The following is a 545,027-nucleotide window of genomic DNA, read 5'->3' on the forward strand; positions in this document are numbered from 1 at the left end:
GCTGGCCATCTCTAAAGATTGTTTAAAAATGGTATTATATGATTTTTAAAGTTCAAGTTTTAATTCAAAAATTTTCCATAAAGAAAACTTTAGTCCTAGCGAGCTTCACTTGTAAACAATATCACGCATTTAGAACAAAAATATAGTAGCAGTCCTATAGAACTTTTTCAGAAAAATACAGGAGGAGAAGACAGGAATTTTATGAAGTCAGCATTATTTTTATACAAAAAATAAAAATAATTTTAAAAGGACACTACAGAGGGAAAAAGAGCACTACAGGCCAATATCCCTGATGAACATACGTATAAAACTCCCTAATGAAATTTTTTAAAAATTGAATCCAGTGATACAGGAAAAGTATAACCTGTGACCATGCAGAGTATATTCTAGGAATGCAAGACTATTTTAACATTAAAAAATGCATCAGTACATTCTACCATATAAGAGAATGAAAGAAAAACAACGATTATCACAATGTATGACAGAAAAGCCATTTGATAATATAACACATCTATTCATGATGAAAACATCTGCTAACTTAAGAACAGTTTCAACCTGATAAAGTGCTTCTACCAAAAACCTGCTGCTAGCATTATAGTTAATGGCGAAAAGACTTAGGAATGTTTCTCCCTAAAGATTAGGAATATGTCAACATCTCTGCTCTTACAATGTGTGGTCAACATTATGCTTGGGGCCCTAGCCGATAAGGCAAGAAAAGAAACTGTATTTTCTAAAGACATGATAGTGTATGCAGAAAATACAAAAAAGCATCTCCCAGATCTAATAAACCATTTAACAAGGTCAAAAGAGAGAAAGTCAATATAGAAAAGTTGTTTTTTTAAAAAAATTTCAGTATACTAGGAACAAAGATTTGGAAGATGGACTTTTTTTATAAATCACATATAATAGCAGCAAAATAAATGAAATACCTACTGATAGTTTTAACGTTATATTTGCAGGATGTGTATACAGATAACTATAAAATATTGCTGAGAGAAATTAAAGAAGATTTCTATAAATGGAGGTATAAGTATTAAGTTCATGGACCAGAAGACTCAAAAATATTTAAGATGTCAATTCCCTAGTAAATCATCTATAGATTTGACATATTCATAATTTAAATGAAAACCTACTACTAAAACTCACATGGAAATGCAAAGGACACGGAATAGCCTAAGCCATTTGGAAAAGAACGAAAATGGAGGACTCGCACTACCAAATTCCCTGACTTACAACAAAGGTATGGAAATCATGACACTGTGGTATTACCATAATGTTAGACCATAATATGGATCAACGGATAAAGTAGAAAGCCCAGCAATAAGCCTACATATATATGGTAAGTTGATTTGCGACACAGATGCCAAGATGATTAAATTAACTAATAGTTACCTCATGGTGCTGGAAAAAAAAAAAAGAATCTCCATAAGGGAAAAGAAACCACAAACTTCAGTACCTCATACTATATGCAAAAGTTAACTCAAAATAAATCAGAGCTCTAAGTGTAAAATGTAAAATTGAGAATCTTACAAGAAGACATAGGAGAAAAGTTCTGCGTTGTGAGGTGCCTTGGGTAGGAACTTCATTCAAAAAGTACGTGATTTGACTTCGGATGGTGGGCGCACGATGCAGTACATAGAGCATGTATCGTAAAAGTGTATACTTGAACCCTATGTAATCTTATTACCCAATGTCACCCCAATAAATGCAAATTTAAAATACTGTAAATCACAAAGGGACAATAATTGATGGACCCTTACTAAAATTAAAACAAACAAACAAACAAAAACTTTTGCTTTTCAAAACCCAGCGTTCAGTATCTCTGTGCAACACCATTTTCTACTCCCCTGCTGGAACCTCATGACTGACCTTGACTTCCACTTAACCCCTAGAACAGAAACCTGGGTCTGCTTATTTTCAATTGCAAAAACTCACTTTATTGTCTTAGGCTTCTGCTTGCAAAACTCTCCCCTTCCTCTATTTCCTGGCCAACTTCTTTCTTTGCTCATTTCAGGTATGCCTCCTTTGGGAAATCTCCAAGACTCCATTCCAGCTCCCAAGGCTGGGTGGCTGCACCTCCTCCATCCTCCCATAGCCATGTAACCTTCCTTCCACCTCTCTCTATTGCAATCATCCATTGTTTTGGGGGTTTTGTGGGTTTGGGTTTTTTTGCCTTTTGTTTTTGTGTGGGTGTGTGTTTGCTTCTCTCCTGCAGAATGGCTTGAAGCAGCAACAGAGACTCATTCATTTCTATAACCCCCAGGCCAGGCCGTAGGCTCCCAGAGAAGATCAGCCCTGTATTTTCACAGTTATTTAAAAGATGCTTTCCTAAACAACACTATTATTTTAAAAACCAAATAAAAGGCTCTGAGGCCACCTACTTCCTCTTTCCCTTCCAGGTACTGTTTGCCTTTTCAAGTCAGCGGCACAGACCCTCCTAGTTCTGGGTGGTAAACGGGGCAAAACTAGACACCTTCTCTTGAAACCCAAAAGTCCAAGATGGAATTTGTATAGCAGGAATAGGCAACAACAAGCTCTGGCCTCACTTGATCTGCTTCCCCCTTAGCCCAGCACAGGCCTGTGCCCTCTGTCCTTCACATTTTCCAAGCCCTCCAGGCTCCAAACCACCTGTCCACTATCTACCAGATGCTGACTGTCTCACAGACGTGGCATCTCACATAACCGTCTGAGAAGAGAAACTCTGCTGTTGGTTTGGACTGTGGATGCCAGCACCCAGCCCACCCTCCTTGCTCTAATAACCCATTTGGACCCATTCCTGTCTACGGCATCCCCACCAAATGACAACTCACCATCTGCATGAACACCTTTGCTTTGTTCTTGTTGTTCAGCAAGCAGACACCTGGTTTGAGCCTGCTGGGAGGTTCAGAGGAAAGAAGAAGGGGTGGGAGTAAGGTACACAGGAGCAGAAAGGATGTCCAACACCAGAAATGTATCCACCGCTTGAGTAGTGTGTGCTGGGCTGTGGGAGGGAGGAAAGGCAGGGTGGGGCCAAAGGAGCTGAAGGGGGCGTGGAGGGGAGAGACCCTCAGCCTCTTTGCACTCAGCAGAGTGAGAAGCTTAGCTGCTGTCTTCAAGGAAGTCCTGTTGGTCGCTGTGGGCACATCGCACTCTCTTGGGATCATGATCTTCACTCCTTTCCTTCCACCCCCTGACCTGGTGAGTCTGATTTCTCTCTGTTGTCCTGAGATGTCAGCCCCAGGGCCCTGGGGCGGGGTCTGTAGTGGTCATTGTTGTATCCCCAGCACTTAAAACAGGGCTGGGCATGCGCATAATACTTGTTGAATAAGAGAATGAATGTCTGGGAAGACAGGAGCATTAGGATAAGACAACTTACTCTTTCTTTTTTCAGAACGTGAAAGGCCAGGTTAAAGTCACTAAGGAATTTGTTGTTTTGTCTGACACCACGGAGAACTCATCCAATGGCACAGGCTCACTCAAGGGGTCTGCTGGTCCTCAAGGGTCTTGGAGGAGCCGGTTCCAGAGAGCCCTGGCATTGTTCACCAAGTCCTTCAGGTGAGAGCTCGCAGTCAGCCTCTGCCTCTCCCACTGCTCACGGCCAAGCCTACGTGCCTCCCATTCCCCTTGCACCCGGAGAGCCCCTGGGCCAGGCCTGACTTCCCCAGGGTTCCCAAGAGTCTAGGTGTCGTTCTGCTTTGCCTTTATAGGGGAGGATACCAGTCCCTTGGAAGCTGAGACCACAGTGCCACAGACACGGGCCGGTGAAGGGTGATCAAGCCCCCTCTGCTGCCACATGCTCTTACTTCCCCAGTTTCTGGGTCACTGGGCCTGAAATAAACGTTGTTAGGCTGGACTGTTTTTGCTTCCACCTTTTAACAATGTAACTTTCAACACTGACACCAGCCTCAGATGAATTGGGGCTTGTCAGTTGTGGTGCTGGTGGGGTGGGGGTGGGGGTGGGGGTGGGGTGGCGGCAGAGGGAGGGAGCTACCATCTCACTCAGTCCTATAAGGCTGTACACACTCCTTTGTGGGGCAGTGCTGCTGCTTCCTCGGTCACAGTCGCAATGATTTCCCCAGGGCTGATTGAATTTTCCACAGCGGACAGCTCTGATTCCGATGGGGTTAATGACTATAGGGATGAGGGAGGAATAACAACTCTCTTTCCCCAACACCACACACAGGTCTTCTTATCTGAGAACAACCAGGCTGTATTTTACATGGAGGTGAGGGAGGAGGGCCATGTGCAAAAAGAGTCCCTGGATCCTAAGAAAATCTCTTAGGCCCCATGTGCCTAGTCAGTTCCCAGACCCCTACTCCATCACGAGACAGAACCCCTCCAACAAGCAACCTCGTCTCTAACTACGCAGTGTTCATTTTCATATGATGAGGGGTTTTTCCACCTCCTAAGGTGACTTGGGTATGTACTGCAACATAATATCAGCTAGGGAAGTCTATCCAGGGGGGCTGGAGCACATTTATCCCTTTAACCTCAGAACACGTTGTGGCTCGGTTATGTATTGTGACACCAAGAATTACCTGGCCAGTGGGCAAAAGTATTGCATGTTCTCCTTCAGGTCAAAGATCCTAATTACAACACAGGAGCACCAAAATATTCTTTTCCCCTAACTCACATAGTCCTCCATGCAAGGCCAGGAGAGGAAAAAGTACTTGGGCAGGGCCTGCTTTGTGAATTAATTGCCCTTTAGTTGTTCAGAGGTCCAGCGTCTTAAAGCACTAATGAACCCCAGCGGAGGTAGGGTTCAGGTAGGAAACAACATGTGGGAGTCCCATAGCCCTTTCACAGCCCTTTTCCTACATCCCTAGAAGGCAGCCAAGGTGGCACCCAGAGGTACAGAACAGAGGAAACGGTTAATCTTAGTGTGACTTGTTTGCTTTAGATCTGGTATCTCAGCAGCTGATCCTCATGGCCTAAGAACCACCCTTCCTCCCCGCCCCCCACAACAGCTCTGTTCTCCTAAGCTGGGCCTTAACTCTGGGGATGTTCAGCTCCATGTTGCTGCTTCTCCACAGGGGGCTGGAGATGTGAGGGGGCTTCCTCACATCTTAGGTCTCAGCCCTGTCCAAATGAAGGGAGGAGCTCCAACTCCCAGGGGCTAGGGAGCCTGTTGGGCATCCTTTCCTTTGCAGCTGCTGTCACATCAGTCACTGGACACGACTGGAGGTGTCAGAGAGAGTCTTTCTGTGCACGTGTTGCGCGCGCACACGCGTGTGTGTTTTAGGACATGAATAGTTGTTGAAACAAGAAATGATATGATGAAATCTAGTGGTCAAATATGGGGCACAACTCAGCAGCCACACTTGAAACCCAAGCAGCAGAAAGGGATTTAATGTAGCAGAGTTAGGCAACAAGGAGCCATCACCTCTGTTCCTCGCCCTTGGTACAACCCCACCCTGTCCAGGGTTCCCCAAGCTGACCCTAACAGCTCCCTAGCCCTCTGGACCCAGAAACACATCTGCTCACTACCGGCCAGATGCTGACTGACACCCAGACACAACACGACACATCGTCTCCTGAAAGGAACACCTCTGCTGTTGACTTGATCTCGGGCTTCCCTCATCCACCTCAGCCACTCTTGGCTTGGATGCACCACGTGGCCTTACCTGCCTCCCACTTTGCACAAGCCTTTGCATTCTGTAGCCTCGCAGCAGAAGATACTTTCCTTTGCCAGCCCCCGAATCACAGGGCATTTCCCGTGTGCCTCCCCATTTACATCCCGGTTCCCCCTGCCTGGGGTAACCGTGTTCCCCCTGGCTGGCCTTGGGCAAACCCTTCCTGCTCTTTGGTCTCGGCACTTCCAGAAGTGATTGCCTGGGTTTTCAGTAAGTCATGTTCTCTTAGTTCTGTGCATCTTTAAGCCGTCTGATCCTTCTCTGGCTGTGGAGGGCTCAGAATCTGTTGAAACGTGCTAAATGTGCCTCCCCTTACCACCAGCCATGACTGGGAATGAGTGAACTTGTGCATCACAAGAGGGGCCCCATTGCCCCTTGAAGAGCCAGGTGAAGAGTCAGAGCACAGGGGGCAATTATGTGGAGAAAGGGGTCAGACAGGTCAGCAGTAGGGAAAGGAGTGGGTCATCAGTCTTCCATCTTTGTTTCTGAAAATATGACTGAGCCCAAGTTCTGAGCTCTCCTCCTGTGCTTACATCCCCACCTCCACCCCCAACTACATCATGTCACAATCTCTGCACCCAAGGGGGTGGCTCAGATAGGTGAGTAAGACACACTGTTTCTCAGTAGAGGGTATGGGGCCGGCCAAATCTCCTGGCTCCTATGGTGAACAGATGACCATTGGAGTGTGAGAGCAAGCAAGAGATCGAGTGTGTTTGTTTCTCCATTTTGATTTTGCCCCTTCCACACTCATTCTCTCTGGTGCCATATCCCAGTAACTCCTGGGCAACCTTAGGAACATGGCAATATTTGCCCTCAGCTCTGCCTAACCTTACACGGCCTTCTGTGTTACAGGGGTTTTCTGTGTGTTTCTTTCATTCTCCAATCATCCAAAACAAGGTGAGAGGTGTGAGCTCTTTTCTGAGGTCGCATCACCAGCAAGGGACAGAGCCAGGATCTGGTCCCTGGTCAATCCGAGGCAAGGGTCCTTCTAGTACACCAGTTCAGCCTAAGCACCACTGTCCCCAACTAGGAGCCATGGCGTCCTGATCTACTGTGTGTCACAGCTCATCCTCTTAGGGATGGAGATTCTGTACTTGCAGTCCCACACCCAACAAAGCTGCCCATTAAGGGGGTCAGAGGTCCTAGGTGACAAGGTCCAATGCCATCCCATACCACACACCACTGTGGAATTACTCCTATTAATAAAATGATGGTGGTAACCCGAGGGGGAAAAGAACTACATCTGCTGTACCCTTCACTCACTGCTCCCTGTCGTGCTCCGGGGCAATTCTACAGAACTTCGGGGCGCTCCTGAGCATGGTCTGAAAACCACTGGTCTCATGCCAAAGATGGAGTCTAATGGTGGGTCTTTCCGGCACAGTAGAACAAGCGAGTGGACCTCATAGGGGTGCCCATCAAATCACATAAACCTTGTCTTCTTACTGTATGGGGAAAGCTGCATCTCGCTAACACTCCCCAGTGTGAGGCCCTCAGCTTCCCACGGTGGGCAGCTCAACCTTTCAGCCTTTCCAAAGGAGAGCACACTCCTGTGGGCCACTCCCACAACAGGCTGACCCAGCCTCCCTGCGCCGCTTATGAAGAGGGACTTGGCTTTTCTGTGACTCCAGTGTGAGGAAATGCACTGAGATCTCACCAGAGGGGGGCAGTGTGGTCTCTGCTTGTATCCATGACCCCACCAGTGAATTTCGTTCATCACTGGCCATCTTCAGACACTCCTGCTCTTAATCACAAACAAAAGACAGGCTGACAGAGAAACTGCACCCACAGGACACCCACTCTCTTGTGGGTTTTAAAATGTGTGTCAGAACATAGTGCAAGGGGGAGAGGGGGAGGGAAATGGCTTGATTTGAGAGATGTTTTCCATAGCATAGAGAGGGTGGCACTGTCTTAGGTTGGAGGTGGGCCTGGAGCAGAGGGGCAGAGAGGGGCCCAAGGTGACACCAGTTCCCGGCCTGAGTGACTTGTGGCCTGGGGTTACCATGCACCCAGATATGGGTCGCAGGTAGAGAAGCAGGATTCAGTGGGAGGCTGAAGATGTCAGGTCTGGAGTTGGACTCTGCTAAAATTCATGGAACCGTTGGGTTGGTGAGAAGCTGCCTTAAATATGCTCACAGTGCCAAAGGAAATCAACTAAATTCTACCCCACTGGGAGTGTAAATAGGTATTCTCTTTTATTTATACATGATAACACACATAATAAGTGTATCGTGTTCTGGTGTATGGTGTGAAGCTGGGGCTCGAGATCAGTGGTTCTTACTCATTTGGGGCAATATGAGTATGGACCATTGGTGTGAATGAACAAAAGAGGTTGCCTCAGGCCCTGACTGGCCACTGGAGAGCCAACAAGACCTATCTTTCGGGGACGTCCATAAACCATTAGTGGCACACACCATGGCGCATGGTTTGGCAAGTTTTGCCTTGGGTTCCTTACTCAATAATGTCCTCTGGGGGTGGTGAGGGGGATGTAAACTATCTCCTCCAAGAGGCAGGAGCTAGACTTGGAAATCATTACCCTGTGTTCTCTACTTGCCGTGAGAACTAAATGGGACAAAGCATGTAGAGAAGTGCCAGGCAAAACTGGCCCCTTACGAAAAGTAATGGTGACTTTTCATATTTCTTTGGAGGGCAGGAACCGTGATTTTGGGGGGGGGTGGCATTTGTACCTCTATCAGGTATGTTACCACCAGTGGGCAATTGATAATGAATTGTAATAAGTTAGCGTTTATCTCATGTGGACTACAAACAGCTCTGGTTTTCCTGCAGTTGACTGAATGAGTAATCGGTTGGACTTGTGCTTTCTAATGTCTCCCAGTGCTGTAGAATTTACCTCATTCATCTCCACAACATTCCTGAGGGATGGAGAAGGACTGATGTCCCCCTGTGTAGGGGGGGATGAGTCCAAGGACTACAGGAATAATACCTCCTTCCTCTCAGGAGGGCTGTAAGGATTAAGTGGGGTGCCACTTCCTCAGAGCGGCACACATTGAACCGGGCCCAGAGCCAACACTCTGGCAGTTTCCTCGAAGTCGTGCACCTTGAGGCAGGCTTTGGATCTCATTTGTCCTCCGTGCCTGCGTCTTCAGCCATTTGCATGAAAATTGTGAAGACATGAGCAATAGCTGAGAGCTTGCAGTGGGGAGGAGTGTGTGGGCTGCCGACATGATTGCTGTGGGTATATCACATCTCCTTTCCTTGGACCCCAGCTGGGGTCAGAGAATTCCTCTCACCGGAACTCGTGAAGGGAGGGTCAGAACTGCTATTTTGGTTTTAGAGAAGCGGCCAGGAGACAGCCAGTTACTTAGCCAAAGCCACAGTCAGTGACGGGTCTGGTCCTGGGCCCCAGATCTCCTGATTCTCACTGAGGTGTTCTTGTGCCCATCGGGCCCACTATCACGTCCTGTTCTTCGGCAATACATTGTCGTGTGGGTTTAAAGCAGGCACGTGCCTCTAAAGGTAAAAGGGGGCTAGTTTTGCTATGGACTTTATGTTCCCCTCTATGCCTTGGAGGAGGCAGATGTTAAGGGGCCTTAGTGTTGGCAGACAGCCCATCATGGGCCCAACTCATTACATAGTTTGCTTTTTTTAATTAAATGTATTGGGGTGACATTGGTTAACATAATTACATAGGTTTCAAGTGTACAATTCTATGATACATCATCTGTATACTGCATAGCTTTTGAATCTCGCACACTCATTGCTCAGGATCTCAGGTTAGCATCTGGGAGCAAATCCCTGCACCTTCTCACATTCTTGTTGTCCACATTTGAAAAGTGGGATGAATATTCCCAACTTTGCACAGTCGTGGTGAACACTAAATCAAGCAGCCAGTATGCACAGCCCAAGTGAAAAGCGGCTGTACGAGAAGACACAGGAAATGAAATGAAATGAAAAGAGAAGGGAGAGGCCCTGGCTGGTGTGGCTCAGTGGACTGAGTGCTGGCCTGAGAACCAGAAGGTCACCGGCTCAATTCCCAGTCAGGGCACATGCCTGGGTTGTAGGCCAGCTCCCCAGTCGGTGGGGGGGGGGGGGGAGGGGGGTGGGGGGGTGGGGGGGGGGGGGGGGAGAGGCAACCGATAGATGTATTTCACGCACATCAATGTTTCTCTCCTTCTCATTCCCTTCCCCTCTCTCTCAAAAGGTAAATAAATAAAACCTTTTTTTAAGAAGAGAAGTGAGAAGCTGGGAGCAAACATGGTCTTCAACTACAACAGACCAAAGGATCATATTTACAATACACAGAGAACTTTGATGAAACAACTGTAAAAACACACACCAAACAAAGTAGAAAAGTTAGCAAAAACTGGGAACAAGCCGTTTACAGAAATGCAAACAGCCAACACAAAAACGATAGGAGCTCAACACCACAAGCAACAATGGAAATATTAAATACAATGATGCTCATGTTTTCAAACTGCAAATTGACAAATATCCAAATAATTAATTATACCAAATGGGTAGCATACACTGATGTTGTCAGTGTGAATCGGTGTAGATTCTTCAGAGAGCCGCTGAGCAAGGATTAACCAACTTTAATATATCTACCCTACTGTGCATCTCCCAACTCTCCTTCTTCCTCCTGCCACAGACCAGAACTAGAAGCACGCTGGGACAACTGTTGCTTCCTAGTCCAGTGCCCTGGGGGCTCAAGGTCTTAAGATGTCACGGCCCTAAGACCCATGGCAGTGCTCTAGAAGACCTAGTTTGAGCCTGTGACACAGCTTTGGGAATCCTCAAGGTGCTTGGGAAGGGTCCCTGGGGCTGAGTCTGAGCCTTGACAGAGCAGTTCGACTCTCAAGAATTACAGCCAAAGGTCTCGGGGTCTCTGTGAGATGCAAGTTTCTGGATCTGTGCTTCCCTCGAATGGCCTGCCTTGGTTTCCACTGCCACATGGAAGAGAAACCTGGAGTTTAATCACGCATCCCCAGCAAAGCTGGGGCTCTGCTCACTGCAAATTCAGGGGCAGATTCAGGGATTTGGCACAGCCTCTTGGTCTACAAACGGGGCTTCTTTTTTTTTTTTTTTTTTTTTAAAGAGTTTATTTCTTTATTTTCAGAGAGAGGGGAAGGGAGGGAAAAAGACAGGGAGAGAATCATCAGTGTGTGGTAGCCTCTCGAGCGCCCCCTACCAGGGGCCTGGCCTGTAACCCAGGCCTGTGCCCTGACTGGGAATGGAAGCAGCGACTCTTTGCTTCCCAGGCCGGCACTCAGTCCACTGAGCCACACCAGCCAGTGCCACAAACTGGGCTTCTGGGTGTGAGGACGGGGCTGGTGGGGAGAAAGTACAATCGACAATTGCCTGGGTTTGAATTTCTTTAGAGCTTAAAGTAAACAATGCACAAATCAGTCTTTCCTGAAGTCTTTAGGCTTATGTATTCAGAAATAGAAGTCTGTAGAAATTGGGAGCCATCACTCTCAGTCAGTCATTTAAGTGTCCATGTTAATTAAAGTGGAGTGATGGGGCTGGAAGCCTGATTAGACTGGGTTTAAGGGAGGGTGGGGGAGAAGAACAGGAAACAATGGTATTAGTCAATGAGGCATCTCAGTACTTGAAGGAATGTGGGAGAATGTATCAACTGCTTGAACACAGTGTCCTCATCTATAGGATGGGATGGTGGAAATCTGGGCCAGGGAGGTGGGGATGGAGTTCAAGGAGGGGGCATGCCCTTAGCCTCTTTACACCCAACAGAATGAAGAGCTCTGCTGGCCTCTGGCAATAAGTCCTTTCAGACAGGACAGGCACGTGGCACCTCACAGGTGCTGATGGATCTACCTCGTTCATCTCCACAGCATGCCCGAGGGTTTGAGAAACACTGGTGTTGTTGCCTTTTGCGGGGGGAATGAGTCCAGGGACTCACAGGAATAGCATAGCTTGATCAGAAAACATGAACTTCATTGGCATCCGGCAGCTGCTGAGTCTCGCCCTGGTGAATCCAGTTTCCCTCTAGAATCACAGATCATCAGTCCCAGGGCTGGGATCTAAGTCTCTAGAGTTCACTGTTGTATCCCCAGTGCGAAGAACTGAGCAGGGTGGACACATGGCAGGCCCTCAAGAAGCACTCGATGAAGGAAGGAATAGATGTCAGTGCTGGCCAGAATGAATTTCCTCTATTTTCCAGGACAGGAGTGGCTCAGCAGAAGACACTGTGCCCTTCATGTATTTTGTCAACACCACGGAGAACTCATCCAATGGCACAGGCTCACTCAAGGGGTCTGCTGGTCCTCAAGGGTCTTGGAGGAGCCGGTTCCAGAGAGCCCTGGCATTGTTCACCAAGTCCTTCAGGTGAGAGCTCGCAGTCAGCCTCTGCCTCTCCCACTGCTCACGGCCAAGCCTACGTGCCTCCCATTCCCCTTGCACCCGGAGAGCCCCTGGGCCAGGCCTGACTTCCCCAGGGTTCCCAAGAGTCTAGGTGTCGTTCTGCTTTGCCTTTATAGGGGAGGATACCAGTCCCTTGGAAGCTGAGACCACAGTGCCACAGACACGGGCCGGTGAAGGGTGATCAAGCCCCCTCTGCTGCCACATGCTCTTACTTCCCCAGTTTCTGGGTCACTGGGCCTGAAATAAATGTGACGTGCTTGATTCTTTTGGCTTCATGGTATTTATTGTCCGTTTCCGTACCGACATCCACCTCCTGTGCTTTGTGGTTTGCCTCTTTCGGTGGGGAGGTGTCGGGGAGAGGGTGTCACCGCTTTACTTAACCGTATGAGTCTGTACTCCTGTGCCTTGGAGCATATTTCAAAAATATGGCTGGTGGGCACTGACTGAGTGAGTGAGAGCCCTTGGGGCAGGGGACGAGGGGACCAGCAAAGGGATGGAGAGGTTGGGTCAGAAGGAGAGATGTTACAGAACCTGAGGCTTTTGGCGGCATTAGAGCCACTAAGTTATACACTGACTACAAACGATCCCCACCCTACCCCTGAAAAGAGTCCCTCCAGTACCTGGCCTGTCCATCACCTCAGGTCATTCATCTCACACTTTGACACCATGTCCCTTTGTAAGCTGGGCTTGCTATGTATTCCAGTAAAACAGCAGCAGGGGAAGAGGTGAGTCTGGTGAGTGCTTCCCAGAACTGGGGAAAGCCTGGGCTTTCTGGGACTGTTCAGATCGTGGCTAAGGCTATGCCAGGGGAGTCCAGCCCCCAGCCCGAGTTCACCAGGCCCCTGAACTTGCTGCATTTGGCTCTGAGCCGCACCGAGGAAATTTGGGGCACAGGAACTATGAGAGTCCCTCCTTCTAAAAATAATTTGTTACTGGTTGTATTGGGATGACATTGGTTCACAAAACCATACAGGTTTCAAGTGTACAACTCAATGAAACATCATCTGCACACTGCATCCTGTGTCTGCCAGCCAAAGCAAAGTCTCCTTCTGTCCACATCCATCCCCCCTCTGCCCACTTCCACCTACCCCCAAGCCCCCCTTTCCCTCTGGCTTTCATCACACTGTTGTCTGTGTCAATGGGGGATATCTATAGATATGTAGATATATAGTTTTATAGATATGGATGTATTTGGTTAAACCCTTCACGTTCTTTCATCCAGCCCCCCAAATGTCCTCCCCTCTGACAGCTGCCAGTCTGTTCCATGCATCCATGCCTCTGTTTCTATTTTTTCATCAGTTTATGTTGTTCATTAGAGTTCGCACGTAAGTGAGATCACATGGTGTTTGCCTTTCACCGTCTGGCTTATTTCACTTGGCATAATACTCCCCAGGCCCATCCATGCTGTTGCAAAGGGTAAGAGGTCCTTCATTTTTAGTGCTGCATAGTATTCCATTGTGTGAACGTACTACAGCTTTTTTTTTATAAGTACTTGCAATTCTGCCCTCCTTTGCTGAGAAAGGAGGCCTTTCTTTTTTTTTTTAAAGATTTTATTTATGTATTTTTAGAGAGGGAAGGGAGGGAGAGAGAGAGAGAGAGAGAGACATCAATGTGCGGTTGCTGGGGGTTATGGCCTGCAACCCAGGCATGTACCCTGGCTGGGAATCGAACCTGGGACACTTTGGTTCCCAGCCCGCGCTCAATCCACTGAGCTACGCCGGCCAGGGCTACTACAGCTTTTTTTATCCACTCATCTGCTGATGGGCACTTGGGCTGTTTTCAGATCTTGGCTATTTTAAATATGGCCGAAGTGAACACAGGGGTGCATGTATTCTGTCGAATTAGTGTCTCTGGATTCTTAGGATATGCGACGAGAGCTGTTCGGAAAAAGGCCAGCCGTTGTTAATATAACGAGAATGGTTTGTGTGACACCAATGTGACCTGGCAGCCAAGGAGAGTGTACTGGAATGCACATGTGTGAACAATGACAGCCTCACTGTACTAGTCAGTGGGGGCGGTAGACCCTGTTGAGTGAGCACGTGTACTGTGTGGTCGTCGCATTCAAAATGACTGAGTGAGAAGAGCAACGAATCTGCATCAAATGTTGCATTAAGCTTGAGCATTCTTGCTGAAACTATTTGGATGATTCAGAAGGACTCAGCTTGGGCAACTGGTCACTGGCACCTTCATCACGACAACGCGCCCACTCACACATCACGTCTCGTGCAGCGTTCTTTGGCGAAACATCAAATCACCCAGGTGATTCATCCCTGCTACAGCCCAGTTTTGGTGCCCCGTGACGCCTGGCTTTTCCCAAAACTAAACTCACCTTTGACAGGAAAGAGATTTCAGACCACTGACGAGATTCGGGAAAATATGACGGGGCCGGTGGTGGCGACTGGAACTGTGGGAGGTCCCAAGGGGCCCACCTTGAAGGAGACTGAGGCATCATTGTCCTATGTACAATGTTTCTTGTATCTTGTTTCTTCCTCAATAAATGCCTCCATTTTTCATATTTCATGGCTGGATGCCTTCTGGACAGACCGCGTATTCCCAGAAGTGGGATCGCTGGGTAAAAAGGCAGTTTCGCTTTTCATTTTCTGACCAAACTCTATCCTGTTTTCCACAGTGGCTGCACCAATCTGCTCTTTCTCTTCTGTTTTCCACTCTTAGGGTAGCATAATCCTTCAAACCCACCTAAAAGCGGAGAGAGCAATACAGCACCCATCAACCCTATTTAATATATTTTGCCATAACTGCTTCAGGTCTCTCTCGACTTTTGAATTAAGTATTGTGGACATGTAAAGCATCCCCATCCCCTGCTCACTCATCTCTTCCCTAGAGTAGATCCCTTCCCTGGTGTCTGAATAACCCTAGGCCCCTGTGTGGCCTCAGAGCCTTTCCCCTTCCTGCAAGGGTGACCCCACATCACCTTAGAAATGGTCCCCTGATGTCTCTGGTGAGCACGGGGGATTCTACAACCCTGAACCCCGACCCAGAGGAGAGAAGCAAGAACTCATCAGCAGCTTTTACAGATAACCCAGGACCCCGCCTTCTATAAACTTGTTCTCTACAGGCCAGCCTTGCCTCAGTGCAAGAGCTGGGCTCTTCATCTGTTTGTTTGTTTGTTTGTTTGTTTTCCAAGAGAGGCCAGGAACAGTATCCTGGTTCCCAGCCCTGCTCAAGTGATACGAGTATTCCATTCACACAGGAGGCTGCTCCCTTGCTAGCTGCTGTCACACCCCATGGGCTTAATGACCAAGCATGGCTGGTGGGGACGGGGAAGAAGGCAGGGCCAGGCAGACCCAAGTGTTCATGAGGTCCAATCCAGTGGGCCTACAGGAGGCTGTCTAGGATCACATAGCACTGTCCAAGGTGACCCATTAACCATTAGCTCCATCAAAGCAGCTGATGCCGGCAGGGGCTCACTATGCTGAGGTGGGCACAGAGAGCAAGTGTGGTAGGCTGCCCTCCAAAATGGCGTCTACAGATCCCTGCATCCTGGCACTCATGCCCCTGTACAATCCCTTCCACTTGAGTGTGGGCCACCTGGTAGCATGTGGCAAAAGGGATGGTATGTCATTTGTGAAGTTAAGCTATACCAAGACTGACTTTCATCTCACTGGCATTCATTCTCTCTGCTCTTCTTGCATTCTTGCTCTGGTGGAGATGCCCATATGGCAAGGAGCCGATGGCCACCTCTGGCCAACAGCCAGAGAGAATCTGAGGGCCTCAATCCAATAATGCACGAGAAGCAGGATCCTGCCAATAGCCACATGAGTGAGCTTGGAAGTGGATCTTTCATCAGACAAGCCTTCACATGAAACCACAGCCTTAATTGCAATCTTGTGAGAGATGGGAAGTGGAGGATCCAGTGAAGTCATGGCCAGGTCCCTGTCCCACAACCCCCTGAGATAATAACTGCATCATTGTCAGCCACCATGTTTTGGGGGTAATTCGTTATGCAGCAGTCAATAATAATGGAGACAGCAGGAATCTCTGGAGTTTGGGGAGGACAGGAGACAGAGGCCTGACTCAGGCTGGGAAAGCTTCTCAGGGGCCGGGGTGGCATGGGGCGTGCCCAAATCTTAGTCTGTCCTGGGGGGTCTAGTCCCAGCTTTATCACTAATCATCTGTGTCACCCTGGGCTAATCACTTGAAGTCTCTGGTTCAGTTTGCTCTTCTGTAACATTTGACTGACACGCAACTTGCAGGACAACTGGAAAGATATCTGTCTATTTGTTTGTAATTCACATGACAGAATGTCTGATACATAAAAGGTCCTCATTAAATGGCAGTCATGAGTTTTACTGTAGCTTATCTGGGACCACACATCTGCCTCATAGGAGCATCCCAGTGATCCAGGGGAGTACCAGTACTCAAAAAAAAAGGGGGGGGGCAAATATATCTTCCTGTCAAGTTGCACAAAGAATCTGTTCTCCAGGAACAGAGGCATACCACAGGAGATACTTTTCTGAAGACATCGTGTGAGGGAGGCAGCCTTGGCTGGATGCAGCTCAGGAGCCACGTCCCTTATGGAGAGGAACACATTTCCCCCTCCCTTCTTCCCTCCCTGTCTTCGTACCATCGTCTTCTCTCCCCTTCCCTTCCTCTCTCTCAGTTGCCTGCTTCCTGCATCCTACCCCCACATAGCTTTTTGCACATTGGTGGCCTTGTGTACAAACTGAAAGGACTATTTCTGAAACATCTTTTCACTGAACGTCAGCCATCTGAAGTTTTGGACCTTTCACTCAACGCACTCCATGTACTTAGCAGCCTATGTGGGCACAGGATAAATAAATGATAGTGATTCTTCTTCAAATTTCATGGGTCCGTCAAAGGTAGGCTCTGGGTCTAATTCATCTCCCTTCCTTTGAGCCTTCTTGTCCTGATTGGCTTCAGTTTCCGCCACTGTACAATACCCCCTGGCCTAGAACCAAACTGGCATTCCATTGGCCAAAGCAGGCCTGCATGGATGTTTTCTTTGGCACACGCGTAGGGCTTTAAGAGAAAATCATACATTGTGCTGCTATGAACATTGGGGTGCATGGGTTCTTGCTTTTAAAGATTTATTTATTTATTTTTTAGGGAAATAGAGGGAGAAAGAAAGGGAAAGAAACATCAATGTGTGGGTGCCTCTCACGTGCCCCTCACTGGGGACCTGACCCACAACCCAGTCATGTGCCCCGAGTGGGAATCGAACCAGCAACCCTTTGGTTCGCAGGCTGGTCCTCAGTCCACTGAGCCACACCAGTCAGGGCTGGTATCATTGTTTACATTGCATTTTGGATCCAGAAGCAATGTCTATTTCTCCTGGTATCCTTTTAAACGTTGTTTTCTTTTATCATTTTTTATTGTTCTTCAAATACAATTGTCTCCCTTTTCCCGCCACTACTTTCCCCTGCCCCACCCACCTCCCACCTTCCATCCTTCCCCACTTTGGCTTTGTCCATGGTTCCTTTATACATGTTCCTTTACGACTCTTTCCCTTTCCCCCGCCATCTCCCTCCCCTTCCCCCTCTGGTTACTGTCAGTTTTTTTTAAAATTTCAATTCATCTGGTCCTATTTTGCTTGCTTATTTGTTCTGTTGATTAGGCTCCAATTATATGGGAGATCATACATTATTTGTCTCTCATCCCCTGGCTTACTTCACTTAGCATAATGCGCTCCAGTTCCATCCATGCTGTTGCGAAGGGTGGAGAAGGGAACTCCTGTTCCTTCTTTCTTTCTTTCTGCTGAGTACTATTCCATTGTGTAAGTGTACCATGGTTCATGTATCCACTCATTTACTGATGTGCACTTAGGCAGCTTCCAGCACTTGGCTATTGTAAATTGTGCTGCTATGAACATTGGGTTGCATGGGTTCTTGAATTGGAGTTTCAGGATTCTTAGGGTTTAGTTGGAGCAGTGGAATTGCCAGGTCAAAAGGCAGTTCTATCTTTAGTTTTCTCAGGAAATTCCATACTGTTTTCCACAGTGGCTGCACCAGTCTGCATTCCCACCACCAGTGCACTAGGGGTCCCTTTTCTCCACACCTGGCCAGCACTTGCTGTTTGTTGGTTTCTTTCTCACTCTGACCAGTGTGAAGTGTATTCTCATTGTGGTTTTAATTTGCATCTCCCTGGGCTAGTGATGCTGAGCATCTTTTCACATGTCCTCTGTCTGCCCCCCTTTGAAAAGTGTCTGCTCAGGTCCTTTGTCCATTTTTTCATGATGTTGTTTGTCTTCCTGGAGAGGAGCCATGTGAGTTCTTTATGTATTTAGGACATCAAAACCTTGTCCGAAGTATCATTTGTAAATATGTTTTCCCATGTAGTTGGTTCCTTTTTCATTATACTACTGTCTTCTTTGCTGGGGCACCTTCTTTTTCTTTCTTTCTTTGTTTTTTATGAGGTCCCGTTTGTTTATTCTTTCCTTTTTATCCCTTGCTCTAGGGGATATATTCGGGGAAATGTTTTCTAGGGGAAAACGTTGCTGTGTTGAATATCTGAGCTTTTCCTGCCTATCTCCTCCTCTAGGACTTTTGCAAGCGTCAAGTGGGAGAAGCAACCTAAGTGCCCATCACGAAATGAGTGGCTAAAACAGCTATGGGACATCGATAAATAGTATGCAGCAGAAAGAAAGAAGGAGCTCCATCCTTCCCGCGAGCATGGATGGAACTGGAGAGCATTATGCTAAGTGAAACAAGCCATGGGGTGACAGACAAGTACCATATGATCTCACCTATAATTGGAACCTAATCACCAAAACAAATAAGCAAGCAAACTATGACCAGAGACACTGAAATAAAGAACGAACTGACAGTGACCAGAGGGGAGAGGGGAAAGGGATAATGGGGGAAAATAGGGGAAGGGCCATCAAGGAACAAGTATAAAGGACACATGGACAAAGAGAAAAGGGGACAGTTCCGAGGGTGGGAGGGGCCGGGAGGGGCGGTGTGGTGAGGGGAAAATCGAGACAACTCCATTGGAACAACAATGAAAACACTTATTTGTCTAAAAGAAAGAGGAAATCATAGGAAACATTTTAAAGTTGAGATTTTACATAGAAATCTAGAATCCCACCTTGTCTTTGAAAATGAGGAGATGTGGCAACAAAGAGCCCACATTCCTGCTCTGGCAACATTTGGTTAGAGCCAGATGGCAGTTGCACCCTTAGGTAGAGCATGCACCGTCAGGTGGCCAGAGCCCATCTGGGCTGCTCTCATCTTTATGATCCGCTTGATCCTCCAGACATTTCAACCTGTGGCCCCCTGGACAACTGGAGACAGTCTGTGCCAGGCAGCGGGTAGGCACTTACTTGCGGAGTGAATACAGCTCCTATCCCCTTTGCTCTACCATTTTCTTATCCAGCCACATTAAGAAATCCCAGTCATTGAGTACGGCGATTTTCCCTTTCGAAATTGAATTGAGCAAGTCTTCTAGAGTCAGGGTGGTCTAGGTTATACTGTGGTAACAAACAACTCCTCTATCGCAGTGCCTTACAACAACAGGAGTTTATAACTTGTTCACAAACACACATACAGACCTGGAAACAAAAACGACAAAAAAAAAATCATCATGCTTTCACATGCATGGGTACAACCATGAGTGCCCTGGTAAGTTCACAATCACGAGTGAAATACAGAATCTGGCATAGGAGCACATGAACACACAGAACTCAGTTTCAAGACTGATCAGCTTAGATTGCAGAAGCTGGTTTTCATACGACATAAAAAGGCCCCAGGATCCAAGGGAGTAAGTGATGGAGGTACGGGGAAATGTGTCCTCCGTCAAGGAATTGCCCCATATAATGAGAAGGGCCTGAAGGCTGCCAGAAGGACCTGGAGGCTTTTACGTTTTTAATTTTAAGCATTTTCAACACTAAACATCTTGCGAATGCGTACACAGGCACTACTCTAGAGAAGCCTCCTCCTTTGGGCTTCTAGCTCAAGAGGGAGATGCGCCCCAGGCGTCCAACAGGCAGAGAGACAGAGCTGGCCGGCCTGGGATGGAGAGAGGGGCTGGAAGGCTGGAGCCCTCTATCCCCAGCAGGAGCTGTAGACAGAAAGGAAGAGGTCAGTGCCGGCTGGCATGCATTTCCCTTCCCGGCTCTCCCCTCCTTTTCGGTTCCACCCAGTCGAGGCTTTGCCACCTGGACAATTGCACAGAACTCCTTCTCCCTTGATTTGCCCACCTCAAGTCTTGCCACCAGAGGTCCCTCCATCACAGCCACCACATTTCCTTTTGCCAAGCCCCAGGTCTTTGAATATGCTCCGCCCTAGCTCCCACATTCCCTGGCTCCTCAACGCCCACAGTTGCTGCTCTAGCCTCCTGAGCCTGGCAAGCCAGACCTCTGTGATGGGTAGCCTCTCCAGCCTCACCCCCTTCTGTTCCAGCAGCTCCTCCAGCGTTGCTGCCTCACTCACACACTATACCCCATCCACCATTTGGGTCCGGGAGTGCCCAGCCTTCTTCCCTCTCAGCTCAGCGCCCCCACCCCCGAGGTGTCTATCTGTCCTCAGACCTCCTCCGGTCCTTCCTCTCCAGGCTCATCATTGAGCTTTGGCTGCAAAACACAACCTGTGATGGCACCCAGTCTCCACATCTACACTGGAAGCTCCGAGAGGGCAGGGGGCAGGGTCCCCTACCAGACTCGGCACATGTTCACCTATCTAAACGTCCTCCCCAGGCCACAGCAGATGACAGGGGTCTGGGTAGAAAAATTCTGGGCTGACAGTCAGGAGGCCTGGTTCCTGGGCTCGGACTGCTACACGCCCCAGGGCAAGTGCCTGCCACTCTCGGGGGCCCCAGTTTCCTGGTTTCCTGACATCGGGGCACTGGGCATTGGCTGCTGAGTGCAAAGGTCGACGAACTGACGACTCACTGAACAGCCACTGACCGCCACCTCAGGCGTCGGACTGAGGAGCTCGGGTGCCTGGGCCCAGGGAGGTTCAACTCACCAACCCTGCCTTTGCAGTTAGTTAGGCCCCGCTTAGCACAGCGCCATCCCGTTTCCCAACTATTCCCACCCAGAGCTCGCCTTTCAAGGACCAAGCTACCTGGTGCAACTCAAGGCTGCAGCAGGGAGATGGAGCCTGAAGGGGCCTGGGAAGACTCCTTCAGAATCAGCAGTGCCTCGGCCGCCTCCAGCTTCCGCTGCCACTCTGAGGAGGCAGAAACCAAGGGCTGGTCAGAAGCTGTGGGACCCTGCGAAGAAAAGGGTGGGAAAGAATGGGATTGGGAACCCACACCTCCCCGCCTCGTGCCACAAGTGCCCCTCAGATCCCAGTCCCACTGAAGGCTCCACCCAACCTGACGCGTCCTGCTCTTCCCGTTCACTAAGCTTGGCCCCTGTCAGTGCTCTGGACCCGACTATGTCCCCAGGATCTGTGGCTGCAGGAGAGGACAGTGAAGGGTGGCGCAGGGCTGGAGGACCAGGGTTGAGCGTCCAGAAACAAGGAAAGGAGAGGCCAGGGGATTAAACACTCCGTAAGACACATACTACCAGCAGACAGAGACGGGCAACGTCTGAATGTGGGAGTCCGAAGGCCTGCTGACCATCCAGAGGGGCAATGTCTGAATGTGAGAGTCCGAAGGCCTGCTGACCATTACTCGCTGTGGCTTGGGCAAGTCCTTTCCCTTGCCTGGCCCGTTTCCGTTTCCAACGCTTTCCTCTATACCTTTCCTGAGACATTCATTCCTGCCAGCGTTTTCAGAATTCCCAGGGCCACGGGGAAGACTACGGGGAACCACAGGCGTCTGGGTTTTAATCTACAAAGCACCTGGGGAGATGGGGTTACTGTCCCTGTGCAGAGACTGGTTCTTGCCTCCCTAGTCCCCAAACCCTATGGGACCTGAAGGAGCAGGGGCGGCTGAACTCCACAAAGCTTTCTCTGATGGCCTCTGGACTCTCCCCTGAGCCTCGGTGGCCCTCACCATCATGGCCCCCCTCTCCAGCGGGACCTTCTATCCCATCAATCTGTTTCACATGGAACAAAAGCCTCCATTTGTTACAGGCCGGCTATGTGGCAGCTGTTATGCTAGTCGTCTTGTCAATGCTGGGGGTGCAGAATTTTGTCCCCTCTCAGTACACTGACTAACAAACGGAGACTCTGGGACATAAACACCATTGTCCGACGTCTCCCACAAGTAGGAAGTGGCAAGGCTGGGAGAGCCCTGTCTTTGCCTGTTAGTCTGAGATGCTGCCTTCTCCCCCTCCCCCTCCCCCCTCCCCCTCCTCCACCACCACCACTGCCTCCCCTTCCTCCTTCTATCTCCCATGGCATCAAGCACAAGGACGGGCGCCCAATAACACAGTACTCGACCGGCTGCATGCTTCTTCTCAGTCTACTCACGTGCCGATCAGGACATGGGTCCTGTGGGAATTCCTGGAAGCAGAAATTGTTGGTTGCGTCTTCAAGGGAGCTGGAGTCCAGGACAGAGACAAACAGTTTGGGGAATGATCCATCAGCAGAGTTCCTCGGGAGAGTGCCTGCAGGAGCAGAGAGCACAGGTGAAGCTGGGGTAGGAGGCAAGCCATGGAGAGGGGATGCGGGCACGTTTGGGGCTGAGGATAGGAGCCCAGAGTTGGGAAGCTGGAGCTCAGAGCTGGGAAGACTTTGAAGACCAGCTGTTTGTTTTGCAGCTGGGGATAACCAAGGCCCAGAGAGAGAAGTGTTTTTCCCCCAGGGTCACATGGCAAGTTGCAGCAGGCTTAGAGATGGAACACAGAACCTCAAGACAGAGGAAAGGGTCTGGGCAGTGGCTGAGTTGGGGGCCTCCCTGACTGGCCCCAGACTCTCCTTACCTCCCTGGGGTTTTCACAGGCATGGGCCTTAAGCTGGGCCATGGCATTCTCTTTCCCTGCTATGGGAAACTGGAAACAGCTTCGGAGGTCCTGTCCCCCTCATCTCACCTCACGCCACCTGGCTCCCAACCTGAGGTCTCATCTCACCGTGGGCCATTTCAACTCCCCTCCCCACATTTATCTTCCCCACCAACACTTGGTAGATAATACTGATGACATTTTATACTTGGGGAAGCTAAGGCCCAAGGAATACCTTGCCCAAGGCCACATCAGAGTTGGGCAGTAAGACTGGTGACGGAACTACTCTTACTCCCTACACCCAAACCCAGGTTCCCTCCTTGGCCAGAGACACTCACTGAGAACTCCTTCTTCAGTGGCCAACTTGTTCACAAAGCTGTGATCTCTGGGAGGTGCGGCTCCACTCTTCATCAGTCCTGGAGTCAGGCGCCTCTTTCGGGGTGCCCCCTGCTTCCTCTTCAAGGAACTCTGAGCAGGCAAGGCCTTGCGCTGCTTCCTAAAGTGGGAGGTTGCAGGTCTACAGTCACTCAGGCTTAGAGGAGGCCCGCCCTCCCTTGCCCTCGTCAGACAGAGTACTCACGAAGCGAGGCAGCGTGTCTGCAAGAGGCAGCAGTGCTCATGGTCCTCGACTTGGTCAGTGATGCTGTGCTTGTGGCAGCAGGCAGAGTGAAGGCGTGGAGATCTTCTGAGGACAAGTCGAATCCCCCATGGGACTCTGGTCCGAAGGCGAGTGGTGCAGATGCAGGTGCAGCAGGGCCCGGCAGGCATTTCGTTGGGATCCTTGGTTGTGGGCCCAGAAGCAGAGGTCAGGATGGCCACATGATCCCCCACCCCCAAACATACTTCCTCTGACCTTGGCAAACTCCACCTGGAGGGGCTGGATTCCTTTTCATCCAGCTCACCACTGAAATCACATTGCACCCTCCCTTCTTGCTCCTGTAGCCCCCCTTCCCAGGAGGGCTCTCTCATGCATAGCCTTGTTCCAAGGAACTCTTGACCTGGGTCCTGTATACTTCCAACCCAATTAGGATTTTCCTTGCCTACTTTCGCTCCACATAGATCCCGCTTGCAGGTACACACCTGCACTCTCGTGCCGCCTTCAACAATTACTACTTGCCCTTCTCGTGTACCATCCTGAACTCTGCTATACTCCACTATTATCATTCCTGGCAGCCACTTCCACAATTGTCTTCCCAATCTTCTGCGTTCATTCACTTCCCACTCATGAATCTACGCCTCAGGCACTCAATTCTATTTCTAGTCTCATGTTTGCCCTACATTCATTTTTTGTATCCCACTCCATTCTGATCTTTTTCTTGCAGCCCACCATAATCTTAGATATTTCCTTGCTGCCCCTTTAAGGCGGCAGACCTTTGCACTCCAAGAAAGCCTATTATCCTTCAGGATCACAAGCCCCTCTTTCAATACTTATTTTCATTCATCCCCTCGGTTATTCATTGAACAGAAGTTTGCTGAGTCCCCTATCGAAAGCCAGGCCTGATCTAGTCAGCAGCCAACTCCTCACGGCACTAATTGTTCTCTTGCACCAACACACCCCTCGCCGCTTTCGTGCAAAACCTGGCGTTCCCTCCACAGCCTCCCAACACTCTTCCACGCTCCTCTCCACGCTTCCAAAATTATGCTGGAGCACACCTTTGCTGCACCCCCCGCCCCAACACACACACACGCACAGACCCGGAGTGCACCACCCCCTCACAGTCAGGCCGATACTTCGCCGCCACTTTCCCCTCAGAATCCCAGGCAGCCTGGTCCAGGGGCCAAAGTCCAGGGGTCAGGAGGCTGGGGCAATGGGCCCTCCCACAGGGGTCCTGCAGAGTGTGTGTGTGTGTGTGTGTGTGTGTGTGAGGGTGTGGGGCAGCGTGGACATCAGGGGTGGGTGGAGGCACCCTGCGGAGGTGGAAGGGTTTGGGGATCCAGAGCAGGCGGGAGGGAGGAAAGAAGTGGCGTGGACAATGAGGGGCCCTCTTCCCGATACTAGCCTGTGGTCAGCCTCCAGCAGGTTGTGCAATGGTCTGGGGCGAGAGTCCTGAGGGAAGACGCCGGCGCTCCTTGCTAGCTCGCTCGCTTTCCCGCCCTTCCCACAAGGCCAATGAGCTTCCAGCACTGTCTTCCCACAGTTCGCTGTGGCCGGCGACCTATGAGCTTCGAGTTCCCTAAAGCTCACCCACCAAAGTCCCACCCCGTCGCCGCCCTCCTACCCCTCCTCAGCCTGGATGTACTAGGCTGGCCAGGAACTCCTGAAGTAAAGTGGAGCTTTGTGCTCCCCAGGCCCTGCTTCCCAGACTATTCTCTCTGGATGAGAAATGTTGCATGTGCGTGCATTTTTTAACTCGTGCACTTGGTATTCTGTCGTTTACTTTTACAGAATTCAGCCTGTGTTCTTTCAGAGCGATGGGTATTCCAAGGCCAGGGATTCTTAATCCGGGCTGATTTTGCACCCCCCAGGGGGCATTCGGCCCTGTCTGGAGTCCTTGTGGTCCGTATGTGTGTGTCTCCGTTTCTGAGCATAGGTCCCGTTACATACATTCCTGTATTCCTGTGCCGATGCCACACTGTCTGAATTTTTATCTCGCGGTAAGACATCTACATCTCTGGCAGGGCAAGTCCCCACCTCTGGGGCACCAGTCTCCAGGCATATCTTCACTCTTCTTCGCATTTTGCCCTTCCACATAAACGTTAGGCTTAGCATGCCATGTTCCCTGGAAACTAACTCATTTGTAACAGATTTGGAGTCTATTTTTGATGAATTTATGGATCACTTAAGGGGGAATTGGCTATCTTTATGATATCCAGCCTCCCCAGTCACCAGCGTGGGCTGTCTCTCCAGTTATGTGGGCCTTCTTTAATGTTTTTTTTAAAGATTTTATTTATTTATTTATTTATTTTTAGAGAGGGAAGGGAAGGGAGGGGGGAGAGAGAGGGAGAGAGAGAGGGAGAGAGAGAGAGAGAGAGAGAGAGAGAGAGAGAGAGGGAGAGAGAGAGAGAGAGAGAGAGAGAGACGTCAATGTGCAGTTGCAGGGGACCGTGGCCTGCAACCTAGGCATGTGCCCTGACTGGGAATCGAACCTGCGATGTCTGGTTCCCAGCCTGTGCTCAATCCACTGAGCTACGCCAGCCAGGGCTGGCCTTCCTTAATGTTTTAATCTTTCAGTTCAGCATTTAGTTTTATCTTTTGTACATTCAGACCTTGTACATCTTTTACTGTATGTATCCTAAGATCCTGCTTCATGCTGTTGCTCTTGCACATGGTATCTGTTTTAAATGGCATCTGTCTATTTGTATCTATTTTACAGAAAGCCTTTGGAGTCTTTGAAAAGTGAATTGATTTTGAAGTGAGCCACCGTGCTCAACTCAGTGATATGCAATGATTTGTCTGTAGATGTTCCGTGGTTTTCTGCGAATCTGTGAGTAACACAAGTACAATAACCAACCAACGGGTTTCTTACAGTGCTGGCTAGGGCATCCACTACAAGGTGGAATACAGATGGCTAAAGTGGGCATCTTTTGGTTGTTCCTAATGTTAAAGGGACAGCCGCCAACATTTGCATATTAAAATGAGTTTGTTGTGACTCGTCTTCCTTCCTTCCTTCCTTCCTCCCTCCCTCCCTCCCTTCCTTCCTTCCATCCTTTTTTTCTCTCTCTCTTTCTCTTTATCAGATTAAGAAACTTCCCTTACATTCTTAGTTTAACATGAGTAAGTTTGTCCTAAAAACCATGAATAGATATTAAACTTCACATTTTTGCCTTGAGTGAAATGATGAAGACTCTAATCATTTAATCTGTTAAATACAATGAGCATTATTTATAGATTTTCTCCCTCAGAATATTTACTGAGGTTCATCTTATAATCAAAAAGAACAGAAATCATAAGTGTGTATCTTAATGATTTTCAAAAAGTATACATACACATTGAAGTAGCACCTGCAGCAATCAGCAGACTGTATTGGGGGCACACAAACCTCTCCTTTGCCCCCTTCAATCTATAATTTTTCTAATGTTAAGCCTGCTTCACCCTGCTTCCGATGAATGTAACTTAGTCAGGGTACATGTTTTGTATGTACTGGTGCGTTCAGTTTGCTCAATTTCATTTAAGATTTCTCAGCTTTTGTTCATGAGCGAGACTGATTTGATGTGCTTCTCATACTATGTTTGCAGGTTCAGGGGCAAGGTTTTCTAGTCTCATAGACTGAATTGGGGAGTAGTCTCTCTTTTCTATTCTCTGGACACCGTTGTGTAAGATTCAGATTGTCTGTCTGGAGATATTATTAGAACTGTTCACTAGACAGCTGGGATCCCAGTTCCTTCCTCCTTCCTTCCCCTTCCTTCCTTCCTTCCTTCCTTCCTTCCTTCCTTCCTTCCTTCCTTCCTTCCTTCCTTCCTCCTTCTCTTTCTCTCTTGCTCTCTCTCCCCCCCATTCTTCCTTCCTTCCTACCTTCCTCTCTTTTTTAATTTTACTCTGGATATTATCAAACATATAGAAGTAGATTTTGTATGTGAAACTGCAAGCAATATCCGGGTTCACTTCATTAAAGCAGTGCTCATGGACATTAGCTTGCATCAGAATCACCCAAAGGCTTGTTAAAAGACAACTTTTTCACTTCCACATCTGTAAGTTTAAGGTTAAAAATCTTGGGTGAGAGACAGAGTTTGCTTTGAAAACACCTGTGGAGGTTGAGGTGGCAGTGGGAGAAACTCTAGCCTCACAGGAGAGTTTATTGGAGAGACCCACAGGGTCCCAGGACATATACAAACTCATCCATGTGGGAATCAGCACCAGAAGGGCCCAATTTACTTGTGGGTAGTCGGGGAAGTGATTGAAATCCGGCAGAGAACGGAGGAAACAGTGTTGTTCCGTCTCACACCCCTCCCCCACATACAGCGCCATAGCAGAGACCTGGGTTGCCCCGATCTTGTGAAAACCTAAGGCCCAGCCCCTTATATATAACAGGCATGCCGAGACAAACAACTGGCCCAAATGAAAGAGCATATCAAAGTGCCAGAAAAAATACAACTAAATGACAAAAAGATAGCCAACATATCTCATGCAAAGTTCAAAACACTGGTAATCAGGATGCTCACAGAATTGGTTAAATATCATAGCAAATTAGAGGAAAAAATGAAGGCTATGAAAAGTGGAATAAAGGAAAATGTACAGGGAACCAACAATGACGGGAAGGAAACTAAGAGTCACATCAATGGTTTGGACCAGAAGGAAGAAATAAACAGTCAACCACAACAGAATGAAGAAACAAGAATTCAAAAAAATGAGGAGAGGCTTAGGAACCTCCAGGACATCTTTGAAACGTTCCCACATCCGAATCATAGGGGTACCAGAAGGAGAAGAGGAAGAGCAACAAGTGGAAAACTTATTTGAACAAATAATAAGGGAGAACTTCCCCATTCTGGCAAAGAAAATAGACTTCCAGGAAGTCCAGAAAGCTCAGAGAGTCCCAAAGAAGTTGGACCCAAGGAGGAACACACCAAGGCACATCATAATTACATTACCCAAGATTAAAGATGAGGAGAGAATCTTAAAAGCAGCAAGAGATAAGGAGACAGTTACCTACAAAGGAGTTCCCATCAGACTGTCAGCTGATTTCTCAAAAGAGACCTTGAAGGCAAGAAGGGGCTGGAAAGAACTATTCCAAGTCATGAAAGGCAGGGACCTACACCCAAGATTGCTGTATCCAGCGAACTTTCATTTTGAATGGAAGGGCAGATAAAGTGCTTCCCAGACAAGGCCAAGTTAAAGGAGTTCATCATCACAAGGCACTTATTATATGAAGTGTTAAAAGGACTTATCTAAGAAAAAGAAGATAGAAAACATGTACAGTAAAACGACAGCAAACTCACAGTTATTAACAAGCCCACCTAAAACAAAAAGAAAAACAAACTAAGCAAACAACTAGAACAGGAACAGAACCACAGAAATGGAGATCACAGGGAGGGTTAGTAACAGGGGCGTGGGAGGAGGAGAAAGGGGGAAAAGGTGCAGAGAATAAGTAGCATAGATGGTAGGGAGAAAATAGACAGGGGGAGGGCAAGAATAGTATGGGCAATGTAGAAGCTAAATAACTTATGACACATGGACATGAACTAAAGTGGGGAATGTGGGTAGGAGAGGGTGTGCAGGGTGGAGGGGAGTGAAGGGGGGAATGGGACAACTGTAATAGCATAATCAATAAAATATATTGAAAAAATACAAATAAAATCTTGAAAAAATGTTTATTAGCAACACATTTTGTTTACTAAATTGAACTATACATTATGTAAATTAGGGAAGACAACAACTTCGTACTTTTTCCAAAATTTCTGTTTTCCTGGCTTGTCTTGATTATCCTAGGGTTGTCCTAATAACTGTTGATGAGAATGAGAATAGTGCTGAATGGTTCAAGCTCTAGCATTTCTCACAGTCTAGCGAGGGAGATAAACACATAATTATAATACAGAATATCCATAAAATCTAGAAAGATGGACTTTAAAAAAGAAACTATTTTGGAATAATTTCAGGCTTACAGAAGAATTACAAAGGTAGTATAGAGAACTCTTGTATACCTGTTGTCACCCAGTTTTATTTTCCCATTATCATTTTACATAATGGAAGCACATTTGTCATAACTAAGAAAGCAGAATTGGTATATTACTATTAACTAAACCCCAGACTTTATTTGGTTTTCATCAATTTTTCCATTAATATCTTTTTTTGTTGTAGTTCTAAGACCCAATCTAGTGTTCTTTATTGCATTTATGTATTCTCTAACCTGTGACAGTTTTTCAGTCTTTCCTAGTTTTTGTGGAAACATAGACTTCTTTTTTAATATATTTTATTGATTATGCTATTATAGTTGTCCAATTTCCCCCCTTCACTCCCCTCCAGCCTCCATCTCGGCCGGAGGTCCAGCAGACTTCTTATATAGCATATTATATGTGTGTTTTACAGATTGAATCCCCTCAATTACGTTTTCTGGAATATGCTAAAGGCACAAACTTATTCAGGGAAAATAAGAGACACAAAACATAGAAGACAAAGCATCAAAGATGAATTATAGAAGGATTGCTGGATATGCTATATTAATGCACCATGGTCATAGCAATTTGGAACAGTGCATTAAACTATACATTGCCAATGAAGAAAAATATTAAACATATCATGTGTTATAATGTAATTTTTATATGTAACTGCCTATGTTTCTAAATTCTATTGCTAGCCTGTTCAAAGTAGTAATTTGAAATTTAACATCATTCCAATAAAATATCAATAGAATCTATTTTTTAATTATTCAAGCTGATTGTAAGTTCATATGGAAAAATGAGTAAAGAAAAATAACCAGGAAATCCTGAAAAAGAAGAATAATGGCTAGTAGCTCTTCCAGGTATACAAACATTTTAAAACTTCAAAAAGTAAAAACAAAGGGTGCTGGCACATAAATTGACCTATAGACCAATTAAGCAGAACAAAAAGTTCATATGTAGAAAAAAATATAAATTTAGGATATTATACAGTCAAGAGAAAGAAATGAAAGCCTTTCAAACTGAGCCCTAGAAGATGTGGCTCAGTGGACTGAGTGCCAGCCTGTGAACCAAAGTGTCACCCATTCAATTCCCAGTAACAGCACATGTCTGGGTTGCAGGTCAGGTCCCCAGTAGGGGGGCACTCAAGAGGCAACCACACATTGATGTTTCTCTCCCTCTTTCTTCTTCACTTCCCCTCTCTCTAAAAATAAATAAAATCTTTTTTCAAAAGGCTTTCAAATTGGGAATGAAGAGGTAAAATTGTCACTATTTGCAAATGACATGTTTTTGTATATAGAAAACCCTAAAAATCCACCAAAACCTGTTAGAAACAATAAACAAATACAGGATACAAAATAAATGTGCAAACTCCATTGCATGTAGTAACTACAGACTGGTAGTCCATTGCTGGCTACACACCATGTCTGATAGCAACCTGTATCTGAACCCTACCCAAGTGGACCCAGAACCAACGAAACTGGTGGTAGGCTTCAGAATACACAACAGCTTGACCCAACTAGCCACATAACTGGTACACCCAAAGGGGGATACTAGGAAACACCAGACACTACTGGTAACAACACTACCTCAAGGGGCATCTCCTGCACAGCATCTCACACATGGTGATCAAGGTTACCCTTACAGTCTCCAAGCTTGAAGGATTAACTCTACCCATGAAAGACCTGACAGCATTCAAGACTCAACTACAAAATGGGGGCACATATCCACAAGAAACACTCCTGGAGCATGGAACTCCGGTGATATGAAAGATTGTGCCATTGAGCACAACAAGATACTTTCATTATAAAACCATTAAAACAAGTTTGGGAGACATAGTACCTCTACCTAATACAGAGAAAACAAATGGAGAGACAGAGAAAAATGCCCCAAAGAACAAGAGAAGTTCCCATAAGAATAATTAAAAGAAATAGATGAAATGGAAGCAGCCCAAATACCAGATGAAAAATTTAAAATAATGACTATAAGAATGCTGAAGGCCCTTAGGGGAACAATGGATGATCTCAGTGAAAACTTAAACAACTAGATAATAAGCGTTAAAAAGGACATAGAAACCATAAACCAGAACCAGTCAGAAATGAAGCTTACAATATTTGAAATAAAGAATTCACGAGAAGGAATCAAGAACAAGTCAGATGAATCAGAAGCCTGAATCAACAAATTAGAGGACAAGATAACATTATCCATCCAAAGAGAAAATGAAAACAAAAAAAGATACTTAAGAGAAGCAAGGAAAGTTTAAGGGACCTCTGGAACAACATCAAGCATAAGAATATCTGCATCATAGGAGTGCAAGAAGGACAAGAGAGTGAGCAAGGGATAGAGAATCTGTTGGAAGAAATGATGGCAGAAAATTTCTCTAACATGGTGAAGGAAAAAGTGGCACAAGTTTAGAAAGTACAGAGAGTCCCAATCAAGATGAACCCAAAGAGCCCTGGCTGTGTGGCTCAGTGGATTGAGTGCTGGCCTGTGAACCAAAGGGTCGCTAGTTTGATTCCCAGTCAGGGCATATGCCTGAGTTGTGGGCCAGGTCAGGTCCCCAGTGGGGAGTGCATGAGAGGCACCCACACATTGATGTTTCTCTCCCTCACTTTCTCCTTCCCTTCCCCTCTGCCTAAAATAAACAAATAAAATTTTAAAAAAGAAAATTTAAAAGATGAGCCCCCCAAAACCCACATCAAAACACATCATAATTAAAATGGCAAAGGTAAACACAAAGAGAGAATCTTAAAGACAGCAAGAGAGAGACAGTTACTTATAAGGGAGATCCCATTAAGGTTTTCGGTTGATTTCTCAACAGAAACAATTCAGGTGAGAAGAAATGAGCTTGAGGTATTAAAAGTGATGAAAAGTAAGAATATGCAACCAAGATTACCAGCAAGGCTATCATTTAAAATTAAAGGCAAAAAAAAAAAAGAACTTCCCAAAAGAAGAAATAGGCTAAAGGAGTACATTACCACCAATCCAGCATTGCAAGAAATATGAAAGGACTTTCTTTAAGAAGAAGAAATAAAAGGACGAACATAGGTATAATAAAATGGCAATAAATAAATACATACCTATAACAATCTTAAATTTAAATGGATTAAATGCCCCAATAAAAGGACATAAGGACATATAGTAGCTAAATGGATAAGAAAACACAGCCCATACATATACTGTCTACAAGAGACACACCTCAGAACAAAAGCTTTACACAGGCTAAAAATAAAGGGATGGAGGAAAATTTCTATACAAATGGAAATGAAAAAAAAGTTGGGGTAGCAATACTTATAACTGAGAAAATAGACTTCAAAACCAAGGCCAATCGCTACATAAGACTAAAGGAATCAATCCAACAAGAGAATATAACCCTCTTGTTGGATGTAAACAAGATGCAAACATCTTATACACAAGGATGCAAACAAGGATGTAAACAGATATGCACCCAATATATAAGCACCTAAATATATATATAAAAAAATCTTAGTGGACTTTAAGGGAGAAATTAACAACAATACAATCATAGCAGGGAAGTTTAACACCTCACTGTCATCAATGGATAGATGTTCTAGAAAAAAATCAATAAGAAAATAGTCACCTTAAATGACAACTAGATCTAATGGATTTAATTGGTATTTACAGAATATTTCATCCCAAGCAGCAGAATATACATTCTTCTGAAGTGCACAAGGGGCATTCTCAATGACAGACCACATGTTAGGACACAAAATAAGTCACAAAAAGTTCAGGAAGATTGGAGTCATATGAAACAACTTCTTGGCTCACAATGGCATAAAACTAGAAATCAACCTCAATAAAAAGACTCAAAAGCATTGAAATACATGGAGGCTAAATAGCATGTTATTAAATAATGAATGGGTTATCAATAAGATCAAGGAAGAAATAAAAAATTACCTGGAAACAAATGAAAATAAACACAACAACCCCACATCTATGGGACACAGTGAAAGCAGCCCTTAAAAGGGAATTTCATAGTGCTATAGGCGTACCTCAAGAAGCAAGAAAAATCTCAAATAAACAATCTTACCCTACACCTAAAAGAACTACAAAAACAAAAAAATACAAAGCCCAGAGTAAGTAGGAGGAAGGAAATAATCAAGATCAGAGTGGAAATAAATTACATAGAGACTAAAAAACAATACAAAAGACCAATGAAACTAGGAGCTGGCTCTCTGAAAAAAATAAACAAGATTAACAAGCCTTTAAACAGACTCATCAAGAAAAAAGGGAGAGGACACAAATAAGTAAAATCAGAAATGAAGCAGAAATAACAACTGATATTATGGAAATACAAGGGATGTAGGAAAATATTATAAACAACTGTATGCCAACAAATGAACAACCTGGGCAAAATAGATAATGTCTAGAAACATACAATCGTCCAAAACTGAACAAGGAAGGATTTAAAAAACCTGAATAAGTTGATAATAACTAATGAAATTGAAGCAGTATTCAAAAAACTCCCAGCAAACAAAATCCTGGACTGGTTGGCTTCACAGGCAAATTTTACCAATCATTCAAAGAACTAACATCTATCCTTCTCAAACTACTCCAAAAAATTCATGAGAAAGGAAGACTTCCAAGCTATTTTTAAGGAGCCAACATTATACTCCTCATTCCAAAACCAGATAGTCACTACAAAGAAATAAAATTATAAGCCAATATCCCTGATGAACATAGGTGCTATAATCCTTAACAAATATTAGCAAATCAGACATAGCAATACATTAAAAAGATCATACACCATAATCAGGTATGATTTATCCTGGAGATGCAAGGTTGGTACAATAGTTGCAAATCAATGAATGTAATACATCACATAAACAAAATAAAAGATAAAAATCACATGATCACATCATGGGATGCAGAAAAAGCATTCAATTAAATCCAGTATCCATTTATGATAAAAACCCTCAGCAAAGTGGGAATAGAGGGAATGTACCTTAATGTAATAAAAACCACATATAAAATACCTGCAGCTAACATCATACACAATGGACAAAAACTAAAAGCTCTTAAGTTCAGGAACAAGACAAGAATGTCCACTTTCACCACTTTTATTCAACGTAGTACTGGAAGCCCTAGCCACAACGATCAAACAAGAAGGGAAAAAATAAAAAGCATCTAAATTGTGAAGTAAAACTATCATTATTCACAGATGACATAATATTGTACATAGAAAACCCTATAGGCTCCACCAAAAAACTACTAGACCTAATAAGTGAATTCAGCAAAGTAACAGAATACAAAATCAATACTCAGAAACTGATGGCATTTTTATGCACCAATAATGTGCTATCAGGAAGAGAAGCTAAGAAAACAATCCCATTTATTATTATAACAAAAAAAAAATAAGATACCTAGGAATAAATTTAACCAAGGAGGTAAAAGACCTGTACTTGGAAAACTCTAGAACATTGAAGAAACTGAGGAAGATACAAATAAGTGGAGGCATATACCATGTTTATGTATTATAAGAATTAACATCATTAAAATGTCCACAGTCCCCAAAGTAATCTATAGATTCAAAGCAGTTCTTTTTTAAAATACCAGTGACATATTTCATAGATCTAGAACATATATTTCAAAAATTTATGTGCAACCAAAAAAGAAACTGAATAGCCTCAGCACACAGCAGAACAAAGTTGGAGGGCTCACAATACGTGATATCAAACTATACTACAAGGCCACCGTAATCAAAACAGCCTGGTACTGTCATAAGAACAGGCATATAGATCAAACAGAACACAACAGAGCCCAGAAATAAACTCAAGCCTTTATGTTCAATTAACGTTTGACAAAGTAGGCAAAAGCATACAATGGAGCAAAGACAGTCTGTTCAATAAATGGTGTTAGAAAACTGGACTGGCAGAAGCAAAAACATGAAGCTAGACCACCAACTTACACCACACAGAAGAATAAACCAAAAATGTATAAAAGACTTAAATGTAAGCTGTAAAGCCATAAAAATCCTAGGAGAAAACATAGACAGTAAAATCTCAGATATCTCATGTAGCAATATTTTTTGCTGATATATCTCCTAGAACAAAGGAAACAAAGGGAAAAAATAAACAAATGGGACAACACCAAATTAATAAGCTTCTATACAACAAAAGAAACCAACAAAATGGAAAGGCAACTCACTGTACGGGAGAGCATATTTGCCAATGATACATCTGATAAAGGTTTAATTTCCAAAATATATGAAGAACTTATACAACTCAACACCAGGAAGACAAACAATCCAATTAAAAATGGACAGAGGACTCAAATAGACACTTCTCCAAAGAGCACAAACAGATGGCCAATAGATATATGAAAAAATGCTCAACATCACTAATCATCAGAGAGATGATAATTAAAATCTCAATGTGATATCATATCACATCTGCCAGAATGCCTATCATCAATAAATCAACAAACAACAAGTGTTGGAGAGGATGTGGAGTAAAGGGGACCCTAATGCACTGTTGGTGGGAATGCAGACTGGTGCAGCCACTGTGAAAAACAGTATGGAATTTCCTCAGAAACGAAAAATGGATCTGCCTTTTGACCCAGCAATTCCACTTCTGGCAATATATCCTAGGAATCCTGAAACCCCAATACAAAAGAATATATGCGCCCATATGTTCATAGCAGTGTTATTTACAATAGCCAAGGTCAGGAAACAGCCTAAGTGCCCATCAATAAGTGAGTGGAAAAAAACTCTGTGGTATATTTACACAGTGTAATACTAGACAGCAGTAAAAAAGAAGGAATTTTTATCTTTTGTAACAGCATGGATGGCCTGGACACCTATTAGGATAAGTGAAATAAGCCAGTCAGTTAAAGACAGATATTACATGATATCATTTATATGTGAATCTAACAAAATAAACTTAACAAAAGAGAAAAAGAAGTATAAATAGATATATGGAACAGACTGACAGCTGCCAAAGGGGAGGGAGACTGGATGAAAGAAAATGAAAGAATTAGCCAAAGAGCATACATGCACTACCCATGGACTCAGATAACAGTGTGGGGATCATCTGAGGGAATAGGGAGGCTGGGTGGAGGTGGGCAAAGGGGGAAAAAGCAGGGACAAAGGTAATAGCATAAACAATAAAATACAATTAAAAAGAGAAAAAGACATCATAAATAATGTTAATAGACAAATCACTTATGGGAAAATGTGCAATATCCTTTTAGATTTCCATTTTCAAAGTTAAAATCCAGGCTCTTCCTTAGGTGGCAGCCATCGCAGGACAGGAGGATCCAGTGCAGTGGGAAATTCACCAGGACTGGGTGAATCAGAATGAACTGAGTTCAGCAGCAGCAGCATGAAGAAAACCACGGACTTCTTCAAGTCGTTTGATACGTTTTGTCATTCAAGACTCGCAACACTAAATGAGAGATTAACAGTGCTTGAACAGAGAATATAATTAGTACATTGAGGCATGGGTGACAAAAAGTGAGATCTTCACCTAGAACTGTACCAGTCTGCTGCTGGGAACTAGCTTTACAGAACAGAAGCCTACGTGGGAAAGGTTCCCACCAGCCTTCAACCCCTTCCTCTCTTATTCTTGTTTTTCTTTCTTTAAAAATGTGACGTTTGGCCTCTGCCATGTACATCTGACAGTGTGATAGCGCATGTGGGGAGAAATCCAGGGGAACTTTTGAAAACATTAGGCATTTTATCTTTTCAGTAACATTTTGTAGAACTACTTGTCAATATATTTGAAGTGCTCAGAGCCAAAAGCTTGGGACTCTTTGTTAAGGTCCTCCCCATCTCTCCCTCTCTCTTTCTCTCCCCCCACAACTTTCCTCACAGCTCTCATTGCCTCTGCATTGATTCTATGAACAGCCTATGTCTCCTTTCCACCTTTGTTGGTGGGCAGCAGACAGCCCTGGTTGAGACACTCATGCCCTGGCAAGGTAGCTGCCAGAGCATGTTGTTGCTAACCCAGAAATTTTTTTGTCCTTCTAGGGAGGTCAAGGTCAGGCCCCCACTTGGCTTGAAGGGACGTTTTCAGAGCTTTTTTCCTGTCACTTGAGGTATCTGTCTCTGATATTTCCTTAATAAACTTCTCAACTTTAAAAAAAATTTAAATCTAGAATATGCAACTTTTTAAAATTCCTATAAATCAATAATTAAAAAGATCAATAGAGAAATAACTAAATATTTACCCGGAATAAAATAACCATAATATAATAAAATATCAATTAAATAAAATAAACATAAAGATGCTCAATGACAGTATTCAAGTAAATGAAACAAAGTAATATATCATTTTGCACCTATCAGTTTGATTAAAATTAAAATTTAATAACATCAAATATTTGTAAGGATAGATGAAATGAAGTGTTCTATAAGTACTGGTTGATGCAGATAATTTTTTTATGATTTATTTATTTATTTATTTTTAGAGAGAGGGGAATGGAGGGAGAAAGAGAGGGAGAGTATAATTGATCAGTTGCCTCTCCCATGCCCCCAACTGGGGACCTGGCCCACAACCCTGGCATGTGCCCTGAGCAAGAATTGACCCAGTGATCTTCTGGGCTCAAAGACCAATGCTCAATCCACTGAACCAAATCAGCCAGGCTAGTGCAGATAATTTAAATGGCTTTATCACTTAAATACTTATATTGAAATTTTAAATTCCTATTTCTAAAATGCATGTATGCATTCACAAGACATATATGTATGTTCACTAAAGTACTGTTTTCAAGAGTTCTAACCTGGAGAGAAACTGAATGGTTATCAATAGAGGAACATAAACCATGGCATATAAGGTAGATCTCTATGTAATAACATGACTAGATCTCCATGACATAATTTTGGGTGAATAAGGCAATCTTCAAAATAGTAGGTGTAGTACAATACTGTTTATATTTAAATAATACACAGAAAACAATATTTTATATGCAGTTCTGCATACACACACATATATCCATAGGGAAAAATCTGGAAGGATACAAACTAATCCCATTACAATGGTTACCTTTGGGAAAGGAGATAAGGGAGACTGTGGGTGGTAGACATAGGTATCATTTTAGCTTTTTCATGAAGAATGTTTTCATATGTTACTTATGTAATATTTTAAAAATTAGAGTGAATGGGAAATAATGAAAAGGAAATAGTTTATTAACTATATGTTCAAGAAAATTGATAATAAAATATTTATTACAGTAGTTCTCCCACCCCCTTATCCACAGTTTCCCTTTCTGGGGTTTCAGTTTCCATGGTAAACCACAGTCTGAAAAATATTAAATGGAAAATTTCAGAAGTAAACAATCCATAGATTTTAAATCATTCGCCACTCTGAGTAGTGTGATGAAATTTCAGGTAGTCCTCCTTGGTCTCTCCCAAGTCTTGAGTCATCCCTTTGTCCAGTGTATCCATGCTGTTTAGGCTACTCACCCATTAGTCTCTTAGTAGCCATTTTTGTTATCAGATCAACTGTCACACTGTCACAGTGCTTGTATTCAAGTAACCTTTATTTTATTTAATCATGTCCCCAAGGCCATTCACATAAATTTTATTCCACTATGTTTTTATATTTATTTTATTTTATTAGTAATTATTGTGGTTAACCTCTTACTGTGCCTGATTTATAAATTAAACTTTATCATAGTATATAAAAATAACATAGCATATTAGGGTTCGGTACTACCTGTGGTTTCATGTATCCACTGGGGTCTTAGAATGTATGCCCTATGGTTAATATGGGACTACTGTATTAATTAATAATAAGAGAATAGCTAAACAAACTGTAAGACATCTAGAAAAAAGATTATTGTAGACATTAACATAAAATGTAAAACTATAGAAACTATAAAGTGTAAAGTTTACAATTTTTGGATTTTTGAAAATTAGTAATTAAAACTTCTAAGAGAGAAATAATAAAATATTCCCAGGAACTTTGAAATAAAATTTTATCCCAGTTAACCTATAAAATAATGTACAATGAATCAGATGGAAATATCACCCTCAAGAAACATAATGGCCTCTAGACAGGTAAGACTTGAATATAACTTGGTTGACAATTTTGACATATCTAAAGAAAGAATGTGTCAGTGATCTATGGACGTGCAGAAAAGGGAGAGTCAGTGAAGCTAATATGGACAAAGCAGACTTATTTAGTTACTTAATCCTCATGTGCCTTCATCTCTAAAATGGGGTTAATGATAGTGTTGTATTTACTTCATAGGGTTATTGTATAAAATAAAATAGCACTTGGAAAAGAGTGAGGCTTATATATTATTAAAGCGAGGAATGTGGTGGTTAGGCTAACATAATTTGTCACAGTTCTATTTCTCATTATCAGCCAGCATCCTGGTTTTCACATATCAGTCTCTTATGTGGTAACTGGCATAAGTCAACCTCCTGAGTATGACCAGTTCTGGGACCCTAAGGAGATCAAGTTTCTGAGACTGCATGACTGAAGTTGAGAACACCAAGGTAAGCCATCTAGAAAGGGCTCTTGATAGCCAGTCAGTTACCTTTCTTTGTGACACCCTACTTTTGGCATTCCTAATGTACTTGTATTTCTAAATAACTTTGGAACTGTGGTATGTGCAGAGGAATAAAAGGACTAGAAAAAATAAACAAATATTAACAGGTGGTTTGTGTGTGAAGGAATTATGATCTTTTTTTATACTTTCCAAATTTTCTTTAGTGACCATATATATTACTTCAATATTTTAAAAACATTTCAAAATTATAGCGAGGCAAAGAAAAGGAGAGGGCAGTAGCTTGAAGTTTTCAAGGATAGAGAAAGGACTTTTGAGGCTACAGGCTGAGGAGGAGATGTCAGGGATTTAGGAGCAGAACAGGGTTGGGGAACTGTTCTTTCCTTCAAAATGAGCGAGTGTGTCATGGAAGGACTTTTTCTCCCCCTGTGCACCAGGGCCTTGAAGTGGCTAGTTATGTGCCAGCCACAGCATTTGCGTAGCTAATAACTGAAATGGAAAGTATTTGAGAATCCTAAGTGTATCACCGTGTCTAACTGTATTACTGAGCATTCCCTCCTTTCTCACCATCAACATTAGCAAATATTTGCTCCTCCGTGGTGGCTAACTTTATGCTAATTTGGGAGCAGGTGAGGGTGGTAGTTGAAATGGAGTAAGCTTAGAAAAGACTAAATTTAGAGAAATAAAATGGTAAACAAAAATGCAAAATCACTGTGGCCTGAGTGAGGTGGCTAGGGAAGGCGTAGAATCACAAATTATTGGAGTTGGGACTTGAAAAGTCTAATTCTCTTAACCTTTCGACTCAGAGAGCAAGCGGTATTTAAACAGAGCCTGGAAAGACCTGCAGGGTTTCTGGATGAGCGGAGATCAAGACGTGGGGGTTGGGGCGGTAAAAGCCGGGAGCAAAAGCCCGGGGGTCGTGACACTCGGCGCGGTGCGTAGCGATCAGTACTACCTGCAGGTTTCTTTTCTAACTTCCCTTTTCACCTTTAATTTTCAGCTGCGTCTTTCTTGCCTTGGCCTTGTGACTTCCATGAGCACGAGGGAGCCTTCCTGAGCACTTATAAAACCTTTCAGCTCCTCGCCCACCAAGGCCGTCCAGAGGCATCACTCTCCACGTCACCCCAGCCCAGGTTCCTGCAGGGTCACCAGCTTCCTCAAAGCGCACCACTGTGCCCGCCTTTCCAAGGCCGCCGATTCAACAGTTTCTGCGGAAATAAAGTACCTGAAGGAGTTCCTTCGCGTTTGGTTTGGGTCGGAGTGAGGTGTTTAATCTGCGCCTTTAGTCCAAAGTATAAAATACAGTAAAGACCTGTTAATTACCAATCTGGAAATTCCAATTCTTTAGGCCTTGAACGCAAACGTGCACCTTTCTTTTTAGGTTTGATTCATTGTGGGGTTTCTAAAACTACTTCAGCAGAAGAAACCAAAAGAAACAGCCTCATCATCATCCTGACTGCACAGCGAGTGTGGAAAACTGAAATACTCATTCGAGGCGTCAAAAATAAACCTCTGAAAGCACATTGCCTACGGTGACACATTCTCCGCCTCAGGGTGGGAGGGGGCGCAGAGGACCGGCGCGGGCGGGGCGGGGCGGGCCGCGAGTCCCAGGGGAACTGCGCGCAGCTGCCAGGACCCCAGGCGCCCGCCCCGCCTCCTGCTTGTGGCTCCTCTAGCAAGGTGGAGGCGGTGCCGTGGCGGATGACCAGCTGCCTGAGGGCCGCGGGGTGAGGCTGTGGGCCGCGTTGTCTCGGGGAGTTGAGCGAAGGCTGCTTGAGCTACACGTGAAGGCCGGACGGACGGGTGTAAAGCTGGGAGAAACCGCCCTCCGGAGGCTGGGCGCACGAGCCTGTGGTGGGCTCCAGGGGCTGCGGTGGCCGAGACAGCTGGCCCGAGGCCTGAGCATTGGGAGTGCCCTGCTGGGGCCTGGCACTCGGGCTTCCCACAGCGAGGGTGCAACTGCGTGGGAGTCACCTTCCTTGGAGGACCGAAAGCCCCTGCGGCACCCCGGCTGTTTCTCTGAGGGTATTGGAGTCGTGGCACGATGAGGAGCCGGAGTAACTCGGGGGTCCGGCTGGATGGCTACGCTAGGCTGGTGCATCAGACCATCCTGTGCCATCAGGTAAATTAAGTGTCGCCTGTAATCAACGAGGATGTGTGCAGTGTGAAGGAGACTCTGAGTGAACCTGTGTGTGTATGTAGCAGGTTCTCCTGTCCCCTAGGTTAGGCACCCTTAGCCACAGGCCCTGAGTCATGGCTTCTGAGCCCCCTGCCTGCAAGCCACAACTGGGTTCCAGGGGACAGAGTTGAAAAGAAGTGTTGAAGTTTATTAACAACCCTCCCCAGGTTTGGGCGTCATCTCCTTCCCCTCCTATCAGAGAAAGCAAGGGAACGTTTAACTATCTCAAGACTAGACTATTGTGAAAATCTGAGGTACCTTGTATATACTGTTAATTATATTTTAAATACTTATATAATGTTGGTTTATCATTGGTAGCTCATTCTAATGGGAAAGATAAAACACTGCCTTTCTTTTCATAATACCCACATGTTAGAGTTCTAAGTCTTCAGACAGCTCTTTCCTCTTATTCAAGATAACATTTGCTTGCACTTGGTCGGAGGAAGAGGGGTTAATACTCCAGACTGGGGAAGTAGAAATAAGACCAAAGTCGCCAAGTATCCCATTTGATAGAGTGCTTCCTAATATTAACATCCTGTGGTTACCTGCCTGTCCTCTTTTTCTTGGCCTTGCAGAATCCAGTGACTGGCTTGCTTCCAGCCAGCTATGATCAGAAAGATGCGTGGGTCCGGGATAACGTGTACAGCATCTTGGCTGTGTGGGGTTTGGGCCTGGCCTATCGGAAGAATGCAGACCGAGATGAGGATAAGGCAAAGGCCTATGAACTGGAGCAGGTACTCACAATAAGAATAGAAACACATCTGGAGCTGTGTGGTGGTGGGTTTGTGGGGGGGGGGGGGGGGAGAGTGAAGGAAACGTAGCCTAGCCCATACGAGTTAAGAGAACTGCATTTTGCCTTTTCTTCCACCTTCCTAAAATTATTCCAAAAATCATTCCTGTATTGTACAGATTTTTTTTTTTTTGTAGTAGAAACTTGAGACTTGCTAATTCTGGGAAAGTACGTACAGTCTGTTTTGTTATAGTGGAAAATACTATCCTGGAATCTTTGCTAAAATGTGTAGTCCTCTTCATAAGTACATGTATTTTGCAGTATCCAGCATATTTATTCTCATTGAGAAGAATGTTTGGTGGCAGGTATATATAATTTTACTTCATTTTTGAAAATGATAGTGGTATTCGTTTCACGGTAACAGACACAAATTGGCAGACCTTCCCAGTTAAGACACAAGTAAAGACTGTTTATTTGTTGATTTTTATACTGCAGCCACTCTCAGCCTATTCCTCTTCCCTCTTCCACAGTAAAGTAAGGTCAGAGTCAACAGAGGCCTTTAAGCCTACTTTTAAGGCCCTTCCCCTCTGTAAAGAAGCATCCTCTCTAAAACTGTTTAAATACAGGGTACTTTGTCCTTTTGAATAACCAAGAAACAGTATTCAGGGCTAATGGGACTCTTAATGGTGAGATACTCTGCTGTCAGTTGTAGGGTATATGTGAATTCTTTTCCATGGTGGTTAAGATTCTCTCCATACCAGCCACTTTTTCAAGTGGTGTCCCTCAGACTCAGGCAATCCTAGCTTCAGTATTCATCTATAAATCAGAATATTGAAATTGGTTATTTTTAAGAGCACCACCATATTATGGGTTGCAGTCCTTGGCAATAGGGAAGTTTCATTGTGTTGTCTTCTGCAATAGCAAGCATTTGGTGTTCTTTCAAGTCATTATTGAGAAGTGCTTACGCCCATCACAAAAAAAGGTTATCGGAGTTTTTCCTTTAGCCCAGAAAGTAGAGATCAATATTTTTATGACTTATATAAATAATGCATAACCACTGTATGAACTTGGAAAATTTAGAGGAGTGTTAAAAAATCATCTGTAATACTATTCCCTACTGCCGCCACCCAAATCCTACATACTACTTACTATAATGCTTTGTTATTTTGATCTCAGTGTTTTATTTGTTTTGCTAGCAATTAATATCAGTGGGATAACAATTCCATACTTGGTACAATTTGACCAATTTTTTCAATACTATTGGAAGAAATCTAATGTCTCCTTATTGACCAATCATTCTGCAGAGTTGACATTTTTCATTATGAGCCTCAGGTAGAAAGCTCTGCTTTAACAGAGCAAGGGGAAAAATTTAGGGAAAGATTGAATTGTTCATTCTAAAATTGTAATGCTCCATTAAATAATTTTTTTACATAACCCCTAAAATTGTTCTTGTACTGATTTGGTATTTTTCATACCACCTCAATAATAACTTTGTCTCAAGAACATTATAGCTATAGGGAACATCTTCAAAAAAGAAATGTTTCTCTGGCAATTCTAAAATTTTAATTTTTTTTCCTCAAACCTGACTCAAGAGTTAATTCAGAGCAGTGATCACAAAACCATCTCTGCAAAGGGCTAGACAGTAAATATTTTTGGTGTTGTGGGTCACATGTAGTATCTGCCCAACTGCTCAGGTCTTCCACTAATGTATAAAAGCAGTCAGGGACAATACATACGCAAATGAGCATGGTTATGTTCTAATAGGCATTATTTACAAAAATAGGTAGTGAACTGTATTTGTCCCTAATCTACATGAGTAGTTCTGACCTCTGGCTGTACTATGGAATCACTTAGTAATCTTTTTAAGCAAAACCCTTACTGAAGCCCACCCTAGAACAATTTAGATAAATTTCTTAAAGTGGAGCCCAGGGGGCATGAATATTTTTAATAAACTACCCAGGTTATTCTAAAGTACAGCCAGATATAATACCACTGATCTGTGGACAATAAATGAGCATAGATTAAATCCAATAATCCATGGAATAAATTCCCATTTACTGTCAATTTAAAACAGATTTTCCCATTACTCTGTGGATTTTCTCAAACCATTGATTGTTAATCGTTTCTACCCTTCCTTCCAACTCTCACCTTGATTTCACTCTGAGAAATGTCAGAACTAAAGAGAATTCTGGATGAAAAGGGTACAAAGGTTTAGGTAACTATCCTATCCTAGATTGAGAATAGAATTATGCACATATATGTTTTTCAAATGCCCTCTTCTCTTAGTCACATAGACATTGGCTCACACCCATAAAAATAAATAGTCACACAAATAGAGATTGCTCTTTGACTGCCTTCAGTTCTACTTCTGCCTCAGTTTTGTTCTCTTTGTGTAGTCTTTCATCTTTTGTCATGAGTTTAACTGTTACCTTTATGAGAATGACTTCAAAGCTTCATCTTTACTCTGACCTCACTTCAATGTCAAAACCCTGATTTTCATTTGTCTTCTAATCAGTTACCCCTGCATATCCTATAACCTCTCAAACTCATTATGTCTGAAATGCCACCTTTCCTGTTAAAAACAAACAAAATGGACTACCAAACAACAACAACTCACGACACATTCCATTTTCTCTTATTGGTGTTTTCAGTATACTGGTCACCTGGCTACCATTATGTACAGCATTTCCCATGGTGTGTTCCATAGAATACTAGGTCAGTTAAGTTTAGGGCTATGTTAAACAGCAGGTTTCTTTACTCCATAATTTCTCATAGCCTTTGATGTCCTCAAGTATATTACAATCTTTTCAGAATTTCCTGGACTAGTGTTCTATAAAACAGTGTTTGAAAATATTGCCTTTAGGGCGATTTGTAACTTGTCCCTTTTGCCTTTGGATACATGCAGACCAAAGTTGGCTGATTCTTATAATTTTTTTTCTTGAATTCATCCACTCCGCCTCAACTCTAGTCTAAATCTTGATCACTTAACACTGTTGTGAAAACCATACTTAAATTATATCATTTCCATTCTCTATCTGTGGCTCTCATTTTCCAATAAGAAATATCTTCATATTTTGGATTGATAGGCAAGGATTTGTTCCTAAACAATATTATGTCATGCTGGTATCCTGCATTAGACCCCCAGTCCCAGCTATCCCAGGAATCTAACAATTCCTTAGTAAAAATATCTTACATTTGTGTAAGTACTTTTCATTGTGCTACACACTTCCCTGTAATTACTAGTATTTGATTTTCACAACACTCTGTAAGTTAGATATTATTTTCCATAATTTACAAGTAAAGGGATTGAAGCAGGCTGGAATTCGGTGGCAGTATGACTACAACTTCGGTCTAATGACTTTAGATTCAGCCTTTTTCAAACTTTTCCTCCATGGATACTCCCACCTCCAAATGTTTTTATGAGCTGCTTCTCCCATTTGTGAGACATGTTCTCATCTAATCAGAGCCAGTACTCTCCTTTCAAAGCCCAGCATCAGTCCCACTTTTTCTGTGGCTCCTGTCCTCATAAGCTACTCAGTGATCACTTCTTTCTCAGGACTAGCTTCTTGGAGTGTCTAGATTACTTATGGTCTGTGCTTGTTTTCCATTTTTCATTTAGCAAACTTCATGCAATTGCCATGTGTCAGGTCCTATAATAGATATCAAAAATAAAATGGGACAAAATGTTTATATTTAACTCTGAATTTTTATGTTTGAAAAGTTTTAGGATTTATATTTTATTTTTTTACTCCATTATCTGTTTCTTAATGGTTGTTCAAGTACAGTTGTCTCCATTTTCACTCTACCATGCTCCCCTGCCCCACCCATCCTTGCCTCCCACCCTTGAACCTACCTGCTTTGGCTTTGTCCATGAGTCCTTTATAAATGTTCCTTGATTGCCCTTCCCCCATTATCCCCCCTGCCCCATAACTTTAGTTTGTTTTTTTATTTCAATGTCTCTGGTTGTATTTTGCTTTCATGTTTGTTTTATTGATTAGGTTCCACTTTATTTACAGAAAAGTTGTTGAAAAAGTAAAATGAACATATTAGCAAATACTCTTTGTCTACATTCACTAGTTGTTAACATTTTGTCATATTTGTACCTTCCTTCTCTTTAAACACATGCATGCACACAATTTATTTGACAAACAATTTGAGAGTTACTTGCAGGCATGGAATATATATGTATTCAAAATACAACCTGCTTAGTCCATTGACTTAAAGGTATATTTCTTTTTTTTAAGATTTTATTTATTTATTTTTAGAGAGGGGAAGGAAGGGAGAAAGAGAAGGAGAGGAACATCAGTGTGTGGTTGCCTCTCATGTGTCCCCTACTGGGGGCCTGGCCAGCAACCCAGGCATGTGCCCTGACTGGGAACTGAACTGGGGACTCTTTGGTTTGCAGTCTGGCACTCAATCTACTGAGCCACCTCGGCCAGGGATTAAGGTATATTTCTGAATATGGTCCCTTTCCCTTTTCTTAAGGAGTTCATAGTTTGATGGGGGAGACAGGTATATAAACAAATAGTTGCGAAACACTAGGATGGATACTATATGTACTATATATAGAGGAGATAAGTACAGAGTTCTGTGGGAACACACAGAGGTGGGAGTGTCCAATTTCCTTGAACAAGGCAAGGAAAGATTCACAGGAGTTGGGTTTTAAAGGATAACTAAGAATTATTAGGTAGACATGGTTGTAGTGTAGTATTTTTTAAAATAACAGGTTTGTCCTGTCTCCTTTATCATTATGTTTCACAAAACCTGGTAGATTATTTTGAATATTTTAGATGCTCAAAAAGTATCTGTACATAAACCTGGAGGGAGAGATACTAATACTTATATAGATTATAAGTATTTCTATTTAAATTAAATGTAGGTGGGAATAGCAGGGCTGGATGATAAAGAGGGTTGAAAGGATGTGACAGAAACCTGTGAGTATGTGGTAATATGTAGCAGATAATTCAGAATTGAATAAAGTCTCCCCACAGAGTGAGAAGGCTGTGTTTAATGCTTTCTGTAACACGGTATATTAAAGGACAATGTCTTTTATTAGGGTCAGAGTAATGATAGATATTTTCATATTGGAGGTGCAGTCAGTTTCACCACTTTATAACAAACACTTCATGATTTAAAAGGTGACAAGATCATGTTCTCTCTCTTTCTCTCTCCTTCATCTGTAAGGGGAGGAGACCATTTATAGATAGAAATTACTTTACAAAGCTACTCTCCCAAGGAAACACTTTTTATTTTTCCTTCAATAAAATCCTTCATAAAGATTTGGAGCATAATTAATAGGTACTTATTCTTATCATGCCTATCACTAGAATGTTTTGAAAGAATATCAGAACAATGTGTCTCTTAAAGTAGATTATTTTGCAGAGGTGTCCTGAAGCTACCTCTGAGCCAGCATTCCCTGGAGTAACCTGGTTGTATTTCTTCTGGACTGTGAAACAGAAAGCTTAGAGAAATGGAGAAGCTATTTGGTGATGTTCTTTCAAAACATACTGCTTATCCACGCCATTGTTTATGGGCCCTTCTAGTGTCATTTAGTATAACTAATATAGGGTAGGATAAGATAGGATCATGTAGTATCATAGTATTGTATTACTACACTATATTATAATTAAATACAATTATTATGACTGTATTATATTATACCAACTAGTATACTATATAGTTGGTAATCAAAATTTTGAGGTACTATGATTAGAAAATTACTTTAGAAATTGCCAGGTCCTAGTAAGAGAAATAATGACTTAAGAAATTGTTGCTTCTTTTCTTTGCATGGAAAAGAAGTTGAGTTGTACTAACAATTGCTCTTTATATTTTTTCTGAATTGACGATCATTTTATTCTTTAGGGGAAACGTCCAGATAAATATTTCTGTGGACTCTTGAAGATAAGTCTTGGCTAGTTTAGAAAAAAGTGAACGTGATGATGTTGGCTTTTCTAAGCCATGGGATATATTTTAGAATATCCTCATAGCTTTATGATTTTTGAGTTGACTCACACATTTTCTCCAGGTGAAATGTCCTCTAATAAGTTGATTGGCTTAGTTTTACATAAACATGTTAGAATTTAGACTTTTTAACTTGGAGGAGTCACCAGCTGCAGCTTTTGATTCCACTTTTAGCTGCAATCTGCTCTTCTGTGTACTTATAAAGTAAATGCCATGTAAATAGGAACCCAGGATAGGGTTACTTGTCCTCAAAAGGTCATGTACCAACAGCGGTTGCTGAGTAAGTGTTCCTGCACCTAGGGATGTTTATAACACTCTTGTTTCCATTTATTTCTGCAGAGTGTAGTGAAACTGATGAGGGGACTGCTGCACTGCATGATCAGACAGGTATTGTTAACAGCCCCCTCTGTAATAAAAGCACATTGTAGTACTATCTTCACCCCTTAGGCAGTGTTTATATCATATATATACATATTTTTTCAATTTCACTAATTTTAGAAAAGCTGTAGAATTGAAGGGGGAAATGTCACCCATGATTTTACCACCCAATTACTACTGGAATGTTTCCTTCTAGTCTTTTCTTCTCTACAAATGATTTTTTAATATACTTCATCATTGCTGTACATGTAGTTACTCTATATTGAGTAAATGATGATACAATTCTTCTATAAGCCCTCATCTGAAACCCTTGGGACCTGGTAAATTTTTTTAAAGATTTTATTTATTTTTATTTGGACCTGGTAAATTTTAAAAATCAGAATTTTTCAGATTTTAAAAGGCATTACAGCATGTATACCATATAGTATGGTATGTCCTCAGCAGGTCCAGAACAGCACTCTATTATCAAAAACAATAATCTCTCTGTAGGGAAACATGCATTTTCACACTAATAAAATAAATAGAAACTACAAATAGCCCTATATCAAAATGAATTTTGATGCAAAACTTAGGGGAAAAAACCCTTTAGGAGTGTTTCAGATTCTGTGATTGGAGATAAGGAGCCAAGGACTTACATCTCCTTGCATTAATTTGCATTCTCCTGATCTTGAATTAAGTTGAGCATCCTTTCATGTGTAGATTAAAAACTTTGCATTTTTCTCCCGGTTACATTGTCTGTTAGGTCTTTTGACTATTTTTCTTTTGGGTGTCTCTTTCTTGCCTATTTGAGGAGTTCCAGAACATTATGGTTATCACTGCTTTGTTGCAAACCTCAAATAACTTTTAGTAGTCTGTGCTTTATCTTTTAGGTTATTTATGATATTTTTTATATTCAAAAATGTTTCATTTTAAAAAAGTGTTTTCCCTTTATGCTAGGAGATTTACACAAAGTTGCACACCTTGAATCTGAACTGATTTTCTTGAAACCAGTATTACATTTTATTAGAAGGAGAAATTGAGGCCTGGATTAATAAAATAACCATTCACAGGCATTCAACAGGTCTAAAATAAGAAGAAACCAACTCGGCCTAGTTTAACCTTTTTTACTAGTGCTCTCTCTATTGGACTGTCTCACAGCCATCATTTCTTATTTTTGTCCTGATTTGCTACTTTCTTTGGTATTTGAGATATTTGAATTTTCTACCTTATCAAATAGGTTTAAATTCACTAATTTAATGAACATATTTAAAGGTATCATATTGGGTTGGCCAAAAAGTTTGTTTAGTTTTTTCCATAAAGTAAAAAGACACATTTTTTTAATTTACACCAATAACTTTATTGATTTGGATATTTCGTGTATGTCGGCTATCTCCCACATGGTATAATGTTAATTGTTTTCAATTAATGTCTCAATTCAATCGCTATCAACTTCAACTGGTCTACCTGACCATGGAGCATCATCTAGCAAGAAATCTCCAGCATGAACCTTTGCAAACCACTTTTGACATGTTCGATCAGTTACAGCACCTTCTCCATACACTGCACTAATCTTTTTGCATTTCAGCTGCATTTTTATCTTTCTTGAAATAATAAAGCATAATATGTCAAAAATGTTGTATATTTTCTTCAACCTTCAACATTAAAATGGCTACATAAAACTTTACCAATTTTAATAAGTTTTTTAAATGCATGCTAATATGACAGCCATCACAATACAATTTAACAAAATTGTTTGAAGCACTACTAGGGCCATCTTACAGAAAAAAACAAATGAACTTTTAGCCAACCCAATATCATATATCAGATGCACACATAATGAAATCTAAGTTTCAGGAACTAAGTCTTTCAGTTAGAGTACTATAGAAGTATTGTATATGGATTGCTTTTTCTGCATAGCCGTCTTTAACTGTTTTTATTTTCTTCAGGTGGATAAAGTAGAATCCTTCAAATACAGTCAGAGTACCAAGGATAGCCTCCATGCCAAGTACAACACCAAAACCTGTGCCACTGTAGTGGGTGATGACCAGTGGGGACACCTGCAGTTGGATGCCACCTCTGTGTATCTGCTCTTCTTAGCACAAATGACTGCCTCAGGTTGGTACAAGGACAGAAGTACTGGGGCCCACAGCATTGTAGAGCACTTGCTCTACCACAGGTGGCTTCTCCAGAAAACAAAATAGCTCTTTACATAGCTCAAGGATGCACATTGGAACCATAATATTTGGAAAATTGTACAGGGAGAAACAATTTTTTGAGATCTAGTTGGTATTCCTTTACATTGAGAAACAAGTCTGGGATACTAATTAGTATTTTTAAATTGAGAACCAGGAAATCTGGGGTAGATTTCCTTTAGATGAGTATTTTTATCTTTTATTAGTCCTCAGATACCATGAGATGGGGAAGAAGGACTAGGGTTTATTGCTTGTTCTCATATTATGCACTGACAAGCCTATAGTTAGTATTAATATAAATTAAATCACCTACTTTGTACTACTCTTTATTAATATATTATAAACAAGGCATCTCTCTATGGGCTTCTAAATTTTATTAAGGGAATTAACTTAGGAGTCAGAATTCAAATGTTTATTTTTTATTATTGAATAATAACCCTTTTCATATGGTTTTGTTACTACTTTTAGATGCTTTACCTGAAAAGAGGAAAACATAAGAACCAACATAATTCCCTTTTATTTATCCTATATTGAGGAAGACAATAAATATGATGATAATCAATTTGTAAATTAAACAGGACTTTTCCCATGTTGTCCTGAGGTAAAGCAAATGCACTTGTCACAATACCACATTTTTGACATTGTAATTTTTTTATCTCCCTATCTAGTTACAGAGCTACTTGGTACTAAAACCATTCAGGGTGAGAATTACTTCAGAATACTCTTCTCCTTTTCTTGCAAAAATGTATTTTGGTGATAAAGCCTTCCTTTTATTCCCATCCAGAACACACATTTCAGAGGCAGAGTAACCTTTTTCTTAAAGTTATAATATGGCTACCTATATACTCCCTTCTTTTGGAGGGGTGGTTTCTCTCTGAATAAGTATATTTTTAGGTTTTGTTTTTTAAAATAGAATCACAGATATAACTCCATTTCTAATATTCTTTCAATACCAACTCTGGAATTTTTTTTTTTACAAAGCAAAAAGTATCTAAGTATCCCTTGTGAGTTTTCATTTTGAGCCTAGAAAAGAAGCAGAAATATACTAAAGAGGCTTATAAGAGACATATTCATTTATTCAACAAATGTCATCTCTTGATTCCTGACTTAAAATTTGATTTTCAACTCAATGAGTTGACTCTGATAAGTGCTTGTAATAAGATGGATATTTTTTAATCAGGCCCTTGAGAAATAAGTAGGGATAAGTAGATATTCACCAGTTAGAAAAGGGAAGGGAACAGTATGACAAGAAGTACAGAAGTTTGAAAAGTATTTCTATGTTTAGAGTGTAAGACAGATCTGGAAAAATGGCAAAAAGGTGAAGCTACAGAGTTGTGGCTAGCTGTTTAAGGGTCTGTGTATTATGTTGGAGTTTATTCTGTAGTCAGTAGAGAGCTCCTCAAGGTATAGTTAAGAGACAGTTTTAGCCCTGGCTGGTGTGGCTCAGTGGATTGAGCACTGGCCTGTGAACCAAAGAGTCTCTGGTTGAATCCCCAGTCAGGGCACATGCCTGGGTTGCAGGCCAGGTCCCCAGTAGGGGGTGCATGAGAGGCAATCACACATTGATGTTTCTCTCCATTTCTCCCTCCCTTCCCCTCTCTCTAAAAATAAATTAATAACATCTTTTTTAAAAGAAAGTTTTAGACAATTAACTCTAGTAGATAGAGGATAGATTGGAGAGGAAGAAAATTAAGATAGAGGACTACTTGGGAGCTTAGTGAAATACTTTAGGTAAGAAATGATGGAGAACTTATGTAAGGCAATTATCTTTAGGATGAAATGGATGGATGTGAGAGACAATTTATTGGTAGAATATGAAAGATCTTCATGGAAAATTTAGCAATTCTCTTCACATTTTCAAATTCTAAAAAATCTGAACCTTGTTTAAATGAGAGGCTTAGACAGAAGCTGACTGCAACTCACAGGATGGTGGCATGAAGAGTTCCACAGACCCTCTCCCCAGCAAAATAACCATAAGTAGTGAAAATTAAGTTTTTAAAAACCAACCACTTAAATTCACTGGGAATTGTCTTAAGGATGTAGAGTTAGTAGAGAGTCATTTATTCAAGGAAATGTAAATCTTGGTGACAGCAGTGAGAAAGTGTGGTGTTTGGGTCACCATCTACTCCCTTTCCTGCCCCTAACTCACCATGATAAAAGAACATTCAAGGTGGTTTTGGATAAGAGTACAAGTCTCCCTCTTCCCTAGCTCCCATTTTAGAGCTATGAGATCTTCCTGAGAGAGGCACGTTGCCAGTATTTCTCATTCTCCCCAACCATGAGTTTAAGAAACTGTAGTCTAGTAAAGAATAACTAAGAGGTCAGAAACTCTCTTCATAACCCCCAGTCTCACTCGTGGAATAGAAGTTTAACCCTAGGCAGATCAGGCTGAGAATATATGAGTACTGACCCACCTGCCTCTCCCCCCATGCTACTAGCCATAAAAACAGAAGGCTTCATCATTGCTTTTCCCAAGAAAATTTACTATTTGGAACAGAATGTGGAAGAGTTCAGGCTTAGGAGCATTCACAAAAACAATGGACATTTTGGCTCTAAGAAATCAAGAGGAAGCTGATAGCTCAAGAAGAGCAACAAGCTAATTCATAGACTATCTAGAAGTTGTAACAGAGAGCCAAGGAGAAAGGGCCCGTCCAAAAAGAGTCCTCCTAGGGTTAGAAGTGTCAAAGACTGGCCTCAAAGACCACCTGAAATGGGGCCTTATTTTAATTGGGTGAGACCATGGAGCAATATATACCTCAGGGCATTGTGAAAAATAATAGAGCAATCACCTGGTAACCAGGAGAGATAAACAACTGGGTGTAGCAGCAGAGGCAGACACTTAACAGATTAGGGAAAGAGACAGTTGCTAAAACCAAAGTCACTTTCTTCCTGGGCTGACAGTGTACAGGTCTGAGGCTACATATACCCATATATTTTATATACCCTCTAAGGAACAACATCAGAGGCTGCATACTGTGGAGGAAATAAATTTCACTGAAATTGTCCAGGCAAGTCACTAAACAAATAAACAAGTAAAGAAAAATAATCTCCATGGAGGAAGGTATTGGTATCTATAGAGTTCCTATAACATACTATCTACAATATTCAGTTTTCAAAATTTTATGAGGCATGTGAGAAACAGGAAACTCTGAGTAAACACAAGGTAAAAACAGGTAACAGAAACAGCCTTTGAGAGGAAGTATATGTTGAACTTAGGAGACAAAGACTTCAAAGCTGTTACTATAAAAATGTCCAATAATCTAAAGGACACTGTGCTTAAAGAATAAAGAGTATGTGATGAAAGTATTTCATTAAATAGAGAATATCAATAAAGAGATCAAAACGAACCAAATGGAAATTCTGGAGTTGAAAATCATTGTAACTGAAATGAAAAATGTACTAGAAGATCTTAACAGATTTGAGTTGGCAGAAAATAGAATCAGCATACTTGACTTCCAGTTAAGATGGCAGCATAGGTAATTGTGGTACCTGCCTCTTCCCACAACCACATCAAAATTACAACTAAATTACAAAACAGCCATCATTCAAAACTGCCTGAAATCTGGCTGAATTGAAGTCCTACAACTAGGGAATTAAAGAAGAAGCCACATCAAGACTGGTAGGAGGGGCAGAGACATGGAGTAGGCAGGTCCCACACCTACCAGCGTTGGATAAAAATGGGGAGGAATATCTTGGCTGCAGAGCTCCCCCCTGAGGAGTGACAGTTCCCAGCCCTACACCATGCCCTCCAGCCCAGGGTTCCAGTGCTGGGAAGAGAAGTCACCCATAACTTCTGGCTGTAAAAACCAGCAGGGATTGAGGCTGGGGGATACGGAGGCCTTCTAGGGTACCAAGCAATTTCTCTTAAAGGACTTGTGCACAGACTTACGCAGACTCACTTCCTTTAAGTTCTAGCCCTGGGATAGCAGCTCAAAAGGAACCAGGGACCTGCTGCTATGCTGTGGTGTGGTTGCTGTTTTGACAAAACCATGGATCAGGAGGACCTTGCAGTCTGATAATATGGATCATATGGTCCTTTTTAGTTCTGAAGTTACAGTTATATGATTTAAAATATCTGCTAATAGATCAAAGATTTAAATATAAAAACTGAAACTATGAAAGTACCAGAAACATTCATGGGATAAAACTTTTTAATAAAAGTTTCTGAGAATAAAAATGTACTGTAAACAAAGTCAAGGTTCAAAAAACTAGAATACTTGTAACACATATGATGGCCAAAAGGCTAACTTTCTTAATATTCATTAATGTATCAATAACAGAAAGACCAACAATTCAATATAAATTGGTGGACACAACCAAACAGTTCATAGGAAAAGAAATACAGATGACTTACAAACAGATAAAAAGACTCACAACCTTATTCATAATAAAAGAATTTCAGATTAAATAAGGAGATTCTATTTCTTATCCATTAGAGTGGTGAAGATCAACAACTTATTAAAGCTTGTGTTGATGTGGTTTAGAGAACAGGCAGTTAGTGCTGTTTGTTATGTAAACTATGCAACTTTGTGGAATAACAGTAATAATTATCAACATTTAATACACATGGTAAAGTTATGGAGAAGTGTACTGATATTTGCAGCTTACTTTGACAGATATCAAAAAATGAGATGGATTGATAGATGGAGAGGTATGTGATGGAATATTATAGTAAAATGTTAATGGTTCAGTCCAGATGGTATGTACACAGGTATTCACTGTAAAAATCTTTCATTTCTTTTGTTTGTTGAAAAATTTCCTAATAAAATTTTGGGGAAACAATGCATAAATCTGTGACTCAGCAATTCTACTTTTTTTTAAAAATTTTATTTTATTTTAATCATTGTTCAAGTACAGTTTTCTCCCTTTTACTCCCAATCCAGCCCACCCACCCAACCCTCCCCTCTCTACTTCTAAAATTTACCTTGATACACTGGTGCATGAGCAGAAAGATATATAAATACACAGATATTCATGGTGGTACTGACTGTGGTGATAAAAGATTAGATACAACCTAAATGCCTTTCATTAATGAACTGGTTATATGAGTAGGCATTCAGTGGAAAGCTGTGTAGCTGTTAAAAACGATGAGGCAGATATACTTTAAATTGTCTCTAAGTAATAAATGAAAAAAGCCAGGTGCAGCATAGTATGGTACTACTGTTTGTGTAAATTTTATACTGCACAATATATCTCAGAAAGGATACAGGGGAAACTGGTAAGACTTATTTCCTTCAGAGAGGAGATTTGACAGAGTGGGAGTGATGTGATTCTGGGTGGAAGACTTGCATTGTCTACCTGTTGGTATTCAATAAAAATAAGAGATGGGGAAGGAGAGAGGAGAGAAATGTTATTTTTTTCTTTAATTGTCACACAAGGATATATTTATTAGTTTTAGAGAGAGAGGAAGGGAGAGAGAAACATTGATGTGAGAGAGAAATGTCTATCGATTGCTTCCTGTATGTGCCCCAACTAGGAATGAAACCTGCAACTATTTTTGGTGTACAGAACAATGCTCCAACCAATTGAGCCATGTGGCCAGGGTGAGAAGTGTTACTTTTTAAACAAAAATGGATTATACTGTACATATTGGGAGGCAGTATAGCATCTTGCTTAGGATCTCAGTCTCTGAAGTGATATAGAAGTTGATAGTCAATTGAGTCCTATTTATTAGTTACATGACTTTAGCCAAATAATTTCTCTGAGCCTCATTGAGAAAACAGAAGTACCCCCCTCTTAGGGATGTTGTAAAAAGTAGGTGGGTGATTCATGCAAAGTACTCCATTGTATGCTGTAACTATCTGTGTATAGCCTACATTTAGAATAATTCTCATTTTTACTCCAAAAAGAATGGATTTAAGTTCTCCTGAGAATGATAATGTTTATCTACTTCTTGCTCAGTATTTAGACTCTTTCCAACTCTTTTATGAAATATTTGCCTTTTTCCTAGATGCCTAGGTTTGACATTTATACACATTATGAATTAGTTACCTATAGAATTAGGAGCCTGAGACTTTCTATTAAAACCTACACATAATAGTTAAAATTCTTCCATGTTAAAAATATGCTGTTATCTCACTTAGTTGAAGACTAGCCTAAAACTGATTTGTGATCTTATATTTATGGTTCTTAATCAAAGTACCTCCCTTTATTCCTAAGCAGAAGTAGGATTACCTGGGAATGGTTGGATCACTTAGTCACTGTAGCTGCCTTTAAAACCTATAGTGATCATTGACCAACTCTATATCTTTATTTTCTTTTTCCTCAGGACTTCATATCATCCACAGCCTAGATGAAGTCAATTTCATACAGAACCTTGTGTTTTACATTGAAGCTGCATATAAAACTGCTGTAAGTACTCATTTGGGAATGTATTTTAAACATGGTGTTTTTTAAATTCTGGATAATCCATTTTATCTTTTAATGCTGCCCCTTACAGTAAATTCATCTATAAGGCTGTTGGCAAAAATCGCCTTCAGCTTCTTTCTTTGATAACATCTGTCATCCTCTGTTTACCTTCTTCCCAAGGGAGTTACAGAGGCAAGAGAGTCAAGATACTATGCTTTGCTTTCTTGCAAACTGTACAATATCTGATGGTATGTATTTGACAGTCTGGGGCTAAACTGTAGTTTTATTCTAATGACTTATGGTCTTGAACAGGAGCAAGATGGCTAGGGAGTAGTATGGGTTGGTTAGCTACTTAGAAATAATATTTAGTGATGTGTGTAATATTATCTGTAGACATTGATTCAATATGTACTATACAAACTAGTTACTTTTTTATAACTATTATATGAGGTAAATTTATATTAAATCATAAAATATTTAACATTTTCTCTGTCAGGGATCACTGTTCTGCATTGCATATTCATTGTATTGAAAATGGCTATATCATAAATAGTCCAGTTTTTTTAACTTAATTATTTAGTTTTTTTAGTTGTTTTAGGTAGGAAGGTAAATCTGGAACCTGTCACTCCATATTTGCCAGAAGGTTAAGTCTAACATATACATATTTTATGCAAGCAGACATTATTTGTTGGCTGATCTCTTTGCCTTCTGATACCATAGGCCTGCTGTGGTCCAGGGTGCAATTCAGGGTCCTTTGACCTCTTCACTGCAGCTAAGGGTTGCAGCAGTAGAATTAATGATATTTGTGCCTTCTGGTACTCTAATCTTTGCTGCACAAACTAGGGAAGAACTGAGTTTGGGGGCAGGTGAGGCTAGCCATGGGATAAATATGGCTGACCTTCCTACACCTTTAGCTCAGAGATATGGTGTGAAAAGTGATGTAAGGTACATACAGAAATAAATATAATATGTCTGAGGTATATGTGTATGTACATGTGTTTGCATGCACCTGCATGTGTGCATGTGGATATTTTCAAGTTCTATTCAGTGAGAGGACCTAGAAACAATGACACCATTGCTCAAGTCTAGGATTATAATTATCATTCTGTAATAAAAGAAAGCAGAATTCCCCAGAGAGGTGATTGATTCCTGGACTGGTATGGGGAAAATACAAGATGAGACTGGAGTATCATGTGGTGACAAAAGTGAGGAAGTGTTCAAAAAAGAATGGGGCAGGTCAAACCTGGGAAAACTCCCTAAGGCCAAAACTGAAACAATTTGAGCAAGAAAATAAATAATAACATTTTATTACAACCCAGAGAATAACCTAAATATCCATAAGTTCGTACTGATAAAAACAACTGAATAAGTAAATGGGAGAGAAAGGACAGTTCTTCCTTAGTGAAGAATGGCCACTAATGAGTACAGAGGTAATGAAGGAACTAGAAAATCACCATGGAAATACCACTAAAAATTCTTGCAGGCAATAATCACACTAATGGATACTGTCAACTGATGGTCACTGGCACCAATTCAACGCCAACAGGAATCCCAAATTTGGGATGCAGTGAAGGAAACTTTATTCAGTGCAGAACAGCTCAATTGTGGTACAGCATGTCTATGAAAAAGCACAGTTGTGAAAACAGGACAACTGTGAGGCAGCACTGGGACAGCCCCTTCTCTGGCCAGATGACTCTGCTCTGTTCCTTGCCTCTGCGTTGCACTGCACTGGTCTGTCCCACCATACTTTGGTCAACTCCTTTCTGTGCCTGTCTGCTCTGGCTCACATTGGTCTCCTGCCAGACACCTTCAGTGTTTCAGCTCACCAGAAAAATGCAGTCTTCAGCTTTGGTGGAAAGAGAAAGTACCTCCCAGAGCCAGAGGGAAGCTGGCTTATGTGGATGTAAGTCCATGTCTCTGGCCCCCAATTGGTCTGCCCGCATGCAAATGAGGACTCCAAATCCTCACAGTTTGACTGCTCCAAAAGGTATTGTCCTGATTGGTCAGAATAGAGTCACTCTGGTTCGTCAGAGGTGTGCAGCTCCAATTGGATGGGGAAAGCCACAGTCCTATTGGTTGAAATAGGATTCTAGGAACTTCTTTATAAGGGCTGGCTCAGATAGCAGGAAAACAGTGCAAGCAGGCAGTTCAGGGAGAATGCAGTCTTCTCCCTGAAGAGAAGTTTGAGCGAGGGGCCCTTGCGTAGAAATGGCTGCTAGGCTTTGTTTTTTGTTTTTTTGTTTTTTAATTTGAACCCAGTTGGCTATCAGAAGCTCTTCTTAGTAGGTGTCTTCTTTCTCAGGGTTTACAGTGCTACATTAGTGGATGGGTGTTGGAAGAGAAACAGGATATTTATAGTCATAAAGTGTCTCAAGATACTTAATTAATTATAAGTTGGAAAATGGTAACAGTAGAATGGAATAACCCTGAAGACACCACCTTAACCAAGTGATGAAGGTTAACATCTCCAGTGATAAAACATAACATTGTGTGCCCCCTGATATGATGCACTGAGAAGGGCATAGCATAATATCTGTAGTATCCTTGCCACAAATGTGTAACCTCAATCTAAGCAAGAGAAGACATGAGGCAAACCCAAATTGATGGAAATCTATAAAATATTTGACCACTAATCCACAAATCTTTAAAAAGTGTCAATGTCATGGAAGACAAGACTGGAGGAACTACAAATGATTGGAAGAGGCTCAGGAAGCACAACAAATGTAGGATGGTATTCTGGCTTAGATCCTGGAACATTAAAAAGTAGTGGAAAAAGTGGTAAAATCCTAATCAAGTCCATAATTTGGTCACTAGTATTGTTCTGATGTTAATTTCTTAGTTTCGACAGTTGTACTATGATATGTCAGGTGTTAACATTAAGGAAAGCTGAATGAAAGGTGTATGGGTACTATTACTATCTTTGTAACTTATCTGAAAGGGTACAGTTATTCAAAATAAAAAGCTTATTGAAAGTAATTTTAACTGTTATCTTTATATTATCAAGGGGCTATATAGAACTATAGTTAAGAATGTAGGCTTTGGAGTGAGAGTACTTGGCCTCTAATCCCAGGTCTGTCACTTATTAGCTGTGTGTCCTTGGGTGAGTCACTTAACCTCCCTTTGCACCTCAGTTTTATCATCTATAAAATATAATGATTAAGGAAGATAGTAATGTAAAGTTCACAAGTTAGTGCATGGTGCATTGTCAATGCCAATATGGAGTAAAATTAGAATGGATATTTAAGGTAAAATACCAAGATGTGGCTTGGGCTCCATTTCCTAGACTCCTTGGGTATCTGCTTTGATGGAAAATTTTGATAAGTACCTCTCTAGATGGATTACTTAGAATTATCTAACTACATAGTGAGCTCTATGTAGGAATTAGCTATTTTTGTTGATAATGATGATATGAGAGATTCTAGCCAAGAGCATATTTTTCCCACCATGATCATTAGTCTGACCCTTTGAGTCAAGAGTTTTCCCATTCAAACTATTAAAAACTCTAAAAAGCATGAACTAGATTAAATTGTAGGGATTAGTGACAGAGAGATATTTGTTTTTTATCCTATTTTGATTGATAACATACTTTTCTACTGGAACCAATTCATGTGATTTTCTTATTAATCTAAGACTCAGATATGCCAGGTTGAAAACAAGTTTTTATGAATCTTATTTTTTAAAGTTTAATCTTTTTTTCCACTTCATTACTACCTGCTTTTTGAGTTACTTTGAGATGATTTCCTGAATATTTTCTGGCCAGGAAGGTGATTAAAGAACTTTATTGTGTAGGGAGCTGGCTATATTTCCCTGCTATAGTTCACTCTAACCTAGTTGATTGACCCTGGAGAGCTTGACCTCCGATAAAAACACAAGGTAGCTCTACTCCACAATGTCAAAGTTTAGTATTTGATGCTGGTATTCTCTGTGCAGACAATTAGAAGTCTGCTGATTAAAGTTGGGGAGGACAGAAAGAGAGTAGTATCTACTTGCTAATTTGGAATTTTATTTGGCTGGAAGGTGTGGGGGAAGGAAGGGAAGACAGTAAGTTATTGGTACTGGGCCAGGGATTACAAACAAAATTTTTTATGAAGCATTATGTAAATGATTTCTTATGAAGAAGTCATTCTAACTCTAAAACAAAATGCTGGGGAGGAAATGTATTAAAGAAAGGAAGCAGAACAGGCAACATATGAGTGAAAGGGTCTGAGAAGGAAACAACATGTTTGAATTTGAAACTGGCCAGGGAAATTTAGAAGGTCTAATTACACTTTGACTACAATTAAACTGTCCAGGAGTCCTACAGCTTCTTGGGTGCCATCCTAGAATTTAAAGTTCCTGGGAAAATATCTGTGGGAGCAACCCAACTCATTGGCATATCCTTAATAAGCATAAGTATGGCAAATTAGCTACTATTTGTGCCTTTTATTTAACAGTTGTGTATCTAGTAAGCATTTAGTAGTGATGATTTTCAAATGGAATGTTGCTTATTTTATGCCAGGACTTTGGTATATGGGAACGTGGAGACAAGACCAACCAAGGGATCTCGGAATTGAATGCCAGTTCAGTTGGAATGGCAAAGGTAATTTTTCTTGCTTTGTTTATACCAGGTACAGGGGAAGGAAGTCTGCTACATCTTTGCCATAGATAAAGGCTTAACATGAATATGGACCATCATCAAATTAATTGTTCTTTTAAATCACAGGCAAAATTCAGATTATCCCATAGAACTATGAACATGTACGTGAAGGCTTCTTCCATAAGCTCCAGAGTTATATATCCAAACTGGTTTTGTAGCATATCTCTACTTACATATCTCACAAGGAACTCAGAGAACGTGTCTTAAACTAAACTCATCATCTCTACCATTACACAACAAACAAAAGAAGGTCTTTTGTCCTTCTGTACACCATTTAACAAAGCTTGATATCAGGAAACCATTTCTCAGTCCTCTACCACTCACACTCTCCTGCACCCCCCCATATCATTATCATCATCCTTACCTTTCCACTTGGCTTTATCTTCTCTTTCCCACTACTACTACCTCAGTTATAGCTCTTATATTTGGAATAGGCAAGAAGGCATAAAATAAGATAGCAAGAATAGGATCAAAACATATCTATTATAATGATCAATATGCATGACTTAATTTGTTTCTCCTAAGAAAAGGCAAAAACACAGGTTGATTTTATTTTTATTATTTTAAAATTTTATTTTAATCTTTGACAGGTTGATTTTAAAAGAGAAAAAAGAAAGTTCAGCCTATATACTACCTATAAGAGCTCTAACATAACAATTTGATACAGAAATATTAAAAATAGAAAGATGGGCAAAGTCTTGCCAACACAAACAAAAAAGAAAACATGGTGACTATGTATGTAAACATCAAATGGAGTAGAATTCAAAGTGAAATAGTATTATATGGAATAAAGAGAACAAATAAGGTCAAGATAGAGTTGTGAAAGGCACAGCCTGAAATGAGAAAGCCTGATCTGGAATATAGTTTCAATTAATACAAAACAAAATATATTAGAAATACCAGTCAAAATAGAAGCAGTTATAAGGGGATAATTTAACAAAAACCACTTCCAGGAATGACAGATGAAATAAACCAAAAATAACATCACAGGAAATTTCAACTATATAATTAATGTAGTTGAATTAGTAAGTATAAATGGAACTTTGTACCTAGAAATATTTATCCCCTGGGTAAACTTTTTCTTTTAATGTATTTTTATTATCAAACTGGTACAGATATTGAGTTTACTTTAAAAAATCTTACTATATTTCTGTGTAATCTGACTTTTTGTCCTTACCTGAGAACATGCTTGTTGATTTTTTAGGGAGAGGAAAGGAAGAAGAGAGAGAAAGAGAAAAAAATAGATGTGAGAGAAAAATATCAATCGGTTGCCTTTCACACATGCCCTAACTGGGGACCAAACCCACAACCGAGGCATGTGCCCTGACTGGGAATCAAACTGGCAACCCTGTAGTTCACAGGCCAGTGCTGAATTCACTGAGCCACACCAGCCAGGGCTGTAATTGTTTCTTGATTGCTGTTGTCCCATTCATGGATGTGCTTCATTGTCAGGCTGGTTGAGGCTCAGCTCCAACCACGTCATGCAAATGGTTGTACATGTACTGACCAAACAAAACAATCGAAAGCAAAAGAAAACAGAAAACAACTCAACAAATAAACAAACCAACACCATCAACAAAAATAACAATGAAAAGAATCAGAAATGAAAAGTCAGTAGTACTCTAACAAAAACAATAAAAAATTAAATAAAAAAGGAAAGAATAATAAAAGACAAGTAACAAAAAGAATTAGAGAAGGAAAAAGAAGTTGGAAAGTATATGAAAGGAAAAAAGGAAGATAAAAGAAAGAAACATAATAACAAAAATAATGAATACATATAGAGAAAAATATAGATGAAATAAAATAAAAATAAGGAAAACTGAAAAAAAGAATAGAAAAGAAAACATAGAATAAGAATAGGAAAGAGAGAATGAGAGATATGAAAGAAAAACAGGAAGACAAGAAAAATGAAATAGAAAAGACAAAATAAAGAAAAGGTTAAAAAAGAAAAAAAGTGTGGTTTGCCTCACCAGATTGTTGTGCTTGCTGTGATGACCCTTTCCATACACCGTTTGCTGTAGTCCCAATTGTTGAGTTTTGCTTTAGTTGCTTATGCTTTTGGTGTCATCTATACAAATCATTGCCAAAACTAACATAAAGGAGTTTCTTCCCTGTGTTATCTTCTAGGAGTTTTATAGTATCAGATCTTATGTTTAATCTTTTTTAAGTTAATTTTTATTAGTAGTATAAGATAGGTATCAAATTTCATTGTTTGGCATGTGGTTATCCAATTTTCCCAACATGATTTATTGATTAGTTAAATATACTAGCCTTCACTCACTGAGTTTTCTTCACTCCCTTGTCAAATATTAATTGACCATAAAAGCAAGGGTCCATTTCTGGGTTCTCTATTTTGTTCCATTGGTCTATGTGTCTATTTTTCAAAAGATTTTATTTATTTATTTTTAGAGGAGAAGGGAAGGAGAGGGGAAGAGAAACATCAATGTGTGGTGGCTCTCGTGCGCCTCCTACTGGGGACCTGGCCTGAAACCCAAGCATGTGCCCTGACTGGTTATTGAACCAGCAATCCTTTGCTTCGCAGGCCCACACTCAATACCCTGAGCTACACCAGCCAGGACTATTTGTCTATTTTAATGCCTATACCATACTATTTTAATTATTGTATTTTTGTAATATAATTAAAAATTATGACATGTTAGGCTTTCAGCTTTGTTCTTCTTTCCCATGATTGCTTTGGATGTTTGAGGTCCTTGGTGGTTTCATATAAATTTTAGGACCTTTCACTTCCTTTGTTAAATTTATTCTTAAGTATTTTATTGATTTTGATGCTATTGTGAATGGGATAGATTTTTTAAAAATTTCTTTTTCAGATGTTTTGTTGTTAGTGTACAAAACCACCACTGATTTCTGTATGCTGATTTTATGTCCTTCGACTTTACTATATTTGTTGATTAATTTTTTGGCTAAGTCTTTAGGGTTTTCTACATATAAGATAGTATCATCTGTAAATAATGACAATTTTACTTTCACTCTAATCTGGATTCCTTTTATATGTTTGTCTTCCCCGATTGCACTGGCTAGGACTTCTAACACTATATTCAGTAAGAGTATTTTTTGTTTCTGGTCTTAGAAGAGAAGCTTTCAGTCTTTCACTGTTGAGTATAATGTTAACTGTGTGTTTGTCATATATGGCCTTTATTATGTTTAGGTATGTTATTTCTATATTGAATCTGTTGAGGGTTTCTATCATGAAAGGATGGCTACAACCTCCATCTTAACTGTCTCTGGGATAATATGAGAGGAAAAGAACAACTCAAAGGCCTCTTGGAATAAAGAATTTTAATTGTAGCTGTGGCTGGTGTGGCTCAGTGGATTGGGCCTGTGAACCAAAGGGTCGCCATTTCAATTCCCAGTCAGAGCACATGCCTGGGTTGTGGGCCAGGTCCCCAGTAAGGGGTGCATGAGAGGTAACCACACATTGATGTTTCTCTCCCTGTGTTTATCCTTCCCTTACCCTCTATCTAAAAAAAAAGAATAAACAAAATCTTTTTTAAAAAAAGTTCGTTGTATTTTATGTTCTGCTGAACATACTTAAAATGACATTATGTGCATTGCTATGATAATGAGATACAGTGCATAGATATATATATCTTTTTAATACTGACATTAACCATTCCTTCTTTGCTCATCACAGGCAGCCCTGGAAGCATTAGATGAACTGAATCTGTTTGGTGTGAAAGGTGGGCCCCAATCAGTTATTCACGTACTTGCTGATGAAGTACAGCATTGCCAGGTAAGAAATAATGGACCACATTACAGAAAATTTTATTCTAACATAGATTCAGATTTAGGAAGGACTTTAAAATAAAGAAACCTGATTGAGAATACATAATCTTATTTATTACCATGTGCTAAAAGTGACTTATCAAACATCCTATACTGAGATAAGCTTGATATAACATTAGCAGTAACATAAATCAAAGTCCTGTTTTTTCACCCAAAGTTATAAAGGGATCCCATTATAGTATATGGGATCCTTCAGTGTTGTCATATCAAGTTTATGTACCCTGCTCCTGAGTATTTCCTTTTCTAGGTATAACAGGAGAATAAGGGATGATTGATTTTGAGTGTTCTTGATAGTGGCTCTGAAACATTCCCTTGTCCCAGTTTTAAATGTTTGGAGTTCAGATTGTTTAAATGATAAATGCATATCTTCAGTTTTGTTTAGGATTACTCTGTGTATTGAAAGATTAAGGTTCTTCTCATTGGCAAGATGAGTTTTCTTCTCCAAACCCTGACTAGACAACCATAATGTTATAGTGAATATGAAATCACCTTCTAATTGTAAAAACACAAAAGTTCTTATGGAAAAGATAAATATAAAGGATATATGAGCTGAGCCTTCCATTTCCTATTTCTCAGCAGCTACATTTTCCCTTAGCTTTATGCTTAATAGGTGCTTGTGGAATAACAGGATTGTAGATGGGATAATGATGTTAAGAGTATTCTATATCTATTAGCATCTGCTTAATAATCAGGATTAGAAGGCATTGAGAGTAGAATCAAAACAAGGGATAACTTACAGAACTAGCTAGTTTTTAAAGCTGTCATTATTGAATACTGTTTAGATTTTTTTCTGAATGATCCTCTTCTATGTAAATCTTTTGAAACTAAATCTGTTAGTTTTATAACTGCAAGTCATTCACTAATGTGCCACATTTGATTTTCTTTCTCTTAGTCTATTCTTAATTCAATACTCCCTCGGGCTTCAACATCCAAAGAGGTTGATGCTAGTGTCCTTTCAGTTATTTCCTTCCCAGCCTTTGCAGTAGAGGATAATCAGTTGGTGGAAGTCACAAAACAAGAAATCATCACCAAGCTTCAGGTATGTCTGTATGAGCCTTTCTTTCTGTTAGGGTTCTTACTTTAAGGGAAAGTTATTATCTTTGGGGGCCTTGACTATGACTTGTGTCAATGATTTAACCAAATGACAGGGTTAATATCACCAGTAATAAGGAATATTAATATCATGTACTCCCGATACATTGCACCAAGAAGTGCACATCACCACTGTGACATTCTTCCCAGTACTGCATAACCTCAATCTAATCATGAGAAAGCATTAGACAAAACCAAATTGAGGGACATTTTACAAAATAATGGACACACACACTTTGAAGGTGTCGAGGTGATGCTTTTTAAACAAAGAAAGACTGAGGAACTGTCACAGATTCAAAGAGACTAAGGAAGCATGGCAGCTAAAAGCATTGGGATCCGGAATCAGGTAATACAACTGAAAAAAAGCCATTAGTGGAAAAACTGGTGATATCCAAGTAAGTACTATACTTTGGTTAACAGCATGAATTTTTTCGTTTTGATAAATACTATTTAGTTATGTAACGTGGTTAAGAAAAGGGGAAATTGGTAGAAGGGTATATGGAAGCTCTCTGCACTGTTCTTGCAACTCTTCTGTAACTCTCAAACTATCTCAAAAATTTAAAAAATATGATTTCTTTTTTTTAAAGGCTGGGGTGTCTTATAATCTTATAAACTGTGTGAGCAAGAACACACAGATTACTAATTGGGCTTTCACAGATTTGTCCTAATAGTGGAAAGCCATGGAGAGGATAATATTAGGAACTCTGTTTTAGGGAAGAGTCTGGAACTTAGCCCTGCCTTGAAATCACATTGCTGAAATCAGTTTCTGCTGCTGGGCTGGTATTAGAGTTGTTTGAATAATTAGATGTTTTTCACTTTTCCATATTTTAAAATTTTTTTACTATTTTTATTGTTGTTCACTTATAATTGTCCCTATTCCCCCCATTACTCTCCCCTGCCCTGCCCACCCTGACTCTCCCACATTCAAACCTCGCCCTCCCAACCCTCGTTGTCCTTTTCCATGGGTCCTTTACATAAGTTCCTCAATGCGACCCTTCCTCTACTTTCCCCCTTTATCCTCCCCACCTTAGGTCACTGTCAGTTTGTTCTTTATTTCCATGTGTCCAGTTCTATTTTGCTCGCTTCTTTGTTTTGTTGATTAGGTTCCATTAAAGTGAGATCATACGGTATTTGTCTTTCACCACCTGGCTTATTTCATTTAGCATTACACTCTCTAGTTCTATCCATGCTGTTGCAAAGGGTAGGAGTGCCTTCTTTCTTTCTGCTGCATAGTATTCCATTGTGTAAATGGACCATAGTTTTTTGATCCACTCACTTACTGATGGGCACTTAGGCTACTTCTAGCACTTGGCTATTGTAAATAATGCTGCTATGAACATTGGGGTGTATAGGTTCTTTTGAATTGATGTTTCAAGATTCTTAGGGTATAATCCCAGCAGTGGGATGACTGGATCAAAAGGCAGTTCCATTTTTAGATTTCTGAGGAAATTCCATACTGTTTTCCACAGTGGCTGCACCAGTCTGCATTCCCACCAACAGTGCACTAGGGTTCCCTTTTCTCCATAGCCTGACTGGTACTTTTTGTTTGCTGATTTGTTTATGATAGCCATTCTGACTGGTGTGAATTAGTATCTCATTGTGGTTTGTGGGTTTGCATCTCTTTGATGACTAGTGATGCTGAGCATCTTTTTCGTATGTCTTTGGGCCCTCTGTATGTCCTCCTTGGAGAAGTGTCTGTTCAGGTCCTTTGCCCATTTTTCAGTTGGATTGTTTGTCTTCCTGGAGTGCAGTCATGTGAGTTCTTTATTTTGGACATCAAAACCTTGCCTGAGGTATCATTTGCCAATATGTTTTCCTATACAGTTGGTTCCTTTTTCATTTTGCTGATGTTTTCTTTTTCTTTAGCCATGCAGAAGCTCTTTAGCTTCATGTAGCCCCATTTGTTTATTCTTTCCTTTATGTCCCTTGCTCTAAGGGACATATTGGTAAAAATATTGCTGTGTGGAGTATCTGAGATTTTCCTGCCTATGTTCTTCTCTAGGACTTTTATGGTATTGTGACTTACATTTAAGTCTTTTATCCATTAAGTCTTATTTTGAGTTTATTTTTGTGTATGGTGTAAGTTGGTGGTCGAGTTTCCTTTTTCTGCATGTAGTTGTCCAGATCTCCCAACACCATTTATTGAAGAGGCTATTTTTACTCCATTTTATATTCCTGCCCCCTTTGTTGAATATTAATTGATTGTAGAGACAATTAATATTTGAACTGGGGATTAAGATGATGCTGACCTCAGAAAAAGAGTTTGGGTGTCTCCCTTCTTGGAATTTTTAGAATAGCTTGAGAAGAATAGGGGCTAGCTCTTCTATAAATGTTTTATAAAATTCTCCTGTAAAACTGTCTGATACAGGGCTTTTCTGTGCCGGGAGTTTTTTTTATTGAAGCTTCAGTTTCACTAGCTGTTATCAGTATGTCCATGCTTTCTGCTTCTTCTTTGATTCAGTTTTGGAAGATTACATGTTTCTAGAAATATGCCCATTCACCCCGCTTTTCAAATTTCTTGGCATATAGTTGTAATTTCTTACAATCCCTTATATTTCTGTGGTATCAATAGTAATTTCTTCTCTTTCATTTCTGATTTTATTTATTTGGGTCCTCTCTGTTTTTTTCTTGGTGTGTCTGATTAAAGGCTTGTCAATTTTGTTTATCTTTTCAAAGAACCAGCTCCTAGATTTAAATTGTTCTTTTAGTCTCTATGTCAGTGGTGTCAAACTCATTTTCACCGGGGGCCACATCAGCCTCGCAGTTGCCTTCAAAGGGCCAAATGTAATTTCAACTCCTTAACAGTTAAGGAGTAGTTACATTCATACAGTCCTAAAATTGTTTTGATGCTTCGAAGGCAACCATGAGGCCGATGTGGCCCCCAGTGAAAATGAGTTTGACACCCCTGCTGTATGTCATTTAGTTCTGCTCTGATCTTGATTATTTACTTCCTTCTACATTCTCTGGGCTTTGTTTGTTTTTGTTCCTCCAGTTCTTGTAGATAGATGGTTAGATTGCTTATTTGAAATGTTTCTGTCTTCTTTAGGTAGGCCTGTATTGCTCTGAACTTCCCTGTCAGGACTGCCTTTGCTGTGTCCCAGAGAGTTTGGGCTGTTATGTGCTCATTTTCATTTGTTTCCAGAAAGTTTTTTATTTCTTCCATGATCTCATTATTAACCCATTCATTGTTTAATAGCATGCTATTGAATCTCCATGAATTTGAATGTTACTGAGTTTTTTCCTTGAGGTTGGTTTCCAGATTCAAGCCCTTATGGTCTAGGAAAATGCTTGATATGATTTCAGTTTTCTTGAATTTGTTGATGCTTGTTTTGTGTCCTATCATGTGGTCTATATTTGAATATGTTCCATGTGCATTTGAAAAGAATGTGTATTTTGCTTCTTTGGGATGAAAGGTTCTGTATATATCAATTAATTCCATTTGATTTAGTGCATCATTTAGTGCCACAATATCCTTATTGATTCCATTGTTTGGAATATCTATCCACAGTGTGCTGTAAAAAATCCCCTAGTATAAGTGTATTACTGTCTATATCTTTCTTGAAGTCCTCTAAGATTTTCCTTATATATTTGGGTGCTCCTATGTTGGGCACATACCTGTTTACAATTTTTATGTCTTCTTGATGGATTCTTCCCTTGAGTATTATGAAGTGTCCTTCTGTGTCTCTTTTGGTGGCCTTTGTTTTGAAGTCTATTTTGTCTGATATAACTGTTGCTACCCTGGTTTTTTTTCCTGTCCATTTGCTTGGGATATTTTTTTCCAACCCTTCACTTTCAGTCTGTGTAGGTCTTATGTTCTGAGATGGATCTCTTGTGGGCAAAATATGTACAAGTCATGTTTTCTTATCATTCAGCTACCCTGTGTCTTTTCATTGGAGCATTTAATCCATTTACATTTAAAATGATCATTGATAGGTACTTATTCACTACTATTTTATCCCTTTGTACTTGTGTTCCTCTCTCTCTTCTTTCATCTTCTGTTTTTATTTCTTTATTTTTTTTATTTTTTAGGATTATCTTTTTATTTTATTTTTTTAAATACGGTTTATTGATTATGCTATTACAGTTGTCCATTTTCCCCCTTTACTCCCCTCACCCTCTCCCACCCACATTCCCCCCCTTTAGTTCATGTCCATGTGTCATACTTATAAGTTCTTTAGCTTCTACATTTCCCATACTATTTTTACCCTCCCCTGTCTATTTTCTTCCTACCATGTATGCTACTTATTCTCTGTACCTTTTCCCCCTCTCTGCTCCTCCCACTCCCCTGTTGATAACCCTCCATGTGATCTCCATTTCTGTGGTTCTGTTCCTGTTCTAGTTGTTTGCTTTGTTTTTGTTTTAGGTGTGGTTATTAATAATTGTGAGTTTGCTGTCATTTTACTGTACATGTTTTTTATCTTCTTTTTCTTAGATAAGTCCCTTTAACATTTCATATAATAAGGGCTTGGTGATGATGAACTCCTTTAACTTGACCTTATCTGAGAAGCACTTTATCTGCCCTTCCATTCTCCATGAAAGCTTTGCTGGATAGAGCAATCTTGGATGTAGGTCCTTGCCTTTCATGACTTGGAATAGTTCTTTCCAGCCCCTTCTTGCCTGTAAGGTCTCTTTTGAGAAATCAGCTGACAGTCTGATGGGAACTCCTTTGTAGGTAACTGTCTCCCTATCTCTTACTGCTTCAAGGATTCTCTCCTTCATTTTAACCTTGGTTAATGTAATTATGATGTGCCTTGGTGTGTTCCTCCTTGGGTCCAACTTCTTTGGGACTCTCTGAGCTTCCTGAACTTCCTGGAAGTCTATTTCCTTTGCCAGATTGGGGAAGTTTTCCATTATTATTTGTTTAAATAACTTTTCCACTTGTTGCTCTTCCTCTTCCCCTTCTGGTACCCCTATAATTCAGATGTTGGAATGCTTAAAGATGTCCTGGAGGTTCCTAAGTCTCTCCTCATTTTTTTGAATTCGTGTTTCTTCATTCTTTTCTGTTTGGTTTTTTCTTTCTTCCTTCTGGTCCACTCCATTGATTTGAGTCCCAGTTTCCTTCCTATCCCTATTGGTTCCCTGTACATTTTCCTTTATTTCACTTAGCGTAGCCTTCATTTTTTCATCTAATTTGTGACCAAATTCAACTAATTCTGTGAGCATCCTGGTCACCAGTGCTTTGAACTGTGCATCTGATAGGTTGGCTGTCTCTTTGTTGCTTAGTTGTATTTTTTTCTGGAGCTTTCATCTGTTCTTTCATTTGGGCCATTTTTTTTGTCTTGATGTGCCTGTTATGTATTGAGGGGCAGAGCCTTAGGTGTTCACCAGGGTGGGGCAACCCACCTCGTTGGGTTGTGACACTGTATGTTGGGGAGGGGTCCAAGAGGGAACAGTGGCGCTTGCTCCACTCTTTGCCGGATTTCAGTTACTTCCGCTGCTTCCTCCAAACAAATTGGGCCCTTCTGATGCTGATTCCCATGTGGGTGGGTTTCTGTATGTTCTATGACCCTGTGGGTTTCTCCAATGAACTCTCCTGTGAGGTTGGAAGTCTCTTCCGGCACCTCAACCCCCGCAGGTGTTTTCAGTTAGTGGTTTGAGGCTTTATTTCCCTGCACTGGGATCCTGGGTTACGCGGTCTGTCTTACTCCCCAGTTTTGCCTGGTTTAACTGCGCGTAAATGTGGGACCACCTGGTCTGCCAACCGCCTTGGGTGCCATGCCCCTCCACAATCTGCCACCTTGCTGGCTCTGCCAGCTGTGACCTTGCACGCCCATGGTCCACCAGCCGCTGCTTTGCTGCGAGCACTCTCAGTCCGGCCACCCATCTCTACCCGTCTTGCTGGTTTGGATGAATATTTCTTCTTTAACTCCTTGGTTGTCGGACTTCCATACAGTTCGATTTTCTGCCAGTACTGGTTGTTTTTTTATTTCTAAATTTTTGTTGTCCTTATTTTGGTTGTGCGAGGAGGCACAGTGTGTCTACCTATGCCTCCATCTTGGCCGGAAGTCTTCTTTCATCTTCTTAAAGTTGTCCCTTTAGCATATTTTGCAATGCTGATTTGGTGGAGGTGTATTCTTTTAGCCTTCTTTCTTCTGGGAAACATCTTATTTTACCTTCCATTTTAAATGAAAGTCTTGCTGAGTAGAGTAGTCTTGGTTGCAGGCCTTTGCTTTTTATTACTTGGAATATTTCTTGCCATTCTCTTTTGGCTTGTAGTATTTCTGTTGAGAAATCAGCTGATAGCTTTATGGGAGCTTTCTCTCTTTGTCTTTTAATTTTGCCATTTTAATTATGATGTGTCTTAGAGTTGGCCTCTCTGGGTTCATCTTGATTGGGACCCTCTGTGTTCCCTGAACTTGTGTGACTTTTTCTCTAGATGAAAATGTGTCTTTAGTGTTTGTTTTGACTTAAAATATATAACTCATATAAACTTTGCCATTCATCTAATTGCTGGGTCTTTGATTTACATGGCCCTGCATCCATGCTATTTCTTCCACTTGGAAGGCCCTATCTCACCTACTTTCAATGCCCATCTTTCCATGTCCAGATGCTGTCAGTTCTTCAAATCACAGTTCAGAATCTTAATGCTATGGGTTATGCAAGTTGGAGATAATATCTGTGTGTTTTTTTGAACACCTGGATCCATTGCTTGTGTCTCTGCCAAGGTGCTGGACACTTTATACACTGTCATCCTTGTGGAGTAGGCTGCTGTGGTCACTACTAGAACCATAAGCTCTGTATTGTCCACATTGCTGCACAGGCCTGGTTCACAAAATAGGTTCAGTATGTGTTGAGGAAATGAATGAATAAATGAATGAATGAACAAATTTTGGGGTGAGGAAATATGCTTGAGTGTTCGATACTGATATAGTTTTCCAAAGAGCTATGAAAATGTATACATGAAGCCAACTGTCGGTCAAGACATCCAGTGCTAACATGACTTACTAAAGTTCAGCCAATTGAGCTGATCCTTGATCCTGTCCTTTACCAGGAACATCCTGCTTAAGGGATAAAAAGCAGAAGCTCTCAAGCAAGTTCCTTTAAGTGTGAGAGTGTTCAAATCATTGCTTCAGTGAATGGACTCCTTTTGGTATTCACTCTGCTGGTCCTAAGAGGCTCCCCAGGTGTCCAGGGGTTCTAAAAGATAACCTCTGCCAGCACTGTGTCACATGGAAAGAGACTGGGCACATGGGGAATTATGTTCTTCTGTAGACAGTGAATGCACAGGACCCAGTTCCGGTTCCATCGTATAGCAAGGGCACCCAACTAGCCATGCTGAGCTTGCAGAATGCTGCCTCTATGTTCAAAGTATAATGGGGAGCTGGTTATAGGGGATTATAGGTCCAGGACCTGAGAGAGCCTCTATTTGTAGCAAAGTCAAGTATGTGGCCACCATTTGCCACACTAATGGCATATATCATTGGGTTGAGGAGGGCAGCCCCTTGTATAAGAAGCTCATTGGCAACTAATGGCTATTGTGGATGGTCCAGGGGTGCCAAGAGGTCTGAGAGAAGGTTGCTAAACCTGTACAGTGAAGGAGTTTCTAGAAGGCCCTAACAAGAGTGACTGTTCTTTGGTCATTTAGACAGATTTTAGAGCCCAGTGTTGCAAGGAGTGCTGTTCAAGGTGGGCCTATCTGCAAAGTAACTAAAACAAAATTTGTATATGAGGAATGTCACCTCCATAATGCAAAAATGTCTAAGATGGTGAATTTCTTTTAATAATGTGGGTACTATACAGGATCAAAGCTGTTTCCCAATATACTCAGGATTAGAGCAGCCCTCAGTCTAACTAATGATTTTCAAAAACGTAACTGAGGTGGTGGGGCCTGGTACTACATGTGAGGTTAATGGGTCATCCCCTTTTTGTGAACTCCTCTGTTTTAGTGTCCAGAATAAGTGTGTCGTGAATCTCCTCAAAGGAGGTGTCATCAGTGTGATGTCATACTTGTGCACCTGGAAAGAGCTGGATGTGGTTACATATTGTCTGCAAAGTTTATGTGAGATGACAGGAGTGGAGAGGTGTCCCACTTAGTACCCAAGTGAAGGTGTGTTATGTTTCAAAAAAGTGAAGGTTAAGTGTAGCTGGAGGCTGTTGAAATAGGCACTGGGGAGAGCGTGTCAGTTGGTCAAACACTTTGCTGTGACTGAAGAGTATTTACCAGTTTGCTATTGGGTGGAATCAGTGACTTAAGTAGTATTAGATAGGGACCCCTAATAGCTGGGACCCTGACATGAAGGGAACAAAAATTCACACTGAGGCCCCATTCATGCTTTTCAGGTTGAAGAGCACGTCAGATTTGGCTGTTAAATTCAGAAGCAGTGAGGATAATTATACCTTCTGTAAATAGGTCTCATATAATGGGTTTCAATCTGTGAAGGCCCTATTTTCATTTAGATTGGACCCTTTTTTAACTAGGGTGGAAAATGTTAGTTAGTTTATGAGTAAGAAGGAAGGTCCACAGGGTAATATTTTCTCAAGCTTACTGTAAGTGCAAAATACTTAATTTTATTACTTATTGGGTCAAATTGTCCATATGCACTAATAGATATTTTAGGTCAATGAGTGCTTTGGCTATGGGGAATGTAGGCAAGACATCAGTTCCAATGGTTAAGCTCAGGCATATCTGTTTCTATTTTATGCTCAGTAACTCCCCCTTTAAAAAAAAAAAAATCAGCTTGTTTAAATGTGAGCCAGAAGTGGAAGAGAATAGAATGAGACTGAAAGCTGTCAATAATCTAACATCTAGCCCTGACTGGTGTGGCTCAGTGGATTAAGCAACAGCCTGCAAAACAAAGGGTTGCTGGTTTGATTCCCCAGTCAGGGCACATGCCTGGGTTGCAGGCCAGGTGCACAGTAGGGGGCTTATGAGAGGCAACACACACTGATGTTTCTCTCCCTCTCTTCCTCCCTCCCTTCCCCTCTTAAATAAATAAATAAAATCTTTAAAATGGTCTAACATCTAAAATAGAATCACATTCATTACCACACACTGCCACCCCCCACACCCTGCTGCTCCCCATACCTCCCACCGCCAAACACAAGCCAAACACCAATTTCTTTACATCCTTGCCAGTATGAGAAAGTGTTAAGGAAAAAAAATCATCTTCAGTTGTCACCTAGTCCTTATTCTCAGTGTCTGGCTCTCTGTGGACTGGCTGGCCTAGTCCCCAAACTTGCAGGATTCTACCTCCCTCCCTTCTCCCATACCTGCCCCTTCCTTCATTCCCTCCCCATCTTCAGAGAACATACAGAGATACAAACACATTTCCTTTTCATACATGCTAGTATTTTAATCATTGACACAGAATTACTTCATTTGGTCCGGTTTGATCTCTGCATAAAGGACCAGTCCTCCAGATTTTTTTTTTTTCTGGAGAGGCTGCATGTATTTAAGGGTCTTGGGTTTCTGGTTCATTTGGGGTGTAGGGAGAGTCCTCACTTTCAGAGAGAGACTCCTCAGTTTCAGAGAGAGGCTGCTCACTTGCTGTGCGAGAATCCTCACTTGCAGTGAGAGACTCCTCACTGGCAGAGGCAGAATCTTCACTTGGAGGGGCAGAATCCTCTTGTTCTTCTTGTTCTTCTTCATCCGTCTTTGGCTGATTTTCGCTGACTTTTTTACCCCGCCTGGAGCAGAAGATGATTATCTTGGGCTTTTTCCCTCCCTTATGTTTTTCTTGGATCTGCCGGAGGGTTTCCGTTACCTTCTCCGTTAACTTCAGTGCCTAGCAAGGAAACAAGATAAACCCAGAAAGACATTGGTTTTGGGGAGGAGGATGGGAAACCAGTAAGAACGGGGTTGTAAGGGAATGAGAGTGAATTGAGGAGGGGTTTGTGCCAGGCATGGGCAGGGGGAAAGTCTTGCGTGGGGCATCAATGGGGAAGAAGAGGAGGCATATGAGTAGGGTAGGCTGACCTTCTCCCTGCCTTTGTCGGTGGGCTGGGAATCCCTCTTCCTCTTGACTCCAGTGCTTGATGTTGGCGTCTCCTCCTCCGAATCGGACTCCATAGCTCCCTCAGTTTCCTCGCCCTTCTGGTAGTCTAGTGCCCTACTCTGGGGCTCCTGGCCTCTATTTATACCCTCCAGGAAACTGAGGAGCCACGCCCTCAGCTGTGATTGGCTATCAAGGAATTCCTCAGCCAGCGGTAACCATGGAGTGGCGTGACATCACAAAGCCGCCCCCCACTCGCCTCACATTCCAGGAGGGCGGGGGAGGGTGCCAAGGAGTCTAGCTGCTCTGGTTAGAAAATGGTGGAGCTTCCTCCACACCCCCTAATGGCGTTCCTGATTTGACTTCTCACTCGTCCTCATCTCTTCTAGGTCAGTGCTTGTGGTGCACGTGGCAGGGAGAGGGCGTTTCCTCTAAGCCACGCCCCACAGCTGTCTCCATTCATTGGTTCATTTGTTGTCTCCCAGCTCTCCTCATTATCCAGTATCTCGTGAGTTTTTAGTGCACGTTTTATTTTAGAATGGTTTTAGATTTACAGAAAAACTGTGAAGGTAATACCCACACACCCCACACCCAATTTCCCTTATTATTGACATCTTGCATTAGTGTGGTGCATTTGTTATACGTGTGAACCAACAGTGAAATAGTTATTCATTAATGTCTGTGCTTTATTCAGATTTCCTTAGTTTTTACTTAATGTGCCTTTTTTTGTCCCAGGATCCCGTCCAGGATACGTACTACATTTAGTCATCTGGGCATGCCTCATTAGGCTCCTCTGGGCTGTGACGGTTTTTAGAATTCTTGTTTTTGAGAACCTTCAGAGTTTGCTTTCTTTGTTGTGTTTTTTAATGTTAAATCCTCAGATGTTATTGATGTTATATTTGAAAGTTTGTACCATTTTACCAAGCTCTTCCTATTTCCTCCACCCCTCAGCCCCTGGCTAACACTTTTCTACTCTCTGTTTCAATGAGTTTCACTTTTTGTCTTTTAAATATTCCACCTATAAGTGATACGATGCAGTGTGTGCCTGTGTGTATATAGCATCTTCTTTATCCATCCATCTATGGATGGACACTTGTGTTATTTATATTGGCTATTGTCAATAATGCAGCACAATACCTATCTAGTATTTTGCTTTGTTTTTTAATCACTTTTTTGTTATTCTATTACAGTTGTCCCAATTTTTTCTGCTTTGCTCTCCTCTGTGCATTCCACCCCCCTGCTCCCACAGTCAATTCCCACACTGTTGTTCAAGTCCATGGGTCATTCATACAACTAGTCCCTTCACCTTTTTTCCACCATTATCCCCCTCCTCATCTCTGGTCACTTTCAGTCTGCTGAAATGTTTCCAGGCCTGTGGTTCTGTTTTGCTCACTTGTTCATTTTGTTGATTAGGTTCCATTTATAGGTGAGGTCATATGATAGTTGTCTTTCACCTCCTGACTTATTTCATTTAGCATAATATTCTCCAGTTCCATCCATGCTGTTGCAAAGATTAGGAGCTCCTTCTTTCTTTCTGCTGCATAGCATTCCATTGTGTAAATGTCCCACAGTTTTTTGGTTCACTCATCTTCTGATGGGCACTTGGGGTGTTTCCAGAACTTGGCAATTGTAAATAGCACCACTGTGAACACAAGGGTACATAAATTCTTTTGAATTGGTGACTTCAGATTCTTGGCATATATTCCCAGCAGTGGAGTTGTCTGGTCAAAAGGCAGTTCAATTTTTAGTTTTTAAAGGAAATTCCATACTGTTTTCCATAGTGGCTGCACCAGTCTGCATTCCCACCAGCAGTGCACCAGGGTTCCTTTTTCTCTGCATTCTTGACAACACTTGTTTTTTTTCTTTATTAATGATAGCCAATATGATACATGGGAGGTGATATCACATTGTGGTTTTAATTTGCATCCCTCTAATGGCTAGTAAGGTTGAGCATCTTTTCATGTATCTATAGGTCATCTGTATGTCCTTCTTGGAGAAGTGGACCTGTTCAGGTCCTGTGCCCATTTTATAATTGGATTGTTTGTTTTTCTGATGTTGAGTCATATGAGTTCTTTATATATTGCTACCTAGTATTTTGGATATCTTACCTAAAATTCCACAGAACTAAATACTGATATTTAAGTTTCAGTGAAGAAATAAGTTACCATACTTCCCTCCAACACTTGGCTCTTCCAGACAACTTTCCAGGTTGTATTTGGTGTATGCATATATGTGTTTGTTTACTAGATATACTTCAATGGTTTTCTTCTCTACTCCCCTCATATTTATAAACTTTTTCTCCAGAGAACCTCAGACCAAGTCAGTGCTATCAGGGTTATGGTCCTTCCCATGGCAATGGCTGAATTCATCCCTTGGCTTTGTCACAGGAATGCTACGGATGTTTCTCTCTAGAGCTGAGGATCAAGGTCCTGTGTGTGTGTGTGTGTGTGTGAGAGAGAGAAAGAGAAAGAGAGAGGGGGGGTGGGCACAGGCAGCAGCAGCAGAAGCATTTCGTAAGGTCCTAGTGAGTCTCTGCTTTTAGGGGTGTGACTTCACCCTCCCACATTGTAACGGCTCTTCCTCCATGAGTCACTACCCAGTGCACCAGTGTATTGAACAGACTCTCCAACCAACCTCTGTCTAGAAAGGGAGCCAACAACTGGTTAAGATACAAAAAATGTTCAGAAGGTAAGAGACCCCTTAGGCATAGTGTCAGTCACATCTTATTTTGGAATGAAGACATGCTTCAATTTGAGGCACACAAATAGGTCCAGGTTGAGACACATGATTGAGGACCACTTTAAGGAGGCCTCCTGTCACTATTTGTCAGTTTGCTAAACTGACTTATGTGGGTCAAATCTTTAGCAGATGCCTCATAAGATTCACAATGCAGCACAAAGAAGAGTACTTGAAAGTACAAGCCAGCCAGCAGGCAGTAGCTCAGAGTGCATGCCTACCAGTGCGCAGCAGAGCTAGTTAGGAATCAAAAGCAAGACAAAAAAAAGACGCCCAGTGGTAGTGGACAGTACCTTGATATCCTGCTCACAGGGCCAATTGATGTGATCACTCCACAGAGACAGGATGGACCCTTCACCCAAAATTTGGTTTGGATGTCAATACTGATGACACAAGCACCAAGAGAGTGTGAAAAGTTTATTACTCACATAATGAGGCTCTCTGGGGAGAGCAGGGAAGGCTCTCAAGCAGGTTCAAGAATAGTTTGAGATAACACTTGCAACCAATATAAACTAATACTGAATGCCAACTGTAATTTAAAATGAAAAAGAATGGCTTGAGGGAGCAGAGAAAGGAGACTTGGCTTTGATGGGGGTAAGAGGATGAACCTGGAATGAGAACTTGTATTCCATACAGGTTAGGGTTTGCATGGTTTGAACTTCCTGCTGGCCTCACAGAAAAGTGTACCTGGGCTTTCTTATTGGATATAGGTAAGTCAGGGAAGAGGGAGTGGTGGGGTTCTCTTATGGAATAGTGTTGTATAAATACAAGATGTTTCAGCACAATTTAGAATTCTTATAACTCTTAAAACTAACCTTCTTGTGTTGCTTCAGCTAAAGCTGCTTTTCAGCAGATAAGCATTTATCAAATCATGGTCCTATAAATATTATCTAAAGAGGCTTAGAATTATCTTGGTTCATCAACAGAGAAACTGTATAGAAAGAGAAAAGACTGCTAGCATAGGAAAAAAGTCTGACACTCTGTCTACAAGATAGCAGACATAATTATACTACCTGCTGAATAATGTGGGGTTTTTTTTAACAGTTTTCCTATTCCAGGTGATTACTGTAGCACACAAAGACTGTAATAGTAGTAGTAGTAGTAGTAGTAGTAGTAGTAATTGACGTATTGATCGCTAACTCTGTGTAGAAATTATACTATATATTCATGTCCCTTTTTAATCTTCATCACAACCCTATTAATGTAAGTGACAGAAGAGCATTTTTTGCCAACCCTGCTGGGATTCCTGTGGCTATCTCCATTCTAATGACAGAAAAAGAAAAGACCATGGTGCAGGGCACATGGGAACATTTATGGGGTAGGCTCAACTTGGGCATGCATTCCTCCTGCTTGGGTCATTGCAAAATATTCACACAGCTACACCCAGCTGCCATATAAAAGGAGAAATGTAGTCTATCCAAAAGAGGAGAACTTGAAGGTTGGAAACCAGCTAGCAATTTCTGTCACCACTGTCCTGTTCATCGCTATCCCCATAGTTAGAGTAGCTCTTGGCACATAGTAAGTCAGCACAAATATATCTTTTGAATAGAGTGGTTTGAGGTTTTTTGGTCAGTTATGGAGATCAGAAACATAGGAGTTGGTTAAGCAATGGGTTCTTAGATTCAACACCAAAAATGCAAGCAACAAAGAGGAAATTGGACTGTAAAATTTTTTTAAAATTATTTCTTCTACAAGAAATACCATAAAAAGGTGAATAGGCACCCCAAAGAAAGAGAGAAAATATTTGGAAATCATATATTTAGTAAAGGTCTAGTATCCAGAATATAGAAAGGACTCTTAGAACTCAACAACAAAAATACTAATGACCAATTAAAAATTTTGGTAAAAGATTTGAATAGACATTTCACCAATTAAGATATACAAATATCAAAAAAAGCACATGAAAATATGCTCCATATCATTAGTCACTAGGTAAATGCACATCAAAACAACGAGATACCACTGTACACCTACTTGGAAGGCTATAACCAAAGAAATAACAAGGATATGGATAAAGTGAAACCCTCATACACTTCTGGAGGGAACATAAAACGGTGCTGTTTCTAGAAAATCACTTGGCAGTTTCTTAGCAATTTAAGCATAGACTTCCTATACTGCCCAGCATTTCCACTTCGAGGTATATAACCCAAAAATTTAAAACAGGAGGAAAAAAATCAGGTGAATGAAGCATTACAAAAGCAATAATATTTAAGACAGATAATATTTTAGGCAGATAATATTTTAAGGAGAAAAATGGTCAACTTTATTAAATACTCTTCATAGATGAGGACAAACAGGTGGTTATTGAAATTGATAATATGGAGGTCATTTGTAACTTTGAAAAAAAGATTAAAAGAGTGGGAAAGATTTAATATGAACCTGAATGATGTGTATTAAGGTGATAATGTGATGGGAGGAAGTGGGCGTGGATAGACATTTTCTTTTGAGAGTGTTGGGGCTAAGGAGAGGAGAGGAGAAATATGGGACTATAGCTAGAGGAAGATTTGATACCAAAAGTAAATTTTTAAAAGGATAGATTCTAGTCATATCTGTATGCTGATATAAATTATTCAATGAAATTGATGAAATAAAACATCAAGGAGATAATTGCAGAAGAAAAAATATTGAGACCACAAGAGGGGTATTCAGAGCACTAGTAGATGGGATTTATATTAAATCTGCAAGAGTTAGCCTTACATGAGGACAGGTAATATTTATACATTGTACAGAAGAGAAGGAAATAATCATGGTATAGTTATAAATGTGGGTAATATGGTAGATTTGCTGAGGAAGGCATAAGGACATTCTCTCTTTATGGTTCATTTTTTTTTTCAGTGAAGGTTAAGATGAGGTTATAAAATGTCAGTAGTGAGGGTGGGGTTTTGAGGAACTGAGAGGATAGGTATTGATTATTCATTTTGAATAATAGAAATCGGCACATAATATAAAAGGATTGCTGATTTGAGATATGTGGTCAAAAACTCAAGGCGAGACCAGGCAGTTCAGTCTTGTAAATTTCTATAGCAAAACTCATCATTTACATACAAGAACAAAGTAGGTAGATGGCTAGATTTAAGAAGGGTGTAGTTTTGCCAAGAAATTACCATAGTGGAATGTAGGCAGGGAGATGAAAGTTTATGAAAATGAGTGATAATAATAATGGACTATGAACAATAAGTTGGTTAGGAATGAGGAGATGAGAAATAAAAAGGGTGATTAATTGTGAGATGTAGTGGAGTTCATAGATTGGAGTTCAAAGTTGAACTGTTGGAGGGGTTTGTGTGTGTGTGTGCATGCACATGCATGTGAGGGAGGCACTTTGGCAGGAAGAATACTCAGCTGTAGCTCAAGATGTACACTTTAAGATCAAGATTTAAGAGTTGGTTCAATTTGGGGGGATGTCAAAGTCTGGAGGATGAGCATTAAAGATAGTGGCTTAAGTGTGATGGGAGAAAAATATCATAGGAGATGAGAGAACATGAAAGTTTTGCAAAGCCAAAATGTTGGGTTAATATACACATGGATGATAGATGTTGAAGTTGCCAAAACTGTGACCAAAAGTAATTGAGAAGTTAAAGTGAGTAATGAGTGAAGAAGACATAAGGACGGGTAGCACATGATACTGTGTAATAGAATGAACTACAAATGAAATCTGGATTCTGAACGAGAAAGGAGCATAAATGGTTTGGAAGCAACAATAAGGAGCAAACCAGCCACCTCCTTTGCTTCTACTCTCTGGAGTATGTAAGGAAAACTAATGTTTACTTAAGATGACTGCAGGAGAAGTGATTTCCTCAAGGCATAGCCATATTGCATTTATAAAACAGAAATGAAAGAAATACTGAGAGAAGAATTTGAAGCTACTGGAAAGTTTGTTAACGATTGACTATGAGATACAGAGGGCAGAAAAAAAGGGCTTTTGAAGATGGGGAGAGTTAGGTCTAATTTTGTTATGTGTAGGAGATTATGTAGACAGGAGTCTGGTAATAATGGGTAATCTGCAGGTAGTGACTGAAGTAACAGTGACAAAACAAGACAAACTGTGATTGTAGGGCAGTCTGGGAGGTGAATAAAGCCCTGCTGACTGGAGATTGTTTAATTAAGATTGACCTGGAACCCAGAAGAATCCAGAAACACCAATAGAAACCTACTTCCTCTAAATATCATGTAGCTGCATGACAATCCAGTCTTCTAAAGATAGACTAATAAGGGCATCTAAGGGAGTACATTTGAAAGGAGAGAAGTGTGTGTGCTCTGAAGCATGGGTATGTATGAAAAATATCAGCACTGTATTCTAATTCTAGGAGGTTGCTATTATAGACATATGGAGCTGTGCACTATTTTTGGACCACTCAAGATGCCTGAACACACGTGGCCCACATGCAGGTACCAACACTTACTGGGCACCTGCACACACAAAGCTAGGAAAGCAGAAAGGCTGTAGGGAAATGGTATTGTTGTCCCAATACAGGAATGCATTTACTTAGGCTTCCTAAATGGCAGCTGGAAAATAAATGGAAGAAAGGAAAGTGAGTTTATTTTTTTCCTAAAACTCATGGACACAGACACCAGTATGGTGATTACCAGAGAGAAGAGGCATGATTACCTGCAGATTACCCATTATTACCTAGATTCCTGTCCACATATTCTCTAGGGGGAGTAGTAAAGGGTAAAGAGGGTCAAATATATGGTGATGGAAGATGATTTGACTTTGAGTAGTGGGTGCACAATGCAAGATACAGATTATTCATCATAGGCATGTACACTTTAAACCTGTATGATCTTATTAGCCAATATCATGCCAATAAATTTAATTAAAAATAAAAGTGTTGGTGTCAGGTTGGTGAGTGCTTCTTGGGAGGAAACTCAGATTGTAAAAGGAAGAAAGTGAGTTCTGGATCTTGGACCCAAGTACAGGGACTGGATTCTGTTTCATTTTTTGCAGGTTCTGCCTTTTCTTATTTTCTTCTCTTTTTCTTTCTTATTCCTGAAGAGAGTACTTTACTAACACTAGCATCTTATGTGTATGGCTTCCTTCAAACCCTGACACTGTAAGAGAATGAAAATTCACCTTCTCAAGGGTTAAGAGAAAAATATAATGGCTTGGGATTTGTTTGAGGGGGCACTTTTGTTTTAAAAATAGACATCTTTGGAACTCAAAGGCATGTGGAACTTAAAAGATGGAGTCTCTTGACATGGTATGTGGTGCCTGGATGAAGAGAATTCTGTGGTGGAATGGACAGAGCTGTGTAAGGGGCATCAGGACACCGGAGTTCTAGCTCTGACTCTGCCATTTGCTCTCTGTGAGGCAGCTGGTGTGTTGCTGTTGTTTCCTGGGACTCAGTGACCTTGTCTGTAAAGTGAAGGGCTAAACTGCATAATCTGTGAGTGTCTGTGTATTTTGCATAAATTCAGTGTTACCTGATTGTTTTCTCACTAGTTATAAAGTGCATGCTGTTCATTCTGTGGGATTTGGGGGGAGACTTTCTACTTCTCATAAAATTTGGAATGCCTGTAGGATATCTTGGCTTTCTTTTACTGGGTTGACATTTTTTTTATTCTATAGCCCCAAAACAATTTGTTTAATTGACTTTGCTATATGGGGTTTTATTTCATGTTACAGAGGAAAAAAAACTTTTTTGGCTTGTCACAATTTAAGAGTATTGGACTACCTATGTCCTTTTCCAGTTTTTGAACATTAATGGGAAAAGAGAGGTCACAAACACTTTCTCGCATTGTTCAGTCTGTAAGCAAAAATATTTGGAAAATTTTTCCAGGGTAAGTTTATAGATGATGATTCTGTACTACTGCTCACAGAAAGGGCATGGTAAATAGTGAATGATGGCATGTATAGATGTTTTTTGGGGTTTACTTCTTGCTCTCAAGTGAAATTTGCTGTCATTACTTTTTCAAACATGTTTTCTATCCCTGCTCCTCCTCTTCTTCTGGTATCCCTATTATATGGATATTATTATGTTTCATGTTGTCTGGCAGCTCCCTTAACTCTTCTTCGTTCTTTTTGAGTCTTTTTTTCCTTTTCTTGCCCTTTCTGGGAATTTTTTTCTACCTTGTTCCCTAGCTTGCTCATTCAATCCTCTGCTTCACTGAGCCTACTTTTAATTACTTCTCCTGTGTTCTACAATTCTGAAATTGTATTCTTCATTTCCTCATGGCTCTTATTGATAGTTTCTATGTCCTATTTCATGCTGATATAGTTCACAGTAAGTTCCTTGTACCTTCTCTGTAGTTTTTGGTAATTTTCACTTAGTTCATTGAGCTTTCTTATAAGCATTGTTTTGAGCTCAGTGTCTGATAGCTTACTTGCCTCTGTTTCATTTAGCACTCTTTCTGGGGATTCCTCCTTTCCTTTCCATTGGGGATTGTCTCTTTGTCTCCCCATTTTAGGGGAAACTGTTCTTGTTTGCTTCTACTTCTTAAATTTATATGCTTTGACTCCCTGTCTATGTGGTGTGAACTTCTGTCGTAGGAGACCTGTGTGATTCAATGGTGCAGTCTCCTTGATCACCTGAATTTGATGCTCTGGGGATGCCCTTTATGCCATTTATGTTGACTCTCTGGGTGTAATTTGTTTGTTTTTGATTGTTATTGGGTTGTTCTTTGGTGGGTCTTTCTCTCCATCTGGTTGACTGAGAGTCACTCCACCCACCACATCTTGTATGCTGTTGTGTAGATGTTGCCAGAACAAACACACAAAGCCAAGGAAACAAACCCACACCTGCAGAAATAACTCCCACACACAATCCCACTATCAACAGCAAATGAACCAGTATTAATAAAGGTGTAAAGAGTTAAGGCTATTATAAGAAAAAAAGAGGAAATATGAAATGACCTACTGGAAGAAAAATGATATTGAGAGGGTAGAGGGAAGAGCACTAATAAGAATAGGGTTTGAAGCAATTTGAGGAGAGAAAGTAAAATTTACATCATAAATAAAATAGAGAATGAAGAGGTCAGAATGGAGTGAGAGAAGGGAAGCATACAGTATTAAGTTTAAACAGAAATTTGAAAAAGTAAAATAAAGAGAGAGAGAGAAAGAAAAAGGAAAATAAATAAATAAATAAATAAATAAATAAGAACCAAATTGGAGAGAAAGATACACCCCAGCACTATCAACAACAAATAAGCTAAAATTAATATAGGTAGAATGGGAGTAAGTGGGAAAAAAGAAAGAAAGAAAGAAAAGCTTAAGAAATGTCTAGAGGAAAGGGAAGTGATTTTGAGATGATAGAGGGAGAGGGAACACTAAGAGAGAGGAACGAAAACCAGGCTAAGACAGGGAAAAATTTAAATTTGAGACTAAAAAAGTAAGAGAAGGGAACAGTAAAATTTGAGATTTGAAATACAAAAATAGTGAAGATCTAGAGATAAAACTGAAAAAATTCAGCAACAACCCTATCCATAACCAATGAACAAAGGTTGCTAAAGGTGGAAAGAGAATGCGGGTATTTTGGGAGCGGGAAAAAGAATGTGAGATGACCATTGACAAGAAAATTGGTTTTGTGAGGCTGGATGGGGGAGAACTATTAAGAGTGCAGAATGGAAACAAGTTGTAGCAAGAGAGAAAACAAAATTTAAAATGAAAATAATGAGGCAAGAAGAAGGTAAAATGGGGTAAGAGAAGGGAGGAGCAAAATGTGTTAATTGAAATAAACTATAATATAAAATCTAGTGACTTCATATACACAAACTTAAAGGACAAAAAAATGAATGTTACAATCTATGCAGGAAAGAAAATATCACAAATCAGGGAAAGACCATGGTGGATTTCATCTCAGTAGCATCTAGTATTTACCATTGTTTTTTTTTCTTTTCTGGATCCGCCTCTGGTGATGTCAGATGGTGACCTTGTCTGGCCTTAGGCAGCCTGTTGGAGACTACCAGGGATCTACTGTCTGTGGCTGACTCCTTCCGTTGTTAGTCTAGTCAATCTGCACTCGGTAGTCAGGCTTAAGCACCACAGGGTGAGACAGAATCCCTGCTGGGGTGGGGGCTGTTGCTGTCACTTGAAGGGGAATGGTCTGCCTGAGCACCAATGACTGCCTGTTGGGCATTTATGGGGGATGACTCAACACCAAGAACCTGGCAGCTACTCTCTGACTCCTCTCCCCAAAGCCTCTGTCACCAGTCTCCCCTCAAGCATATCTAGCCCACTTTGCCCCCACCCTTTGCCAGAGCCCAGGGTAAGTGGCTGCAAATGAAAATTTATGTGTCGACCCTTTAAACAGCTCTTTGCTTCTCCAACTGTCCATCTCTGGCAGAGGGAAACCTTGCTGCTTTTGCAGCTAGATGTTATCTGTGTACTTTTCAGGCTCTGGTTCTCTACAGTGGGGATCCCAGCTTAGGGTTTAGATCCCACACTTCTCAGGGGAATCCAGCTGGCTGCTTAAATATCCCTCTGGCTCTTCAGCTGCTGCCTATGGGCTCCTGGCCAGCCCTTTGGTGTCTCCTCTGATTTCTGTACCAGTCAGGTTTTGCTGAAGCTGCTTCTTCTGTCAGTCCATGGCTATAAGGCTTTTCTCTCACTATTGTTCAGTTGTTTATTCTGGATGATTCCTCCACAATTTAGCTGTACTTCCAGATTGGTTCTGGGAGGAGGTTAGTGTAACTTCCACTCTTATGCCATCTTGGATCTCCAAATTATTATTTTTTTAATTATTGTGTTTGTATTGGTGATGCGTTGGCACTTGTAGCTGTTGCAAAAGATGTATTTTGTTTTTATTTTTCAATTATAGTTTATATTCAATATTATTTTGTATTAGTTTCAGGTTCATAGTGGTTAAACAATCATATAATTTACAAAGTATTCCCCCTGACATTCCCAGTACCCACCTGGCACCATACATAGTATAATATATTCCTTATGCTGTGCTTTACATCCCCATGACTATTTTGTGACCACCAATCTATACTTCTCAGTCCCTTCACCTTTTCCATCTAGTCCCCCCAAACCCCTCCCATCTGGTAACCATCAATCTGTTCTCTGTATCTATGAGTCTGTTTCTATTTTATTGTTTATGTTGTTCTATAGATTCCACATATAAGTGAAATTATTTGGTATTTGTTTTTTTAAGACTGAATTATTTCACTTAGCATAATAGCCTCTAGGTCCATCCATTTGGACCATCCATTTGCTGTAGCAGATGGTAAGATTTTATTCTTTTTTATGGCTGAGTAGTATTCCATTGTATATGTGTACTACAGCTTTTTTTTATCCACTCATTTATTGATGGGCACTTGGGTGCTTCCATAGCTTGGCTACTTTAAATAATGCTTCAGTGAATATAGGGGTGAAAAATTAATTTAAAATCAATTAAATCCATATGACTGGTGTGTCATGTAAGACCACTCTTTTCTTGTTGCTTTTCTGTCTGGAAGTTCTGTCCACTGATGTCAATGTGGTGTTAAAATCCCCTACTATGACTGTATTACTGTCAGTCTCTCCCTTTATGTCCATCAAGATGTGCTTTATATATTTAGATGTTCCTATATTGAGTGCATAAATATTTACAAGGGTTACAGCAAATGATGTATTTCTGAATAATTTTATGGCTGAACCAATGTGCATACTTCTGACCTTTTGTCTCTGCATTCCTAGGGTCGTTATGGTTGCTGTCGCTTTCTTCGAGATGGATATAAAACTCCTAAAGAGGTAGGTTTCTTCTCCCTGAAATGATTCCAAGGTAAAATGTTCGCTACTATATGCAGCCTCATTCAGAGAAAATACTTACCTCATTCATGGTACTTAAAGTATGACTAAGTAGGATAACAATAGCTGATGTTTTCTACTTTCGTTGGTCTTAGTAGCCAAGTTCTGTTTGCCATCTTTTCTCAATTAAATAAAATAGATGAAGTATAGTTACTCCAGTTTTTGCAGTTGGTTAGTTTCAATGGTTAGATGCTGAAATCAGTGGATGAAAGCTTAAGCAGAAACACGATATTTGCATAGTCTCAGAGTATCTTCCCCTGAAATATTTAATAATGATATAGGGTAAAATCTTTCCATCAAATCTTTCTGGCTCCCTTCCATGTTTTGCAGTTGGTTAGTTCTAAACAGTTCATGATCTCAAAAAATTAATTTCCTTGTGTGACACTTGTTAAAAGTTTTCATTGAGTCCTGGCCTGGTGGCTCAGTTGATTGGAGCATCATCCTGTGCACCAAAGGATTATGAGTTAGTTTGCCAGTCAGGGCACATACCTAGGTTGTGGGCTCAATGCCTGCACACAGGAGGCAACTGATTGATGTTTTTCCCCCTCATCAATGTTTATCTATCATCTATCTATCTATCTATCTATCTATCAATCATCTATCTATGTATCTATCTCCCCCCCTCTCTAAAATGAATAATCATGTCCTCAGGTGAGAATTGAACATTTAAAAAATATATGTAAAAATTTTTCCTTGGAATTATCAATTAAGAAAATTAAGTATTTTTTAAAAAAATATTTTTATTGTTATTCAAGTACAGTTGTCTCCATTTTCCCCACCACCACTCCCCCCCCCACCCCAGCCATCCCCACCTCCCACACTCCATCCTACCACTTATAGGTGAGATCATATGGTATTTGCCTTTAACCACCTGGCTTATAAAAAAAAAAAGAAAGAAAAGCATTATTAACAGGAATGAATGATCAGTAAGAAGCACTTTCACTGACAAAATAGACATCATTTAATGCTTAGATTTGCTTGTTGAGAGCCATTATAATAATTTTTTTAAATCATTGAGCTCAACCCTTGTGGTCTATTTCTTCTCTTAAATTTTATTGTCTAGCGCTGTTGACTTCTGCCCCTACCAATCTACTAAAATTATACTCTGAAACATTATCATAATCTACTAAGTGACTGATCCAATAGTCCTTCCTCAATCCTTATCCCACTTGACTTCTCTGTAGCACATAAGTGTTACCTACCCCTATGTATTCATGAAACTCTTTTCTTTTTTCAGTTTTCACAACATTGCACCACCCTAATTCTTTTCCTCTTTCTGTTCGTCACTTACCAAACTGTTAGGGTTTTCCAAGAATCTGTTCTTTGGCCGTCTGTCTGTTCATTATGTATAGGTACTGCATGTATAATTTTTGCCTCACGTATCACCTCATGAGGATGGTTCCTAACCCTCATCTCTTTTTGTTTCTTTATAATTTTTTATTATGGAAGTATTATCTTGTTATTACCTTAGAAAATAGAGAAAAATTGTACTGAAGGAAATGTCTTTTAGAATTATTTTTTAACTTTATTTTTATTGGTTATACTATTACAGTTGTCCTTGTTTTTCCCCCTTTGCCCACCTCCATCTAACCATCACCCTGCTTCCCTGAGCCCATCAGCACACTGTTGTCTGTGTCTATGGGTTATGTATGTATGTTCTTTGGCTGATCCCTTCATCTTCTTTCATCCAGTCCCCCTCCTTCCTCTCCTCTGATAGCTCTCAGTCCATGTATCCATACCTCTGTTTCTATTTTGTTCAACAGTTTCTTTTATTCATTAGGTTCCATATGTAAGTGAGATTATGTGGTATTTGTCATTCTCTAACTGGCATATTTTGCTTAGCATAATACTTTCCAGGTCTATCCATGCTGCTGCAAAGGGTAAAATTTCCTTTGTTTTTATGGTTGAATAGTATTCCATCGTGTAAGTGTACCACAGCTTTTTTAACCACTCATTTGCCGATGGGCACTTGGGCTGCTTTCAAATCTTGGTTATTGTTGTAAATAAGGCTGCAATGAACATAGGGGTACATATATTCTTTTGAATTAGTGCTCCAGGATTCTTAGGATATATTCCCAGAACTGGGATTGCTGGGCCAAAAGGCAGTTACATTTTTAGTTTTTTGAGGAAACTCCATACCGTTTTCCATAGTGGCTGCACCAGTCTGCATTCCCACCAACAGTGCACTAGGGTTCCCTTTTCTCCATATCCTTGCTGGTACTTATTGTTTGTTGATTTATTGATGGCAACCATTCTGGCAGGTATTAGGTGAGTGTCTCATTGTGGTTTTAATTTGTATCTTTCTGATGATTAGTGACATTGAGCATTTTCCATGTCTGCTGGCCATTTGTATGTCCTCTTTGGAGAAGTGTCTATTCAGGTCCTTTGCCCATTTTTGTATATGGATTCTTTGTCTTCCTGGTGTTGAATTGTATAAATTCTTCATATATTTTAGAAATTAATCTCTTATCATATATATCATAGGCAAACATATTCTCCTGTATAGTGGGTTCCCTTTTCACTTTGTTGATGATTTCTTTTGTTGTGCAGAAGCTTTCTAGTTTAATATACCATATTTTTTGGACCATAAGATACACCTAGGTTTTAGAGGAGGGAAATAGGAAAAGTAATTTTTGAAGGAAAAAATGTAGTAAAATATTTAATAACATAAATAACATAATATTTTACCAGTATAAATGTAAACAGAACTCAACAGCAGCATTAAAACCATTACTCCTCCCAAATTTTGGGGGGGAACGTGTGTCTTACAGTTTGAAAATATATGGTAGTCCTGATTGTTTATTTTTTCCTTTGTTTCCCTTGCCCTAGGAGGAATATCAGCAAAAATATTGCTAACATGAGATGTTGGATATTTTACGGCCTGTGTGTTCTTCTAAGATTTTTATGGCTTTGGGGCTTACATATAAGTCTTTTATCCATTTTGAGTTTATTCTTATGGATGGTATAAGATGGTCTCTTTTATTTTTTTGCATGTACCCTCTAATTTTCCCAACACCACTTATTAAAGAGACTATATTTACTCCATTTTATGTTCTTGCTTCCTTTGTCAAATATTAATTGACCATAAAGGCATGGGTTGATTTCTGGCTCTCTGTTCTGTTCCATTGATCTATATGACAGTTTTTATACCAGTACCAGGCTGTTTGATTACAGTGGCTTTTTAGTATAGTTTGATATCCAGTATTGTGATCACTCCAACTTTGATCTTCTTTCTCAAGATTGCTGAGGTTATTTGGGTTCTTTTTTGGTTTCATGTAAATTTTTTAAATATTTGTCCTAGATCAGTGCAGTATCCCATTGGCATTTCAATAGGAATTGTATTGAATCTGTAGATTGCTTTGGGTGGTATGGACATTTTAATAATGTCAACTCTTTCAATCCATGAAACAGTATATGCTTCCACTTATTTGTATCTTCATCAATTTCTTTCTTCAGTGTCCTATAGTTTTCTGATTACAGATCTTTCTACCTCCTTGGTTAAATTTATTCCTAGGTACTTTATTTTTGTTGTTTTTGCAATAGTAAATGGGATTGTTTTCTTAGGTTCTCTTTTCAATAGTTCATATTGGTGTACAAAAATGCCATCAATTTCTGAATATTATTTTTGTATCATACTACTATGACAAATTCATTTGTTAAGTCTAGTAGTTTTTTGGTGAAGTCTTTAGGGTATTCTGTGTACAATATTATGTCATCTGAAAAGAATGAGAGTATTACTTCCTCCTTTCCAGTTTGGATGCCTTTCATTTCTTCTTCTTCTCTAATTACTGTGGCTAGGACTTCCACTACTATGTTGAATAAGAGAGGTAAAAGCAGACATCCCTATCTTGTTACTGATCTTAAAGTAAACTCTTAGTTTTTGCCCACTGAGTATACTGTTTGTTGCACGTTTTCATACATGACCTTTATTATGTTGAGGTATGTTATCTTTATTCCCACTTTGCTGACAGTTTTTATCATAAATGTTTGCTGGACTTTATCAAATGCTTTTTTTTGCATCTATTGATATGATCATGCAATTTTTATCTTCATTTCATTCATATGATGTATCACCTTTATCAATTTGTGAATATTGTACTAACCTTGCATTCTTGGGATAAATCCCACTTGATCATAGTGTATACAATCTTTTTAATGTATCACTGGATCCAATTTGCTAATATTTTGTTGAGGGCTTTAGCATTTATATTCCTCAAGGATATTGGCCTAGAATTTTTTTTCTTTGTAGTGTCTTTATCTGGTTTTGGAATTAGGATAATGCTGGCTTTGTAAAAATAGCTTGGAAGCCTTCCCTTGTCTTGAATTTTTTGGAATAGTTTGACACAGATAGGTTTTATTTCTTTGAATGTTTGTAAAATTCACTTTTGAAGCCATCTGAACCAGGAATTTTGATTGCTTGGATTTTTTTTTGATTACTGCTGTTATTTTATTAGTTATAATCAATCTATTTAGATTTTCTCATTCTTATTGATTCAGTTTTGGAAGATTGTGTGTTTCTAAAAATTTATCCATTGAGCCTAGTTTGTCCAATTTGTTGGCATATAGTTGTTCATAGTATTTTCTTACAATTCCTTGCAATTCTGTGATATCAGTTGTTACTTCTCCTCTTTCATTTCTGATTTTATTTATTTGGGTCCTCTTTTTTTCTTGAGTCTGATTAAAGGTACATCGCTGTTGTTTATCTCTTCAAATAACCAGCTCTTGGTTTTTTAAAATCTTTGTAATTTTTTTAAGTCTCTATGTCATTTATTTCACTCTGATCTATATTATTTCCTTCCTTTTACTCTCTCTGTGCTTTGTTTTTTCTGGTTCTTTTAGGCTAGGATTAGATCATTTGAGATTTTTCTTGCTTCCTGAGATAGGCCTGTAATGCTATGAACTTTCTTCCCAGGATTGGTTTCACAATGTCTCACAAGTTTGGGGTTGTTGAGTGTTCATTTTCATTTGTTTCCAGATAATTTTTTATTTATTCCTTGATCTCATTGATAACCCATTCATTGTTGAATAACATGCTATTTAGCTTTCATGTATGTGGTTGTGTTTGAGTTTCTCGTTGAAGTTGATTTCTAGTTTCATGTCATAATGATCTGAGAAAATGCTTAATATTTTTTCAATGTTATTGAATTTGTTTAGATTTATTTTCTGTCCTAACATGTGGTGCATATTTGAGAATGTTCCATGTGCACTTGAGAAGGATATACATTCTGGTGCTTTGAGATGAAATGTTCTGTAAATATAAATTAAATCCATTCAATCCAGTGTCTCATTTGTGGTCACTGTCTCTTGATGATTTTTTATCTGGAAGATCCATCTATTGATGACAGTGGGGGTCTTAAAATTCCTTACTATGACTGTATTACTGTTGATCTCTCCCTTAAAGTTCACCAAGACTTTCTTTATATCTTTAGGTGCTCCTATATTGCATACCCTCATCCCTTGCTATTTTCTAAACATTTCTGTTTTATTTTGTGCTGCTCTCTAAAACTTAAGAAATACAAAATCAAATTCAAGTTTATTAAAGATTAATCTCAGTTCTTCATACATGTGCCTGTAGTTTCATTATCATTCCAATTCTAGTAGTTAGAAGTCACATCACAATGTACTTGCTAAGGCAAAGTAGTAGTATATAAGTGATCTAACTTCTCTGAAGTAAACTATCAATAGTGAAAATTTATATTGTAATACCTCTGATCTAAAGGTGTATGTCTGACCTTGGAGTGATAAGACAGAACATGTTTATTATGCTTTTACCAGGATCCCAATCGTCTGTACTATGAACCAGCTGAGCTGAAGTTATTTGAAAACATAGAGTGTGAATGGCCATTGTTCTGGACTTACTTTATCCTTGATGGAGTCTTCACTGGCAATGCAGAACAGGTAACGCAGTGGAGAAAGAGCTTTTTCGCACAATGTTCTTATGTCTTTCTCTTTGAGTTAGTGGTTTTGCCAACCCTGTGCCCAAATGGAAATCTTCCTTAATAAAGAGGAAATAGAGCTGTCTTTTAGAGACTAATAGTTGAGGGCACGAAATTTTAGGATTTGGAAGGCTTGGATATTGCCACCACTTAGACTTTGCTTTTAACAGATATAGAAAGCAAAATAGAAAGCCCTGTCTAGTTGCCACAGTCATTACTGGTACTAAGATTTACTTCTTGACTTTGTATATATTTTTAAAAATAAATCTTAGATATGTTGTTCTCACTTTAGCCAAGTAACAATAATAATAATAAAACAACATTCCACTCATACCTGTCCTCACCCCCCAAAACACAGTCATTGCTTTTTTTAGCTACATGAATAAACTATTTTAGAAACCATCACTGGAAAACAGTGAGATTGACAAACTAAGTCAAGTAAGTTTAGTGTTAGGAATTCTACAATTGGCTATGGGCTAAACTTGGACACAAATCCAACGCAGTTGGAAGTCACTTATACTTGGCTATGTAAAATACAATTTTGGTAGGGTTATACTAAAGTTTCAGGGGCCAGCCCTGTCTGGTGTGGCTCAGTGAACTGAGTGCCAGCCTGTAAACCAAAAAGTTGCCGGTTCAGTTCCTAGTCAGGGCACATGCCTGGGTTGCAGGCCACATCCCTGGTTGGGGGTGCAACCAACTGATGTTTCTCTTTCTCTCTGTGTTTCTCCCTTCCCCTCTCTTTAAAAACAAAAAAATAAATAAATCTAAAAAATTATTTTAAAAATTAAAAAAATAAAGTTTCAGGGGCCACAAGTGCCCTTTACTCTAAATTTTACTAAATTATAAAGTATCCATTTTGAACAGGCAAATATAAGCAATAATAAAAATAACCTGCCCTATTTTCATCATCCTGATTTTATTCTAGCATTTTTCTCAGTCCTCAAATTCTACGAAATTGTTTATCAAAAACTTTGGTTGCTCAAAAAAAGATCCATTTATCAAATATACCTACTAAGTATAAAGTACATTTAGGTTATTTGAACATGGGAGCAAGAACAGGTTGGAAAGACCTGAAAAATTTCATATATATATATATATATATATATATGCGCTTTACTACTGATCATAGAGTAATCCAAGTGTTGTCATTGACTTCAGTTTCTCTGTGTACACAATGAGAATAACTTCTCTAAAATTTTTTGAATTTTACAGGTAAAGACAAGTTGTAAGTGGAAGTTAGAATCAGTTAAGCTATAATGAGACATATGTTTCTTAAAAATCACCATGCTCTACATATTTGAAAAATAAAAAATATGGGGATTATGGGAAAATAAGGTTGAGGCACATTTATAAAATTGGTCAGAAGTACATACAAAATGATAGGACCCTAATAAAAATAGTATCACAGCTTTATACAAGTTAAATGTTTAAGAAATACAATAAATATGACCCTTATACCTTGAAAAGACATGAAATTTGCTTGTGGATATGTGCACCTACATTTCTACCAGCTTATGCTGGCTCCCAAGCCAACCACCTTGTGTGCCAGAGGAAGAGAACAAAAGACAGCTAGCAAAAGAGAGGAAATATAAAAAGAACATAGAACAAAGAGGAAGACTAAAAATAGACTGAGAAGAAAGACGGGGGATTGAAGAGAAAGGAAAGCACAGAGCCATTCAGCCAGGGTGGCCAGGAGAAAAGAGTAGCTCAGGAGTTATGAAGTGATGGAAAGGGGGTTATCTGAAATCAGGTGGAAAGTTGTAACACCACAGACAAATGGTGTTGTTCATTAACTTCTTGAGGTATGTGTACATACATGTTTTCTATTATCTTTATTACTCAGTTCAGCTAAATGTGTTCTCAGTTGAAATTGTGCATAAGCATATGTGAAATTCATGTTATGCTGAAATTATTATGTGCTAATATATATGTGCATTGGAACAAATTTCTGTTTTCAAAATAACTGTTATAGAAGAACTGACTGTATTTTTTCTACCATTAATTAAAGTGGTTTTTAAAAAAATTTTATGTATTACTAGTGTACACCAAATTGTTAAACAACAACACAAAAATCAACTTGACCATAACATAAACTTAATTTGGCAGGTAAGATAGAGTTTTAAAAACCAGTGCTTATAGAATGAAGAAACTATCCTTAGGATGGTACATAATGGATAGAAAAAGGGCCGTGGAGGCAGGCTTACTTGGACTCAAATCTGAAGTTAACCTTGCATTTGCTGTGTGATCTTCCACAAATTCATAACCTCCTAGAGCCTTAATTTCCCTGTAAAAGGTTTGTAATTATACCTACCTCCTAGGATGATTATTGAAATAGAATGTATTCAAGCATGCAAAACTCCTAGCATAGTATCTGGCCTCCAATAAGCATTTAGTAACTGCTACGCCCCTTTCTTCTCACTTTTACTAGGTGAGCATGTTCCTTTTTCAATAGAACCTTTGGCTACAGCTCTTCCCTAGATCACCAAAGGGAACTTTCTCTACTTTTTTCCCCTTTCTTATAACTACAGGTTCAAGAATATAGAGAGGCTCTTGAAGAAGTCCTCATCAAGGGCAAAAATGGAGTCCCACTTCTGCCAGAGCTGTACAGTGTTCCCCTTGACAAGGTGAGAAGGACAGTGCCTGAGCATGGAGCTGGGAGAAGATGAGCAGTACCCTGATAGGACTGCCTCATTTAAGTCAAATATTTTTTTCCATCTTCTGATTTTCATATTTTGGAAGTTTGTCTTTAGGTATAGGACAATAAAAGTAGAATTTTGTTCCCTTAAAAATAAGTGCTTAAAGCAGCCTCCAGACATTCTTGCACAGCAAGACAAGGGTAAGACCAAATCTTAGGGTAGTAGTTTCAAAGGTGTATACATATCCTCAAAATCACTGTGATTGATACAATAAATATATATGGCCTTTTTGTATGTCAACCATAACTCAATTTAAGAAAATAAAATTAATTGTTCAGTGATTGATTTTCTAAAAAGACCAAAACTTAACTTGGAGAATGATATGAAGATCAGTAGATGGAACCAGAGTGATGTTCTCTGTGAACTTTCAGGATTTGATAATTCCTTGCTTTGAGGCCAGAAATCTGGGATAGTTTGAGTAGCAGTCTTGGAAAAAAGTATATCTCCATTTTTCCAAAGTGCCACTGGGGAGTACCATTGTTTTTCTTCTCCATTGCAAAAGAATATTAGCCATGGGAGAGATGCAGTCTTCCATTCTGGTGGGGATGGGGTGGGGGGAATAAGCTCCTAGCAATATCAACAGCATTACCAGAGAGCTTGATAGAAATGCAGATTTCAGGCCTTTCCCCACATCTACTCAGTCAGAATCTGCCTTTGGATAAGATCCTTTGGTGATTTGTTTGTCACATATAGTGAGAGGAGTACTGCCCTAGACTGCAGTCATAGTATTTAACTGTCAATGCATTGCATATGTAACTGTTTTAGAGGGTATGAGTCACAACCCAGACTGCGCCTTTTTGTTGCCTAGTATCTTAAACCTTCTATTATCCTTCATGTGGTCTCTTTATATCTTTTCTTTCAGGTTGATGAAGAATATCAAAATCCTCACACTGTGGACCGAGTACCCATGGGCAAGTTGCCTCATATGTGGGGTCAGTCTCTGTACATTTTAGGAAATTTGATGGCAGAGGTAAGGGGAAATGTCAGGGCTCTTTTTCTGTTTAGTCACCATAGTAATCAGATTTGTGAGTAGCTCATTGAATCTTTTGCCTTTTGTATTCTGCTTTAATTATAGATTTTTCTCCAGGTCCTTAGAGTGGGAGCATGACCAGCCCTTGATATAAATCTTTCCCCCCAGCAACCAAATCCCTCATGCTGCCCAGGGCTTCCCACATTGGCATTGTATCTACAGCTGCCCCAAGATCAGCCCCTAGATCTTTCACTTTCAAAATGCCCCCTAGCGCCTTTCCTGGTGACTCATGAATGCAATAGTGCCTAGACATTGTACCTGACAATGGATTTAAATGCTAACTTCTATAAGCAACATAATGTTTCATTCTTTTAAAAGAGATTTTATTTATTTCTAGACTGAGGGGAAAGGAGAAAGAGAGGCAGAGAAACATCATTGTGTGGTTGCCTCTCACATGTCCCCTCACTGTGGACCTGACCCTCACCCCAGGCATGTGCCCTGACTGGGAATTGAATCAGCAACCCTTTGGTTCACAGGCCAGCACTCAAACCACTGAGCCACAACAGCAAGGGCATGTTTAATTCTTTTTTTAAAAAATATGTGTTATTGATTATGCTATTACAGTTGTCCCATTAACCCCCTTCATTCCCCTCCACCCCGCACACCCTCTCCCACCCACATTCCCCCCTTTAGTTCATGTCCATGTGTTATAAGTTCTTTAGCTTCTACATTTCCCATACTATTCTTGCCCTCCCCCTGTCTATTTTCTACCTACTGTCTATGCTACTTATTCTCCCTACTTTTTCCCCCTCTCTCTTTCCCCCACTCCCCTGTTGCTACCCCTACATGTGATCTCCATTTCTGTGGTCCTGTTCCTGTTCTAGTTGTTTGCTTAGTTTGTTTTGGTTTTAGGTGTGGTTGTTAATAATTGTGAGTTTGCTGTCGTTTTACTATACATGTTTTTTATCTTCTTTTTCTTAGACAAGTCCCTTTAACATTTCATAAAATAAGGGCTTGGTGATGATGAACTCCTTTAACTTGACCTTATCTGAGAAGCACTTTATCTGCCCTTCCATTCTCCATGAAAGCTTTGCTGGATAGAGCAATCTGGGATGTAGGTCCTTGCCTTTCATGACTTGGAATACTTCTTTCTAGCCCCTTCTTGCCTGTAAGGTCTCTTTTGAGAAATCAGCTGACAGTCTGATGGGAACTCCTTTGTAGGTTATTGTCTCCTTATCTCTTGCTGCTTCTAGGAGTCTCTCCTTCACTTTTACCTTGGCTAATGCAATTATGATGTGCCTTGGTGTATTCCTCCTTGGGTCCAACTTCTCTGGAACTCTGAGCTTCCTGGACTTCCTGAAAGTCTGTTTCCTTTGCCAGAATGGGGGAGTTCTCCTTCATTATTTGTTCAAATAAGTTTTCAATTTGTTGCTCTTCCTCTTCCCCTCTGGTACCCCTATAATTTGGATGTTGGAAGATTTAAAGATGTCCTGGAGGTTCCTAAGCTTCTCCTCATTTTTTTGAATTCTTATTTCTTCATTCTTTTCTGATTGGTTGTTTTTTTCTTCCTTCTGGTCCACTCCATTGATGTGAGACCCAGCTTTCTTTCCATCACTATTGGTTCCCTGTGCATTTTCTTCATTTCACTTATAGCATTCATTTTTTCATCTAATTTGCGACCAAAATCAACCAATTCTGTGAGCATCCTGATCACCAGTGTTTTGAACTGTGCATCTGATAGGTTGGCTATCTCTCAGTTGCTTAAAAGGATTGGTTCTGGGGCTTTCATTTCTTTTTCTGTTTGAGCCATCTTTTTTTTGGGGGGGGGGCGTCTGGTCACACCTGTTACGTATGAGGGGCAGAGCCTTAGGTGTTCACCAGGGCAGGGCAACCCAGTGGCTGGGTTGTGATGCTGTATGTGGGGGTGGGGTCCAAGAGGGGACAGTGGCACTTGCTCTTCTCTCCGTGGACTTCAGTGCCTTCCGCCGCTTCCCCCAAGCAACCTGGACCTTTCTGGTGCTGATTCCTGTGTGGGTGGGCTTGTGCACCCCATAGGTCTTTCCAACGACCTCTCCTGTGAGGGTGGGAGTCTCTCCCTGTGCCACAACCCCCACAGGTGTTTTTCAATCAGTGCCCCAAGGCTCTATTTCCCAGTGCTGGGACCCTGGGTTGCATGCAGTGCCTTGCCTCACAATCGCCGCCTCGCTGGGTCTGCCGGTTGCCACCCCTTGGCCAGGTCTGCCAGCCACTGCGTATGTGCCCAGGATCCACCCGCTGCAGTCTTACACACCTGTTCCCAACGTTCTTCGTGCCACAAGACCCCTCTCTGCCCAGCTGCCCAACTCCACCCCTCCTACCAGTCTGGATGAGTGTGTCTATTTTAACTCCTAGGTTGTCCAACTTCCATACAGTTCAATTTTCTGTCAGTTCTGGTGGTTATTCTGTTTCTAAATTGTTGTTGTCCCTATCTTGGTTGTGTGAGGAGGCACTGTGTGTCTACCTATGCCTCCATCTTGGCTGGAAGTTGCGTGTTTCATTGTTTAAGTGAATAAACTGATAAGGTAATTTTAGTCACCATGAACAATAGTACCACCACAGTTATTTATTTATTTATTTATTTATTTATTTATTTTGTAAGGGGCTCTTTATATGTTTCATATATTAAATTCTGTTGAGATAGCTCTTAATGTGGCACTCAGGAATTTCTGTCCAGCTTATTTGTGACATTTTGGGCATATAGGAAGGGTTGTTTTTCTCAAAGTGTTCCAGATTTACTGACAAATATACTTCCACATTATAGGTTATTATGGTAATCTATAACCGGGCTCCTAGAGGATCTAGGATGGGACTTAGCTATCCTTTCTGACCCAGACTCCTTGATCTGTTTATATATGATGACTTTCTGCAACTATTTTTATTTGTTTTGTTTTATTTTGTTTTTCTCAGTTCTGTTGAGATATAATTGACATGAATCACTATGAGTTTCAGGATACAGTAATATTAACCAATGGTTGTTGGCACCAATTCAGTGCTAACAGGAATCCCCAATTTGGGGTGTGGTGAAGAGAGAAATTCTGGCCCTGGCTGGTGTGACTCAGTGGGTTGAGTGTTAGACTGTGAAGCAGAGGGTCACTGGTTTGATTCCCAGTCAGAGCACATGCCTGAATTGCAGGCCAGGTCCCCCATGGGGGGCACTTGAGGGGCAATGGCACACTGATGTTTCTCTTGCTCTCTATCTCCTTCCCTTCCCCTCTCTATAAAGAAATAAATAAAATGTTTAGGAAAAAAAGAAAAATTCTTTGCAGTGCAAACACCTCAATTGTGATACAGCACAGCTGTGAAAACAGTACAACTATGGAACAGCTCAATAGTGTTACAGTTCAGTTATGGAGTAGCAAGGCGGGAGGGCAGCAGGGCTGTGGGGGAGGCCCCTCTCCTACTAGTGGCTGCTTAGCTCTGAACTTTCTGTTTTGCTACTCTCCACACCAGTCTGCTTTGCCCTACCCTGCTCTCTATGCTCTTCTATGCTCTGGCCCAGTCTTCTATGCTTTTCTGTGTTTCATCTGTACTGTTTCAGCTCAGCCAGGGAAACACAGTCTTCAGTCTTCTGTGGAAAGGGAAAATGCACTGTATGAAACAGAAGGGAGTGACTTACGAGAGAACTCCACATCCCTGGTCCCTGAGTGGTCTATCCTCATGCAAATCCTGACAGTTTGATTGGTCCAAAAGGCACTGTCCCAATTGGTCAGAATGGAGCCACTCTAATTGGTCAGTGAAGATGCTGATGGAGATATAGCTGCAAAACTCTGATTGGATGGGGAAAACCTTAGTCCTATTGGTTGAAATAGGATTCCAGGAACTCCTGTATAAGGGCTGGCTCAGATGGCAGAAACACAATGCAAGCAGGCAGTTCAGTGCAGGATTCTCTTTGAAGTGTGAGAGGTCCTGTTTAGAAACAGCTGCTAGACTCTGCTTTTAAATTTGAGTCCAGTTAGCCACCAGGAGCCATTTTTGGTAGGTATCTTTTTTCTCTGGGTCCATAAGCATAAAAGTTTGATTATCTGTAGTTGACATCAATATGGATGTAGTGATAAGGGCAGAACGATTTGTTTAAAGTAATACTTCCCTGCCCTAGGCAGTGTGGCTCAGTTGGTTGGAGTATCCTCCCATAAACTGAAAGATCACAGGTTCAATTCCTGGTCAGGGTACATGCCTAGATTGCGGGTTTGGGCCCTGGTTTGGGCATGTATGAGAGGTAACTGATGGGTTTCTCTTGAGCATTGATGTTTCTCTCGCTCACTTTTCCTCCTTTCTCCTCTCTCTAAAATGAATAAGCATATCCTCAGGTGAGGATTAAAAAGGCAATTAAAAAAATAAAGGAATACTTCCCTGGTGACTTTCTCATTCAATTAGAATAAATTAAATGGAATGAAAAAAGGAGATGAATAGTTTTCTTAAAGGCAGAATGAGTGAGTTCATCCCATTTCCTCAAGGACAGAAACTCAAATCAAGTCAAAAGATATCTACAGAGCAGAAATTATAGCAAATACATGAATAAATGAGAATTAATGGGACTAATGAGTTACAATATTGATAAGAAGCTTTGTGGTCTGATTGTCCGATCATGTACATCCAGAGAAGGTAGAGGTAGACCTAGAAAGCTTTCTGTTTACATTTATACCCTATCTATTAAAAAAAAAGGATTTGTGGCAGCCACTAGAAATTAACTCCACATAAAATTCATGTGGACATGAATTCAGGAGTTCAAACATTTTCATACAATGAAGGTATGAAGGTATTTGTTTCCTTTTTATGCTTGCCTTTTATATGTTATGGTACAGGATATAGTACTGGTATATTGTTTCTCCTCAAAAATTAGCTTTTTGAGGTATAATAATTTGTTTTTTTATGTTTTTTATTTAGGGATTTTTAGCTCCTGGAGAAATTGATCCCCTGAATCGTAGGTTTTCAACTGTACCAAAGCCAGATGTTGTGGTTCAAGGTATGTATGTATTCTTATCCCCAGCAACAGAAACTGTATATTAAAGATCTGATTTGGCCAATAAATGATGACTTCATTCTTCATCATGTATTTTGCTAGACTTCAAAAAGTATATAATGAACTTGGTTCTGTTTGGTTTCAAAATTGTTATCTTAATTATGAATAATTGTTTAATAAATGACACTCTTATTGTTTTGTTATTTGACACACTTTAAAAAAATCAACGTGTATTTATTCACCTAATTAACTGAGTAAGACAACAGCAAAGTTAATCTATAATGAGACTCTCTTCACTCTTGCCTAGTATGTGGTAATATTCTATTATTGGTCTTCTTTTATTCATTAAATTATATATCACTAATGATTTTAGTTTTCTAGAAAAAGATGGTTCCAAATACAATTTGTAAATAAATTTATTTAAAAATACTTTACTACTGTCCTAGTCAGTGTGGCTCAGTTAGTTAGAGTGTCATCCCATAAACTGAAAGGTCACAGGTTTGATTCCCAGTCAGGACACATGCATGTGTTATGTGCTCAGACCATGAGCAGGTCAGGGCATGTATGAGAGGCAACCGATTAATGTTTTTCACATAGATGTTTCTCTGTCTCTCTTTCTCTCTTCCTCCCTTCTCCTTTCTCTAAAGTCAATAAAAATGTCCTCAGGTGAGGATAAAAAAATACTATGTTAGTAATTGAAAAATTAAAATAATTGAAAGTACCAATTTTCATCTATTAAAAAATACAGCATTCAATGAAGTAACAGTATAGGAAAATTAGTAATCCTTTGCATTATAACTTCACGCAGTCTTTCAAAAAAGTATTTTGGTCATATTTATTATAAGAAGCCAAATTTTTTTTTATATCTTTGGGCATAGTAATTCTACTTACTGTATTTCTATCCTAAAGAAATAATCCAAAATGTGGGAAAAGCCACATGTTCATGAAAATATTTATTTTAGCTTATTTTAAACTGATAAAATTGAAAACCACCTAAATGTCCAACATAAGCTGTATTGTTTTCTATCAAAAAATTGCAATCCCAATGCCAAGGAAGAAAATGTTACAATATTAAGAATTAAAGGGAAGAAAACAGAGTCATTTTTTTCCTTCCACTTTTAATGAGTTGTCATTTGTACTTCCTTTAAGGCCGAATACTTTGATTCTTTATTACTAAGATAATATTTTTTAAATTTCATTTTTATTGTTGACACTATTACAAATGTCCCCATTACTCACCTACCTTTGCCCATATCCACCCAGCCCCCAGCCCCCTTCCCTCTGGCCATCCCCACACTGTTGTCTGTGCCTGTGGGTCATGTATGTATGTTCTTTGGCTGATCCCTTCCCCTTGTTTCATCCAGTGCCCCTCCCCTTTGACAGCTGTCAGTCTGTTCCATGTGTCCATGTCTCTGTTTCTGTTTTTTCAGTCTATTTTGTTCATTAGATTCCACATATGAGTGAGACCATATGGTATTTGTCTTTCTCTGAGTAGCTTATTTAACTTAGCATAATAATCTCTTGGTCCATCCATGCTGTTATAAAAGGTAAGAGTTGACTTTTAAGCACTACCTGCTTCTGGAAACAACCCCCCCCCCCCCGCCATCATCATGATATTATAGTCTCCTGATTATCTCTGCTTTCTTCCTGAACATTCAGTCATATATTCTGTTTTTCTGTGTTTACACCCTTTGTTAGTTTTCTAGGATTACCTCCTTCATAATAAAGTTGCTTATATGGCTCCAACTATTGCCTCTTTGGAGAGTACTCCAAACCTTTACTTTTTGTTTCTAACAGTCATAACAAATTTGGAGTTATCTACTCTGTACAAAATACTGGGCTAAGTTCTATAAAGGTATTAAGAATACTAGTCCCAATACCTGTAAAATATCTTTACCACTGTAACTTCAAATGTAAGCCTGATCTCTTTCTGTCTCCACCCCATCATTTTACCTCTCCCAAGAAAAGCATACATTTCCACCTTCCTTATGTGTCAATGACTTCGCTATTATCCTAGTCTCCTAGAGTAGAAAGCTCGAGGTGATTTTTGACTCTCCAAAAACATGATCCAACATGGTACTAAGTCCTGTTGTGACACTCCTCTGAAAGGTCTCCAGTTACTTGACTTTGTGGTTGGTCATATATAGAAAATAATCCTATGTACTTTCTAAACCTTCTTATACTTGACATGCTATGTGGTCATTTGGGTAGCCTTTGTTTATCAATGTATATAGCAAACATAATACAAAAGACTATTCCTCTTCCCCTCCCATGAGAAAGCTTATTCTCCTTTGAGGCTTATGCCACCTGGCTATATTGATCTCCCGGTTTAATTCATTCACTGAAGAGTTTGATGCTTGGCTCCCAGCCTTCTTCTTCCCTAGCTCCTGCCATAGTGCTAGATTTCAGCATTGAAGTAAGTGCCCTCAAATATTTTAGCTTCAAATTTCTTTGATATACATAACCCTAGTAGTCTTTCCTTCTACCTCTACTTTAGCCACTCACTTTGAAGAGCAAGGACCAAACTTTAGAACCACCTCAGATATCTTCCATTTCAAAAAATCTCAGTCTCTGGTCACAGCTGCATACTGTTTTGCTTTTTTTCCCATTAAACTTGTGTCTATTTTCTCATAGTCTGCCCTTCCCTACTTCTTGGTTGACCATATAAAAATATCTTAATCACCAGTGTACCATACTTCTACTACACCCACCAGAAAAGTCATAGCTCCAGATGAATCTGACAGTCTGCATTTTCTGATCCTATATCTGGCCTGCTGAAATCTACTGGAAAAAAAAATCACACAAATGAGCAGAGTGGTAGCACTGTAAATTCATGGTCTCCAGCTCAGCTAGATCCACAATACTTCCTGTTAGTCTTTGTTCTTATCATTAGCCAGCATTTTCATTCCACTCAACCAGTATTCCAAAACCTTCTTTGCTTTAAACACCATCCCTTGATTTCAGCCTCATTTTTGGCCCATTACTACATACTGGATAATTTTAATATTCTGATCTTTGTCAGTTTCCCAATGCCCCATCACAATCTTATATGTTCACCCATCTTTGCCACCTTTTCTCCAGTCTCAGAAAAGATGTTTCTTCTCTTCCAGGCCAAATTTTCCTTTTGGTGCTTGATTCTATTCTCTTTTTTAGCCTTCCTAGAATCCTACTCTTTCCTTTAATCTTCAAACTCTTTCTGTGTTGGTTCTGTTTTTTAGTCTATTGACATGTTCATCTTCCTCTAGTTATCCTATCCTTCCTTTTTCATCCAAACTTCCCTTTCTTTATATTTCATTCATTCTGGAGTTCTTTATAGTCTAACTCATTGTTCCTTGGAAAATTCTTTTGCTTAAGTTATTACCAAACTCAATAGGTAGTGTTCTATCCATGTTATAATAGTGGATCTCTCTGTTTCATTTATCATTTATAACTGGAAACTCTTAACTGTTGTGTGGTAACCATACTTTCTTAGATCTCCTCCAACCTAAATTTTGCACTTTTTTTTGTCTTATTCTGAGCTTCCTTCTTCTCTTTGCCCCCTAACTGTTGGTCTCCCTAGGAGCTCTGTCTGTATCACACTGTTCTTATTTAGAATATTTGTTCTTGTCCCTCAGGCTCTTCCTATTTCAAACTTTTTTCCTTTTTCTACATCCTTGCTTCTTTCCTCTCAGGAGATTACCTTATCTCCTGTAACAGAAAATATAAGCCATTGGACAAAGCCCCCTCACTCTTGCCCCCAGACTTTTCTTTATTTTTTTCATTTCTTATATGTTGAAATTTCTTGTGGTTGTATTCTAGGTCCTCTTCTTCTCTATATATTCTTGACCCATCTCACCTCTTTCTATGCTACTGCTCTGTAATCTAGATCACTGTCCTTTAAGACAGCTCCACTTGGTTGTCTCACATGTACTTTAAACTCAACATATAAGCGAGGACCCCAAAAACCCAGAATTATCTTCTAGGGGGCAGGTCCCTTGTAGAACAGGCTTCACCTGCTAGGTGAGTGTTCTAGGAACCCGTCTCTATCAGTGTACTGGCAGGCATTGTTGTAAGAGTTTGTGTTTGGCTTCAGTGAATTTTTTTTGAAGACTTTCAATACATTTGCCCACTTCATGATGGGTGATTTACGAGTGCACTGCCCACACCATGCTGAGTGTTCAGTAGTTTCTGACCAAAAAGGCATGACTCCTGTTCCTCACCCTCCCTAGTTACCTGACCTTGTCCTAAGTGACTTGTTTCTGTTTCCCTGGATGAAAAAGTCTTCAAAGAAAAGCATTTTGCCAGTGTGAAAGGGGCAAAACAAAAAAACAGCAGAAGCACTAAAAAGCATCAAAATCAATGAGTTTGAAAACTATCTTGAACAGTGGAAAAAACATCTCGATAGGTGTATCTCATCAAATGGAGAGTACTTTGAAGCTGACTGAACTTTAAACATGTAAGCATAAATATGCAATTTTTTATAAATAAATTCCAGATTTTTGGGGGTCTTCCTTCATATCTGAAATTAATCAGCTACACCCTCCTCTTACTACATCACTCATACCTGCTTTTCTATGTGCCTATGTCATTAGATGGTACAACATTCTCCCAGTTACAAATATAAATGCCTGGGGAGTCATTTTCAGTATCTCTCCCTCTTTCATCCTCTATTTTCAATTACTTTACAAGTCCTGGTTTCTTTTACCTCCTAAATAACTGTGAAATCCATGTAGTTCTCTCCAGTACCAATGGCATGATTCTAATTGAGGTAATCAGCATCTCTCCCTTACATTAGTGCAATAACTTATTAAGTGGTCTCACTGTCTTCAGTCTAGGCCTACTACAGTCTATCAGTTTATTCTGTAATCATCAACATTAACTTGTTCCTTTTAAGATGCAGATATGTATATGTTACTATAGTGATTACAGCTCTGCAGGGGCTTCCCATTGCCAACCTCCTTAACGTGGCTTATCAGGCTCTTTTATGATTAGTCCTTGACCCTGTCTCCAGTATCCTTTTGTACCACTGCCCTTTTATACCCCATGCCCCTGCTGTAAGAACTTCTTATCGTTCCTAGATCTGTCTTTTTCTCTGTTGCCCTTGAACCATTGTCTATGCTGTTTCTTCTGTCTGGAACAATTTCTCCCTTACTTTTAGCCTCAACTTTAACAGATTAACTCCTATTCAGCCCTATAGCAGGACACAGTGTCAGTGTCATTTTCTCTACAGATTACATCTATCTTTGTATCCCTAGCATTTATCAATGCCTAGCAAGTTGTACCAAATAAACAGTTTCTATATGTTTCATAAAACATAAAATAAATGAAAAGCTGAGTTATTTGGGTTAAAATTATTCCTAGGGTCCCTGAGTATTATTCAGTTGCCTCTCCTTCAGTCCCCTCCAGTTCTGCTACCAACTGCATTGCCCTCTGCAGACCCCAGAAGCTAATTAAAATTCAGTTTGGAAATCATTACCGAAAATTAAAATAAAAATAATCCTTAAGGTGACACATATGCCTTCCATGATATCTGCCTTTTTAGATTTCTTTTGCCACTGTACAGGGTACTCCATGCTATGGCAATATTGAGGTGTGTGTAGTTCCCCTGTGCCCCTCCTCACAACATACCCACATTTTTTTTCAATTCTATGTTTTATGATCATTCTGGACCTTCTGCCTAAAATGACTTTCTCATCCCTAGTCCCTTTTTTCTCCTGGCTAATTTATTCACTGCTCAAAACTCAGTTTAAATAACCCGTTTGGGAAGCCCTTTCTGAAACCATTCTCTATCAACCTCAGACTAGATAGGTATCACTCTTGGGTGGTCTCGTAATGTTTTGATCATACCTGTATTTATCTAGCAGGTTATTTTAGAATCAGTTTATGTATGTGTCACTTTCATTACACTATGAGCTCCTATGGGAGATAACAATTTATTCATCTCTATATCCCTACTGCCTAGCATAGTGCCTCATACATTTAAATGCTTAGTAAATGTTAATGAATGAATGAATGGATGACCACATGTCTTTCCCTGTACTTTTCTCAGCCCATTATCATTCTTCCTCTGTACATTTTCCCTGTAGAATCTTTTTCCTTTTCATGTTTCCAATAAAGTCAATAATTTTTAAAAAGAAGTAATTGAAATGGTGTTCTATCCAGAGACCTCTATAATCACCATATCCTGAGCATGCTGTCCCAGACCACAGCAATGCAATACCGTGATGTTCCCGAGCTAGAAAAATACACAAAAGGTAATGGCAAGGGACAGCAAAGTATCAATTTGTTAACTAGTGTTTTACCCAAAAAACTCAACATAAAGAATAATGGTAAACTTCAGTGAACAAAATGGTACCATAATTTTCCCATTAACCCAATCCAACACATATACCAGCACTAGAGGAGTAGGAATAGGGTGCGTGTTTGTCCTTGGTACTTAGTGTCAAGCCTGCTGAGGCCCCACTCAGATTATTGGCTCCCAGTCAGTTATCTGTCTCACAGAGGGAAAGTAAACAAAAGAGTCAGGGAGCCTGCCTGGTCACCACCCTTCTAAGTATGATTATTACTTCAGAGACATGAATATAAGAGGAACAAAATGGAGCTGTCCAGGCTTGGCAGGCTCTGATTCTAGAGAAATATTACCCGTCCCCACACCTCTCCCCAAAACAACTACACACAATTTCAACTATGGTGTCTCAATTCTTTATCCCCAATTTAACTTGCCTTCTACCATTCTCTAGGTATAGAGCAATTCTTATCATTAGTGTGTTCTTTATTACCCTTATAGTCTTAGCCCTGGTCTTAAGGGTCTGGATATGAAAGAGCCTCGGGGAATCAACTTTTGACAAAGCTATAATGCACCTCATGTTGGATTTTTCTTATTTAAACATGGAACCCCAGCTATAAAGATAATGTGGCATTCTCTAGGAACACAGAGATACTTGGCAAAAAAACAGAATGTGATACTCTGGTCATGAGATCTTCTTTCCTTTTTCATTTACATAATATCATCATGTACGTATCATGATGAGTGTTTCATCAAATTTCTCCAATAATCATTAATTTCCTCCCCTTTTCTTTTTCTTCCCTTCAAAAAATAATGTGGCCTGAGATATTTTAGGTTCTTACTGAAATAAAATTATTCTGTTGACCTCATCTTCTTTCTTTCTTACAGTTTCCATTCTAGCTGAGACAGAAGAAATTAAGGCCATTTTAAAGGAAAAAGGAATCACTGTAGAGACTATCGCTGAGGTGTACCCCATCAGAGTACAACCGGCTCGTATTCTAAGCCACATTTATTCCAGCCTAGGTAAGAAGATCGGCCAGCCTGCTAGAATCAAAACATTATTTGATACAAGCTGGGTTATTTCCTTTTTATTTTATCTTGATCTTGTATTGTCTTATTAAACTGGATCTTAGAAAGAATTTAGACTCTTTGGAATCTAAGTTTCTAACACTATATATCCTGAGCAGGCTTGATAATTTTATGCGTGTTTTATGAACTCTTTGGCACATAGGGCATGACTGTCACCAGGCAATATTGTACCTCCATTCCAAGTATGTGCTTAACTAACATGTTCTCCCCTTTCTAGGGACTTACATTTTCATTTCGAATACATGCTAATTTTATACAAAGTAATAGCCAAAGAATTTGTTCTTAGGTCTTTTATACTTGGTCATGTAATGAACTGGTTGACAACATAAAGAAATTCTACTTCTCTTAAAAAAAAAGACCTATCAAAAAAAAAAAGAAATCACATTCTCTCATTTAATACTTTACCCGCTTAACATGAAAACTATATAGTATGTGATTTGTGTGTAAGTTTTATAATAAAAATTGGTACATTTTTGGTGTAAAAAAAGAAATTCTACTTCTTAATATAATATTTATTTTAATTAGTATTTAGTTTTATTCAATTTATATATTAAAGTTAGTGATGGATACATTGAACAAATTACTACAAATTACAGATTTATACAACTTACTACAAATTTCACATTAAACAAATGACTACATTATTAACTGAAAAGAGATACACAGAATTTCAAAACTACCATTGTGGAAGGCTGAATAATGGCTCCCAAAGATACCCAGGTTATAATTCCTGGAACCTGTGAAGATTGCCTTATATGGTAAACAAACTTCCCAGTATGATTAAATTAAGGGGCTTGAGAGGAGGATTACCCTATATTATCCAGGTGAACCTTAAATGTAATCACAAGTGTCCTTATAAAGGGAAGACACAGGGAAATGAGACTATAGAAGTAGATGTGACAACAGAAACGAGATCAGAATGACGTAGCTGTGAGCCAAAGATTTCCAAGGAATTGCCTACAGCCTCTCCAGGTTGGAATTGGCATGGAACAGATTCTCCCCTAGAGCTTCCAGAAGAAACCAACCCTGCCATCATATTGATTTTATTTTACACTTGTAAACTGATTTTGAACTTCAGATCTCCAGAACTGCAAGAGAATAAATATGTGTAGTTTTAACCTACTAAGTTTGTGGTAATTTGTTATAGTAGAAATAGGAAAGTGATACACATTTTGGTACTTGGGAAGTGGGATTTTGCTATAACCAATACCTGAAAGTGTGGAAGTGGCTTTGGAATTGGGTAATGGATAGATCCTGGAAGAATTTTGAGTCATAGGATAGAAAAAGTCCAGACTGCCTTAAACAAATTGTTATAGAGGCATTGATAGAAAGGGCTCAGAAGGAAAAGGGGAACATGTTATTGGAAACTTGAAGAAAAGGATCCCTGTTGTATAGTGACAGAAAACTTAGCTGAATTATGTCCTACAGTTTTGAGGAAAACAGAACTATAAATGCTGAACTTGGATATTTAGCTGAGCTGATTTTCAAGCAATATGTTGAAATCATGGCCTGGTTTATGCTTGCTGCTTATAGTAAAATGCAAGAGGAAAGAGATAAATTGAGGGAAGAACAGTTTTAAGCAAAGCAAAACAAAACAAAACAAAGCAATGCAGGACTTAATGAATGATAAACTACATTTATTTTTCAAATATATATACTTCTTCACTTCATTCATCATTCTTTCGTAAGGCTCTATTGCTCACTTATGTACGAAGCACTAGGTTAGATGCTATATAACCAAATAATTATAGTACAATCTTATAAATGCTGTAACAATGGTATTTTATACAAAGTATAGGAGAAACAGGATAGGCTCCCTGAGAAAGTCAAGAAAGGTGTGATTTGATGAATTATCAAACGAGTGACTCCTAACAATTCTATTATTGCAGCAATTTCACTATAACAGAATTGCTTTAAGCATATATCAAATGATAGCTCAAATGCTACCAAGGAAAAAGGGATATTTTTCATCAGATATGTTCATTTACATGTGTTATCTAAATTAGATTGTCTGTTACACTTCAAACACTTATTATTTAATATATTTCAGTTCCATAATATCTCTTTTATTTTTTCAAGTTATAAAGTTAATTAACTTTGAGAACTAAGAAATTTGTAAATATGGAACTCAGATCTTTATATAGTGTTAATTCTTTTCTAATCTGTTAGTGCACATAGGTACATTTTCATGGTTATATTTAGTGTGTACATATTAACTTATGTTCTTTTTCTTTTCATTTATTTTTCATGTAAGTATTTTTATATATTTAAAGAGCTATGTATTATTTGATAAAAATTAAGGCAATTGTTCCCTTAGTATTGAGTTCTTGAATTGTTTCCAGAAATTTTACCCTTCTATGAATGCCTTCATATAGACATTCATACATATACTCCTGTTTCCTCAGAGTATATTCTCAGAAAAGCAATTCTGGGTAAGAGTATAAACAACTGCAGTTCTTCTTACCTGTTGCCAGATTAGACTTTAGAAAGACCAATCAATTTTTAGTGACATTAATAAATATAAAATGTACCTTTTTTATTTTTACTACCCATGCAACATTAGTTTTTTACCATTTTTGTTAGATTAATCACTTTAATATACCTAAGTTATTTTAATTTCCTTTCTTTAATACCTAGTGAGGGCATGTATTTTTTCATTTTTGCTTTACTTTTTTTTTTTTTTGAAATTGTCTCCTATTGCTTGCAAAGCTAGAAGGATCTGTATATTTTCATGTGTATTTACCAATTTTAAGTATATTTTATGATAAGTTTTTAACAATGAGATTTATTATGTATACATGCCCTATTCTAATACTTTCTTTTAGATATTTATTTTCTTGCCTTTGTACAAATTTTTAAGCCTTAAATAGAACCATTTTATCAGATATATCTTTCTTTAGGAATTGTTGAATTTATCTCCTAGTTTTATTTGAATAGATATGCTATTCTTGTTCTCTCCAATTTTCTTTTTTTAATCAATTTTTTAGAGAGAGAGAGAGAAGGAGGGGGAGAGAGAAACATCCATTTGTTTTTCCACTTATTTGTGCATTCATTGGTTAATTCTTATATGTGCCCTGATGAGATGGACACAACAACCTTGGCTTATGGGGACAATGCTCTAACCAAATGAGCTACCCAGTCAGTGCTTCTGATTTTCATAAATAGTAATTTATTTGATCACAAAACGAAATGTACATGTTGACTTCAGGGAACTGGAAAATAGAGAAAAACACAAAGGGAAATGATAAAAGTCACCTGTAATTCTACCACACACAGGAAGCCACTGCTTTTGCTTTGGAGCATTTGCTTCCAATGAATCTTATAAAATAAATACACATTTGTTTTTAGAAAAGTGGTATAAAAATAATAGACTTTGTAACCTGTTTTTATGCAACATAATAATATATGGTAAACCTTATTTCTTTTCCTTATTTAGCTCCCTCAAATGCTATTTTAATATCCATGTTAATATAATGTCCTCAATTTTTGACATATGAATGATAAACTTGTTTTCATTAATTAAATAGCCGTTTTCCTATATATTTTGCAAATTATCTACTTATATTCTTTTACCATTTTTCTACTGGAAAATTTTCAGTTTCTTACTGGTTTATACAAGGTTTTTTATGTACAGGGGATGCTAATACTGTCTTCCATGTATTATTGCAATATTTTGCTATTTTATTATTTCCCTTTAGTTCTGTATTTAATATTTATATATAGAATTTTTACATTTTTATGTAGCAAAATTCTCTCATTTTTGGTTTGCTTCCTATTATGCTAAGAGAGATAGATCCCAAAATGTAAGTAATTTGGATTTCATGAAAATTAAAAAGTTATATAATGGACACATCAAAAGAATAAAAAGGCAAGCCACAGAATGAAAGAAAATATTTGCAAATCATATATTTGATGAAGGGTTAATATCTGGAATATATAGAGAACTTGCACAACTCAACAAAAAAAATTCCTATAACTATCTATAAATTTAGTACAACCCCTATCAACCCAATAGCATTTTCACAGAAATAGAAAAAAAATCCTAAAATTTGTAAAGACTATGCAAGACCCCAAATAGTCAAAGAAATCCTGAGAAAGAAGAACAAAGCTAGAACATCACACTTCCTAATTTCAAACTATATTACAAAGCTACGGTAATCAAAACAACATGATGCTGGCATAAAAATAGGCACATAGACAAATGGAACAGAATTGACAGTCCAAAAATATGTCCACATGTATGTGGTCAACTAATTGTCACTAATGTGACAAGGGAACCAAGACTACCCAAAGGGGAAAAGATGATCTCTGTCAAATGGTGCTAGTAAACTGGATAGCCACATGCAAAAGATTGAAATGGAACCTGCTATCTTACACCATTCACAAAAAAACCTCAAAATGGATTAAGGATTTAAATGTAAGGCCTGATACCATAAAACTCCTAGAAGAAAACATAAGGAAAGAGCTTCTTGATATCAGTCTTAACACTGAGTTTCAGCTCGTGACAGCAATAGCACAAGCAACAAAAGCAAATATCAACAACTGGGACTATTGTACATCAAACTTAAAAGCTTCTGCACAGCAAAAAAACAAAAACAAAAACAAAAAATGTAACCTATGTAGTGGAATTGAAGAAAATATTTTTAAACCATATATCTAATAACTGGTGAAAGACAAATACCACATGATCTCACCTATAAGTGGAACCTGATCAACAAAACAAACAAGCAAGCAAAATATAACCAAAGACATTGAAATAAAGAACAAACTGACAGTAACCAGAGGGTAAGGGAGGAGGGAAAATAGGGGAAGGGTCATCAAGAAACATGTATAAAGGACACATGGACAAAGGCAAAGGAGGTAGGATCGAAGGTGGGAGGTGGGGATAGGTAGGGTGGGGGGAATGGTGGGGGGGAAATGGAGACAACTGTACTTAAACAACAATTAAATAAATACTTAAAAAATAAATAATAATATCCAAAATATATAAGGATCATGCAACTCAATAACAGAAATGTAGACAATTTGATTAAAAATTGACAGAGGACCTGAATAGACATTTTTCCAAAGAAGACATACAGATGGCCAACAAATACATGAAAAGGTTCTCAACATTATTAATCATCAGGGAAATGCTAATCAAAACCACAATATGATATCACTTGACACCTGTTGGAATAGCTATTATGAAAAATAAATAAAACAAGAGATAACAAATTCTGGCAAGGATGTGGAGAAAGAGGGACCCTTATTCACTGTTGGTGGAAATGTAAATTGGTATAGCCACTACAGAAAACAGTATGGAGGTTACTCAAAAACTTAAAAATAGAACCAACAGCTCCCACATTTGGGAATATATCAAAGGAGATAAAGTCACAATCTCAAAGAAATATCTGCATGCTTATGTTTATTGAAGCATTTAAGTTAAACAGAGAATGACAAATACTGTATGATATCACTTATATGTGGAATCTAAAAACATTGAACTCACAGACAAAGTAGAATGGTGGTTACCAGGGGTTGAGGAGGTAGGGAAATGTCAGTCAAAGGGTACTAACTTTAACTTACAAGATGAATAAATTCCAAGGATCTAAGATACAGCATTGTGACTATACTTAACAGTATCATATTGTGTATTTGAAAGTTGCTATGAGAGTAGAACTTAATGTTCCCACCATGACAACAACAAAATGGCAGTTATGCAAAGTGAAGGATGTGTTAACTAACCTTATTGTGGTAAACATTTCACAGTATATATGTACAAGTATCAAATCATCACATTTTACACCTTAAACATACACAGTGTTAAATGTCAATTATATCTCAATGCCATTAAAGGATTAAAGCATTGTTGCCAGAGAGTAATAAGGAGTTATTGTTTAATAAATACAAAATTTCTGTTTGGGATGATGAAAACACTCTGGATATGGATGGTGGTTATGGTTGCAGAACAGTGTGAATGCATTTAGTGCTACAGAACTATGTATTTAAAATAGTAAATTTTGTTATATATATTTAGCATAATAAAAATCAATTAAAATTTAAATATGTTAAAAATACAGGTAATATGTGTTGAGATATCAGGACTTTTATAAATTATGTTAATATATTAAAAAATAAATTTAGAAGATGAATTTCACTGGAAAACTGGAATGTATAAAAAAGGGTCAAATGAAATCCCAAAACTAAAAAATACAATAACTAAAATTAGGAATGTAATGAATGGGATTAATACCATATGAGACATGGCAGAAGAGAGGATTGATGAACTGAAAAGTCAGTCAGCAGAAAATAAACAGATTAAAACACAGAAAATAAAGGATAGAAAATTGAAAGAGCATTCAGAGATAGATGTAATGAAAAGATCTAGAGTGTAAGAACAAGAGGAAAAGATGAAACAGAAAGTATTTGAAGAGATAATGTCCAAATTTTTTTCTAAACTGACTAAAGATACCAAGTCACACAAAGGCTAAAAATCTGTGAGCAAGATAAATACAAAGAAAACCAACCTTAGCATTTAATAATCAAACTTCTGGAAACCCAAACAAAGAGAAAATCTTTAAAATGGCCAGAGTTGAGGAAAGATAGAGTGCTTTCAAAGGAACAATGATGAAACTTACAGCTGATATTTTAAAAATTAAATTGATTGGGGTGACATTGGGTATTAGGATCATAGAGGTTTGAAGTGTTCATTTCTATGATACATGATCTGTATATTGCACTGTGCTCACCACCCAAACTGTCTTCCATCACCATACATTAGGACACCCGTCATCCCCTTCCTTTTGACAGCCACCACATTGTTGTGTATATCCATGAGTTTCAGTTTTATATCCCACATATGAGTGAAATCATAAGGTTTTTACCTTTTTCTGACTAACTTCTTTGACTTAGCATAATATTCTCAAGGCCCATATCTATTGTCGCAAATGGCAATATTTCATCTTTTCTTATGGCTGAGTAGTCTCCATTGTGTATATGCACCACATCTTCTTTACCCAATCCTCTATCGCAGGACACTTTGGTTGTCTCCATGTCCTGGCCACTGTGCATAATGCCGTGATGAACACAGAGGTGCATATATCTTTGTGAATACATGTTTTCAAGTTTTTTTTTTGAGTAGATACCCAGGAGAGGGATTTCTGGGTCAAATGGTAACTCTATTCTTAATTTTTTGAGAAACCTCCAGACTGTTTTCCATAGTGGCTGTAGCAGGCTACATTCCCAGCATCAGTGAATGAGGATTCCCTTTTCTCCACAACCTCTCCAACACTTGTTGTTACTTGTCTTGTTGATAATAGCCATTTTAATAGGTGTGAGGTGGTATCTCATGGTAGTTTTGATTTACATTTCCCTAATGGCTGGTGAGGTTGAGCATCTTTTCATATATCTGTTGGCCATTTGTATGTCTTCTTACTGAGTTATATTTCTGAAGCACAGAGATCAACACTATATTGCCTATATTTCTTCTTTAAATCATTTGGACTGTGTGCCTTGTTAAAAAGAATATTGCCTCAAAATAAAAATAAACATACATATGAATAAATCATAAATAAGAATTAAATGCACTTAGGTTAATCATAATAAACATGTGCAATATCTACAAAACGTGTTGATCAGTGAAGTTCATATTTCAAAATTTAGTGAGTGCAAATAAAATAGTTATACTCTATTCAGACTCTGTACCTTTGATTTGACACTTAATTTAAATTCATACATTCAGTAGAATACATGTGTGTGCTGGTATGTATAAATATTATATGGCTTTTTAAAGCCATGTTAGAATTTTTGTGCTAAAATTCAAAAGCACATAATATATAAAATAGAATTAAAATAGCGTTCTTCTTTGATAATAATAAAAAGATAGTAAAACAAATTTGAAATTTGTCCCAGAACAATAAAATTTCTTAAATTACAAAAATAATAGCTCCTGGTTACTAAGAGTTTACTATTTCTATGCTTCAGGTACTGTGCCAAGTACTTTATAATATCTCATTTAAAACTTACCACAACTCAAGGAGTTTAGTACTATTTAGAGGAAAATAAGGTATAAGTAATTTTAATAATCTTTCTAAGGTCACCCAATTAGTAAATAGGATGCTGGATTGGATCCTGAACCTGAAAAATTCTTAACTACAGAGGACAAGTAGGACAATTGGTGAAATCTGAATAATGTCTGTGAGTTGTGTAACAGTGTTTTATCAATGTTATTTTCCTGATTTTGACACATTTGCATTATGGTTATATAAGAGAATGGCTTTTTAATTTAAAAAAACATTTTAAAATTCAAACACTTTTAAGTTTTCAGTTATAGTTGGCATCCAGTATTTTTTAAAATGTTTCTTTGCCAAGTGAGTTTTACTGTGTAAAGGTTGCACAAAATTTCCTGTCAGACACAAGAATATTGAAATATTTTAATTTATTTGGATAAAAGATGTTGTCCCATTGAATAAAATGTATCAGTACTATGTTGTTGAAGGAGATCAAGATAAACTCTTATTTCAGTTTAGTATGCCATGCTTAAGCTGATGAGGTTTTTGTTCAGCTTCATTGAGGCATAGCTTATATTGAAAAGTTTGATAACCAGTATATCTTTTGTACTTTTTATGGACTTTAAAGAAATTTAGTGTATGAATATTAGTAACAGGGTTCTGTCATTCATACACTATTAACTTTATGTGCATTCTTGTCTCCCATGTGTATATGATGTGGATTCTTTATAAGACCATCAAGTTCTTTAAAAGCCCACAGTACTTTGTATGGTCCTGTACATGACATGAACTATGAGATTCAGAACTTAGTTCATTCAATAAAGAAGTTTAAACTAATACAAAAAACACTTTGCTGTTGGATTTGTGCACTAAAAATATCTTGACCATTTCTCAATTCTATCTCAGGATGCAACAGTAGAATGAAACTCAGTGGCCGACCCTACAGACACATGGGAGTCCTTGGAACTTCAAAACTCTATGACATTCGGAAAACTATCTTTACCTTCACTCCACAGGTGAGTGGAATAGCTTTAACATGTATTGAGATGAATGGAAATAAAAGATAAACATTACAGAAATAAAGCATTTACTGGAGTTTGTACAAGTGCCAGAGTTCCATAGTACCTTCCACATATTAAGTTGCTCAATAAATATTTATAGAGTTGGACTGAGTTGAATTTCTGGCACAGAGTTATGCCAAGTGATGATGGCTACCAAGAGTAGTCCTGAGTGTTACAGAAATAGTGACTAGAGATTTTACAAATATTTGAGTACTTTTAAAATTACCCTTACTTTTAGCTCTGGCTGGTGTGGCTCAGTGGTGGATTGAGCACGGACCTGCAAACCAAAGGGTCACCCGTTTGATTCCCAGTCTAGGACACATGCCTGGGTTGTGGACCAGGTCTCCAGCAGGGGGCGCAGGATAAGCAACCAACATTGATGTTTCTCTCCCTCTATTTCTCCCTCCCTTCCCCTCTCTCTAAAAATAAATAAAATCTTTAAAAAATATTGTCCTTACTTTTAAAAGACTAAAACTTCTTATTTTTACTTGTATTTATCCTTTATAAACAAAATGTAGTGTTTTTTCTTCAGCTAGCGAATTATATGTTCACTTTGGGGGACGGGCCCTTTTTACAAGCCTAGAGATCTTTGATATCCTCTTCTAAACAAAAATATTAGTACTGTTTTAGCCATGATTATTCACATTGTTAGCCTGATGTTTATTAGTCACATTATAATAGCAAGTCTGATTATATGTATATATGGGGAGGAGAAATTATTTTCTGAAGAGAAAGCTAAAGCTCTCCATTTGTCATCTTACTTCTGAAATAGTGCAGCTGAGGTACAGACAAAAAATATTAGACCATAGATTCTATTTCTGATCTTGCCATTTGCTAGCTATATGACTTTGCTAATCTACTTAATGTTTCTTGGCCTTGTTTTTATCTATTAAAAGAAGAAAAGCCCTTACTGGATAGTTATAGAATTAAGTAAAGTTATGTACTTGAAAATACTTTGTAAGTTATAGCACAGTGTAAAAATGTCAAAAATTATATGTACCAATGGACCACCAGATGCTTTGGGAAGAATTAAGCATTAAATTTGGCAGTATTATTGCCTTTGTGACATCTTATATACCCTGTGAATATGTGATTACTTTAAAATATTATTTGATAGTTGTGAGAGTAAATTATTCTGAGGTGTTATTTTTATTTTTCTTAGTTTATAGACCAGCAACAGTTCTACTTGGCTCTGGACAACAATATGATAGTGGAAATGCTTAGAACAGACCTCTCCTACCTCTGTAGCCGCTGGAGGATGACAGGCCATCCCACCATCACCTTCCCCGTCTCACACACCATGCTTGGTAAGGTTGTATGAGACAAGGAATGATTGTTTATTTGGAATGCGTCATGTGGTTAGTCCTTTAAAATCTTAGAGTCACTGGAGAGCTATTTCTTATCATTTATTCTTTCAGCAGTTACTTATTAGCTTCTACTTTGTTCTAGGCACTTTTCTAAGGACTGGGGAATACATGAAATGAATAAGACAGATGAGGTTTCTACTCTCATGGGGCTCATGTTTTAGAATAAATACGTTCCAAATAAACTGATACACAAGAGTATTTCAGGTCATTTGAGGGGTGTAATTTTAAAAAGTAGTAGAATAACTTGGTGGTGACTACTTCAGATAATTGGTTTCTAGGTCAATTTGCAGAAACTTTATTAATAAAATTCATTTTAAAGAAAGTAAAACTATATTCTGCATCTGTCTTACTCCAGTGCAGCATCAGGATTTTATAGATAAATTCCTACACATCTCTCCTTCCAAGGCTTGTCTAACTGAAGCAGTAAAATCTAGCAGGGAAAAGTGAAAAGGCTTTCAGTTTATCTTTCCTTTATTGTCTGGGCTTACTGACATTACTTATTTGAAACTGGATGAATGGCTTTATTGTTCTCAGTTCCTGAAGGACTACAGCCAATGCAGAAGCATTGCTAACTTTCTGTGTCTCTGTTGTTGCTTCCAAAAGCCTGTTTGTACTGCCAAAGTACATAAAATTCCTTTTCATTAGAGAAGAATCCTTTATCATAAATCATTCAGAGTTTGAACAAACTGTTTGGGATTTTGTTGACATCTTGTAAAGTGCTTCAGAAGCACAGGATTTAAAGAAGTAGGGTAGTCCTTCTTTTTGTCTTTCATCTTTATTTAAGACAATTAACAAGTGCCCAATTGATAACTATTGTGTCCCCAGAATTGTCTTCAGAAAGCGTAGTCTAATTGGAAAGGTATTTTAAATGAAAAAAAAAATGCCATGAGTGAGACCTGGAGGCAGGGACGAGCTTGACTTGTGAGTGGGCAGTGAAGAGGCCAAACTGAATAGGATGAGCTTTGCATGTCAAGAGTATAATTATCAAGAAAATTGGGTAAGTAAGGTGGGATCATATTATGAAAACCTTGAAAATAAGCAGATATTTAAAACAGATTTTCTCAGAAGTCTGAGCATATAGTTTTTGAACAAGCTGAGACATGACAGTGATTTTGATTTGGTGACAGTATATACTATAGTAAGGACCATCTGATATCAAGGAAACTAATCCAGGTATGAAGTGATAGGAAGATACACTGGATTGGGGGTAGTAAAAATAGATCAGGAAAGAAGGGTACAAGAGTCATTTTAAGCAACACCTGCAGGTCAGATGTTGACTAAATAGATATGAGATATGAATCAAAATAATGGCAAGATTTACAAAGTGGGTAAACAATGCTTCCATTGATAGAAGCAGAGAACTTCTATAGAAAGATGACACTTGTAAAGGGACATGTTCAGTTTATGGTGACAAAGAGATTCCAAAATAGAAATACCTGATACAGTCATGTGCCACATAACCATGTTTCAGTAATGACAGACCACATACACAGTGGTGGCCCCATGAGACTACAATGAGATATCACCTCACACCTGTCAGAATGGCCATCATCAATAAGTCAACAAACAACAAGTGCTGGTGAGGATGTAGAGAAAAGGGAACCCTAGTGCACTGTTGGTGGGAATGCAGACTGGTGCAGCCACTGTGGAAAGCAGTGTGGAGATACCTCCAAAAACTTAAAATGGAACTGCTTTTTGATCCAGTGATCCCACTTCTGGGAATATATCCAAAGGAGCCCAAAACACTAATTTGAAAGAACATAAGCACACCTATGTTCATTGCAGTGTTATTTATAATCAGCAAGATATGGAAGCAGCCCAAATGTCTATCAGTAGGTGAGTGAATATAAAAGCTGTGGTATGTTTACACAAAGGAATACTAGTTGCCTTAACTAGCAATTACAATCACACTTGAAACTTGAAAGTATGAAGTCGCAGCAAAGAAATGGAAATACTTAGCAAAAAATTGAAGCTATAGCAAACTAAATGAAAGTTTTAGAACTGAAAACTATGATAACTGAAATGAAAAATTCACTGCCTAGGCTTAATAGCAGAATTAGGATGATAGAGTGAACTTGAAGATAGAACTGTTAGAAACGACTGATTCTGAGTAAGAGTAAAAATAGATTGAACAAATATGAACAGAGCCTCGAGGACCTGTGGGACTAGTAACAAAAGATCTAACATTCACATTATAAGAGTCCCAGAAGGAAAGGAAAAAGAAAATGGGGCCGAAAAAGTATTCCAACTAGTAACAGCTGGAAAATAGGCAAAAGTAATAAAGCTAGAGATTCAAAAAGCTGTGAAAGCCCCTAACTGGTTAAACCCACAGAAACTCATACCAAAACACATGATGATGAAACTTCTGAAAATTAAAAAAAGGATAAATCTTGAAAGCAATAAAAGAAAAATGATACTTTGCCCATATGGGAAAAATGATTTGAATGAAAGCAGATTTCTCATTAAAAACCCTGAAGAACAGGGGGAAGTGGCACAATATTTTTCAAGTGCTGAAAGAAAAGAATTAAAAACTAAGAATTCTTTATCCAGTAAAAACTGTACTTTAAGAGTAAATGGGAAAAATACATTCTCAGATGAAGGAAAATTCAATGAATTTGTCATTAGTATGACTGTTCTAAAAGAATGGCTTAAAGGAAGTTCTTGAAATGAAAGGAAATAATACAAGATGGAATGTTGAAGCATCAAGAAAGAAAAAAAAATAGTGGAAAGAGTAAGAATATGGGTAAATACAGTAGATATTCTCCACTTCAGTTTTGACATTTGTAGCAAAAACTATGACACTGTCCAGTGTGGTTTTCAAAATATTTAGAGGAAGTCTTTAAGGAAATTATGTTATAAATTAATGAAGTTAAAGGACTGAAAGGGAGTTAAGGTTTCTAGACATCATTTTAACTGATAAAATGTTGATACTAGTAGACAGTGGTGTATGTATAATACATGTTTATTTATAATATAATACCTAGAGTAACCACTAAGAAATTTAGACAAGGAGATAGAGTTAAAAGACTATAAGTAAAAGAGAAACATACTCACAGAGAACAAACTGATGATTTCCAGAAGGGAGGAGAGTGGAAGGACTGGTAAAGGGGAATAAAAGGTACAAAGTTCCAGTTATAAAATAAGCCACCGGGATGTAGTTTACAGAACAGGGAATATAGCCAATAACATCATAATAGCTGCACAGTAATAGGACATTGTAAGGTATATAAATGTCAAATTACTATGTTGCCCACTTGAAACTAATACAATATTGTGTGTCAGCTTTACTTCAATATTTTTAAAATTATGACAAGTCCATACCATGGATTATTACACAGTGATTTTAAAAACATATCATAATGCCCTGACCAGTGTGGTTCAATTAGTTGGATATTGTCCCATGAAGCGAATGGTCAACTGGTTTGATTCCTGGTCAGGGCACAAGCCTGGGTTGTAGGCACATGTCTATGTTGTGGGTCTGGTCCCCTGTTGGGGCACATGCAAAAGACAAGTGATCAATGTTTCTCTCGCTCTCTTTCTCCCTCCCTTCCCCTCTCTCTAAAAATAAATAAGTAAAATCTTTAAAAAAGTCATAAAAACACATAGATAAATCAAAATGAAATTCTTGCATGTATTTTAGAAGGTAAGAAGGAAATAGAGATATGAAGAACAAAGGAATACACAGAAAATATGTCAGACTTAACCTTAACATATCAATAACTACATTAACTGTAAATGAAAATTTAAATACACCAATTAAAAGACTGAGATGGGTAGAGTAGGTTAAAAATGACCCATATATATGCCGTCTCCATAAAATTCACTTCATATATGACAATATAAGTAAACTGAAATGAAAAGAATGGGAAAAGATATACCATATAAAATTAATTTTTAAAAATCAGAAGTGGCTATATCTGGTAGACTTCAGAGTAAAGAGGAACAGAGATAATGTAAACAACATTAGAAGTGAAAAAGGGGACTTCCGGCCAAGGTGGAGACATAGGTGGATGCACCGTACCTCCACACACAACCAAGATTGGAACAACAACAATTTAGAGGCAGAATAACACCCAGAACTGACAGAAAATTTATCTGAATGGAATTCGGACTGCCAAGAAGTTGAAACAGACCCGTCATCCAGACCGGTAGGAGGGGCGGAGACAAGCAGCCAGGCGCGGGTTGAGGCTCGGAGAACAGGGAGAGTTGGGCACATAAGGCAACAGGGAGCACGTAAGGCATCTGGGGCACACAAGACCACAGTGGGTGGACCCTGAGTACGCAAGTGGCAGCTGGCAGACCCAGTGAGGCAGCAATTGTGGAGCAGGGCAGAGTGCGCAACCCAGGATCCCAGAGAAGGGACTGAGGTCCCACAGAGAACGGAGCTACCACCATTGTTCCCTTTCGACCCCACTCTCACATACAACATTACAATCTAGCGACTGGGGTGCCCAGCCCTGGTGAAGACCTAAGGCTCCACCCCGCACCATAACAGGAGTGACCAGACCCCCCAAAGAGAGAGAGAGAGAGAGACAGAGAGACAGAGAGATGGCTCAAACAGAAGAACAAATAAGTGCCCCAGAACTCATCCTTTTGAGTGACTAAGAGATAGCTAACGTATCAGATGCACAGTTCAAAGCACTGGTGATCAGGATGCTCACAGAATTGGCTGATTTTGGTCACAAATTAGATGAACAAATGCAGGCTACCATAAAAGAAATGAAGGAAAATGCACAGGGAGCCAATAGTGATGGGAAGGAAACTGGGACTCAAAACAATAGAGTGGACCAGAAGGAAGAAAGAAACGACCAAACAGGAAAGAATGGAGAAATAAGAATTCAAAAAAACAAGGAGAAGCTTAGGAACCTCCAGGACATCTTTAAACATTCCAACATCTGAGTTATAGGGGTACTAGAAGGGGAAGAGGTAGAGCAACAGAGTGAACACATATTTGAACAAATAATAAAGGAGAACTTCCCCATTCTGGCAAAGGAAATAGACTTCCAGGAAGTCCAGGAAGCTCAGAGAGTCCCAAAGAAGTTGGACCCAAGAAGAAACACACCAAAGCACATCATAATTACATTAGCCAAGGTAAAAATGAAGGAGAGAATCCTAGAAGCAGCAAGAGATAAGGGGATAGTCACCTACAAAGGAGTTCCCATCAGACTGTCAGCTGATTTCTCAAAAGAGACCTTACAGGCAAGAAGGGGCTGGAAAGGAGTACTCCAAGTCATGAAAGACAAGGACCTATATCCCAGATTACTCTATCCAGCAAAGCTTTCATTTAGAATGGAAGGGCCAATAAAGGGCTTCTCAGATAAGGTCAAGTTAAAGGAGTTCATCATCACCAAGCCCTTATTTTATGAAATGTTAAAGGGACTTATCTAAGAAAAGAAGATTAAAAAAAAACATGTATAGTAAAAGGACAGCAAATTCACAATTATCAACAAGCACACCTAAAGCAAAACCAAAAGAAACTAAGCAAACAACTAGAACAGGAACAGAACCACAGAAATGGAGATCACATGAAGGGTTAGCAACAGGGGAGTGGGAGGAGGAGAGAGGGAGAAAAGGTACAGAGAATAAGTAGCATAGATTGTAGGTTGAAAATAGATGGGGGGAGGGTAAGAATAGTATGGGAAATGTAGAAGCTAAAGAACTTATGACACATGGACATGAACTAAAGTGGGGGGAAGTGGGTGGGAGAGGGTATACAGGGTGGAAGGGAGTGAAGGGGGGAAATGGGACAACTGTAATAGCATAATCAATAAAATATATTTAAAAAAGAAATGAAAAAGGGAATTTAGCAATAGAAATGGAGGAGACTATAAAAATTATAAAAAGTACCAATTACAATTTGTAAATCTAGATAAAATTGACATATTTTCTAGAAAAGTAAATAATGTAAGAATAAGCTTAATAAGAAACATACATAAAATATATGACAAAAATTATAAAACTAATGAAGAGCATAAAAGATCCTAATTATAAGACAGAAAAATTCCCATGTGGCTAAGTGGAAATAATTAATATTGAGATGCCCATTCTCATTAAATTAATCTCTATCAATTCAGTGCGGTTTCAAGTGAAAATAAAAACATAAATTTATATGAACAATCTGAATCTAAATTTCTTAATGGAAGAGAAAATGTACACGAATACCCAGACTTTTTTTTTATCCTCATCTGAAGATATGCTTATTGATTTTAGAAAGAGGGGAGGGGAGTGAGAGAGAGGGGGGAGAGAAACATCCATGTGAGACAAAAACATCAATTAGCTGCCTCTCCTGCACACCCTGACCAGGGACTGAACCCACAACCTAGGCAAGTGCCCTGACCAGGAATCAAATCTGTGACCTTTCGGTTAATGGGACAATGCTCTAACCAACTGAGCCACACCAGTCAGGGCAAAAATACTCAGACTTTTTAAAAACTAAAAACAATAAGAGAATATAGACCCATCATAATTAAAATATCAATATGATAGCAATTCAAATACAGTAGTCCCTACCTTATTTATAGTTTTGCTTTCAATGGTTTCAGTTACCAGCAGTCAGCTATGGTCCAAAAATATTAAAAATTTTGGAAATAGTCAATGTATAAGTTTTAAATTGTGCACCATTCTGAGTAGTGTGATGAAATCTGGAGCTGTCTTCCTTGGTCCTGACTGGGACATGAATCATTCCTTTATATAGTGTATCCATGCTGTATATGCTACCCACTCCTTGGTTACTTAGTAACCATCATGATTATCATATTTTGAGAGACTACATTCACATAACTTTTATTACAGCATATAATTATAACTGTTGTATTTTATTAGTAATTATTAATCTCTTACTGTGTGTAATTTTAAAATTAAACTTTATCATATGTATGTATATATGTATGTATGCACATATATATAGAAAAAACATAGTATATACAGGGTTTGATAGTATACATAGGCATCCACTAGGGTCTTGGAACATTTCCTGCAAATAACGGGGGACTCCTTTGGAGGCAAAAGAATATAAATAAATATATTTGGGAAATAATTTATTTAGGCCTGCTATTTTACATTTTATGCAAAATTAAATTCTGGATATATTTAAAAACTAAGCAAAGAAACCTATGAAAGTATTAGAAGAAAATATAGAAAAATATTTTTGTGATCTTGGATTGAAGGAAGCTGTGCCTTGTAAGACACAAGAAGGAAAAATTAACAAATTTTAAAACATGAAAATTTAAATGAATATTTTATACGAAAATAAACGGTAGTTGAGGTTGAAAAACAGTAAAGTGGGTAAAGGATTTGCCATACATATAATAGGAAGAAGGGTAATATTCACAAAATGTAAGCATAGAGCTCTTCAAAGTTGATTTTAAAAAAAGATGAACAACTTAATAGAAACATGGGGAAAGGACATAAACAGGCAATTCATAAAATAAATAGAAATGGCCAGTATACATATGAAAACATGCCTGATCTTACTAGCAATAAAATTAAAAGGGTGCCTTTTTAACATATTAGATAAACAAAGATTAAAAAGATTATTAATGTCTATTGTTGTTAATGGTATGGGGAAAATGTCACTTTTTATACTGATGATGGAAATATAATTGACTCAACTTTTTAAGTGGGCAACTTGGCAATCTCTATAGATTTCTGTAAGTGTTCTGTTGTCCAGTTCTACTTGTGAGAATTTTCCCTAAGGAGATAATAGAATAAGTGCATATAGATGTAGGTACAATGATCCTCATCACTGTGTTGCTTGTAATACAAAAACAGTCTAAATGTCTGCCATGGAATCATTTTTAGATTTTACAAACGATAAATAAGTTAGAAAAAGTGGATCATAAAAGAATATGTGTAGTATGATTTCCTTCACATAAAGTCAGATAATTTTTAGCTTTCTAAGTATTTTTATACCTACACATATAAACCAAGGCTCATTAGATGGCATAATATTACATGAAATATTTAAGACAGTGCTTGGCATGTAACATTCAACAAATGGTTGCTGTTATTATTGTCAGCATTCAGTAATCAAGCGTTCTGCCCTTAGGCTCTGTGCTAAGTATTTATGATAAATGAGATAGTGTCTTTGAGGAACTCAATTGGTCATCATCTTTTAACCATTTGCCCATTCTGCAGTATTATTGGCTTTCAGATGAGCTGTCAAAATACAAGGTTGTCAGTGAGGAGTGTCTCATTTGTATCTTCCTTGTCAGACTGTTGGTTTGAAATAAGTGGAAGAGTTCCCTTATTTAAAAGTTAAAATCACAAAGATTGTTTAAAATTCTCTTCAAGATGAAGATGGAACCAGCCTGAATTCAAGTATCCTGGCAGCACTCCGAAAAATGCAGGATGGCTATTTTGGTGGGGCAAGGTAAGTGACCTCTACATTCTCTTTAGTGAAATGAAATCAAATTTGGAAGCTGGGTATAGTAATTGTAGACTTGTTATGCCTTTCTGTGTATTTTTTTTGTTTCACAGATGCATAGTTTTAAAAAGACTTTATTTATTTTTAGAGAGGGGGGAGGGAGCAAGAGAGGGAGAGAAACAGTGATGTGTGAGAGATACACTGATCAGTTACCTCTTACACGCCCCCCACTGGGGACCTAGCCTACAACCCAGGCATGTGCCCTGACTCGGAATCAAACCGGCGACCCTTTGGTTTGCAGGCTGGCACTCAGTCCACTGAGCCACAACAGCCAAGGCCATAGATGAATTTTTTTATATTAAATTCATTGGGATGTCATTGGTTAATAGGATCATATAGGTTTTAGATGTACATTTCTATGATACATGATCTGTGTATTTATTGCTTTATATGCACACCACCCAAAGTCAAATCTTCTTCTATCATCATATATTTTGGTCCCCTTTATCCTTTACTACCCCCCGCCTTCCCCTTTGGTAAGCACCATACTGTTGTCTATGTCTATGAGTTTTTGTTTTGTTTGTTTTTCTTGTTTGTTCATGTGTTGATTTCAGTTTTGTGTCTCACATATGAGTGAAATCATATGGTTCTTAACTTTTTCTGTCTGACTTACTTCACTAAGCATGATATTCTTTCTGTGTATCTTTAATGACAATCTCATCCTATTCAGAGAAGCTCGTGTTTGATAGATTGATTGAAGGAATTTAATGTTATAGAGAAGCATTAGAATTTTTCCTCACCCTGATCTCTGCCTAGATCTTAACAATTCAGTGGACAAGAAAACTTATTCTTTAAAAAAAAGGTTACTGGGCTATTCATTTCTGGCTGCTTTTCTTTTCTATTTTCCTAAGTTTTTATTTTGAAAAATTGTAAGCTAACAGAAATCTTATTGAAAAATCTTTCTCTTCCTTTCCTTCCTTCTACTCCTCTCTACCTTGCTTTCTCTATCACACATGTGTACACCTGCAGAAATATACACACATCTTTTTTTGCTGAACTATGTGAGAGTTAGCAGAAACATCATCACTCTTCTACCCTAAATACTTCAGTTTCTGTCTTCTAAGAACAAGAGAATTCTCATATATAACTGCAATATAATCATCATACTCAGAAAATTTATTACTGATACAATATGATATTGTCTGATATAGAGCTCATATTCAAAATTACTCATTTGTCCCAATAATGGTTTCCCATAGGTTTTTTTCTTACTCCAGGATTCAGTGAAAGATCACACATTGGCATTTAGTTTTTATATTTCCTTGATGTCCTTTAATGTATAACAATTCTGCAGTCTTTTGTTAATCTTTCATGACAGTTTTTATTACAGTTTTGCAGAAGGAAAGTCAGTTATTTTGCGGAATATCTCTCAATTTTGTTAAAGAGGCAGCTGTCAGGTTTTTCCATATCCTTTGTCCAACAGTCTTTTCACTAAACAGTGTTAGCTTCCACTGATGAATTATTTATTATTTGTGGAGTCATAAAATGATGATTCTGTGTTTCTATCATTCTGTGTACATTTAACATTTGGAACCTGTTTAAAATACAGCTTTCCCATGCCCTCCTTTTATTTTGTAGTTTTAGTGTCAGCATAGATTCATAGATTTTTATTTTGTTTTTTTATGTCATGCTCCATTCCTATCATTATTTATTTCAATGTTCAAATTATATAGGATCTGGCCATTGGAAGCCTCTTCAAGCTGGCTTCTTTAGAAAATCAGTACCATTGACTTTCCCTTTGGGCTTTGCAATTGGCTTTATATGTAGGGGAGGATATGGCTTACAATCTACTTAATTTATAACATTTTCAAGTACCATCTTTTATTTTCAAAATGATCTTTTTGAGTATTGTTTAAATGATGTGATGGATTTGTGATGATTTTTATTCATTCTGTTCTAGCTTCTTTGGTAGCCTATGGAAATTCTGGCCAATGTTTGGCATAGTTATCCACATGGCAACATAGCAGTGAAAGAAAGTAAAACTTATCTGCTGGTGGATTGTGAACCCATAGTTATAGTTTTTATTAACATAGTACCCTAACCTATAATACATCATGCCTAGGAGTACAGTAAAATTTTACATTTACAAAATTTATACTAATGTATGAACATTAGTAATCCCCCAACAAAACATTCTGGGTATCATTTTTCACTAAATTATGTTGTTTTAAAAACATTTGTTCTGATTTCCTGTTTTCTACTTACCCTCTCACTGTCAGGGTTCAAACAGGTAAACTGTCAGAGTTTTTGACAACATCTTGCTGCACACAGTTGAGCTTCATGGACCCTGGACCTGACAGTAAGCTGTACAGTGAAGATTATGATGACAACTATAGTGAGCTAGAATCTCGTGACTGGATGAATGGCTATGATTCAACCAGTAATGGTAAGGAGGCTTCATAAAGGCACTGGCCTTGCTGGACAAGAAGACAAAACATTGTTGAGTGTCCTCCTTAATATTTCTCACTGCCAGCAGTCTCACTCCTATTTAATACACGTACCTTTTGTTTGGCTTCACTTTTCATCCTTCTACTTACCTCTTACCTTTGGTATCTGGACTAATATCCCTGCTGTGATTGTGGAAAATAAAGTTGACTGTCCCTTACTAAGTAAGGTTAAGGAGAGTTCTCTGCTGGATCTATAAAATGGCTAGTGATTTCAAAATGACAGAAAGCAGTGAAGAGTGGGAGAGATTTAATGAAGTATATAGTGGAAAAATTATACACATACACTCCTGTTTTATGACATTAAAACATAAATTTGAAATTAAGTTAGAGTGCTTTTTTAAAAAATGTTTTATTTATTTATTTTTAGAAAGAGGGGACAACAGAGAGAAAGAGAGGGAGAGAAACATCAATGTATGGTAGCCTCTTGCACACCCCCTACTGGGGACCTGGCCTGCAACCCAGGCATGTGCCCTGACTGGGAACTGAACTGGTGACCCTTTGCTTCACAGGACGGCACTCAATCTACTGAGCCACACCAACCAGGACTTATAGTGCTTTTTATATATAATATTGTATGGTCACTTCACAATCTCCTGGGAGGATTGCATAGTTTGGAAAAAACCTATTTGGTATGTGCATTGCTTTTATATTACAAACTACACAAACAAAGCACAACAAAGTCTAATTGGCCATTAGGAATACTAAGATGACATAGTGAGAAAACATCATGGGGACATATATTTAAAATGGCTGAGAAGTACCCTAAAGTGTTAAAACATTGACCTAGTCAGGGAAAGAATTATAGTGCTTGAGATTCAAAGAAAATAGGGCAATAGGAGCAAATTATTCTTCTAGCTATCTAAAACATGATTTGCCTGCTTTCATTTCCTGGGCATTTAACTGTTGCTCTATATATTAAGGCAGCCAATCTCTTTATCTTAAGAGTGGTTTGTTGAAGAAAAGAAAAAATAAATTAGTTTTCCTTGATGTGGTAGCAAGCATAATCTCATATACAATATACCAACATGTTAGAAGTCAGAAGGACTATTTTCTTATTTGGGCTCAACATTTACTCACCTAAGAACCATTTAATTTACTCTGTATTTGTTTTTGTAAGACCTAAAATGGTATGAATTTCTCTGTTGGAAAAGTGCATTAACATATAAGATTACTTCCTATTCTCAATAATAACAAAAGTCATGATATCTACTGTGGCATAAGCTGAACTATTTTGAAAATCAGACAAGAATCATCATTTATTGAGGTTGTTTGCTATTCCATAGGTAATTATAATTTCCATCTGTAGTACTCTTTCTGTTAGATTAATTTCTAAAATATATATTTTGAATGATATATATTAGGTTGGCCAAAAAGTTTGTTTTTTTCTTTCCGTAAGTTGGTTCTAATAGTGCTCAGTTGCCTTTAAGTTCATTCAAAATAATTTTGTTAGATTGTATTGTGACAGTTGTCATATCTGTGTGCACTTAAAAAAAACTTAATCAAAATTGGCGAATTTTTGTGTAGCCATTTTAATAGTAAAGAGAGAAGAACATATCCAACTTTTTGGCATATTATGCTTTATTATCTCAAGAAAGGTAAAAACACAACTGAAATGTAAAAACAAAACTGAAATGCAAAAAAAAAATTTGTGCAGTGCATGGAAAAGGTACTGTAACTGGTAGTACGTGTCAGAAGTGGTTTGTGAATTTTGTGCTGGAGGTTTCTCGCTGGACGATGCTCTACGGTCAGGTAGACCAGTTGAAGTTGATAGTGATCAAATTGAGACAGTAGTTGAGAATAGTCAATGTTCTACCATTTGAGAGATAGCCTACATACTCAAAATATCCAAATTAATGAAGTTATTGGTGAAAATGAAAACTGTGCCTTTTATTTTACAGAAAAAAACTCAACAGACTTTTTGGCCAGCCCAGTATTACTGAATTTTGACACTATGCATTCTGAGTCAGGTTTTCCTCTCTGGACTTACTCATCAGTGGGTTTACAATGGATGTGTCTATTGTTTGCCAGGCCTTCCATGGGGAGAGCACTTCTCTACATATTTTTTAAAGTATAGTTGGTGTACAATATTATATTAGTTTCAAGTCCATATTCTTTATAATCCTTCATCTAATAATCTAGATTGTATTCAAGGTTATATTTGTCATTAGGATATCACTGAGTTTGAGCTCCGTTCTTATAGTTTTTCCAGTTCCCGTTAGTCACATCAGAGCACAGAAAGACATCTTAAGAGATCACCAAAGGTGATCAAAAACTAGATGATGCATGACTGACCTAGTAGACTTCAGTATTGATCCAAAGACTGTTATTTTCCAATTATAAATACTGTGAATGTTTATTTGAAGTCTGAAATGTTATATACCCACAGGGTATATGTATGTTTGTTTCCATTATCCATAGCCAGAGATAATGTTATAGAAGGTAGGTGGAAGATGGGGAGCCCACAGGGATAGGGACCATATCTGTCTTCTTCAGCCCTGAAACTTCAGCACCTAGTACATACACCACCTGGTACAAAGCAGGCAATAAATATATTTGGTGAATAAATGAATTAGATAACTAAAAAGATGAATGTGTGGCCAGTAGTCCTTTGAACACCAATGCCACATAGAAGTTGTTTTTTTTTTTTGTTAGCAGTTGCCGCTTGCCATTTGTGGAATCTGTTTTTAGCTAGGTTCAGTGTTTAGTGGATGATTTTTGCCCTTCCCCACAAAAGTCTCATTGTACCAAGGAGACTCAAAGGGCCCTAGTCTGCTCTTCCACCATCATCATCGCCACCATTATCATCATGTGCTTACATATGAAGTGCTTGCACCATTTGTCCTGTATTAACCTCATACTGCTTCCAGTGGCCCTCATACTGTCTCAGAAAAATTGAAGAATAAGTGAGTCCTGGTAAATGGCCATAGTTTTTAAATGGGAAAGCTAGGAGATTGTATAATGACCACATGCTTGAGCTAAAACAGTCTACTTCTGGTGCTATGTTGTGGGCACAGGATCCAGTCATTCTGTTGGTGGGTTAGATTGTGAAGTACTAAAATGTTCATTTTTTTTCCCTTTTCACTCCTTACTAACCTTGCAGCTCACTGTGGTGATGAAGTTGCTCGTTATTTAGATCACCTTTTGGCACACACTACTCCCCATCCTAAACCAGCCCCTACATCCCAGAAGGGAGGGCTAGATCGGTTCCGAACTGCTGTGCAAACAACCTGTGATTTAATGTCTTTGGTGAACAAGGCCACGGAGCTGCATGTACAGAGTGAGTAATGCCAGGACTCATTGGGGTCAGGCACAGGATGACGTGAAACCCAAAATGGAGGCGGGGGGATGTTTATTACAGTGTAAGCAGGAACTTTGTTTTGTTCACTGCTTTATCCCCAGCACCTTGGACAGTACTTAGAACATATTACACACTCAAATACTTGCAAAATTAATGAACTGAGTATAGTTTTGCTGTAGATAGTGCTTTATAGTCTAATTTAACCAGTTACATAGCGAGAAGAGACAAAAAAAGAGACATGGAACATATTCAATGTTAACATCAAAGTATTAAAATGGTGGAAACTTTTTTTCTTTTGAGATAAATTTTATTTAAAGAGGAAGTGATGCAGACTATTAAAAGAAGGCCTTGCAATGGAGAAAGAGATATTCTTCTTTAACCAAGCTACATCTGGTTCCCTTAGGACAGCTATAACTTTTATAGTCAGTTGTTCCAGCAGTATAGAGCTGTGTTTGTCAACTACTGTACTTATTCTTCAGCAAGTTTGCCATTCACCTCTCCATGACCACTACCCTCCTTTAGTAGTATTTGTAGTGGAAAATGTCACATTGCCAGGAGTAGTCATGGTCCCCAAGAGTGTTCAATGCTTCTGTGGTAGCTGCATGTGAAGGGACAGAAAGCATCCTTCACCATACCCACAGGACCTAAATGTTAACATTTACAGATGATGAGAATGATTGAGATGCATGTTCTTGCTGTCTAAAACTTTATTGATGGTTACTAACGAAAGATATTAAACGTTGGAGAATCACTTAACATTTAGAATAGGGGAAAGCTTAGCATTCCCTTCAAGTATGCTTCCTTGACAAGAGGGCTTATGTGAAAAAATAAACTTTATTAAGTTACACTTTTTTAGATTATGAATCAGGACATTTGAGCTTAATTACCTGCTCTGCTACTTACTTGTTTGAACAGTTAGTTGATCTCTTTATCTTTATTTCTGTACCTGTAAAATGGTGAAAATGATGAGCAACTCTCTCCTTAGAGGTTATGGTAAGTTTTTCAACAATGGACTGTAAGTAAAAATCTTAGGAATATCTCAAAGTTGGTCAGCCACTACAGTTTTTGATTCACTATTTAGGATCATCCATTTATCTATTCTCAAGGAAGTCCAACTGCAGGCAACCAGATATTCTCCTAAGAAAATCCAGAAAGTATAAAACATATCTGAGTTCTTTCTGTGATATATGGCATTCTGTCAAAGCATTGGTGACAATACCATTGTGGTATTGACCACATGTTTAGACTTTTAATATCAGCTGATGTTACAATTCTAGACATTCCATTAAAAATGTTTTTTATGTATTGAACATTCTTTAAATTATCTCATATTTATATTTCTTTTTTTGATGTTACCCAGAAAGAATAAACTTCTGTAAAGAACCAACAATATGTGTGACTTCATTGTTGAAATCAACTATGTATTGTTTTCAGTCCCTTATCTAACCTTTATTATAAATGTCAACTTTTCGCAGATGTTCACATGTATCTTCCTACAAAGATAATTCAGCCTTCCCAGCCTTCATTCAACTGTCTTGACTTACCTCACTCCACACAAGAGGACCAGGTAAACTTGCACATGAGGTATTTCTATCAGATTGTGGCAAAACTGCCATCCTTATGGAAAATAAAAGGACTAGCCATTGTGGTTTCTGCTAGTGACTGGTGGTAGGCAAAATGCTACCCTAGTGAAGATATGTGACCTTTTCAGTTCACTTTTCAAATGGGCTAGTTTTTCTACCCAGTCTTTACGAGAACTAGATTGCAGTATCATACATCTTAAAGGTTTCATTGCTTTTAGTTTACTTTTCATCAAAATTTAGGAAATTCTTATGGAAAAGCTTTAGAAATGAAAAGATCAATACTTTAGAGCATTATTTAAGTTGAACACTTGTGGAGTTAATTTTTTTTCCTTTCTCAATCTAAAGGTTCCCTCAGTTCGTGTAGAAATACATCTTCCTAGAGACCAGTCTGGGGAGGTAGACTTCAAAGCACTAGTTTTACAGTTAAAGGAGACCTCCAGCTTCCAGGAGCAAGCTGATATCCTCTACATGCTGTATACTATGAAGTAAGTGATGGATGTTATCAATCTACTTTCCTGTTCATATACAGAGAAAGAATAGTATAGTAATTACAGCATAGCTTTAGAATCTCACTGATCTGGTTTTGCAGACTACCCAGTTTGTAACTTCAAAGCCTTAATTGTCTTCATTTATAAAATTGGGATTATATCTACCTCCCAGAACTGTTGTAAAGATTAAACAATATGTAGTATCTGCAAAATCTCTAATACAATGTCTTATACATAGTGACCAATAACATAACCATTATAATAATTATTATGGTTATTTTAAGCTGTTAGTATTTGGTAAAATCTACAGATAAATATATTCTTTTTATAAAGATTTTATTTCTTTATTTTTAGAGAGAGGGGAAGGGAGTGAGAAAGAGAGGGAGAAAAACATCAATGAATTATTTATTGCCTCTCACGTACCCCCTACTAGGGACCTGGCCCACAACCCAGGCATGTGCCCTGACTGGGAATTGAACCAGTGACTGTTTGGATCACAGGCTGGCACTCAGTCCACTGAACCACACCAGCCATGGCCAGATAAATATATTCTTAACTCAAAAGAAGATAATGGAGGCTTACATGAAAAAGAAACTAGCATTTTTGAGTGTTTGCTGTGTTAAGCACCCTGTTAGGTACCCCAAACTCAGTGGACCTAAATTGAACTCCACTCTCCTGTCCCCTACATCCCCCCTCAAAATAACATGTTCTTTTACATTTATTCATGTTGCCATCATACTGGAGAGGCAGAATGGACACCCCCACAATTTGGTTTGGATGTTGAGACTGATGATGCCACACATGTACCAAAAGGGTGTGAAATGTTTGTTCATTATATAATGAGACTTTCTGGGGAAGAGCAGAACAGGTTCCTTAGTTTGTCCCAAAAAACCTTGGACGAGCAGGGAAAGGAAGCCAGATTTGGGATTGTATTATGGTTAGGAGGTGAGACTGGGATGAGAGTTCTCACCAACACCAAAGGAGGGGAAACTCAAACTTTCTTATCAGCTTTCCCAGATGTAGCCTGAAAGGGAAAGAGAAGTGGTAAGACTTGAAATCTGTCAGCCGCCAAACATCCAAAATGGAGTCAGACTATGAAATTTTCCATCTCTGTTGTTGGAACCTACACGTACCTAATCGTCAAGCTTCTCCCCATATCCACTTAATCACCAAGTGTGTCCCATTTTAACTCTATATATTTCTCTTCTGCACCTCTGGTATTGCTCTTTTCATTCAGGCCTTTGTCTCTCACTAAGACTATTGTTACAGTTTCCCAACAAATCTTCCTGCTTACATCTTGTTCTCCTCAAGCCCATCTTTCACAGAGGAGGAACAGTAACTTTTCTCTTTTACTTTTTATGATAGAAATGCTCAAACTTACATAAAAGCAGGGATCAATATAATGAACACTTTTGGACCCATCACTCAGCTTGAACAATTATGAGTACATGATTAATCTCTTTATATCTATATTCTCATCACTCTCTCTTCCTTCTGAATTATTTTGAAGAAAATATCAAACATTTTATCACTAAATATTTTAGTATTATTTCTAAAAGACAAGGAATCTTTTAAAAGATAACCACAAGAAAACTTCTATTTCCAAACAAGCTACAGTAGATGCATGTCTTTCTGTTTCTTGTGCTATGTAGAGGAGGACATTATTTATAAAAACAAACAGCATAAGATGTTGAAAAGTAGGCAGAAAAAAGACAGACTGTCTAAGAACCTCAGGATCTGAGGAATGACAGGGTAGTGAGATCCCCGGGTCTTGTTTGTTGCCTCATATGTCCTGTATTGGGCAGTAAAGAAACCAGCAACCTGAAAACAGCAATTGCCACAGACAAGAAAGGAATCTAAAGAATGATATAAATCAATAGACAAAGCAAAAACAGATTCATAGACACAGAGAGCAGACTTGTGGTAGCCAGAGGGAGGAGGGTTGAAGGACTGGGTGCAAAAGGTGAAGGGATTGTACAAACTGGTAGTCACAAAATATTCACAGGATTGTCAAGTACAGCATAGGGAATACAGTCATTAATATTGTAGTAAGTATGTATGGGGCCAAGTGGGCACTGAAAATATCAGGGAGAAAACTTTATAAAGTAAAGAATTGTCTAACCATTGTGCTGAAACCAATACAAAATAATATTGAATGTTAAAAAAAAAGCCCAAAGAAAAACCTATTCTGCAGCAGATACTTTGCTACTCCCAGTCAAGATGGCAGATTAGGTAAATGCTGTGTTTGCCTCTGCCCACAACCACATGAAAATTACAACTAAATTATAGAACTACCATCACTGAGAACCACCTGAAGACTAGCTGACTAGAAGTCCTATAACTAAGGATATGAAGAAGAAGCTGTGATAAAACTGGTGGGAAGTACAGAGCACAGAATGGGCAGGACCCACACCCACAGTGTGGCAGTTAAGAAACAGGAGGGATATGTTGGCTACAGAGGTCCCTTTTCAGGAGCGAGGGGTCAAGACTCCCCAGCCCAGAGCACTAGGGCTGACAGGAAGAGTCCTCATAACATCTGACTGTGAAAATCAGTGGGAATTGCATCCAAGTAAGATGGAGGGATGCTGGAACCCCAGGCATTCCACCTGAGGGGCCACAGACAGACTTGCTCACTCAGCAATTCACTTCTTCTGGGCTTCAGTGCAGGGGCAGCATCTCAAAAAGCACCGGGGACATTTGGGGAGTGCAGGTATCAGGGCAGTGTTCTCTAGGGACAGAAGTGCCAACAGGCACCATTGCTCCTGTGCTGAGTGCTCCTCTCACCCAGCTGACAGGTGCAGGCAGGAAGGCACCAAATTTCAGTTTTCCATTAACCTGGCTAATATCATTCTTCTGGCCCTGGTGGTTCCCTGAAACCCCACTCCACCCACCTTGCCCATTTAGCCTGAGCCACTTCCACCAGCTTTTCCAGCTCTTCCACAGGAACAGCCTGCCTCTGCTTCCATTGAGAACTTTCCTAAAATCTCTCAAAGGTCCACAAACCCCAAGTAAGCATTGATTGGCCTCAGCATAACCTCTTGCTAAGTGGCCCAATCACAGCACAAGCAGTCTCTGGTCTCAACTTGCATTGTAACTCTCATCAGATGGCCCCAAGCCTGGCATAAGCTGAAGCCGGTGTTGGCTTGGAATGTAACTTCAACTAAGTGGCTACAAGCCCAGCACAAGTGGAGGCTGGCCTCAGCTCACATCGTGGTGTCCACTAAATGGACCCAAGCCTACTACTAGTGGCATTGGGCCTCAGTTCACAACATAGCCTCTCCCAAGTGCCTTCAAGCTCAACATAAGCAGCAACCAACTGCAGATCACTTTGTAGGTCCTACCAGGTAGCCCCAAACCAGGCACAACTGGCACATGACCTAACTTGTACCAGAGCCCCTTTTAAGAGGCTCCATAACCAACACACCTGGTGGCTGACTTCAGACCAGAACACCACCCAGCCAATTCCATGGATGACACACCTGAAGGGAAGATTCGGCTGGTACCAAAGCACTGCTAAAGTGACTCCCACTCCATGGGTTCAGGCCCCACACAACAGCTTGTCTACTGTGTGTGTATTATGTATATATTTCTTTTTAAACAAAAGCCTCTTTTTTAGAGAGAGAGGGAATGGAAGTGAGGGGGAAAAAGAGAGGGAGAGAAACATTGATGTGAGAAACATCGATCAGTTGCCTCTTGTATGCACACTGACCAAGGAGCACCACAACCTAGGCATGTGCCCTGACCGGGAATTGAACTAGTGATCTTTGCTTTGTGGGGTGATGCCAAACCAACTGAGCCACATTGATCATGGCTCTACTGTATTTATATCCAGCTCTCATAGCCAGTCAGCCTGAGGTCAACCACACTCACTGACATGCCAACAGCAATCAAGGCTCAAGCGCAACAGATGGACACATAGAACCCACACAAGGGACACTCCAGCAGTACCCAGCTCAGGTGACCAGGGAGTCTGCACCGCTGTACCTCAAAGGACTCCTGCTACTCAAAGCCACTCTGTGAAGACTGGGAGACATAGAAGATCTACCTAACACATAAAAACAAACACACAGAGTCAGCCAGAATGAGGAGACAAAGATACATGTCCCAAATGAAAGAATGGAACAAAACTCCAGGGGAAAAAAAGTAAGCAAAATGAAGACAAGCAATCTAGCAGATACAGATTTTAAAACACTGGTTATAAGGATGTTTAGTGTGGATCTATCAACTATGCAGCTAGTACAAAGGTTAAAATACAAAAGTAGGAAGATCATGTGTAATTATAACAATAAATTAAGTAATACAAACAAGCACATAAGACAAAAACATTAACATGAGTGAGGAAGTAAAAATTGTAGTGATTTTAGAATGCATTCAAACTTAAGCAACCATCAACTTAAAATACACTGTTCTAAACATAAGTTGTTATATATGAAGCACATGATAACCAAAAACCAAAAATCTACAAGAGATACAGAAGAAATAAAGAGAAAGGAATCTAAACACAACAATATAAAAAGTCATTAACAAGAGAAGAGAGCAAGAGAATAAGAAAGGAACAGATAACTAAAAAACAATTAGAAAACATTAAAGTGGCAATAACTACATGCTTTTGAATAATTATTTCAAATGCAAGTAGACTAAATGCTCCAATCAAAACACAAAGGGTGGCTGAATGGATTTAATATATAAGAGACCTATAAGAGACCCACTTCAGACCAAAATAAACACACACACACACACACACACACACACACACTGAAAGTAAAGGAATAGAAAGGATATTTTATACAAACAGAAACAAAATTGGGGCAGGTGATGTCTGCAGCATAGAGGCATGAAAGGTCCTCTTGTTTATACCCCTTGAAGTTACAAGTTGGACAGCTATAATTAAACAAAGGATTCCCTACTCAATACACAAATTCATCTGAGAGATCCTCATATTGAAACATCTCAAGGTGGGCATATCTAAGTGAAGGGGGGAGGAGGGGAAGGGGAAGGACAGAGATGGGTGACCCTGGAGCTCACTGCAAGACCCATAGCAAGGGGAGAGTTAGCTTACAGCACACACACCCTGCAGCCATAAGGACCAGAGGGATAAACTCAGCATTCCTGCCTGAGTGGTCAGCACATACTGTGGCTGAGCCCAGTGATAGAGGCAGAGACTGAATACAAAAGTATTGCAGTTATGGTCTAGCAGCTATTATCACCAAGCAGAAAACAAAGACACAGATGTGTAGCTGCTTCCCCTCACCCTCCCAGAGCTCTCAGCTACAGCATGGTAAGTGTCAGGTTATAGTATGCACACTCTCAGCAACCCTGAAGAACAAAGGGGCAGAAACATTTCTGCTCAACAAGCAGGTGCAAATTGTGGCTACACTCAGTGACAGGGATGGAGATTCACAAGTGTGGCAGCTGAGGTCTGGCAGCACCATTACTGGGAGTAAACAAGAGCACAAAGGCACAAACAGACCTGTCCCTTCCCACCTGCCTCCACCCATCCCAGCAAAGCCTGGTGAAAACACCTGGGATGCCTCAGATCATATAGCACTTCTGGCAGCATCTTGCAAGGGCCAGCACTGGAATCTCATGAGCCAGAACTCCATCACCCACCACATTTCCCCACAGGGATGGTACCCTGAAACTGAGGCGATCTGGTCACAGAGGGGATACCTACCTCCCCAGGACATATGGGACATTTTCTCTGGCCCCACAGAGATCCCGAAATCCTCACCAAGACAATATCAGAAAATGAAAACTTGCATTTCACCATCAACTAGAAAACAAAAGAAAGTCCTCTCCTTCTCCCCTGCTAAACAGTGAAGTCTCAAATACTTTTTTAAAAAGGCAGATTTCATCCCATATGACCCAGCAACCATGTTCTGGGTATCTACCCCCCAAAATTGAAAACATTTATTACAAATATATATGCACCCTTATATTAATTGCAGCATTATTCATGGTGGCCAAGACATGGAGACTACCAAAGTGTTCTTTGGTAGAGGATTGGTTAAAGAAGATGTGGTACATATATACTATGGAATATTACTTAGCTATAAGATGAATTACTGCCATCTGTGCAAACATGGATGGACCTTGAGAATATTACGCTAAGTGAAATAAGTCAGTCATAAAAACCTAAGAACCATACAATTTTATTCATATGTGAGATATAAAACTGAAAGCAACAAATGCACAAATGAGAAAAAAAAGCCTTATAGACACAGGCAACAGTATGGTGGTTATCAGAGGGAAGAAGGGGGTTAGGGGGTAGTAAAGGGGGTCAGATACATGGTGTTGGAAGGTGATTTGACTTTGGATGGTAAACACACAATAAATATATAGATGATGTATCATAGAATTGTACACTTGAAACTTAGTAAACCAATGTCACCCCAATAAATTTAATTTTTCAAAAAAAACAGACTTCATTCCTATAAATGCCTAGGCAGAGAAAGAATCCATCAAACACCATGAATAGTCAAGGTAACAAGGTAGCTCAGAAAAAGAAAATGAATACTCTCCAGAAACTGAACTTAAAAGACATGGAAATATGCTATTTAAGTGACAGAGAATTCTTGATTGCAGTTTTGAAAAAACTCAATGAAATAAAACAAAACTCAAAAAGGCAGTTTAATGAACTCAGAAATAAAATAAATAAAGAAGTACTTTAACAAAGAGATTGAAACTATAAAAAAAGAACCAAATGGAAATTCTAAAGGTAAAGAATAAAAGAGACGAAGACTGAGCTAGCAAGCTTAGGAAATAGAGCATATCAGATGGAGGAAAGAATTAGTGATATCAAAGGTAGAAATCTAGAAATGACTCAGATGGAGGAAGAGAGAGACTTGAGCATAAGAAACATGAAAGAACTTTATGAGAACTATCTGACTCCATCAGAAAGAGCGATATAAGAATAATAGGTATACCAGAAGGAGAAGAGCAGGAAAACAGAACAAAGAGCCTATTCTAACAAAATAATTAGTGTAAGCTCCCCAAACCTAAGGAAACAACTGAATCCTTGAAGCAAAAAGCAAAGAGAAGACCTAATTATCTCAAGCCAAAAGTCTTCTCTAAGGCACATTATATTAAAACTGTTCAAAATTAATGACAAAGAAAGAATTCTCAAGGCAGCAAGGGAAAAGGAGACAGTAACTTAAGGAAACTGCATTAGGGTGTCCAACCTGTGGCCCATAGTCTGCATGTGCCTCAGGATGTCTATGAATGCAGCCCAACACAAAGTCGTAAATTTACTTGAAACTGTGAGATTTGTTTGTGGTTCTGTGTCACAATGTATTTAATGTGGGGCCCAAGACAACTCTGCTTCCATTGTGGCCCAAAGGTGCCAAAAGGTTGGATACCCCTGCATGATTAGATCATAATTGGATTTTTCAGGAGAAATCCCACAAGTTAGGAGAGAGTGGAATCAAATATTCAAAATATTGAAAGAGAGAAATCACCAGCCCAGAATAATATATCCAGGAAAATTATACTTTATTTTGGGGGGAAGGCAAATGTCAGGCTCTGCTTTATGGAGTGCTGTAGCATGACATAGTCCAAAAAAGGAGATAAGCCATGGCTGGACAAACCCTTCTCAGGGGTTTTGCTGGAGAGGGATGAGGACTGGCTGCCCAGAACAGAGCTCCCAGGGCCTCAGAGATAGGGTGCTGGCCTGGCTTCTGTCCCCTTGTCCCCGAAGAGGCCCTGCAGTAGAGCAGTAGCATCTGGGGAGGCCCCCTCTCTCCCATAGAGCTACTGCAGCCCAGCCTTGCTGTCTGCTCACTCCTAGCAGGGGAAAGATACCACCCTAAATGCTGATATGGCTGGGCCAGGGTGAGTGAGGAAGAACAAAGGGAACAAGCCCCAAAGTGAGAGGTGTGGGCATTCCAGGAGCAGAGCTGCTTGCAGGCCAAGGCCAGTCAGCTAAGCTGTAATGGCTGCTCCCTGTGCCATAGCCTGGGGGCTGCAGGAAATGTAGGTCTGCACCCAGCTCAGCATCGGGATCAGAAGACCCTAACAGGTAGAGGCTTTAGCTTCTGGCTTTTATTGGTTGCTTTTTCCCCCCTCAAATCCAGCATTATAAAAAATCACCTGAGCTGGTGGTTTCATCACAGTGGAGGTGGAGGTAGACCAGTGGTCGTATGGGAGTAGGGCACCAACATGGTGTGATGGGTTCTTCACATGTAATGGCAGGCCAAGAAACTGTCAGCCAGGGTCACACTGGAGGCTGGGCTTCCTTAGCACAGCCAAGGCTGTCCAGAAGGGGCAGCATAGGGGCACTTTTTTCTTGTTTAAACAGCAGCATATTAAGGGCATTTATGCACATGTCCTTTTCCATTGTGCACAGGGATCCCATCATGTGCCAGCAAAGAGCCAGCCTTGTCCATCTGCAAGTTGTACTTGAAGGCCTTCTTGACATGCTCCATGATTTTTTTTGGTCTTTAGGTTGAGGTCCAGGGCATTCGCCCTGGCCCAGTAGAACTGCTGGAACTGCTATTCATTGTCCACATACCCAAACAGGACGAACTCAGTCCCCTCCCCATTACTGGGGAGTTTCAGGACCCACTGGGCCACCTTCTTAAGCAGCTGACCCCTTAGAGATCCCCAAGGCAGTGGGTGTATGTATGGGCCACCAGCAGCTCTGGCTCATTCTGCCCCACATAGTAGAGTCAGTCCACAAACTTTTGAGTAGCCTTATAGCACTGCACCTGCTCCCTCCAGTCCCCACCAAAAAAGAACTCTATGTCCTTGGTCAGTGTCTGCTTCCAGTGTAGCCCCATGGAGAAGTACAGTGAGTATAAAGGCTAGGTGGTACATGTTGCTGTCCATTTCCTCTTCGAGGGCTGAGTATGTAAAGTCAAGTGCAGTAATGGTCAGCTTAAACAGCTCTTTCCTGATGTTACTTTAACAAACTTCCTGCTTGTGTGCTTCCGTGGTCCCTTCAGAAGCTCAGAGAGGTCAGCCATTCTGGTATGGCTTTCTATTTCTGGAGCCTTGGAGTTCTTTTTCTCTGACTCAGCCATCCCCTCTGAGGTCTCCAGTTCCACTGATATCATTACCAAATGTGGTTCTTGTTGCCCTCACTCTTCTGCTCCAATCACCAGTGTGCTTGGACATCAGTCTGTAGGCATGCCTGTATGTTTGTCAGTGACTCCCTCAGGTGCTGCTGCTGCAGCCTAGCAGGCAGGCCAAAATTATACTTTAGATATGGAGGAGAAATAAAGGCTTTTTCAGACATGAAGAAGCTGAGGGAATTTACCACCAGAAGACTTGCATTACAAGAAATAGCGAAGGGTGTTGTTCTACCTGAAACAAAAAAGATAAAAAGATACAAAATTATTGTATCTTTTACAAAACTATTGTATTAGTGTAAGATAACTGACTGACAGAGGCGGGAAAATGCAACCCTTGTTCAGAATAGGGTGCTAAGCACTTAGCTATAACATAAAGGTTTAAGGAGGTAAAAAACATTTTAAAATATATTTTATTGATTATGCCATTACAGTTGTCCCATCCCCCTCCTTTATTTTCCTCTGCCCTGCACCACCCTCCCACCAGCATTCCCCCTCCCTTAGTTCATATCCATGGGTCGTACATATAAGTTCTTTGGCTTCTTCTCCATTTCGTATACTATTCTTGCCCTCCCTCTTTTATTTTCTACCTACCATTTATACTTCCTATTACCTGTACCTTTTCCCCCATTCTCCCCTCTCCCTCTCCACTGATAACCCTCCATGTGATCTCTATTTCTGTGATTCTGTTCCTGTTCTAGTTGTTTGCTTTGTTTTTGTTTTTGTTTTTAGGTTCAGTTGTTGATAGGTGGAAGTTTGTTGTCATTTTACTGTTCATATTTTTTATCTTTTTTTTCCTTAGATCAATCCCTTTACCATTTCATATAATAAGGGCTTGGTGATGATGAACTCCTTTAACTTGACCTTATCTGGGAAGCACTTTAGCTGCCTTCCATTCTAAATGATAGCTTTGTTGGATAGAGTCATCTTAGATGTAGGTCCTTGCTTTTTGTCACTTTGAATACTTCTTTCCAGCCCCTTCTTGCCTGCAAGGTTTATTTTGAGAAATCAGCTGATAGTCTTATGGGAAGTCCTTTGTAGGTAACTCTCTCCTTTTCTCTTACTACTTTTAAGATTCTCTCCTAATCTTTCATCTTGGGTAATTTAACTATGATGTGCCTTGCTGTGTGCTTCCTTGGGTCCAGCTGCTTTGGGACTCTCTGAGCTTCCTGGACTTGTATGTCTATTTGTATGAGTACTCTCTGATACAGAGACTCCCCACACTGCTATTGAGGGACATCTCCTATACATGTAATCCCCTCCTGCCCTCTCTCCTTGGATTTCCTTTACCCCCATCTCCTTCTGGATGGTAGATCTTGTGCCTTCTGTAAGCCTCTGGATCATGTCCAGCTATGAGGAACTTCCCCTGTCATACAGTCCTGTCCAAGTGTTACTCAATAAAGCTTGTTATGTCTACTGCCAAAAAAAAAAAAAAAGACATGGGTCTTACTATTTTGATACCTTTGTTTTTTTTCCCATTATATAGGACACTTTATTCAACAAGTACCTGTTGGGTACTTAACATGTGCCAGGAACAATACTAAATGCAGAGTAATAAAAATATAGTGAAGAAGATGAAAAGAGATAAGAAACAAGAACAGAATGACTGTTTTAGAACTTTACAATATAAATACCTTTAAAGTTTTTAAAGAACATCTAAGTTTTTAATCTACTTGGAATTTATTTTTATATGTCTTCTTATTTAACATACCTAAAAATCAAATTCACTGTCTTTACCAGAAAGCTACTACTTCCTGACCCTGCTAGTGGTATCATCATGTTTTCAGTCACCAAGACTTGAAATTGTGTCATCTACAACTCATCCTCATCCCTTGTCTCCCCCTGTAACATCACCACTACCATTGGGAATCAGTGACCAAATCTACATCTCCTCCATGATGTGACTTTCAACCTTTACTATTGCTCCCCCTACACAATGTGAATACTCCCACCAAAATAAGCTACTACTTATCCCATGCAAAGCACAGTCCCTACATGACTGCTTTCACACCTTGGCTCATGTTTTTTCCTCTACCTGAACTAGTCTCTCTTACTATACCCCATCTCTTGTCAGAATTCTAGCTATCCATCAAAGCCTAGTTTATCCATCACCTCCATGAAACTTTCTCTGATCTCTAGGAATAAAAAGACCCCAAAATGTGAGGTATCATAGCACTTCTTTTCATATTATTTATTTGTTTATGTTTATTTTGATCATTTCAAACTTAAAGTGTTGTTTTTTATTTTCTTTTCTATTTGTTGGCATTCTTTATATGTTATGGAAATTAGCCTATGGGTTGCAAATATTTTTATCTGTTAAAAATTTGTCTGATGACTTTGCTTACAGTGGTTTTTGCAATAAGAATTTAGTTGTTTTATGTATATAAATGTATCTTTTCTTTTATGGCTTGGTATATAGTCCATAATTAAAAAGTGTTCTTGCCTCCAAACTTATAAAATAGTTTTACCTTTTTTTTCTAGTATTTTTACATTTACATGTTTGATATTTTGGAATTCTGGCATGGATCCAAGTTTTGTTTCAGATGGCTACTTCATTGTCTTAACATCATTTAATGAATAAAATCAACCTTTATCATATATTAAATTCCCAATTTCATAGTGCTTTATATATCGTTTATGGTACTTAACAGCTGATTTGTGTTATAGTAATTTTTACAAATATATATGTGTGTATGTGTGTGTGTGTGTATATCCTTTAAAAATAAGCACACATTCTTCTTATTTCATGAGTTCCCTCAGTGGGTACTTTCTGAACTTTGAATAGTAAATTAAATCTTTGACTTTATTTTTAGCACCATTGAAGCCCATGAAGAGGGTAAAAGAATGCATTTTGTCAAAACACAACTGAGACTAAGACTTGTTCTTTTCTAGGTATTTGACGTCTGGGGCTGGCTACTAATCATAGTTTTATAAGGAGTCTTAGTAAATTGTAACATTTATTTCCTATTGAGAGAAGCTTATCAAAAAATAAGCATACCCATTTTAACACTAAAACAGAAGAGTTTGCTGACAGCTTTACTTACAGTTAATGTAGGCCTATCTTTAACATTTCAGAGGACCTGACTGGGATACTGGATTGTATGATGAAGGGAGTGCAACAGTCAGAGAGCTGCTTACTGAGCTATATAGCAACGTTGGAGAAATCCGTCACTGGGGTCTGATCCGATACATCTCTGGAATCTTAAGAAAGAAGGTGGAAGCACTTGATGAGGTACTATAGATTCTCCTTAAACTTACACCAAATCTAAATGGAGGACTTTTAAAAAAATTAGTTTCCATAAATGTTTTTTAAGCAACTATAGCCTTTAATCATTTGATATATTGTCTTTCCCATAGAAACTTTCTGATATTCAGTTAGCTTTTTGTTTGTGAATGTCAAATGTATAATACTGAAGCATATATAAACTATAGACTTATAGAGGTGTTGCAAACTACAAAAATGCTACAGTAGATCTTAAGAATGAATTTACACTAGGCTAAATGTACCTACCTCTTAGGAGATAATATACCTTATTGTTCATTCTTAGAAATCCCTTTTCTGATCTTCATAATATTTCCTGAGAAAGAGAGTTTAATGTGTCATTAAGTTAAGGGAAAGCAAGGGCTTCTAGGCAGAAAAGACTAATTTTCATGGAAATCTGAGGTGCTATGGGAAGGCTAATGCTATTATGCTGTCTCTCCTTAGGCCTGCACAGACCTTCTCTCCCATCAGAAACATTTGACAGTGGGATTCCCTCCAGAACCTCGAGAGAAGACTATCTCTAAGTGAGTATGGTTTTGACTGGTTTAATCAACCTTCTCTTAGTCTTTAGGCAGTTGTGTGAACTGCCCCCAATTCTCTTGCCCTAATTTGACAATGGATAATAATGCCCTACATGTATGATCTTCTCAGCGTGAGAATATTGATAATAACAGGGCAGAGGAAACTCACAGTGAGTAGTATTCAAATGTATTTTGCTTTTTTTGTTTGATGGTTTTCTTGTTTTTGTTTATGTTTTCTTGCTGAATTTCCCAAACCTCTCATTAAAACAAAAAGCAAAAGCTGGGCAACTGGAATTAGCACCCACAAAAAATTCAGCTATTATTTGGATTTTGTTCTAGGCCTCTCTCCTTGTCTTATAGACAGTTGTTTTCCCCCTATGGCTCTTTATATTTCTCCCCCCTGTGTGTGTGTCTCTGTGTCCCGATTTCCCATTTATATAAAGACACCAGTCCTATGGGATTAGGACCCACACAGTAACCATCTCCAAATAAGGTCACACTTTGAGGTACTAGGGGTTAGGAATGTAACATATGAACTTTGAGGGGACATAATTTAACCCATAACACCTTGCTCCTGGCAAATAGAACCTTTTATCACAAATCAGATTAATTTCGTGACTACAGTCATACCTTCGAGATATTGAGGTTTAGCTCCAGACCACCACAATAAAGCAAATGTCTCAATAAAGTGAGTCACACGAAGTTTTTGATTCCCCAGTGCATATAAGAGTTATGTTTACATTATACTGTATTCTACTGAATATCCAATATCATTATGTCTAAAAAATGTATGTAGCTTAATTTTAAAAATATCATTAACAAATTCTAACCATCATCTGAGCCTTTAGTGAGTCATAATCTTTTTTGCTGATGGAGGGTCTTGCCTTAATGTTGATAAAAATGCAGTATCTGTGAAGTGCAATACAATGAAGTGTAATAAAACAAGGTATGCCTGTACTGCAGGCAGTCCCTAAGAAGATAGTGTGGTCCATGCCCTATGCCCTAAGAGTGCTTAGTATCAACAGGAGAGTCAGAAGTGTGGAAGGAGGTTTCTGTACCTGTGTGTGTGTGCATGCATATAAACTGATGAAACTATAGAAGTCTATATAACTCTATAAGGTGCAATTGCAAAGGAAAAAAAAGCTTCCAAAGGGCACAACTTAAATTTAGTTTATTACTTTCTAGCTATGATAGTTACTCATCAAATGTTAAGAATTACCCATGAAAGACTAGTCTGGAAGGACACCATAGAATGAGTTTTAAATAAAATTTTCTAAAGGAAATTTAATCCAGGTTTAGATAGGTGACAACAGAGCCCTCTTGAGTTGGTATGGGCCAGAGTGTTTGGGGAGGCAAAGAACTCTGAGGACTGAAAGAACCAGCATGCTACCAGCAGTGATGCAATATTGAGGGAGTGACTTGGACTTGGGAGGTGCTTTTTTATATTCTCAATATATGTAGGCTTAAGTAGTTGCAGAATTTCGTGTTACTTTACTGTCTTCTTCCTCAGACCGTTACCCTATGAAGTGCTTACTCAGCTGATAGATGAAGCCAGTGAAGGGGATATAAGCGTTTCAATTCTGACACAGGTGAGTAGAATTATAAAGCCTAATCTGGTGATTGATATTTTAAGCTTGTTTTCAGTTGATCTGGCAATTGACCACAAAATTGACCTTGTGATGCCTGGGCCATAATTTTTGCCTATATCCATTCCCTGCACAGGAAATAATGGTATATCTAGCCATGTATATGCGAACTCAGCCTGGCCTTTTTGCTGAAATGTTTCGACTTCGAATTGGTCTGATCATACAAGTTATGGCAACAGAACTGGCTCAGTCCCTTCGATGCTCAGGTATTCAATTTAGTATCCATTTTAGGCAGAATTCACTTTTAATGTGAGTCTGTTGAGTTTGGCATCAGAAGAAAAAGAAAACTAAAACATTTTTATCAGTAGCTCAATAACTGCATATAGCAAAGTGTTTCCAGGTTAGTGAATCTCTATACAAGTAAAGGGGCTGATATTAGAACAAGTTTAATTAGTTCTGCAACTTCAAAACTCCACTTCTTGGGAGCTCTGCACTCCCAATGACTACATCCCTCCTAATTCCTAGTGTATGTGGAACCTCAGTGTGAAAGACTTCATTTTTCATTTATGTATTTTTTATTGTTGTTCAAGTATAGTCATCTCCATTCCCCTCACGACTCCCCTCTGCCGCAAGACTAGGTTTTTTAGATTCCACATGTGACATCATATGGTATTTGTCTTACTCTTCATATGTGGAATCTAATGAATAAAATATAACTGATGAACAAAATAAAACCAGAGACATGGATACATGGAAGACACTGACAGATCTCAGAGGGCAGGGGGCGTGGGGACTGGAAGAGATTAGCTAAAGAACATGTGTGCATATATGCATAGCCCATGGACACAGACAAAAATGTGGTGAAGGAAGGGTTGGGGGGTTCTGGGTGGAGGGGAGCCAAGGGGGTGCAATGGGGGACATCTGTAATAGTGTCAACAATTAAAACAAGACTGGGTTTGGTTCTGATTCAGTAAGTGAGTGCAGCTTCTGGACACCAGATTAAGTCACCACATCAATTTGATCATAGTGTCACTATTCTGTGTAGTCAACATCAGGAATGAACAAAGGAAGGCAATGTTTCTGTTAATATTTATCTAACAAGACTCTCTTTTAAGCTGTTGAACAGAATTGTATAAAGTGTGAGGGAGGAAAGGGGACCCCTGTGGCATGACTATTTTTGCCATTGGTATTTGTTTTATTTCAACAAGAATGGCAACAAGTAGGGATTGCATACAAAAACAAAATCACAGTTGCTAAACTCAATGTTAACCTTTTTTTTTTCAGTTAAATTTCCCTAAAAGGATTTTAATTGAGCTGTTAACACGTACATAATTTATCAGTTGGAGTCTAACCTAACTTACATGGATAATTTATATTTCAATAACCTTTAAAGGAAGAGAGCTAATGAGTATTTTATACCTACCATATGCCAGACACTTCTACTTTTTGCTTTATATTTACATACATTATCTCCTTTAATCCTGACAACAACCCTCTGGAGAAGGTATTTTTGTACCACTTCTGTTGATAAGGAAACAAACTCAGAAAGCTTCAATAACTAACTTGCTGAAAATTATATAACTAGCAAATAGTAGAAATTGAGTCCAAGTCTGCCTGATTCCAAATGATTTCTAGTTTAGCACATTGATGCAGATAACATGTGTTATTACATACATATATGATGTATTGTCTAGCTATGGTATCAAGGGAGTCTTATGAGGGTCTGATTATTCAGTAATAAATCTCAATGAGGGATAAACTCCCAAACATTTTTCACTTTTCCATGAGTACCTGCTGTGGATCTTCTTTCCTGTGGATTCATCAAAACCATACCTATTTATTTATTATAGGATAAAGTCAAGATTGATCCCTGAGTCTGATATTCAATATCCTCAACACTCTGGCCTCTACCTCTTACTTCAACAGTCCTTCCCACTAATTTAATCAACCCTCATTTGACACTCAGCATGATTTTTTTTTATGTTGCTTACATGTCCGATCTCTCCCAAATAATTAGTCAGCCTTTCAAGGTCAAGTACCATTTTAAGCAACTAACATTGCTTATAATCATTACCTACCTGTAGAAAATTCTTAGTAAGTGCCTGATGTTAATGAACAGGTTTAAGTTATCTTCTTAATATTCTTTATCATTTCATGGATTCATATCTATTGTCTTTTAAGTCTCTGTATTTTCAGGCTGAGAAGTTTCAGTTATTTTAGTTCATCTGCATATATACAGTCATTGCCTTTCTCTGACTGGCTTCCAGTTCCATTGTTCTCCTTTCATTCTTCCCACCTGCAAATAAAGATCCTACTGAGTACCCTAATGGCACAGATGGGTGTGAAAAAGAAATCAGGGACTTGGTTAATCCATAAACTGGGTAGTCAGCCCTTAATTTATTATAAATCTGCTACAGTGTTAATAACCACACAGTATGATACCAGAAATGTTTTTTGTTATTTTATTCTTTCAATCAAGTGACTCAGAAATTCTAAGCAACAAAGAAATAGAGAAAAAGAGGGTGGGTGTGGCAGGCCAATTAGAAATATCTCTGTCCTGGCTGACAGTGACCAGAGGGGAGAGAAGAGGAAATTTCAGGGGACAATGGGAAGGGTTTACAGGAACAAATTTAAAGGACACATGGACAAAAACTAGGGGGAGGGTGGTAATGGGAGGGAAGTGGGGAGGAATGGGAGGGAAGTGTGGAGGGATGGATGGGTGGGCTGGAATGGGAGTAAAAGGCAGAAAACTGTATTTGAACAATGATTAAAATAAAATTTAAAAATCAAAAATAAAATCAAAAAAGAAATATTTCTGTCCTAACATTTCTGCTGACTAGCTGAGGAAGCCACAGACAGCCTGATGAATCTCAGTCCTTCAGCCATGAAGAACCTCCTGCATCATATTCTCAGTGGCCAGGAGTTTGGAGTAGAACGAAGCGGTAAGGTTGAATAACTGCATTTCTATTTCAGAGTGTTTGTTTTAAGTATCTCATGGATTTTACAATGTTTTTCTTTTATGAGAAGAACCTTATTCTTCCAAATAAATAGAACCCCAACATATGAAACACTTAAAAGCAGCCCCCTGGAACAAGATTTGGGAACCACTGTATGTCTCATTTTTTTCCCTTAAATGATAATATCAACTAAATAGATTACTATCATGTTTTGTTTTGAACTGTAAATTACCATAAATTGAAGTCTCTACTTTCGGACAACAAACAACTCATGTAATCTACAACTTTCCTGTATTCCAGTTGGAAGGAATTCAGTAGCATGTACAGTGTTGTGTGCACATGAGTGTGTGTAGCTGCTACAGTACATCTGATGTAATCTTTTACCTTTAAAGATTTTATTTATTTACTTTCAGAAAGAGGGGAGGGAAGGAGAGAGAGGGAGAGAAACATCTGTGTGTGGTTGCCTCTCGCATGCCCCCTACTGGGGATCTGGCCCACAACTGGGGCATATGCCCTGACGGGGAATTGAACCAGCGACTCTTTGGTTTGCAGGCTGGTACTCAATCCACTGAGCCACACCAGCCAGGGCTATTGTTTCACCTTTAAATTAAAGTAATCTAGGGGTCCATCACAAATGAATCTTTTATCTGCATTTGGTGGTTTGGCAGTGGTGTTTGGCATTGAGTACCTAAAACATCAGAACAAATGAAAAAGGTTATCTTCCATGTTCAACTTTTAGGCTTAGGATAAGTAAATATATAATGTCACATAGATGGATTCCAGAACTTAGATTGGTAAAAGAAAGGTTTAAAGCAGTGCCCATCAAACCTTACTGTGCACCTGGGAATCTTGCCAAAATGCAGACTTTGATTCTGGATCAAAGGTCAGGAGTGAGGCCTAAGATTCTATTAAGAAGCTCCTAGGTGATGCTGATGCTGCTGGTCCATAGACCACACTTAGAGTAACAAGGTTATAGTTGTTTTTAACTAACGTAAAAGGAGGACATGTATCCTAAGTCTTTTAAATGCAATGGAGAAAAAAAATTGAACCTGATTATGCTCTCTGTCTTTAATCTGTCATGCCATATAGTGCGTCGCAGTGATTCAAATATCAGCCCTGCCATTTCTATCCATGAGGTTGGTGCTGTTGGAGCAACCAAAACTGAACGAAGTGGAATCATGCAGTTAAAAAGTGAGATGAAGCAGCAGGTAAGATACTATTTGGGAGAGAAGCTGAGTTATTGTCATCTTTGAGAACATTCTTTTGGAATCAGGCTTTACTGGGATTATGTATTTTATTTCATATTCTGAGTTTAATTTGAGCCACATGTTTTTCAAGTGGAATTTTATAGACTGTCTATGTAAACTGAGAGTCAGGTGGAACAACTAAGGATCCTTTAACATAGTTTAACCTGCCTTTAATTCTACATAACATGCATGAGGTCATGGCCCTTTTTTTTTTAAGATTTTTAAAAATATTTTATTTATTTATTTTTAGAGAGGGAAGGGAAGGAGAAAGAGAGAGAGAAAAACATCAATGTGCGGTTGCTGGGGGCCGTGGCCTGCAACCCAGGCATGTGCCCTGACTGGGAATTTAACCTGCAATGCTTTGGTTCACGGCCCGCGCTCAATCCACTGAGCTACGCCAGCCAAGGCTAGGTCATGGCCTTTTAACAAATAAGATGATGAGCTACACAGTAGCTTGTTTGATTCTCTTTTATAGCAATTGTTTTGTAGATAGCTTTCCTTTTATGGACCAAACTGTTTTGATAATTCTAGGAGAAAACTAATTTTTTTCTGATAGCAAGATATTAAAACTTGGAGTTCCTCTTGTTAGGATCGACATGTAATTTTGGAATTAATTTTCTTTATGAAACTAGACTTGGATTTCTTCCCTTTAAAAAAGATATGAGGGTGGAAGGTGGGGGTGGGTAGGGTGGGAGAAAGTGGTGGTGTGCTAAAGGATACAACTGTATTCCAACATGAATAAAAAAATTAAAAAAAAAATGATACTGGAGAGAATACCAATTAGGTGAGGGCCTTTTAAAAAAATCTGTTTTCAGGTATTGTCCTGACATTAGATTTTTATCATTGCTTTGATAGAGGTATATTAAAGGTGTTGTGGACACATAAAGAGGAAAAACATTTAAATTAGTTTAGAAGTTGGTGGGAGTCAACAAACACCATATTGTAGCCTCTTACTTTTTCCTGCAGATGAGAATAGATGAGTGATTGTATTATACAAAGAAATCATTAACACAAAGTTCCAAAGTGTCTTTCTAAACTCTGGGAAATCATGTGATTTTTAAAGTTGAAGTTGAGAAGGTATTTGATCTCTCGTAGTAGTACTTTTTTGTGAAAATCATAAATATACTCCTCATGCTTTAAAAATAAATTTATGCTAGCTTGCACAATTTAAACTCATATAGAAAAAGATAGGCAAGATAGAACATTGTTTTTAGGAGTCAGAAACCACTTAGAAAAAGAATGAGCCAATGCTTGAAGTGTAATTTGAAGTAAATTTAATTTGAGTATACTTATCGGATACCCTTTCTCTTTTACATTATGCAAGAGCAAGAACACTTATCAGATAGTCTTTCACATTTATATTACACAATGGAATAAGAGTGGACCTTGTGATAGAAAAATGTTCACTTTACAGGGTTTGTCCCTGGTAATTTAGATAATCTGAACATTTTCCTATCTGAAAAGTGAAAGAATTAAATTTTATGCTGAAGAGTTAAGCTGACATTGTTGGTAAACAATTCTTGTTTTCATTGAAAGTGATTTGCTAAACATTTTATAGTTGTTTATAGTCACACAGTATTACTTACAAGTCCATTATATATTTAAAACTTGAAGCCCATGTTCCCAGCTAGGTTAATAAGATATTAAGGACTTAACCTACCCAGCCATATCACCTTAATTCTTCTTCTTTTTTTTTTTTTACGCATTCACTACCTATAGCACTTCCAGAAAGCCAAAATCTTTAGGACTGTAATTTAGACTATGGAGAGCCATAAATTTTTATTACTTTTTTTGTTATATATATTTTTAAATTTTTCTTATCCTTACCTGAGGATATGCTTATTGATACTCAGGAGAGAAGGAGGGAGACGAAGAGAAACATTGATGTGCAAGAGAAACAGCGATTGGTTGCCTCTACCGTGTACCCTGATGGGAGTTGAGTGGGGATCAAACCCCAACCTAGACATGTGCCCTTACTGGGAATCCAACCCAAAACTTCTTGGTTTACTAGACAATGTTCCAACCGAGACATACTGGCCAGGGTTATTACTTTCTTATTTCTAAATATTGATTTCTATCATCACCTCCTTGTCTTGCATTTTGTATTGTTCTAAACCCTTTTCTCTACCACTCACCAATGCCCTCTTTTCTTATGGAAAAATATTTTTCAGATACTTTTGTTTTACTTTTTACCATGACTTCTACAGTAAGGTGATTTCATGAGCTTTTTAAGTAACATGCTGGCTAATTACTTGAATAATCTGTAATTTTACTCTACTAATAAAACTTAAAAATGCAGTAATGGTTGCTTAGCTTCATGCCTTTTAAAATTGTATTTTCTCAATTTTTTTTTTTGTAGTCCAATGGTGGTCACACCCTGGGTGGAGATTTGATGTCACCGACTTTTTTGGTAACTGTTATTATCTTGTATTATATGCCATTCACAAGTGCTTTGAATATACTATTATATAAATTATGACATATAGTGATTGATTGAAAAGAAAAACAAAATGAATTCAAAACTAAAATATCAATGAGTTTTATGTATGTATGTGAAATCTTTCAGTTTCCCAAAAAGGCAAGAAAGGGGGTTCAACTCCAGCCTTTTTTCCATTTCAGAAAACAAAATTAAATTTTATAAGCATTTTTTTTCATGTATTCTTCAATTAATAATTAATTGCATGCCTACTATGCACCAGGCATTGTACTAGATAGCATCAGCATCCCCTGGGAACTTGTTAGAAATGTAAAATCATGGCCCCCACCCTAAGCCTACTGAATCAGGAAGTCTGGGGAGGGGGAGGCCCTGTAGTCTACATTTTAATAATCTTTCTAGGTGATTCTGATGCAATTTCAATTTTGAAAACCACTGGATGAGCTATTCTGATTATTGATTCATTTAGTAAATATTAAATGAGTGCCAAATTCATTCCAGGCACTGGAAATAGAATGAAAAAAAAAAACAACCCAGATGTGGTCCTTGCTCTCATGAAGGCTAAAAGTTTGGAAAACTGATCTTTGATTAAATTTCCTTGGTTTAAATCAATGATTCATACTGGCCTATAATTTCAGATCTCTTAGGCTGAAGAGATTAAGGCCAGATGACAAGCAAACAAAAAATGGAAAAACTATTGGAAACAATATTGATATTTCTATTGACTTTAACCAAATACCCTGTAATGAATTAGCATATAGTAAGATTTGGCCAATTCTGTCATATGTATATTAATAACAGAGGACAGAGGCATGCAGAAGTTAATCTGAAAACTCAAAACTATTGCTGTTTGGTTTCAGAAAATAGTCTGAATACTCTTTGTGGGTTGACCTGTAAAGGATCAGCAGCCTAGGATCCTGATGATAGAGACAAAGACAATGAAGATAAATCAAATGGCAGTTCATCTACTTAGTACATTATTAGTGTGATAGTCACTGGCCAATACAAATGTCTTGGAGTACTTTTCTGTTTTAGTTAGTGATGGTGGGTAATATAAGCATTTGGCCCAAATTAAAATGTGAGGAGTGTTTTTCTCGTAAGTGTTTCTATTATCTTTTTTCTATTCTATGTTTATTTCTGAATCTAAACTCCCAAAGAACCACTTTCCCCAATGTATTTCATTCTTTACTTATAGTTTTTCAAAGTTCATTATGTTGTCACATGTATCAGTACTTCATTCTTTCGTGTTGATGAATAAAATATCAGTACATGCCACATTTTATTTATCCATTCATCAGTTGAGGGATGACTGGATTGTTTCTGGTTTTTTGGGTATTAGGAGTAATGCTGCTATAAACCTTTATGTACAAGTTTTTATGTGGACATATGTTTTCATTTCCCTTGCATGTATACCTAAGAGTGGAAATTCTGGGTTATTTGGTAACTATGTTTAGCATTCTGAGAAACTGACAAAATGTTTTCCAAAGTAGCTGCACCATTTTACATTCCCACCAGTAATTTTGGTGAGTTCCAATTTCCTCACATCCTCACCAGCCCTTATTATTTTTTGTCTTTTTGATTCTAGCCATTTTAGTGGGTGTGCAGTGGTATCTCATTGTGGTTTTGATTTGCATTTCCCTAATGGTTTATGATATTGAGCATCTATTCATGTACCTATTGGTCATTTATCTTCCTTGGAGAAATTTCTATTCAGATCCTTTTCCCATTTGTTAATTGGGCTGCTTGTCTTTTTATTGTTGAGTTCTTTAATATTCTGGGTACATATTCCATATCAGATATGAGAAGGGAAAATATTTTCTTTCATTCTGTGGGTTGCCTTTTCACTTTCATTTCTTCCCCAGCCCCTAGAGAACATCAACCACTGAATTATTTTCTTGATAGTGTCATTTGAAAAACAGAAGTTTTTAATTTTGATGATGTCCAATTTATGAATTTTTTCTTTTAGTGTCATATCCAAGAAGGCATTCCAAACCCCAGGCCACAAAGATTTATTCCTATTTTTTGTTGTTTTTAGAGTTTTATAGTTTTAGCTCTTAAAATTAGGTTTGTGAATCATCACTCCCAGGTTTGATGATTCACTAGGAGGACTTACAGGACTAAGCATATAGTCATACTCATAGCTATGATTTATTACAGCAAAAAGATGCAAAGCAAAATCAGCAAAGGGAAAGGGTGAATTGGATAAAGTCCAGGGAAAACAGGCACCAACTTCCAGGGTACTCTTTCAGTAGATTCATGCAGGATGTGCTTAATTCCCCCAGCAAATGAGTTGTGACATGTATACAATATTGCCAACTAAGGAAGCCCATTTAAAGATGCAGCACCCAGAATTTTTACTGGGGGCTGCTCACATAAACAGCCTCTGCCTGGCACATACCAAAACTCCAGACTCCCAGAGGGAAAGCAAGTGTTCAACAGAAACCATAGTGTTTGCATAAACAGTTTAGGCACAATCAGCCACTGTTATAAGTTCTGGGAATGGTAGGAACCCTCCCAAAATGCAGGTTTCCAAATGCCAGTCAGGGGCCAATCATGTAAGCAGGCCTTTTCAAAAATAGCACTTTCGGCCTGCTATATTAACTACTTTCTGTACAATAACCCATCTTGACTGACATTTTTGTGTATGGTGTGAGGTAGAGGGGTCCAACTTCATTCTTATGCATGTGAATATCCAATTTTTCTAGCACTGTTACTTGAAAAAATCATGTTTACCCCCATTAAATTTTCTTAGCACCCTAGTTTAAAATTAATTGACAAAAATATAATGGTTTGTTTCAGAATTCCCAACTAAATTTTATTGATCTATATCCCTAGCCTATGCTTATAAGACACAATCTTTATTATAGATTTGTAGTAACATTTGAAATTGGCAGTTGTAAATCAACTTGAGTCTTCTTTTTTAACATTCAATTACTATCATGGCCCCTTGAGTTTCTTTTTGAATTTCAGGATAAACTCATCAGTTTCTGCAGGTAACCCAGTTGGAATTTTGATAAGGATTGCTTTCAAACTGTAGATCAATTTTTAAAAAGATTTTATTTATTTTTAGAGAGAGGGGGAGGGAGGGAGAAAGAAGAGAGAAATATCAATGTGAGAAGCATTGATAAGTTGCTATAAGTCTTGTTATGTTGTATTTTCATTTTCATTCATCTTAGAGGATTGTCTAATTTTCCTTGTGATTTCTTTCTTAACCCACTGGTTATTTAGGGGTGTGTTTTCTAATTTCCACATATTTATAAATTTCCTTCCCAAATTTCTTTCCAAAATTTTCTTCTGTTTTTGGTTTCTAATTTGATGTCATTGTAGTCAGGGAACATACTTTCTCTGGTTTCAATTCTTTTAAATTGATTGAGGCTGTGTTACAGTTTATGATTTCAACAAACTAAGCTGTAGACCAGCAACAAGTTTAATAGATAACCAGGGAAAGAGACAGCTGACAACCTTTCATGTGTTAATATTTTTATGGCTCTTCTTACGAATCACTAGATTGCTTTCTAAAAGGTTTACATTGCTAGCTCCTCATAAGTCTACTAGCTTCACTATAACCTCTTTATCTTGGGTACTACATTTAATGTGTGGTTTATAATTCTGCAGAGTGTTTATTATTCACTGTGTTGTAATACTTTATCAGAAGAACAGAGATAACTTTTGATTTATATTCTTTCCTCCCAAGTCACCTGGAAGTTCTATGACTCCAAGTAGTGGGTTTTTTACTAGTGCACATGATCTACAGACATTTAAAGATAATCGTCAAGGTCAATGGCAACGCCGAAGAAGGTTGGATGGAGCACTGAACAGAGTCCCAATTGGATTTTATCAAAAAGTATGGAAAGTTTTGCAGAAGGTGAGCATAACACGTTGCAGATGCCTCTTTGTTCTTCCCCTTGAATTCCTCATTCTCCTTGGTTCATATGATATGACTGACATCACTGCAATTATAGAGAAGTCAAATGCTAGAAGACAAAACCTAGAAGAAAACAAAAATGAGAGTGGATTTTTTATTTTTTATATTATTGATAATGTACTATCTTTCCACTGTTGTTGCTATGGTGTTGTTTGCAAATTAGATTTCAGAAATCATTTCTCCACCTTTGGCCACAGCTGGACATTGTGATACAGTTGAATTTGGTGATAAATACCTTACTCTCTTTGTAGCTATTGTACAGTGGAAATGTTATTTGTAGCAATATGCTGTTAATAATGAAATGTCACAATAGTAAAATAACTGCAGCATGTAAGGAGTTTGCATGAGAAGCTCTCACCTGTGTTTTTCTTGGGAAACTATTAAATAAATACAAATTCATAGTGATGTTAATAGCCCAAAGACTTTGTTGGTGTGGCCAATTTTGTTTTTCTGTCAAAGGCTTAGTTTGCCAAAGACATTTAAGGATACATCATACCATTGTTTGTGACAGATTTAGAGGGCCAAGAAGACCGCTGTACTCAATTCAGAAATCTCATTCATAGTCTCTCAGGTGCTACTTTTTGCTTCATAGCCTTTGGCAAGGACCAGAAGAATACTTCATCCAAGACTTAAGTTATGTATCCCCTTAGTACATTAATATTCTTCTGTAGACAGAATCATGTGATCTTTTGGAAAGGTGGAAGTTGATTCCTTAGGCTATCATCAGTTCTGGCAATCTTCCTTTTAAATAGTACCTAAAACTTACTTTCCTTTTATCTAACTTCCATAGCACAGTGGTGATAGATATGTACTTTACCTCTTCAGTTATACCTGGGTTATAGAAATTCAATTTCACATGTGGGGTAGGTACTGCTCTACTCCAAATACCATAGAAGGTACCTCTTCTTGTCACTAAGGAGTTTAGTCCGTAGTTATCTTAATTAGCCGCTATAATGAAAATCCAAAATGTGTTATGATACAGGTGTAAAACCATGAGGCTGTGAAAATCTAAGAGAAGGAAAATTTAAGTCTGGCTAGGAAGATTGAGTATTTTTTTCCAGGAATAAAATTTATTCTGAGTGAAAGTCTTCACCACAACCACAATTTTTGCCTTACCGTGAGAGTAACAAAGATTTTTTTATTGTTGTTCAAGTACAGTTTTCTGCCTTTTCACCCCACCCCAGACCAACACCCCAGCCCTCCCCACCTCCCTCCCATTTCTACCCCCCCACCATTATTTGTCCATGTGTCCTTTACAGAGAACATTGGGTATTTTTGTGGCAGAAGAAAACCTGGACTTGGAATCCTGACCTAAAAGGAAAAACAAATGCCCTCTGTTTTTTTATTCCATTCTTTTCAGAGTATGACTGTAACATAATCACTGTGCACATACATTTGAAGGCTAGTAATCGTCTGTACAAAGACTGTTTTTGGCTTATGGAATACGGGATAGAAGTGTCTGGCAGAGTCAATAAATCTATTGGATTGAAATCTTCATCTGTGGTTTAGTATATAATGTCTTGGTTTATTTAAAATCTAAAATGGCAAGTCATTAAATCTCATGACTTCTTAGTAATTGAGCTAATGGCAAAGGGAAAGATAAAATATTCCTTCATTCATATAGCATTTCTTGAACATCTGTTGTGCACTAGGTACAGCAAAGAACAAAACAGACAACAGTCTCTGACCTTATGGAACTTACATTCTCCTAGGGAGAGACAAACATTAAATAACAAACACAATAAATAAGTAAGTTGTAAAGTGTTAAAATATGACAAGAACTACAGAAGAAGTAGAGCAGGGTGAGAGAATCAGGAGCACTGATGGGGGGTGTTTCACTAGAAAATGTAGTTAACTGTACGTGTCCATTAGATATGTATCTTGAGTTTTTTTCTTCAGCCTAAAAACCTTTGTGAAAGCTTATTTGTGTTGGCTGTGGGACTGAGCATGGTATTTTCCCACGTAGTCTCTGAATCTTTGGGGCCAGGCTGTCTCCAAAGGTAGACCTTCCCTATCCCGTGCACTCTCCTACGCAGAGGATGAATCTTTGGTCTCCTGTAGTCTAACCCTGCTTCTTGCCATGTGGTAATCACAACCCTGCCACAACCATGTGGCAAGGACACTTGAGCTGCAGGGCCTTTCCCTGGCCTGTGATTACCCAGCGTCTACTCTGTGAAGCACACTTACAAATACTAAGTGTCCCCTTACAGCCTCCCAGTTGTCAGCATATCTTACCGACAACATGTTTTTGCTGTTTTGCAGTGTCATGGACTTTCTGTGGAAGGTTTTGTTCTTCCCTCTTCAACCACTAGAGAGGTAAGATTCAGTGTGTTTTACATTTATGTGATTGATAGCTTGTCTGGCTAAAGTGTTTCAGTGATCACTTTTCAGAAAAACAGATCTATTCTTTTATAAATCAACTGAACAGGAAATGCATTTGAAGAGAGAAGAGAATTTTTTTAAAAAAATAGAACAGGTATATTAGGGAACAATTAGGTATCACATTAGTTATAGAAGGACGGCTTCTTTTAATGATCACATTGGGCTAATTTATGTCAGTGTGGCCTGAGCTAGAGAAGTCAGTCAAGATCAAAACCTAACAATGAATGACTGCTCATGTCCCCATCCTTCTCATCCCTACCCTTCTCTAGCAGGATGCTTGTAGATCATAAACCACTAGTCCTTAGCTCTTTGTCATAGTAACCTGAGCTCTCATCTCCAATTTAGTGTATTATAGTTTCCAGGGATGGGGTCTGAGCATCTGTACTTTAAAAAAAAAGTCCTTAGGATGACTCATGGTTGGAAAACATGGCTGTGAACCACAGACATACATTATCAGGTGCTTTAATATTTCACTTTTTGCCCAATCATATGGAAATTTTAAAGAAATAACTTATATGCAAAATCAGCACAGGAGTTAGAATTAGCAAGCTAGAAATAGTAAGATTGGACAGTAGAAAATTCTCAAAAACACTGGAATGGTTACAGATAATGTCTAGAGAGGCAGATACAGAAAGCTGCTGCTGTGCTTCAAAGCTTCACTCTTGCCTATAGGTCTTTCCTGTAATAACGAACACCGTGCACCTATTTGTGCTTTCTCTGCCTTTAAGCAATATTGAAATGTTAATAGAATTAATAATAATACACAACTGAATGGTACCTTTAAGAGTCTTCAAAGCACCTTCACACATTATTTAATTTGATCTTCAACACAACTACATGAGATAGGTAAGGAAGGGATTGTAGTTCCTGATTTAAAATAAGGGGAAGGGTTTACAGGAAGAAGTATAAAGGACACATGGATAAAAACTAGGGGCGGGTGGAAATGGGAGGGAGGAGGGGAGGGCTGGGTGGGTGGGTTGGGATGGGAGTAAAAGATAGAAAATTATACTGCAACAACAATTAAAATAAAAATATATATATATATATATAAAGTAAGGAAACAAATTTAGATCAATTATGCAAGGTTACAGAACTAGTAATTGATGGAGCGAAAACTTGAACCCAGGTTTTGAAATTCCAAATGTACATTGCCACCCTAAACTGTATAGTCAATACAGTTTTGCCAGAAATGATTCTGCAACCCCTTCCATCCTAAAATTACTTTAATGTTTCATGCTCATTTTAACCTAACAGGATATTAATGTTTTACCTACCTCTAACCATCATGTATATATGATTTTAAGTTCTTCTTAGATATTTCTTTTATCAACAATCATCATATTTATTCTTTTAAATGACTCTATAAAAACTCTTGAAGTTGCTTCAATGGCATAATATGCCATTATTTACACAGCCATTTCCATGTTAGGTTACTTCTAGTTTTGAACTTATGATTAATGCTGCTATAAACACTGTGGTACCTAAGGGGTTTTTTTTCCCTCTTTGAATTATTTTGTTAGGATGAACTCCCAGAAATAGGATTTTGGGTTAGAGGGCATTGAAATTTTTACAACACATCAGGCAATGTCAGATTGCCTTCCAAAAGTGGGGGACCAATGTACTCAATCACTTTAGAGGATGTTGAAGCAGTGCTCTTGGGTAGTGTTTTTACTGCCTTTCAGAATAGGTGATTGGTGTTTTCTGATGATGGCTTCTTCACAAGTGATTTTCTTTCTCTATCACAGATGACTCCAGGAGAGATTAAATTCTCTGTTCATGTGGAGTCTGTCCTAAATCGTGTACCTCAGCCAGAATACCGGCAACTCCTGGTTGAAGCCATCCTTGTCCTCACCATGATGGCAGATATTGAAATTCAAAGTATCGGGAGCATCATTGCTGTGGAAAAAATAGTTCATATTGCCAATGACTTGTTCCTTCAAGAACAGGTAGGCAAACCTGTTGTTTCTTCAAAGGGGAATGTCTGGCACTCACCTGACTACATTCAGAGCTGTTCATGAAGTCAAGGTCACTTTCTTGTGCCTTCTTCCTCATAGCTCTTTTCTGGGCCTCTGGTGTAGTGGCTCAGAGCTGATTGCAAAGGAAGTAGGCTATGAGGTGACCTGCCTTTCACCATGGGTTTTGTGGCTGGGTTAGATCGTAAAGCTGCCTGGAACTCAGGAAGCTTTTATGCTTTTCCTCATATTTCAAACTTCTTATCATACTACTTTCAGTTGTGATAAGGACTTAATAAGAGACTAATAATGGATGTCATATCCTTCCTGACCATTAAGGAGATTTCATTTTAGTTTTGGTTTCGTTTTGCTTTTGCTGTTTACCTATAGGAAAATATTAAAGTGAACCTTCTTTAATTCTACATTTGTCTTACTTTCTTAATAAATTTTCTTCCAGGAAATTAACCATATATTTTAAAATGTAAACTATTTATTGAAAGCTTTGCACATGTGTTCTAGATTAGGAGTAGTAACACATAAGGTGAAGGACATGCACTGTTGTCAATAGGAAAATCTCCAAAATGTGCAATAGGTGTTTCATTCTATTAGGCGCTGTGGGAGAATGCAGAAGAAATGAAAAGTATCCAAGATTTGCTAGGACAGTCCTAATTTTAAATATTCTGGATTGAAGTTAGTTTATGTATCAGAAAATGTAATGATTCCTTTTAAACATAGACTCTAGTTTGGAAAGCTTATGGTCTATTCAAATTAAGTCAACTTAGAAAGAAACAATGATCACATGTAAGATATATAAAATAATACAGAAATGAAATCAGTAGGATTAGATTCAGACCAAAGTCCTTCTAGGGTGATTTGTAAGTATTAACATTTGAATTTTAATAGGCACAATTCATTTAATTAACAATTTATCTTTAAAAAGTTCTAAGCAATTAATACTTTAAACAGAATTCCATATGTTTTTTTGGATCTAGTGAAATATGCATGTATACAATCTCATATTCACTGCTTGGTGTATAACCTGGATCCTTTCTTGGCTAAGCAGCCTAAGATCCAACTAGTTGGTGATGGGAAGGAGGCTCTGAGCTACCCTAATCAGGACTTGAATTAGTAGGATTAGTAATTTTTCCTTTCCTCTGTGTCCTCCCACCCTTAAAAACCAAACAGAAAGCCCTCGGCGCAGATGATACCATGTTGGCAAAGGATCCTGCATCTGGCATCTGTACTCTTCTGTATGACAGTGCACCCAGTGGCAGGTTTGGCACCATGACCTACCTCTCCAAGGCAGCCGCCACCTACGTGCAGGAGTTCCTGCCCCACAGCATCTGTGCCATGCAATGAGGCCTTTGGGCCCTGGCTACTAGGAGCCTTTTGACAGCTGGTTCCTGCCTCGGTTGATTGTGCATGGAACTGAAATGAGAAGGCCTGATCACTCCCACCCTGCCCCCTTCCAACTTGTCACTCCCAAGAAGAGAGAACTTCTCTGAGAAACTAACTGCCTTAGAAGAAGTGAACCCTTGCTCACTCAGGCTCTTCATTGTGGGCCTTCATTCTTTCATGTTTCACTAAAGTTTGCATGTGTTTTTATTGCCTAGACCTGTGACACATTCAGTTTTCTAACTCCTATTTATGGAGCAGGTATTAATATTAACTTATTCTTCAAGTTTGGGTTTTCTTATGTGTGGTTTCCTTATGTGAATGAGTGGTGGGTGCTTTGGGTGCTTCAAGTGAGTAAAACCCTAAAATGTTGAACTTTATGCTTCTATGAATTGCAAATATCTATCCTAAGTGCCTTTTCTTGGAAAAAGAGAGTAGCGGATTATACTTTCCTTCTTTACTCACATGTTGCCTCGCACTGAGTGAAAAGCTTTCTATGTAGAATTATTGTTTCTGCTTTTGCCTTTTCTGTATCTGCACACATAATTTCTACTCAACCTCTGGTGAAATATAAAAAAAAATGCAAGTCCAGTGTGTATAGTTCAGGAATTGTGTATTAACATTTAAAATCACATTTTATGAAGATCTCTGGGACTCAGAGATGGATTTGTAGCAGAATAACCCAGAGAAATGAAGCCAGGAACACAATTGCAGAGATAAAGGGGGCAGAAGAGAAGATGCCTGCGTAGTGTATTATCCCTAGGGAGCCATAAAGAGAATCAGAGGTGCCCTGAAGAAAGCCTTGTGCACCTAATCCTGGCCTCTAAAGGGTGGGCTGGCACAAAACAGAGGCTAATTGAAGCCTCTGTCTTTGGCAAACAAGAATCCAGCACTCCAGTCTATGGATGGTTTCCTGAGCACTCCACAGGAGGCTACAGTGTTCTTAGGAGGCTCCTGGTGTTCATTCACCTGATCTCCGTCTCACCCCACCCACTTGCTTTCTACAGCATCCACCCCACCCCCATTTCCCTGCCCTCCCATCTATTCTTAAACTTTTTCACTTACATTCTCACCTCCTGATTCTAGTGTTGGTGTATATCTTGCTATCTGTGAGCATATATTTGTTTCTTGTACACACCTGCATTTGTGTGTGTCTAAGCATACATGGGAAGTTTTCTGAATATAAGTACCTTTATGTGCCTGTACATCTGTATCTACATTTGACAGACTAAGTAAGTATGTAAATATGAATGTTGCTTGTTGTGGGGGGTTCGAGAGTGACTATGGCCTCAGACTGACACAGGAAATGTAGTGGAAGAAATTGTGAAGTCCTCTTCCCAGGTCCTGTATTTAGGTAGCCTTATTTGAAGATTGTTTCTTCTAACTTTCTGTGTTAGTTGGGGCTGCTATAACAAAAACCATAGGTGGGTTAAACAACAAACATTTATTTCCCACAGTTCTGGAGACTGAGAGGTCCAAAGTCAAGGTACCAGCAGGTTCAGTGTCTAGTGAGGGTGTGCTTCCTGGTTTGCAGATAACTGCCTTCTTGCTGTGTCTTCACATAGTGCCAATACAGAGCTGTGGTCTCCTTCTCTTCTTATAGGGATATTGATCCTGTCATGGAGACTCCACACTCATGACTTCATCTAATCCTCATTAGCTCTGAAAAAGGCCCCACCTTCAACTACCAGGACATTAGGGCTTAAAGGTTCCACATAAGAATTTTGGAGGGACACATTTAGCCCGTAGCACTTTACATGGAAATGCTCTACTAATTTTTCTGTTTGCACTCAGAAAACTTCCTACTCCAATCCCTTCTTTTCCTTCAGATTTTTTCAGGTGTTTCTCCAAGAATGGGGATGGAGATGGGGGACTCTAATTCCTAGAACCAGTGACAATGTTATGAGTACACATGAATAAGAGAGCAGAGTAGAGGGATAGAAAATGGATAGGAGCAAAGAGAGATTGGCCCATCTTTTCAGTATCTCCCTTAGAGCAAATGGAAACACAAAGTAAGTAGCTTCCTGCTTACATGAATTTCCAGTCACTTAAAAGGTAATTTACAACCTGTCCTGAAAATGTGTTTTGTTTTCACTAGCTGCAAGTATACTCCACCAGGGGGAGTAAGTGCATCTGCTGGTGAAAATCACCACTCCCTCGCACACTCATCTGCCTGATCTGACACCCACAGCTGCATTTCTCTGGGTTTACTCAGCTGTCTAGTGAGCACTCTGCTGCCCTCTATCACTGTGCTTCACTTTTAAATCAACTCTTTAGAAAACTCGATTTGTATTTTACTCATTTTAAACATGTGAGACTAAAAGACATGTTGGGTTTTAAAAAGCACTTGTTTTCAAAATAGAATAAAAATAGAATTTCCAATTAAATCATGTCTGGTGCCAATGTGTAAAGCGTAATATGTATTTTTTGTGATTGGGGTTTATTTCATGGTTCTTATTTTATGTACTCTAGTTATACAGAACATTCAAAGCGCATTAATTGGGTCAAAGGAGAATAATATAAATATATATAAAAGCATGTATTATATATTATATAACATTATATATGTAAAGAAATGCAGTTTTACCATTTGATAAATATATTGGGTTTATTGATGTCTTTAGGAAACCTGTTCTGATTAATGAATAAGACTGATTTTTACTCAGCATTAACAGTTGTGTGCAAATGGTGCTTCTGCTCTACTGGAAGGTACTAAGGACAATTTGTTCTCTTAAGTATTATAAATATTCGGCAGAATCTTGTTTATACTATGCATTAGCATTTTGTGTAACAAAAGAGGGTTTACCCAGCAAGGATGAACAAGTTGCTACAGTCCCATCCTGTTTAATTAGGTTTCACTACAGTACATTGTGGAATTTTTATGCAGCTGGTGTGGTAAAAATTGTTTTTAGCCACAGCTCACAAAATCTTTACCATCCTTTTTTTTTTAAGATTTGTTTATTTTCAGAGAGAGGGGAAGGGAGGGAGAAAGAGAGGAAGAGAAACACTAATGTGTGGTTGCCTCACAAGGGCTCCCTACTGGGGACCTGGCCTGTAACAAGCGTTTGCCCTGACTGGAAATACAACTGGTGACCCTTTGGTTCACAGCTTGCATTCAATCCACTGAGCTATACCAGCCAGGGGCTTTACCATCCTTTTTCACTTACCAAGACCTAGTACCTGTACTAATGCAGTGGAGATGCAGTGTTTTCCACATTTAGTCTTCATTTCTTATTAAACTTGAGTAAACTTAGGGCTTGGTTTTCCCAGGACAGTCCTTATTTATGCCTGTTGTCCAGACATAATTATTAACAGTACTCTCTGTCACTCTCAAAAGTGCCCCAGTTTAGATTATATGGTCACCCTATATTTAGCAAAAGTCTGATTTCTTTCAAGGTGTTAGGCCTAAAAGCCAGGGACCTATTCGCAAACCACTGGCAATACTCATGCAGTCGTGGTATTGGGATGAAGACAACAACAGGGGGAGACTTTCCCCCAAAGTATGGACTATTTGGCATAACACCAGACATTGTTATATGGGCACCGAGCAAGGACTGAGGCACTGATCCTTTAAGCAAATTTTTCCAGATCAAACAGGTAGTACGTGGTAGAGCTTACTAGCTCAAGCACTCTGACTCTATAGAGTTCACAAAAGACACTAGAAAGTGGTGTGACAACAGGGGTCAGTCTGTTAAGTACAATTAAGGAAGATTGGGGAATGCACAAAAGAATGTGGACAAATGGGTGGGTGCCTTTTTATTGCATTCCTTTCCCATCTGCCTGCACGCAAGTAAAGGCAAGTGAGGTCACCAAAAGTGGCAAGCCGGACCTGACGTTGCTGGTTCAAAAACTACCTTTAGTAGCAATGGTTGAGTCAAGTCAGTCAAGGAATTTGCTCAGTGTCGCCACACAGGGACATTTTGGAGCCATGGTTTATGCTACTTCCCTGACCCCAAGTCCTTTGACTGCAAATCCAGTGCTTTGGGAAGGATTTTCTTCCCAACTTAAGGACCACATGGGTATTAAGCATGTGGAAAATTGAAGCTAGGGACTCGTGGCATGGTTTGTACTCTGTCTTAATCATAAACAAGGGTCCAGCCTCCCTGTGAGATTTGCTACAGTAATACTGTTGCCAATTTCAGAGCCTCCTGCACCGATATAGTTTTCACCGTAATTGAATCATCTTGCTACATTGTATACCAATTGAGAGTTTCCAGTTTAAAAGCAAAGTTCCAATGTTGAATTGTCAGCTACCTGTTTGATTCCTAGATCTGAAAGAACACATAAAACAATCTTGTTTCATGTCATCTGATTAGAGTCCAGATTTTAGGGTGTTGCTTGGCCAAACTGTAAGGTCCAGGACAAGTCCCATTTTCTCCTTCTATTGCCCACCTGTCATAATCTTGCCTTTCAGTCAGCTCATATAGCTCCAGAGACTCCTTCCCCTCTGGGTATATGTGCATTTCTCCCTTATCTTAAAAAAAAAACCACATTCCTGGGCTGTGACATGCCCCCAGGCTGATACACTAACTCTTTCCTTCTACATTCACATTTCTTCAAAGAGGAAACTACACTTCACAGGGTTGGCCTCACTCCTGAACCCCTAATCTGGCTTCCTCCTTTACCTCTCATTTTCTTCATAGAGCACCAGTGAGCTCCTAATGGCACAAGGATTCTTTGACTCTCACAATGCATGACATTCTTACTACCTCTCCCATGTAACCTCTCATCCCTCGATTTCTATGAAACTGTACTATACTTGTTCTCTCCAAACTATTCCTTTTTGGTCTCCTTTCTGGCATCTCTTTCTCCTGCAAAGCCCCACAAACAGGCATTCCTCCAAATTATACTCTTCCTACCTCAAAGATTCTCACCATAGTGTGGGGTAGGTTTTAAAAAGTGACATCTGGTTGGGTTTTTTTTTCTTTTCTTTCTTTTTTTTTTCTTTTTTAGCTCGCTCTGGCAGCTGCTAAAATGAATGGATTGTAGGTCAGCAGAAGTGGAAAAGAAACTAGCTAGATCTTGTGGGAAGTCCAGGTGAGCAGTTACAGTGCCAGGACTGGGGTAGCAGCAGAGTGCAGGTAGAGAGAACTGGATGTACGGTATTTAAGACATATCTTGGAGGTGGAACCAATGGAAATTGTTGGTAGATTAGATTTGAGAGTGAGGGGGGAAAAGAGGGAATACACATAACTCCCAGGTTTGTGGCTTAGGCAACTCGATAGTTGTTGGGCTCATTCTTGAGCTATGAAAGATGGGGAAGGGGTGGGAAAGACTTGGATGGGGAGATCGGAAATTTCATTTGAAAATATTAAGTTAGATGTGACTATTAGACATTCTGGTGGAGGAAGCCATATTCCCTTGGCTTTCTCAGCTACTCATGACTTGAGCTGTCTCTTTCTTATGTAGGGAAAAAATAGGCAGGTTAAGCACCTGTTTAAACCACTGATTTATAAAACTCAACAGTTCAACCATTTTTTAAAAATCAAACTCATTCAGCTCTGTGTGAGTTCTTCCTCCTTGTTTTCCTCTTTTCTTAAAATTTACTTATTTATTTTTTAGAGAGGGAAGGGAGGGAGAGAGGGAAACCTCAATGTGTGTTTGCCTCTCACATGCCCCTTACTGGGGACCTGACCCACAACCCAGTCATGTGCCCTGACTGGGAATCAAACCAGTAACTTTGTTTTGCAGGCTGGCACTCAACCCTCTGAGCCACACAAGCCAGGGCTGTTTTCCTCTTATATTGATACTACTAGCCTTCTCCTAAACTAGACTTTTAAGAGTTTCCAGTGATTCTCTTCCATCTCCTTCTTTCTCACCAATATCCAAATAGTAAGGAAGTCCTATTGAATCTACCATGTGCAGTGGTTCTTCCTCTCTGTTCCCATTGCCCCTACCCTAGTTGAAATCATCATTACTTCTCCTCTGGACCATTTTGGCACTCTCCCTGCCTCTAGTCTTTCAATAGCTCATCTTTCCTGCACACCACAGCTGTAGAATTTTTTTTAAAGATTCCTGTTTAAATGTCTCCTCATTTCCCACAGCCTGTTATCTTTAGCCTGCCATTCAAAACCCTTCATGACCCAGCCCTTTCATCTAAACTAGACTAGAAATATTCTCCTTTTTATTTTTGCATATGCCGTTGATTCCAGTCTGCATGTCCTCCCCTAGCTCCCATCTTCACCGAGTAAAACCCTGTCCATCTGCTAAGACCCCCTCAAATACAACTCAGTAAGAATCCCATTTGTTATTTAAGTACCAGTAATGAAGTACTTGGTGCTTATGTATTAAGTAATTTAAGCACCCTGCATTCATTATCTGACCCTGTGTTGTATATGGATTTTGTGTATTTGTCTCATCTCTATGAGAATGCAAATTCCCTGATAGTCTGAGGAAGTGAGGGGTCGCTGTCTTCCACCGGCACCCCCAAAATGGTCTCCAGGCACTGGGTTGCAACCTCCAAGCTCTCCTGGGTATCAGATGAGAGCCACCCATGCTGCAGCTGATCAGGCAGGAAGCAGCTGATGGCACAGGCCAGGCACTCCTCTTATCCATCTTGAGACGGGAAGAGGTGATGTCCTGGGGTTTTTCAGGATCTGCAAAGACTCTCAGGTGGCCAAACCCCGACCCCGCAAGGTAGGCTGCTTTAAATTTTCATTCATTCTTTCGTTCGTTCGTTCACTTTTGAGAGAGAGAAACGTCGATTTGTTGTACCATTTTTAAAAGATTTTATTTATTTATTTTTTAGAGAGGGAAGTGAGGGAGGGAGGGAGAGAGAGAGAAACATCAATGTGTGGTTGCTGGGGGTCATGGCCTGCAACCCAGGCATGTGCCCTGGCTGGGAATAGAACCTGCGATGCTTTGGTTCGTAGCCCGCACTCAATCCACAGAGCTACACCAGCCAGGGCTTGTTGTACCATTTTTAAAAAAAAAGACTTTATTTATTTATTTTTAGACAGAGAGGAAGGGAGGGAGGAAGAGAGGGAGAGAAACATCAGTGCGTGGTTGCCTGTCACGCATCCCCCAGTGGGGACCCAGCTTGACCCAGGCATGTGTCCTGACCTGGAATCCAACTGGCTACCCTTTTGGTTGACAGGCCAGCACTCAATCCACTGAGCCACACCAGCCAGGGCTGTTGTTCCACTTTTTTGTGCATCCATTGGTTGATTCTTGTATATGCCCAGATCAATGCTCTAACCAAGTAAGCTACCGGCCAGGACAACAAGGTAGACTTTGAAGAAGGTAAAGATATTGGGTTGTCTTAGGGGTGTTAGTATGTCAGTTCAGGTTCATGTGAGAGTTGGGTGCTTCAGCATTGGACAACTTGTATCAGTACATAGGGACTCCTAGGGACTTGGAAATACTGCTAGTAACTCTAAAACTGCTTCAGAATGTTCTCTAATGTGAACCCTCACATGAAACCTAAAATATTCCCCTAGGCTTTCAACAGGTGCAAAAGCAAAGGGAGGAGAGATAATCTGCAGTCTCCAAACATCACTGAAAGTATCTGCTTACACTTTTAGTACACACGAATTTTCAAGGAGTAATTTGACATCATTGTTTCATTGGAATCTACCAAGCAATTTCCAGAGTACCAGCCAGCCTCTTGGGAAAGTGCTATTAGCTTTGCCAGGATAAATTATTGAGATTGTTAACTCTTACATGAACATGGATAGGTGATGAAAAGCAATGAGGAACAGAGGCACAGAATGTACTGTGTAAACTTTTCAAACCTTTTGTAATAGTATTTTATCCTCCACCCAAAAAAGTCAGATATAGCTGGGTGATGCTCTTGGTGGCCACGTTGTGTCTATCTTTAACTATTTATGTGAGTGTATTTTCAGACTGAAACAATTCATAAGGAGTTGAGGCTTTTATTTTCTTTTTAGCGCTAAAACTCAAATTCACAGCTATTTTAGTAAGTAGCCCGTGTTCTTCCGCTACAAACCACTTGAAACTACATCTCCCAGCATGCTCTGAAGCTGGTCTGACCTCATCTCAAATGGCCCCGTAGGGCAACAAGGATGGTTAGTTTTGACAGTGCTTCCATGTGCCATAAAACATCAATCCTAATTGACAGTTATCAGGGATTTAATGTGTTCAGACCTCCCGTTTTTGGGCTGTGGTCACTAAATGAAGGGGTTGTGGACTGGGAAGACCTATGCATTCCTTCAATTGGTTGGGGATCGAGAATAGTGACTCTGGCGATCTCGAGAACAGGAGGGAATGTTGACCAGGGAGCACCGCTGCGGCCGGTTAGAGGAGCAGGAACCGGAGCCCGGGGTTAGTAGTAAAAAAGCCGCATCCGGACGTTGGCTTCGGAACGGCTGGAAGTCGAAGATGAAGGAGCCTGAGGAACCTGCGGACGGTGGGCATTCGCTGCCCCCGGTTTACATCTACAGTCCCGAGTATGTCAGTATGTGTGATTCCCTGGCCAAAATCCCCAAACGGGTAAGAGAGGTTGGCATGAAAGACCATGGGCTTTTGCGGTGGGGGTGGGGATGGGGTGGGTGGACAAGAGAGCGTTAGGAAGCGAAGAAGATACTGGATTGGGGGAAATCTTCAGCGGTAATTTGGGCAGGTGTACGGGGTGATGGAGGAAGTGTTCCCTTAACAGTTTTTCAGAGCTCCTCGTTTATCAGCGGGGCGCCAAACGGACGCAGGTGGGGGCGGACTTGGAGAGGAGGGTAGGGCACTAACGGAAGGCGTCTCTAATGCATGGGATCACTGAAGTCGAGAAGCCGCGGGAGAAAAGTGGTCCCTATCCTCCCTCAGGCCGGGCAGCTTTCACTCTAAAGATTTAGATACTTTATCTGTATTGTCTAAAGTGCCTTGTTACTGTTAAACTTCGTTGTACTGTTAAGAACAACGAAGGGAGTGGGGCTAAAAGTTCGTTCCTTTGTTTAGGATGATGAAGTCAATGCAATTTCTCTGAATTAAACATTAAGAGACCATTTTCTGCTTTTTTTCCCCCCGCTGATGTTTTTAGGCCAGTATGGTACATTCTTTAATTGAAGCATATGCGCTGCATAAGCAAATGAGGTAAGTTATCTTTCAGGAACAAAGCCCCAAACCCAGGTGTTCCTAGCCTTAATATCCTGCTTCACCGTGGGACTAATTAGGGAGTGGTCCTTCTTGGAAAGCTTTTTGTAGTTCACAAGGTTTGTAATTTGCCTGTAACCTAATGAAAGCTCTTGAAGAATTAAGAAAACCTGAAGAGAGTACACGAAGCACTTAAGAGCCCTTTGAAATTAGGACTTTACTGCTGACAGGGAAAGTATCCTAGGGATACGTGCTTTGTGGAGATTTTGAGATCAGTACATTTGGGTACAAAAAAAAAAGGTGTTCAGCTAGGAGGTGTTCTGGTTTGAGTTTTTCCCCCATCGTAAGCCAGATCTGATGATGTGGGTTCAACTTAAGACTTTTAGACACCCCATCACCACCACCAAACTTTAATGAGGGAGCCTAGAAACAAGTCAGAAACAAAGAAAACTCCTGTGGCCAGGCACAGAGCTAAGTACTTCTTTTTTAAAAAAATGAACTTGCTGTTTGCCATTTTAAGACTCAACTGTAACCCTGACACTTGTGGGTTTATTTATGACATTTTCCGGCCAAATATGTGTCTGTTTACAACTGCTACTGTGGTATGCTTCATTTTTCTCCCACAGGTACCATAATAGGCTTTCCAATTTTATCTTTATTATTAATAATCATGTATTGAGTACCTTCTTTAGGGATGTTTCTCAGCCATGTTTTAGCTCATTTATTTGATAAACATAAAAACTACATGCCTTCCATTACATTCATTTAACATTTCAAAAAGTGACTTTAAGACAAACAAGAAAGCAAAACAAAGCAAAACTAGCCCTGGCCACATAGCTCAGTTGGTTAGAGCCAAGGTTGTGCTTTGATCCCCGTTCAGGGGCACATACAAGAATCAACCAATGAATGTGTAAATAGGTGGAACAACAAATTGATGTTTCTCGCTCTCTCTCAAAATATCAATAAAATTTGTTTAAAAACTTGTCAAATTTCCTTGCTTGTTCAGTAGGGAGGCTTTCAGTAAGTATTTGTTAAATAAGAAAGAGGGTTACAAGAACAGGGACCTATTAGGACTGGGAAATATGTTTCAAGAAGCAAAAAACTTTTTTTAATGGGCAGATTTGTCACCTTTGATGATGTAAGCATGTTTTCTTGAAGGAGCAAGAATCAAGTCCTCTGATCTTGGCTATACATATTTAAATTTTGAGGCTGAGCCTCTCAAGCTGGCCTCTTTGTTGCTGGTAGTATCCTGAAAAGTCATGCTAATTGAGGAGAAACTCTTGGCCCTGTTTCCAATTAGCAAACAAAATAACACTACTGCCTCCGGGGCAGGGGTAGGGTGAGGCACTTAGGTCATTGCTTTTCTAACTCAAATATGCATATGAATTACCTTGTTTAAAACACATTTTGATTCAATAGCTCTGAAGTTTTCCCTTTCTAACAGGCTCTCAGGTGATGCCGCTGTCAGCCCGCAGACCACCTTTTGATTGGCTAGAGCAGTGGGGGAGTTAGGAAGAGGAAGTGGGGAATGAATAGGCAGGTAGAAGTTAGAGGTGGTAATCTCTGTTCTTATCTTAGTACCCTATATTCTCAAGTCACTCCTGTTTGTCACTTCTTGTGAAAAGCCCAGCTCCAACTCTTTGCCCTTCCTCTCAGAGGCAGATGTGAGGGACCAAACAGAAACTTTGATGTTTTGGGTTGCCTTTTTTATCCTTTAAAGATTTTATGTATTTTTTTTAGAGACGGGGGAAGGGAGGAAGAAAGAAAGAAAGGGGAACATCGATGTGTGAGAGAAACTGCGATTGGCTGCCTCTTATGCACCCCTAACTGGGGACCTGGCCCACAACTCATGCACGTGCCCTGACTGAGCATGGAACCACAGACCTTTTGGTTTGCAGGCCAGCGCTCAATCCACTGAACCACACCAGCCAGGGCTGTCCTTTAATATTAACAATGATAATTATCCACAAAGCATTTTTATATGTTCTCATTTAATCTTCACATAAGTTCCATAAGATGTCCCCACTTTACAGATGAGGAGACTAAATAACAGGAGAGTCTTCTTACCTGAGGTTATAGAGCTGGTAAGTACAGAGTTAGGACAGGAATATAGTTCTCTGACTCCAAACTCAAAGTTCACAACAATGCAGCTGCCTGTGGAAGTACAAATATAGTTGAAAGGATTATATGGCGCAATTAGGAAGTGATTCATATCAAAATATCTCAGCCTACTGGTTTGTCATGAAAGTTGTAACTCACAGAGTAATACTGTTTGTCCAATACCTGCTTATTTAACTTAAACATACTGTCTTTTACTACCTATAAACTCAAGGGGAAAATCTATCCCCTCACCCCCATTAATGGAACTGTTACATAGATGTGAAGAACTGAAGAATATATAGTGCAATGGAAGAACAGAACATGTTTATTACTTCAGCCACTGGAACCAGAAGCTAGGAGTTGTATTTTCTGCTGGAATTACCGGTTCCTGTGTCTAGCTTCTGACATACTCTGGGTCTGAGTCACGCATTTCTCTTTGTTCTCTGTTATTAGAATAGTTAAGCCCAAAGTGGCCTCCATGGAGGAGATGGCCACCTTCCACACGGATGCCTATCTGCAACATCTCCAGGTGGTCAGCCAAGAAGGAGATGATGATCATCCAGACTCCATAGAATATGGGCTAGGTAAAGTCATTACTGACCAATGGTGGGGGGATACACACCTCCGTCTATAGGTCATAACCACTTTATCTTTTATAACTTGCATAGTTGTCTTTAATACTTTTTAATTAAGAACTACTGGATTTTTTGGACCATAAGACACACTTAGGTTCTACAGGATGAAAATTGGGAAAAAAAATTTGAAGCAAAACATGCGGTAAAATATTTAATAACATAAATAACATAATATTTCACCAGTGCAAATGTAAACAGAAGTCAGCAGCAACATTAACAACCGTTATTCCTTCCAAATTGGGGGGTGGAAAAAAAAAGTGTGTCTTATAGCCCAGAAATGCGGTAATGTGTTAACTACAATCTTAATCTCTCAGTTTAGCCACATACATCTCACTTAATAAGTACTTAAATCATACGAATTGAACAGAAATGAATGATGGATTAGATGGAGGAAAATCTTTCAGTTGCTTGGGACCAATAGCAATGCCCGGATCGGGCCTGGCTATATGTTTGCTGGTTTAACTGTCCTGTTACCTTATAGTTTAACTTGAGTAGAGATGTACACATATGTTCTGGATAGGTTTTCTACTTTATCTTTCATTAAACAGCTGCATTTAAAAAATTGGAAGTGGCCAACAGGATAATTAGAGAAACATCATGATTTAGAAGAACTGGACTGGGAATGGGGCAAGAAACCTGTGTCCCAGGCCTGGCTCTGTGCCACCACAGATAAGACATACCAGCTCTCAGACCTCAGTTTTTCCATTTGTAGGATGTGAGTAGTTAATCTGGAAGGTTTAGTTTTTCTAGCTCAATACTTTAAAGAATGTTTTCCCCGACACTGGAGATGTTTATCTCTTGTTTGGAGCTGATTTTAGCATAGGGGCTTTTTGGCAGGATATGTTGTCATATTTTTAACCTATTCCTCCTAATAGGGTTCTGGACCCAATTACCCCCATACCACCAAGCACTGCTCATGACACCAGCTGGGTGTCCTATAATGCAACTCAATTCTGACACTATCTACCTGGAGATGGCATCAGATTCCATAGATGAAGGGCTCAGTCCCTCAAGACTGCTGTGTACTTCAGATGCCAGTGACAGGCCCAGGTTGTTACCTTGTGCTTCTGAGCCCCTCCTTGATTTGATTAACTTGCTAGAATGGCTCACAGAACTCAGGGAACCCATTTACTCTCTAGATTACCCATTAATTATGCAGCTGACCCTTAAACAACACAGGTTTAAACTGCACAGGTCCACTTCTATGTGGATGTTTTTTTCTCTTCCTTATGATTTTCTTAATAAGCTTTTCTCTAGCTTATTTTATTGTAAGAAGACTATATATATATTATATATATATATATTATATATATATATATATATACACACAAAGTGTGCATTAATTGACTATGTTATTGACAAAGCTTCTGGTCAACAGTAGTCTATTGGTAGTTTAGTTTGGGGGGAGTCAGAAGTTAATATATGAAGATTCGACTGCACAGGATGGTTGGCCCCCCAAAACCCCTGTGTTGTTCAAGCGTCAACTGTAAAAGGAACAGCCAGGTGGAATAGATGCACAGAGAAAGGTATGGGGAAAGGATGCACACTTTCGTGATCTCTCCAAGCTCATCACTCTCCCCAGACCTCCATGTGTTCACCAACCTGGAAGCTTTCTGAACCCTGTCCTATAGAGTTTTTATGGAGACTTTATTACATAGGCATGGTTGATTAAATCATTGACCAGTTGGTGACTGAACTAAATCTCCAGCTCCTCTTCTCTCACTAAAGGTGAGACTAAAAGTTCCAACTCTCTAAAAACACTGTTCCACTGGTCCTTTTAGGTGTGGTCCTCCTGTCATCTCCTTAACTTAACAAAGACACCTTTATGCTCTCTTCGCCTAGGAAATTCCAAGAGTTTTAGGAGCTCTATGCCAGAAATGGGTGCAAAGACCAAATAGGTACTTATTTAAATCACAATATCACGCTTCCTATCTCTCCAACCCATCTTTTAACAAGTTCTTTTGATGTTTGCCCAAAGGTTATGACTGCCCAGCCACCGAAGGGATATTTGACTATGCAGCAGCTGTGGGAGGGGCTACAATCACAGCTGCCCAATGCCTGATTGATGGAATGTGCAAAGTAGCAATTAACTGGTCCGGAGGGTGGCACCATGCAAAAAAGTAAGAAAATGACCTTTCTGCTTTTGGTCTTTTTCCTTGAATCAGTTCCTCAGTTATGTAAACTCTTATGCTTACTGTATTGGCGTGTATTGAGAGACTTGTGTAAATATTAGCACTTTACTAGGCATTCTGAAAAGATGCAAATGAAACAGAAGATGACATAGTATAGTGGAAAGCTAACTATTGAAAGTCAGGACCCTGGGCTTTTTCTGCAACCTTTGATTACTGACTAGGGCAGATTAACCTCTTCAGGTCTCAGTTTCTTCATCAGGAAAATGGGCAGGGCAAAGGATATAATCTCAAAATTCCTTTCCATGGTTCTGGAAATCCCTGTCTTCCAGGGATTTATATTCCAGAAATATTAAAGAAAGTAGAATAATCAGGGAGCAACATCAGTTTGTTACCAACTGAATATACATATAAGCTGAAGAGATTTAGTAACAGGGAGAAATTAATCATGGGAGTCTTGGAAAAGGTGCATCTTAGAACTAGGCCCTGCAATGAGTGATAACCAGATTTTCAAATAGATGAACAATTAATGACAATCGATTTAGAACAAAAGGCGGAAGGATCAAAAAGGAGGCTTATGCTGCGAGAGTTAGGTGTCTCTTTAAGCACAAACAGTTTGTGCAACAGCCATTCTTAGGTGCTTCTTGGTGTTAAAGGAAAAGCAAGTGTTTTTCATGTTAATATATCAGACAGCTCTACTCTGTATCTGATAAGGACCGCTGGGCCTTATTCAGCACTTGGCATCTTGCTTGATATGTCTGTAGTACTTAATACATGTTGGAGAAGAGTTTTTAAGACTCTGAATTAGTGTCCTACTGTATCATTCACACACCAGTTGTTCATATTCTATGGCTCATGGCCTTGCTACTCTCCAGTGTCCTTCAGTCTGGAGAAAACAGCACTTTGTTTTTCTCAGAATAAAATGTTGCGCACAATTTCACCATATGCGGGTTAAGGTAATAACATGGAATTCTTTTCTTCAAATCGACAGATTTCATAACCAAGGAAGACCTTGAGAAAGTTTACTACTAAAACCTACTGAGGTGATGAAGGAAAGAGAACCAGTGTTTAGCAATAAGTCTTCCATGTCCTTAAAAACAAAGAGAAACAACCTGCCTTTTGTTAGCTTCCGCTCTATTAAAAAATTATTTCAGCAATTCCAAAGAGAGGAAAAAAAAAAAAGACCTCTCCTTTAAGCTACATTTACAGGGGAAAAGACCAATGTTCCCTGAAACAAAGACTTCTCTGCCTCTTGTGCTTAGTGCACTGAGAATAATAGTGTGGTTTCATGGACAATGCCTGGTCCTGGGAGTCAGATCTAGTTTGAATATGGCACTTGGAAGAGCTTATGTATTTACTTATTTTTAACATATTTTAATGCTTCTAATTTACGAGAATAACTTAATGCTACATCAGAAATTGATTCATGAATACTGAAGCTGGAAAACATAAGCAAAAAAGATCACCATTTTACTAGGACTACACAATATAGCACAGTAGTAGGCACCATGATTCTAGAACAAAAACAAGAATGCAAAAGTGGTATAATGAGGGGCTTCTGTATGTAAGCCTACTACGGCCTGGGTCAGTTTCCAGGGGAATACTCAGCTACCTGATACATCTTATCACTGTTTTGCTGCCAAAAGAAGTGCACTCTATATCTTAAGCCAATCATGGCTGCTTTTGGGCTGTGTATAGGTGTGGGCACACCCACACACCATTGTTGTAACTATTCTAGACAGCTTTCAGCTGACCGTACTACAAAAGAGACGTACCTGTGGTAAAAATAAGACTTACAGGGAGTTTCTTGGGATTGCCCCAATTCAGAGTGTTTTTTATATGTCTAGAACCTCTCTGCAGATGGACTACAGGTGTTTAGCCCACAAACTGACATCTAACTAGCATTTATCTATTCTAACCACAGTATTTCCCCATCCTGTGATACATGTATAGATTCATATGTGCCTTTTATTCATTTAGCATGTGTTAATTAAGAACATACTATATGTCATGTATATGTTTATCATCACTAGTAAGCAGAGGTATATAAATTGAAATGTGGTATATTTCAATTTATATAATAATAAATTTCACCTAATAATTTTGGGAGAAAAATCTTCAAAATATCCTAGCAGGATTATAGTGAAATTGACACATTCTTTTTGAAAACTCTAGAAATAAGAGTTAAAAGTGGGTAAAATGTTCCTACCTCTTGACCCAGTAATGTTATTCTTAGCAATCCGTTCTAATGAAATAAAACAATTCTGCCCTCAACAAATTCATATCACAGAGGCAAGACAGCAAATAATCAGATTTCAAAGCTAAAGAAGAATGATTTTCAAAGAAAATTTTGCAAAAGATTAATGAGGGACTAATGCTTTTATATATTAAACATATAAAACTAGAAAAATGAAAACACTGGTACCATGGGTATAAAGTGTGACAGGTGATATTATAGTAAATCCCTCAAAGAGACAGTTATATATGAGAATTCAATCTATTATAAAGCATGTGTTGCAAGTGAATGGGAGTGGAAAGGATTGTTCAGTAAATGATGTTGTGACAGCCTGTAGCATTTATACTCTCATCTCCTGTAATAAACTAAAATAAGTGGCAGCTGGATTGAAGAGTTAAATATAAAAAAGCAAGTTTTAAAAAACTAGGAGGAATGAATATTTATCAAGCCTCTGAAGGGGAATAGTTTTCTAAGCTTTAGGAAATAATGCCAAAAAAAAACTGCATAAAGAATAAGATCAACTATTTGACTTATATAAAATTTTTGAAACCAGCCCTGGCTGATGCAGCTTAGTGGTTGAGTTCCAGCATGCAAACCAAAGGGTCACAGGTTCTATTCCCAGTCAGGGCACATGCCTGGGCTATGGGCCAGGTCCCTAGTGGGGGGAACATGAGAGGCAACCACACATCGATATGTCTCTCCCTCTCTTTCTCCCTCCCTTCCCCTCTCTCTAAAAATAAATAAATAAAATCTTAATTTTTTTTAAACCAAAACAACTTAAAATTGTTGTGACCATTTTAAAAATAAAATCTAAACACATGTGGAAAAGGCATATTTGACACAAATATGGTGAAGTGTGATAAGTTTGTATTTTCTAAGGTATTCATATAGTATGACGTATAGGAAGAAATATGGGCAAAGAATATGAATAGACAATTTACAGAGGAGTTTAAGTACAACTGGTAAACATGGGACAGTGTTCATCACTACTAATCAAAGAAATGTAAATTAAAACAACCAGGTAGCCACTCTTTAAGCCTGTATTTAACAGAATTTTTAAAAAATGACACTCATTTTGGTAGTAATAGTGTGGTTTGGTTCAACCCTTAAGAAAGCAATTTGGAAGCCAGCATGTATTAATACCCTCTTATGTAGTAAAGCCTACTCCTGAGAATGTTTCCTAAGAAAATAATTAAAAGTATAGAAAAAAACTATTTGTATGAAGCTGTTTATCTGTGTTATTTATTTCAAAAAAGAAGTAACACGAATGTCTAGCAATAAGGAAATGGTGAATCCTCTCCATGGAATATTATGCTATGCTATTATTTTAAATGATGATTATGAAGACTGTATGGCATTTCAGCAAAATACTTATGTGCTAATGACAAAGCAGGTTTTAAAATTGTATGCAGCCCTGCCTGGTGTGGCTCAGTGGATTGAGTGCCAGCCTGGGAACCAAAGGGCCGCCAGTTCAATTCCCAGTCAGGGCACATAGTTGGTTGCCGGCCAGGTCTCCAGTAGGGGGCACACAAGAAGCAACCACACATTGATGTTTCTGTCCTCTTTCTCCTTTCCTTCCCCTCTCTAAAAAAAAAATAAAATAAATAAAATCTTTTTAAAAATAAAGAAAAATAAAGAAAATTGTATGAACACTGTGATTACAACTCTGTAAAACACATACCTGGGGGGAAAAAACTAGAGGAAATGATAATAATGGTATGTTAGGGTGGCAGAATTACTGATGACTTTTAAAAAAAATGTGTTTTTCTAGTTTTTAAATTTTCTGTGATGAGATTTTGTTACTTTTGCAGCTGAAATTTTACCAAAATAAAAAGAGGTAAAAAATAGTTACAGAAAATATAACAGATGGTTAAAGTGTTTATTCTAATTGCTTTTTGAGAACACAAATATGCAGATAAATGGGCAGAAGACATGAACAGACAATTCACAAGAGGAAATAAATAGTAAACAAACATGAACAAATACTTAGTATTACTAATAATTAAAGGAAGTGAAATTGAAACATCATATATACATGTATATATTTTCCTCCTACCAAATTTGAGCCAAAGGAAGATCTTTAACTTATAACATCTATTACTCTTGATAATCTATTCTAAGGAAATAAACCAACCAAACAGCACATCATAAGTACAGTGGGCCCTCTGCCCCTGTGGATGCCCAACCATAGAGTTGAACCTTGAACAACACAGGTTTGAACTGAAAAAAAAAATCATGTGTAAGTGGACTGGTGCAGTTCAAATCCATGTTGGAGGGTCAACTGTACAACAAAATGATGCCAGTGACTCTAGGAGGATACATGTATATGTGTATATATATATACAATCACACACATACATATACATGTATGGTTTTTCTATTCCCCCTACTTTTTCTATACATTCTCTAAATGTGATTATATTATTTTTTATCAATAAACTTTTTGTAATAAAGACTGCTTGGAACAAGTTGTGAAGTAACTACAACACAGACACAATATGGTCAGTGTGTGCTAGTTATGCACAAAGTAGTGGGTTGTACAGAAAAAGGAGAAGGAATCTGTCTTCCCATTGGTGGGGACAAACAATTCCAAGCAGAGGGAATAATAAAAGCATGGCAGGAGGAAATTATGGGGCATTTGAAGAACTACAAGTTCAAATGTGGCCTGAACATAAAAAAAATAGAGCAAAACAGATTATAAAGGTTTTGTAAATCATGCTGAAGGATGGATTTTTTTTCTCCTGAGGCTGGCAGGGGTTTACTGGAGAATTTCAGCATGCATGGTAGTGTGCTAATTGAATCAAAAGGAACTGAGACTAAAGGCAGAGAAGGCTATTGTAATTATTCATTTAACAAACATTTATTAAGCTCCTGCTGTATGCTAGGTGATATGGAAACACAGAGGTCTGTTGTTTGAGGACAATTGGTACCAGACAAAAAGGCCTCTTAGTGAATCCATTTAAAAGGGGAACTAGCTCTGGCTGGTGTGGCTCAGTGGATTGAGCACTAGCCTTCGAACCAAAGGGTCACCAGTTTGATTCCTGGTCAGGACACATGCCTGGGTTGCAGGCCAGGTCCCCAGTAGGGGGCGTGCAAGAGGCAACTACACATCAATGTTTCTCTCCCTCTCTTTCTCCCTCCCTTCCCCTGTGTGTAAAATAATTAAATAAAATCTTTAAAAGGGGGGGGTGACTAAAATTTTAAAGTAGTGGAGGGGATGGAGCTTGATAGCATTCTAACTTGAATAACTAAAAGCTATTAAATATGTTTATTTAGTCTCTTTTCATAAATGTGAATGCTACAACAAACCATGTATCAAGAATTGATTGTTTTTGTTTTGGGCTTAATTTTTCTAACAAAATTGCATGATTTTTCAAGATGGTACATTTTAGTTCCTGGGAGACTAGGAGCATGATCATTTACAGGGTTGATTTTGCCAAAATATTCAAGGGCTTCATCATTTTTCCAGAGGGTTCTTAATTACTTGGTATTCAAATCACTCTTTTGAATCACTTTTAAAATCATTATCCTTATTTATTTTTCTCCTCTTCAGTTGTAACCTGGTGTGCCAGATCCTTGTTATCAGTTCTGTCTGCTGACTTCATGATATCCTGCATCTTTTTATAAGATTTGTAATTTCACTTTGTGATAGAGATGCACCCAATTGCTTGCTGATGTATCTGACAATGCATGAGAAACAAAATGATTGAACAGATAGACGAATGGGGATAAGTGGTACAAATTAAAGGAGTAGGTTGTTTGAATGGGGACTGATACAAGTTGGCAATTCATTAGCAAATGCTTTATGTTATGACAGCTTTGTATCCCTAGGAAACCTCAAAACCTTAGTACTGCTGGTGCTAAGATAATAAATTCTCGGCAAGGAGAACTCTCTGCATCAGCAAAGGCCTAGTGCAGTGGTTTTCAAACTAAGGGTTGCAACTCATTAGTGGAACAATATATCAATTTAGTGGACTGCAATCAGCATTTTTGGATATCAAGGTATATTTCATGAAACTTGTTCCAGTGTATGTGTATGTATGTGTGTACTAGGTCATGATGTCCGTGTCAAGCCACTGTAGAGTGGAATGACTAACTTTAAAGTAAGACCTAAGTGCAAAGCTAGGCTGCACCACTTAATGTTGCGTAGTTAACCCTGGGATTATTCCAGGAACAGCATGTGCAGAGGCACAGAGGTGTGAAAGCTGAGGAAACTTGTAAGTCTATAATTAAAGCTGGCACAAGAGCTCCTACAGGCAAGTGGCTGGAGGTAAGGTGGGAGAGGTATGAAGTGTGCTTGTATGCCAGGCCACATTGCTTGGACTTGGTCCTTCAAGTCAGTGGTTCTTGATCTATTTTGGTCAAGGATGATTCTGAAAATCTAATGAAAGCTTTATATACTGCCCCTAGAAAAAGGTATATATACAAATGTTCCCTTATAATTTCAGAAAGTTTAAGGACCTGCTAAAGCCCATGTATGGATCCCTGGTTAAGAACCTTGGCTTTAGACGGTAAAGAATCGCTGAAGGAATTTTTAGCCAGGGGGAGGTAGCATGATCAGATTTGCATTTTAGGAATAGTTGGCAAATAAATTGTGGTGGTTGAGGGGTATATTGACAAAGAAATCTATTACTTGAGAGCAGTGATGAACACAGGAAAGGGAATAAATTCAAGAGCCATGAATACCTGGAATAGATAAAAATGGTAACAAATTTCGTATAAATGACAAGGAAGGGCTGATCTAGGTTTCTTGTGTAGATGACAGAGTAAATTGAGAGAAGAGTGAGGAATAAGAACTGATGTTCTTATGGAACATCTACTTAAAGGTGTCTATTAGAGAGCTGGCAGTAGGGTCCAGCCCAAGGCTCTGAACCTTTAATGTACATGTGCAATACCTGAGATCTTGTTAAAATGCAGATTCTGGTTCAGGAAGTCTGGGATAGAACCTAAAAATCTGCATTTTTATTGGTTTTAGAAAGAGAGAGAAACATTACTGGCCTCCCATATGCACCCCAAGCAGGGATCAAACCCACAACCTCTTGGTGCATGGGATGATGCTCTAACCAACTGAACCACCTGGCCAGGGCAAAAATCTGCATTTTCTAAAAAACTCCCAGGTGACAGTAGATGCCACCAGCCTGTGGGCTATACTTGTTCTAGCAAGAGGCTAGATAGAGCCCAGAAAAATCATCTTCACTGAAAACACAGGCTTGGGAGTCAATACCATGATAGGTGGTCATTAAAACTAAGGAAATAGGTAAAATCACCTGGAAAGCCTGGATATATATAGGAAAACAGGAAGGTAGAAACAAGTCCTGAGCCCTGTGGAATGCCAGTATTTACAGAGCAGATGAAAGAAGAAAGGCCTACAAAGGAGTCTTGAAAAGGAATAGTCAGAGAGATGGGAAGAATCGGTCAAGACTTAGCACAGAAACCAAAGTGAACCTCCGGACCAGTTTGGATAGCAGCGTCTGCCACTGCAGGGCATGCGTTCTCAGTGGGGCCAGTATTGCCCCCAAGGGAGCAAAAACTGATTTTTTTTCTAGGAGCTGGATTGGTTAGATGTTACATGATTTATGTTCCTTCCCCAAAGGGCCACTGTAATAGAAACAGATGTGGTGTATATCTGTGATATTAAAATTCCATGGAGGGCTCAATTAGGAAAAGGAATCTAAAACCTCCTTGGGCGGGGGAGCAATAATGAAAAACATGGTTGAGAAACTGAGCTGTAGAGAAGTTAAGATTTATCAGTCAGGAGGTTATGATGAAGAAGACTTCAAAGAATGGAAAGGAGTGTTCCAGGGAAGCAAGGAGGTAAAGGGTATTTCAGAAGACCTCAGCCACCCTTGCAAAAGCAGAGCAATGTAAAATAGCTTGGCAGATTTGGGAGACTACATGCAATCCAGTATTGCTGGAGGGTTAAGGTACAAAGTGGGCAATGGCAGATGAGGGAGGAAAGTAAGAAATGGGTCGTGAAGGGTGTCGTCCAATTGAAAAATGCAGATTTCCAGGTGTCAGAGATCTTGATGAAGTAGGTTTGGAGTGGTGTGTCAGAACCCTCACTTGCAAACTCCAGGGGGTAATTCTGATGCATGTATGCAGAAACTCTGCAGTAGGAAATGGGAGGGGGGCACTGAAAATGATGTTAGCAAGTGAAATGGTTAGGTTTGTGTTTTAGGAAAATAATTCTCACTGCAGTTATAGAGGATGGATTGGAGGAGGTATAGGTTGGAGGGAGAGACATCGAATAGGTTATCAGTAGTCCTGCTGACAAGTGATGTGGACCTGAACTAAAGCAGGGCAGTGAGATTAGAGGATGGAGAATGGTGAAGGCTGATTTGAGACAGCTTTAAGAGATAAAGTCAGGTATTAATGATTCAGGGAGGAGATGAAAGATGAAAAAGACCAGTCAAAACTTTCTGGCTTGCTTGAGCAGAGTCCCAAACAAGACAGGAATTAATAATAAGCTAACATGTTGAACTACTGCTAGATGCTACTTTACATGCATTTTCTCATATTTTCTACCATGAAGAAGCAGACACTGTTAATTAACTGTCTTTTGCACATGGGAGTACAGAGAGATTAAACACCTTGCTCAAGCTTCGTAAGTGACCGCATTGAGATTGAAATCGAGGCAGTCTGAATTTTCAACCTGTGTAGTTAATCCCTGTATTACACCACCCCGATAAACATAATTAGGTGGTGCTGTGCAGCAGAGGTAAATGCCCAGGGAAATTGGAGACTCAGACTTGGAACTGGATATTGGAAGCTGAAACTAGAAACAGATGTATTGCCAGTACATAAAGTGGTGGTGCAAACCATGAAAATGGATCAGATTACTTATGGGGGCAAGTCGGAGAGGAAGGAGAAAAAGAAAGCAGAGCCTAGAACTCCAGGAAATACTAACTTGTTATGGGCAAGTATAAAAAGAGGCCCCAGTGAATTCAGCTGAAAAGCAAAAATCAGGGCCAGCCAGAAAATCAAAATAGAAAGAGACCATGGAATTTTAAGGGTACAGAGGAGCTTAAAGAAGAAAACTCAACAGTGTCACATGTTGTAGAGGGGTCAGTCCAGAGAGATTCTCCAGTGTCAGTCATATTTAGCAATTAATGTAGTCATCGATGACCTTGGTAAGAGAACTTTTTGGAGAATCAGGGGAATACAAACTGTTGTGGGGTGAGTAGGAACTAAGGGAATGGACAGGAGAGGAACGTTCCTGCCCAAAAGTTTGAATGCAAAAGAAAGGAGAGGGGAATGGCTGAAAGAAAATGAGGGTTGAGGGGTGACTTTGGGGGTTTGTTCTGTTTTAAGAGATTTAAGAACATGTAAAGGCTAAAAGGGAAATATTGAAAATGTGAGAAAAATAAGAAACGGAACAAAGTCACAAAGGAGGCAGGAGAGGATGGGTTGAGTGGCTTTCTAGGAGAAGCACCACCTCTTCTGAAGCCAGACCAAAAGAAGTCAAGGAGGTATAACAGAGAAGTATGTGAACTGCCTGCCGATGGCCTCTACCTCCTCTCTGAAATGACTCTTGCCCTCTTTTAGCACGGGCTCACAGGCCTCTTGGAATCCTTTGGTTCCGCTGCTTATACTCAGCCTCCTAGGAAGTCAGCTCGTCTATTCCAGATTCCCTTAAATGGGACTCAAACCGTATCCATGTAAAACATGTACTAGAAGATATTAAAACCCACCACAGGACAGCGACTTCTAACCTTTAGAATTTGTCAATTCACATCTCATTTGTCCACTTTGGCTATTCCTCATCCTTGCCTCCTCTGTCTCTTATCCTGTTTGACTCTGCCTACAGCTCCCAATATTCCTTTATCTCACTCTGATAATCCATTAAGACCTGCCTCTCTCATTCATCCTCTTGTGCTATGGCATGTCAGCCTTCTACCTGGCAACACAGTATCTATGTCAGCTGGGTGCCCCTGGTCCTGCTTCCCTGTTAGGAGAGGGAGAGATTGTTGCCCTAGAATGTTGTTGGTTTCACGTACTTCCACCTGGGGGCAGTATTTGGTAAAGCCATGAAACTCTGCCTTGTGTCCTTGGCAAGCTCTTTGAAAAGAATGTAACTCTGAGCTACTCTACCCACCTAGGGGTTAGGATCAAAGCTCCTGGAGCTGCATTCTCAAGAGTTCCAATTCCTTATGCATAGATACAGTGAATATCACTAGTTGCATTTCAGTTCCAGTTCCCCAGAGGGCTGTGGGCGCAGTATAGATTGTTAACCAAGCAGCCAGACCCCCTTCTCTAGCGGCATGCCCCCCCGCCTCCCAGCCTCTTTAGACAGATACTTGCATGAAAATGGAGGACTGGATTCAATGTCAGCCACGTTGTGTCACTACTAAGGCAGACCCCTCCTTCAACCACGGATGGCATGTCCATATCACTTTGTACTCATACCCGTTCCATGCCGGCACCTGCGGTACAATACGTCAGCAGACAAAATAGTCAAGCCTTTACCTTAGTAGCTCGGATCATTCTGTCAGTACGTGTCCAACCCATAATGTACCAGGCCTTCCATCAAAAAACTGCCCAACCAGCCAGCAAATTATGAACAAGCTCAGACATACTTTGTCCCTATGGCACCCCCACCCCTAGCCTCTAGGAGATGAGATGTGTTCCAATAGAACCAAGGAAGACAGTATATCACAGTGGTTCAGCGTTGCACAGAGAATCCCAGTTCCCTCAATTACTAGTTATTAAAAAAAAAACCTCTCTCATTTGTAAATTGAAGATGATAATAGTACCTACACAGACAAGGAATAAATCTGAGAATTTCATTAAAGGGCTTACTAAAGAGCCTAGCATATAATAAGTGTTTGATAAAAGACTTTTATCATTTATTTATCATTTATTATATCTAGATTGTGTTACACTACAGGGGTCTTAGGTAGCTTCTCAGATAAGTCCCGGGTTCAGCAGGTCCCACAGCCTGTGCAGTTGGCCCTGGTACTGCTCATCACCCACTGCACTGACCTTACACTTCCGCTTTGCCAATAAGCTGCTCCTGGCTGAAATTAGACTAGTCACTGTTGCCCTCAAGACTCATACATACCCTTTGCTTTGTCAGAGTCGCACTGCCAGCATTCCCTGCACCCCTGCGCCTTATAAACATCACATAGAATTTCCTGTTCAGCCCACCCCTCACACTGCTGGGTCCAATCCATACCTGCAAGGCAAATGGGGATACTCCTTACCAAGAGACAGAGGGATCACCCCTAACTGGCAAGGGTGACTGTGGTAGTGCCAACACCAGGAGTCTCATCACTAAAGGAGTGGATGCTCTCTGACTCTAGAATCAAGGCCCTCTCTAAAGTAAAACTGTGGACAGCAGCTCACAGCTGGTTTCATCACATCCTTCATCTCTTCCACATTGGCCTTGAGACTGTTTTGGAAAATAAAAAGCAGGGAGTTCTTGTCAAGATAATTCCATCCTCAATATAATCACTATACAAAATCCTTTCTGTAAACCTGCAACCTTCTAACTCAATTCCACAACTAGCTATACCTTATGGCACCTACAACCTCATATAGATCAAGAAAGGCAATGAATGGAAAATTCCCGTGTGGTGCTCCTACCTTCTTCCAGCAAATGAGATCATGCACCGCCTCCTAGAATAGTTATTTGCTTGGGCAATATTTTTGATAAATGCACTTAATTTGACTTTACAGAATTTTCTGAGCTGCATGGTAATGGAACAATTACAGTAGCACTATCTCCAGGCCAAGCCCCAAAGTATGAAAGTGCTGTTTATAATATGTAAGCCTTTTTTCTTTTTTTAATTTTTAAAAGTATTTTTATTTTTAAATTACAGTTGACATACAATATTATATTTGTTTCAGGTGTATACCCCAGTGATTAGATATTATATAACTTACTAAGAGATCATCCCAATAAATCTTGTACCCATCTGACACCATACATAGTTATTAGAATAGCAGTGACTATATTTTCTATGCTACAATGGCCTCTGCCAGCACCCCAGTCTTGGAGAAAGCTGCCCTCACCAGCTCTCGTTGTAAATCCAGACAATTCAGTTCCTCTGCCTGTGTCCTTGGTGCCTTTTGAGCTGCTGCCCCCATGCTGGAGCTCAGAGAGAGTGAGCCCAAGTAAGTACCTGCTTAAGACCTTTAAGAGGGACTGCCTGGTATTCCAGAAGCCCTCCCTCTCACTCAACCATACTCCCTGCTGGTTTTTATAGCAAGAAGTCATGGGGACTTCTCATCCTGGCACTGGAACCCAGGGAGGGGGTACATGGTGTGGAGCTGGGACCTCTCACTCCTCAGGCAGGACCTCCGCAGCCCACATATCCCTCTCAATTTTTTTCTGCCATATGTGTGTGTGGGACCCGCCTGTTCTGCATCTCTGCCCCTCCTACCAATCTCAATGTGGCTTTTCCTTTATATCTTTAGTTGTAAGACTTTCTTTCGGCCACATTTCAGGTGGTTCTGAATGATGGTTGTTCTGTAGTTTAGTTGTAATTCTGATGTGGTTGTGGGAGGTGGCAAGTCCTGTGTTTACCTACACCACCATCTTGATTGGAGGTTATAAGCCTTTCTGAAATAGAGTTCCCTAGGGTGATTGAAGATATTAACAATCCCTTGATAGCACCAGCAATTTGTCTACTACCTCTGCATCTTCACCACCCCACAATCCTTTCTTCTAAAGAGAAAATAATTTGGTCCTCAGACACAATAATGACCTTTCAGTCATTACAGCTAATGGCTGTCTACCCCAGTCCTGGCCTATACCATTGACTAATGCCTTCAACATCCAGGTGTAGGAGAGTGTGTAGGAGGATATGGGAGACTGTTGTCCTGTTACAGGAGTACCTGGGTGCTTTGATCTCTGCCCCTGCACCCACATCTCCAGGAAATTGATCCTTACCAAGGTCAGTTACCCCAAGTAGAAATGAGAGCTCTTAGTGATCAAGGCCCATTTCAAGATAGGGAGACACTTCCTCTAAGAGGAACAGCAAGTTTGTGATTATAAGCTGAAACCAGAGGAGCCAGCACAGACTTCTAAACTGAGTTCACACCAGGTGAAGTAGACCCTTCCCAAAGCACCTACCCTGTTTCAGAATTTAGAATATCAAGGGGCAGTAGAAATGGGTTTCTGCCTGATAATGATGGCTATTTAGCACAGCCACAGCACAGAAGGCAGGAAGATGCATTGTAGAGCACAAAGCTTCATGTTCATCCTGGGGCAGCCTGAAGGTTTATGTTGTTTCAGAGTGCCCCGTTCTACTTGGATCAGTGGGTGCCTGTAGCCATGGGTACCACCGCAGCAGGCCAACACAGCCTATTCAAACTTTGCATATAGTGGCAAGGAATGTGTTTCATACTGTGGTCTGCATACCACCTGCATCTTAATCATAAAATGAAGATTTCTGAAACAGACATTCTAGGGGTGCAGCCAAAGAATATTAATTTTTACCAGTGCCTCCCTACATGATTCCAATGCACAGTACAGATTGAGAACTCTTGGTCTAAAGGCTCTTCTAGTTGCTCCATATCTGGCGTAACCTCTAGTGTGCCGCCATGATTCCTGCAATTGAGGCAAAGACCTTCAGGCCTTTGCGACATTGTCCCAATGAACTTGAGTGGAGATTTTCCTTCTTCCCACATCTGTAACACCTGACTGGTGGTGTATTCCTCTTTCCTTGTAGCTCTATTCATACAAGCCACTGCTGCCTTCATAGGTTCTATGGCTATCTGCTCTCCAACCACAACCCCTACCTAGTTCATATGCTAGTTTTGGAGAATGCCACTTAAAATCCTCCTCCTCCACATTTACCTGTCCATCATTCTGCTACCAGCAGACAACTTGCCAGCCTATTTGAATTAACCAGGTCCTGGGGGAGTAATATTGCTGTGGCACCTTCAACACGTAATACAGGTGGTGTTCCACTGCAGCCTCCTCAAAATTCATTTCTAACTCACTACACCCTTCCTTCCAGACCTCTTCCCTTCATGGCATTTACTGTTTCCAGCCAACTATTGCACTGGGTAGTTGCTGGAATCATTGACATCACTGAATCTGGTCAATACCTTGGCCACCCAAGTGTGTACTACCCAAGGGCACATTCAATTAGCCTTCACCATACAACATGGCATAGCAGTTAAGAGCAGGGAATCTGAAGTCATACTGCCTGGATTCAAATCCCAACACTGCCACTTTCTATGTGACCTTGAACAACTTACTTCAACTCTCAGTTCCTTGATTGCCTCACCTATGAAGTAGACATAATAATAGTACCTACCTGACAAAGCAGTTGTAGTACATGAACTAATATGTGTAAAGTACAGAGAATAATGCCTGACACATACCAAGCACTAAAAAGTGTTTGCTGTATGAGTGGGATTTGGACTACACTAACTGAATCATTGAGGTGTGAGACACCAGTTAGATTTCCTTTTGGCATGGCCCCATTTGCCCATGCCAAAAATTGGACTCACCTAGAAACCTTTGAAGTGAACTTCAGTCTTCTACCCATAGACCTCCTACATCCTAGAACTTTGTACCCTTCCTACTCTGTAATCACTTACTCCCCGGAGCACTTGTCTATGTGTACCCCGCAATTAGCCCAGCAAACCAAGGCTGAGAGACCAGTTTCATCATAAAAGAGACACTAGCTTTCCAGCAACGTTATGATTGGCCCACTGCTTGATTCTCTGGAAGGTTTTGATCAGGAAATAGTTTGGGAGACCACCCAAGCATACCTTGAACTCATAATCCTACCATAGGTATGCCTTCCCAGCTCAACATCAGAATTCTCTCTTAAATGCAATTCTGGTGTTTGCTTACAGGTAGAGGTACCAGGACTGGAAGTAAATAACACTCTTACTTATGCCCTTCCCCTTGTCTCTACTTCCACCCCAGATCAGCTGGACCACTCAACCCAGTCCTACTAATAAAGGAAAAAATAAAGCTTACGCTCAGAGTCCAGAGAAGAAATTTTGAAAGGTTGAACAACAGTAGTGATAGTGGGTTGAAAAGGAAACAGAACACTTGAGAGCAATTTTAAAGGCATGATTGACAGAATCTGGTGATCAATTGGCTGTTGGGGGTAAGAAGGGAAATATCAAAAATACCCTGTTTCTTGTATAAGCAAGTGGCAGTATTGCTACTAAGACTGGGAATGGCACACCAAAAAGTACAGAGATATGAAAGAATTTGTGACAAAGAAATTGGAGTGGGTAGATGGATAGGCAGGTAGAAGGTGGTAAAGAGTAGACTGGTTGGTGGGTATCTGGTTGACATCCCAAACATAGTATGTCCCAAACCTAACTCCTGATCTCCACCACATATGGCAGCCATATTCTCCCAGTTTTTAAATCAAACATATTGGAATCATCCTTGACTCCTTTCTTTCACATTCCACATGCAATCTGTAAAAAAAAAAAAAAAAAAAAAAAAAAACCAGTCAATTCGATCTTCAAGATATTCTATAATCTGACAATTTCTCAGTACCTCCAGCACTACAACATTAGTCCAAGCTGCCATTATCTCTCTTGGATTATTGCAACTGCCTCCCAACTTGTGTTTCTGTTTCTGGCCTTGCCCCTTCTTGGTCTATTCTCCACACAGCAGTCAAGGTGATGCTATTAAAACAGAAGTCAGCTCCCATCACTCCTCTAATCAAAACACAGAATTGGTTCCCTTTTTCACTCAGAGTAAAAGCCACTTGAAGTCCCTACTGTGGTCTACAAAGCCCTACCGTTTTCTTCTTTCTCCCTGTAGAACTACTGTTCCCTTCCCTTCCTTGCTGTTCTCTGGCCACTGGACTCACCTTGTTCCTTGAACATACCAGGCTTTTGCCCTGGTATGTTCCTACCTCTAGGCTTTTACTTTGCTGTTCCCACTGCCTGAGATACTCTTCCCCCAGAAAATGTCCCTTCACTGCCTTGAAGCCTTTGCTCCAGTGTCACTTTCTCAGTAAGGCCTTCTGTGATCACATTTTTCAAATTTGCAGTCCAAAAAGCCTCCCATTGCCCTTTCTCTGTTATATTCTCCATAGCAGCAATTTTTCAACTAGTGTGCCTATTTAGCTAAGGGCACTGATCTCTTTTCCCTTAGATTGTCAAATTAAAAAAAAATGACAACAGCCAATACAACCATAGCTGTCTGGTGTGAATGATCCAACATTACACCTAGGTTTTGTCAGGTCAACAAAAAAATTAATATATGTTTTTCATGTGCCACAGGATTTTAGTAATTAGTTTATATGTGCCACGAGATGAAAAAGGTTGAAAATCATTGCTCCATAGTCTCGATCACTTAAAAAATTATTTAATTCAATTATTATTTATTTTACACTTTGCCTCATCCCTCCACCACTCACACTAGAATATAAACTTCATAGGGGATGGGGATTTTATCTGTTTTGTTCATTACTATAGCACCACTGCCTAGAACTCTACTTGGCACATAAATAAAATTTCATTGGGTGAATGATGGGCAGGAGAGAGATGAGTGAGAAATGTTGATTTCCAACACTTTGGGGGAATGGATTGTACTACCACTTAACCTATTGAATATCAAATTTTTTTCAAAATAAAGAAAAAACTTATTAATTTGAAAGATGAGTTAGTGCCTTCTCATGGTAGGCCATCAACAAATATTTGTTGTGTGAATCATGATGATATCTTAACAGATACTCTATATATCTTAACAGATGAAATTAGCAGAACCAGGAGAGAAAGGGGGAGGGCATGAATGAATGAGTGAGTGAATGAATGAATGAGAGCATTCCACACAGTAGTTAGAGATTTGAGTGCTCACAAAATCAAATAACCAAACTCTGGGCTGTTATATAAGCTTTGCACTTTAACCACAGGACCACTAGAGGGCATGCAAGACTAAATCAAGAATGTTCTCTGCTTGATGAGACTATTAACGTCATCCACATTTCTATTTATTGATCTGATGTTCATCTAAACTGTTTCATCAGTTCAGAGTGTTCTCCTGAGCTAATTTATTTCATCAGTCCAGTATCTGGCTCATAATAGGTCTTCAATATTTATAAATTGAACGAGAAAATTAATATTTAGAATCAAGACATTTTTCACTTTTAAATTTGTGTTTGACTAATTAACTGTAGTCCATATTTCCATTAAAAAACTATCTTTCAGAGTTCATAACTGAGCTAATAAATGTAGCACCCACCATCTTCGGCACTTAAAGAATCTTTAGGCAAGCCCTGGCTGGTGTGGCTCAGTGGATTGAGTGCCGTCCTATGAACAAAGGGGTCACTGGTTCAATTCCCAGTCAGGGCACATGCCTGTACAGATTCCCCAGGGAGCGCGAGAGGCATCCACACATGGACGTTTCCCTCCCTCTCTTTCTCTCTCCTTTCCCCTCTCTAAAAATAAATAAAATCCTTTGTGAAAAAGAATCCTTAGGCAAGAGGATGGCAAGAGTCTGACATGGAGTTTGTGGGCTTTATTTGTGTAAGTCATTTGACAATAATACACATTGTAGTGCCTGAGCTGGGTGTCATGAAAGGCAGGGTGGCCTTTGATACCGCATCAGCGGCTCCCTCTCTCAGGAGGAGCTGGTAACTGATGAAGGATTCGAGTCACCTGGGCTGGCTTGCCTCCCCACCCTCACCCCCAGAATTGTTAGCTCAGCTTATGCAAATAGAGATTTCGCTGCTTTTGAAATGTGCTGTCCACAATGTGTTTTAGAGCTGTAAGGTTGTTTAGGATGAAGAAAGGTAAACGGGCTTTGTTTATTGTCTTAATCATCAATTGTTCCCAATGGAATTCTTGAAGGGATTTTGAGTGCCTGGATTTATAGCTTTCCCAGCTGGATTTCTATAGGGGTGTGGAGTCCTTGTGCTGTTGGCATTTGATGTTTGAGGTTTCTGAGTGCCCTTGGTCCCCATGAGCTGGGCCTTCACTACTAGGCATTTTTCATTAATGGAATCATTTCAAATAGCCTGAGAAATATAACTCATGTTTAGCAAACTATTAATACTTTTAGAATAGTTTTAAACTTACAGGAAAATTGAGTAGATCTTTCAGAGTTCCCACGTAACCCATACCCAGTTTTCCATATTGTTAACATCTTACATGAATATGATGCATTTGTTGCAATTAATGAACCAATATATTATTATTAACTACATTTCATAGTTTATTCAGATGTCCTTAGTTCTTTCCTAATGTCCTTTTCCTGTTCCAGAATCCCATCCAGGACACCACATTACAGTTAGTCATCATGTCTCCGTAGGCTCTTGGCTGTGACGTTTTCTGACTTCCCTTGTTTTTGATGACCTGAACAGTTTTAAGATGTACTGGTCATGATACTCAGTATTAGGTATTTTTCAGCCTATTATCTGTATTTTAATGTGTGGTGGTTTTTTTTGGTTTTTTGGGTTTTTTTGTCTACTGAATGGAGTCATTTCAAATAGCCTGAGGAACACAACCCATCTTTATTGCTCCTCCTGGCACCTGTTCTGATAATAAATCTGAATGGTTTCTGAAGCTAGTTCTTGCTAGAGGAGAGCAGTGTCTGTTTATTGTTCATAGTCACCAGACCCATGTGGGTATCAGTTTAGGAAACTTAAATGGAAATTGAAGGTACAAATTCAAAGTACATATCTAGAATTAATTGGTTTTACTTTATATTTTTTTCTAACATCTGAACTTTACTGAGAGTCTTCATTTTCAGTTTTACCATTTAAATATAAGAACCAAGAGCTCTGTGAAGGGGAAGAGGAATGAATGAGAGTTGGATAGAGCCCATTTAATTTTCTACCCCAACCTGTCTTTACTATAAACTGCGTTATCATCAAGATAAAACTCAGCTCTCTTTTTTCCAACATATTTTAAAACACTTAATATAACTATGCATACATTGATATACAGTTGCTACCACTAAATTTATTTGAAATGCTGCTAGGCTACATTCACTTTCTGACAGGTCTTTGTTAGAATTTAGTGGATGTTTCTTCTGAAAATCTTTAGTTTCCATGCCTTTTATGTATTACCTTTGGGATTTAATAAAAATGGCTCTTTAAACTCTTCTGGAGACTGGGGGCAAATTAAGATAAGGTATAAACTGAGAGGAATTAAAATCATTAATCTTGTCCCATGTACTTTAATGTAGCAGTAATAATAAATTATACAAGGTGGATTGAGTTAGGTGGTAATTATGGACTTTATTCCAGACAACTAACAAAGCCTCTCTAAGTGATTCTTAAAGCTTCCCTTCAGTGGTGTCTTGAAGGTTGTTAAGCTCTTATTAATGTCTTGACCAGGAATCCCTAGCTGTGAATTTCTGATCAGAGAGATGTACATCCACAAAGAAGTTACCCCGAATGACTTGAGAGACTTCTGTTTTCCCTCCAAGGCTTATTTCATATGAATATTACCAATTTTTACTAAAATTTTCTCAGAAATATATGTAAATCACAGGAAGTGTGGTGTAAATAGTTGGAATTCAAGCCATTCACATGAAAGAAAATTAATTATTGAGAATAATGGTACATATTATGGACTTTTAAACCCGTTCAGGTAAATAAAGTGTCCTCTTCCTACCTTACCAGATGGCAACTTTGGAAAGACACAATGTCGAATGTACGTCATGGAGAATGAATGATTTATCTGTGTTAGTACTCAGGTACATTTTTGTTTCTGATAAAGGTCTGTTTTCTCACAGGCAGCATCAGTGCCTAGTTAGCTGAGGCAGTTAGTTTAGAATACAGTACTAATAAGGCCTACACCATGATTTCTGTCCTTGTACAAACCAGTTAGTTTTTGCTGATTCTAATGTTATTGACTACAGCATTTACCTTGGCCAGCCATCTCTTCCAAAGTATATCCTCTGTAACAAGGGAGGCCAAGTTGGGGGATGCAGATTGGCAAGTGTAAATCTTTACTACCTTTTGGGGGAAAAAAAACCCCAGCCCAAAGCCCCTTTCTCTTGGTGCAGGGTCAAGTACATCATTTTCACAAGTTTGCCCCATTGTGTTGTTATGAGCACCCTAAACTGCAAAACTATGTCCATGGCCTTCTCTGTTTTATATTCTATTAGCTCAGGAAAGATTTTCATTCCATTGAGCACCAGACTGTGGGGTATATTTTTGGAAGCAAGTGTAGGTGTACCAGAGCCAAAAAAGGTTGGGAACAACTGTAGACAAACTGATCTCACTGTTCTTAGAGCTGCCAACTCTAGGCACGGAGCCCTTAAAGTGGACTATAAATGTAGAGTGGGTGGTTAAAAGAAAATCCATTATGTGGGACTAATTTCTGGTTTCCCACAATCAGGTGCATGTATTTTGTGTGCATGTTTTATGGGGAGAGAGCAGGTGTGCACGAAGCTGATTTATTTAGCTATATTAAATTAGAATTGGGTCTTAATGAGAGAAAAATATGAGTTGGAGAATTAGGATGGTTAGTACTTTGAATTTTTTTAAATGCCTGTATTTAAACTCCTGTGAAGGAGGTAGATAAGGTAGGAACTTGTTGCTAAGTTGAAAAACTGAAGCAGAGAGACCTAGGTGTCCTGGTTCCTACCCCATGTTCTATCATGGGAACATGTAAGTCTCTAAAAGGACTTGCTGAACATAACTATGAAATCAAATTGCAGAAGGATTTCTGGTTTTCCAGTCACCCTCTTTGACAGAGGAAACAATAGCGTTATAAATAACACAGAAAGTCTTGATCTGCAAAAGTCATTGACTCAGTTCGCACAAGAGACAGCAACGTGAAGTGGCTGCAGGAGTAGTAAGCAGAGTGTTAGGAAATGGAGCCCATGTTTTGTAGTAAACACGATGAGATTCGGACATTAGGCAGGGAAACATCCAATTACATAATATCTTAACCAGTCACAAGCTATAATGACACAAACTAGGCCTTGTTAGCTCATTTTTCCTTCCCTAGATCATTATACCCAGCAGAGAGGAAAAGAAAGCTAATGAGTTCTAATTGTGCTTTCAGCACTTTCTTAAAGATCAAGTACAGGTGTGCTCCAATTTAAGCAAGCCCAGGAAATAAAAAAATGCACATTGCCAAAAGGATAGGTACAGGGTTTGGATGGAGAATTCATTTGATAGAAGGAGTCTTCACTGTAACAGGATTCGCCCACTGAGTTCCTTAAATTAATTTCTCTGTAGAACTGAAGACGTAATTTGCAAAGAGTCAATTATCACAGAAATTGTTAGGAATATGTCTGCTCTAAGGTTTACCTTAGTATTACTATTAGTTAGATATGTAAATATTTTACAATGCATGGTCTATTTACTTTATAACATAAATAGCATTGCTATTTGTTAAATACATACATATTTTACAATATGTAGTAAAAGAAAAGATTTCAAAAAAAATATTTTCCTGATTTTTCATAGTACCATATGAGCAGTGTAGATTTACTTGTGGGTCATAGCATAAAAACAGGAATGTGGGTACTGACTAGAGAGAACGAGAGATGTGATGGTACTAAGAGAGGGTTAAGATTGGATGGGTAAGAGATATAAAAAGGAAAAAGCACTGACAATTTGGGCCATTTTCAATTTCTGGGAAAGCCATCTTGCGTTCTACCTCTGATGGACCTCTCACATATGACAAATTGACTTTTTCTCTCCTGTTGATCTCTTATAACCATTTCAACTCTTTAACATGGAAATCATCCAAAAAGGTACAGATAACATCATTTGATGAAGTAACAACAATAGGAGCACCAATAACACATTCCTATAATGGTTAGGAGGTATGATCAGCTGGTACTGAATATAAGGGGCAAAATACCTTATTTGAAAGTAAGAATGAACTTTATGGATCATAAAGGCTACAAGCTTGAATGGGGGTCCTCTTAAATGCTGAAGTTATAGCTAGAAAAACTGCCCTTGTCCTGAACTGTCAATGACAATGGAAATGTACAGAAGTTCCAACAAGTGCAGCTTTGTAGAAAACGGTGGACAGAATTATAAAAACTCATTTCAGACGGCTAGCTAATTGCAGGTACACATTCAAAATATATGAAGTAAATAAATTTCTAAAGGGCATCTTTCCACATCAGAAAAAGTATCAGCTGTTTTCTTCATCTTTTCATGTAATAATCAGCATATATCAAGGTCTGGAACTACCAATCCTAGCTCTACTAGGGCAGGCCCCTTGAAAACGTGCATTTGAAAAATCATAACTTCATTTCTTTAGACCTTTTAAAATTTCTCTCAATGCTCGTTTATAGCTTTCAGCATACAAGTTTTGTACTTCTATTTAAAAATTTATTCCTAGGTAGCCCTGGCTGGTGTGGCTCAATTGGAGCATCTTCCTGTAACCAAAGGGTTGTGGGTTCGATTCCTGGTCGGGGCACATACCTAGGTTGCAAATTCGATCCCTGGTTCAGGTGCATATGATCTGCAGTCCGAGTCGTACAGGAAGGCAACCTATTGATGCTTCTCTCTCGCATAGATGTTTTTCTCTCTCCCTTCCTTTCTCTCTAAAAGCAATGAAAAAATGTCCTTGGGTGAGGATTAAAAATAATTAATTGTTTTTTATACAATTTATACAATTATGTATTGTATAAATAGACTTTTCTTAATTTCATTTCTGGATTGTTCACTGCTATGGTATAGAAATAAAATTGATTTTTGTATTTTAGTCCTGTGTCCTGCAATGTTACTGAACTCATTTTTTACTTTTAATAGTTTTATTTAGTAGAATCCTGAGATTTTTTATATACAAGATATCATAATAGGCTCATAAAATGACTTTGGACCTGTTGTTTCTGCTTCTATTTTCTGGAAGATGATAACTGGTATTATTTATTCCTTAAATGTTTGGTAGAATTCACCAATGAAACCATCTCAACCTGGGCTTTTTATAAAAATTGACATGATGATCCTAAAGTTCTTATGAAATTCCAAGGTACCCAGAATAACCAAAACAATTCTAAAAAAGAATGAAGTTGAAGGACTCATACTTGTCACTTTCAAAATTTATTACAAAGATTCAGTAATCAAAACAGTCTGTTACTGGCATAAGGAAAGACATAGATCAATGGAATAAAATTGAGAGTTGAGAAATAAAGCCATACATCCATGGTCAATTGTTTTTTTAACAAGGATACTAAGACCATACAATGGGGGAAAGAACAGTGTCTTCAACAGATGGTTCTGGGGTAACTGGATAACCACATGCAAAAGAATGAAGTCGGATCTTTACCTGGTACTATATAAAAAATAAAATACATCAAAGAGCTTTAAAATCTTTGAAGGAAATAGAAGTAAATAGTTGTGGCCTTGGGTTAGGCAGTAATTTCTTAGATACAACAAAAGCACAAGTGACAAAATAAAAAATGAATTGGACTTCATCACAATTAAAAATATTTGTACTGCAAACAATATCTTCAGTTATATAAAATGCTAACTCATGGAATGTGAGAAAATATTTGCAAATCACATCTCTAATAAGGATCTTGTATCTACAATATATATAAAACTCCTGCAACTTAACAACAAAAAAAACAATAACCCAATTGAAAAATATGCAAAAAATTTGGATAAACCTTTCTTGAAATATACACAAATGGCCAATAAAGACATTAATAAGTGTTCAACACTATTAGTCTTTAAAGACATGCAAACAAAATCTACAGCAAGATACCACATCACAAACACTAGGATAGATATCATAAAAAAGATGGAGAGCAGCAAGTGCTCACAAGGATATGGAAAAATTGAGACTCTTCTACATTGGTGGTAAGAGTCTAAGAGTATAGGAAAGAAATGAATGCCTATTAACTGATGAATGCAAAATGTGGTCCTATCCATACAATGGGATATTGTTTCACAATAAAAAGGGAGAAAGTATGGACACATACTATAACATGGCTGAACCTCGAAAACATGGCAAGTTAAAGAAGTCAGTCACAAAAGAGCACATACTGCATATTCCACTTGTATGAAATATTCAGAGTAGGTACATCTATAGAGACAGAACATAGATTAGTGGTTGCCAGGGCCCAGCTTTCAGGAAAAATTAGGGCGAGTGACTGCTCATGAGTACAGGGTTTCTTTTTAGGGTGACAAAAATGTTCTAAAATTGATTGTGGTAATGGACACACAACTCTGTGAACAAACTAAAAACCACTGAATTGTACCGTTTAAATGAGTGAATTGTATGCAATGGGATTTATAGCTCACTGAAAAGCTGTTGTTTTTCAGAAGAAGAAGCAGAACTTGTGGGTCTTATAGTAGACTTGTCATCCCTTTTAGTGACCAGAAAAGAATTTTTTTTTCTGAAAAATCAACATTCTGTTTTTCTGTTCAGTAGAAGAAAAGGATGAATTAACTCAGGGGTCCCTCCAAACTTATACTTTTCAGAAAACTGACTCTTAGCAGTGTTTCGCTTCTTTAAATAAGATAGATTTTATATAGTAATTCCACCACTAAAACATCTTCTTTGCAGTACAAGCTTTCTATTAGGAAGTGCTTTCCACATGAAGTAGAAATCGGATCCATTGTTCACCATGCACATATAAAATGCAAGTCACTCCCCAAGATAGCTTTAAAAGTCTGGCCTTCGCCTGCCTTTCTAACCTCATCACCTGCCATTCCCAGCTCTACCCAGTTTGTTCACAAGTATTCTGTGCCTTCCCATGCTCTCCCTCTGTCTAGCATGCCCCCCACACCTCTTCTCTTCCTGGAAAACTACTTCTTCTTCAAGGCACAGTTTAATTGTCACCTTCCTGGAGTTCTTCCTGACTCCTATAGACACAATTAATTGCCCTTGCCTCTGTTTTAATACTATTTGTTTTTGCTGGTAGCATATCGTGTTATGTTATAATGTGTTAGTTGTCAGCCAAGCCTTCAATAAAGGAAACCAAGTGTTTGCTTCTGTATCCACTGAGTGTACCACGTATATGCCTGGCCTATGGTAAGATAACAATCAATATTTGATGGATGAATGGATGGATAGATGGGTAGACAGACAGATAAATTGAGTCAGCTTGCTGGTTGTGGTCTAGAAAAGGGAGCATAAGATAACACTCCTCCCCTACACAGCTTCTTGATTATCAGTAATGAGTAAGTACATCCTAAGTCCTTTTCGAATGGCTAGTATCATGGAAGATACAAATACACACACACACCATACGGTCCCTGCCATGAAGGATCATATGTAATTGAAGAGATAAGATTCAGATGTATGATGTAACTAGAAAACAACATAAAAAGGCATATGGGTGTTCCACAATTTAAAGCAGATTAAGTTGCTCATCAGAATTCAGTGAAAAGGGAACCATATCTTGTTCCTGCTTTCAGGTGTTAGGGCTACATGACAGAGGATTTCAGGCAACTGAGCCCTAGAAGTGCAGCCCAAGGTGATTGATTACCGAAGTGACAACAGGTACCAGTACCATGATGGGCAAGCAGTGAATGGCATAAATACTCCCCAAGCCAACCAAGTCAAGGGAGAAGTTAGCTGTGGTTCCTTGAATCATTTTTAAAGTTTCTGGGCTCTCTTCCAATCAGTAGGGTATCCCTGTGCTTTTAACTTCCTGTATGGAACTTGATGCAAAATCAACTTATTCACAAATATTTATTGAGTGCTGCCTTAGTTTCCTATCACAGCTATAATGTTATCACAAATTTACTGGCTTCAAGCAACAGGAATTTCTTCTTTTACAGTTCTGGATGCCCAAATGAGTCTACAGGGCTAAACTGAGGGCGTCAGCACAGCCGCATTCCCTCCGGAGGTTCTAAGGGAGAGTCAGTGTCCTTGCCTTTTCTAGTGTGTAGAACTGTACTCCTTGCTCATGGCCTCTTCCTCCATTTTCAAAGGCAGCAGCATGTCTTGTGCTTGCTGACTCTGCTTTCCTTGCAGGGCCTTCTCTTCTGTGTCAAATCTCTCGCCACCTCCCTCTAGTGAGGAAATTTGTGATTACATTAAGGGCATACCCGGATAATCCAGGATAATCTCCCTATCTCAACATCCTTAACTTAATCACATCTGCAAAATCTATTTTGCCACCTGATGTAACATTCTCAGGTTCTGAGGATTAAGACACGGACCTCTTTGGGAAGCCACTGTTCAGCCTTCCATGAACACCTACTACATAGTAGGACCTATTCTGGGCACTTTATACATCTACTATACTTATTGTCTTCAGAGCTTCTCTTGCCCACTACACTGTAAACTCCTGCAAGAGAGAGTCCATGTTGCTTTCTCCCTCGCAATGCTTAGCATGTAGCCTTGCTTGTAGTATATAATAGGTAGCTGGAAAACAACAAATCACATGAACCACACCCTGCAACAGAGTGGAATTTTAATTAACTTCATTCAAAAATACTGAGTCAGTGAGGTGAAGGGTCTTCAATATCTGGATAGTCAGATATAATCCAGCAAACAGTTGTTGAGCTGCTACTGTGTCAGATACCTTGCTAGTTTTTAAAGATAAAAACAGGAGTAAGGTGGTCCCACCCCTGAGGAGAAATAACGAGCAGCTATGTATGCTCAGGTTGGTTAAGAAAAATCTGGTTGGTGAAGCTGTGTCCCAATCCACCGCCATCTCTAAGGGGTAAAAGCCAATGGATGCCCCATCCAGAAGGAATCCCAGGGGTCATCTAACACCACCATCATATCACCCCACTTTCATCCCCCCAACTGCTGTGGAAATACCCTCTCATATCACTGCCTAGCACTCCCCATCTTCTGAATGTACACCTCTTAGCATAGGGAGCTCACATTGTCTACCAGGAGCCGTTAAATCCTCAAACCATTTTCAAAGTTAACAAAACTTCCATTGAATTAAAACAGAGCCACTGTATACACAGAACAGTCTACTTTCTCAGTCCAGAACAGCCATTCAGATACTTCTACAGACCTGACTAAGTCTAATATTCTTGTTCACCTATTTATTCACTCAACAAATACTTTCTGAACATCTCTTGCATGCCTGCCACTGTGCTAGGGACTGCAGAGACACAGATGAGTGAGATAAAATCCTGTCTTCAAGGAGCTAGCTCCCAGTCTAGCAGGGAAGCAACCATGTGAATAGCACAGTGTGGCAAATATTCTAGGAGGAGATACAATATGCTATGGGAGCTGGGGCTGCAGACCAACCCCTAGTGCTGGGAAGAAGTCAGGAAGGTAGTGTTTAAGCTTGGTTTCATTCATTCATTCAGGATTCCTAGAGTACCTTCTGCATGTCATGTACTCTGCTAGATGCTAGAGATACCTCAGGGACCTGGGAATTTATCATGTGTAGTAAGCCAAGAAAAGGGATCAGCACTTGCAAAGTCAGGAAGGCATTAAACATTTGTTTTGGTTGTTAAGTTCTCGGTGTGTTCCAAGCAATGGTTCTAGCTAGGCACTGCAGATACAGAAATAAACCAGGCTCATACCATTCCTCACTTCAAGAAGCTTATGGTGCACTGAGAGGCACTGGCAAGGAACCTAGTATTGTGGCATGATATGATTACTGATTGGAATGGGCACAAGGCACTAGGGAGACACATACATAGATTAAGCTCAGCAGTAGTGCTGGGAGGTACTATGTTCAGAGCAGGCTTTCTTAAAAAGTGTTGAGGCTATTGTGATGCTTAAGCTGAGTCTTCAGGGACAAAATAGTACAAGCCAGGCAGATGCAGGAGAGAAGGATAAGGAAAAGGGAACTGAACAGACAATGGTAGAAATGCTTGAAAGAATAAGATTTGTGATGAGAGTTGTCAAGAGTTCAGTATGGCTGAGGAAAAGTTTGTATCAGCCAGTGGTGCATGGGTCTGGAAACTTAGATGAAGCCAGATCCTTAAGGACCTTGTGTATGGTAGTAAAGTGGATGTTATCCTAAAGGCAGTGAGGAGCCAGAAAAGATCATTAAGCAGGAAAGTGACACAATCAGATTTTTCTTTGACAAAAATAACTCTGGCTGCAGGGTAGAGGATTAAATCCAGGGGGTGAGACTAGAGGCAGGAAGACTAGTGAAAAAGCTGGTGCAGTCAGCTGTGGGGGGGTGATAATGAGGACAGTGGCAGAGGAAACAGGAAGGAGAGGGCAGAGGGAGGACTTAAGACGTGGAATTATAAGGGAAATGAAGACAGAATAATTAAAAATGACACTAAGATTGCCAGTTTTACAAATTATGGCAGGAATACAGGAGGAAGAGTAGGTTTCAAGGGTGATGATGAGTTCACTGTCGGTCATGGTGTCTTGGAGGTAAATGAGAGGTGGAAAGATGTCCATTGAGCAGTTGGTTATGAGTCTGGAGTGGAGCAGAGGGGGCTGGGCATGAACAACAATGGCATGTGAAAGTAGCAGTCCTTAAGTCAACAAATATGTGTTGAGTGCCCAGATGTGCTATCCACTGGAGGAAGGTCATGAGGTTCCTGGGATTCCAGAGATGAATAAGATAGTGTCTGCCCTCCAGGAGCCCCACCTTGTTGGGTAAACCAGTAACAATAAGGCAATGTGGAATGCAGTGATAGAAGTCTGTACAAGGTGTTTTTATGGGAGCATTGATGAGAAGCACCTAATCTGAGGGAGAAGAGAGAAGGCCTCCTAGATCAAGTGCTATCTCAGCTCATTCTCAAGAAGAAGTAGCAGTTAACCATGTGAAAAAGAGAAGAAAGCAAAGTCATGGAGGCCATGTGTGCATCTCAGTATTGAGAGAGTAGAAAACACAAGCAATCAAATGACCACGTAAGGGCTGGGTCATGGAGAGCCTTATATGCCACATGTAGTAGTTTGGGCTGTAAACAGTGGGAAGCCAGGAAAGGTTTTAAGAAGAATGACATGGTCAGAGCACCATACAATTGGATCATTCTGATGGTTATGTGTCTCTCCTGAAATACAAGCTACATGAGGACAAGGATTTTTGTTTCAGTGCCTAGAACAGAGAGCATCTACTAGACATTCAATGCATACTTGTTGAATTAGAAAAATAACTTAGGGGATCAATGTGACAGGCCAAGACTAAAGACAGGGAGGTTATTACAATCATCCAGAGTGTAAATGATGAAGCTCTGGCCTGAGATTGGCAGTGGGAGGTGAAAATAGGCGCTGGAGTCAAGAACTATGTACCAAGCTTGGTCTGGGTACATGGTGATACATGCAATCATTTTATCCTCCTTTCAACTTAATATACTGACAATCTCTGCTGTGTCCTGGATACTGCTAGATACCAGGAATGCAAACACAATTAAGATATATACCCAGCTATTTATAACCTCTCAGTTTAGTGGGGTAGACACACCAAACCTGTGTAAAGATACATATGGTGTATGTATTATTTCTATAATAGAGTTCTTAACTAGTGGGGGCACCATATAGAAAGAGATAATCCACATGGGGAAAGACTATGGCAATGACATTTCAGCTGATTGTCAGACATGCAAAAAGGAGTTGTCTGGCACAGGATGGCATTCTCCACATCCTACAAATTCTCCCTGAAAGATACTTCTTGACTCCAACCGCTTCTCTGCACCTCCCATTGCTAATTTCAGGCCAGGCCTCCATAAAGGACTGTGTTAAAAAAGATTCTCAGGACTCCGGGCCAAGATGGAGGCATAGGTAGACACACTGTGCCTCCTCACACAACCAAGATAGGGACAACAACAATTTAGAAACAGAATAACACCCAGAACTGACAGAAAATTGAACTGAATGGAAGTCGGACAACCAAGAAGTTAAAATAGACACTTTCATCCAGACCGGTAGAAGGGGCGGAGTCAGGCAACCAGCATGGGTCGAGGTGCAGAGAGCAGAGAGGGTTGGGACTGGGCACGTAAGGCATCCAGGGTGCACTAGACTGCAGCGGGTGGACCTTGGGTGAGTAAGCGGCAGCTGGCAGACCCTGGCCGAGGGGTGGCAACCAGCAGACCCAGTGAGGCGGCAATTGTGAAGTAGGGTACTGGGCACAACCAAGGATCCCAGCTGGGAAATAGAGCCTCGGGAAACTCATTGAAAACACCTATGGGGGTTGAGGTGCAGGGAGACTCCCAGCCTCACAGGAGGCATAGTTGGAAAGTCCCATGGGGTGCACAAGCCCACCCACATGGGAATTGGCACCAGAGGGGACCAGTTTGCTTGGGTGAATCAGCGGAAGGGACTGAGGTCCGGTGGAGAGTGGAGCAAGCACCATTGTTCCCTCTCAGACCCCGCCCCCACATAAACGTCACAACCCAGCGACTGGGGTGTCCTTCCCGGGTGAACACCTATGGCTCCACCCCTCATACGTAACAGGCGCGACCAGACCAAAGGGGGGAAAAAAAGATGGCTCAAACAGAATTGCAAGCCCCAGAAGCAGTACTTTTAAGCGACCGACAGATAGCCAACCTATCAGACGCACAGTTCAAAGCACTGGTGATCAGGAAGCTCACAGAATTGGTTGATTTTGGTCGCAAATCAGATGAACAAATGAAGGCTACAGTAAGTGAAATGAAGAAAAATGCACAGGGAACCAATAGTGACGGAATGAAGGCTGGGTCTCACATCAGCGGAGTGAACCGGAAGGAAGAAAAAAAAACATACAATCAGAAAAGAATGAAGAAATAAGAATTCAAAAAAATGAGAGGCTTAGGAACCTCCAGGACATTTTTAAACGTTCCAACATCCAAATTATAGGGGTACCAGAAGGAGAAGGGGAAGAGCAACAAGTGGAAAAGTTATTTGAACAAATCATAAAGGAGAACTTCTCCATTCTGGCAAAGGAAATGGACTTCCAGGAAGTTCAGGAAACTCAGAGAGAACCAAAGAAGTTGGACCCAAGGAGGAACACACCAAGGCACATCATAATTACATTACCCAAGGTAAAAATGAAGGCGAGAATTCTAGAAACAGCAAGAGATAAGGAGACAGTAACCTACAAAGGAGTTCCCATCAGACTGTCAGCTGATTTCTCAAAAGAGACCTTACAGGCAAGAAGGGGCTGGAAAGAAGTATTCCAAGTCATGAAGGGCAAGGACCTGCATCCCAGATTGCTCTATCCAGCAAAGCTTTCATTTAGAATAGAAGGGCAGATAAAGTGCTTCTCAGATAAGGTCAAGTTAAAGGAGTTCATCATCACCAAGCCCTTATTATGTGAAATGTTAAAGGGACTTATCTAAGAAAAATAAGATAAAAACCATGTATAGTAAAATGACAGGAAACTCACAATTATTAACAACCGCACCTAAAACAAAAACAAAACCAAACTAAGCAAACAAATAGAACGAACAGAACCACAGAAATGGAGATCACATGGAGGGTTAGCAACAGGGCAGTGGGTGGAGGAGAGAGGGGAAAAGGTATGGAGAATAAGTGGCATAGATGGTAGGTAGAAAATAGGGGGAGGGCAAGAATAGTATGGGAAATGTAAAAGCCAAAGAACTTATGACACATGGACATGAACTAAAGTGGGGGGGAATGTGGGAGGGAGAGGGTTTGCAGGGTAAAGGGGAACAAAAGGGGGGTAATGGGACAACTGTAATAGCATAATCAATAAAATATATTAAAAAAAGAAAGATTCTCGGGGAGGAGGGTGTAAGGGGACTAAATGATAATGGAAAAAATACAATAAGGATTCAATTAAAAAAAAAAAGAAAGGTTCTGAAACCCCTACCTAGGCTTAATGGGACTGAGTAATGTGATCAGTTAGGAGTATCTGCCATGGGTGTAAAAGTAAGGAATGGAGTATACAAGGTCCATCCAGAAAAAAGTCCAGCCATTGTTAATACAATGAGAATGGTTTGCACAACATTGATGTAACCTGGCAGCCAATGCAAGTGGGCTGGAATGCACATGAGTGAACAATGATGACTTCACTGTACTAGTCAGTGGGGGTGGTAGACACCATTGAGTGAGCATGTGTACTGTGTGGCTATTGCATTCAATATGACTGAGCCAGCAGAGCAATGAATCTGCATTGAAGTTTGTGTTAAACTTGAACATTCCTCTGCAGAAGCTATTCGGATTTAGAAGGCTGCAGCTATGGGCAACTGGTGATTGGCAGTTTCTTGGTGACAATGCACCTGCTCATGCATCACATCTCCTGCAGAAGTTTCTTTTAAAGATTTTTTTTATTTATCTTGGAGCAAGGGAGAGGGTGGGAGAAAGAGAGAGAGAGAAACATCAATGTGCGGGAGATACACTGATCAGTTGCCTCTTACACTCCCCAACTGGGGACCTGGCCTGCAACCCAGGCAAGTGTCCCAACCAGGAATGGAACCAGTGACCCTTCTTTTCACAGGCCAGCAGTCAGTCCACTGAGTCACAAGAGCCATGGCTTGTGCAGAGTTTTTTTTGCAAAACATCAAATCACCCAGGTGACTCAGCCCCCCTACAACCCAGATTTGGCACCCTGTGACTTCTGGCTTTTCCCAAAACTAAAATCACCTTTGAAAGGGAAGAGACTTCAGACCACCAGTGAGATTCAGGAAAATATGATGATGTTACAGAACAAACAAGGGGGGCCTGGGACGATATACTATTATTGAAAGAAGCCCCCAGGTCTGTTATGCCTGCCGCCAGAGGAAAGACGTCTCTCAATGCCAGAGATTTGTGAAAAGGAAAGGAAATGTTTATTTAATGCTATACAAACTTCAAGTAGTGACCTAATGTCTTTATCAAAAATCCTAAAGTCCCTTTAAAACACCCACAAACAGACACAGTCCTTCCTTCCTCCCCCCTTTGCCCAGTCCAGAGTACCATATCTCAGGAAAAGAAATAGAAGTCCATGGCTCAGGCAGTCCTCTGGTTATTCCCAGTTAGTACTCTGTCTCGACTGGGAGACCTCCCTGGGTTCCCAGCACCCTCAGCTGTGTTGCTGGGATCTCTGCTAAAACCAGGTGGTGGTTCCCCCCCCTTCTAAAACTGTAGGTGTGCCCACTCTGGCAAAGTCACGTGGTCCTCTCTCCCAGGGCCACGGGAGTCCCCACCCAGCCAAAACCACGTGCTTCTCCCCACAAAGCTGTGGGGAGGGGGGTCGCCACTCTGCCAAAGCCGAGTGGCGATTCTCTGCTAAAGCCACATGGTGATCATCTCTTGCAGGGCTGCGGGAGTCTTCACTCTGCTAAAGCTGCGTGGTTCTCTCTTGCAGGGCTGCTGTGTCTGGGTTTAAATCCCTGTGCCAATCTTCCTCTGCAGCCCCATTTCCGACTCCTCCTACACTTGGGCACACTTGCCCTCAATCTGCTGTCTTTTCCAGCTTTTCTGGTCGCCACCATGGGTCTGGGCAGGTGTGACCCCATGTCATGGAGCCAATCTTCTCCAAGCTCCCATGCAGGCGCTGTAACTCGGGGGGCGGGGGGTGGGGGAACTGCCCCCCAGTTACATCTTGGTGGGGTAGTTACTTCCATTCCCCCAGCTCAGACCTTGGCCACAGCTATTTAACATATCTAAGCGACCAGCCAAAGGCTATAGATATGTTAAATGACCACGCCAGAGCTTAGCTGCAAGGCTGTTGCTATGCAAAACAGCTCTTAAAGGCTCTGCTCCATGTGTCCCTTCCCCCAACCCACACCTGGGGGCGGGTGGGGGTGGAGACATCTTAAAATCTCCTGGACACCTTGAGTTCTGGACCCCATTTCAAATGCCTATTTGGGGTCCCCCCTCTTGGCTGCACCCTGTAACAATGGGGCAACTGATGGCGATTGGGAGAACTGTGTGAGGTCCCAAGGTGCCTGCTTTGAAGGGGACTGAGGCATTATTGTCCTGTGTAAAATGTTTCTTGTACCTTATATCTTCTTCCGTAAATGTCTGTATTTTTCCTATTACATGGCTGGATACCTTCTGGACAGACCTTGTATATATCATATGCCTGGACTATAGCATATGGTATGAGGCTGGCAATGGCAGGATCTGGTACCTTAGAGTCCAGCTTTGAGAATATTAACATTGAAGAACTTATGGGCTGGAGGTGTCCAGTTGACAAGTAGATAGAGAGTTCAGAAGATAGTTCAGTGATAAAGATACAGAGTTTTAGAGTTATCTGTGTATAGAGCAAAAGTAGTCAAATTTATATATAATAAAAGTAGATAAACTTTATAATGGTCCAGATAGTAACTATTTTAGATTTTGCAGAACATAAAGTTTCTGTCATACGTATTCAGCTTTGCTGTTGTAGCTTTAGACCTGCCGTAGACAGTATTTAAATGAATGGGTATGGCTGTATCCCAATAAAACTTTATCAACACAAACACATCAGACTGGATTTGGCCTGTGGACCATAGTTTGGCAACACCTAATGTAGGTTGTATATAGTATACAGTCAGGGGATGTAATGTAGTAAAATTGGCACCAGAAAAGGCTTGCTTTTCAGTCCCAGCTCCATACACATTAACTTTGTGACTTTGAACAAACATTTAAACCTCTGACTCTGTTTCTTCCTCCATAAAATGGAGCTTCTCATACCTGACCTACATTCTTCCTTTGAGGATAACTGAGCTATTCCACATAAGCATGAATTATAGTACCTGCACACAGTAAATGCTCAATAAATGTTTGCAATTATTAATATCACCATTACTAGTGGGATTATTCATGTTGTTAGAGATTTTAACTAAAATCATAAGAGTGGATGAGATTACTGAGGAAAAGTGGGTCAAGCCAGGAGAAGAGAGCATCACCATTTACGGGGCAAACAGAGGGGAAGACACTGGCAACACTGTAGGGAGGGGACATGGAAAGAAGTAGTGTAGAGGAATCTAAGGAAGGAAGCTGTTTTAAGAAAAGGGTGAGAGACACAGGTGTTACACATTAGAAAAATGGGCAAAGAACATGAAAAGTCAGTTAGCAAAAGACATACAAATGGATGATAAACATGTCTATTTTCACTGATAATCAAAGAAATGAAAATAAAATGTTTTTGTTATTTATCTATGAAATTGGCAAATATTTAACAGATCAACACAGTGTTACCAAGGCTGTGGGGAAACAGGCACTCTTGTGTATTTCCTGGTAAAAATGTAAATTTCTTGGAGTTTCCAGAGGACACTTTAGTAATATACATCAAAATGAAAAATAAGTGTATTCTGTGAGACAGCAACAGTCCCATCTTCTGGGAATTTACTCCAAAGGAGACAGAAAATTATACAAATGCATTTAAAAATATTGCTCATGATAGCAAAAACAACCTAAAATATTTAATAGTAGAATTATTGTAGCACATACACATAATGAAATACTACACAGCCATTAAAAATTATGTTGTGGCTCTGTACTTACTGACCTGGAAAGGTGTCCACAACATACTATGTAAGGTTATAAAATAGCAGAGTAACATTTTTCTCCATTAAATAAAACTTTGCTTTCTAGCAAACAGTATTTTTGTTTTTTTCTCAGTGGTGTGAGATTTCAGGTCATTGCACTTTCAGTTAAATTTGAATAGTGGAATATATTTGCTGAGCGTGTGTCATTTTATGGAAACAGTAACAGGCGGAGTGCTGGTAAACCAGATTTATAAAAAAAATAAAGCCCTAAATTTGTAGTCTTTGCTAATTTTGATGAGATAAATATTTCCAAGGGCTTGCAAAATTACTGAATATTTAATAATTGGTTCTCAGGAACTGGCTTTGACATACTACTGGCAATAACTCTCTTTAAAACAAAAGAAAGAATCAGGATATGTTAACTAATGTCAGATGGTGATCAAGTAAGATAAAAATTAAAAATTACTTGTCACTGGTGAACCCGGTAAAAGGAATTTCAGTGGAACAGACAGTTGTAAAGTAAATGGCAAAGAAGGAAGACAAGAAAGAAAGCAATTTTGTAGAAAATGAAAGGAAAGAAATAGTTGTTCGAGGGAGATACAGAGTCAAGAAAAGCTTAATTTAGGGGGAGTATGAAGAAATACCAGAGATAACATTATAAACTCTATTTCTTTTTTTAAATTCTCACCTGTGGATATGTGTTTATTGATTTTAGAGACAGAGGCAGGGGGGAAGGGAGGGAGGGAGGAAGGGGTGAGAGAGAGAACAAGAGGCGGGGAGTAGGGAAGAGAAACATCAATGTGAGAGAGGAATATCAATCAGTTGCCTGATGTATATGCCCTGACCCAAGGACTGAACCTGCAACCTAGGTCTGTGCCCTGACCAGAGAATGAACCCATGACCTTTTGGTGTACAGACAATGCTCCAACCAATGAGCCACCCAGCCAGGGCTAAACTCTTTATTTCTTAATTTTGAATCATCTGTAGAGTTCATAGTGTGTGTGCACATGAATGTTACTTTTTCTTTTCTTTCAATTACAGTTGACATTCAATATTATATTAGTTTCAGGTGTATAGCACAGTGGTTTTACAATTACATAACTTACAAAGTGATTTCTGCCCCCCCCTGCCATAATTCCAGTACCCACCTGGCACCATATGTAGTTATTACAACATTATTGACTATATTCCCTATGTTGTACTTTACATCCCATGAGTATTCTGTAACTGCTCTTAGGGTTGGTATTATTATCATTCCCATTGTACATATGGGGAACTTGAATCTCAGAAAGATGAGGTGGCTTGCTCCAGGTGTCACAGAGAGTGAGCCACAGTTGTGTGTGCTCCACCTACTGCTTAAGCTCTAAAAATACCAAGATGATTAAAACGTAGCTACTAACACATTATACTCCAACACTTCTTCAACCTGAATCTTCTTCTCCCATGGTTTTAGGTTCTTTTTCTGCTTTTTCTGGGCAGGCATGGGAAGCGGACTCTTTGTCCCTGCTTGGTATAAGAAGAGAAGAAAGCCTAGCATGGGAGGGCAAGTAGATATTTTTAAAATTTTTTTAAATTTATTTATTTATTTTTTATTTTTTATTTTATTTTTAGAGAGGGAAGGGAGGGAGATAGAGAGAGAGAGATGTGCGGTTGCTGGGGGTCATGGCCTGCAACCCAGGCATGTGCCCTGACTGGGAATTGAACCTGAGACACTTTGGTTCGCAGCCCGCGCTCAATTCACTGAGCAATGCCAGCCAGGGCGGCAAGTAGATATTAATGACAATGAAGTTGAGTATGCTGAGGACTGAGAAAGGTCTGTTGAAGATGGCAATCAAATGATTATTGGTATATTTTCAGTGGTGTAAAAAGAACAGATTGATGAGCTAATGAATGATGAGAAAATAAAGACTCTAGAGAAAAAGAGAAGAAGGGTTGAGGGGGAAAGGGAAGGGGGAGGGGGAGAGACAGACAAAGGGAGTTATAGATGAGGCCTCGTAAAACATGGAAAATTTTAAAAGCACTTCTTTATAATGCCCAAAACATCACAAATTTGGCCAGTGAGAGCTCTTTCCAGCTGGCTCCTGTGTGTTTTTTACATGACCCTGTCAATTCTTCAGTGCATCTTTGCTTTTTGATTAACAAGGTTTCCTCGGTTCACATTGAACTTTCCCTGCTCCAGCCCTCAAATCAGCCATTTCTCTCAGGATCCCTGGTTCTTATTAGAAGGAAATGGTATTTCAGTATCATGGTCTAGGTACTAGGCGTGCTGATTGTTACTGATGTGCATTGCTTTTAGGCCTTTTCTGCAGACTGAGGTAGGAAATATGTATTTTTTAGAAATTGTGAAAATATTAATGGAAATGGATTATAGCACTAAAATTAATAATCCATTAGTCTATAGTGATATTCTGAAGGGGGGAGGAGAAAGCTCTTCTTTCTAGTAGAATGCTAGCTAGCAAATGCAGAGGGAAGATAGACCAGAAAAGTCACTATTTTGCAGCCCCCAGTATAATAATTGATTTTGGCAAAGATCATTAAATGGGTGCTAAAACCGTGAAGTAAAAAGTTCTTGGGAAACAGGATATTCACACAGTTTCAAATTATCACCCCATAGATTCGTTGTTAATTACAAAGGGGGAAATATACATTTACAATGGGAAAATCTGACAGTCACTTGGTTAAACAAGTGATTAAACCCAGCATTGTCAATATCAGGACACCCTGACATTTTGCCTCCTGATGTAATTTACTAAAAAGTACAGAGCATCTATGAAATAGTCTTGCCAAAAAGAAAGATTTAACTTGGCAGCCACTGTGGAAAACAGTATGAACTTTCCTCAAAAAAATTAACAATGGAACTGCCTTGTGACCCAGCAATTCCACTTATGGAGTATATCTGAAGAAACCCAAAATACTAATTTGAAAGAATATATGCACCCCTATGTTCATTGCAGCATTACTTACCATAACCAAGATTTGGAGGCACCCCCAACTGCCCATCAGTATATGAGTGGATAAAAAACCTGTGATATACTTATGCAATGGAATACTACCTGGCCATAAAAAGAAGGAAATCTTACCTTTTGCAACAGCATGGGTGGACCTGGAGATGATTATGCTAAGTGAAATAAGCCAGTCAGAGAAAGACAAGTACCACATGATTTCACTTAAAAGTGGAATCTAATAAACAACATAAACAACCAGACAAAGTTTTAAAAACTGTTGCCAGGGGTGGTAGGGCTCAGAGGATTGAGTGCTGGCCTGAGAACTGAAAGGTCACTGGTTTGATTCCTGGTCAGGGCACATGCCTGGGTTATGGGGCTGAGCCCCTAGTTGGGGGCATGCAAGAGGTCCATGTATCTCTTGCACATCTATGTTTCTCTACCTCGCTTTCTCCCTCCCTTTCCCTCTCTCTAAAAATAAAATGTTTAAAAAATAAAAAGCCATTATCATGAAAAACAAATAGTAGAGAAATTGTTCTACAATGAAAGAGAACAATGAGCTGTGACAATCAAATGCAATGAGTCAACTGTGAATGGATTCTGACTTGGGGGGTGGAATCATAAACAGGTATAAGATATTTTTGGAATAATGTAAATTTGAATATAGACTTAGATGATATTATTAAATTAATGTTGTTTCTCTTAGGTGTGATAATATGTAAGACTTCTTTTTCTTAGGAGATTCATGATGAAGTATTTAGCAGTGAAGTATCCTCATATTTGTAGCTTACTTTCAAATGGCTCAGCAAAAAGTGAATGAGAGAGAATATAAATGCGGAAAATTAGTGACGGTTTTTGAGTCTAGGTGAAAGATATATAACTTACTTCTTGTATTATTCTTTCAACTCTTTTGTAGGTTTGAAAGTTTAAAAATAAAGAGTTAGAAAAACACATCTTTTTAAAACCTTTGAAAATGTGTGATGAGATTCAGTAAAGTGGTGCTGGGACAATTGAGTATGCACGCACAAAAGATTAATATGGACCCTTACCTCATACCATACACAAAAATTATCTCAAAATGGATAAGAGACCTGAATGTAAGAGCTAAAACTATAAACTTTTAGAAGAAAACATAGGAGAAAAACCTTTGGGACATTGCTAAGGCAATTATTTCTTGGATGTAACAACAAAAGCATGATCGTAAAACAGACAGGAAAATAAATGGGACTTCACAAAAATTAAAAGCTTGTGCTTTAGAAGATACCATTATCAAAATGAAAAGACAAGTGATAAACTGGAAGAAAATATTTGCAAAATTAAATATGTGATAAAGGTCTTATATCAGAATATACAAAGAGCTCTTACAATTCAATAGTAAGATTACCCAACTTAAAAATGGGCAAAAGATCTGAATATACATTTAACCAAAGAAAATACATGAATAATTAATAAACACATGAGAAGATGCTCAATATCATTAATCATTAGGGAAAAGCAAGTTAGAAGCATGAGATACCACTACACACCCAGTAAAATGGCTGTAATAAAAAAAGGCAATAAATATTAGGAAGGATGTTGAGAAACTGGAACCCTCATACATCGCTAGCAGGAAAGCAGAGTGGTACTGACACTTTGGAGAACAGTTTAACAGTTTCTTAAGCAGTTAAATACAGCCCTGGGTGGTGTGGTTCAGTGGATTCAGCACCAACCTGCAAATCAAAGGGTCATGGGTTTGATTCCCAGTCAGGGCACATGCTTGGGTTGTGGGCCAGGTCCCCAGCAAGGGGTGCATGAGAGGCAACCATACATTGATGTTTCTCTCCTCTTCTTTCTCCCTCCCTTCCCACTCTCTAAAAATAAATAAATAAATAATCTTTTAAAAAGAAGCTAAATATAAATTTATCCTAGTATTTCCAGCAGTTCAACTCCCAGTAGAAATAAAAACATATATCTACACAAAAGCTTGCACGTGAATGTTCATAGCAGCTCTATTCTGTTCTATTCATTTGGTTATTTATAATAACTAAAAAGTAAAAACAATCCAAATGTCCATCAATTAATGCATGGATAAACAAAATATGGTACATTCATCTAATGGGATATTATTCAGGGATTTAAAAAGGAATGAAATGTAGCCCTGGCTGGTGTGGCTCAGTGGGTTGAGCACTGACCTGTGAACTGAAAGGCTGCATGTTCAATTCCTGGTTAGGGTACATACCTGGGTTTCAGGCCAAGTCCCCAGTTAGCGGTGTGTGAGAAGCAACTGATTGATATTTCTCTCACACATCCATGTTTCTTTCTCTCTCTTTCTCCCTCCCTTCCTTCTCACTACAAAATAAAATATTTAAAACAAAGAGGAATGAAATATTGATACCTGCTGTGACATGAGTGAACCTCAAAAACAGTATGCTCAGCAATCATGCTCATAGATATTTCCCCAAATGAGCTGAAAACTTATATTCATATAAAAACTTGTACATACATTTTTATAGCAGCTTTATTTATAATCACCAAAATCTAAAAGCAGCCAAGATATTTATCAATAGGTAAATGACTAGGGAAACTGTGTTCCATTCATATAAGAGAATATTGTTCAGCGATACAAAATGAGCTATCCTATATCATATAACTGAAATTAGTTAAGAGAGTAGAACATAAATATTCTCACCAAAAAAGAAATATGTTAGGTGCTGGGTATGTTAATTAACTATATGGGAGCAATCCTTTCACAATATATCTCAAATCACAACGATGTACATTTAAAGTATCTTATAATATTATATGTCAATTATGCCTCAGTAAAGCTGAAAATTTTTAAACTGAGCTTTCAAGCCTCAAAAAGACATGGAGAAAATTTAAATGCATATTGCTAAGTAAAAGAAGCCAATCTGAAAAGACTACATACTGTTTGATTCCAACTATACAACATTCTGTAAGAGGAAAACCCATAGAGGCAGTAAAAAGAGTAGTGATTGCCAGGGGCTTGGAGGGGAAAGGACGAATAATTAGGTGGAACACAAGGGATTTTTAGTGTGGTGAAACTATTCTGTATGATTTTATAATGATGAATACATTATATCATACATTTATCAAAACTAATGTAACTTTACCATACTAAGAGTGAACCCTACTGTAAGCTATAGACTTTAGTTAATAATAGTGTATCAGTGTCATAACAAATGTATCATACTAATGCAAGATGTTAATAGGGAAAACTGTATGCAGGGGAGGGGGTATATGGGAACTCTCTGTTCCATCTGCTTAATTTTTCTGAAAATCTAAAACCGTTTTTTAAAAAAGGAACTCTATTCATAAAAATACATTATGCTAAGTAAAAGAAGCCAGAGAGAAAGGCCCACATACTGCATATAATTTCATTTATATAGAATATACAGAAAGAAAAATCTATAGAGACAGAACATAAATGAGTGGCTTCCTGGGTCTGAGGGTGGAGACAGGGATTAACTGTAAACAGGAATGAGGAATCTTATTGGAGGGATAAAAATATTGTAAAACTGGCCCTGGCTGGTGTGGCTCAGTGAATTGAGTGCTGGCCTGCAAACCAAAGGGTCTCTGGTTCGATTCACAGTCAGGGCACATGCCTGAGTTGTGGGCCAGGTCCCCAGTGGGTGGGGGGGCAAGAGGCAACTACATATTGAAGTTTCTCTCCCTCTTTCTCCCTCCCTTCTGTCTCTAAAAATAATAAATATAATCTTTTAAAAATATTCTAAAATTGGATTAGGATGATGATTGCCTAATTCAGTAAATTTATTATAAATCATTGAATTGTATACTTAATATGGGTAAATTTTATGGTACCTAAATTATACCTCAATAAAATTATAAAATAATATCATTTGATCTCATATTTTAAAATTGTTATACATTAGTTCCTTAAAACTGTGAATCATAAAAATAATGTGTAGTGAGATCCCATGTCCATTGAGCAGAAAACTTATATTGTTAAGATAGCAATACTCCCAAGCTGATCTACAGATTCAGAACAATCCCTATCAAAATCCCAGCTAACTTTGTATAGAAATTGACAACCTGATTCTAAAAATTCATATGGAAATGCAAGGGACCAAACAAAATAATCTTGAAAACGAACAAAATTGGAGGACTCACAACATATCAACACAGCATAAGAATGGCATAAGGACAGACATATAAATCAATGGAATATAATTGGGAGTCCAGAAATAAACCCTCACACTTATGGTCACTTGATTTTAGACAAAGGTACTTTAAACAATGCAATAGGGAAAGAATAGTCTTTTCAACAAATAGTGCTGGAACAACTGTGTCCACATGCAAAAGAATGAATTTGGACCTCTACTTTGTATTATACATAAATATTTACTCAAAATGGATCATAGACCTAATGTAAGAGCTAAAACTATAGAACTCTTAGAAGAAAGCACAGAGATATATCTTTGCAACCTTGGGTTAGGCAGTGTGTGTAGATATATCACTGGAAGCACAAGCAACAAAAGAAAAATAATTTGGAGTTCATCAAAATTAAATTCTTTGGGGCTTTAAGGAATAGCATCAAGAAAATGAAAAGACAACTGATAGCATGGGAGAAAACACTCACAAATCACATATCTAATCAGAGGTTTGCATCTGGAATATATAAAGACCACTTACAACTCATGCATTAAAAGACAAATAAAAATGGAGACAACTGAACTTGAACAACAGTAAAAAATGTGAAAAAAGACAAATCACCCAACTAAAATATGGGCAAAGGATTTGAATAGATGTTTATACAAAAAGATGTACAAATGGCCAATAAGCACATGAAAAGATGTTCAACATCTTTGGTCACGAGGGAAATGCAAATCCAAACCATGATGAGATACCACTTCACACCCACAAGGATGGCTACAATCAAAGACAGGTAATAAATGCAGGTGGGGAAAGAAAGAAATTGGAACCCTCGTACATTGCTGCTGGGAATGTAAAATGCTGCAGCCACTTTGGAAAACAGTGTGGCAGTTCTTCAAAAGCAAACCCTATACCTGCAGACACATACAACTATTTGATGTTTCTTATAACAGCAAGAAGGCACATGTGGCTGGAACAAAGTGAGTAGTAGGGGTAGAGGCAGGAGAAGGTGACACATCATTCAAGGCCTTGTGGACTATGGTGGGACTTTGGATTTTATTGTGAATGTGAAGGAATTTTGAACAGGGGGTCTTGGGTCTTAGTGACTTTGTAGTGTCCAGTGGAAGGCATGAGAAAGAGACAGAAAGAAGTCAGTGCCCTGGCTGGGTAGCTCAGTTGGTTGGAATGTTGACCCATGCACCAAAATGTTGCGGGTTCAGTCCCCAGTTAGGGTGTGTACAGGAGGCAACCAATTGACGTTTTTCTCTTACATCGATGTTTCTCCCCGCACCCCACCAAATCAATAAACATATCCTCAGGTGAGGGTTAAAAAAATCTTTAAAGAAAAGAAAGAAGTCAGTGATTACTGTGCAGCGTTGAAGACCCACCTGCGATCAGGAACCATAGTTGTGTAATGGTGGACATCTACAGTTATATGGTGTGTTCCAACAGCACTCGGCCATCCTCACTTGGGAGCAGAAAAAAAAAAAACGGGTTATCAGATTGAATAAAACTCTTCAATCTTTCTTGGCAATAGTATTCCTGAATTTTTTCTGTCTTACCAAATTTCTCCTGATGCAGTTTAGCCCATTCTTCCCTGTGCTAATGAACATGTACACACTATCCCTTCATAGAAGAAAAGATAGCTTCAATCAGATGGTACCCCTGCTCTGCTCCAATGGTTGCCCATCTCAATGAGAATAAAGTCCAAGCTCCTTGTAATGGCCCCTTTGATTCAGTCCCATCAGAACTCACTTTGCACCATTCTCCTTCATTAACTGTGTTCCAGCCGCACTGGCTTTTCAGCTTCTCAGATAGGCCAAGGAAGTTCTTTCCTGCCTCAGACTTTGTGCAATGCTGCTCTCTGCCTGGAAGACTTCTCCATCTCAGTGTGGGTCAGTTCCTTTTCACTTTTCAGGTCTCTGTAAATATCACCTACTCAGAGAAGCTTTCACCCATCTGAAGTGCTTGCTACACACACACACATACACACACACACACACACAATACTCTGTGTGTTGTTTCTGTAATATTGCTTGTCACAATGCCCTGTTTTCTTGTTTGTTTGGGATTTTTTTGTATTTACATCTGCTTCCACATATCCCTGCCTCTCCCTCCATGCACTGTGACATCATTAAGAATAGGCTATTATCTGTATCATCTGTTCATCTTTATTCCCAGAGTATAGAACAGGGTGAGTGCTCAATACAAATCTGTATTTTGAGGGAGAAAGGAAAGGAGAAGCCTCTTTTGTTATCTGCACCCAATAAATAATTCCTCATTAGGACTAATTCTCAAATCCTCAGTTATTCATATTGCCCTCTACTGGACTCTTCTGTAAGTGGAATAAAATTCTGATTTCCTGACTGATTTGAATATTAGAGGGTTATCATATTATAGACTTTTAGAATCAGAAAGAACTGAAAGTCATCTATTCCAACCTCTGTCCATATAGAAACCTTTCCAAAGTGTCTATTCCAGGAACTCTTTAGAGGTGCCTCAATGGCAACTACAGCAAGTAAAGGGATGGCTGAATATATAGGGTTCTAGACCTCCCAAGTGTCCAGCCCCTACTCACACTGTAACCAGAGTGCTGACTTTGTTTTGTGTATTGCAATTCTACGTGAAATTTCACTGGGGAAAAAAAAACCATTCTTCTGCTTAAGGAAAATCTTGAAACTGCTGATATGACCTATGCCTGAACAAGCTCAGGGACTGGGGATTCATTATCTTGATATTTCTTCATGCTTTTTTTCCATCTCTGTCTTCAATATTTAAAGGTGACACTACTGACAGCAGTCACCATTAATGTGTATGCTTGTCGCTACAAAGACAGATGTATCACCAAGTGGTTCTTTGTACATTTAAAGCCTGCCCAGTGGTGTGACACAGTAGTCACGAGTTGAAGAGGCTATTTATCTCATAGATTTGTCTTGATGCTACACATCAAGAGGGTCTGTGCAGCCTCCCAGCAGCCTAGAGCTGTGCTGCAGTACTCAGAACTGCTTCAGTATTACCTTACATCCTATCTTCTACCTCCCTAATTTGTTTCACATCAGGGATTACCGTCTGTGTTTAAAAATTAAATTTCACTCCAGTGATATCCACCCACTTTGCTAGTTGATCCAAGTCATTTGAAAGTGTGTCTGCCAAACAACACTGCCACATCTAATTTTCTTCAGGACATATTAATGCAAAGCTCCCTATAGTCATTTTTTTCCCCCTAAAGCTAATGACAAATCTCTAGGTCCATGACCAGCCACTACATACATCCATGATTCATTACTCCATGGGTTTATGTTTTCTGGGTGGGGAGGTTGGGCAATGAATCACAAGCCCTTAAGGCTTCCTGATTTGGGTACTGACCACTTTATTTTTCAGTCAGCTATTCCAAATCTTCTTCTAGCTTGTTATATTTGACTTTGTAAATGTATAATGTGAACATTATTTTCCTTTTTTTTTTATTCAAGGTAAATAACATGAATCCTTTTCTCCATTCTTTAGCCATTTCACCATTCCCATAAATTCTTTAAAATAAAAAAAAATTTCAGAGCCTACCATATGCCAAATACTTTGCTAGGTACCGAAGGTATAAAAGTGATTAAGATACAGTTCTTGCTCTCAAAGGGTTTATACTCTAGCGCAATGGTTTTCAATCAATGTGCCACAATAATTTTTAAATATATTTTATTGATTATGCTATTACAGTTGTCCCATTTCCCCCTTTAATTCCCTTCCACCCTGCACACCCTCTCCCACCCACATTCCCCCCATTTTAGTTCATGTCCATGTGTCATAAGTTCTTTAGCTTCTACATTTCCCATTCTATTCTTATCCTCCCCCTGTCTATTTTCTACCTACTGTCTATGCTACTTATTCTCTGTACCTTTTCCCCCTCTCTCCTCCTCCCACTCCCCTGTTGCTAACCCTCCATGTGATCACCATTTCTGTGGTTCTGTTCCTGTTCTAGTTGTTTGCTTAGTTTCTTTTTGTTTTTGTTTTTGTTTTAGGTGTGGTTGTTCATAATTGTGAGTTTGCTGTCCTTTTACTATACATGTTTTTTATCTTCTTTTTATTAGATAAATCCCTTTAACATTTCATATAATAAGGGCTTGGTGATGATGAACTCCTTTCACTTGAGCTTATCTGAGAAGCACTTTCTCTGCCCTTCCATTCTAAATGAAAGCTTTGCTGGATAGAGCAATCTTGGATGGAGGTCCTTGTCTTTCATGACTTGGAATACTTCTTTCCAGCCCCCTTCTTGCCTGTAAGGTCTCTTTTGAGAAATCAGCTGACATTCTGATGGGAACTCCTTTGTAGGTTACAGTCTTCTTATCTCTTGCTGTTCAAGGATTCTCTCCATTTTTACCTTGGCTAATGTAATTATGATCTGCCTTGGTATGTTCCTTCTTGGGTCCAACTTCTTTGGAATTGTCTGAGCTTCCTGGACTTCCTGGAAGTCCATTTCCTTTGCCAGAATGGGGAAGTTCTCCTTTATTATTTGTTCAAATAACTTCCACTTGTTGCTCTTCCCCTTCTGGTACCCCTAATTTGGATGTTGGAATGTTTCAAGATGCCCCGGAGGTTCCTAAGCCTCTCCTCATTTTTTTGAATTCTTATTTCTTCATTCTTTTCTGATTGTATGTTTTTTTCTTCCCTCTGGTCCACTCCATTGATGTGAGACCAAGCCTTCATTCCATCACTGATTGGTTCCCTGTGCATTTTTCTTCATTTCACTTATCGTAGCCTGCATTTGTTCATCTAATTTGTGACCAAAATCAGCCAATTCTGTGAGCATCCCGATCACAGTGCGTTGAACTGTGCATCTGATAGGTTGGCTATCTCTCAGTTGCTTAAAAGTACTGATTCTGGGGCTTGCAATTCTGTTTCAGCCATCATTTTTTTTTTCCTTTGGTCTGGTTGCTCCTGTTATGTAACAGGGGTGGAACCATACGTGCTCACCAGGGTGGGGCAACTCATGTCGCTGGGTTGTGACGTTGTATGTGGGAGCGGGGTCTGAGAGAGAATAATGGTGCTGGCTCCGCTCTCCATTGGACTTCAGTTCCTTCTGCCGCTTCCCCCAAGCAAACTGGTTCCCTCTGGTGCCAATTCCCATGTGGGTGGGCTTGTGCACCCCATGGGACTTTCCAACTATCTCTCCTGTGTGGCTGGGAGTTTCTCCCTGTGCTTCAATCCCCACAGGTGTTTTCCATTAGTGTCCCGAGGCTCTATTTCTGAACACTGGGATCCTGGGTTGTGTAGAGTGCCCTGCTTCACAATCGCCACCTTGCTGGGTCTGCCAGTTGCCACCCCTCGGCCGGGGTCTGCCAGCTGCTGCCTGCACGCTCAGGGTCCACCCACTGTGGTCTTGCGTGCCCCGGATGCCTTATGCACCCGGTCCCAACCCTCTCTGCTCTCTTCACCTTGACCTGCGCCAGCTGCCTGACTCCACCCCTCCTACCGGTCTGGATGAATGTGTCTATTTTAACTTCTTGGTTGTCCGACTTCCATACAGTTCAATTTTCTGTCAGTTCTGGGTGTTATTCTGTTTCTAAATTGTTGTTGTCCATATCTTGGTTGTGCAAGGAGGCACAGTGTATCTACCTATGCCTCCATCTTGGCCGGAAGTCCTCGAATTTTTAAAATATACAATACCTGATTATTTAGTCAGGGACACTGTCCTCTTTTCCTTTAGATAATTAAATTAAAAAATGACAACAGACAACAAAACAAAAGCTGTCCAGTGTGAATGAATCAAAATGACACCTATTGCCCTGACTGGGAATTGGCTAACTCAGTTCATTGAACATCATCCCAAAAAGCAAAAGGTCACCTGTTAGATTCCTGGTTGGGGCATGTGCCTGGGTTGTGGGCCCTGTCCACAGCTGGGGTGCATGAGAGAGTCAACCAACTGATGTATCTCTCACACATTAATGTTTCTCTCCCTGTCTTTCTCCTTCCCTTCCTCTCTCTCCAAAAATAAAGAAATAAAATCTTTTCTAAAAAGGGAAAAAAAATAAACCTAGTTTTGTCATATTGGCAAAAATATATTCTTTGGTGTGCTGCAGAATTTTAGTAGTAAATTTATGTGTGCCATGAGATTAAAAAGGTTGAAAACTGCTGGTCTAGTGGAAGAGACAGGTACATGAAGTAATCACTGCAAGCCAGTTTGATTAAGTGCTGTAATAGAGACTTGAAAACATTGCTGCAGTCTAAAAGGAATCACCTTTTTCTTCCTGGGAAAAGAAAGGGGAACTTCAGGGATGTCTTCACAATTAGATCTTAAAGGATAGGTAAGAAGTTGTCAGAGGAGATAGAAGTCATTCTCTATCTAAGACTACATAGGTGCGAAGCCCCAGAGAGTTGAAGAATATATTGTGTTTGGGATAGAGAGAGTTTGATGAGGTTAAGTTGTGGGCACTAGAGGGAATGGTAAGATAACAAGCCTGAGCAAATAGGCAGGGGCAAAATTATAAAGGGCCTTGCAAACTATGCTAAAGAAAGGATCTTTTTTTCCTGCCGTCATGGGTCTCATGGAGGGATTTTTAAGCAGGGTAGTGATACTGTCAGAATCGTGCTTTAGAAAGTTATCACAAGTAGTGTAAAATGTGCTGTAGAGGAGGGAACATTGGGAGGAACACAGGACTCAAGGTTGTGGAATATGCAGCCAATGCCTTCAGTACCTTGGGACATAAATCATTTTTTGTTTCTCAACTATAAAGAGGAAACAGCCATTTCTTCCCTTACTTCTCATGTGTCTAATGAGAACAAATGAGATCATATGTTCTCCGAGCCCTAGAAGAAAGTTTTCAGGTTAGGGTAGATGGTTGGAAGTTGAGTCAGGCATCATATACATCATATAATTTTATACTTACTGATGCACATCTTGTGTATTTTTAAAATGTGTATCGCTCTTTTCTTACAACTTGATTCAACTCAACTGTAAGCTCCTCAAGGGTGGAAACCCAGACATCGTGTGTTGTCCACAACCTTGGGGACAACCATGGGGACAGAGAAAAAGCACAGAATGAGTCTTTGGCTCCTACCTGCAGGTTAATTGCATAGTGTCCCTTGTTAGGCAAATGGCCTGAGACTGGAGACTGAGGCATTAAAGGAGGCCACAGTACTTTTGGGGGCCAGTAGTAATGTTACATTTCAGGGTTCATTCTCTAGGGGTGGCCAAAAAAATGCCAAACCTTGTTCCAGCACGCCTATGGGTGCCACAAAGGCCCCTTTATCTCCTGCCTTAAGCATGATCCCTTCTTATAAATATATGAGGTAAACCACAAAAGATCTCTTTATACAAAATAGAAATCATTACCATTGTGCTAGGAAGTCACCAATCTACAGGTGAAAGGTATTTGAGTAGAATATGTGCATACTGTGATTGTGAATAATATTTCAGAATTTAGCTAGTCATTTGTTTTCAGATAAGGTATAAAAAGAATATTTAAAATGTTTTTTTCTGTCTTTCTGGTATTATAATCAATGTAGATAGAACATGACAACACCTTAGATACAAGTTTTTACTGCAAGTTTTGAAAAGTTTCAGTAATACATGGTCAAATTTTGTACAGAGGCTTAATCCTATGGCCAAAAGGGTGTTTGAGGAGCATCCATATTTTTGTATACCAAAAATTACCCTATTTTTAGCTTTTTGAGGAAATTCCATACTGCTTTTCATAGTGGCTGCACCAGTCTGCATTCCCACCAACAATGCACAAAAGTTCTTTTCTCCACATCCTCACCAGCACTTGTTGTTTGTTGATTTATTGATGATGGCCATTCTGACAGGTGTGAGGTGATATCTCATTGTGGTTTTAATGTGCATCTCTCCAATATATTCAATAAAAAGCGAAAAAATTACCCGACATTTGCATCAGCGGAAGCCAGAAAGTCTTAAACATTATTTCCTGCATTTCAAAAGAAATTTTGTGTTCTCATTCTTCTCTGTCTCTGTTTCTGTGTCTGTCTCTCTCCTCTCCTCTCCTCTTCTCATTCAGCAGAGGTTGTGATCAGTTCACTGAACACAATGGCATTTCCTGCTATCCACACCTAATATAAACTGCAGCCAATTTACTTGGGTCAATTACGTAGGTTGGGGATGCAAGCTCATAAAGTCTTTGGCTCTTGAAACACTCGTCTGGTGTGCCAGGACCAGGTGCAGAAATACAAATACATATATATTAAGCCCCGGACAGCCTGCTTTGCCAGTGTTTTTTTTTTTTTTTTTTTCTACTTAACTAGAAAGGTTGAGCAGGCACGGTTTCCATCAATTAAGTCTAAAATGTTACTTTTCTTGTGGGGGAAGAGAGTACATTTAATTCCTTAATTTAGTATTGCTGTCTAAACCATTAAGGTTTTTAAGTTTCAGTAAATGAGAGTTTTAAGTAAAAAGCAATATTTTTGATTTACCAGAATGTTTGCGGATGGAATAGCCTGGTTAATTGAATTTCCTGGTTTAGGGGGCAGTTAGACCAGACAGACTTCTGTTGCTTTATACATATTTCTTAACATTCTTTAAACATGTATGTACACTTCTGCCTTAGTAAGCACAGTAGCTGGACCTGTTGAATATGCCGCTGTCATTCAGAGTTACATAGTGTTTCTGTACCCGGTGTTCTAATGTGATCAGTTTGAGGTACTGCACATTATTAAACCTGGGGCACACACTGGGAATTGGCTTTTGGATCCATGTCTGGGTCTTCTCACTGAACTCTTTCTCCAAGAGAAGAATATATAAAAGAAAAATTCACTAGCCAAGTAAAGATTTTGATTTGCTAATCTATACTTTACTGAATAAAACCAGATTTTAGAGCAGGAAAATTCTACCTATGTTATCTAAGGAAGAAAATGTGCTAAAGGAGCATAGATCCAGAAAAATGAGACCTTGCATGCTCAAAGGAAACAACAAGTGAATTTAGTTCATCATTCAATGTATTCCTTAGCTGTATTAACCTTACAGCAATTTTCAGGGACCCACTCACCACTTTGACTGTTCTGTAGTGCAAATGTTAGGTTCTGTTTATAAACTCTCTAGGATTCTTGGTGGTAAATAGAACTGCTTAACAGTTTTTCTAATAGTTTACCTTGGATGACATAATTATCCAAAGGGAAGTATGGTTTGTGGATTCTAAAAGTGGCCTTCTGGCACTTTTCACCATAACGAATTCAGAGTCCGTTTTCTTGATTCATTGTCAAGCAAATATTACCTTACTTCTACTCTCCCAAGCCTTCATTTGTCTTCAGTATGACTGCTTATCATGCCAAATGGTGTGGAGTGAGAACTCTATAGAATTATGATGCTGTCACATTGATTTTGTCTCCCAGATAACATTTTTGGTTTTGTCACACAGTTAATGGATTTGCTCCTATTAACAAGTAGGGCCTTTTGACCTAATCCTTTTTCACACATTGTCCTGTCTAAATCCTACATCCAAAGGTGCTAGGTCAGTGCTAAATTGGGTTTATAGAAGAAAGGACCACTGCAAAGTCAATTTGTGCAAATTTGGCCCTGGGTCATTTACTTACTTTGGGGGGAAGGGGGTTTAAAAAACCCATTTAATTCCCAAATCCACATTACCTGAAAATTGAAATGATTAAAGTTTGGTGCATTATTGAAGTTACTACTAGAAGGATCTGTGCTGGTTTGTTTTCTAACCAAAAAGCGCTTAAATTCAAGTCAGAAAAATGGCGAAGGGGATGGAGGCAAACAGAAAAAGTGGTAAATAAGAAAGATAAGTGAAGAGGTAAAAGAAAACTGACAAAGTAGCCAATTTCACCAACATTACACAGTTGAGTTGGTGAAAGGCAAATACGCATGAAGGGAAAGTGGAGGAAATTATGAGAAATAGAAGAAGTAATAGATGTTGATGGAATGATATCAAAGTTGTTTAACAAAGTGATTAAGCTTGTGGGCTGATTAACCAGACTGCCTGAATTCAAACTCAGGATCAGCTACTTTCTGTGTGACCCTGGACAAGCTACTTAATCTCCCTATGTTTTCATTTCCTCATTGATGAAATGGAAATAATAATAGTACCCACCTCACAGGACTGTTGTGAAAATTAATTGAATTAACATATTGAAAGCACCCAGTACAGTTCCTGGCACAGGTTAACCAATAACTGTTGGCTATTATTTTTCTTATATGCCAACAACAGAGAAAAGGGAAACCATACTACAGCTTGTTTCATGGACATGGACAACAGTGGTGATTGCTGGGGGGAGGGGAGTATAAGGGGAATAAATGGTCATCAAAAAATACAATAAAGAAAAAAAAGGGGAAAATTAGCCTTGGTCCATGCCACTCTAAAGAATCAGAATAGCTATAATTAAAGAATGCTAAGAGTTATGCTAACACTAAAAGAGAAAATAGATATCTGAGCAAGTATGAGGAAGGACTAAATAAGAAAACACTGAAAATCTGTAATGCTAATTCTGAATACCAGAACAAAAAAGAAAAAGGATGATTGTTGCAAAATCTTTGTCAGTAACAATTAAGTTGTTGAACACTGCAGGTATCTGGCTCTGCCTAGGCTGAGGTAGCCACCCGTTGTTTTACATAAATGTCTTGAAGTCATGATCCAAGAATCCCTGATCTCTGGCCTAATGGACATAAAAACAGCAAATGCATATACGCAAATGCAGTTGACTGGGCCCTGCACTTGTTCTTTCTTTTTCTTTTTAAAAAGAGTTTATTTTTATTATATTTTTCCATTACAATTTATCCCCCTTATCCCCTCTTCTACCGCCCACCACCCATCCGCCTCCTCCCCTGCAGTCACCGCACTGTTGTCCGTGTCTATGAGTTCTTTTTCTTAATCATTGACTTTGTGCTTTACGATTTAGCAGGGCATTTAAGAAGTTACATGTTTCTAAGAAAAAAAGAATGCCTAGCCACAAAGTTGCAGGCACATTTCTCAAAGTCTTCAGAAATGTATCTGCTAAACCTGCTCTTATTCTCTGAATATATCTGTGTTGATTATGTGAAAGGCAAAATGTGCTGGACAACTGAGGAGACAAATTATTTTACTCAGCTATTGCAATGGAGAGAACATTTATTAAGGAGGACTATCTCAAAGAAAAGGAAGGAGGCCTGGGGTTTTATAGAGACAGGCAGGTAAACAAAGGAGTCATCTATGAGTGTTAGAGGAATCATTTGGAAAAATGGAGATGGATAATATGTCAGGGTAAGCTGTTCCTTTGCAGTTAGCCTTTTCCCGGAAAACTAAGGGGAGAGGTTCTTAACCATTACTGATTTCTGGGGAGCATGGGGATCAAATAAACTTCAGCACTACCATTTCCCTTTTTTTTCCAGACAAATACCTTTCATTGCTGAGCAACTCAGATGCAATTTTAAACCTCCTGAGTAGGATGAAGCTGGGTCTAAGAAATAGTCTCTTGAAGACTCTCTTAACTTGTTCTTATAAAACCAGATGAACTATCTGTTGAGTTGGTAACAAAAGTCACTTGTTTTAGGGTCTTGGAGATCAGGCATCTTAAAAGATGGAGGACTAAAATGAAAAAGAAAGATGTTAATATAAAAGGTTAGATTATAGTAATGAGCCAAGAATTGAACCTTGAAGGTAACCAATCAAGTGGCTTCTAAGACATGGAGGAGAATCTTTCCATTTTCCAGCATCACCCATGGACCTAGGATGTCAGTGCTCTTGGTGACATTGACCATAATCTAGGTTACCTCTCATGTAAGGATGTACATGACCAAGCATTCTCTAGACTTCCTTAGTGGCCTAGGCAACAGATTGTTCAAGGAAAATTCCAGTCATTCATGGCCTGCTGCAGTGATGAGTTTTTCCAGGTTTGTATCAAGTCATCAGGCTGGAGCTCGCAGGGCTGCTTCAGGTCATAGAGAAGAAGCAAGCTGTGAGGCAGCACAGGGCCCTGATAGGGGTTTAGGCAGTCACGTTTCAGTTCTTGATTACTCCAAGTCAGACAGAGGAAGAAAAATTGGACAAGTTAGTTTGGAGGATATTAGCCAGATGTTGAAGAAAACTGATAACTGGAAATTTGGTAACTATCAACAATTTGGGCAAGGTACCAGGATCCAGTCCAGTTTCCACATAAGTACCAAAACTGGTTTTTTATGTACAGAAGAAAGTCAGTTATGTCTCTCTCTCTCTCTCTCTCTCTCTCTCTCTCTCTCTCTCTCACACACACACACACACACACACACAACAACAACAACAACAACAACCCAGGTTTGCATACTTATCAGTAACCTGCAATTATAAAGAGATGCAAAATAGCTCAAAGACAATAACTTTGTCCTGATCACCTGGAATGGCGTGATATAGATGAGGCAAAGTTTTCCTTTGAAACACAAAATGTCTCTATACAGTCATTGCCCCTTTTGATCAAAGATAATCTCAAAGAAAGATCATTTTTTGAACTCAGAACAAGGCTAGTCTCATAATAAACAAAAGAAAAATAGATAAATGGGAGTTCCTCAAAATTAAAAACTTTTGTGCTTAAAAGGACATTGTTAAGAAAGTGAAAAGACAATGTACAGAATGGGAAAAATATTTGCAAATCGTAGTTGTAAAAAAGGTCTGGCACCCAGAATATATCCAGAACTCCTACAACTCAACAACAAAAAGCCCAATATACAAATGGGCAAAGGACTTGAGCAGACATTTCTCCAAAGAAGATACATACAAATGGCTATCAAGTACATGAAATGATGCTCGACATCATTAGTCACCAGGAAATGCAAATCAAATTCACAGTAAGACACCACTTCATACCCAATAGGATGGCTAGAATTTTAGAATTTAAAAAAATAAACAGAAAATAAGGGATGGTGAGGATGTAGAGAAATTGGAACCCTTGTACATGGCTGGTGGGAATGTAACACTGCAGTCATTATAGAAAACAGCTTGGAGGTTCTTCAAAAGTTAAACATAGGATTACTACATGTCCTAGAAATTTCACTTCTAAGTATATAGCCAAATGAATTGAAAACAGGTACTCAAATAGTGGTACATGAATGTTCATAGGACCATTATTCACAAAAGGCAAAAGGTGTAAACAACCCAAATTTCCATCAACAAATGACTATACAAACAAGTGTGGTACATATCTATGACTGAGCCATAAAAAGGAATAAAAGTATTGATCCATGCTCTCAAACATAAGAACTTTGAAAATATTATGCCAAGTGAAAGAAGCCAGACTCAAAAGACTGCATATTATATGATGCCACTTACATGAAATATCTAGAATTAGGTAAATCCATAGAGACAGAATGCCGATTGCTGGTTTTCAGGAACTAGGGGGAAGGGAGCAAAAGGAATGACCACTTAATTGGTGCAGGGATTTCTTTTGAGGTATGAAAATGGTTCAGAACTAGATTGAGATGATGGTTCCACAATGTTGTAAGTGCACTAAATGCCACTGGATTATATAATTTTAAATGGTTATTTTTATTTATGTGAATTTTGCATCAATAAAGATTAGATCTCATTAGATTTTAGCCTCATTAGCAAGAATAATAGCATCAATAAAAACAGTAAAAATTAGGTCTCATTAGCAAGAATAATAATTTGCCATATAGAACTTAAGCTCGCTTTGCTGGAAATTTCCCTAAGAAATCTCAGTTTGAAATTTTAGAAGTCTGTTAAGGTTAGGAAGCCAAGTGAAGAAGATTTTACCTGCAGTAGGTACTCTTCTTGGGGTTCCCCAAATATTCTAAGGTTCCAGGGCCTGCTGGGAAGGAATCTTCCTTACCTGGAGGCCTGTAAGGCAGGTGCCAGGCTAGCTCTCCCAAGAGGACTTTGTGTGCATTGGCTCCATAAAGTCAACCTTAGTTTCTTAAAAGTATCTAATCATATCTGATTCAATGAGCATCATTCACAAATATGAAATTCCAGACAAGGCCTTGGTTATATAACCAGTGTTTCTAATCACGTCATGATAACAAGTAGGACAGGCAGGTTCCTACTGAGCCTATGCACGTAAATACATTAATATAAAAATAACAATACTCAATAAGAGTTTCTGAATCCTAGAGGGCTCACACAGGGGGGATAAGATATCATTTACAAATGGTTCATTTCCATTTACAAAAGTATGGTTTACTAAATTATTATGAGTTACAAATACGATGAGAGAAAGGAGAAGAAAGTTCCTTATACACCCAGAAAGCAGAACGTTAAAATGTGAGCAATATTCTAAATAAAAGCCACAATCATACCTCATTACTTCATGCAGGTCTATGTGATTATTTCTTGTTTCATTCAACCCGGTGTTAGCAGTCTCATTAATCCATCTGCTTCTCAAGTAGAGTTCTTGAAATCCTGATTCAGTTCACTGGTATGGTCTCAAAATTATTTAAACTATACAATCAGAAGCCTGTAATCAACAGTACTTGGCATAATTCTTTTCCATGGGGGCTCAGCAACAGTCTTTCTCTGTTGAAGATGAAGCACTCTAGCTTGTATTTGATTACAAGTGCTTTTGGGGACATATCAAATTAAAACATAAAAAACTATCTATAGATGACAAAAGACTTACAAAATAAATGTGGTTAACTTGCTACTGATCATTTTCCAAAGTGAAGGTTCTGACGAGAGCTTATTGTAAGAATAACAATGCAGCTGACAAGGATGTGTGGTGGTTTCGGTGGCATGCAAAACAAGGTAAAAGTCAATCCAAAAATTTTTAGATGAAATATGCATAAACATAGTGATTAAACCTATTTTCAGAGATGGTATTATACTTAATTTATAAAAATGGGTGAACATAATCTTATAGAGATAAAAAACCCTCAAATATATAGTAATTCTGATAAAATATACAATAAACATACTGAGTATATAGTTAGAATATATTGAGAATATCAAGTAAAGAGATTTAGTAAACTGGAGTAGGTCTTAAACATCTAAATATTAATAAAATTCCATAGGTAATTGATGCAGATCCCCAAATGAAAAAAATGACCTAATGGATGCTAGATTTAAAATAAAGAAGCAAAGTTAAGACCAAGTTAACATTTAAAAAGTTTAAAAAGTGCCTGGCTGGCGTAGCTCAGTGGATTGAGTGCGGGCTGCGAACCAAAGCATCGCAGGTTCGATTCGCAGTCAGGGCACATGCCTGGGTTGCAGGCCATGACCCCCAGCAACTGCACATTGATGTTCCTCTCTCTCTCTCTCTCTCTCTCTCCCTCTCTCTCTCTCTCTCTCTCTCTCTCTCTCTCTCTCTCTCTCTCTCCTCTCTAAAAAATAAGTAAATAAAATCTTAAAAAAGTTTAAAGTTATGACCTAAAACACTATGCTGTAGTTGTCTAATATCTGACAAAGCAGCATCGAGACTCTGACAAATAGAAACATATGGCCAGCAAGGACACTGACGAATCTCTAGGCACTTCCTATACAGCACACACTTTCTGGAATATATAAATAACAACGTTTTGCCTATACCAATGTAACCTAGGGAAGGCTGAGCATCTCTTCTGATTTGGCAACTCTTCCCATGCATGGCATCCATAGCAACATATCGAATAAACCTAAGGATTTCTAGCACCTCTCTTTTTGTAAAGTGAAAGGATAAATCCTTTGTGATTTCCCAGGGGCCCTGTGGGACTCAGTTAAGATAGGCTTATGGGTAATAGAAAGATAATATTTGCTTTTCTATCTAACCAAAATGATGATAAAAGATTATAAAAATGAACATAGGAGAGGATGTGATTGTAAAGAACTTCATCTCTTTCCTAAGTGAGAAGACTGCTTTCTTTTTTTTCAATTATTCTATTGTTGTTCAAGTCCAGTTGTCTGCATTTACCCTCCCCACTTCCCCCCACCCCAGCCATCCCCACCTCTGTCCCCCGATTCTACCCTGCCTTGGTTTTGTCCATGCGTCCTTTATGTTTGTTCCTGAAAACCATTAAATAATCAAGAACATAAAGTCAACATAAACCATAGGTCATTCTACTAAGACACAGAGTCTTTGTTAGAGGAAGGTGACTTACACTGTATCAGGGTGTCCAACCTGTGGCCCACAGGTTGAATGCAGCCCAGACTGACTCTGAAAGAAGCCCAACACAAAATCGTAAATTTACTTAAAACATTATGAGATTTTTTTTGTGTGATTATGTGTCACAGTGTATTTACTGTGCGGCCCAAGGCAACTCTTCTTCTTCCAGTGTGTCACAGAGATGCCAAAAGGTTGGACACCCCTGAAGCAAAGCTTTTACAACCTAATATTAAGAAAAGACAAATATTTTTAATGTCATTTTAACAGAAAGAAAACCAAATTATAGTTTTACATCAGTATAGTGTTTGATACTAAAGTTCTTTTTGGAAATTTTATAAATAAACCCATCTAACCTTAGTCAACTTCGACCTCAACAAATCAAGTTCCCTTTCTGTGAAACGTTTTACTTCCTATATCCATGCTCTTCTCTAAGTAGCAAAAAATAACATGGTCATTAGTAGACCCAAATACATACAGTATCTTTGTGGCATGTAAAAATAGGAAGCAAAAACATATAAACTTAAAGTTATGCTTAGTAATTAATGACATTCTCTTAGAAATAATTTAGGTATGTGATGAAATATCCATTAATTAACAAAATTTAATATCAGCTCAAAGCTTGTTACCTAAAGATCTTATAAATTATCTTTACACTCACATATTACAAAACATAATTTCTGTTGAAATAACATTGGTCAGAATAATGACTCAATTTGGTTGAACAAATTTACATTTGTCAAGGTTGCAAACATTTAGTAGAATTAATGTTAGTTCATTCAGTCGGTAAACCTGTATAAATTTTAGAAGAATACTCCATCATAGAATAAGAATCTAAATGTATATATTTTTAAGAGATTGTATTTATTTATTTTTAGAGAGAGGGGAAGGGAGAAAGAGAGGGAGAGAAACATCAGTGTGTGGTTGCCTCTCACACAGCCCCTACCAGTGACCTGGCCCACAACCCAGGCATATGCCCTGACTGGGAATTGAATCAGCGACCCTTTGGTTTGCAGGCCAACATTCAATCCACTGAGCCACACCAGCCAGGGATAAATGTATATTATACTTAACACTGGTAAATCAGGAAAGATAGGTGATTTTAGTAAACCAAAATTATTAGTCATCTTAGTTAAGATTTACCTAAATTATAGGAATATTAATTCTTAAAACATTTAAATTTGCTTTTTAAAAAAATATTGTATTTATTGGGGTTACATTGATACAATTATATAGGTTTCAAGTATTCACTTCTATAATACATCATCTGTATATTGCATTGTGTTTACCACCCAAAGTCAAGTCTCCTTCTGACACCATGTATTTGATCCCCTTTATTACCTCTCCCTACCCTCGCCCCTTCTCTCTGGTAACCACCATACTGTTGTCTGTGACTATGAGTTTTTGTCTGTTTGCCGTGTTTGTTAATTTGTTGCTTTCAGTTTTACATTCCACATATCAGTGAAAGTATATGGTTCTTGAGTTTTTCCATCTGACTTATTTCATTTAGCATGATATGGTCAAGATCTATCCATGTTGTCCCAAATGGCAGTATTTCATCTTTTTTTATGGCTGAGTAGTATTGCATTGCATATTTGTACCACATCTTCTTTATCCAGTCATCTATCGAGGGACACTTAGTTGTTTCCATGTCTTTGCCATCATAAATAATGCCACAGTGAACATAAAAGAGCATCTATATGAGTAAATGTTTTCAATTTTGGAGGGTGGATTCCCAGAAGAGGGATTGCTGGGTCATGTGGTAACTGTATTCTTAAGATTTTGAGGACACTCCATACCGTTTTCCATAGTGGCTGTACCAGTTTACTATCCTGCCAGTAGATGAGGGTTCCTTTTTCTCCAGAACCTCTCCAGCACTTGTTATCACCTGTCTTGTTGATCATAGCCATTCTAACAGGTGTGAGGTGATATCTCACTGTAGTTTTGATTTGCATTTCTCTAATAGTGAAGTTAAGCATCTTTTTATATATCTATTGGCCATTTACATGTCTTCTAGGGAGAAGTGTTTGTTCAGGTCCTCTGACAAATTTTAATTGGATTGTTTCTTTTTGTGGTTGTTCAGTTGTATGAGTTCTTTATATCTTTTGGATATTTTTTAAAAAGATTTTATTTATTTATTTTTAGAGAGAAGAGAAGGAAAGGAGAGAGGAAGAGAAACATCAATGTGTGGTTGCCTCTCACATGCCCCCTACTGGGGGCCTGGCCCACAACCCAGGTGTGTGCCTTAACTGGGAACAGAACCAGCAACCCTTTGGTTCTCAGTCTGGTGATCAATCCACTGAGCCACACCAGCCAGGGCTATATTTTTTTAATATTAACCCTATATTGAAGCTATTGTTTGCAAATATCTTTTCTATTATGTTGGTTTCCTTTTTGTTTTGTTGAGGGTTTCTTTTGCTCTGCAGAAGCTTTTTAGTTTGATATAGTCCCATTCACTTTTTTTTTTTTTTGCCTTTACTTTCCTTGCCTCTGAGGTCAAATTCATAAAATCCTGTCTAAGACCAAGGTTCTTAAGTGTAGTACCTATGTTTTCTGCTATGTAATTTATTGTCTCAGATCTTATATTTAGGTCTTTGATCTTATTTAGATTTTCCAGTCCTTCATGATTCAGTCTAGGAAGGTTATATATTTCCAAAAACTTGCTTCTTCTAGGTTATTGAATTTGGTGGCATACACTTTTACATAGTATTCTTGCATGATCCTTTGTATTTTTGTAGTATCTGTTGTAACTTCTCCTTCATTTCTGATTTTGTTATTTGAGTCTTCTCTTCTTTAGTGAGTCTAGCTAAAGGTTTGTTAATCTTATTAATCTTTTCAAAAAACCAGCTCTTTGTTGCATTAATTTTTTCTACACACTTTTTGTTCTCTATTTCATTCAATTCTGGTCCAAGTTTTATTATTTCCATCCTTCCACTGACTTTAGGCTGCAGTTATTCTTTTTCTAGATCTTTAAGTTGTAATATTAAGTTATTTTTTGGAATTTTTCTTGTTTCATGAGATAGGCCTATAATGATATGTAAACTTCCCTCTTACTACTGCTTTTACTACTTTCCAAGTTTTCATATGTTGTATTGTCATTCTCATTTCTCCTTGTGTGTGTTTTGATCTCTCCTTTTAGTTCTTCTTCTACCTACTTGTTCTTTAGTGGCCTGTTGTTTAATCTCCACACATTTGTAGTCTTTCCCACTTTCTTTTTCCTGTTGATTTCTAATCTCAAAGCATTGTGGTCAGAGAATATGCTTGGTAATTTCACTGTACTTAAATTTCTAAAGGCTAGTTTATGTCCCAACATATGGTCTATTCTTAAGAATGTTCTATGTGGACCTGGCTGGTGTTGCTCAGTGGACTGAGCACTAACCTGTGAACCAAAAGGTTATCAGTTCGATTCCCAGTCAGGGTACATGCCTGGATTGTGGGCCAGGTCTCCAGTAGGGGGTGTGTAAATGCAACCACACGTCCATATTTCTCTCCCTCTCTTTCTCGCTCCCTTCTCCTCTGTCTAAAAACAAATAATAAAATCTTTTTTAAAAAAAGAATGTCCCATGTGCGCTGGCGAAGAATGTATAATCTGGTTGTTCTTGGATTAAAGGTTCTGTAATGTCAACTATGTCCATTTAGTGTAATGTGTCATTTAAGGCCAATATCCCTTTATTGATTTTCTGTTTGGATGATCTATCCATAGCTGTCAATGGAATATGTAGGTCGCCAACTATGATTGTTTTTTGTCAGTTTTTCCCTTTCTGTTAGTAGTTGCTTTACATAGTTCAGTATTTCCTGATGGGTGCATATATGTTGATAAGTGCTATGTCTTCTTAATGTAATGTTCCCTTTTTCATAGTAAAATGTATATCTTTGTCTCTTATTACCTTTGTTATCTTGAAATCTATTTTGTTAGATATAAGTATAGCTGCACCCACTTTTCTCTGATGTCATTTGCTTGGAGAATAGTTTTCCACACTTTCATTTTGAGTCTATATTTGTCCTTGCAGCTGAGATGTGTCTCCTAAAAGCAACATATGGTTGGGTTTTGTTTTTTTGATCCAATATGATAGTATGTGCCTTTTTTGGAGGGGTGAGTTCAGTGCATTTATATTTAAAGTAATTATTGAGGAATTTCAAGATGGCTGCAGAGTAGCTTGAAGCTATACATATTTTCTCCCAGCACCACATCATATTTAAAGCTACATCATAGAGCAATCAACCTGAATGACCAACTGAAGGACAACTGAACAGTATTATATCCAAGGATTTATAGTAGATGGTACACAGAGACTGGCAAGAAGGGCAGAGACACAGAGAGGGCTGGCCCCTGTGTCCATGTGCAGTAGCTGAGAAGCTGGAGGGACATCTCAGTTGCAAAAGTCCCCACTGAGTAGCATGGGGTCATGACCCTATACAAGAACCTTCAAACCAGAGCACTAGGCCCGGGTAGAGGAGCCTGAATAGCATTTGGCAGTGAAAATAAGTGGGGACTCAGAAAGAGGAGTCTGCTAGAAACACAGGTGCACTCCTAAAGGGTCAACACACAGGCGCTCACTCTTGAGCACTTGCCCGAGCTCTGGTAGAGGCAAGGTTACTCAGGGCAAATGGGAGTCATAAAGAGAAGATCTGGGCAGTGTAGCTCTGAAGAGAGATCTGGAGGGTCAGCTAACAAGGTTCTGGACCTGAGTCAATATCCCATACAACCCTCAGGCACCATCGTCCCAGAGTCTGGCGTTCCTGTTTTTATAGCACCAGCCTGGGAAGTGAACTAACCCTGTCTTCCAAATACTGGTGACACCACCCTGCTAAGCTTGAGTCCATCAGAAAGGTCTGTTAGCCTCAGTCAACAGGGACCTTTGGTGTGTGCTTTCTCTGGAGAAACTATAGGCAGACACTCTGGCACACACTGAACTTTTGAGGCTTTGGAACAGGAGCCAGTCTTCCCTTCTACCTACGCACTTTACCAGCACCATATTCAATGGGAGACTGTTTTGTCTATCTTCCCAAGTCTTGGTGGCCATGCCCTGCTGAGCTCAGATCTGCTAGGGGAAGGGAAAGCAGCTAAGAGCTGGGACCTTTGGAGCACATTTCCCTCAGAGGCTCTGGTCTAGGTCTAAAGCGGGTGTGGCTATGCATCTAAGGAGAAGTGTAGAGCTCACTCTCCTCCTGGGGACTTGGCTGGTGCCACCCCCTATGGAGGACTGTTTTGATCTGTTTTACCAAGTCCCAGAGGCCCTGTCCTACCAAGCTCACTCCTGCAGTGTGGACAGCTGACTGCATCCAACGTGAACCAGTGGTGCACTCCTCTGGGGGGAGCTACAGTTAGGTTCTCTGGTAGAGACTGAGTGGTATGGCTTTGGAAGGGGCTACTTTCCCCTCATTGAGTATGTGACCACACTGCACCCAAGTGGGAGACCCATTAGCCCTGTCCTCCTGACCCAGTCACCCTGCCCTACTGAGTTTCTGCTATGTGGTAGGGGCAGTGAGATGCAGCCAGCCTAGGCCGACTCTATAGCCTTTCTTAAAAAGGATGCAGAGGAAGTCCAGGCAACTTCAGAGGGTGGTGGAGTAGCTAACTGGTGGACGCTGACCTCAGAGACCCTTGCACCTTCCCCCAGCTCAGAACTGCAGGAAGCTGATGCTTGTATACAGCTCTCCCCCTCCCACCCACACCCAGGCTACGAAGACAGAGCCACAATCAGTGGAGAGCATGGTAGCTCCAGACAGGTGGCCCAAGTCTTGTTACAAACAACATATTGACACTGACCTGCATTGGAACCCTATTCAGGTGGGCCCAGAACCAACACAACCATTGGTGGGCTTCAAACCTCACCAGAGCTCAACTCAAATCGCCACACAAACAGCACAGCCAAAGGTGAACTCCAATAGGCACCAGAATCTGCTGGGAACAACTCTGCCTTGGGGGCAGCTCCTGAACAGTGACTCATACATTATGATCGAGTTCTATTCTTATAGTCAGCCAACCTGAGGCTAACTCCACCTTCAAATGAGCCAACAACATTCAAGACTCAACTACAACAGAGGAGGGCACATAACTCACACAAGGAACATTTCTTGGATCACCTAGCTCAGGTGACCTTTGGAGACACAGCAGATCTACCTAATACACAGAGTCATACACAAAAAGGCAGACCAAATGGGGAGGCAAAGAACTATGTCCCACATGAAAGAACAAGACAAATCCCCAGAAAAAAAGTAAATGAAATGGAAGCCACCAAGATACCAGATGCAGTGTTAAACACAGTGGTTAAAAGGATGCTCAAGGACCTTAAGGAGAAGAATGAATGATCTCAGTGAGAAATTAAATAGAAAGATAGTAAACCATAAAAAGGACATAGAAACCACACACACAAAAAATAATCTGTTGGAATGAAGAAAGCAGTATCTGAAATGAGTGCACCAGAAGGAATCAACAGCAAGCGATATGAAGCAGAAGATCAAATCAGCAAGCACCCAAGCAAAGCATCAAAAAGAAAAGAGAATTTTAAACAATAAGGAAAGGCTAAGGGGCCTCTGGGACAATATCGAGCACAAATACATCCACATCATAGGGGTGTCAGGAGGAGAAGATAGTGAGCAAGGGATAGAGAACCTTTATAAAGAAATAATGGGACTTCCGGCCAAGATGGAAGTGTAGGTAGACACACTGTGCCTCCTCACACAACCAAAATAAGAACAACAATAATTTAGAAACAAAATAACAACCAGAACTGACAGAAAATTGAACTGTATGGAAGTCGGACAACCAAGGAGTTAAAATAGACACATTCATCCAGACTGGTAGGAAGGGCAGAGTCAGGCGGCCAGGCAGAAAGGGGTCAAGGCACAAAAAGTGGTGTCACCAGGAGTGTAAGGCATTCAGGCCTCGCGAGACCGCAGCAGGCAGACCCTGGGTGCCGGGTGGCAATAGGCAGACCCTCGAGGCACTGCGTGCAAGGCGACTGGCTGACTAGGCGGTCCCACATTCACATGCAGATAAACCAGGTGAAAGTGGGGAGCCAGACAGCGCAACCCAGGATCCCAGTGCCCGGAAATAGAGCCTTGGGGCACTGATTGAAAACATCTGTGGGGGTTCAGGTGCCAGGAGTGACTCCCAACCTCACAGGAGAGTTCACTGGAGAGACCCATGGGGTCCTAGAACATGCACAAGCTCACCCACGTGGGAATTAGCACCAGAAACGCCCAGTTTGCTTGGGGGAAGCGGCAGAAGGGACTGAAGGCCAACAGAGAGCGGAGCAAGTGCCATTGATCCCTCTCAGACCCTGCCCCCACGTACAACGTCACAATCCAGCGACGTGGGTTGCCCCGCCCTGGTGAACACCTAAGGCTCCGCCCCTCACTACACAACAGGCTTGTCAAGACAAAAAAAAAAAAAAAAATGGCCCAAACAGAAGAACGGATCAAAGCTCCACAGTAAATACAGCTAAGCGACCAAGAGATAGCCAGCCCATCAGATGCACACTTCAAAGCACTGGTGATCAGGATGCTCACAGAATTGGTTGATTTTGGTCACAAATTAGGTGAAAAAATGAAGGCTACACTAAGGGAAATAAAGGAAAATGTACAGGGAACCAACAATGACGGGAAGGAAACCAGGACTCAAATCAACAGTTTGGACCGGAAGGAAGAAAGAAACAACCAAATAGAAAAAAATGAAGAAATAAGAATTCAAAAAAATGAGGAGAGGCTTAGGAACCCCCAGGACATCTATAAACATTCCAACATCCAAATTATAGGGGTACCAGAAGGGGAAGAGGAAGAGCAACAAGTGGAAAACTTATTTGAACAAATAATGAAGAACTTCCCCAATCTGGCAAAGGAAATAAACTTCCAGGAAGTCCAGGAAGCTCAGAGAGTTCCAAAGAAGGTGGACCCAAGGAGGAACACACCAAGGCACATCATAATTACATTACCCAAGATTAAAATGAAGGAGAGAATCCTAGAAGCAGCAAGAGTTAAGGAGATAGTAACCTACAAAGGAGTTCCCATCAGACTGTCAGCTGATTTCTCAAAAGAAACCTTATAGGCAAGAAGGGGCTGGAAAGAAGTATTCCAAGTCATGAAAGACAAGGACCTACATCCAAGATTGCTCTGTCCAGCAAAGCTATCATTTAGAATGGAAGGGCAGATAAAGTGCTTCTCAGACAATGTCAAGTTAAAGGAGTTCATCATCACCAAGCCCTTATTTTATGAAATGTTAAAGGGATTTATCTAAGAAAAAGAAGATAAAAAACATGTATAGTAAAATGACAGCGAACTCAATTATGAACAACCACACCTAAAACAAAAAGAAAAACAAACTAAGGGGAATGAAGGGGGGGGGATGGGACAACTGTAACAGCATAACCAATAAAATATATTTTTAAAAAGAAATAATGGCAGAAAACATCACTGAAATGGTGAAGGAAAAAGTCACACAAGTTCAGGAAGCATGGAGAGTGCCAATCAAAATGAACCCAAAGAGACCCACACCAATACACATCATAATTAAAATGGCAAAGGTTAAAGGAAAAAAAAAAGAATCTTAAAAGCACCAAATGGACAGTTACCATAAGGCTGTCAGCTGATTTCTCAACAGAAAGACTTCAGGCCAGAGGGACTGGCATGAAATATTCAAAGTGATGAAAGCTAAGGGACTACATACAAGACTACTCTACCCAGCAAGGCTACCATTAAAAATTGAAGGTGAAATAAAGAGCTTCCAAGACAAAAAGAAAAAAGCTAAAGGAATTCACTACCAACAAACCAGTACTGCAAGAAATGTTTAAAGGCCTCCTTTAAGAAGAGGGATTACAAAATAAAACAAACAAAAAAAAACCCAGAGTCACATAGGTATAAAGAACAAAATGGCAATAAATAAGTACCTAGTAATAATAACCTTAAATGTAAACAGAGTAAATACTCCAATCAAAAGACATAGAGTAGCAGAATGGATAAGAAAACATGACATATATATATGTCATATATATATATATATATGATCCATTTCAGAACAAAAGATACACACAGACTGAAAGTGAAGGGTTGGAAGAAGATATTTTGTGCAAATGGAAATAAAAAAGCAGGGAGAACAATATTTGTATCAGAAAAAATAGACTTCCAAACAAAGGCCATAACAAGAGACAAGGAGGTCACTACATAATCCTAAAGGAATTGATCTAACAAGAGGGATGTAACCCTGGTAAACATTTACACACTTGACATAGAAGCACCTAAATATATTTTTAAAAATCTTCAGAGGAGCATGGGGGCTGCAAGGCAGAGTCCTCAGTCAGGAAACATGGAAATATGTTGCCCTTTGGGAAAAAAACATACCAGGAAATCTGGGAATACATCATTGGAGGATCAGGTTGCAGGAGCCTATGACTTTGAGAAAGAAGATGATCTGAGTGGTTCAGAGGAAGATGTTACTAATGCAAAGACTCCAGTAATTGATAAACTTGGGGAGAAAGGATCTTCTGTAGGAATGGTTGAAGATACGGGAGGTGACATTCAGAATATGCTGGAAAAATTTGGAGCTGACATTAACAATGCTCTTCTTGCAAAGAAAAAGATTAGCAATGGATACCAAGGCTTCCCTCAAAACCAGTAACCAGAAAATTGAACATATTTGGAAAACCCAACAAGATCCAAGCCATAAGCTTAACCAAGAATTTTCTTAGCAGTTTCTGGCTTTTTCAGCAGTGGGAGATCAGATGTGCAGAAAGCTTAGGAACAAGAAGAAAAACTAGCTAATTTGCTTCAACAGCAACAAAACGTTTTTCAACTAAATTTAGAGTTGTTCATAGCCAGAGACCAAACACAATTAAACAGTTATACAAGCAGTTCACGAAGAACATGGAGGACCTGGAGAAGAATCGGGGTGCTCTCCTTACTGGTGCACAAAATGAACTGAAAAAAGAATGGCCATGTTGCAAAAGCGAATTAGGATGGATACTCAGTAGCAGGATATGGCAAATGTTTGAAAGTCTCTTCAGTCCATGTTATTCTGATGACCCTCTGAAGGAAGAAATTGAATCTAAGTATATAATATAACTACAACATTAGCTAAGAGGCATGTAAGTCTTTACAGTGGTTTAAAAATTCTAATTTAAAATATTACATCATGTTAATCATTAGCCTAAGTGCAAACCTCCTCTTTCTGTTAACCTCCAAATAAGATAGATCTAAACAGTTTCATGAGTACCAGTAATTCCTAAACTGTGTGTCAAGCTTTCTGCTTTTTAATAGTAGTAGTGAATTTTTCTAACACTTGTCAATTAACTTAGCAATAAAGATGATTTCATTTCAAAAAATAAATACATAAATTTTTAAGTCTTGGTTGACATTAAGGGAGGGATCAACAGCAATACAGTCATAGTCGTGGATTTTAACACTCCACTGTTATCAATGGATAGACTTTCCAGACAAAAAACCAACAAGGAAACAATGACCTCAAATGATGCACTGAATTGGATGGATTTAATTTATATTTACAGAGAATTTTATCCCAAAGCAGCAGAATGTACATTCTTTTCAAGTGCACCTAAAACATTCTCTAAGATAGACCACATACTAGAACATGAGATAAGTCTAATTAAAGAAGATTAAAGTCATATCAGGTATCTTCTCTGATTGCAGTGGTATCAAATTAGAAATCAAGTGCAATAAAAAGATCCAAAACTCTCAAACACATTGAAGTTAAATAACATGTTATTAAACTGAATGGGTTAACAATGAGATCAAGGAAGAAATCAAAAGTTGCACGGAGACAAACAAAAATGTACTCACATCACCCCAAGCTCTATGGGACACAACAAAATCAGTCCCAAAAGAGAAATTTATAGCATTACAGGCCTACCTCAAGAATTAAGAAACATCTCAAATAAACAATCTTACCCTAAACCTAAAAGAACTAGAAGAGAATAATAAACAAATCAAGGAGTAAATAGAAAGAAAGAAATAATAAAGATTAGAGTGGAAATAAATGACATAAACACTAAAAAAAAACAGATACAAAAGATCAATGAAACCAAGAGCTGGTTCTTTGAAAGAAAAACAAAATTGATACACCTTTAATCAGACTCATCAAGAAATAAAGAGAGAGGACCAAAATAAATAAAATAAAAAATGAAAGAAAAGAAGTTACAAATGGCACCGAAGAAACTCAAAGTATTGTAAGATAATACTGTGGACAACTATACGAGGTCTGTCTGGGAAAAGTCCAGCCATTGTTAATATAATGAGAATGGTTTGCACAACCTCAATGTAACCTGGCAGCCAAGAAGAGTGGACTGGGATGCTCATGTGTGAACAATGATGACTTCACTGTCAGTGGGGGCCGTAGACGCCATTGAATTTGCATGTGTACTGTGTGGCCATCACATTCAAAATGACTGAGCAAGTAGAGCAATGAATCTGCATCAAAGTTTGCATTAAACTTGAACATTCCTCTGCAGGCACTATTTGGATGATTCAGAAGGCTGCAGCTATGGGCAACCGGTGATTGGCAGCTTCATCATGAGAATGTGCCTACTCATGCATCACATCTCCTGCAGAGTTTTTTTGGTGCAAAATCAAATCACCCAGGTGACTCAGCCCCCTGCAGCCCAGATTTGGCAACCTGCAAATTCTGGCTTTTCTCAAAAGTAAAATCACCTTTGAAAGGGAAAGAGATTTCAGACTGTCAATGAAATTCAGGAAAATACAACGGGGCAGCTGATAGGGATTGGGGGAACAGTCTGAAGTCCCAAGATGCATACTTTGAAGTGGACTGAGGTGTCATTTTCCTGTGTACAATGTTTTTTTTTTTTGTATCTTGTATCTTCTTCAATAAATGTCTCTATTTTTTCACATTGCATGGCTGGATACCTTACGGACAGATCTCGTGTGCCAACAAATTAGATGACCTCAGTGAAATGGATAAATTCCTAGAAATATACAGTCTTCCACAACTGAATCAGAAAGAATCAGAAAATCTGAATAGAACAATACAACTAGTGAAATTGAAGCAGTAATAATAATGAAAAAAAAAAAAAACTCCCAGCAAACAATAGTCCTGGACTGGATGGGTTCACAGGAGACTTTTACCAAATACTCAAAGAAGAACTAATGCCTCTCCTTCTCAAACTAGTCCCCAAAAATTCAAGAGGAAGATAGGCTCCCAAGCTCATTTTACTAGGTCAGCATTATTCTAATTCCAAAACCACATAAAGATACTACAAAGAAAGAAAATTATAGGCCAATATCTCTGATGAACATAGATGCTAAAATTCTCATCAAAATATTAGCAAACCAGATCCAGCAATACATAGAAAAGATCATACACCAAAATCAAGTGGAATTTATTCCTGGGATGCAACATTAGTACAATATTAGCAATTCAATGAATGTGATACATTGCATAAACCAAATGAAGGATAAAAATCACACGATCATATCAATAGATGCAGAAAAACATTTGATAAGATCCAGCACCTATTTATGATAAAAAAAAAAACACTTCTGAACATGGAAATACAGGGAAAATCCCTCAACATAATAAAGGCCATATATGAAAAACTCATAGCCAACATCATACTCAATGGGCAAAAACTAAAAACATTTCCCTTAAGATCAGGAACAAAACAAGGATGCTCTCTTTCACCACTCTTATTTAACATGGTATTGGAAGTTCTAGCCACAGCAATCAGACAAGAAAAAGATATAAAAAGCATCCAGATGGGAAAGGAATAAATAATGGTCATTCTTACATGACATGAGACTGTATATAGAAAACCCTAAAGACTCCACCAAAAAACTAATAGAACTGATAAATGAATTCAGTGAAGTAGTCCAAAACAAAATTAATATTCAGAAATCAGTGGCATTTTATACACTAATAATGAACTATCAGAAAGAGAAATTAAGAAAATAATCCCTTTTACTATTACAGCAGCAAAAACAAAATAAGATACCTAGGAATAATTTTAACCAAACAGGTAAAAGACCTGTACGTGGAAAATTATAGGATACTGAAGAAAGAAGTTGAGGAAAATACAAATAAGTTCAAGCATACACTGTGTTAATTGATAACAAGAATTAACATAATTAAAATGTCCATACTACCAAAAGCAATCTACAGATTCATCGCAACTACTATCAAGATACCAATGACGTATTTCACAGAACTAGAACAAATAATCCAAAAATCTATAGGGAACCAAAAAGACCCCGAATAGCCTCAGTAATCTTGAGAAACTAGCACAAAGTTGGAGGTATCACATTACCTGATATCAAGCTATTCTAGAAGACCATTGTAAGCAAAAGACCCTGGTACTGGCATAAGAATAGGCATATAGATCAATGGAATAGAGCAGAGAACCCAGAAATCAACCCACACCTATGCTGTCAATTAATACATGACAGGGGAGGCAAGAAAATTAAATGGGATAAAGATAGTCTCTTCAATAAATGGTGCTGGGAAAATTGGACAGATACATGCAAAAAAAATGAAACTAGACCACCTTCTTGCAGTATACACAAGAATAAAGTCAAAATGGAAAAAAGACCACAAAGCCATGAAAATCTAGAAGAGAACATAAGCACTAAAATCTCAGACTTCTCTGGTAGCAGTATTTTTTTATGCTAATTGCCATGGGCAAGGGAAAAAAAGGCAAAAATAAACAAATGGAACTCCATCTGGTCATCTCTACCTCCTAAGTTCACTAGTTCATTCTTCATCTCTTTTATTGAGTTCTTTACCTCCAGAATTTGTTTGGTCCATTTTTAATGTTTGAGTTTCATTGGGAATGTACTCCTTTTGTTCATTGATTTTTACTTCTGAGTTCATTAAACTGTCATTTGTGTTTTCTTGTATCTTGTTGAGTTTTTTCAAAACTGCAATCTTGAATTTTCTGTCATTTAAATCACATATTTTCATGTCTTTAAGTTTATTTTCTAGAGATTTTTTATTTTCTTTCTGAACTGCCTCATTACCTTGCTTATTCATGGAATTTGATGGATTATTTCTCTGCCTAAGCATCTATGAAAATGAAATCTGCTCTTTTTTTTTTAAATTTAAAGAGTAGCATTTTTCTACTTTTTAGGTTGATAGGAAGTCTTTCTTTTCACTTCCAGTAGGTGGCTCTAAAGTGCAAGTTTCATACTTTCTCTTGCACTGGATCTCTTTAGAGATCCCTTTAGGGTAGTGGAAAATGCCTTGTATTCCCTGGGGATGTGGGTGTCTCCTCTGTGACCAGGTCACCTCAGTCTCAGGGCAACACGCCTGTGGGGGAATGTAGTGGGCAATGGGGCTCTGAACCTGTGAGACCCTGCAGCAGACACTGCCAGCAATGCAGCCAAATTGGGTGGGGGTGGGATGAGCTGGGAGAGGCCAGCTGGTTCCTTTGTGGCTTTGTTCTCCTCTCAGTAGTGGTAAATGCCAGACCTCAGCAGCCTCATCTCTGTATTTTCACCCCTGCCACTGGGATTAGCCACAGTGTGCCCCGCTGCAACTTGGGGAAAAATACTTCTGCCTCTCTAGTTATCAGGCTGCAGATAATGTGCTCTATAGCCTGGAACTGACTGCCACCCCTCTAGGCCCTGCTGGTAGCTCTGGGAAGGGGATGAGAGGGGAGTTCTGGGAAGGTGAGGGAAGAGGGTCAGGCTCTATGGGTTTGTTTTAGTGCCTGGTAATGGCAGCCCCTAGACTACCTTGGCCACACCTCTGTGTTCTGTTTCTGCCCAGGTCACTGGGTTCATCCACAGCGCTTACTGACTGCTCCTGCAGGAACGCTCACTGTATTTCTCTGCAGCTCTGGGATAAAGTGAGTTTCAGGGGCAACCTGACTCCTCCCCTCTCCCAAGACCCAGAGAGGGCTCCAAGCTACACAAGTAGCACCCCTCTTAGCTCTTCCTCCCTTCCCTCCTCTCCTGCTCACTCAGACTCACCCATCACCCACGTCAGATGTTTTAATGCACGGATCTCTCAGATGTGTTTGTGTGTAGAACAGGGAATCCTTTGTTCAATTATAGCTGTGAAACTTGTTAAACTATAAGGGGCACCTCTCACACCACCATTCTTGTGACGACTCTGAGTTTGCTTTATAGGAATACTTTTTTGGCACGTTAAGTCTTAAAAGTTCAATTTACTTATTTTCTGAGAATTTTAGGAATATTCTGTTTAGCTAAGCACTTATTTAGTTATCTAATTAATTTTTAATTTATTACCTTTAGAAAAAGAAGAAGAAGAGAGTGAGAAAGAAACATTGATTTCTTGTTCCACTTATCTATGCATTCATTTGTTGATTCTTGTTTGTGCCCTACCAGGATCAAACCCACAACCGTGGCATATTGGGATGACACTATAACCAACTGAGCTACACAGTCAGGGCTATTTATTTCTTTAAATCAATGAGAACTGAGCTCATTTAAGAAAATATTAGGAAAATACTACACACAAAGACCTTTCTAAATTCCAGACATCATCATCATCATTATTCAGGCTATTGCCATAGGGAGAATGTTCATTAATTAGGAGCATCTCAAAGAAAAGGAAAGGATCCAGGAGTTTTATAAAGGCAGGTAAACAAAGAAGTCATCCATAAGTCTTATGGGAGTCCTGAGGAAGCATGAAGATGGTTCTTCCCTTGGAATATGTATGCCAGGGCAATGTGGTCCTTTGCAGTTAACAACTCTCAGAACACTAAGGGGCGAGGGGCTTCTTAACCATTGCTGATTTCTAGGTGCATGATTTCTAGATTGCTAGAACTCTTATAAAAGTTTACTACTGTAATGAGATCACTCTGCTTTGTCAATTTTGCCTATAGAATTTCTCTGTGTTCTTTACATGCCATATTACTTCTGTTTGCCTTTTGTGTTCTTTTTGTTTTGTTTTGTTTTTCTATGCTTATGACTTATCTCCATAATTTAATTATAGGTTCTGTGAGGGAAGGAAATATGTCTTGTAATGATATCTATTTCTCCTCCTCCTCATCTCCCTCCTCTTTTTGCCTAACACTTAATATTCCATTCCACCCACACGAAAGTTATTGATGTTCAGTAGGAAGATAAATTATTTCTTTTTGATGTGCTAAGACAGTAGACTTATAAAATGTGAGCTTTTCAGAATTGGAACATAGCATCCAAGAACTTTCAAAATCACATATTTAACTCTTACTTACAGAAAATTCATGGATGAACAAATATTTTTCTCTAACTGGTTTCTTCCTGGTTGTACACCTAAGGCCAAGCTATTCTTTTGGTAGATGATTGCTGAGTTCACCTTTATGTGTAAAATCAATGTCTAGTGATATTTTTTACCAACTTCCTGCTCACCAATATATCTGTCTCATTGATTCAGCCTGTGAAACAGGGCATTGTTCAGAATATGAAACGTTATACTAGAAGAGATTTCATGACGTTTATGTATTGTGTAAGGAGGCGCCAGAAAAAGCTAACAATCTTATAGTACTAAAGATGCCGTTTTAAATGATGCTCATGCCTAGAATTCTGTTACAAGTAAAATAGGGAGAAATTGGCGGGGTTGGGGGGGGAATGGGTTGGATATTTGAAGTCAGTAGAAGCAAAAGAAACTGAAACATTTGAAATGAGGCAATGAAAATAAATCACAGTATACTTTTGGTGATAAAAATGATCTGTATATACTCAACAGGATTCATGGCAGCATGATAAGAGAGTAGGTTAATAATGTTCACAAGAAGTTAACGTAACATGATATAGCAAAAAAGTGAAAGGGCACCAGTATAGTCAATGAAGACAATTTTAGTGGAGGAAACAAAATAAATTTAGAAGAGGCTGCTTCAGTCTCCATTGTAATAATTACATTTACAGAAAGGTAACCACATTGTGCTGCCCAGGAGGCTATATGTTCATACATTTTACATTTAGCTTTTATGAGCAAGAACTGCCAAGACTTACTCAAAAAAAAAAATCAAACACCAATTTTAGATTATATCATAGAACCAGTACAGAGAATTCAATCTCCAACATCTTCTACATCTGGCTGAGCAAGATTGTCTTTAAGGCCCCCTCTAGAGTCTAGCTTTCTTAAAGTCCTGTAAGTGATAATCAGTGTTCATTATGATGACTCCAGGGTACTACAAGTTTTTAATGATTCCTGAATAATTGGAGAAAGGTTGTTTTGCTGAATATAATTATAATATTCTAACTATTTGAAAATCTGGGATTGTGAATGGAAAATGTTGCCAATCAACCTGAATATTTAGCTTACCAAAACACTTTATTCCCTGATCATTCTGAGGCATTTACTCTACAGTCTTTGTAGATAGATTTTTGTTTTTCTAAAAAGAAGGGGGAATTGTAAGGGAATAGATCTCAAGGGCTAGATCCTTGGCTGTAAAGACTCCCTTGGATTGCTTTTGGCTGTTGGCTGTAGCAACTTATTTTCTTGCAGAGATGAAGCATCTGGTTTTTGTTATCTCAATGATGTTGTCCTGGGAATATTACGATTGCGACGGAAATTTGACCGTATTCTCTACGTGGATTTGGATCTGCACCATGGAGATGGTAAGCCCTTCACTTTCAAGGGTGCTTCGCTGCTAGGACAACAAGTTTTTATCAGCACAGTTGCTTCTAGGCAGCTGGTAAAAGGAGAAGTACCTGTTGCAATTGAAATTTTCCTAATTGAGAATCCTTAAATAGGTAAGAGTACAGATTCTTCTAACTAATGCAATTCCTCCTTTGCTGATGAAGCTGCTGTGTTTAAAATACCAGGTTCCTGTAATTTCTCCTGTTCTCTCCTCCAGTAGCAAAGCTTTCCAGAAGAGAATGTTAAGAAGTGGAAATCTGACATAGTATTTACTCCAATGCTCAGTAACATCCCTCAGGCCACTCCCCTATGTTCTCAGTGAAATCTGCAGTTTGAGCTGACAGTCTTGATGCTTCTGACAAGATCAGAATGGGTGCATGATGAAACATCTCAAAGTTTTCACCAATGGGGATACCATCTCACATAGCAATCGAAATCTCTGCCACTTTCTTTGTATTGCTAAAATATGTAGTCCTGCAGAAACAAACCCAGGGCATCTTCTCTAACTTTTAATAGCAGCAGAATCTTTAACTATTTGCCTGAACTTCATTAATTTCCTCTTAGAACACTTCATTGAAAGGATGTACCCAGCCTTCCTATGTGCTTGCCATCTACAATAGGAAAAAAAATTTTTTTGTGGGAGAAACCTCTCCAGGGAGTTCACCCAGGTGGGTGCTACCATGCAATGATGACAGCATATTAAAGGTAACAGAGAAAGAGGGAAGGGTTAAAACAAGCAACATACTACTTTGAGAACAATGTCCACTGAATATCTAAATACTCAGCCAAAGCAAAATACTGCCTTGCTCAAAAACCTTCAGAGGCTCCTTGTCACCTATAACAGGGATAACATTTGGCCCATGGCTTGTTTTTGCATGACCAATGAGGTAAGAATGATTTTTTTTTTACATTTTTTACAAGGTTGTAAAGGGGAAAAATGCGACAGAGGCCATGTAGTTTGGAAAGCCTAAAATATTGTGTTGGCCAAAAAGTTTGTTTGTTTGTTTGTTTCTGTAAGATGTCTCAGTGGCACTTAGCGATCTTTAATGTTATTTGAAACAATTTTGTTAGATTGTACTGTGACAGCTGTCATATCAGTGTGCATTTAAAAAAACTTACAAAATTGGTGAATTTGTGTGTAGCCATTGTAATACTGAAGATGGAAGAAAATACACATTTTCAACATACTGTACTTTGTTATTTCAAGAAAGGTAAAAACACAACTGAAATGCAAAAAAAGATGTGTTCAGTGTATGGAGAAGGCGCTGTGACTGACAAACATGTCAAAAGTGGTTTGCAAAGTTTTGTACTGGAGATTTTCTTGCTGGACGATGCTCCACTGTCGGGTAGATCAGTTGAAGTTGCTGGTGAACAAATTGAAACATTCATTGAGACCAATCAATGTTATAGCACATGGGAGACAGCCAATATCCTCAAAATATCCAAATCAATACAGTTATTGGTGAAAATGGAAAAGGTATCCTTTATTTTACAGAAAAGAGTAAACGGACTTTTTGGCCAACCCAATATTAACTATGTGGCCACTTGGTTTGCTAGCGCCTGGCCTATAGCAATGGTTCTCAAGCTCAAATGTCTATCATGATGACGTGGGGAAGCTGGTGTTAAAATGCAGATTTGTGGCCCACATTCGCCAGATACTCAGATTTAGTGGGTCTGGTATGGAACCTGGGAATCCACATTTTAACAACACTCCAGTTGTTCCATAGGCCACACTTGGAAAAACAGTGCTCTTCACGGTCAAGTCTATACTCTTCACCCTGTCTTTCGAGGCCTGCCTCAAAGTGGCCTCACCTCCTCTCTCCAGCCTTCTCTCTCACAATTTGCTGTCCAGGCTACTCAATGATCACTGAACGTGTCTCACTGTGTCTGCCTCCCTGATTTGGCATCAGTTTTTCCTAACTTAGTTTTGTTTTCTCCTCCCCTTTTGCATCTCCAAGTTCTACTCAGAAGCTCAAGTTCCAACAGTAGCAGATCTGCCCTGACCACTGTAGCCCGTGTCCTCTCCCCTGCTCAACTGCATCATTTATATTGCTGATTTAATATTTAATTAGTTAGTCTTATATTGTTAATTCTGTAATTCGTCTATGTCTTCTTCTCTCATAGAAACTTTCATTTTCTCCAAAACATATCAAGTAGTTTACTTTTTTCTGTTGTGAACAATGACTTGAACAAACAACTATGCAAACATTGTAGTAGAGGTTCCGTGAAATATTTGTTGAATGAATGAATGATTATGAAATTCAAACTATTAGCATGAGAGTTTAAGAATAGCCATCAACTCCATTGAACCATGTAAGAATGAAACAAGACTGTCACCTGAAACCGTTTTTTCCATTTGCAATGTTATTTCTACACCATTTAGGGTTTCCTGTTTTAGCCCACTTTTATGGTGTGTTTCATTTCAGTTTATTTCCCCTCTTCAGCACCTCCCTTCCAGTGACCCCTGCCCCACCTCCAAATTCTTACACATTCGGCTTATTTTAAATCCTCCCATGATTCCATAACTAGCATTCTGTGATGGCTTCACTAGCACTCCTACCTGTCCTCACCTTCTTTTGTCTACTACCTACCACTCTTCTCATTCACTCCTAGCCCCATCCCCTCCACTGATCTGTCAATGAGAAGTACAAGTTTTCTAACAATGCCTAATGGCATTTCCTGTGAGAAGAGATACAAATGACTACTGAACATATGAAAAAATGCCCAAGGCCCTAATACTAAAAGAAATGCAAATTAGAACAAGACCATTCGTTCTGCGAAAGATTAAAAAGAATAATAACACCCAGTGCTAGTCGGGGTGTGAAAAATGGGAACTCTCTGACCCCACTGGTAGAAGTGTAAATTGGTACCACCTTTCTGGATGGATAAATAATCGGGATTTTCTGGAAGTATAAATAATTATACTTCAGTTGCTAAGTTAAAATGCTATTTTAATTTATTTTGTTTTGTTTTATTTTGTTTACTTAATGCTTTGTGCCTGGAGCCTTTAACTGATTCTAACTGCCTCCCTAGGGCAGAACATAAGGCTTGGGAAATTCAAACATACTTGTGATATACAAATAGAGTTAATATTTTTTTAAGGTCACTGTCAGCCTCTAATGAAGACTGAATGCGTTAAGTAAACACAGAGACAATTTCTTTATTTAAAGTATCAAAGAGTATAGTGCATGAATTTGCTAATAATAGTCCTTCCATTTTACAGAGGGATTATCTGATAATATGTGATTCAGGGAAGAAAGGTGTGGAGGTAGGCAGCGTGTTTATCTGAATAAGTAGTGGCTTATAACAGTTACATCTTCTATCTCCCAGGCCTCTCTTCATTTTGTGACTTCGTTTAAATGGAAAGGAGACTCCTTTCTAGAGAAGCTTCCCCCTGCTCCAATTGATTTCCAAACTGCTATTAAGGAACAAGGCCAGGGCTACTTTCAGCCTTCTGTGTTTTAGCCAGAAAGATGTACTGTAAGTTAGTACACACTTTGGGAGAACTGCATTTATAACCAAATCTGTGTCATAGTGAGAGGCAATTTACAATTGAGTGTTCACTTTATAAGGCCTTGTGTTGGTATTGGTCAGGTTTTTTAGAGGGTTGCCACATCGTACTTATTTTGTAGGAAATCCCAATAATTTAACTCGAACCACAGAAACAAAACAAAACATACAACTTCCAAGATAGTGCCAGTTTCCCTATTCAGCTCTGTTGATAGTGCCTCAGTTCTGAGCTCAAGCCCTTCCCTACCTTTTTGAACAGGTCTTCTAAGACAGCCTGGACATCCCACTGCTTGGAAAGGGGAAGTCCAGTTTTAACTTGCCATGAATTTGAAATGGAACCACATCCTGTAATGACAGACATCAAAGACCAGAGGATTTTGTTACTTCGTTCCTCACCATGTTAGCTTTATTATTGCTACCTTCTTGTCTCTCTTCCTTCCCACAGCTGCTTTCTAAAGTTTCAGTTGTTGAAGAAAGCAGTTGCACACATGAAATGATTCTTCTGTTCCTTTCTCTGGTAGGTGTAGAAGATGCCTTCAGTTTCACCTCCACCGTCATGACGGTGTCTCTGCACAAATTTTCCCCAGGATTTTTCCCAGGTAAGTGCTCTGTGTGTGCAGTGTTACATTTGAGGAATAAATACTACAGTCGGTCTATATATTTCTTATATCTTACTATTTGGATGCTATTAGTACCTTATTGGTACTATTTATGCAAAAATTTTAACGAAGATCGTTTCAGGTGACAATAAGAGGAATATGATGCTGCTTCTTATTCCCGATGACTTTTATGGACCTGTGACTAGTCCAGATGACTTTAATAAATAGCTCACTTACACTTACTGTACACTTACATCAGATACCCTGTGTAACTCCCCAAACCCTGACAACTGCCAAGATATATTCATATTATATCAACTTCAGTTACTATATATGGAAAGTCAAACACAGGAGTTAATCTCTTTTTTTCCCCAGACAGATGGAATCTAAGGTTTTTCCATTTTCTTGTCATTTTTCTGCTTCCCCAACATTGTTTCCTACAGTCACTTCCCCATCTGATTTTCTTCATTTCACTCCCTTAGAAACCATCACAGGATGGTGCTCCTAATTGGCCCTTGGTCTTCTGAATTCCTATCGGAGAATCCTTCAAGTTTTCTCATTCTCATGTTCTTAAAACTGGTCTTGGTGCCCCTCTCTTCTACAGGAACAGGTGATGTGTCTGATGTTGGCCTAGGGAAGGGACGGTACTACAGTGTCAATGTACCCATTCAAGATGGCATACAGGATGAGAAGTATTACCACATTTGTGAAAGGTATGGCAGTGATGCTGAATCAGTAACAGGTGGATTACAATTCTGTAAGAGGAAATGGCCACAGTCTCACAGAATTCTTGTTTTCAAAGAACAGTTTGTGGGGGGAAAGGTACTGTCTACTTACATAGCTTTTGTACACTATCCATAGGCAATGTTATGCTTATTTGATCAGGTAACCATCTGTTTGGGAGAGCCTTTATGGTTTTCTGTTATGGAGATGTGATTCTGTCCACTAGTGTGAATATTAGAGAGTTCTTTATACATTACATTTAATACATTCTAAAGTTCTATCTGTTGTGTTACAACTGGGGTCAGAAATCTGTTCTTTTTACACTATGGTTATTGTATTAAATTACAGCCACAGCAACCATAGGCAAACAGTTTGTTCTGAAAAGCCCTACAGAATGGGGGGAGGACTGTACTCATATTGATAGATATTGAGATTGTTCAGGTATAAATTCACTGCTGACATTGGCAGTAGAGCAAGTGAGTCTGACTAGAAATCAGCAAGTGAACGTTACTGAAGGTAAGTGATGCAATTGAGGAGCTTTTGATCCTTCCCCCACTCAGCCCAGACTTCTCCCAACCTCTGAGAGAAACAAGGACTTCCCAAAGAAGCCTGCACTGGTCATCATCACTGGCAGTTGTATAAACAAAGGAGAAGTATTAAAATTTTTTTAACTTTGTTTTGCCCTGGCTGGTGTGTCTCAGTGGGTTGGGCATCATCCTGCAAAGTGAAAGGCAGCGAATCAATTCCCAGTCAGGGCACATGCTTGGGTTGTGGGCCAGGTCCCCAGTAGGGGGCGTGCAAGAGACAACCAATTGATGTTTCTCTCCCTCTCTTCCTCCTTCCCTTCCCCTCTCTCTAAAAATAAATGAAAATCTTTTTTAAAAAACCTTTATGTTTCAAAGGTGCCTCTTAGCTATAGCCTCTTTATAATTTTGATCAGGTCACTGGCTACCTCTATATTGTCAGACTGAAAAGGCCTTTTTGTTTTTAGAGCCTGCCATTGATGGCTTTAATTGCCCTTCATGTTTGCCTTAGGCTCTGTCCTATTCTTGAGATGTGCCAATCAGAGCCGCTTATTTGACTTTACTGATAAAGATGTCTTGTGGTTCTGAGTAAAAGAATTACGTTGTTTTTCTCTTAATCCCCTTCTTGACAGTGCCCAAAATTTTGCTACCTTTTTTCCCCCATAACAGGAAACTAGGTTGTTCTCTTCAGTGCTCTGTACATAAGGTTTCCCAGAGTTCTTTCCTGAGCCTTCATTGAAAGGTCAGCACCCATTATCCTGCAAGTGTAGTTTATACTATCTGCCCCCCCCATGGATTACCTTACACGTGCCCCTATTGAAGCTCACCTGCCAATTATAAAAGTGCCTGAGACCTTCCTTTAGCCCCCATCACCTTGGCACTTCACTGTCTGGAAACGGCTGAGAATCTTCTATAGACTTGAGGTTTTCCCAGTGCCTACCCCCCAAGGAAGTCTACTATTTAACCTTTTGCAGTCACAGAAATGTCTGTTTCTTCCCTACATTTTCTCTTTTTCTCTCTCTAAACTAGTTCCTAGTATATAAAAAAATATTTTAAATTCCCTGAGAGGTCATGTTTAAAAATAGCGTTGGTATCAAAATTAATTAGAAGCCTTGTAAAAGTGAGTGTAGCCCCAAGGAAAAGATCCATGGGAGATCACACATGATCTCTCCTTCCAGAAACCCCATTACTGCCCCCACCCCAGTCTACAGGAGGCCAGCATTTATTAAAGAATCTTCCAGCTTGCCTACTAAAGTACCAGACACTCATCAGTTTATAGTTCCCAGGGCCCCTTTTGCCTGCGGAGCCACACCAGCAATCTGCACAGTGACCATCCAGGATAACAGGTTCCAGGTTTTCATTAGAGGTACAATAATTTTTCCCTTTGATTTCTTTCAGAAGTCAAGTCTGGTCAGGGTGTTATGTGAAGGCACCTCTGATTCCAAGGGTGCCAGGGAGGCTTCCTGACCCAAACATCTCTCCCATCTGTTGGTCTAATATCTGAAATTCCTTTAACAGGAAACATACTTTTACTCGACAATTAGAAATAGACCTTCAAATGGAGTTTTGCCACAACTTTTCCTCCTCACCCACTCTCTACCATTAGATGTATGATTCTCACAGTGCTTTTCTTGACAGCAGAATTTGAAAGGGTTAGAGCTGGAGTACCCTGGGCATTCAGAGGAGCAGGAATTGGGTGACAGCAGCAGCACAGGGGAAGGGAAACAAAAACAATAATCTTTGCAAACTAAATAGTTTTGCAGAGGGTGAACCCTCCTAACTATATCACTTCGTTTCAGTCATTACACTTGTAACTACTCCTAGATTTTTGTTTGGAACCAGAGTCTCTTGCACATTTGCCATTATGACCCCTGACCCATCTGCCTACTCAGATACAGCAGACATAGGAATGGCTTACTTGTGTAAAAATAAGTCTTTTACCATATCTGCTGTCTTCTTTTCATCCCTTTTGTTCCATGAACCCACTGGATTTTTAGATCACTCCTTTCCTGAGATAAATAAAGGACTTCTTTATTACTTGTTCACTTACAAGATGCTCTGGTTTTTGTTTGGCACTCAATTTCTACTTTACTTATTGTAACTGCCTCTCCCCTTGGGATTCATGAGCGCTTTTTCTCTCCCTTCTTCCTTTTCTCCCTCCTTTCTTCCCTTCCTCCTTCCCTCCCTTCCTGCTTTCCCTCAAAGTTTTTCCTCTGCTATAGCCTTTTTTGACTTTGCTAGCTAGTCAGGCAGGATCTTAATGGTTTCATCTTAAAGTTGAACATACTGTGTTGGCCAAACAGTTCGTTAAGTTTTTTTCCATACAATGGCTCTAGTAGCGCTTCATTGTCTTTAACTTCATTCAAAACACTTTTCTTAGATTGTATTGGGACGGCTGTCATATCAGCATGCATTTAAAAAAAAAACCTTCTCAAAATTGGTAAATATTTTACAGCCATTTTAATATTGAAAATGGAAGAATGTATGCAACATTTTCGGCATATTATGCTTTATTACTTCAAGAAAGGTAAAAACTCAATGTAAACATAAGAAAAGATTTGTGCAGTGTGTAGAGAAGGTGCTGTGACTGATCAAACGTGTTGAAGTGGTTTGCAAAGTTTCTTGACATTTTAGTCAAATACGTTGCTGGGGGGCAGTCTTATGCATTGGAAGATGTTTAGCAGCACCCCTGGCTTCTACCAACTAAAAGCCAATAGGGAGAGATAGCTGACGTACTCAAACTATCCAAATCAATAAAGTTATTGGTGAAAATGAAAAATGTGCTTTTTACTCTTTTATGAAAAAAACTAAACAGACTCTTTGGCCAACACAATACTGTCTTTATTTTTAAAATGGCTTTAGATTTCTTTTTTAATGGGCCAGATATGAAATCCTTACAGGAACGTTTTGAACAACAAAAGACCTTGGGTTCCATTTTATGTAAAAGACAATTTCACAGTCGGAGCTTCCTGTGTCGTTCCACACTGATTTAGAAAGGTCAGGGTCACTGATTCCCCAGAGCTTCCCATAGTTTCCATGCGAGCTACTAGAGTTGGTATTACAAGTAGAACCCTGTTTCAACTAGCCTAAAGGAACATCAACATTGTTCTTCAAAGCACATCTCCTCCTTCAAATAGAAGCTATGGCCCCAGTATAGAGAAGACAGAGGTATATTATATTCTTGGTTTACACGGAAGCCCACACCCCACCTCAGCCTCATATACATATACACACAAAGTTTGATGGCAGAGGAAGGCTATTTTGGTAAAGGGAGGGTTAGCTATGTCTCAAGCTGTGTTATCTGAAGGAGGAAATACTACTTTACTTATGTTTAACCTGTTTGTTCTGTAATTGTGTTTAAATGTGGTGCCAGATAGTCTTAATGGTTAAGCTATCACCTAAAACAGCTGTGTTGATGCCTTTGGCTGTGTTTATAACTAAGGACTGTGGGAGAGGACAATGACAAGTATTGTGTTTGCTAAAAAGTCCATTTAGCTTTTTCCATAAAATAAAAGGCACATTTTAAATTTTCACCAACAACTTCATTGATTTGGATATTCTGAGTGTGTGGGCTATCTCCCGCTTGGTGTAACGATTGTTCTAGATTAATGTCTTGATTAGATTGCTATCAACCTCAACTGGTCTACCCAACCAAGGACCATCATGCAGCGAGAAATCTCTGGCACAAAACTTTACAGAACTTTGCAAAACACATTCAGTCACTCACAGCACCTTTTCCATACAGTGTACAAATCTTCTTTGCATTTCAGTTGCATTTTTACCTTTCTTGAAATAATGAAGCACAATATGTCAAAAATGTTGTGTATTTTCTTCCATCTTCAGTATTAAAATGGCTACACACAAATTCACCAATTTTGATAAGTTTTTTTTTTAAATGCACACTGAAGCAACAGCTGTCACAATACAATCTAAGAAGAGTGTTTTGAATGAAGTTAAAGACAACTAAGTACTACTGGAGCCATCATACAGAAAAAACAAACAAACAAACTTTTTGACCAACCCAATGCTTCCTTGCTGCTGATTCAAGAGACATTTTGATAAATAGTAGGGTACCACTCTGAATGTGCAATCTGGCAGGATGACCAAACTACTCACTCACTGTGAACTGTTTTGGTATGTGCATAGTTTGAAGAAGAAAATCAGTTGTGCTTAAACTTCTTAATTTGTATCCTACCTATAGTTTTATAGCCCTAACAGCCAGGAGCCAATTTTTTACTAAATGTCCAATTATTAATATATATCTCATAGGAAAGATACATGTATGGTACTGAGAATGTGTATGGATTCAAAATACACTAAAGTGGATGGTTCAATATTTTGAAAAAATGCCTCACATTTTATTAAGAATATTCAACTATTCAACTTTGTGAGGTAATTAAGTACAGACACTGTATAAATATTTCACCAAAATGAAAACACATTGTTAAGCAGGCCTCTCAATGAATAGGACCTATGAAAGGCTCTATTAAACAGGACTTCTCATTCAATAGCAGTCTTTATATCCACATATGCAAAACTTTGCTGGTGAGAGCTATCAGCCCAACGAAGGGAATAATCTTATTCCAGGGAACTAGGGTTCATAACAGTAGTTATTAAAATAAGAATCTACCTGTATTTGGTCCTTGGTCTTTTATTTGAATCCCACAGCTTGTGTTCTATAACTTAAAATGGGAAGAAACCCTTTTTCCCCATCAAACAGCACCAGCCTAAGGGAAAAATTCAGAGATCCCAGAAGTACAAACAAACAAACAAACAAACAAACAAAAAACACCGAAACCTCCAAACCCCAACGTATTATTTTTACCTCCTTTAATGAGAGAAATATTATACTTTTCTAGTTTAAATAATTTTTATAGCTCTTCAACTGCTTTTTTCAAACCTTAATTTTACTGTGCCTGGATTAACCAGAATAGCCTATCCAGAAAGAACCTGTTCTCTAGGACAACAGCAAGCTCATTAAAGGAAGCACTCATTTAAACCTAAGTTTTTATTCCTGTGGGGAATTCCTTTGCCTATCTATACTGAGTGCTGCTGCTATCTAACAAGGAAGAGAAAAAACACATTGCAAATACTACTTTTTTACTTTAAAATTGTTTTATTGTTTATGGTATAATTGTCCCAATTTTTCGCCCGTTGCCCTCCTCTGCCCAGCCCACAGTCAATTCCCACACTGGTATCCATGTCCATGGGTCATTCATACATGTTCCCTGACTAGCAAATACTTTTGTATATACTTCTGTAGCTTATGTTTATTGTATGAGAATTTTCCTTAGACCCTGATGTAGCCTCTGGAATAGAAGTAAGTGGTGTTTTAAGCACAGGATCCATTCCTGTGGGTCTGGGGCCAAGATTGACTTCCCTGAAGCCATGCTGACCTTCCTACAAAAGAATCAAGCACCTTAAGTCACCTAGGATTTTTAAAACATTAGTTAACAAGAATAAAGGGGGGAGCAGCTACCATGCAACAACAGAGGGAATTGGTGTGTCTTTAAGTATAATGACTCTGTTTTATTCATTCATTTACCAAGCATATAACTTTTGTGACAGCTTTGCGCCAGCACGGTACCTAGGCACTGGTTGTGGATGAGAGAGATGAGGCCTTTGCACCCTGGAGTTTAGCCCCTAGGGAGCCCTTGCCTGTGCCAGAAATAGCACTAGACATTTATTTGATGCTTATAGTAACACACAGTCTGCAACGCCTACAAAGGTAGGTATTCTCATTTCTATCTTACAAGTGAGAAAACGGGAGCTTGGAAAGGTTAAGCTGCTTAAGGTTGCACAGCCACTAAGTGGTAAAACCAGAGTTAGAACACATGGCTCTCTGCCTATTAACCATTAGGCACATTGTCTCCAGGGTGTCATGCGCAAGTATGAAATTTCTTCACAAGGAGAAAATACCATCCTAAGACTTCTTGGAAAATTGTACCTCAGAGCATTGCAGAAAAACCCCTAAAAAAGAAACCACTTAAGTTTATGCAGATGAACCACACAGTCTGTAGTATACATAATCCATTTTGTTTATGTTTGTGGGTGTGCAATTTAGATTTTTGCCCCTCAAACGAATATCTTAATCCTGAGGATTTAATTTGTAATTTTATGGATAGAAACCAAGAATAAATATTGCCAGATTTTACGTCTTAGGTTTTAAAGTTTGGAAGCATGGACATTCTGTAAATCTGCTTTTTCCTTTATTTTCAATGGAGAAAATCCTGCCTTCCTCCTTTAGAAAGTGAATAGTGTCATATGTCATTTTATAAAGGTTATCTCATGTAATTAACATCCTTTCATGTGTTGTTTTAGACTAGTATTGACAAAGATTTTGGATGTTATGCAGTTTTGCAACTGTATACCTAATTTATATCATTTCTTGGTCCTGGCAGAAGGCCATATCTATGTAGAGGATTGAGATTTTTCCACCCATGCTATAAATTGTCCATTTAATACCAATGGAGTAAAATGAGAACCAAGGGACATCTCTAAAGGACATTTAAGTGAAATGTTTCTCTGCACTATTGACTTCCAATGTTAATATTTAAAGAAGAGATGTTTTAATGATGATGGGTTTTTCTTTCAGTATATTGATGTCATCTAGAATTTATTTGCCACTTGGGACTCCCAACTTCTTATCAGTCAATTTTAGAAACAGGTAGATACATCCTCAATGAAAGAGAACCCAATAATTATAACCTACTCCTTGGGGCTTGGTGATATGGCAAAAGCAACACAAATGCGTATTTATACATAAATACTTTAAGCAATACAATTTTTTAAAAGATTTTATTTATTTATTTTTAGAGAGGGAAGGGAGGGAGATAGAGAGAGAGAAACAGAGAAACTTCAATGTGCAGTTGCTGGGGGTTATGGCCTGCAACCCAGGCATGTACCCTGGCTGGGAATCGAACCTGGGACACTTTGGTTCCCAGCCCGCGCTCAATCCACTGAGCTACGCCAGCCAGGGCTTAAGCAATACAATTTTTAAAAATTCCCCTTCATTTGACAAGAAGGGAAGAACTCTCTAGAAATTTGCATGTGAGAACAAATAATTATATAGCCTTCCATCTTCATCCCCATTTTCATCACAATGTAAAAGCTAGTGAAAATTCTTTACAAAATTCCTCTACCTCACTTCAGTTAGGTCACAGCTGCACCACCTTGATCATCACTAGCTCACTCTGGGCCAGCGATAAAGGTGACAGACTGCTAGGTCATTTTATAAGCCTTGCTTGTACTTTGAACTCAGCTCTGTGTCAAGTACTTGTATCAAGTGCTTTTGTTCTATTGGATAAACTTTAATCCTGTCTCTACTTGGTATGGCAAATATCAAACTGCCTATTGTTTCTGGAAACATGGGTGATTCAGACACTAATTAAATTCACTGTTAATGTTAGCCACGTGTAGAAAGGAGGCCAAAGTGGGCCATTCATTTATTGTTCCCAGTTTGATGTGTCTTTTAAAATATTAAATTCAAACAAACATTAAGCGCCTAAGAATATAGGATAATTCGGAGAGGAGATACTGTGCTTGATTTTCTGAATTGTCCTGAACGCACTGTCTGTGAGCTCACCCTGCCTGTTTCTAGTACTTGGTTAGTGTTGCAGTGGACAACTGTTTTTTCCCCTCACCTGATGCTTTGAGCTTTAAATCCAGGTGGTTAGGAGGACAGTTCTTATATTCCTCTTTTCCCCTCTTGGCCAGTGTCTTTCATGACAAGTTCCTGAACTCCTGTACCAAGTAGCCCTGACACCATGACAGCCCCCCTATGTGCAGCAAACAGTCTTCCTAGGTGATTTCTTTCCTCTTTTAAGTCAAGGAGGACAATCTCCTGAAATCCCACGGGTTTGTTCTGTCACTCTAGTGTGTGCCTTCGCTGCTCTCTTCTTAGTGCTGAATGATCCCTGCCCCCTGGAGAAAGTGACCTAATTCTTTCCTAGCAGTTGAATAGGTTCTGATGCTAGAACGTGCTCTGAAATTATCCAGAGACAGGAAGACCTTGCTCATAAAAGGAAATTTTGAGAAGTGCACTCTTTAACATAGGGTTGCGCTGTGCCTTCAGTCTAGACTAGGAAAACTGCCCTCTACGCTCTGCTTTCACATGTTCCAGCTTTTAATAACTGCTCCTAACACTGCCATTCACCCAGCAGCTCCTAGCCCTCAGGAGCTACATCCTTATGTTCTGTTGATATGGCTTATACAGAGATTAAGTTAAAAGCCGGTGTCTGTCACCTGACAAAAAGGCCGGAAGCTAAGTTTTGTTGGAGACAAACCCATTGGCCCTTAAAGAAGGACCAAAGGAAAGACTCTTCAAAAAAAAAAACCATATCAAATAACCAGCTAACAAGTTAACAAGTAAAAGGGTGTATATGTGTGCCAAGCACTGAAAGCAGTGCATTTGCCTGGAGACTGTGATGGTGCCGCTGAACAGTGAGTGCAGGTGAAGGCATCTGTGTGTGCCCACTCCGGGTGGGAAAATCCTGAAGAGGAAGGTGAAGTTTGGGAGAAGTATTCAATATATTGGGGATAACAGTAGAAAGATATCTATCCTATTGAAATATAGAGAAGCCTCACTAACGCGGCCTAATTAGAGGAAAGCAAGTCTGAATCCTGGAGTATTTTTAAATGCATTTGTATTACTTTCAAGCAATGGACACGCTAGTAATTCAAAGTAGACTAAAAGCACCTCAAGGAAGAGGCTTTACGTATCATTTGTAATTAGCATATCAATTATTTGTATATAAGTGAATGTGCAAAAAGTGCATAAAGAGTTTATTCTCTTAAGTAAGACAAACATTCCCCAGTGCAATCCTGTTTACACTATTAATTTGCTTAGCCAGCCTTTTTTGTGCCAAGATAGATGTATGTAAGAAATGCTTATTTCCTCAGGGAAGAATGAATCGCTTCCCTGTGTTTAGTCCAGTAACTAAGACGCGGAGCGCCACTTGATTGGTTTGGGATTTCCAGGATATGGAGTTTTGAATTTGCATACAGACCAGAGAGATTTCATATGGAGAAGATCTGGCAGCCATTGCCAGAGACCCAGTTTCCCCATCTGGATTTCATTGAAGTGATCTGGATTTCATCAAGCAACAGGACACTGATCCTAAATGATCCACCAGACACTCTAACGTAGGCATGTTTAAAATACATCCTGCCCCAGAAAAATAACTGTTAAAATATGATGAGTTGGAGTTGCTCTATGTGCAGTACTTAAAAGTAATAAAAATGCATTTCTTTTTAAGTCCCACAAAAACCATGCAATATCAAGTTAATGATGAAAATCAATCCCCAAACTCTTTCTTGCACACCTCATTGTGTGACGGCATTGCAGAGATTTCCAATCATCTGGGAAAGGATATTATGTTTTGATGAGCTGCACCAGGTGCTAACTATATGGCAGGATTTCAGCTTTGAATCGTAGGGAGGCCCTCCTGGGTAAGGGCGAGGGAAGGGCTAGGGGCATGTTTATTGTTAACAAATCGTTATTGTATACATAAGTTTGAAAATCAGAGCAACTGAACTGAAAAAGAAGATGTACCTGGTATTTAGCGAGTGTAGGAAATATGATTAAGGAATGAGAAACAGAGATAGAAGCCTGTATCTCTACCCGTATGTATTAAACTGTGCTCTGGGTAAATCATGACTTCTTCAAGGCTTAGGGAGAAAAACGAAGTGCAGAGAGCATAAGCAGAAAAAGTAAATATACACACAAATGTTGCAACTACAGTTTGGAATGACTCCAGCTCTCCCCTTTCCCCCCAAGGGCATTACTATCCAGGGTCTGCAAAAGCCAAATAGATGTTTGGCTTCCAGTCTGATTTTTGGCCTAAGAAATCAGAGAAGTAGATTTCCATTTTAATTATATAGTCTCTCGACCTCTATCTAATAGAAAGCCACTTGTATTTCTGCCCTTTCTTAAAGTGAAGTTTGTGTTTGGTGAAAGGCAATAGATTGGCAGCACTGGAAAAGGAATTACTGTACTCCCAGAACAAGTATAACCAGGCAGTGACACTATGAGATTTCTCGCTGCCTTTGGGGAACATTAGAGTACTATTCAGGAAGTCACGGCTATGGTCTGCTATGCTGAGCTCAACAGTATCCTAGTGAGCTGAGAGAATTAGCACAGCGCTCCAAGGGCCTGACTTAAGGCCATTCATTTATTCATTCAACATTAGGGAGTGCTTACTATGTGCCTGGTGCTAGAAGACTTCTGCAAATGTCGTATCAGTTAATTCTCACAATAACTGTGTGAGGGAGAAAATACTCTTCTTCTACAGAGAAGGAAACCAGGGTTCAGAGAGGTGAAGTGATTTGTCCAAGTTGCTATGCAAGTACTGGATCCAAATTGGTCTGACTCCATATGCGATGTTCTCCCTGAGCTCCATGTTGTGAAGGCTGCAAAGGGGATGGCTGAGACATGTGCCCAAGTAATGTGACACAGAGAAGACTGTGATCTGTGCTATGGGAGAGGTCTCAGTAATTTCAGAACAGTGAAATGACCTACCCCTGATCAAATAGTCATTAATACAGCCAGCCTTAGGATTCATATTCTTTAAGTCTTTAATTTTTTTTTTTAAGCTTAGTTCTCCAAACCACCCTGCCTCTCGACCTATCCTATGCCCTGTCCAAATAATATACACCCTGCTTGCTAGGGCCTCTGGCCTTTCAGAATGAGAAGAACCTGCCCTGGCTGATGTGGCTCAGTAGATTGTCGGCCTGTGAATGAAAGGGTCCCCAGTTCCATTCCCAGTCAAGGGCACATGCTTGGGTTGCAGTCCAAGTCCCTGGTGGGGCTGTGCAAGAGGAAGCCACACATTGATGTTTCTCTACCTCTCTTTCTCCCTCCCTTCCCCTCTCTCTAAAAATAATAAATAAAAATATTCTAAAAAAAGAATGAACATTGGGGTTCATAGGTTAACAAAACAAACAAGCAAGCAAAATATGACCACAGTCATTGAAATAAAGAACAAACTGACACTAGCCAGAGGGGAGGGGGAAGGGAAATAATGGGGTGGGGAGAAGGGAAAGGGTCATAAAGGAACATGTATAAAGGACCCAGGGACAAAACCAAAAGGGAGAAAGATGGAGGGTGGGAGGTAGTGGTGATGGAAAAATGGAGACACCTGTACTTGATCAAAAATAAAAAATGAGGATAAAAGTGAGAAGAAACAAACAGCAGTGAGATTTAGTGAAGAGAGCTCTGATGATTCAGCCTAGGCCACTGGTAATGTCCTTTATTTCTGGATGACTCACTTTCCCCTGTGTAAATGAGAATGGTTTACTTCAAAGAGGTAGAAAAATAAGTAATAACAAGCTAAAAATAGTATACAGTCCTTTTTGTTGCCAAGGTGACATATAATTGATGAGTAGAACTACTTACCACAAAGCATGTTAGAAAGAGATGTCAATTAGAATCTATGTTTTCAGATTTTTATTTATTGATTTTTTTGAGAGAGAGAAACATCGACGTTTTGTTCTACTTACTTATGCATTCGTTGGATGCTTCTTTTACGTCCCCTGACCAGGGATCAAACCCACAACCTTGGCATATCAGGATGATACTCTAACCCACTGAACTACCTGGCCAGGGCCCAAACTTTTGTTTAGTGAAGGTCTTTCAAATAGTGAGTCAATCTTTTTACTTATAATTTTTTTTCAATTTTTAAAAAGTTGTTGATTTTAGAGAGGGCCTGGAGAGAAAGAGAGGGCACGGGGAAAGAAAGATTTGTTGTTCCACCTATTTATGCATTTATTGGTTAACTCTTGTATGTGCCCTGACCAGGGATCAAATTCACAATCCTGACTTATTGGGGTGACACTCTAACCAACGGAGGTCCTGGCCAGGGCAGAATCTATGTTCTCATATAATGGATTCAGCAATGCAAGAAAAGATGCCCAAGTAAAATGTTAAGAAACTACATTTTGAAAATTAAAACAGCAAAAGCAATGTGAGGATTGTTTTTTTTTTTTTTCCTTTGGAAGGTGTGGGGGTTTAGGAGTTTGAGGGGCTTTTTGTGGCTCTGGAATTTTTGTTTTGTTTTGTACTAAAGATGTCAATGGGAGTAGTACAGCTTGTGTATGCTAAAAGTAGGAAGGGAAACGTATAGGAAATAAAGTGTCTTCTGGATATGTCTAAGAAGCACCCCTGGCCCTAAACAAAATGACACTTCATCCTCATCATAGTGAAACCACCCCCCTGAATTTCCTGCATCCCTATAGATACTCAGGAATCACTGAGGCATTTACCATATGCTGCATCCCCTGGCAGGTTGAATTTTTGCAGAATGATTTAGCAGTGCCTGAGTTGAGATAGGATTGAGAGAATTTAGAGAAAACACACCTGTGAAAAGTGGAAGAGCTCCTATTTGAGACTGACTAGTAATGTTTTGGGTCCTTAACAGAATCTCCCTCTGAATTCCATCCAATACAATGGGTTTAAAATTTCTTTTGTAGTAAAGGCTCTGCTGCTGGCCGTAACTTTTCTCGGGGTGACCTTGGGAGGTCACAGCATTAGTAACAAATATTCCTCTCTTTCCTCCTTTTGTAACCCGTACTTCTTGGTTTTTCAACTTTGAATTCCTCATCTCTTTAATCTCTGTTGATGATGTCTCTAGAGGATATCAAGAGTGCTTGCTGGGAAACAAAGATGATAAGGCTAGTCTAAACTGGTTTGCAAGCTAGAAGTCAGGAGACCCAACCTGCTGGGAGCTTGCACAGGTCAAAGGTCTAGCTAGAGATGCAAGTTTGGGATACCAGATCCTGCCACCAACATTGATTAAGGATAACTGTAACACCATCTTTTTGGCATCCCATTGCCCTGGAATTAGAGGTGAAGTGGCACCAGTGAATCATTTGAAGACACGCAGTAGAAGCTGTGATCTACCCTGATGGAATAACAGAAAAGGGGTTAACGCTACAATTCTGTTCTCAGGCTTTTCCTTTTATCTAAAAACATCATTAATGTCATCACCCCTGGCTCTTATTCCCCTCAGGCACCGACCCCCTTCCCCAAAGCAATACCTATAGAAACAGCTGCCACAGCCTATCTTCCTCATTTGCATAACCTTGTCTGAAAATCGGGCTGCTGAATACCAAGAGATCAGGTTTCTCATCAAGAAAGACTGCATTTCCAATGAGTATCTTGTGTGTTTATAGGGAAGTTACTAATGCAGTGTAATGAGATGCCTGTCCTCCCCCTCCTTTCTGGGTAAGAGATTTTATGGTTTGCCAAAACCTAAAATTAATGATTTGCAGTCTAGAAAACTGTTACAATAGTTAGGGAAACTTTCCCAAAAGCAATCTGGAGTGATATTTCATTCATTTACTGATTATTTATTGAATGCCCACTATGTATAAAGTATTGGTTCTACCCTCAATGAAGTTAGGGGAGATATTAAAATTACAGATACATAGGGAGATATACATTTATATTTATATTCACACATCTGAATAAAATAAAATGTGGAAAGTTATAAAAACCATAAGAAGTAAAATGTGGGCACTCAAAGGGAGAAACACTTCAGAAAAAAAGCTTAATTGAGGAGGTAACATTTGATCTGGGTTCTAAAGGGTAGCTAATTACTCTATCTTTACAAAGTGTGTGAATGTGTGTGTGTTTATAAAATCTGGGTCAAGTTTAAATATACAGAGAGTGTAGGAAAGGATGTTCTACACAGATGGTACAGCAAGATCAAAGTCAGGCAAGAATGAGCTACGTATAAAGAAGAGCAGTGGTTTAGTTTGGCTGGACTGTACAGTGCATGAGAGGAACAAGTTGCACGGAAGATTGGAAAAGTGGGTGGGAGTAACATCATGCTGGAATGCTTAGCTATGAAAATGTGTACTATATTCTGTAAGCATTTGGGGAGCCGCTGAAGATTTCAGAATGAGGGAATGGTATGATCAGAACTTGCTCAGAAAGATAAACACCCAAAATGCAATAACGCTGTGGCTGCTATGGCCATTATACAATATAGTGCATGTAAACTGGTTGGCACCAGCGCCTGATGTGTAGTAGCTCAGTAAGTCGTGGAAGCAGTTATAGTGTAGTAGTTCAGAGCATGGATTCTGGTGCCAGGCTGCCTGAGTTCAAAAACTATCTCTGCCACTCAATAGCTGTGTGATCTTGTACAGATTTCTTAAGCTCTGTGTGCTGCTGTTTCTCTGTCTATAAAATTGGATTAATAATACCTATCTTAGAAATTGTTATGAGAGTCAAGTGAGCTAATACATATAAAGTGCATAAAACAGTGCTGTTTTGAATAAAGTGCTCAGTAAATGTTACTTGCTATCATTATTATCATGTTTTATTCATGAAAGAGATGGAACATGAACTAGCCTTTAAAGAATAGATATGATGTAGACATGTAGAAAGGTAACTTTCAGACATGGGGAAGCACATGGCAAAAAAAAAACATGCTTATAAGAAAGTACAAGGTAAGTGAGGTGAATCATGTACAGTTCAGTTTGCCTACATGATAACATGGGTTAAGCAGTTATTGGATAATAAGATAAAAAGGCATGCTAGAGTCAGATCATGAAGGACTTGAAATCATAGGCTAAGAATTTTAAGCTTTATAAAAGAAAATGGAGGGACATTGATGGCTTTTGAGTAAAGATGTGATTTACTCATAACCATCCCTAAGGAAAATTAATCTGATGGTAGTGTGTATGTGATGCCCTGGAGAGCTAAGAGACTGGAGGCAGTGAAATTAATTAGGAAGCTATTGGCATCCATAAAGGAGACCATAAGGGCTGGGCTTGAGTACAGCAGTGGGAGTGAAGAAGAGGGAATGAGAGAGACATTGTTGCAAGACTGGTAACTGAAGAAGAGCAGGGAAAAGGAAGAATCAGAAAGATCCCCAGAACTTTGAACATGGATGACTAAAAAGATGGGGTATCATTAGCGGAGATGGGGAACAGAGAAAGTAAGCTGACAAGTTCAGCATGGTCAAAACAGAGCTGTAGGTTACAGCTGACTTTGTAGAAATTAATAAGCTGATCCTCAAATGTATATGGAACTTCAACCCAGAAGAGCCAAAACAAACTTGAAAAGAAAGAACAAGGTTGGTAGACTCACATTTCCAGCCTTCAAAACTTACTACAGTGCTACTATAATCAACACAATGTGTTGCTGGCATGAGGGCAGACATATAGAACAATGAAATAGAGTTCAAAGTCCAGAAATATGTACAATCAGTTGATTTTATACAAAGGGTATTAATACAATTATTTGGGGGGAAGAAGAGTGTTTTCAACAAATGATGCTGGGACAAGTGGGTATCAGCATGCAAAAGAATGAATTTGGACCCTTACCTCACACCCTGTACAAAAATTAAGTCTACATTGTCTAACTGTAAGAGTAAAACTATAAACTCTTAGAAGAAAACATAGATGTAAATGTTCATGACCTTGAGTTAGGTAATGGTCTCTTAGATATGACACCAAAAGCACAAGCCACAACAGAAAAAAAATAGATGAATTAGAATTCATCAAAAATGAAAACTTCTGGCCCAGGCTGGTGTAGCTCAGTGGGTTGAATGCCAGCCTGCAAACTGAAGGATCACTGGTTCGATTCCCAGTCAGGGCACATGCCTCGGTTGCAGGCCAGGTTCCCTAGTGCATGTTGCACAAGAGGCAACCACACATTGGTGTTTCTCTCCCTCTATTTCTCCCTCCCTTACCATGTCTAAAAATAAAAAAATAAAATCTTTTAAAAAGGGGGAGGATGGGTAGGGTTTACAGGAACAAATTTAAAGGACACATGGTCAAAAACTAGGGGTGGGTGGTAATGGGAGGGAAGTAGGGAGGGTTGGGTGGGTGGACTGGAATGGGAGTAAAAGGGAGAAAACTGTACTTGAACAATGATTAAAATAAAATTAAAAATAAATAAATAAAATAGATAAAATAAAAATAAAACTTCTATGCTTCAAAATACACTATCAAGAAGGTGAAAGACAACCCATAGAATGGGAGAAAATATTTGCAAATCATGTATCTGATAAGGGGCTTGTATTTAGGATAAATAAACAGAACTCAGTATTAAAAAGACAAGTGACCCAACTTAAAAATGGGCAAAGGACTTGCACAACTGTTATCCTAAAAAAGATATACAGATGGCCAAATAGCACATGGAAAGATGCTCAACATCATCGGTCGCTGGTTAAATGCAAATCAAAGCCACAGTAAGATACCACTTCCACCCCCTAGGATAGCTATAATAACAGTTTTTTAAAAACCAGAAAATAACAAATGTTGGCAAAGTTGTGGGAGAACTGGAACCCCCATACATTGCTGGTAGAAATGTAACATGGCACAGCCACTGTGGAAAACATTCTGGTAGTCCATCAAAAGATTAACCGTAGAGTTACCATGTGCCCCAGCAATTCTGCTTAGAGGTTTATACCTAAGAGATATGAAAACTTGTTCAGACAAAAACTTGTACACATATGTCCATAACAGCATTTTTCATATGAGCCCAAAATTAGAAATAACTCAACTGTCCATCAGCTGATGAATGGATGAAGAAACTGTGGTACGTACAAACCATGGAGTATCGAGCCATAAAAAGACATGAAGTACTGATGCTACAACATGGATGAACCTCAAAAACATTATGAAAAGTAAAAGAAACAAGTCAAAAAAGGCCACATTTATATAAAAGTTGGATTAGATGCATCCATATAGACAGAAAGATTAGTGGTTGCCAGGGGCTGGGGGGTTGAAGAATGGTGGGAATGGGTAGTAATTTCTAATGGGTAGAAGGCTTTTTTTAGGGATGATGAGAAATTTTTAAAATTCATTGTGGTGATGGTAGGCAAGAGAGGGGAGGGGAAGAGTGAATATTATAACCCTCATAGGTGTTTTTCTGTCTTCTTCCCCTACTGGGCCATAAGCTCCTTGGGTCTTGCTTATTTCAGTACTTCTAGTGCCTAGCAAGGGAAGAGTAGGTGCTTGAATCAAGATTTTACTGAGTGACGGCTGTAAAAAGGAAGGAAATCTTACCTTTCGTGACAGCCCGGATGGACCTGGAGAGCATTATGCTAAGTGAAATAAACCAGTCAGAGACAGACAAGTACCATATGATTTCACTTATATGTGGAATCTAATGAACAAAATAAACAAACAAAATAGAAGCAGACTCATAGATATAGAGAACAGACTGACGGTTGTCAGAGGGGAGAGGGTTGAGGGGCTGGGTGTAAAAGGGGAAGTAAGTTAAGAAAAAAAACTCCCAGACACAGACTACAGTGTGGTGATTACCAGAGGGGAAGGGGGTGGGGGGAAGCAGAAGAGGGTAAAGGGGGGATAAGTGGTGATGGAAGGAGACTTGACTCAGGGTGGTGAACACACCCTACAATGTACAGATGATGTGTTATAGAAGTGTATCTCTGAAACCTATATAATTGTATTAACCAATGTCACCCCAAAAAATTCAATGAAAAATCAAAACTATGCAGGAGAAAAAAAGATTTTAGTGAATGAATGGATACTGAACTGCAGAGGATAATGAGAAGGAAAAGGAGAGACATAAAAATTGTGAACCAGGTGCTGAAATCCTCAAGGGGGGAGCATACATTGCAGGCATACAGATAAGAAATTTCATAATCTTTGAGTAGTATAAGCAAGTGACACTAGCCTCAAAAAAGGAGAGACTGACAACAGAGAATAAGATGGAATTTGCAAGCAGCAATAGGAAAAGGATGATTACAATTTCTCTTTCCTCTTCCTGTGATACAGGGGCATTACATACTGTGTTTTCTCCTTTGACACATCCCACCCAATCTGTCACCTAGCCCTCTCATTTTTTCCCAAATTTGCCTTACCTTGATTCAAAAGGATATTAAATACTTAATACCCTTTGTACTAATCCCTCTGTCTCCAAAATTTCTCTCTTTGGCCTTATATGCACCAGCAAAACCCAAATTTCCTAAGTATTATTTTTCAGCAAAATCACTACTTATCTCATACTTTTCCGGTGGCTCCCATTTGACTGTCAAACCAAATGAAAACTTCCAGTCTTGAATTGAAAAGTGTCCAGCATTTAGCCTCTATGAGCTGTCCTCATTTCCTGTTGCTTTGATGTTTATGCTATATACAAAATACCCTACCTTGTTCAAAGCTTCCAATTACACTTTTCTCTACCCATCCTAATCTTTTATTTACTTTTCTTTCTAGATATCATAGATACACAGGAGGTTGCAAAGAAATGCACAGGGAAGTCCCATGCACATTTCCTCCATCCTCCTCCAATGCTGACATCTTGCACAATGATAGCAGAATATCAAAATCAAGAAGTTGACATTGGTACAATCCATAGAGCTTATTCAGTTTTCACCAGTGACACATGTACTGGGGGGTGTGTGTGTGTGAGTGTGTATAGCCGTATGTGGTTTTGCATAACCACAACTACTTCCACAGTCAAGATAAAGAACTGTACAGTCACCACAAGGTTCTGTTGTACAACCACACCCATCCCTAACCTCTGGCAATGACTAATCTGTTCTCCATCCCTGTAATTATTATTTCACAAATGATATGTAAGTGGAATCGTGCAGTACAGATTTGGGGATTACCCATGTTTGCCCAGCATGGTTCCCTGAGACCCATTCAGGTTCTTTTACTGGGATCAGCAGTTTGTTTCTTTTTATTGATGAGCAATATTGCAGTGGTATGCACGTGCCGCAGTTTGTTTAACAGCTCACTTGTTGAAGTATATCTGAGTTATTCCAAGTTTCGGTTGGGACAAATAAAGCTTCTGTGAACATTTATGTACAAGTTCCTATGTGAAAGTGTCTTAATTTCCCTTGAATAAATGCCCAAGGATGCAACTGCTGGATTGTACAAGTCTACTTTTAGTTTTGACAGGAGCAGCCAAAGTATTTTCCAGAGTGGCTATACCATTTTACATTCCCCCCACAAGGTATCTGTGATATTGTTTTTTCCATATCCTCACCAGCAATTGATGTTATTACTCTTTTTCATTTTAGCCATTTTGATAGGTGGCTCACTGTAGTTCTCATCTTTAAAGACCTAAGTCATGAGTTACCCTTGTAGAGCCCTTTCTAACGTCATTGAAAAAGCTGATTACTCTCTCCTCTGTACTATCTTTGATACTTCATTTATCATTGTGTTTTAATTATTTATTTACATAATCTGAGTCTTCCTCTCTGCTCTGAGCCACATGAAGATAAGAACTGTGCCACATTCATCTTTGTTCCTGCAACATCTGCTACAGTTATATGCTGGGTGCACAGAGGGGACTCAGTTAATGTGTGCAAAGTGAGGAAAAAATGAATGACGAAACTCCATCCTGTTTTCCACAGTGGCTGTGCCAGTCTGCATCCCCAACAACAGTGCACTAGGGTTCCCCTTTCTCCACATCCTCATCAAGATTTGTTTGTTGATTTACTGATGGTAGCCATTCTGGTGGGTGTGAGGCAATATCTCATTGGGGTTTTAATTTGCATTGCTGATTATTAGTGACATTGAGCATTTTTTCATATGTCTGTTGGCCATCTGAATGTCCTCTTTGGAGAAATGTCTATTCAGGCCCTTTGCCCATTTTTAATTGGATTGTTTGTCTTCCTGGTGTTGAGTTGTATAAGTTCTTTATGTATTTTGGAAATTAACCCCCTATCAGACAGCTGTCAGAGGGGAAGGGGCACTGGATGAAAGAAGGTGAAGGGATCAGCCAAAGAACATACATGCATGACCCATAGACATCGCCAGTGAGGAGATGACTGGAGGAAAGTGGGGAGGGTGGAGGGAGGTGGGTAAAAGAGGGGGAGGACATTGGTAATAATGTAAACAATAAAAATAAAGTAAAAAAGGAATGAATGAGAAAATGTTAGTCTTTCTTGCCTCCCCCTGCTCCCCATTATGCCATAAACCTTTCTAGAGCAGAGATCATTGCTTCCACTGTGTCTCACAGCAGCAGCTAATAGGGAGCTCTGTACGTGTAGATGTTCAATAAATGCTGGCTAACTATTCAGGTGGCTTATCATCTCTCTGCACCCAGGAGATAAGCGTGTGAGAGAGAGGATAGGGCTGAGTACTCCTGTATTGAATATCATATGTTGTAAGTTTTATAATATTCTTATAATCTCCACAATCACTCAATATTTTTCTGCGTAGATGAGAAATCAAAATAAAACAGTCTTTTGAGTCAAAGAATGGCTCTGCAGCTGAGCACTTTTCAATAGCTTCAATGCCCTTGTTACATATGAATTTGAGATATTGGCGTTTTATATCCCTGAGTTCTTGTTGCAGTTTCAGAAGGATCTGGGATTTTTCTGTTTTTGCTGCACTGGTATAATTTGACATGTTGACTGTGAAGGGGTTATTAACCTCAGCATTTTTAATCACTTTTTGACTCTGCATTTTCTCAACTCTGAAGTATGTTAATTTGCACATGTTTATATGTCTCTGTGAGAGTTACTCAGGCCCTTGAGTACTGGAATATGTTTTGTCTGGGAACTAGATTGTAAGCCCCTTGAGAGCAGGGACCTTATAACTCCTAGGAATGCATTCTGGACATTGTCAGTGTTCAATTAATGATAATACTGGAAACCAGACTAAGGTCATCTGTCACATTGACAACTTCCTTTTCATTTATAAGGCTTCTGACTTGAAAAAAGCTGTTAGGTTGATTTGATAGCATTTAATGATTCTACCCCAAATTATGCTCATTCTTACCTACTATAGTTTGTTCCCTGTGCTGTTTTCAGATTTATAATTTTGGAGCAGTTGTTGTAGTTCCCTTCCCTATAATACTCTGGTTATGTATGAATTAGGGAGGCACTGCATTTCTTAACCCAGAAGTCCTTTTTAAAAATTTTTATTTTATTTTAATTGTTGTTCAAGTACAGTTTTCTGCCTTTTACCCCCATCTCAGCCCACCCCCCAGCCCTCCCCATCTGACTCCTGTTTCCACCCCCCTTGTTTTTGTCCAAGAATCCTTTATACTTGTTCCTGCAAACCCTTCCCCTTTTCCCCTGAAATTCCCTCCCCTCTCCCCTCTGGTCACTGTCAGCCTGTTCTCAATTTCAGTCTTTTAGCATAATAAAAATTAAGCTGGTAATGTTTGTGCTTTCAAAGCATGTAATGCTCTTCACCAGCCCCCAGTGATAACTAGGTGATAAACTCAAAGTATGTTGACAGTCTTAATTATCAGAAATAATCCTTACTATCTAGTCAATATATATGTCTTATTTTCCCAGATTGTAAAATGGAGTAAATGTGTACACTATGTACTGTGGCTATTGAAGTTAAATTAATAAGAATGTTTCAAGGGAGTCTGAGTTCTAAAACTCAGGACAAATTTGGTCCTTGGTGAGTGGGGAGGTGGACAGAATTTTTTTCGTAAGTCAGTTTACTGAGGTATAATTGACGTAGAGTCTGATTCACCCTTTTTAATGGAAAGTTTGATGAGTTTGACAAGTTGGATATATTTTCCTTCACTATTTCCTGATTCAACTATACCTCCCACTGGCAACACCACCACCCCCCCTAGACCAAACTGACCTATCATTTTCTGACATTTTTGTATTCTTTCTCTTTTCTACAGTGTACTGAAGGAGGTCTACATTGCCTTTAATCCCAAAGCAGTGGTCTTGCAGCTGGGAGCTGATACAATAGCTGGGGATCCCATGTGCTCTTTTAACATGACTCCAGTGGGAATCGGCAAGTGTCTTAAGTACATCCTTCAGTGGAAATTGGCAACACTCATTTTGGGAGGAGGTGAGTAAAAGGAAGGTCACCCAGGAAAATGTGTTGACCTTCCTCTACATTGTATTTATTGACACCAAGGAAAACTTGACTTTCTTAAATTAGATGATATCTAATAAAATGGTCCAGTGGTCCAGGAGCCTGAGTCAGTGAATTCTGCTACCTTCACACTTCAGCATAAGGAAGTACTCTGACACACTTCTGCTCAGCTTGGTGTATGTGCTGACTCCTTGGCACTCTGAAGTAAAATGTTCAATTCCTGAAGCAAAGGTCTTTGGGTTAAAGATGACACCAGATCTTATTAAGAATAGAGGGTGTTAACAGGGGACTTTGATCCATCTCCTCTCAGTGTAGTATTTGACTCGCTGTTCTAATAATAATCTTATGGAAACATACCACTAAAATTCTAACCCTGCCCAAATATGTGTAGTAATCACATGAATTCATTAAGCCTAAACTGAAATCAGGAATGACTTATGCCCCTCACCCTCCTAAAAAAGCATAGATTTGTTACAATAAAGTAAAACTGAGAGATCTCAAGAGTCCATTGGACATTCTTGCCCTCAGTGTGTACTGATGTTTTATATGACTTAACCAACAGAAGGCTCAGTCTGTTCAACAGAAGCATTTACACATCTGTGAAAGGGACCTTTCTCAACATCAGCTACCTTTGAAGATGCCTTGCTTAGAATCTTCTCTGTCTGGCATAATCTTTATTTTACTGGATGAATTGATCAATGTGTTAAAATTACATGGTCAAGTTAGATTGAGCTTAAAATGTACGTATTATGCAACAGCTAATAGTTTGTTGTTTTATCAACCTGTTGTAAAAACCAAAATAGAGGCGATTGTAGGAAGGCCTTATGAATATGAGTGAGCATTCAGTACAAATACACAAGCCTGGTCCTTCAGCAGCCTCAAATTCTAGAGGGATCAAAATTAAAGGTGCTCACAAGAGACAACATCTTATAAAAAACCAGAAAGAACTGTATTAACTTCAACTCAGGGAGAAGATAAAATTGATAAGTACTGTGTGACATATTACTTTCCTTGACGGCACAAAGGATGGTGATTAAGATACAGGTACAGTTAGGGAAGAAGGAAAAAGAGCCCTTTTCACAATACATATCTGTGTGAATTCAACTGTTAGCATTTTCATAGCCTTTTAGCTTTTTCAGCCCAAAGTTTTGGCTTTTGAAATATGCGTGTTCCTGAAAATACCATGCATAAGTGGAATTTTTGGAAATTATATGGTATGTACCCCAGAGAGAACTTATTACTTAAAACCTGTAGTGACTCTTTTGAAATCAAATAATCACTCCCATAGATGGGGGGAGGCTAAGAATAGAATGGGACATGTAGAAGGCAAAGAACTTATGTGTACAACCCATGGACATGAACTAAGGGGGGGAATGCAGGTGGGAAGAGCTATGCAGGGTAGAGGGGAATAAAGGGAGAGGGAACAGGACAACTGTAATAGCATAATCAATAAAATATATTTTAAAATAAATAAATAAGAACAAATAATCACTCCTAATAAGTCAACCTTAGAAATTCATATTTTACAAGTCAGGAGTGTTTAAAGAGATACCTGTACTATTTCACTGAAATTTTCAATTCCCAATAACACATAGAGAATTCATGGAGTTGACCATGTCCCCAAGCTTCAGTGGACCTATTTGAAGCCTAAAAGACACACTCCAGAAGCCCCAGCATTCCTGACCTTTCAAGTAGGAAGACTTAGGGAAAGGGTGACCATATGTCCCAATTTATACATATTATCTCAGTGTAAGTATTAATAGTGTCCCCTTTTACTACTAAAAGTGTACCATTTTGGCCCTGACCTGTGTGGCTCAGTTGGCTGGGCCTTGTCCCACAAAGCAAAAGGTTGTGGGTTCGACTCCCGGTCTGGGCACGTACAAGAGGCAACTGACCAGTGTTTTTCTCTCATATCGATGTCTCTCTCCTTCTTTTTCTCCCTCCCTTCCCATCTCGCTATAAATAAATAAATAAATAAATAAATAAATCTTTTTAAAAGTGTACCATATTTGGATGATAAATTTTATGGTTGCCCTACCTAAAATAAATGAGGTTATTTTCCTCAGGCTGCACTGAGGTTAGGAACTCATTCCATTTTATCCTTACACTCTTGGAATTTAACTAAAGGCCAATGTTCTAGTGCTTGCATGGCTGAGCACATCTATTCAGAACAAAAATATGCTCATTACTAGCCAGTATATTAGCCATTATAATATGGCTTCTGGGTGATTGGGACAGGACCTGATGAGATGGATCAGAGTGTCAGTCAACAGTCCCTTCCTCACCTCATTCTCTTTGATCTCTGTTACTAAGCCTGCATTTTGTGGAGAAGAGGAATGCTGATATTAAAAGAAGGGAGTCTGTTTCTGTTAACATTTTCCTTTTCTCTTTCTTGGATGTATCCTAGGGCTGTATCTGCCAATAGATTTAACATACAAACCATGTCCAGCAGTCATTTTATAGAATTGTTGCAAAATTCATCACAGGAACCTTCTTCACACTAGGTAGGTCACCTCAAGAGATCCAGGTTCCAGGAATCTCATTCTTGCCAATGACTCTTGATGAAATTGAAGAGCTTAGCATCCTCAGGTGCACATTTGTTCCAAGACAAGGATCTTTTTAATCTTTGGAGGCCTTGAACTTCCCAGTTCCACACAGTTCATGGTCTGACTGGTCCACTAAATTCTGCCTACTAGCTGGTTTAAAAATATAAAGGGATGTTGGGGCGAAATTCTGCAAGTTGTCTTTGTAGCCCTTTTATTAAAACATTTTTCTCTCCTTTCTTCCTCTTCTTCCCTCTCCTGCTGTTTTGTGACTATTCTTTCCTAACTTCACAATTCTTGGTGGAGACAGGAGGCTATAACCTTGCCAACACGGCTCGATGCTGGACATACTTGACCGGGGTCATCCTAGGGAAAACACTATCCTCTGAGATCCCAGATCATGAGGTAAGTAAGGCTCTGACAAGTCCTCTCTTCTTTAAGGGGAAGAGCTGAGTCATTCCACCTAATCAAAATCACGTCCTCACCACTCAATACCGTTTTGTTGAGAGACACTCCAATAACAATAACACACTGTCTTGGCAGAATAGTGGACTCTTGTTCCAAAATATCCAAGACCTTCTGCCTTTTTTACAAGAGATCTCAAAGGCCAACCAACTTTAATTTCTCAATTAATTACAGAGACTGTGGGAAGGGGTCACCTGTTCACACAAAGAACTCTTTGGAATATGTATGTATTTTCATCCCCTACCTCAAAAAAGAAGCGGCAGTTTTCTCAATGTGTAAGCTGGGTTCTGGTCTATCTTTAAAAAGTCCCATAGCAGTATGTTGCACCTATGTTCTTTGGTGGTAGTTCTGATCTCTAAATTTTCTTTGAATAATGTAAAATTTAAGAAACACAGACTTGCCCCGAAGATAGGTCTGGTGTTTTTCCAATGATTAGCGGTAAACAGAGGTTGGGGCAGGACCATCCAAATGTGAACCGTCATTTGAACCCTCAGCATTTTCTTCAGTCATATGAAATGGGGTTTATGTTTTCCAAAGCAAAGATAACTGTTCTAGTTCTCTCAAAACAGGTTAATAGAAAGCTAGCTGGGCCCTGTGAATGTGCTGATAATATGCGTATCTCTTCTCCTCCCACCTGCCTCCACACCTGGCAGGAAGCGCGTTATCACAGATCAGGATGTGTAGCTGCAGGCCTTAGACTCTGTGACTTTGAAATAATGGACCCATACCTGTTTCCCACTTTTCTCAAGCCAATCCCCACAGTATGGAGATGGTACTCTGGTTATAACATTTTGATTCGTGCCAGATACAGAAGCTGTGTTCTGGGGAGCATTATGTTTTTGAAAGTTACTATTATTTTTAAAAAATGACAAACAACTTGAACTAATTTCCTTCCAATTTTCTTCTCACCACAGATGAGGTATAATATGTACCTCACCAAAAAAAAAAAAAAACAAAAACACTCAGTGTATCTAGAATACAAATAGAAGGCAGAGTATAATTTGAGACAGTTTGCTGGTGGCAGGGTTCATAGAAGTCTCTTTCTTTGACTTGGCTTACCTTTATTCAGTATTTGGAAGCTTTATAAAATGTAAGACTAAGTGAACAAATTACATTTGTGAACAAATATAATCATTGTTATTGCTGTGGGAATATCTCAGATTGCATTCTAATTTAAAGCATAGAGACTTGAAAAACTGATCAAGTTTTGTCAAAAAACAGTTTTAACCATATACAAGCCTGAGTTGAGAATGTGTTCTGTTCCTAGGAAACAATGCAAATCCATAGATTCATCTGTCTTAAAAGGTCGATAAAATTTTTGTAACAATGAATATTGCCTCTGGCGCATGGAGAAGCTGTGTGCCTCGGTGAGCGTGGGCTTGGCCTTATAGATAGACATGTCCTGTCTTCATCCTGATATATTCTGCCAGACTGAATGAGAGCCTAACCCAGTTCTTGGCACATAATAGGCATCTTTGAAGTCTAAATTTTCTCCTTCCCCTTTGCATGTTCCTGATGACTTCTTATAACCAGACATTTATGACTTTGTCATTCATAAATTTGTCCAGACCCTTTTTGAATCCCTTCTGTCACATCCTTCTGGTATTAGAGATGTGAGTCATCCAAGAAGGAACATAGAAAAAAATTGAAATGACAGCCTTCCAAGTACAATAAGGTAATATTTTAATAAAATTGCCAAACACAGACTCTGCAGTGTGAAGGCATATATAAGTTTTGTGGCACAATACACATTTGCACACAAATATGCTTGTGGTCCTCTGTAATCATATCAACAAATGGGAGATCAAAAAATATTTATTGAGCACCCATTGTGTGCCAGGCACTATGCTAAGTGTCTTGGAAGATGCAAACACACCAATGCCTTATCCCCTACCTCAAGCAGCCAGGAAGATGGGTGATATAAGTGCTGGGGGAATGTGTAGATATACACATAATTATATTACCGAGCAGAATAGGAACCACAAGACAGGAGGAACAATGGCTATGGAGATGAGCATCAAATATAAACAGTATACAAAGGAGTGTACAAAGTACTCTGCCCTCCAGGAGCTGAAAATATAATTGAGAAATATAGTCAGTGACAAGGTCAAGACAGCGCAGCAGTCAGCCACAGTCTGGCTGACTCCCTCACTGTCTTCACTCTCAGTCTTGGGCTTTTGTTCTTCTGTCTTTGGGGTAATTCTCCTCCTCCTCCTCCAATGTCTTTCCCTCGCCTCTCTACTGTCTTCATAGGCCCAGCTTCAAGTCATATGCCCTTAACGATCCCTCACCTAAATACACCAAAACCCTTTCAGCTCTTTCTTCACATTTATTTGTTAAATATTTCTTAATTCATTTAACAAATATTCACTGGGCCACTACTACTTGTCAGGCCCTATTTAGACCTGGATTCAGGTATACAAAGACTAACAAGATAAACCCAGTACCCTCAAAAATCTCACCATCTAATAAAGGCAACAGAATAATGCACTCAAATCCAGGACAGATGAGGAACAGAGAGGAAATGTTTCATCAAAACTTTGAACTGAATCTTGGAAGCTGACTGGAAGAAGTGGGAAGGGCATTCTAGGCAAAGAGAAACAGATTGGAAAAAACCTGGTGCCTCATGAGATCACTGAGAAGTTTGACACATAGGGTTTATTGAGTGAGAATGGGAAGGATAAAGGCTTGAATGGAAATTGGGGCCAGATAATGAAGACCCTTGAATGCTACACTAAAGAGCCTCACCTTTTTTCTGTGAAAACAGATGAGCATTGGTTTTTAGAAAGCTCACTTGGTAGAGCATGGAAGACAGATTGCAAAGGAAGAGACTTGAGAAAGGCAAACCTGCTAAGAAGTTCAGATACACTCCTGTAACACACAGAGTCTAAACCATTATTTGGTCATTTGTGTGTTGGTTGTCTGCATTCCCCCTCAGTGCTTAGCAGAGTGTTAACCACCCACCTAGTTGGTATTGATTCATTGAATGAACAACTGAATCAGTGAGTGATTGAGTAATATTTATCTCAATTCACATTAGAAAACTTCTATTTTTAAGATGGAACAATTGGATTCATAATCTAGCCTTTTTTGTGGAAACAGTTTCACTCTAGTAGCAACTACCCATCTTTTGCAAGAAGAACCAGGTAGATACTGGCTGAAGGAATTAGATGTATCCATTGGAAAAGCATTGGCAAAATAGTGGACTCTTGGCATGTTTGCAAGGGATGTTGACCTGTTGGCAAATGAAGGGAAGGAACTTGGGAAGGCAAGCCCAGCACAAATGTACAATTAGAAGTGATGAACCCTGTCTGGTGTGGCTCAACAGATTGAGTGCCAGCCTGCGAACCAATGCATCACAAGTTCAATTCCCAGTCAGGGCACATGCATGGGTTGTGGCCCAGGACCCCAGTAGGGTGCATGCAAGAGGCAACCATACACTGATGCTTCTCTTGCTCTTTCTCCTTCCCTCCTCCTCTCTCTAAAAATATATAAATAAAATACACATTTTTTAAAAACAGTGATTAGTGGTGAGATCTCAATCATAACCCTCATGAGATACAAAACTAGTGTTGACATCAAGCCAGTGGTCCAGGAGTTAGTCCAAGCCCAGGAATTGGGGAGCCAGGCTGGTAAGCCAGGAATGGAATAAGGAAGTAATCCCAGCTGGAAGAAGCATTGGGCCCAGCTGGGAAAGCTGAGAGGAATGGAGCCTGCCCATATGACTGGCCCAGGTATGTCTACCATAAGGAAAGCCCAAAGGTGACATGGGGTACCATAAAAAACACCAGTGCATGGCTAATTTAGCAAATCACCCACTCCATGTAATAAGACTTATGGGCTATTATATATGAAAATGTTCTGTATTCTAATAATACTATTTGTATTCTATGATTTAAAATAGAGTAAGGCCTCATGGTAATGGACAGCAGGGTGGGGACTGACTTAGGGAGTGGGGATGGGCAGGGCAGAGGAGAGCAAAGGGGAAAATTGGGACAGCTGTAGTTGAACAACAATTAAAAAAATGAGTGAGGCAGTTATATCATATCATGCACTCATATATATGTACATGTATACATATACAAAGATCTATCAGTAATATGTAATACCTGAATCATCACATCCGCTTATAAACAAAATTTAGTGAACAAAAATATTTCCTTAGCCAGCTACTTTTGATGGACTGTTAGATAAACTATGCCTCAATCATATGAGGGAATATATGTAGCCATTGAAAAGAATTAACTTTATTTATATACAAATATATGCTGCTAATGTAAAATAATCTTACAGTACAATCTATAGATTACATTGAATCTATAGCTTGATTTAGGGAGAATGATATTTTAACAATATGTAATCTTTCAATCTATGAATTTCCTATCTTTTCATTACTTAAGTGTTTAATTTCAATTTTTAATTTATACTTTTCAGCAAACAGAGCATGTGCAAATTTTGTTAAATTTATTCCTAAGTATTTTCCCAAGGATTTCATGATTTTGATGTTATTATAAGTGGTATTTTAATTTCAATTTCCAGTAGTTTATTGCTAGAATATAGAAATACAACAGATTTTTTATAATGATCTTGAAAAATGTAACATTGCTAAAGTCATTAGCACCAGTAGCTTTTTTGTAGATTCTTTAGCTTGTTCCATGTATACAAACATGTCATCTGTGAATAGAGTTTTACTTATTCTGTTATAATTTTCATGACTTTTATTTCTTTTTCTTGCCTTGTTACACTGTTTGGGGTCTCCAATGCAGTGTTGAATGGAAGTGATAAGAGTGAACATCTTGTCTTGTTCCCAATCACAGGGGAAAGCACTTCATCTTTCACAACGAAGTATGGAATTGTAATGTTAGCTGTAGGAGGTGCTTTTTTTGGTAAATTTTTTTATAAGATTGAGAAAGTTTTGTTCTCTTCCTAATTTACTGAGAATTATTCTCACAAATGACTGTTGGATTTTGTGAAATGCTTTTTCTCCATCTATTGAAGTGATGTGATGGTGTCCTCTAATTGTGGCTTTATTTTAATATTAAAGTAACCTTGCATTCCTGGGATAAACCCTACTTGGCCATGGTATATTATCCTCTTTATATATTGCTGGATTTAGTTTGCTGACATTTTGTCAAGAAATTTTGTGTCTGTGTTTGCAAGAGATGTTGACCTGTTGTTTTCTTTCCTTGTAATGTCTTTGTCTGGTTTTACAATCAGGGCAATGCTCATCTTATAAAATGACTTAGGAAGTATCCCTGCCTCCTCTATTTTCTGAAAGACTTCATGTAAAATTGATAATATATCTTACTTAAATGTTTGATAGAATTCACCTGAGTATAAGTGAAATTATACTCAGGTTTTCACCTGAGTGAAAACATTTGAGCATGGAGTTTTCTTCATGGGAAGGTTTGAAATGATGAATTCTACTTCTTTAATGGTCATAGGGCTATTCAGATTTTCTATTTCTTCTTGCTTCCATGTTGATAATTTGTCTTCAAGGGATTTGCCAATTCATTCGTGATATTCCCTTATCATTCTTTTAATGTCTATAGAGCTGTAGTGATATCCAGTCTTTCGCTCCTAGCATTGCTAATTTCTGTCCTTTTTTCGTGATCATTTTAGCTTGTGGTTTATCAGTTTCATTAAACTGTAGTTTGTTTTTTTTTTTTTCAAAAAACCAGCTTTTAGTTTCATTGACTTTATTTTTCTTTTTTATTATTGCTGCTCATATCTTTGTTATTTCCTTATATTGATTTTTAGTTGTCTAGTTTCTTGTGATAGAAACTTAGTTCATTGATTTTAAACATTTCCTCTTTTCTAATATAAATATTTTATGTTATAAATTTCCATCCAGGCACTGCTTTAATTGTATCCCACAAATTTTGTTATGTTGTTATTTTTATTTCATTAAAAATATTTTCTACTTTTCTTCTTTGATGGATTGTCTAGAAGCATGGGATTTAAAAATTAAGTTCCAGGTATTTAATGACTTTCCGGATATTTTTCTATTTATATTAATTTTAATTTTGTTGTGCTCAGGTAACATACTTTGCATGAGTTTAGTACTTCTGTACTTATTGAAATTTGTTTTGTGACCCAGTAGATGATCTGCCTTGGTGAATGTTTCATATGCAATTTGCAAAGAATGAGTATTTTGCTGTTATTGGACACCATTTTCTATCATTATTAGTTAGGTCAGATAAGTTAAGAATGTTGTTTATGTCTTCCGTATTCCTGATTTTCTGTGTGCTTGTTCTGTCAATTACTGAGAATTGAAATCTCCAACCATAATTTTGGATTTGGTTGTTTTTCTTTTTAGTTGTGTCATTTTGGGTTTCACGTAGTTTTGAAGTTTTGTTATTAGATGTATACATTTTTAGGGTTGTTATATGTTCTTGATGATTTGACCCTTTATTATTATGAAATATCTCCTTTATCTCTGGCAATATTCCTTGTTATAAAATCTACTGTGTTTGATTTTAATATTGTCACAGCTATTTCCATATGATTATTATTTGTGTGGTATATATAACGCTTTCTGTCCTTTTAACCTATTGTATCTTCATATTTAAATGGTTTTGCTTGTAGACAGCATACAGTTGGGTCCTGATTTTTTATCCATTTCAATAATCTTCGCCTTTTTGTCAGGGTTCCTAAACCACTGACCTTTAAGTAAATTATTTATATGTTTAGGTTTAAATCCACCTTTCTTTTTTAAGATTTTATTTATTTTTAGAGAGAGGGGAAGGGAAGGAGAAAGAGAGGGAGAGAAACATCATTGTGTGGTTGCCTCTCACACACCCCCTACCAGTGACCTGGCCTGAAACCCAGGCATGTGCCCTGACTGGGAATTGAACCAGCGACCCTTTGGTTTACAGGCCAGCACTCAATTCACTGGGCCACACCAGCCAGGGTTAAATCCTTCCTTCTATTTGTTTTCTATTTATCTCATATGTTTTTTGTTCCTTTCTTTTATTTTCCTGTTTTCTGTTGAATAAAATATTTTTTAGGATTTCATTTATCTCTTTTATTTGCTTTTTAGCTATAAGTTTTTTGGTGGTTGCTCTGGGGCTTAGAGTATGCATTGTTAACTTATTATAGGCTACCTTCAAATCTTATTATACTACCTCATGTACAATATAGCACCCTTATAACAATGTTCTCCCACTTTTCCTTTTCCTTCCTTTGTGCTATTGCAGTCAGATATTTTCCTTTTGCATATGTTATAAATTCCATTATATATTTACTGTCTTGCTGTAAAGAATCAATTGTTTTTCTAATTTTTAAAGTATTTATCAATTCATTTAAAACAATAATAATAACTCCAGTACATGTTCTCACAAACAATGTGTTGTGATAAAAAAAAAACAACCTGTATTTTCCAAGACAAAAAAAAAATTTCACGGGAAGAACACATTGCTATACATCTGTGCACATCCTTAACATCTGGCTATAATTGATGACAGTTTATTTCTCATACCTGCGTCTACTTTCAGTGTGTTTTAACGTTTTTGTTAAAGTATATGAAGAAAATTCAGCTTCCCGTGGATACATAGTTGGGAAAGGATGCAGTATTTTAATAACCTTTTCCAATAATTATGGATATTCTTCTTTGATACTACACAAAATTCTTCAAATGATAGTTTCTTAAAGGTTAATGGTGATCTTTTCCATATCAATGACCTTTTTACATACTGTTACATTAAAATTCAGTCATCTTATACTTCGAATGGATATTTGACCCATCTTACATATATTGATTTTTTGGAAAATATTGGTTGACTATGTTATGCAAATGTTGCAAATGTTGAAACATTTTATACAATATCAAAAAAATCACATGAACTGACATCACTGTTGATCTCATTGGAACAAAGCTTAAGTTTTGGGAAGCTGTCAAGCTTACAGTGGCAGAATGTTTTTCAAAATTCTAATTTTCTCTGAAAAGCATGAATATTATCAATGGCAACAAATAATGTCAGTGTTTATCCTAAAGTGATAGGCTTACTTCATTTTTGAGAAAATGTCTGCCAAGTACCCAAGTATTTAATCATGTTTTTTTCATCAGTTGTTCTTTCAGGCAAAAATGGTATTCCATGAAAAGTGGCTACTTAAGCCGCAAATTAATCACAGATGTGCTTTTCCTCAAGACAACTACCATAGTATAGTTTATAACAGAAGCAACTTCTGCATATCTCCTATTTTGTCACACAATATTAAATCCAGGATCAAGATTTAATAGTTTTTACTGCTTCACCAAGGACATTCTTAAATAAAATTGGCTTTTTTTACTATGAGTACATGACAATAAAGAAAAAAATAACTGCTGGTGTACATTGGTGCTACTGCCTTAATTTGTACCATGGTGCCAGCAGTTTTACCCGCCATTGGTTTTGGAGCTCCGTGCAAATATAAACCAAGCTGCTCCAGGATAAACCATGAGATTCAAACAAGTTATTCAACATTTTCAATATTTTAGTACTACTTGTGTTTGTTGCCAACCATGCACATACAAAAGTCTTCTTCAGAGATTAGTTGGTGCTGATACCACATGGCTACAAAGCAAAATAGCAAGTCCAGCCACATTGGTAGCCTTGGCTGTTTGTAAAGTGAAAGTACAATTCTGCAAATGAAATAACAACTAAGTCTTCATGTTTAGAGCTAAATGTTTAAATAAACAAGTTACTTTACCACTGAAAAGAGACAGAGCTCTGAGTTATTTTACTAACTTTTCATCCAGTAGGCATTGAGCAATGTACTATTGTCCAAGGCTTTATTGGTTTCAAGGCTGTGATGTGCATTTCTCCAGCCCATGCAGTGCAATAGCATATGCCTAAGATGCTTCAGTGACTTTTTCATTTCTAGTTTGAAAAGCTCTAATAATTTTGGCTTTTTAAAAGATTTTATTTATTTATTTTTAGAGAGGGAAGGGAGGGAGAAAGAGAGAGAGAGAGAAACATCAATGTGCAGTTGCTGGAGGCTGTGGCCTGCAACCCAGGCATGTGCCCTGACTGGGAATTGAACCTGCAACACTTTGGTTCACAGCCCGAGCTCAGTCCACTGAGCCACGCCAGCCAGGCTTAATTTTGGGGGTTTTTGATAAGCTCATCATGTCCACATTTAAAATATTCAATTTTCCTTTAACTATCAATGAATGGTCTGAAAATGATGCCACCACTTAAATAGCAAATTATTTTGAAACTGTGAAAATATCCTGTGCATAAGACCCTACAAGGTAAATTAATGACATATATAAAGGTAGTTTTAATCATACTTTTATGTATCACTTACAGTTTCACCCTATGTCTTTGATGTAAATGGCTTCCTTCAGTGAGTCAGAGCCCTCACTAGTACTTCAGTTTCATCTTTTTCAGCTTCTTCAAACATAGATGTTGCAGTTCTGGTTTGAGAAAGCAAGCTTCTAATCTCCTTTTACTAAGTCATCAATCAATTCCTACTATGTTTCTGTCTAGGTAAAGGTAAAGGTAAAATTCTGGGATTTCAAAAATAATAAAGTCCCAATGATTAAATTGGGTATTACTAAGGATACTTTTTCCATGTCCCTATTGTGGGTAGGCTGTCCAATAACAGGGCATGATGCCAGTACTTCAGAGGAGAGAACTAAGAAGCTTAAAGGAAGGGGCAAAGAGAAGATTTAGAGCTCAACCAGGCAAGACATCTCATAGTAGAGGCCCCAGTAGGGGGCACAGGTAGGCTAGATAGCTGCTCATACCAGTCAAGAGATGCAATGCTCAGGCTAGAATGTGCCTGCTATGTCCAGTTCTGAACCATGGCCCCTGTATTCCCAGCTGGGCTCTGCCACCTCTGGCTGGAATATATTGCTCCACTTACTCTGCCACCAGTTTGATAGACTGCTTCACTCCTCCATGGCCTTCCATGGCATTTCTTTGCAGTGAGCCACTAAGGACTACTCCCAACCTGACCCTAAATGATCATTTAAAGAAATTAAAAAGCCCTGGCTGGTGTAGCTCAGTGGATTGAGTGCCGGCATGCAAACCAAAGGGTCACTGGTTTGATTCCCAGTCAGGGTACATGCCTGGGTTGTGGGCCAGGTTCCCCCTGGGGGACACGTGAGAGACAACCACACAATGATGTTTCTCTCCCTCTCACCCTGTCTCTAAAAATAAACTAATTAAAAAAAAAGAAAAGATGACTTTAAAAAATCTTTTACATTTCCCATATTTTTACCTTTTCTAGCATTTTTCAGTCCTTTGTGCGGATTCAGTTTCTACCTGGTAAAAGTTACATTCTGCCTAAAGAACTTCAGTTAATTTGTCTTGTAATATAGGTCTCCTAGCAACAAATTAAGCTTTTGTTTGAAAAGTATTTTGTCTTAATGGCTGAAAGATATTTTCACTGGGTATAGAGTTCTACATTGATAATTTTTCTTCCAGAATTTTACAGCTGTCATTCCATTGTTTTCTTGCATGTTTCCTCATGAGCAGTTCACTAACAATCTTATCTTTGTTCCTTTGGATAATAATGTGCTCTCCACTTTTTTTGGCGGGGGGCTGCTTTTAACTTTTCTCTTTGTGACCAGTTTTCCGCAGCTTGATTACAGTTTGCCCTGGTGTGGTTTTTGTGTTTATCCTGTTTATAGCTTCTAGGATATGAGGGTTTATAGTTTTCGTTAAATTTGGAAATATTCCAGCTATCATTTCTGTCCTTTCTTTTCTCTACTTCTAATTCCAGTTAAACTTATGTTAGAGCAGCTTTATTATCCCATAGGTCACTGCAGTACTTTAAATGGTTTTAGTCTTTTATTTCTCTCTCTGATTCATTTTGAGAGTTTCTATTGCTTTGCCTCCAAGTTCACTGATCTTTTCTTCAGTTTATAACTGCTCTCAATCTGATCCAGTGAGATTTTCCTTCAAATATTTTATTTTTCATATCTAAAATTTCTATTTTTAAAATATTTTTTCAATAAAATAAAATATTTTAAGAAAAGGTAACCAGGAAAAATCTTCCATTCCTCTGATCATTGTGTTCATGTTTTCTTTATATCCTTCAACATACGGAGCATATTTGTAATAGCTGTTTTAAGATTCTTGTCTACTAACAGAGATAATAGTATCTCTGCCATTTCTGAACCTGTTTCCGCTGACTGATTTTTCTTCAGGTTATAGATTCCATTTTTCTGTTTCCTTGTATGTTTAGTTATTTTTTAAAATTGAATATCTAACATTGCAAATATTACATTGTTGGGTACTGGATATCTTTGTATTAATTTAGACAGGATTGTATTTTTTCCGATGAGTTATTGTGGATTAATTTGATCCTTTTAAGGTTCATTTTTAAGCTAATTTAGAGTATGTCTTGAGTAGTATTTACTCTTGGGCTAATTTAGCCTATTTAGAAGGCACTGCCCCCCTGAAGTCTCTACTGATGTCCCACATATTCAGTGAGGTCTCTCTGCTTTGGCCCTGTGGGACCTCTAGGAAGTGTCCATCTTATAACTCCTCATTAACTGTTTCCCTGGAAGTTTTTCTAGACTATCGTTGTAAAATTTTACCCTATATTTGTTCAGATTGGTATTCATCAAAAAAACTCAAGGGAATTCTATTATATTTCTAGAATTCTTTTTGGCTTAGCTGCACCCCACATTTTCTAATGACCTTGGCCTTTCTGAACTCCAGTCTCTGTCTCCTCTATTCAGAGATTGCCAGGCTCTGTTTGGATCCCCCCACCCCTGCACCATGGTCCAGGTATTACCTCCAGGTAGGAACCTGGGGTAATGATAACACTCACCCTATTTGTATTCCTTTTCTCTCAGGTCACTCTCTTATACTGCATATTGCCCCATGTCTAAAAACGTGTTTCCTGTATTTTATCAGTTTTACAATTGTTTCTAAAGAGAAAATAATTCCACATCCTCTTTCCCATCACACAGAAGCAGAAACCCTTTACTTATCTGCTTTTAATTTTTTCCTGTGTACATTTTTGATGGGTATTTTTAGTGAATATAATATTCTACTTAGAATTTTCTTATCTTCTTTGTCTCCATCATTTCTGATGGAAAGCCAGACTTGTCTTAAATCATTGTTTCCCTCTATACAATGTTTTTATTTTCACTCTGGCTGCCTTTACAAACTTAAGTTTGCTTTTCAGAACTTTGACCATGGAGTACCTCAGTGTACTTTTTTGTATTTATCCTGTTTGGAATTCCCTGAGTTCCTAAATCTGTGAGCTGAAGTTGGGGATATAACTTGGAAAATTATCAGCTGGAATTTCTTCACATTCATTTTTGCCCTATTTTTTTCTCTTCTATCTTTTTGGGACTTCAGTTAGATGGACTGACACTGTCTTACAAGTCACTGAAGCTCTCATCATTTTTTTCCAATATTTTTTCTCTATACTTCAATTTGCTTCATTTCCATTGAACTGTCTTCAAGTTTAGTAATTCTTTCTTCTTCAGTATCAATCTGACATTAATCCCATTCAACAATTTTTTTATCCCATCCAAATTATTTTTTAAACTTCTCATTTTGAAATAATTTTCAGATCCATGATTTCAAAGATGTACAAAGAGGTTCCCTGTACTTTTCACTCAGTTTCCCCCAATTGCAACATGTTATATAACTCTAATACAATATTAAAAGCAGGATATCAACAATGGTAAAATCCACAGATCTCATTCATATATCACCAGTTTTACATGCACTCATTCATGTGTGTGCATGTGTGTATTTAATCCTATGCAATTTTATCACAGGTATAGACTGATATAACCACTACCACAATCAGGATACCAAACTGTTCTATCACCACAGAGACCTCTCTTGTGCTACTCTTTTATAATCACACCTGTCCCCTTCTCTTCCCCTACACCATCTCTGATCATTTCAGCCACTAATCTGTTATCTATGCCTATAGTTTTTTACTTAGAATATGTGATATAAATGGAATTAGGCAGTATGTGAGCTTTTGAGATTCACTTTTTGACTCAACTTAATTACCTTGAGATCAATCCAAGTTGTTCGTGCATCAGCAGTTCATTTTTTTGTTGTTGTTGCTGAATAGTATTCCATGGTATTGGTGTGCCATAGTTTGCTTAACCATTTATCCACTGAAGAACATTTGGATATTTGCCAAATTTTTGGCTACTAAAATTAAATATTCATGTACAGTTTTTATGTGGGTATAAGTTTTAATATTTCTGGGGATCAATGCGCAATATTGCAATTGCTGGATAATGGTATAGGTAAGTATAGGTTTACTTTTTTAAGAAACCTACTCCTGCATTCTTTTTGTTACTAGTATAGTAAATAGTATATCCTATCTTTTCATAGTGAATCTTTTCCATCATTTTTATTTCAGTTCCTCATATTTATATTTGAAGTGAATTTCCTGTAGACACAACATAGTTGGGTTAAGTTTTTTAACGTATTCTGCCAATCTCTTTTAATTGGCATGTTTAATGCCCCTAATTCGTATGTTAGGACTTATGTCTGCCTTTTTTTTTGTTTGTTCCCTTTTTTCCCTCCTGCTTTCCTGTAGATTTGTTGTACATTTTTTATGAATTCCATTTCTATTGATCTATTCTATAGTGTTTTAAGTGTATCACTTTGTATATATTTTTTTGGTGATTGCTTTAGATATTTGAAAAAAGAAATATATATATATATATATACATATATATATAATCACAGCCTGTTGTATCAACATTTTGTCACTTTGAGTGAACTATAGAAACCTTACCTGCATTTTTGTATTCTTACCTTTCACTCTAATATAATATTCAGTGGTAAGAGTTTTTGCTTTAACCATCAAACATAATTTTTAAACTTAAAAAGGAATAGAAAGGTCTTCTGTATTTACCCAAATTTTTACTCTTTCTGTTATCCTTTTTTCCTTCTTGATGCTCTAAAATTTCTTCTTTTATTTGTTTTTCTGTTTGGAGAACTTCCTTTGAGCATTCTTTTAGGGGATGTCTCAAGAAGACAAATTCTCTGTGTTTTCCTTCTGCCTTCATTTATCTTTCCCTCTTGATTTCTCTTTTATCTTATGGCCTCCATGGTGTCTGATGAGAAATCTACTATCATTCAGATCATTGTTATTGTTCCCATATTGGTGCAAAGTGAAACAATGCATCATTTCTCTGTACTTGCTTTTAATTAAAAAAAAATGTTGTTTAATCTTCACCCAAAGATATGTTTATGAACAAGAGGAAAGGATGGGTAGGAGGGGAGAGAGAGAGAGTGAGCAATGTGAGAGAGAAACATGATTGTTTGCCTCCCATATGTGCCCTGACTGGGGATCGAACCCACAACCTAAGCATGTGCCCTGATCAAGGATCAAACCTATAACTTTTTGGTGTACAGGACAATGCTCTAATCTACTGAGCCACCCGGCCAGGGGTACTTTTAAGGTTCTTATTTTTTGTCTTTATTTTTCAAATATTTGATTATGGTGTGAGTTGCAGTGGATTTCTTTGGGTTTTTCCTGTTTGAATTCATTCAGGTTCTTGAATTTGTAGTGTTCTCTTTTACCAAATGAGGGGAAGTTTCAGCCATGATTTCTTTAAATATTTTTTTTCAATTTCACCTTGTTTATCTTCTCTTTCTGAGACTCTGATGACACAAATTTTGATCTTTGGTTATTGTCCCACAGGACCCTAGGTATCTGCTTATTATTTTTCAGTCATTTTGTTTTTGTTCACATGGAGTAATTTTTATTGTTCTGTATTTCAAATTCACTGATTCTTTTAAAAAATACTTATTAGTTGTTTTTTTTCCCACTGATTCTTTTCTCTGTCATCTTCATTCTTCTATTAAGCCCATTCAGTAAGTTTTTATTTTGGTTATTGTACTTTTCAGTTCTAAAGTTTCCATTCTTTATGTTTTCTATTTCTTTGTTGATAGCTTCTGATTTTTCCATTTGTTCGTATCATGTTTGTAATTGCTTCTTGAAATATTTTTTATGATAGCTGCCTTAATTCTTTCAGATAATTGTAACATATGTGTCATCTTGATATCACCATCTGTTGTCTTTTCTCATTCAAGTTGAGATGTTCCTGTTTCTTTGTATGATGAGTGAATTTGTATTTTAACCTGGAGATTGGATCTTATATTATGAGACCCTGGCAACTCTGTGCTCTGAATCCTCAGGCTAATAAGCCTGCAGATTTCTTCTTGAGCTCTACCACACACCACACAAAATATGTATAACTACGACACCCAGCGCAGTTCCCTTCTTTCAAAGGTGGAATTCCCTCTGCTTTGTGCCTGTTTTTTGGATGCTCTCTAATACCTTCAACTTTTCATGATGGTTAGTCTGATAGAAGCTCTCCTGTCATTATCAAATCCAAAAGCCAGGATTTACTTTTCATTGTATAGCTTTTGACACATACATGTATGTATGACTACTTTAAAAATGTAAATACATTTCTGATATTAACATTAAAAATTAATTAATGTATTAATGCATTCTATTATAATGTATTTAATTATTTAATGTAATTAATTAATTAATTAATGTATTTATCAGGCAGACCTACTTTCACTGACCAGCTCCAAAGAGTTATAAAGACAGTATATAGTAGACAAGTGGAACAAATTATTTAACTAGTCTGTGCCTGAATTTCTTCACTATAAAATGAGTGTTATTAGAAGGATATTATAAGTATTGAATATATTGATCTAGGTAACATGCTTACAAGTAGCTAGAATATATAAATAACACATATACATATATAAGTAATATAAATTAAATTTTAGATGTTATTATTAATGTCTGAAATATTGGTAAAACTCCTCACAGGCAGGGACCTGTTTTTTCTTAGTCCCTCAATGCTGAGAATTTGGTGCCCAGCAAGGTCCTAATCATTTTATTTTTTAAAATAAACATAGTGCTGCTATAATGGATGTTATGTAGATTAAGCCTAACAGTCTTTACTGACACTGAGGCTCACAAAACAAAATACTGAAAATAAATCTCAATGAAATATTATTGTTTTATGTGAACAAATGTGAGTATGAGTGATCACAAATATTAGAAATTTTATATTTGAATTTTATATTTAGATAAGGGGACAGTACCAGGCATTCAGCTAACTACCCTCCTACTATAGAAAGGCTTCATAGAGGTAGCATTTAGAAACTCTTTCTAAAAATAACATAACAGCCATTAAGTACTTTTTGTATACCATGCAAGTATATACATATGCTAGTTCCTTTATATATATTATCTCATTTATATTTCTACGCAACTCTGGAAGGTAGGCTTTACCCCCATTTACCTATGAGAAAAGTAAGACTCAGAAAGTAATTTGGCCAGGATTAAAATAGCAGAGCCAGCAAAATAGCAGCACCAGGATTGAAACTCAAATTTTTCAAATTTCTGGGCTTATCCTTCCCCCCACCCCCCACTTTCAGTGATAAGACCCAGGATTTTAGTATAAAGAATGCATAGGAGAAAAGCAAACATTTGTTAAGCATCTAATACTGCTGGCCACACAATGTGCCACCTGCATTGTTACATCTTGTTCTGAAAGCTTTACTTTATCAAATTCTCCCAATAACCCTATGAAAAGAAAGAAAACTAATATTTTTTGAGTACCTGCTGTGTGCCTAACACTTCTGTGGGGTTTATATACATTACCTCCTATGACTTTCTGGCAGCCCAGTGAAACCTGTTGTCTCCATAGCTAGGAAGAAACTGAGCTGAGCTTCCACCACACTTGCTTGATTCCCAAGAGAGCACTAAAGAACACCGCTCCAGGACATGTATTTCTAAGCACATTGCAGATCATTCATTCTGTAAAACATAACTTTTTAAAGTACAGTCCGGATAACCAAAGACGTCTCCATACCAGCAGCCTTTTAACATTTGGGGTGGTCATGGACCCTTTTGAAAATCCGATGGCCCCTCCTCCCAGTTAAATGCTGACAGCACTCAGCAATTTCCTAAAGCCCATCAATGGACTCTTTGTTTAAAACAAACAAACAGAAACCTCTAAAGAACAAAAATAAATCTTAAGAAATAAGAAAGCTTATTAAATCTTCAATTATTGAATTTTACAAATCCTTTAGAACACTAAAATCTATATTTGGATAGTCTATTATGTTTCACAAAGTGTGTTTCTCTTTTAGTTTTTTTAGCCTTAGCACTGTTGACGTTCCTGGTGGTATAATTCTTTGTTGCGGGGGGAGTATCCTATGTTTTATAGGATGCTGAGCAACATCTCTGCCCTCTACTCACTAGATGCCAGTAGCACACTCCTGTGCCTCTTCCCCATTTTGACAACCAAGAATTTACCCAGAGACTGCTGAGTGTCCCCTGGGGGGAGGCAAAATTGAGAACCACTGGTTTGTAGTAATTGCAGTCGTCACCCCTGAGTCACTCACAGCATAAAGGGCCTAAGAACCAGACTTTTTAAAAGTGTATCCTTTTCTTGCTTGATTAAGGTCTCCCACAATACTTCTAAACTGGGTTGAACAAGATGATTCATCTCAACAATTAAATTGCTAGCTGAAGTTGTAAAGATTTTCCTTACATAAGAGACCAAAAAGAAGTTCATATAGCTTCCCCCCTGCTTTATTAAATGATTAACTTTTCAAGTCATTCGCTCATTCAAAGAATATGTATTGAATGCTAATCATGTTGCAGACACTGTACCAAGTGCTGGGGCTACGGTGGTGAACAGTGTATTTAGATGTGCCTCCTGCATAATAGAATGTGCAATCCAGCTAGAAAGACAAACTACAGGAGACATAAACACTGAGTGAAAATAATTCTAAACTGTAATAACTATCATGATGGAAGTACACAGAATGCCAAGGTAGAGACTAACAAAGGGATTTAGATAGGTCTCCAGGAAAAAAGCCTTTCTGAAGATGTGATGTTTAAGGCTAGAACTTGAAGGGTGAGAAGAAAACACCCAGGTTTAAAAAAAACACAACTAGAGGACAAGTGTCCCTCTAGTAGGCAGAGTAGGCGGTCAGGTGCAAAGACCCTAAAGCAAGAAAGAGCTTGGTACACTCCGGCCACTGAAAGAGGGCCACTGCAACTAGTGCTAGTGAAGAAAGGGTGAGGAGTATGAGATGGAATAGGCAAGGACCAGATCCTGCAGGGCCCTATAGGCCAAGGGAAGGAGTTGAATCTTATTCTTAATAGACTGGGGAGACACTGAAGGCTTTTAACCAGGAGGCACATCATGATTTGATGAACATTTTAAAATCACTCTGGCTTCTGCGTGGAGTAGGGAGGAGGTGGCAAGTATGGAAGCATAGACACGAATAGGAAGCCAGTGCCAGTTGAGAGATGATGGAGGTAGCAGTAGAAATGGAAAGAATGACATAGTTTAGAGATAGGATTGACATAAGCTAATAAATTAGATATAGAGGGTGAGGGAAATGGGGGAATCATGGTTTCTACTCGTACACTTAGGTACATAGTAGTAGGATTTATTGAATTGGGAGAGCCAGCTTGGTAAAAAGAGAGACATTTTGTTTCCTTGGCCAACTAAGCAACAAATGTTGTGGATACCTCACTAGTTATTCAGTGAAAAGGGAAGCTATTTAGTTCAACTAAGATTTATTAAGTACCTACTGTATGCTGGGCATGATGCTAAGTGCTAAGGGTACAGAGAATAAAAGACATATCCTTTTGCTCAACAAGGTTACAGCCCAGCAGTGGAGACGAACATAAACAGACAACTTCAATTGGCTTTATTAAGTGCTAAGTTAGAGGCATGCACAGGGTCTATAAAGTCACAGAACAGAGCCCATTAGTCTGACTGGGGCAGGGGTGGGGGGTCATGGATGGTATCCTGAAAATGATTCCCAAGCCAAGGAATGAGCTGAATATTATTAGCCAGGCATGTAAGTATGCGAAAGCAGAGGAGGTTAAGGAAACAGCAATAGAGAGGTACACAGATATGAAACAGCAATTCATTGAATTGTTTATAATTGTTTATTGAAATTATAAACAATGCAATAGTCCTAGAACATAAACCTGAACACAGGGAATGGGAGGAGATGAGACTGGATACATAGTATTGACAAGAGCTAACAATTATTGAGCACTTATATGCTGGATATACATATGTCGTGAAATTCTCAATTATAACCCTCATTGTTATAATACAGATATGGAAACTGAGACAGAGAAGATTGGGTACCTTGCCCAAAGTTGCACACTGCCAGGGCTGAAATTCAGACCAGGCTGTTTAACTCCAGAGCCCATGCTGTTAACCACAGAATGTTGTACGTGTCATGCTGAAGAACTGAGAATGTACCCACTGGCAGTGATGTGTTCAGATGTCTGTTTTGATGAGATGACTCAGGATAAGTTTGAGAAAGGCCAGGGAGTGATCTGACTGGTATGGCTCAGTTGATTGGGTGTCATCCTTCAGAGCAATTCCCGGTTCACCGGTCATCCGTTTAATTCCCGGTCAGGGCAATGCCTGCATTGCGGACCTGGTCCCCAGTTAGGGTGCGTGTGAGAGGCAAGCGATCAGAGTTTCTCTGCTGCATCGATGTTTCTCTCCCTCTCTTCCTCTCTCCTTTCCCCTCTCTCTAAAATAATTACATAAAATCTTTAAAAGAGAGAGAGAGAGGCCAGGGTAGAAACTGCCACAATAGATCAGGCAAGTAATAAACAGAACTTGAAGTAGGAAATGGAGACAAGAAAAAGATTTATGAAATTTTTAGGAGACAGAACTAGCACAACTTGGTGATTAGTTGGATTCTGAGGGTAAAGGAGAAATCTACAGTGTCACCATGTGTTCTGTTTTGGATGAATGGATGATGTTCCTGTATGACAAATACAGGATGAGAAACACCACAAGTGAACCATTTTTCACATTGAGTACTAGCTGCCAATGGATCACCCAAATGGATCTGACCAACATGCAATTGGATATGAGTCTTAAGTTCAGGGGGCAAGTCATGACTGAATATAGATCTGAGTAAAACCATGAGAGTAAATGAGATTACATGTGGTGAGTGTGAAAGAAACCCTAAGACCAATGAGAGAATCTTGGAGAATTTCAGTTTTAAGGGACCAGCAAACATGAGCTCACAAAGGGAACTGAAAAGGTATGTTAAGGATAAAGCATAATAGCACAGCAATTTAAATAGTGGGCTCTGGACCTAGTCTGTGTGATTTTATACCTTCAATCTCTGTCACTTACCAGCCAGGTGACTTTGGGCAACTTACTTCACCTCTCGAGGCCTCAATTGTTGTAGGATTAAATATACACATAATAGATATAAAGCCCTTAGAATAGTCCCTGATAAACAAACAGTATGTATTAGCTAATACTTAGGAAAAAACAGAGTAGGATCACTGAAACCAGAAGTTGAAAGTTTAAAAAATGAAGAGAATTCTCAGATGTGTCAGATGCAGCTAAGTCCAGTAAGCTGAAAGCTGACAAGTATGAATTAGATGTGCCAAAATGGAGGCTATTGAAGGCTTTGATCAGAGGCATTTCAATACAATGGGAGGGGCAGAGGCCAGACAATAGTGGGTTAAACGCTGAATAGAAGGTAAAGAAAATGACTGCAATAGGTAAGGCTAACTCTCTCAGGAAGCCTGTTGTTTAAGGAAAATTCACAAGTGAAATAAAAGAAATGTGTATTCAAAATAAGGATGATCACCTTAGCTTCTTTCATTTACAGTAACATAAACATGAACCTATCCTAAATATCCAAGAGTGAGGGGATGAGAGGTTGATAGCAGGGCTGGGGAAAGTGATAAACACTGGCACAGTAATTGAGAATGGGAGAAGGAGCTGAGTTGAGACAAGTTACAGGATAATGAAGAAGCTTGGAATGTGTACCTGAAGTTAGAAACCATACATTGGTGATGCTAGTCTGTCCAGTGGTACAGTTTTCTGCAATGATGACAGACAGAGAAGGAAAGGGGGGTGGGAGGCCAATCTGGAATGGTGATTATCCAGGCAGATAGGTAAAAGGACAGAGGTTGAAAGTAATGGTGAAAGAGGATTCCAATCCAATCCTGTGGTCTAGGCTGGACGTGAGGCTGAAAGGGAGCAGACCAACCAGGAGAAAATAGGGATCAGGGCACTGGTATGTCCCTTTAAGGTCAGAAAGCAGAGAGTGGGGTAAAGGCACAAGAGAATTGGTAGGACCAGAACTTGGACTCTGAGTGTAAGCTACTGGAGGCAGCATGATAAGAAGGCCATAGGTTTTGAAATCAGAAGGAGTGGAACTTGAATTATAGCTCTGATATTAAACCTAGTAGCTTCCTCTTATCTGTGGTTTTGCCTTTCACTCTGCATTCCTCATAATCAACTGCCGTCTGAAAATATTAAATGAAAAATTTCAGAAATAAACAATGCATAAGTTTTAAATTTTGTACTGTTCTGAATAGCATGATGAAATTTCACACCATCCCTCTCCATCCTGCCCAGGATGTGAATCATCCCTTTGTCCAGAGTATCCACTCTGCATACGCTCCCCAACCATTAGTCACTTAGAGGCTGTCTCAGTTATCAGATCAATTATCTCAGTATCACAGTGCTTGTGTTCAAGGAACCCTTAATTTACTTAATAATGCTATATTTGCATGCTTTTTATAGTGCAGTTACTTGTTCAATTTTATTATCAATTATTGTTGTTAATCTCTTACTGTGCCTAATTTATAAATTAATCTTTATCACAGGAAATATATGTATAGGAAAAAGCACAGGGTCCAGTACTATCTGTGGTTTCAGGCATCCACCGGAGGTCTTGGAATATATTCCCATGGTGGATAAGGGAGAACTACTGTAGTTATACTGATGCCAGGCAGTACCTGGTTAGTCCAAGGGAGGCCTCAGCCCTATCCAGGTTCTTGTCATGGAACAAGAGGGAATTCAAGAGTGTCACAGAAAGATTTACCAAAGCACAGTAAATGTATTCAAGTAATAGTATGCACTCAAAAAATGACAACAGGCGACCTTGGAGAATGAGAAGTGCCAATGGGTTTTGGGTAGAAAGTTTTTATCACTGTTGGCAAGGGGGAATAGGGTAGTCCTCTGGCTTCTGACACTGGTGGGGTGACTGCCAGCATGGCTTGTCCTTGTGTCTCCTTTCTTGATAGGGATTTTTTTTTGGTCTTCCCAATTAGAGGTAACTGGGGAGGGAGAAGTAGGGGAACAGGTGGTCAGCGAAGGTCATGTCTATGATGTCCAAGCCAAGACAGAGAAGAGGAGGGCTAGAGCTCCTCCTCTGGCCTGAGGCCTTTGTTCCCTATTCTAACTCTTCTGCCTCATAAATCTCCAGAGAGATTTTGATCCCATAATCGTATGGGAAGATCAAGGGCTGGTGGTCAGGCCACTGTAGTTGCTTCAGACTGACAGTAGGCACAGGCCCTGCCTAGCCTGGGATTGAAAATCTCTTTCTATCTGACCTAGGGCCCAAGGTCTATATCCCCTGCATGTTAAGATATAGGCTGGAATCCTTGGCGTGTCATCATCTTTATATGAAACTGTTGTAACCTAGAAGATATCAACTTAAAAAGAAATGAAAAGGTGTGGACCAAATAATAAAAGGAAAATAGTTATCAATGGACCAAAGAGTAGAAAGAGCCAGGTGAAATAAGGGAGAGCTTGTTGTAGCTGTCCTGGACTGAAGACATATTTGAATTGTTTCTGGATCTCGGTGTCAAAATATATATCAGAGGTTAGGAAGGGCCTCCCATGTAACATCACAAAATGCCTTAGTTCCAGGTTTGATTTGGGAGCTCCTCTGTACCTTAGGAGGGCTATGGGCAGGAGCTGGAACCATGTATCTGAGGTCCCCTGGCATAATTTTGCTAATATTTTCTTTAAGGTATGTTTAGCCTTTTCTACCTTTCCTGAAGACCAAGGCCTCCATGAACTACATAAACGATAGTTAATGTCTAGAGCTTGGACTATCTGTTGGGTAATTTTGGCCATGAAGGAAGGGCTGTTGTCACTTTGGAAGCTTTGAGTCAGTCCAGACCTTGTTATGATCTCTTTAAAAAGGGCTCCTAGGTAGAGTTGAAGGTGCCTGAGGGAGTGTCCCAGGGGAATCTTCCTGGTCTCTGGCTTTTGTGTTCCTCTGGATTATCTATTGGGCTTGATGGAGGCACCAACAGGAGAAGATCATATAGGATGACTAAATGACCCTGGGGAGGGCTAGAAGAATGGAAACAGACATAGAAGATCTTACATGAGCTTCGTTTCTGTGGCTCTTAGTATAGGGCCATGAATGCTTGTATTAAAGGGAATTTTGTCTATGTTTTCCTTGGTATTTGTAGAAGAGATCTAATTAAAGAATAGCATTGTAATTTAAGGTCCCATTTTTGGGCCATATTTCCCCATTCCCTAACTTATATTGAGGCTATACCATACTACAAAAAAAAAATAAGTTTTTTTTGTGTGTGTTTTCAATAGTCTAATTCAAAGTCCTTCCAGTTAGCTAGAATACAGCCTAGGTGTGTCCTCAAGAACAGACGAGGAGTTTCCCAAAATGCCTGGGGAGAGAAAAGAGGTGTGCTAGTGAGGGTTATGCATCCTGCCTAGTCCTCCAACTAGAGGGTAGGCTAGGAGGGTTTGAACTTAGGAAGCCAGGTGTCCACCATGCCCTTACATTCAGTCAACCTATTCCGGCCATCTCCAGGGTGGACCAGTTTGGTTCCTCCTACCATAGGCCCATGGCTCCCCAGCCAGTGGGATCTGTCTAAGCATAAAGAGGCTGCTAGGGGAAGAGAGGCCCTCAGAGGGAACAGATCCATGATGGCCCAGGTTCTATCCCCTCCTTTTGGGGCCATAAAGGCTATGGCCACCCCTTAAGCCTGGGATGCTGAAGAAAGGCCACAATAGTCATGAAGCCATAGAATAGTCTGTAAGAGTTTCAGTTTGCACTTAGACCAGGTAAAACTGAGGCATATGGAGATTCTGAAGAAAGTGTGGACATCTGGTTCCCAGATAAAAAAGGAGAAAAATTTGATAAAAGCTGTTTTTATGAAAGGCAGAGGCAAGACAAGACAAATCAATGTGGGCAAACTGACTAGCAACTGCAGGCAGACAACATACTTCTCTGGGGTATGGGTCTGAGGCTCTTGGTAATGTAGGAGGGGTTCTTGAGAGGGAATCTGAGAGAGAGACAGAGACAGAGACAGAGATACCCAGTCGGGAGTTCCTGGAGAAAGGATCGAGGAGAGGGCCTCAAACTGCAGCTCTGTGGTTGCAGGTCTCACAGAGTGCATTTGTAAAAGAAAGAGACCCTCTTGTTTGGCTAGCACACAGTCTAATGCTAGTGTATTAAGCACTAACTTTGCCAGAGAAGTGCGTATTGCCTCCAGAGAGACTGTGGTGTCCCTGAGTGACTTGTATTGTTAGTTCCCATAGCCCCATATGAAGCCTTTCATTAAGCAAGTCCTTGCTAGGCACCTCAAAGACAATGGGACATGGGGTATCTAGCTAACAGGCACCTGCCTGAAGCCCTCTTGTTTACCATACTTAATTCAAATTAGGCTAAGGGGAACATTTTAAGATCTTGTTTTGTGAAGCAGGTTTCTCTGCCTGAATCTCTTGAGCAGGAAAGGGGGAGGGTCACAGGGAAGGTGTCTTTTTTTTCCTAATAGCTTAGCATCAATATCCCAACAAAGCAGTTTCAAGGTGGCAGAACTTTGGTCCCTTTAGTCATACCTTTTAAATAATAAAGTTTGACATTCCAGAAGCAAAGTTGGTAGATTGTTCTATATTGCATGATTCGATGATTTAGTCCTGAAAATAAGTCAGTTCGGTTAAATTGTTGAGTCTCATTTTAAGAATTGTGTAAACAAGCAACCAGGTATTTAATAAGGGGTATGTCTATGGAAACAGATGAAAAAAACCAAAGGTTAATGACCAGCGTAAAGAATAAACTAGTTACTCAGTCTGTAAGACTGTCAGTTGAGATGATTTCTAGATTGAAGGCTCAAAGTGGTTTTTTTCCCCGGAATGAAAGCAAGCAGTGACAATTTGATACATTTTTCTTATCTGCATGTTGAATGTCTCTGGTGATGTCATCAGGTCCTTAGGTAAATTCTGCATGGTTTACACAGCATTAGTCACTGAGATTGTATAAGCTGCTGTTGCGATTTCTCAAGTTCATATCAAGTCCTTTGGCTGCAATTTGCACATTCAAAGCTCAGAGAAAAAGTTTTAGTTCTCAATAATTCAAGTCAAAGGATGAAAGAAAAATAAAACATTGGTTTGGGGGATAGTAGCCCAATATTTAAGGAAACTAGAAAAACTCAGTCAGGAGCCAGTCCAGTTAGTAGGTGAAAAATAAAATTTGGAAGACAACTAACTGAATAGAGTCTAATATCCACAACTGTATATTATAGATTCTATAGAAACACAATTTCTCTCCCTAAAATCACCCTCATTTTTAATCAAAGACAGGTAAATTAAGATTATTTACTGTATTAAGTCTAGTTTCAATTTGGCCTAACATTTGCATAAACACAAGAATACCAATTGATTTTATAGGCTCTTTTTAATGTGCTTTGCTGGAATCTCATAAGGAATCTCCAGACTGAAGCTTAATTAGCCTCTCAGGGCAAAGACATCAAGTCACGTAGTTGCCATCAGACTTTTCCTGCATTGTTCATAGGTTCGGGTAAATTCCTCAAGTTCTTGAGGACACCAAAAATGTCTTGAGGTTCTTTCTTAAACATGTTCCAGGAAAGCAACCTACGTACCTTACCTGGAAAGACTGTCATAAGCCATATAAATAAGGAAAGTAACAGACTGTTTTTCCAAGGAGATTCTATCAGCTTCTAAAGTCAACCTTAATTCCTTAAAACTTTCTGGTGACATCCAGAGTTTTTGCATGTCTTTCCCAAACATGATATGCCACTCAAAGTCTTGGTTAATAAAACTACTGTCCAATTGTGTCCTGTTACAAACACAACAAATTCTCATTGAATTTGTACAAATAACTATATTGCTGTGAAAATTAAATAATAATCATTAAGAATTTCTGAATTCTGGAGGAATCAGATAGGGAGATAAATGTAAATGCTTCAATATTACTTACAAATATATAATTAGCCAAATTACTCTAAGAAAAAAAAAAGCAAGTTTCCTGATATCTAGAAAACAAAAAAATAGCAATATTTTCAACAAGTTGCAAAGATTATAATTATCTTCAATTTATTCAGTCCCATAATCAAATTTTGTTTATCTTCATTATTTGTGAATATTTCCATAAATCCATTTATTCCATAGAGTTCTATTCATCTTCATCCAGTCAAAGGTATGATCTAAACATTTATTCTCAGAAATATGTAATTTAGAATAAGTCAGAGTCCTTTGCATGGATCTTTCTGAAGATGTAATATTTTCAAATGCCTCAGAGTTTTAAAACTACCAGTTTTTTCTTCAATTACCTTAGCCTTCTTTACAGTTGTAATTACCCAGCAGGAAGACCAGTCAAGACTCTCTGTGAAAGTTTCAAAGGCTGTGAATTAGCAGTAGAAACAAAGAAAGCCTCAGCTTCAATTCTAGGAAATACATGTGTCAGAAGGCTAAATGGTGAACAACGTTGTGAATATCCATTCCCCAAAAGAAGAGAAAGAAATATGAAAGGAAAGTGTGCTTGTAGAAAGCCAAAGCAAACAGGATAGTTCCATTTGGTTGCTAGGGGTGATCAGTCCCCTAGCTCACTGTGGTACCCTTTACCTGGGAGCCACTGGGAACACTCCTGTGAACGTGCTTACTTACCCTGCGCCCTGAGGCAACACCTACCAATGGTCAGGACAATGGCTAGACACTCTGATGTTGGATTTACTCCATTCAGACATGGGACTTAACTCCACACTGACAATAGTGACAGGAAAAGCGACCAAAATAGAGAAAAGTAAAGAACTCCTGGCTGGCTCACCAAAAACTGATGCTGGGTGGCACCTGGGGAGGCCAAGGGAGGCCTCAACCTCATCCAGGTTCTTGGAATGTATCTTCACGGTGGATAAGGGAGGACTATGGTAGTTATATTGATACCAGCTGGTACCAAGGGAGGCCTCAACCTGATCCAGGTTCTTTTCATGGAACAAGAAGGAATTCAAGACTGTGACAGAAGGATTAGCAGAACACAGTAAATTTATTAAAGTGATAGTACACGCTTGAGAAGTGAGAGCGAGAATCCTTGCAAATGAGACATGCTGATGGGGTCTGGGTAGAAGGTTTTTATTAAACGTGGGCAAGGGGGGATAGGGTGATTCTCTGCTTCTGATGCTGGTAGGGTTACTGCCCAAATGACTTGTCCTTATCTCTCCTGTTTAGATAGGGATTTTTTGGGGGTCTCCCAATCAGAGGTAATTAGGGAGGGTGGAGTGGGGGAACAGGTGGTCAGTGAAGGTCGTACTGTGATGTTCCAGTGAAACTGGAGAAGGGATGGGGTACAGTTTAAGAACTTGGTTCCCTATTCCAGTTTTCCTGCCTCAATATGACTTTAGGCAAACACCTTAAAATGTCTAAATTTCAGTTTCCTAATCACACCTGTCTTACAGAGAAGCTAGTGCATGGTCATGGTTCAGTAAATGTTAACCCTCTTCTTTCTCACCTAGCATTTATTGAGCATTCATTATAAAACATTATTTTCTGGGCAAACCAAAATAAAGGTCTATGTACTTCCTTTTAGGGACTCATGGTTTGGCAGAAGTGACACAAATACAAAGAGGTAAATAACACATTGTAAACAGATAAATTACAGTTCTAGTTGCTAAGTACAATAATAGCAGTGTGACCACAGTGCTATGACGACTCAGTGAAGGTGTGACTAATAGTGCCTGATGGAGTGAGGGAAGGCTTCCCTGGAAAGCTATTCACATCCTGTTTTTTAGTTCTAATGTTAATTGAAAGAGAGTAGCAGAAAATGGGGAGATAACACTTTAAAGGGGAACAAAAAGAAGCTTTTGCTTTTATTTTCCGAGACAGTATTCCAAGGGGCATCAGGTTTGAGGCAAGGTATTTGTTTAGGGAAAATGACCTGTTCAAGTCTGTTAACTGAGAAGCATGTAATGAAGTGGGAGACATCTAAGGTAGGGGAGTCAAACTCATTTTCACCGGGGGCTACATCAGCCCCGCGGGTGCCTTCAAAGGGCCGAATATAATTTCATCTCCTCAACAGTTAAGGAATAGTTACATTTATACATTCTTAAAATTATTTTGGCCCTTCGAAGGCAACTGTGAGGCTCATGTGGTGCCCGGTGAAAATTAGTTCGACACCCCTGATCTAAGGTGATTGAGAGGAAGGGGAATAATCAAGAATTCAGGGTTCCAGAGGAAGTAAAATCTGGAGCCCAAGTTAGAGGTTTGTTCTTGGACAAGATACAAACTTACCCTTTCTCTAAAATGAAGGGAGAGAAAAACAAGTTAAAGTAGACATAAATAATTACATCTAAAGAGAGGAAAGAAGTCAATTTCTGGAAATTGCATTCTATCTGTATCCAATTTTTCTTGGTTTTTATAAACCAAGAATATTTCCTTAATATGTTCACAACAAACACCTACAACTGATGGTGAAATGGAAGTGACAGGGACACAGAGCCTCCAAGCCCTCCCACCTGTACCTGGAAAAGTGGGGTGCTGACAGCTGCAGGAGAGGACTCTCAGGGAGCAGCAACGTCCTCTCTTTTGCTTTCGCCTTCAGTCCTTAACTGGTTACTACATGAAGCTCTATTGCCCATTCCAATATTCTTTTGCTCCAATCCACACATGTGAACACCACATGAAACTATTTTCCAACCTGAATTTTGCCTACTTCTGCATAGAATTAGGAGCCCGGTGTCAGCTCTGCTGACTTAATGGACCCAAAAGCATTTGGCTGTATCACACTCTCTCCTGACCTTTGCAGCTAGTGACCCGCCTTTTCTGGGATAATATTCCACAGTTACTTCTCATTTTGGACCTCCCGGAAGTAGACCTGAAATGAGGCTTGCTGACAGTGATATGGAGCCTTGCTAGGAACATAGTAGGGGTTAGACCCAGACACTGGAATTTAATCAGCTGCTTTATGCCTAGTACCTCTTCAAATTGCACCAGTTAATAAAACCAGAGGATATAATTAAAACTCTGCTTTAAAGAGACCTTCAATTAATTGCTGCTTTCCTACTTCTGCTCTAAGCACATGCCAAGGAACAAAATATCTGTACAAATTGTAACCGGACTTTTCATTCTTTTACTATCAACGTGGAAAATGTCTACATTTCCTGCTAGATCACGCATTGGCCTTGTAAACTTTAGAACATTTTTTGTAACCAGGAAAAAATTCAAAGGGAGGAAGAGTATCCCTGTAAGGAGATAGAGTTTCTTCTGAGGTGATGAAGAAAGCAAGGACAAGGCCTTGAAAGGTGAAGAAGAAACTACTTCTTTAGAGGGAATTAGCAGATCTCCCTGAAAAGATGACAAAAAAGAAAACTAACACTATGGAGCACCTACTATATGCCAGGTACTATGCTAGATGCTCTCACAGGCCTTATTTCATTTAACACTCACAACAACCTTGTGAGGTATTTATTAAGACTCTGAAAATAGTCATAAACTCACAGCAACCAAGCAAATACCAAATTAAGGGAAAACCAAGTTGAAAATGGTAAGAAACCACAGTAAGTTACCACTTGGTATCCATTAAGATGGCTATGATGTTTTTAGTGGAAAATAACAAGAGTTGGTGAGAATGTGGAGAAATTGAAACTTTTGTGCATTGCTGGTGGGGAATGTAAAATTGTGCAGGTGTGGTGGAAAACAGCTTGACAGTTTCCCAAAAAGTTAGACATGGAATTACCATGTTATCCAACAATTCCACTCATAGGTATATACTCAAAAGAATTAAAAGCAGATAATTGTATAGCCGTAATATTACACTATTATTCAAAAAGTCAAAAGGTATAAACAATACAAATATACATCAAAAGATGAACAGATACACAAAATATACTATATGCATGCAATGGGATGGAAAAGATACCATGGACTGCCAGAAAGATAAACAAGTAGGTCCTAGAGCAAATTAAACCTGAAATATTGCTGAAAACTACAATATTGTTGGAAGGAAAATGACAAAACAACGTGTTCTGCTTTGGGTATATCGTGAGAACTATGGGCTCTTTGGAAAACAGTGTTTCATTGAGTTTCTATATTGTTATTCTTTGTTTCAATCTTATTGATTTCTGCTTCCATTTCCTTCTAACTTGCTTTGTGTTTACTTTGTTCTCTTTTTATATTGTGTTAAAGTGGTGACTTACATGATTGATTATAGACTATTTTCTTTAAAAAAGCAACTGTGGTCCAACTATATGCTGTCTATGAGAAACTCACTTTAGAGCCAAAGACACAAGTAGTGAAAGGATAGAAAAATATTCCATGTGAATGTAACCAAAAAGAGCTGAAGTAGCTGTATTAATAACCGACAAAATAGACTTTGCATCAAAAACTCTTACAAGAGACAAAGAAAGATGGTATATATTGGTAAAAGGATCAATCAGGAATGTATTATTATAAACCTATATGCACCACAGAACAGAATCCCAAGATATAGAAAGCAAACATTTACAGAATTAAAAAGAGAAATAGACAGTTCTGCTATAATGGTTAGAGACTTCAATACACCATTGTTAATAATGGATAGACCATGTAGACATAAGAACAATAGGGAAATAGAGGACTTGAACAACATTATAAACCAATGAAAGCAAACATATATATATATAACATTTATATAAATATAAACATATTTATATAAATGTAAAAAAACATATATATGTAAATATATAAAAAACATTCCCCAGGATATATCATATGTTAAGTCATGAAGACATTTCAATAAATTTAAGATTGAAGTCATACAAACTGTCTTCTCCGACCACAATGGAATAAGCTAAAAAACAACAGGGGAAAAACTGAAGAGTTCAAAAATGTTTGGGAATTAAGGAACACACTCTTAAAATAACCAATTGATCAAAGAAGAAAACACAATGGAAAACAGAAAATAATACTTTGCACCAAATGAAAATAAAAACACATCACACAAAAAGTTATTAGATGGCACAACACCCATTACACCAGAGGTAAATTTATACCTGTAAATCCCTAAATTAAAAAGAAAAAAAGGCCTCAAATCAATAACCTACATTTACACCTTGAAGTACTAGAAAAAAGAGATACTAAATCTAAAACTAGGAGAAAGAAGGGAATAATAAGGATGAGAACAGAGATCAATGAAATAGAAAATAGAAAAACAATGCAGAGGATCAGTAAACCGGAAGTTGGTTCTATGAAAAGAGCAACAAAATTAAGAAACTTTTAGTTAGCTAATAAAGAAAAAAGAGAGAGAATGCAAATAATTAATATCAGAAATGAAAATGGGGACATTACTACTAACCTTACAGAAATAAAAATGAATTATAAGAGAATACAATTAATGGTGGTATGATAACAAATTAAATATGCTAGGTGACATAGACAAATTCCTGGAAACAAATTACCTAAACTGAAGCAAGAATAAAAAACATCTCAACAGATCTATAACAAGTAAAGAAACTGAGTTAGTAACGAAAACATTCCCAACAGAGAAAAGTGTAGGACTAATGGCTTCACTGGCGAATTCTACAAAGCATTTAAAGAATTAACAATTCCTCTTAAACTCGCCCAGATAACTGAACAAGATGGAAAACTTCCAAACTATGAAGCCAGCATTACCCTGATACCAAAGCCAGATTAAAACATCACAAGAAAATTACAGCCAAATATATCTTATGATTATAGATGCAAAAAAATCTTTCAAAAAAACTAGCAAACTGAATCCAACTGCATATTAAAGTGATTATACTCTGTGGCCAAGTGGAATTTATCCCAGGTATTCAAAGATGGTTCAACATAAGAAAATCTATCAATATAATACAGCACATTAATTTAATGAAAGAGAAAAGCCACATAATTATATCAACTGATGTAGAAAAGTCATTTGACAAAATCTAACACCCTTGTATGATGAAAGCATTCAGAAAGCTAGGAATAGAGGGAAACTTTCCCATTATGAAAAAGGGCATTAATGAAAACCTCCAGCTAACATCAGAGTCAATGATAAAAGACTGAAAGACCCCACAAATCAGGAACACGATGGCCACTCTCACCAATGCTATTATACATTGTACTATCATTTCCAGCCAGAGCAATCACACAAGATAAAATATGGAAATAAAAGGCATGAAAATTGGAAAATATATGACAAAACTCTCCCTATTCACAGATGACATGATCCTCCATACAGAAAATCCCAAATAATTCATATGAAATTTACTAGAACTAGAAAACAAATTCAGCAATTTTTCAGGTTACAATATCCACATACAAAATCAGATGTGTTTTTATACACTAACAATGAACAATCCAAAAAAAATAAAAAAAAAACAATTCTATTTATAATAGCATCCAAGAAAATAAAAGACCCAGAAATAAATTTCACTAAGGAGGTGAAAGACTAGTACACTGAAAACTACAAAATATTTGCTGAAAAAAATTAAGGTAGACCTAAATAAATGGAAAGGCACCCTGTGTTCATGGATTAGAAGAATTAATAGTGTTAATATGTTGAAACTACCCAAATTAGTCTATGGATACAATACAAAATCTCAACAACCTTTTCTTCAGAAATGAAAAGGTCAATTCTCAAATTCATATGGAATTTCAAGAGGCCCCAAGTAACCAAGAAAATCTTGAAAAAGAACAAAGTTAAAGGACTCACACTTCTCAATTTCAAAACTCATTACAAAGCTACAATAATCAATACAATGTGGCATTAGCATAAGGACAGCTATATAGACCAATGGTATAGAATTGTAAGTCCAGAAATAAACTCATACTTCTGTGGTCAATTCATTTCCTATAAAAGTGCCAAGTCCATTTGTGGGGAAAGAATTGTCTCTTCAAGGATTTGTGCTTGGACAACTGAATATCCACATTCAAGACAATGAGTTGGACCCCTACCTCACACCATATACAACAATTAACACAAAATAGATCACCAATCTAAATATAAGACCTAAAATCATAAAACTCAGAAGAAAACATAAAAGATAACTTTTCATGACCTTGGATTTGGCAAGGAATTCTTAGATATGGCAACAAAAGAAAAAGTAAATTTGACATAATCAAAATTGAAAACTTTCATGTATCAAAGGACACTATCAAGAAAGTAAAAATGTGCCCTGGCTGGCGTAGCTCAGTGGATTGAGCGCAGGCTGCGAATCAAAGCATCGCAGGTTCGATTCCCAGTCAGGGCACATGCCTGGGTTGCAGGCCACGGCCCTCAGCAACCGCACATTGATGTTTCTCTCTCTCTCTCTCTCTCTCTCTCTCTCTCTCTCTTTCTCCCTCCCTTCCCTCTCTGAAAGTAAATAAATAAAATCTTTAAGAAAATCTCTGGAAAAACAAGGTCCCTCCCCCCAGGCAAATATATCATACTTAAAAAAAAAAGTAAAAATGCAATGTACAGAATTAAAGAAAATATTTGCAAAACATATCTCATAAGGATTTAATATCCATAATGTATTAAGAAGTCCTACAACTTAAAGGGAAGACAACAGTTTTTAAATTGGCAAAGGAATTAAATAGACATTTCTGCAAAGAAGACATACAAATGGCCAACATGCACATGAAAAGATGCTCAACATCAGTGATCATTAGAGAAATGCCAGTCAAAACCACAGTGAGATATCACCTCACACCTACTAGGATAGCTATAATGTTAAAAAAAATACTTAAAATAACAAGCGTTAATAAGGATGTGGAACTCTTGTATATTGATGCTGGGGACCCAAAATGGCACAGCCACTGTGGAAAATAGTTTGATGGTTACTCAAATAGTTAAATATACAATTGTCATATGACCCAACAATTTCACTTTAAGTTATATACTCAAAAGAACTGAAAGCAGGGTCTCAAACAGGCACACATATACCAGTGTTCGTTATAACATTACTCACAGCAGCCAAAAGGTGAAACAATCCAAATGTCCATTATGAGAGGAATGCACAAGCAAAATCTGGTGTGTACATACCATGAAATACAATTCAGCCATAAAAAGAAATGAAGTTCTGATCCATGCTATGACATGGATGAATCTTGAAAACATTATGTTAAGTGAAATAAGCCAGACACAACAGGACAAACAATGTATGATTTCACTTACATGAAATGTCTACAACAGGCAAATTCATAGAGACAGAAAATAGGTTAGAATTTACCAGTGAATGGAGGAAGAGGGACTTGGGAGTTACTGCTTAGTGGATACAGAATTTCTGTTTGGGGTGATCGAAACGTTTTGCAAATAGATAGTGGTAATGTTTGCACAATATTGTAAATATACTTAACGCCACTGAATTTTATACTTAAGTGATTGCAGTGGCATATTTTTGTTTTAATTTTATCACATTGATATAAGAATTAAAAAGTAAAGATGGAGCATATCATAAACCATAAAGGAAACCGCACTAAACTTAAAGGAGTGAAATCATACAAGGTGCATTCTCTGACCAAAATGGAATAAAAAAAGAAATCAGTATAAGAAGGATAATTGGATAATCTCCAAATACTTGGAAACTAAACAACACACTTTAGAATAGCCCATATGTCAAAGAGAAAATGTCAAAGGAAAAAAAAATTAAAGTGAGTAAATAAAATCTTTTTCCAAAAAATTACATTGAACTGAATTAAAGTGAAAATATAACATATTGAAATTTGTGGGACACAGCTAAGTCAGTGCTGAGAGGAAATTTATACTGCTAAAAGTTCAATTTAAAAAAGAAAATAGTCTTCAATCAGTAATTTAAGTCACCACTTTACCAAACTGGAAAAGGAGAGCAAAGGAAACCCAAAGCAAGTAGAAGGAAACAAGAGCAGAAATTAACAACATTGGAAAAAAATAATAACATAGAAACTCAATGAAACAAAAAGGTAGTTCTCTGAAAACATTAGTGAAATTGACAAATTTCTATCAGGACTGACAAACAGAAGACAAATGACCAATATTAGGAATGGAACAGGTTATCACCAGACTCTGAAGGCATCAAAACAGTAATAGCAGAATATATCTAACAACCTTACACACATAAACTTGACAACCTAAATGAAATGAAGTACTTCCTCAAAACCCAGATACTACTGTAATTCACCATATATGAGATTAATTGAATAGCCTGTAACTACTAAGGAAATGGATTTTGGAATTTTTAAATTACCAAAAAAGAACTCTCCAGTCCCAAATTGTTTCATTGGAGAATTCTGCCAAACATTTAAAGAAGACTTCACACTGACTTCATACAGTCTTTCCAGAAAATAGAAGAGGATGAAACACTTCCTAACTTATTTCACTAAATCAGTGCTATCCTGATACCAAAGCCAGACAAAAAGAGTACAAAAAAAGAACACTACAGACCAGTATCTCTGTGTTTTTCATACATGAAAGACATAGCAGGCAGCATATCGGGAGCATACAAAACAGAAAGGAAAAAATAAAAGTGTCCCTATTTGCAAATGACATGATTGTCCACATAGAAAATCCCAAGGAATCAACAAAAACTTCATAGAACTAATAAATAATTTCAAGAAATCTCAGGATACAAGAGCAATATACAAAAATCAATTGTACTTCTATGTATTATTCATAAACATGTGGAAACTAAAATCAAAGCTACAATGCCATTTATGATCAGTAAAATAAATGAAATACATGTGAATCTAACAAAATATGTACCAGGCTTACATGCTGAAACTGCAAAACATCGATGAAAGAAATCAAACATGTAAATACACGCACTGATGTACAATGTTCATGGATTAGGAGATTCAACAATGTCAGTATGTCAGTTCTCTTCTCTCCAAATTTATGCACAGGCTTAATACAATTTCTATCAAAATTCTAGCATGTTTTTGAAGATATAGTCAAGATAATCATAAAATTTATATTGAAAATAAGGGAACTAGAATAGCCAAAACAATTTTGTAAAAGAAGGATAAAGTAGGAGGAATCACTCTACCAATTTTAAGATAATATATAGCTACAGTAATGAAAACTGTGGTACTGGCAAATGAATAGACACATCAAAAGAATTGAATAGACCTGTGGTTGGTGTGGCTCAGTGAATTGAGTGCCAGCCTGCAAACCAAAGGGTCACCGGTTCGATTCCCAGCCAGGGCTCATGCCTGGGTTGCAGGCCAGGTCCCCAGTAGGGGGCATGTGAAAGGCAACCACTGATGTTTCTCACTCTCTCTTTCTCTCTCCATTTCCCTCACTAAAAAAACTAAATAACATCTTTTTAAAAAGAAAGGGAACTGAATAGAGATCCCAGAAACACACACACACACACACACACACACACACATACACACCCAACTGATTTTTGACTAACGTCCAAACATAATTCAATGAAGGAAAGACAGCCTTTTCAGTAAATAGTACTGAAGCAGTTGGACATCCATCAGCAAATTGGCAAATTTAGTTTAAGACAGAAAAATGTATTGCACTTTTTGCAGCTTTTCTGTAGATATGAACGTTTTAAAACCAGAAAATTGGGAAGGGACATATAAAATGTACTGTAATTCCATTACTTTACAGTGGAAGATATACCTGTCAGGTAATGACAATGGTCTTACCTACTCTAAGGGCATTTCCTTTCTAGGAGACTGAATTAGTAAGGCAGGTTGCTCTATGAGCATGGAATCAGAGTCAAGGAAGTGGAATAGTAAAGGCTGTACACAGAGAAGACTGTTTCATCATTGAGTCTACATCCTTTGGTAACACAATGCATGTGTCTGTCACCTGTGCAGTCTACTGAGCTCCCTCTGCTCTCCAGCTGCCACACAAATGGACACATTTTTCTCCCTCATCCCTCCCTGCCCCTGGGCAAGTAGCGGAGCGTGCTGGATAACCAGTACCATATCTTTACTATCTAATTCCTCTTTTTCAAATAACTCAAACACTGTCTTTCTGTACCACATAATTCTTCAGACAGTTTATAGTAAAGCTGATTAGATTGCAACTTCTCTTCACATACACTCCAGTCCTGCAGGTATGCCCTGATCACCTTGATTACACTTGGATATTTCCCAAGTCTCCATCAACAACGCATCTACAACCAAGTCTTTCATTTTTTCATTCTCAGAGCCATTCTAAGTCTATCTCCAAATTCCCGGGTCACCTTACTACCAGCCTAGACCCTGACTACATTTATTTGTTTAGTTTCATTTATTTTGACAAGGCCTCATCAGAGGCACATTTTTTCAGTGTATTGACAATGCTACTCTTCCTTTGGTGCCTCTGCCACTGCTCTACAAAATGTACTTTTACAAGCAGGACGAGCTAAAGAAGGCATAATAGATAAAATGATAAAATTAGATAATATATAGGAAAGTGCTTTGAAATTTAAAAGCACTGAACAAATGTAACAGAAGATTATTGCTGTAATTTAATAGGTAAAGCCAGCGGTTGCTTCAGGCCAGATCCCATAGGAAAAAAGCACTGGAGGAGACTCTGGCCAGTGTGCTCTGCAGTTCTGCCATTTCCCATTTCTCTCCACTTTTCAGTCCCATCATGGGATGATGAGTCTCTGGGGAGTGAATCCACGCTGCCAAAGCCACAGAGATCAATTTATAAAGCAGACCTCAAGGTGTTCATTTATAATAAGCAATATATTAGAGCAATATATTAGACAAGACAAAGCTTTTATCATCTGCATAAGGCCGTCCTGGCTGGTGGGTTGTCCCAGTCAAGAGACCAGTTATAAACCAGAAAGCTGTTTGATGAACACTTAATTAGAACAAAAGGAATTGGATATTCTCCAGAGGTTTTTTTTTTTTTAATTAAACCTAGGTACCTGAGAAATTGCCCTCCTCCGTACTAGAAATAGTTCTTTCTGCAGAAGCAAAGAAGCCATTGTCCAGAAATAGACAGCCTTCTCCACGGTTATTCCTGGAGACGCACTGACAGATTTTCTTTCCTCCACCCATCTCACTTTGTGAGCCGTCTAAAGCATCTGTCTGTACAGTATTACCTCAAAACAGTCATGTTATAATTTCCCATGTTACAGTTTATCTTAACATTAGTAACATTTTAGGGCGATCATTTCTTGACACCTTTAATATCTCCATTTCCCAATATACAGTGGGTTACCATGGCAGGCAGGCCCCATTGCTCACAACTTCAAAATTTGCTCATCCAACAGTGCCACAAAGAAACTTATGCTTCATTTCTTAACTTTATCCATCTACTTTCCCAGTCTCAGAAATAGGCAAAGCACCTTTAGCACCTTTAGCATGCTACCAAAAGCCTGCTTGTTGCTCTAATGCAAACATGTGGAGGCTACCTGAAGGCAAAAAAGGAATAAATACCTGGAGGTCTGTCTGTACTCAGTACCAACTGTTTGGGAACCAGAGATCTAGGCTGCTAAAAGTTTGAAGGACGGTGAGAAACCTGAGGTTTAGAAAAGGTTAATGATTCAATAAAATACTATATAACACATGAAAGTACCTGGCATAGGGCCTGACACATAGTGGGTCCTCAATTATAGTTTCTAAAAAGAAATGAGCAAATTGTCCATGGTCTCCAAAATAGTGAGTGGCAGGGTCCAATCTCCAGCAACTAGTTGTTTTCCCTCTATTGCAGTGCATCAAAAGTCATCTTTTGAAATATTTTGTTTTCCAACCTGCTTTTCAGAAGTATAGGGTCTGGCACACATAATGCCCCCTTTTTTTATTACAAAATCATAAGCATGTAATTCTGTAACATAACACTGTCACACTCAAGCACACCATATGACATTTTAGGCGAAGTGTTCAAAGTAAAACTATAAATCATTACAGCCATATTATCACCCTCCCAACCACACTTGAGCAGGCCTTACTTCTGCCGGACCCTGTATTTTGTGGGGAAGAGCAGAAGGGACTGCCTGTGCTCTTATTTCATGGTGGACTGGAACTTGTTGACTTCAGGGTTGGACTTACTTTCCTTGAAGCCTTCCTGAGCCCCCAGAGCCCTTTGATTAAATTCTGCCTTTTATCATGATTTATACTTCCTTCTCTCCTAGTTCTGGTTTCTTGAACATACACTCTTGAAGTGTACACTTACTCATCTGTACAACTCCCACGGTGAGGGTCCAGCATAGAGCCTGGAACATGGTAAATGCTCAGCAATTTCTGGTGAATTGAACTGAATTCCACTGGCCCCAGCTTATGTAATTCTCCATGATTTGGTGCCTGAGCCTCTGTCTCTCGTCTCCAGTTCCTTTTAATAGTTTATACTACAAGCTGAGTGAAACTAGATATGCTCTTCTCAAATTTCAATGGAACTCTTTTCAAAATCTTTTTTCCTCCCTGTTTCTTCACTACCCCATTTTTGGTGAACTCTGCTTTCATCACCCCTTTTATTCATTCATTCATTTATTCACTCACAAATGTTCATTGACCTCTCACTATGTGTTAGACACTGGACATACAACAGCTAAGTAGATAGAGCGGCATTACCTTTTAAAACTGTAATCTCCTGGGAGATCAGCAGTAAACAAATAATAAAACAATTACAGGCTGCCGGTAAGTGCTGAGAGGAAAATAAACAGATAATCCTGAGATCACTGACTGACCTCTGAACGGATCAAATCTAGGTCTAAAGTACCAAAAATGTAAAGAATCCTGTTAGACAAAGAGCTGCATTCCAGAGAACAGCACGTGAAAAAGTAGGAAGGAGCTGGATGTGCTTAAGGAAAAGCAAAAAAGGTCATGTGCCTGGAGTGTATTGAGTGAGGGGAGAGTAGGGTGGGATGAGGTCAGAGAGGCAGGCAAGAGCCACGCCATGTGGGAGCCATGTGGGGAGCCTTTTAGGCCGCGGTAAGGAGTGTGATCTGACTGCAAGTGCACTGGGAACCAAAGAGTTTTTAAGCAGGGCAGTAACATAATTGAATTGACATTTTTAAAAGATGAGGCTGACTGTTGTGTGGAGACCAGATAGCGTGGGGGCAAGAGATGGTACAGAAACCACTGTCAAGACTAATCCAGTGGTCCAGGTGAGAACAGCTGGGGCCTGGATGAGGGAGGAGGCAATGAACACCAAGAGAGAAGTTCAAAAGATATTCTGGAGGTAGAATTGACAGGATTTGCTAAGAATTTAAGTGTTGAACCTGTTTATTTTACTGTTTAGGAAGGTAAGGCACAAGGAAGCCAAGGTGATAGGGAACCGTTTTTGTACTATTACTGATCCCTGATTTCCTAACCCCCGGTCTCATGTTCTCTCTCTGCATCTAGTCTGTCTTTCAGAGTCTTCGGCAATTCTCCCCACCCTTGTGTCTTTCCCATATGGAATCATTCACCAAACCTAGCCCCATCATTTTCTGACCTCCCTAAACTCCCACCTATGCTTGCCATGCCCAGTCTGCTCTGGATTATTCTGACTGCCTTCTGGCTGGCCTCGCTGCCTCCTGCCAGCCTTGCAGTGCAGGTCATTTTTCATGGCTTCACTTCAACTGTGTCTAATAACTCTCCAGCAATTCCCTACTCATTCGAATGAAAATCCAGACTTTGGGCAGTGGCTTCACAGTGCTTTCCCAACTAGCTCCACCCGAGCCTTCCTGTTTGCTCTTGTCTCCAACTAGAACCCAGCCCACACCTTCAATTTTAGCCTTTTTGTGGCTACCCCTCCCACCTCTGAAGTTTTAGGCCAGCTGTTTTGTATATATGAAATTCGGTCTCTTCTGTTATTTCTTGACTAGCATAATCAGATATTTTTCTTGAATCTTTTCAGTCATTTGGTCTTTATTTCACAAAATAAGAAATGAATGCCTCCTTTGGGCTGGGCACTACTAGCTACTAGGGTTGAAAAAATCAATAGGAGATGGTCCCTGCCCTCGAGGAGGTTACAGTCTGATGGGGGAAACAGATAATCAAATTATCACAGTGCATTGTGTTAAGTAGAAGAGGAACTGTAGGTATAGAATGTTGGAGGTACACATAAGAATAGCAACAAACACTATTGAGGGAAATGAGAAAGGCTTCACAGAGAAAATGACATCTGAATAGACTAGAAAGGTGTATAAGTATTTTTCCAGTTGGAGAATTTGAATAAGAGGATTCCTAGAAGAAGGAACCTGTTGCTACATGATGATTAAAATAAGAGCTATCATGTATTGGTTTTCAGGTACCTGTGCACTTGTGACAGGGCAGAATATGCGTGGATTACAGTAAAAGATTCAATATGGCTAGAGTACAGAGTACGTAGAGAAGCATATTGGAAAATGAGGCTAGAAGGAGAGACTGGGACAAGATTCTACAAGCAGTAGGAGCCAATAGAGGTGTTTTTTTAATTGATTGATTTCAGACACAGAGGGGGGAGAGAGAGAGAGAGACAGAGAGAGAGAAACAGAAACATCGACTGGCTGCCTCTCATACTCGCCCCAACAGGGGATCAAACCTGTAACCTAGGCATGTGCCCTGACTAGGAATCAAACCATTAACCTTTCAGTTCACAGAACAACACCAGTACACCAATAGAGGTTTTTAAAAGAGGGAGTGACGTGATCAGTTTGAGCACTGTGGTAGCTGCAGTGAGGTTGGTAGACAGGTTATTGAACCATGGAGGAATTTACAGTGGTTGCATGGGAGATGAGAGCTTGAACCAAAGGGAAGGCAGAGGGAACAGAGAAAAGGATATACGCAAGTAAAACTGACAGGGTTGGGGAAAGCAGCATCAGGAGATAACTCCAAGATTTCTAATGCAGTACTATTAATTGGGACACGGAACAGAAGAGTAGGAAAGGTCAGAAGATCATAAGTGTATTTAGGGCAATTTCAGTTTGAGCCATTAATGTGCAAGTAGCAAAGTACAGGAAACAAATGTAAAAGTGTGGTGCTCAGAAGAAAGTCAGCTCATCACTCACAGCATCTAGAAATCCATCCATTCTCTAATAGCTATCGCTCTTCTTATGTATTCTGAATGTTTTGCTAATTATACACTTGTCTCCTCTAAAAATCAGGGTTTTCCTCAACATCCACCTTAAGTCTTTATAGTGGCCTATAAGGCCCTATGTGATCTGGCCTCTCCCTTTTCTGACCTCATTTACTACTCCTCTGTCCTCCACCACACTGGCCTGCTTAGTGTTCCTGGAAAGTACCGGGCACACTCCAACTTTACTATTTTGCACTCGGTATTCCCTCTGCATAGATGCTCCCCCCGCCCCAACCCCGCCATGTTCACACAGCTCTTTCACATCTTTTGAGTCTTTGCTCAGTTACCACTTTGGCAATGAGACTTACCCTGACCACCCACCCTATTTAATACTGCAGCTGCAATCACCCTTTTTCTATTTTTCTTGCCCATAGCAATAATCATCTAACATGCTGTATAATTTACTTTATTCTGTTTATTGTTTATCAACTGTGTCCCTCCCTCTGGAATATAAGCTTCTGAGGGCAGGGATTTTTCTCTCCTTTATTCACTCATGTATATCGGGCACCTAAAAGAGTGCTACAGGCATGATAAGCATTCAGTAGATATCCACATTTGTCATATAAATGAATTGAGAATATAGGTTCCTGCATCATTCCCCCTCTTAAAATTTTCTGTTTGCCATGTATCCTTATACCCTCAGAGCCAACCAGAAATATAGGAAGAGGGAAATAGGAGATATAAGAATGATAACTTAGTGCCATCGGGCAGCCAGCCACACATTTCTGGTATATTAAAACAAGGCCTTTCTTAACTGGCCCCTTTCATAGTTTTTATTGCTGCTGTAACAAATTGCCACAAAGTTAGGGTCTTAAAGCAAGAAACATTTATTTCCTTATGGTTCTGGAGGTAAGAAGTCTCAAATGGGTCACAGGACTACATTCCTTCTGGAAGCTCTAGGGAAGAATCTATTTCCTTGACTTCTCCAGCTTCTACAGGCCTCCTGCATTCATTGGCTCATGGCCCCTAATCTTCAGACTGCATCATTGCAACCTCTGCCTCTGTCCCCATATCACATCTGACTTTATCTTCCCTGCTTCCCTTATGGGAAACCTTATGATTGCATTGCACCCAGCCAAAGAATCCAGGATAACCTCCTCTCAAGATCCTTAACTTATAATCATATCTGCAAAGCCCCTTTTGCCTTGTAAGGTAGCATATTCATAGGTTCTGGGAATTAGTATGTGGACATCATCAGGAAGCATAGTGACTACAGGCACAGAAAAACAAGAACTTGTTGAATGATGTAACTTAGTTCTGAAGTCACCATACACCTTGGGAGCATACATAGACTCAAATATTCTAGAACAGCGCTATCCAAGAAAACATTCTGTGATGATGGGAATATTCTTTATCTGTGCTGTCCAATACAATAGTGACTGGGCAATGTGGTTCTTTTTAATTATTGTTGTTCAAGTACAGCTGTCCGCATTTTCCCCCCACAACTCCCCCCACTCCAGCCATCCCTACCTCCCTCCCCTGATCCCACCCCCCTTGGTTTTGTCCATGTGTCCATTATACATGTTCCTGAAAACCCTTCCCCCTCCCCCCATTACCCCCTCCCTGAATGTGCCTGATTGCAGAAGCTAAGCAGGGTCTGGCCTGGTTAGTACTTGGGTGGGAGGAACTGAAATTTTTATTTTTAAAATTGTTTTTTATTTTAAATTTAAATTTAATAGCCACATGTGGCTAGTAGTTGCCGTATTATACAGCAGAGGCCTAGAACTGGGGCAAAGGGATAGGCACTAAGGAAAACTTTTTGTCTTGGCCTTAGCTTTAGGTGAAATTAAAAACAAAAAAATATCTTCCTGAGATTCTGAGGTACCTGGGTTTCATGACTAAATGTGTATTATGCAAATGGCTCAAAAAGCCTCAAGCCAAGAATGTTCATTTAAAGTAGACCTAGGGGTGTGATGACTCAAGCAACTGGGCAAATCAAATGGAAATCTTCCATGGGAGCACGTAACTTCATTCCCTGACAGAAGTCCCAGAGACTTCTGACAAACATTACTTCACAATCAAAAGTCATAGTTTATGCAAGAAAAGCAATTACCAACAGGGAGACGTCAACAGGAAAAAACAAAGATAAAACATAACCAGACTCACAATGATTTTGGACATTGAAAGTATCATATGCAGAATATAAAATAGGTACATTTTTATTTAAAGAAATAAAAGAATATAGAGCAAAGAGCAAGAGACTATCAAAAATTATCTGTTTTTTCCCTAGCCAGCTGGCTTGGCTGGTTGGAGAGTCATCCGTGAAGCAAAGAGTTGAGGGTTTGATCTTCATCTGGGCACTTATGGGAGGCAATTATTTGATGTCTCTCTCCCACATTGATGTGTCTCTCCATTTCATATTCTCTCTCCCTCTCTCTCCGATTTTTTTCTCTTCTCCCCCTTCATCTCTCTCTAAAGTCAATAAACATATCCTCAAGGGAGGTTTTAAAAAATGACCCACTATATTTGAAAAAACTAAATAGAATACCTATAAATGAAAAAATAATTGACATTAAAAACTTCAATGAAGGTTCATGCATCAGTTGAAGAACAATTAGGAAACTGGAAAATAGATCTGAAAAACCACACAAAATACAGCATAAAAATATAAAGAAATGGAAAATACGAGTGGTTAAGATGTGTGGGGCCATTTAGATCATTTTAAGAGCTTTAGTTTTAACTATGAGGAAACAATGGAAGCCATTATAGAGTTTGGAGCAGAGTGTAGATATAATCTGACTTACATTTAATGTGATCCCTCTGGCCATGTTAGAATAGTCTTTAGAAGGACAAAAGTGGTAGCTGGAAAACAAGTTGTCACTGTTTCAAACATCCATGTAGAAGATGAAGATGGGTCAAAAACTTGCAGGATGCTGGCATAAGAAGCTCTGTAGACCCACTACACAGCAAAATAACAATATAATGGGTGACAGTTATTTTCAAAAACCAAGCAAAGTCTCTGGGTGTTTTTATAAGGGCACACAGCAAATGGACAAGCATTCATTCAAGAAAATCTGCTAAATTTCAAACATAACAGTAAGGGTTTCTGACATTTGAAGCATGACTTGCTTTCTTACCAAAACTACCCCTCCCCAAATCTGCTTTACAGAATCTTACCCACAACTCAGTATGGGGAGAAGCAGCCAAGAAGATAGAAGCTCCTTCTCCCGGCAGTTCCCAGTCTAGGGCTGTGCTTTCACCTAGGAAGGGGCAGGCTGCTGAAATTTCTCGTCTCTCCTAGCTCTGTGTTGCAGAAGTTCATCTCTAAGCAGGCATGGCCAAGAGGACTAGGCCTATTTACTTCCACCCGGCACACACTCATATGGCAGAATCTGTACCCTAAGCACAGAAGGCTGAGAAGAGTGAGGTCCTGATTGCTCCCAGCCCAGCTCACTCATAGAGCACCTGTCCCACACCAGGCAGGGCAATCCTAGAAGACCAGGGGCTGCCACCATCTCCCAGTGCTCATTGAGGCAGGGTGTCATTAAGGGAAAAAAAGCCAGTTGCTCTCCAGAGCTACAGAGCAGTGACAAAGGTATTTTGTTGAAGGGAGAAAGGTCAACCATAAAGACAAAGGACTCCCAGCTTTTCCTGAAGGGAGTAACTATTTGTAATAAGGGGTGGAGAATTCCATGCCTAAGGGCACAATAAACAAAAACAATTTAAATTTGTATGGAGAAGCATTAAGATACTGATAGCTCCATGATGCAAGTAAAGCAGAATGGTGGTAGAACTTGAATAGAACAGAGTGACAGCAAAGAAGAGGCCTCCTGGCATCACAGTCTACTCTGGAAGATAAAAAAACTTAAGTACATGTGCTAGGCTGCTCCAACTCAGGAACAATCAAAGTAGGTCATGGGGCAGACTTAAAAGCATTTCCTTTGCTGCACACAGACCCATCAACAGAGGGCAAAAGCTTCACCATCACAAGGGGCTTTAAAATACAACATTTGACCTAACTCTGATGGCACAATAAGCTACCGTGACCCAGGGGTGACGCGGCTTAAAAAAAATAGCATCACACTCATCCCTGGTAGTCTGGAAGACTTCCCAAAAGCTGAACTCTCAGGAGCTGTCAGAGAGGAAACCTCTAAACTGCTAATCCATGGTCGAAGAAGAGGCAAAAATTATAAACTACCTGAACTATGATAAAAGCCTCCAAACCACAAACATATCTAATAATAAAGGTTAAAAAATATGACTAGCTTAGAAAGACTCAAGCACAATCTTGACAGTAAGTGGCTTGTACCAACCCAAGGGTAACCCCTAGGTAGTCAAACTAAAAGATGTTGACAAGGGCAACAACGTCAACAGGGACATGAGAAGCTTCACACTGTAGGGAGGATAGACTCCCCAAAGTTCTTTCAAGTTATTCAAATAACCAAGCAATTCACCACCACCACCCTTGGGGTGGGGTGGAGAATCAGTATCCTGGAGTTACTACCATGTATCACCAAAAATGTCCAGGTTTCAACAAAAAATATGAATTACGCAAAAAAAAAAAAAAAAAAACCCAGAAAAGTGTGACCTATGCGCAGAAAAAAAAGACAAGCAAAAGAAAATGTCTTTGAAGAAACTCAGATGGTGGACTAAGCAAAGATTTCAAAGCACTTGTATGTAGAGTCAAAGAACTAAAAGTAACTATGATTAAAGAAGTAAAGGAAGATATGATGATAATATCTCAACAAATGTAGATGATCAATAAACACATGGAAATCATAAATTATATAAAAGAACCAAATGGATATTCTAGCGTTGAAAAGTACAACAACAATTGAAATATTTGCTACAGAGGGCTCCACAGTGGATTCAAGGTGGTAAAAGAGATGCAATCTGAGAAACAGAGAGACAAAAAATGAAGAAAGATAAACAGAGAGTCAGAGAAACACAGGACATAACTAAGTACATCAACATATGCATAATGGGGGTACTACAAAAAAGGAGAACACAAAAAGTACAGAAAAAGATACTCAAAGAAATAATTGTTGAAAACCTCTCATATTTGATAAGAAACATTAACCTACACACTCAAGAAATTCAATTAATTCTAAGTAAGGTAAACACAGAGATATCATACTAAAATGTTGAACAACAGAGAGAAAACTATGAAAGCATGAAGAGAAAAAAGATTCATCACATATAATGGGATCCCAATAAACTCCAATAAAATTAACACCTAACTTCCCATCAGAAACAATGGAGGCAAGAAGACAGCAGGAAAACACAAACTAATGAAAGTTAAAAAAAAACAATTAAGAATCATTTATCTAGCAAAAATGAAAGTGAAGTAAAGACATTTCTAGATGGAAAATAATGAGAGAACTTATTGCTAGCACCCTCTCCTCTCTTAACTTATTTAAAAAACAATCCCATAAAACAACATGAGTGTGATTGTATTGTTAGTACCATAATATATAGAAATACAATATATTTGGCAATAACAGCACAAAGGAGTAGAATTGGAACAAAGCATTGGAATAAATAAAAAATAGTCGATAGTAACTCAAATCCACAAAAAGAAAGTAAAAGTACCAGAAAAGTAAAAAACTATAATAATAAAACAAACACTATAAATATATATTTGCTCTCCTTTCTTTTATCAGCCTTTTTAAAAGACATAAAATTATATAAAGTAATAATTCAACAATGTATCATTGGATTTGTAACATATATAGATGTATATGCATGTATAACAATATTATCAAAAGATGGGGAGGCAATTAAGCTATATAAACTGTCTATATTTCACTGGAACTAAGTCAGTATAAATATGAAGTATATTCTGCATACTAAGATGTATATTATAAGCCCTAGAAAATCTACTAAATAACTCAAAAATAATTTTATTTCTTTTTGGGATTTTATTCATTTCTAGACAGAGGGGAAGAGAAAGAGAAAGAGAGAGAAATATCAGTGTGTGGTTGCCTCCCGAGTGCCCCCTACTGGGGACTTGGCCTGCAACCCAGGCATGTGCCCTGATGGGGATCAAACTGGTGACCCTTTGATTCACAGCCCGTGCTCAATCCACTGAGCCACACCAGCCAGAGCTAACTCAAAAATAATTTTAAAATCATGAAAAGAATTAAAACACATAAGAAAATATCCAGTTAATACAAAAAAGGTAACAAAAAAAGACACAACATACAGAAACCAAAAGGCAAAATGCCAATGTAAATCCAAACATAAAATGTGAATGAGTTAACCAATCCAATCAAAGGACCAGTATTGTCAGACTGAATTTTTAAAAAGACAATATCTAACAATATGCTATATACAGGAGGCACACTTTTTATTCAAAGATACAAACAGATTGAAAGTAAGAGAATAGAAAATGATACACAGGCATAAATTAGAGGGGTATACAGGTTTGGTTCCAGACCAATGTAATAAAGCCAATATTGCAATAAAGTGTGTGTCACATAATTTTTTAGTTTCCCCGTGTATAGAAAAGTTATATTTACACAGTACTATAATCTATTATGTGTGCAGTAGCATGATGTCTAAAAACAATGTGCATATTTCAATTAAAAAATACTTTCTTGCTAAAAATTGCTAACTGCCAGCTGAACCATCATTATGTCATGATCTTTTTGCTGGTGGATGGTCTTACCTTCAATTTGTAAAACATGCAATATCGGAGAAGCAAAATAAAGCAAAACACCATAAAGCCAAGGTGTGTCTGTACCACGCAAACAGCAACCATGAACAAGCTGGAGTGGCTAAACTACTATAAAAAATAGACTTTATAACAAAAAATATTACTAGAGATGAACGGGGACATTTCATAATGATAAAAGGGTAAATCTGTCAAGGAGATACAACAACTCTAAACATATATATACCTAACAACAGACCCCAAAATACATGAAGCAATAATTGACAGAATGGACAGAGTGGAAAGGAGAATGAAATACACAATAATAATTTGATAATTCAATACCCATCTTCAATAATGGTTAGAACAACTAGGCAGAAGATCGAGGGAATAGAAGACTTGAACAAAACTAAACTAGACCTGACATACATCTTTGGAACACTGCACTGAAAAACAGTTGAATACATATTCTTCATAGTGACTACAGGAAGCACAGCAACTACAGTTGAAAACAGTTGCACATGGAACAGTCTCCAGAATAGACCATAGGCTAGTCCATAGAGCATAGAAGAAAGAAAATCATACAAAGTATGTTTTCTGACCATAATGAGATGAAAGTAGAAATCAATAACATAAGAAAATCGGGGAAATTCACAAATATGTGCAGATTAAACACACATGCCTAAATAATCAATGGGTCAAAGAAGAAGTCACAAGGGAAATTAGAAAATACTTTGAGATGAATGAAAATAAAGAAACAACATACCAAAACTTATGGGGTGCAGCTAAAGCAATGCTCAGAGGGAAATTTGTAGCTATAAATGCCTATGTTGAAAAGAAAAATCTCAATTCAATAACCTAACCTTTCACTTATGGAACCCCAAAGAGAAGAGCAAATTAAACTCAAAGCAAGTAGAAGGAAAGAAATAGCAAAGATTAGAATAGGAATAAATGACATAGTGATTTAAAAAATAGAGAAAAATCAATGAAACCAAAAATTGTTCTTTGAAAATATCAGTAAAATTGACAAACTTTTATCTAGATAGACTAAGAAAAAAATGAGAGACAAAACTCATATTCCTAAATCAGCAATGAAAGTGGAGGCATTACTACCAAGTTTACAGAAATATATAGGATTATATTACAATTCAACAGCAAAAATAAAAAATAAAAAATAAAAACCCAACTGAAAACCAAGCAATCTGATTTTTCAAAATGGTCAGAGGACCTGAAAAGACACTTCTCTAAAGGGGACATACAGATGACCCATAGACATATGAAAAAATGCTGGACATCACTAGTCTTCAGAGAAATGCAAAATAAAACCACAATGAGCCCTGACTGGTATGGCTATGTGAGTTAGGCATTGGCCAAAAACTGAAATGTCACTGGTTTGATTCCTGGTCAGGGTACATGCCTGGGTTGTGTGCTAAGTCCCTGTTTGGGAACATGCAGGTAGTAACCTATTGATGTTTCTCTGTCACATAGATGTTTCTCTCCCTCTCTTTCTCCCTGTGTTTCTTCTCCCTCCCTTCTCCAGTCTCTAAATATAAATAAATGAAATATTTTTTAAAAACTACAATGAGACATTACCTCACACCTGTCAGAGAATGGCTATCATCAATAAATCAATAAGTGTTGGCAAGGATGTAGAGAAAAGGGAACCCTTGTACACTGTTGGTAGGAATGTAAATTGGTACAGTCACTGTGGAAAACAGTATAGAGGTTCCTCAAAAAACTAAGACTAGAACTACCCTATGATCCAGCAATTCTACTTCTGGGTATTTTTCTGAAGAAATAAAAACTAATTCAAAAAGATGTATATACTACCCCCACATTCATTGCAATATTATTTTCAATAGTCAAGATGTGGAAACAATCTAAGTGTCCATTGGTGGATAAATGGGTAAAAATGTGAGATACACAGTGGAATAATACTGAACCATAAAAAAAATATGAAATCTTGCCATTTGCAACAGTATGGATGGACCTTGAGGGCATTATGCCAAGTGAGATAAATCTGAAAGAAAAAGACAAATATCATATGATCTCACTTATATATGAAACCTAACAAAAACAAGTTCATAGATACAGAGAACAGATTGGTGGTTGCCAGAAGAGGAGTGTGGGGTGTAGGTGAGATGGGTGAAGGCAGTTAAAAGGTACAAACTTCTAGTTATAAAATAAGTAACTCATGGGATGTAATGTACAGCATGGCAAGTGTAGTTAATAATACTGTATTACATATTTGAAAGTTACTGAGAGTAGATCTTAAAAGTCCTCATCACCAGAAAAAAATGTAACTATGTAAAAATAAAAGGATTGTAAGAGGAATGCTATGAACAGTTGTATGCCAACAAATTTCATAACCTAGATGAAATGTGAAAATTCCTAAAAAGGCACAAACTACTAAAACTCAAGACTCTTGAAGAAATAGAAAATCTGCATAGACCTGTAACAATGAAACAAATTGAATTAGTAATCTAAAATCTACCACCAAAGAAATGTCCAGGGCCAGATGGCTTCACTGGTGACTTCTATGAAACTTTTAAAGAAACTCTTCCAAAAAATAGAAAAGGGAAGACTTTTGAATCAAAAACCTAAACATAGGTGCTGAAACTGTAAAATTCAGAAGAAAACATTGGTGTAAATCTTTCTGATCTTGTATTAAGCAATGGTTTCTTATGTACAACACCGAAAACATAACCAACAAAAGAAAAAATAGATAAATTGGACTTCATGAAAATTAATTCTTTCTGCTACAGGAGACATCTTCAAGTAAATGGAAAGACAACCCACAGAATGGGAGAAAATATTTTCAAATTACGTATATGATGTGGCACTTGTACCTAGAATATATAAAGAACTCTTACAACTCAATGGTGGAAGACAAATAACAATTTAAAAATAGGCAAAGGATCTGAGTAAACTTTTCTCCAAAGAAGATACAGAAATGACTAACAAGGACATGAAAAGATATTCAACAACATTAGTTCTTACAAACTGCAAATCACAATCATGATGAAATACCACTTCACACCCAGTAGGATGGCTACAATCAAAATGACAGATAATAACAAGTGGTGACAAAGATGGATGTGGAGAAATGGAACCCTCATACACTACCAGTGGAAAACAGGCTGGCAATTCCTTAAAAGTTTAAACTTTATCACTCAGCAATTCCATTCCTAGATATATATCCAGTGAAAACATATGCCCACATAAAAACTGGTACACAAATATTCATGGCAGCATTATTCATATTAGCCAAAAAGCAGAGACAACCTGAGTGTCCATCAACTGATCAATGTATAAATAAAAAGCAGCATAACCATATAATGGAATATTATTGACAATAAATAGGAAAGAAATACCTGACATAAAGACCACATGTTGGATTCCATGATCCCATTCATGTTAAATGTCCAGAATACGCAAACTTATACAGACAGAAAATTAATTAGTAGTCATCTAGGATAAGATGAGGTGAGGAGATAAAGTGGGACTGCTCATGAATAAGTTTCTTTGAGGGGAAAGAAAACATTATAAAATTAGATTGTGGTGATGGTCACACAACCCTGTGACTATACTAAAAGACATTAACTTGTACATTATGAATGGGTGAATTGTATGATATGTAGATTATATCTCAATAAAGAGTTTTCCCCCCCAAATAATGGTGGCTTGGACTATGGTGGTACCCATGTAGATTGTGAGAAGTGATATGAATTTGTGTATATTTTGAAGGTAGAGTGAGGAGGATTTTATGACATATTGTGAAGGGCATGAGAGAAAGCAAGGACTTAAAGATTTTGTTCTGAGCAATTGCAATGATGGAGTGAGCAACTGAGACAGAGAAGAGTATTGGGGTGCAGTTTTCAATAGGGAATGAAAGAGTTCCATTTGGACCTGCTGAGTTGGAGATATCAATCTCTTGGGGAAATGATATATGATAATTCCAGACAGTGAGTTGAACTAGCATTGAAAAATTGGTTGTTAACATATGGATAGAATTTAAAACCATGAAAATGAATGAGATCACCAAAGGAGTGTAGATAGCTAGAGAAGAGATCTAATAACTGGCCCCTGAGACAGTCCAACATTACGATGTATGGGAAATAAGAGGAAGAACCCATAAAGAGAAGAATAACCAGTGAGGTAAGAGGAAAATCAAAAGTGTGTGCTGTCCTGGAAACCAAGTGAAGAAAGTGTTTTGAGGACTAGAGAGTGACCAACCATGCCATTTGCTGCTGAAAAACCAAGTGAAGTGGGCACCAAGATAGGACCATTGCACTTAGCACCCATGCAGTCCTGGGTGACCTTGCCAAGAGCAGTGTTGGCAGAGTTGAATGGGCCAGTCTGATTGGAGTACACTTTTAAAAGAATGTAAGGAGGTAAATCTCATTTCTATACACCAGCAACAAGAATCAAAAACGCAAGTTCTAAAATGTACTATAGGAATGCAAATAGGAAGTATCTATGAAGAAAATCTAACAAATGTGCTGGAGATCCTTTGTGGAGGAAATTATAAAACTTTGTGGAAGGAGAGCTATGTCTCATTGACAGGTTAGGGTTACTCGATATTGTAAAGATATTTTTTCACTTGAATCAGTCCTATTCAGTGTAATTCCAATAAAAATTCCAACAGGGTTTTTCACGGAATTTGACAATTTACTTCTAAAATGTATGTAGAGCACCAAGGTAGAAAAACTTACCCTCTCAGATATTAAGCTTACCATACTGCTGTAGTACTTTAAAGAGTGTAATGTTGGTACAGAGGTTTGACAAATAGGACCATGGAGCAGAATAGAAAACTGAAAAATAGAACTATACCTATTTGGAAATTTGGTGTATGACAGGTAGCATTGCAGATTGATGAGAAAAAGGATTACCTTTTTTTCTTTTTCTTTTTTTAGATTTATTTACTTATTTTTAGAGAAGGAAGGGAGGGAGAGAGAGAGAGAGAGAGACATGAATGTGCGGTTGCTGGGGGCCGTGGCCTGCAACCCTGGCATGTGCCCTGGCTGGGAATCGAACCTGTGATACTTTGGTTCACAGCCCATGCTCAATCCACTGAGCTACACTAGCCAGGGAGGATGACCTTTTTAATAACTGATTTTGGGGGAATTGGTTATCTAGAAAGAAATAATAAAATTAGATTCCTGCCTCATGTCACACACAAAAATCAATTCTAGGTATGTTAAATACATTAAATTTTTAGAAGAACATATACTTCAGATAGTTCATATAGTTCAGAAGTTCTCAGCTGGTAATACCTCCACCCAGGGAACATTTGAAAATGTATTCCAGTTTTGGGGGTTGTTAGAATGACAGGAACAAAGCTAAAGGTATTTGGTACCCAGGGCTCAGGGATGCTAAGTATCCTGCAGTGTGAGAGCCAGCCCCACATAAAGAATAATTGCCCTGCCCTGAATGCCAGTAGCCTCTCCACTCACAAAGAAACACTGACATAGGAGAATTTCGCTGTGATATTGGGATAAGGAAGGACTTTTTTTTAAAGAAATGCAAAAAGCACCAACCATGAAAGAAAAGAGTAATAAATTCAATTACATGAAAGTGAAGTACCTCAGTTTACAAAAAAACAAACAAAAACTCCATAAAGTGAAAAGACAAGCCACAAAGTGGGTGGATATAGTTAGCACCAAGAACTGAGATATGTATTGGTGTTTGCAATATACAGATTTTATATGCCAATACTTAAAGAAAAACTCAGGAGAAAAATGGGCAAAAGATATAAACAAGCATTTCACAGAAGAGGAAATGTGAATGCCAAGAATCATGAAAAAATGCTCAACCTCATTAGTGATCAGGGAAATGCAAACTAAAACCACAATGAATGACAAAACACAACACAAAATTCCACGTTAATCCATCAGATTAAAAAGAAATAATTTAAATTAAGCAATATTAAGTGTTGTTAGTGAGGATGTGGAGCAGTTGCACTTTTGGCAGGAGTGTATATTGGTCAATGGATTTGGGAAATAATTTGGCAATATGCAACAAGTTTGAATGTGTGTGTACATTATAACTCATTGATTCCACTCCTAGAAACAAACCTTAAAGAAACTTGGGTAAGTGTACTATAAAGAAAGTTTATAGCAACATGGTTCAGAACAGAAAAAAAAACTCTAACACTAGAAACAACAGATGTTCAACAGTAGCGTGTCTCTATTGTGGTAGACTTACACCAGGGATGTCCACCTGTGGCCTGCGGGCTGCATGCATCCCAGGCTGGCTGTAAATGCAGCCCAACACAAAATGGTAAATATACTTAAAACATTATGACACTTTTTTGTGATTACATGTCACAGTGTATTTAATGTGTGGCCCAATACAACTCTTCTTCCATTGTGGCCCAGAGGCTCCAAAAGGTTGTGTAAGTCTTACACAATGAAATACTAGGCAGCAATGAAAATGAATGAACCACTGCCGTCGATAACAATGTAAAAGGTTCTCAGACACAGTTTTGACTATAGACAAATTGCAGAAATGTTCCCTACGATACCAATATGCAAAGTTGAAAACCAAGCAAAATGAAAGAGTATGTTGTTAGGGGTACTCATATATATAAGGTAGATCAAGAAAGCCAGGAGGTGACTTTTTAAAGTCCATGATGCTTAGTACCTCTGGAAGAAAGGCAGGCAGTGGGCTAGAGAGAAGCATGCAAGGAGCTGCAATGGCGCTACTCATGGCTGTTGAGCCCACCATTATTCTTATGCCTCATACTTATATATGTATTTTTATGTAGAAATGACATACAGATGTGATTTGCATATGTTCAGCATTTTGTGTATATCAGTCACATCCTTTCTTGAAATAAAGAATGAAGAAGAATTTTCCCCTTCATTCTCCATGTCTCCTCAGGCTTAGTACCTGCAGAAGAGAGAAACACTCTCTTTTAAGCAGCTGCATCTGTTCACAGCAGTAGTGTTGCTTTCGGAGGCACAATTCTCCCCGGTCCCCTCATCTTGCAGGCCATCGAGCCAAAGGCAGGCTGCAAATGGCACAATGGCTCTCCTCCAGCTAGGTCAGGAGCACAGGAGAAGCATTCCCTCTCTTCTGATCAAGGGCGTGCTCAGTCACTGGATCTGCCAACATTGTCATGGGGCAGCAATTGAAATAGCCAGGAGAAGAACACATGGACTCTGCCACAATGGGTGCACTTAGGGGTCTGAGAAGGTGGGCAGGAAACACTGAGATAGTACAAGACAGCCAGGATTGCTTTCCAATGGCATCCTCAGTAGCTCCTGTGATCCTAGGCAATTCACTCCCCTTCTCCAGGCTCAAATTCCCCTGTCCCCTTCAGGGTGTAACTTGGATGGCACAATGCACTTTAAAGTCACTTCCGGCAGGAACACTCAACTATTGAAATTCTAAATCCACTTGAGCAGAAAACAGTTTGCATATTTATTCCTAGTCTCCAGGCCGGTGAATAAGTAAGGCCCTGTCTATTGATCAGAGCTATTGAAAGTATTGCCGAGTTTGTTTTCTGGTAGCATGGAAAATAAACCCGCATGCATCTACAAATGGCCATTCTTGAGTAAGCAACTCCCATTTACACAATTAGCTTTGAGAATATAAATAGACACAGAAGCAAGACTGTCCCAAGCCTTTGCAACCTGTCCTCCCTCCTCCAGACTGCCTTTGATTACAACAGTTTCTATCTCTTTGGATGTAAACTTCCCTAGGCATTCTGCCTGATGTGCCATTTTGAGAGAGAGAGAAAAAACCCTGTGTTTTGTCAAGTCGAATGTGTACTTAACAGCACTTTCCAGAACTACTATCTGTACCAGAAGAGACATATGAGCAAAATGAGCTTTGTCATTTGGGATGGGAACTAAGGGTTAAATTAAAGAGACAGCTGTCTACACAATGGGCTAAAATGAAGGGAAGGCTCAGCAGCATTTGTGCCAGCTGCTTCTCACTTTTATTCCTTCCCACTGCTTGTCTCCCTTCCACCCCTCCAGCCAGGGGTGCTGAGCCGCAAACCTCCCTGAGCTCCTGGGAAGTTTCAAGTGGTGATCTGGGGCTAAGATAATGTAACTCTCTCCTGTCTAACTTCCTCTGTAGAGAAGATGTTTAAGCCTCAAAACTGGAGCTGCAGAGGATATCTCAAATGTATAAGCCACTTTTTCATCACTTGCAGATACTCACCCTCTCCTTCTTCAACATCTTCCAGGCTTGTTTAAAGCAGTCTTTTGCTCTGAGAACTTTTTCTTTCCCTTAAACTATAGTTTTGTTTTGTTTCTGTTAGCACCACTTTTGAGGAACTGTTTTTCTGAAAGAAAGAGAGGCCATGCGTTACTCTGGGTGAGTCACTGTTCTTTAGTCAACGCCGGTGAGAATCTCAAAGATTAACGATTGCCAAGGGTGGCTGCAATCCAGTACACAAACGCTCACATAATTCCCCCCCGCTTTCCACTTTAGGGTGAAAATAATCAGGGACAAGAAGAGAAGGGGATTTATGAGAATAAATAAGATACTGTCTTCCAGCCAAAGCAACATTCAGATTCTCAGCTGGCAGAGGAATTCTTGAGCCTGATCTGTAGTGAAAGCATGAGCAAACCGCTGAATGGAATGCAAAGAGAACCCTTGGCTTAATCTCTGTTCCAGTCAGTCTACAGAAGAGTCTCAGAGCAGTACTATTCCTGGAAGGTGAAGTGCTTACCCACACGCTGCCCCACCCCCAGCATGAGAAATCCATGCCTCCATGACTGTGCCAGCACCCTGGCTCTTATTTCTGCAGTCCAGTTGCTTGGGTGAAATAGGAGTGTACACTGCCTATGAAAGGACCACTCTGAAAGCGATTTATAAACTGTAAAGTACTAAGGGACATCAGGTGGCCCTGTCACTCACCATTTTTGTAGTATCCTTCACTCCTTCAGTTGTCTTTTCTCATTATTGGACGAAAACCACAGAAATTTGTGGTGAGAGGTCAGGCCCTGCATATAATCAATCATGCCCAAGTCCCAAGGCACAGAAGCATAAATTGGCCTTAATTCTGGATTTCCCAGTCTACACATGGAGAGCATTTGCCAGTCAGCAGCCTCACAAAGATGTCATAGAATGGTCAAGAAATGACCCTAAGAAAGCTTTTGATTGGGGGGTAGCTTTAAAGCCTTTTGAAGGAAAAAAAAACCCCTCTCCATTTCAACATGCTATCATTACTTCTGCATTGAAGTAAAAACCCTGGTGTTCGTATAGCTTTTGGTTTCAATGTCAAGTATCCGATGACTCCTCAAAACTCGGCTCTGAAGTGAGGGGAGGGCAGTCATGGCAGAGTCGCTGTGCCCAGAGTGACTGGACAGTCAGATCAAAGAGCCAAGCCCCATCCACTTTGTAGGCTGGGGCATCCTTTGGCTGTATTCAAGGACTTCCATCTCTAGCTAGCATCTCGCCCACACTGTACAAGTAATAAACAAAGGAGCTTGAAATTCGTGATAAAATGAAATTTAGAAAATAAAAGAACTTCATCATTCCATTTACCCATCTACCCATTGCTTATTTTGAGTGTGTACTTAACAGCAGTTTCCAGAACAGAGTAATCCCTACGTAGAGACAAAGATGGCTCTAATACCAGGGCATGGAGTGGGGGGGGGGGGAATGTTGCATTCCTTCCCTCCCCATCCTCCTTTTCCCAGAGCTCATCCAGCTGACAGGTGCCAGAAGGGAAGAAATGTTAGCAAATGTTAGTTTCCAGCCCCAAAGAAGCTGTCACAAAAGGGAGACGGAACAAGGCAGCTCATAAAATCCTTCAACTAAGGGATGTAGCGAGACCTATCTAATTACACAAGATTAGAAACAGTTTAACTCGTTGAGAATGTGCTACATGTGAAATGGAACAAAATGACACCTCTGGCACCCTGTAATGATACTGTATTGGGAGGAAAGCACAAAGGGTTTGTTCACGCTATCAGTAACACCAGTTTTTCTCATCCCACATTTTCGACACATCTGGTTTTAATATGGTGGTTTAAGTGAAGCAAGTTAACTTTTCACCCACTGTTCAGGCCCTCCTTTTCTTTCTTCACTGTACATTTCCATTTGGGTTGGCATTGTCCTTCTCTAACATCTCCCCATGCTAACAAAGGTAAAAGGGGATTCTGTTGAGAAACTTTGCTTATCTCTGGGCTCTTGATTATTTGGCTCTTCAGATAGCACTAACAATGAGTTGAAAGCAAGGCTAGTCTTTGTTCCAGCTAAATCCAACAGATTTTAGCTCTGTCCTTCTGCCTAATGTGTTAAACTACGTACAATGAGTAAGAACTCCCTATGTAATCAATGAGTCACTAAACATCCTGATTTCCACAAACTACGGAATGATCACCTCAGCTACTCTGAACTAGAATCCTCAGGGAATCTGGTATCTGTCTAACAGCTTTCTAGCTAACACAAGAGTAATTGACTATTATGTGCCTGTGTTGGCAAAAAAACAAGGTATTTGGTGATTATATACTGAAGGTTTACAAGATAGGTCTATTTCCCATGAAAGTAGAACTTTCAAACTACAAAATGAGTTTTCTTCTACACATCCCTTGTCAGAACATGTTTTACTCCCCCATGACCAGAGAAGATAGTAGGATTTTGCAAATGCCTATGGTTAAAAACCAAAGTTTAGATTTTGTTAGTGTTTTGACAACAAAAATGTTAATAATGTTTACTCTTTTTTTTTTTTTTTACCTTCTTTCGATTTGAGCCTCACAGGACCCTGCAAACAGCCAATTTTGTAACTGGGATGGTCTACTATGATTATGTACAATTTTAATTGTGCTTGATCTTGAATTTTTTTTAAGATTTTATTTATTTTAGAGAGGGGAAGGAAGGGAGAAAGAGAGGGAGAGAAACATTGATGTGTGAGAGATACAATAACAGATCAGTTACCTCTTATACTCCCCAACTGGGGACCTGGCCTACAGCCCAGGCAAGTGTCCTGGCTGGGATTTGAACCAGTGACCTTTGGATTTACAGACCAGTGCTCAATCCACTGATCCACACTAGCCAGGGCTTGATCTTAAAATTTTAAGGACCTTTTTCTGTGTTCTGAATTCTCTCTGGACTGCAGATTGTAGTTGGAAGGAGAGGTACATGAATGATATCCAGCTCCTCTGAAAGATTCAAAGTCTTCCAGGTGATTTCTGATGTATTTTTTTTTTCTGTCTGAAAGCCATCCAGCAGGGAACTTCTGTAGCAAATGCCTTAACCCCAAGAAGTGACTGATAATGGGACATTTCATGCTCTTTGGCAAACCAGTGGGAGTGACGATTTAGAGCACATGTACCATTCAGGGCCCGCAGCATCACAAGGATGTCTGTGGAAGGTTAGTGCCTCCTAGGTGGAACCATGAATAGGGCTGCCAAGAATTGCTATCTATAGCCTTGACCTAAGAGAAGCATCATTTTCACTACATGCCAAATCAGCAAACCTTCATTAAGAACATGCTATATGCAAAGCCTTGTTAGGCGTCTATAATATTTTCTGTACTTTATTAATAGATTTCTTTTTCGATGTGGTCATCAGTCACTTACTGACTACTGCTATATACAGGCATAGTGCTGGGGATACCGAGATAAATCAGAGGTGTGCCCTGACTTATGGAGCTCAGAGTACAGTGTGAGAAAGGCAAAAAGTGCCAAGGGGTTTGAGAGTAGAGTTTCCTTGCAAAGAGCTCTGTGAGTGTAGATAAAGGAATGATTAATTCTCTCAGGAGGGATCAAAAGGGCTCACACAGGAGATGATATTTGAGCTATATCCTAAAGGATGGGTAGGATTTCACCAGACAGACAGAAGACGGGGAAAGAGAATTCCAAGCAGAGGGAACAGCATGTGCAAAAGCTGGCTAAAGTACAGTGGATAGTTCTTTTTAGTATCACTTGAGATGGAAAATAAAAGTTATAGTAATGTTGAATTTGGATTTTTTTCTCATGATTACACTGCCGTTTTTAAATATAAGACATGATATTTTAAGGCAATGACAAGAAAAGGCCTGATAGATTTGAAATTTCTTATTAAGCTGTGATGCTTATCTAACGTCTTGAACATAGCAGGCCCTCAATAAATGCTTGCTGAATGATGAGTCTCGTATCTCTTTCCATTTATAAATTACTACTCTATCAAGGATCAGCTTACAAAGCAAAACTCCTGCCTGCGACTTAGGAATGGATGTTCACAGTTCTGCTCTCTGTCACCCTAGCCTCCTGTCCTCTGGAGAAGTATGTCACTGCCACTGGACCTGGACTGTGTTTAGGAGAAGCAGGGAAAAGTGCCCTTGGTTTGCATCCTCGGGAACGCAGGTTTCTACTTGGAAGGCCTCCATATAATTGAAATCCACAAATAGTGCCATTTGAATGGGACAGTTCTCATGTTGATAACATGGGGCCGGGGTCCTAGGAACTTCAGTGCTACTGCCTAATATGGATGGGTGCAGGTCACATTTTAAATACTGTAGTGGAACCTAAACATGATTGATCCAACACTTTATATGGCAATAATAAAGATATGGTTGTCTGCGCTGAACAGCCTCCATAGCGTAATGTGGTATTGCCTGTTCTTTTCTTGTTAAGAAAGAGAAGATAAATTTTTATTATTTTTATAAATTATGCAATAACCTTTAGGGTAGTGATAAATTTTTGCCTTGAAAATCACCAGGGGCTGGATGTCAGAAAATGCAGTTAGACATAAACCATTTGCAAATTATATGTGAGCACACTTGGATTCCTTTTATTGGGTGTCTGGATCCAGTCCTTGGGAAAATTCCCACCAGGGAATCTTGTTTCATTGTGAATCTCTTTCGTATCAGAAATAAACTTCTTCAGGTTTCAAACCCCAGCATTTATGTCGCTGGCTTTTTCGGGTCTAATCTCTGTATAGCTACACCTTTCTAGAGGCCACAATACCAGGCCACAGAATGTGTACCCTTTCAGCCCCTGCACTACACTGGGTAAACTTGTTTCCACAAATAGTTATTGAGTGCCTCCTAGGTTCAGGCACCGTGCTGGATTCTAAGAATACAATAGTCAATAAGACAGCTACATCCTGCCCCCACAGCACCCTCAGCCTAGCGAAAGGGCTCATAATCTCTTTTGGGTCATGGTCCCTTCTGAAAATGTGATTCTTACTGCCTTTATATTACTTAAATATTAGAGTGGCAGTTTCCTGTCTCCCAAAAGAAAGGCAAGAACTTTTGTCTCTGATGAGCGGAGTCTTGCAAAATCTAATGCAGGAGGTTATTTTTTCTGAACATTAAACTTTATCCTCTCTTGGAGCCTGTAGCGTGGTAGAAAGAATATGGGCTTTTGAGCCAAACAGTCTGGGATTCTGATCCTTTAACTAGCAGTGGGACTTTGGCTAATTTACCTAGTCTCATAAGCTCAGTTTCCTCATCCCTAAAAGAGTGATCAGCATATGCGCTTTGCAGGGTGGCTGTGAAGATTGAATCAGTAGATGTGTACGGAGCACTTTGCCCAAGATCCATGCTCCACTCAATGTTAGTAAGTGAGAAAATGAGATTTTAAACCTAGGGCGTTTTGACTCAAAATCCTAGTCTATGCTTTCTCACGAAGGCTCTGAAAATAATGGAGTATATTTAAGCCTCACCAAAACTCTCTCAGGGAGGGAAGCAACACCACAGCTGAAGAAACAAATGGACAGAAAGGGAGAAATATGCTAATTTTTAAAGACACTTAGGACATCTGTGGCAAAGCTGACACCAACTCCAGAGTCTCAGCATCCTTTCTGGCTGTGAATGCTTAGCATCCCTCTGTGTAGTTGCATCAATTCTTTCCACAAGCATTTATTGACTACCACTGTGCGCCCAACTTGATTATAGGTATTTCTGGTGATTTAAAAGACACGATCCATGCCTTCTATGGGAGAGCTGGTGGGGAGACATAAGCTGTACCCAACAGTTAAAAAAAATGACACAAGACAGTGCATAACCAAGGACTAATACTGTAGTCAAAACTAAGTACATTAGTCAATTGGGACTGCCTAGACTGGATAGCTTAAACAACAGAGATTAATGTTCTCACAGTTCTGAAGGCCAGAAGTCCAAAATCAAGGTGGTCAGTGTGGTCACTTTCTGGTGAGGGCACTCTTCCTGGCTTGTAGATGGTTGTCTTCTCTCTGTGTCTTCACATGAGAGGGAGACAGAGAAAGAGAGAGCAAATTCTGCGGTGTCTCTTATAAGAGCATTACTCTTATATGAGGGCCTCACATATAGCTTCATATGACTTTATATGAAGCCATAAAGGGCTTCATAGAAATCTCATTAACTGCCAAAGACCCCATCTCCAAATATAGTCACACTAGGGGTTGGGGCTTCAACATATGAATTGGGGGGGGGACACAATTCCATCCACAGCACTAATAACCTTCACAGTCACGAGGACAGTACTTCTCTTGGCTGAATTTAAAAATTTACTACCACTAACAACATTTTAAAATCCTAATACATAGGGATAGCCACAAAGGCTTTTCATTTTGGAAACAAGTTATAAATTGTATTCTAGTCACCATAGTGTCACTGCTATGGTTTATACCTACGTCAGCTCTTTCCTAGACTGTTGCAAGTCTTATTCACTCATTCAGTCATTCAACAACCGCCAGTACTGTGGGCTTACTCTGTGCCACACACTGCATGAAGTGCGCCCTAAAGTGCTTACATGTTAGCTGGGGAACAACATTGAACAAATTAGCAAATTAATTACTTAAATCCAACTGAGATGAGGTCTGCCTAGTAGAAGTAGGGAAGTTGAGAGCATATGACATGGAAATGGTGCCCTAATCTGGGGAAGCATCAGGGAGCTTTCAGTGAAATCAAAGCTGAGCTCTGAAGGCCAAGTGGAGGCAACTAGTCAGAGAGCCTGGAAGAAGAGCTGGCTGGGCAAAGGATGCATCCTGTGTAAAGGCCCCTGGTGAGAATAGAGCAGTGCTCCTTTGCATAACTGAAGGAGAGAACAGTAAGTGGGAGCTGGGAAATCCAGGGATAGGAGGTAAGGTTGGACAGGTAGCCACAGGGCCAGAAATTACAGTACCTTTAATTACTAAGCCATGGTGAGGGCTTAGACTCCTGAGCACCAAGTAATGGGTAGCTATTGAAGGGAAGACCAAGCTCTAGCTGCTCTGGCTACCATAACAAAGTAGCACAGGCTGCGTGGCTTAAACCACAGAACCTTATTTTTTGCAGTTCTGGAGGCTAGTTGTCCCAGATCAAGATCCATCAGGGTCAATTCCTGGCTAAGAGCTCTCTTCCTGGCCTGCAGACAGCCACTTTCTTGCTGTGTCCTCACATGGCCTTTCCTCAGTAGCACATGTGCACGGCGGGGCTAGCCAGTTCTGGTGTCTCTTCTAATAAGGACACTAATCCTGTGGGATCAGGGCCCTACCCTTATGACCTTAGTTCATCTTAATTATTTCCTTATTCTAAACACATTCCCATTGGGAGTTAGAGATTCAACAGATGAATTTGAGGGGGACATAATTCAATCCATAGCATTGTGTGTGTATGAGTGTGTGTGTTGAATCACTCTAGCACGTGTGTAGAAAATAGAATACAGAGGTGTAGTAGTGGAACTAAGGTGGCCACCTAGGAGGCTGTTGTGGCAGTCTAGATTCCAAATGCATTGGGGAAGTAGAACTAACAAGGCTTGTTGATGGGTTAGATGTAGGGTCAAGAGAAAGGGAAGTGTCATGAAGGACATTCAAGTTCTCTCTTGGGCAACTAAGTGAATGGTTGATTGGTTGATTGATTCATAAAGGGTACACTGAGGGGAGGCAGTATGGGTTAGGAGTGAGGGCATCAGGGCAGCTCAACTGGTCTGTCTCCCTCCAGTTTTGCCATCCATAATCCATCTTCAGATAAGTTATTTTTGAGTAACGCAACTTTAATCATGTTATCCCCCTGCATCAAATACACACACACACACACACACACACACACACACGCATGCCCCCCAAAAAACACCTCCCAGAGCTTAGAGGTCCAAAAGTCTTAGAAGAGTACACAGCATCATTCTAGACTGGACCCTAATCAATTTTTTCCTACTATACCTGCCCTTCTTCTGTCCTGAACCATGGTTTAGCCATGCTCTTGACCAAGATATTCCTTTTACCAGGGATGTTCTTTCTCCCTCATGGCTTCCTGATGAAATCCTACTCTTCCTTCAAGCTCCAGCTCCCATGTCATCTGTTGATGAAGTCCTCCCTAACCACTCCTCCCCTTCTTTCTCTGAGATCCTATAGTACGTGATATATAATTATCTGACATTGTATCGTATTGCATTGTAATTCACTTACTAATCTCCCCAACCAAACTAAATGCAAGGGTAAATGCTGTGTCTACTACTTGTGTCCATTTCCAATTCCTAGGCAATGCCTGGAGACAAGGAGGTGCTCAGATATAATGATAGTGATAATAATATCAAACATTCATAGACTGATTACCATGTGCCTGGCACTGTTCAAAGTGCTTTAGAGCTATTTACTCATCTGTATTTTTTTTTAGAAAACACGACAAATTGTGGGTTTTTTTAAGATTTTATTTTATCCATTCTTAGAGAGGGAAGGGAGGGAGAAAGACAGGGAGAGGGAGAGAGAGAGAGGGAGAGAGAGGGAGAGAGAGAGAGAGAGAGAGAGAGAGAGAGAGAGAGAGAGAGAGAGAGAGAGAGAGAGAGAAACATCAATGTGTGGTTGTTGGGGGCTGTGGCCTGCAACTGAGGCATGTGCCCTGACTGGGAATTGAACCTGCGATACTTTGGTTCGCAGCCCACGCTCAATCCACTGAGCTACGCCAGCCAGGGCACTCATCTGTATTTTTAACAATTCCATTATCCCCATTTCACAGATGGCTTGCCCAAGTTGTCACAATGAGTAAGTGGCAAAGCCAGGATTCAGACCAAGGCAGGCTGGCTCTGGGGTCTGAGCCCTTCACCACTGTACTACTGCACAGGCTGCCAGTGTTTTTTCTTGCTCAAATGATTGGCTGTTGCTCTTCAGACTCTCCTTCCACTGGGACAGTATTCATCTTTTCCCTCCCCACTGTTTCCTTGTCTGTGATTTACTTAGAGACTTGGGAGCTGCTTTCATGATGACTCCAGGAAGCAGGGGGATTTCAGAGGCTACAGCAGAAAGAGACCTATAGAAACACCCCCTGCCTCCTCCATCATTTACTTTTCTCCTACTATCCCATTCCCCAAGCACTGGATACCTACTTCCTTCTGCCTTAGGAAGAAACCAAAGGGTTTCCCTCCTTCCTCCCGGTTTCATTTTTCTACCCTACTTGGCTGCCAGCTCCTCCCTGCTCAAACTTCTGTAGCCTAGGAACTAGGCTTAGCTAATTCCTGAAAACGCCAGTTCACACACAGGCTCAAATTGAGTGTGTGCCCTACAATGCCCCGAACTGTGCCTGTCTCATTTTGCTTCACCTGATGTTTTGTTTTTGAGGGAGAGTGGAGTTTTCAGTTTTGAGTCCTTCTCAGCTAGCTCGGCTCCAGAGTGGACCCCTCGCCATTACCCCTAGACTAATATAGCAAATACAAAGAGAAGGTGGCAGGTAGGGTAAAAACTGCACAGTTATGTTCATTCTTCCGCTTTGCATCTTCTCAATACTTAGGAATTTGGTTTTGTGCTGTTTTATTTAGATTTTGAGAATTTTTTTGAAGGGTACAGTGATATAGGGCAAAAAGCATGGCTCCTGGAGTCAGATACGCTAACCACTTACTGTGTGACTCAGGGAAGTTATTTAACCCCTCTGTGCCTCAACTTCCTCATCTGTAAAACGGAGCTAAGATGGTACCTACTTGATTGGGTATTTATAAGGATTTCATGAGTTAACTCACACGAAACACTTAGAACTATATCTGTACATAATAAGTGCTCAGTGACCATTAGCTGATATTATTTTTTAGTACAGTATAGTAGCAGACAAAAATATAACAAATGCACATATTCCCACCATTCAGAATTGAAATTGGTTAAGATTTTTTCCTGGCTTTATGTTTTTCTGAAAAATAAATTATTATAGTAAGTTTAATATCCTGTGTCCCTCATAACCAGTCCCATCCTGCTCCCAAAGGCATCATCATCATGAATTTGATGCGTATCTTTCCAGTCCATTTTCACAGTAATCAAAAACAAGATTTGGCGTGGGGAGGGGGAGGGTTTTTTTTTAATTTACAAAAATGACACCATGGTGTAGATAATCATTTTGCAACCTGCTTTTTTCATTCAATGTCATTTTTGACGTCTATCCACTTACATCTAGTTCAGTCCATTCAACTGTTCTATAGTATCTCTTTATATGGATAGTCTATGTTTTATTTATCCATTTACATCTGTATGGACATTTGAATCAGTCCTCATTTTTGCTAGTGAATTCAGACAATTGCAATGAGCATTCTGTACTTGTCTCCTTGGGCACATGTGCAAGTTGCTGTGGAGCACAGAGATGCAAATGGAATTGCTGGGTCTTAGGATCTATCCATTTTCAATTTTTTCTAGATGCTGCAGACTAGCAGAGGCAGCAGAGTACAGTGAGGAAGAACATGACCTGGGGTCCAATAGATCTAGGCTCACATCCCAGTTCTAATACTTCCTCAGCTGTGTGACTCTGAGCAATTATTTGTGCTGCAGTTTGCGTATCTGTAAAATAAGGAGAATAGTCCATACCACTTAGGTTTGTTGCGTGCATTAAATGGGATCAGGCATTTAAGGTGCTTTAGTGACTAAAATATGGTAAGCTGTTTTGGTTTTTACTGTATTTTATCACCTATTTCTCCCTCAAATATGAGAGTAGACCTTTTGCAAAATATAGATATATGTGAGTAGAAAACATTCTGCAAGGACATTCATCAAAATGTTAACTGGTGTTAGAAATATGAGTGATCTTTTTTCTTTGTTTTTAAAAATCTCCCACATTTTCTACAAATGAAATATATTACCTTTGTAACTAGGATACAAAATCACAATAAATACAATTTTTAGTGAAAAGGAGCATAACAAAATTGAGAGTTTTTAAAAAAATTTTTCCCTTTGGGTGAGCAGGGGTACTACAAGAGTAGTGGATGAGGTCTTAAATAGTTTTGCTTCTGCACAGCAAACAACAACAACAAAAAAGGCAATCTCCTGAATGGGAGAAGATATTTGCAAATGATACTTCTAATTAGGAATTAATACCCAAAATATAAAAAGAATTTGTACGTCTCAACAACAACAATAAAAACAAACAGTCTGATTCACTAATAGGCAGAGGAGCCCTGGCCAGTGTGGCTCAGTTAGTTGGAGTGTCATCCCACAGACCAAAAGGCTGTGGGTTCAATCCCTGGTCAGGACATATGCCTGGGTTGTGGTTCAGTCCTGGCTGGGGTGCCTACAGGAGGCAACCAATTGATGTTGCTCGCATCACCTCTCTCTCTCTCTCTGTCTCTCTCCCTCTTTCCCTCCCTCTCCCCTCCTCCTCCTCCCTTCTTCTCTCTCTAAAAGCAATGAAAAAATGTCCTTGGGTGAAGTTAAAAAATAAAAGTTTGAAAAAAAAGGGTAGAGGATCTGAAAAGACATTTTTTCCAAGGAAGAAATACACGTGACCAACAGGCACATGAAAAGATGTTCAGCACCACTGATTATTAGGGAAATACAAATCAAAACCACAGTGAGATATCACATCACACCTGTTAGAAAGACTATCATAAAAAAGACAATAAATAGCCCTGACTGATGTGGCTCAGTTGGTTGGATGTCATCCTGAAAATTGAAAGGTTGCCATTTGGATTAAAGCTCAGGGCACATGCCTGGGTTGTGGGCCAGGCCCCGGGCTGGGATGTGTATGAGAAGCAACTGATCAATCTTTCTCTCTTACATCAATATTTCTCTCCTTTCCCTTCCCTCTCTCTAAAAATAAATAAAATCTTCTTTTTAATAAAAGAAATAACAAGTATATGGAGAAGATGTGGAGAAAGGGAACCCTCATAAACTGTTGGTAGGAATGTAAATTGGTGCAGCCACTTTGGAAAAGAGTAGGGAGGTTCCTCAAAAAGTTAAGACTAGAACTACCAGAAATTCCTCTTCTGAAGAATATGAAAACACGAATTTGAAAAGGTCTATGTATGCTATGTTCATTAAAGCATCATTCACAATGGCCAATATATGGAAACAATCTAAGTGTCCTTGACAGAGGAACGGACAAAGAAGTGATACACATCAAAATGAAAAGGGAACCAGGCATATGGGAAAACGCATTTGCCAATGATACCTCAGACAAGGGTTTGATCTCCAAAATATATAAAGAACTCATATGACTCATTGTCAGGAAGACAAACAATCCAATTAAAAAATGGGCAAAGGACCTGAACAGTCACTTCTCTAAGGAGGACATACAGAGGGCCTAGAGACATATGAAAAGATGCTGAACATCACCAGCCACCACAGAGATGCAAACTAAAACCACAATGAGGTACCACTTCACACCTGTCAGAATGGCCATCATTAACAAATAAACAAACAACAAGTGCTGGTGAGGATGTGGAGAAAAAGGAACCTTAATGCACTGTTGGTGGGAATACAGACTGGTGCAGCCACTGTGGAAAACAGTATGGACTTTCCTCAGAGAACTAAAAATGGAACTGCCTTTTGATCCAGGAATTCCACTGCTGGAATTATACCCTAAGAATCCTAAAACACTAATTCAAAAGAAACTATGTACCCCTATGATTATAGCAGCATTATTTACAGTAGCCAAGTGCTGGAAACAACCTAAGTGCCCACCAGTAAATGAGTGGATCGAAAAACTATGGTACATTTACACAATGAAATACTATGCAGCAGAGAGAATGAAGGAGCTCCTACCCTTTGTGACAGCATGGATGGAACTAGAGAGTATTATGCTGAGTGAAATAAGCCAGGCAGTGAGGGACAAATACCATATGATCTCACCTTTATCTGGAACATAATCAACAAAAGAAAAAAACCAAACAAAATAGAACCAGAGACACTGAAATTTAGAACAGTCTAACAATAGCCAGAGGGGAGGGGGAGGTGACAGTGGGAAGAAGGGTTTTCAGGAACTACTATAAAGGGCACATGGACAAAACCAAGGGGGAGGGTGGAAGCAAGGGAGGGAGGTGGGTTTGGGTGGGATGGGGTGAGTGGTGGGGGGAAAATGCAGACAACTGTAATTGAACAACAATAAAACAAGTTAAATAAATAAACACAAAAAAAGAAAAGGAAAAAAACTATGTGATTTTTATCCATATATGGAATATAAAAGAAAGAAGTAACAAATGAACTAACAAAACAAAACAAAAACAAACTCATAGATATAGACAACAGAATGGTGGTTAGCAGAGGGGATGGAGGAGGGTGAAGTGCATAAAGAGGGTCAAATATACAGTAACTGATGGAAACTAGGCTTTTGGTGGTGAACACACAAAGTAGTATACAGATATCAAATGATATTGTTGTACACTCGAAATTTATATAATCTTACTAGCCAAAGTTTCTTCAGTGAGAAAAATTTTTAAAAAATGAGAAGTAGCTTTATAAAAGTTTAGAAATCATCTGAATGCTTACCTATAGAAAATTGGTTAAATATAGTATTTTGTGAAAGGATCTCCAAGATGATCTGGTTAAATTAAAAAAAAAATAACACACAAGGCAATGTGTAAAGCATGTTATCATGCAATGTTAAAATTATATTTTTATGTTTACATATCCAGTCTATCTCTTGAAAGAGTCACAAAAACACTGGTAAGGGAACTGAGTAACCAGGGCATGGCAGTTTCATCCTTTCCCTAAATACCCTTTTCTGCCTTTTGGATGTTGTGCTGTATGCATCTTTTACTTTCTCAGATTTTTTAAATGAAATACTTTTACCGTATCTTATGCTGGAATTTAATGGAGTTATTTTTGCAGTTATTGTCTCTATCTCCTCAACTGCTTTAATCTAGCTTCCTAAGTTAGAAAAAAGAGGCTAGAACAAGGCTCTTACTTGCCCAGGTATCTGGCTGGAGAACCTCAACACACACCAGCTATGCTGCTGCCCTAACCCTAGTGCAAAAAATGGTTGAAAGTAAACCAGGCACAGAATAACAGAAAGCAGTTCCAGGAGAACACAGCAACCTGATTAGAGGAGTGGGTGCATGTGTGTGTCTGTCTGTGCGTAACTACAAACAATATGTGAAAAACGTAAGGTAGAGAATGGTAAGAGATATAGTTTGAGAGGTGTGTTGGGGCCAGGCTATGAAGCCAATGTTTTAGGAGTCAGGCAGAGTAACTTAGACCATCCAAGATGTGGTATCAATAAAGGGTTTATAGTAAGGGAGTGAGAAAATCCAATTAGCATTTTTGAGAGTTTCTGTGGGCTGCTATACAAAGGATGACTTTGAGAGATAGGAAGAGTCATTCAGAAGCTGTTAAGAAATGAAGGCCCAGGCTTCTGGTCAAGATAGAGGCATAGGTAGACACGCCTTGCCTCATTGCACAACCATAAGAAAGAACACAACTAACTTAAAAATGGAAAACAGCCAGAACTGCCAGAAAATCACCCAGAAAAACACCCAGAACTGTAAAGAAGTCTGACAACCAAGGATTTAAAGAAGCTGTATTCATCCAGATGGGTAGGAGAGGTGGAGATGGGGTTTCCAGGCAGAGAGGACTCTGGTGTGGCAGAGGCAAGCTGGGGGCAGAGAGGTAGCCAGGCAGCAAGGCAACCAGTGGAAGGACAGCCCCATGTTCATGTGTGGTGGATAAAAATCAGGGGCACACTTTGTGAGCAATGAAGCCCAGCCCCAGGCCAGACTGCGCAGACCAGGGCAAATGCCAGGAAAAGAAAGCCTCTTAACTTCTGGCTGTAAACCCAGTAGGGGTTGGGGTGGAGGAAGACCCCACCAGAGAGCCCAGAACATACACAAACCCACCTACCCCGGGAACCAAAATCAGGACAGCAGCTGAAGGGGTACCTGTTGCACATGGGAAGTGGGTGAAGTCACTAAAAATAGGACAAGGGCCAGGCAAGCCCTGAGAAGTCATCCAGCAGCAGCACTGTTCCCTCTTTGAACCCTCCCCACCACAGGAAGACATGGTTGCCCTGCTCTGGTGAATAGCCAAGGGTTCGCCCCCTACAAGTTAACAGGTGTGCTAAAATGGGATCAAAGTGGCCCTACCTAGTACACACACACAGGGAGGCTGCCAAAATCAGGAGACAAAGAAATATGGCCCAAATGAAGGAACAGAACAGAACCCTAGAAAAATACTAAGCGATGCAGAGATGGCCAACCTATCAGACACAGAGTTCAAAACATTGGTGGTCAGAATGCTCAAATATCTCACTGAACAGCAAAATCATAAGGGAAGAAATGGAGGCTATACCAAGGGAAATAAAGAAAAATCCACAGGAAACCAACAGAGAAGGGAAGGAAGCTGGAATTCAAATCAATGATTTGGAACAGAAAGAAAAAAGAAACACTCAACCAGAACAAAATGAAGAAACAAGAATTCAAAAAAAAATAAGGAGAGATTAAGAAGACTCTGCAACATCCAAAAGGGCCAACATCTGAATCATAGGGGTGCCAGGAGAAGAAGAGGAAGAGCAAGAAACTGAAAACTTATTTGAAAAAATAATGAAAGAAAACTTCCCTCATTTGCCAAAGGAAATAGACATACAAGTCCAGGAAGCACAAAGAGTCCCAAACAAGTTGGACTCAAAGAGGGCCATACCAAGACACATCATAATTAAAATGCCAAAAGTTAAAGATAAAGAGAGAATCTTAAAAGCAGCAAGAAAAACAGAGTGTTATGTACAAAGGACTTGCCATGAGACTAGACTGTCAGCTGATTTCTCAAAAGAAACTTCGTAGGCAAGGGACTGGCAAGAAGTATTCAAAGTGATGAAAAGCAAGACAAGAACAACTAAGATTACTCTATCCAGCAAAGCTATCATTTAAAATGGAAGGGCAGATAATGTGCTTTCCAGACAAGAAAAAGCTAAAGGAGTTCATCATCACCAAGCCTTTATTACATGAAATGTTAAAGGGACTTACTTAGGAAAAAGAAGATTAAAACTATGAACATTAAAATGACAACAAACTCATAGCTATCAACAACTGAATCTGAAACACAAAAACAAACTAAGCAAACAACTAGGATAAGAATAGAATCATAAATGTGGAGATCATTTGGAGGATTATCAGCTGGAAAGGGGGAAGGGGGAGAATGGGAAAAAAGGTACTGGGATTTAGAAGCATAATTGGGTCCGTACAGAATAGACAGGGGTAGGTTAAGAACAGTATGGGCAATGGAGAAGCCAAAGAACTTGTATGCGTGACCCATGGACATGAACTAAGGAGGGAAAATTGGGACAACTGTAATAATAATCAATAAAATATACCTTAAAAAAAGAAATGAAGGCCTGAATTAAAAGTGGGAGCTAGGATTTGAATCCAGGCCTGCCTGACTCTGAAGATCAAATGCTATTTCTCCATACAACATACTGCCTGAAGAAATGAACAATTGAGTTCTGTTGTACCAGCTCTCCGCACACTAATACCGGAGGTATTACCAGCATCTTCATTTACATTAAGATGAAAAAGAAAAGGCCACCTCTTAATAAATCCTGTGGATTCACAAAAGCAATTCCATTTAAAGGAGAAAACCTCAAAATATATGCTGTCACCTTCCTGATCTGGATATTTTCATTAGGTACTCTTACTTACAACATCATGGGGGAACAGGAAGTTTGCATCCTTCCTTGTTCTTTAAATATTTTGCTTTAGTATTATAAATTACCCAGTACACTTTATACTTCAGGTATTGAAACTTTTTTAAAAGATTTTATCTATTTATTTTTAGAGAGGGAATGGAGAGAGAGAGAGAGAGAGATGTGCGGTTGCTGGGGGTTATGGCCTGCAACCCAGGCATGTACCCTGGCTGGGAATCGAACCTGCGACACTTTGGTTTGCAGCCCGCGCTCAATCCAGTGAGCTACGCCAGCCAGGGCAGGTATTGAAACTTTTAAATTAGAAGTGTGCCATCCATGAATTCTTAATTTCCAAAAAAGAAATATAAATAACACTAACATTATCACTGGCATATTTTGATCTTTAATTACTCATAAGGTAACTCAAGAATCCAGGGTGTCTCTGGATCAATATTAAGAACATCATTGTCATATGCTCCTAATAAAAAAGGCAGGGTTTATTCATGCTGTATCTATCCTCAGGTTCTTGTTCACAGCAAACATTCAATGAATGAATTGCATCAATGAATGAATGACCGACAATGTATAACAGTAGACGGGATAGACCCTTCTGATCCTATACTTTACTTAGTAGCAGCTTGAATGCCTCCTATTTATTTATTTCTCTTATAAATAGAATACAGAATAGCAAGGCTGAGAAGATTGATCTATAGGAGCTTTTGTGGGGGAAGATAAAAGAAAACATTTAATGATCCTTAATTTTTTGGAAACAACTTTATCAAGATATAGATAACTTATCTTGATAATTTAGAGAATTTATCAAGAATAATAAAGAGATTTTATCAAGATAATTCTCAACTATATAATTCACCCACTTAAAGTGCACCACTCAGTGCTATTTAGTATATTCACAACATCATGTAATCATTGCCACTATCTAATTCCAGGACATTTTTGCACCCCAAAAGAAATTGTATACCCACTAGTAGTCAATCTCATTCCTCTCCCCCACCCCCACCAATGCTAGGAACAACGAATCTAGTTTTGTATATATAGATTTGCCTATCCTGGACATTTCATATGAATGGAATTCTACAATATATGGTCTTTCCTCACTGACTTCTTTTACTTAGCATAATGTTTTCATCGTTCATCACATTGTAGCATCTATCAGTACCTCCTTTCTTTTTATAGGAGCTTTCTGAGTCAACAATTTGTGGTTTAGGTTATCACAGCACTTCCTACATTTTGGACAACCATAGGAATTCATCTGAAACTGAAGAGAAGCCAGCATGAGTACAACCCAGAATGAATGAGATTACATCCATCCTCATATTTGGCAGTGGCACAGTTGTGCCGAGCCAAAGATCTGTCTTAATAAGATGGTGAGCCCAAGTTATATATTGTGACCTCCTGCTGGCACTAGTCTAGTCTAGGAAGGGCTCATGGGTGCTGGTGGGACGAGGCAAGCACCTCATAGTTTGTGTTTCTGGCTTGGGCAGAGCTTGGGTGCAATTCCTCATCTTCAGACATCTGAGAAAAGTATGTCGGGGATCTCTTGGTTCCATTTGTTCTGCTTGCCAGTAGGCAGAGTACACTGCACTGTGCAGACAGGTTAGACAGTTTATTGTAGGCTGATGAAAGCAAATTAAAAAACCATCAGCTTGGTGGGAAACTAGCTCAGAATCCAATCCAAATGTCAGATGAAATATTTACACAGCCAGGAGATAAACCAAGGGAAACAGTGTGCCCTTTGTGTGTGCCTCTGAGTGTGCAGGCACACACAGAGCTGCTGACCATTTGTCAACTTCCAAGATTTATTCTGCTGCTTCTGGCAAGGGACAGCCTAATGATTTAATAGCTTGTCAACACCTACACAGAGAAACAAGGACTGGCACTTCCTCGTTTTTTATTTTCTTTGCTTTAAATAGGAATTCCTATTCTAAGTCACTGGAACCTGGAAATCAGACTGTCAGGTTTTTCTTGACTTGAGTGCACAGTTCCTGAATTTGAGCATGATGAATGTTATAACTTTCCTGTTATACAAACACAGGGTTGCTACCCTTTCAGAAGAACCCTTTGAGTTCATGTCCTAAAGCCTGAGTGTTTGCTTCAGGCCGTTGCTGTGAGCCAATTTCAAATGGAGTGAAACTGTTTTGTTTCTGTCCTACGAACCTCTTGAGTTGAATGCCTGTTTGATCAATCCAGTGCCTAGTTGCCACATTTACATTTGCGATGGAAAAGTGATTTAGTGGATTTAATGGGGAAGAAGACTGGACTTCTTGTGCCGAGTAGTATTCTCCAGGCATCCTTTGGCAGTTGTACGTTTCCTCAAAGCAGTGGCCATGTCCTCTGCAGCTCGGCAAACTGTACAGTGCCTAGTACAGCATCCAGCACACAGTCACCTGACTTGACTGGTTTTCAGACAACTCAACCATGATCTGGTGATTAGAATGACAACTTAACCAGAGGGTTACATTTTATATTAGAATAATACTTATGGTACACTGGGCCTTTATCCCAGATAGAGGTGTAGTATAGCGAAGTGGCATAGAGATTTACTTTTCAACTTTGATATACATGTTATATTATATAGGGCTTGTTAAATGCAAATGCTTATTCAGTAAACCCAATTGGGGCCTGAGACTGTGCCATTCTTGCAGGCTCCCTGTGACACAAGATTGCCATTCCAATGACCACACTTTGAGTAGGAAGGATCTATAGCTATGTTGTCCAATATGGTAGCCACTAGCACTTGGAATTTGGCTAGTCCAAATGAGACATGTTATATGTGTAAGATATATATTAGAATATAAAGACTTAGTAAGAAAAAGGTAAAATATCTCATTAATAATTTCATATTGATTATATATTCAAATGATAAAAATTTAAATAATTAGGTTAAATAAAATACTGGGGTGAGCAAAAGTAGGTTTACAGTTGTAATAAATAAATAATAATATTGTGTACAAATAAAAAAACACTAATTAAAAAATAAGAATACAAGAATAAACTGTTACACATACTCACAACTGTAAACCTACTTTTGCCCATCCCTGAATATTCTTAAAATTAAGTTTGTCTGTTTCTATTTACATTTTTTTGTTTATTTTTACTATCTCCCTTATGCTGTAGTTAACATCCCCATGTCCATTTTGGAACTACCAATTTGTACCTCTCAATCCTTTCACCTTTTTCACTCACTTTGCCCACCCACCTACCTCCCATCTGATAAGCATCACTTGGTTCTCTGTATTTATGAGTCTTTTTTATTCATTTATTTTGTTTGTTAGACTCTACCTATAAGTAAAATCATACAGTATTTGTCTTTCTCTGTTTGACTTCTTTAATTTAGCATAATACCCTCTTGTACATCCATGTTGTAGCAAATGATAAGATTTCATTCTTTTTTAATGCCAAGTCATATTCTAGTGTATATATGTATCATACCCTCCTTACCCAATTGTCTATTGATGGACACTTAGGTTGCTTCCATATCCTGGCTATTGTAAATAATTCTGCAATGAACATATTGGTGCATATATCTTTTCAAATTTGTTTTTTGTGTTTCTTTGCATAAATACCCACTAGTGGAATTGCTGGGTCATAATGTAATTCCATTATTAATTATTTGAGGAAACTGAATAACGTTTTCCATAAGGGATACAACAATTTACAATCCCACCAAGAATGCATGCGAGTTTCCTTTTCTCTACATCCTCATCAAAACTTGTTATTGGTTGATTTATTAATGATAGCCATTCTGACAAGTGTGAGGTGATATCTCATTGTGGTTTTAATTTCTATATTTCTCTGATGATAAGTTACATTGAGAATCTTTTCACATGTCTATTGGCCATCTGTATGTCCTCTTTGGAGAAGTGTCTATTCAGGTCTTCTGCCTATTTTTTAAATTGGATTCTCTGGGGGTTTTTGGTGTTGAGTTGTATGCATGCCTTATACATTTGGATATTAACCTCTTATCCAATACATAATGAGCAAATATCTTCTCACATTCAAAAGGCTGTCTTTTCTTTGGTTGATAGTTTCCTTTCCTGTGCAAAAACTTTTTAGTTTGACATAGTTCCATTTTTAAAAAAATATTTTAAATTTATTGATTTTAGAGAGAGAGAGGAAGGGGAGAGGGAGAAAACACATTGATTTGTTGTTCCACTTATTTGTGCATTCATTGGTTGATTCTTGTATGTGCCCTGACCAGGGATTTAACCCACAGCCTTGGCATATCAGGATGATGCTCTAACCAACTAGCCATTTGTTTATCCTTTCTTTTGTTACCCTTGCCCTAAGAGATATATCAGAAAAAATACTGCTAAGAGAAATATCAGAGAATTTACTGCTTATGTTTTCATCTAAAATAGTTTTATGGTTCCTGTCTTACATTTAAGTATTTAATCTGTTTTGAGTTTATTCTTGTGTATGGTGTAAGAAAGTGATCTGATGTCATTATTTTGCATGTATCTGTCCAATTTTCCCAACATCATTTATTGAATAGATTGTTTTTACCCTATTTTGTATTCTTTGTCTTTTTTTTTTTTTTGGTCATAGATTAGTTAACCAAAAAGGTGTGGACTTATTTTTGGGCTCCCTATTCTGTTCCATTGATCTATGTGTCTGTTTTTATTCTAGTACCATGCCATTTTGATTACTATAACTTTGTAGTTTACTTTTTAATATTTTTATTTATTTTTATTGAGAGGGGAAGGAAGAGAGAGACAGAGGTAGAGAAACATTGATGTGAAAGAGAAATATCAATCAGTTGCCTCTCACATGCACCCCTACCAGAGACTAAACCCACAACCTAGGCATGTGCCCTGACCAGGAATCAAACCTGTGACTTTTTGGTTTACTGGACGATGCTCCAACCAACTGAGCCACACTGGCCAGGGCTGTAGTATAGTTCTATATCAGGTAGCACAATACCTCCAACTCTGTTCTCTCTCAAAACTGCTACTGTGGCCATTTGGGGTGGGGTTTTTTTTGTGAGTTCCATATAAATTTTAGAATTCTATGTTCTAGTTCTCTGAAAAATGCCATTTTTAATAAGGATTGGATTGCATCTATAGATTGCTTTGCACAGTATGAACATTTTAATGATGCTAATTCTTCCTATCTACTAGTACAGTATATTCTCCCATTTATGTGCATCTTCTTCAGTTTTTTCTTCAATGTTTTATAATTTTTCAAGTACAGGTATTTTTTCAAAAAAATTGTATTTATTCTCAGAGAGAGAGAGAAATGAAGGGAGAAAGTGAGGGAGAGAAGCATCAATGTAAGAGAGAAACATGGATCAGTTGCCTCTTTCACACACTCCAACTGGGACTGGGCCCACAATCCAGAAATGTGCCCTGACCAGGAATCAAACTGGTGACCTTTTGCTTTGTGATATGACACCCAACCCACTGAGCCACACCAGTGAGGGCTTGAGTACAGGTTTTTTTATTTCCTTAGTTACATTTATTCCTAGGCATTTTATTTTATTTTTTGATGCAATTGTTAGTGGAACTGTTTTCTTAATTTCTTTTTATATTAGTTCACTATTGGGTGTTTTCTGCTACCTTTTCTTCCAAATTGATTATTCATTCCTCTGCTTTATCTAATCTGCCGTTGATTCCTTCAAGTGTATTCTTTATTTCAGTTATTGCATTCTTCATTTTTGACTGGTTCTTAGTTTTATTTGTATGTCATTTTATATGCTTACTGTCTCTTTTTTGAAGTTTTCACTAAGTTCTTTGAGTAATCTTATAATCAGTGTTTTGCACTCTGTATCTGGTAGATTGATTACCTACATTTTGATTAGTTCTTTTTCTGGAGTTCTGTTCTTTCATTTGTGACATGTTTCTTGGTCACCTTATTTGGCTGCTTCTCCATGTCTGTTCTTATGATTTAGGTAGATCTGCTACATCTCCCAAGCTTGGTCAGGTGGCCTTAGTTGAATGAGTCCTTTACAAACCAGTGGCACAGGCTCCATGACCGCCTGAGCCAGGTTCTCTACTAGTATCCTTCACAGGTACTGGTGAGTGTCCTCCTGTTGTCATTTAGCCTTGATTACTATGGACACGCTGTTGGATGGGATTGACTCTCGAGCTGGCTGACTCTGAGTATTGGCCGCAACCACAGTGTACATGCCTGTGTGAAGGGGCTGACTCCACAGAGTGTGATATGCCCCAGTGTCCTCTGATGCCTGCTGAGACTTTTGGCTGTGCCACCTGTGGAGCTAATTGGGTGGTTCTCTGTTGTGGTCTGAAACTGGCCACTGAGTATGTTTACCTTTGGGCCTCTTGGGAGAGGCTCCGGTGAAGACCAAGGTCAACTACTGCCTGTGATCAACCTGGCACTCCATAGTAGGAGCTACAACACAGTTGTGCTAGGCTTGGAGGTATGTGAGAGAGGCCACTCTGGGAACCGAGGCTGGCTGCCACCAGTACTGGCCTGGGACCACTTAGCAAAGAGGTACAAGGCGTGCTCCCACCTGCCACCACCTAACAGCTACCAATAAGGTTCAACCACTGAAAGAGCCCTAGGCAGGATGCAAGTTGGGTGAGGCAGAGTCTCAGGGAGTCACCAAGGTGGGGTGACTAGTGTTCACCAGGTTAATGCAGACTCAGATTTAGCTGTGTGAAGTTAGGATTCAACATAGGAAACATGGCGCCCACCTGCTGGCTGTATGGGAGGAGGGCTCAACACAGGGAGAATGACAGTAGTCCCTCCAGCTTTTGCCCTGAAGCCACACAACTCAGTTGCTGATTTTATGTCTCTCCCCCCACTCCCTGCCAGACAGTGTCCCTTTGCAGAAGCCCAGAGTGAGGGCCTGTGAGCAAGGGAGTCTGTGCATGACCCTTTAAGAGGATGTCTGGGTTTCCAGCAGGCCTCCATCTCACCAGGACAGATGGAATCTCTTCTCTTTTTTACAGCCAGGTATTGTGGAGCTCCTCTTTTTGGCTTTGGTGCAGTACTCTGAGCTGGGGAGCTCAGTGTGGGACTGTGGATCCCTTGCTCCTCAGGGTGGACTTCCAAAGCTGAGATATCCATCCTGATTCTCAACCACCACATGTGGGTCAGCTTGTTTTGCATCTCTTCCCCTCCTACCAGTGTTGACATGGCTTCTTCTTTATATCCTTAGTTATAGGGCTTCTGTTCAACTAGTCTTCACATAGTTCTTCAGGTTGATTGTTCTAGAATTCTGTTATAATTCTGATGTGGTCCTGGGAGAAGTCAAGCACAGTATTTACCTACTCTGCCATTTGACTGGAAATCTCCTCTTTTACTTTTAATATGATTACTAAAATATGTTTAATTTTATATGTGTCTCACATTATATTTCTACTAACCATTACTAGTCTACAGCAGCAGTCAAAAAACTTTTTCAGTAAAGGTCCGGGCAATAAATATTTTTGGCCTTTCAGGTCTTCCAGTCACTGTAGCACTATGCATAAAAGCAGCCATAGACAATACATAAATGAATGAGCATGGTCGGGTTTCAATAAAACTTTGTCAAGACAAGTAGAGGTGGTGGCCTTTAAAACCAACAGGCCATAGTCATAGTGAAAACCAGTGACCTAGCAGCCAGCTGAGAGGGCTGACCAGTGTTGGAAGTCTTTCAAGACCCCATTCCTAGAGAATTATCATTTGACCTGTCTGGTGGTTCCCTGGAAAACCCCACTCACAAGGCTTTCTTTATTACATCTGATTCAAGAGCTCATTCCACATAAAACACTTTTTTCCTAGGACATTTGTCAAAAGCAAGTAGAGCAACTGATTAATTCCACAGCTGCCTGAGGAAGTAGATAACAGTTTGGGGCAAATATTAGGCTAACCAAAATACTTAAAAGGAAAATCTAGGGAATGAGATGTCCATAGGGTCTTTCAAAATCTCCAACATTTTCCTGGGAATCTAGAAGGGCACATGTATGCAAAGGGCTGTATGCATGCCTGCGGCTATGTGCATGCTCATGGATGAGCTGAGAAAGGCCTCAGCTCTCAACTTTGGATGATGTTCAGGCTTCACACAAATGAAGTGCTAAGCCAGAGTTAACAACTGCCTGGCTGAATATTGAAGGTGTGCCCCAACATGCACACAGAATCTCTTGGCAAAAACTGGGAGACTTGCTGGTTCCAGGCGTTTAAGAACATCTCTGTCCAACCATTAGCTGACCATTAAGGAGAGATTTCAGTGGCCACACATGACAAAGAATACCAACTTTAAATAATTAAGGGTCTAGTCAAGAAATGTGTATAAAGGACCCATAGTAATGGACAACAGGGTGGGGATTGACTGAGGAGCAGGGTAGGTGAGGCAGGGGAGAGCAAAGGGGGGGAAATTGAGACAACTGTAATTGAACAACAATTAAAAAAAAAGAAAAGTCACTAAACCTTATAAAGGCAATAAATGCCACCAGCAACAAAAATTACCAAATTATATAATTTAAAATGTTCACTTTTTAACAAAAATTATAAGACATACAAAGAATCAAGAGAGTGTAGTTAATGCACTGGAAAACAATAATCAACATAAATTGTCTCCCAGGAGGTGAAGACATTGGACTTACTAGACAAAACCTTAAACCAGTTATTTAAGTATATGCAAAATATTTTTTAAGGCATGAGAACAATTTCTCACCAAATGAAAAATATAAAGTGATAAAAATTATTAAATAAAATAAAAAACATTTTAGAATAGAAAAGCACAATAATTAAAATGAAAAATTCACTAGACAAACTCAAATAGATTTGAGCTGGCAGAAAAAAGAACCAGCAAAGTTGAAAACAGGTCAACTGATATTAGTCAGTCTGAGGAGCAGAAAGTAAAAATAATGAAGAAAAATGAACAGTGCTTCAGACTATCAAGTTTACCAACATACACATAGTGGGAGTCCCAGAAGGAGAGGAAAATGAATATTTGATAAAATAATGGCCAGAACTTACCAAATTTTCTGAAATTGATCTATACATCCATTGATCTATACATCCAAGAAGCTCAACAAACTCAAACACAGAGATTCACACTGAGATACATCATAAATTCTTTATGATATATAGCACTATTTTGTAGAAGTAATTAGTTTTTTAAGAGAGGTTAAGCAAAAGAAGAGAACAGGTATGTTTAATATCTACTTATAACTTCAAAAAACTGAAATATTATGAAGATAACCATAAAGAAATTCTGAATTCATCTCCTTCTTCCCCATATCTTTGCTAACCTAAGCTGCAAATAAAGCTACCACATTTATGTTCCTAAACATTATACCCATTCTGTATTCTGCTTTTAAAAAATGACTTTCTACTATATAAGCTTTAAATCCCAGCCTAACCTTGCTGTTTTTCCATGTTCTGCATACTCTTATTTTCCACTTCCATTCCATCCTCCAAATTCAAATACTGTTTCAGATTGATTTGTTTCCCACATTATTTCCCACTTCCATGTATTGGCCAATGAAGTTTGCCACTGTAGTGAGTTGAATAGTGGCCCTAAAGATATGTCTACCTTCTAATCCCTGGAATCTGTGAATATTAATTCCTATGACTAAACAGTGAGTATTAATGTTATATGGCAAAAGGTATAATTAAATTTAGAATCTTGAAAGGAAGAACTTATTCTGGATTATCCAGATGGGCCCTAAATCCAATGATAAGTGTCTTTGGAGGAAAGAGGCAGAAGATTTAACACAAAGGAAATTGGAATTATGCTGCCACAAACCAAGGAGTTAGAAAAATTGCCAGCAACAGCAGAGACTAGAGGAGGCAAGAAATAGATTCTCCCTTAGAGTCTTGGCAGGGAGTATGGTCATGATGACATCTTTATTTCAGACTTAGGGTGTTCCGAACTGTGAGAGAATTGCTATTGTTTTAAGACACTCCATTTGTGGTAATTTGTTACAGCAGCCCTAGAAGACTAATAATGCCCCACCAATGCCCTCTGTAGCATGCAATGCTACTTGGTAGCATTCTACCCTCAATAAAACTTCTTTCAAAATTATAGTCAGTCCTTCCTGCTGCTGTTTTATCAACTGAGTTTATGTAATATTTGAAATCCTTTGTTGTCCATTCAATAATCTCACAGCACTTCACCAGGAGTAGATTCCATCTCAGAAACCACTTTATTTGCTCATCAATAAGAAGCTACTCCTCATCCATTAAAGTTTTATCACAAGATTGCAACAATTCAATCACATCTTCAGCCTCAACTTCTAAACCTAGTTCTCTTGCTATTTCCATCACATCTGCAGTTACTTCCTCTGCTGAAGGTTTGAACCCCTCAAAGTCATCCGTGAGGTTTAGAATCAACTTTTTCCAAACTCCTGTTAATGTTGGTATTTTGACTTCTTCCCATGAATCATGAATGTTAATAGTGCATAAAATGGTGAATCCTTTCCATAAATTTTTCAATTTACTTTGCCTAGATCCATCAAAGGAATCACTATCTATGGTAGCCATAGCCTTATGAAATATATCTCTTAAATTATAAGACTTGAAAGTTAAAATTACTCCTTGATCTATGGACTTCACAATGGATGTTGTGTGGGCAGGCATGAAGACAACATTGATCTTATTGTGCATCTCCATCAGAGCTCTTGGGTGACCAGATACATTGTCAATGAGCAGTAATATTTTCAAAGGAACCTACTGCTTTTTCTGAGAAGTAGGTCTCAATACTGGGCTTAAAATATTTAATAAACCATGTTGTAAACAGATGTTCTGTCATCTGGGCATTGTTGTCCTATTTTTAGAGCACAGGCAGAGTAGATTTAGCATAATTCGTAAGGGCCCTAGGATTTTCAGAATGGTAAATGAGCCTTGGCTTCAACTTAAAGTCACCAGCTACATTAAGCCCTAACCAGAGAGTCAGCCTGTCCTTTGAAGCTTCGAAGTCAGGCATTGACTTATCCTCTCAAGCTATGAAAGTCCTAGATGGCACCTTCTTCCAATATATGACTATTTCTTGTACATTGAAAATATGTTGTTTAGTATAGCCACCTTTATTAATCCTCCTAACTAGATCTTCTGAATAACTTGCTGCATTTTCTACATTAGCACTTGTGGCTTTACTTTGCTCTTTTATATTATGGAGATGGCCTATTTCCTTAAACCTCAGAAACCAACCTCTGCTAGGTTCAATTTTTTTCTTCTACAGCTTCATCACCTTTCTCAGCCTTCATAGAATTGAAGAGAGTTAGGGCCTTGCTCTGGATTAGACTTTGGCTTAAGGGAATGCTGTGGCTGGTTTGATTTTTTATCCAGACCACTGAAATGTTCTTCATATTAGCAATAACGCTGTTTCACTTTCTGATCATTTGTGTTGACTGGAGTAGCACTTTAAATTTCCTTAAAGAACTCTCCCTTTGCATTCACAACTGAGCTAACTGTTTGGCGCAAGAGGCCTAGCTTTCAACATGTCTTCCTCACTGAGCTTAATCATTTCTAGCTGTGGATTTAAAATGAGAGACATGTGACTACTCCTTTCTCTTGAACACCTAGAGTCATTGTAGGGTTACTAATTGGCCTAATTTTAATGTTGTTTTGTCTCAAGGAATAGGGAGGACAAGGAGAGAGATGGGGGAATGGCCGGTTGGTGGAGCAGTCAGAACATACATATTGATTAAGTCTATCGTCTTCTATGGGTACAGTTCATGGTGCCTGAAACAATTACAGTAGTAATATCAAAGATAACTTATGACAGATCACCATAACAAATATAATAATAATTTAAAAGTTTGAGACACTGTGAGAACTAACAAAATGGAACACAGTGACACAAAGTGAGCAAATGCTGTTGGAAAAATGGCACCAATAGACTTGCTCGATGCAACCACAAACCTTCAATTTGTTTTTAAAACAGCAATATCCATGAAGCCCAATAAAGCAAAATACAATAAAACATGGTATACCCATGATAAAAATTAGAGTAAAACTAAGTAGATAAGAGAAAAACAATACAGAAAAACAATAAAACCAAAAGTTGATTGTTTAAAAAAGCCAACATATTGACAAACTTTTAGATAGGCTGACCAAGAGGGGAAAAAAAAAGAAAAAAGACTCAAAGTACTAAAATTAGAAATGAGGGTGGGGAACCATTACTATCAACCTTACAGAAATAAAAAAGAGTATAAGGGAATATTATGAACAACTATATGTCATCAAATAACATAACTGAAATGTAATAGACATATTCCTAGAAAGACACACACTACAGAAACTAACTCAAGGGGAAAAAATAGAAAATCTAAATAAACCTGGAACAGTAGAAGAGATTGAAGTAATAATTCTTTTTCAAAATCCCACAAAGAAAACCCCAGGCACTTGTGGTTTTGCTGGTTAACTCTACCAAACATTTATAGACTTAACACCATCCTTCATTAAAAAAAAAAACAAACCAGAAGAATGAGTAACACTTCCCCATGCATTCTGTGAAGCCAGAATTACCCTGATACCAAAGCTAAACAAACAAACAAACAAAAAAAAAACAAGAAAAAAACCTACAGATGAATGTATATTATGAATATTGATGCAAAAACCCTCAAAAAAATACTAGCAAACCAAGGCCAACAATATACAAAAAGGATCATACACCATAACCAATTAGAATTTATCCCAGGAATGCAAAGTCATTGTAGCACCTGGAAAGCAATTAATGAAATACAACATGTGAATAGAATAAAAAACAAAAACATAATAATCTCAACAGACACAGACAAATTATTTGACAAAATTTTATATGCTTTCATCATAAAAACAGAACAAATTAGGAATACAGAGGAACTTCTTCAACCTGATAAAGGGCGTCTATCAATAATCTGTGTCTAATATCATACTAAAAGGTGAAATACTGAAAGCTTTACTCCTAAAATCAGGAAGAGGATAAGGATGTCCACTCTTGCCCCTTCTGCTCAACACTGTGCTGGAGGTTCTAGCCAGGGCAATTGGGGAAAATTAAATAAAAAGCGTCCAGATGGGAAAGGAAAAAGTAAAGCTGTAGCTATTTGCAGATGGCATGATATTGTACATAGAAATTGCTAAGGTATATACAAAAAAATTATTAGAGCTAAAGAATGGGTTCATGTGGCCAAAACTGAAAAATGCTGACAACACCAAATTGTGGCAAGGATGTGGAGCAACAGGAACTCTCAGTCATTGCTGATGGCAATGTATAATGGTACAGCTACACTAGAAGACAGTTTGGCAGTTTCTTACAAAATTAAACATACTCTTACCATATGATCCTGTAAATACTCCTTGGTATTTACCCAAAGTAGTTGAAAACTTATTCAGACTAGTTTTATTCATAATTGCCAAACCAGAAGCCACCAAGATGTCCTTTAGTAGGTGAACAGATAAACAAACGGTGTTACATCCAGACAATGGAATATTAGCACTAAAAAGAAATGAGCTGTCAAAACATGAAAAGACTCGAAGGAACCTTCGTATTACTAAGTGAAAGATGCAGTCTGCAAAGGCTATATACTGTATGGCTCCAACTATGTGACATTCTGGAAAAGGCAAAACTATGGAAACAATAAAAAGATCAGGGTTGAGGATGGGAGAAGAGGTTGTTGGGGAGGGAACACAGCCTTTTTAGGGTAGTGAAAATATTCTATGATAACATAACAATGAATATATGTCATTACTTGTGTCCAGACCTATAGAACGTACACCAAGTGTGAACCCTAGGATAAACTATGGGCTTTGGGTGATAATGATGTGTCAATGTAGGTTTATCAGTTGTTACAAAGGTACCACTCTGGTGGGGGATGATGATAATGAGAGTAGTTATGCATGTGTGGATGCAGCTGGTTTATGGGAAATCTCTGTACCTTACTCTTAATTTTGCTGTGAACCTAAAGCTGCTCTAAAAATTACCTTTTTTAAAAAATGAGTTCAGGAAGTCCACTGGATACAAGATCAATATTCAAAAATTAACTATATCATCATACATTAGCACAATGGAATGTGCTACCCATTGTAAACAACCCAAAATGTAAGAAAATTCCTATTAAATAGCATCAAAAAAAGAGTAAGATACTGATAAATATATTGAACAGACTGAGTGTAAGACTTGTACACTGGAAATACCAGGACAGTGTTGAAAGAAATTAAAGGCCTATATGTATATAGAAAGACATCTGTGTTCATGGATTGGAAGACTTAATATTCTCAAGATTACAATGCTCCCAAAATTGACCTACCAGTTCAACATAATCAGTATCAAAATCCTAGCTACTTTTTCCTTTTTTAAAAAAGAAATTGACAAAATGATCCTAAAATTCATATGGAAATGCGGGGATCCAGAATATCCAAAACAATCTTGAGAAACAACAAAGTAAGAAAACTCATACTTCCTCCTTTCAAAACTTACTCTAGATCTACAATAGTCTAAACAGTACTGCTATCATACAGTGAGACATATAGACCAATGGAATAGAAAAGATGGTCTAGAAATAAACACGTGCATATATGGCCAATTAATTTTTTATAAAGATTGCCAAGACTATTCCATGGAAAATGAATAATCCTTTTAACAAATGCTGCTAGGACAACTGGATTTCCACGTACAAAAGAATGAATGAAGTTGTACCCTTGCCTCACACCATATATAAAAATTATCTCAAAATAGATCAAAGACCTAAATGTGAGAACTAAAATTCTAAACTTTTAGAAGAAACATAGGTGAAAATCTTCATAACCCTGGATTAATTTCTTTGATATAACACCAAATAGCCAAGCTACCACAGAAAAAACAGATAGTGCTCTTACCACAAAAACAATATAAATTGGACTTAATCAAAATTAAATGCCTTTGTGCTTCAAAGAACACTACCAAAGAAAGTGAAAAGACAGCCCACACAATGGGAGAAAATATTTGCAAATCATATATCTGATTAGGGACTTATACCCAGAATACATTTTAAAACTCTTGCAACTCAATAATAAAAAGCAAAATCACCCAATTTACAAAAATGGGTGAAAGAATGTGAATTAGTATTTCTCCAAAGAGATATACAAATGGCCAATGAAAAAATAAGGAATTGTTCATCACTATTCATTAGGGAAATGCAAATCAGAACCACTATGAAATATAACTTCATTCTTACTAGGATGTCTATAATCAAAAGATAGATAACAGCAAGTGTTGGCAAGGATGTGGAAAAAATAAAACCCCATACATTGTTGGTGGGAATATGAAACAGTGTAGCTGCTTTGAAAAATTCTGGAAGTTCTTCAAAAAGTTAAACATAAAGTTACCACAGGGCCCAGAAATTCCACTCCTAGGTATATAACCTCATATGTTCATAAAAAAATTTGTACACAAAATTTTATAGTAGCATTATTCATAATAGCCAAAAAGTAGAAACAACACAAATGTTCATCAATTGATAAATGGATAAACAAAAAGTGGTATATCTGTACAATGGAATATTATTCAGCCATAAAAAGGAATAAAGTACTGATAGAAGCTACAACATGGATGTACCTTGGAAACACGCTCAGTGAAAGAAGCCAGACACAAAAGACTACATGTTATATCATTCCTTTATATTAAATGTGCAGAATAGGCAGATCCATAGATATAGAAAGATTATCTGTTAGGGGCTGGTGGGGGTAATGAATGCTTAGTGGGTATGGGGTTATTTTCTAAAGTGATGAAAATATTCTGGAATTAGATAGTAGTAATGGTTAGACACCTTGTAAATATACTACTTGTGACTATCTGAATTATGTACATTAAACTGGTGAATTATATCTTCAAGGGAAAAGAAAGACAGAGGGACAGATTTGGCCCATGGGCAATAGTTTGGCAATCCCTGATCTAAAGCAATGGTTTTTGGAATCACACAGCCCAGAGGTAGAATCCTAATTTTCAGCTTATGAACTTTGTGACCTCGGATAAGTTACTGAACAGCTTTAAGCCTCATTTTTCTTCTTTATATAATGAAGATATGCACAGTACCCCCCTTTACTGTGTGAGGATAAAGTTAGGTCAAATACTGGATGGGAGGAAAGGTTGTTCATATGGAAAATAATATAATAACTAAAAATAATAATAGAAGAATGAGCTGTTTTGCATACTCACAACTGTAAACTTGTGTCTACCACATCTTGATAAGCTCTGTGAAAGCACTCTTTCCCCAGAGCCTAGAATTGGCTTGGGATCGATATACATGAATGGATATGTAAAACATTTAGAGCAGTCACTGGCTCACAGTAATAAATAATAATAGCAAATCTTTATATAGCATTTTATGGTATGCCAGGTACTATTCTAAATACTTTGCAAAACTTCAGCATATTTTAATACATGGCATTATCATTATCTCCATTTTCCAGATGAGAAAACTGAGGCACAGTTCATGTAAGCAACTTGCCCAGTATCTCACAGCTGGAAAAATTAAAATCCAGGTGGTCTGGCTCCAGAGTCCATGCAATAAATGTAGAGTGTGAATATGGTTATTATTGTCATCATCATAGGGTTTAATACATATGCAAGTATACTGATCCCATTTCTCCCTTTGGTATCTGAGCACATATTAGCACCTCTATTTCCCTGACATTTGATTTAAGGTGAGGATGCTTCCCAAGTCTCCAGTATTCTGCTAGGGATCATATTCATTCTTTTATCCATCCATTCATTCATGTCTTCATTAAGCGTGTATAAGGATTCTTACTATATCCCAGGCCCTGTGCTGTATAGATATAAGAAGACATACTCTCTATCCCCAAAGGGCTCAAAGTCTAGTAGGGAAGAGAACTATAATCCAGATGATAAGTACCGTAGTAGAGATTCATGCAAGGCTGCCGTGAAAGCAAAGAAGACCCAGGGGATAGTGTGGAGGTGGGAAGAATAAAAAACCTGTGAAAGCTTCGCGGAGGAAGTGGTACCTAGAGAGGAATGTGAATTAATCAGGTGTAGGTGGGGACAATTAAGTAAAAAAGAGGTTGAAGTGTGTATATAGACTTAGCGGCCCAGGAGCCCTTGGTGAAAGCCAGGCACAGAGTCTAATATCACCATATGCCAGGCTGCAGGGGTAGAACTGGAAAAGGGCCTACGTACCATGCAACTGTGGTCCTGAGACACTACCCAGCATTCCATACCCACCTTACCCTATATTATTTTTCTTTGCAACGTTTATCACCATCTGACATATATCCTTGCTGTTTATTTACTGTCTGTCTCCTCCCATTAGAATGTGAGCTCCCTGAGCGCAGGGACTTTGTTTTGTTCACTGCTCTATCTCCTCTGCCCACCACATGCACACATTCCCTGGCTCTAGTAGGCACTCAGTAAATATTCTTAAATAAATGAATGAGTGAAATCACATGAATGAACTAATGTCCTGAGAGCTCTAGGAAAGACGGAGAACATTAAGATATAGGCCTAACCCCCAGGAGCTAACAGACTAGTAGAAGATCTAACACATGGGCACGAGCACCTATTACATTGTGTCTCTCTTCTTTCACTTCCTGCCTTCTTTCCCAGAACTTTCAGACTGTCCTCTGACCCTTCAAGTTCAATTGTCTCACACACATTTCTTCACCCCGTCCAAGGCTTTGCACTCCCCGGCAGTGGCCCATGCTCCAACCCACACTTGCCTATTCTCCTGGTTCTGCTCACCCAAAGTCCCATTCCTGATAGCTGCCTGCATCTGCTAGGTGTTAGCATGATCAAACTAACTGCCGCTAATCTATGAATCACTGTCAGAACAGTCTAAGGTATGTTTTCTTTTTTTTTTGGTTATGGAAATTTCAAACCACATACTCAGCAGAGAGAAGAGTATAATGAACCCCCATATGCCCAGTTTCAACAATTATCAACATTCTGCCTTTCTTATTTTTCTATTCCCCATTTTTTATTGAAGTATTTTAAAGCAACCCCTCAGTGCCATACCATTCCACAGTTCCTGGTCTATAAACATTTCAGGATGTTTCTCCAACAGGTAAGGACCTTTCCTTAACCACAACACCATTTTGAAACTTAACAAAATTATTGATTCCTTAGCATCATCTACTACTAGTCACTGTTAAGTTTTACCCAGTTGTCTCACAGATATCTTTCTGCATAGGTTTGTTCAAATAAGGATCCAAACATGGTTCACACATTAGGCATATACTTTATAGGTTTAAGGCTCCTTGGCAGAATTTCAGGCCTTGTGGAAAAGTGGGGGCTAATCAGCCCAAAGCCCCTCTGAACATCCCAGATTCCCTAGCAACCTCAGGATGTAGAAAGAAGATAGCCATCAAAGTCCCTCATCAGATCTTTTTTTTTTGTTCCCCCAAAAGAGATAGAGGTAGGGATGGGAGGGGAAAAGAAGGAGAACCAGAAAAATGCCTTGCAACTACTCTGCCTCCAGTTCACATACCTCCAGTTGCCACCACCATCTTGTCTGACCTTAGAAATATTTGGTTCTGCTGTGTAAAAGTAATTGTAATTGCAGTCATTCCTGGGAGCTGCTTACCATTATGCCTAATTATAGTACAGCACAATAATCATTATGTGTATCATTAAAGATGTGTCAGATTGACTTTGTCATGAGTTTTATTTGACTTCAATACAAAACTGTTCCAGTACACACAACTTTCAGAGTTCGGGTTGCTCCTGGTCCCTACCAGGGAGCAGGAGGCCAGCTGTCAGCAAGTCAGCAGCTGAGCATCCCATCCCATCCCATCCTGTCCCCTCCCTACCATCCCATCCCTTCCCGTCCTGTCCACTTCCGTGTGCACCGACTCCATTGCAGCCTAGGCCGGAGGTGCCCACCCACCTGTCCTTCCTCTGCACAGGCTGCACATCTGGGCTTGAGGCAGAGTGATTCACACTTACAAACAGAAACAAGCAAAACAGCAAAACCCACAGGCTCTGCCAGCATCAACTGCTGCTCCCGCCCTGCACCGTCCCCAGGGATCTCGATCAAGCTTCTTATTGACTCAATCCATGCAACATCTTTATTATTCTCCCCATTTGGGGGACAGGGAATGTGAGAAGAGCTGATGTATCCACAGTCATCGAGTTCACCATTAGAAAAACCAGGAGAACCAGAGGCTGTGGCTGGTAAGCCAGAGCTTCTGTGAGAGCTGAGCTAGGTCAAGCTCTGTCCATTAGGCATTTATCTCTAGGAATGGATAGATTTTCTATTTTGAAACAAACATACACAGTGCTGTCTCTGCTGCTGGGCAACTTCCTGAAAAGCAAGTGCGTGAGAGATTAGGGATGGGAGTGGAGAGCAGCACTTCTCCAACTCACTTTTGCAAGTTGTAGAAACAAAGTCAATAGCCTGGACGAGGAGGCTGCCCAGGCCTTGCCTCATCAGTACATGGTCAGGCAGCCTCTTCCAGCAAGTTTCTTGCTGCTTGCCAGCACTGAAGCAGTTGCTAATCAGGTAAACCAGTGTGGAAGAAGCATGAATAACATATCAAATCACTGCCTAATGAGCCTTCCCTTTGGGTCCTGTGAAGATCCAATAAATGAGTTTGGTGCATACATGCACCAGTGCTCATCCATTCAGCCAGCCTTGAGTGAGGGCCGTCTTTCTGACTCGCTCTGTGCTAAGTAAAGCTACCATGTGGCTCTTGATTCTGAGAGCTGCACTTACAGCCTAATGGGGAAGCAGGGCATGTAAACAGATGTGGCAAAGCAGGCAAGGGGGCTGCAAAGGGCCTTGTGGAGGCACAGAGGAGGTAACAAGAAACTCTGCCTTTGGAGAGTCAGCTAAGACATCAAAGAGGTTACATTGGAGCTGGGTCTTGAAAGGTGAGTAGGAATGACCTAGGCTGAGATGGGAGGCCTGGGCTTTCTCAGCAAAGGGAATGGTGAGCCGAAAGGCAGGGAGGTGTGACACAGCATGGAAGCACCCAGGATCCTTTTGCAGATGTAGGGTAAACAAATGTCCATTAAGGTACCTCAAGGCCTTAACAATTTAAGGTCAGACTCTCCGGTGAACCATCACTCCACTTTACTGAGTTCCATTCTTTGCTTCAGTGGGCTGTTTTTGTGCCAGCCTTTTGGCTTTTTTGCAGTTCCCCTGCACTTATCTGAAAAGCTGATGCATTTCAATCCGTTCATTTGAAAGTGTGCACCATTCACATTAGCCCACTGAATGGCTTAGCTATACATTGTGGGTTTCTTAGAGCAGTAAAAGGAGGCCTTTTCCCCCTAGAGTCAAGCCTAAGGGAGCAGAGCCTGCTGTGGGGAGGAATGGCGCAAAACCTCTGAGGACACCTGGACTCCATGTGCCAGACCTTTGCTGCCCCGTGTCCTCAACCAAATGGTCTGTTTGTTTAGCTGCTAACTGCTGACTTCATTAGAGGAACATTAAAACTCAGTTGGTTTGAGTGTGGCAAGGTAATGAATCACCCTTGGATGGACTCTACAGAAACTATTAGGGGACAAGCCTCAGTGTACCATTACTAATCTGCTGATGAGACTCGACCCCATCTAGAGCATTAAAGACACTCAACAGCCACAGGCTAGAGTTTTTGTCATGGAAGTGAATCCCTGTCCATATGTCTAGCCTCTAGAGCTTTTCACAAAATTGCTTCCTCTGATCCTTACACACAACACTTGAAAGTTAGCAGAGTGAGGGGCTTGTGTCCCCATTCAACAAGCGCAGACACTGAACCTTGAGGGGTTAAGTGATTCCAAGTGGTTCCAAAGTTATTGAGAACCAAGCCCCTGATTATAGTGCTGGGAGCTTTCCTACTGCCCTGAGCTGCCTGCGGCTGAGCCAGCCTTTCCCGCGGGGCAGGGTGGGTGTAGCCAGAGGCAGCGCTCCCAAATTTCAGGACAGCACACAGTCTTCAGGCTCCTTGAGCTGTTTACAGCACACCCACATTAAGAAAAACTTCCAAAAAAAAAAGAAGAAGAAAAGAAAAACCTCCAGATGTTTGCCATGTTAGCACCAAACCAGTACAGTAGAAAAAGAGTGATAAAGAGCAACCTTGGGAAGCAAATACACCTCCAAGATGTTAGTCTTTCACTCCCTTCTTACTTGCAGGATCAGGTTCAACCTGCATACATCTATTTTAGTGTATTTTAATTGCTTGTAAACCAAGTGTTTCCTGGACATGCCAGTGACCATGAATAATTAGAATCATTTTAATGACTGGGTTCTCAAAAGTGAATGGGAAAGCAGACAAAAAGGGGCTGCTCAGAAGGGAAAGTGATTTGTTAAAGCCTGAGTGGGAGCGTTGTCTCAGCCTTCTCTAGTTTTGTTCTGCTTTTTTCATGATGTCACTAGAGCCACCTGTTTTTCAGCTACTCTGGCTGCCCTTCACTTTTTTTTAAGATTTTATTTATTTGAGGGGAGAGGGGAAAGGAGGGAGAAAGATAGGAAGAGAAACATCAATGTGAGAGAGAAATATCAATCAGTTGCCTCATCTGTGCACCCCAACCAGGGACTGAGCCCAAAAGTCAGGCATGTGCCCCAACCAGGGATGGAACCAGCAACCTTTCACTTTGCAGGCCGATGCCCAACCCACTGAGCCACTCTGATCAGGGCCCTTCATTTTTTATGTATCTCTCCTGTTAAGTAATGCCAGCTGCTGACAACAACCGGGCTGAAGTGGCCACATGTCAGAGTCGGTCATTCACTCAGCAAAGATGTATGGAGTGCCTACTATGTGCCAGGCCTGTCCGAAGTGTCAAGGATAAAGAAAAGAATAAGACCCAGTTCCCAACTTTAAGGAGGACACTGCCTACTGGGGGAGGCAGGCACATGAACAATGGCACTACAGTGTGATGGGTGCCAGAATAAACAGGTCGTCACCAAATAGTGGGAATGCAAAGGATTAAACTTCCTCCATCTGAGGGAGTCGAGGCCACCGCAGCAAAGAAGCAACATTTAGCAGGGGCTCAAAGGAGTTGACCAGATAAAGAGGAACAGGAAGAGATACTATAATTCAGTGTGGCTACAGTTTGGGGGCCATTGCCCGGACCTTGGCATGAGATAAGACTAGAGAAGTTGGCTGGGCCAGACTGTGAAGGTCTTTGCATGTCCTGCTTTAGAGTTTGAACTTGGTCCTACAGCCACTGCGGAGCCAACCACAGCTTTTAAGCAAAGGGAATGACATGATCTGATGTGAACATGTGAAAGAAAGCTCAGGGAGGGAGAGGGACAGGGAAATCAGCTAGAGGTTGACTCAGCACAGCTGTACATCTTCCCTCTGGACTCCAGGAGCTCCTTGCCTGCATGTCTATCACAGCACTTAACAGAGCATTCCAATTAGTGTTTGCACAGCTGTCTCCACCCCTTAACTCCTTGAGGGCAAGGGATAAGTCTCATTCATCTCTTCATGCCCGGGAGACTGGCACACTGGAATGTTCAGAATCAAGTGAATGTTGGTTTCAACAATAGAATCAATAGGTTCTAAGCAAGTACACTTAGATTGCCTGTATCAGAGATAAATCCTACTTGTTTGGAGGATCAAGTCCACCCATGACTTTTCCCTTGCCTCTGCCCGGCCCATCAATGTACCCATCACAAAGGAAGGATAGGATGTGCTACTTAGAGAAGACAGGAAAGATGTTTATGGGGCTGGGCTGGTATAACTTGATCCAGTACTGTGATCTTTCTCATAAATTAATTTCTGATGACTTGTTTAAAATATATCGTTATTGTCCTCATTTTGCTTTCTGCCTTTCTTATCTTCCCTCCCTTCCTACTTAAATTGTGCTTACCATTCAAGGCCAGTTTGGTTGCTTCCCATCTCCTCCATGTACCCTTATCCATTAGCCAGCCCCCACATGGAGAAGAATTCCCACTTCAGTTTCCATCACTCAAGAGAAATGACTCACCTCTAGCATTCATCTTGTCATAGTTACTCCTATACCTGTCTGCCTTCTTTATTAGACCACAAGCTCCTCAAGGCCAGGGACTATCTTCTTCATTATGGTCTCCCCAGCACCTGCCACCTACATCCTGCCCCAAAAGGTAATAACCAGTGAGTTTTCAAGTAATACCCAAAGCATACAGGGTGGGGCAAAAGAAGGTTTACCATTGTTTGTAGGGAAAAAATAATACAATAATTAATAAATAATTATACAAGAACAAGCTCTGTGTTTCACATACTCACAACTGTAAACCTACTTTTGCCGTACCTTGTATTGTTTGCTGTCCGGCTGTCCCCTGAGAGATAATGCCAGTCTTGGGAGCACCCTATGCCTTTCACTGTCTTGTTGCACACAGGTAATGTTTTTCTTCATCTGACAAATGGCAAGGAAAAATATTCTTGCTCATCAAGCAATGGGAATATCTCACAGACATAGAGATCCATTAATCTCTGTTTCATGTATTTTGAAAGCACACAATCCACGGATCCATTCAGTCATAAGTTCAAATCTTTGCTGAAGAGCTTACTGTGTGATGGGACTCACCTAGGGTGCTGAGCGAACCAAAAAAGATGACCATTCTTTTTCAAAAGACTTATACTGAATTAGCTCTACTTGGAACACATTAAGCATCAAGGGCCAAGAATTCACATTTTCCACATAGAAATGGCCAGCAGACAATTAAAAATGCAAGTCAGAGGCTGGCGATAAACACTGGACCCAGAGATGCAGGATCTGTAAATGGAAGTGGTTAAAACAACAGCAGTGTATGAACTAATTCAGAGGGAGAAAAAGAGAAAGAGTGCTGAGAGTACAGTCTAGAGACACCCACATTTAAAAGGCAGGTGAAGGAGAGGATCCTGGGAAGGAACCTGGGAAGGAGCCTGAGAAGGAGCAGGGAGAGGGCTGGTGGTAAGAAAGAAGACAGTGCCAAACATGAGGGGGCACTTGGTGATGTGTGCTGGAGACAGCTCAAATAGGGTGAGTGATAACTGAGAAGAGGACATTAGGTTGGGCAGTTCAGAGGCCACTCTCAGTTTCCTAAAGCAGGAATAGCACAGAGGACTACATTCCTCCCCAGGAGCCTCCCCGCCACAACATACTCCCACAGACTACATGACAAACCGATCATGGCACATTCTCGCTGAACTTAGACAAGCCTCCGAATCCTTCTCAACAGAGGGCCCCGAGCAGCTACTACTAATCCATCCGAGTTGCCAACAAGTTGAAATCTCTTTGCCATCCTTCTTCTGGAAAACAGTTCAGGGGAAGTGTGAGGAAGAAAGAAGCCAGACAGCAGTGGGTTGAAATGTCTGAGAAATGAAAAGGTCAAGGCGGTGAAGAAAAGAGATCTTAAGAAATTTAGTGGTGAGAGAAAAGAGAGAAGCAGTTGCTTGGACTAGTATAGGATGAAGCCAGGGCAGCACTCACTAATCCTCCAGCAGAATCTATTTTCAAGGTCACTTCAATATTTGCCCAGCAGCAAGATAGGGGTAGCAAAACCCCTGTACTCTCCCTTCCTCCATCCTCTCACCCTTTACTTAAGGAAAAATGTGATGTTAAAAAAAATTGTTTCCAAAATATTCATTTGATTAACAGAGATATGTAGTAGAACCAGAGTTGGCCCTGCACATATTTATGATGAAGGACTTCTCTCTAATAGAAATCTGAGGACCAGCAGTGATGTGGAGAAGGTTTGCTAGTCTTGGCAAGGTCCCTTTCCCCGAGCTCCTGAAACCACACACTGAAGGGAAACCTTGGCTTGAAAGGAGACCCCTAGTGAAGTAGTGGCCACCGTATGTACCCTGGTCTCTTGTGTCTCCTCCTCCGTACCTCCTTCCTTCCCTCACCAATTTACTGCCCCCCCACCTGTTTTATTTCCTCTCCTTTCTATCACCCCTGTCTCCCACCTCTCTTTCCCACCACTTCTAATTTCTCATTCCCTCCTCCTGTCTTCCATTTTTCTTAGTCTCCTTCATTTAGATCCTTCTCTTCTTGATCTCTCTGCTCTCTTTCTGGCTTTAAGGTTTACAGATACAGGGTAAGCTCTTTGGAATTCACCCTCATTCAGTCTTAAATGGCATTTGTAAAGAAATCCAGTTTTGCTACTGTCCATTGCATACAAAACTCCTGTTTCTTTGTGGAATTGATAAAGCACAAGAAACAGTAATAATGATAATGATAATAACATTTACCGAGTAATTACTGTGCACCAAATACTGCTCTTAAGTGCTTTACATGAATTAACTCACTTATTGCCACAACAACTCCAAAGAAAGGTATGTCCCATTACTATTCCTATTTTCATAACAAGAAACCCAGGCACAGAACGGTTACATAATTTGCCTAAGGTCACAGAGCTAGCAAAGGGTGGAGCAAAGATTTGCTCTATGACTCCAGAAATGTCACTCTTTAACCACTAGGCTTATTGCTGCATGGTGTCATAGAAAGCCCACTGGGCTGCAAGTGCAAAGCCTTGGGTTAAACTTCATATCTGCTGCTTTAGCGCTATCGTCTTGGTCAAGTCACCTCACTTGTCTAGTGCCTCACACGTGTGAGGGCGTTTTTCTGTACTTTAGCCAATACCACACAGTTAGGCTTGGATTCATTTTTCTGCCATTCCTCTGATGATACCACCCATCTCTAGTCAGATTTTCATCTCCTTGAGAGCAGTCGTCCAACCTTATTCCTTGCATACTCAGCTTCACCCCCCTCTCGGGGCCTAGAATAATGCTCAGCACCCTAATAGAACACATGCATGTGTGCATGAGTACACACACACACACACACACACACACATAATACATATGCAAATTACTATGGATTGGCTAATATAGGAACCTTACTGAATACACAGTACGCTAAAGGGCTATATATGTTTCTTCAAGAAGCCTCTATGTACTTTAGCTATTGCAATAAGACTAGTTAATATCAGCCATACTCTTTGCTTAAATATAATTGATGCTCAAGTAAGCTAACATTTCTTTGGTTTACCTGATTATTTTGCTGGATAAACATTTTTCTATGCCAATAGTTAAAATGCCTTTAAAACATCTAAGCAATACAACTATTTCCGTGCCCTATCTGTTCATTCACTCATTCAGCTAAAGCAGTTCTTGGCACTGGTGAATGAGCCTCACTGAGAAGCAGTTTCTAAGTCCCAACTCCGTGTTCACGATGAGGAGCACGGGTGGGATACAGATACATCTAGATGAGGCGCCAGGTTTTTATCCTCACGTCTACCTCCTCATGTAACACTCCAATAGCCCCTATCTCCCAGACTCAGTCATGCCCTGGACACCCCTAATTGTACAAGCAATTGCCTTTAGCGTGCCACTTCCTTACAGTTCAGTCCAACAACTAGTGGGGTTATTATTTTTGTTTGTGTTGTAAAGCCACAGCAATAGAATTTACTCCCGATAATACTGCCACAATTTTGTGTCCTTAAAATGTACCATAAATTATATTTATAGTAACCAAATTTCCTGTAAACAGAAATGGGCTTTTTTTTTTTTCAGGGAAAAGAGGGCTTTTTTTTGTTTGTTTCCATCATGGTTGGGCCCAAGTTCTTTGGTGGAGTAATAGGTGATAGAGGAAAGGTGGAGAAGCATTGTACAAAAGCATGTTATGGCTCAAAGTGCTGGTGCTGTGTTATTCTGGTTGCAATGAGTTCTATTCATAGGGTGATACAGGACATGAAATGCTCTCTCTGGTCAGGCCCCACATCCTAGTCACCAGCACAAGCTCCCCAACTGAAGACATAGCAAAGCCTTGGGGTCTGTAAGAGAGATGGGCACTAACCTTGGGCTTACTCCGATAGAATAAGCCTGATTTTTAGGAAAGGTAAACCTTGAATAAACAATAACAATTTGAGAGTGACTTGGAACATTACAAAAAGGGAGATGACTAGAAGCAGTGTCATTGTGTCCTGTACTAAGAGAGAAGGACACTAGTTTAGCCACAGGAACATATTGCCAGCATGTCACATGCATTCCTTTAAGCATCTTTCTCATGCTGAATCTCATCCCTAAGACTCTATGAAATGTCCCTTTACTGTTCTTACTTCCTCTCTAGTTGCTCTTTTTGTTTTTGCCTATTCACTGGATCTTTGTAACCCCCTACAACCTTAATTCTTGGCCATGACCTCAGTTCTACACACTCTTATCACATCTCCAGCTACGTGCTAGACATGGTGACTCACATGCATTGCTGTCATTTCAAACCCAACTAAACCCAAGCCCGTCACCTTCCAGTAGGCAGACTAGCTCTTCTGGCTAATTCACCTCAGCTCTGTCAGTGACACTGATTCTCCCACTTACCCACACTCAAAATCTTGGAGCCAACTTTGACTTCTCCCTTCTCTCCTTTCCTCCACAGCCAACCAATTACCAAAGTCCTGATGAGACTACTTCACAACGTCTCTGCCCATTCTCTCCATCCCCACAGCAATCACCCTTTTCCGAGCCCTCATTACCACCCCTCTTGAATGACTGCAGTAGCCCCCACATTGGGCACAGCCTTTGTACGCTACTCCTAGGTTTCCTATGGCACATCTCCAGTCCTGATGCTGCCTCAGTGCCTGTCACATCAAGCCCTGTCTCCTCAACCTGGGATTCAAGGCTTCCCATGCTCTCCTTTGCCATCTTTATCCAACTTAGAGTAATTGCTGGTCCCTAGACTTGTCCTGCATTCTCTTGCCTGCACTGACTACCCCTACCCAACCCCAAGTTTGCTCATTTGCAATCACCCCATCCTCTGAGACCCTAATTCTTCTTTTTTTAATATATTTTATTGATAATGCTATTACAGTTGTCCTATTTCCCCCCTTCATTCCCCTCCACCCTGCACACCCTCTCCCACCCACATTCCCCACCTTTAGTTCATGTCCATGGGTCATAAGTTCTTTAGCTTCTACATTTCCCATATTATTCTTGCCCTCCTCCTGTCTATTTTCTACCTACCATTTATGCTACTTATTCTCTGTACCTTTTCCCCTTCTCTTCTCCTCCCACTCCCCTGTTGCTAACCCTCCCTGTGATCTCCACTTCTGTGGTTGTGTTCCTGTTCTAGTTGTTTGCTTAGCTTGTTTTTGTTTTTGTTTTAGGTATGGTTGTTAATAATTGTGAGTTTGCTGTCATTTTACTATACCTGTTTTTTTATCTTCTTTTTCTTAGATGAATCCCTTTAATGTTTCATAAAATAAGAACTTGATGATGATGAATTCCTTTAACTTGACCTTATCTGAAAAGCACTTTATCTGCCCTTCCATTCTAAATGAAAGCTTTGCTGGATATGAGACCCTAATTCTTGAATATCCTCAGAATCCCAAAGGCATTTTATTTCATTCGTTCAACAAACATGAATTGAGCACCTGTTATTTTCTAGGTCCTATGCTAGGAGCTATAGGTAATATAAATATGAATAAAACAGTATTCTCCCCTTGTGGCACTCTGGCTAAGGGACCAGAAAGACAGACATAACTAACTCTAACTCCTTAGCAGGCTGCCTCTGACTCCCATCCTATGGGCTCTTCTCCTTAGCCAATAAATATACTTAAAACTCTCCCATCTTAAAATACCCACCTTACCCCAGTCCCATCCTTGTATCAACTGACTAAAAAAAGAGTGTATACTTACCATCATTCTCATCTTCACCTCCTCCCATCCGACTCTTCGGCCCACTCCAGTCAGGCCTTGTCCACACCTTCCCCTGACTTTGCTGTGGCAAAGCTCTCCTTCCCATGGACAAACCAGAAGAATGCCCTCCTCTTATACAATATCTCCAATTGTCACCAGCACTGTCTCTACTGCCTCTGCCCACCTCTGAAATATTGGCTGTTTCCCATGATTCCTTCCTTGCCTCTCTCCTTATTCTGCAGTAAGCCTCCCCTGCCAGCTAAGGGGCATTTCCTTTATGTCATTGATAATTCTCACATCTTTAACACATATCCTGTATCTTCAGCCCAACCTCTCTCCTGAATTCCAGACCACTCTATCAGGGTCCTGACCCTCCACATGCTCCCACTAAACCCCCCTCACACACAAGCACCCCACTATAAACACTTGTCCTCTGCCTGTATTCCTTATCCCATTAATGCACCTCCTACACAGTCAGAAATCCTTGACTCTCTTCTCCCACACTTCTCACATCCAATTCATTGTTTAGTCCTATTGATGCTATTTTTTTTTCAGTTTTTCTATCTCTCCGTTCCTCCCAAAGCGATTGCAGTTCAGGCCCTGTTACCACTCATTATGGCTCTAGGACCAGCCTTCTCACTGATCTCCCTACTTCCATTCCTCACCTCAAATTCCATTCCATTCCACAGGCTGTAGTCAGTGAGTCTCCTGAAGTACACAGCTGACCTTTTCATTCCCTCATTTACAAGCTCCCCCAAGTTTCCATTCACTTATTGCACACATAGTTATTTACCACCTACTAGGTGCAAGCACGATTTGGAGAACTGGCAATAAAGCAGAGGGCAAAACAATGATCTGCCCTCATGGACCTTCTAGTCTGGGATAAGGCCAAATGCCTTACTCAGTATGGGGAGCAGCAGCACCTACTATGAAACTCATGCCTGTCCCCCCAGCCTTGTGTCCTAATTCTCCTTATGCCCTACTTTGGAGCCATAGCAAATTAATTTCAAGGCCTTAAATGTGCTGTTCTGTTCTACCGTCACTGCCTTTGCCCAGGCTGTCTTGGAAATGCCTGCCTCCCACTCACCACACACCCTTTGCATTTCCCCCACCTACACAATCACTTTCTTTGAGGTAGTTTAGAGGCTGCTGTAGGTAGTGGTGATCTTCACAGTGACCCAGGTTCAAATCTCAGCTGCACATACGGTAGCTGTATAACTCCTGTCAAGTTATCTGACTGTTGGGTGCTTCAGATCCTCATCTTCAAATGAAAATAATTATAGTACTTCCATAAGAGTTGATTGTGAAGATTAAAGAAGTCAATTCATAAAGAGTGCTGAGATACTTTAGGTGCCTGACACACAATAAGCCTTTAATAAATGTTAACTGTTATTAATTTTATCTTTATTATTATTATTATTGCATTTCTTATCACATTATTCTATAGTAATTCCTCCTACTAAACGTATCTTACCATCTTTGTACCTGATAACTAACCTAGTCAGGCACATAGTAGGTACTTAATAAATGTTGATGAAAGGATAAATGCATTGACTGATCCAGTCAATGCATTTGTGGTTTGGTTTCCTCTGACCAAATAGGATCATGAAGGAATAACAGCAGCGTTAAGGCTTCTTCTGCACACCTTTGTGACCAAATGTCTAAGTGTATGCTGTTGGAATTGCATGAGCAAGAGCTGGGGAGGAGTGAGCAAGAAAGGCATGTTGAGCTGGGCCAAACTGAGCAAGAACTGAGCAATTTTCATCTCTTTATTCATTGACTTTTGGGGCAAGAAGGCATCAACTAGTCTAAAGTAGCTGTTACCTTCAACTCTCATCCCTCAATCCCACTTCATAATTTCCCCCCTTTCCACTCACTACCATGTTCCCCTCAATCATGTATAAACTGAAACTCAGAGAGCAAAAGGAGTGATGAGGGAAAGGGGGATGGGATGGAGAAGGGAGCTAGATCAAAGCTAGCATTTCCATTGGAAGGCCACCGACCTCTTTCATCCCCTGCTCCACCTGTCTGGGAATGGGATTGCTGCTTGCCCATTTCCTTTCCTCTTTAGGGCTGGAGGGCAGTTTCAGGGTGGGGCCTCAATCTATTTCTAGTGCGGGCCAAATCCCTCCACCCTAACATCTCTTTTGCCTTATGTGATCAGATTTCCTTTTCACCTCACCAGTAAGTAACAAGTGGCAGGAGCACAGGGCAGGAAACTGTGAGAGAAGTCGGCTTCTCCACCAGGCCTGCGCAGAGCTAATGGTTTAAACAAGTGGGGAGGACCCTGGGGCTGCTGGACTTTGTCTGGCAGGAGGAATAGACTCTTCTGCATTGCAGCCTCAAGTTCTTGGCCACAGGGGATAGGTGAGGCATTGGTTTAGCAAGGGCCTTTTGGCCCAGGAGAAGGGAATTCACAGTACTGAAGTTCTGAGAAGTGCATATTATCTCAGTGATTCCTAACAACCCGACCAGGTCAGAGCTTATCATCCGTCTGGTAGCAATGACGAAACAGAAATTAAGAAACTCCCCTGAGGCACGCAGCTAAACCCCGGCATGAAAATCCAGCCCTGCCTTGACTCTAAAGCCAGGACTCTTTCCACCTCATCATGCTGCCTCAAGAGTCTAGAAAAGCTGTTAATGCTATGAGTTGGCTCTTTGCATTATTCCACATAATTAACTCAACAGCCAGCTAAACCTTCTGTGTATTACTTTAATTCAACATAATTTTAAAATAAAGGTTTAAAGAGAAACTTTAATGATTGGAGTTCGACTCTACAGGCTATGCAAAGAGAACATGACAGAAGATTCTGCCTTTGCAGAGTTTTTAGTTCAGTGGAAAAGACTTAACAAGCGCAAAAATAAAAGCATAATATAACACAGAAACAGGGAAACGCCACGAGAGGGCCAGAGAGGGGGATAGGGCACCACCTTTGCCCTACCTCTCACTAGGAAGATAGAGCCTTTGCCTTCCTAGTGCCTCTCACTTCCGACAGCCCCAAGCAGAGCCTCCCGAGGCTGGGACCAGCCAACTGCAATGTGGAAGTGCATTGCAAAATCATCTGTGTCCCCTAGCCCAAGAATAGTGCAAATAACCTTGACCTGGGAATGATATTTGGTTGCCGAAGGTGGGGAGATATTTAGGAACCCAGGCTTGGCTATTGCCTGCATCCAGCCTGCTTCAGCAAAGAATGGGTTATTTAGTGGTTAGAGCCAGGTGTTAATTCAACCAAGACAAGAGGTTCAATCCCAGGCAAGGTGAGTTCTGTTAGATGGCAGTTCGGGCCCCAGCTGACCATCTTGTAACCCGTGCTCTTGGTCAAAGAGGGGGCTAAAAATAGGAGAGTGCCAGTAACCATGTAGTGGATACTCACAATGAGGACGTATTTTTCCAAACACTCAGCCCCAAACAGACAGCTCCCCACATGTCTTGCTGACAGGATCAGCAGTGTTCCTTTCATAGATGGAGACAGCGGTTCCCTCCTCCTGTACCTCAGCAAGGCCCCCTGCCTCTGATTCTCAGAGCACTGTGATGCCCGTGCTTTGGGTCTCTCAGAGTGGCTGCTTCATTACAGCTCCCTTCCCTCTATTGCTCTCTCTAAACCCGTCTTTCCATACCCATGAAATGAGTGTACTACTTGACACCCTCTGGAGGAGAGGCCACCTGTTTGAAGCCTTCTCTTCCAGAGCCAAGGCACGAGGTCCCCAGGCTTAGACTGAGGGGCCCTCCTTGGTTAAAAATACAAGCCTCTCAAGTTTCTTTGATCATAACGGGGGGGTTAGTTTCTGGATGTGTCACCAGGTAATCCCTCCTGTCTGTTTCACATATGGGTTTGGTAGAGATGATCTCTACTCTAGGCCTCTTCTCTCTCTAGAACTCGGGACCTCAGGCATTAGAGGGTAATAACTCCAGGAGCAAGGAACTAGGCCCCTCTCTTCATTCTAGACCAGACCCCCCAAAGGGGACATTATAAGCAATGGCACATTATAAGTCTTGGACATTTTTCTTTTAATTTAAATGTGTCGAGTTATCTGTCATGGATATGCATCAGATTACTCCCAAGGATTCGACAAAGAGGCTGTTAGAATCCCCAGAGATTGTTCCACAACCTCTCCCACAGTGCCAGATGTACATCCAGACTCTTAACAAGGATAATTTGGTGGCAACGACAATAACCCTGGATTATTTTTTAGAGGCTCTTTGAATGACATCAAATTCATGACACATATCAAGGTCCCTTTTTTTTCTCATGCCCTTTGTACCATTTTTTTTCCTGTGGAATTTGAATTTCCCTGGCTTACTTACGGCCTAACAATATCACTATTGAAAGCACATAATGTTAAGGACCATATGCTCTCTCTCCAGAGAGTGTGCACAAATACTATTTCTGTTAAAAACTAAACAGAAATAGCAGCTTTGCATATTTCCCATTCAAAGACTTACCCCCATTGAATGATTCCCTTTGTCGTTGAGTGTTTTCCCCAAGCGAGCCCTAATAGAGAAGCTGAATCAGATATTGTGACTTACCAAAGGTCACAAGGAGTCATCTAGTGAGCTAGAAATAGAATCCAAAAACCTTTATTTTGATTCCCTGAATTTAAAAACAAATAAACTCTACTACAGAGAAAGAAAAACTGAAGTAGAGAAACTAGGCTTGTTTGACATTCCCGGGTCAGGGAATTCAAAACAGCCAGAACTAACAGGCAGCTGCCATGGTCTCTGAGGACCGATGACATGGATAAGACCTGGGCCCTCTCTACCTTCAAGGAGCTGATAATCCAGTGTGGGGAGATCGGGTCACTGATGAAAAATCTCTATCCAAAGCAGAATGTGCTTGCTAACAGCTAGAGGAACCCAGAGAAGGTCTTGTCCATCTTCATAACCCTCCACAGCAGCTGGCACAGTGACCTGTTTAGGCTAGGCGGGCAAGCACTGTCTATTCGTTGAACATGGGCCATAAGAGAAGTACTAACGGAACGCTCTGGGAATTGGTGGGGAATGAAGGACAGCTTTGCGAAGAAGGTGACATTTAAGCTGTGCCTGGAAGGATGGGGTGGGTTTTGGGGTTTTTTTTTACAGGCAGCAGGGATTGGAGGAGGGCCCTATGTAGGCCCCAGGAAAGAGCAATGGCAAAGATGCTAAGGGTACCAGAGTGTGGTCTGATTTGAGAGAGCTCAGAGCAGGCCGGTGTAGCTGGAGAAGAGCCCTGGAGAGGCGGCAAGAGCTAAGGCTGGAGAGAAAAGTTGAGACCTGAAAAGAGAGAACCTTGAACAATGAGCTAAAGAATTTAACAGTAGACCGTCGCTGGAGGTTTTAAACTAGGGGAATGGCACCACCAGGACAGGGCTTCCTGCTGCATTCTCCTGCCCTGCCCACCTGGGCCTCCCTGGCCTTGTCAATAGTGGTGGGTTTCTTTTGATTGTACTGTTTGTATGTGGTTTGGTTTGCAGGTTTTCTGTGGTTGAGTTTGTTTTTTTGGCCTTTCCCTTTTCCTTACAGTTTTTCACAGCATATGGTCCTGATTATGTGCTGGAAATCACGCCAAGCTGCCGGCCAGACCGCAATGAGCCCCACCGAGTCCAGCAAATCCTCAACTACATCAAAGGTGAGCACCACCCCTTGAGTCCTGCCCTCCTCATTCCACCCAGCTTGAAGTGGCCCATGAGTGGGGCTTCCCCAAATACCATTTGTCTTTTGGTGGCTAATTGTTTCACTGATTTGGAAGGGAAACCTCTTCTTGGCCTGTTAGATTGTGGCTGGGATTCTACATTGGCCACTCTGGTTGGGATTGTCATTTGGCCAGCTAATGTCACCTTCAGGGACACAAAAGGTTCGGCTTTAGGCACCTCCAGTGGAAGACAAGTTCTAAAAAATGGGCCCTGGAACCCTTTTTTCTTTCAAAAGAGCAACAGTAAAACCCTCTTGAGATGAGGTAAGTTCAAGTCAATTCAGACTTTCAGGGAGGGGTTGGGGGTTGCTCACAAACATTCTGTTCCAGTGGGCTCCTTGGTCCATGAGAGCCTTGAGAGACTGTGGGCCTACAATGCATAGTCAGGGATTTGGACGCCCTGGGAATAGGTTGCCCAGTCTCACCCAGAGCACTAGAGATGGGGCTATGGCCCTTCCCTTCCCATCTCTAAGGCTGGCCTACAATTATTCTAGCCTCTGGACAGGAGGAAAATGGCAGTTGTCAGGTTATTGCCCTCTTGATCACACTGTCCACTAGCTGTTTGGGGATGTTGCCCTCACTTTCCAGTAGAGTCCCCCTCCCAACCCCAGCTGCCACTTCACAACTCAACTCACTGTACCATTTTTAAAGTAGTTTCAGCATCCACTTTCCTGTTTAATTACATTTGTATATGCTTGTGAATATTTTTTGGATCCTAATTATTTGCAGAATTGAGAAGTCAAGGGTGTCATATTGCTCATCCCAGAAGAGTGAAAGCCTCATGTTTATTCATTATAACGACCAAGAAGACAGAACCAGTTCTCCTACCTTTGAGTCCCTCATTGGAAGAGAATTCAGCATGAAAGGATTCTGAGCCAGAGTTAGTCTGAGGGGGATACATGGTGTCCTGAGGTCTTTACCCAGAGCTATATTAAGGCCCTACTCTCTGATGGAGCCCAGTCTGACAATAGCCAAGTCCATAGGCAGGAACTCCATGTCTCAGGCTTCTTTGGTTAAAAAAAAATTCTAAGCTCATAAGTCACAGACTCACAAGGTTATGCTTACAGCAATGTTTATTGCCTCTCTAAGGTGTTCCATAGCCCTCAGCCTTCCCCTGACCCTATAGTTTCCAGCCACCTCCCTCTGGTCTCTCAATGACTACTAACCTGAAGACCCTCACTCCTAACCAAATCTCCTTCCCCTTTCTAGCCTATCAAGCCTTTAAAACTCTTCTATTCCTGGCCCTTCTCTAGTCCTTCTCACTGTGCTGCAGCTCTAATTAACACTAGCACTCCCACCCTAGTTTCCTCCTGCCCCTCTCAGACCCAGGACACATTTCCTGTTTCCTTTGGGACTGTACCTGGACCAACTTCTCTTACCCTTCTTCCTTCAACCTTACCATTTTCCCCCTATCCAGGCTCTAAATCCTGGTAGAGCACATACAAAGCAATAGAAACAGAAACTAAACAAGCTTCTGCAGCTACTTGCTCACATCTACGTATGTGCAAATATCTGTATGCCCTCATGCTTTCCTGCACATGTACCCAGACACATATCTCCAGAGAGTGGTGACATCTTGCTATTGAGGAAATGGAAATGACAAGCGAGAGAAGACATGAGGAAGGTAATTCAAAGGGAAAGGAACTAGGAAAGGTAAGAAACCCAAAAGAGGAATACATTTTTAAAATATTTGAGGTGAAAGTCTAGTTTGAGGGTTGGTGAAAAAAAATGATAGAAAATCCTAGAAGACATGGAAGTTACACAGAAGTCAAGATTTTTAAAAGATTCTAACAAGTTAAAACAACATTCAGACCATAACACAATGAAATGAAAGGGGGAGAAAATGTATGAACCAGGAAACGGGTCCTCAAAAGCAACTGGATACCGACAAGATAGAAAGACATGTTTAGCAGCATTTTCTGTGAAAGAGTCAGGGATTTTAGTCAACACAGAGCTCAGTGTGAGTCATCAGGACAAGGTGGCTCACAAAGCTGGTACCAGTGATACAGATACATTACCAACCTCACTTTAAAAGGGTCTTAGACAAATAGGAGTGTCTTCCAGGAGGTCCATTGGGCTGGGAAGAGGACTAGAGTCCAGGTTGCAAAAGGTCTGGTTGAAGAAGCTGGGGCTTTTCGAGAAAAGAATGCCTAGGGGCATGTGGTCTCTACTCCATATCTTTAAGAGGCTGTCACAGACCAGAGGGTGTAGACAGAGTCGATGTGGTCACATGGTACAGAGCTAGGACTCATGGGTAGATATTATAGAAAGGCAGATTTTCATTCAGCAGAAGGAAGAAATTTCTAATCATTACAGCTGTCCAAAGTGTAACTAACTGCCCAGAAAGAAATGAGGTCTCTGTCACTGGAGACTTACAGGTAGAGACTGGACAGTCATCGGGCTATCGAATAGCAGAAGGGCTCTTGCACTGGGGGAGGGTGATTGTACTGGATTATTGTTAAGGCTCTTTCCAACCCTAAGATTCTAAGATGCTGTTCATTAAAATGAGAAAAAAAATTAAAAACAATAAAAAATATGATGAGAGTGCACAGATTTGTAGATGAGTCACAGTGGTTGTTATAGGGAAGAATTGATGAGGAGAAGGAAAGAAACTAAGTGGCTGAGAGTGGGCAGGGAGGAACCAGAGAGGGCGGGCAGCAAGTAGAGAGGGTATAACATATTAGGCATCCTCAGATTTTCCATTTAGCCATCCCTTGCATATTGACAAGGTCTTGTGTTCTAGCCATGCAAATGAACAGAGCGCACAAGTCCAGAACCGAAAAGAAATTCAACTCAACCTAGAAGAAATTAGGGTAGAAAGAAGTCCAAATGTTGCTAAAAATGGCCAAGCTAACCTGCTGTTCTGAGACCGTGCCCCTCCAGCCTTGTGACGCATGCTGCCATCAGATAGTGCGTTGCCATGACAATGGTCAGTGTCGAAAGGCTGCTGAATTTTCTACATTCTGAAAGATTTTCCTGAACCTGCCTACAAGATTGTCATTTATTCTTGCATATAAAAACCTCAGCCAGGCTGGCATTTCTCCCTGCACCTCCCTTTCCCTTCCCCCAGTAAAAACAAAGGTTGGAGGATACAGGCACAGATTGATTTGGGGAGGTGGGATGGTGATGAGGAAGTGGATAAAGCTCCACTCTATGGGAGGGAATTTAGCCAGTGTGTATAGTTGAATTTGTTCAGCCTCTGAGCTTGTTTTTTTCCTCTTTCTCACCACATCCATTAGAAGCACAAAAGATGGGATTTTGAACCTATTGGAGATCAAACCTGAGGTGGTTCATCTTACAGAGATGCATTCCGCATGCTACAGGATGACTGGAGGGACAGGCAGATTCAGACTTCATCTTATCCCATCTTTTCAGCCCATTAATCTATCCAAGAGGGAAAAAAGGCAAAAATAAAGACATGGAGAGTAAATTCAAACTTTTAGATTTATACAGAGAAAAGGGGTGTTTTGCTCCCGCAAATTGCTTTTCTCATGCCGGTGAATCTGGAAGATACGTGTCATTGTTCACAGGAAGTGTGGGTCAGAGTGGATCACTCAGCCTAGCTCATGACCGCTGCAGTAAAATCATCTTTGCCCCATCTTCATGTGCTCATACTTGTTTACCTTCTCTCTGGTTGACATACTCCGGAGGGGCTGGCTCACAGTGAGCCTTCTAGAGCTGGAACTGTGCTGAGTGATCCATCTCCAGAGGGAGGCGGCTAGCTCCCCAAGACTGAGTATCTCTGCATGGGGGAAACAGAGGTAGAGGTTTTCTAGTCCCTGTTACTGATAACATTTGAATCAAGTAAAGGTCCATAGGAGGACAAAAGCTTCATGTTCCAACCCAGGCCCAACCCTCTGGGGGTGGGGGCAGGGAAGGGAGGGTGAGTTGTGCATATGTATGTGTTGGAATTTTAAGATTTCTACACTTTCTCTGAGTTCCCAGACTGTACCCGTGGTGTGCTTGTGATAGAAAAGGAAACAAATGGAGCCAGGATGCAAGGAGGAACATGGTAGGGAGTGGGGACAAGAGGCGTTGTGCACATCTGCCCTTTCTGACCTTTCATTAAGGTGGCTTAGTATGGCAGCCACTCCAGTACAGGGTTGGGAGATGGGCCACCAAACTAATGTGGGAGTAGGGAGAGACAACATAGGTGAAATAACAATAATAATAGCTACTATTTGTCTTACAGATGAGGAAACTGAGGCTCAGAGCAGATAAGTGAGTTGGCCAAGGTCGCCTTTATTAATTTGTTCAGCAAGTAATTACTAAGCACCTACTATGTGCCATGCACTGTGCTAATAGGGTGATGGAGTAAACATTTGAACCCAGGTCTCTCTGAACTGGGGCTTTGAAGTCAGGCTCTTTGGCCTTTCCGGTGCCCCTCCTCCCTTCACAATGTTGCCCTGCCAACTCTACTCATCAGCACCCATCTGCTTTTTTCTAATCACCGTAATAAACCCTTCCCACCCTGCACTACATGTCTGGCTCCTTCCATATGGATGATCCATAGCACCTGAAATCTGATGTCTCCCTGGAAATGGGGGGCGGGGGGGGAAGATAGCCCTGGGTAACACTTGAAATCCTGGCTCCTCACCTAGGACCTCGAGCCCTCCCTAATTCCCCACCCCTGCTGGCCCCCATCATCCCACCATACTGTAATTAAACCTTCCAACTCCATTTTTATCTGAGTAGAGAAATAAAAGAGAAGGACAGAAGGTGGAAGAAGTCAGCCACCCAGCTCCTGCTGCCTGAAGTATGCTGTGGCCACCAGCCCATCTGCTATTTATAGCTCCTCAGCCTCAAGCTGAGACCCTTTGCACATCTGCTTGTAATGTTCTCAAGAGAACCATTGTGTTGGGTGTGAGCAGCATCTCCTCTGGCATCCTGAAACCTGGGACTAACATTCTTCTAGGGACTAACAATTGGGGTACCTGGTCTGGGCATGTCCAAGGTCTCCTGGAGCCCCAAGCTTGAGGTAGAGGTAGTACTCCTTCCCAGTGGGACTCAAAACCATAGAAACTCAGCTTACTTCCATACTTTTTTGCTTCGTGAGAAGGCATTGAGGATAAGTTGAAAGGCAGGGTTGTTTCCAAGACAGTCTGACCATTTGCTTCAGAGCTTTTAGAAGAAACTTGGAGCAGTATTGGGGAGGATACTTTGAACCAATTTGCATGACTTTAGGTGAGGATCTCTGTGATGTCCTTCCTTCATCTCTCCTTGATGTCCCATCCTTTCTTTATCCCTGTCCAGCCTGGTATGAATCCTTTCCAGCCTACCACCAGCCTGTGCTTCTCCATTGACCAAGTTCCTCTCTCTTGCTTTACCAGAGTGTAATAATTGGATAGGTTTGTTATTGTTGTCATTCTTGTTGTTGTTGTTGTTGTTGTTGTTGTTAAACAGAAAGATAAGTTATAAAAATATCATGCTGAACATTTTATAAATTCTAAAGTAAAAATGGAGTCTGCTACCTCACATCACAATAACTTAGTAGTTTTTAACAAACCATTGGCAGGTTACTTATGGAGACTTGAAATGTCTATCTAAATCCAGGAGGTAGGAAACACCATATTGAAAGCCTACTGTGCAACACTTTGTGCTAGATCCTTTCCATAGATCATCTCATTTAATCCTCACAATTACCTTATGAGGTAGGAAAATTATGCCTGAAGAAGTAGTGTAACATGCCCATAGTCACATAACAAGTAAGTTGGTGACCTTGGAATTTGAATCCAGGCCTGATGCCCCTCCTCTCCTTGACAGTATTGCTCAGTCAACTCTACTCATCATCCCTTGTCTGCTTTTTCCAATTTCCCCTTAGTAAGCCCTTCCCACCCTGCAGTGGCTCCCAAAGTGAGGTTGCAAACCAGTTTAATTCTAAGAAGTATTACTGCGTCTCCACTTTAAAGCCTAGCTAAATCAATCAATGAATATTCTTTGTCATGTCTCATGTGCTTAGTGCCATGGGAAATATAAGTGGAGTTTAAGATGTGGTACCTGCTTCTGCTAAACAGCTGAGAAGTCTAGGTGAGGATTTGATGCCTGACACTATGTACAGGAAGTACAGGAGTATGACTTCAGAGACACTGCTTTCAGAAGACTGGAAGGATTTGGATAGGTAGGACTGAGGAAATGCTCAGAAGCAAAGAAAACTCAGATAGGGGTGTCAGGGGCAGATCTCAGGTTTCCTTGAATTTCAGGCTGAATAGTCCATATCAGATACAGGAAAGTAGGACCCATTCTAGGTTCTACAATTAGGATATGACTTGATGCAGTGGTATTTGGATGGATCATGGTGGTATTCCAAGAGTGAGCCTGCAAGGGCCTGAACAAGAATGGTGGTGGTAGAGTATTTCCTGTCTTATTCCTCCCGAATGGCTGAGAGCTGATAGGAATAGAGTATCAACAACACTTGGAGGTAAGTCAAGGAGAACAGAAGTAAAGATGATTCTGAGTTTTCCAGCCTGGCTACCAACTGGGATGGGAAGTTGTTGGGGTTGGGGCTTAGTTTTACAGAAGCATATACTTGATGTGTTCTGTTTTGATATGTTGAATTTGAGGTATGATACAATATCTTGGTACATCCACACGGAAGAATTTCTTGCAGCCGATTAAAAATAAATGTTTAAGGATAGTTGGTGGACACAAGAATATGTTCATGATAACAATATTAAGTGAAAAAAATACAAGATACAAAATGATTTAATACCATATATTCTCAATTTTGTAAAATGTACATAATCTTTGTTTGTGTGTGAGTGTGTGGATATGCACAGAAAAATACTAGAAGAAAATGTACCCAAAATGCTAACAGTAGTTACCTTTGGTGGTAGAATTGGAATTATGGGTAATTTTTTACTTGTTCTTCGTTTTTTTCCTCTATTTTTCAAAATTTCTACCATGAATGTGTATGCCTTTTATAGCTAGATCAAAACAATACATATTTAAGAAAAAGACAATACATTTTAATAAGACCTTCTGTCCCAATTTTTTGTTTATAAAATCTGGTCATTACACCTGCAAACAGCTGGAAAAATAAGGGACTGGAGAATGAATATTTTATATGTCTCAGGTGCTGTTGCCTTTGTCAGGTACTTCTAGTAATTCTAGGGTGCTTCCATTTGACCTGCAAAGCAGATCTTCCTTTGACTCAAAATGTAAAAGCTCTTCTGTCCAGTAGAAGGGAAGAAAATCCAGATAGCTCCATAGGTCTACCTCCCTTTCCAAAATTCTCTTCACTCCAAAGTAACTGTCTCAGTCCCAGTCTCAGTCTTTCTGAGTTTTCTCTTCTGCCCCATTGATCTGTGTATCTAACCTCCCCACAGTCTTAATTACTGTAGGTATATAATAAACCTTAAAATCAGGTATAGTGGTTCCCCTTTCTTCTTTTTCAAAATTGTTTTAGTTATACTAATTCCTTTGCCTTTTCATATAAACTTTAGAATAATCTTTTGTATAGCTACAAAAAAAATTTAATGTGAATTTAATGTTAAGAATTGTGTTAAACCTGTATATTGATTTGGGGAGAATTAATAACTTGATTATGTTGAGTCTTCCAATCCATGAACATGGTATGTCTTTCCATTTACTTTCTTTGATTTCTTTCATAAGCATTTTATAATTTTCAACCTACAGATCCTGAGCAGGCTTTATACCTAAGTTTTTCTTTTTTCTTTTTTAAAAAAGATTGTATTTGTTTATTTATTTTAGGGAGAGGGAAAGGGAGGGAAAAAAGAGGGAGAGAAACATCAATGTGTGGCTGCCCCTCACACACCTCCACTGGGGACCTGGCCTGCAACCCAGGTGTGTGCCCTGACTGGGAATCAAACCAGTGACCCTTTGGTTCGCAGCCCAGCATTCAACCCACTGACCCACGCCAGCCAGGGCCAGGGCTTTCTTTTTTGGAGTCATTGTATTCTTCACTTTGGTTTCCACATGTTCATTGCTATACATAGAAATACAGTTTTTTGTACATCGTGCTTATATCCTGTGATCTTGCTGAACTCATTGATTTGTTCTAGGTTTTCTTGTAGATCCTTTAGGATTTGTTACATAGATCACCTTTCATCTGCAAATAGAGTTTCATTTCTTCCTTTCTAATCTGTAGCAAAATAGAAAGGATTGAAGTGTAGAAACCCTACCTACCTTTAAGTCCCTTTCCTCTCCTCCTTTTATAATTGTCTGAAATATTTCTAATACATATATTAAGAAATATATCAGACAGTATTTTGATTTTTGTTTCAATCATCAAAAATGATTTAGAAAACTCAAAAGAAAAATGTATTATATTTAACCACAGTTTTATTCTTTCTATTGTTCTTTCTTCCTTCCTGATATTCCAAGATTCCTTGTTTTGTCATTTACTTTCCATTTCAAAAACTTGCTTTAGTTATTCTCTTCGGGTAGGTCTGGCAGCAACAAATTCTCTTTGTTTTCCTTCCTCTGAGAATATTTTTATTTCCCCTTCATTCCTGAAGGATATTTTCACTGGGTATAGAATTGTGGGTTTACAGTTCTTTTCTTTTAGCACCTGAAAACTGTTGTACCATGTCCTCTGGCCTCCATAATTTCTGATGAGAAAACCACTGTCATTTGAATTATCTTTCCATTATAGGTAAGTCTTTATTTCTCACTTGGTACTTTCTGGATTTTCTCTTTTCTTTAATTTTGAGGAATTTGATTGTGGTAGGCCTTGGTGTGGATTTCTTTGGGTTTATACCCAAGGTTTGAAGTTCGGTAGGTAGGTATGTGTCTTTTGCCAAGTCTGGGCAATCTTTAGCCATTATTTCTTCAAATACTTCTTCAGTCCACTCTCTCTTTTTCTTCTGGGGCTTTGGTGACATGAATATTAGATCTTTTATCATAGTCCCACAAGGTTCCACTCATTTTTTTTCAGACTATTTTTCGTCTTCTGTTCAAACTGGATAGTTTCTATTATTTTATATTCCAGCTTACTGATTCTTTTTCTGCCCCCTCCATGCTGCTGTTGAGCCCATCTGGTCAGTTTTTTACTTCACTCATTGTACTTTTCAGTTCTAAAATTTCCATTTAGTTTTTCTTTATTTCTTCTATTTCTTTGTTGAGGCTTATTTTCTTCATTTGTTTCAGGTATGTTCATTCTTGCTCATTGACATATGTTTATGATGGCTGCTTTAAACTTCTTGTCAGATATTTCCAGTATCAGTGTCATCTCTATGCTGGCATCTGGTGATTGCGTTTTTCTCATTCAAGTCGAGGGTTTCCTGTTCTTGGTATGAGTGCTTTTCCATTGTACCCTGAACATTTTGGATACTTTTATGAAACCCTACATCTTATTTAAACCTTCCGTTTTAGCAGGCTTCCTCTGACACTGCACAGGCAGGGGAATGAGGCATTACCCCATTACCTTTAGGTAGGGATTAAAGTCTAGGTTCCCCAGTCAGCTGCCATTGACAGCCTGGGAGTTGGGTACCTCAATACTGTTGGGCAGGAGTAAAAATTCAGGATCCTCACTATACCTTCACTGATATCAACCTGGCCAGGAATGGGAGTGACACCTTGTTATTGCTCCCCATATGGCCCCTACTGGCACAGTGTTGAATGGTCATCCTTGCCATGACACAAGGATGAAAGTCCTGGCTTTCCACCCTGCCTGCTCTGACACCACGATGGTGGGGTGGAAGGGGAGCCTGGTTACTGCTAGGCCAATTTTTAAATTTTAATATTTCATTCATTCAACCAATATGTATTTGGTGTTAATACATGCCAGGCCCTATTATAGCCACCAGTGATAAAAATATAAATGAAACAGGTAAAGGCCTTCCCATCGTGGAACTTAAATTCTAGTTGGGGAAACAGACAATGAACAAATAAGTAAATATTTAAATTGGCTACTGAGAAATTCAGAACGGGTGCTATTTTAGATTGGATGGCCAGTAAAGGCCTTCCTGAGGAGGTGACATTTGGGAATAGAGCTTAATGAATTAAGGAAAGAGCTTTGCAGAAATTGGAGTGAAGAACATTATCTAGATGTAGGGAAAAAGTAGAATCAGAGACCCCAAGGCAGGAATAAATTTGGTATGTTTAATATATATGCTTTAATGTGAATTATAAATATAATTATCTCATCAAAGTCTTTTCGATTTCGCAGATATTATAAGATGGGGTTAAGTTAAAAAAAGAGTCAGCATGAGAGACATAAGTAGTCTATGAATATGGTGACATTTTTTACCGTATTGGAGTTTGAGAAACAAATCTGTCTCTGAGGTAGATAATGGTGTTACCCCATTTAACAGATGAGAGAACTGAGGCTTAAGAAGGTTGATTAGCTTGTGCTGAGTCACACAGCAAGTAAGTGAGAGAGCTGGGATTCCACACAGGAAACTGAAGATCATACTCAAAGTTTAGAAGAAGAAATACGGAATTTTTCTTCTGCCTGATGGAGCGGCTGCTCGTTTCATACAACAAACCAAGAACTTTTGAAGAACAGTTGGAGGCTCTAATGTGTTTAATTAAGCACTTTTTTTTCTGCTTGCCCAAAGTACATGCCTAAGGCAATTATATCGTTCATTCCCCTCCAGCCTTTAGCTCTATTATCAAGGGGCTAAAGGGAGGTTGGAACTTACTAGAGAAAATAAGGTAAACCATTCTGGGTTCTGGAATACCTAATTGTTGACAATTCTCTCAGTCTACCCAGAGGCCCTTTAACCAACTGAGACTCAGGTGCTGTCTATAGCACAGCAGCCAAATCCAGCAGCGCTGAGAGGCTTTTTATGCCAGAGTAGGCAGGCCCAGCCTTCCTGGCCTTGCTGCCAAGGGGCAGCCTTTGCAGGATTCGCGCCACAAAGTTACAGAGGAAGCTCTGCAGACATCCCATCCTGTGCACTCCTCTGCTGTACCTGGACAGGGACATCCCCAATCCAGAGTCAGGCCACTAAAGAGCCTTCAAGTGTTTTTGAGAAAGGGAAGCATCTTTGTAGGCTTCTGGTTTCCAACATCCTTCTGCCTCTTTGCAGCTTCAAGCATATTTTGGAGAGAGATTTCATAAAGATTTCTAAATTGAGTTAGAATTTCAAGTCTATTGTGACATGCAAATTAGTCCTGCTTGCCCGTTGGCAGCAATGCAGCTGAAGTGCCTAGAGACAGGCCATAAAATGAAAACATCAAAGTGATTAAATGTGCCCGAAGAGCATAATTGAGTGCATGAATAAGAGAAAATAAAACAAATTGATTTTCTCCTGTGCCAGAAAAACAGAATAATTGAGAACAAAATAATAGACTTTGAAGTAATCAAAGTGAGGAATGCACCATAGTGACATAGAAACAGCCAGTTGTGGGAGAGATTTATTGTGTTTCTGTTATCATTTTTACAACTTTAATTTCATTAGCTAATAAATACAAATCAATTGAAAAATCAGTCAACCAGAGAGGAGGCAGTCCCAAGCCAAGATTTTTATTCACATCCCTAAAACAGGCTGAGGTGGTTATCCTTAATCTATTTTCATAGGCACACATATCCCCCATGAGCTGGAAAACAAGTTCTGGGAGGCCTCTGTCCTTTGGAGGGATGATACTCTGTTCTGCCAGTCACTTTCCACATATAGGTTTACAGATTCAACTTTCAAAAGGGTTGCTTATATACTCCTCCAAGATTTCCAACAGACAGAATTGCTTGCATGTGGCATTTTGGTTTACAAAGAAGATGTTTTCATGGCACTGACCAGCACCTATGGTCTTGCACTGGTGGTGGTGGCAGCTACAGCAACAAGAGCAGGAGCACCTGCCACTCTCGCAATATGGCTGAGCGTTTATGGCTCACTGCTTCTATCATTGTCCTCCACCGCCTCCTACACACATCCACACATGCACAATACTGAACTCTAATCTAAACCAAGAGGGCAAAACAAAAGCATGCTACCCCTTTGGTTTCTTGCCTGGAAGCCATGACGCTGGGGTGGTTTAGAGGAAGGAACTAGGCCGGGAGACCTCATGCTGACTTGGAGCACTGGGGACTCCAAGCTATGCCGGGACCAGGTGCTGGAAGATCACAGAGCAAACATGAGACCACTGCAGAACTATTTTTATGGCTCCTCCACCCCACTCCTCAGCTGTTCATGGCTGGGCTCAGTGGCCCTTCACTTCAGGATCTGCAGTGATGGCTGATATGACTCGAACGGTGGTTTTTCCTTTCACAGGCCCTCGAGCTACTCTGGCAGCTGTTGGCACTTCCAGATGTTCATGACACACCCTACCTTCAGGGCTCCACAGTTAGCAGCTATGCCTTTGGCTCCAGTAAAGGTCTTTGGGACCACTGGGACTGTAAACCAGAGTGTGCAGAAGGAGTTGGCAGTGCTAAGACTGGCAGTCCTTGCTGGCTCAATCAGGATGGCATGGTTAATAGACTGCGCCTGCCAGGCAATTGTCCTGAGAATTTATCTTCCAGGAAGCACCTAGAAGCTGAAGGGAGTGTCTATGACCTTCTAGTAGCATCCAAGACCTAATCATGATGTGCCTCGAGGTGAATAGGGAATGTTAGCATTTAGCTCCTTTGCGCAAGAGAGCAAGAGTTTGTCTCCAGTTCAGGCCTAAAATCCCAGCTTCCATTTCCCACTGGTGTTTGGGTGGAGCAAAATGGAGCAAATGGCTTTCACAACTCTAAAGCATTATACAGATGTAAGGCTGTATTATTCTTCCTGCCACTGCTATTCCCATTATCCTGGATTTCCCAGCCCAGTATTTTTGTCTGAAAAAGAAATGTGGCGAAAGCACATGGACCAAAGAACGTGGAGCTGTAACTCCAAAATGCCTGGGAGGCATTGCCCAGCAGATAAAACACTTGGAGGCTGAGCTCCATAGGTTGGCTGGCTGGCTGGCTGGCAGGCAAACAGCCCACTTTTGTGATGTCACCTCAGTTACTTGTGCCTATCCCTCCACATGGATCCAGCAGATTCAGGCCCAGGAGGGGAGAAAAAGTGAATCATAGGCTATTTTAGAAATTGCTTCGATTCCATTTGAGGTTGCAATAGTCCCTTGCAAGCTAAGACCAGAGCACCCTAACCATCAGGGGAACATCCTTTACGTGCTGATATCCTGTAAATGCCAGAAGCCTGGTGGGATTAATCCATAGACTCAGGTTCTAATTCAGGTTAGAGGCAGACAAGTGGTAATTGGTGGTTATACTTAATTGTCATTGAAAGGCTTTCTGATGACAGGAGGGATCTACATTCCAAGACAAGCAGTGCAGTTGACAATTAAGAGCTAAAATTAAATCGGCCATCCATATCAGCACATGCCTCATAGAAATCTTTTGTTCTGCCATCATTCCCCAGTAGAGAATGAGACCCTCCAGCATGGTTGTGATGGGGCAGCAGCTGCGAAACTTGCTCTAGCCCTAGATCACACCAGATGAGCCTCCTCTCCATCTTACAAAGCCATTCAGAGGTTCCCCACGGCCTCTGGGATAAGACCATGGCCTTCTAGGCCCTTGATGATCTGGCCTGTAGCCAACTCTCCAGCTCTTTTGCCGCCACCTCCCCCAACCCTCATCCTGTGCTCTGGCCACAAAAAGTTTGCAGTTACCTTTACACATCCTGCTCTGTTCCTACTTCCTGGAACATTCTGTCCCTCTTTGCTCTTCAAGATCCCACCTCCTCTGTAAAGACTTCCACATCCTCTCTTTGTATACCCTTGGCACTCTGTACAGACTAGTATTTTATTGCAACATTGCTATGGACTATGATGTGTTTGTCTCCATTTATGCCTTCTTCACTGGACTGAGACCTTCTTGAGGGAAGAACCATGTCTTGTTCTCTTGCATAACCCCAGAACCCAGCACTGGGCCCAATGCATTGAAGGCATCAGTAGTAAAGGCTTGTAAAATGAATGAACCGAGATGGGGACCAGATTGGGCTGAGTGAGCTGGATGGCCGAAGATGAGTGGGGTGGTGGGTGTGCACCATCCAAGATCCTGATACTAGAGGCTATACAGGCTGATGGTGGCAGAGCAGCCTGGGCACCAGCAGTCCAACAGCAATCCCTACAATGATTTTTTTCCCCAAAATGTGCCCTGTGTACCTCTGTATGAGAGACAATTTGAGGTGGCACAAAGACATTTTTCATTTTAATAGTCATATTTAGTTTAATGTATATTTTAAAATGTAGTTAAGCACATCAGGTATTATTATTAGTACTAATTATTATTGAGGATAGATCAGCCCAAAATATGTATTATTGTTACTACTGTATACAGATGTTAAGTAGGTATGATGACATTTCTGAAAGGGGTACTCATATGATGGAAGCTTTGGAAACACTTTTCAGCAGTTCTAAATTCATTTCTGTGTTCCTCTATGGTGCCACGCAGCCTCCAAGTGTCCTAGGGTCACCTCCAGCATTACTCCAAACTGCTAGGACACTGTTTTCAGAACTCATTTGCCACCTAGCCAGGTGGCACGGATGCTCCTTCTGAAAGCGTATGTTGGCTCACTCCAACCATATTTATAAGGGCCTTAAGAGCAATGACCAAGCTTTAAGCCTCTATGGACTGAATGGGAAAGCACTTTATCAGCTGCCCTGATAACTCCACAGATGTTCATTATTCAGCCCTTATTATGTGCCAGACACTGTTAAGGGTGCTAACAACAGAGTGATGAACAAGACAGACAAGGTCCCTGCCCTCAGAGAGCTTGTGACAGGAGACAGTTAACAAGCAAATAAGCACACAAGATGTTTTCAGTGTGCTAAGTGCTTTGAAGAACATAAAATAAGATGACATGGCAGAAAATGAGCGAATGGGGGTGGCTGCTTAGATTTGGCGGTCATAAGGCCTCTCAGAGGTGACTTTTGAACTGAGACCTGAATGACGAGAAGAGTTAGAAATGGGAACAATCAGGGACAGAGCATTCCAGGTGGAAGGAACAGCAAGTGCAAAGAAGGGGGAAGCCCTGAGAAGAAAAAATGACTCGTGGCCCATCACTCTATATTAACTTTCTCTTGTTTCTTTCCTTCTTATAGACAGTTGTTAAAGGAATGGAATTTCCCTGGTTTTCTCCACATTCTTACTAAGAGATACACTAGAAGTCAAAGTGAAAACTGAATTAGACCACAAGTCTCTTATTCCTACTAGCACTGTTCTTTGAGATGGTTTTACACTGCATCAGTTGTTTTCCAGGAGTTGGGATGGATTTATATTGAAACATCCCTATGCCTTTTGACTTCCTTTGGCATTCTCTTGTGCTCTGAAAAACCGAGGTAGCATTTTTAGATCTACAAAAATAACTAATGAAATATTTTACCAAAACAATCTCAACTTGCTGCTTAAAAAATCTACAATTTATACACCTTCCCGCTTTCCCTTTTGAGAGTATTATATAACCCTAAACAAATGCTTGTCAATAGCAAAATTACTTAATGAAAATGTCAGTGCGCTGTAGCTTCATGTGTAGATTTTGAACTCTAAGTTACACTTCTCTGAGTTATATGAATTATTTACAGTCTAGTAAACCTATTTCTCAGCTACCATCAGAACAGTGCTAAGTGTGAGACATTCTGATCAGCAGCCTTCAGTTCAGATTCTAGTTCTATTGAAGGCTAACATTCTTCTATTTTTTGTATCTTTTGTAATCCTGCCAGTTGCTGGTGTATTAATGACAGTTATTCATAAAAATAAATGGAATTAAAGAAAAAAAAAGAAAAATGACTCATGTGTTCCAGCAACACAAAGATGCTCCATGTGGCTAGAACAGAGTGAGTAAAGAGGATTGTGGCAGGAGACTAGAGACAGGAGCCAGAGCCTGCAGGGCTTGGCAGCTAAGTAATTTGGATTTTATTATAGGTGTGATTGGAAGCCATACAGGGTTTTGAGCACACGAGTGATGTGGTCTGACCCAAGTTTTAACAAAATACTCTGGCTGCTACAGCATGGTCATGTAAGGGGAGATAGTGGTTCGGAGTAAGGTTATAGCAGTGAAGGATGGAAGGAAGTGGGTGGATTTGGAATATACAGTGAAGGTAGAATTCACAGTAATTGCCAACGGATTGAAAGGGAGGTTGTAAATGGAGGAGGAAATGAGGCTGACTCTTAGTCCATGTCATGAAGATAAAAAACACAAGGGAACTGTTCTGTATCTGTGCTGTCTGATAAGGTCACCACATGTGGCCATTTAAATTTAAGTCAATTAAAAGCCAATAAAATATAAAATCCAGCTTCTCAGTTGCACATTTCAGGTACTCAATAGCCACATGTAACTAGTAGCTAACATATTAGGCAGTACAGATACAGAACATTTCTATCACCAAGGAAATTTTTATTGAACAATGATGCTCTGCATTTAAAAAAAAATAAAGATGACAGGAATAAAAAGACAAGCCACAGACTGAGTGAAATATTTGCAAAACATATATCCAGTAAAGGCCTGGTATCCAAAATATGCAAAGTACTCTTAAAAGTCAACAATAAGAAAAGAAACAACTTGATTAAAAATGGGCCAAAAACTTTAACAGAGACCTCACCAAAGAAGATATACAGATGGCAAATAAGTGTATGAAAATTTGTTCACTGTCATGTCACTAAGGAATTACAAATTAAAACAATGGGATACCACTACACCCCTATTAGAATAGCTAAAGCCAAAACACCGACAACAACAAATGCTGGCATAGATGCGGGGCAACAGGAAGTCTCATTCATTGCTGGTGGGAATGCAAAAAGGTACAGCCACTTTGGAAGACACTTTTGCAGTTTCTTAAAAAGCTAAACATAGTTTTAACATATGATCCAGCAATTGTGCCCCTTGCTATTTACTCAAATAAGTGGAAAACTCACGTCCACACAAAAAACTGCACACAAATGTTTATAGCAGCTTTATTCAGAATAGCCAAAGGTTGGTTGCAACCAATATGTCCTTCATTAGGTGAAAGGATAAACAAACTGGTACATCCAGACAGTGGAATATTTTTCAGACCTAAAAAGAAATGAGTTATCAAGCTGCAAAAAGATGTGGAAGAAACTTAAATGAATATTGCTAAATGAAGGAAGCCGTTGTGAAAAGACTACATGATGTATGATTCCAACCATATGACATTCCGGAAAATGCAAAATTACAGAGACAGTGAAAAGATCGGTGGTTGCTAGGACTTTGGGGGAAAGAAGGGATAGATGAATAAAGGGAGCACAGGTTTTTCCTAAGGCAGTAAAACTATTCTGTATAACACTGTAATGGTGGATACATAACATTATACACTTGTCAAAACTCATAGAGTTGTACAACACCAAGAGTGAACCCTAATGTAAACTATGGACTTAATAATAAAGCATTGCTATTCATTCATCAACTGTAACAAATGTACCACACTAATGCAAGACGTTAATAATAGGGAAAACTGCCTACCAGGGGAGGAGGGAGGCAGTGGCAATTCAAGAGCTCTCTGTACTTTCTGCCCAGTTTTTCTGTAAACTTAAAACTGCTCTAAAAATAAAGTCTATTAATTAAAAAAGATTGCAGAGAGTGCTTACCAGCACCTAGTACCTGGCAAAGAATAAACACTCCATAAATGTTTATTGAATAAATGGATGAACAAATGAGTCAGTCAGTTGATGAATCAGTAGAATCTAGGCCTCCTTAGTCCCAATTCAGTACTCCCTCTTATACAACAGAGGTAGAGTGACGATATAATTTATTGTCCAAACCAGGATATTTGAGAGTGAAATGGGGTGCCATAGATATAAGTCAGAACTGTCCCGGAGATCACAAACTGGGAGCCTGTGAGCCACGTCTTGCCTCCAAAATTGTTTTGTTTGGCCTCATATACTGATGTCCCACACATTTACAAATTTAAACCCATCAGTGGTCCACATTTAACACTGTGGAAACTCTACATTAAAATTTGAATTTCTGACTTCTCTTGGAAAGCGGAAAGATCTGGCTGGGCCCACATTCCTGCACAAGTGTGAATGGCTACAGCTGAGTAGCAGCTACCCCCTTTGTTAAGCATGTACCTTCCCATTTGCCACAGACCCCACCACTCCTTTTTGCATCCCTTACTCTAGGCCAAGTATGAGTTTCCATTTATCACCTCACTGACGCTGTTTTGGTTTTGTTCTCTTTTGTAACAGTTATGAAAAGGGGGAACTATTTCTTATACTCATGTCACAATTCAAAGTAGGGGGGAAAAAAAGAAAAAGGATCAAGAGGGCTCCCTCTATCTTGCCCCTAGTCTGTTTTACTCACACCCTATACATTCTTGGCCTCTACAGGCAATTGGGTTTACCCTTTCTGGTCTATACACTGTATATCCCCAGGCCCCAGACATGCTGGCCTTTAGAATTTTCTCAGGCTACCACCCACCACTCGAAAAGCTAGATGTGAGGGGAAAACAATGGGAATTATTTAAGCTTGCATTTTTATTGTTACCCAAACTCAGTATTGCTCATCATCAACTTTTGGTGGAAATTATTTGTTGTTTTTTCTTAATTGCCTCCAAATGTAACTGGAGAGTGAGACAGAGCAGCAGAGAACACAGCACCCACCTTTCCTTTGTGTAAACATGTGTTGCTAGAACACTTGGACGTGGAATTTTGTTTATCCACGCATCTACTCATTCATCAAGCTCTGGCTACACTCACAGATGGAAAGACCCTAGCTTCAGCACCAGAATGCCCTGTAGGTTTTCCTCGGCACAGGCAATGCCACAACCAAAGGCCCACATGGAGATAAGAAAGTATAGAAAGGCACAGTTAAGCTAAGGTGTTGGACTTCATTCATAGGTAGTTGGGAGCTGCTGAAATTTTGTGGGGGTTTCTGGAAGCAGGGCAGGCATGATGTGGTCACAGCTATTGAACTGAGTAGGGAACAGCTCCAGAGGTGGAAGCACCAGTTAAGAGGCTGTTGCAGTGGCCTGAGTGATGGGAAATACAACAAAGGTAAAGACAGTGAAACAGAAAGGAGAGGACAGATTTGAGAAGCACCTTGAGGATAAGCATGGCAACTCATAACAGGTGGAGGGGGCTTGAACTCTGAGATGAAGAATCAAATTTTACCCAGAGATTGTTAGCTTAGAGGTTTAAAACACCAAAAACATAACCCCAAAAGATTAAGTTTTGCTTTGCAAGAGCTATGAGAATAAAGAGACAAGTTACATACTGAGATAAAATATTTGCAAATCATATATCAAACAACAGATTTGTACCTAGAATGTATAAAGAAATATCCAAAATTAATCAGTAAAAAAACCCCAGTTATCAAAAGACATAAAGAGGATGTAAGACAGCAAATAAACATATGGAAAGATATTCAACATCATTTGCTATTTAAAAAATGCAGATTGAGACCACAATGAGAGATCCCTATACACTTATCAGAATGGCCAAAATAAAAGGTAGTGACACCACCAAATGTTGACAAGAATGCTGAGACTGTAGATCACTCATACACTGCTGGTGGGAATGCAAAATGGTATAGCCACTCTGTCAAACAGTTGGACAATTTCTTATAAAACTAAACATGCAACGACCCAGCAACTACACTCTTGGGCATTCATCCCAGAGAAATGAAAACCATGTTGACACAAACACTTGTACATGAATGTTGATAGCTGCTTTATGTGTGAGAGCCAAAACCTGGAAGCAACCCAGATGTCCTTCAATGGCTGAATGCTTAAACTGCGTTACATCCATACCTTGGAGTGCTACTGTGCAACAAAAAAGAACAAACAGCCCTGGCTGGTGTGGCTCAGTGGACTGAGCGCGCCTGCCTGCAAACTGAGGGGTCATGGGTTCGGTTCCAGTTTGGGGCACATGCCTGGGTTGCAGGCTGGGTCCCCAGTTGGGGGGGGTGTGAGAAGCAACCAATCGATGTTTCTCTTGCACGTCGATGTTTCTTTCCCTCTCTTTCTCCCTCCTTTCCCCTCCCCTTGAAAATAAATAAATAAAATCTTTTAAAATATATAAGTAAAAAAAAACAAAAAAGAAACAATGCACATAACTTGGAAGGATCTTAAGGGCAGTATGCTGAGTGAAAAAGACAATCTCAAGGTTTGGCGAGGGTGGGAAGGGTACTGTAACAAGGTAGAATTAGGGAAATCTTTGTGGGGATGGAATACATCTGAATCTGCTTGTGGTGGGGGTTACATGTACATGTGATAAAAAGGCATAGAACTGTATACACACACACACACACACACACACACACACAAAGGAGTACATGTAGAACTGGTGAAATCTGTTACTAGTGCCAATGTCAGTTTTGTAGTTTTCATATTAAATAATAATTATGTAACATTTTGCCACTTGGAGAATCTTGATGAAGGGTACTTCCTGTAAATCTATAAGAATTTAAAAATTTAAAAGTTAAGTGCCCCCCAAATTTGCATGAAACTCAAAGCATTATGCCACTTGCCAGAAGCCAGTCTGATAGGGATATAGAATAGGTCAGTGGTTGCCATGAATTTACACACGTTAAAAATCATAGAACTGAACATACAAAGAAGTCTATTGTATTTTATGTTAACAAAATTAAAATTAAAACCAGATAGGTATTAAAGGCTAACTTGATTTTTCCTTCCTTCCTTTCTTTTATTCACCCATTTATGCTGTCATTTATTGAACACATACTTTGTGTAAGACAATGTGCTAGGCTTTGGAGATCAAATGGAAGTAAGACAGCTCAGGACCCTGCCCTCATAGGGCATTCTTCCTGTTTCAGAGGAGAAATGGTCAATAGGGTGGGAGCTCAGTGTTTCTGCTTGGGGAAAGGGGCAAGGAGAACGCTGCAGAAGACCAAGTGAGCAAACTTTCCATTCCTAGAGCCCATTCACTTGTCCCTCAAAGACTTAGGCCTGAGGGCAGGGAAAAGCCCCCAATTCATATTCCAGAGATATTCACAAGAGAAAATACTAGGAGGGTTGTGTCCTATTAAGGGGAGAAGAAAGGTTGGGAGTGGGGAAAGATTTCATGCAGTTAGTGAAGTATAAACTCTAAATAGTGTTGCTTGAATGTGTGTGTATCTTAAAACAATCATTTGTTTAGCTCATGACTCTGTAGACTGGCAACTGGGCTGAGCTCAGCTGGGTGGTTCTTCTGCTGGTTTGGGCTGCATTCACCCAGCACTGCAGTCAGTTGACTGTCAAAGGCCTCACTCACATGTCTTATGGGTGACTGGTGGTTGCTGGGCTAAGTGGGCCATATGTCTTTTACCATCCAGCAGGCTAGCCTGGGCTTGCTGGTTCATATGTTGGAGTCTCTGGGTTCCCTAACACAGCAAGAGGACAAGTCCCAACATGCAAGAGCTTTTTTTAACAGCTTTATTGAGGTGTAATTCACATATGTTACCTGAATTTGAATTTTGTTTTCTCTCCTGTTTGCAGGGAATCTGAAGCATGTGGTCTAGTTGACAAAAAGGGATCAGGTTTCCAGAGCCGAAGAGCAGTGCCTATAATGAAGACAGTGTGTTTATGTGAGCAGTGTGTGGAATTTGTGACTGCAGGGGAAATTTGGAAGAAATTACTTCCTGAAAATTTCCAAGGGGCACCAAGTGGCAGCTGGCCTCCTGGGGTGAGGCAGGCAGGCACCCTAGAGGCTCAACTAGGCCTAGGGGGAGAGGGAGATTTCCAACATTTAAAGTGTTTATTTAAAAAAAATACACACACACACAAATGCCGTTTTAATCTTTGAAAATTATTTTTCAACAAGTTTGGGAGGGGGTATTTTTATTTTCTTAAAGGAGACAGATCAGAAGCTGGAGGAAAGCATGGAGGTTTAGTCAGCAGTTTGTGGGGCCGAGGGGAGCAGAGAGGCAGGTTTGGGCCTTAGGACCTCCAGCTGGAGCCTTGATGAAGGGGAACGGTAGTAGATTGGGAGGTGGGAAGAAGTCCACCTCTTTTGTTGTTAGGATTACTGATCAATTTTGTTTTTAATAAAATCTTTGAAAACCTACCTCATTGTCCCATTGTCCTCACTACAAAGTATGGCTGACAGCACACAGTTCAAAACATTTCCTCTCCCTGAAGTGTCAAGAACAACCCTGTTGCTTCCGTGCTCTACTCTGGTCCAGCCTAGGAAGCTGACTCTGAGTGCTGGGCCCCACTGAGGAACTGCTGCATCTCCACTAAGTCCTGAGGACAGAAGACTGAGCTCTGTCCTGTGCTACGGCCCATCTAGGGCTCACAGGAATACAGGCGCTGCAACCATGAAGAAGGTCTTGCTGGTACCCGGGGAGAACCTGCCCCTGCCTGAGGAGTGACTGAGGGATGGGAAGGGCAGATGGCATGTCAGGTGGAAGAGGGGCGTTTTGATGAATAGATAGAATACTTCCCTGTCAAGTGATGAAAATGGGTTACAGTTATGATGCATTGGTGTTACTGTAACCTCAGCAAGAAGGCAAGATGGCAAAATGATGGAGGTAATGAGAGAGAAATGAAGACTGGGGTAGGAGAAAAGGACACAGCCCCATCCTAGCTCTTGAGGAACTCCTAGACAAGGCAAAAGAGGAGGGAAAAGACCAGATCCCAAAATGTTTCACGTTCAGTTACCAACCTGAATCCAGAGCTGTGGGAGCACTGAAGAGATAGCAAGTTGCCCTGCCTAGACAGCATCCCAAAGAGATTCCAAGGGGATGATATTTGAGCCAAGCCGTGTAGGGTAACTTGTATTTCAGCAGGCCTCTGGGGTTGGCGGGGGGGGGGGGGGGGGGGGGGGCGTCATTCTGCTAAGGCAGTGGGAAAAGCCTTGAATGTGTTCCGGGTGGTAACAGTCAACCTTTTATTAAACAGCATCGGGGTGCCGGTCAGCTAGGAATACCAGTCACTTCAAATGCCCACTATTCTAATTATATACTGTAGGCTTAAAGGCAGTCTCACTTATACCAAAAAGAATGGTGGTTAAAAAACAGAAGAGGAAGTAGGTGCTGAATGGGGCAGTGGGGGTGGAGGGGAGGACAAGGAAGGGAAATGAGATCTCTGAATTCCCAGCCTACAAAACACACCACCCACCAAGGTTTATCATCTCAAAGGCTCTCCTATCCCAAGGCTTTGGGGGGGGGCGGACCCACGCCCAAAGTTATCACCAAATTCCTGTGAATACCTCAGCCCTGAGGGTCAGCCACCTGGTAAGTGGTGAATATTTAGTGCTCCATTTTCCTTTCAAGTAAAATAGACCTGAGCAACAAGAAGCCCTTTCCTACTGGGCAACCAATGCCACCTTCTTCTGACCACAGCCGGCACTGCAGAAAGCCCCCAACTCTGGCCCCAGGGTTTTCAAAAAGATTTTATTTATTTATTTGTAGAGAGGGGAGGGGAGGGAGAAAGAGAGGGGAAAAAATATCAACTGGTTGCCAGAGAGAAACATCATCGATCAGCTGCCTCTCATATGCACCCCATCTGGGATCAAACCTGCAACCCAAGCATGTACCCTGACCCGAAATCAAATTGGAGACCTTTTACTTCAAGGATGCCCAACCAAGCCATATCGGTCAGGGCTGGCTGTAGCATTTCAGAAGCTGGACCTGTTCCTAAAAGAAGACATCACATCATTGGCCTTCCAGACAGCTTTTCATTAGATTCTTGTTGGGGGGAAAAAAAAATAGGCTACAAAAATCCCATAAATAGAAGAACTAAGGATCATTTGAAATTCTTAAAAATTAAAATCGAAACACTTAACGGTAGGCATGGCATTCATGAATCATGGAAGACAGATTAAGAGTTGCCCTGATCAAGTCTAAACTCATCAAATTGTATACCTGAAATATGTGCAGCTCTTGGTAGATCAATGATACCTCACTAAAGCTGTGAAAAAAAGAGTTGCTCTGCTATGAGTTATCCCAAGTACCCAGGAGAAAAAAGGCTAAAAGGAAACACACCAAAACATTGACTGAAGCAGGCTTCTGTGAGGGAGGAAGGTATAGGCATGGTTTCATTTTTGTTCTACTTTTCAATATTTTACAAAATTTCCCTGGTAAACATGGTCTAGTTTTATAATAGGAAAAATAAATCAATACACTTTTAAAAATTGATCTGCACGGAAATTTACAGATCAAAGTGAACTCGCTGAGGAAGAAGAGTTTGTGCTCACCCCCTGGGTCTGTTCTAACCAGCCAGGTGTTTCTGAGCTGGTGAGGAAGAGCTGTCTGGCTGGATGGCTCCTGATTTCCAACTCATTGGGCTGGAGACAGTCTTCTTAGATAAGGTGGTTAGAGGGTAGGCAACTTTGTACCCAATGTGGGCCTGTCTTCCCTTCGGGAGACAGACGCCTTTGTGCCAGCAAGGACCAACCACAATAACCATTTTACAAATGTGCCCCATTTTGCAAATCGCTTCCATTTATACTATGCCACTATCCACCCTGCTGGGCAGGTATTATCATGCCCACTTCAAAGATTAGCAAACTGAGGCTACGAACTGTGAAGTAACTTGCCAAGTTTTAAGTGGCAGAGCCAGGAAGCAAACCCAGCTGGAACTGTGAGTTCCCTTGCTTTTTCCACTGCCCCACATCTAGTGCCACTAAAATATTTTTAAACTGTGACTTTGGAGTAAACAACCTTCTTATTGCTTCCAAAGTCCAAGCTGGACCAAGCCACATGCTGCTCCCAGGACCTCACCACAAAACAACATTAATTAGTTGTGTGCTTTTCAGCAAGTTATTCAACCTTTCTGGGTCTGTTTCCTTGCCCATAAAGTGAGGTGAATAGTTCTTGCACTTCATGGGCTATTGTGAGTGCCTGATAAATTAGCACAGATGGAAGGACTTTGAAAAGAGTCTAAAGCATTTTGAGCAGGAGAGGTTGCCATGAACATGGGCCTGGAAAGGCTGACCTCTGAGGAAAGCCCAATGCCCCGAGAAGACCCCTGGCCTCTACTATCTCCAGGGCCCGCATGGGGGCCAGAGAGATGAGAGAGAGGAGGTGAAGTTTAGACTGTGCCTGCAATCCAGGGGTTAATAAAATAACAATTAAAAAAAATATATATATATATTGAATATGCCTATATTTGTTTAAAACATCTTTGGAAAGATACACACACGAAAGTGGGGCACCTCGGTTGCCTCCAGGCAGGGGAACCAGATGGCAGGTGGTAGGGGAGTAAGAGAGACTTGCACTGTTCCTTTTTGTACCTTTTGATTTTTGAACCGTGTGGATGTACTACCTGGTCCAAAAAAAGTAAATAAATAAATTTTTAAAAGCCAACGGAAAAGTCCCAAGCCAGTTTCCCTTTGGGGGAATGGATCTGCCTCAGCTGCATTCATTGTGAGTTGTCACAGAGAAAGCAGTATATTTCCAAATCTATATTTAAAAGACTCTTTCTAAGGCAGAAAGGCTTCTTTATAAGAAAATCAAATATTGTCATTCAACAAAAAAGGAAGGAGGAGGAAGAGGAGGACAGGGAGGAGGAAGAGAATGAAGGAAAGCAAACAGCCTTCTAGACCAGGAAGGTTTTGACATCTCTAAACCCCTACATAGAAATTTCCAGCAGCTCCTCCTTCCCCGCCTTTGCCAAGAACAAGTCCCTAACCTCTTGCTCAGTGCTGGGCCCCAAGCTGACCAGCAGAGCCTTGGCGTGCACGCAACATAGGTACTTGGGCTTCAGACTGCCTGGGTTTAATTCCCCTCCCTGTCACTCAGTAGCTATGTGATGTTGGCCAAGTAACTCTCTCTGAGCCTTAGTCTCATCTATCAAATGGGAGGAATATCTCTGTACCTACCTCATGCAGTAGTTTCAAAGAATCAAAGAGATAATGAAGGAAGGCACATATTAGATATCAGTATTAGACACTGTTCTTGCCCTAAACGGGAACCCAGTCTGGGCCGGGAATCTTCCTGAGGTTCCCTGGCTTCAGGAACTAGGGACCTGGTATGGAAATTCATGTGATTGTGCATTTGTACATTCTTCTGGGGCAAGGAGCCAAAGCTATTATGAAATTTTCACCACTCAAAAGGGGGTTTTATGATCCCCAAAAGGATGAGATCTACAGATGCAGAAGTAAAGACAGACATAAATAGAACCTGTTAAGACAGGGACCCTTCGCTCTAGGCTCTAGGCACATATGGGTCTTTCTGCTCGGGAGGCCCAGATCTTCCCCAGACTGGCTCCTTCTCATTCAGTTTTCAGCCGCAATGTCACTACCTTAGTAAAATACCCTGGTCATCCCATCTAACAGTAACCACCTAGCCCTCTCTATTCCAAATTATCATTTATTTTTGTACCATTTATCATTATCTGATTCATATTTTTATTGATTCCTATACACACACACAGATACACACTCAAGGAGTGTGGGAGCTTTGGCAGTTTGATTGCTGTACCCCCAGTGCCTGGCATGATCTCTGTGGAATGAAGGAACTATGTACTAAGACAAAGCAATGTCTTATATTCTGGGTATTATGGGACACAGAGGAGGGATGGGCAATCTAGACTGGGGCAATCATGAAGGTTACAAGCAGGCAGTGACATTTAAGCTGATCTCGAGCCAGGTGACAGGGTCAGGCATTCCAGACAAAGGCACATGAAATTCAGGGCAGTGACAAGCAGTTCAATGTTGCTGGAACACAGAATACCTCTCTTCTTAGATAATATTCAAGCAAAGCAATTGTCAAAAGATATTTTTAAGACAATAAGGGAAATTTGAACATGGGCTAGGTGACGTTAAGAAATTATTGAAATAGTGAAGGGATTAAGAAAGAACCTCATAGATACAGATAACAGTATGGTGATGACCAGAGGGAAAGGGGTGAGGGGAGGTAGAATAGAGTAAAGGGGGATAAATGGTGATAGAAGGAGACTTGACGTGGGGTGGCGAACATAATACGGTATCAGAGGATGTGTTACAGAATTGTACACTTGAAACCTATACGATTTTATTAACCAATGGCATCCCAATGAATTCAATAAAAAATATTTTTTAAAGAAATTATTGATAATTTTGTTAAGTACAATAACTGTATGGTAGTTATATATTGAAGTGCCCAACTGTTAGAGATAAAAAGGGAAGTATCTACAGATGAAATAATATATCTGAAGTTTATTTTAAAATACTCCAGAGAGGGAAATGTATGTGTGTGGCAGCAATGGTGGGTGGAGATTAATGAAACAAAGTTTGAAAAATGTTGACCATTGTTGAAGTTGGTTTGATGGACACATGGAGGCTGAATATACTATTCTCTCTACCTTTGTGTATTTTTAAATTTCCATAAGAAAAAACTGAGACATGTATTACCGAGTGAGAGGAAGTAAAATAACAGGGGGCAGACCACAAAGGGCCTCCTGTGCCAGGTGGAGAAGGCTGGACTTGATCTTGCAGGTAAGGGAGACATCAAAGTGTTTTAAAGATTTTATTTATTTATTTTTAGAGAGAGGGGAAGGGAGGGAGAAAAAGAGGGAGAGAAACATCGATGTGTGAGAGATACACGCCCCCAGCTGGGGACCCAGCCTATGACCCAGGCATGTGCCCTAACTGGGAATCAAACCAGGGACCTTTCAGTTCACAGGCCAGCACTCAGTCCACTGAGCCACACCAGCCAGGATGCTATAAAAGCATTTTAAACCAAAGAGTGGTCTGATAACATTTACATCTTAAAAAGACTGCGCAACCTGTTAGGACAACAGAAAGGAGCTCGCTGAGACCCAGGTCCAAAATGGCTGCCTATGAGAAACCTCTGTTTACCTCAGAGGCCCAGGGCCTTTCCTCCCATAGCCCACAGTGCTTTTCTTTTTACCACCTACTTGGAAAGACAGAGAGAGAGAGATTAATGGAACTACCTTTTTTAATATATGCAACATAATAAATACAGTATATATGCAATACAGATCATGGTTCCCTCATAACCTTACACCTCCATAATAACCACTATTAGCAGTATGGTGTTTATCTTTCCAGACTTCTTTTTCATTTATTCCATAAATATATATTGAGCACCTACTATGTACCATGCAGTGTGTCAGGCTCTGGGGTTACATCTGTGGACAAAAGAGACAACGATCCCTGTCTCCACAGAGTTGGCATTATGCATATGTGACCATTTGACTTTTACATGAATGGTATCATACTGTTTGGCAACCTGTTTTATCTCACTTTATTATATGTCATGGGCAGCTTTCCATATCAATCCACAAAGAACTATTTATTCAGCTTTTATTGTGACATATTTCAGGCATACCAAAAAGACGATGTACCTCATCCCTTAAAGTGGTCACATGATACGGATGCTCCATAGTTTGTTTAACCTGTCCCTTAATACTGAATATTCAGAATTTTCTCATTTTTCTTTACAAATAAAAACACTGCACAATAACAACAAATATACTGGAGCTAATAAATTCAGCAAAGTTGCAGGGTAGAAGTTTAACAAACAAAAATCAGTTGTGTTTCTATATCACTAAACAATCTGAAAAGGAAATTAGGAAACAATTCTATTTACAATAACATCTGAAAGAATAAAATACTTAGGAATAAACTTAACCAAGGAGGTGAAAGACTTGTATACTGAAAACTACACAATGTCGCTGAAAGAAATTGAAGAAGACACAAATAAATGGAAATACATTTGTGTTCACAGATTGGAAAACTTAATTTTGCTATAATGTCAGTACTACTTAGACTAATTCAAAGATTCAATTCAATCTCAATGACTTTTTGGCAGAAATAGAAAAATCCATCCTGAAATTCACATGGAATTTCAAGGGACCTCAATAGCCAAATCTTGATAAAAGAAGAATGAAGTTGGAGGTTTCACACTTCCTAATTTCAAAGCTTACTACAAAGCTACAGTAATCAAAATAGCATGTTATTGGTATAAGTATAGACATATAGATTGGTGGAATGGAAATGAGAGCCCAGAAATAAACCCATATATCTGTGGCCTATTGATTTCGAACAAAGGCGCCAAGTCCATTTAATGGATAAAGAATAGTCTCTTCAACAAAGGGTACGGTGGCAACCGGATTTCCACATGCAAAGGAATAAAGCTGGACCCCTTCTTCATACCATATACAGCAATCAACACAAAATGGATCATACACCTAAATGTAAGACCTGAAACCAGAACACTCTTGGAAGAAAACACAGGGGTAAATCTTCTTGACCTTGGGTTTGGTAATGGATGCTTAGATATAACACCAAACGCAGAAGCACCAAAAGGAAAAATAGATAAATTGGACTTCACCAAAATTAAAAACTTTAATGCTGCAAAGCACATTATCAAGAAAGTGAGAAGACAACCCACAGAATGGGTGAAAATACTTGCAAAGCATATGTGTAAGAAACATCTATTAGCCAGAGTATGTGTGTGTACATATATTTTTTCAACAAGAAATACACAACCCTGTTTTAAAATGGGCAAAGAAGTCAAACATTTCTCCACAGAAGGTATAGAAAAAGACAACAAGCTCATAAAAAGATGGTCAACATCATTAATCATTAGGGAAATTCAAATCAAAAGCACAATGAGTTGCCAGTTTATTCCTATTTGGATGGCAATAATCATAATAACAATAATCAGAAAACAACAAGAGTCTACAAGGAGGGGGAGATATTGGAACCCTCATACATTGCTGGCGGGAATGTTAAATGATACAGCCATTGCAGAAAACAATGTGGCTGCTCCTCAACAAGCTAACCGTAGAATTACCATACGACCCACCAATTCCAGTCCTAAGTATATACCCCAAATGAATTAAAAACAAGGCCCTGGCCGGGTAGCTCAGTTAGTTAGAGCATTGTCCCAATACACCAATGTTGCAGGTTCTATCCCTGGTCAAGACACATACAAGAATTAACCAATAAAGACACAACTAAGTGAACAACAGATGTTTCTCTCTCTCTCTCTGAAGTTAATAAACAAAAATTTTTTTAAAAAAGGAATTGAAAACAGATGTTCTAATAGGTGTACATGAATGTTCATAGCAGCCCTCTTCGCAATGGCCAAAAGGTGGAAACAACTCAGATGTCCATTAATGGATGAATGGATAAACAACTTGTGGTATATGCATACAATGGAATATTATTCAGCCTTAAAAAATAGTGAAGTTCCGATACCTGTTACAGTTCTCAAAAATGTTACGCCAGGTGAAAGAAGCCAGGCTCCAAAAGTCACCTAGTGTATGATTCCATTTATATGAAACATTCAGAATAAACAAAACCATAAAACCATTAAGATAGAAAGCAGAGTGGTGGTTGCCAGGGCCTGGGCCGAGGGGAAAATGAGGAATGACTATTCAGTTGGTACAGATTTTATTTTGAGATAATGCAACTGTTTTCAGACTAGGTAGAGGTGGTGGTCACACTACATTGTGAATGTACCAAATGCCACTGATTTGTTTACTTGAAAATGGTTAATTTTATGTTATGTGAACTTTGCCTCAAAAAATCATTACAACTAACATCCTCTTACTTAAACCCTTACACATTTGTTGTGTTATCTCCTTATGATAATTTGTTGAAGTGGAACTGCTGGATCAAAGAGCATGTGCATTAAAAACAAACAAAACTGATGGAAGATTTTGATCCCCAGAGTGTCATCCCAGTCACAGCCCCACTAACACTGGGTGACTGTGGCTGCTCCTATCCCTCCCTGGAACTTCATCTTGACTCATATAAGAGGTAAATAGAGCTCTTTCTTTGAAATTTTTGTCTCTAATTTTATTAGTAATGTTGGATATGTTATTATATGCTTAAAGTAAATTATTATTTAGCTATCTAAGATACTTGAGACCTTTCCCACCTCTTCATGTCAATACTCCTGACCACACCGGGTAGGGCCTCAGTCAATGTTGTGAGGAACTAAAGGAAAAGCAGTGACCAGAAGCTCCTCCTGGTTTCCCAGGGGCCCAGGCTAAGTCCAGCATATCTCCCTCCAAAGTCACTTAAATGCCTTTTGACATGTGCCGTGGGGAAGCACACTGTGCATGGCATGGACAACGTGGGTTTGCACTAGTTATAAACAGAAATGAAAGCAGAATAAAAATGAGAATGAGGTGGAACTGGGGAGTGGGAATAATGTTACATGTGTATGTGAGTGGAGAGAAACAGAAAAGAAACCACTAAAATCACAGCTGTAGACCATGGTGGTGTGGGGCAGGGGCACCAACCATTTCTCAAGGCTGACTCCAGTCCTCTTTGGCTTGCTCCTCTGCCAGGTTGGTGGCACCACTCTGCCCTGCAGTTTTGCTGCCAGGCTGGACTGCCTCCTCCAAAGCTGCTGTCAGCTCCATGGCATGATCAGGGGTTACCAGCCCAGAAGGCTGGAGGGAGGGAAAACTACCATCCTTCCAATCCTACTCACTCTGTCCATGAATTACTGGGCTCACCCCTACCACCCTCCATCTGGTTTTCACTACTCATATCTTTTTCTCCTCTGAGGAATATGCTGCAGAATCTGTTACACATTCCACTCCTAAGCCCACTTGTCTAATCTCTTCCCCACCTCACCTCTGACTCTCCTGAAATTTCTCTCTCCCACATCCAGAAGCCAGACTCTCTGGCTCAGCCATTCCTTCATTCAGGAGATATTTACTGACGACCTGCTATGCGCCAGGCAGTGTACTCATCATGAGGGATACAGAAATAAAGTAGAAAAATCCCTACACTCACAGAGTGTGCATTCCAGCTGTAGAGATAGATAATATATTACAGCAAGTGGTGATCAGTGCTGTGCAGAAAAATCAAGCCAGGTAGATGCTGAGAGTGATAGGGCTGCTACTTTAGGTAAGGTGCTCAGGGAAGGCCCATTTAAGGAGGTAACATTGAGCAAAGACCTAAAGGCAGTGGCATGGTAAATCATGTGACTGTTCAGGAAGGAGTTACAGGCAGAGGGAACAGCAAATGCAAAGAGCCACAGACAGGAACCACCTTATCACATCCAACAAACAGCAGGGCCCCTGTGCCTGAAGCTGAAGGAATGAAGGGGAAAGGGGTAAGAAAAGAATGTGGAGAAGTAGGAGGGACCGTGTCCTATGGGACTTAGACCTCTGCTTTGAGTGGGATGGAAAGCCATTGAGGCTCCTGAGCAGAGAAGGTCAAGATCCCTCTTGCTGAATTCTGGTCAAGATGGAGGCATAGGTAGACACACTTCACCTCTTTGCACAACCATAAGAAGGATCACAACTAACCTCAAAACAAACAAAAAAAATCCAAAAATGCCAGAAAATTGAACCGTATGGAAGTCTGACAACCAAGGATTTGAAGAAGCCATATTCATTCAGATGGGTAGGAGGGATGGGGATGCGGGCCAGGGAAGAGAAGATGCAGCATGACACTGGCGAGGCAGTGGTAGCAAGGCAGCCCGACATTTCACATGTGGTGGATAAAATCACAAGGAATACCTTGGGAATGAGCAATCCCAGCCCCAGGCCAAGCAGTGCAGCCCAGGGTTCCAGTGCTGGGAAATAAAGCCTCATACCTTCTGGCTATAAAAACCAGTGGGGGTTAGGGCAGCAGAAAAAAACTTCTGGTCTCTTGGGAAAGGCCATTTAAAGGGCCTGTATAGTCCTAGAATGAACACAAACCCACCCACCCTGGGAACCACCACTGGGGCAGCAACTACAGGGATGTCAGTATGGGAAGGGGGTAACATGACTGGAAACAGGGCAAGTGCCAAGCAAGCCTCAGTGGTATTGTCCCCTCTCCAACCCCTACCTCACATTGCCTCACCATGGCTAATACCTAAGGCTCTGCCCCATACAACTTAAAAGGTGAGCTAAGACAGGGAATCAAAGCAGCTCTACCTCACACACAGAAACAAACACAGGGAGGCTGCCAAATTGAGGAGACAAAGAAAGATGGCCCAAATGAAAGAACAGAACAAAACTCCAGAAAAAGACTAAGCAAAATGGAGATAGCCAATCTATCAGATGCAGAGTTCAGAACACTGGTGATAAGGTTGCTTAGAGATCTCATTGAGTGCAGCAACAACATAAAGGAAGAAATGAAGGGTACACTAAATTAAATAAAGAAAAATCCACAGGGAACCAACAGTGAAGGGAAGGAAGCCAGGGTTCAAATCAATGATTTGGAACATAAGGAAGAAATAAACAATCAACCAGAACAGAATAAGGAAATAAGAATTCAAAAAATGAAGAGAGTTTAAGAAGGCTCTGGGACATCTCCAAAACGGCCAACATGTGAATCATACAGATGCCAGAAGGAGAAAAGGAAGAGCAAGAAATTGAAATCTTATTTGAAAAAATAATGGAAGAAAACTTCCCCAATTTGGCTAAGGAAGTAGACATACAAGTCCAGGAAGCACAAAAAGTCCCAAACAAGTTGTACCTAAAGAGGACCTCACCAAGACACATCATAAGTAAAATGTCAAAGATTAAAGATAAAGATAGACTCTTAAAAACAGCAAGGAAAAAGCAGAGAGTTATGTACAATAGACTTCCCATAAGACTGTCAGCTGATTTCTCAAAAGAAACTTTGTGTATAAGAAGCATTCAAAGTAATGAAAAACAAGACAAGAACAACCAGGATTACTCTATCCAGCAAAGCTATCATTTAAGATGGAAGGACAGATAAAGTGCTTCCCAGGCAAGGTAAAGCTAAAGGAGTTCACCCTCACCAAGCCTTTATTATATGACATGTTAAAGGGACTTATCTAAGAAATAGAAGATCAAAACTATGAACAGTAAAATGACAATAAATTCACAGCTATCAACAACTGAATCTAAAAAAGAAAAACAAACTAAGCAAACAACTAGAACAGGAACAGAATCACAGAAATGGAGATCACATGGAGGGTTATCAGCGGGAAGGGGGAGGGGGAGAATGGGGGAAAAGGTACAGGGAATAAGAAGCATAATTGGTAGGCAGAAAATAGACAGGGAGAGGTTAAGAACGTGCAGGAAATGGAGAAGCCACAGAACTTATATATATGACCCATGGACATGAACTAAGGGGAGGGACAGCCAGAGGGAAGGGGGGTACCAGGTGGAGGGAGGCAAAGGGGGAAAAATTAGGACAGCTGTAATAATAATCAATAAAATGTACTTTAAAAAATCCCTCTTGCTGCTGTGTGGAGAACAGACTGTAGAGTACAGGGCACAGGGGAGCAAAGTGACCAGTCAGAGGGCTGCAACAGTGATCTAGGTAAGAGGTGACAGTCACTTGGACCAGCATGGTGGCTGCAGAAGTGGTGAGACATGGTTTCGATCCTGGATGTATTTTAAAGAGCAAGCTGACAGACTTTGCTGATCAGCTGGACACAGGATGAGAGAGAAAAAGAAAGATGAAGGCAAGGTTTTTGGCCTGAGAAACTGGGTGAACAGAAGTGTCGTTTACTAAACTTGGAAAGCTGGCGGAGGAAGGGAGACAGGGGACAGGTGCCTTATTTGTGCCAAGTTCAGGGAAGAGGCCTGCAATCGCTCCTGGAACCTTAGGGCTCAGCTAGATTGCTTGCTGGTGGAGGTGGAGCGTGCACAGAGAAGGTCGAGGCAATGAACATATTTTACTGGGTAAGAAATTAACAAACTGTACCAGGTTTCATGTGTATCTGCCCACTTAACCTTCAGTGAGCACAATATCAAAGCTGAATTTCATAATGCAGCATCCAAGTCTGGCTCCCATGACCTCAGCAATTTGATCCTGTTCTATTCTCCTAGTTCCCATCAATGCCTTTGCACGTACTGTTCCCAATACCTGGTGAATGCGGGCCTTTACCTCAAAAGTCACTTCCTCCTATCTCCCGCTTGACTGTATTAATGTTTGCTCTTCTATCTCTGCTATCCCCATCTGAGGTCTTGGTGACTACAGCAGGGCCAAGCAGGAGCTCAACTCACATTTGTGGCCTGAGGGAACAACCGTGTAGGAATAACAGCCAGCCCTGGTGCGCCCACCCCAGTGGGTCGGGAGGCCTGACTTCCCACACAGTCATATGTGACAATGAGGAAAACAGGGCCAAGAAGGTGAAGTCAGGCTTGGAACTGGACTCAGATTGGAAGGCTGACTCCATCCCCCAAGCAGCACAGAACAGGGGTCAGAGAAGAGTAATTACTCACATGTGTACAGCACTTGAGAGTTTATGGCCACAGACATTATCTCATTCAACCCTGGCACAACCTCATAAGGTAAGTATCCTCATTTTCCCCACTTCACATCGAAGGAAACTGAGGCCCAATGAGCTAAAAGCCACATGTCCAAGGTCACACAGCCAGGAAGTGGCAGCTTCAGGACTTGAACCACAGTCAATCTGATGGCAGATCCTCATGCTCTTGATATCAGACTAGGCCAAACACCTCCAGCTGGCTGGACAGCCATTTTCCTCTATCACTGCTGTGTTCCAGCTGACAGTAGCAAAAAGTGGTATTTACCCATCCGCTCAGACAAGGGAAGGCACGGGCCAGGAAGCACGGGATTCAAACATGGCAGGGAAGCATCCATATTCAAAACCCCAAAGGTAACACTTGGACGAGGTCTGAAGAAAATGCATGCAAAATGCAGAGGCTGTGAGAATCTCCCTCCTTCAGGAGTTCTCCAAAGGCAAGCCCCACTGGGCCTGTGGAGGGTCTTCCCAGCCCTGTAAGGGGGGGCAGTTCCCTCCCATTCCCCCAGCCCAAAGCCCCCCAGGAAAATCTCTTGTGGGGGTTATGCATTCTTTTCAGGTGGGTACTGAGCCTTCCCACCTGTCGGTCCAGTTCCCCTGTGTCACTGACTCACACCTCCACCGCTTAGTGTGGCCTCCAGATGGCTGGTCACTTATGCCTTAGTCCCACTTTGGGCCCTTTTCTTTATCATTTGATTTCTTTTCCTTTCCTTACCTTGTTTTGTTCTTGGGAATACCCACTTTCTCTCTAGCCCTCTCCCTCTCTTTCTCCTTCTCTCTTTTTCTCTCACTCTCGCTCTTTCTCATGCTCTCATTTGTCCTTTCTTTCTCTCCCCATTGAATACATTTCTTTCTGCTCAGTCTGCCTGTCTCTTTTCCCCTGACTCTAACCAGGTATTGCTATACAGTACTAGCTTCCTCCTCTGTAACAGTGAGAGGTCAGATGAGGCCACCTCTCCAGTCCCCACCAGCCCGGACAGTGAGCTTTGAGAAAGGCAAGACCCTTGGAAGGGAAAGGTAGCTAGAGAGTGGGAAAGAGAATCCGGCAGGACTGTATGCAAATTCCAGTGTCCTCACTTGCTAACTATGTGACCTCAGCAAGGTGACCTTGCCTCACCACCCTGAGCTTCCTCCCTTTGTCTGTAAAATGGGATTGATAATAATAGTGACAATCTCACATAAGGGCAGGGGGCGGTATAAGAATTGATCTTGTTCAAGAATGGGAAAGGCCTTTCTGGACTATAAGAGGCAGGTCCCAGTAATTGTTACTTAGGAGGCTGGTCACTAGCAGAGGCTCTAGGACCAGTCTGCCTGGTTTGAATCCTCAGCCTAAAAAACATACAGGGTGTAGATCATTGGCAAACTGTCTAACATCTGTATACCTCAATTTCCCTATTGGCAAAAGAAGAATGAGGTAATAATTGTACAGCAGGTCCTCAAATAACATCATCTCATTCAACATCATTTGTTATAACCTTGATGAGATGCCATAGAAACTTAACTCTTGTTTACATCAATTAGCCTACGGTAAAATGGATTTCCTTATACATCATTTTGCTTACAGTCCAAGAACCTATTGATGACAGTAAGTGACTTACTATACTGGCTTAACACAAGTCTTTATGGGGATTAGATGAGAAAGATGAGAGAGCAAGTATGGAGTACTGAGGACAGTGAGAGTCTGTAACCTAGTAAGTGCTCAGGAAAAAATGTGACAACTGATGTTTTTAATCAGAGTTAGTAGGAATAAAAACTCTCCTTAGGTGGCTGGTGTTCTGAGTGGTACAGGGCCACTGCAGGAACCTAACCTGTTTGTGTTGATCCAGACTCATCTCATTGCAGGATCTCCAAGTATGCTTCAGCAGGTGTGCTGCGCACGGGGCTGGGGGGGGGGAGGTTGCTGAAATTCAGCCTGTGTTCCTCTTGCAAAGCCATGTGCCCTGGGGTGATGGTTGTGTAAATCCCTAAGGGAGCAGCACCTGTTTCTGATTGGCCCTCAGGTGCTTTCTCGAGATTGGCACGAGGAGATTGTACGTGCTAGCTGGGGAGCATTGTCTTCCTGTCAAAGCAGGAGAGAAACCTGGGGTAACTGGCCTGTGGTCCTCTCTTCATGGCTGGCGCCCCTGACCCCTGAGGTACTCTAGATCCTCATTCTCTCTCCAGCTGTGATAGCTGAGGCCCAGAGGGACAAGTCTCTGGAATCTGGACAAATAGTTTCAGCCCATCAGGCAGTACATGCAAAATAAATCCTAACCATGTTCACACAGCCATGTTTGTGTGAGCTGACTGCAAACCCAGAGTTAAGGGCCAAGAGAGGCAATAGGGGCTGCTGGTCCAAGCTGGGAAACTTATCCATGCCAGCCGAGGCTCTGATTAGTGGAATACTGGGGTCCATGGATAAATGATGAGTGCTAGTTTGAATGTTCAGATGCCATGGGATTGGGAAGCTGGGAGGATCGGACTGCAGAGCCCAAGAGAGGTGCGTGAAGGGAAATGCTCCCAGCATGGGGGTGAGATTGGGGGCCAAAGGGCTGCCACACGACCTTAGGATTGGGGTAAAGAGAGCAATTTCAGCCTGACGCTGCAGCAGGGCCGGATTAAAATGGCTTCACCTTTTTAGGACCAAAGTAGGCTGAGAGACACTGCGCTTGCCTAAGATGGCAGATGGCAGAAAAGGGAAAGCAAATAAGACCCCAAAGGCCTGTGATCTCGAAGAAATGAAACTAAGGGAGGCCTGGTGTGCTTAAGGCCTAGCCAAAATGTATTTAGCAAAGTGAGATGAGGCCCTTGTCATTACCCGGCATGGGCAAATGTATGGACTGAGACCCTCTCACACTGCCCTTCAGGGTTTGAAGCATGTGTCCATCACCGTGCTGGGCTGGAGGGGCCAGGGAAGGGACAGGGAAGGGACAGAAAGGGAGAGCTGTGGTGGAAAACCAGTGTCCTATCCTGGGCCCTGAGGAGAAAGCCCCTCTCTGTGTTGGTGGAGAGGGGCAGGGGAAAGTTCCCCACAGTTTGGCCAAAAGTCATCCTGCCTATTGCTCTTTTTGACACAACCTCACACTTTCTTTCCAGTCCTATATTCCTGGCTGTGTGCAAGCTATTTCCACTTGGATGTTCTGCCAACAGCTTAAACTAAACATGCTTAAAGCAGAGTTTCTCTTCCCCCACAAAGCCTCACACCTTCCCAAGGCCTCCAGCTTCACTGCTGACACCCGAACAGCCCAGGGCCTCGCCAGGCTGGCTGCTTCTTTCTCCCCTACCCTAGTACCTCTCCCCCTCCCTGCCTTTGAACCCTGTGCTCTTCCCTGGGTAACGCTTTTCAGAGTCACCTTTGTCATACCCAGGCTGCAGCCCTCTCCCACCTGTACCTCATCCCTGGAGATTCCTGCCACAGCCCCTAACTGGACTCTTGACTCAGCATCTCTCCCTCAGCCTGGGCCATGCATTCATCCTGGCCACATACATTGACCATTTACTGCAGCGGGTCTGGTGGAGCACCCATTCTACAAGAACAAAAAGCGGAGACACAGATAACAGAGGAACAAGGAGCCTACTGGCAAGAGTGAGTCAGACCTGGCTGTGAATCCCAGATCTGCTACTTACTAACTGTGTGATCTTGGGCTTGTTATTTCACCTCTCTGTGCCTCATTGTCCTTGTCTCTGAAATGCGGTTGACAGTGTTGACTTCCTAGGGTTCTGGTGAAGTTGAATGCTCAAAGGGAGCACAGAGAAGTGGCACACATTAGAATGCCATCCCCAAAAAGCTGCAGTGGGCAAAGCCATGGAGGCTGTTTCCAAGCACGTGGAAGGCTGGGTGGCCACGGTTGTTTGTATATATGTGGTTTTATCATTATGTATAAAAGCAGGAAATCAAGTAGGGAATCAATTCAACTGGACCCAATTCTTGGCCCTTTCCAAACTTCCCCCACCCCCTTGTGTAAACAGGAAACCAAGGCCGCAATCTATGAAGCTGACTGGAGTGCCCAAGGATGCCCTGATATCTCCCCATTCTCGTCTCAGTTTTCTGTTTCTCAAGGCCCTTTCCCAAGTGCTAATCTTGTCCCCTCTCTTCTTCGTCTTTCCTTTTCGGTCCTCCTCCTCCTCCTCCTCTTTTTTAACACAGGAGCAGAAGCTAGTGCCTGTCCAAGCCGGCTGGCCTGGGGCAGAGGAATGTGGCCGCTCCCTGGGCACTGGGTGGCCAGGCCCAGGCGCTCACTCAGGCTGGCAGGCAAGGAGCTGGGGAGGCTCCCGCACCTTGCTCCGAGGGGCTGGAAAGCACTACAGACGTTAGCTCATCACTCCCTGGCAGAGGCCCACCAGTCTGCTATTCTCCCTAGCATCTTCCAGATGGGGAAATGGAGGCACAACCACACTTGGTGTGGTTGCAGACTTGCAAGATCCCAAGGGGTCTTCGGGCTGGGTCTCCAGATGAAGTGAGGTGAAAAGGCCATATGGACTTCCCCAAACATAGTTGCATTGTATGGGGCAAGGACAGATATGGGAAAGAACTGTGGCCCAGACTGCAGGATCTGAAAGGGGCACCAAGGAAGAACGGGAGGGTGCTGGCAAGGATGCACCATCTCCTCCCAAGCCCCCACACATGAAAGAGCCCCCAAGCAGCTGCAGCTTTGCTCAGTAGCCTGTTAAAATGACTCACCACTCTTTCCTGAAACGTTTGCCTCGCCCATTACCTCTGGAGTAAGAGGCAGCCCAGATCAAGTCTGCATGACCAGACACCAAAGAGTTAATTTGGATTAGGTTGCCTGGATTATTATGTTTTCCTCCCCATGCTTTTCTGTTATTTCCAAATTCTGTGCAGGGAACAGTTATGACATTTATAACCAAACAAAATGTTAACTATTTTTAATTATTAAAAAGAAGAAGCAACTGGAATATGGTGATGAGCCCTGGGCTTGCAGTGAGGAGCCCAGGTCACCCACTCTCTCGCTCGCCATGGTGTCACCTAGGACAAGTGACTTCACCTCTTTGAATCCTAGTTTTCTATAAAATGGACATAACCCCACAGGGTTAGCATAAGATTGAAAGAGATAATGTATGTGAAAATGCTTTTAAAAATATTTATGGAACTCTTCAAACATATACACAAGTAAACACAATGAAGAAGGCCATGTATGCATCTCATTTTATCCATATTCCCACCCACTTAACCCTACCCCCACCAGATTGTTTTAAAGCAAATCCTAGACATGCACTTTTCCCATCAATACTTCCTTATTGAACTGATTTTTACATTTTTATAATTAAAAAAATAATACATGGTGTCTGTAAAAACAACTGGAAAATGAAGAAACCTTGCATAAAGGAGAAAACAAGTCACCCCCACCTCCCAGAGACAGCCCTGTTTTGGAGTAGCCTATTATTTATTCCATGCACATATAGCTATATACATATACACATAAGAGGGATCCTACTGCATATGCCATTTGTAGGTATCACTTTATTTTAATTATAAAAGTAATAAAATCATATTATGGAAAATTACCCATAATCCTTTACCATCTAATATAAAAACTTAATATTTTCATATATCTTCTTCACATTTTTTTCAATTTATATACATACTTCTAACACAAGTGGGATCATACTGATTATCCACTTTCCCCAATCTGAATCTGTTTTAATTGTAAGAAAATAATATAATCATGTTGCAGAAAAATAAAAGAAAAAGAAAAGAAAAATAGCACCATCATCTCACTATTCAATTATAATCACTGTTATCATTTTGGTGTATTTACTTCCCATATTTCTTCTTTGCACATAAAATTTTAACAAAAGTGGGGGCATACTGTTTATGCAATTCATTAACTATAAACTTACATTTAATTATAAGAATAATATTGTATGCCATGGAAAAAAGAGAAAAAAATCACTCATAACCCTACCACCCCACAGACTATGTTGCTGGTGTTTTCCTGACCATCACTTCATTACCCATATTCATACAGAGCTGGAAAGGTACCATTTAATATTCTAGACTTTGTGCCCTTTGCAACTTAGCATCATCATATTTATGCAACTTTGTACCCGGAGTTTTTTTAGTTTAATATTTTGTAGTGAACATTTTCCCATAAATGAGTTTTAGAAATCAGTTGGTTTAGGGGTTTTGTTGTTGTTGTTGTTGTTTTTGAAGTGTCAAGGTCTCAAGGGACACTTTCTCACCATGAACATTTATGTTTTTTATAATTTTTAAAGGTTTTATTTTATTTTTAGAGAGGGGAAGGGAGGTAGAAAGAGAGAGAGAGAAACATCAACGTTTGGTTGTCTCGCATACGCCCCCCAACTGGGGACCCAGCCTGCAACCCAGGCATGTACCCTGACTGGGAACTGAACTGACAACCCCTTGGTTGACAGGCCAGCACTCAATCCACGGAGCCACACCAGCCAGGGCTCACCATGGACTTTTAGATTGCTTTCTATTTTTCACTATTACAAACAATTCTGCTCCAAACATTCTTGAACAAAGACTTATGCTTTTTAACTTTTCAACACACATATTGAGTATATGTTTCTGGAGACTATTTTGGACGTTTATGGCTGTCCGGAAAAAAAGCGATCATCTTGGATTGGTCCCTAATTTACTCCTGTCATGTGGCTTAAACCCCTTGGTTCTGGAGGGCGGGATTTTGAGAACAAATCTGCATTTTCCTCTCCCTCCCCTTCCTGAGTTTATAGACCTCTTTCACCTCCTCTCAGACTGGTTTTTTTTTTTTTTTGGTATTAATCATTCAGCAAGTATTATTGTATCTGAAGTGTGTGAGCTGAGGCAGGGCTAGGAGGTGAAAGAAGAATCAAAAGGCAAAAAACAGCACTTTTTGACCACTTACTACACAGCAGGCACCAAACAGGCTACGCTTTTTCCTTCAGTCCTTGCAATAACTCCACAGAGTTGGTACCATTATTCCCAGTTTAGCAGATGGGAAAACTAAGGTCCTAACAATGAAGCCACGTGGCCTAACATCACACAGCTAGTAAACAGCAAAGTAGGGATTTAAACCCAGGCAGATTGACCCCTGAACCTGTACTCTGGACACAGCCTAGATGCTTCCTTACCCTCCCAGGCAGCGAAGTGTAGGGATGAGAGTAAGGACTTTGCAGACAGCTTAACCCGACTCGAACACCCACCTCCTGGCCGTGTGAACTTGGACAAATCTCTGAGACGGCGTTTCACCTTTGGTAAATCCTGCCTCACAGGTGGGTCTTAAATGGGATGATGGATGGGAACATGCCAGGCCCAACACGGGCACACAGAAAGTTCTTGCCCGGTGACCATCCTCGTCCTCTACTTGCTACGCGAGCTCGAAGTCTAGTTGCCAAGTTGTAGAGAAGAGTTCAGCGGAGAGCTCTGAGCTCGGCTGGAGCTGACTAGGAAGTCAGAAATCCGGGGCTTATTTGCAGAGAAATGCAAATGTCTCCTTTGCGCTCTCCCAGCCTCTGCAACTAACCTCCTCTCCCATCTCCCCCCAAAAGAAAGGGGTGGCTTTTGTGCTCCAGAGCCGAGCCCTTTGAAGCCCCTCTTTCCTGCTCCCCGGGAGGTGGACAGTAGAGATGACAGGAAGTCACCAGTGGGAAGACCCTTTCTGGCATGTGGGCACAGAAATGGGGCGGAGGGCGCTCTTTTTTCTGCCCTTCAATGGTCCGGATGGGGGAGGGGATGGCTGTTGAGCAACTGCTCCGGAGACACTCCAGAAGCCCAGATGAACATATGCCTCTTTCTAACAATTGGCCTGGGAACCATCCAATAGATGGAGGGCGGATTCGCCACCTCCCGGATCCGGAGCCTGCAACGAAGCCGCTGCTGCCGGTTCTAGATCTGCTCCCCATTGAGGGCTGAGGGAGAGGATAGGTCGGAGTTCCAAAGTAGTAACGCACAATTTGAAAACCTAGGGTCCCTCGCCTCAGGCAAACACAGAGATGGCTTGAGGGTGTATTTTATACACAAACTCTGAAGGGTTTTATTGACTCGAAATATCCCGCCTTTTATCATAGGGAAACTGGGTAACAACCCACGATCTTTGGGTAAAGTGAGAAAGGGCAGCAATATTGTGATTGTTACTGGGTTTTGTGTTGGGGTTGGGTGAGGGGAAGGAATGAAGACGCACAAGGCTGGAGGACGAGTTTACCTGGAGTCCATAGAACTCGCCCTAGCTTCCTCCAAGCCTCAAAGAAGGGCCTTGACCTGCCCCTCTGTTTGCTGCCCATCTTTGTGTCAGTAAGCAGTTCAGTCCGTCCGCAAACAGAACTTTGTTCGAAGAGCAAATGCAAGGCACTTGGGGATTAAAGAAAGGCAAGAAGAGATAAGGGGGGCGGGAAGAACTTTGGGTCTTCAAATCCAATTAAGAAGACAGAAAGCATACATAGTGAATATATATGCCTTGGTGTCATCCCCCCCTTTTTCATAACATTGGGACTTTTTAAAAGAGCATGTTTTATAAACAGTGTAAACTAAGTAGTTGTTGCTGAAAGGGGCCATAAAAGGGAGTGTGGTAGAGGGGTAATCTTGGTGGCCTTCCTGTAAGAGGTGAGACAGAGCTTCTTGGCTACAAGGAACATGAAATGAGATGGAGAAGGCTGGACCTCTTTCCTGTAAAGATTTGTAAAATAACACCCCAACGTGGGAAAGGTGTGCTCCAAATGCAAGATATTCTTGCTGGATGTGAAAGATTGTATAGTCATAATAAAATAACCTGGCATCTTGGGAAGGCAGGAAGAATCCTGCGAGCCCAGGGGCAAGCCGTTCATTCCCTGCTCCCTGGTCTTTGGCTTTTTGGCATGCCCCTTGAGCTGGTCCGGGAGGGCAGTATATTTCTGTGTCGCATCCTGCCAGCCTCCATCTGCCCTGGATAACCATGAGAGAGTACGTGAAACCCAACCCGGCTCAGGCCTTCGAGGGACGCCACCGCTGCCAGCACATAGGCCCTCAAGGAGGCTCTGCCTGGAATCTGGCGTCTTTAAGGGGAAAGGGGAGCCCAGTCTCGTCTCTTCGACAACCGAGATAGTGCAGCCCTAGGGGGCAGACAGGCTCCAGAAAGCCCTGGAGAGAACACAATCGTGCCCCCTCCCTGGCACCGTCCCTTGTGCGCCCCCTGGTCGAAGTCACTCCCTGAGTCTATAGCTCTCCCCTCAAACCCCTCTTGAAGCCCTCTCAGGCCATCCGCTAGATTTAGGTCAGAAAACATACACTAACAGCTTTCCTTCGCCTCAGCGAAATTACTAAGTGGAATTTACTGGGCAAGTCCATGCAGAGCGGTAGGGAGAGACTACGTCCCGGACCCCGGGTCCCGCCAGTTTTAGAAGCACAGGCATCAGATGGGAACTCGGGGTTCGGGGTGCCAATGGCCTGGGCCCGCCAGCCCCATTCCGAGAGCTGTGGCCCGTCCCCAGCGCTGCCGGACCCCGAGGGGCCGCTCGCACTCCGTTCCCCAGCCGGCCCTTTGCTTTCACACGATCCGATCCGCGGCGACTGCACCAGCTCGAGCGCCTTTTAAAGGGCCACACACGCTAGCCACCGCTATAAAAATGTTCCCAGCGGCACAGCTGCAGAAGGGATACGGGTGAGCTGCCCGAGAGGAGGCTCACTCTCCTCCCAGCAGTCCGTCCGCAGCCCGCAGACTGAGGCTCAGTCCTGACGAGGAAGGAGAAGGCTGAGGAAGGCACAGCACCAGCTCTGGCCCTGGGTAAGTATCCAGTTCAGATTTTGCCATCAACTCGCCCACGAGCCAGGACATGTGCTAATAATGCCCTAAGCCGGTTATAAAGACGTGGAAATTGAGGGGGAGAGGGAAAAAAGGGGGGAAAGGGGTCTGTCCTTTCTGGGATTCCTTGCCGAAGCCAGCCTGCTGCCGAGTGCGTGTGCGTCAGGGCTCTCCGGGCGGCAACGGGGGCTTGAGAGCCGGGTACCCCCGCACCGGGAAGGGAGCGTGGCGGCCACCGCTGCTACCACCCCGGAGTCAGGCGCCGAAGCCGCGGGCGGGCGGGCGGGCGGGCGGACGCGGGCCGGGGCCGCTTGGCGCGGCACGGTGCGGCGCGGTGGCGGGGCGGCGGTGCGGGCTTTTCCCAGGCGCCCCGGGGTCGGGTGGCACTGAGCGCGCGACCGGTTCGCGGCGGTGGCGGCGTGCGTGCGTGCCAGGGGCTGGGGGCTCTGCCATTTCGCCCGCGGCTCACCGGGTTCCGCGCTTCCCTCTCCAGGGCAGGCAGCTTCGCTGAGGTAAGCCGGGCCGCCCGGTAGGGCGCTGGGCTGGGCGGAGGGGCCGGGGACTCCAGTGGAGCGGGCTGGGGGAGCGGGGAGCGGGCGGCGGCCGCGCGGGCCGGGGGGCTCTGAGGGAGTTGTTTTCTGTTTGGAAGCTGCTCTGCTGGGGGTGGAGGGGCCACCGCCCGCCCGCCCGCCAGTGAGCCGGTTCGCTCTCCAGCGCTCCCGCCTCCCGGCCAGCCGCGCCAGGCGCCCGCTTCTCCCGGGGAGACGGCAGTACCTTTTCTCCCCGCGCCCGCGCTTTCTCCAGCTCGGCTTCCACGGACTTTGCTAATCTCCCGGACCGCATCTGGACGCTCCGGCTCCGGGGCTGCACAAAGCTCAGGTTTCCTTTGGGGGCTGCAGGCAAGGGGGGCTTTTCGGGCCGCGTTCAGGGGAATTGCGGGATGCAAGTTAGCGAATTTGGGCAACTTGCCTCTACTATCTAGTTGACCTCTGCTCTCCGCCCGCCCCCCCCCCACAACACACACGCCCACACAGCCACGCACACCCGCGCACACACCCCTCTCCTTTATAAATCAGCGCAGCTGAGCCCAGCCGCTCTTGGAGTCTCTGCCTCGAAGAGCGCTGGACTTGGAGTCAGAGAGACGTGGCTGCGAATTCCTAGCGCTGTGACCTTGGGCAAGTTACCGAACCTCTCGGAGCCTCTCTCACTCTTCTGGTAGCGGGGTTAGAGCACTGGCCACAGGCGGCCTGGCGAAGGGGTAGGCTCAGCCTGCGGCCGTGTCGCGTGCTCAGCGGGCTCTCAGTAAGTGTTGGTGAGGCTCAGGAGTGGCCGCCGCTGGAGCCTGAGTTCGCCCCCGAGTGCGGGCACACCGCGGGGCCGAGACCCCGCTCCCCTGCCCGCTCGTTTGCGCGGTCTCTGCGGTCGGTGACTGACACAGCGCTTGCGGGAACGGACGCTCTCAGCCCTGGTGGCCTGGGTGCTCGCGCCCACTGTGCAGGGATGCTCCAGGCCGCCCCCGGCGCGGACGGCTCTACCTGGGATACGGCAAGGAGGGCAGCCGAGCTGTCCGCAAACAACGGGCCTTTAGTTTTCAGGTGGCAAAACGGACTGGTCTAGGTTAGAGCGCGTCTGAGCCAAGCCGCAGTACTGCTTGGATTTTTAAATTTCTCCTCAGTGAGAAAATAGCAATCGGGATGGAACCATCCCGTTGGCAGTGTTTTAACTTTTGGTTCTCCAACAGGTCAAAGAGGAGGCCCTCTTACCTGCCTCTCCCTTCTTTCTTCTTCCTCTCCCCTCCCCATCCCCATCTAGGCGGGAGGGGGCCGCCGGGCCACGGGAAGGTCTGAAGAGAAGGTTGGGCGGGAACTGGTAGACAGCCCGCGAGGCACCAGTGTGTGAGGAGGCACTTGTTGCTCTGGGTTGCCCGGTCGCCTCTCGCAGCCGTATCACAGTGGTCAGCTCGTGGCTTGGAGAGCAGGCTGGGACGTTTCCGAGCTGCCAAGTTTTGCCTTCCAACGGGCTGGGTGGCGGAGTGGAGACAGAAAATCGGGCAAGTAGGGGTAGGGATTCCGATCGAAATGCGATTGCCTCTTCAGACGGGACTGAGCGCCCACGGAGCACAGACCCAGGCGGGGCTTAGGCAGGTGTGGGGGGGAGGGGAGCAGTGATGGGAGGCAACAGATCTGAATGAAAACAGGGTCCCATTAATCGGGGTCTCCCAGCCTGAAGGGAGGAAATACAGTTAAAAAAAAAAAAAAAAAAAAAGTCTTCCCCGGGACCTGATATTAAAAGAGATACTTTTTTCTGGTGCGCTTTTTTTTTTCCCTATTCCTCTTTTCCCTCCCCTTTTTGTTATTGTTGTTGCTACTGTTGTTTCTTCTTTTGTACATTCGGGTGCCCGGCGACACAAAGACGGAGGGCTGTATAGGAACCGGGAAAGATGGGCAGAGCCCCTCAACACTTAGGACGTGAAAGCTGCTTGATAGTGAAGGTGCTGGGCTCTGGAAGACACATGGATTAGACTTCGTATCTCGTGATCACTGACTTGAAATGTTACCGGTTTACCTCAGAGAATAAATAGGGCTCCAAAAAGCAGTGGTGCTGGCCACCCAGAAACTGATATTTTTTCTCATGTTTTGTTCCCCACTTGTTCCTTCCTCTATTTTTCTTGCCTCCCTCTCCTACAAATAAGTGCTGTGAAGATGATAAACAGAGGTAGTAAGTGGCCACTTTCTAGAAGAGTCTGAACAGATTCTTAATGACCACTGGAGGAGGGAGTTGTCAAGGAGAATTCTAGCCTTGTTGGAAAGAATAGAGATGCTTTTTAAGGTGCTGAAGATTCTTTGGGGCAAACTGTTTTTATAAATATGAAATTCGACATCTCTAATTCATCAAGAAGGCTAGAATATATGAGGCTTTAGAAAAACAAGCTGCTAGGAAAATAACTTGAGAGTTTTCAGGTGAGGGGATTTTTTATTTTCTGATTTGGGGGAATTCTTTCCCCCTCATCCCCTCATCCTCTCATCCTTTGCCACTTGAACTAGGGAATTATCTCTTTGGAAACCATTTGAATCATTCTAGGTATAATTCAGTGGTCAGGTGAGGCCTGCGGGCATAAGAGTGCTAGATCCTGCTCCCAGAACCGCTGCTATCAGATAGGAAAGCCACTGAATCTCTGTGCCTGTTTCCCTCCAGGAAGAATTATTCCCTTCTGTCACTACACATGGGTGTGGCTGGGCTTGGACCAGTTTCCCCAGGGCTATCTTGGGGAGGAGGCTCGAGGCTGGGAGGAACTGGAGACATTCCTCAAGGCTCTCTTGGTGGGTTCAGAGCCCCCTGCCACCTTGATCAGCCTGGCTTTTCTAAGACTCACACCTGAACGAGTGCTTTGGAACTCCATGGCATTTGCCTTGGAGACTTACTCCTTCCCTGGGCTGCACCCTCCTGCTTTCTAGATCTTCCTTGCCCGGACTCCTTCCCACTTTCTCTCAGTCCCAGTGGAGACTGCAGCTCTCCAGCCCAGAAGCCAGCGGCCCATGGGGACAGTGTGCTACTTACTCAGGGACATTTCTGGCTTCAGAATCAGAAATAGTACCATCATGTACCCTCTTGGTGATGTGGGTAGCTGGCTACCTGGGCAGCACCTGGCTGAACCAAGCACCTTTCTTACTTTAGGCAAACAAAGTTCCAGCTTAAGCTCCTCCCCTGCTCAAGTGGCCTCTGGTCTTGTGTCTAACCCTGTTACCATCCTTGCCTTGTAGCTGTGTGGAATTGCTCTGTTTGGGGCCTTGATAGTGCTTTCTTGGCCAATGAGGCCTTTGCCCTTACCTCTTCTCTCTCACGTTACAGCGCAACAGCTCTAGCTGGCAGCACCACCTCCCAGCAGCTTGTCCAACTTCTGCCAAGGCTGTGAAATGCCAACCATGTCGAGGCCTGCACTTGATGTCAAAGGTGGCACCTCACCTGCGAAGGAGGTAACTTTGGCCATTTCACAAATGGAGACACTGAGACATGGAAAGATGAGCTGGTCTGGGGCCATGTTGTGTAGACCCTTCTAGGTGTGGTGTCTAGTGTCCTTTAGCAGAGAGGAGACAACAGGGCTTTCTCTGGGGAGAATGAGGAAGGTTTCTGCCTAAATGTGGTCAAATCGAACCCACTTGGGTTGTTGAAAGGTGGTAGGGCAGGGAGCAGAGAAGTAGAACTGGAACAAGACAACACCATTGAAAAGATTAATGTGAGACTGAGAAAAGGGGCATTTGCCCGAGTTAGAATGGTGAGATGGAGGGAGGGAGATGAAAGCAGCAAACCCACTAAGGATGGCAGGTGCTGAGCTCAGTGCTCAGAGCCATGGCAGCAAAAGGATCCTGAGGGTGAGAGCCAACTTTCCAGGGGGCGTTCTTGCTACTTCCCCACCACTATCCCCAAGTGAAGTGCATGTAAGAGCTTTTGGGGCCTGGTACTATACTTTGCCTTTCTCTGTCTTCTAGGATGCCAACCAAGAGATGAACTCTCTGGCCTACGCTGCTAACCTGGGCGTGAAAGATCGCAAAGCAGTAGCCACTCTGCACTACCCCGGGGTTGCCGCGAATGGAGCCAAGGCCAATGGGGCTCCCCCTGGTGCCTCAGGATCCCCACCTCCAATGGGTTCTCCTACTACCACCCCTCCCGCTAAACCCCCACCCTTCAACCTGCAACCTACCCCTCACCTTCTGGCTAGTATGCAGCTGCAGAAGCTTAATAACCAATATCATGAGGCCGCGGCTGCCGCTCCTGACCAACCCGAGGAGGCAGAATCCCAGGGGCCCCAACAAAACTGGGGCCCGGGGGCTCAGGTGGGAGGGGCGGAGGCTGGTGCCCAGGGTCCTGCTATCATTGACTCAGACCCGGTGGATGAGGAGGTGCTGATGTCACTGGTGGTGGAACTGGGACTAGACCGGGCCAACGAGCTTCCGGAGCTGTGGCTGGGGCAGAATGAGTTTGACTTCACTGCAGACTTTCCATCTGGCTGCTGATGGCCTCTGTCCCTAAAGGTGGAAGAATAAAGCCACCGATTCTGTTGTAAATAAAAATAAAAGTTACTTAGGTTAGCAATGGCAAATCGGAGTTGCTTTTCATTGATGTCTAAAAGTGCGTGGCGTGGCCTGATGTCGTTTCAGCAATTCTGAAGCCTGTGGTAGGGTTGTGGGTGGGGAGCTGAGCGGGATGGTGGTGGGATGGGAGGAATGGGGGAGACTGGAGGGGACTACTCACTAAATTCCTGCTGCCACTGCCATCACCATTATCTCTTCAGGGGCCCAAGTACTTAGCCTCATTGTCCTAAGACTCCAGGCACATTATGCTATTCAAGGATGAATACAGTGACTGCTTGGGGGCATTCTCAGAAGAAAGACTGATCCAGACCCTTCCTCAGCCTCTTTTCCACTTGCACATTTAAGTCTGAAGAGTTGCCTTAGCCACGTGGCACACAGTTCACCAACCCTAAAAGCCACCCCCACCCACTCTCTAGCCCCAGTCTAATTGACCCATTAAGGGTACCCCTTTACTCTTTTTTGCCTTTGACTTAAATAGAATCCTATGACCCGGGAGCTCCAATTTCTCCGGACAATTACAAAAGTTACAGACTCCCACTAGGATCTTGGTGCTTTCTTCCAGTGCCTCATAGTTGCTCAGTTCCTCCCTCCAAACCTGGTCTGAGTGTCTCCTGACTCCAGCCTCCCAGGCCCACCCTGCATGGGGACAGCCTGTTTATTAGGGCTGTCCTCTCCATCTTAGAGATACAGATCAGGGCTGGGCTTGAGTTCAGTGTCTGAGGATACAGCCTTTGCCCTTAGATTAGCTGCTGAGGAGGCAGTGGCTTCAGAAGCATGCCAAGTGACAAGACAGTAGCAATGTAACGGGATCCTGCCTTGGGGAGCGGGGGCAGTTCGACCCCATCCTCATGTTGGTACAACCCAAAGTTCTCTACCCACATCTTAGACTCCTAGAGACATCCTTCCTTAGACATTGTGAAAATCATTTGAATCAGCCCAGGACTAGCATAAGGACTGTCCTCCAGCAAGCACTTTGAAAGCTGGCAGAGACAATGCACTGGATTCCCACTCCCTGAGCAGCTGCTCCAGGCCAGGCACTCTGCTAGGAATGGGAGCACGAATTACAAATTACGTGAAGTTTGCACCTTTGAGGGGTTCCCCACCTAGAAGAAGAAAGACAGGCTCCAACAAATTACAAACACAATATTGCCTATAACACTTGAGGAAGGTGCTATTCGATACCAGGAAAGGAAACAGCTCCATCTGCCTGGGAAATCTGGGGAAGTCTTCCTGGTACTAAACTGGTTGGTGTGTTTGTTTTTAATATCTCACAAGTAGTAAGTACATGACACAATCTCTTTGTGAAAACCTTACAGATAAGGTTACACCCTTTGACCAACTCTGTCCCTCAATCTTCATCACCCCTGGCCCTGCAGAGAGGTAGCAACTGTTTGTGGTGTATCTTCAGTGGCCTTGCTCTGTGCCTTTACACAAACAATAGGATTTTTAAATAAGACTAGAGCCAGCCAAGGAAAGAATGAGTAGTGGGATAAGCTGTTATGCAGGCCACAGGTTGGTGAAGGGGGCTGTGGTGGCTAAAAACCAGAATTTTCATCTTCTAGGCCAAGTGAGGAGTATTCCTTTATCCTTAGTGCTGCCAGACCTGTAGCTGGTAGAGAATCTCTGGAAGTTTGTAAGAAAGAAAAAAATTAACCGACTTCGATTTTTAGGATGATTCAACTGAAGGTGGATGGTTAGATTTATCTAAGTCTGCAAACAGGGAGACATGGGGTTCTGAGGAACTGATAAGGCAGGAGTACAAAAACAAAGCAAAAAGAATGGAAGCTGAGGAAAAGGTGGATAAAACAGGGTGGGCCGGAGGGTTTGGAGGTCAGTGTCCGAAGAAGAGATAAGGATTGGGGGAGCAGGAAGTGAAGGGGAAGCAAGGGAAGCTGTGGTCAGAGGGTGGGTTTCAGGATCCAGACAGTCTAGTGACACAGGGCAGGTGTGGGCTCAGGAGTGGGGTCTAAAGCAGAACAGCAGGACATGGAAGGAGCTTAGACCTTTCTAAAAGGCTGGAGGGTTCCGGATCCCTCCCCTGCTGGGGCCTTCACAAAACATGATTCTGGCCAAACAAAACAAGTCAGCAAGCTGGAATGTTTGCCACCTTTGTCCTCCAGAGCCCCTAGGGTATCAGAAGCCCTTAGGGTGGGGAGAAGCCCAAGCTGGGGATCAGTGCCTCTCAGGGGGAAGGGCTGCCTTGGAATCACGGAAATGACAGGAGGGCAGCTGGGAAGCAGGTGGTGGCAGGGAATGGCCTGGACATCCTTAGAGAAGGTGCTTCCGAAGGAGGAGGGAAAACAAGAATTTGGGCATGGCAATCCTGCCTCCTGGTTCCAGAGGCCAGAAATGTGGCCAACTGAGCAGGTTCTTCTCCAGAGGGAGGGAGAGGGAAGGAAGGAGCAACCTCCATAGAGAGAGACCAGACTAAGCTGGGGTGAGGAGTAGGAGGGTGTGAGGCAGTAATTTTTTATTGCTGGAGAAGGGGCCAGATGGACGGAATTGTCACAGGGTGCAGTAGGGGACAGGCAGGGAAGCCTCTGTCCCTGCCCCACCATTTCATATTCAGGTGTCTCATAACACAACTAGACATGTCCAGTAGGTTACCAGAGTATTTCTGAAGCTAACTCCAAGTTTCTCCATAGAGGCTAGGAAGCAAGGGTCCCAGATGCACACCGGTAGGGAACACTTCCTGCCTCCAAGGAGCTTGCTTGTAGCCTAGAAGCAAATGAAGATGTGTGACTAAGAGCGCCTCCTAGAGACCAGGTACTTTGCTGCTCCCTAGGGGCAAATTAGGGCGACTGTCTCTGCTCTCAAGGAACTCACAGTCTAGTGATGGAGACAGCCATAGGTGGGGGACTGAAAGGAGGGCATGGCACAAATGGAAAGATCAGGGAATGGTGTAAACCAGAACCAAGCATTAGAAAACGTATGGCTTTGTCAGGGAAAGGTGGAAAATCCAGCAGCTTGATTTCCTTGAAGGGCAGAGGGCAGAGAGAAGATTGAGTTTGAATCAGATTTTGCACTGTTTCCATTTTATTCCACAGACTAGGGGGAACTTATTATTCAACAAACATGGATTGACCACCTACTACATACCAAGTGCACACTAAACACTGCAAATACACATAGTGAGCACATTGCCCTTTCTTTCGTGAAGTTTAACGTTTAGCAAGGAGATAGTCAAGAGTCAAATATCGTATGGATAATTACAATTACAAATTATGAGAAGAGACAGAAAGAAAAGGCACAGGTGCTATGAAAGAGTGTAATGAGGGGATTAATTTCAATTGTAGTATATCAGGGACGGCTTCCAAAGGTTTTGAATAACGGAGTTGAGTGGTCAGAGCTTGCGTGAGGAAAATGAATCAGGTGTGCATGGCAGACTGGAATTATGGTGATGCTGGAAAGCTGCTATAGTGGCCCAGGCAAGAAGTAACAAAAACCAGAAATTAGTTTATGGTGAAAAAAGGTAGCATTTCAATGGGGAATTGTTGTTCACTCAGTATAGAGTTTCAATTTTGGAAGATAAGTTTTAGAGATCTGTTGCACAACAATATGAATAACAACACCACTGAAGTGTGCATAAAAATGGTTAAGATGGAAAATTTTATGTTAAGTGTTTTTGGACCACAATATTTTTAAAAGGAAGCATTTCAAAATAGAGAGGTAATGATGGACTATTCAATAAATGCTTTGGGACAACTGGATACACTACTCCCAATTTACACAAAATTAAATTTCAGATGGAGCAAAGGTTTAAAAATGAAAAGTGAAACCATAAAAGTACTAGAAAAAAATATGGGGGGATTTTTTAAAAATCTTCAAATGAGACCTTGGCTGGTGTGGCTCAGTGGATTGAGTGCCAGCCTGCGAACCAAAGGGTCACTGGTTGGATTCCCTGTCAGGGCACATGCCTGGGTTATGGGCCAGGTCCCCAGCAGCGGGTGCATGAGAGGCAACCACACATTGATGTTTCTTTGCTTTCCCCCCTCCCTTCCCCTCTCTCCAAAAAATAAATTAATTAAATCTTTTTTTAAAATCTTCAAATGAGGAGGCTTTTCTAAAAATGACACGAAACCCCGAAGCTATGGAAGAGATTGATATATTCAATGACATTTAAAAATTGCGTGGCAAAAAATACCATTAAAAGGGCAAAATCAAAAGAGAAACAATAATCTGGGAAAATATCTGCAACTCATAGTGAGTATGAAAACAGCTATTACAAATCAATATGTCAAAGGCCACCAGACCAATATAAAAATGAATAAATAATATCAAAATTAAATACAGAAAAAGAAATTAAAATGGCTTTAAAAATCATCAAAAGATGCTCAAATTCACTCATACTAAAATAGTACTTCAAAACTACACTAGGGGACTTCTCGTTTCAGAACAAGATGACATAGACTCATTGTTCCCTGCTTCTGTCCTTCAAATGCAACTATGTTTCTTAGAAATTATTCAACAGATAATAATGAAAAGACTCTGAAAGCAGAAAAGAAGCAGGTGGACTGGCTAGGAATTTTAAAACTGGAGAAACAACAACAGGGTGAGTTCCCTTGGGTTTCTTTTGATCTCTCATACACCCCTACACTGGGTGCCAAAGAGGCCTGCAACCCAAAACCACCCTTACCAATACACTCACACACACACACACACTCAAACACACACCACTGCCTGGGGAAGGAAAAGCCCAATAGAGACCTAGTGGGGGGAACTAAGCCCACTCCACAACCCAACCCCAGGGAGTGATGTGAACTGCCTGCAGCTGCAAAGCCCTGAGCTGTCTCAGTTCCCACTGCAGAACCATGACACCAGCAGGTAGCCTACTTTGCCTATAGCAGTAGCAGAGGCGAAGCCACATATTTCCCTACCCTCCACCCAGTGGCATAAGGAGACCCAGGCACAGTGGCTTCAGCAACTTCCCCACCCACCAGAAGATCACCCAGCAAACACAAGATGCTCAGAGAAGCACCTTCTCCCCCTGAAGACAGCACCAGTGAAGACAGAGTGGGAGCCCACAGAAGAACGGAGCATGCCAAAATAACACTACGATGGCTTGGAAAACTGAACTGCTGTCCTTGGACCTACAACCCACAGAAGTAGACCTGAATGCATATGCTAAACCCAGACAGGGTGACTGCCTGCTAAAGTAAAAAACTAAAAATGTATCAAGACTCTCCTAGCATAACCAGAAAGTCCAGGATACAAAAGAAAATCACTTATCATAACAAGAGCCAGGAAAACCACAGTTTGATGAGAAAAGACAACCAATGACACCAATACAAGGATGAATCAGATTTTGAAGTTAACCAACGACAAGGGTTTTTAAGCAGCCATCACAGCCCTGACCTGGGTGGCTCAGTAGGTTGGGCATTGTCCTGCAAAGTGAAAGGTGGCCAGTTCAATTCCCCATCTGGGCACAGTCAAGATGACTGATGAATGTTTCGCTCCCTCTCTTTCTCCCTCCCTTCCCCTCTCTCTAAGAATGAATAAATGAAATCTTTAAAAAAACTAAATCAGCCATCATAAAAATGCTTCAATAAGCAATTAAAAACTACTTGAGAAAATAAAAAATTGAAAAATCTCAATAAAAAATAGAGGTTATCAAAAATAACTAAGTGAATTAAGGAATGAAAAAACAACGGAAGTAAAAACACTCACTGGATAGACTCAATAATAGAGTGGAGATGACAGGGGATAGAATCAGTGAATTTGAAGTCAAATCAACAGAATTTAATTTATTGATTTAAAAGTGAGTCAATCAGAACTTACTTGAACTCTAGTAAGCTATGATACTACCTAAAACAAGCTCAAAATGTACAAAACATTATACTCGGAATCATTATAAATAAATCTAAATGTAAAATAACATATAATTTCACTTACATGAGGAATCTAAAGGACAAAATAAATGAACAAACAAAATTGAAACAGACCCATGGACACAGACAGCAGTAAATTGGTGGTTGCCAAAGGAGATAGAAGTTGAGGGAGTGGGTGAAAGAGGTGAAGGTATTAAGAAGTACATATTGATAGTTACAGAATTGTCACAAGGATGTATGTAAAGCTTAGGGCAGGGGTATCAAACTCATTTTCACCTGGGGCTACATCAGCCTCTCGGTTGCCTTCAAAGGGCCGAATGTAACTTTAGGACTGTATAAATGTAAGTACTTAACAGTTAAGCGAGAGCTCAGCACTGCCACTGGGTAGAAATAAGGTGCTGGGCTGGATAAAACAAGGTGGAGGGCCGCATTCGGCCGCAGACCTTGTGTTTGCCACCTGTGGCTTAGGGAATATAGTCAGTAACATTGCGATAAATATGTATGGTGCCTGTTGGGATACTGGAAATATCGAGGGGAGCACTACGTAAAATATATGATTATCTAACCACCAAATTGTACACATGAAACCAATAAAAAATATAGTTGAATAAAATAAAAGAAACAGACAAGCAGAGTGGATTTAAAAAACATAAAATCCAACTGTATACTATCTGCAAGAAACTCACTTCAAACATAGCAACATAGGTAGGTTGAAAATAAAAGGAAGAAAAGATATATCATGCAAACATTAATTTTTTAAAAGCAGGAGAAACTATCTTAATATTAGATAAAGTAGACTTCAGAGCAAAAAAAAAATCACTAGGGACAAAGAGGGACATTACATTATGTTAGAAGCATCAATCCAAGAAAACATAGCAATCCTAAATGTACATGCACTGCAACAAAGCTTAAAATACATGAAGCAAAAAATTGAGAATGCTGCAAGGCAAAATAGACAAATCTGTGATTAGAGTTTCAGAGTTCAACACTCTCTTAGCAATTGATAGAACAACTAGACATATTCAGCAAAAGTAAACTCAACAATACCAACAACCAAGAGGGTCTAATTGACATTTATAGAACACTTCACTCAGCAACAGAAGAACAGATAGTCTTTTAAAGTACTCATGGAACATTGACCAAGATAGGTCATATCCTGGGGATAAACAAACCTTATAAATTTAAAAGAACTGAAATCATACAGTATATTCTCTGGCTATAATGGAATTAAACTAGAAATCAATAACATAAAGATAACAGAAAAATCTCCAGTCACTTGGAAACTAAACAACATAATTCTAAACAATTCATGGCTCAAAAAGGAAGTCTCAAAAATGTTTTTTTTAATTTTATTTTTAAATTATAGTTTATGCTTAATATTATTTTGTATTAGTTTAATATTAGTTTCACTGCATTTCTCTCATGATTAGTGACATTTTATATGTCTTTTGGCCATTTGTATGTCCTCTTTGGAGAAGTATCTATTCAGATACTCTCCCCACTTTTTAATTGCATTGTTTGCTTTTTTGGTGTTGAGTTGTGTGAGTTCTATATAAATTTTGGGTATTAACTCCTAATTAGATGGAGCACTGGCAAATATTTTCTCCCATCCAGTAGGTTGTCTTTTTGTTTTGTTGATGGTTTCCTTTGCTGTGCAAAAATTTTTAGTTTTATGTAGTCCCATTTGTTTATTTTCTTTTTGTTTTGTTTCCCTCGCCCAAGGAGATAGAGCAGAAAGAATATTGCTATGAGAAATGTCAAAATTTTTACTGCCTGTGTTTTCTTCTGGGAGTTCTACAGTTTTGAGTCTTACATTTAAGTCTTTAATCCATTTTAAGTTTATTCTTGTATGTGGTGTAAGAAGGTGGTCTAGATTCATTTTTTGCATGTATTTTCCCAATTAACCCAACACCATTTATTGAAAAGACTGTCTTTATCTCATTATATGTTCTTGCCTTTTTTGTCAAATATTAATTGACCTTATAGGTGTGCGTTTATTTCTGGGCTCTCTATTCATTCCATTGATCTATATGTCTATGTTTGTGACCTCCATGTTGTTTTTATTACTATAGCATTGTAGTATAGTTTGATATCAGGTAGTGTGATGCCTCCAACTTCATTCTTCTTTCTCAAGGTGGCTTAGGGTATTTGGGGTCTTTTGTGGTTTCATGTATATATTTTACAATCATTTGTACTAGTTCTGTGAAACATTCTATTGCTATTTTGATAGGGATTTCATTAAACCTATAGCTTTCTTTGGTTATATAGACATTTTAATAATGCCAAATCTTCCTATCCATAGAGAAGGTATATGCTTCCATTTATTTACACCTTCTTCAATTTCTTTCTTCAGTATCTTATTATATTTTAAGTACAGGTCTTCTACCTCATTGATAGAATTTATTGGTTAAATTTATTCCTGGGTATATTATTTCTGATGCAATTATAAATGGGATTTTTTTCTTATTTCCCTTTCTGAGAGCTCATTATCAGTGAATAAAAATGTAGCTGATTTCTGAATATTAATTTTGTATTCTTCTACTTTACTAAATTCATTGATCAATTTTAGTAGTTTTTTGGTGGAATCTTTAGGGTTCTCTATATACAATATTATGTCCACTGTAAATAGTGATAGTTTTACTCCTACCTTTTCACTTTGAATGACTTTTATTTCTGCTTGTCTGATCGCTGTGGCTAGGACTTCCAGTACTATGTTGAATAAGAGTGGTGAAAGTGGACATCCCTGTCTCGTTCCTAATCTTAAAGGAAACACTTCTAGTTTTTCCCCATTTAGTATGATGTTAGCTGTGGGTTTGTCCTATATGGCCTTTATTATGTTGAAGTAGATACCTTCTATTCCCACTTTGCTGAGAGTTTTTATCATAAATGGGGGTTGAATTTTGTCAAATGCTTTTTCTGCATCTATTGATAGATCATGTGATTTTTATCCTTCATTTTGTTTATGTGGTGTATCACATTAATTGATTTGTGGATATTATACCAGCCTTATATCCTAAGAATTGATCCCACTGGATTATGGTATATGATCTTTTTAATGTATTGCTGGATTTGGTTTGCTAATATTTTGTTGAGGTTTTTTGTATCCATGTTCACCAGGGATATTGGCCTCTAATTTTTTTCTTGGTAGTGTCTTTATCTGGCTTTGGAATTAGGATAATGCTGGTCTGGTAAAGTGAACTGGGGAGTCTTTCCTCCTCTTGACCTTTCTGAAATAGTTTGAGAAGGATAGGTGTTACTTCTTTTTTGAATATTTGATAAAATTCACCTCTGAAAACATCTGGTCCAGGACTTTGTTTCTTGGGAGATTTTTCATTACTCCTTTGATTTCACTAGTTGTAAATAGTCTGTTCAGATTTTCTCTAATTTATTTTTTAAGATTTTATTTATTTATTTTTAGAGAAGGAAGGGAGGGAGATAGAGATAGATAGAGAGAAACAACAATGCGCGGTTGCTGGGGGTTCTGGCCTGCAACCCAGGAATGTACCCTGGCTGGGAATCGAACCTGGGACACTTTAGTTCCCAGCCTGCGCTCAATCCACTGAGCTACGCCAGCCAGGGCTTAGATTTTCTCTAATTTCTTGATTCAGTTTTGAAAGATTGTATGTTTCTAGGAATTTATTCATTTTTTCCACATTGTTCAATTTGTTGGTACATAGTTCTTTCTAATATTTTCTTACAATCCTTTGTATTTCTTTGATGTCAGTTTTTTCTTTTCCTCTTTCATTTCTGATGTTATTTATTTGGGTTCTCTCTCTTTTTCTCTTGAGTCTGGTTAAAGGTTTATCATCTTGTTTATCCTTTAAAAAAAAAAACAGCTCTTAGCCCTGGCTGGCATAGCTCAGTGGATTGAGCGTGGGCTAGGAACCAAAGTGTCCCAGGTTCGATTCCCAGTCAGGGCACATGCCTGGGTTGCAGGCCATGACCCCCAGCAACCGCACATTGATGTTTCTCTCTCTCTCTCTTTCTCCCTCCCTTTCCTCTCTAAAAATAAATAAATAAATAAAATCTTTAAAAAAAAAAGGTGTCAACCCATCCTAAAATACAAAAAATTTAAAAAAAAAGCTCTTGGTTTCATTGATCTTTTGCATTGTGTTTTTAGACTCTATTTTGTTTATTTCTGCTCTGATATTTATAATTTCCTTTCTTCTACTCACTTTGGGCTTTGTTGTTCTTTTTCTAGTTCCTTTGGTACAAGGTTAGATTGTTTATTTGATATTTTTCTTATTTCTGGAGGTGAATTGTATTGCTATGAATGTCCCTCTTAGGACTGCTTTCACTGTGTCCCATAAATTTAGAGTAGTTGTGTTTTCATTTTCATTTATCTCCTTTGATTTCTTCTTCAGTCTTATTGTTAACCCATTCATTGTTTAATAACATGTTATTTAGCTTCCATGTCTTTGTGTGTTTTTTGAGGGGAGGAGTTCCTGTAATTGATTTCTAGTATCATACCACTGTGGTCAAAAAAGATGCTTGATATAATTTCAACAATATTAAATGTATTGAGACTTGTTTTGTGTTCTACCATGTGGTCTATCCTATCCACATGCACTTGAAAAGAATGTATACTCTGCTGCTTTGGGGTAAAATGCTCTTAAAATATCAATTAAATTCATTTAGCCTAGTGTCATTTGAGACTACCATTCCCTTCTTGATTTTCTATCTGTAACTTCTATCCATTGATGTCATTGGGGTATTAAAATGGCCAATTACGACTGTACTTCCATTGACCACTTTCTTTATGTCCATCAAGATTAGCTTTATATATTTAGGTGCTCCTATATTTACACATTTTATCCTCTTGCTGGAATGGTCCTTTTTATCATTATGTAATATCCTTTATCTTTTACTACAGCCTTTGTTTTAAAGTCTGTTTTGTCAGAAATAAATAATGCTATCCTAGTTTATTTTTAATTTCCTTTTTGCATGAAATATCTTTTTCCTTCCCTTTATTTTCAGTTTGTGTGTGTCTTTTATTCTGAGGTGGGTCTCTTGTAGGCAACATATGTGTGGTATTGTTTTCTTATCCACTCAGCTATCCTATGTCTTTTGTTTGGAGCCTTTAACCCATTTACATTTAAAATGACTGTTGATAGGTATGTATTTTTTACCATTTTGTTCTTTACATCTATGTTCCCTTTTTTCTCTTTCTTCTTCTTAGAGAAGTCCCTTTAACATTTCTTGTAATACTGGTTTGGTGATGATGAACACCATAAGCTTTTTCTTGTCTAGGAAGCCCTTTATTGCTCATTCCATTTTCAACAATAGCCTTGCTGGCTAGAGTAATTTTTATTATACAACCTTGCTTTTCATCACTTTGAATATTTTGTGTCAATCCCTTCTGGCCTGGAATGGTTCTGTTAGGAAATCAGCTAACAGTCTTATAGAGTTCCCTTGTAGGTAACAAACTGTCTTTCTCATGCTGCATTTAAGATTTTTTTTTCTCTAAACTTTGCCATTTTAATTATGATGTGTCTTGGTGTAGGCCTCTTTGGGTTCATCTTTTTTTGGACTCTCTATATTTCTTGAACTTGTGTGTATTTTTCCTTCATGAGGTTAGGGAAGTTTTTAGTCCTTATTTTTTCAAATAGGTTTTCGATCCCTTGCTCTCTCCTCCTTCTGGTACACTTATGATCCAAACGTTATTATGCTTCTGCACTCCCAGAGGTCCATTAAACTATCCTCACTTTTTAAAACTCTTTGTGCTGTTCTGGTTGGGTATTTTCTGTTACCTTGTCTTCCAAATCACTGATTCAATCCTCTGTTTCATCTAACTTATTGTTCATCTATTCTAGTGTATTCTTTATTTCAGTTATTGTAGCCATTTCTGACTGGTTCTTTTTGTTTGTTTGTTTGTTTGTTTTCTATGTCCTCCTTTATGTTTACTATCTCTTTGTTTAATTTCTCCCTAAGTTCATTCATTCCCCCTCTAAGTTCCTCAAGCATCCTTATAACCATGGTTTTAAACTCTTTATCTGGCAGATTATCTCCATTTCGTTTAGTTCTTTTTCTGGGGATTTCTCTTGTTCTTTCATTTGGGGCCTGTTTCTTTGTTTCCCCATTTTGGCTGCCTCTCTGTATTTGTTTCTGTGTAATAGATACATCTGCTATGTCTCACAGTCTTGGTCTGGTGTCCTTATGTAGTAGGTGTCCTGTGGGGCTCGGTAGTGCACTCTCCTTGATAAAACAAGCCAAGGTGTTCCAGGAATGTTCCTTGTGTGGGCTACATGAGCCCTCCTTTTGTAGTTAAGTCTTGATTGCTGTTGGCCCTTCCATGCATTTGGGTCAACTCTCAGGCTAGCTGACTTTGAGGATAGACCCTGACCACAGTATACAGGCTGCTGTGCAGGTGGCGTACCACATAAAGTAGAATTTTGCTTAGCAGGGCCTGGTGCCTGTTGGGATTTCCCTTTGGTTATGCTGCTTGTGGAGCTAATTGGGTTGTGCTCTGGTGTGGTCTGAAGCCAACTACTGAGTGTGTTGTTTCTGGAGCCTCTTGGACAGAACTCTGGTGCAGGTCAATGTCAGGTGCTGCTTGTAATAGGCCTCGTGCTACTTGCCTGGAGTTACCAAGAAATCTGCAGTTTGTTGCTGTCTCTGCTGGGCTTGGGTACACCTCAAAGATGCCAAGCAGCATCCCAAAGCTGGCTTCCATCACTGAGCCCAAGGGCAGGTCAGCAGAAGGCCCAGGGCATCCCAAGATTTACCTCCACCTACTGGCTCTCTGTGAGACTCAATCACTGGAAAAGCCTCTGGTGGTACCCAAGTTGTATGAAATAGGTTTTCAGTGAGTCACTAGGTAGGGACAAGTGTTGTTTACCAGGTTAATACGAATTGAAACTTGTTGCCAGTGTTGGGTCTGAATCCACTCAGCAAAATTATCAGAGTACACCAAAGCTAGCCATCACCCGCTTGGGACCCACAGACCTTTGTGGTGGGGTGTCATCTCAGGGGGTGCAGGGCCAACCCATTTTATATCTCTGCCTTTCCTATCAGTCTCAATTTAGGTTCCTCTGTAAATCATTCATTATAAGACTTCTATTCACCTAATGTTCAGGAGGTTTTTCAGGTTGACTGTTCCATACTTACTTGCAACTCCAATATGGTCCTGGAAAGAGGTAAGTGTTCCTTCCACCTACTCCCCTGCCATCTTGCTCCTTCAAAGGAGATGTTTAAAAAATATATTGAACAAAATGAAAATAAGTTCCCTGGCTGGGTGGTTCAGTTTGTTGGAGCATCATCCTGTATATCAAAAGGTTGTGGGTTTGATCCTCATTCAGGGAACACACCTAGGTTGCAGGTTTGATCCCCAGTTAGGGCACGTACTGGAAGCAACTGGTCGATGTTTCTCTCTCACATTGATCTCTCCCTCTCTCTCTCCCTCCCTCCCTCCCTTCCTCCTTCCCTCCCTCTATCTCTCTAAAATCAATAAACATATTCTCAGGTGAGGATTAAAAACAGAAAAAAGTATATGATACATCAAGATTTGTGAGATTCTGCTAAAACAGAGAGGGGAATTTATAACATTAAATGTTTACATTAGAGAAAGAAGGTCTCAAACCAATAGTCTTAATGCTTTCTTCAAGAACAAATAAAAGAAGTGCAAAGCAAACCCAAACCAAGCAGAAAGATGAAAATAATAAAGATAGGAGCAGAAATCAATAAAATTGAAAACAGGAAAAGAATGGAGAAAAATCAATGAAACAAAAAGCCAATTCTTCAGGAAAAAAAAAATCAATGCAATCGACAAACCTCCAGTAAGACTGACACAAAAAAAAAAAAAAAACACACACAAATTACCAAAATCAGGAATGAAGCAGGGGATATCTATCACTACTGATTCTTCACTTATTGAAGGGTTAATAAGAGAATACTACAAATAACTTCCAGTTTATAAATTCAATGCGGAGAAAATGGACCAACTTCTTAAAACCTACAAGCTACCGAAACTCTACCAAGATGAAATAGATAATCTTAATAGTCCTGTAACCATTAAAGAAATTACATTTTATAATCAAAGAGTTCCCAGAAAAGAAATCTTTAGGTCTAGGTTTTTTACACTGGAGAATTTTACTACATATTCAAAGAAGAATTAACACCAATGTTATACAATGTCTTCCAGAAAACAGGAGGTGGAAACTCTTCCTACTGTTATCCTGATTCCAGAACTAGTTGAAGACAACACACAAAAGAAGAAAACTATAGACCAATATCTTTCTTGAACCTAGATGCAAAAATTCTGAACAAAAATTTAGCAAATCCAATCCAATAATATATAAAAAGGATAATACACTATGATCAAGTAGACTTATTCCAGGTCTGCAGGGTTGGTTCAACATTAAAAACTCAATCAATATAATTTACCATAACACCAGAACAAAGAAGGAAAAACATATAATCATATCAGTTAATGCTGAAAAGGCATTTGACAAAATTCAACACCAAATCATGATAAAAAAATTTTAAAAACTTGGTGCACTAGGAATAGAGGGGAATTTTCTCAACCTCTTAAAGAGCATCTCTAAAAATAAACCTATATCTAGCATCATAGTTAATGCATAAAAAATAAATGCTTTCTCTCTAAGATCAGGAACAAGACAAGGATATACATCCATTATTCTTATTCAACATAGCACTAGAAGTCCTAGCCCTTAAAGTAAGGCAAGAAAAAGAAGTAAAAAACATATAAACCATAAAGAAAGAAATTGTTCTTATTTGCAGCTAGCATAATTGTCTACATAGAAAATCTCAAGTATTTTACAAAAACACTCTTAGAACTAATAAGTGAGTTCAGCAAGTTCAGAGGATATGCAATACACAAAAACAACCACATTTTATATACTAGTGATGAATATATGGAAATTGAATTTTAAGACATGGTACAATAGCAATCACTATATAGATGAAATCTGTCCAGAAAAAGTCCAGCCATTGTTAATATAATGAGAACGGTTTGCGTGACATCAGTGTAACCTGGCAGTCAAGGAGAGTGGACTGCAGTGTACATGCGTGAACAATGACGACTTCACTGAACTAGTCAGTGGGGCTGGTAGATACCATTGAGTGAGCATGTGCATTGTGTGGTCATCACATTCAAAATGACTGAGCGAGTAGAGCAATGGATCTACATGAAATTTTGCATTAGGCTTGAATATTCTAGCTGAAATTATTCTGATAAGTCAGAAGGCCACAACTATGCTTCATTACAACAACATGCCTCCTCATGCATCACATCTTGTGCAGTTTTTTTTGCAAAACATCAAATCATCCAGGTGACTCAGCTCCCTACAGCCCAGATTTGGCACCTTGCAACTTGTGGCTTTTCCCCAAACTAAAATCATCTTTGAAAGGGAAGAGATTTCAGACCATTGATGAGATTCAGAAAAATATGATGGGGCAGCTGATGGTGACTGGGAGAACTGTGTGAGGTCCCAAAGTGCCTACTTGGAAGGGGACTGAGGCATCATTGTCCTGTGTACAATGTTTCTTGTATCTTGTATTTTTTTCAATGAATGTCTCTATTTTTTCATATTACATGGCTGCATACCTTCTGGACAGATGGTGTGTGTGTGTGTGTGTGTGTGTGTGTGTAAAACCTCATCAAAATCTGTAAATTACAAAATGGTGATAAAAGAAATCAAAGAATACCTAAATTGATCTATAAATTTAATGCATGTTCTACCAAAATCTCAGCAAAGCTTTTTTTTTTGCAGAGATAGTCCCACTTATTGCAAAATGTATATGGAGAGGCAAAAGAATTAGAGTGCCTAAAACAATATTGTTAAAGAAGGATAAAGTAGAAAAATGACTCTAATCAATGCTCAGGCTTACTATATAGCTATGAAAATTGATTGCCCTGGCTGGCGTAGCTCAGTGGATTGAGCTCGGTCTGCGAACCAAAGTGTCGCAGGTTCGATTCCCAGTCAGGGTACATGCCTGGGTTGCAGGCCATGACCCCCAGCAACCGCACATTGATGTCTCTCTCTCCCTCTCTCTCTCTCTCTCTCTCTCTTTCTCCCTCCCTTCCCTCTCTAAAAATAAATAAATAAAATCCTTAAAAAAGAAAAAAAAGAAAATTGAGACAGTGTGATACTGGTGGAAAGAGTGACACAGATAAATGGAACAGAATAGAGAACCCAGAAATAGACTCACACAAATGCAAAAATGATTTTGACAAAGGTGGAAAAGCCATTTAAAGGAGGAGGGACAGTCTTCTCAAACAATGCTGCTGGAACAATTGGACAGCCATATGAAAATAAAAGAATCTTGGTCTAAACCTTACATCATATATAAAAATTAACTCAAAATTATAAGTGATTTAATTATAAAACAAGTCACAAAACTTTTAGAAAAAACATAGAACAAAATACTGAAATCTGCCCTGGCTGGTGTGGCTCAGTGCCTTGAGTGCTGGCCTGAGAACCAAAGGGCTGCCGGTTCAAGTCCCTGTCAGGTCACATGCCTGGGTTGCGGGCCAGGCCCCAGTGGGGGGTACTCAAGAGGCAACCACACACTGATGTTTCTCTCCCTCTCTTTCTCCTTCCCTTCCCCCTTTCTAAAAATAAATACCTAGATAGATAGATAGATAGATAGATAGATAGATAGAAAATCCTCTAATCTTAGGGCTAGGTGAAGAATTCTTAGACTTGATACCAAAAGTATGATCCATAAAAGAGAAAAGATGATAAATTTAACCTCGCCAAAATTAAAAACTTTGCTCTATGGAGGCCCATATGAAGAGGATGAAATGACAAGCTATAAACTGGAAGAAAATACTTCCAAACCACAAATCTGACAAAGGACTAGTATCTAGAATATATAAAGCATTCTCAAAACTAACATATGTAAAGAATTTTTTAAACTCAACAAGAAAAAATACCAAACAATTCAATTAGAAAATGAGAAAAAGATACGCACTGACATTCAGTGAGGAGGACATTTCAGTGAGTGATGGCAAATAAGCACATGAAAGGTGATCAGCATCATTAGTCACCAGGGAAATGTAAATTAAAACAACACACCTATCAGAATGGTTAAAATAAAAAAAAAATTAAAAAGCCCTGGCTGGCCTAGCTCAGTGGATTGAGCGCAGGCTGCGAATCAAAGGGTCACCAGTTCAATTCCCAGTCAGGGCACATGCCCAGGTTGGGGGCCAGGTCACCAGAGAGGGCCACGTGAGAGGCAACCGCACATTGATGTTTCTGTCCCTTTCTTTCTCCTCTCTCTAAAAAATAAATTAAAAAAATAGTGACAACACCAAATGCTGACAAAGATGCAGAGAAAGTGTATCACTCACATGTTGCTGATGGGAATGTACAATGGCACAGCCACTGTGACATAAAATATGGCAGTTTTAATCAAAGTAAACTTCCACATACCATTCAACCCAGCAATAGGCTCTTGATCATTTGCCTCAGAGAAATGAAAATGTATGTCCACACAAAAACCTGTACACAAATATTCTTAGCAGCTTTATTTCCAAGAACGCCAAACTGGAAAGAATCCAGATATCCTTCCAGCGGTATAGCCATATGTTGGAACACTATTTAGCAATAAAAAGGAATGGACAACTTGGATGAATGGGAAACAGCCATTCTCTAAATGATAATTATAGAAATGGAAAACAGATCATGGGTGTCTAAACTGTTAAGAGCATAAACAAGCCCTGGAATTAGATTGGCTTCTAGATCCAGCTCTACCACTTGCTAGCGGGAGTTTGCCTTAAATTGCTTGATCTCTTGGAGTCTTACTTTCCTTGTGCATAACATGGTTTTCATTCATTTATTCAGTTGGTCAAGGAGAATTGATTTACAGGTACTGAGGATATAGACAGATACGTTTGCCTTCATAGAGCTGTCACGGAGGGGGAAGATGAGAGAGGCAATAATTCATATATTGAATACATACGCAGAGATTTACTACAAGGAAAAGTAAAGCAAGGCGAGGTGAAAGAAGAGAAAACATATAGAGCATTTAGCAATTGCTAGAACATAGCAAGGTGTTCAAAAATATCAGTTGTTAGCCCCTTATCGAAGGAATTATTTGCAAATATCTTTTCCCATTTTACTTCCCATTTTGTTTTATTGATGGTTGTTGGAAACAAACAGACTGACTCATAAACACAGGTAACAAAAGGGCAGTTACCAAAAGGGGAGGAGGTGGGGGAGAATAAAGAGGGTAAAGGGGGTCAAATGCATGATGATGGAAGGAGACTAGACCTTCTGTAGTGAACACACAGTGCAATATGCTGATGATGTATTGTAGAATCGTACACCTGAAAGTTAGATAATGTTACTTACCATTGTGGCCCCAATAAATTATACATATATAATTTATTATATATAACACACACATTGTTATTAATAATCAGAAAAATACAAATTGAAACAACACTGGTACAAGTTAAAGAGAAGCAATTACCAGGCTGGGCCTATAGTAAAATTGCAAGGATCCTGAGAAAGGTTTTTCACAATGCATGTTCACTACTTACTATCAAAGTGTTCAGACTCAACATAGTACTCTCTTTCCAACAGTTACTTCCAACCACTCCCATGGACTAGGTACAGGTACACCAATTCTCCCAAATGTGAGTCTGCAGCTCAGATCATGCACCTGAGCTCATACCTGTGTCTATAACACATCTCTGGTTGGCTGTCCCCCTTTCTCATCCCCATGTCTTACACCAGGCCTGGCCCCTCCTTGTTCCCAGTGAATGCACCAATGAGTCACCACACCAGAATCTTGGAATCATCCTAATTACCTCCTTGTCCCTCACCCCTGTACATTCGTCATTTCCAGAGCTCCTGCTAATACTTCATCTGCAATGTTGTTTGAATCTGCCCCCTCCTACTCCACCTCACAGTCACAGACCTGGGTCTCACCGTTCTGTTTCTCGCTGGCATTGCTGAAATAGACCTGACTCATCTTCTCCAAGCCACTCACACCTCCTTCAAACCAGTAATTTTTCTAAAGCACAAAGCTGATTTTGTCCTTAAAATCTTTCAGTGGCTTCCCATTGTCTACCTGCATGGTAAAGTTCAAGAGTCTTAAAATGTAGCAGCCCTCTGTGCTCCAAACTGCCTCGCCACCATCTTTTCTCCAATGAGCTTTCCACCCATTCCTCCCAGCTTGCCTCTCCCATTGTAATGTGAATTCCTTGAGAGCAGGTACTAGATCTTAATCATCTCCGCATCCCTGGTTCACAATACAGAGCCTGAGACAGAGTAGGCATGCAATAAGCGTTGGGCGAAGGAATGAATTTATTCTAAAAAAAATCATTTGACTGAAAGGAAAAGCCATATGAAGCAATATTTATAATAAAAAGTGCAAAAAACTAAATGTTCAACAATAAAGAACTTTTATTAATTATGGGACAATCATTTAATGGAATGTGATACAGCTGTTAAAATACTAATTATGAAGATTATGTAGCAACTCAGAGTGTTTGTAATACAATAAAAGCAAACTGGAACATGGTCTGTATGCTAGGATTAAAATTATGTAAAAGTATGCATGCACACAAACCGATCAGAATGAGAACAGGAACAAATGAATACAGATGATGTGTTTAGTGTGTTTGGGGAGATGGTGTTTGTGATTTTCATAGCTCTTTCCAAATTCCATTTATTATTGTTAAAATGTCATTTGTGCTTAAATAGAAATTGACAGAAAGAAAAAATACACTAGAAAGGGTGCTTTGACTTTTCTCAAGTCCTTTGATAAACCATGGTACAAAAAAAACAAACCACTGACCTGGAAGACAAGAAACCAGCCCCCACCCGACCCTCACCCCTAACTGGCTGTGTGATCTTTTTTTAGAGTTTATTTATGTATTATAGAGAGAGGGGAAGGGAAGGAGAAAGAGAGGGAGAGAAACATCAATGTATGGATGCCTGTCCCATGTCCCCCACTGGAAACCCCACCTGCAACCCAGGCATGTGACCTGACTGGGAATTGAACCGGCAACCCTTTGGTTCACAGGCCGGTGCACAATCCACTGAGCCACACCAGCCAGGAGTGACTGCGTGATCTTGATTAAGATTTTCAGCTTTAGTCTTGGCTGGTCTAGCTCAGTGGATTGAGCATGGACCTGTGAATCAGAGGGCTGCCGGTTGGATTCCAAGCCCAGGGTACATGCCTAGGTTGCAGGCCAGGTCCCCAGCGCCGGGGGCATGTGAGAGACAACCACACAGTGATGTTTCTATCCCTCTCTTTCTCTTCCCCTTCCCCTCTCTCTAAAAATAAATAAAATCTTTTAAAAAAGAAAAAAAAAAGATTTTTAGCTCTAAGTAGCCATTTCTCTTATCCTGTCCAGCTGGAAGTCCCATGGTTATTCGTCACTCCCAAATCAACTCCCTTCATTTCTGTTAGCAGCACCACTGTCTTCCCCGGTGCCCTCAGACTGAAAATCTCAGAATCCACCTTCCATTGCCTCACCATTTTCACGCTCTCTCTAATCCCCAGCTCCAATCAATTGCCTGTCCTTCCCAATAATCATGTATAATGTGCTTTACTATGGACCTAGTTTTAGACAAAGTCCTTGCCCATGTAATGAATACTGTCTGGTTGAGAAAAGCTAACAGTTTTTGTTTCGCTTGCTCCTCTGCAGATTTCTGAGGGGCGAAGTGAAGGGTAGAGACAGAGACAGGTAAAACAGAACCTCCTGAATTAGGAGCTTGACTTGGTGGTGGGAGGAGTTCAGGCACAGGCTGGATGTTCTCTGGGATAGTCTAGTAAGACCTAGCACAATGAGTCGGGTGTAGACTCAATTAATTCACTTAACGAGTATTTGCCAAGTGTTGGACACAATGCCAAGCTCTCTGTTAGGTGGCAAAGGACCTGCCCAGATGAATTAGGGCAGGCTCAGTCATAGAGATGCTCACAGTCTGGTGGAGGACAGACAAGGAAAGGAAACAGCCCAACATGCTAAGTGCTCTCACCTTCCATTTGAACAGAGGGCTCTGGGGCAGAAGAATGTGGGATGCACCCTGCTTGAGGGGCCTGGGGGCTCAAGGAGCCAGAGGGATTTGAGTCGGGTGTGTCTCCAAGGCTGAAGAGATTAGGGGCCCAGGAATGGGGTTGGGCTGTCCACAGCAGTTCCAAGGTGCGAAATCAGCTTTCTCAGAGCTGCAATAGTTTGGAAAGGCTTAGGCGCTGAGGTTTGGGGTGGGGGAGGGGCACAATGGGTGTCCAGGCACAGGAGGCAGTGGGTGAGGGGCAGAGGGACTTGAAGGGCCCAGGAAGGAGGGCCAAGGGTAGTTTCAAAGTAGGGAAATAGCATGATCAATATAAGTTTTAATTAGATAGCTGGATGGTCTCTAATGTTGCCTCTCTTCTCTGAGACTTTATAAGTGCCAAATGTGTAGTACAGGAAACGAGGGGCAAGGCGCTAAGGTTCAAGGAGGGTTTCTATTCTCCCTCTCCCTACCCTCCACTCTCTGGACAATCTGCAGAGAAGCAAGACAGGGGAAAAAAAATGTTGATTCTTCCCAACTTACAGTATAGGCAGATTGCCTGGCTCGAGAGAGCTGGGAAGAAGGGGCAGACCAAATATGTTTAAGAAATAATATGAAATATTTATTAAAATGTATTCTATTGCTTATACAATCATGTGTATGTGGGACTTAAAGTAGCCCCTCTTTGCACTGTGCTAGAAGGCAGGGAGTTTGTCTAGCTCATCTTGGCATTTCCAAGACCCAACACAGCATCATGCACCTCACAGGAGGAGGACGGGGAGGGAAAGGCAGGGAGGAAATTGCGTTTAGCCGACCTCCCTGTTTAGGTGGCCTTTTCCAAGCTCCGGACCTATGACCTCCCACCAGCAGGTGGCAAGATAGAATCCCGGAGAGCCTTGATAGGGCAGGGTGGGCGGAGCGTCCAAGGTCGGCGCGCGCAGCCTCCTATCCTTTTTTCTTGGTGCACCGGAAAGAGGCGGTCCTCTTTCTGTGCCTAGAGCAGCCATGGTAAGGCAACTTGTTTGCGAGCTCTTGGGACGCTATCAGCCTCCATCCATCCAGAGCTGGGGCTATCTGGGGTTTCTGAACCCTTGCAGGGAGTGATCAGGCAGAGGCAAAGGGAGTGTGGTCTGCGGGACTGGCCCAAGTGACCTGGAGGGCGAGAGCGAACGCGGTCCTGGCGAGGGGGTGGTGACGAGAATCGGTGTTCCTGGCTGAAAGGCCCCGGTCTCAGGCCGGCTACGCTTACTGCGACCCTGGGAGGAGCAGCCGATGGACCTGGAGGGTAGACCGCGCGGGCCAGGGCTGGTGGGCGGCAGCTGCAACCATCAGAAAGGCATTTTTCTTGGTCCTTGTCTTTTTGGCACGGCCTGACTTTGCATAGTGTGGCCAGTAAGCATCTGTACACAGCATTCAATAGGCTTCCTTCCGCTTTTTAAAGTGAAAGCCGGCGTCAGCTTTTGGGCTTGAGAGTAAAGGGGTGCAGTTATTGGCACGTGGTTTTGCTGAGGTCAGACTGACCTCGCGCCGGACACTTTAGGCCAGACGGTCATGTTGCGAAAATGCTTCTGTTTGAGGCAGAAGCACAGATTGGGTTCCAGTCCATATTTGTTGCTGGATGGCTGTGTGCCAAGAGGTCTAACCCCTGTCCATTTCGCCAGCATAGCGTCCCAGGAAAAAAAAAAAAGTCTTAAGCAGATACAGTTTTAAGCAGTAACATGAAAATACAAAACTCTCCCTCAGGCTCGTGGTCCCAAGAAGCATCTGAAGCGCGTAGCAGCTCCAAAGCATTGGATGCTGGATAAACTGACTGGTGTGTTTGTAAGTATTGCTGCTTCGGAATTGCGTTTTCTACATTGTATCTGAAGGGACACAGTGTCTTTACCAGTTATACTGACACGATTTAAGGGACATATTTTATACTGTTACTTTGTATCAGACATCCCTGGTTAGTGTGCCCATAAATGTTTCTCGCAGTGCTCTCCCGTAAGATTTATGTACTTCATTTATTCCACATACCCCATAGTACACTTAAACATGGACTCAGGACCCCCGTGTTCTTAACAGGCCTGGTCCTCTGAAAGGAGGATAAAGCTGTAAAACTTGAAGGAATGGAACAGTTATATAAGCTTTAAATACCCCTTGTTGACCCAAATTACGGGGGGGGGCGGTGATGGGCAATATGGTGTCTAGGTAATAGTTCTCAGGACTTGGTGGGTTTATGTGAATTCCAACAGTAGTTTGAGAGGGTTCTGTTTGTTTGTTTTTTAATCATCTTACAGGCTCCTCGGCCATCTACCGGTCCCCACAAGCTGAGAGAATGTCTCCCTCTCATCATTTTCTTAAGGAACAGACTTAAGTATGCCCTAACAGGAGATGAAGTAAAGAAGATCTGCATGCAGCGGTTCATTAAGATTGATGGCAAGGTCCGAACTGATATAACCTACCCTGCTGGTTTTATGGGTAAGTGGTTAGTGGTTGGCTCTTGGCGGTGGCTCCTTGAAACATTAAAACATTAAAGATTAGCTAGCCAGCATCATTAGTCATAGGAATCCTTGTTGGTATTTGAAATGGGAAGCATACGGTTTGTCTTCCTGGAGTTGTATAGTTGTACAGCATGGGATTGTGGGGGTCACCATAGTAACCTTAGCTACTGTTTGATATCAGATGTGATCAGCATTGACAAGACTGGAGAGAATTTCCGTCTGATCTATGACACCAAGGGTCGCTTTGCTGTTCATCGCATTACACCTGAGGAGGCCAAGGTGAGTGTTGCAAGCAGACTGGGTTTTCACAAAGCGATATTACTCGGTTTTAAGCTAGAGCCTGAAGTAAGTCCATGGGCTGGTCCTTTGGGGTGATGTAGGTAGATGAAGATTACTTACAATCTTATACTTGAAAATATCCAGTTAGCAATTTGGTGAGATTCTTTCATATGTGCAATTTTGTGGTATTAAAAGCCTTTCTAATAGCTGTATAGCAGTCTGTTGCTGAGTATCTAATAACCCCCATTTTTAAGTTAACAGCCTCAGTAGATTTTCCCTTTTTTAGGGCAGAAATAAATTACAGTTGAATAGTGACTTCCTGGTTGCCTTCCTTTTTTTTTTCCTTTTTCCCTTTTTTTTTTTTTTTAAGGCAAGGAAAGTGATTTCTCTAAGAACATTTACAAGTACCCAAAGTAAGGGCCTTTTAAGGATAAAAAGGACCAGAAAAGCAATATTTAGTCCACTCCAGTTGGTCCTTTGTAGTGTCTCCATTTGAAGGTCTAGTTTTACTCTGAAGGGGAAAGGTGTTAATGGAGGTGACTGAAAATCCTTGGACACCCTTTGAGGTAGCTCAAAAAGGATTACAGACATTGATTATTTCATTCAATTTGTTGTGACGATTTTACACAAAGTTTTAAGGTTTCCTGAATTATTGGCTGTAAATGAAGGTTAATTTAATTGGGTGATTTAACTCCTAATTCCCTTAGCTGCCTTGTTATCTGCAGGCTGGAGGGCATGTCCATGACATGAAGGTGATTTGATTTACTTTTAAGGATGTCTGAGAGTGACAGATCCAAATTTGAAATGCTTTGTGAGGCTATTTGTTGATTGGATTAACTTCTAATGCAATTGCAGTTTTTGAGGCACAACTCAGTTGTGAGGCAGAGGGAGCCATTAAGAGGCACTTTTTAGGAAGGGTGGAGTGAGTTAGGGGGAAGCATTGGAGGGGAGTGGCGAGGGGCTTAAAAAGCCTGGGGAAAGGAGGGTGATCAGCCCACCCTACCCAGGAACTGGAGTTTATGGTGCTTTTTCACTGCCTTGGACTTGAACATGGGAGTGATGCAGTGTTACAAGGAAAATCCATGATGAAACTAGCCTAGGGAGGGGCAGCATACAAGATAAACTTGTGGAAGGTAGGAAGAAAAATTAGGGACACCATCATTCTGCTGCAGTTCAGGAAACCAGCGCTGCCCGTGTAGGACTGTGTCCTTCGGCTGCTAATGGCATTTTTAGGCTGCTAACTTGTGGCTTTGAAAGAAAGAACCTTTTTGTCCACCGTGGAGCATGATGCATGTGAGTTAAACTAACTGTGGCTAACCTTTGTGTGTTTCTAGTACAAGTTGTGCAAAGTGAGGAAGATTTTTGTGGGCACAAAAGGGATCCCTCACCTGGTGACCCATGATGCTCGCACAATCCGCTACCCTGACCCCCTCATCAAGGTCAACGACACCATTCAGATTGATTTGGAGACTGGCAAAATTACTGACTTCATCAAGTTTGACACTGGTAAGCAGCCCCTGCGCTACCTGAACGTTCTCTTTAAATCCCAGCTGTAGGAGCTGTTCTTTGCTTTTCTGTTTCCTTCCCCCCTTTTTTATTAACTGTTGTTTAACCAGGTGTTATGACTTGCACAGGGCCTGGGTACAGGGTTTTTTGAGTCCTAGGTGATTTTGATGCACCTAAGTAGTAACTGAAGCTAGGTGTCTTGTGGTAGTAAAGGAAACCGGAATGTGTAGCTGCTCCAGTGCCCAGATACAGTCTTTTTACTTCAAAGGCGCAAATGCTTAGAATATTCTGGGTGTCTGAGATGAGCGAGGTCTAGTATAACATTCTCAGGCCTGCTCTTGATGTCTCACAACTCCCCTATCTGGGAAATGACTTGGACTAGGTGAGAAAGTCTAACCAAAAAGCAAACCCACCTGATTGGAATAGAGCTCTTGTTAATGGTGTCATTGTGCTTTGGAAGGACAGTGATTGTCGAGGCAAGACATGGTGGGGACCTGGCAAGGTAGGTGCGGTAGAGTTCACATTGCTTAGGTGTGCAGGAGGGATGGGGTAAATCTTAGAGCGTGGCTTGGGTGACAGATCCACAGAAGTGGCTTCAAATGGGAGAAGGGATTAATGAATTTAACCCTGTCTGGGGTCATGCATTACACTGGGTTGTGATGTGCCTTGCTGAGCGGATTATTCCTTCCTGCCTAGGTAACCTGTGTATGGTGACTGGAGGCGCTAACCTGGGAAGGATTGGCGTGATAACCAACAGAGAGAGACACCCTGGTTCTTTTGATGTGGTTCACGTGAAAGATGCCAATGGCAACAGCTTTGCCACCCGGCTCTCCAACATTTTTGTTATTGGCAAAGTAAGTCTGGGTTTCCCTTCTCTCATTCAGGGAAACCTGTAAAGGCAGGCACTGCTGGGATTGCAGCTCCCGGCAGGCTGTGCTGAACCTAGCGGAAAGCCTCTTCTGAGACAGGGCTCACATAGACTTGGACCCGGGGCACACCTGGGCTTTTTTAGGGCCACAGAATCAGCAGGGGGCCTGATCACCTAGGTTGGTGAAAAGTGCCAGTGATGGGATGATGAACATACCAGATAGTTAGGTTCTTCTATTTGTGCCTACGGGTGGCAGTGGTTGGGTGAGGGGGTGGACTAATGGTCAGCCTCAGGCACCACTTCAGTACTTCTAAGACATTAACCATGAAGGGTGTTACAGTTGTGAAGACACAGAGTTGCTGCCAAGTTGCTAATGGTGTTGCTGTGAAGCAGGTTTTGATTCTCGTTTTCTCCTTCAGGGCAACAAACCATGGATTTCCCTTCCCCGTGGAAAGGGTATCCGCCTCACCATTGCTGAAGAGAGAGACAAGAGACTGGCGGCCAAACAAAGTAGTGGGTGAAATAAACTCTAGGTGATGTGATCACAAACGTGTTTGTAATGAATTAAACATAACACGATTAAATGACTCATTGTCTTTTTGGTTTAATAACCTGTAAAGCAGATTGGATTTTTCAGGCATTCGGTGATGTGGGTCTTTCTGTGTCCATTAGAGGCTGGGCTTGGGTGGCGGTGGTGGGAGGGAGAGCACACCAAACTTGGTAAAGGAGGAGCAGCAGTCCAGAGCTCAAGCACCTTTGTTTTGGCCAAGAACTTGTCTACCCCATTAAGTCAGCCCCCCCAAAAATTAGTGCCCACCTTTATATCTGGTCTTTCCTGCCTCTGCAATCTCAACTCCAACCCCAGGATGTTGCAAAACAGAAAACGTAGGAAAATCCACTTGTTCCTGCCTGCCATTCTCAAGAGGTGCGGCAGCTGCACAGTGCCAGCTCCTATACCTGATCATCTCAGGCCCTGGGTCTCCCCCAAGAATTATCCTGCCTTTTGCTATCAGCCTCCTCACCAGCTCTTTTATTTCATTACCATATAAAGTCCATCTTGCTAAAAACCAAAACCACCTTTGCCTCCTAGAGTCAGGCTTCTCAACCTTCATACCATTGGGTCAGATAGGTTGGTGGCTGTCCTGTGTATTGTGAGATGTTAAATAGCATCCCTGGCCTCTACCCACTAGATGTTACAGGATGCCCTCCTGTTCTGCCCAGTGGTGATAAGTAAAATAAGAGCCCTGCCTCTCCCTACCCCAAGCAAAGTTGCCATGTTAAGAAGCACAACGCTGTAGATGCTGTGGTATCTCGCCACCTTTCATGTAACCTCTGTTAGCTACCAATCACTCAAGCTTACTAAAATCATGCCACAACAGTCTTTGGAGTGAAAAGATTTTGGACATACTTCTCCCTCTGAGGCATGATGAATCTGTCAAGTCACTGCATGTTTAACGGTATGTTCAATGGTCATCCCTGGTTGCCAGGGCTGTGGTTCTGTAGCATAGGCCTGCTGAGGAACTGTGGCTTGGGATGGTGTCCCCACCTCCTCCGCCTGGGTCCTGGGCTTGGAGTCAAGAGTAGCAGTACTAGTCTGAAAGAACTGAAGAGCATCCAAAGCAGTCATCTAAAGGAGACATGACCAGGAGTCTCATGAGCCCAGATTTGGCCTCATAGGACTCAACTGCCTTCCATGTTGCAGAGTCCAAGGCACGACTCGCTGGGCCCTCAGGACCTCTGCTTAAGCAGAAAGCATTTCTGCAGGAACTGTGCCTCGGCAAACCTGGTTGGAGAAGGGTGTGAAAGTGGGCTTGCAGTCACATGTTGCTTCAGCATGGTTTTCTTGCCAGGAGTGGAATCATATCCAGCTAGGCATTCCTGATGAGGGTCCAGGTCAGAGGTAACCTGGTGCCCCTTGAGAAATGGGCAGGTGAGACAGCTCAGAGGGTGGGGTTCCCTGAATGCCAGTAGATTCTCTTGCTGCCACCGTACTTGCGCACTCGCTGTGGCTGCACACTCCAGGTCCTAAGTCTCAGCTCAGTGAGTGATGGAAATGATTTGAATTTTAGCTAAGGAACAAAAGCAGAAGAGAATGAGAGGCCTCCAAGTTGGTTCTTTCCACAAATGTGTTTTTTTCCTAGATACTAATTGGCCAGGCATCTTGCACAACGGGGGAATTGGTGTGTTTGGCTGTCGTCTCTTCACATCACCAAAATTGTTTTTAAACATTTTAAGTTTTTTGTTGTTAAAGGAGCACAGAAAATTTTTATTAGCAACTAATCCCACATTCGGGGGAGATTTCCATCCTAACACCAGGTCATACCATCAGACTCAGCCTAAGTGACCTGTATCATCGGAATGAGCTACAAGTTTCCAAAGAAAATGACTATGTCTTTGTAGAGCTTTTCAAGGCTTTTAGTTTGATTCATAAAATCTTACAGCTGGAGGGACCCTCAGCAGGGAGGCAAATGGCCCCCATGAAACTGACTAGAGCAAACAGAACTTGGGTTTGGTTTACTTCTCTTGTGCCTTCAGCAGGCTGGCCTCACGCTCCAGTCAGAGGGCAGCACAACTTTGAATGAAAACAAGAACAGAAACTTCTAGGACTTGCGTAGTGCTTCAGAGTTCACAAGCGCCATCTTGATTTTTTAATATCTAAATCCTGTGTTCTTGTTGCTAACCCAGGTGTTACAGAAAGTGATACCATCCCACTGCCCCCTGATCTACGCTGATAGATTCTATCCGATCTTCCTCATATCATGTCAATGGCAAATTCCATCTTACCAGTTACTCAGGCCAAACGTTTTGGACATGTCCTTGATTTGTTCCCTTTCCTCATGCCCAAATATGATTTTATTAGCAAATCCTATTGGCTTTACTTTAAAAATATATGCAGAGTCCATATTTGGTGATATTTAGAAATTATTGTTAACTTTTTGTGTGATAATCAGACAGTCCTTATCTTTCAGAGAAGCATACTGAAGCATTTGCAGAAGAAATGAGAAGCAATCTGGAATTTGCTTTAAAATAATCTAATCTTACCCCTCACCTGCATAATACTAAAACTGAGTGATGGGCCCTGGCTGGTGTGGCTCAGTGGGTTGAGTGCCAGCCTGTGAACCAAAGGGTCGCCAGTTGCAGGCCAGGTCCCCAGTGGGGGGTGCCTGACCACACATTGATGTTTCTTTCCCTCTCTTTCCCCTTCCCTCTCCATCCCTCTGAAAATAAATATATAAAATATTTTTTAAAAAATTTTAAAAACTGGGTGATAGGCACACAGGGTTCATTACACTAGTCTCTCTGTTTCGGTATGTCTTTGGCACTTTTCATAATAAACTTATAAAGAAACAAATAGCACAGTGCCTGCCCTTCTTCCCAAATGATATTGGACCAATTCTTATGACCTGCATTGCTACCACCCTGATCTGAGCCTACACAGCTCTTGCCTACATTGTAGATTACAGCAGCAATTTTCAGCCCTTTTCAACTCATGGCACATGTAAAGTAATGACTAAAATTTTGTGGTACACCAAAAAATATGTTGTGTGCTGATATGACAACTATAGGTATAATGTTGATTGATTTGCAAAAAAAAAAAATAATAATAGTAATTACCTACCCTTTTTGCTCCAAAGTGATGTTTTTTAAAAATCAGGTGCCTATACTTGTATATAAGGATTTCTGGTCAAAGGATTAACCAATCAGATGCAACCTTATGTGATGTGACCAGTAAGATGCACCTTTGTTTATATTTATGGTTCAAGATGGCATTCACATCGATGGTTATTGTTGTTGGCTGTTGTAATTTTTTTTTAATTTGACAATGTAAGAAAAAAGAGGTCAGTGCCCCTGACTGACTAGTCAGTTATTGCATGTTTTTAAAATTCTTCCCTGGCTGGTATAACTCAGTGGATTGAGTGCCAGCCTGTGAACCGAAAAGTCACTGGTTTGATTCCCAGTCAGGGCACATGCCTGGGTTGCGGGCCAGGTCCTTAGTTGGGGGCGTGTGAGAGGCAACCAATCGATGTATGTCTCGAACATCAGTGTTTTTCTCTTTCTTCCTTCCTTCCCTTCTCTAAAAATGAATAAATAAAATCTTTAAAAAAATGTTTAAAAAGTTCTTGTGGCACACCGGTTTAGAGTATTAGCCCCTGACATATCTGCCTTTCATCCTTGCCCTCAGCCAGTCTCAACCCAATAGCCAGAGGCACCCTGTTTAAAGTGTGTAAGTCAGGTCAAGTCACTGCTTAGAGCCCCTGAATGGCTCCTGTCTTGCTCTGACTAAAACCCACAGTCATCCTGAGGCCTTATGAGGCCCCCACAATCTGGCCTCTGACCCCATCTACTACTACTCTATCCCAGCTCAATCCGCTCCAGCCACATTGGTCTCCTGCTGCTTCTTGAAGCAATTTCTTGAACATGAGAGGTACTCACCTGTCTAAGCACCTTCCACTAACTCTTTTTTTAAAAGATTTTATTTATTTATTTTGAGAGGGAGGGAAAAACATCGATGTGTGAGATGGTTGCTTCACACACCCCCTACCGGGGAACTGGCCCACAACCCAGGCATGTGCCCTGACTGGGAATCGAACCAGCGACCTTTCAGTTTGCAGGCTAGCACTCAATCTATTGAGCCACACCTGCCAGGGCCTGACTCCTTTTTTAATACATGTAGTTTATATTATGAACATTTTCAAATATACAGAAAAGACAAAAGAGTAGTGCAATGAATACCTATAGAGATTCCATGTCTTTCTGTTTTTTTATTTTATTTTTTAATTTAATTTTTATTGAATTTTTCTCCATTACCATTTAGTCCCCTTACACCTCCTCTCCCCAGCAATCAAGGTTTTATTTCTCTGTATAGATATGTACACACCCACACACCTATTTTTCTGAACCCTTTGAAACTAAGTTGCAGACACGACCTTGAGTTTCCTGGTGCCAAGAAATGACAAACGCAGGTTCTCAGGGGCTCCACCTAAAGAGTTAATTTCCATGTTACCTTAGGTATAAACTAGATCCCAAGAGACATGCTATCTTTTCAGGTAGGACTTTTCCGTCCTGAATCAGGAGAATCTACTCATCTGCCCCAGGTTATTGGGCCTGGAAAATTCCCCCAATACAAAGATCAGTCCTAAAGCCCAAAGAGAGAATGAAAACTGAAAAGTTTTGATATGCTCAGGCAGGAGTTTGTGGGCTGATTTTCTCTACTATTTTGACTTCTGAGAATATAGTATTGTTTGGACAATAAATATTAAGAATAATAACAATAACAAAGAATGTTCCCAAGAGACAATGAACAGCCAATAATAATAAAAAAAAAAATAATAATAATAACAGCCTTGGCTGGTGTAGCTCAGTGGATTGAATGCTGGCCTGCAAACCAAAAGGTCACTGGTTCAATTCCCAGTCAGGGCACATGCATGTGAGAGGCAACTGATCAATGTATCTCTCCTTCTCTTTCTCCCTTCCCCTCTCTCTAAAAATAAATAAATAAAATCTTTTAAAAATTATTTTTAAAAATAATAATAGAAAGAAACTTTCTTTTCTAGGCATATTCTCATATATTTTTCTTAGATTTTCTAGCAATGGTGAACATATGTAATCACTGGTGTGCTGGTAAATGTTTAAGAACTAGCTCTCTGAGGAAAATATGTGCATATATATGTACATACGTTTATTATAAAGTCTACTTATATAAAGAATATATAACAATTTACAAATAATGAACTAGGTAATGCTCTTTACTGAGAATTCCATAGAGCCAGTTGATTCTCACAGAATTCTTTCACTGACTTTTGCCAAATTCCTGTATCCTACAGTTACATAGTTTTGACAAGAGTATTCATTGAGCCCTGGCTGGCATAGCTCAGTGGATTGAGCGCGGGCTGGGAACCAAAGTGTCCCAGGTTCAATTCCCAGCCAGGGTACATTCCTGGGTTGCAGGCTATGACCCCCAGCAACCACACATTGATGTTTCTCTCTCTCTCTCTCTCCCTCCCTCCCTCCCTTCCCTCTCTAAAAATAAATAAATAAAATCTTAAAAAAAACAAACTTTATAAAAAAAGAGTATTCATTGATACCTTTGTTTGCAATAACAAATAGGGCAAAAGTGAAACAGCAAAGCTGTATGTTAAAACTTCACTTATTTGTCAGTGATATGAGCAACTTTTATGCTGACTCGGATAATAGTTTTCAAATACTAAAAGAATATTTCCTTTTTTTTTTGCACTATTCACAATGTAATGGCTATAAGGCACAACACACTTTTAAGTTTAACCTATATTTTAACATTTTCTCCATCACTTCCTTAACTTTAGACAATCAACTACTAAGTCCTGATTCACAGTGCTTACCAATCAATCTCCGTGGCCCATTTCAAACCACCTAATGGCCAATGTGACTTTCGCTACACTTCTTAACCTCAGGGTCATACCTAATAGTAAAATAATTAAGAAGTAATGAATTTTTAGTATTTACTTATTACCTTTGTAAATAATGTAATTTACTTACTTGTAAGTTTATTAGCATTTTAAATATATTTAAATATACTTAATATATTTATCTAGTACATGTGTGTATAAATTTATATGTAAATGATATATTATTTATATATGTAATTTCATGTGTAATATTTACACATGTAATTACATATGTAATATATTATCTACATATGACTATAATACATAATGATGTGTAAATAATGTATTAATATGTACATATATTAAATATATGTAAATATATAACTATATATTAGCCCTGGTTGGTGTGGATCAGTGGATTGAATGCCAGCCTGTGAACCAAAGCATCGCTGGTTTGATTCCTAATCATGGTACAGGCCTGGGTTGCAGGCCAGGCCCCCAGTTGGGGCTGTGTGAGAGGCAACTGAATGATGTATTTCTTGCACATCAATTTTTCTCTCCCTCCCTCTCTTTCTCCCTCCCTCCCTCTCTCTAAAAATAAAAATAAAGAACATCTTTAAAATTAAATAGATAAATAAAATTGTCTATTTAATTGTCTGTCTTCCCCAGGAGACTGTGAGGTCTGTAAGGCTGATCTTGCTCACTGCTATATCCCCAGTAGCTAGCCCAGCACTGGCACATTGTTGGTGCTGAATAAATGAATGAATGGACAAATGAGAGGTATATCCTACAGTTCTCTTACAAAACCTCTCCTCCACATGTCTTGTTTCCTCACTGTTCCCCAAGCACATCTTGTACTTTTTCACTCCTCCCTTGCCAAAAAAAGCTATAGTTTTTATGTTTGTTTTATGTTTGTGCCTAAGGGGACAAGGTCAGAAAATGTCACCTTCTGAAATTGGAACTAATAGCATCAACATTGAATAGATGAGACCAGCCATCTGCAAAATAATCCACTTTAAGTGTTGGTTTGTAAATGTGGTACCGATGAGACAAAGGTGCTTCTCGGGTCTCTATGGTGATCAGCATGTTGCCACAGGCTGGGAATCTGCCAAATATAAAGAAAGCGATAATGTCAATCAATTGTAACTGGATTGCTAGAGATAATGCTGTATACGCAGCAGGGCCCTTGTCTACATGGGGTCTTGGAAAGAGTTGAGCCAAAGAGCAACACATTTTCTGTGTTTGATCATCATCAAGTGCGACATGTGGACCTTTGCAGTTTATAAAGCATCTCCATGTGCCACCTCAGTGAATCTCCATGGTAACTCCAAGTGGGCCTTATTCAGCAATTTACAGAAGACAAAAATGAAGTTCAGGGTGGTGAATCAATATGCCCTAATCACCCCCCAACACCCACATCTTCACTAAGCCCACAGAGAGCGAGGGGGTTGTGAATCCAAAGCAGAAATACTTCTAGGGCAATGAATGAAAATTTTTGCAGTGACTAGGTGGTCAACCGTCCAGTTTTGTGCTCAGTTAGCAGCTTTTAGCTTTGAAGAGGTTTGGCTCAGGGAGAGGGGGCTGCGGGGAGGGAACTGCTGTCAGGATGGTCTCTTGTTCATTCAGCAAACATTCATTGGACAACTACTATGTGCCCAGCAGTGTTGAGAGCTGGGAATATAGTGATGAATAAGACACAGTGTTCCTTGCCAAGATGATGGCCTAATTCCAGGAGTCTGACATGTAAATAATTACAAATATGATGTAATAGAGGCTCAACGAAGGAAGCACAGGGTGCTCTGTGGGCCCATAGAGGAGTCATCTTCATTGGTCTGGGGGAAGGGCTGGGAAGGCTTCCCAAAGGAATAGATGCCTGAAGCAATAATGAAAAGGACTTTGCAAAGATGTAAAAAGGGGCTAGAGGAATCAGAGGGTGGGAAGAGAAAAGCTTTCCAGGGACAGAAAGTAAGAAAGCTGGGGGATGAAAGTGTGTGGCAGTAAAAAGCAAGGGAAGAGAGGAGGGGGGCTCTGTGAGAGGGAAAGCTGCAGAGATCATCATAAAGTCCAAATGAATATAATAATAACCTACAATACATTATAAGAAGATTCATAATGATTCATCACTTCATTAAATCAATAATATTATCATTTATGTGGCTGGTACTGATAACCTTATAACATAAGGATCTGACTTGCAGTGAGTGACTAAAGTGCTGCACTGCAGGGCACAGAGCTTAGTGCATTACATGTACCATCTCCTCTCACCCCCACAACAGCTCTGCTTTACAAATGAGAAAATTGCAGTTAGAGAGGTAAAGAAGTGTGGCAGAAGTCACGTTGGCTATTAGGTTAGTGCATGATCCTTATCTGGCATCAGGATCAAGGTTTAATATAGACTCCAGAACCCATCCTGGGGAACGGCTTGACTAATAGTACAGCACCTCTCCAGATATATGTATGAATTTGGGCTTAATCCTGAGAGAAATAAACTCATTGAAGGGTTTTGGGCAGGGAAGAGACACCTAGGTTCTTCAAAAGATTTTATATATTTATTTTTAGAGAGGGGAAGGGGGAAAAAGAAGAGAAACACCAATCGGTTGCCTCTCGTGCCCACACCAACCTGGGACCAAACCCAACAACCCAGTCATGTGCCCTGACCAGGAATCGAACCAGTAACCACTTGCTCTGCAGGATGATGTCCAACCCACCAAGCCACACTGGCAGGGACAGAGTTTGTTTTTAAAAACTCACTCTGCTGGAGGGAGGAGGGTATAAATGGACTAAATAGTAATAGAAAAAATACAATAAAGATTAAATTAAAAAATATACAAATTAAAAAACTCACCTTGGCTATGAGACAGAGAATGGACTGAAAGGGGGAGGATTGAAGCAGAATGGGGAGGGAAAAGCTTTTGCTTTTTACTTCATCTCTCAGATGGTGGTGGCTTAGACTAGGGAGGGAGTGGTGGGGGTGGAGAGAAGGAGTGGATTCAGAAGATATGTAGGAAGTCACATTGACAGGCCCTGGTGCCTGATGGGATGTGGGAGTGAGGGCAAGGAAAACTTGAGCATGACTCCTGGGGTTCTGGCGTAAGCAGATGGGTAAATGGCAGAGCCACACCTCCAGAACAGGAACACGAAAGGAGGAAGAGGTTCTGAGGGAAGAAGACACCCACTGAGCTCACACTGTAGGTGGAGTGTGAGGTCCATGAGAGACATTAAAGAGAAGAGCTCTGGGAGGCAACTGGAGAGATGTTTCGAGAGCTCTGAGAGGGAAGTCAGGACCAGGCATCAGGAGAAAGAAGCAGATTCCAGCTGTGGAAGGGTAAGGTCTCCCAGGTGAGCAGAGTGAGAAAGGCCAGGGCAGACGAACACCTCTGCTTGAGGAAGTACAAGGTGAAAGTCTGTAAAGAACTGCAAAGGGTCTGCTTCCTCTTATGGGAGGAGACAGCTGGCAGGTCCCAGACAGACTTCATTCAACTTCTTGAACTGAAGGGACCTTTCGAAGGTGTTAAGCTCAAACCTCTCAATATAAATCTCGCCCCACCCCCAACCAAAGAGGTACACTGGGAAGCTTGAGCATTCATTTTCTTTGTAGCAAGGATGACGGCTTGGGGCTGGGTTTCTAACCCTGGGGAAAGCTACTGAAAATTTGTCCCACTCTCCCAACCCATTCCAGTCCCTCCTTGGAATATAAGGTCTCTCCTGTGAGACATGTGTTTGAGCCAACCCTTTCTTATTTTTAAGAAAGAGATTTTATTTATTTATTTTTAGAGAGAGGGGAAGGGAGGGAGAAAGAGAGAGAAACATCAGTGTGTGGTTGTTTCTCGCTCGCCCCCCACTGGGGTCCTGGACTGCAACCCAGGCATGTGCCCTGACTGGGAATTGAACAAGTAACCCTTTGGTTTACAGGCCTGTGCTCAACCCACTGAGCTACACCAGCCAGGGATGGGCTAACTCTTTCAAGAGGCAGTAGAGCACAGCGGTTAAGCATATGGCCTTTGCAGCAAGACTACCTGTGTTCAAAATCTCCACCAATATTCACTTGCTGTTTGATATTAGGCAAGTCAACCCATCACCACCCCCTACCCCGATTCTTAGCTTTCCCATCTGTAAAATGGGGATAATAGTTGTACCAACCTCACAGGGCTTGTTGTGAGGATAAAATGAACTACAACATTCTCTGGCAAATAGTAAACTCTACTGAGTGTTAGCTGATCCTGGCCAACAAGAATGTGTCTGACCCATTACAGTTTTCAAATAAATCCATATTCTCCAGAGCCTGAGTGCTCAATAAAAAATGCTTAGGGCATTCAGAAAGCAGAACCAACAACAAAAGTGTTTGGAAAAAGAATATGATAGTTGATATTTCCAAGGACTCCATCAAAGTAGTCGTCACAGGAAAAATCCGAACTTCGTTGGACTTTCTTCTGTTTTTCACAGCTTGGTATAATTTTTCCTCTGAGTCACCTAATGATAGTGGTGGCGAACAGTGTGGAGGAGGGTGGGGGGTCAAGGTAGAATTCACATCTTTTCAGCACATAGAGCTTCTGAGTCATAGTCTCAGATAATCCCATTTGAGCCTCTCCTCAAGCCTGTGAAGATATCATTATACCCTTGTTTGTAGAGGTGGAAAATAAGGGAGGTCAAGAGCATAACTTAATAGGGATGGGGCTGGATGGAAACTCAGGTGATCTCTTGTCAGAGCCTCTCATGTGGGGAGGGGTTGGTGTCTGTGGTTCTGGACAGGGAGGGGGACCGTCCTTGGCATGAGTCTATTGGTCCCATATACGGGGAATTCAGATTTTGTGCAAGGGGTAAGGGAGCAAGGAGGCCCCGGTGGCAATCCAGGCCAGAAGGCAAAGATGGCTCTTGAGGCCTTTTGGAAACCCCCTCTCCTTGGGGGCCATATGTTCACAATCAGTGTGTGTATGGCTGGGGGTTGGGGGTGTTATCCTGGCCAATGGCCAAGCCAGATGTTTGCTGTGTGACTTCACACAGCACAGAGCTCAGTAATCCCTCGCTGTACTGGGAATTTGTGCCATAGTTACAACCAGCTCCATCCTGTAACTCAGAAGGTTTCAAAGGTCCTCTGGGCCAAGGCTGGTCCAAGGCACAGCAAGGGAGGTGGGAGGTTGGCTTCCCATTCCCTCACACCTCCCTGTTGAGGCCCCATTTATTGTGCATGACTTTCTTTCCCTCACACTCTCTCCATGCCCAGGTGCTCCCTGTCCTTCTGTTGCCTTCCCCACTCCAGGACTCCACTGAGGCCTGCCTGGCCGTTGGCTTCATTTCCCCATGCCTGTTGTGAAGTATGAGCCCCTTTGCCCCTCTTTTCCACCTTACAAAGCTCCACTCACCCTTCACAGTCACCTCCAATCTCAGCCCTACCGTGAAGCTTCTCCAGCTTCCTCAGAAAGGGAAGGACAAGAGGGCAAGTGCTCAGAGAGCACCTACTCTCTGCCCGCCTGTGGTGGAACTGGGCGTTTCACATACCTCACCTTACTAAATCTTCACAACAGCTCTATAAGTTTCTACAGGTGACGGGACCCAGGTTCAGAGATGGAAAGCAACTTGCCCAAGGTCACACAGGTGAGAAGGGCAGGGGTGTAGCTCTATTTGATTCCTGAGTGCCTGTGAACTTGAACTCTCTCCAGTTCACACCACACTGCCTGTCCCAAGACATGTTCCTCCTTGATCACCTTAGACTCCTCTCTTTGTCCCACCCCAAACCCAATCCATCAGCAAATCCTATTGGCGCTATCTTTGAGATATCCAGAATCCACCACATCTCACCATCTCTATAGATGCAACCTTGGCCTAAGCTCCCATCATCTTTCACCTGGATTACTGCAATGGTACCCTAATGGCTCCTTTGCCTCTAAAAGTGCTCCTAAATGCTTCACCCTTGCCCCTCACACCCCTCTCCCCCTCAGTCTGTTCATCACATAGAAACCAGAAAGATCCTATTAAAACACAAGTCAAATCCCGTCACATCTCCACCTCAAAATCATGCAATGTGGACTCTGAGAAAGAAGATGCCTACTAAGAAGGGTTCTTGGTGGCTAACTAGGCTCCGCTTTCTGAACAACAACAAAAACCCTAGCAGCTGTTTTTTTACATAAGGCCTTCTTATGCAAATTGCACTTCAGGGAGAAGCCTGCACTGAACTGCCTGCCTGCATTGTGTTTCTGCCATCTGAGCCAGCCCTTATACAGGAGTTCCTGGAATCCTGCTTTAACCAATACGACTGAGGCTTTCCCTAGCCAATCAGAGCTGCACAGCTGTGACCAATTAGAGTGGCTGTACTCTGACCAATCAGGACAATGCCTTTTGGACCAATCAAACTGTAATGATTTGGAGTCCTTATTTTCATGAGGACAGACCAATGGGGGGGGGGGGTGGTGAGGACTTCTGTCCATATAAGCCAGCTCCCTTCTGGAATAGGAGTGTACTTGACCTTTCCAAGAAAGGACTGACTTTTCCAGGCAGCTGATGTCTCTCACCAGAGAGCAGAACAGAGCCCAGCCAAACCGCCCAGCTGAAAATGGGCCTGGCACCAGGGCTGCCTCTCAGCTGTGCTGTTTCCACAGGCATGGTGATCACCATTGAGCTATTTTCCCTGAATAGTTTCCTTCTTCACTGCACCCCAAACTGGGTTCCTGTTGGTGTTGAATTGATGCCAACAACCATTGGTTGACAGTTCTCATTTAAGTTGTAGTGCACGTCCGTATGTGGCCTACATGCCCTGTTTGTGCTTGGCTCCTACCGTTTTGTTCCTTGCTCCCTCTGCTCCATCTATACTGGACTCAACTGCTGTTCCTCCAACACACCAGACACATTCTTGCCTCAGGGCCTTTGTACCTATTATTTCTTCTGCCTGGAACATTCTTGGAAATCTGCATGTATTGCTATCTCACTTCTTTCAAACCTTCATTCAAACGATTCCTTCTTAGTGAGAGTTTACTATCACCCTGATTAAATTTGCAATCTGTATCCCACAGACACCTCTTATTCCTACTCGCCTGTTTTCTTTTTCTCCCTCGCTTGCCTTTATCACAACTGTGATGATTCATTTAACATTTTGTCAACTCGACTGAACCATAGAGTACCCAGATATTTTATGTAACATTATTTCTGGGCGTGTCTGTGAGTGTGTTTCTGGGTGAGATTAACATTTGAATCTGTAGATTGAGAAAAGCAGATTGTCCTCCCCAATGTAGATAGGCCTGACCCATTCCACTGAAGGTGTGAATACAAGAAAAGTTTGAGTAAGAAGGAAATTTTTCTCTCTGTCTGACTGTCTTGGAGCTAGGACATCAGTCTCCTCCTGCCTTCAACTCACACTGGAATTTACATCCTCAGCTCTCCTGGGTCTCAGGCTTGGACTGGAACTATATACAGGATTCCCCCTCTATTTGAAAGTAGAGTGTTCCTATGAAACCTTTCATAAGTCAAAAGAGCGTAAAGAGAAAAAACAATTACCTTAGGACACATCTTGCTAACAAATGCAGAAAATGAATTGAGGAAAGCACAGATGCTCACAGACACAGCTCAGAGCTCTGGTGGCTTGGTGCTGAGAAGATGAGTGTAGTTCCCGGGGAAAGAGCCTGGCAGGGCCACTCTCCTGCTCAGGATGCACGCTGCCTCTGCAACAGCTTGCTGCGAAACAAACGCTGAATGGTAGATTTGCTTTTCACTTTTTTTGCAAAAGCTCAAATCCCGTCTTTGGATTTCCATCAGTTACTGTAAAAGGGTACTAATGCAGGTCTTTCCTAAAAACAACATGCCATAAAGTGAACTTTTGAAAAGTAGAGGAACTCTGACTGGTGTGGCTCAGTGGATTGAGTGTCAGCCTGCAAACTGAAAGATCACTGGTTCAATTCCCAGTCAGGGCACAATGCCTGGATTGCAGGCCAGGTCCCCAGTTGGGGGCATGCAAGAGGCAACTGATTGATGTATCTCTTGCACACTGATGTATCTCTCCATGTCTTTCTCCCTCCCCCTCTGTCTAAAAATAAATAAATAAAATCTTAAAAAAAAAAGAAAACAAAAGCAGAGGATACTTGGATACCTCCTGGGTCTCTTCCAGCTTGCCCACTGCACATCTTGGACTTAGCTTCCAAACTTGTGTGAGCCAATTCTTATAGTAAAGATAATTATGTATATATACATGTCATATTGGTTCTGTTTGTCTGGAGAACTCAGAAAAATACACCAACTAACAGTGCACTTTTGTTGTTTTTTTAAAAAATGTGTTGTCTCCCTCCACACCAACATAAACTTTATGGGGATTTTTGTCTGTTTTGTTCACTGTTGTATCCTCAGCACAATGCCTGGCATATAATAGGTATTTAATAAATATCCGCTGAGTGAATGATGACCCTTATATGTACTTTGCTTGGGCGTCTTAATATTTTTGTCTCCCAGGAAGAAGTCTGTAAGCAACTCCACCATAGAACTGGCCTTTGCATCCCCCATGCCAGGCAAAGTGCTCACCAGCACAGTTGCCCACTACATGTTGAATGAATTTTCTTGCCACAATCCATCCAGAAGAGAACATTCGAGTTTCCAGAACCATGCAGGGCAGAGTTCTCTTCAGTACCTAGTTCAGGAAGACCACCCCACTGCTTTCCCCCAGCCCTCCACCAAAACCAGCCTTGGCGTGGCCATCAGCCTGATGTGCCCGCCTCCCCCCCTTCCTGGTTTCTTTCCTCCCTTCCCCCGCCCCAGCCTTCCTCGCCCGCCTGGGTACAGGAGATTATCTGGGGGTGGTAATTATTGCGAGTAAATTGGAAGTTGTTTTGCACAGGGCTGTGTCTCACGCAGGTCGATTTGTATGCTTCCTGGGCACTTGTGACACTTCAGAAATGCCATAGCAACGGCCCCGGCGCCGCCGGGCTCCCTGACGGCGGGAGATAAGGCGGGGGAGCAAGCGTGTGCTGCACCGAGACAGCGGGCAGGGCAAGGGCACTGCGCAGCGGGGAGCCGCTGCCTTCGCTGTCGCCACCTCTCTGAGCCTCGGGTTCCCCGTTGGCAACCTGGGAATAATAACCTGCACGCAGGCTGTTGTCAGGTAGAGATGAGATAATGGCTTGAACACTTTGTAAAACGGTAAACCGAGGGCTGGCTATTAGGACCATGGTCATTCTTTTCCACAGTATTGTCTTCTCTCCCACTTCTCCCCGGCTTTGTGTGGCTCCCCCCCCCCCCCCCGCCCCCGCCCGCTTCGCCCCCGCCGGGATCCAGTGCCTGCCAGATTCCCCCGCCACAGGAGCTCGGTTCCTGCTGGCGCTCTTTTATTCGGTGCAAAAAGCATGGCCCCTGGAACACCTTTTAGCGATGAGGCCCACAGAGACCCCGCCAGCTCATCCCGCGGGGGCCGAACCACTGATTAAATTGTATTCACTCTGCTTTTCCGTCATTCAGATTGGCTGGGAGGAGGCCAGCTGGAATTAGTGACAAATTTGAAGCAGAGAATATTGACAAAGAAAGGCCGTTTTATTGCCTGCAATGACACGCGATAATTCGAAGGAAGCTCTCCTAGTGTTTCTAAGGATGGCTTTAGTTAGTTAATAGATAAGGCTTTTTGCTAATTATTTGGATAGATGCAGACCTCAAGTCCTCAAAATCAGTTTTGTTCCCTTCAAGGAGTTGAAGAGCAAGCCTTGGTTTTTTCAACCACCTCCTCCCCTTCTGCATCTGAGATTCTGACCAGGAGAAGGCTTTAAAAAGAAGAAAGCACTATTGAACTGTGCATTCATTTTCAAATATTTTGTAAGCCCTTACTATGCGCCAGGACTATGGTGGTTATTGCAGACACAGACATGCAGCTAATGTTCTGAAGGAGGAACAATATACAAGTAAACAGAGAAGGAGACACTTTTAAACAGTAGTAAGGACTTTAATGGATATAAACAGGATGAGGAAGATGGGGTAGCTACTTTCAAGAAGACGGATCAGGAAAGGGTTCACAGAAGAGATTGTTGAGATCCAAACCATGTGAAGGAACCAGGCATGCTAAGATTGCAGGGGAAAGCGTTCCTGGCGCAGGGACCAGCAAATGTAAAGACCCTGTGGTAGAAATGGGCTTGGTTGTTCCAAGAAGAGAAAGAAAGCCAATGTAGTTGAGGAGAAAGGAACAAACAGGATGAGATTTGGACCTGCCAGGTCACTAGGCCAAAACAGAAACGAGATAACTGCCTCCCTTTCTGCCTCCAAAACAACAACACCCTTGCCCTCTTTTTGAATGTCCTTGACCTGCTTAGAGAAGACTTAGCAAAGAAAACAGGAGGTTGGACTTTTTAATAAACAGAAGGGTGAAGGTCAGAAGGCTGAAAAACATTGTTAGCAAAGGTGTGGGGAAATAGGCACCCTCATACATTGTTGATGGGAATGTAAGTTCTCCCATCCCTTTTGGAGGACAATTTAGCAGCTTCTATGAAAATAAGAAAGACACATACACCTTGACCCAACAATGCCTCTTTTAGAAAATTATCCTTCACACACACACACACACACACACACACACACATATTCATAAAGGTGCATGTAGCAGGATACTTATTGCCACAATGTTTGTAATAATAAAAGGTTGGAAAGTATCCATAACAGGGGGATTAATCAAATAACGTACACGCTTAACAATGGAATATATGCAGCTCTTAACATTAAGGAAGCTCTTGATTTTTTCAAATTGAGATGAGTCCTGGCCAGTGTGCCTCAGTTGGTTGGGCACCATCGTTCAAATTGAAGGGTCTCAGGTTCAGTTCTGATGAGGGTACAAGTCTGGGTTGTGGGCTCGGTTCTGGTTGGGGTGCCTGCAGAGGTAACAGATGGATGTTTCTCTTTCACACCAATGTTTTTCTCTTTCTCCTCCCCTTCCCCTCTTTCTAGAATCAATAAAAAATTTTTTTAATTGAGATTAAAGTCACATGACATTAAATTCACAATTTTAACCAAACACTCCTCCAAGATATATTGGTAAGTGCCTATCCTCACTCACCATTTAAATTATATATTTTTAGAGAGAGGGGACCAGAGGGAGAAAAACAGGAAGAGAAAGATCAATGTGTGGTTGCCTCTCACACACCCCCTCCTGGGGGCCTGGTCCACAACCCAGGCATGTGCCCTGATTGGGAATCCAACTGGTGACCCTTTAGTTTGCAGACCAGTACTACAAACCACTGAGCCACACCAGCCAGGGCCACCTTTTTTAAAGAAGATGTTTTATTTATTTTTAGAGAGAGCAAGGGAGAGAGAAGAGAGGAAGAGAAACATCAATTGCCTCTCACATACCCCCAACTGGGAATCTGGCCCGAAACTCAGGCATGTGTCCTGACCTTGGAATTGAGCCAGTGACCTTTCAGTTTGGGGGCCAGCACTCAATCCACTGAGCCACACCAGCCAGCTCTCCTCACTTACCTTCTATTCCCATCTGTCTACCTCTGTTGTTGATAGTGGGAGGAAATTTTTCCAATGAGCACTTTTGAAAAATCTTGGTAACACAGGAGGCTGACAGGATCTGTTGCTAGGGAAAGGTGGCGGTAATAGTAATCGGTGGTTCTCAGGCCGGATGCACATTAGTGTCACCTGGGGAGATTTTAAAATATCTTTTTCCAAGCTTCAACTCTAGGGATTTTTATTTATATAATTAGTTAGGGGTGCATGCTGTCTGGGCATGATTTTTAAAATTTAGGTATGCTTTGCACACAGTAAAATCCCTAAGTCTTAAGCACATAGTTTAGTGAATTATGATAATTGTTGATACCTGTGTAGTCACTGCCCCAGTAAAAACATAGACCACTTCCACCACCCCAGGCAATGCCCCCATCCCTGCCAGAGGCAACCACCATTCTGATTTCTATTACAGATTCATTTTGATTGTTCTTCAACTGTGTATAAGTGGAATCAAGCAGTACATAACATATTGAGATTGGCTTCTTTCACATAGCATGCCTGTGAGATTCGTCCAAATTGCTGCATTGATCAGTACTTCATTCCTTTTCATTGCTGGGTGATATTCCCTTCTATGGATACACCAAAGTTTGTTTAGCCATTTACACATCCAAGGGCATTTGGATTGTTTCCAGTCTTTCTGTGGGCACATGCACTCACTTCTCTTGGGGCGGAGTTGCTGGATTTATGTTGAACTTATTTGAAACTGCCAGTTTTCCAAAGTCCTTACACAAATTTGCACTCCCACCAGCAGAATGAGATTTACAGTTGTTCTGCATCCTTGGTAATACTTTGTACTGTCTGTCTTTTTCATTGTAGCCATTCTTATACATAGATAGTGGTATTTCATCATGGTTTTAAGTGGCATTTCCCTAACAACTAACTATGTTAATCATCTTTTCATGTGCCCATCCTAGTCACATGCCCTGTCTCCAGAGGCATGTGTTCCAGTCTTTTGCCCATGTTTTTGGGTTGACATTTTATTATTGATGCATAGGGGTTCTTTATATATTCCAGATGCCTAGTGCTTTGTCAGATACATGTATTGCAAATATAATTATTGTTTAAAAGATCCCCAGTGATTCTAACATGAATCTAATGTTGAGAATCCCTGGTTCACTAAAAATCAGTCCCAGAAGCTCCCTACCTTTATGGGTCCTCAAATCTGCCCCCTAACTGTGCCTGAGGGTTGCCTCTTCAATTTCTGTGAATGTCCATGACAATGGAGATTTTCCAAGCAAGGGGTGCCTTGTCAGTCTTCCTCTTGTGGTTCTATCTGCCTTTGAACAGGCCCATTCATCTGAAATGTTCTCTTATCCTCTGATGTGAAACTGCAGGTAATTCTTTTCTTGTCTCCACCCTGAAATTTTCCACGTCTGACCCTTGACCTTATTGTCTGACCCATTCCTACCACCTAGATATAGTGTGTGTCAAAGGGACAAAAATATGTTTTCTCCTGAGTGGAACAGACTGTGTCTTGGGCATAGAAGGAATGTTACTTTCTGTATCCCCTCCCAGCACTTGTCCTCAGGCTGCATACCTACTCACTGAAAGGAAGAATCATTTCCTAGCAGTCTCAGCAACCATTCACCAAGAAGCTGGGAGTTAATGGCCCGGTGCTGGTCTTTTGGTATCTGCTTTGTACATGCTGCATGAACTTGCACAAGGCAATTAACCTCTCTGAGTCTTGGTTCCTATGACTGGTAAAGGAGAACAGTAAGTTCTTGCTGGTTGTGGAGGAAGTGCCTGGCATCAAGTAGGTGTTCACAAGCCATTAGTTATCTTGAAAGGGGAGCTACAAAGTCTCGGCTCCGGAGTTGTGTGTGTGGGCTGGGAGAGTAGCTCTCTTCTTGGGGACTTGCCTTGCCCTCAACGTGCTCTGGTGTCATATATCTGCCCCTCTCCTCCATACCTTCAGAAGCCTAGATTGGCCAAGGTTCCTCCTGCTGTGTCATCCTCACCCTGCCCTTCCAGGCTAATTCGAACAGAGCATCCCACGAGGGCCCCTAGGCTCTTTTAAGCTCAAAGCAGATGGCTGGAAAGCCAATTCTCTGGGACATACAGTTCCTGACTCAGATCCGGGCAGGGAGCCAAGGACTTCGAAGGGCTGTAGAAAAATGTAACCCTCACTCCCCCCACCCTCTGAAGAGCTTGTAGGTTTTACTGTATGGTTCTTATAGTACTAAAGAGGAAGGAAAAGGGACCATAAAGGTTAAGATTAATTGTCCCCTGGGAGCTCCTTTCTGACCTGGCTCCAGAGGGGAGCCTGGACTCCATCTTGTGAGAGAGGTGTCCGTGCGGTATAGGAAGGGTTTCTCTGATGCTCCAGGAGAAAGATGAGGAAGCCGAGGAGGAATTCATTGGGAGTTCCCAGAAGTGTCCTTGACATGGGGAATAAGTGGGTACAGAGCATCCCGAGAGTCCACTAACACTAGGCACTGGCTGGAGCCCATCCATCTCACAGCCAGGCATGGGTGGTTTTGTCCCAGTGCAAGATTTAGGAAAGGAATAAAAAAGGAATGTCCCATTCTTGGGTGTAACTCAGATTCTCTGAGCTATTTGCAGGTCTGTCTGGAGGCAGGTTTAAAGGGGAGGCAAGGAAACACTGGCAAGGGGAGTGGCTGGAATGGGTACGACTGGACCTCTCCCCTTCCCTGGTTCCTGGTCTCTGATCCCCATTAGTGTTTTGGATGTATCAGTCCCAGCCAGGGCCTCATTCTAGGTCTCGAACGTGGTGCCCATTGCTCCCCCTTTAGGATTAGTAAACTGATAAATTTATCCATCCGGCCAGCCATCCATCCAACAAATATTTACTTATGAGCTCCTACACGTAGGTACTATGCTAAGCTCTGTGAATCTGTAACTGTGAAAAAGACAGATCTGTCCTTCACAGAGCTCACATGATCACGGGGGAGTCAGAGAGGTTATCAGGAGGCTACATTCCATGGACTAAGTCCAAAGATAGAGGCAAGGTGTATCACATTGTGTCACATGGGACAATTGTTGGGAACAATCATGGAAGGTCCTTGGAACCACAAGACTAGCACTGAGATCAGGGAGTCAATAGAAGAGATAATGAGACAAAAAAAGGAAAGAAAGCTCCAGGCAGAGGAAACGCATGTAAGAGGGCCTAGAGGCAAGATCTGAGTATGAAAGTGGTTTCAGTTTGAAAAGAGTGGTATGGTGTGTGCATAAGTGTGTGTAAAAGGCTGTGGAGGAAGTGAAACATAATGCAAAAGAAGCAGTCAGAGACTAGATCAGGAAGGTCTTGTAAGCCATGGTGAGGAGGCAAAGCTTGATTTTGAAAGAAAGGAGGAGGCTCTGAAGGGCTTAGACAGGGCCATGACATGACCAGACTGGCGTTTTTGAAAGGTCGCTCTGGTTTCTGGGTGCAGAGACAGTGGGGAGCAGGCACAAATAAAAGCAGGAAGAAATTCAGGAGGCTATTGCAGTGGGCCAGGTGAGAGGTGATGGTGATGGAGACCAGAAAGGTAGCAGTGGACATGGAAAGAAGTGTTTGGATTTGGGATGCATTTAGGAGGCTGAGCCAACAGGACTTACTAGTGGATTGCAAAGATGCCTCCCAGTTTCTGACTTGAAAAATTGGAGGGGTGGAAGTGCTGTTCATGGAGATGGGAAATATTTAGGGAACAGGTCTAGGGGACGGTGGGAGATGAGTTCAGTGCCATGTTGAGTGAGCTCCCAGGAAGACATTTCCTGTAGTCAGGTGGCCATCTAGGTCTGAAACTCAGGAGACAGGATAAAACTAGAGGCAAAATTGTGAGGTCTTGGAAGTGGATGAGGCAGCCCGAAGGGAATGGAAGATGCCATGTTTTGTGCAGCAGCACTGTCCTGTCAAAGGATTCCCTACCGTTTTGTTCCTGCTTCGGCCCAAACCCTGGGAGGCAGGTTTAGAAGGCATTCATCAAAGACTTTGCAGCTTAGTGCAAAGACCCCGCAGATAATCATAACTCTTGGATCCCTCTCCCTCACCCCAGTTTCTGTCATTTCCACTGCATCTTGGACTGACTTGACTTGTTTCCACTAAGAATTTGTCCAGCCCAGCAGCCCAGGGGCCAGGCCAGCTGCCGTTTGTAGGAAATTCGGTTTCTTGCTCCCCCTGCTGGCAGAACTGGAGATGACTCAATGTTGGGAGCAGAGCTGGAGAAAGCAACCCACCTGCTGCTTCCCCTGGGGCAGACACTTCTCATCCCAAACAAGGGGATTAAGAGCTCAGTCCCAGTCCCCTCCTCCACTTCCCCCCAACACTATACCCACTTTAGGACCCTAGCTAGAAATAGGAAGACAAAAGCCTAACTAGGTACTGGGATGCAAATTAAATTCTTCCTGTTTCCAAATCACTTCCTTTTCTGCCCCAAACCCACTCTTGATCTCCTTGACCATGAAGACTTAATTTGGTTATTTATACCTATCTCCAAAAACACTCTCTCCCAATCTCAGTCTCCCAGAGCAGCATTTTGCTGATATCAGTTGGCCTCTCTTCTCCTCATGGACCTGGAAGCCATAGTCTGTGCTGGAAAGAGCACAGGGCTGGGAGTTGAGGAACCTAGGTTTGAGTCTTGTTTCTGCCACTGATTCAGAGTGTCACCTTGGAAGAGTCACTTTCTTTTTTCCAAGGAGCAGTTCTCTCACTTGTGACACTGGACTGGCCTCCAAAAAACTTTGAACTCTAGTGTTCTAGGCTATGCTTTCAGTTCTTCACATGCATCAAGCTCTATCCTGCCCCAGGATCTTTGGTCATGTGCTTCCCTCTGCCTGAAATGCTCTTCCTTTCCTTTTTTTGTTAACTCCTCCTTACCCTTCAGCTGTCAGCTCATCTGCTACTTACTCAGAGAAAAGTTTCCCGGGCCTGCCCTGGCTGGTGTGGGTCAGTGGATTGAGCACCGACTTGTGAACTAAAGGGTCACCGCTTCGATTCCCAGTCAGGGCACATGCCTGGGGTGTGGGCCAGGTCCCCAGTAGAGAGTGTGTGAGGCAAGCACACATTGATGTTTCTCTCCCTCTCTTTCTCCCTCCTTTCTCCTCTCTCAAAAAAATAAATAAATAGTCTTTTAAAAAAAGCTTTCCCAGGCTCTCCAGACTGGGTCAGGTACCTCATCATATGCTCTCAGCACTCCCTGGAATTTTCCCTATGTGTCCTCATCATGGCTTGCAGTTTTTCATATGCTTGTATGATTATTGTTTCAAGTCATGCCCCCTCCACCATAAACTCTTTGATAGCAAGGACCTGTCTGTTTTGCTCACCACTGTACCACAGCACCCAGATCCTTGCCTGACCATCTTGTAAAACTCAACACATATTTATTAAATAAAGGAATAAGTAAATAGCTGAACAAATCCCTCCTTTCATCTATCAGCTGCTCTCTATATCTAACTAGTGGAGTATTGAAGAGCAAAAAGTCAAAAGCCAGACCGCCAGGGTTTGGGCCCCAGTTTTACCACTCATAAGCTGTGGAAGCTTATGCAACTTGCTCACTCTTTTTGTGCCTCAGTTTCCTTGTCTATAAAGGGAGGATAATAATAATATACACTACCTAACAAGGTTGTTCTGAGGATTAAAAGACTTAATATCTGCACAGTGTGTACAACAAGGCCTAGCATTCAAGTGCTATATTGGTAATAGCTATTGTTCTTATTCTACTGCATCCATCTCTCCATTTACCCATTCTGAACTCTCCCACAAGACCTCATTATCTTATTTCCAGCCTGTGAGTGGGTGACTCAGTGTAATTTGCAGAATAGATAGCAAGGGTTTTTTTAAAAGAATTTTTTTTATAATGGAAAATTTTAAACATGCAGGGAAGTAGAGAGAAGAGGATAATGAACCTCTGTAACAAGCTTCAACAATTATCAATATTTTGCCAATCTATGTTCATCTGCTCCCCTCTCATTTTTCTCCTTACTGGAGTATTTTGATGTAAATCTCAGATGTCATATAATTTTGCCTGAAAATACTCCATTATGTATCTCTAGCAGATAAGGACTTTAAAAAATACAACAATGCCATTATCACACTTAAAAAATTAACAATAATTAGGGAAGGCTTTTAAAACCCCGTTCCCTTGAGAGAAACCGGGGAAATGAGAGCCCTCATTTCAAAGTAGATGTGAAATGGGGAACAGGCAAGAGAGTTAATATAACTAAAAGTGCTTTGAACAGGGCCTGACAACATAAATGGGATAAATTGGGTTGGCCAAAAAGTGCATTTGGTTTTTTTCTATAGGATGGGTGTAGTTGTCTTTTAACTTCATTCAAAACAATTTTGCTAGATTGCATTGGGACAACTGTCATATCAGTGTGCATTTTAAAAAACGTATCAAAATTAGTGAATTTTTGTGTAGCCATTTTAATATTGAAGATAAAAGAAAATACACAATATTTTTGGCATGTTGTGCTTCATTATTTCAAGAAAGATAAAAATACAACTGAAATGCAAAAAAAAAAAAAGAGATTTGTGCAGTGTATGGAGATGCTGTGACTGATCAAACATGTCAAAAGTGGTTTGAGGAGTTTGTGCTGGAGATCGCTCTCTGGATGGTGCTCCACTGTTGGGTAGACCAGTTGAAGTTGACAGCAATCAAATTAAAATATTAATTGAGAACAATCAATATTCTACCATGCAGGAGATAGCCGACATACTCAAAATATCCAAATCAATAAAGTTATTGGTGAAAATTAAAACGTTTTTTATCTTACAGAAAAAAATCCATATGGACTTTTAGAACAACCCAATAGTAGTAACTACTATTTTGATTCTCTTTCATTTCCCCATTTATCCACTCTAAATCCTCCCCAACTTCTCTCTTATTTCTGGTCTGTGAATGTGTGTGACCATTTACAAAGGAGGACTAGATGGTGAGTTTCCTGGGTCACTGGCACTGTGGGATGGGAGCCAGGACTCCAGAAGGCACCGAAAAGGGCAATGACTGAAGGACTGAGGAGGAGGGAAAGAGAGTTGGAAGATTTAAACAAGGGGGAGTGCTGTGGTGGTGTGAAAATGGCACCTGAGAAAAAATCCAATAGCCTAAGAGCAAGAAAGTAGAAGGGTTCCATTTCTTCCCAGTGATTGGGCCTTTGGAGATCATTACCAGTTAGGAAGGAGGAAGGTGGCAGCCCCACTCTTGAGGGAGTCCCTTTTAGCTTTTCTCTATAGACCACAGAAGGACAGCTGCCTAAGACAATAATTGGGGTTCTACTTTGCTACATCTTGAGTTCTCAACAGTTCCAAGTATATGTCATGATGGCAGACACTGAGCTAAAGTACAACTAGAGAATGCCTCCCTTACACTCAAGAGGAAGATTATTGTGCTCCCATCTCTCTTTTCCTTTCTATGGAATTCTCCCCACCAGTCCTTCTCACCACACTCATTCTTTGAGTACCAAGAGCACCCCCACACTCGACCCACCCCAAAATAAAATTGCCTCCATGAAAAGAAATGATTCAAAACACTTAGCAGGGTAAACAAACTCCTTTCAAGCTGGGTTCCAACTACCTCATCAGCCTCGTTTCCCATCACTTCCCTTTTCTTTCCAGTGGGATACAGTGAATGAGCACGGATCTGTGTCCATACAAAGCTGATATTTAATTCTGGCTCTGCCATTTCCCAGTTCTGGAAACTTAGGCAAAGCCACTGTATTTCTGAGCCTCAGCTTTCCTGTTGGGAAAAACGGGGATAATAGTAGTATATTAAAAGCCCTCTTAAGAAAGGGCTTAAAGCCATATGAACATATGACTTAAAGTCATATAAACCAGGAAAATAGCCTGTCTTCCCTAAGATTCCTTTCATACGCCTGAGGGTCTACTAAATTTACAAAAACCTTAAAATCCTCTGGACATATGGTACACATATGACTGGGCCATAGGTGAGTTTTCAAATACTGAATGTTAATTAGTGCCTTGAGGAATCATAATGTCCATGTTTTTACTACTATGTGAGCAAGGACAATTTTTGTTGTCTCACAACCTATTTGCATCTACTAAGCAAATCATTAAGCTCAATCCCACCTTTCCCCAAGCCCTACACGCTCTGCCTTTGAAGATATGACTGCATCTCAGCAGCTTCTGAAGAAATGGTGATGACCATAATGATAGCATTACTTATTTTTTTGAAAAAAGATTTCGCTTATTTATTTTTAGAAAGAGGGGAAGGGAGAGAGGGAGAGAAACATCCATCTGTGGTTGCCCCTTGGGCGCCCCCTACTGGGGACCTCATGTGCAACCCAGGCATGTGCCCTGATTGGGAATTGAACAGGTGACCCTTTGGTTAGCAGGCCTGCGCTGAATCCAGTGGCACACCAGCCAGACAGCATTACTTATTTAAATGAGAGCTTTGGCTTGGTTCTTAAAATATGAGTTTAAGTCACGGGGACTATGTCTCCCAGGGTGTTTGAATTGCATGCTCCAGTGCCAGGCAGTGGCAACCAGGGAAGGAAGGATGTTTGGGGTGCAGGTTGTGAAGGAGGTCTCCAGCGGATGCAAAAATAACTGAGATCGTATCACACAGTCTACTTCACTCACAGGGATAGCGTACGCATACGCACGCACGCACACTGGGACTGTCCTCCGCACAGTTTCGATTTCACCGAAAACGCCGGTCAAAACAAGAGGACACACCCATTTCGCGCTACGGATCGCAGAAGGCCTCTTTAGCGCGAGTGCGCGTGGGCGCAGGCGCACGACCTTTGTGGGCAGGACTCAAGTTGTGACGCTAGAGCGTGGTGTTGCGGATTGACCAACCGGGAGGCCGACGGTTGGAGCTGCCCCTCCCTCCATGAGCACAGCGCATGCGCAGGGCGGGAGCGAGCGAAATTCAATCTCCGGCGGAGATTCCTGGGACCTAAACTGAAAGTCATGGAGGCGTCCCAGGGGTTTGTGGAATCCGAGGCTTTAAGCCCAGAGCAGGCTGCCCGTTACCTGAGGTATGTCTGGTCTCTGGGTGGGTCCAGCTCGCAGGCCCTGGTTGGGAGTCGAGGGGAGGGGGGACTCGGACCCTCCCAGGCGCCTAAAACTACTGAAGTGGAGCAGAGTAGGGCGCGGGCACCTGCTCGGATTTATAAAGCCTGGGGAACCCTCCAGTATCCTCGTTTTGGGTCAGATAATTCACCGTTATGAACTCCTTAAGAGCTAGAGCTTCAATTGATCAAGCTTTTCTTTTTCTTTTTCTTTTTTTTAATATTCAGGACTGAATTTGCCAATATGCAGATTAGATTAAATGTAGCTTTTCTTGAGTCTTTCCAGCCTCCGAAGCCCCAGGCCTAGGGAATACAGAGATAAGTAAATCATCATCTCTCCTCCCCAAACTGCTTACAATTTTGTAGTGGAAAGGAATGGGTAAACCTATAATGATTAATAAGTGCTGTAAGAGGTATAATGTGCAAGGCATAGTATGGACATTAAAGGAGGGAATGGCGAACTACAAGGGTTGCTGAGCGAAAGGAAGGCCTCACAAGAGGAAGAGACACTTGTGTTGAAAAATGAGTTAAGTGTTCTCCAGATGGCTAAGGATGGAGAGGGCATGGTGATGTGGGAATAAGCATTACAATTTTTAAAAATTGTGATAAAATCCACACAACATAAAATGTACCATCTTAACCATTCTTAAGTGGTATTAATACATTAACGTTGTGCAGCCACCACCACTATCCATCTTGAGAACTCTTTTCATGTTGCCCAACTAAAACTCCCTATCTATGAAACAACAGCCCCTTCCCCAGCCCCTGGCAACCATCATTCTACTTTGAATCTGTCTCTGTGAATCTGACTCTTTTAGGGACTTCATGTAAGAGGAATCACACAGTATTTGTTTTTCTGTGACTGGGTTATTTCATTAGTATAATGTTCACAAGATTCATCCATGCTGTGTCATGTGACAGGATTTCCTTCCTTTCAGAATAATATTCCATTGTATGCATATATCACATTTTCTTTATCCATCGATGGACACTTGGGTTGCTTCCATCTCTGACTATTGTGATAGCGCTGCTGTGAACACAGGTGTGCAATAGTCTCTTCAAGATCCTGCTTTCAGTTTTTTTTTTCAATATATACCCAGAAGTGGATTGCTGGATCACATGGTAGTCCTGTTTTTAATTTCTTGGGGAATTGCCATACTATCCTCTAGAGTAGCTGCACCATTATATATTCCCACCAACAGTGCACAAAGGTTGCAGTTTCCCCACATCCTAGCTAACACTTATTCCCTGTTTTGTTGTTGTTACTAGCCATTCTAATGATAGTGAAATGGTATCTCATTGGGGTTTTGATTTGCATTTGTCTAATAATTAATGATATTGAGAATCTTTATGTACCTATTGGCCATCTGCATGTCTTTGTAGAAGTGCCTGTTGAAGCCTTTTTTAGTTGCGTAGTTTGTTGTTGCTGATGAGTTGTACTTTTTCTTCTCATTTATTGGTTTTATTTTTTTAGAGACAGGGAGAGATTGATTTGTTGTTCCATTTATTGATGCATTCATTGGTTGATCCTTCTTGTAAAAAGATTTTATTTTTTTTAAGAGAGGGGAAGGGAGGGAGAAAGAGAAGGAAAGAAATATGAATGTATGTGAAAGATACATTTATTGGTTGCCTCTTGCACACCCCCAACAGGGGACCTGGCCTGCAACCCAGGCATGTGCCCTGGCTGGGATTTGAACCGGCATCCTTTCAGTTCACAGGCTGTCACTCAGTCCACTGAGCTACACCAGCCAGGGCCATTTGGTGAGTTTTGACAGGTGCATATGCCTGTGTAACCCAAATCCCTGTCAAGGTATAGAACATTATCATCACCCTAGAAAGTTCCCTTATGCCCCCTCCCCAGCAATCCCCACTTCCACTTTCCAGAAGCAACCACTGCTCTGATGTTTCCCACCATAGATTAGTTTTGCTCACTCCAGAACTTCATATGAATAAAGTCACACCGCTTATACAGTTATGGCTGGCTGCTTTGGCTCAGCATGCTTTTGAAATTCATACATATATGAATTCATACATGGATTAATACATCTAGTAGTTCACTCTTTTCTATTATTCAGTAGTATCCCATTGTATGAATATACCACAGTATTAATCCAATCTGGTCACTTGTTTGTTTGTTTTTTTTTTTTACTTCTTAGATGCCCATCTCACAAATGGGGCAAAGCTGGGAAAAGCTATTTATTAAATAAGAGGAACCTTAGAAAAAAGAGGAACCTCACTGAGTCCTGGTATATATCTTAAAGCAGCTCTTAAAGGGTGGTCTGTGGACCATAAGCATTAACATTATGTCATAAAGTTACAGAAATACAGATTCTTGGGCCTCACCACAGAATCAGAAAATCTGTACCGGGGTCCAGCAATCTGTTTTAACAAGCTCTGCAGGAGGTTCTGCAGAACATTGAGACATCCCTGTCTTAAAGAATGAATTGAGTGAAGTTATCTTGGAGTGCATTCCAGGAAGAGGAGGTTGCTGTGAGCCTAAGCTGAGAGAACACAAATTAGCAATGATGGGTATAAGAGGTTAAAAATAAAACATTTGAAGCAGGAAGTGACAGGAGTTAAGGCAGAGAGGTCAGCAGTTCCTGGCTGTTTTGGAATGCCAAGCTAAGGAGCTTAAACTTCATTCTGTAGGCCACAGCAAGCTAGTAAAGATTTTTTTTTGTTAACAGTTTCATTGAGGTACATACTTGAGGTACACTGAGGTACAACTATACATTGAGTATAGTTGACATACTATATATTCACCCGTTTAACATGTACAATTTAATAATTTTTAGTATAGTCACAGAGTTGTACATTCATCACTACAATTAGTTTTAGAACATTTTTATCACCCCAAAAAAGGAATTACTTACCCTTTAGCCATCACTATCCCCAGTGCCTGGATCCCCTACCCTCAGCTCCTGGCAACCACTAACCTATTTCCTTTCTCGATCAATTTGCTTATTCTAGATATTTCACACAAACCAAATCATAAAATGTGTGGCCTTTTGTGGCTGGCTTATTATTTCATGTAGCAAAATGTTTTGAAGTTGTAGCATGAATCAGTATTTTATTCCCTGTTAATGGCTGCATAACATTCCACCAAATGGATATATCACTTTTATCATTCATCAGTTGATGGATATTTGTGTTATTTCCTCTTTTGGCTTGATGAATAATACTGCTATGAACATTCATATACAAGATTTTCTGTGGATTTTACCAGAGTTTTCATTTCTCCTGTGTTTGTACCTGGGAGTAGAATTCCTAGGTCTATATGTAACTTTATATGTAATTTGTTGAGGAACTGACAGGCTGATTTCCAAAGCAGCTGCACCATTTTACTTTCCCACCAACAGTGTTTTGAGAGTTCTAGTTCAATGCTTGGTATTTTCTCACTTTTTGATTTGGGCCATCTTAGTGGGTATCAAGTAGAATCTCATCGTGGTCTTAGTTTGCATTTCTCTGATGAGTAATGATGTTGAGCATCTTTTCATGCACTTATTGACCATTTGAATATTTTCTTTAGAGAAATGTCTCTTCACAGCTTTGTGCATTTTTAATTGGTTGACTTTTAATTATTGAGTTTTAAGAGTTCTTTATATTTTCTAGGTACAAATCCTTTATCAGATACATGATTTTCTCCCATTTCTTGGGTTGTCTTTCTACCTTCCTGATGGTATCCTTTGAAGTACAAAAGTTTTTTTAAAGATTTTATTTATTTTTAGAGAGAGAGAAAAGGAAGGAGAAATAGAGAGAGAAAAACATCAATGTATGGTTGCCTCTTGCATGCCCCTTGCTGGAAACCTGGCCTGCAACCCAGGCATGTGACCTGACTGGGAATTGAACCAGTGACCCTTTAGTTTGCAGGCCCGTGCTCAATCCACTGAGCTACACCAGCCAGATGAAGTACAAAAGTTTTTAATATTGATGAAGCCCAATTTATTTTTTCCTTTGGTTGCTCGTGTGATTGGCATATCTAAGAAGCCATTGCCAAATCCAAGGTCACGAAGATCTGTGCTTTTATTTCCTTCTAATAGTTTTTGTAGGTTTAGTTCTTATATTAGGTCTTTGGTCCGTTTTGAATTAAAATTTTGTATATAGTGTGAGGAAGAGGGCCTATTCATTCTTTTGTGAATGGATATTCAGTTTAAAAGACTATTTTTTTTTTCTCAGTGAATTGTTTTGGCATCTTTTTGAAATCAATTGACCTTAAACTACTGAAGAATTTTAAGCAGAGGAGTGACATGATTCCTCCTATATTTTAAGACAATAGTGTTGGCTGCTTTGTAGAGAGTGTATTGGAAGCATCAAGAGTGGATGTAGAGAGACCAGTGAGTGGGAAGTTGCAGTTTCCAGGCCAGAGATGATCTTGACTTGGACCACAGTAGTGGTAGAGATATAGAGAAAGACACAGGTTATACTCGGGAAATAAAGTTAACTGGACTTGGGGACTGTCTGGCTGGAGGGGTAAAAAGGGGAGAGGTCAAGGATGACTCATACTTGGGTTGCAATCAAAGATGATCTTCAGATTTCCAGCTTGTTTGGCTAAGTGGATGGTATGTTTTTAGAGAGGAAATAATTTTAATTTGGGGTTAATTGAATTTGAGGTGCCTGTGAGACTTTCAAGTGGAGAAGTCCAAAAGGCAGTTGGAATATGGGTCTCGACTAGAGCTTGGGGTAAGACCTGAGTTGGAGAGAGTGACTTCGGAGTCATGAGCACACAGGTGTGAGTGGAAGCTCTAGGAGAACCTGAGGAGAGTAAAAAGAGTGAGAAGAGGGCCCAAGACTGAACCCTCTTGGAGGAAGAATGGGAGTCCAGGAAGGACACAGAGAAGAAATGGCCAGTGATTGGGGGTGGGGTGTGACAGAACCAGGAGGAATCTATCAGGATATGGTGGAAGGAGGGAATTTTAAGGAGGGGAGTTTTAAGGAGGGGAGTGATCAGTAGTGTCAGATGCATCACAAAAGTCCAGAAAAATAAAGCCTAAGTGCCAATATATCTTTTGTGTTTCCATGCTCCCACAAGATAGGTTGATTGTATGATTTTTTTTTTTAAATCACTGCGTAATTCTTAAGGGTGGCAGTTTTGTTGTTTTTTTTTTAAATGCTGTGGAACAAATAACCTTTGCTACATACATTTCCCACAACTAGTGCATGAAGGTGTTACTGGCAATGTCTGGTGGATATTAGTGTCTTAAGTGATGCCAGCTTTCATTGGCATCTTCTGTGCTAATCCTCATCTTGAACTGAAGTTATTAAAAGCCTGACTGCAATTTACATTTCAAAATGGACTCTGAAGTATTTTTAGATGGGATGTTCAATCTGTTTTCTTTCTTTTTGATCTTAATACATATGTATCTTTTTTTACCTCTTTTTAAAAGATACGTGAAAGAGGCCAAAGAAGCAACTAAGAATGGAGATCTGGAAGAAGCATTTAAACTTTTCCATTTGGCAAAAGACATTTTTCCCAGTGAAAAGCTAATGAGCAGAATCCAAAAACTACAGGAAGCCTTGGAGGAGTTGGCAGATCATGGAGATGATGAATTCACAGATGTGTGCAACTCTGGCCTGCTGCTTTATCGAGAACTGCATGACCAACTATTTGAACACCAGAAGGAAGGCGTAGCTTTCCTATACAGCCTATACAGGGATGGAAGAAAAGGTGGTATCTTGGCAGATGATATGGGATTGGGGAAGACTGTTCAAATCATCGCTTTCCTTTCTGGTATGTTTGATGCTTCACTTGTGAATCATGTGCTGCTGATCATGCCAACCAGTCTTATTAGCACATGGGTAAAAGAATTTGACAAGTGGACTCCAGGAATGAGAGTCAAAACCTTTCATGGTCCTAGTAAGGATGAACGTACCAGAAACCTCAGTCGGATTCAGCAAAGGAATGGTGTCATTATCACTACATACCAAATGTTAATCAATAATTGGCAGCAACTTTCAACCTTGAATGGCCAAGAGTTTTTGTGGGACTATGTCATCCTTGATGAAGCACATAAAATAAAATCTTCATCTACTAAGTCAGCAGTATGTGCTCGTGCTGTCCCTGCCAAGAACCGCATCCTCCTCACAGGAACCCCAATCCAGAATAATTTACAAGAACTGTGGTCCCTTTTTGATTTTGCTTGTCAAGGGTCCCTGCTAGGAACGTTAAAAACCTTTAAAATGGAGTATGAAAATCCTATTACTAGAGCAAGAGAAAAGGATGCAACTCCAGGAGAAAAAGCCTTGGGGTTTAAAATATCTGAAAACTTAATGGCAATCATAAAGCCCTATTTTCTCAGGAGGACTAAAGAAGAGGTACAGAAGAGAAAGGCAAGCAACTCAGAGGTCAGACCTTGTGAAAAGAATCCAGATGTTGATGCCATTTATGAAATGCCTTCCCTTTCCAGGAAAAATGATTTAATTATTTGGATACGTCTTGTACCTCTACAAGAAGAAATATACAGAAAATTTGTGTCCCTAGATCACATCAAGGAATTGTTAATGGAGACACGCTCACCTCTGGCTGAGTTAGGTGTCTTAAAGAAGCTGTGTGATCATCCTAGGCTGCTCTCTGCACGGGCTTGTCATTTGCTGAATCTAGGGGCTGTCAGATTCTCTGTTCAAGATGAAAATGAAGAGGAAGATTCCTCAGATGTGGACCATACTGGTGAAATATCTGATGATACACTGATGAAAGAATCTGGAAAAATGATATTTCTAATGGACCTTCTTAAGAGACTGCGAGATGAAGGGCATCAGACTCTGGTGTTTTCCCAGTCAAGACAAATTCTAAACATCATCGAACGCCTCCTAAAGAATAGACACTTCAAGGTATTGCGAATCGATGGAACAATTACTCATCTTATGGAACGAGAAAAAAGAATTAGCTTATTCCAGCAAAATAAAGATTACTCTGTTTTTCTGCTTACCACTCAAGTAGGTGGTGTTGGCTTAACATTAACTGCAGCAACCAGAGTGGTCATTTTTGACCCTAGCTGGAATCCTGCAACTGATGCTCAAGCTGTGGATAGAGTTCACCGAATTGGACAAAAAGAAAATGTTGTGGTTTATAGGCTAATCACTTGTGGGACTGTAGAGGAAAAAATATACAGAAGACAGGTTTTCAAGGACTCATTAGTAAGACAAACTACTGGTGATAAGAAGAACCCTTTCCGATATTTTAGTAAACAAGAATTGAGAGAGCTATTCACAATCGAGGATTTTCAGAGCTCTGCAACCCAACTGCAACTTCAGTCTTTGCATGCTGCTCAGAGGAGATCTGATAAGAAACTAGATGAACATATTGCCTACCTGTATTCTTTGGGGATAGCTGGAATCTCAGACCATGATTTGTTGTACACACGTGATCTCTCTGTTAAAGAAGAGCTTGATGAGTTAGAAGACTCTCACTATATACAACAAAGGGTTCAGAAAGCTCAATTCCTGGTTGAATTTGAGTCTCAAAATACAGAGCTCTTAATGGAAAGACAAAGAACTAGAAATGAGGGGATCTTGCTGAGAGAACCTGTATTTACTTCTAAAAAAAGGGAGAAACGCCCTGAAGTGAATAAACCACAACCTCAGCCTTCACTTCTTTTAACTACTCATCATACCCAGGAGGAAGAAATCTGTTCCCAAATGGCAAGTGTGATCATTGATGATCTGCCTGAAGAGAGTGAGAAACACTATCTTTCAAATACAAAGATGAGTGTTACCATCGGACAAGATGGTGGGCACCCACATGAAAGGACATTTGATGCTGACTTTGTAGCTTTACCCAAGGAGTGTGCAAGTGTAGAAGAAATTTGTACCAACTCTTTATTGGGAATGACTCTACAAAAAGAGGCATCACGAGAGGGGCCTACACAGGAGGTAGTGCAAGGCAATACTCTGGAAAGTTTTAATTATTTGCTTAGTGAACCTGTTAGAGCTGATCTTGGGCCAAATCTAGATGAACAAAAGGATGATGAGATTTTACATCAGGGTAATCTCTGGCCCATTAATCCCATAACAAATGAAAATCAAGATACAGAATCAAATGCATCTGTTATTGAAATAACTGATGGTGACTTGTCAGCATCCCACAGTGCACTGCAGGATGCTCAAGCAAAGGAGACCAAGTTGCAAGAGGAACCTTTGGCATCTTCATTACAGTATATGTGCGATTTCAATCTCTTCTTGGAAGATTCTGCAGACAATGGACAAAATCTTGCTAGTCAGTCTTTGGAGCATGTTGAGAAAGAAAATAGCTTGTGTGGCTCTGAGGCAAATTCTAGAGCAGAGTTTGTGCATAGCAAAGCAGGGCTCAGTATGGATCTTTCTGAGGAAGATGATGAGTCAGAAGTAGTAAATGTAAAGGTCAGAAGTAAAACAAGAAGGATCGTTTCAGATGGTGAAGATGAACATGATACTTTTAAAGATACTTCGAGCACAAATCCATTCAACACATCTCCCCTTCGGTTCTTACCTATAAAACAGTTTGATGCTTCAACTCCCAAAAGTGGGACCAGTCCATCTGAAAGGTTCTTTTCACCTAAAATAGCTAATAGTATAAATAAGTCTATAAACTCTAGAAGATCCCTGGCTTCTAGGAGGTCTCTTATTAATGTGGTTTTAGACCACGTGGAGGATATGGAGGAAAAACTTGAAACCAGCAGTGAAGCAAAGGTAGCTGAAGATTATCTGGAGGAAAGAACTGAGGAAAGCAGTGGTGAAGACTCGGATTGTACAGAAGAGGAACCTTCCAGAGAAACCCTGTCTTCAGAAAGTAAGTCTAGCTGCATAACTACACCTAAGTCTGGTGCTCTAGCTCAGGAGACCTCTCCTGGTGACCCTGGGCTTTTGTCTGGTGGACAGTTGGTGGATTCTCCTCAGGATAAGGATAAGGCAGAAGAGGCTGCAACTGACTATGAGACTCTTGTAATGCGTGGAAAAGCATTGAAAGAGTGTGGAAAAATACAGGAGGCCTTAAACTGCTTAGTGAAGGCACTTGACATAAAAAGTGCAGATCCTGAAGTCATGCTCATGACTTTAAGTTTGTATAAGCAACTTAATACAACTTGAAATAACCTGTGTATTGTATTTCAAAGCAAAACAGTATGAGGTAATTTGTTGTAGTTGGAGTCTTTGGGATCATGAAGCATTCAGGCTTAAGGTGAGAGAGATCTCAAAAGGCAAGTTTTGTTCCTAACTGTTTTGTAAATTCTGCCTTTACCCACTGTTTCTGCACCCCCCCATACATATGTTCTGATATTGTTTTAGGCATGTGCTATAAATCTAATAGAACTGTTACTTTTAGAAAATTTTTCTGTGAAATTACTCTAGCCATTTTAAAATGTATTCTGAAAATGATCACTTTTGTATATCACAGTTCAGATACGATTATTAAAATTACTTTTCTCAAGTGTTTTTCATTCACTTTCTTTCACTGAGATGATACAGACAAATGCTTATAGAAACTCCTTAGTTGAGGCAGGGCGTTGTCATTAGTATTCCAAATCTAAGATCTGCTCTTTTATGCTGTCAGCTTACTATAGCATAAGGCTGGGTGCTAGGCTTTATCACTGGTACCGTACCCTAGAGTCACTTTGCCAACCACTTAGCCATTCTCCCGTCACCACCATGTTCTGACATATGCTAGCACATTCCATCTTTGGGTTATAGACTGAAAAGGAATGTGGTTCCTTCTCAGGAACAAAGTGCAATGTAGCACACTCTGCACTTGGTCACTTGAGCAGGAATACTAGCATTCATCAAGTACCTACTGTGTATTGGGTACTGTATATAGGTTTCTTGTTTAATCCTTAGCATAATCTTTTGAGGTCAAGGGTGGCATTTCCATTTTTTTAGTTGAGGAAACTAAGACTCAGTGAGGCTGTGGCTTGTCCAAGATCACATAGTAAGGGATGAAATGGGTTTTTAACTGTGTGTTACCTAGTGAACAGCATGTCTTAACTATATATTATAGCCACTATAATGTGAGCTGTTTTTACTCACATCTGGCATCAAATATATAGGAGTTTTCACATCAAGCAGTTTTCCAGTTCTCTGCAGACAGTCAACTTGGGTGTCCTACCATTCAACTCAGTTCTGACACAGGATCCACAAGTGTCAGGGTGCATCCCCATAAAACTGCCCTTACTTCAGATGCCACTTGCTGGTATTGGGTCTTCACATTATCCTCACTTGTGTCCACCTTGTCTGCACACTGAGGGCTCCCGTGACTGCCCTTTCAGGTTCAAGAATTTACTAAAATAGCTTACAGAACTATTATTACTCATTTTTATAAAGAATACAACTGTGAAACAGCCAAATGGAAGAGATGTATGGGGTAAGATACCGGGGTTGGGGTGGTGGGTGAAGAGTCCATGCCCTCTGGAATTGCCACACCCAGCATCCTGATGTGTTCACCAGCCCTCAACTTTAGGGCTTATGGAAGGCTCAATACTTAGCCATGAATATTTAAGTCATTGGCTATTGCTGATTAACTCAATCTCTAGTCCTCAGAGGCCAGGGGGTGGGGCTAAAAGTTCCAACCCTCTAATTTTGTCTTGGCCTTTGTGGTGGCCAGTTTGTATGAGAAGCTATTTAGGACCCTCTGGCCACCAGTCATCAGCATACAAAAGACCACCAAGATTCCAAGGGTTTTAGGAGCTGTGTACAAGGAACAAAGACCACTTATTTTTTTATTATATCATACATACATATATAAGTTACTTGTAAATTATATGTATATACTGTTTAAAAAAAAATTCAACCAGGGAAATTTGAAGATTAAATTTGCTTTGTTAAGCGATTCATGAATTGAGCAGGATCCCATCCAGCAAGTAGGGTGCTCAGGTTGTACAAAATGGAAGATTTTTATAGGAAGAAGGGTGGGGCAGGAGAATTATTAGCAAAAGAAAAAAGGAAGGTGTCCTGACCAGCATGGCTCAATTTGTTGGGCATCACTCCACAAAGTGAAAGGTCACCAGTTTGATTCCTGGGTTTCTCTCCCTTTCTAACTCTCTTGCCCTCTCTAAACAGAAATAAATAAAATCTTTAAAAACAGGAAGGCAAGTGTTTTTATGTAGATTGCCTTTTCTTTCTCTGGGGGTGGGGAATGGAGAGGGCCCATGTGACAGGTTATGTCATTGGCATTGACCAGAAAATTCCAGACTGGTTAAGATTACATTTCTGGTAAAGGTCAAAACCTCAGTTTGGTAAGTTAATAACTCTAGGTTTGGTATCATGGGCATTAGCACAAGTGATGCCATTTTGGGCCTATGGTTTGCTCTTTATCAGTTCACACTACTATTCTCATATGCTGTATATTGATGTAGAAGATTGTAGAAAGATGAGCTGAAATTTAAGTAATAGATTACTTATTGAGAATACAAAATTTTGCTTACCAAAATAAATTATTACTAATATTTTAAGGTGGGTAATGTGATTGCATATCTATTGTTAGAGAACACAAGGGGGGGGGGGGCCAAAGGGCAATATACTATTACCAAAAGGAACTCGCTATGTTTGTTATGTCCACCGCCTTATAGGAAAGACATCTCTCAATGCCAGAGATTCGTGAAAAGGAAAGAAAATGTTTATTTAATGCTATACAGACTTAAAGGAGTGACCTAATGTCTTCATTAAAATCCCAAAGTCCCTTAAAACACCCATAAACACACAACAGTCTTTTCTTCCCCCCTTGTTGAGTCTGGGGTACTGTATCTCAGGAAAAGAAATAGAAGTCCGCGGCTCAGGCAGCCCCCAGTTCTTCCCAGTAATCCATCTCGGCTGGTAGGCCTCCCTTGGTTCCCGCCACCATCAGCTGTGTTGCCGGGATCTCTGCTAAAGCCAGGTGGTGGTTCCCCCTTCTAAAGCTGCAGGGGTCCCCACTCTGGCAAAGCCACATGGTTCTCTGCAGTGCCACAGCCGAATGGTCCTCTCCCTGCACTGCCACAGACACATGGTCCTCTCTGCACAATGGCCACGGGAGTCCCCACTCTGGCAAAACCACACGGTTCTCTCCCTCTGCACTGGCCATGGTCCTCTCTCCAATGGCTGCCGAGTCTCTCCTCTGCCAAAACCGCGTGGTTCACCCTACATGGCTGCAGCCAAGTGCTTCTCTCTCCACTGCCACAGCTGCATGGCTCCCTTTCTATTGCCACAGCCACATGGTTCTCTGCACAATGGCCGAGGGAGTCTCCACTCAGCCAAAACTGTGTGGTTCTTCCCCTAATGGCTGCCGTGTCTGGGTTTAAATCCCCTCGCCAATCTTCCTCTGCAGCCCCATTTCCGACTTCTCCCACAATTAGCTACACTTGCTAGCACTCCCATGTCCTTCCAGCTGTACTGGGCTGCCATACTGACTCTGGGTAGGCGTGGCCCCATGTCTTGGAGCCAATCTTCTCCAAGCTCCCACGCAGGCAGGCGCTGTAACCCAGAGGACCTGCCCCCAGTTACGTCTTGGTGGGGAAGTCACTTCCATGCCCCTGGCTCAGAGTGTGGCCACAGCTATTTAACATATCTATGCAACCAGTTAAATGTTATAGATATGTTAAATGACCATGCCAGAGGTTAGCTGCAAAGCTGTTGCTATTCAAAACAGCTCTCAATGGCCCTGCTCCATGTGTCCCTTCCCCCAACTAACAACTGTGAGGGGTGGGTGAGGACATCCTAATATTTCCTGGACACCTTGAGTTCTGGGCCCCATTCCAAATCCCTATTTGGGGTCCCCTCTTGGCTGTACCCCGTAACACAATCATTAAAAAATCTTGGTGGTAACATTGACTCAGCAATTCATACTCGGCATCTAAGTCCAGCTCCCCCTTTCCCTATGTAGACTTTGTTTATCAGTTCCTTCCATCAAGCATAGGAATGTTTTTGGAAATAGGCTGATGTTTAAAACAAGGCCTCAGCCTCTTACAATTTATTTGTCTGCTAGGAAACTTTAGGGGCCTGTATACATTTGATTGACATTGAGGCATATGTCCTAGATGTACAGTCATGCACTGCATGTTTCATTCAATGACATACTACATATATGACATGGAGTCACAGGTGGGCACAGGTAACCAGGTTCTTGGTGATCAGGACAAAGAATTGAACTGAACACCCAGAAGTTATAGCAGAGAACATGGGAGCAGGCCAACTCCAAGCAGAGATGGACCTCATGGGCTGGAGAGACTCTATTCTTATAGGGCAGATCCTTCCTGGCTAGTTTTGGTGGGCTTTTACTGCACATGTATAAGTAGTTGTACTACTTTAAAGCTGCTGCACATGTGGTCTCCCATGATTTTCCCTGATTGGCCACCAGGGAAGAGGGTCCCACAGTGCGACCGAATTGACTCCTCTTTCTCCTGGGGTCCCCCTGTACTAGGTTCACCTTTCCCTTCGCCAGAGAATTATAGTTCTCCATGTTAGAGACTGGTGAAAAGGAATTATTTATTCAAGTTACACGGACTTAAGAGTAATGATTTAATGTCTTCATCAAAATCCCAAAGTCCCTTAAAACACCCACAAACACACAGTCCTTCCTTCCCCCCTTTGCCCAGTCTGGGGTACCGTATCTCAGGAAAAGAAATAGAAGTCCACAGCTCAGGCAGCCCCTGGTTCTTCGAAGTAATCTGTGCTCGGCTGGAAGGCCTCCCTTGGTTCCCAGCACTATCAGCTGTGTCACCAGGATCTCCAACTAAAGCTGCATGGTGGTTCTTTGCTAAAGCCATGTGGTGGTTCTTTGCTAAAACCGCATGGTGGTTCTTCTCATGGCTGCGGGGGGCTGGGGAGTGGTCCCCACTCTGTCAAAAACGCATGGTTCTCCTCACTGCCACAGCCGCATGGTCCTCTCTTCAATGGCTGCCGAGTCTGGGTTTAAATCCCCTCGCCAATCTTCCTCTGCAACCCCATTTCCAATTCCTCCCACAATCAGCTACACTTGCTAGCACTCCCATATCCTTCCAGCTTTACTGGGCTCCATCATGAGTCTGGGCAGGGGTGGCCCCATGTCGTGGAGCCAATCTTCTCGAATCTCTTGTGCAGGTGCTGTAACTCAGGGGACCTACCTCCCAGTTACATCTTGGGGGGAAGTTCCTTCCATCCCCCCCTGGCTCAGAGCATGGCCACAGCTATTTAATATATCTATGCAGCCAGTTAAAGGTTATAGATATGTTAAATGACCACACAGGTTAGCTGCAAAGCTGTTGCTATACAAAACAGCTCTCAATGGCCCCTGCCTCATGTGTCCCTTCCCCCAACTCACACCTATGGTGGAGGATGAGGACATCCAATATATCTTTCTAATGTTTCCTGGACACCTTGAGTTCTGGACCCCATTACAAATCCTTCTTTTGGGGGCCCCCTGACTGCACCCTCCTACAATGGTACCATAAGATTATAATGGAACTGAAAAATTCCTGTTGTGTAGTCACAGCTAGCCTAAAACATTACTCAGGTGTTTGTGGTAATGCTAGTGTAAACAAACCTACTATGCTGCTAGTCCTATAAAAACATATAGCACACACAATTATATGTAGTACATAATTATTGATAATGATAAATAACTAGGTTACTGGTTTATGTATTTCCTATTTACTATTATTTTATGTATTTATTTTGGATTTTATTTATTTTTTTTAGAGAGGGGCAGGGAGGGAGAAAGAGAGGGAAACATCAATGTGTGATTGCCTCTCATGTCCCCCTACTGTTACAGGGTGCGGCCAAGAGGGGGGGATCCCAAATAGGCATTTGAAATGGGGTCCAGAACTGAAGGTGTCCAGGAGATTTTAAGATGTCTTCGCCCCTTTCCCCCACAGGTGTGAGTTGGGAGAAGGGGCACACAGAGCAAGAGCATGCAGGGCAGCTTTGCAGCTAATCCATGGCGTGGTCATTTAACATACCTATAGCCTTTGGCTGGTTGCTTAAATATGCTAAATAGCTATGGCCATGCTCAAGGCCAGGGGGATGGAAAGGGATCTCCCCCCCAGATGGGACTGGGGAGCAGGTCCCCTGAGTTACAGCACCTGTTTGGGAGCTGGGAGAAGATTGGCTCCATGACATGGGGTGACACCTGCCCAGACCCACGATGGCGACCAGAAAAGCTGGAGAAGACAGCAGATTGAGGGCAAGTGTGCCCAAGTGTAGGAGGAGTCGGAAATGGGGCTGCAGAGGAAGACTGGCGCGGGGATTTAAACCCAGACACGGCAGCCATTGAGGGAGAACCACGCGGCCTGGACAGAGTGGGGACTCTCCCTTCCCGCAGCCCTGAGAGAGGGAGAACCACGCGGCCTGGACAGAGTGGGGACTCCCGTGGCCCTGGGAGAGAGGACCATGTGCCTTTGCCAGAGTGGGGACCCCCCACAGCTTTAGAAGGGGGAACCACCACCTGGCTTTAGCAGAGATCCCAGCGACTCAATTGAGGATGCCAGGAACCCAGGGAGGTCTCCCAGTCGAGATGGAGTACTAACTGGGAAGAACCAGAGGACTGCCTGAGCCATGGACTTCTATTTCCTTTCCTGAGATACAGTACTCTGGACTGGGCAAAGGGGGAAGGAAGGAAGGACTGTGTCTCTTTGTGGGTGTTTTTAGGGACTTTAGGATTTTTGATAAAGACATTAGGTCACTACTTGAAGTTTGTATAGCATTAAATAAACATTTCCTTTCCTTTTCACGAATCTCTGGCATTGAGAGACGTCTTTCCTCGGGCGGCGGACATAACAGACCCGGGGCCTTCTTTCAGTAATAGTATATTGTCCCAGGCCCCCCCCCCCCCGGCTTGTTTGTTCTGTAACACTACTGGAGACCTGGCCCACAACCCAGGCATGTGCCCTGACTGGGAATCGAATTGGAGACTCTTTGGTTTGCAGGCCGGCACTCAATCCACTGAGTCATAGCAGCCAGGGCACTATTTGCCATTATTTTAGAGTGCACTTTTGCTACTTATAAAAAAAAAGTTTGCTGTAAAACAGCATGTTGTTAGGCTGGGAGCAACCTCGTACACCTCATGTTTACATCTTTTGACTGCATCATGTGCTCTTGGGCTTGACTTAATCTTGCTTTGTTTTATAAATTTAGTGTAGCCTAAGTGCACAGTGTTGATAAAGTCTACAGTCCTGTACAGTAATACCCTAGGCCTTCGGAGGCACGGAGGTACATGACTTTCTCACTGAAAAACAAAATGGTTCTTGTTTGTGTATTACGGCAATTTTGGTGGTGGAAATGCCTGCACACAGTAAATTATTCAAACTCTAAGGAAGGCAGGGATTTTTAAACTGGCATTCATGGATAGAATTTAGATGTCTGAATGTAGACAACAAACTGCAGAAGTATTAGCAGTACCTGTGACTTTGTCACCAATAGAACTCACAGATTTCATCATTATTGCAACTACCTTAAATACCATTGACAGTCATAACTACAAAATCAGAGTGGTTTTTCGTTTTACTTATTTTATTTTTTAAGTATTTTTGTTTATTTTTAGAGAGAAGAGAAGGGAGGAAGAGAGGGAGAGAACCAACGATTGGTTGGCTCTCACATGCCCCCAACTGGGGACCTGGCCTGCAACCCAGGCGTGTGCCCTGACTGGGATTTGAACTGGTGACCTTTTGCTCTATGGGGTGATGCCCAACTCATGGAGCCACACTAGTCAGGGCAAAAATCACAGTGGTTTTTAGATCTACCACTAGATCCTACTTAATATAGTAACATGTATATTTTATATTTATATATATATAAAGCAATTTTAAAACTATTTTGATTACTGTATTTCAGTATAATTGCTGTCCTTTGTAATCTTATGTATTTTACTTTATTCATTTAAAATCATTCTAAGAAGGGATCCACAGGCTTGGGCATGAGGCAAAAAATCTCTGACCTGCCCCTTCCCCAGTTCTGGATTGCCATTTCCAGAGACAGTCTATGTATAAGCACCAGTGTCTGTTTTATATTTTTACTGAAATGGTAATATACTATATACAGTTTGCACCTTTGTTTTAAATTTTTACATAGCTGCATACTATTCTATTGAATGGGTATACCATCATTTATCATCTACTGATGGACATTTTCTTTCCAGATGATGCTGTAACGAATATCCTTGTACATTTTATACATGTGATTACATCCATAGGATGAATTCCAAGAAATGGAGTTGCTGGGTCACAGGGTATATTTATAATATTTTAAAGTTTTTTTTAATCCTCACCCAGGGACACATTTATTGATTTTAGAGAGAGGGGAAGGAAAGAGGAGAGAGAGAAACATTGATGTGAGAAACATTGATCAGTTGCCTCCTGTATGTGCCTCAACTGGGGATCACACCTGCAACCTAGGTATGTGCCCTGACTGGGAATCAAACCCGCGCAACCTTTCTGTGCACAGGCCGATGCTCTAACCAACTGAGCCACACTGGCCAGAACTATAATTTGATAGGTACTGCCAAAATGTTCACAGAGGTTATAACAATATACATTTGCACTATTAATGAATGAATTCCTGTTTCCCCATACCTTCACCAATGTTAAATTTTGAACTTTGCCAATCCAATAGGTTAAAAATGGGATCTCACGTTGGTTTCAATTTGTATTTTACTATGAATGGGTTTTTAAATGAGTTTTACTCTTTAAGCATTGAACTTAATGAAAAAGATGCAGTTGCAGAGCAGAATTGAATGCTTATGCCATGCCTTAATTTTTTCCCTTACCAACTTCTTCAGAACCTTAGTTGCCAGTCAAAAGCTAACTTCCCAAAGGTTTACTTGGTATCAGAGGCCCATTCCTACCCCACTTCCTCACAAACTAGCCGTAATTGTCATGCCACAGAAATTACTTTGCTTTTTTTTAGCACTCCAACTTCCTTCCTTTGTGGGTGACATACATGCACAAGGCATGCACTTGGTATCCTGGGTAGGCCTCTAGCTCAGGAGCATCTCCTGCATATACAGCTTACCAGAATTTCATTCACAATTTTCAGAATTGATCGCCCATATTTATATCTTTTCTTAAATATTTTTATTTATTTTTAGAGATGGGGAAGAGAGGGAGAAAGAGAGGGAGAGAAGCATCAATGTGTGGTTGCCTCTCATGTGGCCCTCACTGGGGACCTGGCCCACAACCCAGGCATGTGTCCTGACTGGGAATCGAACCGGCGACCCTTTGATTTGCAGCCCACGCTCAATCCACTGATGTACACCAGCCAAGGCTTATATCTTTTTAAAAAAGATTTTGTTTATTTATTTTTAGAGAGAGGGACAGGGAGGGAGAAATAGTGGGAGAGAAACATCTATTGGTTACCTCTTGCACACCCCCAACCCAGGATCTGGCCCACAACACAAGCATGTGCCATGACCAGGAATTAAACTGGCAACCTCTTGATCTGCAGGCCAGCACTCAATTCTCTGAGTCATACCAGCCAGAGCTGATAGCACTTATTTAGAGACATTGTTTCAAATGTGGTTTTCAATGCAGTTTCATCTTATATCTGCTATTTTGAATACTTCTATCATACTGGTATATCTGGATCCCAGGGTTTAGTCTGCTCAGTGGGGAAAATGGGAAGGCATAGCCTGCTGGGGTGCTCAGAAACCCTTCCAAAATGGGAAACATAGGTCTGGAGGTGAAGTTGCAACTATGTGGCATAATGTGGGCATGTCAAATGAGTGTCAAGAATCACATAGTTGTGTTGGTGAAGTTTCATTTTATTTTTCTATTAATTTACTTATTTAAGTCCTCGCCTGAGGATATGTGTATTGATTTTAAAGAGAGAGGAAGGGGGGAGGGGGAGAGAGAGAGAAAGAAACATCAATTGGTTGCCTCCTGTATATACCCCAGCCAGGGATCAAACCCACTGTTTGGTGTATGGGCTGAAGCTCCAACTGAGCCACCTGGCCTGGGCCAACGTTTTATTTATTTTTAGAGAGGGGAAAGGAAGGAGAAAGAGGAGGAGAGAAACATGAGTGTGTGGTTGTCTCTCACACACCCTCACAGGAGAGACCCAGCCTGCAACCCAGGCACGTGCCTTGACTGGGAATCAAACGACAACCCTTTGGTTCGCAGGCCAGCAGTCAATCCACTGAGCCACACCAGCCAGGGCCCAAAGTTTTATTTGTTAAGCAGTACAGTATTCATAATATTCTTTATGCTTTGTATATGTGATATAAATATGGGATTATAAAATAAAAAAATGTAGACACACAGAACATTAGTCCTGGAAAGGTTGGTCATACATAAACTATACACTTGAAGATGAGCAAATGTTTTCATACTGACATTTCTCCCCTTGACCAACACTTGGTGAATGGCTGCTCAGTCTAGTACAAACACCCAATAGAACTGAGTGCCTCTCTCCCCCGCAATAAACATTTATTTTAAAACACAGGAGTTAATGTTGAATGGCCATTTGTGTTCCATGTACTATGTTAAGGCAATGCAGCTAATAATTGTCCTGGCAGATCACAGCTGGCTAACATATAAAGGAAGCGTTGTCTAGGAACCCATGTTATGATTTTCATATGCTTATCTGTCTTTTTGATGCCCGATTCAATGTGTGAATAGTGGGAGCTGGTACCTGACTCCCCTAGAGATGGTTTCTACATTAACTTATGGATATACTGAGAATCAGATAAATTAGTTCTGAGAGGAAAGGAATGACAAGTTAAAAGGAGTCTGCTTGATCCATCTTTGAGAACCACTGACTGAACACCTACTATAGTGTATAGCAGCCTTTACCCACCCCATTTTGCACTTACAAACCCACAATGACAGTTCATAAAATATAAGGATTATTTAACATCTTTTAAAGAAATAAATAGAATGTATAAAATATAATCTGCATTCCATACAATTTTATTTTCTCCCTTCAACCATAATGATATGGTATCCAAATTTTGTCTTAACTGGAGGGTCTGTAAACACAGGCTTGTCCAGGCCACTTACAGGCAAAGCAAATGCTGCTTCTTGAAATGGTCCCACCATGGACCCTCTGGTCATCCAACCCAGGTCGCCCTGAAAAACCCAAAAGATATGTGATGTCAAACAGCTCTGCAGAGGGAACAGTTCTACTGTAGCTTGAATGCTAAGGTTCCTAGGTTTCTTCATTTGGGCTGTAAAGAAGTAGGCTAGACAGGACAAATGGACAGACATCGTACTCTGCACTGAATCCACAAGCAGTCACAATGTTGCCAGGTATCTGTGAGCTGTGCAATTTTGGTCATACCTAGGTTTAGACATAGGTGACCCATATTCAACTGTTTACAAGTTGGACATTTATGTTTTTACGACCTTTAAACCCAGGTATGGCTAAAATTAATGGCAAAACATAGAAATAATCCCGAGTGTTGGGGGACAGATCATATTACATGATAAGAGTAACATACCCCTTGCCTGGCTTTATCTTCACTATATTGTGTGGCCACTTCATTGAATCTCATTCCAGACTTTAACTTTTCCAAGGCTTCCATGATTTTGCCATGTTTCTCACACAGAATGTGCCTGACCTACAAGGAAAAAATACGTTTGTATAATACCTGGAGATCCAAACGATTTATTTCTTCACAGTACAACAGTCAGTACACAGTGGACTAGGAATCCAACCGGCGACCCTTTGGTTCACAGGCCCATATTCAATCCACTGAGCCACACCAGCCAGGGCACATTTTTAAAAGGAATTACTTTTTGTAAGTGAGACTGGTCTGTAATTTCCAATTGTGTGTTATCTTGATTTTTCTATCAGTGTTGGCCTGTTCCCTTAGAATGAGTTAAGCAAACTGTCTTTTCCTTTTATGTGTACCAAAGTAACACATGTACATGTTTACATTTAACATGGAAAAAAGGAACTAGTAACTCACCTTTACTGCATTGCCACCACCTTTGGGACCCTGAGACTTCTTGTCAGAACTGTCACTCCCAGATGCTGCTCCCCCTTTAGAGAAGAGATGACAGGTACTCATTTAAATGGTACCTTGATTACAGAAAGGTCTAACATAACAGCAGTTGATACTTGTCACAGCACCAAGTTTCAAAAGGGAACGCTGCCAGATACTTGACTACATCAAACTAAATTAATCTGACTCACCTCCCTTTTTTACAAAAATATGGATTGCTTCATGAATTTGCGTATCACCCCTGCGCAGGGGCCATGCTAATCTTCTCCATATCGTTCCAATTTTAGTGTGTGTGCTGCCAAAGCGAGCATTCACTTCTCTTAAAACAGGAAATTTGTGCCCCACATAAATCCTTTACTGGAAAATAGGTACATAGGTAACTGTGCTGATGATTAAATGCAAGTCCCAGAAGCTGGGTGCAGTTCCCTGGACTCAGTTTGATATCCTGCCTTCTAAGTGAAAACCCCTGAGCTCTTGTAAAATTTCTAATAAGCACTGCAACTATGTATTTGAGTACTAACAATTCCAATATGTAAAATCCCTAGAAGTATATTTTAAATAAAGATCAAATTTCCCATCACCCATAATTGCCTAAAGAATACATTTATGTCTGAATTCTCAGAGTCTGCTACATTGCTTATTGATAGCTTCCTAAGAAAAGTTATCAGTATTGTGATTAATGACTGGCAGAAACTTATGTTTTACTAGTGTATCATTTTACTACATTGTCCACTTCTGTGCCAATGGCAACATACGCACTGTTAGAGGCTGATTTTCCTAAGAACTATCACTGGATTAAATGTTCAGTTCAATAAACATTTCCTAAATATAAGTACTAAGGTCCAGGCACTGGGACTACAAAGATAAATAAGCCATGGTACCTTTCTTTACAGGGCTCACTTGCTCTCAGATATGCAAACAGATCGTTTCAGAATGATCTATGACCTATGGACAGGGGGCTGTGGAAGCACAGAGGGACATTTGAGCCAGTCAGGGAAGGCTTCCTGGATGTATAGGCACTGACCAGGTGAAGAAAGAACAAGGGTGAGGGAACTCTCCAGGGTGGAAGAACAGGAAGGTATGTATTGGAAACTATGGACAAAGTGTAATCCGAGGTGGGAGTGCTGTGAGATGGGCCCAGGGGATGTGGCTGAGGGTTAGGGTGTGAGGGCCTTTAGGTCCCGTTATGGAATTTGGAATTTATCCTTGAAGTAACAGGGAGCCATTGAAAAGTTTTAATCAGGACACTCCAACATACACATAGCTCCAAAGGCTAGCACAGTGCCTGGAACACAACACTTGTTCAATAAATTTCAACTAAACTGAAAAACCAAAATACTGTACTGACCACCAAATGCTGAAGAACATATTACCATTGAAGGAGTTTCACTACATCCAACTCTTCTTTAACATTTATTTTTAAAGAGCAGGGAAGGTGGGGAGAGAGGGAGAGAAACATTGGTGCATGAGAGAAACATTCATCGGTTGCCTCTCACACAGCCCGACCAGGGACCTGTCCACAACCCAGGCATGTCTGCTGACTGGCAGTCAAAGCAGTGACCTTTCAGTTCGCAGGCTGAGGCTCAGTCCACTGAGCCACACCAGCCAGGACTACATCAAACTCTTAAGTGGATCTGTTGCATAGTCATGTTAAACAATGATGCCTTCTGATCATCCTATCCTCTCCCCTACTGGATGCTGTCATCTTTTGACTGTCACCTCACTCTCTGACTGAGGACTTTGGCATCAGCTTCAGGCTTCCTTTCCACTCTCACTCCTGCCATCATCTTAGATGAGCCACCATCTACACAGAGGAGTCATCCAACAACCTAACTGCATATTTCTAGACCTTCTTCCCAAATGTGCATACTGTCTATTGCAGGCCACTTGCTCCCAAAGGCACATGATGAAACCAGTGCAGCTCAGAACTAGTAGTTCAGTCTCTGGCCCCAACTTCCTGTTCTTCCAGCTTTCTCATGCCTCATTCCCACACTACCTCTTTGACTTCACAGAAATCACCCCCACCTTCAGTCCCTTTATCCAGCTATGCTCCCCTACACTCTCAGACTTCTCCTTCCCTTCCCAGTCTGGACCCGATGCTTGAATCATCTGAACTTGATCCCTTCCCACTAGCACCCTTAATTCCCTTGGGTGGCTACCCTTCTAGTATCATTGTCCAACAAAACCTTAACCTTGGCTCAAGGCTATTCCTAACTCTTTTCAATTGCATCTTGTGCCAGTTGCCCGGTAGTAGGTAAATCATGACTGTGCAGAATGTGTCCTCTACAAATTCATGGCCTTCAATCTTAGGCTGTCAGCCCTCGAGGCAATCCTTTTATTATCCCTCCTCACATCACCTTCAGAGACTATTCCCAATCTTTACCACTCTCGGGACTTCTACTCAGTCCCTGCCCCTCAGTCTTAAAAATTACTCTTGCCTTCCACTTTATTAAGAACTTGAGGCCATGCCCTAACTGGTGTGGCTCATAGGTTGGTCGTCATCCCACAGACCCAAAGGTCGCCAGATGGATTCTGGTCAGAGCACATGCCTGGGTTGCGGGCCAGGTCCCCGGTTAGGGGCGTGAGAGAGGCAACTGATGGATGTTTCTCTCGTGTATGGATGCTTCTCTCCCTCCCTTCTCCTCTAAAAGTAAATAAAGCCTCTTTAAAAAGTAAACTGAGGCCATTAAGTACAATCTCCTACGAACTCCACCTCTTCCCCACTCTCGGGGCCTAATTTTTACAACCACACCCATCCCCATCTTTGTCCTTGTGGCCTCAAGCATCAGGTGTCCCTTCTCTTCAAAGCTCAACTGCTCCGCCTCTGTCCCGGACCCCGTTTTCTCCTAAATCTCACTCCTCTGTAACTTTACCTCTCAAACTCTACTGGATCCTTCACATCGGCCTCACTCCCAAGTTTTCCCCAAACAAAATTTTCTCTTAGTCCTTTGTCCTTTTCTACCTACCACCTAATCTCCATGCCTTTTTAATTAAAGCTTTCCAGAGAAGTCCAAAATAACCACTTCCGGGTCACTGACCACCCGCTGCCTCCTTCCCGGACTCCGGGGATCGCCGGTCAGGTCCCACCCCTCTTACCCGACCCCTTTCTCCCTTGTTGTTCTGGCCGCTCTACCTTTTCCCCCTTTTCCAGAACCGCTTTTTCCTTTAGGCGGCATCTGCGAAACTTGACGTTGAACTGTCAACTCTGTCAGTTGCCGTGCAAAGCCCCCTTCAAGCCCCCCGGGCTTGTCCCACACAAATGCCTGAAAGCGGCATCAAAATGGACCCTTTTTGCTGCGGCTCCGGAAGCAGGCATATCTTGGGGCAGGCCCAGGCCCAAGGCTCGTGGACCAATATGGCTGAAGGTGCCTGACCAATAAGAAGCTTGGGCTGGGGCGGGGCCCAAGGTAAAGCGAGGCAGGAAACCCCGCCTCTGCGCTTTTTGTTCCTTTTTCACATTCCCTTATTTGCGCGAACCCCGCTCTCCCGTTTCCCGGCTCCCCCAACCCTACCCTCTTTACGCGTGCGTAGTGAAAGCTGCAGGCCTCTGCAGTCTCTCGGCGCCAACTCGAGCGAATCCCGCGTGGTCCCCAGACAAAGGGAAAGCGGGAAGAACCTCGGTGGCTGCCCCCTCCTCCTGCCCCTGCTACACACTAGCCCTCCCACTCTTGCGATTTTTTTCATGTCTAAATTTTATTTTGCAGCTGTAGCTGATTGAGTTTAAAGGATAGTTTTCCAAAAAGGCTCTCACCCCTCTGCCTCTTGCAGAACTCCGTCATGGAGAAAAATTGGAAGCTGTAGGACATTGCTTAAAAAATAATGTTTCAACCACAGAAAAGGCTGTGTGCCATTTACAATAACGAGAGTAAAGCTGTCTGTATAGACACAGGAAATGACCTTAAGGAAGATTACTGACCAAGCTATAGAATATTCCTTTTTAAAAAAGTATATAGTGTACAATATATGCATATAAAGGACAGGAAGGCTACCTAGCAAAATATGACCAGTGGTGCTAGCACAGGTTCTCCTGTATGTTTCTGTGTATTTTCCAAAATTACCATAATGATGCAGCATAGAATAGTAGTTAAAAGCATGGTTTCTTGAGCCAGACGCCTGGTTTCAAATCCCTTCTGCACCATCTGGCTACTAGCTCTGTGACCGTGAAGTTACTTCAGTCTCTTTGGCTTGGTTTCATCATCTGTAAAATGGAGTTGATAATACTACCTACTTACAAGATGTTATGAGAATTAAATAAGTTCATATTCATAAAGCACTTAAAACAATGACTAGTTCATAGAGTATTAGCTTCAGATAAATGAGTTTTCAATTTGTGTCCTCATACTTTCTCCCCTAACCCAAAACCCCTTTCCTGCAATTTATATATAAAGTCAGGGCTTTTCCTCCATTCCACAATATAGCTGTGCCAGCTTCCACTGCCAGCCAGAACCTATAGGTGGTTCAGCTCAGAGTTTAGTTTTTGGAGACAGCCTTGATGGACTGGGATGTTTTGTGCTGACACCAGTGCTGTCAGGTATTTCTGAGACCATGCCCACCTCCAACTCATACATAAGAAGCAGCCCCCTCATTTTGTGCTGCTGTGATTTCTGGACATGACACATCTTGGGTACACTTTATTTCAGATTGGTAGTGATCAACTGTGGGGAGCACACCCAGAACAAAAGGGATCATTGCTCCCCCACTTCTGAGGTGGATCCCATAGGAGCCAGGTACTGACCTGCCAAGTCCAACTGGGAGATGTGGGGTGGGCTTTGACAATGACACTGTGGCCTGATGTTCATCCGCTCACACACAGCCAGGAGGCCTAGGAGGCGCCTTTACTTGTGGGTGTTCATATGGAACAGTGTTTCCTGAGACCACTGGCTCTGCAGTCTTGGTATGGGAGTGAAGCAGAGTTCAGATCCCAGTGAAGAGCCAATGTTCAATGGCTGGTGTGCTTAGTGCAGGGAACATTGTGAGAGCCCGTGTGGTCCAGTAGACAACAGCAGCAACAATAATAAGCGAGCCTGTGCAAGAGGCTGAATTTGCCCAAAATAGTGCCTAAAGGGCCAAAACTCAATGGAGAAAAAGATAGCCACGAGTCTGTTGGGGAGTTTCAGGGTTAAAAGCACTTTAGAGACAGATACAAAAGCATGTTCGATCTCAACTATACAGTGTGTGTCATAAAAATATGGGGAGGGAAATATCATAAAAGCTTGTGTTCTGGAATATGAGTTTGTGGCTAATTTTCATTTTTTCCTGTTTATGTCAACTGGCATTTTTTTTACTACCAAGAAAAAAGGCAATAAATGTTATTTGTAAAATAACAAAGAAGCTAGCTTCTATACAGGTTTAAGTCTGAACCAGTCTGTGGAGGCCAACTGTGGAGGAGTCTGTGGAACAGAGTGATGAAGGAACAGAAGAACAGGCGGGGGGCAGAGAGGAGAAAACTTCAGCCTTGAAACCATGGTAACGACTGCAGGAGTGTGCACAATGAGTCAGAGCCAGGAATGGCTGCCAGTTGTATTTTCTATTAATTATCTCCTCAAACTGATTCCTCCATGGATTTCTTAAACAAGCAAAAGCAGGAAGGGAAGCTGGCAGCTCTCTTCCCAGAAGAGAAATTCACAAACCTTCACCCGGAGTTACTGTTCTGCCCAATCTGCTCTACAACCAAAGGGCTATAGTGTCTTTTCCATTTGAGGTTCCAGCAGAGCTTATTCTGAAAAGGGAGCTTGAAGCAACGAAACAGCAATCTAGTTGATCCCATTCAGAAGTAGTCAGTGAATGGGGAGCTCTGGGTCCCAGACTCTGGGGACAGGGATAGAAAAAGGCCACCCTTTGGAAATTGAAACAAGGAAAAATAAGTACACGGTGGATAAGACCAGCCACCTGCAAAAGTAGCCACCCATTATGGCAAATGGATTCGGGTATATTGCTGATTGGATAGATGCAGCTCCGGAGCCTAGTCAGTGGCTGAAGAACTTTCTGTCCTTCATGATGTTACATGCCTGCCATGGGATAATGGAGCTTTGAACAACTGGTTTTTAAGAAAGGGCTTTACCAAAGAACTTATATGCACAACCCATGGACATGAACTAAGGGGCCAGAATGCTGGAGGGTGGAGAGTATACAGGGTGGAGAGCGATAAAGGCGAGAAAAAACTTGGGACAACTGTAATAGCATAATCAATAAAATATACTTTTTAAAAGGGGGGGCTTCAGAGAAGATTCTATCTATGTTTATCCAGCATTGTCTTAAGCAAAAGAGCTGCAGTTTCTGGGGGCACTAATATTCCAGTATCTAGTGAGGTGGATTTTGTCGAAGGCAGTGTTCATTTGAGACAATGGAAAACAGCCAACACAAATAGCATATGTAGCATGACCCTGGAGGTTTCCCTTCATGATCCCTTTCAGTTTTCACAAGTCTTGTTACAGAGAATCACCATGGCCATTTTAGAGCTGAAGAAACAAGCTCAGAGAGGTTAAGAAATGTCTTTTAGGTTTTACAGCTAAGGACTGTGGCAGGGTTGGGCTCTGAACTCAGGTCTGTCTGACTCCCGAGCTGGTACCCTTGCTTTTTAGGGGATGATGACTTGCCTTGCGATCCCCTAAATGAAATCCAAGAACACCCAGTTCCCTTTGTTCTGAGTGCGTGTTTCCCAAGTCAGCTTCCCAGGGATCTGAGGCCTCACAAGGGAACATAGTGCTCAAGTGGTGTCAAGGCCAAGTTACTCAGCCACCGTGGGACAGAGATTAAATGCTCCTCTGGCTTATGCACCAGTGTGTGTTGGTTCCGGGCAGTGAGGCAAGGAGAAGGAACACTGCCTGGGTGGGGGACAGTGGGCACAGCATTGTTACAAAGGCAGAGAGGGGACAGTAGGGAAGAGGTCTTCTGTATCCTCACCTTCAGGAACTGGTCTCCATGTCCAATGGATTCTGCCCCTGAAACAACTCTTCTCCGCTGCTCCTCAACATTTTACAGTGAACAATGAACACTTAAGTAGGATTCACCAAACGTCTTCTGTGCTCATCCCCCACGCTCTTCTCTGCTGCTACAACCTTTTGCACATTCTCTGGACCGTTGGAACAGCCTCCACATTGGCCCCTCAGTTGTCAAGTCTTACCACCCTCCAAACTACCTTCTCCAGTGTCTGACAGAGAGCTTTCAAAACCATAGATTTGATGCTCACTTCCTTAATTAAGTCTCTTCAGTAGCTACCTGGATGTTGAGAAGCTGCTTAGCCTGAAGACCCTAAGGCTATTCTGCTGCTATCTGCAGGTTTATCTCTTATTGGTCCCCAGTGGTCTCCAACCACTTTATTACCATTTATAGGCCCTCAAACGTGTAGTGCTGTCTTCAGACTTCATGCCTTTGCATATGCTGGTCTGTCTACCTGAATGCTCTTCCCCCATTTTTGATCTAGCTAACTCTTATTTACATTTCAAAATCCAGCTCAGCTGCTTCTTTCTCTTGGAAGCCTTCACTGATCCACTTCTCTACCTTCTCTCAGGCTAGGCTAAGTACTCTTCTGAACTCCCAAAGTGCCCTAGGCTTATCTCTAACATCTGTGATTTTGAGTAGTAGTCCATTCTATAGATGCAGCACCGTTTGTTTAACCATTCACTCATTGAAAAACATTTGGGCTGTTTCCAGGTGGGGCTACAACAAATACAGTGTCTATAAACATTGTGTACAGATTTTGGTGTGGATGCATGTTTTCATTTCTCTAGGATTATTTCCAGGAGTGTAGTTGCTGAGTTGTATAGTAAATTGCATGTTTAGTTTTGTAAAAAACTGCCATACTCTTTTCCAGAGTGGCTATACCATTTCACAGTCCCACCAGCAATGTGTGGGTGATCTAGTTTCCCCATCTAATCAACAACATTTTGTGTTATCACAGTTTTTTTTTCACTTTAGCCATTTAGATAGAGGTGTACTGATATCTTATTGTGATTTTTAATTTGCATTTCTCTAATGGCCAATGATGTTGAACATCTTTTCATGTGTTAATTTGCTGCCTGTGTATCCTCTTCTGTGCAATGAATGTTATGCCTTTTGCCCAGTTTCTGACTGGATTTTTTGTAACTGTTGACTTTCAAAAGCTCTTTATATACTCTAGATATGAGTACTTTATCAGGTATGTGGTTTGCAAATATTTTCTCCACGTCTCTAACCTTGTCTTTTCATTCTCTTTAAGAGGTCTTCTTTTTTGTTTTCAGAACAAAAGTCCTTAATTTTTTTATCATGGTTATGGTGACATATCTAAGAACTTTTTATCAAGTCCTACATCCCAACAATTTTCTCCTATGTTTTTTTCTAAAAGTTTTCTGTTTTACACTTAAATCTGTGAGTTAGCCCTGGCTGGTGTGGTTTGTTGATTGGTTGTAATTCTGCAAACCCAGAGGTCGCAGGTTACATTCCTGGGTTGTAGGCCAGGTCCCCAGTTGGGGTGCATGCAAGAGGCAACCGATCGATGTTTGTCCCTCACATTGTTGTTCCTCTCCATCTCTTTCTCCTTCCTTTCCCCTCTCTCTCAAATCAATAAACAAATCCTTGGGTGAGGATTAAAAATATTTGTGAGTTAGTTTTATCCATTTGAATTAGTTTTTGAATAAGGTGTAAGGTTTACATTGAAGCCCTTTTTTGGGGCCTATAAATGTCCAGTTGCTCCAACATCATTTGTTGAAAAGCTATCCTTCATTAAATTGCTTTTGCACTTTTGTTAAAAGTCAGCCAGCTGTAATTGTGTGAGTCTGTTCTGGATTCAGTATTCTGTTTTGTTGATCTGTGTGTCTATTCCTCCACCAATATCACATAATATCATACAGTCTTTTTTTAAAGATTTTATTTATTTCTTTTTAGAGAGAGGGGAAGGGTGGGAGAAAGAGAGGAAGAGAAACATCAATGTGTGGTTGCCTCTCACGCGCTCATCCCCCACTGAGGACCTGGCCCACAACCCAGGCATGTGCCCTGACTGGAAATCTAACCAGTGACCCCTTGGTTCACAGGCCAGTGCTCAATCCACTGAGCCACACCAGCCAGGGCTGCAATGGCATACAGTCTTGAGTACTATAGCTACATAGTAAGTCTTAAAATTGGGTAGAGTGATCCTTTTTCTACTTTATTCTTATTCTTCAAAATTGTTTTTAGCTATTATAGCTGTTTTTACCTTTCCATACACATTTTAGAATAATCTTACTGGTATCTACAAAAAAAATGTTGCTGAGGGGTTTTCTTTGTATTTTTTGATAGGAATGGAGTTAATCCTATAAAACATTTTGGAGAGAATTGATATCATTAATTAGTTGACTCCTCCAGTTCATAAACAAAGTATATCTCCCATGTAGTTAGATCTTCTTTGATATTTATAGTTTCAGCATAAAAGTCCTGTGTATTTTTAGATTCATATCTGTGTATTTTATTTGATGATTGTGGGTGATATTGTAGTTTTAATTTAGGTTTTCACATGTTCATTGCTACTATTTAGAAATAAAATTGAGGTTTTTGTATGTTCTTATATCCTGTGACCTTCCCGAACTCATTTATTAATTCTAGGAGATTCTTTATTTTGCGTGTGGGTTTCTTGTGATTTTCTATATAGATCATCATGTCATCTCCAAAGAATTCACTTCCAAACTCAAGTGATTGACAGTCATTTCCTTAAACCTGTAGGACCAAGATCCATGTTGTGTTTGTTTTTTTCTGGCTGACAATCTGAGTTTCTCAAGGCTACTCAAATTCCTTGATACTTAGGCCTCTTTATCTTCAAGTCAGTAATGCTATGTTGTATCCTTCTCACATTTGGAATCTCTCTCAGTTCCTTCTCTACTACCAGGGAGAGAAAACTCACTACTTTTAAGATCTCAATGTGATTAGATTGGGTCTACTAGGAAATCTCTTTTGATTAACTCTAAGTCAATCAATTAGTAATCTTAATAATATCCTTTGAATGACTTTTGCTGTGAAACTTAACATAATCATGAGTATATTATCAAACCATAGTCACAGTTCTTGGAACTAGGGTAGGAAGTCTTGGGGAGCCATTTTGGAATTGTACCTTACACTGTTAATATTTAGGTAGATGCCAGACATTGTGAATTTTTATACTGTGTGTGCTAGATTTTTACATTCCTTTAAGGACTCTTTTTAAAAGTATATTTTATTGATTATGCTATTACAGTTGTCCTATTTCCCCCCTTTATTCCTCTCCACCCTTCAACCCCCTCCCACCAGCATCCCCCAACTTCAACTTGTGTCCATGGGTCATGCATACAAGTTCTTTGACTTGTCCATTTCCTATACTATTCTTAACCTCCCCCTGTCTATTTTGTATCTACCATTTATGTTTCCTATTCCCTATACCTTTTCCCCCATTCCACCCCCACTCCGCACTGATAACCCTCCATGTGATCTCCATTTCTGTGATCCTGCTGTAGTTGTTTGCTTACTTTGCTTTTGTTTTTTTTTTAGATTCAGTTGTTGATAGTTGTGACTTTGTTGTCATTTTACTGTTCATGTTTTTGATCATCTTCTTTTTCTTAGATAAGTCTCTTTCACATTTTATATAATAAGGGCTTGATGGTGATCAACTCCTTTAACTTGACCTTATCTGGGAAGCACTTTATCTGCCCTTCCATTCTAAATGAAAGCTTTGCTGGATAGAGCAATCTTGGATGTAGGTCCTTGCCTTTCATAACTTTGAATACTTCTTTCTATCCCCTTCTTGCCTGTAAGTTTTCCTTTGAGAAATCAGCTGATAGTCTTATGGGAACTCCTTTGTAGGTAACTGTCCCCTTATCTCTTGCTGCTTCTAGAATTCTCTCCTTATCTTTCATCTTGGGTAATGTAATTATGATGTGCCTTGGTGTGTGCTTCCTTGGGTCCAACTTCTTTGGGGCTCTCTGAGCTTCTTGGACTTCCTGGAAGTCTATTTCCTTTGCAGATTGAGGAAGTTCTCCTTCATTATGTTTTCAAATTAGTTTTCAATTTCTTGCTCATCCTTTTCTCCTTCTGGCACCCCTATGATTCGGATGTTGGAATGTTTAAAGTTGTCCCAAAGGTTCCTAAGCTTTCCTCATTTTTTTTTTTGAATTCTTGTTTCTTCATTCTGTTCTGGGTGAATATTTATTTGTTCCTTCTGCTCCAAATTGGTGATTTGAGTCCCTGCTTCCCCCCCTTCACTGTTGGTTCTGTGTATTTTTTCTTTATTTCACTTTGCATAGCCTCCACCTTTTCCTCTATTTCATGACCATACTCAACAATTTCTGTGAGCATCCTGATTACCAGTGTTTTGGACTGTGCATCTGATAGGTTGGCTATCTCTTCATCGCTTAGTTCTATTTTGGGAGTTTTGATATGTTCTTTCATTTGTGCCATATCTCTTTGTCTCAGCATGCTTGTTATGTTGTAAAGGGCAGAGCCTTAGGTACTTGCTAGGGCAGAGCAACCCAGGTCACTGCATTGTGATGCTATATGTGAGGGAGGGGTTAGTTAGGGAGCAATTCCACTTGCTCACTCTTGGCTGACTTTCAGTCATGTCCCCCACTTCCCACAAGTAAGTTAGGCCCTTTTGGTGCTGATTCCCGGGTGGGTGGGTTTGTATATGTTTAGGATCCTATGTGTCTTTCCAATGAAATCTCCTGTGAGGCTGGGTGTTTCTCTCGTTGCTGCAACCCCACAGGTTTTTACAGCTAGAGGTTTTGAGGCTTTATTTCCCTGTGCTGGAACCCTGGGTTGCATGGTCTGTCTCACTCTCCAGTTACTATTCCTGGTTTATTCACACACAAATGTGGGACCATCAGCCACTGCCTCGCCTGCTGGGTCCTCCAGCTGCCATCTTGACTCAGTTCCTTTCCACCCCAGCTGCCTCTTTCCGTCCCTCCTACCAGTCTGAATGAATGTTTTCCTTTAACTCCTTGGTTGTGGGACTTCCATACAGTTTGATTTTCTGGCAGTTCTTGTTTTTTTGTTGTTGTTTTAAAATTTGCTGTTGTCCTTCTTTTGGTTGTGTGAAGAGGCAAAGTATACCTACCTGTGCCTCCATCTTGATTGAAATCTTTCCTTTAAGGATTATTAAACTTTGTTCTAGGATGCAGTCAAGTTATTTAGAGCAGTTTGATTCCTTTGAGGTTTATTTTATTTTAGTTAAAGATTTTATTCATTTTTTTCATTTTTGTAGAGAGAAGAGAAGGAGAAAGAAAGGGAAAGAAACATCAGTGTGTGAGAGGTACATCTATAGGTTGCCTCTCACACGCCCCCTACTGGGGACCTGGCCTGCTGCCCTAGCCTGCTGCCCTGGCGTGTGCCCTGACTGGGAATCAAACTGGCAACCTTTTGGTTTGCAGGTCAGCACTCAATCCACTGAGCCACACCAGCCAGGGCTGAGGTTTATTTTTCAGCTTTTTAAAGTGGAACCTAGAAAAGCGTTTAGTCTAGATCTAACTTAAACCCACCACAGATGCAATAGCTCTCTGAGGACTCTTAACAATTTCCCACAAGTCAGGAGTTTTCAGCTCTTATTGGTGGGAACAAGAACTACTTAGAGCCCTTATGTGAGCTCCAGCAATTGTTGTCCCTGCTCCTTTCAGGCAGTTTCCTTCAAACTGATCAATACCCATCTGAATGCTTGAGAAATACCATCTACAGATGTCTAAGGTTTTCTCTTTCTGTACAGTGCCCTCCTATCTGGAATACTGTCCTGCTAACTTTAGCTGCCTTGAATTCTCAGCTCCATTTACTCAACTCAGAAAGTCCACTGGGCTGTAACTGGGTTCTCCCTTGTTGCATGATTGGCCTGGAAATTGTCACACAGTAGTAAGCTGGGGCAATGGTAGGGCTCACTTAGTTTGTTTCCTGCCTCTCAGGGATCACTATCCTTCATTTTCTGATGTCGTGTCTTGAAAAACATACTCCATAGTTACATATATTCTGCCCGTTTTTTGTATTTCAGAGAGTAGGATAAATCTGGTCCCTGTTATTCCATCTTGACAAGACAGGGTAGTTCTGAACTTCATATAAATGAAACCATATAGTAGGTAGTCATCTGTATCTGGCTTCTTTTGTGAGTAGCAGCAGTTTGTTCTTTTTTAAATTGCTGGTAATATTCCATTCCATGAATATTTTCTCCCTTTTAAATGACTGCATATAATTCCGCTGTAAGGATATATTATAATTTATTTCATAGGTTTCTTATTGGTTTACATTTAGAGATGATTTCTGGTCTCTTGACAAACAGTGCTTCAACGGACATCTTGAATGTACATTTTGCACATATGTGAGTTATCTTTAAGATAGATTCCCACTCATGGAACAGTTAGGGGCAAATGATATGTGCATTTTGCATTTCGATAGTAACTGTCAAACTTTCCTCCAAAGACAGGATCAGGCATTGTTTTCACTGACTACGTGTAAGGATGCCTGTTTCTTCACTCATGTGTTATTGTTAAAAGAACTGCCTTAGTCACTTAATTGGTTTATAGTATAAGAAGATCTTCTTATAAAACATTTTCTCTGTATCCAGGCCGTGGGACCACTGCAGAAAGGAAAGTCACTATCTAGCAGGGGTTTCTGATTACTTCAGGAATAAGCTTTCTTTGGATGCCATCCAAAGACTCTGGCCTAATACTAAATTGGCTTTATAAGGAACGGAGTCATGGCAAGGTTCCAATGTGGTAGTCTTTGTTCTGCTGAAACATCTTAAAAAATAAATTAATTGCAGGCCTTTGGGGAGCTTATCTCCTCTGAAACTAGAATTACACCTAAAACATTTCAAGATAGTGATTGTTTTTAGTGATGCTAGACATGTTTCTCTTTTGTAACTTAAACAAAATGCTTCCTCCCAAAACAATATAAAATTTACATGGTTTAATGAGTCATTTTGGTGTCTCAAAGTTTTGCCTCTTCTAATTTAATGATGTGAAAGTATGCTAATGCTGCTTTAAGGGATCAGTATAAACCAGGTAGTAATCAATGTTAATGGACTTAAAATAATATCAAAACTGATATATAATGTGCCTGTATATGTAAGTTTATAGTAAGTATAGTGCAAGTGGCGCTGGAGTCCAATTCTCTGGGTATGAATCCCAGTTTCATGACCTAACATTTCAGGCAAGTTTCTTAACATTTCTGGGCCTCATCTGTAAAACAGAGTAATACTAGTATCTTTCTCATAGGGTGTTGGGGGCATTAAAAGAATTCATTTCAATAAAGCACTTACAAAAATGCTTGACACATGGTGTGCTTTCAACAAACATAAACTGTTACTATGTTTGCATGAGCCAGTACTTTTCTTCTGTGGACAAATGTATCAATTAACATAAATCTCTGTGAGTTGAGTTCCTGGTGGATGGTGGGTATTTTACAGTGTAAGTTGCATTCTTCTAGCAAAATCTATGACAACCCTTAGGAGCTATCAAAAAATAAAGGGGAGCAACAGTCACACATACACAATAAACACATGTCCATAAAAGACAGTTTATGCAGGGATGCAGAGAAATCACCTCTGTGGTAGAAATTCCACTGCAATCATTTATTCCACATATTTGCTGGTGGGGTTTGTTTATCCTAATTGGATACATAAAAAGACTAGTTGGAGGGGCAAGGCTAGGGTCACAGCTGGAAGCAGGAAGGACCTGGGTGGAAGCATGCAAGTGTAAACAAACAGGGATGAAAGTTCAGGGACAGACTGAATAAGAGAGATTAGAGGGGCAGTGGATCTTGCGAAAGGTTTACATCTCTATCTCCCTTTGTGAGCCATGTGACAGCAGAGACGCCATATACTAATATCTTTAGGCTGAAGATGATTCAGTAAATATTTATTGATGGAACTGAATGGAATTAAAATTAAGCCAGTCAGGAATGGTGTCAAGGGTCTCCAAACAAGTAGGAAAGAACAGGCAGAGTGGATTCTTACAGTGTGTCCTGGAACAGTATCTCTGAATGCAGCATAAAGTTGGCAAAACATCATTAGACAAAAAATAGATAACAAAACACTGAGAAATTTTGGAAAAGCTTTCTTTAATCATATCTCACTACTAACAACTGCTGTCAATTTTGTTTATTCCCTTGTTGTGGTTGTGTTGTGGTTGTTGTTCCTAAGTTTATTAATTTTTTTCATTAATTCATTCAACAAATGTTTACTGAGCATACACGTACCAGGCATTCTCGGTGCATGGTTGTACACGGTTGCAATCATAATTTTCATATCATTTTGTAGTGTGTTTTTCTACTTACTGTAGCATATGCCAGCATTTTCCTAGTGTGTTTCCCTGAGCACAAGCTGCCCCATGATCAAGAAGGCTCAGGAACACTGTCATTTAGAGCCCTTCTCTTGGCAGCTCACAACTCAATTTCCTTTCTTGGTTGCTCCTTCTGTACTGGATACCTAAACATTGGCTGACCCCAGGCTCAGCCTGAGCTCTCTTCTCTCCTCTTTTTACTTTTGCTCCTTAGGCAAACTCATCCAGTCTCAAGGCTCTTAACCATCAATATTCTAAGGGCTCCCATATTTCTCTGCAGTCCTGACCACTGCCTGCGCTGACAGTTTGTACATCCAGCAGCCCATCTGGCATCACCACCGACGTGTCTAATAGATAATTGAGATTTAATATATATATATATAAACAATAGCCACTCATTCCTCCGTCCCTCCCAAACCCTCTCTTTCTCAAATCTGCATCATCTGAGACCCAAATCGGAAACCAAAAACTGAGTCATTCTTTTTTGTAATAAAGATTTTATTTATTTATTCTTAAATAGGGGAAGACAAGAGCAAGAGAGGGAGAGAAACATCGATCAGCTGCCTCTCACATGCACCCCAGCTGAGGACTGGTCTGCAACCCAGACATGTGCCCCGACCAGGAATCAAACTGGCGACCTTTTGCTTTGCAGGACTCCACCCAACCCACTGAGCTACACCAGTCAGGGCTGAGGTCTCTTTTTTGATTCCTCTCTTTCACTTGTCACCTGCCTCCAACTTACCAGCCAGTCCAGGGAGCTCAATATTCAAATATAACCAAAATCCCTCCATTTTCTCCTATATCCATGGTCAGCACCCTAGACCCAGCCCCTGTCCTCTCTGCCTGGCCTGCAACAATAGTCTCCTCAGTGGTCTCCTGCCTTCATTCTGGCTTCACTGCCATCTGTTCCCCACCGAGCAGCCAGAACAGTTTTTTTTTTTCAGTTAACTCTGCTTCTGATGAAAAACATAGTCTATAGAATATCAATTATATCCAATTGATTAATGGTGTTGTTGAGTTTAACTCTGTACTTATTTTTGTAATTTATTAAATTAAAAAATTAAATTGTATTTTATTGTTTATGTTATTACAGTTGTTCCCATTCTTTCCCCCTTTGCCCCCCTCTATCCAACTCCCCCGCAGGCAATTCCCACACTGCTGCCCATGTCCATGGGTCATGCATATATGTTCTTTGGCTAATCCTTGACCTTCTTTTATCCAGTCTCCCACCCCCTGTGACAGCTGTCAGTCTGTTCCATGTATCCATGCCTCTGGTTCTATTATGTTCCTCAGTTTATTTTGTTCATTAGATTCCACATATGAGATTATATGGTACTGGTTTGCCTCTGACTGATTTTTTTTCACTTAGTACAATAATCTCCAGGTCCATCCTTGCTGTGACAAAAGGCAAGAGTTCCTTTTTTATGGCTGAGTAGTATCCCATTGTGTAAATGTATCACAGCTGTTTTATGCACTCATCTACTGATGGGCACTTGGGCTAGTTCCAGATCTTGGCAATTGTAAATAATGCTGCAGTGTACATAGGGGTGCTTATGTTCTTTCATATTGGTGTTTCACCAGGATAGTTTTTAAAAGGTTAGATCATGTCGGTGACCTCCCCCACTCCACAACCCTCTGATGGCTTTCCTTTGCTCTTAGAACAGATTCCAAAGCCCTTACTATGGTCACTCTGTCTCCTTCACTCTCCCCCAGCAGTGCTGGGCTTCCTTCTATTCCTTGAAAACAACAAATCCTGTCCCTTCTCTGAGTCTTTACATTTGGTGTCCCTCTGCCCAGAAGATTCCCTTCAGGCTCCTTGTGGTCTCAGCTAAAAATCACCAACCCAGAGGAACCTTCTGTGAGCAACCCATCTGAAGTAGCTCCCTCTCAGTTCCCATGTACCATGCCACCTTGTTAATTTCCTGCCCAGCACTCACTGCAATCTGAAGTGATTTGGGGGTGTTTATTTGTATTTTACCTCTTCTGACTGGAATATAAGCGTCAGGAGAGCAAGGAGTAAATCTTTCTGATTTACTACTTCACTACTCAACACCTGAGTGACATATGCAGTAAATACTTGTTGAATGAGTAAATGTGTAATAAAGGTTCATAGAAGTCCAGTGGTAAAGAAACTTTTGAAATCTGGTATGTAAAACATCTATTAGTGGCGGGGGGGAGTTAGGGGGTGGAGGGATTGAGCAAAAAAGGAAAAAGGACCCATGGGCATGGACAACAGTGAGGTGATTGCTGGGGGTGGGGTATAAGGGGACAGAACGGTAATAGAAAAAATATAATAAAGATCATATAAAAAATAAAACATCTATTAGTAATGTCCTATGTTTTGTGGAAAATACTTCAAGAAATGCTAGCAGAACTATTTTTTCACATTTCAATGTAATGTAGTGAAAATAAAAGAGGTTTTATATTCACACAGATATGTACTGAAATCTTGGTTCTTCCCATCATTAGCTGTGAGATCTTTGGCAAGTTAATTTGCTTCTCTGAGCTTCAGTTTCTCCATATTGAAATGGAAGTAACAATAAAAGACTTTGCATGTGGTTGCATTAAACTATATACAGTAAATGCACTCAGTAAAATATATCAAATGTACCACCTATTATCATAATTATGATTTTACTTAGTGGCGCTTAACAAAGTTTATTCAATGGTTTCCTTGTGGAAGGATAATTGATTCACTTCCAGACTCTTGTATATATCTTTTTCCTTTCTTTGTCTAATTTTCTTAGTATAAAGTCTCAGAAGAATTACTAAGTAAAAATGGTATAAGCATTTAAATTTCTGATGCTTATTGCCAGATTTTATTTGAAAGGGATGGTATTTATCCATTGTGTTGACAGCCAGTCCTCAAGCATCATTTTGTTATTCCTTCCAGCCTGAAGTACTGCCATTTCTTCTGCTTTTCCCCAATTTTTGCTACTACAATAGGCAAAAAAAAGGCCATTTAGTTTTTTAAAATTTGTGTATCTTTGCTCATTAAGGAAGGGTAAATGTTTTCCTACATGTCTGCCTCCTAACAATATTTCTTCTCATCCATGCCTTTGCTCATTGTTCTTTTGTGCAAGCATATTCCTGTCACGGCTGTAAGGACACAGGCTGGTGGCTGTCAGCCCTGCTACGATGTGTCCTGCAGAACAGGAACAGGGAAGGGTTGGTGCTATTATCCACTCCTGTTTGTAAATTCGGGAGCTCTTTCTCTCTTGGTTTGCCACATGCCCTGTCTGTTTCCCAGACTCCTTTTCCTGCAGCCCTTGCCTTAAATTTGGTGTAACTCAGAACTGTTTCTCGGGTCTTTAAAAAGATGTTCTTATTGTAAAATATAACATACATACACATGTACAGAAAAGTGCTTGAAACAAATGTATAGGTTGTACATTTGTAAAAATGGTTACAAGTGAATACCAGTGTGATCACCACCCAAGTCCAAAAATAGAACATTGCCAAGCACCTTGGAAGCCTCCCCTGTGTTTGAACCAATTACAATGTACCCTCCCTCTTATAAGGAGCCATGCTCTTAAACTTTTAAATTTTATTTATTTATTTATTTGGGAGGGAGAAAGAGAGGGACAGACACGTCAATGCGTGGTCGCCCCTTTTTTTAAAGATTTTATTTATTTATTTTTAGAGAGAGAAGGGAGGGAGAAAGAGAGAGAGAGAGAAACAACAATGTACGGTTGCTGGGGGTCATGGCCTGCATGCAACCCAGGCATGTACCCTGACTGGGAATCGAAGCTGCGACACTTTGGTTCGCACTCAATCCACTGAGCTATGCCAGCCAGGGCTTGCGTGGTCGCCTCTTGAATGCACCGAGCTGGAAACCTGGCCTGAAACCCAGGCATGAGCCCTGACTAGGAATCCAACCAGTGACCTTTCAGTCACAGGCCAACACTCAGTCCACTGATCCACACCAGCCAGGGCCACACTCTTAACTTTTATGATGACAACTTTCTTTCTTGTCTTTATAGTTTTATCATGTATCTATGCATCCCTAAACAAGAATTTAGTTCTGCTTGTTTCTGCACTTTATATAAATTGAATCATACTGTATGTGTTTCTCCATGTCTTCTTTTGCTCAACTTTATACTTGTATGCTCCACACATGTGGTTGCATGTCGCTATAGCTTACCATTGTTGTTTAGTGTTCCACAATTTATTCATTCTCCTCTTGATGGATTGTTTGGTTTCCAGTTTGGGCTGTTTTGTGTAATACTGCCATGACTCTTCTATATATCTTTCAGGAAAGATATGTATCCATTTCCCTAGAATATACTCGTGTGTCTAGGAGTGGATTTGCTGAGTCCTGGGGGATGTGTATCTACAACTTTAATAGATAAAGACAAACTGTTTTCCCAAGTGATTGAACCAATTTAGATCCTCACTAGCAGTGTATCAGAGTTTCTGTTCCTACACATCTTCCTTAACACTACAGTCATACCTCGGTACTCATTGGCTTCAGAACTTGTCAAACCCTGTACTCATCACATTTTGACAAGAAAAAATTTTTCAGCACTCAGTGCTTCCTTGGAACTCATCATGCTTGCTAGAACTTGTATGGATCATAATGCCGCCCCACAAGAGAAAGTGCTTCATCCTTCGGAACTCATCAATTTTGGCATTTGCCATGAGTTCTGGGAGTGAATTAACAATGAGTACCGAGGCAGTACTATAGCTATTGTTAGACTTTAAAATGTTTTCCCAGCCTGATGGATGTGAAATGATGTGTCATTGTGTTTGTGTGTTTTACAGCTTTATTGAAGTATAATTGTTATAACAAACCACACATATTCAAAGTGACAATGTTATGGCTAAACATCTGTGGAACCAGAAGCACAATCAAGGTGATGAACATATCCATCCTTTCCCAAAGCTCCCTTCTGCTCCTTTGTATTCCATCCTCCCTAATTCCTCACTAAGTGCCTTTATGTGCTTATTGGATATTTGGATTTCTTCTTCTATCACAAGCCCATGCACATTTTTTGCTCTTTTCTCTATTGCTTTCTATCCTTTTATGCTAATTTGTAGGAGTCCTTTGTTGGTAATATGTGTTGCAAATGTCTTTTCCTTTTCTGTGGCTTGCTTTTTCACTCTTTAAGTGGTTTCTAAAGTGTAAAGTTGTTGAATTTTACCAGTTTTCCTTTATGGTTAGTGGTTTTGTGTTTTATTTAAGAAATACTTCTCTACTCTGAGGTTGTGAAGATATTTCCTACCTTATCTTCCAAAAGCTTTATATTTTTGATGTTCATATTTAGTTTTTCATCTACATGGAACTGATTTCTTAGTATGATGTGACGCTAACTAATTTTTTTATCACGTGAAGTAAATAAAATAGAAGATAAACTTCTCAGTATTTACTGATGATGCAACAAGTGAAACAAGGAATAAAGGGATACAAGAGAAATTGACATGGCAGAATCTACAAAGCTTGTTGGGTGTAGGAGAGAAGAAGAGACATCTAGGAAGATATCCAGGCATCTCACTTGTGCAACTGAGTGGATGGTGATACAATTTACTGATGTAGGAAACACAGGGAGAGGAGCAGTAGATGTGGATGAGACTATTCAGGAAAAGCTTTTAAAGAAGGGGCAGAAGGCCTGGGATAGTCCTGAGAACACCAAGGTTTAAAAGAATAGTGAATAAATAAGCAAAGGAAATTTTGAGGGAGTGGTCAGATAGGTGAGTGGGGAAACTAGGAGGCTGCAATGTCAAAGAGGCCAAATGAAGAAGCTTTTTGAGGAGGCAGTGGTCACCAGTACCAAGTGCTTCAAAGGTATAAGACAGGGTGAGTACTGAAAGTATCACTGGATTTTTTGACACAAAACTCCTCAGTGGTCCTTAAGACAGTGGACCTGTGGGAGGGATAGGGGCAGAAGTCAGCTATGAATGAGCCAGGCTGTTCAATGTTAACAATTATTTCATGACATCAGTTTTAAAGAAAGGAGATGAGCCACAGGATGGTGGCTGGAATGTGATGTGAGGTCCAGGAAGAGTTATTTTTAGGATGGAGAGATAGGGACATGTTTCTGTTCCAAGCAGAAGGAGTTGGGAGAGAGAAATCCCAGGACACTATATGTACCCCCACATTGACTCTTTATTTTCAGAGAGAGTGACCCCACCCCCAAGAAAGCCACATCATCTCAACTGATGGCTTGGCTTCACCAAAATTAGATGCAGCCAGAAATGAACTTCCCCAGGTTCCTATATCCACACCAGACCATATGCCTGCTGCCCAGATACTCTGCCTCTGTCCTGTTACTATGGAAGAACTGTCCTCACTCCTATAAAACCCTAACAATCCTTCCTACTGAATTCAGAGTATTACTCTCTCCTTTTCAAGGGTTCCTGCTTCACCAAAATTTTCCTTCACTACTGGACCACTGTGATCTGTATACAAACAAGCACCCATGTCTCTCATCCTATAAATACTCTCTCAACATTTCCTCCACCAATTAATTAATACTCATTTCTTTGTTCTTCTTCACAGAAGAAACTCTCAAAGGGCTTGTCTGTTGTTATTTTCTCCACTCCCTCTACTCCCATTTTTTATTCAACTAACTCCAATTGAGGTTCTATTTATTATTACTATCATCATCATCATCATCATCATCATTAATTACTATTTAAACTGCTATGGTTCTTCCCACTTTTCTCCCAAGGTTCTACTTTATAGCTCTATTGAAACTTCTGTTATCATGTATTCAGTAAATCCATTGGTCACTTCTCAGTCCTCATATTACTTATCTCTCAACAACACTTGACACGGCTGATCACTCCTTTATTGTAAATACCCTCCTTTTTTGGCTTTCATGACACCACATCATCCAGGTTTTCTCTTTTTGCTCTGCCTCATTTTTCTTTGCTGACCGTCTTCTTCTATCAAGATTCCAAGTGTTGGTGGACCCCACAGCTCTAGCTTGATTCTCTCCTCTAACTACATTCTCTCCCTAGGTAAGCTTATTTGGTGCCATGGCATCAAATACACCTATATGCTTATGGCTCCCAAATTTATATCTCTAGCCCTGATTTCTCTCCTAAGCTCCAGTTCACATAACCTGCTGTCTATCTGATATTTCCATTTGTATCACTAATAAAAGCCTCAAACTTAATGTGGTCAAAACACAACTTTATTTCCCTCAGCTCAAATGTCACCTCCTGACAAATGCCTTTTGTGACTACTTTATCCAAAATAGTTGTCCTGTTTACTATCATAAAACACTATTGTATTTTTCTTAATAATCTAAAATGATCATGCTTGTTTGTTTACTAATGTGCTGTCCATTCCCTCACACTACAATGTAATGTTCTTAAAGACAGGAACCCTGACTGTTTTGATTACCATTGTAGTCCCAGATCCCAGCACAGTGCCTAGCATACAGTAGGTGCTCAATTAATATTCATGAAATAAATGTTCACTGAAAAGGAGAAGTTGCAGATACAGGATACAGAGGGGATAAGGAAATGTGCATATACATGTGGGACTGTGGATTTGTTGTTAGGGAGGTAAGGGAATTTCCTGTCTGATAGCTTCTACTTGGTCTGGGAAGCAAAAAGCTAAGTCATCTGCTGGAGAGGTAGCAGGCAGGATTGGGGGTTGGCTAATGGAGGGTTTTAAGTCTGAGGAGAGTAGAGATTTGAGGTCATGATGAACAGGAAAGAGAGCTGATTATGGAAACAGGAGATTTTTTTTAGCAGAGCTGAAGGTCCCCTTTCAGTAAGTGAGCACCAGTTTACATGACTGTGTATATTTTTCCCCAGCAGCCTCCGTGTGGGAACAGAGAATTGGACAGTTGGATGGACCTATGTTGGGTTGTGCCTGGTGAGTGGGAGGAAGGGCAATAAAACAAAAGCACTTGAGGATGTTTGAAAGATAGTGGTCAAAATGCTAGACCTAAACTAATTGGGGAGAAGTTAAAATAGAGAGAAGGTTGAGAGATAAGGAATAAGACTGAGCTCCATGAGAGCAGAGATTGTGTTTGTCATATTCAAAGCTGTACACCCAGTACTTAACAGAATGCTTAATGTGTGATAGATGCCTACTGAACATTGAATGAATGAATGAATGGGTTAAGTTATTGGAAGTGTCAATGAAGCTGAACAGTGTAATTGAATGAGAGAGTTGCAAAGATATAAGGTTGTGGGGGTTTGAAGTGAGGATTTCAGTGATATAGCAGATCTGGAGGATAACAAGGTCCACTTGTGACCCTGAGAGTAGATGGCTGGAGCAGAACAGGAGGTCACCAGAGGTGAGTGGGCCAAAGGAATGAGAAGCCAGGGTTTGCAATGGCTTTTTTCACATGAATTTGAAATGATCCTATATTTGACAAGTCTAGTGGTGGAAAGAAAAACTGAAAGAAGGAGAGTGACTGAGAGGTTCAACAATCACAGTCTGGAAGTTGCAGTGGGGAGTAAGGAAGGGACCCACCGTACCTCCAGATGCAGAAATATTTACAGAGGGGAAAGACTCTCTGAGGACAGGCCTACAGAGGAAGTGTGGTTCTCAGGAGAGAGCCATGTTTCAGTTAAGGAAGGTGTTGGCAGGGCGATCTTTATGCTTGGGTTGTAAGAGTATTCATCCCTAGAATTGGGGTTCTAGTGGGCACACTTTCAAAAAAGATGGGAAGGAGAGGAGCAGTGGGAGAATGAGTAGCAGATTGGAAGCTTAGAACAGCGTAAGGTAAGTGCTGAGGGAAAAGAGATGAGCAGAGGAGTTCATATCCAGGGTGGAGACTCCTAGAAAATAAACATGTGAAGCCTATTGGTCCTGGTCTGCAGGGCTGCCAAGTGAACTAGTCTCAGCAGTGGCCCCGCTGGATTGTAAGCTCCATGAGCACCAAACTGGGGTCTATATCAGTCACTACTCTACCCTCAGCACCTAGTACTCTGCAGGCCATGTGGAAGGAGCTCATTACATTTTTGCTGCATGGATGAGTAAAAGAAGTGGATGGAGGAACACAGAATACTGGCCCACTGTAGGTGCTTCATCGATTGCTAGTGCTTGAGAGATGCTAGTATTATTCCTGGTATTTTATGATGGATTCACTTATCCATTTGCATATATGATATGCCCTTGGAAAGGGTTTGTTAATGGGCATTAATAAGGGTTGTGAAACACCAAATCCAGTTAAGGCTACTGGCATGTATCCTCAGATGGGGACTACAATTTAAGAAAGCTATGAACTTTGATAAAGCTATCAAACGAACTGTAAAAGGAGTGGGAATCAGAAAATAAGAATTTGTACGTGTTTAACCTGAAGTGCTCCTTGGACCAAGACACCTGCAAGGGACACAGAACTCTGTTGCCCAGATCCCTCTTCAAGGGTGGACTTGTTGCTGGGAGTGCTGTCAGCAAAGAACCTTCCCTAACTACCAGCTTCTTCTGGGATTGCCTCAGCTGGAGACATTCACCTCATCCAAGGTCAGGGACTTGGTTGGTTGACCCTCAGCTAGTTACTGACTGAAAAGGGTACAAAGACCTGCCTTTGGCCCAGTGCAGGACAATTCTGACAGGTCATTTTGACACCAGGGCTTGCCATCAAATCAGCTAAGGTTTTGTGGTCCCTGTGTTGGTGCCATTCTCTCCTGCCTAAGCCTGTTTCTTCCCCTTCTCTGGCACAGATGTTGATCCCTGGGGCCTTCGCTAAGAAACATCTTGCATACCGAACTTCATCCCAGAGTCTGCTTCCTGGGAACCCAACCTGCAACAACACACTGACATGTGCAGCAACACAATCAGGCTTGTGTGATTTCAGGGACCTGGCAAGGATATAAATGAATGAAGCTGGTTGGATTGAATATAGCAGGGAGTGGTGGAGAACTAGATGAACTGGAGAGGTTGTGCCCCAGCTAAATTTCTAAAAATTGAAAAACAACATTCTGTGCAATGGACAACATGTGTAAGCTAAGTTTAGCCCCTGGGCCCCTTGTTGATGACCTGTGCTTTAAAGGTGTACTCTCTCTTTGGTTAATGACTATACCAAACCCTGCCCTTGGTATGTCTTTTGAGTTTTCTCGCTGTGGGTTAGATACTAAAAGCTTCACCAACTCATGGTACGGGGTGAACACTAGACCCCGAACTGCAGGGTTCCACTGAGGCACTGCTTGAATAAGGCCCACCTTGAGCCAGCCTCCTTTTTTGACCTTTATCTTAAATCTTAATATTTGCT

The 545,027-nt window shown here is 40.4% G+C and overlaps 6 protein-coding genes, 3 long non-coding RNA genes, 1 other non-coding gene and 3 pseudogenes across 18 annotated transcripts; 8 read left to right on the forward strand and 5 right to left on the reverse strand.

The window, feature by feature from the left end:
• Positions 1-19,786: 19,786 nt before the first annotated feature.
• Positions 19,787-22,502, reverse strand: LOC118498506. Its single transcript, XR_004900988.1, has 3 exons — positions 22,286-22,502; positions 20,990-21,137; positions 19,787-19,985 (listed from the first exon to the last, which is right to left on the reverse strand). It is a non-coding gene; the product is annotated as an uncharacterized LOC118498506 (long non-coding RNA).
• Positions 22,503-30,709: 8,207 nt separating this feature from the next.
• LOC114504939 lies at positions 30,710-36,777 on the forward strand (annotated as a pseudogene).
• A 4,637-nt stretch (positions 36,778-41,414) lies between these two features.
• Positions 41,415-171,190, forward strand: PHKA1 (phosphorylase kinase regulatory subunit alpha 1). Of its 3 annotated transcripts, XM_036016779.1 has the most exons (32): positions 41,415-41,884; positions 42,517-42,675; positions 48,972-49,019; positions 50,936-51,104; positions 57,450-57,532; positions 62,028-62,108; positions 65,821-65,919; positions 66,865-67,011; positions 89,349-89,402; positions 95,235-95,357; positions 97,924-98,019; positions 98,954-99,061; positions 103,985-104,063; positions 111,214-111,348; positions 120,312-120,421; positions 121,629-121,773; positions 130,126-130,204; positions 132,478-132,644; positions 135,806-135,982; positions 137,479-137,570; positions 137,932-138,071; positions 150,218-150,374; positions 150,849-150,928; positions 152,436-152,514; positions 152,648-152,777; positions 155,352-155,453; positions 156,558-156,671; positions 159,073-159,125; positions 162,844-163,014; positions 165,337-165,390; positions 167,202-167,402; positions 168,594-171,190. In XM_036016779.1, exons 1-32 carry the CDS (start codon positions 41,807-41,809, stop codon positions 168,765-168,767), a joined length of 3,684 nt encoding a protein of 1,227 aa, XP_035872672.1. In that variant the 5' UTR covers positions 41,415-41,806; the 3' UTR covers positions 168,768-171,190. The 3 variants fall into 3 exon arrangements, with proteins under 3 accessions (XP_035872672.1, XP_035872674.1, XP_035872673.1); XM_036016781.1 differs by lacking the exon at positions 135,806-135,982 and having other exon boundaries at positions 168,594-168,919; XM_036016780.1 differs by lacking the exon at positions 48,972-49,019 and having other exon boundaries at positions 168,594-168,919.
• LOC114504805 lies at positions 146,065-147,398 on the reverse strand (annotated as a pseudogene).
• A 5,619-nt stretch (positions 171,191-176,809) lies between the features above and the next one.
• Positions 176,810-418,054, forward strand: HDAC8 (histone deacetylase 8). 2 transcript variants are annotated; one of them, XM_028523210.2, is made up of 11 exons: positions 176,815-177,254; positions 177,793-177,845; positions 180,399-180,529; positions 182,559-182,700; positions 258,547-258,659; positions 262,713-262,790; positions 263,395-263,503; positions 285,621-285,793; positions 288,674-288,768; positions 396,060-396,165; positions 417,568-418,054. In XM_028523210.2, the coding sequence occupies exons 1-11, from the start codon at positions 177,030-177,032 to the stop codon at positions 417,588-417,590; spliced, it is 1,248 nt and encodes a 415-aa protein (XP_028379011.1). In that variant the 5' UTR covers positions 176,815-177,029; the 3' UTR covers positions 417,591-418,054. The 2 variants fall into 2 exon arrangements, with proteins under 2 accessions (XP_028379012.1, XP_028379011.1); XM_028523211.2 differs by lacking the exons at positions 258,547-258,659; positions 262,713-262,790; positions 263,395-263,503; ... (2 more) ...; positions 396,060-396,165; positions 417,568-418,054 and adding an exon at positions 183,701-185,435 and having other exon boundaries at positions 176,810-177,254.
• LOC118498374 lies at positions 199,219-204,588 on the forward strand. The gene is made up of 2 exons (XR_004900875.1): positions 199,219-199,583; positions 199,630-204,588. It is a non-coding gene; the product is annotated as an uncharacterized LOC118498374 (long non-coding RNA).
• LOC114504804 lies at positions 250,226-251,642 on the forward strand (annotated as a pseudogene).
• LOC118498373 lies at positions 252,813-266,455 on the reverse strand. Its single transcript, XR_004900874.1, has 3 exons — positions 266,321-266,455; positions 253,631-253,634; positions 252,813-253,323 (listed from the first exon to the last, which is right to left on the reverse strand). It is a non-coding gene; the product is annotated as an uncharacterized LOC118498373 (long non-coding RNA).
• A 22,645-nt stretch (positions 418,055-440,699) lies between the features above and the next one.
• CITED1 (Cbp/p300 interacting transactivator with Glu/Asp rich carboxy-terminal domain 1) lies at positions 440,700-446,036 on the forward strand. 6 transcript variants are annotated; one of them, XM_036016520.1, is made up of 4 exons: positions 441,057-441,095; positions 441,432-441,450; positions 444,788-444,912; positions 445,426-446,036. In XM_036016520.1, exons 3-4 carry the CDS (start codon positions 444,853-444,855, stop codon positions 445,948-445,950), a joined length of 585 nt encoding a protein of 194 aa, XP_035872413.1. In that variant the 5' UTR covers positions 441,057-441,095; positions 441,432-441,450; positions 444,788-444,852; the 3' UTR covers positions 445,951-446,036. The 6 variants fall into 6 exon arrangements, with proteins under 6 accessions (XP_028378645.1, XP_035872414.1, XP_035872413.1 ...); XM_028522845.2 differs by lacking the exons at positions 441,057-441,095; positions 441,432-441,450 and adding exons at positions 441,730-441,817; positions 441,973-442,113; XM_028522844.2 differs by lacking the exons at positions 441,057-441,095; positions 441,432-441,450 and adding an exon at positions 440,700-440,920.
• A 21,644-nt stretch (positions 446,037-467,680) lies between these two features.
• Positions 467,681-472,555, forward strand: RPS4X (ribosomal protein S4 X-linked). Its single transcript, XM_028522733.2, is given in 7 exon segments — positions 467,681-467,836; positions 468,572-468,649; positions 469,111-469,291; positions 469,496-469,593; positions 470,928-471,099; positions 471,796-471,953; positions 472,387-472,555. Coding segments are annotated over 7 exon segments (945 nt in total). The 3' UTR covers positions 472,489-472,555.
• Positions 472,556-498,586: 26,031 nt separating this feature from the next.
• Positions 498,587-508,167, forward strand: ERCC6L (ERCC excision repair 6 like, spindle assembly checkpoint helicase). Its single transcript, XM_028522392.2, has 2 exons — positions 498,587-498,729; positions 504,147-508,167. Exons 1-2 carry the CDS (start codon positions 498,662-498,664, stop codon positions 507,820-507,822), a joined length of 3,744 nt encoding a protein of 1,247 aa, XP_028378193.1. The 5' UTR covers positions 498,587-498,661; the 3' UTR covers positions 507,823-508,167.
• Positions 508,168-517,817: 9,650 nt separating this feature from the next.
• On the reverse strand, positions 517,818-522,893 carry PIN4 (peptidylprolyl cis/trans isomerase, NIMA-interacting 4). The gene is made up of 4 exons (XM_028522393.2): positions 522,747-522,893; positions 519,578-519,651; positions 519,107-519,226; positions 517,818-518,735 (listed from the first exon to the last, which is right to left on the reverse strand). The coding sequence occupies exons 1-4, from the start codon at positions 522,787-522,789 to the stop codon at positions 518,577-518,579; spliced, it is 396 nt and encodes a 131-aa protein (XP_028378194.1). The 5' UTR covers positions 522,790-522,893; the 3' UTR covers positions 517,818-518,576.
• On the reverse strand, positions 519,818-519,924 carry LOC114505808. The gene has a single exon (XR_003685278.1). It is a non-coding gene; the product is annotated as a U6 spliceosomal RNA (small nuclear RNA).
• Positions 522,894-545,027: the final 22,134 nt, after the last annotated feature.

This window comes from Phyllostomus discolor, chromosome X (assembly GCF_004126475.2).
Source record: "Phyllostomus discolor isolate MPI-MPIP mPhyDis1 chromosome X, mPhyDis1.pri.v3, whole genome shotgun sequence".
Taxonomy (NCBI): domain Eukaryota; kingdom Metazoa; phylum Chordata; class Mammalia; order Chiroptera; family Phyllostomidae; genus Phyllostomus; species Phyllostomus discolor.

What these genes read in the sequence shown, in the direction of transcription:
- HDAC8 (XM_028523210.2), top strand. Translation starts at nt 177,030, where the DNA reads ATGTTGACCAGGGAGCACCGCTGCGGCCGGTTAGAGGAGCAGGAACCG. An exon ending in CTCCATAGAATATGGGCTAG is followed by an intron (nt 180,530 to 182,558) that starts GTAAAGTCATTA and finishes GTTTGCCCAAAG; the next exon opens with GTTATGACTGCCCAGCCACC. An exon ending in AACACTCATTTTGGGAGGAG is followed by an intron (nt 285,794 to 288,673) that starts GTGAGTAAAAGG and finishes TGGTGGAGACAG; the next exon opens with GAGGCTATAACCTTGCCAAC.
- ERCC6L (XM_028522392.2), top strand. Translation starts at nt 498,662, where the DNA reads ATGGAGGCGTCCCAGGGGTTTGTGGAATCCGAGGCTTTAAGCCCAGAG. An exon ending in CAGGCTGCCCGTTACCTGAG is followed by an intron (nt 498,730 to 504,146) that starts GTATGTCTGGTC and finishes TCTTTTTAAAAG; the next exon opens with ATACGTGAAAGAGGCCAAAG.
- PIN4 (XM_028522393.2), bottom strand. Translation starts at nt 522,789, where the DNA reads ATGCCGCCTAAAGGAAAAAGCGGTTCTGGAAAAGGGGGAAAAG. An exon ending in TTCTGGAAAAGGGGGAAAAG is followed by an intron (nt 519,652 to 522,746) that starts GTAGAGCGGCCA and finishes TCTTCTCTAAAG; the next exon opens with GGGGAGCAGCATCTGGGAGT. An exon ending in GTGGTGGCAATGCAGTAAAG is followed by an intron (nt 519,227 to 519,577) that starts GTGAGTTACTAG and finishes TTTTCCTTGTAG; the next exon opens with GTCAGGCACATTCTGTGTGA.
- PHKA1 (XM_036016779.1), top strand. Translation starts at nt 41,807, where the DNA reads ATGAGGAGCCGGAGTAACTCGGGGGTCCGGCTGGATGGCTACGCTAGG. An exon ending in GCCAGATGTTGTGGTTCAAG is followed by an intron (nt 104,064 to 111,213) that starts GTATGTATGTAT and finishes TCTTTCTTACAG; the next exon opens with TTTCCATTCTAGCTGAGACA. An exon ending in ACTTGTTCCTTCAAGAACAG is followed by an intron (nt 167,403 to 168,593) that starts GTAGGCAAACCT and finishes AAAACCAAACAG; the next exon opens with AAAGCCCTCGGCGCAGATGA.
- CITED1 (XM_028522844.2), top strand. Translation starts at nt 444,853, where the DNA reads ATGCCAACCATGTCGAGGCCTGCACTTGATGTCAAAGGTGGCACCTCA. An exon ending in GCACCTCACCTGCGAAGGAG is followed by an intron (nt 444,913 to 445,425) that starts GTAACTTTGGCC and finishes TCTGTCTTCTAG; the next exon opens with GATGCCAACCAAGAGATGAA.